At 41.1% G+C, this 575,693-nt stretch overlaps 4 protein-coding genes across 5 annotated transcripts; 3 read left to right on the forward strand and 1 right to left on the reverse strand.

The window, feature by feature from the left end:
* Nucleotides 1–5,529: 5,529 nt before the first annotated feature.
* On the forward strand, nt 5,530–32,034 carry ppp1r2 (protein phosphatase 1, regulatory (inhibitor) subunit 2). Its single transcript, XM_072255280.1, has 6 exons — nt 5,530–5,745; nt 19,111–19,218; nt 22,481–22,567; nt 25,277–25,368; nt 27,893–28,042; nt 30,741–32,034. The coding sequence occupies exons 1-6, from the start codon at nt 5,639–5,641 to the stop codon at nt 30,782–30,784; spliced, it is 588 nt and encodes a 195-aa protein (XP_072111381.1). The 5' UTR covers nt 5,530–5,638; the 3' UTR covers nt 30,785–32,034.
* A 12,042-nt stretch (nt 32,035–44,076) lies between these two features.
* On the forward strand, nt 44,077–178,992 carry LOC140196307 (arf-GAP with coiled-coil, ANK repeat and PH domain-containing protein 2-like). Of its 2 annotated transcripts, XM_072255281.1 has the most exons (24): nt 44,077–44,289; nt 79,748–79,805; nt 84,790–84,909; nt 86,118–86,171; nt 90,713–90,771; nt 91,346–91,529; nt 98,566–98,610; nt 111,657–111,752; nt 117,160–117,234; nt 136,796–136,908; nt 141,699–141,719; nt 143,373–143,424; nt 143,792–143,892; nt 146,593–146,704; nt 149,690–149,898; nt 150,980–151,049; nt 151,965–152,059; nt 152,685–152,869; nt 155,460–155,555; nt 156,040–156,248; nt 158,358–158,467; nt 161,652–161,762; nt 165,242–165,300; nt 176,760–178,992. In XM_072255281.1, exons 1-24 carry the CDS (start codon nt 44,237–44,239, stop codon nt 176,858–176,860), a joined length of 2,388 nt encoding a protein of 795 aa, XP_072111382.1. In that variant the 5' UTR covers nt 44,077–44,236; the 3' UTR covers nt 176,861–178,992. The 2 variants fall into 2 exon arrangements, with proteins under 2 accessions (XP_072111382.1, XP_072111383.1); XM_072255282.1 differs by lacking the exon at nt 141,699–141,719 and having other exon boundaries at nt 176,760–178,991.
* An 11,962-nt stretch (nt 178,993–190,954) lies between these two features.
* On the forward strand, nt 190,955–365,641 carry xxylt1 (xyloside xylosyltransferase 1). The gene is made up of 4 exons (XM_072255283.1): nt 190,955–191,549; nt 207,730–207,877; nt 268,468–268,600; nt 362,474–365,641. The coding sequence occupies exons 1-4, from the start codon at nt 191,058–191,060 to the stop codon at nt 362,868–362,870; spliced, it is 1,170 nt and encodes a 389-aa protein (XP_072111384.1). The 5' UTR covers nt 190,955–191,057; the 3' UTR covers nt 362,871–365,641.
* Nucleotides 365,642–557,691: 192,050 nt separating this feature from the next.
* Nucleotides 557,692–563,068, reverse strand: fam43a (family with sequence similarity 43 member A). Its single transcript, XM_072255286.1, has one exon. It carries the CDS (start codon nt 562,897–562,899, stop codon nt 561,832–561,834), a length of 1,068 nt encoding a protein of 355 aa, XP_072111387.1. The 5' UTR covers nt 562,900–563,068; the 3' UTR covers nt 557,692–561,831.
* Nucleotides 563,069–575,693: the final 12,625 nt, after the last annotated feature.

The following is a 575,693-nucleotide window of genomic DNA, read 5'->3' on the forward strand; positions in this document are numbered from 1 at the left end:
CAGAACCCTGCAGAGTGGATGGGCATCTGGGGCCTGCCGAGTTAGAGGAAGCACAAGAACTTAGACCAGCAAATAGGCAGGAACACAGCAAACATCACCTGGTGAGCCAAATGCTATGCCATCAAGATTTCCAAATGATGAAGCAACAGATTATGGAGTTTAACTGTACAGCATAGCTTCCTAACTCTGTTATGTACAAACTTGTATTCCTTACACAATGCCCCTCCTCTAGATCATTAATATAAAAATAGTTAACCAAGAACTGATCCCTAGGACTCTCCAGTTAATTAGCATCCTTCCAGCAGAGAAAAATGTTTATTTTGATCCTCTGTCTGATAACAGAGGATCAGAATAAAGTGGATTAGCACCCTTAACCCATTTGGAAAATCATGTCTGACCAATCTCATAAAATTTTTTGAGGATGTAACTAGTAGAGTGGATAGGGGAGAACCAGTGGATGTGGTATATTTGAATTTTCAAAAGGCTTTTGACAAGGTCCCACACAGGAGATTAGTGTGCAAACTTAAAGCACACAGTATTGGGGGTATGGTATTGATGTGGATAGAGAATTGGTTGGCAGACAGGAAGCAAAGAGTGGGAATAAACGGTACCTTTTCAGAATGGCAGGCAGTGACTAGTGGGGTACCACAAGGCTCGGTGCTGGGACCCCAGTTGTTTACAATATATATTAATGACTTAGATGAGGGAATTAAATGTAGCATCTCCAAGTTTGCGGATGACATGAAGCTGGGTGGCAGTGTTAGCTGTGAGGAGGATGATAAGAGGTTGCAGGGTGACTTGGATAGGTTAGGTGAGTGGGCAAATTCATGGCAGATGCAACTTAGTGTGGATAAATGTGAGGTTATCCACTTTGGTGGCAAGAACAGGAAAACAGATTATTATCTTAATGGTGGCCAATTAGGAAAAGGGGAGGTGCAATGAGACCTGGGTGTCATTGTACACCAGTCATTGAAATTGGGCATGCAGGTACAGCAGGCGGTGAAAAAGGCGAATAGTATGCTGGCATTCGTAGCAAGAGGATTTGAGTACAGGAGCAGGAAGGTACTACTGCAGTTGTACAAGGCCTTGGTGAGACCACACCTGGAGTATTGTGTGCAGTTTTGGTCCCCTAATCTGAGGAAGGATATTCTTGCCATAGCAGGAGTACAAAGAAGAGTCCTGCCATCCCAGATTGATTCCTGAGATGGCAGGACTTTCACATGATGAAAGACTGGATCGACTAGGCTTATACTCGCTGGAATTTAGAAGATTGAGAGGGGATCTTATTGAAACGTATAAAATTCTAAAGGGATTGGACAGGCTAGATGCAGGAAGATTGTTCCCAATGTTGGGGAAGTCCAGAATGAGGGGTCACAGTTTAAGGATAAAGGGGAAGCCTTTTAGGACCAAGATGAGGAAAACTTCTTCACACAGAGAGTGGTGAATCTGTGGAATTCTCTGCCACAGGAAACAGTTGAGGCCAGTTCATTGGCTATATTTAAGAGGGAGTTAGATATGGCCCTTGTGGCTAAAGGGATCAGGGGGTATGGACAGAAGGTCGATATAGGGTTTTGAGTTGGATGATCAGCCATGTTTATACTGAATGGCGGTGCAGGTTCGAAGGGCCAAATGGCCTACTCCTGCACCTACTTTCTATGTTTCTATTCTAAAACTGTTTTCTGCGTCATCTAAAGGGCAACAGGTCGTTAGTATTTTATTAAAGTATCAGGATGGATTTGTTTGAAGATACATTCAGGGGAATGAGATATTTCAGTCTTCCATCTGAGCATCCTAACTTCCTTCTTATCAAAAGAGAGCTATACGGAACAGGTTCTTGATGGCTATAAGATTAACAAACTCCACTGTTGAATGTGAGTTTTAGTCAATGGGAGCACATTGATAAGGTACCTCCACCATTAGTAGCTAATAATGTATATTATTAACAGAGAAAACTATCCCAAAGAAACACTACAAGCTAAATCTTGTATTGAACTACATACCAGGGAAGTTGATTTGCTGAAAAAAGCAGCTATTTAAGAAGTGGTTTAAAAGCAGAATTAATTGGTTCAAAAGAGGAATTCTAGAACTTGGGCAATCAATGAACAAAGGAGTGATAATGAATAGGATGATGCGAGCTACCTTTGAGCAGCTGAATTTTAAATGAACTCAGATTTATTAAAGACTAGACAACCGGGTGACCCGTTGGGGCACCTTTTGAGAGAAAGGTAGTGCAGTGTGATGTGATGTGCTTTGGAAATTAAAAAAGAACTCAGTCTATTAAAGAAGAAAGATGCGTAGCAAAACAAATATTGCTCCTCCTCGTTTAGCGAAGGACACTTTTTATGACCACATTTCTTGTTGATCTGCCACCCTGCAAGAATACTCTAACGTTTTCATTTCTTTGTCCCCGGCTTAAAGCCACATACAGCTGACCATGCGGGAATACCGGTTTCTCCAGATAAATCAACACATTCTCCATGGTTTGGCCTTGCGCCTTATGTATAATCATAGCAAAGCGTGACTGTATCGGGAACTGGCTCCGCTGAAGAGGGACATCTTCACCTTCTGATAAACTGAGAGTAATTCTTGGGATCATGACAATGCCATTTTTGAATGCACCAATGTTTATCTTTGCTGCGATGAGATTGTCGTGCAGTTCTTCCGCCATCATTCGCGTTCCATTGCAAAGCCTTGGTGGATCCAGGTTTCTCGTTGAAATGTTGGGAGATCCCCTCTTCAATTCCAGTTTATGTGGTGGCAATCCAGAGAGTTCGACAGAATCAAGGAATTCTGTAGGAAAATGAGTGGCGTAAGCTCCTTCACTTACAGCATTGAAGGAGCAGTATTCTTTCATGATTCCAGAGAAGTGTCTAATGCATGTGGTTTATTTTTTGCATCATTTCATTAAGAGGAACCAAGATAGAATTCCTTGAGAAGTGTTCTGCAGGATTGTCGAATGTCAGGTAGATGAAAACAAAGCATTCTTCCACAGTTTTTGCTGGCAGAATTTGATTTCATTGTTTTCATTTTTCTCAATCTTGTCTTCTCCAACATCCAATAAGAACTGAGAATATCGTCCTTCTCCCTCACTCAATTGTATGTTTCTCTTCAATTGTATGTTTCTCTTCAATTGAAACTTGATGAGGCTTCTCCAGAAGTATGATTTTTTAATGCATGAATTCTCCACATCACCATCATTTCCGCGTTTCACAATAGATGCAGGAGTAGGCCATTCAGCCCTTTGAGCCAGTACCATTCACTGTGATCATGGCTGATCATCCACAATCAGTACACTTTTCCTGCCTTCTCCCTATATCCCTTCACTCTGCTATCTTTAAGAGCTCTATCTAACTCTTTTTTTGAAAGAATCCAGAGAATTGGCCTCCACTGCCTTCTGAGGCAGAGCATTCTACAGAACCACAACCCTCTGTGTGAAAAAGTTTTTGCTCTCCTCTGTCTCATCTTTTTTGTCCTAACTCTTTGATCCTGGAGTCGTGTGGCCCTGGCCTCATCCGTTTGTTGTTCTCGCCCTCTCCCTGCTGCTTTCTGACGATATCTGGTGTCATCTCTTGACCACAATGTCCCCCTTCTCTTTCCACTCGACAAATTTAAGCTATCCATATATTTTTACCCTAATGCTTGATAGAAGATAGGAAGCAGTAACACCAAAGCCTCCAAGATGCTGTTGTTTCTTGATGATGTGGTTGGCGTTCTCCTAAATGGACGTGATATAGTCACCGCTGTCCTTTGACTGCAGCAAAGGGTTTTATGGGTGTTTCAAAGTACGTCATTACAATAAGATTTAACTATCTGTTATTGATGGGTGGCAGTTAAACCTGTCCCAATCCTACACATGCTGGTAGTGATTAGCAGAATGTGACCCCTCGAAATCCCTCCCCCCCCCAGTTTCACTCTGCCCCCTCCCCCAACTACCTATCACCTCCCTCATGGTTCCGACTCCTTCTACTACCCATTGTGCTTTCCCCTATTCCTTCTTCACCTTTCATGCCTATCCCCTCCCTGCTTCCCTTCCCCCACCCCTTTATCTTTCCTTTTACTGGTTTTTCACCTGGCACCTACCAGCCTTCTCCTTCCCACCTTCCCCCCACCTTATTTATAGGGACCCTGCCCCCTCCATCTTCAGTCCTGACGAAGGGTTCCAGCCCGAAACGTTGACTGTTCTTTTCCACGGATGCTGCCCGACCTGCTGAGTTTCTCCAGCGTGTTCCTTTGACCCCAGCATCTGCAGAGTATTTTGTGCCCTCGAAATAGAGCTCCAGTAGGTGTCGCTGCTGAGGCTGGCCGTGCGCGTGCGTCTGGCTGTCGTGTCCCGATTTCCATCATGCCCGATTGGGTCTCGGGTGAAAGCCAGCCTGTTGATTTTTGGTGAATGAGCAATTTTATACAAATATATAACCCTGAACTTTGCCTGCATTCTGTAAGTTAGCTCATTGGAATTCAATTTAGCTAAAAATGTGCCGCTATAATGCACCGTTTGTGCTAATTGGAGGTCACAATCAGACAGACAGAGCATGAGAGTTTTAGTAGTATATAGATGTAGTTTTGGGTACCGCACCATTATCTCAGAGAAAGATGCCAGCGCAGGGAGTCTGTGGTAAATAGAGTGAAACAAATTTCACTTTTCAGGACGATCTTGGTGATATAGGCAGATGTTAACGAAGGGAAGAATGTGACTTTCCAACCTTAATTTGCATTTGTTGACATGCAGACACTTCACTTTCTAGGATTGTGGCAATGACACTTATGAAAGGTAGATAACATGTTATAGCTCCAGGCTGTGAGAAGCATGAAAGGTAAAGATTGGAACTTTTGAAGACGCTGGCGATATAGTCAAGGCCATCATGGGGATAGATGTTGCCCTGAATAACACGTCAATGGACAGGACGTACGTCAACGCTGATGTCTTTAAACCTAAGCAAGTTGGAGAGCTTTTCCAACAACAAATGTTAACCTTAAGTTACATCAGAGAACACTAAGAGATTGAAAGCATAAATACGAGGAAGTCTGCAGATGTTGGGAATCCAAAACAACACATATACAAAAAAAAACACACTTGAGGAACTCAATAGGTCAGGCAGCATCTATGGACATGAACAAACAGACGACGTTGCGAGCCGAGACCCTTCATCAGGATCAGAAGACAACTGAAGGTGGAATTCAATATTAAAACCGAAACGATCCAGTTGGAAGATGAGACAAAATTGAGTTGAACCTCACTGTGCAAGAGGCCGATAGGTCACAGTGGGAGTGGAATGGAGAACTGCTGTAGCAGTCAACAGGAAGCTCAGGGTTGCCCCTGCGGACTGAATGCAGGTGTCTGACGAAACAATCTGCATTTGGCTCTTCAAGTACAGAAGTGATCACTCCGCCGAATTCAGTCCATTGGACTGGACGGAAGAGCGGACAGCATCCCAACCACCTACAGTCCGCATTAAGCCTCACTTCCGGTGCCTCACAATGCCCCGGATCGCAGGATCCCGCGAGAACCGGCCCATCCACCCGGACGCGCCCGCTCTCGCGAGACTGGTCGCGGCTGCCATCAGCGGGCAGGTGGGGCGCGAACGCCGGAGAGGACAGTGGCTGCAGCCCGGGTCTGCAACACCATCGCCGCTCGGCCATGTCCGCTCACGCCCCTCTCAAAGGGATTTTGAAGAACAGGAAGGCAGCGCCGTACCAACAGAACTCGGCTCTAGATCTGTCTGTCGAGGAAGAGGAGGAGTACAAGTAAGTTGGAGTGTTGAGTGGGTGCGAAGCCGGACCGGGGAGTCCCTCCCCCGGGCATTACTGTTCCCGTCTCCCGGGCTCCGTGAGGACGCCAGCGTTGGTGGGCGCTGCCAGTCAGTGAAATCTCTTCCCTCCGGCGGTCGAGTGAAGTGAGAAAGGCTGGTTTCTCTCTGCGTTGCCAGGTTACTGACAAGCCGCCTCGGAGGCTCGTATTTGGGTGGGCGATAGGTTCTCGTAATGTCAGGGCAGGTCCTTCCAGCACAGCCCGGACTTACTACCATCTTCCATTAAACCTGCTGCCTGGCGCACGTTCCTTAACTTAGCGCCCTGTTACAACACTGGCTGCTGCATCTTGACATTCCCTGTGGCCGCTTCCGTCCCTGCATGCGTCCATGTAAGGCACTGTGGTTAAAACTAGTTAGCCTCGTCATCTGAGGTGGACCCACCGGAACGAAGTTGGTTTATGGGGTCAGAGGTGGCTGATGAAATGGGCCAGGAGATTGCTGACGGAGTAGGTGCGGAGTTTGTGAAGTCGTACGCTCCTTTTTTCTAAAAATGTCTAATGTTTACAACCGGCTCTACGTTTATTCTACATCCGTGCATTCTTTTCAACAACAGCACTCATGTTTCCTCCTCAAAGCATTTATGAAGTGTGTAGGAAGGAGTCCATTATTTCAGGCGCAGCCCCTCAGTGTCAGCAGGACTCCTGGAAGTGGTTCTTCCCCACAGACTGCGCTTCAGTCCGCACCTGCTTGGTGGTGTGTTCCTATTGCTTTTAACTCGGGGTTACAGTATATTTAATACCATTCCATGCGTTTATTTTATTATTTAGAGAAATAACATGGTTACAGATCCTTCTGGCCCAACAATCCTGCGCTGCCCAATTAAACGCGTGATCAGTTAAACTACTAACCTGTACATCTTTGGAATGTCGGAGAATACTGCAGCACTCGGAGGAACCTGAGCTGCTGACCCTGGAATAGCATCCTTCGTGTCTTTTTTTAAGCAGTCATGAGCCAGGGATTCTAAAAGTGTCAGTGAAAATGTCATGGTTTTCTTGGAAGGCTTTGAGCTCATCTTGAATCTTTTCAGCCAAGTGGTAATCTGTTCCCGTGATAGAGCTCAGAATAGAATATCTGTTTTGTGAGTTTGGTGTGTGATTTCAATCGTTAGAGAAGCAGACGGGAAATTCTGTGGACATGAAAGAGACACACCCGGATGATACTTTGCCTTCTAGGTGCTAGGATCAGGAGTCCACAGCATTCTGGAGGGAGGAGGAGGTGAAGTCATGATATGTATTGGTGCCAAGGACATAAGTAGGAAATGGGAGGAGGTCCTTAAGAGAGAATATAGGGAATTAGGTAGAAAGCTGAAAAGTGGGACCTCTAGGGCAGTAATCTCTGGTTTTGTGCTTCTGCCAAGTGCTAGTGATGGTTGAAGGGTAGTAACTGTTCCTGAACCTGGTGGTCTTAGTCCTGAAGTTCCTGTACCTTTTTCCTGATGGCAGCAGTGAGAAGAGAGCATGTCCTGTGTGGTGGGGGTCCCTGATGATGGATGTTGCTTTCCTGTGACAGTGTTTCATGCAGAAGGGTTCAGTAGTGGGGAGGGCTTTACCCATGATGGACTGGGCCGTGTCCAGTACTTTTTTTTTTGTAGCATTTTCTGTTCAAGGGCACTGGTGTTTCCATACCAGGCTATGATGCAGCCAGTCAATATACTGTCCACCACACATATGTAGATGATGATCAAAGTTTTTGATGCCATGCCAACTCATCACAAATTCCTAAGGAAGTAGAGGCATTGCCTTGCTTTCTTTGTAATTGCTCTTACATGCTGTGCCCAGGGCAGATCCTCCAAGATAATAACCCCGTGGAATTAAAGTTGCTGATGCTCTCCACATCTGATCTTCGGATGAGGACTGGCTCATAGACCTCTAGATTTCTCCTCCTGAAGTCAATAATTAGCTCCTTGGTCTTGCTGACATTGAGTAAGGGCTTGTTGTTATGGCACCACTCAGATTTCAATCTCCTCCTATATGCTGATTTTATCACCATCATTGATTCGGCCTACGACAGTGGTATCGTCAGCAAACTTGAATATGGCTTTGGAGCTGTGCCTTTTAAATATAAAGTGAGTAGAGCAGGGGGATAAGCATACAACTTGGTGCATCTGTACTGATGGAGATCATGGAAGAGATTTTGTCACCAATCCAGACTAACTAGGGTCTGCAGGTGAGGAAATCGAGGATCCAATTGCACGAGGAGGTATTGAGGCCATGGTCCAGGAGCTTATTGATTATTTTTGAGGGGGTGATGTTATTGAATGTTGAGCTGAGTCATAGAGAAGTACACTTCAGAAACAGACTCTTGGGCCCATCTAGTTCATGCTGAAACCTGCACTGGGTTCATAGCCAGCCATACTCCTACCCATCCAAACTTCTCTTAATACGCTGAAATCAAGCTCGCATGCACGCCTTGGGCTGGCAGCTCTCAACCCTCTGAGTGAAAAGGTTTCCCCTGATGTTCCCCCAAACTTTTCATCTTTTGCCTTTAACACATGACCTCTGGTTGTTGTTCCACCTAACCTCAGTGGAAAAAGTCTACTTGCATTTGTCCTATCTATATCCCTCATAATTTTGTATACCTCTATCAAATCTCTCAATCTTCTACATTCTAAGGAATACATCCTAACCTATTCAGTCTTTCCTTATAACTCAGGTCCTCCAGACCTGGCAACATCATTGTAAATTTTCTCTGTACTCTTTCAACCTTGTTGACACTTTTCCTGTAGGTAGGTGACCAAAACTGCCACATTACTCCAAATTAAGCCCCGCCAACATCCTATACAATTTCAACATAACATCCCATCTCCATTTCTCAGTATGAAGACCAATATGCCAAAAGCTTTCTTTATGACTCTATCTGCCTGTGACACCATTTTCAACAAATTATGGATCTGTAGTCCCAGATCCTTTTCTTCTACCACACTCCTCAGTACGTTACCGTTCACCTGTGTAAGACTTACGCTGGTTGGTCCTACCAAAGTGCAAAACGTCGCACTTGTCTGCATTAAATCCCATCTGCCATTTTCAGCCCATTTTTCCAGCTGATGCAGATACCTCTGCAAGCTGTGATAGCCTTCCTCGCTGTCCACTACATCCCCAATCTTGGTGTCATCTGCAAATTTGCTAATCCAGTTTTTCACATTATCAACCAGATCATTGATATAGATTATAAACAACAACAGACCCAGCACCGATCCCAATGGCACATTACTAGTCACAGACCTCCAGTCAGAAAGGCAACCATCGACTACCACTCTCTGGCTTCTCCCACAAAGCCAATGTCTAATCCAATTTGCTACCTCATCTTGAACGCAGAGTGACGAACCTTCTTGACTAACTTCCCTTGTCAAATGCCTTGTCATGTAGACAACATCCACTGCATGCCTTCATCCATTTTCCTGGTAACTTCTTTGAAAATTCTATAAGACTGGTTACATTTGACCTACCACACACACAGGCATGCTGACTATCCTTAATCATCAGTCCATGTCTATCCAAATACTTATCTATCTGTTCCCTTAGAATATCTTCAAATAACTTTCCCACAAGTGATGTCAGACTCACCAGCCTACAATGACCTGGTTTATCCTTGGAGCCTTTTTTAAACAGTGGAAGAACATTAGCTATCCTCCAGTCCTCTGGAACCTCTCCTGTCACAAAGCATAATAGGGCCCTGGCAGTTTCTGCACTTGCCTCCTGTAGGGTCTGAGGGAACTCCACCCTGAGTTGCAGCTTTGCCTCACTTCTTTTGACCCTGTGTTTGTCTCCTGAGTAAATACAGAGGCAAAAAAAATTATTTAAGATATGCCGCATCTGTTTTGGCTCCACATATGGATTACCATTCTGGTCTTCCAGAGAACCAATTTTGTCCCTTGCAATCCTTTTGGTCTTAACATATCTATAGAATTTCTTGGGATTCTCCTTCACTTTGTCTGCTCGACTAACTTCATACCTTCTTTTAGCTTTCTTGATTTTCCTAAGTGCTGTTTTGCATTTCTTGTACTCCATAAGCACCTAATTTGTTCCTACCTACCTATACCTGCTATGCACCTCCTTTTTCTCTCTTAACCAGGGCCTCAATACCCCTTGAAAACCAAGGTTCCCTACTCTTGTTATCTTTTATTCTGACAGGCGCAGCAAAGCTTTGTACTTTCAAAATTTTGCTGTTGAAGGCCTCCCATTTAGCATGTACAGCTTTGCCAGAAAACAACCTGTCCTAATTCACACTTGCTGGATCATTTCTGATACCATAAAAATGGCCTTCCTCCAATTTAGAATCTCAATTCCCAGACCTATCTCTTTGCATATTTACTTTGAAACTAATGGCAATGGTCACTAGATGCAAAGCATTCCCCTTCACAATCTTACGTCACCTGCCCTGTCTCATTCCTTAATAGCAGATCCAGTATCGCACGCTCTCTCATTGAGACTTCTACATATTGTTGAAAAACTTTCCTGAACGCATTTGACAAACTCTCCTATCTAGTCCTTTTACAGTATAGGATTCCCAGTCAATATGTGGAAAGTTAAAATAACCTACTATAGCAACCTTATGTTTCTTGCAACTGTCTGTGATCTTTCTACAAATTTGTTCCTCTAAATCCCTTGGACTGTAGGGTGGTCTGTAATATAGCCACATTAATGTATTCATACCTTTCTTATTTCTCAGTTCCACTCATAATGCCTCACTAGATGAGTTCTCTAGTCTGTCATTGCAGAGCACTGCTGTGACATTTTCCCTGATTAGTAATGTCACCCCTCCTTCTTTAATCTCTCCCACTCTGTCATGGTTAACATGACGGAATATTGAGCTGTGAGTTCTGTCCCTCCAACTAAGTGTCACTAGTGGCTACAATATCATAATTTAAGGTGTTGATCCATGCCTTGAGCTTATTTGCCTTTCCTGAGATGCTTCTTGCAATGAAGTATACACAGCTCAGGACAGTAGTCACATTATGCTCAACCTTTTGATTCCTGACTTCGAGGTCTTGTCAAAATCTGTCTCCACAACCTCTCCATTAACTTTTGTGGTACTCTGGTTCCCATCCTCCTGCAACTCTGGTTTAAACCCCATCATGCAGCATTAGCAAACCTTCCTGCTTGGATATTAGCAGTTCCTCCTCCAGTTCAGGTGCAAACATTCTCTGCTGTACAGGTCCCACCTTCACTGGAAGAGAGCCCAATGATCCAAAAATCTTATACCGTCCCTCCAATATCAAATCCTTAACCATGTATTCGACTGTATAATCTTCCTGGTTCTGGCCTCACTGGCACATGACATGGGCAGCAATCCTGAGTTCACAGCCCTGGGGTCCTGCCGTTTAACTTAGCACCTAACTTCCTGAGCTCCCTTTGCAGAACCTCGTCACTCATCCTACCCATGTCATTGAAGACCCATATTCAATAAAGAACATCCTGATGTATGTACCTTTGATGTCCAGAGGTTTCAGGGTTGAGTGAGGAGCCAGTGAGATGGCATCTGCTGTGGCCTGTTGCTCTGGTAGGCAAATTGGAGTGACTCTAAGTTGCTTCACAAGCAGGAGTTGGTATGCTTCATCACCAACCTGTCAAAACATTTCATCACTGTGGATGTATGTGCTACTGGATGATAGTCATTGAGGCAGGTCACAACTTTCTTCTTGAGCACAGAAGAAAGAAGTTCCTCAGACTGCCGAAGTGAGCGGTTAAAGGTCACAATGAACTCCCTAGCCAGTTGATCAGCACAGGTTTTCAGTACCTGGCGAGGTACCCTGTTTGGGCTGGATGCTTTTTGTGGGTTCACCCTTCTGAGGGCTGCTTGGCTGTCAGCCTCAGAGACTGAAATCATTGAGGCTGTGGGAGTTTCTAATTGTTCTTCCATGTTTTGACAGTCAAAGTGAGCAGAGAAAGCATTGAGCTCATCTGGAAATGAAGTATATTGTCACTTGATATTGCTTTACAAGAGGTGATAGTATTCAAGTCCTGCCACATATGTCAAGCATTGCTTCAGATTTAGTCTTGAACTGCCACTTTGCCAGTGGCTTTCTGGAGATTGTACCTGTACCTTTTGTAACTTTCTTGGTAACCGGACCTGAATGCCTCTGATCTGGCCCTCAGCAGATTGCAGATCTCCTGGTTCATCCAGGGCTTCTGATTGGGGAAGACTGAATAATTTTGTGGGGACAGTCTTGTTCTAATAAAGTCCATTACAGCCATGGTGTATTCATTCAGGTTTACAGATGAGTCCTTGAACACGGCCCAGTCAACTGACTCTAAGTCATTGCGAAGTTACCTCTCCGCTTCCTATCTCCTTGTTGTCCTAATCTCTCGAGCGTTGCTGTTTAGCCTCTGCCTGTGTGAAGGTAGGAGAAGTACAGGCCAGTGATCTGATTTACTGAATACAGTCTGGGCATGGACCGGTAGACATTCCTATCTTAGTGGTCCAGTGTGTTGGGACCTCTGGTGCTACAGGTTATTGCAAATGCCAGGGTATTCTTCAAACAAGGCTGGTTGAAGTCCCTGACTGTGTAATCAGTCAGGATGGACTGTTTCATGTCTGGAGATGGCATCATGCCATATCTCAAGCACTCAATAATAGTTGATGCAACACACACAAAAAAAGCTGGTGAACGCAGCAGGCCAGGCAACATCTATAGGAAGAGGTACAGTTGACATTTCGGGCCGAGACCCTTCGTCCTGACGAAGTCATGAGCAATTTTGGGACCCTCATCTAAGAAAACCTGCTGGTATCTCTTTGTCCAGAGCAGGTTCACAAGAATGATTCCAGGACTGAAAAGTTCAATGTATACAGAGTGTTTGATGGCTCTGGGCCTGCACTCGTTGGAGGTGGGATCTCAATGAAACCTATCGAATGTTGAAAAGCTTATATAGAGTGGATGTGAAAAGGACGTTTTCTATAGTGTGTGACTCTGACATTGGAGGGCACAGCCACAGAATAGAGGGACATCTATTTAAAAGGGAGATGAGGAAAAGACCTTTCACCAGAGGTTAGTGAATCTGTGGAATTCATTTCCACAAGTGGCTGTGGAGGCCAAGTCATTGAGTATATTTAAAGTGGAGGTTGATAAGTTTTTGATTAGTAGGGGTGTGCAAGGTTATGGAGAGAAGGCAGGAGAATGGGTTTGAGAGGGACAATAAATCAACCATGATGGAATGACAGAGCAGGCTTATTGGGCCAAACGGCCTATTTCTGCCCTGACGTCCTATGATTTTATTTATGAATGACCTGGACTGCCAAATGGATCTGGCAGTATGTATTTCGTCCCTAGTTACGTGTGCTTTACTGGAAGAATTTACTGGCATTGCTTTATTTATCCTTTTGGGAGACCTTGAGTTTAGTGCCATGTCTGAGACTTTGATCTTTGAGTTCCATTTTCCTAAATTAACCAATGACCATTCAGGTGTATTGGAGGTGATGTCAAACTTGAATGTTTAGATTTAACCTTGTATGGAGACTCCATTTTGCAGTGAATGGAGTGAGACGCATTTTCACCATGGCTCTACTTTTTATACCTTACATTCCACTGGTGGATCTGTTTTAAGTTTGAAGATTCACTATTTTTGTTGAAGGATTTATGACTTAAGTACGATGGCAGGAAGTCGATCCAGTATTGAATTGAGAGGAGGCAAGACCCTTCCCGAAACGAGACAAATGGAACAAACAAAGAAACCGGCGGAACTTTCTACTTTAGAAAGAATACTCTCTTCAATACAAGATATGAAACTTGAATTTGGTTCACTAAACACTAAGGTTGATAAACTGATGGATGCTAATGGAAATCTTGAAAAATTCATCTCTTCTGTTCAAGAATCTTTGAAGAATTCGGATTTTCAATTTCATGTGCTCAAACAGACTACTCATCGAATTGAAAGGGAACGGGAGTTATTCAGGCAAACTATTAATGAGCAAAAATTGAAGATGTCATCTATGGAAAAGAAAATTAATGAAGTTACTTTGGAATTATCAAGAACAAAGAAAAAAAATGATTGATTTAGACAACAGAATGCGCAGGAGGAATTTATGTATATTGGGCTTGCCTGAAAATACTGAAACCGGTGATCTGTTAAAGTTCTTTTCAGATATGCTATATTCACTTCTTAGTGAGATTCTTGAAGCGAACCCTGTACTCGATACAACTCATCAAATCCCATGATCTAAGCCCTCACCCGAATTACGTGCACGACCACTGATACTATGCCTGCACTATTTTACAACCAAAGAAGCTATACTCCGAGAGGCAAGAAAAAGGGGTAAGCTAATCTACAATGCAACAGAAATTCATGTAGTGGAGGACTTTGCTCTAGAGATTTTTGCCAAAAGAAGGAAATACCGGGAACTGATGGTTGAATTATATAAAAGAAAATGTCACCCGTCACTCCGTTATCCAGCAAGTTTGATAATTTTTCCGCCTGACTCTCAGCCACAAAAGATTAACTCTCCAAATGAAGGTTGGGAATTTATTAACCCTAATGCTGAATGCAACTTGAATAGGTATTCCGAGCTGGGAGTTGTTTATAGATGCCTTGAAGAAAGTCTGTTCCACATTTTATGGATGTCCGCACAAGATCTGGTTGATTTAATTTTTTGTCTTGCTTGCCTTAATATTAATATAGCTTTGGGTTTGATATATATTTACTTTTTTTATGGTATGTAAATTTTTAAAATTTTAGTTTTAATATATTATTTGCTTTGATTTATCCTTTTCTGAATGCATGATTAATATACTTTAGATGAATATAAGATGGCCGTGGCCAACTACGTTTTAACTATTGTTAGACTTAACATTACAATATTTGAAATTTGTTCATCTCTTATATTATGTCTAAAATCAGAAGTGTAAACATATAACTTTGTTAATATAGCTGCAAAATGGAGATTGGGGTTAGGGTCATAGGTCAGCGTGCTACCCTTCTATTGGATGGCTTTTCGGGCTTTGGGGGAGAGAGGTGGGGCTATTAGAATAGTTATTTTTCCTTGACTGGGCAGTTCTGAGCAGTTATATCTTGTATCAATCATGTCGTCACTTCTGGTCAAGTCTGCTGCTTTTTTCCTTTGGATCTAGTTTGCGCTTGCACAATAGCCTTCTTTATAAAATTTAAAATTAAATCTTAAACATGGATGCTAATAAAATTAATATAATTTCTTGGAATTTGAACGGTATGAAGCATCCTATTAAGTGCAAAAATATTCTTAAGAAATTAAAAGCACCGTGCAGATATTATTTTCGCACAAGAAACTCGTGTACGGGGACAGGATGAAAATTGCCTTTTTAAATTCTGGAAGGGACCTTTATATCATTCTCTATCATAAATAAAATTAGAGGGGTATCTATTTTTGTTAACTCTAAAATCCCTTTTGTACATTTTAATACTGTTACTGATTTGATTGGAAGATTTTTAATTGTCACTGGTTTGCTATGTGGTCAAAAGGTAGCTTTGGTGTGTGTTTATGCACCTAATCTGAACAGTCCTGAATATTTTAAGAAGCTATTTTCTGTGCTCCGGAATCTAAATGAATATAAGTTGATTATGGATGGTGACTTTAACTGTTGTCTTAACCCGTTGATTGACAGGTCATCAAGCAATCCCTTGCTTCCTAATAAAGCAGCAACTTGTATTAATTCTTTTCTATTAGAATATGGTTTGGTTGATATTTGGAGATATAAGCAACCTAATGATAAAGATTTCTCTTTTTTTTCCCCCACACATCATAAATATTCAGGAATTGATTATTTTTTTCTTGATACACAATTGTTGTATTCTGTTGCCGATTGTGCGTATGACGTCATTGCATTGTCAGATCATGCACCCATGAAATTAACTTCGAGGATTTCTGATAATATTTTGAAAACGTCACAGTGGAGACTGAATCCCATATTGTTAGAAGATCCAACTTTTGTTAGTTTTGTCAAGCAGCAAATTTCTTTATTTTTTGAACTTAATACAACTGAAGGTATGCCAAATTTGGTTATATAGGATACAATGAAATCCTTTCTTAGGAGACAGATAATTTCTTATTCAGCAGGTTTAAGAAGGAAAACCAAAGCGGAACTTTTAGTGATTACTAATAAAATTAAAGAGATAGATAAAGCGTATTCAGTAAGACCTAGTGAAGGTCTATATAAGGAAAGGGTTGAACTCCAAACACAGCATGATCTGCTTTTGACCTTCCCCATTGAGCAGCAACTTTTAAAATCCAAAAGTCAATTTTATATACATGGTGATAAATCAGGTAAATTGCTGGCTGGTCAATTGTAGGTAAATATAGTCAGAAGACGAATTTTAAAAATACGTAGAGATAGAACTGAAACATTAGATCCTCATGAAATTAATAAGATATTTATGGATTTCTATTCTAATTTTTATAAATCTGAATTTTCTGATAATACTATCTTTATGAATAGATTTTTGCAAAAATTAAATATACCTAAAGTTTCTATTCAAGATATTAACACATTAGATGCGTCTATTAAACAAGGAAATAGCTAGGGCTATATCCTCTATGCAGCTAAGGAAGGCTCCGTGACCAGATGAATATACAGTGGAATTTTTATAAGACTTTTACTGAAATGCTTACATCACACCTATGTCAAACTTTCACTGATTCTATATCCTCTGGGAATCTCTGGAAAACTTTTTATGAGGCATCAATTTCATTGATTCCTAAAAAAGGAAAAGATGTATCTGAATGTGTCTACTATAGGACCAATTTCCTTATTGAATGTGGACTTTAAAATTCTCTCTAAGGTTCTGGCTAATAGGCTTGAGAATATTTTGCCTACTGTTATTTCAAATGATCAAACTGGATTTATTAAAAATAGGTATTCACATTTTAATATTTGAAGATTGTTAAATATTATTTATTCTCCCAAGTTAAAGAATCTGAATGTATTGTCTCTCTTGATGCAGAGAAAGCCTCTGATAGGGTGGAATGGCCTTATTTATTTCAGGTTTTGGAGAGATTTAATTTTGGTCCGGGATTTATTTCCTGGATCAAGCTGATCTATCAAACCCCGATAGCTGCGGTTATAACTAACAATCAAAAATCTCCTTATTTTAGACTATATAGAGGAACCTGTCAGGGTTGTCCTCTTAGTCCTTTATTATTTAATTTGGCTTTAGAACCACTTGCTATCGCTCTTAGGGATTCCAACTCTGTTCAGGGTATTAAGAGAGGGATTAAAGTACATAAGGTTTCGTTGTACGCAGATGATTTATTAGTTTACATTTCAGACCCTAGGAAATCTATTCCTTTTATGTTATCCATATTTACTGAATTTAGTACTTTCTCTGGATATAAGTTAAATTTACATAAAAGAATTATTTCCTATTAATTATTTGGATCAATATAATCAAATACCTTTTAATATTGCTAAAAATTAGTTTACCTGTCTTGGTATTAAAATTACTAAAAATGTTAAAGATTTATATAAATATGATTTTCTTCCTTTAATTGAATATACACAACAAACGCTTTCCAAATGGTCGCCTATGACGATGTTGTTAATTGGTCGAATAAATGCTATAAAAATGACAATTTTACCGAAAATTTTATACACGTTTCAAGCTGTTCCATCCTTTGTCCCGAAAACATTTTTTTGATAGAATAGATTCTAAGATCTTGTCATATATCTGGAATAATAAAAGTTCTAGAGTGAGTAAAACTTTACTGCAAAAATTAAAAAAAGATGGTAGCTTGGCTTTACCAAACTTTAGATTCTATTACTGGGCAATTAATATTCGTTATATTACTTTTTGGATTCACTGTATAGATATACAGCACTGTCCTTCATGGTTGGACTTGGGGGAGAACTCGGTAAAGGGGTTCTCTTTGGCTTCTTTACTGGGAGCTCCTCTTCCTGTTTTATTTTCTAAGATTGGTAGACAAGATCTTAGTCCCATTGTTAGACATGCATTAAAAATTTGGTTTCAGTTTCGCAGATGTTTTGACTTAAATAACTTTGTTATTGCTAGTAATATCCATTTTAACTTTTTCAAACCATCAATTTTAGATAAGGCCTTTTTAACGTGGAAAACTAAGGGAATAAAAACCTTTCTAGATTTGTTTTTAAGAGGATCGTTTAATATCTTTTTTTGCAGCTAGTGGGCAAATATGATTTATCTAATGCACAATTTTTTAGATATTTACAAGTCAGGAATTTTTACGTGGTTTGTTACCGAATTACCCATTTGCTCATTTACCAAATATGATAGATGTTTTTCTTTCAGCTTAAACCATTCCAAAAAGGATTGATGGCCATTATATATAAACGGCTATTGAATTTACGAATGATGTCTAATGATAAGGTTAAACGTGCTTGGGAATTGGAACTTCGAGTCACTCTCAGATAATCAATGGAATAAAATTTGGCACTTAGTTAATAATTCTTCTATTTGTGCCTGTCACTCCTTGATTCAGTTCAAGGTAGTGCACAGGGTGCAAAAGTCGAAAGATAAACTAGTGCATATTTTTTCTAATATAAATCCTACCTGTGATAGGTGCAACACTGAGGTGGCCACTTTAACTTGTATGTTTTGGTCTTGCATAAAGTTAAATAACTTTTGGAGAGATGTTTTTAGAACATTATCAAAAGTCATAGGTCTGGACCTACAAGCTAATTCATTTACGACCATCTTTGGGATTATTCCAACAGAAGCAGGAAACATTCCTGCTTCCGCTCAATGCATAATAGCTTTCTCAACTTTATTGGCTAGGAGAGCTATTCTATTGTACTGGAAGGATCCCAATCCACCTACTGTTTTTTTTTTGGCTCTCCTCCATTATGTCTTGTTTAAGTTTGGAGAAAATAAGGAGTCGGACATTTGATACATCTTTTAAATTTGAGCAAACTTGGTGACCTTTTATTCAATATTTTCATATGATCTAATTCTTTTTACTTTTTTGGTTAATTTTTTTTCTTCTCCGCGAAGTTTTAGATTTGACCAGAAGAACTTTTCCTTTTTTTTTAACTGTATCCTCAAAATGGACTGCCCAGTCCCCTTTTTTTTGTTTTAGGTTAGTTTAGTGTTTTTTTTTCCCCTCAATAACAGTAATCTTGAGTTTTTTTTTCTATGAACTGTTAAGAGGAGAAGTGGTTCTTTTCTGTCTTTATATTAGCTTAAGACTATATATGATTTTGACAGTGTATATTCCTTTCTTTGTACTATTATTGAAATATGTATTTGAGACAACCTCTCCTCTGGTTTGTATTTATCCTTATCCTTTTAAATCAATAAAAAATAGATTGAAAGTGAGATTTAGCCTCGTATGTAATTTTACTTTAATTTTCTTTTTTTTCCAGTAAAAAGACACAAAAATGGGATGAAATGAACATTCTTGCCACTTATCATCCAGAAGGAAAGGATTATGGGTTAATGAAAATCGATGAACCCAGTACACCATACAACAGGTAAATGAAATTATTTTCCAGATTTTCTCAAAGATATAGCATATCTCAATGTTTACCTGTGATTAAAAGGTTTGGAAAACTGTAGATTAAGTTTTCTACTTTTATACCCATAATTCACTGTGCAATTTGAAGAGTACATCTCACGATGCTCTGTACACATCATCGGTGATGTTACCTGGGGTTATTGGGTGTTTCTGGTCTTTCAACATTGGACACCCTCACCCAGGCAACCCAGCCGTGGTCGATAAAGCCTCAACTTGTATTCAGGTAGCATGTGCTACAGACCCCCACGGACTTGCTCTCTTCAACCAGAGCCATCTTGAGGCTTTATCTACTGCCTCTGTGATGTTTCCGATAGCTCTCTGCCTCCTTGTCCTAAGGATACCCAGTGCACTGAAGACTCTGTGAAGAGACTGCCCAGTGAAGTCCTGGCAGTCCACTTCAAGGAGCATGCACTTCCATCCCTGCCTCCAATAGTCACTGACCAGTTCTTCGTACCTGGAAAGCTTTCTATGATGGGCTTCTTCCAGACACTCCTTCCAAGGCACTGTCAGCTTGAGGAAGATGATGTTTTTGCTGCCTCTGAGATCAGAGGGATGTCTGGTCTCAGGTGGTCTTGACTATGTGCTGTGGGAACTTTAGCTGTTCCTCCAAGTCAGACGTGAGTGGGTGCCAGTACCCCTGTGGATGGCTTTACTCTTGCTTCTGGTTGCTGTCCTGCTCTCACAAAGGTGATGACTTGATTGCAGGGTTGAGATCATTTGCTGTTAGATTCTTAAGATTGCTTTTGCTAGGATCTTCAATACTAGTCATGTCTCTAGTAGTATCGGCCCTCTCCAAGAGCTTTCGGGCAGCAACTCAGGATGTGCTCCGAGGTCCCTCTCCTGGAACATAACAGACAGTCTGATGCATTAACCTTCCTCCAGCTGTGCAGGTTGAATGGACTGGGCAAGATGTCATACACTGCCTGGATTAGGAGCTTGATTTGGTGTGGCTCTGCTTAGCAGAGATCAGTCCATGTCACTTTCCTTTCCATGGCCTGCTTCCACCTTCTCCAAGCTCCCTGCTGCTTCATGCCTACTGCTTTGGTGGATCTCTTCATCCATGGCTGCTCTCTCTCTCTCTCTCTCTCTCTCTCTCTCTCTCTCTCTCTCTCTCTCTCTCTCTCTCATGGATGAGCTTGCATTTCTCCCTCCCCTTAGCTGTGTCGTACCTGGAGACCAGGAAGCTTCCCAGGCTAGCTGTTCCTTGTATCACTGGTCCCACCAGGATATTGAGGCACAGCTGAGGTTCAGCCTGCTGCACGGCCTCTTCTTTTCTCCACTTCCTCCCGGAATTCACAATGACCCCTGCCTGGGCTACCTTTGGGTCGCTAGACTCCCTATACTGCATCCCCTCACCAAGGATTTCAAGGGCAGCCGTAGCTTGGTGTTCTTTCCAAAGTGGGTGATGCTGCTGAGAGTATCCCAACTACCTCCAGAGATTCTCAACAGTGGAAATTGGAACTTTATGTACCAGCAGCGGCTGAAGAACCCTCAGTCGGATGCCATGCTGTTGTATCCACACTTGTGTCGAAGCAAAGATCTTTTTCAGCATGGTCACAAGACAGCTGGGAGCTTTCCTCTCCAACGAAGGCTACATCAATACATCTGTGCAGAAGGGAGATGTGGTTGGAGCACACAGCAATGGTGACCCAGCTTATTCGAGAGGCATGGGACAACAGAGACCACCAGGCAGTGCTCTCTCAGGTTCATTTGATTACTGACAGTTGCAATTTTATAGTATGGCAGATTGGGTAGATGCATTAAAGCTATAAAGTGCAATTAAAATTCATAGATGTGTAAGTCGAGCAGAATATGAATTCTATTACCTTCATTTTATTTTTGAAATTGGGCAACTTTGCAGATTGCTTCAAGTTTGAGTTAAGAGCTTCAGTGTAGTACAATTAAGAAAACCTCTTGAAGGTAAAATGAGAAAAAGCTTGATGAAATGTTGTGCATCTGTTTTGTGCCAAGTAAAGGTCATAACCACTCGTTATAGGATAGGGATAAACTAATTTAAGTGATAAGATGCATATCACCAGGTACCGAGTTTGTTATTGACAGCCCAAACTGTTCCTCAGTTGACTTCTTTGGAAGTGTGTACAGTACATCCAGTGTTCACTGTACATTTAGTAGCATGTCCTGTTTACTTTTCCTTGTGCTTTATGAGGTAGGTCTACTCCTTTCTTACCTTGTGCTGGTTGAGATCAGTTCCTTGGCGTTAGAATAAATTTGCTCATCTAATAAACTAAAAAGAGCCATTGGAAGAGCTTAATTCTCATTCTTTGTAATTACTCTCACTTCCTTTGGTCTGCCATGTCCTTTTATACTTAGAATGATTACTTCTTTTGTATGCAGCATGTAGGTACCATCTTTGCCTTCAAAAGAAACAGAATAGGTAGCTTTTGATAATCACATAATGGGAATTATTGGGACTTGGAAAGGAATAATGCTTTTAATCACAGGTGCTTTTTCCCTGTACTTTAATACAAACTAAATATATGGTATGGTAATTTAAGAGGTAATTTCTTGAATGTTTTGTTGGGGTCAATTGCCAAATGGAAGCTTCATGAGAAACCAGATCTTCATATCTCTTGACAACAATTGAGTAATATGGAGTGTAATATAGTTTTTAAGGTTTCATTTAAAAAGAAAAATTGATAATTAGGTTTTATCGTCTTGTAGTCTTTCTTTGTGTGTGTGTGTATGTATGTATTTATTTATTTAAATGTGGGCACATGGCCAAGTGGCTAAGGCATTGGACTAGCGACCTGAAGGTCGTGAGTTCACGCCCCAACTGAGGCAACGTGTTGTGTCCTTGAGCAAGGCACTTAATCACACATTGCTCTGCGACAACACTGGTGCCAAGCTGTATGGGTCCTAATGCCCTTCCCTTGGACAACATCAGTGTCGTGGAGAGGGGAGACTTGCAGCATGGGCAACTGCTGGTCTTCCATACAACCTTGCCCAGGCCTGCGCCCTGGAGAGTGAAGACTTTCCAGGCGCAGATCCATGGTCTCGCAAGACTAACGGATGCCTTTAAATATTTAAAATGTTCATTGGTTAATGCATCTATAATGAACAATTTGTATTTATGATAAATTACAATTTTGCAAAATACACATCTTGCTTCTTACTACTTTATCTTGCATTAAAATTATTAATCTAGTGTTTAGGTATGGTTACAAATATAACTTTTTAATGTTTCCTTTATTGTTCAGGATAATAGGAGGTGATGATGATGATGAAGCTGCAATGAGTGACTCTGAGTCAAATATAAATATTACTGCAGAAATACTAGCTAAAAAGTGAGTATATTTCCACTAAAATTTCTACCTTTAGTTGTACGTGCTGTGTGGTTTCAGTAACATTTGTTTTCTTCCAGTAGTTTTATATATTTCAGTTTTGAGATTGGAACTGTCCAAAAGATGAGGACAGATTGGGGTAGAGCACAGGTGAAAAAGATAGGAGTAAGGTTCTGCTGTGGAATTCTTCATGAAGTATTCCTTTGTGGCTTTGTGTACTTTGTGTATTTTATGTACTTGAGGCTCTAAGTAGAACAAGATCAAATCCAACTGGTTGAAGCAAATAAACCTACAGTTGCTCAAGATCTAAAAGGGAAAAAAAACAAATGTAGTAAGTGCTCAAAAAGTATCTAGAAACACAAACCAAGGCTAACAAGATTAAAAGTATTGTATGTCAGAAATGGAAAAGATGAACATATTAAATGGAAGAGATGGTCAAGAAAGAACAGAGAAAATGCCTGTGATGGTGATATGTTGGGGCAAACTGTAGCTGTTGTTATGCTTCTGGTGTCAACTTAGCATGTCCATAACCTGCACATCTTTGGAATGTGGTAGGAAAGCAGAGCATCCAGAGAAATCCCTCACAGTAACAGGGGTAGCATACCAATGCCTTACAGACAGCAGCAGGAATTGAATCTCGATTGCTGGCACTGTAAAGTATTGTGCTAACCAGTACCCTACAGTTTTGCTCCATTTAACTTCCATTTAGGCTTGTAATCATGGCAGAATGTCAAACCACTTCTTCTGGGTTAGTGGTGCAGCGCTGAACTGAATAAAACTGAATTCTGCTGGACTCCTGGGTTGACGTGTGATATTCTATGTGGTTCACTTGCATTTTGCTATTTGTGCAATGTGTTCTTTCCTTGCGCTTTAGGTGTTTGATGTTTTCTTGAACGGGTGTCATGGTGTTTCTTTGTTTTGTGGCTGCCTGCAGGAGGGTGAATCTCAGAGCTGTATTCTGTATACATGCTTTGATAATAAATGTACTTTGAATCTTTAATAGTCAACATCTTTCTCATCACCCACTTCACTAATGTAAGCATTTTGGGGTGGGGTAGGAGGTTACTATTGTTCATAAGCTAAATTGCACCAGGCAAACAATTTATTGTGGCTACAAAATCAAGTCAGAGGGTATGTTTCTTGTAGGCTACATCTTTCTGAATTCTCAATGCCTTTTTATCATTCAGAGGTAATTTTGTAGATGATTGCTGCTTTAATAATATCAAAACTTGAGAAACCAGCCTGGTAGATTACTATATTTTTTTCGCCTAAAACATTCACTCCGTTCCTCTATTTTCATTGCATTGTGAATGCAAAATTTCTAATAAAGACACTAGCAATTTACCAAGTAAGTTATTTGATAACACATCCCAAGCCAGTGATGCTATAGCTCAGGATAAGGGCATTTGGTACCTGCAAGTCCTTTTTCAATGTGCACACTATTCTAATCTGGAGATGAATTATTGCTGGGACTGTTCATGAAGATGTTTGCCACTTTTCAATGACAGTTAAGTGACTTGCTAGTAATGTCCAAGATTAAAATCAGTTCTTAAATTTTCAATATAGACTTATGTTTTTTTTTTCAGTTTTAATCTTGTCATTTGACAGGTCTGTTACAAAAGAAAATGTGCTCAAATTCTTTGGAGTTTCATCTTAATGTTGGTATAATAAAGGCACTAGCTGTGGTTTAATCTTACTATATAGCACATGCTGGTGCTTTTTTTTTTTATTAATCAGAGACGTTCAATTCAATTTTCCTAGAAGTTATCCCCTCTTTTCTGAACGTCATTTGCAGGTACAGATTAGGTTCTTGCACTTTAATTTCATGGAAGTCCAGAGTTCAATGATGTATCCAGCTTGATGTTGGTTGCCAACCAACCTTATTAACTAAGAATTTTGTTAATTGATTGTACATATTTTTAATGGTAATGCAATAAACAATTGTCCATTGGTAGCTAATGCAATATAGCAATTCATGCATTCTAGGCATTATTTAAATGCGTTTATTAGAAGATGTGCAGTGTCTCTTTTCATGCCTTTCTTATTGGAATTTGTTGATTGATGAAGGCCTGTGTCAGGTTTTGCTTGATATTCCATTGTACTACATCCCTGAAGATACCCAATAGCTAACAATCCATAACCCACTGAGTTTGAAAATTTTGATGATTTAAAGCTCCACGTGAAATTTATCCTCATCTCACTCCCAAAAGGTTGAACTGCTTACTGAGACATTCTGGTCACTTCAGGGTCCTCTGAGCTTCTGCATTGCCATCTGGAATTTTATATGACAGATTATTTTTTTTTGAACTCCAGGACTGATTATACTGTTTGCCTTCAAAGGCTGTTGTTCCAGAAGATGATTTGTTTATGTGCGAAAGACTTCATTATTTCAAGAACATTTCGTCTTTTGAATTAAAGATGTACTAAGTAAGGGCAGAGCAATTCTTTGGTGTACAGGAGAGGTTGTCTACAGAATTAAATCTACTCTTCATAGTAATTGGACTGTTACAGAGATGTGAAATAGTTTTGTCTCTCATGTAACTTTGCAATCACTTTTATAAATGGTGCCTCAAACCAGCGTAGATATCTAACCTAACACTGGAAGGAAAGTAAAGGACACCAGAGTCCCATCATTAAAATCAATGCTATTTTAACAAAAAGCAAGTTGAGCAGTGGAGAAAATTACAAAATGCTTGGAAATTTTTCATTCAGGTTGACAGCAGCTGAGGGAATTAATCCTAAAATCTTAGAACCAAAGGAAGAAAGTAGTGAAGAAGAGGAAGAATTAACACCAGAAGAACAAGGCAAGCCAATTATATTTACATTATTTGTAATATTTATTTAACTTGTGAAAATAGTTCAAAAAATTTAGAATGCTTGTTCATGATGTAGTTTTAAGACCATTTTTACTCGGTTTTATGATTAGGATTTATGTAGTTGCTTTACGCTTAGATAATCTTTTTGTGAGGCTGAAACTTTATGCATTTTTTTCATAATGCAACAAAAAGAGATCTACTTATTTAATGTCACAGTTTAACTATCTTAATCTTCTGGGAGTATTACAATAATTCATTGAAGTATTCAGATTTAAGAGAAGGTCACTAATTTAAATATGCTCAGCTTGCACCTGTGTGATCAGGGTGTTTTTGGAGCATCTGTCAAAACAGGGAAGCCAGTTAGGTAAGTCAATGTAACTTCAACATATTTCATGGTTCAAACAACACTTTGGCCACTACCAGGTGCATCCAGTAAGCTGTCTAGAACCTAATATGGATGTTATACCTATCATCAGTTCCCATGTTCAGGCATCGGGATATTCCTGGTCATTTGAATTCCTTCTCTATTCCCCAGTAGAAGTAGAATAGTGTCCTTGAGGTTATGCACCTTAAAAAATAAAAGGCGGTATATAGCCAAACTGTGGAAAAATCTGCCTAATGTATTTAGAGACTAAAAATAAAGGAGGTGGGTGTAATAATCAAGCATGATACCAGGGTAGAAATTTAGCTCAGAAGGTCGGAAAATGGCATCTTTTTGGCTGGCAAGAAAAAATGACAATAGGCAAAAGGCATGGTAGGAATAGTTTAAGATCCTTAATATTTGTTCTAACAGTGAACAGAGATAGGATTTGTGGTAAGTTAATACATAACTCTTAGAGCCTAGTTTATGGAATTAGTTTGTCAGTTTTGAGAACAAATGAAATGGATTCAACAAGAAAAACAGTTACTTTGGATTTATTCTTTTGTAATTAATGAAGTATATTCTGGGAAACAGTGATCATAATATGAGATTTTGCATTTGTTGTAAAAGTAACCAACTCAAATCTCGATCACCTGTTACACAGGAATGAATTGTGACTAACTTTAAATAATATTTCACCCCTTATTTAAAAAAAACTGTCTATTTTTGCCTTTAAGATGTCAGACGGTTTCCATCACCCTGTAAGGAAGAGAGATGAAAGGCAAATTCCCTTGTGAGAGAAAATAGCACCTAATTTCTGTCTTTAATGTGTAGCAATTTATTTGTAAACAGTGATCCCTTATTCTAATTTCTCCAGTAAGAAAGCCTTCTTGTCATAGCCACTCTATCAAAGACCCTTAGGATCTTGCGGATACAAACCCAAGCTGCTCTGATCTTTCTTCATAAGACAAAAAAAAATGTTTTGGAAACACTCAGGCAACATCTGTTGAAATGAATTAAAGTTTCAAGTCTCCTGTTGTTATTTCAGATTTCCAGCTTCTGCAGGATTTTCTTTCCATTTTCAAAATTTAACTATCTTTATTGTAACTATGCATAATGGCTTATTACTTTTGCACCTATGCTTTCTTAGTTTGCAGAGAAAAGTTGCAGTGCTGTTGGGGTTTTAAGCATTGAAGCTTTCATGGCAAATGTAGTGTTCCTTAGCAAAGCTAATGGTACATTTACTTTGAGAAAATGTTTTTTCAAAAATAAAGAATCTTCAAGAAGTGTTCTACTATTGAATCAGTTTTCCAGAACCTACTATGATTTGAGTTAGCAATAGGCTGCTGGAAAAAAATACATTGATTCCACTTTTTACAAAATTTAATTTAAAAGGAATGATTCTGAACATTTCTTAACAAAAAGCAGATATGTAGTATTGACTAAAGTTTTAAGTTGTGATTTATTTATCGTTATGAATGCTGCTTACCTGTTGTATATTTACAGTAGTGTTTTTTTATTTGAATTTCTAAACCAATGTTCCAAATTCAGCACTAGGGTTAGCAGAGCATCATTTTATATTGTAATGGCAGTGTGTTGTATTCTGCATCCTTAATTCACTTCACTGCCACAATAGAAAGAATTTCACGAGCAAAGTACTGTACAATATTTTGGCCCTGTAGCAATACTGAATGGGAATTAATTTTTATTACTTATATGTTGTGATGAATTAAGTTGTGTAATTGTATTGAAAGCAGTTGCAAATGTAGAATAATGGTAACAGTTAAACTAATTGCGTGTAGACTTTATCCATGGAGGGAAGCGATGCTGGCAGATGTGGGAACCTTTGGGAATTTATGATACGTTTGGTTTGACAATTGGTTATTAATTTTTTTTATTTGTGAAGTCTTGTATCTCTGTAGGCATAGGCTTTGTTTGGGGGGGGTGGGAATCAATGCTTTGACAACTAATTTTGATTGGTTGGTGTACTGCTCAAAAGCTAAGAGGATGTGAAGTGTCCTTCTAGTCACCCAGTGCGGTTTTTGTGTTAATTTTGCAGAGCAATATTAAACTTGCTTATTTGGGGAAAGTTCGCAATCTTGGTGAGGAAAAATAGATTATGTAATTTCAAAATGTTTTGTTTCTTTAAAGAAAACAAGAAACAGTTTGAAATGAAGAGGAAAATGCACTATAATGAAGGCATGAATATCAAATTAGCAAGACAGTTAATAGCCAAGGAACTTGAAGATGAAGATGAGGATGACTTGAAAGAATCCCCAGGCTTAAAGGACTTTGAAGATGGTAATCAGTAAAATGTTTGTTTCCATAAGACATAGGAGCAGAATTAGGCCATTTGGCCCATCGAATCTGCTCCACCATTCAATCATGGCTGATCCATTTTTCCCCTCCTCAGCCCCACTCCCCGACCTTCTCCCTGTAACCTTTGATGCCATGTCCAATCAAAAACCTGTTGAGCTCTGCCTTAAATACACACAATGACCTGACCTTCACAGCTGCCTGTAGTAACAAATTCCACAAATTTGCCACACTCTGGCTAAAGAAATTATTCTGTATCTCTGTTTTAAATGGATGCCCCTATATCCTGAGGCTGTCCCCTCTTGTCCTAGACTCCCCTACCATGGGAAACATCCTTTCCACATCTACTCTGTCCAGGCCTTTCAACATTTGAAAGGTTTCAATGAGATCTCCTCTCATCCTTCTAAATTCCAGCAAGTACTGACCCAGAGCTATCATATGATAACCCTTTCATTCCCAGAATCATCCTTGTGAACCTGCCCTGAACCCCCTCCAATGGCTGCACATCTTTTCTTGGATGAGGAGCCTAAAAATTATCAAAATACTTGAGGTGAGGCCTCATGAGTGCCTAATAAAGCCTCAGCATCACATCTCTGCTCTTGTATTCTACACCTGTTGAAATGAATGCTAACATTGCACTTGCCTTCCTCAACACCGACTCGACCTGTAAGTTAACCTTCGGGGTGTTCTGCACAAGGACTCCCAAGTCTCTTCACATCTCAGATTTTTGGATTTTCTCCCCATTTAGAAAATAGTTTGCACATTTATTTATTCTACCGAAGTGCATGACCATGCACTTTCCAACATTGTATTTCATTTGCCACTTTCTTGCCCATTCTCCTAATCTGTCTACCTGTTGCCTCAATACTAATTGCCCTTCCACCAATCTTTGTATCACCTGCAAACTCGCAACAAAGCCATCTGTTCCATCATCTACGTTTGTAAATCATTGATATACAGCGTAAAAAGAGGTGGTCCCAACACCGACTCTTGTGGAACACCACTAGTCACTGGCAGCCGACCAGACAAGGATGCTTTTATTCCCACTTGCTGCCTCCTACCAATCAGCCAATGCTCTAACCATGCCAGTAACCTTCCTGCAATACCATGGGCTGTTAACTTGGTAAGCAACCTCATGTGTGGCACCTTTGTTAAAGGCCTTCTGAAGTCCAAATGTACAATATTCACTGTATCCCCTTTATCTATCATACTTATAATCTCCTCAAAGGATCCCAATAGGTTTGTCATGCAAGATCAAGGAAACCATACTTCCTGTGTCACGAAGTACTCTATAACCTCATGCTTAACAATTGGCTCCAACATCTTCCCAACCACTGAGGTCAGGTTAACTGGTCTATAATTTCCTTCCTGTTGTCTTCCTTCCTCCTTTCTTAAAGAGTGGAATGACACTTGGATTTTTCTAGTCCTCTGACACCATGCCAGAGTCCAATGATTTTTGAAAGATCATTACTAATGCTGCCTCAATCTCCTTCACTACCGCTTTCAGAGCCCTGGGGTGTGGTTCGTCTGGTTTAGGTGACTTGTGTACCCCTGAGGTCTCTCAGCTTTATGAGCACCTTTTCCCTTGTAATAATAAACTGCACTCATTTCTCTTCCCTCACACCCTTCAAAATTCAGCACACTTCTAGTGTCTTCCACAGTGAAGACTGATGCAAAATACATATTTAGTTCATCTGCCAACCATTATTATTTCTCCAGCCTCATTTTCTCGTGGTCCTATATCTACTCTCGTGTTTTATTTTTTACATGCTTGAAAAAGATTTTACTATCCACTTTGATATCGTTTGATAGTTTGCTTTCGTATTTCATCCTTTCCCTTCTAATGATTCTTTTAGTGCTCTTTGTAGGTTCTTAAAAGCTTCCCAATCCTCTATCTTCCCACTAATTTTTGCTATGCTGTATGCTGTCTTTTTGCCATTACATTAGCTTTGATTTCTCTTGTCAGCCACGGTTGTACTATTTTGCCATTTGAGTACTTCATATGTACTTTATATGCCTGGCAACGGAAGTGCTTTGGGACACTCGTAGAATTCTTAACAATTTTATACAGCAAAAAAGTAAAACTTGTTATGATAAGTTCTAATGTTGAAGCCTATTGGGGGAATAATGTAATGTTGAAGTGCTGTATTGATCTAAAGCCTTTAGCTGGTAGTTTTACAAAGAAACATGCTAACTTTCTGAAGCATTAGCCGTGTTTTAAATAGCAATTGACAATTAAACTTTACCATTAACATCTTCAAAAGCGTACTGTAATGGATTTTGTCATCTGCAAGTTGAATTACAGTATTAGAAGTGATCTACAAATCTGAGTCTTTGTTCTATTAGTATGCAATAATTATGTCATTGTCAATTTCTCCCCAAAGAAGTTCACATTTTGGAGAGAATCATAAGAGACTGAAGTGAGACCCTTCAGTATTTTATAATTGTCCACCAGTGTGCTAACCTGTTTTGTCTTCATACTTCTGCTCTTTATGACCAAAAAAATGGTCAAAGTGTTTAAAGAATACATCAGACAAACCAGTTTTTTAAAATTAAATTCCTAGTTTTCAGTTTCTGTGTAGCTTTATTAGGATGAAATTGAATTTGCCAATTATAGAGGAACAGTCAGTATTGTTAGTCACAGCTAATTTTTTTAACTAATTTATTTCTTCTTTCCCAACAGATACAGATGAAGAACTTTCTGAAAGTGAAGATCCAGAATCATAGAACAAAGCCATTCTTGAACTCTGACACAAAATATTCTAGTTGACAGCATTAGCCATCATAAGTTTTTAACTTATTGATATGCTGTTGTGTTTTGTGGACAGTTGAACTTAAATTCAGAGAAGAGAAGTTTCATCTGTGCAGTCAGAATTTGGCAGTTCATGTATTTCTACAGTAATGTAAATAAAATATTTTTGAGAGGTGGGCAGTAGGTTGCCAGTCTGCCTGTATTTTTGCGTTTGCGCTAGAATTGAATCACTGATGAAACACTTTTCTGGAAATTGCAATAGTAGTATATTTATTGCTTGGTGCATAATACAGAACATATTTCAGCTCCATACTTTGATTGCTTGACATATTTCCATATGTGTGATATTTGTCGATAGGTTAAGTTCCTATTGATACCTGTGTGGTATAGTTTTGTTTGCTGTTTATTTTGATAATTGATTACCAGTTCTAGTTCGTAACTTCTTTTTGATTTGGCAATGGAGCTTGCCTTTTGAAAAGAGTTCAAAGAGGAAGTCTTGACTGGGGATTATCTTTCTTTGTTAAGATAATTTCAATGCTGCTGATGGTGTAAGTTAAAACAATTGATAGTTGATGGTAGCAAAGGTACTGTGGCCCTGTTTTTTTAAAGGAATCTTATCAATTGACAGGTGTAAAATATTTTAAAAGCGCCAGCACCAACAATAAATGCACCTATAATTTGCTGTGGGTCAGTCTGTAAAACAAATGTCCTAACAAAGTTGTTTGATCATCTATTGTAATAAACTGTTTGCATCAGGGAATGAAAGGGGTGAAAAGCTACATGTTTATGATCTAAATGATGGCATAGTTCTTGGTAAAATTGTGCTGTATATATCTCCACAAATTTTGATTTAAGAAATGCATTGGATTTGGTTTTGAGTGGCACATGGTTATAAAGCTTTGAAAGGAAACCATTTCTATCATTGAAATAAGACTAAATGTTTTAATTTCATAGTTGAGTCTGGTTTCTGTGAGATGGAATGTGTAATTGAGGTGAATTTTCTTTAAGTGTGTATCACAATCTGAATGTTAGTAAATGTAACATTTAAGAAGTAATTGGTTTTGCATGTCTCAACTAATTATCATGTCTTTTATTTCAGCATGACAAAATAGGTTTCCATGACCTTTACACAGAATTGTGCTACTTTCAGTGTATGAAAGCTATTCCTGTTATTTGAATGGAGACATAAAATAAAAAGTGTAATCACTTTGTGTAGATAGATGAAGATTATATTGCCTGGTTTATTTGAGGGGCTGTTATTCCTTTTCCACATAGCACTCCTTGTATTCAAGGTTACATAATAATGATGATATTTTTGGTAAAGTTCAATAATCCCCAGTGTCCTATAATTGCAGAAGACAAATTTCAAGAGTTTCATTGCAAACTTATGGTGCTAGATCAGTGGAAATAAACAGTCACTAAATAATGTGATTACTGAAGAGAGAACTGTATCAAACTTCAGTTACACAGAAATATGCAGTCTGATCTAAAATGTAATCAGTTTTGTCAACAAAGTCAAGGAGAACCAAGGAAGATTGCAAACGGGACCAAAATAACTGTAATATATTTTAATATAGTGCTTGTAATAATTGCTTCCAATAAATACTTCAAAATATTTATCCAGTTCATTTCAGCTTTTAATTTTATCTTTTGTATGGGGGAAAACTCACCAGGTTAGGGGGCATATGTAGAAATGGAAACTGTCATTGTTTCAGAGTCCAAAGCCATTCAAATATAACCTTAATGATCGACTGTACAACCTACTCAATGACATTACTGCTGAATGAGTATTACCCTTTTCCCCCACTAGTTAGTTAGGCTATGATGCAGAAATTTTTGACAGCAATACGTTAGATCCCTGTGGGTAGCTCTTATCATGGTCAACTATAGACAAAGCTCTTACTTTGCCTTTACCACCAGTCAAAGCAATCTCATGACTCAGGGGAGATAATTAAGTTTATTCTTGGATGATGTGATGCTTTATTCATGAAATGCACTGTTTCATTCAGAAGAAATGAAGCAGCTACTAAAACTGAAGAAAAAAATTGAGATTATTATATTTACCTCAACCTATCTGAACTAGGTATATGAAGTATGTTTCAGTTTACTACATTAAAACAGTAGCAAATATCTGGTTATATTTTAAATACTTCATAGCATAAATTCTTTATCTTCATTTTTTTTCAGGCAGACTGTTGTTTTTAACTATCCATTGTATTTCTTTTGTATATTTAAGTTTATCATTTACATCAACTCAGTATAATTTGGTAAAACCTAAAATAACTTGATCAAAAACCTATTTACCTCCTGCAAACAGTTTTGTTTAAAAAAAAAGCTGGAGATAGTTTAACTGCCAAGTCAGGAACGCAGGCTTTGTACTGGTGTCTTCATCCATGATCCAGAATTAATTTGGAAATATCAAAACCAAATAGTTGTTGTGTCTTGGGTCTCAGGATTGATTGTAAGTAGTTACTGGTGGATATTGCATGGGGAGGCTACTTGTACTGAATGTTTAACATTGCATGATGAAGCATAATGGCACTTGCAACAAAGACAGTACTGCAGCACAATTCTCTTAAGTACAACTTCTGCAAGTAATTTTGAATTTCTGTGTTGAAATAATCTTGTTGTCAATTTGGAAATTAATTTTTATTTTTGCAAGTTATCAATTAGTTAATCATTAATGCAGAAAAAAATCCCAATTTGATTCAGGAGTATTGTGTGAATGAAGCTGCATAATAACATGATGGCGTAGATGGTCAGTTTGATCAAAAATGTAACTTTTGAAGGAACCAGAAGGAGAGGCTTGGGGAGAGAGTTCCAAAGCTTAGAGCTGGAGAAGTGAAGGAAGGTTGACACTGTCAATTGCATTTGATAAGAGGGGACTGATTTAGGGGGTGGAGATACGCAAAAGGATTATAGGGCTAGGTAAGGAATGAATAGGACATGATCAGGGAGAGATTTTCAAGCAAGGGAATGAATTTCAATGTAGATTTTTTCTTGAAAAGGAATAGTGTAGGTCAACACTCAGAAGGATGATTATTGAATAAAATGATGGAAAGTTAGAATGTTGGCAGGCAGAGTTTTGGATAACCTCAAGCTTTAGGTGAGTAGAAACCTGTCTATTGAAGAAATAGTTTTGAGGTCAAAGATGTGGATGAGAGTTTCACCAAAAGATGGGCTGAAGGTGTGATGCAGTACAGGTGGACGGTGGGGTATGATAGTTGAACGGTCAGTTCAGTTTATGAAATGTAAAGGAGAGTGTGGATTGCAGTGTGAGCCAAGCCTGTGGCAGGGACTGAGGGTAATTCCCAGTTTTCAGTTGGAAATTTCCACATCTAGAAATGTTATTAGATGAACAAAAAGATATAACCATATAACAATTACAGCACGGAAACAGGCCATCTCGGCCCTTCTAGACCATGCCGAACTCTTACCCTATCCTATTCCCACTAACCTGCACTCAGCCCATAACCCTCCATTCCTTTCCTGTCCATATATCTATCCAATTTAACTTTAAACGACAACATAGAACCTGCCTTAACCACTTCTGCTGGAAGCTCATTCCACACAGCTACCACTCTCCGAGTAAAGAAGTTCCCCCTCATGTTACCCCTAAACTTTTGTCCTCTAATTCTCAACCCATGCACTCTTGTTTGAATCTTCCCCACTCTCAATGGAAAAAGTCCACTCTACCACGTCAACTCTATCAATCCCCCTCATAATTTTAAACACCTCTATCAAGTCTCCCCTCAACCTTCTATGCTCCAAAGAATAAAGACCTAACTTGTTCAACCTTTCTCTTTAATTTAGGAGATGAAATCCAGGCAACATTTTAGTAAACCTCAATAAAACCTCAATTTTATTGACATGCTTCCTATAATTCGGTGACCAGAACTGTACACAATACTCCAGATTTGGCTTTACCAATGCCTTATACAAATTCAACATTACATCCCAACTCCTATACTCAATGCTCTGATTAATAAAGGCCAGCAAACCAAAAGCTTTCTTCACCACCCTATCCACATGAGATTCCATCTTTAGGGAACTATGCACCATTATTCCTAGATCCCTCTGTTCTAAAGCATTCTTTAATGCCCTACCATTTACCATGTATGTCCTATTTTGATTAGTTCTACCAAAATGTAGCACCTCACATTTTTCAGCATTATACTCCATCTGCCATCTTTCAGCCCACTCTTCTAACGGTCCTAAATCTCTCTTCAAGTTTTGAAAACCTACCTCATCATCCACAACACCACCTATCTTAGTATCATCTGCAGACTTACTAATCCAATTTACCACCCCATCATCTAGATCATTAATATATATGACAAACAACATTGGAGCCAGTACAGATCCTTGAGGCACACTGCTACACACCGTCCTCCAATCTGACACACAGTTATCCACCACTACTCTCTGGCGTCTCCCATCCAGCCACGGCTGAATCCATTTTACTACTTCCATATTAATGCCTAACGATTGAACCTTCCTAACTAACCTTCCGTGTGGAACCTTGTCAAAGACCTTACTGAAGTCCATATAGACAACATCCACCGTTTTACCCCCGTCAACTTTCTTAGTAACCTCATCAAAAAATTCAATAAGATTTGTCAAACATGACCTTTCACACACAAATTCATGTTGACTGTTCCTAATCAGACCCTGTCTATCCAGAAAATTATATATACCATCTCTAGGAATACTTTCCATCAATTTACCCACCACTGACGTCAAACTCACAGGGCGATAATCGCCAGGTTTACTCTTAGAACCCTTTTTAAACAATGGAACCACATGAGCAATACGCCAATCCTCTGGCACCATCCCAGTTTCTAATGACATTTGAAATATTTCTGTCAGAGCCCCTGCTATTTCCACACTAACTTCCCTCAAGGTCCTAGGGAATATCTTGGCCAGACCCGGAGACTTATCCACTTTTATATTCCTTAACAGTGTCATTACTTCCTCTTCTTTAATTGTCATACTTTCCATAACTACCCTACTTGTTTCCTTTACCTTACACAATTCAATATCCTTCTCCTTAGTGAATACCGGAGAAAAGAAATTGTTCAAAATCTCCCCCATCTCTTTTGGCTCCACACATAGCCGTCCACTCTGATTCTCCAAGGGACCAATTTTATCCCTCACTATCCTTTTGCCACTAACATAACTGTAGAAACCCTTTGGATTATTTTCACCTTACTTGCCAAAGCAGCCTCATATCTTCTTTTAGCTTCTCTAAGTTCTTTCTTAAGATGCTTTTTACATTCTTTATATTCCTCGAGTACCTTATTAACTCCAAACTGCCTATATTTATTGAAGATCTCTCTCTTTTTCTGAACCAAGTTTCTAATATCTCTTGAAAACCATGGCTCTCTCAAACTTTTAAACTTTCCTTTCAACCTAACAGGAACATAAAGATTCTGAACCCTCAAAATTTCACCTTTAAGTGACCTCCATTTCTCTGTTACATCCTTCCCATAAAACAAATTTTCTTAATCCACTCCTTCTAAATCCTTTTGCATCTCCTCAAAGTTGGCCTTTCTCTAATCAAAAATCTCAATCCTAGGTCCAGTCCTATCCTATCCTTCTCCAAGATGGCATGATAGTCGAGGGACTATTAGAGTTAATAGTGAAGTGGAACCTATTGTCATTAAGTTGCTATGTATTTTGACTATTCTGATGTTTAACAGTTACAAAACTAGTGTCAAATCTTGTAGCAAGCCAAACAATAGAAGCTCAGCAGATACATATCAATACTTTGTTCATTTCCTTCTGCTCATAACTCCTGGTTTTTTGTGAAAGCCCCTCTGTTATTATATAAATGTACTAATTTGCAGAATTAGTTATGACTGTACATTTTTCATGTTACTGATTTAAATCTTTCACTTGTTCTTCCTATAAAAGGTAGAGGACTCGGGTATTAGGTTCACTCAATGTGCAGATGCACTTTGTGTAAATCTGCATAAGTCACAAAACTAATCACAATGTCTCAGGAATCTAATCCTTCCTCAAGCTATTATTTACTTCTCTTATTTTATCACTAAGGTTAAGGGAGATTGAAAATTTGGCTGAGTGATGTAATAACAATAACCTCTCAGTCAATGTCAGTAAGACCAAGGAACTGATTGTAGACTTCAGGAGAGGTCCATGAGCCAGTACTCACTGGAGGAGCAGGTGTGTAGAGGGTCAGTATCTTTACATTCCTGGATGTTCACTGTCTCAGAGGACCTATCCTGGACCCATCATATAAATATAATTGCAATGAAAGTACGACAGCACCTCTATGCCCTCAGGTGACTGCGGAGATCTGGCATGACATCAAAAAAACCTTGGCAAACTTGTATAGATGTGTGGCGGAAAATGTGCTGACTGGCTGTGTTACAGCCTCGTATGGGAACACCAATGCCTTTGAGCAGAAAATCCTATAAAAGGTAGAGGACTCTGCCCACTACATCACAGGTAAAGCCCTCCCAACCATTGAACACGTCTACATGAAATGTTGCCATAGAAAAGCAGCAACCATCATCAAAGATCCTCACCACCCAAGCCATAGTCTTTTCTTGCTGCTCTCATTAGGTAGAAGGACTTGCATCACCAGTTTCAGAAACAGTCACTACCCCTCAACCTTTTGAACAAAAGGGGATAACTATAGTCATTCTTTTTCTGGTGTTCCCACAACCAAGGGGACTCTATCTTTTTATTTATTGCTATTTATGTTTACATTTGTACAGTTTGTTGTTCATTGATCCTGTTTAGTTGTATAGATTTGCGAACTATATCGCATAAAAAAGAATCTCAGGGTTGTGTGTGTGACATTATGTACTCTGATAATAAATTTTACCTTGAGCTTTAAGTACCAGTGCTTATTAGCCCTAAGTAACATGTTACAGTCAAAGGTCCTGTTTTTGATCTGTCTCCTGAAAATCAGAACTACTATCATTTTATTCTTTACCAAGAGCTACAAATTATTTGTCTCTATTCTCTCCATTGTCCTAACATTAGCATAACCTACTGCAATTCTTTGAGGAAATTACAAGCAGGGTAGACAAAGGAGATGCAGTAGACCTGGTGTACTTGGATTTTCAGAAGGCCTTTGACAAGGTGCCGCACATGAGGCTGCTTAGCAAGATAAGAGCCCATGGAATTACAGGGAAATTACCAGCGTGAGTGGAGCATTGGCTGGTCGGCAGAAAACAGAGAGTGGGAATAAAGGGATGCTATTCTGGCTAGCTGCTGGTTACCAGTAGAGTTCCACAGGGGTCGGTGTTGGGACCACTGCTTTTTACGATGTATGTCAATGATTTGGACTATGGGATTAATGGATTTGTGGCTAAATTTGCTGATGATACAAAGATAGATGGAGGAGTGGGTAGTGTTGAGGAAACAGAGCCTGCAGAGAGACTTAGATAGTTTAGGGGAATGGGCAAAGAAGTGGCAAATCAAATGAAAAACAATGTTGGAAAATGTATGGTCATGCAATTTATGGAAATAAATGGGCAGACTATGACTTAGATGGGGAGAGAACTCAAGATGCAGAGATGCAAAGGGACTTGGGAGTCCTTGTGCAAGATATCCCAAAGGTTATCCTCCAGGTTGAGGTGGTGGTGAAGAAGGTAAATGCAATGTTGGCATTCATTTCTAGAGGTATAGAATATAAGAGCAGGGATGTGATGTTGAGGCTCTATAAGGCACTTGTGAGACCACACTTGGAGTATTGTGTGCTGTTTTGGGCTCCTTATTTTTAGAAAGGATATACTGACATTGGAGAGGATTCAGAAAAGACTCACGAGAATGATTTTAGGAATGAAAGGGTTACCATATGAGGAATGTCTGACAGCTCTTGGGCTGTATTCCCTGGAGTTCAGGAGAATGAGGAAGAATTCAGAAACATTTTGTATGCTAAAAGGCTTGAACGGATTAGATATGGCAAAGTTATTTCCCATGGTAGGGGATTCTAGGATAAGAAGGCACAACTTCAGGATTGAAAAACGTCCTTTCAGAACTGAGATGCGGAGAAATTGCTTTAGTCAGAGGGTGGTAAATCTGGAATTTGTTGCCATGACAGGCTGTGGAGGCCAGGTCACTGGGTGTATTTAAGGCAGAGATAGATAGGTTCTTGATTAGCCAGGGCATCAAAGGGTATGGGGTGAAAGCAGGGGAGCGGGGATGACTGGAAGAATTGGATCAGCCCATGATTGAATAGCAGAGCAGACTCGATGGGCCAAATGGCCTACTTCTCCTATATCTTATGGTCATTTCCAAAGTAATTACACCTTTTGGACTCATCCTGTGGAATCTTTTACTATTCATGGCACTTTGGTTTTAATCATAATTTTCCTTTCTTGGATTGATCATATATAAAGATAATAGATTCATCTGTGAATTCCATACTCTTTGGATTTCTATTTCACATTGCAATTTTTTTAACTATCTACTTTTGTGCTTGTTTGGTTTGGCACTGGCTAATTTGCTCTGTTTGCATTCTAGATTTTAAAGCGTATGTTTTTTTTCCTATGAAAATCAATTTTCACTGTGTTTTGTATCTGGAGAATATAAGTGTTGTCCTTTCTTGGGTGAGGAGACCAAAACTGCAGCCACTAGTTCAGGGATGTCCTGCCCATGGCTCTGTATAGCTGTCGCAAGACATTCTTAGGCATTTATTCCCGTCTCTTCACTATGAAACCCAATTTACCATTTGCCATCTGAACTATTTGCTGCACTGATTGCTTTCAGTGACTAATGTGTAAGGCAGCAAAGTTTTTTGATGCATTGCCATTGGCTGATCTAACACCATTTACTTTTGTGTTTGCTATAATGGATAACATTTATCCATGTTCTTCTGTATCTGCTTGCTAAAATTTTATAAGTTGCCTTGAAGCTTCTTTGCATTCTCCTCACAATTCATGTGTGTCATTGTAAGCTAAATATTCATGTAATTCCCTTATCATGGAAGACACATGTAGTATTTATATTCTAACAAGCATGTGGACCCTACTAGTTACTTACTGCCATTCCAGTAAAGACAAATTTATTCCTATTGTTTCTGACGTGTGAACCAATTCTCAATCCATCAACAAACACATCATGCAATACCTTGTGCTTCAATTTCACATACTAACCACTTATGTGGATCTTGTAACTTATGTGGAATTTCTGCATCGCATCACATCACATGCACACTCTTTCTCCCTTGCCTATTCTACCAATTGCATTATTAAATCTTTACCAGATTTATCAAACACTATTTCCCTTTCAGGAATCCATGTTGACCTTGTTTAGTCTTCGCAAACACGAGGAATTAAGCAGATGCTGGAAATTCAAGCAACACACATCAAAGTTGCTGGTGAACGCAGCAGGCCAGGCAGCATCTCTAGGAAGAGGTACAGTCGATGTTTCGGGCCGAGACCCTTCGTCAGGACTTGTTGATATCTTTGAATGTCCTTTTACTTCATCCTTTATAACACCCAGGTTACACATGCCACCCTCTATAGGTTAAGTAGAAAATGACAATCAATGCAACCACTATTTCTCTGTTTCCTATTTGTACCCTGGGATTCAAATGATCAGATCCAAAGTGCCACTAAATTTCCCAGCATTATTTTCTTACTAATACTATTTTCCTTAATCAGTATAACTTTTCAAAGATGGTGATTGAGATTGGGAGTTTACATTTGGGAAGGCATATGCGATTAATTTTTGTAGAGGTTGAGGGCAGAGTGATTAACTCGGTACTAGTTGATAATCACAATTTAATCAACTGCTCACCCTCTTCAAATTCCACCATTAATTTTCTTTTCTCTAATCACTCCTCCCATAACTCTAAGATATCTGTTCCTCTGGTCTGGCTTTTTGTGCTTCCATATTTGCACAAAATGCTTCTCGTTTTGTGTCCTCCTGTCCTCCAACAGTCCAGGATTTAAATGTCATTCCACTTCGCAACCCGTGTGTCTCCCACTGTGCTTCTAGAATAATTCTTTAAACGTGACTCTTGAACTTTCTTGGTCACTTGCTCTGATGGCTCCCGATATGACTCTCAAAATTTTGAGTGATTATGTCACTGGGAATTGCATTGAGATGATTCTCCATGTTGAAGGCCCTATGTAAATACAAGTTATTTATATAAGTTTAATATGCCATTTTATAATTTTACTAAGGGAATGAAATCTCCTTGAACAACTACCAATATTACAATTTTAAATTTCGATATTGATTTAAGAAAATTATTTTTCCAAGAAAATTATAGATGGAAGAAGAACTGGAGAAATAAAACCCTAGAACTTTTTAAGGAACAGTTCAGTGGTGAATTTGCTTTGGAAGTAGGCAAGATTTAGGCATTCTATTGGATATGCAGTGAGACTACAGCTGCATAGAATTTTGCAAGATGCACATCTGGGGGGAAAATGCAAGCATCGCAAGACCAATATTTAACCACAACTTGACAGTATGAATGTGTATTGTCTTCATGAATGCAGTGAGGCGCAGCAATTCAAAGTTAACATTTATTTGCAGAACATTATGCTTGAAATAATTAACTGCTAAGCTTCAAGACTGGCACTTCTGCATTGTTGAGAAGGAGGACGGCACATAACTGTTATCCCTCGTATCACAGTACAAGCAATAGGTTGAGAAAAGTGACCTATGTTTGAAGTCTGCCTGTCTGTCTGGGTACCATATCCCATGCGGACTTTGGTGACCGTGGTTTTCCATATAGATCCATACTTCATTTTTTGGATGACTTCCATTTCCTTGATGTGTAGCCACCTGGCTATGCTTTTGATGTACATAAGCCAAGGTCTTCCTCTAGGTTTACTCCTCTCAATCTTTCCAGAGAGTATGAGTTTTTCTAGTTCATCTTTCCGTATGATGTGTCCTAGGAATCTGAGTTGTCTTTCTCTTATTGTTGGTATGAGTGATCGAACTGCTTGGGCTCTTCTGAGAACTTCTTCATTTGATGTGTGTGGTCCATGATATTTTTTATATTCTTCTGTAGAACCTTAATTCAGCTGCTTCTAGTCTCTTTTCCATTGCTGGAGAAATGGTCCAGCATTCACTTCCATAAGTCAGGATAGAATAAATGTAGCACTGCAGTATTCTGTTTTTAGTGTACGTGCTCATCTTTCTGTCTGTTAATATGGTCTTCATTTTTTGGAAAGCTTCTTTTGCCATTGCTATTCTGTATTTGATGTCTGTGTCGCACCTGCCATTACTTGTTATTAGGCTGCAAAGATATTTGAATTTGTTGACTTGTTTGATGTTTGTATTTCCGATCTTGATCACACGTTGTGGGATGTCTGTCTTTCTGGAGATGACAATGCTTTCTGTCTTCTTGGTGTTGATTGAGAGGCCTCTGCGATTACTTTCTGCTGCCACTATAGTGAGTAGTTCTTGAAGTTTTGTTTCTGAGTCAGCTATTAATGTTTAAAGTACAAGCCAAAAAGGCTTTTAACCGATACTTACAATTCTCTGCTGCTTTAAAGTATTTAAAATGTAGTCATATGTTACTAGTAAAGAATAAGATTACATTGGATTATTTTAAGAATTAATTTTTTATTAATTTTTCACGAATTTGCGCATCTGGGAAAAGCCAAAATAGCCAGCAAAAAGTATATTGTGCTTTTTATTGCAAAAATACACTTTCTTCCTAATATGCAGTAAATGCTGTCTTTCTCAACATTCATTTTATCATCAATACCATTCACGTTTCCTTCTGAAGCAATGCATCCATGAAATGTTTGAGGTGTTACACAGGACCCATCCCTTCGAAGTCTCCGTCGCCCTCCTGCAGTCTACTCTACAAAGCTTGTGCAAGGTAGAACTGAATTTCAACATAGATTCCCACGCTGAGGAATAGCATTCACTGTGGATATCTCCTTACGCTGGAAGAGCAACAGGTTCTGGGCAGACCAAAGTGTTTTTTCATCGACTTGATGATCTTCCAGCAGCAGTTTAAAGATTGTTTCAGTATGTACCCCCATGAGCAGCTGGGGTCCTCTAATACATAGCTGCTTGAAGTGAAGCTTGGCAATGACAACTGCTTCATTTCTATGTGATGTACAGGACATATGGCTCTAACCTTAAATCAATCAATCAATCTCTCTCGTTCTCTCTCTCTCTCACTCGAGCTTTGTTCAGCTTTCAGTACTGCACTTTAAAAGTGCCACAGGTATTCTTGGATGGAAAATTCAACATTGTTCAGGTTTGTATAGAGAAACTGTAGGTGCACTTTTGCTAATAACAATAGGCTTGTGACCAAGATTGCTCCCCCTCCCAAAAAGTCCTTATTTTCCAGTTCCATTATTGTCTTGCTTCTTCCCCCTTTCCAACTTCCAAACTATAATATTTCAGATCTTGAATGTGACATTTTCTGACTGGTATTTTCCTTTGCTTCTCCGGTGATACAATTGATCTTAAACACTAACAACAGGAATTCTGCAGATGCTGGAAATTCAAGCAACACACATAAAAGTTGCTGGTGAACGCAGCAGGGCAGGCAGCATCTCTAGGAAGACGTGCAGTCGACGTTTCAGGCCGAGACCCTTCGTCAGGTTCACCAGCAACTTTTATGTGTGATCTTAAACACTATTAGGCTTGTGGAGCTGTAGCTTTTATCATTTGTGAATGATTGGGTCGTTTTTACTAGTAATTTAAGATAAAATTCACTTTATTGAGTTGCTTAATGGTACAACCTAATTGTTCTAAAGCAAAAATTGACACGCTCAAATATCATATTCAGTGTTCTATTTGAAAGATCATTGCCGCCTGATCTGCAGAACATTTTCAGCTTTTACTGTTTACATTTCTGGTAGATTTATTTTGCTTTTGGATCCAACTTTCCCACCTTTTGCTACAACAATTGACAGCAGATGGCGATATCATTACCTTTAACTCAATTGATCGCCGTCACTTCGATTATAATTTATATTATCGTATGCTTCCTTCCAATAACAATGTTTTGGTATCAATATTCTTGTAAATATAGACATGCTACGTGCACCTTACGAATAAATTGGCGGTGTACCATTGTTTTTCCGAAGTATAGCTCTTCGTAAAAAGATGAACACAATTTAAAAAAATATATAATTTTAATTGGGACTTCTACCGTCCTTTCCCATCTCTTTTTTTAACCAGCCCCAGAATGTTCGTGCAATCAAACTTGATCTAACCGCTGAGCCCACCCCGTCACTTCGCTGGCTGTTATTGGCTCACGGGGAGGAGCCGCAGCCCGCATTGGTTAGGTAGTTGTCTATCACAGCGGGGAGGGGAGGGTAGGGTGTGTGTTCACTGTTGCTGGGCTGGATGTGGCAAAATAGTAGGGCCTCCGAGTGATGAGCGAGCGATTAGAAGCCGCGCCTTAAACACACTGAACATCGACCGAAGGGCGACAGTAAGCCAGTGCTTAACGAGGGACAGGCGCCATGAAGCTGATGGTGGATTTCGAGGAGTGTCTGAAGGACTCGCCGCGCTTTAGGTAGGCCTTTGACTTGGGAATAGATTTTGGGAAGGGGCTGGGCAGTTGCCTTCTACTAGGGGCTTCCAGCAGTTCTTGTTCCGTACCTTCTTGTCACTTCACAACTGTGTGTGTTTGGGGGGTGGGGTACATTCGCTCTGTTCTCTTCTGTCTTCATGTTAATTATTATTTGTTCAAATTATCCGTTCCAGTTTGAATTCTAATGAAAGTCCTTACGGTGTAGTAAAAGGCACCATTAACCCGAAACAGGCGGTCGAACTCGCTCTGCAACCTCAGATAGTTTAAAGGAACAGTCCAGTTAGGGGGTTGCCCACTTTAGTTCTCGTTTGTAGTGTAATGTTAGCAGCGTTATCCCATTGTCTTTGTAGAGACCAATTATGGTCCTCATGATAAAATCGTTTGGTCATTGATTTGATTTTTTACGGCAGGCACCTAGACTAGCTTCTTTATAATTCATTATTTGTGATTAGTCAGTTGGCAGAAATTGTATAATAAAAAGGTTTTATTTTGCGGAATTTTGAAAGCTGCTAGCATCACTTTTGGTATCGACCTAAGGTTATTATTTAACGCGAATTATGTTAGTTTTTTAATCTTGTAAATTGACGTCTGTTAATAAAATTCAATATGAAGGTCATAATAGTCATGTGATATTTCTGTTCAAATCTGCCTTTGGCGATCTTTGTATCGAGATGCTGGTTTCTAATTTAAGTCAATGGTGGTTGTGATTAATGAAAGTGAGAGGAGGTAGACTTACGTTTACTGGAGTTCAGAATCTTTCACATTTAATGAATTACTGAGAGATAAAAGTTTGAGTTTGTTATTCGACTGGTGTTTACACTACTCAAGCAAATAATTTTATTGATACCAATGCTGTCCCTTTATTTAGTCTACTGCTCATTTATCCATGTTATCTACTTTTATTATTGCATGATGGGCAAGTAAATTTGGCAACCATTTTGTATAGCAAGATCACGTAAATCAGTGTGTTGGGTGTGTAATTAAGTCTTTTGTAGAGATATAGAATCAGAATTATATAGCATAGTATCAAAATCAGGTTTCTTATACGACATGACCTACAGTGACTATACTGACCATTGTCTATTTATACTTATTACACTTGCTTGCATTAATTCCATATCCTCCCATGTCTTGTTCAAGCGCTTGTCCATTTTTACTGTCTGTTACACCTACTGATGTCTATAGCAGCAGTGAAGGTCCTTGGTCTCTGTCTGTCCTTGGCTACCAGTTTTGGTCTTGGCAATGTTCAGGGCTTCCTTCATTGGGGCAGTAGTGTCCTCCCGGTTTTCACCACAGTCAGCCATGTAAGTCCTAGGTGGAAACTCTGAAATACTGTCATACACAGATGTAGAAGGATTCTTCATTGCTTTTTCCCTAAGTTTTGTTTGACCAGTCAGGGCTGTTAGCCCTGAGCTGAACCCCTACCTACCGAAGCTGGAGGACAGATGGACCACTCTTAATTTGACCTGTTTGGCATGGGTGACCCTGCTAAGAGCCAAAGCAGAAGCCCCTGACTCCAACCAGCATGGCTCTCTGGGTCACTGAGGCACACAAGCCTCCAAGCCATGACTAAGTTGTGGTCCTTTTGGATCCCTGTTCAGACCCATCTTAAATGTTGCTGTTCTTACCTCTTCCACCTCAGTCTCTGGCAGCACATTTTGGATATCTACTCCTTGAGTGAAACATTTACTTATCACTTCCCTTTTAATCTACTCTTCCTCACCTTAAACCAGTAGCCTCTAGTTGTAGACACCCCTGTCATGGGAAACAAATTTGGACTATCTACCCCTTCTATGTTTCCCATAATTTTAGACTCCATACCTCTATTGTGCCAGCTTTCTTTCAGTCTCCTTCACTCCAACGGAAACAGGCCTAGGCTATCCAGTCTCTTTTAACTCACAGCCTCCAATCCAGCCAACAACCATGTAACCCTTTTCTGCACTTTCTCCAGTTTAGTTGCATGTTTCCTGTAGTGTGGTTGCACCAATGTTTCCTACAACTGTGATGTGACATTCTAACATTTGAACTCACTGCCTCAGCTGATGAAGGGATACATGCCGTATGCTTTCTATGTTGCTTCCTTCAGGGAACTATGCATGTATACCCCAAGAGATTTTCTATTCAACAGCACTCCACAGGGTCATGTCTTTTTGATATGTCCTGGCTTGGTTTCACTTCCTAAATGCATCGTTTCATATTTGTCTGATTTTTTAAAAAATTCCATCTTCCATTCTCTTACCCAATTTCTGAGTATACCACTAATTTCAGTCTCATCTGCAGAATTTCTGATCATGCCACCTACATTGTCACCCTTATCTATTTTTGGATGAACAAAAGATGTAGGTAGCACTAATCTCTGGCGCACCATTAGGTACCAGTCCACTGATCTGCAGAACAACCCTTCGCCTTCTATCATCAGGCCAATTACTGGGAACTTGCTGCCCTTGAGTTCTTCATATTTTGATGTTGAAAGCCTGCCACTTGTGAACTGTCCCTTCAAGTAGCTTTAGCCAATCAGCTTCTAAAAGTTCCTGTCTGTTGCTATTCACTTTGCTCGGCCTGGTCTCTCTTCCTGCCTATGTTGTTAGTACCTGTATGGGCTCCTCAGCCACCACATTTAGGATGTTCTGACCAGAGAGATTTTTTGTCCAGAACATAGGGATAACAGATTGAGTTATTAGTTGTATTATTCATGAGGTAGGAGTTAAAACAAAAATGTTCTGACTTCCAACTTTGAACTTTAAAATTAAATAGTAATTTGGAACCAAACTTCGGTAAATTTTCTGCTTCACTGCCAAGACTGTGCACAGATATTAGCAATTTTGGTCAGACTTGATCTTCGGTTCTGAAGGTAAAAAAAAAAGCATGGTTAACTTTTAAGTCCTGGGTGTGAACCCACTATGTCTTTAATGAAAAAGTCTTCAACTTTGAAATAAAAGCTCATAAACGAGCAGGTTGAATTATCATTACAGGGGAGTTAGCAATCAAATATCTCTAGTGATGTTATTGTCTTCCATCTCCAGTGCACATTCCAATGCATACTCATAGACCTGTTAACAATCTTGTTATTTTAAATGCATGCAGTGTGGTTTTCAAGTTGTCTGTTTAAAACAATGAAATTAAATCGTTTATTTTTAGATTAGTTTAATTATAAATGGATTTAATATGTGAGTGAATGGAGGAGTGTTCCACATTTTTAGGCAAATGGGGAAAATTTTTATGTATAGATCTGGCATGGTTATGGAGGACTGGAAATTGCAAATGCTACTCTGTTTAAGAAGGGAGGGAGGCAGATGATAGGAAATTGTAGGCTAGGTAGGCCGACATCAGTGGTTGGGAAGATGTTGGAGTTGGTTGTTAAGGATGAGGTTTTGGGGTACTTTGAGGCATCATGGGGAATATCTTGCTTGACAGATCTGTTGGAATTTGAGGAAATAACTAACAGGATAGACAAAGGAGACTTGGTGGATGCTGTATCCTTGGATTTTCAGAAGGCCTTGACGTGAGGCTGCTTAGTAAGATAAGAGTCCATAGAATTGCAGGAAAAATACTAGTATGCATAGAGCATTGGCAAAAATTGGCAGGAGACAAAGAGCGGGACTAAAGGGTGCATTTTCTGATTGGCTCTTAGTGACTAGTGGTGCTCCTCAGGAGTTGGTGTTGGTACCACATCATTTTCTGTTGTATGTCACTGATTTGGATGATAAATTGAGGACTTCGTGCTCAAGATTGCAGATGATACAAAGATAGTTAGAGGGCAGGTAGTGTTGAGGAAACGGAGTCTGCAAAAGGACTTGGATAGATTGGGAATATGGGCAAAGAAGTGGTAGATGGAATATATTGTTGAGAAGTGTATGGTCATACACTTCAGTAGAAGGAATAGAAGTGTAGACTATTTTCCAAACTGGGAGAAAATTCAAAAACTGGAGATGCAAAGGGACTTGGGAGTCCTCATGCAAGATTCACTGAAGGTTAACTTGGAGATTAAGTTGGTGGTGAGGAAGGCAAATGCAATATTAGCATTCATTTCGAGAGGATTAGAATATAAAAGCAAGGATGTAATGTTGAGACTTTATAAGGCACTGGTGCTGCCTCACTTGGAGTATTCTGATCAGCTTTGGGCCCCTTGTTCATGAAAGAATGTGCTGACAATGATTTTGGGAATGAAAGAGTTATCATTTGAGGAGTATTTGATGGCTCTGGACCTGTACTTGCTGCAATTTAGAAAAATGGGGGAAGGGGGAATTCTCATTGAAACCTATTGAATGTTAAAAGGCCTAGATAGAGTGGCTGTGGAGAGGATGGGTCCTATAGTGAGGGAGTCTAGGACCAGAGAGGACAGCCTCAGCATTGAGGCACATGCATTAAGAACAGGGATTAGAAATTTCTTAAGCCAGAGAGAGGGTGGCGAATATATGGAATTTGTTGCTTCAGGCAGCTGTGGAGGCCAGGTCATTGGGTGTACTTAAGGTAGTGTTTGATAGGTTCTTGATTAGTCAGGTGTGAAATGTTACAGGGAGAATTGGGAGAACGGAGAAATGGAGCAACCATGATGAAATGGCGGAACAGACTTGATAGGCTGAATGGCCTAATTCTGTTCCTATGTCTTATGGTCCTATGGTCTAAGTAGAGTTGGTTCAAAATTGATGTGAAATTAAGATAAGGATTTTTCTTTTAATTACATGGAAGGTTAACATTAATTTCACCTCCAGTTGCTTTTATGAAGGTGTTGATTTGCTGCCTTCTACTGCTTCAGCCTTCTGGGAATTATATTCCTATAGAGCTGATGAAGCTCTAGGATTTTGATTCAACAGCAATAATGTCTGACCTTGAGTGAGATTCAGGGTGGCACAGTTCACTTGTGCCTATTTTTTTCATGTTCTTCTAGGTAGGAGAGTTATGGGCCTTGCAAATGGTGCAAAGCTGGAAGGGAGTGGATATTTAAAATGGTTGTTGGACTCCTGATCAGTTGGGCTGTTTACTCAGGATTTTGTCAAGGTTCTTGAGCCTTGTTGGATCAAGACGTGGAGTGAATTCTATCGCACTTCCTGAGTTTATGGATTGTGGAAGCTTCCAAAAGTTGGGAGATGAATTACTTTCTCCAGAATGTTATTAATAGTCAAATAGAAGTAAAATTATTTGCCAGCACAAGGGAGTCTAACTGTTGTAATCAAAACATAGTCTTGAGTTCTGTGGAATGGGAAAACATGTAATAATCCTATTGTTACTTGCTAACTACAAATCACTTGAGGCAATACATCTTGTCATTATTTCCAAAATGAAAGTCATCATGTAACCAAGGAGATTTTTGTTTGTACAGTGAATGACTATATATGTCCTAGTGAAATCTAGCAGAAAGGAGGTATAACTATTTTTTCATGAATAAAAGTTGGTTTTGTAGTACATCCATCATTTCCTTGTGACATAGTCTCACTATTTAATATAGACAAATGGAGGAATTTGATTATGAAAATTTTAAAGTCCACTGAGATAAATGCCTTAAAATTGTTTGAAACAGTAGTGTTGTAAGATATGATGTCTCATCTGTAAAGTAATTGCAATGATTTGTGAGGATTTTCCTGTAACTACTTAGCAAAACACATTGATTGTAAAAGCTGCAGTTTCATCAGAATGTATTTCTTTGCCTCCTTGCCTATCACCAGCTTGATGAAGTTGTTATGCAAAAATGCATCCACATCTTGGAAAATTACCATGGGCATGACATGTACAATTTATCTCCATATTGTTGCAACATTTGCAATATACTTATTTGGAGTTCACTTGCCAAAGATTTTTATATAATACAAACAGCAGGTCCTTTTGTAAAGTTCTCAGATTTACTTATTTTGTAAACTCGTTAGTGATTTCGTAAAGGCTTGGAAGAATTTATAATTGCACATTTTGTAATTCTGTAGGTGCAGTGTGTAATTGGCCAGTTAACAAGCAATTCTGATGTGGTAAATTGATTGTATTATTCAAGTTCAAAACAGTTGTAAGAAAAATAAAATCCTTATTTGCTATTGGAATCATTTGTATGATTGTTAGTAAAGTCACTTCACTCTCCTGCATGCAGTTCTTCAAAAACAGTGTAGAGATTTCAGTAATATTTATTAGGTAGTGCACCTGGAGGGCAGTTAAAATAGAAATTTGAAGCTCAGGAATTTGAATGCTTGCACACAACACCATGAAAGTATGAACAAAACATGTTCATTGAGCAGCAATTATTTTAGTTTTAACATTCCAGCATTGTCAAAGTTTAATTTCTTCAAATATATTTTTCTTATAGCTGAAAAGCACTCAAATTTCACAGTGGTCATTTTTGCAAATTTGAGTTTCTCAGACATGTAATTTTTGCTTAATTAAGTCAAAAAGCATAAGCATATACTGGGGTTAAATCTTCTTTGTAAGAACAAGAACGCTTGAGTATTCTGAGTGTTCCTGTATCAACATAATTGATAAGCTAAAGTATGAAAATCACAGGATGTAACTTTTGTGTTCAACTATAAGATGTTTTAATTTCATTATGTTTCAAATACCCTTCTGTTTACCATGTCTGGTTCTTGGGACTGCAGCCATTCTGTAACCATGCAGCTTCAAATCCAATTTTGGAAATCTCTTTATAGATTTCAACTTTTCTGTTCCAAGCTTTATTGTTCTTTAGATATTCCTGAGTTGAAAGGAGAGCAAAACTTGTATTCTCTTAGTTCTTAGTGATCATTGTGTTGTGGGAAGGGGGCAAGAGATGTTCAGGAAGAATGAGATTTTTTTTACCTGCATAATATCACTTAATAGGAGGTAAAATGTATAAAAATCCTTTTTTGTTTTAGAAGCAATATTGTAATTTGCAGCAGCAGATCAAAGTATTTGTTTAGAGAAACAAAACCAAATGGTAACTTCAGTGTTGCTGATTGCCACCCCCTTCCCTCCAAAATTTTTCTATTTCTATTGTTATAGAAGGAAAACGCAGTTACTATGATTTGTAATGGATGATGCATATTTGCTCTCTTTGGGATTATTTTGTTTATCATGTTTGCAAACATTTTTGAGGCTTAGCGTATGCAGAGAACAAAAAATAAGTTACCATTGGGTCTTGTATTTCTGGTCATCTTCCCCTTTCCTTTGCAGTCCTGATGTTGCTTGAACTGCTGAGTTCCCTCAGCATTTTGTATGGGTTGGTGTGTATTTCTAGCCAGGCTCTTCTGAGCTATTGAGACAAATAGTAATTTTATTTCAGCAAAAAGTTCTTTTTTTTTTTTAGCTCTGAGAGAAGTAAAATAGAGGTGCTATAATTGTCATATTAAAGGGACATTTCTCATGAGCTTCTGTTTTTCTCCAGCAAATAGGGTAGTAGTTATTTATAGATCTGGTGAATAATGAACTTGCAGTTTCCAATGAGCAATTTGAATGGTAATTTATCTTTAATAGTCTTTGCATTCCATTAACAAAATCAGTGGTTAAATTCTTATGATGGTTTTATTCATTTAAGTAGTGTAAAGCTTGATTTTTTTTTTGTAACTGATTTAGGCAGAATTTGACATAGCTTTAGTTTTTAATTCAAAATATACATTAGTTACATTATCTGAAAATTTATGGTTTGGAAAAGAAGTCTGAACATTTGTGAGTAATTTCATACCTTTTGGTGTTGGCTATAGTCACAAGGTATTTACAGCGAAACTGCTCAGTTCTATTGTTTTATGAGCTTAAACACACCGGATTTTCAGCATTTTTTTGGACAAAAAAAATCACCTGGTGAGCTTTTAATTATCCACATATTATAACTGTGAGGCAAAGTACAGTTCCAAAGCCATATTTACATTTGCTGAAGACATCACTGTTGTTGGCTGAATCAAAGGTGGTGATGAATTGGCCTATGGGAGGGAGATTAAATATCTAGTTGAATGGTGCCACAACAGCAGCCTCTTACTCAATGTTATCAAAGTTAAATAGCTAATTAATGACTATAGGAGGAAGAATTTGAGAGTACATGAGGTAGTCCTTGTTAGGGAATCGGAGGTGGAGAGGGTTAGGAACACTAAATTTTGTGGCAAAGGGGACCTGTCCGAGTGCTAACTCTTGAATGCCATTTTAAAGCAGCACCTGTACTTTTTTAGAAGTTTGTGAAGATTCAACATGTCATCTAAAACTTTGGCAAACTTCTATACAATGCCTTGTAAATGTACTCAGCCCCCAACCCTTTAATGTAACTAAGTATTGTAACCAGGGATTTTGATCAATTTAACTGAGAATTTTTATTTGTGAATCACATGCTCCTTTTTGCACAGTAGAGCCCAAAAAACAGGGAAAAATGTAAAGCATAAAAAACTAAAAAATTCAAAAACTGAAATGTCAACACTTCAAAAGTATTAATCCCCCTTTGCTTAGTACTTCGTTGAACCATCTCTTGCAGCTGTTCCAATCAGTGGTTTTGGATAAGTCTCAATTAACTTTGTACAATGTGTTGGGGAGTGGCAGTGGACAGCAATCTTAAGGCCTTGCCGGAGAAGTTTGATCCGGTTAAGGTCAAGACCACTCAAGGACATCACCTTTCTTCATTTGCAGTTACTCCCATGGTTGCCCTGGCAGTGTGCTTTGGGTAGTTGCCTGTTGAAAGATGCAATTCCTCCCCAATTTATTCTTTCTGGTGGAGGCTAGCAGGTTTTATCCAGATCCCTCTGTATTTAGCAGCATTCATCTTCTCATCAATCCTAAATAGGTTTCCAGTGCCTGCTGCTGAAAAGTATTCCCATATCATGATGCTACCTCCACCATACTTTACAGTAGGCATGGTGCTACCTGGCTGAAGTGCAGTATTAGATTTACGCAGCACATACTGTGTCGTATTGAGGAAATAAAGTTCCACTATACTCTCATCCGACCACAAGACCTTCTGTCTTTATAGTATCTTCTAAGTGACACTTTGCGAAGTCTTTACGGGCAAGGATATATTTTCTTTTAGCCAGGGCTTCTTCCTTGCCAGTCTTCCATAAAAACCCTTTTTGTGCAAGGCCTTGGTGATTGTGGAGCCATGAATTTCATTTCCAGTTACAGCCATACACTTCTGCAGCTCACTCAGAGTGACTGATGTCAGAGTTGCCTCTTTTACAAGTGCCATTCTTCTCCAGTGACTGAAGGAATGGTCTGACCTAGGCAGCATGGTTATGGTTTCATGGTTTTTCCACTTTTTTCATGATGAACTGCACTGAGCTCTGAGGTATGTTCGGTGCTTTTGTGATGGTCTTGTACTCTTCCCAGATTTGTGCTTCTCCGTTATTTCCCTGACTTGTCTTGGGTGCTCTATTGAATTTATTTTGGTTTGGTCTGGTGGACATACTGTTGTATTTTATGGAGTGGGAGGTATTTATTCTTATGAATTCATTGAAAACAAGTGATCCTCCAATTTTCTTCATCATCAAAATGGGTGAGTTGGTAAAGTAATATCACAGACACAAAATCTGCAGATGCTGGAAATACAGAGCAACATATCACAAATGCTGGAGGAACTCAGCAGGCTAGGCAGCATCTATGGAAAAGAATAAGCAGTCAATGTTTTGGGCTGAGGCCCTTCATCATGTTGCGGTCAGGATGTGTACAACGCTGCCACAGTTGACATCTTATAGATAGACCACAAAACTATTTATTTCACTTTTATGTCCTCAGGAGTGTGTGCTTAGCCCACTACCCTGCTCTCTGTATACCCATGACTATGTGGCTAGGCATAGCTCAAATACCATCTGTCAATTTACTGACGATACAACCATTGTTGGTAGAATCTCAGGTGGTGACGAGAGGGTGTGCAGAAGTGAGATATGCCACAGCAACAACCTGGCACTCAACGTCAGTAAGACGAAAGAGCTGATTGTGGACTTCAGGAAGGGTAAGATAAAGGAACACATACGAATCCTCATAGAGGGAACAGAAGTGGAGAGAGTGAGCAGCTTCAAGTTCCTGTGTGTCAAGATGTCTGAGGATCAAACCTGGTCCCAACATATCGATGTTGTTATAAAGAAGGCAAGACAGCGGCTATACTTCATTAGGAGTTTGAAGAGATTTGGCATGTCAATAAATACACTTAAGAACTTCTATCGATGTACCATGGAGAGCATTCTGACAGGCTGCATCACTGTCTTGTATGGCGGGGAGGGGAGGGGGGCATTGCTACTACACAGGACCGAAAGATGCTGCAGAGGGTTGTAAATTTAGTCAGCTCCATCATGGGTACTAGCATACAAAGTACCCAGGACAACTTCAGGGAGCAGTGTCTCAGAAAGGCAGCGTCCATTATTAAGGACCCCCAGCACCCAGGGCATGCCCTTTTCTCACTGTTACCATCAGGTAGGAGGTACAGAAGCCTGAAGGCACACACTCAGCGATTCAGGAACAGCTTCTTCCCCTCTGCCATCTAATTCCTAATTGGACAGTACTTCACTTTTTTAAAATATGTAGTATTTCTGTTTTTTGCATGATTTTTAATCTATTCAATATACGTATGCTGTAATTGATTTATTTTTTTCTTCTATATTATGTATCACATTTAACTACTGCTAAGTTAACAAATTTCACGTCACATGCCGGTGATAATAAACCTGATTCTGATACTTTTACATCTGTTCTTTGTCTTGAACGTGTTTCTGGGACCGTTGGAGCCTGTGATTTGCAGTTTTGAGACCTCGTTTGGGTGATCTCGTGCTTTGCTGTCTCTGAGAGGATTCCAGGAGGTAGTGAGTCCGAGCCTCGGCAAGAAGGCTGCGGGGGCAGGAGCTGATGTTCCGTTCCATTCCATTTTAGAGATTAAAGCTTTCATTGTTCACCGATTAAAGCAACGAGGGAGATTGAAACATTGCGGTGAATTTGGAAGGTGAGCACTGGCTGCCTGCCTTTTGATTGCTAGTGGGATTGCTCTGCTGCCGGAGAGGAAAGACTGCCTGGCCTGCTGCTGTGCTCGGAGAATGCTACTGGGGTTTTCTGTGGTTTGGATTTGGACAATGGACACTTTTTCTGTCATGTAGATTTTTGTATTCTGTGTTTATTGCAGGATTTTTTTGTGCGAGGGATGGGGATTTGTTCAGATTTTGTTTTATGCTGGGGAGGGGGGAACTTGGGGTTGATGATTGTATTGCCATTCTTTTTTTCTTCGTTTTGTGGCTATCTGGAAGAAGAATCTCAGAAGTATACTTAGGTAATAAATGAACCTTTGAATCTTTTGTATACAGTATTGCACCTGAGGAAAATAGTGTAATTCCAAGGGAGATGAATACTTTTTCAGCCTCACAATTTTGGCTTTTAATTTTTAGTAAATTGTTGACAGGTTTTGGAATTTTTCTTTTGATTTGACATGCACCGTGTTTTGTAGATTAACTCAAATATCCCTACTTCAATATATTTTAAATTGAGAAAATGGGATAGTAAGATGTGAAAATAGTTGTAGGGACTGAATACTTTTTCAAGGCACTGCAGATGCACAGTATAGAATATCCTGACTGGTTGCATTACCATCTGCTAACGAAACAGCAGTGCCCAAGAATGGAAAAGCCTACAATAAGTGGTGGATTGCAGATCACAGGAGAAGTCCTCCCCACCACTGAGTACATCTACAAAGAACAAAGAAAAAAGCAGCATCCATTAGGGACCACGACCATCCATGCTGTCTTCTGCCTGCTGCATTCAGGAAGGATGTACAGGAGTCTTGAGTCCCATACCACCAGGTTCAGGAATAGTTATATATTTCATCCATTAGGCTAACCAGTGTGGGCATTTTCACTTACTGCAACACTGCACTGATTATTGAGTACAACCTATGGACTCACTTCAAGGACTCTACAACTTATGTTCTCAGCTTTATTTATTTATTGTCTATTTCTTTTTTGTATTTGCACAGTTTGTCTTTTGAACACTGGTTGCTTGTTTGTATTTGTAGTTTTTAATTGGTTCTATTGTATTTATTCTATTGTAAATGTCTTCAAGAAAATGAATGCCAGGGTAGTATTTGGTGACATACAACAAATTTATTTTTAATTCTGAGCTAAAAATTAAAGCAAGAACTTTTACAGGTACCCAAAAAGGAAAAGACTAGCAGGAGCAAGTCTGTGCTTTTTGAGACAGTGCAATTTATACCAGGGAGGAAGGAAACCACAGCAGAATTACTTTGTAAATGTCTTTGCAGAAGAAGACAATGAAAATGTGCCAAATCATTTAGTGGCAATGAACTGAAGAGAGATAAGTACTAGCCAAAAAATAATTGTTGGGAAGTTTGAGATCCTCAATACATGGTAATCTGCATCCCAGAGTTTCAACGGAAGTGGTTTTGGTAATAGTGGATGTAATGGTTGTCATACAATGTTCTGTATATTCTGAAGTTCTTCCTGGTGATTGGAGGGCAGCAAATATAACTGCACTGTTTAAGAAAGTGGGGAGCGAAATCAAAGAACTATCAACCTGTCAGCTTAATGTCAGTGGAATAAGAAGATGTTGGAATTGATACTGAATACTGTCAAAGAAAAACGGCTGAGTGGAGTGGGTTCATAAAGGGGTAAGTTTGACGAATCAGCTGAAGTTCTTTGAAGATGTGATGCAGATGTTCAAATTTGGAGCAACAAACAGTTCTGATGCAGCTTTTGATCCAAACCATTTGACAAATCCATTCCTTTTGATGATGCTGTTCAATTTGCAGAATCCCTCCAGCACATTTTTTTTTTTTTGCTGTCATCGTTCCAAATTTCAGTAACCTCTATTATGGTGAAAGAGCTCTTTCCTCAGATACCTCTTGCCCTTTGCTTTTAAATCTACATCCTCTTGCTATAGCACTTCTACTAAGGGGAAAGGTTTCTCACTCCCTACTTAATCCCTACTATTTATAATTTTGTAATCTCAAATAGTTTGCTTCTCAGCCTTCTCCATCTGGGGAGTGGCAACAAATCCATTTGCTTTGTGTGCTGAAAAACTGCATTTCAGGCAATGTCCTGGTGAATCTCCTCTGTAACCTTTCCAGTGCAATGACATCCTTTCTTTAGTGTCGAGACTGGAGGTGCACAGAGTAAGGAAAGAGTCTGAGGTAAACCATGTTTACACTTCGTACTGTTGCTGCAAAACAACATACGTTAGTGATAATAAATCTGATTCTGAAAATAACAGGATCAAAATGGCAGCAAAGGTGATGAAACTCCTTGAATTTGATAAGACTAACAGGAAGCTACACCAATAGGTTCACAAATAGGACAGAAAAAGAGATGAGCAAGAGGGCCGAAGCAAAAGGAAAATAAGGATTGTTTTTGTTCCCAGAGGAATAGAATATTTTGTTACATTCAGCAATAAGTATGGAACATGTTTTATGAACTTGCATGGAATGACTTCTGACCAAACCATCTGGAAAATGTTAAGATCACATGACCTTTTGTGATCTGTTTTTCCATTAACGTTTTTGTTTCTGTTGGCATAAGTTCACTGTGACATGTTATGTGCACAGTTTTAAGGAATCAGCAAACATACAGCATTTCTGATCATCCATACACCTTCCTATAATTGTGTTTGCAATGCAGCTTTACACTGTTCAATCACAAATGCTGACAAAAACCAGTGCAGATAACTTGCATTTTGTGTTTTAAAATAATTTACATTCTCCTATCAACCGTGTACAAGTCGATGTATGGTGTTTCATTAACTAAAAATACCTTCTCTGTGTGAATGTTTTTGCTGGTTAAAGTTGAATGTCATTGACTTTGGCATGAAAATACACAAAAAAGTTACTACAACAATTAGGGAATGTTGTTTGAAAATTAAGTAAAAACCTTTGGCAGTTAGTCATAAACATGAGATTCTGCACATCCTGGAAATTTAGAGCAACACACAAAATACTGAAGGAATTCAGCTGTCAGGTAGCGTCTCTGAAGCGGAATAAACTGTATGTTTCTGGCCAAGACCCTTCATCGGGACAGTTAGAGCATTATTTCGCGGGCTGAACATAATTAAGTTCTTCTTGTATTGGGTCAGTTTCAAATCCAAACTCCTAAAAATGACAATTTTGTGGAAGGCCTTCAGATACTTGAATTGACTTTATTTCTTACATCCTTCACATACGTGAGTAAAAATCCTTACGTTATGTATCCGTCTAAATGTGCAATTTATAGTAATTTGTATTAGATAGTATGTACAACAGGACAGTCAGTAAAGCATAGAATTCAATTGTATGAGCATGAATTAATCAGTCTGATGGCCTGGCGGAAGAAGCTGTCCTGGAACCTGTTGATCCTGGCTTTAATGCTGCAGTGCTGTTTCCCAGATGGTAGCAGGTGTAACAGTTTGTGGTTGGGGTGACTTGAGTTCCTATGATCCTTTGGGCCCTTTTTATGCACCTGTCACTGTAAATGCCCTGAATAGTGGGAAGTTCATATTCACAGATGCGCTGGGCTGTCCGCACCACTCTCTACAGAGCCCTGCAATTGATTGAAGTACAGTTTCCATACCAGGCAGTGATGCAGCAGTCAGGGTGCTCTCAATTGTGCCCCTGTAGAAAGTCCTGAATAATGGGAAGTTCACATCTACAGATGCGCTGGACTGTCCACTTATTGGATAATAGAATTTTAGCTGAGTTTCCCTTGTACTGGAAGACAAAAAAATGTAAATCTCGCAATTCTTGCCAGGTACCATTGTAACTTTCCTAGCATTGATAATGTAGTTTGTATGAGGCATAATTTTAAGAGGGCAATTGTGTATTTCAACTTTCATTTAAACAAGTTTATTTTGTTTGAAGAGCTATCCTATTGGTAAATTCATTTCCTAACATGTTTTTAAATCCTACTGTTTCCATAGGGTTGATACTTGTGTTGAATTGATGACATCACAGTTGAATGTATTAGTGTAAGCAAACATGAAGTCCTAAAAGTGCATATTGCTTTGTGTATGTCTGACAATTTTCAAGGGAAATCCGCAATAAATTCCTACTTATTTAAGCACTATTTAAGTGTAAGGGTTCTTCTTTCATGTTACTTGCTAAGGCTAATAAAATGGCTTCTCTGTAATGTTAACTGCTGATGTAAGGCGTTCTCCGTAGCAGCATGTGTGGGTTATAACTAGTGATAACGGGACTTGTATTCATTTGTTAACCAATTGGGACAGATGTTATTCTCTGCATATCTGAAAGCTGTTGTTTACGTGGGATTTGGTCAGAACGCGCCATGGGGATGAAGAGAAAAGATGCACACGAAGAAATGCTGTGAGCTGGCTAGTGGAGCAGACCCCGAGCGGGGGCTTGGGACCCGTGGAGTTTGGAGGAAATTGAATTTTGGACCGAGGATATTGCCTGAGCTCCAACGAGTTATTTGTGCACAAACTGTCTGATTATTATTCTTGGCACCTTTTTATGTTTTGGTTCTCTACTAATCCCGTAGTTCAAGTAAGAGTTATAAAGTGTAATCACTTAATCGCATATGGTGTACTGTCTGTTATTGGGCGTTGTGGGGTACATCACACAGCATCTACACAAACTTGATCACACAGTTTGGTGGGGCCAAAGGCTGCTCCCCCTACACCAATATGAGCTGAGTGAGTCTGAGGCTTACATATGTATTAATTTTCTATGCAAGCATTGTTTTTTACACAAACAGAATATCTTTTCACTTGGTTAGTTTTTGCGACATGGAAGAAAGGACTTTTGTTTTATTATTGATTGAAATAAGAGTGCTGCCCAGCAACCCCCGATTTATCCCGAGCCTAATCATGGAACAATTTACAATGATCAACTAACCTACCAATTGGAACATCTTTGGACTGTGGGAGGAAATCAGAACACTCAGAAGAAATGCAAGCGGTCACAGGGAGAACATACAAACTCCTCACACAGAGGTGGGAATTGAACCTGGGTCGCTGGTACTGTACAGTGTTGTGTTAGCCACCACATTACCATGCTGCCCATCCACCTGACACATTCATCTTTTACTCTGTACATGTTGCACTTTCAGATTGTTTCAAATTTGCAAATCTTAGTTTAGCTTTTCACCACCTAATAGGTTGAGTTTGAATAATTCAGTCAGCAAGGTTTACTTTCATTTTATAATGTGCCACCATTTCTGAAGATGAGGTTTATCTGCATTATTAACAAAGTTAATAGATTTGGAATTAAAATCAAGATCATCTCCAGGCAGAGCACAACGAAGGTGCAGATGCAATGCTATTAGGCTGTTTCTCATTGCACCAATACAAGGAAGTTGTGGAGTAAATCATAAATTGGGGCCCTCGACCACATTCTGAGTGAAGCATAATGTAATATCTGCTTTTATGTTTCTTGAGCTCTTTTCTGGCAATGTTAATGTCATTCAAAGAAAAATGTTGGGAGATAAAATTCCAAGTGTAAATATAGACTTCAGGAAAGTAAATTGAATTTTTGTTACTTTTGGAATTGTGGGCATTAATGGAAAAACTGGAATTTATCCAGTCATAATTGCCTTAAATTATGCTGAGCTACCTTTATAATCTTCTATAATTTGGGTGACAAAGGTGCCTTTGGGTAGGGAGTTTCGATGTTTCAGTTTTGCAATGATGAAAGAGCAGTGGTGCAAGTTCAAATCAATATGTATGATGTCCTTGTGTTCTTTTTGGAGGCTGTTTGATCTGGAAAAGAGTTTCTATTGTTGGAGCTGATGGTGGTTAAGGCAAAGACTTTGCACGTGATAGACAGGGATGTTTTCATTGGCCCAAGTGTGGCCAGCATCAGAGCTCTGAATAGCCCATGATGACATTGTTCCCTAGCTATTCTATCATTCTCATTGGGTTAGACTCTGCTGTATGCAAATCTTGACTTTTAAGAAAAATGGCTCAGCAGCATCATGGTAGGAAATTCCATGGCAATGATTAGCAATGTCAGGAATTGCAAGAGTTGCGTGGATCAACACTTGGAGCTATGATATGGCCATTACAGAGACTTGGATAGTGCAGGGGCAGGAATGGTTAATGCCAGGCTTTAGATGTTTCAGAAGGGATAGGGAGGGAAAAGAGTAGAGGGCGTGGCACTGTTGATCAGAGATAGTGTCATGGCTGCAGAAAAGGAGGAAGTCATGGAGGGGTTGTCTACAGAGTCTCTGTGGGTGGAAGTTATGAATAGGAAGGGGTCAGTAACTCTACTGGGTGTTTTTTTTTTATAGACCACCCAATAGTAACGGACATCAAGGAGCAGGTAGGGAGACAGATTCTGAAAAGGAGTAATAATGACAGGGTTGTTGTGGGAGATTTTAATTACCCAAATATTGATTGGCATCTCCCTAGAGTGAGGGGGTTAGATGGGGTAGGGTTTGTTAGGTGTGATCAGGAAGGTTTCTTGACACAATATGTAGCTAAGCCTACAAGAGGAGATGCTGTACTTGATCTGGTATTGGGAAATGAACCTGGTCAGGTGTCAGGTCTCTCAGTGGGAGAGCATTTTGGAGATGGTGATCACAATTCTATCTCCTTTACCATGGCATTGGAGAGGGATAGGAACAGACAAGTTAGGAAAGCATTTAATTGAAGTAAGGGGAAATATGAGGCTATCAGTCAGGAACTTGGAAGCATAAATTGGAAACAAGTTCTCAAGAAAACATATGGAAGAAATGTGGCAAATGTTCAGGGGATATTTGCGTGGGGTTCTGACTAGGTACATTCCAATGAGACATGGAAAGATTGGTAGGGTACAAGATCCGTGGTGTACAAAGGCTGTTGTAAATCTAGTCAAGAAGAAAAGAGCTTACGAGAGGTTCAAAAAAACTAGGTAATGATAGGAATCTAGAAGATTATAAAGCTAGCAGGAAAGAGCTTAAGAATGAAAATAGGAGAGCCAGAAGGGGCCATGAGAAGTCATTTGTGGACAGGATTAAGGAAAACCCCAGGGTATTCTACAGGTATGTGAAGAGTAAGAAGATAAGATGTGAGAGAATAAGACCAATCAAATGTGACAGTGGAAAACTGTGTATGGATCTGGAGGAAATAGCAGAGGTACTTAATGAATATTTTGCTTCAGTATTCACTACGGAAAAGGATCTTGGCGATCGTAGGGATGACGTGCGGTGGACTGAAAAGCTTGAGAATGTAGATATTAAGGAAGAGGATGTGCTGGAGATTTTTGAAAGCATCAAGTTGGATAAGTCACCAGGACCAGACAGGATGTACCCCAGGCTACTGTGGGAAGCAAGGGAGGAGATTGCTGAGCCTCTGGCAATGATCTTTGCATCATCACTGAGGACGGGAAAGGTTCTGGACGATTGGAGGATTGCAGATGTTGTTCCCTTATTCAAGAAAGGGAGTGAGGATAGCCCGGGAAATTATAGACCAGTGAGTCTTTCTTCAGTGGTTGGTAAGTTGATGGAGAAGATCTGAGAGGCAGGATATGATTAGGAATAGTCAGCAGGGCTTTGTGAAAGGCAGGCCGTGCCTTACAAGCCTGATTGAATTTTTTGAGGATGTGACTAAACACATTGATGAAGGTAGAGCCGTAGATGTCGTGTATATGGATTTTAGCAAGGCATTTGATAAGGTACCCCATGCAAGGCTTATTGAGAAAGTAAGGAGACGTGGGATCCAAGGGGACATTGCTTTGTGGATCTAGAATTGGCTTGCCCACAGAAGGCAAAGAGTGGTTGTAGTGGGTCATATTCTGCATGGAGGCCGGTCACCAGTGGTGTGCCTCAGGGATCTGTTCTGGGATCCCTACTCTTTGTGATTTTTATAAATGACCTGGATGAAGAAGTGGAGGAATGGGTTAGTAAATTTGCTGATGACACGAAGGTTGGGGGTATTGTGGATAGTGTGGAGGGCTGTCAGAGGTTACAGCGGGACATTGATAGGACGCAAAAGTGGGCTGAGAAGTGGCAGATGGAGTTCAACCCAGATAAGTGTGAAGTGGTTCATTTTGGTAGGTCACTGTGTACATACATCTATTGATGCTTCTGGACACATCTTCAGTGATGTTCCTGGAATCATCGGGTGTTTTGGGTCTTTCAACGTCATACAACCTCCTCCAGGTGACCCAGACGGGGCTGATCAGACCCCAGCTTGTGTCCAGATGGCTAGCTACTTATGACTCCATGGCTGCTCTCTTTTGAGCCACAGCCATCTTGAGGCCCTCTCTGCCGCATCGGTGGTACTGCGGATGGCTCTCCTCTTCCTCTCTCCCTCGATGCCCAAAATGCTGAAGGCTCTAGCTAAAGAACGACAAATATGATGGCAGAATACAGCATTAATGGTAAGACTCTTGGCAGTGTGGAGGATCAGAGGGATCTTGGGGTCCAAGTTCAAAGGGCACTCAAAGCTGCTGTGCAGGTTGACTCTGTGGTTAAGAAGCCATACGGTGCATTGACCTTCATCAATCATGGGATTGAGTTTAAGAGCCGAGAGGTAATGTTGCAGCTCAATAGGACCCTGCCCAGACCGCACTTGGAGTATTGTGCTCAATTCTGGTCGCCTCACTACAGGAAGGATGTGGAAACCATAGAAAGTGTGCAGAGGAGATTTACAAGGATATTGCCTGGATTGAGGAGCGTGCCTTATGAGAATAGGTTGAGTGAACTCGGCCTTTTCTCCTTGGAGCGACGGAGGATGAGAAGTGACCTGATAGAGGTGTACAAGTTAATGAGAGGCATTGATCGTGTGGATAGTCAGAGGCTTTTCCCCAGGGCTGAAATGGCTAGCATGAGAGGGCAAAGTTTTAAGGTGCTTGGAAGTAGGTAGAGGGGAGATATCAGGGGTAAGTTTTTTACGTAGAGAGTGGTGAGTGCATGGAATGGACTGCCGGCAGCAGCGGTGGAGGTGGAAATGATAGGGTCTTTTAAGAGACTCCTGAATATCTACATGGAGCTTAGAAAAATAAAGGGCTATGGGTGAAGCTTAGGTAGTTCTAAGGTAGGCAAAGCTTTGTGGGCTGAAGGGCCTGTATTGTGCTGTATGTTTTCTATGTTTCTAGTTCAGATCGCAGTATGCAAACCACAAGAGGTGTCAGAGGCTACTATTATGTTTCATCATCCAAAATAAGTTTTTTCTTTATTTAATGTACAGTTGAATTTCAGTTAATAGTGTCATTAGGGCAGCCTTACCTGTAATTCTCTCTCTCTCCCCCCCCCCCCCCCCATGTCAGCCTAAAAAGATGACCAAAAGTGCTGTTATGTAAAAGCCATATGTGATAATCTAGTGATAATTTTTGTAATGCAAAGTTTCATTGTGTATTTTGCTAGTCTTATGGTGTGGTCATTTGATGAAAAAGTTTCATTTATTCATTTATGGGATGTGGGTATTGCCAGCTAAGCGAGCATTTATTGCCCATCCCTAGCTGCCCTTGAGAAGGTGGTGATGAGCTGCCTTCTTGAACCAGCGCAGTCTCAGAGGTGTAGGTACTGTTGGGGAATTCCATGATTTTGACCCAGCAACAATGAAGGAATGGTGATATGTTTCCAAGTCAGGATGGTGAATGACTTGAAGGGGAATTCCAAGTGGTGGTGTTCCCATGTATCTGCTGTTCTTGTCCTTCTAGATGGTAGTGGTCGTAGGTCTGGAAGGTGCTGCCTTAGGAACTTTGTGTTGTTGCAGTGCATCTTGTAGATAGTACACACTGCTGTAACTGTTCGTTGATGGTGGAGGGATTGGATACTTGTGGAAGGGGTACCAATCAAATGTGCTGCTTTGTACTGGATGGTGTCAAGCTTCTTGAGTGTTGATGCAGCTGCACTTATCCAGGAGAGTGGTGAGTATTCCATTACACTCCTGACCTGATCCTTGTAGATGATGGACAGGCTTTGTGGAGTCAGGAGGTGAATTACACGCCGCAGGATTCCTAGCTTTTGACCTGCTCTGGTAGCCACGGTGTTTATATGGCTAGACCAGATAAGTTTCCTGTTGATGATATAGGGGATTCAGAGACAGTGATGTCAATGAACGTCAAGGGACGATGGTTAGAGCTTCTCTTGTTGGAGACGATCATTGGCTGGCACTTGTGTGGCTCGAGTGTTACTTGCCACTTGTCAGCCCAAGCCTGGATATTGTCTAGGTCCTGCACCATTTGAGGAGTGACAAATGATGCAGAACATTATGCAGTCATCTGCGAATATCCCCACTTCTGAGCTTATGGTGGAAGGAAGGTCAGTGATGAAGCAGCTGAAGGTGGTTGGTCCTAGGACACTTCCCTGAGGAACTCCTGCAGTGATGTCCTGAGGATGAGATGATTGACCTCCAACCATCTTCCTTTGTATTGGGTATGATTCCAAGCATTGGAGGGGTTCCCCCCCCCCTAATTCCCATTGACTGCATTTTAGCTAGGGTACCTGGATGCCGTAATTGGTCAGGGCTATCACTCTCTCCTCACCTCTGGTATTTAGTTCCTTGGTTCATGTTTGGACCAAAGAGGTGATGAGGTCAGGAGCTGAGTGGCCTTGATGGAACCCAAACTGGGCATCCATAAACAGGTTATTGCTGAGTAGGTGCTGCATGATAGCACTGTTGATCACCCCTTCAGTTTCTCGGCCGATAGGGCGGTAACTGCCTGGGTTGGACTTGTCCTGTTTCTTGAGTACAGGACATATCTGGGCAATTTTCCACATTGCTGGGTAGATGCTAGTGTTGTAGCTGTGCTGGAACAGCTTGGCTAGTGGCGCTACAAGTTCTGGAGCACAAGTCTTTAGGACTATTGTTGGGATTTTGTCTGGCTCATAGCCTTTGCAGTATCCAGTGCTTTTAGACGTTTCATTGTGTATTTTGCTGGTTTTATAGCGTGCTCATTTGATGAAAAGGTGAGAAGCAAACAAAATGTAAATGTTCTCAGTCTAAATTAATGGAATACATACAGGGGATCAGCATTATGTTTGGTATTTGTTGAGTCTTATTGACACTAATCTGCATTTTCAACCTCCAGTTCTAGTAGGAGTCTAAAGTTGTATATGTGTCTCACTCTCACTCCTGTGAAGCCACTTACTGACCAGAATAGTATTCATGAAACTAGGTTGTGATGCAACCACAATCAAAGGTCCAGAATGCAAAATCTTTCTTGCAGTGTAGAAAACTGCCTTTCTTTGCTTTGTTCACAAAAGTTAAGACCCATCATTCCCACAAGTGAACAGCTCCTCGCTCTCCCAATTCAAGTTTGTTCTCAACTCTTAGCAGCATAATGCAGTTATAATGGGAAGGCAGGACAAAGTTTTGAATTATTAAGCAATTCATATTTTTCTGTATCTGAATGTTGTTGCTAAGTTTGGACTTTTGTGATAGTCCAACAGGCAAAGCAGTGTTGGATATAACTCTGACTTTTCATCTTTTTTTCTCCTGTTCTGATGAAGGGTCTTGGCCCAAATGTCGACTAGACTCTTTCCTGTAGATGCTGCCTGGCCTGCTGAGTTCCTCCAGCATTTTGTGCGTTTTGATTGGATATAGCTGTTGTCTTTGACCAGTGCTACATTGTGGACCTCAGAAACCACAGGAGCATATTAATTTACATTTTTCAAGTGGATGTTCATATTTTTCTCACATTTTTGGCTCAGTTTATATGAGGTGTTTTTTTCTGTACTCTAGTTTTACTAAGGTAGGGTGTAGTCACTGCTTTTGTTGGCATTGTGTGTCTGAATGCTAGTATTTTCATTTATGTTGTGTCATACAACAGAACAATACAGCACAAGAGCAGGCCACTTGGCTTGTACTGTTGTGCCAAACTAATGAAATAAATGAGTAATCAAATGCCCAACTAAAGAAATCTCTTCTTCCTACACAATGTCCATATCTTGCCATTTCAGATTCATATGCCTATCTTGAATGCCCCAATCATATTTGCCTTTATCACCATCCCTGGCGGTGTATTCCAGGTACTGTTCACTCCATGTCATATCACATAGAGCTCTTTATATAATTATTTACTTTTGCGGTACAGTGCCTGCAAAACGTCATGATCATTCTGCACCATCATTGATCCATAAATACAAGGATATCTGTTTTGGTTCAGGAACAGTATCATAGATATCATAAATAGCAAAGAATAACAAACCTAATCTTTGAATGTTCCACTGGAATCATTGATTTTCAACCTTGACTAAAGTTGGTCCCCTTGCAACTGAAGAAAATGTGCTAAGCGCAGACTTTTGGAGAAACTGATGGAGAGTTTTGACTCCATAGCTTGATCGTCCTTTTGCTTCCACAGGTACAGTTCCTCCAGAATACAGCATCTGCATGCAATCTCTTGCATCCCTATTTGAAGATAGTGACCCAGATAACTTTAAAATTCTTTGTTATTGTGTTTTCATATTCACAAATAGTTATGTCACTATATCATTAGTATTGAAATATACCAAAGGCGTGGGCACATGGCCAAGTGGTTAAGGCGTTCAACTAGGGGTCTGAAGATCGTGAGTTTGAGCCCCAGCCGAGGCAACGTGTTGTGTCCTTGAGCAAGGAACTTAATCACACATTGCTCTGCAATGACACTGGTGCCAAGCTGTATGGGTCCTAATGCCCTTCCCTTGGACAACATCAGTGTCGTGGAGAGGGGAGACTTGCAGCATGGGCAACTGCTGGTCTTCCATACAACCTTGCCCAGGCCTGCGCCCTGGAGAGTGAAGACTTTCCAGGCGCAGATCCATGGTCTCGCAAGACTAACGGATGCCTTTAATTTAATACCAAAGGCAAAATTCATGGAAATTGCATGAAAAGTTGATGGTCACTCTTGATAAACACTGACATTGGCTCTGAATGCTTTTTTTGGTTTTAAGAAAAATGCCAGACGGATTTTATAGTGTTGTTACTAATTAATGGTTAAACAGTCTGATTTCACATGCCCTAATTGTAATTTATTTTATGATATTTATGCCAGAAATCTTGTTTTGCAGTTTCAAAATTTGTTTATTATCCCATTTTACTCTGGGTAATTTATATTTCAGTCATTTGGAAGAAAATAAGATTAAATTTATGATTGGCTCTGAGTTTGTACAGTTGTCTGCATCAGGATTGTGTTAAGTGCATTGAACATAATCTTGCATGATGAGTTAGGGCCAGAAGGCTACCCCAGTCCAACATGCAAGCATAATTAATTGAATTCATAGCTAAAGGCTTTAATGTTTGTTGGAAATTTTTTGGCATGTGTAACCAAATGAAAAAAAATTGTGGTAAATAACCAAACAAAAATGAAAATTTAAGATTGGCCCACTTTTCATCAGGAAAGGTCAAGTAGACAAAGTTAAAAGATCTTGAGAGCTCCTTTTATATGTGACATCATCACGTTTTTAAAAATAGAAATGTATTTAATCTGTTCTATCCAATTCATGACATTCTATTGCATATGACCCATTTTTATAAGATCATCAATACTGCTATTTTATTCCAGCTCTGACAAATGTGTTCTTTGTTTTTGAGGATACTGTTAAGTTGTTAGCCTCGGCCTGATGTCACCATCAATTTGTACTTGTCTCAGTCATTCTATTGTGCAGAAGTTCTTGGTGGTTTGGTATTAACTGATTATTATTCCTGTTACAATTGATGAAAAGATAGGAAATACTAGTCTGTTCAGTTTTGCATGGGCCAAAATAGTGCACATTTACTGAGTTTCTCTTCAGCAACATGGATATTGTAACCAATAAAGACTTAGTAGCTTGATAATTCTCAGCTTTGTGTTGATTTCACAAATGTATATTGCAGAACAAGATTTATTTACATGTAAATAAATTAATTCTCGTCTCTGAATGCTTGGGTAACCAAGCCTGCTTTAAAGTTTACTACAAACAAAACAGTGAAATGTATATTTAAAAAAAGTTGATATGATGTGACTGGTTGCCCATCATATTGGATGATGACATTTAGAATTGTGTAGTTCTGTTGTGTTTTTGTAGGTGGGCTGCTGAGGCTGAGTTGATATACCAAAGCAAAAAATATATCTTGTATGTCAAGCATTTGAATGCTGGGTAAATAGTGGAAATAGCTGCCTCAGAACTAAGCAAACTACTGGACCATGCAAGTCTTTGTGTGCTGCAGGAAAGGTGCAGTGCAGTCAAGCAAGTTTTGCAGTTGTTGGCTCAGTGATCCTCATTCTGCGATAGTGAACTGAACGAAGTGAGTAAAGCAGATTTGCTTTAAAATTGGCCTCTGCTCGAAATGTTGGGTAGACAATTATTTTTTTCTCGTCACTCAAATGTTGACTGTTTATTCCTCTCTCTAGATGCTGACTGTTCTGCCTAGTACCTCGAGTTCAGCTAACTTGACTCACTCCACGTGATATCAAGATTCATTTGAGAAGCAAGTGAATAGTAGCTAAGAAGTCTAACCAAATAGTTCTGATATTGGAAGCAATAATAAAAAATTGACATAGTTTTCTCACAAAATCTAGAATGATTCCAGTCTAGCTAGTTGCTGTCATATCCTCTTGTTCCTTATTATTAACAAAGTAACAGAAGTAGCTGCCGTAAAATATTTTCAAGTGTAATGTAACTCCCAATGAAACATGAGTTCCTTCATTACCATAATTGATCACTGATTCTTAATTCAGGTTTTAACAGGACCATTGCACTCTAGACATTAAAACCCTAGACTGACACTGAAATGCTATATTACCAAGATCATGTAACAATCTTGTAGTCAGGATGGCCAAAATCCCCAAGGTAAATGACCCCCCCTCCCACCCCCAACAATGGCTGGAATTATTTTGAGAGCACGGCAGTGTGATGGTGGTCAATTATCTCTGTCTCGTGATGTAATTACATGAGGTATATACTTCTCCACCTTTATTTGTATGATGTTTTATCCTTTAATGAGATGAGAAATGGAACTGTTTACTGATATGTTTGCGTGATGTTCAGTTCAGCTGCAATTCCTTAGTAATATAATGTAGACAACTTCACTATCTAAGGGGAATAAATAAGTAGCATGAGAAGAGATTAAAGATTTTAAAAGATTAGCTTTATTTATCACACATATATCGAAATATACAATGAAATGCATGATTTGTCAAGGACCACCACAGTCCAAATATGTGCAGGGGGCAGCCCGCACTTGTTGCCGTGTTTCCAGTGCCAGAAGAGTATGGTTCCAATTTACTAACCTTAATCTGTATGTTTTTGGAATGTGTGAGGAAACCAGAGCACTCAGAGGAAACCCATGCATTCACAGGGAGACATACAAGCTCCTTACGGATAACCTTGGTCTCACAGCATCAGCTGCCTGATAAACTACTGCACCATACTGGAGGAAAAGATAGCAAAATGTTAAGTCTTGGAGAGTGTTCAGGCTTCAGATTATAAACAGCAGTTAACATTTACCATGCACTTCTGTAACTTGATAATCAGTTCCAAAGAGAGTGAACCTTCTCCCCATGACAACAGTCAATAGAACTGCCATCACAAAATCCATCCTTGTTGACCAGAAATTGAACTGGACCTGGTACATACTTGCTTTCGAGCTGAAGTGTGTTACGTGTGTGGATTTTGTGTGGCTGATGGTTCCCCTTTTCTTAACCCAATAATGTCTCTCCAACATTTATCAGTCTAGAATGGGATAGAATATCCTTAATTCCAGAACATTGATTCCATACTGTGTTGCTTCATCAGCATTTCAGAATCCACATGATCCATCTTGAGTGTGACTGAATCCGTTATAGCAACTTGCCATGCTTCTTGAGCAGTGGTTCCCAAGACAGCAGTCATCACTACATCTGATGAGGGCAGGTGGTGCACATAATCTCCTCGCCTTTCTCCTCACCAGCATCTTTTAAAGATTCTTGGCCCACAGGAGGATTTCAGAACACCATGACATCAGAGAATGAGATGGAATAAAACAGCAGATAACTACAGGTTTAGTTAGAGATGGGTTTGAAAGACAAAAATAGGCAGACAATAATTTTTGGGAGGGAATTCTGGAGCTTTCACAGCTTTGATTGCTAAAGCCACTGCTGCCAACATGCTTCACTTCATTACTGTGGGGATGATAAGTATAATAAGTTCCTATTTAAAATAAAGATTGAGAAGAATTTCTCCCCTGCGTGTTGTGAATCATTGGAATACCTTTCAGAGAGCAGTTGGGATAGAGTTCTTGGGGATATTCAAGGCTGGGATTCTCTTTATAGTGTGACAATCAAAGGTTAAGGGGGAAATACTGGAAGGTGGACTTGATAAATGTTGGATCAGTAGTAGTCCCATGAATGGCTGAATAGGCTGCTCCTGTTCTCACTCAGGGAGATTGGAATTAAAAATGAGTACAAAAATCTCTTAAGTTGCAGGGCTGGTCGATGTTACAGTTGAATTTGGAGGTGAGGTTGTGGAGGTTTTAAAATTAGGCTTGCATTACTGAAAGACAATGTAAAAGTGCTAGAATGTTATTTCCTGTTTTCTATGTGGTAAGCTTTTTATTTGGAATTTATGTCCATTTGTCTCTCAATTGCTGCACTGATATACGTGGATAAGTACGTTCTTAAAAAAAAATACATCTGTGTCCACTTTTTTCCTCAAAAAGCTTAGTTTTGTGCATGGAAATTGTAACAATTTTAGCATTTCATTAGTACTGTAAAGTTTCATTCTGTTCTTAAAGCATAATATGAATAATCAAGGTGATCCAAATTTTGTTACGTTTAATTAGTTTTCTCTCAATTAGTTTCAATTATGAATTGTGGAATTATGAAAAAGAAGACTTTTTCCCATCAAGTCATTGCAGGCTTTTAAATAATCTGGCACTTCCAGCCTAAATTCTTTTTCCCAGTCTTGCAGATTGGTTTTACTCAGTGCCTTTCAAATTGGTTCTTGACCAATGAGTTTTCGTGTTTTATGCACTGTTAGATTTCAGTACAGTGAATTACAGCCTTGAAGCATCTAATTAGTGACACTATTTGGATGCTGATGAAATTAGTAGTGGTTTTCAGATTGTCTTATCTATTCCTCATGTTTTTGTTATAAATTGGCAATAACTTTATTGTCTATGGAATAATAAATACCGAATGCTTGGTTTTGCTTGAATAAGCTGATTTTTTTCCCTACAATTTACGTGTCTTTCATATTGTTAAAATATTGTGAAATTTATGTGCAGAATGTATGCGGTATTACTCTTTAAAGACATAGTGCAACTTAATATTGAATGGAAATTTTCATTTCAAATACTCATTAGTAAGCCTCAAAGGAGATTATAGAAATTATTTGTGGCTAATATTTGGATAATTTTCTTTTTAGTTCAAGGAAATGTCTAGTTTATCTCAGCACAATTAGCCAATAGCTTTATATACTGAAAGCTGCTTATTTGGTATTTGAGAGTAACAAATACAAAATACTGGAGGAAGTCAGCAGTTTGGGCAGCATCAATGGAATGAATAAACAGTCACCATTTCAGGCCAAGACGCTTCATCAGGATTGTGAAGGAACAGGGGAAGATGTTAGATTAAGAAGGAGGGAAGCTAGAAGATGATAGGTGAAGCCGGTGGGTGGGGGAGGGGGTATGAAGTAAGAAGCTGGAAGGTGATGTGTGGAAACTGTAAAGGCTGGAGAAGAATGAATCTAGCAGGAGAGGAAAGTAGACCATGGAGAAAGGGAAGGAGGAGGGGCACTAGGGGAGGTGATGGGCAGGTGATGAGAAGGAGGAGGTTGGAGGAGGAAAAATCACTAGAGCTTGGAGAAATTGATGTTCATGCTCAGGTGGAACATGAGATATTGCTCCTCAAACCTGGTCGTGGCACTGGAGGAGGGTGTGGATCGACGTGTTTGGGTGGCCACTGGGAAATCCCGTTCTTTGTGAATGGAGCAGAGGTGTTCAACAAAGCAGTCCCCCAATCTACGTCTGGTCTCACCAACGTACAGGAGGGTGTATTGAGAGCACTAGATACAGTAGACAACCCCAACAGATTCACAGGTGAAATGTTGCCTTGGAAGGATTGTTTGGGGTGCTTAATGGAGGTGAGGTAGGTGGTGAATGGGCAGGTGTAGCATATCTTCTACTGCAGAGATGTGTCAGGAGATTGTTGGCAATGAATGGACAAGAGAATGACAGAGGAAGCAATCCCTATGGAGATCGGAGGGAGGTAAAGATGTGTTTGGTGGCAGGAGCCCATTGAATATGGCAGAAGTTGTGGAGAATGATGTGTTGGATGAGGAGGCTCATGGGGTAGTAGCTGAGGACAAGAGGACCTCTATCCCTGTTAAGGCAGGGGGAAGACTGAGTAAGGGCACATGTCTGGGAAATGGAAGAAATACAGGAGAGGGCAGCACCAATAGTGGAGGAAGCGAAACCCCATCCTTTGAAGGAGGAGGACAACTCTGATGTTCTGGGAAGGAAGGTATCATCCTGGGAACTAATGTGGAGACAAAGGAACTGAGAAAAGGGAATTGCATTTTTATTGGAGAGAGTGTGGGGGAAAAACTGCAGTGAAGATACAATGGCATGCAAAAGTTTAGGCACCCCTGGTCAAAATTTCTGTTACTGTGAATAGTTGGGAGTAGAAGATGAACTGATCTCCAAAAGTCATAAAGTTAAAGGTGAAACATTCTTTTCAACATTTTAAACAAGGTTAATGTATTATTTTTGTTTTGTACAATTTTAGAGTGGGGGGGGAAGAAAGGAGCACTGTGCAAAAGTTTGGGACCCCAAGAGACTGGAGCTCTTAAATAACTTTTACCAAGGTCTCAGACCTTAATTAGCTTGTTATGGCTATGACTTGTTCACAGTCATTGTTAGGAAAGGCCAGGTGATGCAAATTTCAAAGCTTTATAAATACCCTGACTCCTCAAACCTTGCCCAACAATCAACATCCATGGGCTCTTCTAAGCAGCTGCCTAGCACTCTGAAATTTAAAATAAATGATGCCTACAAGGCAGGAGAGGGCTATGAGAAGATAGAAAAGCGTTTTCAGGTAGCTGTTCCCTCAGTTCGTAATGTAATGTAAAAAGAGGACCCTGTCCAAGTTGCATGCCATCTTGGACAATGTCTCCCATCCACTACATAATGTTCTGGTTGGGCGGGCACAGGAGTACATTCAGCCAGAGACTCATTCCACCGAGATGCAACACTGAGCGTCATAGGAAGTCATTCCTGCCTGTGGCCATCAAACTTTACAACTCCTCCCTTGGAAGGTCAGACGCTCTGAGCCAATAGGCTGGTGCTGGACTTATTTCCATCTGGCATAATTTACATATTATTTAATTATTTATGGTTTTATGTTGCTATATTTATACTCTATTCTTGGTTGGTGCAACTGTAACGAAACCCAGTTTCTTTCGGGATCAATAAAGTATGTCTATCTATCTATCTAATTAAGAAATGGCAGTTAACAGGAATGGTGGAGATCAAGTTGAGGTCTGGAAGACCAAGAAAACTTTTTGAGAGAACTGCTCGTAGGATTGCTAGAAAGGCAAATCAAAACCCCTGTTTAACTGCAAAAGACCTTCGGGAAGATTTAGCAGACTCTGGAGTGGTGATGCCCTGTTCTACTGTGCAGTGACACCTGCACAAACATGACCTTCCTGGAAGAGTCATCAGACGAAAACCTTTCCTGCATCCTCACCACAAAATTCAGCATCAGAAGTTTGCAAAGTAACACCTAAACAAGCCTGATGCATTTTGGAAACAAGTCCTGTGGACTGATGAAGTTAAAATAGAACTTTTTGGCCGCAATGAGCAAAGGTATGTTTGGAGAAAAAAGGGTGCAGAATTTCATGAAAAGAACCCCTCTCTAATTGTTAAGCACGGGAGTGGATCGATCATGCTTTGGGCTTGTGTTGCAGCCAGTGGCACGGGAAACATTTCACTGGTAGAAGGAAGAATGAATTCAATTAAATACCAGCAAATTCTGGAAGCAAACATCACACCGTCTGTTTATATAAAAAAAAAGCAAGCAAGCATGCTGAAGATGAAAAGAGGATGGCTTCTACAACAGGATAATGATCCCAAACACACCTCAAAATCCACAATGGACTACCTCAATAGGTGCAAGCTGAAGGTATTGCCATGGCCTTCTCAGTCCCCCAACCTAAGCTTCATTGAAAATCTATGCATGGACCTCAAAAGAGTAGTGCATGCAAGACAGCCCAAGAATCACACAGAATAAGAAGCCTTTTGCAAGGAAGAATGGGGGAAAATCCCCCAAACAAGAATTGAAAGACTCTTAGCTGGCTAAAGAAAGCATTTACAAGCTGTGATACTTGCCAAAGGGGGTGTTACTAAGTACTGACCTTGCAAGGTGCCCAACCTTTTGCTTCGGGCCCTTTTTTGTTATTTTGAAACTGTAAAAGATGGAAATAAAAGAAGTAATCTTGCTTAAAATATTAAAGAAATGTTTTTGGAATTAAGGTCATCTTTTACTCACTTAGTTATTCACAGTAACAGAAGTTTTGACCAGGGGTGCCCAAATATTTGCATGCCCCTGTAACTCTGGGAGATAGAATGATTATAAAAGATATCGGTCATCAGTTTGTTCCCAGAGAGGGCACAGAGAGATCAAGAAAGAGGGAAGAGATGTCAGTCATGAACCAAGTATATTTAAGGGCAAGGTGGAATTTGGAGATAAAGTTGATGAGCTCAGCATGGGTGCATGAAGCCGTCAATGTCATACAGAAAGAGTTGGGGAGTATTACCAGTGAAGGCTGGGAACATAGACTGTTCCTACATAACCAGTGTAAAGGTGGAGCCTGTGCAATAGCCCAAGGCTACACCTTGGAGAAAAGTGGGAGGAGCTGAAAGAAGAATTGTTAAGTGTGAGAACCAGTTCTGCCAGATGGAGGAGGATGGTGGTGGAGAGGACTGGACTGGACAAGGACTGGACACCCATGGTGCAAATGAGGCAATCAGGGCCAGGTTATTGAAAGTTGTTGAGAAGATCGAGAGTTGTGGAGTGTCCTGGATGTAAGTGTTAAGGGGCTGAACCTTTGGTATTGAAAGCTGGGCTCCTTCCAGTGGTGAGTTTCTCTGCTAATTTAGAAAGTTTTTGAGATGAACTCACTTTCAAACACTTAGTAACTTTATAAAGTTCAATCTAATATTGCAAAGTAAATTGCTCCTTTTTAATAAACTTGTAATCAGCAGAATATAAATGAAATTGGACAGAAGCCAGCTTGGGGGGGGGAGAGATTAAAAATTCAAAATGAATACAATTTTGTAAAGGATTCGTACCAAATAACTGAATGAAGCCAGTGCATAACTCTTATCTCATACAGCAGTATGATGACTGGATTATTGAATATATTATAGTGCTGAACTAAGTACAGGTGTCCCCCGCTTTTCGAACGTTCGCTTTACGAAACCTCACTGTTATGAAAGACTTACATTAGTACCCTATTTTCGCTTTCAGAAGGTATTTTCACTGTTACGAAAAAAAATCACTGCGCGATAAATCAATGCACGATAAAAGGCAGCGTGTGCCCCGAGCATCCCCTCTCCCCCGGATTCGGAACTGCATTTTCGTCGGCATTGTTTAAACACGTGCCTGTGAGCAGGCGTTTGCAAGATGAGTTCTATGGTATCGGAAAAGCCTGAAAGAGCTCATAAGGGTGTTACACAGCGTAAAACTAGACATAATTAAGCGTTTTGATCATGGTGAACGAAGTAAGGACTAAGTGAGTTTGGCTTGTGGAAGCTGACGAACATGATGTTGAAGAGATTTTGGCATCCCATGACCAAGAACTGACAGATGAAGAGCTGATGCAATTGGAAGAAAAAAGGATAACAATCGAAACCAAATGAGTAATGATAAAGTACGACTTTAATTTTGAAAGGGTACGTCGGTTTAGGGGATATTTGCAGGATGGTTTTGAGTCCTTACAAAGAACTGTGTGATAGAAAAATGCACGAGGCTTAGCAGTCAAGCAAGCCTTCCACATCAGCCACAGCAGACGATGAACCCCGACCTTCGACATCGAGCCGGGAGAGATAGAAGAAGATGAGCTGCCTGCTCTAATGGAAACAGACGATGACGAGATGACACCCCAGTGTCCCACCACCCCAACACCCAGGCCACGGACAGATACCGATTCGCGGAGAATGCAACTGTAGCCGGGAGGCACACAGCACATCTTTAAGAAAAAAAACGAAATAAACATGCTAATTAATTAGGTGCCGCCGACACGTAATTGTCGGCCCAGATCAGAGACAACGCAATCGGAAATCGGCACTCATCTGGGCCGACAATTATGTGCCGGGCGGCACCTAATTAGTTAGCATGTTTGTTTTGGCTTTTTTCTTAAAGATGTGCTGTGTGCCTCCCAGCTACCGCTGCATTCCTGCATGCTTTGTGGCAATGTATTACTCGGTGGCGTGGAGGGTGGAGGCCAGTGCACCAGCCAACCTGCGATGACTCAGTCTAACACACCATCATCAGTGTGCTCGGCGCTGTCCCGATTCCAGTAAGTGATACTAAACTGTACATACATTATTTCTACTTTATATAGGATGTGTATTTTTACGTGTTATTTGGTATGATTTGGCAGCTTCACAGCTTAAAGGTTACTGGAGAGCACTTGCGCTGTGATTTTGCCAACAGCGCTTGTGTGAGATTTTCTGCTGACGGCGCTTGCGTGAGATTTTTGCTACAGAGAACAGTTCAGTAATAATTGTGGAAAAGTATTTCTACTTTATATAGGCTGTGTATTTATCATATCATTCCTGCTTTTACTATATGTTCTCACCCTGTCTCTTGCAAAAACGCCATTCCCTTCTCACAATTCCTCAGTCTCCGCCGCATCTGCTCTCAGGATGAGGCTTTTCATTCTAGGACGAGGGAGATGTCTTCCTTTTTTAAAGAAAGGGGCTTCCCTTCCTCCACTATCAACTCTGCTCTTAAACGCATCTCCCCCATTTCACGTACATCTGCTCTCACTCCATCCTCCCGCCACCCCACTAGGAATAGGGTTCCCCTGGTCCTCACCTACCACCCCACCAGCCTCTGGGCCCAACATATTATTCTCCGTAACTTCTGCCACCTCCAACGGGATCCCACCACTAAGCACATCTTTCCCTCCCCCCCCCCCCCCCTGCATTCCGCAGGGATTGCTCCCTACACAATTCCCTTGTCCATTCGTCTCCCCCATCCCTCCCCACTGATCTCCCTCCTGGCACTTATCCGTGTAAGCGGAACAAGTGCTACACATGCCCTTACACTTCCTCCCTTACCACCATTCAGGGCCCCAAACAGTCCTTCCAGGTGAGGCAACACTTCACCTGTGAGTTGACTGGGGTGATATACTGCATCCGGTGCTCCCGATGTGGCCTTTTATATATTGGCGAGACCCGACGCAGACTGGGAGACCGCTTTGCTGAACATCTACGCTCTGTCCGCCAGAGAAAGCAGGATCTTCCAGTGGCCACACATTTTAATTCCACATCCCATTCCCATTCTGACATGTCTATCCACGGCCTCCTCTACTGTAAAGATGAAGCCACACTCAGGTTGGAGGAACAACACCTTATATTCCGTCTGGGTAGCCTCCAACCTGATGGCATGAACATCGACTTCTCTAACTTCCGCTAGGCCTCACCTCCCCCTCGTACCCGATCTGTTACTCATTTTTATGCACACATTCTTTCTCTCACTCTCCTTTTTCTCCCTCTGTCCCTCTGAATATACCTCTTGCCCATCCTCTGGGTCCCCCCCCCCCCCCCGTCTTTCTTCCTGGACCTCCTGTCCCATGATCCTCTGGTATCCCCCTTTGCCAATCACCTGTCCAGCTCTTGGCTCTATCCCTCCCCCTCCTGTCTTCTATCATTTTGGATCTCCTCCTCCCCCTCCAACTTTCAAATCCCTTACTCACTGTTCAGTTAGTCCTGACGAAGGGTCTCGGCCTGAAACGTCGACTGCACCTCTTCCTAGAGATGCTGCCTGGCCTGCTGCGTTCACCAGCAACTTTTATGTGTGTTACTATATGTTACTGTTATTTTAGGTTTTATGTGTTAGTTGGCATGATTTGGTAGGTTATTTTTGGGTGTGCGAATTCTCACAAAATTTTCCCATATAAATAAATGGTAATTGCTTCTTCGCTTTACGACATTTCAGCTTACGAACCGTTTCATAGGAACACTCTACCTTCGGATGGCTGGGGAAACCTGTATATAAATTGACTCAGAATTGTTAATACACATTGAGTTAACTTTTTTCTTTTGCTTTTGTTAAGAAGCAAGACTCCTATGGTAGAGGGTTTTACCGAAAGTTTATTTTCTAGATTAATAACAATGATCAGCTTAATTTTGTTCCCCTTGTCCAATTACATCATCTTTATTTTTATGTTCCTTTTACATTTATTGCTGTTTAACCAACTGATGTTGAGTCTGAGCATGTTTTATTTTGCATCCTTTATAACTAGCATAATGATCTGAATAGCTATATGACCTTGCAGTTATGTTATCTGTGGGATGAGACTTGTATTTACAGAAGTTTGTAGTTTGATATTAGCACACTGTTTAGCACAGCTTTTCGGCCATCAATTGAAAGGATGATTAGTAATTAAAATTGTTGAGAAGGGAATTGGAAGGACTACAGCAGGTTAATTATTTTTTTTATCCTCAATAGAGCTGCAATAGAAGAAGCTGAAGGAGATTTTACTGAATTGGAGTCAAAACTTGAAAAAGTGAGTATCATTATACTTGATTTATTTCTGATAGGTCATTTGTCACCTTGATGGCTGATGAGTAATTTCAATGTTTGAATTACTGGATAGGATTGGGCAAAATTGCATGCAGATGCCTTACAGGGAAAAAATACAAAAGTACTAAAAGTGTCGTTGTCTCAAAGTTCCAAAGGGGTCTTTCAGTTATTTTAAAAAAGTAAACTAGTGTTAACAAGCATACAAGTTCAGAAACTTCTCAGGTGCTGTTCAAATATACTAGCCGGAGATTTTTTTTGGAATTTGTAATGCAATTAAACAAGTACTGGCCCTTAATTTGCTCTGTAATGTTCTTCACACTAAGTACCAATTATGCCAAAAATAGCTGGAATTTAACTCCTTGATCAATGGAGGAGTAGAAAGACATTTTGATAGCTCTATAAAGGTTGTCTCAAAGAACACTTCAAATTTTCAGAAGTTGCGCTCTGCATTAGAAGTTTTGTTAGCCCATATAGGAAGGTCATGAATTTGAATAACCACTTGTGCAGAATCTGCTCATGTCACCTTGTGGTAAATGGAATGATTTGCCATTGGTAGCTGTTGAAATAGAGATTTTATTTATTTCTCCCTTCTGCAACAAAATAAGGTGCAAGTGTACAGTTGGCAAGCGTGATTGATTCTTACAACACACACAAAAAATGCTGGTGAACGCACCAGGCCAGGCAGCATCTGTAGGAAGGGGTACAGTCGACGTTTCAGGCCGAGACGCTTCATCAGGACTAACTGAAAGAAGAAATAGAGATTTGAAAGGGGGAGGGGGAGATCTGAAATGATAGGAGAAGACAGGAGGGGGAGGGATGGAGCTAAGAGCTGGAAAGTTGATTGGCAAAGGGGATACGAGGCTGGAGAAGGGAGAGGATCATGGGATGGGAGGCCTAGGGAGAAAGAAAGGGGGAGGGGGGTAAAATCCCGGAGGATGGGCAAGGAGTTATAGTGAGAGGGACAGAGGGAGAAAGAAGAGAGAAAAAAAGGGGGAAAGAAAATAAATCAATAAGGGATGGGGTACGGAGGGGAGGTGGGGCATTAACGGAAGTTAGAAGAGTCAATGTTCATCAGGTTGGAGGTTACTCAGACAGAATATAAGGTGTTGTTCCTCCAACCCGAGTGTGGCTTCATCTTGACAGTAGAGGAGGCTGTGGATAGACATATCAGAATGGGAATGGGACGTGGAATTAAAATGTGTGGCGACTGGGAGATCCTGCTTTCTCTGGCGGACAGCGTAGGTGTTCAGCGAAACGATCTCTCAGTCTGCGTCGGGTCTCGCCAATATATAGAAGGCCGCATCGGGAGCACCGGATGCAGTATATCACCCCAGCCAACTCACAGGTGAAGTGTTGCCCCACCTGGAAGGACTGTCTGGGGCCCTGAAAGGTGGTGAGGGAGGAAGTGTAAGGGCATGTGTAGCACTTGTTCCGCTTACAAGCGTAAGTACCTGGAGAGAGATTGGTGGGGAGGGATGGTGGGGACAAATGGACAAGGGAGTCGCGTAGGGAGCAATCCCTGCGGAAAGCAGGGGTCGGGGGAGGGAAAGATGTTCTAAGTGGTGGGATCCCGTTGGAGGTGGTGGAAGTTACGGAGAATTATATGTTGGACCCAGAGGCTGGTGGGGTGGTAGGAGAGGACAAGGGGAACCCTATTCCTAGTGGGGTGGGGTGAGAGCAGATGCGCGTGAAATGGAAGAGATACGTTTGAGAGCAGAGTTGATGGTGGAGGAAGGGAAGCCCCTTTCTTTAAAAAGGAGGACATCTCCTTCATCCTGGAATGAAAAGCCTTATCCTGAGAGGAGATGCGGTGGAGATGGAGGAGATGACATTTTTGCAGGAGACGACATTTTTGCAGGAGACAGGGTGGGAAGAGGAATAGTCCAGGTAGCTGAGAGAGTTCGTAGGCTTATAGTAGACATTAGTAGATAAGCTGTCTCCAGAGATAGAGACAGAAAGATCTAGAAAGGGGAGGGAGGTGTCGGAAATGGACCAGGTAAACTTGAGGGCAGGGTGAAAGTTGGAGGCAAAGTTAATGAAGTCAACGAGCTCAGCATGCATGCAGGAAGCAGCGCCAGTGCAGTCGTCGATGTAGCGAAGGAAAAGTGGGGAACAGATACCAGTATAGGCTTGGAACATAGATTGTTCCACAAAGCCAACGAAAAGGCAGGCATAACTGGGACCCATACGGCCACCTGGACTATTTCCATCCTCTGGGTCTCTTCTTCCCCCCCCCCCCCCCCCATTTCTTTCTCCCTAGGCCTCCCGTCCCATGATCCTCTCCCTTCTCCAGCCTCGTATCCCTTTTGCCAATCAACTGTCCACCTCTTAGCTTTATCCCTCCCCCTCCTGTCTTCTCCTATCATTTCAGATTCCTCCCCCCCCCCCCCACCTTCAAATCTCTTACTGTCTCTTCTTTCAGTTAGTCCTGAGGAAGGGTCTTGGCCCAAAACGTTGACTGTACCTCTTCCAATAGATGCTGCCTGGTCTGCTGCGTTCACCAGCATTTTTTGTGTGTGTTGCTTGAATTTCCAACATCTGCAGATTTCCTCGTGTTTGCGTGTTTGATTCTTAGATTGTTTCAGCAAATATTCAGCAAAGACATTATAAGGTGCTATTTGTTTTAAGATTCTGTGATTTTGAACAGCTCTTTAAATTTTCTAGTGAAAAGGAAAAATAGATTAAGTCATGTTTATTTCTTCCTGTACATTGGGTGTTTGACAGTTTTTTTCAATGGGTTCTATATGGTTTCTTCGCTTTGTGGCTACATGTAAGGAAACGATTTTCAAGGTTGTGATTAGTATGCATACATAGATAATAAGTGTACTTTGAACATTGATTTCCAAAAATTCAAAAAATTTGTTAGTTCCAGAAGATCATGTGCTCCATTGTTTTGATCTTCTATTTTCTGCTTCAGAGCAGTGAGGAAGTGGCACTTGTGGGAGAGCAGAAGTTTATTGCAATGAGTCTGGTTAAAGAGAAACTGTTTTGTGCCCTATTACATGGCTTTTCTGAAGCCACAAGTGGATTACAATTGTGTAACTTAGTCCTAAGAAACAGTATGCTTGTGGGGAATGTAGTGTTTATTCACTTGGATAGTGACTTATGAGGTGAAATTGAGTAGGAGTGCTCAATGTTCATTTGAGTTTAGATGAATGAAAGAGGAGCTTGTTGGAAAGGAATTTGCATGATGGATGAGAAGAAACTACTTCCTTTGGGCAGAGAGTGTAAGATTGGAAAGCAGAGGATCTTGTGGACTGAGATTTTAAAAAAAAAAAGTTCTTTACAGATGGAGGAAAATCTTTTGGAAATCTAATCAACAGAGGGTGTAGGATTTCAAACACTGAGCATATTCAAAGCTAACAGAAATTTTTGGATACCAAGAGAGCAGAGAGAGATCTTCAGATTTCTACATATAGTCACTTTCCTATGCTTGGATCTTTAATTTAATTGAGCTATCACCATCTTCTTGCTTTGCTTTAGTTCCATCTTCTGATGCTTTCAGTGCTTGTCTCACTGAAATTTATTTTTCAATAATTCCTTGCCATCTAATTTTGCAAACAACTGATGATTAGAGAATCTGTTTCAAAAGCAATACAAGATCCTACTTGTTGATGTTTTAGGTCCTCAAAAGAGGTTTGATTTGGAAGAAATGGCATTGAAGAAGACTTTTTAAGCAGAGGATTGATCAGTTTGATCATGGCTCATAGTTGATTGTCTTTGTTTTGGAAACCATTTAATCTCCATTGCTAACAACATTTATCAATCTCAATTCTAAAATGTTCACATTCAATAACTCCCCTCTGCCCTCATCCTCTACCCTGCTCACGCATTCCACCCATTCCTGTTCTCCTCTCTCAACCTTTTTCCATTTCCCACCCCCATTCGACAGATCACAGAAAGGTGGGCAGTGTGCATGCTCCTGACTGCATCGACTATGTTGACATTCGGTGGGTTGAGGGCACGTTCTTGGGTGTGAACATCATCAATAATCTGTCCTAGTACAAACTTTGATGTCATTGCCAGGAAAGCTCACAACTGCCTCCACTTCCTTTGAAGACTAAAGAAATTTGGCATGTCCCCACTGACCCGTACCATTTTTTTTAAATTGATGCACCATAGGAAGCATTCTATCCAGATATATATAACATACCATACATGGTTTGCCAACTGCTCTGCCTGTTATCACAAGAAACTGCAGAGAGTTGCAAACACAGCTTAGTACGTTATGGGAACCAATCAGCCTCCCCTCGATGGACTCTGTCTATACTTCTCATTTCCTCCCTAAAGCAGTCAGTATAACCAAAGTCTGCACTCATCGACATTCTCTCTTCTCTCCCCTTCCACTGGGACAAAGATACAAAATCTTGAAAACACATACCACCTGGCTCAATCCCACTGTCATGAGACCTTGAACAGACCTCTTGTATGATAAGATAGACTCTTGATTTCTCAATTTATCTTATGTTCTTGCACTTTGCCTGCAGTGCACTTTTTCGGTAAGTTTTGTGCTTTATTCTGCATTGTTATTGTTTGTTCTACCTTTATTCTACCCATTATACAATCTCAATGCATGTTTGATCTCTATGAACAGTATGCAAGACAAATTTTTCTCTGTCTTGGCACATGCAACAATAACATGCCATTACCAAGTTGCAGAGTGTTGAAAGCAGGCGCTCTCTCCCAACTATTCCCATGTCCCACAGCGTTCACAGTTTCACTCCATTATCTTTTTGGTGGATCAAAGATAATCGCCTGATTTTTTTTTTTGAATTGATATAATGTAGTCGAATATTCTGAATCTTGTGATTGCAATACTATTAATATTGGCACAGAAAACTTGAAAATGTTAAACATATTGCAAAAAAACTATTGACTTTAATGTCTTTTCCGCAATAATTCTTGTTTTGTCTCATTATAAAAGGCAGTGAGTATGTGAATATTTAGTGTATCCTTTCCCCTTCTAGGTTGTGAAACTATGCATTGGAATGATTGATGCTGGAAAGAACTTCTGCAATGCTAACAAACAGTTTGTAAATGGAATTCGTGAGCTTGCCCAGCATTCCACCAAGGATGAAGTAATTGAAGTAAGAACACTGCTTTAAGCAAGTCAGAAAGATTTCAGAACAGTAACTGAATACTTTTTAAAATATATTATAGATTAAAATATAAATTGTTTCTTGCCGAGTTTTCAGTATGTTATTGTGCTTGATAAGCTCTGGTCTGAGAGTTAATGGAAGAATAAAACCAGCAAAAGGAAATGTGACCAGAGCGCATCAGTGTAAGCAGATGTGGTTTGGGTATATGGGTGTTTATTGATAAGAAGTGTCTTCATTTAGCTTTGCACTTTAATGTTAGAAACTTGCTTGGATTATTATCAAAGCTTAATTCACCAGAAAGGAAATTTTCTGTGATGCCAGTATAAAAACATTGGTTATTATTGAAACTGAAAGTCCAGCTTTATTTTGTGGAGAATTGGGATGTTGCACTTGAGATGAATGAGATGAATACTGAATTTAATCAGTGAAAAACTTTGTAAAGATGAGATTATGATCTTTGAGACAGTAAATCTTCTGCAGTGTTTTTTTTCCCATATCAGTTATCTTTAACCTTTTCATATATACAAGTTGAGCCAGAGAGGTTCATTATCTTTCTCAGCTGTCATCTGTAGTGTGCTCCTAGTTTGTTGGCGCACTTCTGATTCTCAACTATTTGTTGTCCTCTGAAATTATTTGGAAAAGATGTTATGTCTTCATTTCCCCTCTAATCCCTTCCTTATCTTATTACTGTCAAGTTGCTTATCTGAAATCTAGAACTGGCTAGTTTAATGGTCTTTTGCCTGAACTTTCTTCACTTTGCAAAAATTAGTTTACCCAAAATTTTGCCAGAGTGGAGGTTTCAAGTCTGAACTGGAGAAAGTTGAAGTCACACTCATTGATTGCTGCTGAGTCTAATGACCTGGTTGTACCCAATCTTAATTCAGCATTCTTGCTTTCTGTTTAAATTGCTCATTTTCCTTTCAACTGATCCCTATTGCTTTCTTTTTCCATCCCTTTTAAACTTCCCATCTTGCACCACCTTGTACCTGGATTTCCAATCTATTCGTTTTTAACTTCTCCTTCAATTTTACCATTTATACAGTTTATTTCTTTGATTTTTGTATCCATTGTTTTCCTTATTGTTTTGTTGTCACTCTGTTTTACAAGTTTAAAAATATACATTTTTGATTTAGAAATGTTGAATAGCTTGTATTTTCAAAGCTGACATATTTAGGTTTTTTATTTGCTTCCATTAGAACAGTCTAATGAGGTTTTCGGAGAGCCTTCTGGACATGGTTAATTTTCACATGGTAAGTCACAATTTATATTTGTGATCTAAATTCAAGGTAATTGGAAACATTTTTTATAAAGTACTTGTCAGAAAATTATTGCTTTGACACTAAGTTTTGATTTTAGTATGCTATATTCATGGATAGTAGGTTGAGGATACAATAGTAGGCTTATGGGTCATTATGAATTGCTAAAGGAGTTATCATTTAACCAAAGACCCTGTAGTCATCTCATCATTTTGGCTACACTGATAACCATAATACCCATAAAGATAAAATTTATATGAAATGGAATACTATATTTTGGTTGGAGTTTCCAAATAGGAATCCAATCTTATTTTCTGCAGCAGTTAACAGTAAATGTTCTAAAAAGAGGCTGTATCTCCTAATAGCTGACCACAGTTGATTCAATAACAATGCTTGGTACAGCATTGTGTTGTATGGAAACATGAGACTGCAGATGCACGATTATGGATCAAAATACAAACTGCTGAAGGAACTCGGCAGTCGGGCAGCATTTGTGGAAGCAGGCAAATAGTTGACATTTTACATTGGGACCCTGTATTTGGAATGAGTGTTATATGTTATAATTATAGTGAGTCATGTGTCAAAAGATGACAGATTATTTCCTGACACAAGGGAGGTTGGGAACAAAGGGTTTATGTTAATTAGGATGAAAACAAATGATTTAATATGGAAGTTTAAATCAGATTAGACATCAGTATCAAAAATTACAAGACTGTGGACATGCCTTACAAATCAGATTATATTAATAGAGCCGAAATGACGAAAGGCAGAAATGCCTAGATCTAAATCAAAAAAAGTATGAGTTAACTAAATTGGAAAATGTAGATGGGGAAAAGTAGGACTGCGATGGGGAATTAATGCGGCAGGCAAATTGGAAACCCAGGGTCACTGTTGTGAACAGAATGCATGTGCCTTGCAAAGTGACTGACCAGTCTGCATTTGATCTGTTAAGCGATAGAGGTAAGCAGTGTCCTGATGGAGCCTCTCAGACCAAAACATCAACCATCCCTTCGCCTCCTTGAGTCTGTTTGAACCACCAAGTTCATTCAGCAGTATATGTATTGTTAGAGGGCAATGCCAAATACATAACCATGGATGGAATTGTACGTGAATCACTGCATCCTCCAGAAAGACTGTTTGTGTCCCAACATAATGGAAGTGGAAGGAATAAAAAATTAGGTTTTGCATGCGAAAGTATTTGCTACTGGTTCTTTACCAATGTACGTGGAATGTTAGTTTACAAGTCCACCATAGATATTAAACAAAGTAATTTCACATAGTTTGAGTCTTGTTTTATATATTTTATATAGAAACCATAAATATTTTCACAAAATACTCTTTATACTTTTTCCAGAAACAAATTATCCATCTCTGTAAGCTTTCAGATATTTAGATTAGTGAATGGCCTTCCCAACTTCATTTGTCACATGCATGTTGGAACATACAGTGAAAGGCATTGTTTGCATCAATGACCAACACTCTCCTCAAATGTGCTGGAGGCAACTTGAAAGAGTTGCCATGCCATGCCCAGAACTTTTACACCTGTTGCAATGTGGGAAGAAACTGGAAGACAAGAGAAAACCCCCATGGTCAAGGGGAAAACAAACAAACTCCTTACAGATAGCTGTGGGAATTGAATCCACATTGGTAGCGCGCTGTAAAGTATTATACTTGCTGCAACACTACAGTGCTACCCCACTGTGCAGTTTGTTTGTTTTTTTGGAAATATAAATGCTACTTCACATTTCTCTGCTTGCCAGAAATTATTGATGCAAGTTTTGTATTTGGTCTTTGTGTGTCTACCTTGCACTTCTCTTGCACTGGTGTTGAATCATTCTTTGTCTTTTCTCTGGAGACTACAATTTAAAAGCATTTAAATTGAAAAAGATGCAATAGAATAAAGATTTTTTTTATTATGTATTAAAATTTGAAGCAATGTGATTCCATACAGCAATTAAAACTATAAGGATTCTGCTTATAATGGTTGAATCAGTAAGCCCAAAATAGTTTAGTTCAGTTGGTATCTATCATTTATGTGTGGAAACTTCACACCTCACTGTCTAATGAAGATGGATCGTGTTCTGAACTTAGAGGCAACTTAGGTGACCCAGGTTATTTTCTACTTCAGCTTTCAGTGCAATTGTTGAGTTGTTTTGAATGTGATCTTTCATTATTATGTAGGACTTGAAGCTTGAGCATTTGGGAAATATGCAGAATTTTAGTTTCGGGATATATTGATGAGGGAAAAATTTTTATTTTGCTCAAATTTTCTGTTTTATTTCTCATTTGAAGGAACTTTGAATTTAATTTGAATAAAATTGTAAATCCCTACACATTTGAATAATTCATACTACTACCATAGCTGTGCAAGGACAGTATTATTCTCAACTGATTGATTTTTATGAAAATTTGCAAATTAATCAGTCTACAATCGACCAGTCAATAGCACATGTACATTTTAAACTTTTTTTTCAATGACTGTCATTCAACCTGAAAACTATTTCGCATTCAGTAAATATAATTTAAGAATATGTAAAAATGATTTCTTTGCTAACCAGGTTCACAGATGGTCAGTTATTGTCAGTATATTAGACTCATCTCTCACTTGCATCAGGTTTATGGGATGCACTTTCTGGGCAGGAATCTCTTTGATGATTTCTCAAACTTCAGTAAGTTCTGGGCCAATAAATAGCTAGCTTACACATGTGCATTGTAATAGATAGCAGTCCATTACAGATCATTAAATTTAGTAATTCACATCAATAACGGTGGTGGAAAAATAATTTGGGCAATTAGCCATATTGCATTTCTGCTCATGTGTTTAAATCCATTACATATGGAGAATCCAGATGTTATCAGGAATTTTTGAGGCATGCCTTTCTTTAATGCATTTCCTGCTTGTAATATCTGTGTTACTTATTATGACACAGAAGGAGGTCTGTGGCCAAAGTTGGTCCCCAATTCCCTGTAGCACTGGAAGTTATTCAGACCTTCCTGCCTATCAACACTTCTTTGACAATTTTCAATTTCTCTAAGGGATAATTTGTTATAGCCACTTAACCTATCCAGCTGTATTTGGAATGTGGGAGGAAACCAGAAACTCTCATAGAAGTCCATGCGGTCATGGGAAGAATCTGTATGCTTTTCATTATATCAGTAGAGACACCAAAGTCAGGACCAAACCAGTGTCTCCGAGCTACAGTGCAACTTTGCTGACTTCTGTATCACACAACTATCTTTTTAAAAAGGGAACTGAGAGGAGGATAGAACAGAGGCTGATAGATGATGCTGCTTGACCAATGGAGTTCTTCCAGTGTTTTTTTTGTTCCAGATTGGGTGGGAGCAACACAGCAGTGTAGCAGTTAGTGTAAAGCTCTTACAGCGCCAACAACTTGGCTTCAATTCCCGCTGCTGCCTGTAAGGAGTTTATGCATTATCCCCAGGGCCGCATAGGTTTCCTCGGGTAATTGAGTTTTCTCCCAAGTTCCAAGACATTTGGGTTAGTAGCTCAGTTGGTCACATGGGTGTAATTTGGGTTCTTTGAGCTTGATGGACCTGTTACTGTGCTGCAAGTCTCTTATTTAAAAAAAAGTACAGCATCTCTTTTACCCCTATTCACCAGCACATTTGGCTAAGTCATCTTCACATTGAACATATTTTCAATTCCACTCGCGTGCTCCAGGCCATTGGTTTAGACATGAGAACTTGCACGGGCCCAGACTATGCCAGTTGTTTTCTGGGCTACCCAGGGCATCCTTCCTTCAACACTCTTCCTGATAAATCAGTGACTCCAGGAGTGCTGTTTCTACACTCCTTCAATTAAATTTCAGTACTTTTGATTTTCATTTTCACTCTGTTCACTCCTCACTTGTCTGTTCTGAATCTTTCCTTCACTTTCTGGGCATCTCTCTATCTCAGAAAAAAGATGAGCAACAACACATCCTTTAGAAGCCTGTAATATGTGAAAGCATGTTGCATAAATGCAGAATTAATTTTTTTTTTGCAAACTAACTAGAACCCATGGTCTTTATCTCGTTGTGCCCAAATAAACTTTATAGACAAAATTCAATTATCATTGTTCATAAGTTATTGTGGTGGAGTGGTAACTTGTTTTTAATAATTTAATACCAAATATTGTTAAAATGCACTGAGACAATTGTCATATTTATGGACAGAAATGTATTATGTAATGTGAGAAATATATGAACTTATATGCAATGGTTTGTTTTCGAGCTGCAGTCAATAGGAATTAATAATGAATATTTCATTTTATGAAAATAGCTAGAAATTGGAAATGAAACTATTAAACACAAGTGTGGGGGGGGGGAATTTCAACATGGATTAAACATTCTTGCGTACGAGCGCCCGCATTGATGTAATTCTTTACACCAAAATTATATTTTTAATAGCCCGAGAAAAAAGTACTGTTGGAGGAGGAAGTGAAGATCATGGCAAAAAAAAGTAATGAGAATGCTTCCATTGATAAAATAGTTAAAGTGGAGTAACCATTATTGTAAATTTATTTTCTATTTCAGATTCTGTTTGACCAGGTCCAAAGATCCATCAAGTTGCAGCTTCAGACATTCGTAAAGGAGTAGGCACCTTTTTATTATTACATTCCAATAATCGTTGAGCAAAGCTAAATACACATCAAGATAAAAACATAACATCCAAACGTCTAGTAAATGATGAGAATGCTGTATATTATTTCTAAAGTAGAGAAAGTTGGATACTGAAGGATTATACCTTCCATAATAATAACAAATGAGAAATGGGAGCATATATGCCAGTTAATCATACAAGTGTCCAATGAATTCAATTTAATTTTAAAGTTAATAAATCATCATTTCACAAAACTGGATTTTGTTACACAAATATTAACTATATTGTTCATTGATTATGGGGGGTAAAATTATATCTGAAAGAATATGATTCCAGGTTTTAGATATTTGCATAGTTTGAATATTTATCTGCATTGCAAAAGATATTATGATCATTGTTTCAGATTAGTTGGCTTATTTTATTGCAATTTGTGAGACTGTTGCTTCATTCCCCACAGTACAGTGGTGGTAACAGGTCTAAATACTTAATTGCTTTTAAAGTTCCCTGATGTTTTGAAGCTATTGTAAGAGGCTATATAAATACATGCTCTTTCCAATTACATTCAGGGATCTTAGAAAATTTAAAGAAGCCAAGAAACAGTTTGACAAGGTCAGTGAAGAGAAGGAAAATGCTTTAGTGAAAAATGCTCAGGTTCAAAGAAATAAGCAGCATGAAGTAGAAGAGGCTACCAACATTTTAACAGCAACACGTAAATGCTTTCGACATATAGCATTGGACTATGTTTTGCAGGTAAAACTTCAGTTATTTCAGTAAGTACTATGCTGTATATTATGACTGATTTTTATTTTTCAGATCTTACTTTTTCATTGTTTTAATGGAGTTGCAACAAAGAGTCATTACTAATATGACATTTAATACTAATTTGTCCACGATAATAGGACAATATTTGGTCTTGTGATATCCACTCACCTGATACTAAATGTGTTCAGATTCCCTTTGGTTGTTTAGGGTGAACTAGCCAAAAAAGTGCTAAAGATTTCAATTTTCCTGTGAAATTTCATGGAAATAAATGAAGAGTTCAATCCTTTTATTAAGTTGTATTCTTAAAGAAAGTAAAATACAGCAATGTTTACTTTCATTTATTCCATTCTCTATTTTTATTACATATTTAAAATCTTGTTCCCACCAGATTTAATTAAATTTATTACAAATTCTGGCCAACTGCTCAATGACTCCAGGTCCAAACCATTTAGTGATGTCATATCTGTGCCATTGCCTCCTGTTAATGGCAAAGGATAGCATTTTCCTTATTCTTACAATTTTGTCTTCATTCACAGCTGTATATGCTATAAAGATTTTTTTTAATAAATCTGTAACCAGTAAACTCCTTTGGAACTTAGCTTTTACAACATTAATACATGAAGCAATAGATATTTTAGTTTAGAAATGTTATTTATTTGAACTCTGACATGGAAAATTGACTTACCCAAGTTAATACAAATACCACCTGCTGGAGAATACAGAAGGCTCTGAATTTATGTCAGAGTATCATTTCCTAATTTGCTATTCCTTTTAGAATCTTCTGCTTAATTCTTAAACATACTATAAAATCATGCACATTAAGTCCTTTCAAAAGCCACTGAGAGTTATTCCATTTGTACACAGATTCATAATGTTTTACTTTTATTTTGTAGCATAAGCACTTCTAATCATAAAAAGTAATGAAATAATTGGTGCATTTAACCCATGAATAATTCATATCTGAGGATGCTGTTTTCCATATTGCTGATTCTCCAGTCTTGCCCTGTGACATGAAGTCGGCTCTACTGACTTGTTTCATTATATTGTGCTAATAGACTGTTTCATTGTAATAAAATCAGTAATCTTGCCTTGGATTAGTAGAGTATAATCATTTCCATGTCCGTGGCACAGCTTTGTATGAGTGGAGAGATCTGGAGAGTCCATGATTTTGTATGTCCTTAAAAATGCAGAAGTCATCAGTGAACAGCAAAGCTGGAGTGAAGGCTGCATGTGCACTGAGGCTCTAAAGCTGGATATTGAGTCCAAGCCCTCGTTTATTTTGTAAAATAGATTTTTTTTTGAAAAATAATGAAAATAATAATGTTTCTCGGTTCATATTCATTGAAAATGTGACCTATCTGCAAAGTTTTTGCAACCTGTAAGCACTTTGGGGCCAGAATTTTTATATCTATTAAAACTTGTCCTGTGCTCTTGTCCTGTGGTGCATGTTTTCTTTTTAACTCCATTCTGTGGTTCATAAGGCCATAACAAAAGTAACATTCCTGAAGTGGTGGTCTGTTTTGTTAGATGATTATTCCACCTCTCCTGCTTCACCCACTCCTTTCAAACAGTTGGACCCCATGACAAAAGAAAAAACGAATTTATATTCAAATAATGTTAAATGGCAACCTGGGGAAATGATTTAATGTGTTAGAAATAGATGAGTTCAGTTTAAAAACAAGAGAGGAACTACTTGACCACAGGAATGAGGTGGAAACGGGAAATAATACAGCTGTTCAGTACTTTTTGCTCAGACACTTCAAGTCATGGGAAGCAAGTTAGAGTATTAGAGGGGAACACATACAAAATGCTGGAGGAACTCAGCATCTGCAGATTTTTTGTTGTTTGAATTGGAGGGCAATGTGGAATGGTTGTCAAAACATGAATGTTGCCAATAACAGTTGCAGTGAAGTCTTGGTAATAATGATGGAGTCAAATATTTAGGGTAGTTCTGTTATGAACAGAGGAACAATTAATTACTGTCAATTGGAACAACTTAAATCAGTTTCATTTTATGGTTACACAATTCACATGGGAAAAAATGGGCACTTTCGATGAGAAAATAAAATACAAATATTACATTTACTTGGTAAAATAAAAAGAACAGCTATACTCATGTGAGTTGCTCTCAGAAGATCCAAAGAGAGTACAAAGCAAGCATTCCTGATCAGTCAACCTACTGATAAAAGGTCAATAATGAATTATGAAACTCTTCAAAGCTACTTTTAATTATTCACTTTTGTAATTCCCTGGTGGAGATTTTTCCACTTTTGTTAGTCACTGATGTACCAGAAGACTAGAGGATAGCTAATGTTATCCCCTTGGCCAGAAACAAGAAGTTGGGATAAGCCTGAAATCTATTGGCCTCTGGGTTAGTGGTATGGAAGTTATTGGGGAACATTTAGGAACAGGATTTGTGTTTACTTCAAAGACGATGCACTTTGGACTGTTCTGAGCATACAGTAGAAAACAGTGTGGCACAGAAACAGGCCCTTCAGCCCACAATGTTGTGCCAAACTAATTAAATTAGTCATCAAATGCTCATCTAAACTAATTCCTTTGATCTGCAAAGTTTCCACATCCTTCCATTCTCTGCACATCCTAACCTCTTGAAGGCCCTTATTGTATTTGTCACCACCACCACCCCATGTGTCAAATTCCTGGTACCTACCACTCCATGTAAAAAGGAAAAAAATAATACCTACACATCATCTTTAAACCTACCTCTTCTCACCTTAAATGCATGCTCTCTGGTATCAGAGATATTTCAATCTTTGGGGAAGAAGATTCTCTATTGATGCCTCTTATAATCTTAGTAAGATGCGACATCCTGCATATAGGCATGTTGACTATCCCTAGTTGTAAATAAATTCTATTCCTAAGAACAGTAATTTACCTATCACTGACTTGAGACTTACTGGTTTATAGTTTTCAGATGAGGATGTTGTCATGGTTTTGTAAAGGAGAGATCACACCTCAGATCTACTTTGAGTTTTTTTTCTCCTAGAGGTCGTATTAGTGCTGGGACCTTTGATATTTGTAATACGGTGGATTCTGGCATATCAGGAGCTGTACATTTTGGGCCAAATAAGCAGCTGCCCCAGTTAGCCAAAGTTTTATAAATAATAGTTAAAACAGATTTTAAAAACAGTAACCTACCATTTAACTGAATAATAAATTATGTTTTTAAAAAAAATGCAGAAAAAATTAGAATACTCACAATACTACTAAAGTACTATAAAACTGTAGTTCCCAATAGTTATTGACAGAGAAATTCATCCAGTGTGCACTACTATGTCCTTTTGATTCACTGTAAATGAGCAAAGTCAACATTGACATCTAGTGCAGATAATGGACTGCCTTCATACAGTGCCATCGATGATTGCTTGAACCTGCAGTGAGCAAATTGTCATGCTGTTTATTCCTCACCAACTATCAGTGATAAAATCACTGCTTTTTGAATGCAAATAAATGCAACTGATGCTATTTTAAAAACTGTTTGCTGTCACCATGATGTAGTGTTTAATGGCCACACAAGTGCAGACAACTGATGCTAGTTAGAAGCCATGTAACCATATAACAATTACAGCACAGAAACAGGCCATCTCGGCCCTTCTAGTCCGTGCTGAACTCTTGCTCTCACTTAGTCTCACCGACCTGCACTCAGCCCATAACCCTCCATTCCTTTCCTGTCCATATAGCTATTCAATTTAACTTTAAACGACAACATCGAACCTGCCTCAACCACTTCTGTTGGAAGCTCGTTCCATACAGCTACCACTCTCTGAGTAAAGAAGTTCCCCCTCATGTTACCCCTAAACTTTTGCCCTTTAACTCTCAACTCATGTCCTCTTGTTTGAATCTCCCCCACTCTCAATGGAAAAAGCCTATCCACGTCAACTCTATCTATCTCCCTCATAATTTTAAATACCTCTATCAAGTTCCCCCTCAACCTTCTACGCTCCGAAAAATAAAGACCCAACTTGTTCAACCTTTCTCTGTAACTTAGGAGATAAAACCTAGGTAACATTCTAGTAAATCTTCTCTGTTCTCTCTCAATGTTGTTGACATCTTTCCTATAATTCGGAGATCAGACTGTACACAATACTCCAAATTTGGCCTCACCAATGCCTTGTACAATTTCAACATTACATCCCAACTCCTATTCTCAATGCTCTGATTTATAAAGGCCAGCATACCAAAAGCTTTCTTCACCACCCTATCCACATGAGATTCCACCTTCAGGGAATTATGCACCATTATTCCTAGATCCCTGTATTCTACTGCATTCTTCAGTGCTTCAGCAACAGTCTCCTGTCCCAATTAAGCAGCATAGTGTTCCAAATAAAGGAAGGGAATCCTGGCTATTTTCTTGATTAGTTTTTGTTCTTTAAGAGTTGTTCCAAATTAGTGGCTGTCCCAATTAAACGTTGGCCCCATTAACTGGAATATATAGTTACTTGGATGAAAATGAAGGAAGTGTGATTGAGTTTGTAGACAACACAAACCATCAGGATGCTGTTCGTTGACTATAGCTCAGCATTTAATGCCATCATTCCCACAAACCTAATTGGGAAGTTGCAGAACCTGGGCCTCTGTACCTTCCTCTGTAATTAGATCCTTGACTTCCTAACCGGAAGACCACAGTCTGTGGATTGATGATAACATATTCCCTTCGCTGATGATCAACACTGGCGCACCTCAGGGGTGTGTGCTTCGCCCACTGCTCTGCTTTCTGTATACACATGACTGTGTGGCTAGGCATAGCTCAAACACCATCTACAAATTTGCTGACAATACAACCACTGGTAGAATCTCAGGTGGTGACAAGAGGGCGTACAGGAGTGAGATATGCCAACTAGTGGAGTGGTGTTGCAGCAACAACCTGGTACTCAACGTCAGTAAGATGAAAGAGCTGATTGTGGACTTCAGGAAGGGTAAGACGAAGGAACACGTACCAATCCTCATAGAGGGATCAGAAGTAGAGAGAGTGAGCACCTTCAATTTCCTGGGTGTCAAGATCTCTGAGGATCTAACCTGGTCCCAACATATTGATGTAGTCATAAGGAAGGCAAGACAGCGGCTATACTTTATTTGGAGTTTGAAGCGATTTGGCATGTCAACAAGTACACTCAAAAACTTCTATAGTTGTATCGTGGAGAGCATTCTGACAGGCTACATCACTGTTGGGTATGGAGGGGTTACTGCACTGGACTGAAAGAAGCTGCCGGTCCATCTAGTCAGGTCCATCTTGGGCACTAGCCTACAAAGTATCCAGGACATATTTAAGAAGCGGTGACACAGAAAGGCAACGTCCATTATTAAAGACCTCCAGCACCCAGGGCATGCCCTTTTCTCACTGTTACCATCAGGTAGGAGATACAGAAGCCTGAAGGCACACACTCAGCAATTCAGGAACAGCTTCTTCCCCTCTGCCATCTGATTCCTAAATGGACTTTGAAGCTTTGGACACTGCCTCACTTTTTTTATTATACAGTATTTCTGTTTTTGCACATTTTTTAAATAATCTATTCAATATACATAATTGATTTGTTTATTATGTTTTTTATATGTTTTTTTTCTCTCTCTCTCTCTCTGCTAGATTATGTATTGCATTGAACTGTTGCTGCTAAGTTAACAAATTTCACGTCACATGCCAGTGGTAATAAATCTGATTCTGAACTTAGTGGAGTTTAAGCTGATGAAGGTTGCCTTAATGAAGGATAGGGCTGGACATAGCTCAACTGAGAAGTTGGACAGAATGACGGCAGATGGAATTTAATCCAGACAAATGTGAGGCAATACTTTTAGGGAAGTCATATTCTGGTTGGATATATAAAGTAAACGGCGGGGTTCTTAGTCACATTATAGGATTGATGGGATGCAAAACTGGGCTGGGAAGTGGCAGATGGAGTTCAATCTAGATAAATGTGAGGTGGTTCATTTTGGTAGGTCAAATATGATGACGGAATATAATATTAATAGTAGGACTCTTGGCAGTGCGGAAGATCAGAGGGATCTTCGGGTCTGAGTCCATAGGACACTCAAAGCTGCCACGCAGGTTGACTCTGTGGTTAAGAAGGCATACGGTGCCTTGGAATTCATCAATCGTGGGATTGAGTTTAAGAGCCGAAAGGTAATGTCTCAGCTATATAGGACCGTGGTCAGACCCCACTTGGTGTACTGGGCTCAATTCTGGTCACCTCACTATAGGAAGGACGTGGAAACCATAGAAGGGGTGCAGAGGAGTTTTACAAGGATGTTGCCTGGATTGGGAAGCATGCCTTACGAGAATAGGTTGAGTGAACTCTACCTTTTCTCCTTGGAGTGACGGAAGATGAGAGGTGACTTGATAAAGGTGTACAAGATAATGAGAGGCATTGATCGTGGATAGTCAGAGGCTTTTCCCCGGGCTGAAATGGCTGGCACAAGAGGGCACAGGTTTAAGGTGCTTTGAAGTACGTACAGAGGAGATGTCAGAGGTAAGTTTTTTTACACAGAGAGTGGTGAGTGCGTGGAAAGGGCTGCTAGCTGCAGTGTTGTGGCGGAAACGACAGGGTCTTTTCAGAGACTCCTGAATGGCTACATGGAGCTTAGAAAACTAGAGGGCTTTGGGTAAAGCCTAGGTAGTTCTAAGGTAGGGACATGTTTGGCACAGCTTTGTGGGCCAAAGGGCCTGTATTGTGCAGTAGGTTTTCTATGTTTCTATTATGTACAGAATGACCTTGGGATGCATCTTTACGTTCCCTGAAAGTAATGAAAAAGGCTTTGGTTATACTTATTTTGACAGGCTGAGGTACTGAGTACAAAAGTTAGGATGTCATGATGCAACTATCCCAAATATTGGTTTTATTATGGTTAGAACATTGTGTACGTTACTCGAAGGATATTGAGGAACAGAGAGTGTAGGAGAGATTTTCCAGGTTGTTGCCTTGAATCGAGGATTGTTTTTATAAGGAGTGAGGGTAATGTGTAAAGTTTAAATATGCTATTCATTTTAAAGGTTTTTTTAATTCTTTGTTAGATCAACGTTCTTCAGTCGAAGAGAAGATCTGAGATCATAAAATCGGTAAGTGTTTTTCCTCTTAAATGATTAATATGCAAAGCATTGTTGGCATGATAAATTCATGCTCAAAGCAGCTCGACCTATCTTGATATTTAAGACCATAAGACATAGGAGCAGAATTAGGCCATTTGACCCATCAAGTCTGCTCCACCATTCAATTATGGCTGATCCTTTTCTCCGTTCCTCAACCCCAATCCCTGGACCTTCTCGCTGCAACTTTTGATGCTGTGTCCGATCAAGAACCGATCAAGCTCTTCCTTTAATACACCCAATGATCTGGTCTCCATAGCTGTCTGTGGTAATAAATTCCACAAATTCACCACCCTAACGAAATTTCTCCAGATCCGTTTTAAATGGACACCACTCAATCCTGAGGCTGTACCCTCTTGTCCTAGACTCCCCCAACATGGGAAACATCTTTTCCACATCTGCTCTAGGCCTTTCAACATTTGAAAGGTTTCGATAGGATCCCTTCTCCTCCTCCTAAATTCCAGCGAGTACAGACCGGGAGCTATCAAATGGTCCTCTTATGATAACCCGTTCATTCCCGGAATCATTCTTGTGAACTGCCTCTGGACCCTCTCCAACACCAGCACATCTTTTCTTTGATGAGGAGCCCAAAACTGTTCACGATACTCAAGGTGAGGCTTCACCAGTGCCTTATAAAGCCTCAGCACCACATCCTTCTCTTTTATTCAGGAGCTCTTGAAATGAATGCTGACATTCATCACCACCAACTCAACCTGCAAGTTAACCTTTAGGGTGTTCTACACAAGGACTCCCAGGTCCCTTTGCATCTCAGCTTTTTGGATTTTCTTCCCATTCTCACATTTATTTCTTCATCCAAAGTGCATGACCATGCATTTTCCAACATTGTATTTCATTTTTCCACTTTATTGCCCATTCTCCTAATCTGTCTAAGTCCTTCTGCAGCCTTCCTGTTTCCTCAACACTACCTACCCCTCCACCAATCTTCATATCATCTGCAAACTTGGCAACAAAGCCATCTGTTCCATCGTCTAAATCATTGATGTACAGCATAAAAAGAAGCGGTCCCAACACTGACCCCGGCGGAACACCACTAGTCACTGGCAGCCAACCAGAAAAGGATCCTTTTATTCCCACTTGCAGCCTCCTACAAATCAGCCAATGCTCTGACCATGTCAGTAACTTTGCTGTAATACCATGGGCTCTTAACCTGGTAAGCAGCCTCATGTGTGGCACCTTTTCAAAGGCCTTCTGGAAGTCCAAATAGGCAACATCCACTGCATCCCCTTTATCTATCCTACTTGTAATTTTCTCAAAGAATTCCAGCTTTGTCCTATCTTGTACTGTGTTACCAAGTACTCCATAACCTCACACTTAACAATTGACTCCAACATCTTCCCAACCACTGAGGTCAGGCTAACTGGTCTATAGTTTCTATTCTGCTGCCTTCCTCCTTTCTTAAAGAGTGAAGTGACATTTGCAAGTTTCCAGTCCTCTGGCACCATGCCAGAGTCCAATGATTTTTGAAAAGTCATTGCTAATGCCTCCACAATCTCTAACACTCCCTCTTTCAGAACCCTAAGGTGCAGTTCCCTTGGTCCAGGTGACTTATGTACCCTTAGATCCTTCAGCTTTTTGAGCACCTTCTCCCTTGTGATAGTAACGGCACTTACATCTCTTCCTTCACACACTACATCTGGCACACTGCCAGTGTCTTCCACAGATGCAAAATACTCATTTCGTTCATCTACCATCTCCTTATCCCTTGTTAATTTTTCTCTGACCTCATTTTCTAGTGGTGCTCTATCCACTCTCATCTCTTATTTTTAACATACTTGAAAAAGCTTTGATATTGTTTGCTCGCGTGTTTTCATATTTCATTTTTTCCCTTCTAATGATTCTTTTAGTTGATCTCTGTAGGTTTTTAAAAGTTTCCCAATCCTCTATCTTCTTACTAATTTTTGCTTTGCATGCCCTCTCTTTTGTTTTTACATTAGCTTTGACTTCCCTTGTTAGCCATGGTTATACTATTTTGCCATCTAAGTATGTCTTTGTTTTTGGAATACATCTGTCCTGCACCTTCCTCATTTTTCCCAGAAACTCACAACATTGCTACTCTGCTGTCATGCCTGCCAGCAGCTTCTTCCAGTTTACTTTGGCCTACTCCTCTCTCATAGCACTATAATTTCCTTTACTCCACTGAAATACTGCTATATCAGAGTTCACTTACTCCCCATCAAATTTCAAGTTGAATTCAATCATATTGTGATTATTGGCTCCTAAGGGCTCTCTTACCTTAAGCTTCCTACATACACCCGATCCAGTATAGCTGATCCCCTAGTAGGCTCAATGACAAACTGCTCTAAAAAGCCATCTCATAGGCATTCAACAAACTCACTGTCTTGAGACCCAATGCCAACCTGATTTCCCAATCGACCTGCATGTTAAAATCTCCTCCTTTTTTACTTTGCTTTTTTACCATCTGTCCAATCCTGAGTCTCTTCACTGCAGCTCCTACCCCTCCTTGCCAAATTAGTTTAAGCCCTCCACAACAGCTCTAACAAACCTGATTGCAAGAATATTGGTCCCCCTCGGGTTCAAGTGGAACTCGCCCCTTTTGAACAGATCATACCTCCCCCAGAAGAGATCCCAATGATTCAAGAACCTGAAGCCCTGCCCCCTGCACCAGCTTTTGGGCTGTGCATTTATCTGCCAAATCATCCTGTTTCTACCCTCACTTGCAAGTGGCACAGGTAGCAATCCTGAGATTACTATCCTGTCAGTCCTGCTTCTCAGCTTTCTGCCCAGCTCTCTAAATTTTCTCTTCAGGACTCATTGCTTTTCCTTCCTATGTTATCCGAGATGTCCCTGACCCTGGCACTTGGGAGGCAACATGCCATCTGGGTGTCCCGTTCACATCCACAGAATCTCCTGTCTGTTCCCCTGACTATTGAGTCCCCTATCACTATCACTACCACTCCCCTCTTCTCCCTCTTTCCCTTCTGTACTGTGGATTTGTGCTCAGTGCCAGTAGCCTGGTCTCCATGGCATTCCCCTAGGAGGTCTTCTCCCATAAAAGTATCCAAAACTGTATACTTATATATCAAGAGAATTGCCACAGGGGTACTCTGCGCTAACTGCCTATTCACATTTCCATTTCTCCTGACAGTCACCCAGCTGCTCGCCTCCTGCAACTTCATGGTGATTACTCCCCTGTAACTCTGATGATCTCCTCACTGTCCTGTATAAGCCGAAGGTCATCCAGCTGCTGCTCCAGATTCCTAACACAATCTTCAAGGAGTTGTAGTTGGATGCACTTCATGCAGATGTAGTTCCCTGGGGGACTCTGGTCTTTGAGGGTGCCAGCATCTGGCATGAAGAACACACAATGGTCACTTACTACACCAAGTATAGCAAAAGAGAGAGAGAAAAAGGGAACCTTAACAGAAACTCTTTCAAGCCAAAGCCTGACACTCCTGCTCTCAACAGTGGCCGCCATGCTTGTTTCTTCTGTACTTTTATTTAATTTGCTGTGCTCCGCTCCCATTGCTGATTGGGCCCCTGGAATGTCCAAATGCCCGCATGCTCACAAAGCTCTCCTTTTAAACAGGCGTTGCCGACCTGCTGAACCATGATCTTTTTAAATTGGATTTCTTTTGAAACTTCAACCAGACCTTTTAAAAGAATAAGCTCAGGATTATAATTGTTACTATGCCATTTTTGAGACAATTGATGGAAATTTTGATTTGTTGGGAAGTGTATGATTAACCTGTAAAATTAAATACTTAATTTTTATTACATAGTCAAGTATAGTTTGAATAAAATAGTCTTAATATTTAAAAATGACCAAAATAGTAGTACTTCTGCTTCCTAAGAGCATAATACCTGTTCCGCCCACTTTGCCATAATATCAACAACTTGGTTAAGACCCACTTTGAGTTGTCTCTCCGGGATAAGGTCATTGGTTTTTACCCTTCCTTCATGTCCTGACATCAGCTTCTGTCATTTTCCAACTCCATCTCCAGTCACCTTTTCTTCTCCATTTACTTCCCTCCTGTCCACCCAGAACCTCTTTTTTGAAATGAACTTTAATTATTTGGCTGCCTGATCAATCATCTCTTATGGCATTCCATCCAATTATCTCAATCAAAAGGGAAGACAATTTTTGGTCATTAGATAACGTCCATCACCAATTTCCTGTCCTATTAAAAAAATCGATTTTTAGTTGATCATCAGGAAATGGCTTTCTCTAAGTCACTTAAAACTAGATTTTCATAGTTGTTGAGTTTGAAAATTTTCCCTATGTTATATGGACTTGTCTGTTAAATTATTCGCTGCACTTAAGATGTTAATGAATACCCTATTCTCTCTCACTCTGTTTACATAGCTCCGATTGTTTCGTCAAGTCAAAGGAAGTAGACTTAAATGAATATTCTTTAGCTGTAAGTGCTGCATCAGATGATGTATTTCAGGGCATTTTACCTTCTGACGAGGCTTCTTACCAATCCAGCATTAACCTTCACTACCGGTTATTTCAGAAATACACAAATTTCCTTAACTTTATTGGGATTAGGACCAAAGGTTCAATTGCTTGAGTGCCAACACACGTGTTCCTCCTCTGCCCTAAATCTAAACCTTTCTCCCCTTTGCCTTTGATATTATTTTCTGTTAGTTTTTTTTTCTCAGCTAGAAAGAAAAAGGACTTGCAGATATGTTACACATGATGTTGATATGTTTCTATAGGAAATGAAGTCATTCTGAAATGTCATTTTGTTACATAGGAAACAGCCCATCTGATTTGTTGTACATAGTAATGTATTATAAAGAGTACCGTGATAAGGATACATTTTTTTTCAATGGTAACTGAGAGATAATATCGGGCAAGCCACCAGTGAGAACTCCACTGCTCTTCGAAACAGTGCTGTCACTTTAGACAGCAAATAGAGTCAACTTTAATGAATTATTCAAAACCTGATACCTGCAACACTATAGGACTGTGGGGTGCCTGACTAAGTATTAAATGTCTGTGTTGATCAACTGGCTGGAATGTTCCCTGAGATCTTTAACCTCTTGTTTTGGCCATTTGAGGTACCCGTCTGCTTCAAGAAGATTTCACTTCTACTGGTACCTAAGGAGAACGTGGTAACCTGCCTTAATGGCTATTACCCAGGAGCACTGACATCCTCCGTTATGAAGTGTTTTGAGAGGTTGATGATGAAACATTTCAACTGGATTCACTCAAATTTGCCTATAGTAGCAACAGGTCCACAGCAGATGCCATTTCAATGGCTCTTCACTCAACCTTGGAACATATGGACAGTAAGGGTGCATACATCAGGATGTTCTTTATTGACTATAGCTCAGCATTTAATGCCATCATCCATTCAAAAACTAATCATTAAGCTTCAAGACCTTGGCCTCAATATATCTTTGTGCAATTGGAGCCTTGACTTCCTCACTTGCCAATCAGTTTGGATTGGCAACAACATCTCCGCTATCTCCACTGCACAGGTGCACCATGAGGCTGTGTGCTTAGCCTCCTGCTCTACTCGCTTTACACTGATGGCTGTGTGGCTAAGCACAGCTCCAATGCCATATTCAAGTTTGCTGACGACATCACTGTCATAGGCTGAATCAAAGGTGGTGAAGAATCGGCATATAGCAGGGAGATTGAAGATTTGGCTGAATAATGTCACAACAACAACCTCTCATTCAATATCAGCAAGACCAAAGATCTCAAAATTGACTTCAGGAGAAGGAAACTAGAGGCCCATGAGCCAGTCCTCATCAAAGGATCAGAGATAGAGAGTGTCAGCAACTTGAAATTTTTTGGTGTTTCAGAGAAACTGCCCTGGGAACACCTAAGTGCAATTACAAAGAAAGCACAGTGGTGCCTCGACTTCCTTCAGAGTTTGTGGGGTTTTGGCATGACATCTAAAACGTTGAGAAATTTCTATAGATGTGTAGTGGAGAGTATATTGATTGGTTACATCACGGCCTAGTATGGAAACACCAATACCCTTGACCAGACCATGATCGTTAAAGCCCACCCCACCAAGGAAGCATTGTTGCAGGAAAGCAGCATCCATCGTGAGGGACTCCCTCCCTCACCCTCCACCCCAGGTCATGCTCTCTTCTCGCTACTGCATCGGGAAGAAAATTCAGGGGTCTCAGGACTCTCACTGCCAGGTTCAGGAACAGTTATTACCCCTCAAACATCGGACCCTTGAACCAAAGGGGATAACTTCACTCAACTTGCCCCATCATTGAAATATTCTCACAACCTGTGGACTCACTTTCAAGGACTCTTATCTCATGTTCTTGATATTTATTGTTTATTTATTTACTATTATTATTTCTTTTTGTATTTGCAGAGTGTACACAGGTTGAATGTTCAAGATGGTGTGGTCTTTCACCTAGTACCCCACCAGCCACCGTGTCCAGCACATCATTCTCCAAAACTTCCACCACCTCGAATAGGATCCCACCACCAAGCACAACTTCTCCCACACCCCCCCTCAACTTTCTGCTTTCCATAAGGATTGCTCCTTACGTGATTCCCTTGCCCATTTGTTCCTCCCCATTGATCTCCCTCCTGGCACTTATCCTTGCAAGTGGGACAAGTGCTACACCTGCCCCTACACCTCTTTCTCACTACCATTCAGGGCCCTAAACAGCCCTTCCAGCTGAGGAGACACTTCATCTGTGAGTCTGTTGGGAGTTGTATACTGTGTTCAGTGCTGCCGGTGTTGTTTTGATTGACTTTCATTATGGTTATTATTCTATTATGGATTTATTGAGTATGTCTGTGGAAAAAAATGAATCTCATGGTTGTATGTGGTAACGTATTTACTGTGATAAATTTACTTTCAACTTCATCGAACAGCCCATGATGTCTGCATGGAACAGACCACCAAATTAAATTATATCTCTTCTGCATACTCATAATCCACAGTGCCTTGAAAAAACATGCAGCCAACAGAACTATTTCCACATTTTAAACATAAGAAACTCTACAGGTGCTGGAAATCCAAAGTGACACACACAAAATGCTAGAAGAACATAGCAAGTCAGGCAGCATCAGTGGAAATGAACAGTCGATGTTTCAGGCTGAGACCCTTTAGGACTGAGATTTCACATTTTACTGTCTCATTTTCTAAATTTAAAACTTATTGTTGCAGTAGTTTTTGGAGTTAATCTGCCAAACATTATGCATCATGTCAAATTAAAATGAAAATCCTAAAACCTGTCAACAATTTACTAAAAATTAAAAACCAAAATTGTGAGCCTTTGTAATTACAGGTTTCTCCTGCTACCTGAAGGTAGAGCATTCCTATGAAACGGTTCGTAAGCAGGAATGTCGTAAAGTGAATAAGCAATTACCATTTATTAATATGGGAAAAATTTTTGAGCGTTCCCAGACCCAAAAAATAACCTACAAAATCATGCCAAATAACACATGAAACCTAAAATAACAGTGACATATAGTAAAAGCAGGAATGATATGATAAATACACAGCCTATATAAAGTAGAAATACTTTTCTGGAGCACTGTATAGCGCAGCGAAAATCTCGCGGAAGTGCTCTCGGCAGAAACACTCTCTCCAGTAACCTTTAAGCTATGAAGCTACTAAATCATACCAAATAACACATAAAAATACACAGCCTATATAAAGTAGAAATAGTGTATGCATAGTGTAGTTTCACTTACTGGAATCGGGAAGACCCCAGTAAATTGCAGTTTCGTCACAGTTAAACACTTATACAAATAACCACCTGACACAATTGGCAATTGCCTCTGATCTGGGCCGACATTTACATGCTGGGCGGCACCTAATTAATTAGCTTGTTTATTTTGGCATTTTTCTTAAAGATGTGCTGGGTGCATTGGGACTACCGGTGCATTCTTCGCAGCAGTGTATCGGTCCACGGCCCGGAGGTTGGGGACCACTGCTTAAACTATGAGGCTGCCCTCGCCTCAGAAAACGATCAAACCACCCATGGCTACCTTTAAATTCCACTTTCGCAACACTTTCATCACCATCGTCCAGTGCTTTCTGTTTCAGCTTATTAAAAAAACTGACTGATTTCTCCTTAAGTATAAGAAAACTTAACGGAACACCACGTTTTGTACACCCGTTAATCCACTCAAACAATAGACTTTCCATTTTATCCATTATTGGATGCCGACTAAGAGAGACCACTTTGCTATGAGCAGCACCAACAGTAACATGGGCAGCTTTCAAAATTCTTTCTCTCTATGTATAAATAGCGCGAGTTGTGGACGCGGGCAAATTCAACATGCGGACAATGTCCTTACTTTGTTCACCACGATCGAAATGCTTAATTATGCCTAGTTTTACGCTAAGTGTAAGACCCGTATGAGCTCTTTTAGGCTTTTCCGATACCTTAGAACTCATCTTGCTAACGGATGCACAAAATAAATCGATATAAAGCACGTGTTTAAGCAATGGCAGCTAGAATGCAGTCCGGGGGGAGGATCTTGGCTGTTTGGGTGCGCGCTGCCTTTTTTTGTAACAGTGAAAACACCTTCTGTTAGTGAAAATAGGTAACTAATGTAGGTCTTTCGTAACAGCGAGGTGTCATAAAGCGAACTTTTGGAAAACGGGGGCCACCTGTAATACGCTAACTTTCTGGATGTGCAATACTGTATATTATCTTACCAATTCACCCAATTTGTTGATGTATAAAATTGGAGGATCACTAGAATAAATACCCCATCTCTCTCAAACAAGAGAAAATCTGCAGATGCTGGAAATGCATGCAACACACACATACGAAATGCTGGAGGAACTCAGCAGGCCAGGCAGCATCTATGGAGGTAAAAAAGTACAGTCAACATTTTGGACGGAAACCCTTCAGCAGAACTGGAGAACAAAAGCTGAGGAGTAGATTTAAAAGGTGGAGGGAGGGGAGAAAGAAACACAAGGTGATAGGTGAAACTTGAAGGGGGAGGAATAAAGTAAAGAGCTGGGAAGTTGATTGGTACCCCACCTATCTGTAAGGTCCAAAAGTATGGTAGATTTTAACAGACCAAACCAAATGTGAAGACAAAAGAGCATTTGAGGCAAGTCGGAGATAATAATAAGAGAAGCACAAATCTGGGGAAGGATCCAAGACTATCTCAAAGGCACTGTGCATACCACTGAGCTCAGTTGGCAGTCCATCATGAAAAAGTGGGGGGAAAATGTGAAATCGTACTCGGCGCCCCTCTAAAATATCGCCCCGCACATATTTAAACTCTTTCCCCCCCCCCCAGCTTAAATGAATAGTATGAACTTCATTGTTAAATTATACCATCAACCGTTTTTGATTGCTGTGGGAATGGTTCACTAAAAACATGGAAGGTAATGTTCTTTTAACTTTTTTTTCTTTTAATATGACTTTGCACAAAGTAAGTCTGTGTATGGCAAAAATATCATCATTCCATAGTTTGGCAAATGTGTAAAGGAGCCTTGTTAAATAACTGCCAGTGCATTGGCTGTCTCTCATTTTATCACCTCTTAGTAAATGATAAATTTGTTAGCAATTCTGAATAATCATTCAGTGGGTCTCTCGTCTGTGTGAAATCAGAATTGAATGTGCAAAGATCAGATGACACAGCTTTGAAAATGTCTGCATCTGTTGTGACAAAATGTGCTTAAAGGAAGCATTTATAATCGGATGCTGCCTTTTAAGGAAAACTAATTTGCAACTGAATACTATGTTAGAGATTTGGTGAAAGGTGGTCTGTAGTTTTTATAAGGTACTTTTTTTTATTTTCACAAATATACTTGGGAAAATTTTGACCATCTGCTTCAAATGTGAAAGTAATTTTCTTAAATTACATGGTTATGAAGATTATATTGACATTTAGTTAATGGTCCAGGTTTTCCTGACTTGTCAGAACAGGTCCAAGGAAGGTGGACTGGAAATCCATCTTGCAGTATCACTGACTGTTTTTCTATTTAAATCAAAGATTAAATGAGGTTAAATTCTCACCAGTTCTGCCTATTTCGTATTCGTAGTACAGTTGATTGGAAATCCAGGTCTGCCGTCAGTGAATTTCTTTGTGTGGGTACTCATCTTTAGACTGTTACGTTAACATTGCATTTTTGGGTAATGTCAAAATATTAACTTGTTTTTATCAATACAATATAATTGAATGAGATCATGACCTCACTATCTATCATTAACCTGTACACTCATATCTTGTGATTTCTTTATTATTCAATAAAGCTATTGATTATTGTCCTGACTGAGATAAAGCCCCCCAGTCCCTTTGGTTAGAGTATCCCAAAGAGTTTCTATTTTCTGGATGAAGAAATCTCTTCTTGGTCCTCAGTTTTGATTATGATTCCCTTCATTCATCCTGTCAAATGTATGAGAATGTTGTGTTTCAATGAAATTGGCTCATTGAACGTAAGACGACACCCAAGAATGCTTAGCTTTTCCCCTTCGGGCAGTCACCCATCTAAGGAATCAATCTGGTGAAACTTCTTTGACTCCTATGTACTTCAAATACATCTTTGTTGGAGAAGCAGGAAATGTAAATATTGCTCTAGGTATGTTCACACAGGAGCTTTATCATAGTTGTCTGTTCTTTAAGCTGTAATTCTATTGCAGGAAAGCCCAATCTGCACCTTTGCTCTAAACATCCAGCAATTGGTCGACTACGGGAGCTGAACAAGAAAATGTTTTAATCTGTCAATTTTGGGGAAAAAATACTTTAATGAATGATTTTGAATTTTCATTTATACTCATTTTCATTCCTTTTCCTTCAATTTAGCTTGTCTAAATGTTTAAGACCTCCCTGTATTCATCTCACATCCTACGCTCCTGTCCAGCTTTTATACAATATCATATTTTGTCCCATATATAATTTATTGATAAGAGTGTGAACAGGCAGGGTACTGGTACTAATCACCACTACATCGTATTTGGAATAATCTCCCAACACAAAAGTGGCCACTACAATATATTGCCCCAAATCCTACGTAATTTTGTTTAATGATCTTTTAGTAGCACATTATTTAAGGCTTTCTAAAGTTCAAAATACACCACATTCACATGTTTCTCCTTGCATATTTTACTTCCTACAATTACAAAGGCATGATTGATAAACATGATTCTGTTTCGTAAGTTCATGTTGATTTTACTCAATCCTACATCTGTTTTAAAATACCTTGCTACGACTTAAATTTCCTGCTATTTTATTAATTTAACAAGCTTTATTTCCCTGTTTTCACTCTCTCTTTCCTGAAGTTGTGTGGTTACACTTTCTACCTTCTAAGCTATAGGAACAGTTCTAGATTGTGTAGAATTTTGGAAGATGACAACCAGTGTGTCCATTTTCTCCATAGCCACTTCTTCCAAAAGCATTGGAATGACCTGGAGATTTAATAGCTTTCGGTCCTGTTGATTTTCTTAAGATAGCAAACACCAAATGTTGAATTTCTTGAGTTTCTATCTTTCTGAACCTGCTCTTTGCTGATTTTAGGCTTTTTTTGGGGGGGGGGGTCTTCCTTGAGGAAGGGTGCAAATAATTGATTTTTTTTCTGCTATTTTCTTATTCCCTGATGTAATTTCTTTGATTTCATTGTATGCACATTAACTTTGGTTAGTCCTTTCTTTCTTATGTGGCAAAGAAGCTTTAACAGTCTTTTTTTTTCGCCTGTTGCTTGATCATTCTCACATTTCACTTTCCTTTTTTTTAAGATCAAGTAATTTATGGAGATGCAGTTTTTCTGTTGCTCTGGTTTACTTCTGAACGAATATACATGAATATGGGTTTTTCCTTTTATGTAATACTATTTTCCCTTGTCAATCAGAGCTGGATCAATTTTCTGGGTGGGTTTCTCTGTCCTAGGATTAAATATTGTTTACTTAAAATGCCGATAATTGCTTGTCAACTATTTATTGTATCTCTTGCTGTACTCTGTCAATCTCCTGTAGTTATGTTAGCCTCCAGCCTTTGTATTTGCTTTCAGAATTAAGAGGCTAATTTTGGATTAAACAAAATTCACTTTTAACATAAAATTCACTATATTATGATTACTCTGCCTCAAAGAACCCCTCAACTTCCAGACTATTAATTAACCTTTCTCACTATTGCAGCCTACTAATACTCAGTACTTCTCACTATTACTGTCTTTTCTTTTGGTTCCTCAGTATACTGATCAAGAAAAATGTTTTGTATACACAATAAAGAAATGTAAAAAGTCATTTACCTGCATCATACTTGTGTAAATTCTTTACAAATTGTTCTTCATAGTCATAGTCATACTTTATTGATCCCGGGGGAAATTGGTTTTCATTACAGTTGCACCATAAATAATTAAATAGTAATAAAACCATAAATAATTAATAGTAATATGTAAATTATGCCAGGAAATAAGTCCAGGACCAGCATATTGGCTCAGGGTGTCTCACCCTCCAAGGGAGGAGTTGTAAAGCTTGATGGCCACAGGCAGGAATGACTTCCTATGACGCTCTGTGTTGCATCTCGGTAGAATGAGTCTCTGGCTGAATGTACTCCTGTGCCCAACCAGTACATTATGTAGTGGATGGGAGACATTGTCCAAGATGGCACGCAACTTGGACAGCATCCTCTTTTCAGACACCACCGTCAGAGAGTCCATCTCCATCCCCACAACATCAGTGGCCTTACGAATGAGTTTGTTGATTCTGTTGGTGTCTGCTACCCTCAGCTTGCTGTCCCAGCACACAACAGCAAACATGATCGCACTGGCCACCACAGACTCGTAGAACATCCTCAGCATCGTCCGACAGATGTTAAAGGACCTCAGTCTCCTCAGGAAATAGAGATGGATCTGACCCTTCTTGTAGACAGCCTCAGTGTTCTTTGACCAGTCCAGTTTATTGTCAATTCATATCCCCAGGTATTTGTAATCCTCCACCATGTCCACACCGACCCCCTGGCTGGAAACAGGGGTCACCGGTGCCTTACCTCTCCTCAGATCTACCACCAGCTCCTTGGTCTTGTTTGATGAAGTAAAAATATGTTGATTACTAAGAGTTTGTCTCCATTTCACTTCCAGATGTTGTCTTTCATGTATGCCCATCTTACATTCTTTCATCAAGGATATGACCTCTTTATGGAACTGGAGCCTTATATGAAGGACCTAGGATCACAGGTGATATTTTAAAATCAATTTCATATATTCTGAGAAAGATTGTATTTTAACTAAGTTCTCAGATCTTAGTGAGCGGGTTGATGGATATGTGAACTAGCTTTGAGTATCTGGCTATAGCTGAGGTAATAAAACATAATAAATCTCTTCAATAAAACTGTTGTGCTTCCACTGCCTTCCTGCAAGTCTATTTCATATATATGCAGGATCGGACCACGAGCTGAGTTCCAGAGATGAGGTGAGAATAACTCTACGTGACTTGCAGCATTTAACTGAGCGTGGCATTAAGGAAGTCTGGTGAATTTGAATTCAGTAGATACTAAGGGGAAAATAGTCCAATTGTTGGAGTGATAACTCACATAAAGGCAGCTGCTTGCAGCAGCTCAAACATCCTGGCCCCAGGATATTACTGTAGTACAGTACACTAGGTCTTAGCATGAGATGTGAGGATTTCTGCTGATCAGTTCCATTTGCAGCTCCTCATGAAGTTGTCTTTTCTAGCATATTAAAAATTATGGTCAATTTATACTTGGTGTATTACTGAAACTTGATTGCACACAATCTATATTGATTCTTTATTTGATACATCACTTTCTCACATAACTTATTTAGTTTTTTTTCTCTGCATAAGTATAAGAAGTTAAGACAAGGAGGAGAATTAGGCTATTTGGCCACCAAGTCTGTTTCACCATTCAATCATGGCTGGTTTATTTTCCCTCTCAATTTCATTCTTTTGCCTTCTCCCCATAACTTTTTGACACTGATAATCAAGAGCTTATCAGACACAACTTTAGGTATTTGCAATAATTTGGCTTCCACAGCGATCTGTGCAATGAATTCCACAGATTCATTACCTCATCGTATCCATTCTAAAGGGATACCCTTCTATTCTGAGGCTGTGGCCTCTAGTCCCAGACTCTTCCACTATTTGAAACATCCTCTCCATGTTCACTCTGTCCAGGCGTTTCAATATTCTGTCGGTTTCAGTGAGATGCCCCTCCCCTTATTGTCCAGAACTCCAGCAAGTATAGGTCGAGAGCTACCAAAGACTTCTCATATGTTTATGTATTCATTCCCAGCATCATTCTTGTAAATGCATTCTGGACTAACTCCAATGTAAACGCATTCTGGACTAAGGTATGGAGCCCAAAACTGCCCATAATACTCCTAACATGGTCTGATCAATTTCTTATGAAGCCTCAGCATTACATCATTGCTTTTATATTCTTGTCATCTTGAAACAAATGCTAGCACTACATTGGCCTTCCTTATTACTGACTCAAGCTGCAAATGAACCTTTAGGGAAACCTGCACTGGGTTTCCCAGGTGCCTTTGCACTTCTGATTTCTGAATTTGCTCACGATTTAGAAAATAATCTACACCTTTGTTCCTTCTACCAAAGAGCATATCACATCCCTACATCGTATTCCATCTTCCTCTTCTTTGCCCATCATCCTAATCTGTCCAAATCCTTCTGCAGCATCTCTGCTCTCTCAACACTATCTTGCTCATCCACCCACCTTTGTGGGTGCAAAGTTGGTGACAAAGCCATCAATTCTGTCAGGCAGATCATTAAAATACAACGGGAAGATTAGCGGACTCAACACTGACTCCTGCGGAACACCAAAAGTCACTGGCAGCTAACCGGAAAAGGCCTTCTGAAGAACCAAGTAAATGACATCCATTGATTGCCCTTTGTCTTCCTTAAATAATTCCAACAGATTTGTTAGCCAAGACTTTGCCTTAAGGAAAACATGCTGACTTTGGCTTATTTTATCATGTACCTTCAGTGCCTGAACCTCATCCTTGAAAATGGACTCTAACATATTGCCAACCATTGAAGTCAGGCTAATTTCCTGTCTTTTTCCTCCCTCCAAATGTGGAGTGGCATTTGCAAATTTCCAGTCCTGTGGAGAGATTCCAGAAACTGTTGATTGTTGAAAGATTACTACTAATGCCTCCACAATCTCTCAAGCTGCCTCTTCTAAAACCCTGGGGTGTAGTCACTTCTGTCCCCTAACATACTAAAATTTCTGGCATGCTGCTGGTGCTTTCCACAGTTAAGACTGACACAAAATACCTTTTGAGTTGTCCGCCATTTCTTTGTTCTCCATTTCTACCTCTTCATCTTTTCTGGTGATCCGATGTCCACTCTTGCCTCTTTTACTGTTTATATATCTGAAAGAGCTTTTGGCATCCTTTTTGATATTATTGGCTGGCTTATTTAATCTTTTCTCTCTCCTTACTGTTGGATTTCAAAAGTTTCTGACAAAATTTTGCTATATTGTATGCCTTCCTGCTTTTATGCTGTCTTGTTAGCCATGATTGCCTCATCCTCCCTTTAGAATGTTGCTTCTCTGGGTTGAATCGAACCTGCATCTTCTGAGTTACTCCCAAAATCTCCAGCTCCTCTCTCATGCCTCTGTAGTTCCGTTTACTCTACTGTAATACGGATACATTTCAATTTTCCCATTTCACTGGTGGACTCCACCACAAGCTGCTCTAAAAAGCCATCTTGTGTGCATGCTACGAAGGCCGTCCCTTGGGATTCATGCCAACCCGATTTTTCCCAATCTGCCTGCGTGTTGAGATCCATCATGACCACTGTAGCATTGCACATTTTACATGCCTTTTCTATCTCCCCATCCAATTTATACCCCCCACCCATCCTGGCTACTGTTTAGAGCTTGTACATAAATCTCCTTAGGGTCTTTTTACTGATGGTTTTTTCTTAACTCTACCCAGAAAGATTCTGCATCTTCTAATCTTTCTTCCCCAATACTGATCCCCATGTCCCATGAATTCAAACCCATTTCTTCACACCAATCTTTGAACCACACATTTAACTCTGATCTTATTAACTCTGTACAAATTTGCATATGGCTCAGATAACAATCTTTATGGTTTTGCATTTTAATTTGGTCTCTACCTGCTCTAATTCCCACAGCAGAACTGCTGCTTGTTCTTCATATGTCGTTGGTAGCCCCCAGGGACCCTGACAGCTGGATCTTACCACTCCCACTTCGAATTCCTGTGCCGGTCAGATGTCAGATGAAATGTCTTGAACCCAGGCATTGGACAGAAACACAGCCTTTGGGTTTCATGATACTTTTGACAGAGCATTGTGTGTTCTCCTTTGACTCTGTCATTGCAGATTACAACTATATTTCTGTTCTTCCCCACCCTCCCCCTACTCCTATCCCTGAACAGTTTGATTGCTCACCCATCCTACAGTCTCCACTCTCATCCTCACAACGAGCAATAATCTCAGAACTATTGGGCAAGCTCAAGGCTGCTCCAGCACTACTTGTTTGGTGTTGTACCTCTCCATGCCTTGTGGTGCATCGGGTGGCAACCTTTTCCGTTTCTTTAGCATTTGTCTGTTTTTTATTAGGCTGAATTATTTGCTCAAAGCTCAACCCAGAACAGATGGAAATTGTGCAAGGAGCCTATGGGATTTGAACCTGGAACTGCTCACCTTGAAATCCAGTGCAGATGCCACTACACCACTGAATGGCTTAGCACTACGACTTGGATCGTCCGATCTGCCTCACTTCAGTCACACCCTCTTGTCCCTGGTCACAGACTGAATTTGAAATAGTTAATCTAATTGGTGTGACTGCCTCCTGAAATGGTGTCTATTATGGCAACTTAAGTAAAAATTGCTTTCCAGTTTTTTCTACTTTTCTGTTTGTCCTTATAAGATAAACAAACTGCTTCAAAAACAGCAAGTACAGAAGTCTAACACACATTTCTATTAGTAGTGCTTTGTAATTGATACACGTATATTAGATTTTCTTGTGCATTCTCCCTTCAGGTTTACTTTCCCTGCTTTCCATGTGACCTCAAAATGCACTGAGATTAAAGCAAAAACAAGGTCATGGGGATTGTAGTGAGAAGTGTGATTTAAATTTTGCTCGACAGAAATTCAATTATATCATCATGATACAGGAATTTAGAATAATGTTTAAACTGAAAGACATATTTTTACTTGACCTTTTTTTTAAATTAATGTGCCTTACTGAAATATATTTGCATTTGGTTGAATAATCAGGTATATGGTCAAAACATTTTTCTTTCATTATTGTATTGAAGTGTGGTTGATAAACCTTGTATTTAATCACACTTACCTTTCTGTTTCTGCGTATTTGATGCAGTACCATTCAGCATCAGCAATCTCTGCCACTCGTTTACCCTGCCAGGCATTCATAGTTGCTCATGCAGGCAGCAATGATTGTGCATTGCAACATCCACCAATGTGTAGATTGTATGTGCATTAATTGCTACTGCCAGTGTCAGAAATTAATTCAGAACCACGTAATCATTCTTATTTTTAGATAGCTCTATGATCACTACCAAATGCTTGTTGTTTCACCTATCAACTGGACCTCAGCACAAGCTATCAGAATGAATCACTGAAAATTTCCAGCAAAGGTGTGATGTTTCTTCAACATGATAAAGAACAGATTGTAATGATGCTGAAGCTATTTTCAGAGTGGAACAGATTGACTCTCTGGAATCCTGTCAGTTTGTTAATCGTGAAAATAATCTGAGACCATGGTCTATTATAATTAGATTGTATTTCTCCAGAAATATGCCAGTTGTTTTACATAGCTTTATTAATTTGTAAGTTTTTATATATATAATTGTATATCAACCTTAAGTTTCACCATTTAGGGATTTAATTAAAATAGTTAACTTTTTCATCATCTGTATTCTTTGGAATTTGTGGGGAGATGTTACTGAAATGTATAGAACCCTTCAGGGGTACAGCATAGTAAATGTCAGGATATTTCACCTAATGCGACAATATCGTTACAAGATTAGGGGTGGTCATATGGCATGTGGCCAAGTGATTGGGGCGTTGGACTCATGATCTGAAGGTCGTGGGTTCGAGTCTTGGCCAGGGCAGCGTGTTGTGTCTTTGAGCAAGGCACTTAACCACACACTGCTCCAGTCCACCCAGCTGAAAAATGAGTACTGGCAAATGCTGGGTGTTAACTTCGCGATAGACTGGCATCCTATATCCTATCTGGGGCGGGGGGGGGGGGTGTCTCGTACTCTGTCACTTCACGCCACAGAAACCGGCATAAGCACCGGCCTGATGGGCCACAAGGCTTGGGACAGACTTTGGTAACTATTTCTTAACATATAAAAAGGATGAATAAGAATATCTTACAGAGTGGTGAATCTCTGAAATACTCTACCCTAGCGGGTTGTGCAGGCAAGATCATTTGTGTTATTTCAAGAGGAATAGATATATTTTTGAAAAGTGAAGGATTGAGGGCAATGGGGAGCCATCTCATAAGAGGAGATGAGGCCGGGTCAGATCAGCAATGATATTGAATGGTAGAGATGTATTCAAAGCCCAAGAGGTCTCATTCTATTTTCTTATGTTCTGTTTCAACAGCTGGATAAATTAGTTGTGGATGCAGCTAAAGAGAAGAGAGACATGGAACATAAGCACTCTACTATCCAACAAAAGGTACATAAACAGCTGAGATATCTTGCAGAGTATAAACAAACTGATGTAGGGAAACGTCTGCAGTTGAAGTGGTTCAGACAGTTGCTCTTATTAGTTATTAATTATAATCACTTTATTGATATTTATTCGATATTTGATTATACATGCAGCCTATTCAATGAACCTCCTCATCACTATGAACACTGCTATTTTCCTATCTGTGCATTAACTGTATTGGCATCTTCTGGCCTAGAAAGAGCCTCAATATTATATTTTCTAGGTTGTCACTAGTGAATTGCTTTTTAAGTAATCTAATATCAGTGAATGTAATTACTTTGAAATGGGATGTGTTAAGAAAATTTAATTGCAGTAAATTGCACAATTTTTCAAATTTGACTGATTGACAAGATCTCTCACTGAAAATAACAGGAAAGGTACGGAATTCTATGACACTCAAAGTGCATGTTAAAAAGCTAATACAAAACTTAAATTCTAAAGCACGATTTATTTTCTTATTAACTAAAATCACCTTAATAAGACTACTCAATAGAAACTTTGAATGTTGTACAGTTTGTTTAATCCGACTAAACTGTTGTGACTCTGTCAAAGGTTTGGGCTCTTTTCATAATTACGTTGACAGCAAATTCCATTCATTTGGTTAGAAACATTTCCAGCAGCCTAGAGCTCATCCATGTCAACTTGCTTTTGTTGCTGTGCCTTCCTCGCACTTGTGCTACAGTTGTCTTTTATGTAGTGAAACCAGACTTTCTGTAGCCCTGAAGTATCTGATGGTATCATTAGTATGACCAGACAATTCCTGTGATCAGTTTTGAAAAGCTTAATGCCCTCTCAGAACTCCAGGCTGATCAGACTTGAAACATAAAGGAATATTACTTTGGCTGGTCGGACCTAACTTTGATGTGTACAGAGTGATTGTTCTGCAAAAAAATATATTTTAGCTGAACCAAATGCTCGGTGTGTAGTTTTATTATCTGTACCATCGGTACGTATTAATGGAAAATGGATAAATTGTAAGTCAGTATTTTCTGCCTAAACTCCATTTTCATTGAATCATTTAATTGTACAATGCTGGACACGTACTGTATTTATACACTTTTCAGGACTGCATGTGTATATACAACTTCTGTATAATGACGCTGATGTTTTCAGGTAGGATTTGTGGCAAACTACAAATAGCTCTATTTTGTACGTTATATTCTTGCATTCCAAAGAGGAAGTGAAATGGTATTGTTTTCACAGGTCAAGTGCATCTACTCTTCTGAGTTAACACCCATGTTTACTCCAGCATTTGTTGCCCAGGCAACTTTGATTGTGTGATAAATTTATTTTGAGAGGAATAAAAATCTACGGGTGATGTCATTGATTATCAGATAATTTTGATTACTTCCATGTTTTCTTTGTTTTCACTTCACCAGTAACAAGCCCAAACCAGCAGATGCACTTAATTTTGTTTGAAGTCAAAAACACGGCATTTATTGGAAATCTGAAACAAACAGAAACTGTGGGAAATACTGATCAGGCTTCATCTGAAGGAGGTGAAGCAGTCAGTGTTTTGAGTTGGAGATCCTTTGACCAAACTACGAAGGAAACAAAAGAAGCTTTCAAAGCTAGAGGGAGAGGGTAAATGTCTCTGACAGAATAAAACTTGGGGTGAATGGAGACACAGTGCCTTGAAAAAGTATTCAGCCCCCAAACTTTTATTCACATAAATGAGTAGTATAACCAGGGATTTTGATCAATTTAACGGAGAATTTTTATTTGTGAACACAGGCTTGGCTCAGTACTTAGTTGAACTGCCTCTCACAGCAATTACGAGGAATTCTGCAGATGCTGGAAATTCAAGCAACACACATCAAAGTTGCTGGTGAACGCAGCAGGCCAGGCAGCATCTCTAGGAAGAGGTACAGCCGACATTTCGGGCCGAGACCCTTCGTCAGGACTAACTGAAAGAAGAGCTAGTAAGAGATTTGAAAGTGGAAGGGGGAGGGGGAGATCTGAAATGATAGGAGAAGACAGGAGGGGGAGGCACGGAGCCAAGAGCTGGACAGTTGATTGGCAAAAGGGATATGAGAGGATCATGGGACAGGAGGCCCAGGGAGAAAGAAAAGTGGGATGGGTGGAAAAAACCCAGAGGATGGGAAAGGGGTATAGTTAGAAGGACAGAGGGAGAAAAAGGAGAGAGAGGGAGAGAGAAAGAATGTGTGTATATAAATAAATAACAGATGGGGTACGAGGGGGAGGTGGGGCATTAGCGGAAGTTTGAGAAGTCAATGTTCATGCCATCAGGTTGGAGGCTACCCACAAGGAATATAAGGTGTTGTTCCTCCAACCTGAGTGTGGCTTCATCTTTACAGTAGAGGAGGCCGTGGATAGACATATCAGAATGGGATGTGGAATTAAAATGTGTGGCCACTGGGAGATCCTGCTTTCTCTGGTGGACAGAGCGTAGGTGTTCAGCAAAATGATCTCCCAGTCTGCGTCAGGTCTCGCCAATATATAGAAGGCCACATCGGGAGCACCGGACACAGTATATCACTCCAGCCGACTTACAGGTGAAGTGTCGCCTCACCTGGAAGGACTTGTCTGGGGCCCTGAATGGCGGTAAGGCAGGAAGTGTAAGGGCATGTGTAGCACTGGTTCCGCTTACAAGGACTTGTTCCCCTCTACCACCACTCTACTCTAATTCTGTGGAATTAGGCCTTACTCTTAATAATTTCTCCTTTAGCTCCTCCCACTTCCCCCAAACTAAAGGTGTAGCTATGGGCACCCGTATGGGTCCTAGCTCTGCCTGCCTTTTTGTTGGCTTTGTGGAACAACCTATGTTCCAAACCTATTCTGGTATCTGTCCCCCACTTTTCCTTCGCTACATCGACGACTGCATTGGCGCTGCTTCCTGCACGCATGCTGAGCTTGTTGATTTCATTAACTTTGCCTCCAACTTTCACCCTGCCCTCAAGTTTACCTGGTCCATTTCCGACACCTCCCTCCCCTTTCTATATCTTTCTGTCTCTATCTCTGGAGACAGCTTATCTACTGATGTCTACTATAAGCCTACTGACTCTCACAGCTATCTGGACTATTCCTCTTCTCACCCTGTCTCTTGCATAAATGCCATCCCCTTCTCGCAATTCCTCCATCTCCGCCGCATCTGCTCTCAGGATGAGGCTTTTCATTCCAGGACGAGGGAGATATCCTCTTTTTTTAAAGAAAGGGGCTTCCCTTCCTCCACCATCAACTCTGCTCTCAAACGCATCTCCCCCATTTCATGCACATCTGCTCTCACTCCATCCTCCCGCCACCCCACTAGGAATAGGGTTCCCCTGGTCCTCACCTACCACCCCACCAGCCTCCAGGTCCAACATATTATTCTACGTAACTTCCGCCACCTCTAAGGGGATCCCACCACTAAGCACAAAGCACATCTTTCCCTCCCCCCCCCCCCCCCGCTTTCTGCAGGGATCGCTCCCTATGCGACTCCCTTGTCCATTCGTCCCTCCCATCCCTCCCCACTGATCTCCCTCCTGGCACTTATCCTTGTAAACGGAACAAGTGCTACACATGCCCTTACACTTCCTCCCTTACCACCATTCAGGACCCCAGACAGTCCTTCCAGGTGAGGCGACACTTCACCTGTGAGTCGGCTGGGGTGATATACTGCGTTGGGTGCTCCTGATGTGGCCTTCTATATATTGGCGAGACCTGACGCAGACTGGGAGATCGTTTTGCTGAACACCTACGCTCTGTCCGCCGGAGAAAGCAGGATCTTCCAGTGGTCACACATTTTAATTCCACCTCCCATTCCCATTCTGATATGTCTATTCACGGCCTCCTCTACTGTAAAGGTGAAGCCACACTCAGGTTGGAGGAACAACACCTTATATTCCTTGTGGGTAGCCTCCAACCTGATGGCATGAACATTGACTTCTCTAACTAATGGTAATGCCCCACCTCCTCCTCGTATCCCATCCGTTATTTATTTATATACACGCTCTCTCTTTCTTTCTCTCTCTCTCCTGTTTCTCCCTCTGTCCCTCTGACTATACCCCTTGCCCATCCTCTGGGTTTTCCCCCCCTCCCCCTTTTCCTTCTCCCTGGGCCTCCTGTCCCATGATCCTCTCATATCCCTTTGGCCAATCACCTGTCCAGCTCTTGGCTCCATCCCTCCCCCTCCTGTCTTCTCCTGTCATTTTGGATTTCCCCCTGCCCCTCCCACTTTCAAATCTCTTACTATCTCTTCCTTCAGTTTGTCCTGACGAAGGGTCTCGGCCCGAAACGTTGACTGTACCTCTTCCTAGAGATGCTGCCTGGCCTGCTGCGTTTACAGGGGCAGCCCCACTTTGGCAGTGTGGCTTCAGTTTCATATTTTTTTTTTTACCACCTTGTGTTGGACTGCATTAAGTTCAGGTATGTCCAGTACCTTTGGGATGGTCTTGTACCCTTGCCCAGATCTGTGCTTCTCTATTATCATTTCCCTGACTTGTCTTCATTATGGTTTGGTTTGTTGAAAATCTACCATACTGTTGGACCTTACAGAGAGGGGGGTTATTTATTCTTATGAATTCATCAAAAACAGGTGATTCTCCAATTTTCTTAGTTGGTAAGGTAATATACAGTATTGCACCTGAGGAAAGTTAGCACAGTAATTACAAAGGGGATGAACACTACTTTCTGGCTCAATTTTGATTTTAATTTTTAGTAAATTGTTTTTTTTAATATAATTTTTATTGAGTTTTCAAAAATACATGAAAAGATAGTATCTACCCTCCCCCCCATGTAAAGTCCTACCTAAAAAGAAAAAAAAAAGAGAGCCGCCTGGGTATTGGAAGGTTTCCACATGCTCCATGGAATTCAAAATAAAATTGGTATACTTATTTGTTACTTTCCCCAAGGGACCAAGATCTTTATCGGAGCACTTAAATATGCCATCCTATCTTTTGTAAATAAGGGTGTCAAATATTCAAAAATGTTACATATTTATCTCTTAAATTATAAGTAATTTATTTTTTGTGGTGTAATATATAATTGGTGTAAAAAGTTATACTAATCTAAGTCAAACATTTATTGTGTTTGTCATACTGTCAAAGCACAGTCTTGAACAATTTGTTTCATCAATATTAATATTCAGATCTGTTTCCCATTCTTGTTTTGACTTAAAAATTGCTACTCCCCACTACAACAACACTACCCACCCAATCTCTCTTTAATTTCTGATATTCTGTTTCTGTTAAATGCGTTTCCTGTAAAAAGGCTGAATCTATCTTCATTTTCTTAATATGTGTTGAGATTCTTTTTCTTTTCACTAGTCCATTAAGCCCATTAACATTAACACTCAAAAAATTCAATAAATTAGTCATTATTTTTAACAAAGTTACTCCAATCTAAAACATTACTTAACTTCTCAACTCTCATAGTTCCTTGGGGAATCTCTTTGAACTTCACCATGTTGCTATGCGTTCCCCCCCCCAATCATCCAGGCAAAAAGAAAAAAAAAAGAGATAGATGAGATATATATATAAAAAAAAGAAAAAACAAAATACCCCCCCACTAATGTTGTGAATGAAAGGATACACAACACTACCCCCCTCCATTTTGCGGGTCATGGCTAAAGCCATGCTTGCACACATGATTAGCGTAGCAATTGATCAGTGCTTCTTCCAGCTCCCCCGCAACAAAAAAAATTATATATATATATATAAAAAAATTAATGTTACTATTCCCAACCAGTATTCCTCAAATTTTAACCTTACTTCCCCTTGCTCATATAATTAGTAATATATTTATATATTCATCCGCCTTCAAAAATCCAACAAGTCCATTCTTTGACCCAGTCTTCTTCTTCAATCCATCTCGCTCCCCTGGTTTTGTTCTTGTACCTGGTGAATATTCAGAGAGTCTTGCACAAACTGCTCCGCTTTCCGGTAATCATCAAAAAATCTTTTTTCTCCACCAGTCAAAAAAATCTTCAAGGCTGCAGGGTAACGCAATATAAAATGATAACCGTGATCCCATAGGATTTTTTTCACTGGATTAAATTTCTTCCTTCTCTTCAAAAGTTCATAACTTATGTCAGGATAGAAAAAAATGTTGTTCCCTTGAATCATCAATGGCCCTTTTCTGTTCTTGGCAGCTTGGGCAGCTGCCTGTAGAATCCTTTCCTTGTCTTGAAATCTTAAGAATTTTATTAAAATTGCTCGTGGATATTGGTCATCTTGTGGTTTTGGTCTTAGAGCTCTATGTGCCCGCTCAATTTCAATTAATCGGCCCTCCTCTTTCATTTGCAAAACTTCCGGGATCCATCATTGAAAAAATTTTATTGGATTTCCTCCCTCCATACCTTCTTTAAGACCAACAATTTTAATATTATTACGTCTACTAAAATTTTCCAACATGTCCACTTTCTCCAAGGTCGATTTCTTTCCGTGTTCCAGACAAGCAGATCATTTTCTGTTTTTTCCACTCTATCATTAATATGCTCCATTTTTCTTTCCATCTCCTGAAGCTTCTTATCCATTTTATCCTGTCTTTTTATAGCTTTATTATAGCACATCTTCGTCTCTAAGCTCTGCTGTTACTTTTCTTACTTCAGCCGTTAATTGCAATAAAGCCTCTCTTATGTCTCCATCATCTCCTTTAGTTCCAATCCCTTCCAGTTCTTCTTCATCTGTATTCTCTGCGGTATCCGATTCTGACTCTGAGACACTTTCAGTTGCAGTGGCCGTCGGTTCTTGTAGTTTGAGTTGTATCGATTTGCGCATGCGTTCTTCTTTGCGCATGCGCATTTCCTGCACCTTCTTCCGAGAGACCGCTACCGCCGCCATTGCTCCCTGTTCTCCGGCGGAGATAGAGCGCATCTCCTCCAAAAGAGATCTAACCTGAGTCTGAGGCTCCATCTCTGCAGTAGGCCGTTTTTTCTTCCCATCTCGCGGCGGCTTCGCAACAACAGACTTCTTCTGTTGCGGTTTAGGAGGTATATCGTAAAGTAGTCTTGATAGTTTTCGGGAAGTATTTATTAACTTTGTTTTGTTTAAACGGTACTTTGCTTATTTTTTACGGGAGAGCTGGATTTACACGTCTCAATCCCACGCTATCACGTGACGCCCCCAATTTTTAGTAAGTTGTTGATTTGATTTGGCATAGTGCGCAGTGATTTGTAAATTGGCTCAAAATCTTACTTCAATATATTTTGAATTTATAAAATGAGGTAGTAAACTGTGGAAATAGCTGTGTGGGCTGAATACTTTTTGAAGGCACTGTAAGTTATAAACAATGTTATCTTGTCAGAAGTGGTTCTGCAAATGCTATAAACCTTGAGCAACACATTCAAAATGTTGGAAGAATTCAGCAAAAGTTCCTGATGGAACAGTTATTACTCAATTAAGGTTCCTGAATGAGAGTGGATAACTTCACTTTCCCCAGCACTGAACTGATTTCACAACCTATTAACCTATTGTCTCACTTTCAAGACTCTACAACTCGTATTCTCAATATTAGTTATTTATTATTCTTTCTTCATTTTTCTTTTTGTATTTACACAATTCCTTATCTTTTGTACATTAGTTGGTTGTCTGTCTTTGTGTGTAGATTTTTTCATTCATTCTATAATGTTTCTTTGTATCTACTGTGAATGCCCTCAAGAAACTGAATCTCAGGTGACATAATTAATAATAAATTTACTTTGAAGATAGGCAGTATCTATGGAGGAGAATAAACAGTTGATGTTTCGGGCTGAGAACCATTAGAACTGGAAAAGAAAGGGGCAGATGCTGGAATAATCAAGTGAAAGGAGGGGAAGGAGCACAGGCTGGCGGGTGATAAATAAGATCAGGTGGGGGAGGGGTAATCGAGTAAGAAGTTGCAAAGGGACAGGTAGAAGAGGTACAAGGCTAAAGAAGGAATTGAATAGGAGAGGACAGTGGATCTCCAGTGTTGTACAATGTTACCTGCTCAGTGAGCTATGGGTGAAGTCAGAGAGTGCGAACATAGACAGAAGAGCATGGACTAAAGAAAATGAAGTTGCAACATGTAGACCAGGAGATCAAGCCCAGTTAGATAGGCTGGGCATGTTGTCCAAAAAAAAGTTGTGGGGGGGGAGCTGGAGAATGGGGTAAAAGGGAACAAGCTGAACTAATATTACAAGTGGATGATTAATACAGGCCGAGAAAACAAGTCACCTGAACTTGTAAAATAAAATCCTCAGTGTGGAAGGCTGTGACAAGCCCAGATCTGCAATCCTTGTTTGTATTGTAATTGTGTATTATCAAATTGAGGCCCACAAAACCACTTCAATTTTTCATCTAGGCATATTGCAGCCTTTTGGAATTCAGGTTGAATTCTACAACTTCAGGTGGCTTGATATTTTTGGTCTGAATCAGTCACATTTCAATGATATTGGCTCAGCTCATTTTGCTTTCTCTTCCTGGGAGGCAAGGACATGCCCAGCCAACTTGCTGGGTCTCTTCTGATCTGCACTTCAACTGTCATGTTCTTTCATTTGTTATTTCTTTTGTCGAAATTCTCAGTCTCTGACTGCTGTCATTCACTCGTTGACCAGATAACCCTGACATTGACTCTGTTTCCCTTCCTGCAGATGTGGTCTGGCAACATTTCCAGCACTTTCTGATTTTTGATTTATTTAACTTTGTTCCTTTTTAAGCATCCTTTCCTTTGCTCTCATTTCTTCAAGCATTCTGACTTGTGATGCAGGGAATATTTGGTATTTACTGTACGTTGTTCTTTCTGGTTTGACTTGGATAGTAACTGTCAGCAAACAATGTAGTTGCTTTCCAGTGATTCCTGATCTTGATGTCACTAGCAAGGGTCTTTAGCAAGAATCAAAGAATGCACTTGACGTAAGGTCTGGGAAGTCGGTTTGTATGGTGCTTGGATTGTACATTTATCGATATGGGCATCACACAGTATTCCCTGTTTGGTCTAAAAGCATGGTTTGAGTAATGAAGTATTTTGCATAACACTTCTTCTTTAGGTTCTGAGTCTCAATGTTGTGAAATGATTTTGCTTTTGCAAAGTTTATTATAAATCACTCTTTCCTCATTTATCCCTTTGCTTTTCATTTTTAACCTGTCTTCTACATCTCTGCCTCCAAATTCATTCTAATGGAAACAATTTATATATGTAATCTTAGGTATGGCAAATGCACTTCTAAGCCGATTTTTGTTTCTGCTGTTCATCCAGCATGCTCATCCTCCATAAGCGATAATGTAATTTATATGTAGCTAGCTCAACAGTGCTGCTGCATTAAAGCTCCAAAGACCCACGTTCAAATCTGAGCTTTGCTGTCTGATTGAATTTGCATGTTCTCCCAGTAACCAAATGAGTTTCCCCAGGCAATCTGGTTTCCACTCAGATGCCAAAGACTTGTTGCTATTTTAACTGGCTATCATAAATTACTTCTGGTATTTATGTATGGCAAGAGAGATGTAATGGGGGATGCAGCAAAAAATGGGAATGAGTGCCTCTGTCTATCTTGCATTGCAATAATAGATTTTCTTTCTTTTCTCTAAATGCCTATCATAGGCCACCCTTCAGGTAAGTTACCACATCTGTCTGTACACCAAGGGTCAACGATACGAATCATGCTTTGGGTCATAGACATTTTAACATGCTAATTGTTGTACTTCATCCAGCAACATCTGAAATACTCCAGCAAAGATGTGTCAGAATCTGTTCTTCTGCTTGCTTTCCTGAGTATGATCTATTCAAATATTGAGATAAGAACTTCTTCTTTTCTGACATCCTGCTCTGGTCGTGTATCCTGGTTTCATAAAATGTACATATGTTATTTGCTCCAACAGCATCAGTTTATGGTTATAGACAGCAGCCTACAGATATTGGATCCTTTTAAATTCTCTAAATTTTGGTGAAAATTTCTAGTGCAACAGGACTTTAGGGCTGGTTATTAAATCTGTTTAAGCATATGAATATGTGTTTTTGAAACCTTAGCTTTTTAATAGTTCTTTTAGTATATGGATGCTGAATCAGTGGTTCTTTCTAGCAGCTGTTGGTTTACTGCTGAATCTTTGGAAGGAGTGCACAACTGTAACTACAGTAAATATTGAAATAGCACGTCTGGTCCAATGGATGTGTTGCGTGATGTACTCAGTTGGCACAGTATGATGCTGATTTAGGAGAACAAATATTCATTACCCTGATTTCCCCCTCTCCCCCCCTCTCCCCCCCTCTCCCCCCCTCTCCCCCCCTCTCCCCCCCTCTCCCCCCCTCTCCCCCCCTCCCCCCCCTCCCCCCCTCCCCCCCTCCCCCCCCTCCCCCCCTCCTCTCCCCCCCTCCCCCCCTCCCCCCCTCCCCCCCTCCCCCCCTCCCCCCCTCCCCCCCTCCCCCTCTCCCCCCCCTCTCCCCCCCCTCTCCCCCCCCTCTCCCCCCCCTCTCCCCCCCCTCTCCCCCCCCTCTCCCCCCCTCTCCCCCCCTCTCCCCCCCTCTCCCCCCCTCTCCCCCCCTCTCCCCCCCTCTCCCCCCCTCCTCCCCCCCTCCTCCCCCCCTCCTCCCCCCCTCCTCCCCCCCTCCTCCCCCCCTCCCTCTCTCCCTCCCTCCCTCCCTCCCTCCCTCCCTCTCCCCCTCCCCCCCCTCTCCCCCCCTCTCTCCCCCCATCTCATGAAGCACATTACATAGATCACTTAAAATATTTTTACTAGAAGAAGGTTGTTTTTCCCCTTGGCAATTTGAGGTTAGAAGATTAGAGTTATGTAGCTGCTTTTAATAGCATTGGGAAAAAAATGTTTTAATTACTGAAATATTTTTTTGAAATGTTTAAACCAAATCATCATGAACAGAACATTGAAAAATATTCAGTTTGAGATCATGCAGCATGATCCCAAATTAAAGATGTTTGATGTCACATTGTGCACTATTAGATCTCAAAGCCTTATTTGCAGTCATCCCTAGAAAGTGACTTAGATTACTATATAATGTGGAAGAATTCTTGAATACGTAAATAACATAAAAATCAATAACGCTATTTTTTGCTAAGTTTATCTAAATGCTTTACTTTTATTTCAAATGAATGAAATAACAGTTGGCCTAAACACTTTAAGTTGTACTTTGGAAGCATATTTAATAAAACATTTAGATGGAAATAGTACATACTCATTCAGGGTTTGTATTCATAAACTGCAAGCTGACATTAGCTGATTAACTTGTGAAGGAGGAGCTACAGGTTACAGAATACAGTCTAGATCCTTGTAAATGTAATGGGATATGCGTTATTGTTAGATGAGTCCAGGGTTATAAATAATTAGTTTTAGTACAGTGAATTAAGAGGAAAATATTGTCGAGTTTTAACGGAAGAGTCTAATTTAAGTAGATGTTGCTTAGCAGTTATGTATCTTGAGCTCAAGACCTACAATTTGTGCTTGTAATGGAAATCTTTAATCACGACAGAAGAAAAATTGCAAAGTTTCACAGGAATATAGCTATTATTTCTAAGACCTGTTTACAATGAGACGCTTCAGGTTTCATTACGTATTAAATATGGTGAGTTTTTGGGAAAAGTTTTTTTATATATGGCACTTCAAGTTAATGTTTTCAGCAACGTGTTTAGTGGACAATGTTCCTTCTGAGTGGTAGTAATTTTGTAGCTTTTAAATTTGACTTCTCTTTCTTAAACAATTAATGCTATCTATAGAATGTTCTTTGTTTTTTAAGTAGTTTTTCAAGACCATAAATAAATATTCTAACTAGTTGTTGTGCATGAGTACCAAATGTTACTAGATACTAGTTTTCTCAACAGAATGGAACAGATGACCTGACTGTGCTAAAGATGCATGTAATTTAATTGGCTTCTATTTGCATTAATAGACGATGAATTCTTCTGCATTTATAGAAGAAACACTCAACAGTAGTTAAGAAGCATAGGAGCAGAAAGACCCTTCACTTTCATATCAGAACAGTGTTTTAAAACTTGTGGTTTTCAAGCGGATTGGAGCAAGCTGTTTTCTGGCAAAGGTATACTTGGAAAGTGGAAGCCCTTCAAAAATACAATGTTGAGAGTACGAAGCTTGTATGGCCCTTTCAAAATAAAAGATAAATAAAACGAGTGTAGTGAACCTTAGTTTTCAAGAGATATTGAGGACCTGGTTAAGAGAAAAAGGTGCATAGCAAGTATTGGCAGATAGGAATAAATGAAGTGCTTCTGGAGTACAAGAAATGCAAGAGAACACTTAAGAAAGAAATCAGGAAGGCTTAAAAAAAAGGCATGGTTGCTGTAGCAGACAAGGTGAAGTAGAGTCCTAAAGTTAAGAGCAAAAGGATTGCAAGGAACAAAATTTGTCCTCTGGAAGACCAGAATGGTAATCCCTGTGTGGAGCCAAAACAGTTAGGGGAATTCTTAATGAATTCTTTGCATCTGTATTTACTCAGGAGACGTACACTGTCTATAGAAGTGAGGCAAAGAGTCATGAACTTCATGGACCCTGTACAGAACACAGAGGAGGAAGTGTTTGCTACCTTGAGGCAAATCAGAGTAGATAAATCCCTAGGGTCTGACAGGGTGTTCCCTCGGACCCTACGGGAGGCAAGTGCAGAAATTGCTGGGACCCTAGCAGAGATATTTAAAACATACTTAGTGACCAGAGAGGTAACAGAGGATTGGAGGATCGCCAATATTGTTCCGCTGTTTAAAAAAGGCTCCAAACATAAACCAGGAAATTATAGGCTGGTGAGTCTGATATCAGTTGTTGGAAAGATATTGGTTATTATAAGGGACCAAATATACAAATATTTGGATAGATGTGGACTGATTAAGGATATTGGGCGTAGTTTTGTGCGTAGTAGGGTTTTTTGAGGAAGTTGCTAGAAAAATGGATGAAGGCAAGGCAATGGATGTTGTCTACATGGACAACAAGGACAACATGGGATGCTGATCAAGGAGGTTCAGTTGCTCAGCATTCAGAATGAGTTAGTAAATTAGATTAGACAGTGGCTTTGTGGGAGAAGCCAGAGAGTGGTAGTAGAGGGTTTCCTCTCTAAATGGAGGCCTGTGATTATATAACCATATAACAATTACAGCACGGAAACAGGCTGTCTCGACCCTTCTAGTCCGTGCTGAACTCTTACTCTTACCTAGTCCCACCAACCTGCACTCAGCCCATAACCCTCCATTCCTTTCCTGTCCATATATCTATCCAATTTAACTTCAAATGACAACATTGAACCTGCCTCAACCACTTCTGCTGGAAGCTCATTCCACACAGCTACCACCCTTTGAGTAAATAGTCATAGTCCTACTTTATTGATCCCGGGGGAAATTTGTTTTAGTTTAAGTTGCACCATAAATAATAGATAGTAATAGAACCGTAAATAGTTCAATAGTAATATGTAAATTATGCCAGTAAATTATGAAATAAGTCCAGGACCAGCCTATTGGCTCAGGGTGTCTGACCCTCCAAGGGAGGAGTTGTAAAGTTTGATGGCCACAGGCAGGAATGACTTCCTATGATGCTCTGTGCTACATCTCGGTGGAATGAGTCTCTGGCTGAATGTACTCCTGTGCCCACCCAGTACATTATGTAGTGGATGGGAGACATTGACCAAGATGGCATGCAACTTAGACAGCATCCTCTTTTCAGACACCACCGTCAGAGAGTCCAGTTCCATCCCCACAACATCAGTGGCCTTACGAATGAGTTTGTTGATTCTGTTGGTGTCTGCTACCCTCAGCCTGCTGCCCCAGCACACAACAGCAAACATGATGGCACTGGCCACCACAGACTCGTAGAACATCCTCAGCATTGTCCGGCAGATGTTAAAGAATCTCAGTCTTCTCAGGAAATAGAGACGACTCTGACCCTTCTTGTAGACAGCCTCAGTGTTCTTTGACCAGTCCAGTTTATTGTCAATTTGTATCCCCAGGTATTTGTAATCCTCCACCATGTCCACACTGACCCCCTGGATGGAAACAGGGGTCACCGGTACCTTAGCTCTCCTCAGGTCTACCACCAACTCCTTAGTCTTTTTCACATTAAGCTGCAGATAATTCTGCTCACTCCATGTGACAAAGTTTTCTAATGTAGCCCTGTACTCAGCCTCATCTCCCTTGCTGATGCATCCAACAAGTAAAGAAGTTCCCCCTCATGTTACCTCTAAACTTTTGCCCTTTAACTCTCAACTCATGTCCTTTTGTTTGAATCTCCCCCACTCTCAGTGGAAAAAGCCTATCCACGTCAACTCCATCTATCCCCCTCATAATTTTATATACCTCTATGAAGTCCCCCCTCAACTTTCTACGCTCCAAAGAATAAAGACCCAACGTGTTCAACCTTTCTCTGTAACTTCGGAGATGAAACCCAGGCAACATTTTAGTAAATCTCCTCTGTACTCTCTCAATTTTATTGACATCTTTCCAATAATTCGGTGACCAGAACTGTACACAATACTCCAAATTTGGCCTCACCAATGCCTTATACAATTTCAACATTACATCCCAACTCCTATACTCAATGCTCTGATTAATAAAGGCCAGCATACCAAAAGCTTTCTTCACAACCCTATCCACATGGGATTCCACCTTCAGGGAACTATGCACCATTATTCCTAGATCCCTCTGTTCTACTGCATTCTTCAATGCCCTACCATTTACCATGCATGTCCTATTTTGATTAGTCCTACCAAAATGTAGCACCTCACATTTTTCAGCATTAAACTCCATCTGCCATCTTTCAGCCCATTCTTCTAACTGGCCTAAATCTCTCTGCAAGCTTTGAAAATCTACTTCATTATCCAAAACTCCACCTATCTTAGTATCATCTGCATACTTACTCATCCAATTTACCACCCCATCTTCCAGATCATTAATGTATATGACAAACAACATTGAACCCAGTACAGATCCCTGAGGCACACCGCTAGACACCGTCGTCCAATCTGACACACAGTTATCCACCACTACTCTCTGGCGTCCCCCATCCAGCCACTGCTGAATCCATTTTACTACTTCGATATTAATGCCTAACGACTGAACCTTCCTAACTAACCTTCCGTGTGGAACCTTGTTAAAGGCCTTCTGAAGTCCATATAGACAACATCCACCACTTTACCCTCGTCAACTTTCCTAATAACCTCTTCAAAAAATTCAATAAGATTTGTCAAACATGACCTTCCACGCACAAATCCATGTTGACTGTTCCTAATCAGACCCTGTCTATCCAGATAATTATATATACCATCTCTAAGAATACTTTCCATCAATTTACCCACCACTGACGTCAAACTCACAGGCCGATAATTGCTAGGTTTACTCTAGTGGTGTGCTGCAGGATTGGTACTGTGTTCTTTGTCATCTTGATTAATGATCAAGATAATAATGTGGTTAACTGGATCAGTAAATTTGCAGATGACACCGAGATTGGGGGTGTAGTGGACAGTGAGGAAGGCTATCATGGCTTGCAGAGGGATCTGCATCAGCTGAAAAAGTGGGCTGAAAATGGCAAATGGAATTTAGTGCGGACAGGTGTGAAGTTTTGCACTTTGGTAGGACTAACCAGGGTAGGTTTTACACAGTGTATAGTAGGGCACTGTGGAATGTGGTAGAACAGAGGGATCTGGCAATACAGATCCTTAATTTGTTGAAAGTGACGTCATAGATGAAAGGTTTTGGCACATTGGCCTTCATAAATCCATGCACCAATGGGATGTTATGTTGAAGAAGTATAAGACGTTGGTGAGGCCCAGTTTGGAGTATTGTGTGCAGTTTTGGTTACTTACCTGCAGGAAAGATGTAAATAAGGTTGAAAGTGTACAGCGAAAATTTACAAGGACGTTGCGTGTCTGGATCACCTGAGTTAATAAGGGAAGATTAAATAGGTTAGGACTGTATTGTTTAGGACATTGAAAATTGAGAGGAGATTTGATTAAGATATACAAAATTATGAGGGGTATAGATAAGGTAAATGCAAGCTGGATTTTTCCACTGAGGAGTAAGACTACAACCAGAGGTCAGTGGGTTAGGGGTGAAAGGTGAGAAGTTTAAGGGGAACGTGAGGGGAAGCTGTATTCCTGTCTCTAGCCTCACTAGCACATTGCATATGTGGCATTCCTGAATCACCACCCTGAGATCCTGTCTTTTAACTTCGCACCTCACTCCCTGAACTTGTTTACAGTACCTCCTCACCGTCTTGCCTGTGATAATGATACTGATGTTATCCTTGATGCTGCAGATGGAAAATCCTGGTAACACTCAATAGCCTTAGCAGCATTCATAGGAAGAGAAAGCAAATGTTTAAACTAGATTCTTTTGATCTTTCCTAATCTTAACCTTTTGTTTGAGACTACAGGAAAAATGAAATTGATATATCAAATACTGTTTGATCTTATTAAGCCTTACCCAGAAATCCATATGAAATGGTAGTAATGTCCATTTTTAATTGATTCTTTATATCAAAACAGAGCTTGCAATTACAAATCACAAAAATAATTGTAAATTTAATTTTAATTTTAAGATTTTTTCAGGATATTTTCTATAGTGAAAAGTCATAATTTGGTTCAAGGGATGTAAAATCATTATCCCAATCTTGCCCAAAATGTATTCTAATTTTCAGGATGAAGAACAGTACTTAGGAAGGATGATCATGCCAGTACTATAACTACCAGCTTTAAGTTTTGTGGTGTATTTTATTTCAAAAGTACTGAAGAATTTTGTTGATCAGAAATGAAATGAGGTCTGAGTAATTTTGATTCTGCCATGCATATACAATTATCATTTACAAGCAGCTGATTTAATTTTGACTCTCTCCCAATTCTGTGAATAATTTCTTCGTATCAGATCAGTTTAATAATACCATAATAAGTAAATACTACAATATTCATGACAAATTATTTCCTCTGCATTATTAAATACCAGTTCAGCATTTCTAAAGGCCATTTTTGTACGTGACTGGTTTGCTCACTGTACTACCTGTAACCTTGTTCTGCTTGCATGTCATTTCCTAACCAAACAGAATTAGTGCATTGACTGTCTCCTTTCTAAGGTCTTTGTTGCTTTTCTTCAACCACTTACCAAAAACATCTCTGCCTATCTTTTTGTATTCTTAATTATCAGATTTTGTTTCTGCTTTGCAATTGATCTACTTTTGCAGCACGTGTGACTTTGGTAATCACTCCATAGATATTTCAACTGTTGTAAAGTTACAAAGGACATCCTGTACAGCACTGCAATATGTCGTTTTTAACCTCTTATCTATTGTGCAATTTTTTTTAAAAGATGGATTGTGTTGTTTTTCCTCCAGTATTTCCTTGTAGTTCCTGCATAAAACTCCTCTCTTGATTTATGGGATTCTGGGAAGGTTGTCCCTTACTGTCCATTCTTAATTTCCCTCTAGCAGTGAGCAGAGAGCTCTCATTTTCTATGTGATGAGAGCTTAGCTTTCCTTTTCCCTCTGACCGTTGCCACTGAATCATTTCTACCCTTATTGTGGCAATTAATAACTGCCTGATGTCATATCCTAACATACATAGAACCCTACAGCACCGAACAGGCCCCTCGGCCTACAATGTTTTGCGGATGTTTTAACCTACTCTACGATCAATCTAACCCTACTCTCCTACATTCATGATCACATTCGTGAATTCACGTCCACAGTCAGCAATTTGTTCAAAATATTCCAGTGTGCACCTTCAACATTAGACCCAGCTATATATGATCATTTCCAGCCTTGCTAAATTCCCCTTTTATTCAGTAGCATGGTAAATTGTCTTCAAGATTCCCAGTCTGAAATCTGTCCAGGCTAGGGAACTTCGCAGTCTCTTTCAGTTCAACGTACTCTTTCAAAAAGTATATATTAAATTCTTATACCTGCAAGACCTGAAAATATGAATTCTGGTACTACTTATTGCCACGTTTTGCCCGCATTTGTTGCTTTTGTAATTGTAGTATATAATGTCTGGACACCCTCATCACACTTTAATCATCCATCGCCACTGCATACTATTTTTCAGTCCTTCAGCATGAACTGTATCCTTGACTTTAAATGTGTTGTGTTTCAGTGATACGAATGGAATTCCAATTTAAGTGATTTTTTTTTTAAACAGCGAATTTGAAAGGTGAATCTAATTTGTTTGGCTTCTGGTGCAATGGAGCCAAATTCAATTTTGCTGCTTTTGACAGAAAGTGTATAATAGGAAACCTGAATACTTAGTTTATTTCCTCTCAGAGGAGCTGCTACTTCAGAAACGCTTTCCACTTCCAACTTACTCTATTGCATTTGGTACATAAAGGTTTCGCTAAATTGGGGAAACTTAATGCAGATTGGGTAATTGCTTTAAGGAGCATTTGCATTCAGTCCATATGGTTGATCCTTTCACTTGAATTCTTGTCCCCACCTTCACTCTTGACTCATTTCTCTGTGACCATGGTCTGAGCTTGAGAGACAGTATCACATGTTTCAACTGAGAATGTCGCAGCTTTATGAACTCATTATCTGGCCTTTTTTTGGATTTGATTTTTAACTATTTTCTGTTTGTCAGAACTGGCCAGTTCAGCTGCAAGTTTAATGTCAATTCCATTGACCCTTCTCGTTCTATTAAGACACTTCCTTCATTCTGCCTTTAGCTCTAGGTTTCAGCAACAGCTCTCACCTGTGTTTTACAACTTAACTCTGTTTCCTCTCTTTCCTCATTACTCTGTTAACCTGATGATAACTCTGTAAACAATAGGATTATCTGGGCACACCAGCCTTGTCCTATCAGAGGTTTTTCTTTTTTCCTATCCATCCCTCTTTGAACCTCTTGCAACTTTAAAAAAAAACTTGTGTTGTCATATTTACAATTCTGATGGTCTTGCACATGAAATATTAACCTCGTTTTTCTTTCTGCAGATTTTACTTAACCTGGGTATTTTAGATTTCTCAGTTATTTTTTTAAAAAATGCCATATCCTTTTGTTCTGCTTGTTATTTCTTAGTTTGCCATCATACTATTATCTGTATTGCTCCAGTTGCATTCAGTTTGACGATATGGAGTGGCAGAGTAGAAGTGTGATGTAATATAGTATAGGCTAAAAATATGGTTGCAATTAGAGGATTGTTAATTTTAGTTGTTCATTGAGGAAAAAGCCTGGATAGGAAATTTATTAAAAGGTGTGAAGATGACTAAATGAAACATTCATGAGAATAGATGGCAAAACTTACAAAGATGAATCAGAAAAAGTGCAATGGTTGAACATGTTGATGAGCAATTATGGTTTAATTGGAGAGCCTGATATGTCAGATTGAAAGCAACATATTTTTTAAGTGCCAGTTTAACTAAATAAGGAAAGTATCTAACATGCTGGCATTGCTCTTTTATTTTACAGAAAAAAAAACTGTGGTTATAATTAAGCCAGTGCTGCTACTAATTCCTTCAATTTAGGAACTTGTAAAGGCAAAATCTGTGCAGCAGAGATGCTTGTTTTTAGTTATTTTTCACTATGTCCATATGCTATGTACATGTATGTTCATAAGATGTCCATGATATAATATTACTTTCTTTATCTTTCTTTGTTTCTGTTTTGCCTATAAGTAATTGATATTTTTGTACTTTGTTAACATTAAATACTTCAGGATTTCTCCAGCGATGATCCCAAGATTGAATTTAATGCTGATGCTGCCAATGGCATTGTCATGGAAGGATACCTATACAAACGAGCCAGTAATGCCTTCAAAACATGGAACAGGTAAGAATATACCTGGTTCTGGAGTTATTAATCACAGCATGGAAAAGAGAATGGGCTTACTGTGGAATCATTGACACTGTTTATATATTTCAAGTTTCAGTGATTAGCATTTATCTATTCAATACATTTAGTGATGAGAACATGATGTATTTCGGAATTGTTAACAAATTTGTTCATCTTGTATGAAATGATGAGAATGCCAAAATATTAAGTATCAGACTTTGGCTGTCCAATAAGATACTCTAATTGTCCTTAAACATTTCCATTTAAAGTTAAATCATGAGGGACAATGTTAATGAGTAAAAAGGACCATTCGTGGTTAATTAAAAGCTATATCACTTATGATCAAAGTGGTATATTCAGACAACCAAGGTAAAACTGCTTATCATATGCCTTGAAAGCAGAGCTTTTTGCGTGAAAATAGAGTAACCTCTTCCTGAGCATTCATACTTGCATTTTAGCAAGAGCTTTTGGAGATCTTTTATTGTCAGGCATGCATTTTCATGGGCCTGCTTGTATTCTCTAACTATTGTTGCCTCTCCTTAGGGAGAGTAACAAAAGTAATACAAACACCACTTCGAGTAGTGGTGCCAAATTGCTTGCTAATAATTTATTACCCTTGCTTGATTGCAATATTCAGTTGCACAAAAAAAAAAACAAGATGCTTATTTGCAAACTATGAGTATCTGTTCCCCAGCTAGTCCCAAATAATGTTTAGATTAAATCTAGCCCTAGTCCATGTCTTGACATTGGTTTTCATATCTTGAAGTGAAACTATAATCCAGAACTGCTCCAGTTTGGGAAAGCATTATGCTGCAGTGCAAAAATACATATTTTCTGAAGATTTGCATGAACTCTCAACTTCTGCAGTGGTCTTTATCATGCTTGAATGCTTATTATATGTTCAAATTTCCTAATTGGCGTATTAGCACTGATATAAATATTCAAAAGTAATGGTATAGCCTCATGGGAAGCAGGTGCTTGGTTGCTGAGGACTGTTAGATACCTGTACTTGCTGAGGCTGTAATTGATGAACATGATTTTCATTAGGCCTTGTACGAAATGTTGTTTTCAAACTATTATCACCAGTAGCACCAAATTGCTACCTATGCTGTGTACAAGTTTATAAAAATCTGATGACCTTCGCTGTATTGTGTCCAAGTTAATAACTGGATTATTTAATAACCTGGACAAGTCAGAGCCCACATTCCTCAATGGTCATTTTAAACCTTGTTGGATAATAGAAATCTGAGGTGACATCATTGGGAGTTTTAATGATCAATAATTATTCTGGCCAGATGATTTATCTTGCATCTGCTGATTTTCCTGGTTTGCTATTACTGCTCTAAAAGGATTATTAGAAATATTGCAATCAAATGAATATTGTGAAAATATCTCGCAAATGTGATTGTTATCATGTTTGAATATGCTCTCCAAGTCTGGCATATGAATAAGGGTAAATTGAAGGTTAAGGGAATACAAAAGTGATAAATCTGCAATTTATTTTCTTATATAAGGTGATGTTTTGTGTCCAAGAAACACCATGAAGGACTTTTAGTTTTGGATAGTGTTTTTTTTTAAGTTTGGTAATTCATGTTACTGGAGATTTTGTGACAGGACGTCTTTTTCCATGCTTCATTAAAAATAAATAAATTACTTGCCATTGTTGAAACTCATAAACTTCATTTAATCCACCATCCACATGATGCTGGAAACTCATGAATAGTGAGTCAGTTGAGAGATGATTTGGGAAATGTCACCAGGATTCAGCCATGTGTACTTTAGGGATTTCGTGGTTACTAGATTTGATTGGAATAATTTTGTTCTAAGGGGGAAAAACAAGTAACATTTGCTTACACTCTTCATTTAGTTGTGAAAGATAATTAAATCTTTCAGATATCTTTTCCTTCCTTCTGTCCCTGAAGATGTTGGGTACATTCATGGCTGTGTTATGTAGAATATATTGAATTTGCCCCTGAAATACCTGCTGAACTGCATATCTTTGTGAATAAGTTATTTAATGCATGTATTAAAGTTTAGTGTGGTAATTGATATCAAGTGAATAGTTGCCATGGCACCAACAAATCATCCAAAATCTAAAACAATGAAGCTGCAGGTAAGCTGAATCATTTCTGCTTTGTCAGCACTACTCTTCCCAGAAAGACACCTTGCAACATACTGAATTAGGCCACTTGGTAGAGCTGGATTAGAGGGGCCTTCTAACATGATCGTGGCTGATCTGATTTTTAACTGCAACTCTGCATTTCATTCTATCTTTTGTAACCTTTCACCCCTACCCCACAGCAACTTATTTATCAAGCATCTGTCAATCTCTACTTTAAAAATATTTGAAGGCTTTGCTTACATTACTTTTTGAGGTAGAGATTCTGAACACTTCATCAGCTGAAAGAAGACAAAAATCTGCCCATCTGTCTTAAATGTGTGATCTCTTATTTTCAAGTAGTGACCTCCTAGTTCTAGATTCTCCCACTAGAAGGAACCTCCTCTCCAATCCACCCCTCAGAATTGTGTTTGTAATGAAGTCTCTCTGACGTGTCTGATTTCAGTGGACGCCCTTGTTGAATAAACAAACCCATTCTATTTATTGGTTCAGTAAACATTTTCTAGACTCCTTCAAACACGCTAACTTACTCTAATAGGGAGACCTGTGCTGTTTATGGTAATCCAGGTATGGTGTTACCAATGCCCCATGTGTGCATCATAATCTTCCTAATTTTATATTCAATTTTGACAATGATAAATGATGACATTCTTTTCACCTTTCTAATTACTTTGTCTATGCTTTGGACATTTACAAATAATGCACAAAGACAGCCAGATCCCTCAGTTTACTAGATCTCTGCATTCCCTCACCACTGTTCGACTCACTGAATTCCTCCAGCACACTTTGATTCTCCAGATTCCAGCTTCTGCAATCTCTTGTGTCTCCTCTTCACAAGTAGATTTTGCACTGAACATTAGTCATCAATGAATATAGCAAATAGTTCTTTGGTAGCCAAGTATTTTTAAGTGTTACAAAGTTGAGACTCCAGCGCAGATCCCTGTGGCACGCCATTCCATACATTTTGCCAACTCATTTATATCTATTGTTTCCTGTAGGCAGCCTTCTATCAGCATTGCTATGTTACCACCTCTGTTATTTTCCACAATAGCCTTTAGTGCAAATTTTTTCACAAATCCGATTAGATTCTGTCTAGTTACCTTGGGTTTTTTTTTTGCAAGTCCCTTGCAATAATAACTGGTGACTTTTTCTGAATTACAGGCTGACTGACTTCTGTTTATTGTCCTTTTTTTGTTAGTCAGTTCCATTTACTTTTTTCTAGTCCCAAATCTGTGGAATTTTGGAAAACTAAAGATAGCACATCAACTAGCCACTTTTTAAAATCCTAGGATGAAGCCACGCTGATGTGGAGACATTTTACTTGATCAGCAAATCAACGAAGCCTGTTTCCTTTGATAAACTTAACCTTCTGTCTGGATAAACAGACTGCTAATAATAAATACAACATTTTAGTCTATTAGATTTATATTCTACATTGCCACCTCTGTGGGTGGGAAACCTGGATCATAGCTGGAGTGGAATTGGACAATTTCCACTGTTAAAACTCTGTGTGAGCAGACAACTAGCAATGAGATTCTTGAGAGAACTGGCCTATAATCTGTACAGGCTGTGCTGGTGCTTGTAAACTTCACTGACTGGCACATTTGGAGGATATGCTTCAATAACTCTAAAACAGCACTTGAAATAAGAATGCAAGCCCTTTCCAGGAATTCAGCTTTCTTGATGACAGCTGGGCAAATGGCCTCAGCTGCTCAGACCAGAATAGTTGATTCAAAACTACAGTGGTCACTGTGAGGAACTCAAGCTGAATCCAGCATGTAAGACAGGAAGTTGTGTAAGTTTCAACTTCTGTATAGCAAATAACTGTTGTGCATTGATTTAGCGCATTGATTTAGCACATTGAGCTCTTTCACATGACTGTTGCATACCAACTTTATTATATAATTCTCTTCTCTGTCATGATGTTGGAAATAGATATATCATTGGGCAGGAGGTACAGAAACCTGAACCCCACACCACCAGCTCTAGAAAAGCTACTTCCCTTCTACCATTTGATTCTTGAACCAACCCTCCTTCCCCTTCTTGAGGTCAACAATCAGCTCTTAGGCTTGCTGATTTATTTTGCTCAAAAGAGACAATAAGGGGAATCAAGGATTATGGAGTTCAAAAGGCAAAAAACACTTTCTCATTCGGTACCAAATCTGACATGAATTGATTATTGGTTTGAATTTCTTGATTTCTGCTTTTACAAACACCAACATCATTGAAGTATTTTAAGGAAAACTTATTTGGTTCAGATTTTCCATAGGCAGTAATGTGATTGATCTACTGGCCTTGTAGAGGAAAAATATCTATTCTGGAAACAAAATAATTTTAAGTTTTGGTATGTGCTTTTTTCAGTGGTGGCTCTCTATCTCTTGCAATATATATATTTTTTTTCCCACCAGCAATTAGTGATTAGTGTTCAATCCTGAAGCCAAATGCATATTTCTCTCAACGTTTTTTAAATGGAGTGTTAAATAGTAAATGAGTACTTTTTTGTTTCGTTTGGGCTTTGTGCAAAATGCTGTACTAGCTTATACTGCTTTACCTTTAGTATGCATTTAATCATCCTGTGTTTTTAGATCACAGTATTTCATTTTACTATTTCATTTTTTTTCTGTTTTCTTTCTATGTCTTGATCCCACCCCATTTTGTCACGTGACAGGAAAAAGACCCCCCACATCAGGTACCAACCTGTCAGCTGGACATCTTACCTGCTCCCCAATCCTGTCTCTGAATATTAGCTCTCACCTGTCTACAAGTGTCCAAAGAACTTCGGGTAAACCTGGTTTAATCCATGGCTTATAAACTGGTCACTTTGCTGTCCTTTTTACAGCATGGACACAGTGTTAGCTGCAAACCAGAGGCAGTATTCTTTGCTTGTTTTGCTTTCATAATATTAACAAAATTAACCTTCCTTTTAACCTTCCTTTTAACTAACCTGCTGCACTTCAAATTATGTGTGGTAAATCAATTTTAATACTAAAGAAAATGTTTGTTTAAAATTCCATGCACCAAAAATTTGTTCAACTAATGAGTTTGATTTATTTAGGAAAACAATACTCATATTTGTCATAATTAAGTCCTAAATGTTTTATTGTGAAAACCAAGTAGTATTTTCTGATCTATTTTTCAAGCGTAGAACTTTGGTGTTTTGTTGAGGGTTAAAAAAAAATGCTGTTTTAAAGTGAAAATGTTCCGTTATAGAGTGAAATTAGGGTTTTTATAGTAGCTAACCAATATGTGATATAGTTAGTTGAGTGGAACCATGAATGAATGCTGTAGTTTAATAGTACAATGAATCCAAAACTTAACTAAAAACTGTATTCTTGTGAGCTTGAAAAATTGTGTGGTCCTACCTGGTCCAGTACAGTCCACGTTATAATATTAGCAATCCTATGTCAGGCTGATCCTAGGTAACAAATGGATTGTGTCTTTACAGACATCCACCAATCCCTTGATGCAGTAACCATTCCTCTCCACGGTATTGTAATGAATAATATCAAAAGCACATGCAACTGACATGACTAAGAGTGATGGTAGTGGGGCTGTGGGTGGAGAGGGGTGGGGCAGAGATCTAGTTCTGCCATTCATAGGGAATATATGTATATATGTCAGACATTTGCATTTAATATGGGAGCTCTTTATTAAGTACAGTGAAAAATCAGGGATAAGCAATTAATATAGCATTGTCAATATCAACCACATCCCAATATATTTTTTTCAATAAAAATTGACTCTAGATTTAACCAACCAAGGTTGGTCACTGGGGTTTAAAAAAAAGTGCAGGACTAATCATTCCAAGAAAGTGTTGAATATTGTCATTGATCTTTCTGTTAGACTGGAAAATTGTATGTGCTCAAAAAATATTAGGATGGAGTCTGATAAGGTCAATAAAGAGAGGGGAGAAAGAGGATTTGGGAAGGGATAATACCTGGACAAAAATTACATTATTTTACTGAGCTGTTTAAGTCCTATGTCTGATGTTGGCACCACAGACATTTGGGGCACAGGTGGGGGAATCAGTAAAAAAATCAATCAAGTTTCTGAGCATTGCCAGCCATCTGCAAGCCCACCTGAGTGGAAAAGAAAATCTGTGATGTCCCCTACTAGAAGATAAAATTTTAGCAGCAATACATAGGCTCACACATCACTTGAAAGCTGATAGGGTGAAATCAAGACCTTCAGTAGCTCAACCCATAAAAGGTAAAGGGAATGGAACTAAGAAAAGCCATAGAATGCTTGCAAATATATCAAAAGTTTGTTGTTAGCTTCTCAGCATAAATTTTGTTTCTGCTGATTTCCTTCCTATCTGCAAATTATATTTGTCTTATTACAGGCGCTGGTTTTCAATTCAAAACAACCAGCTTGTTTACCAAAAGAAGTTCAAGGTAAGCAAAAGTGTATTGTGCATTAAGTATAAATTGGTCTTGGTTACTAATAAGTCAACTATTTAATACAAAATCATATACAAATAATACCAATGTTCAGAAGCGTGATGCACTGATAACACGTCATATACCCACTCAAATATATTGGTAAAGCTAATTCATAAAGACATCTCTGCCAGTATTTGTGGTGTCTTGCTATAATATAATACAATGGATCTAAAAAATTTCTTGTGTTACGCATTTTTTTTCAGCATCTGAATGCCATATTTAATCCGTAATCACTAGTGACTCTATATTTAAATGGTCAACAGTTTTGAATTATTGGGTATTTTAGAATATCTAACATTCTATCATGTGTTCCCCGAAGGATAATCTCACTGTTGTGGTTGATGATTTACGACTTTGTACAGTCAAACCTTGTGAGGATATTGAAAGACGTTTCTGTTTTGAAGTAGTCTCACCTACAAAGTAAGTGCCCAACCTTTTGTCCTTGTAATGAACAATGCTATGCTTCAGAAAATAATTTTGTATAGGTCTTTGCATGCCATAAAATTTGCAAGATAAAATTTGTTTTTAGTGCCAGCAAAGACTTGTAGGTCCAAGCAAGGGGACCGATAGTATTTTGGGGCAGTAGGTGGCTTTGCTGCATTGTCATAAGTTTATTGATAGTCATTATACAGATAAACCCTGTGATATCTGTCTGAGGCTGACATCAGAATATCTTTAAGAGGGTGAATCTTTGCACGGAATCAGGCCTGGTGGTGTACTTGGCTGAGCACTGACAAACTGTATCACTCGTGGCTGAAGTGTTCAATTATATCTTCAATTTCTCACGGCTGCTGTCAAAAGTTTTCCACCTGCTTCAAAAGGGTATCAATCATACTGGTGCCCAAGAAAAACAGGGCAAGCTGTCACAATGACTGTTGCCCAGTAGCATTCACATCTACAGAGATGAAGTGCTTTGAGAGGTTAGCCATGGCTAGAATTAACTCTTGACTGAGCCAAGGACCTTTCCCTGTAGCAATTTGCCTTCTGCCACAATAGATCTACAGCAGATGCAATCTCACTAGCTCTCTGCTCAGCATTGGACCACCTGGACAACAGCAATAACTACTTCGGGTTGCTGTTTACTGATTATAGTTCAGCGTTCAACACCATCATCATCCTCTAAGTACTAATCAACAAGCTTCATAACCTGGCTTCAGTACCTCCCTCTGGAACCGGATCCTTGACTTCTTCGTCAAGAGACCACCGTCAATGCGGATCAGAAATAACATCTCCTCTTTGCTGACAGTCAATACAGACGCAACTCAAGTATGTGTGTTTAGTCCACTGCTTTACTCTCTCTGCACTCATGACTGTGTAACTGGACACAGCTCAAATGCTATCAATACATTCACCAATGGCATAACTATTGTTGGCAGAATGTCAGATAGCGATGAGGAGCCATACAGGAGTGAGATCGATGATCTGGTCGCGGGATGTTGCAACAACAACCTTGCACCCAGTGTCAGTAGGATCAATGAGTTGATTGTGGACTTCAGGAAGGGGAAATTGGGGGAGAGCACACAGTTCTTATCGAGGGGTCAGTAGTGGAAAAGGTGAGTATCTTCACGTTCATGAGTATCAACATTTCTGAAGATCTATCTTGGCACCAGTGTATTGATGTAATTACAAAGAAAGCGTGCCAGCAGCTATATTTCATTTGGAGATTGAGGCGACTTAGTATGTCATCGAAGACTTTAACAGATTTCTACAGATGTAACATGAAGAGTATTCTAACTGGTTGCATCACCATCTGGTATGGAGGTGCCAGTGCACAGGATCGTAGAAAGCTACAGAGGGTTGTAAACTCAGCTAACACCATCATGGGTACTAGCCTTCCCCCTATCGAGGACATCTTCAAAAGAGTATGCCTCAGGAAGGTGAAATCAATTATGAAGGACCTTCACCATCCAGGACATGCCCTCTTCTCATTACTACCATCAGAGAGGAGGTAAAGTAGCTGAAGATGTTGTTCCCAACATTCAACATATTGGGAACAGCTTCTTCTCCTTCGTCATCATATTTTGGAATGGCCCATGAACACTACCTCACTATTTTGACCATAAGACATAGGAGCAGAATTGAGCCATTTGGCCTATTGAGTGTGTTCTGCCATTACATCATGACTGACATGATCTCTCTCAAGCCAATTTCCTGCTTTCTTCACATAACCTTTAACACCCTGACTAATCAAGAATTTATCAATTTCCATTTTAAATACCCCAGTGACTTGGCCTCCACAGCCATCCGTGGCAGTGAATTCCACAGCTTCACTACCCTCTGGCTAAGGAAATTCCTCCTCCTCTCTGTTCTAAATGGACATCCATCTGTTCTGAAGCTGTGTGCTCTGGTCTTAGATTCACACACAGTATGTTTAGGAAACATGTTCTCCACATCCACTCTGTCTAGCCCTTTCAATGAGATCCCAACTCATTCTTCTAAATTCCAGCGAGTACAGACCCAGAGCCATCAAACGCTCCTCATACACTAACCCTTTCATTCCTGGAATTAATCTCGTGAACTTCCTCTGGGACCCTCTCCAATGCTAGCACATCTTTTCTTAGAAAAGGGTCCAAAGCTGCTCACAGTACTTTTGCTCTCTTTTTGTACTACATTTGTTTAATATATTCGTGACCTTAATTTATAGTCACTTTTATGTATTGCACTACAACTGTTGCTGTAAAACAACAAATTTCATGACATATATTAGTAATAATAGACCTGATTCTAATTTGGTATTAATTTTCCATTATTACTGAATTCATTTTTAATTTTGTCACCTGTTTGACATTCATGATGGCAATACTTGAATGTGTTGAATGTGTCAAGATGCAGACTGTGTTGACTTGGCAGAATGGTATATAAAGCAGTTGATATCTTTATGTGCGTATTTAGAATGTTTGGCCTCTAAAACTGATTAAACATTCATTTTAATGATTCATAAAGCCACCAGTTGCTTCTAAATTCAGTATAAGCCATGATTGACATTATTTTGAGTGTGTATGTTTTCCATTATGAGAGCACTCGGACTGTATTTTCAATCTTGTTGGTCCATGTTTAATAGCTAAGTCTTCTTTCCATTGGCTTCATAGATGTTAAGTCTGTGGGTGCTTACATTTGTAGGAGCTGTATGTTGCAAGCAGATTCTGAAAAAATCCGACAAGTCTGGATCAAAGCTGTTCAAGCAAGTATAGCTACAGCGTACAAGGAAAAAGGAGAAGAAGGCTATGCAGATGTATGTATGCAATGTATTTTAATTATTTAAATTTTGTAGACTGCAAAAATTCCAGGATAAAGCATTTTAATGTTCATGTCTTCTATGAATGGACAAATTAAAACAGCCAGTATTGTTCATGTCTTGAGGTCAATTAAAGAAGAATTATATTAAATCTATTAATACCTTTTACCTGATGAGAGTTTTATTTGAAATGAACCAAGTAATTATATAGCTAATAATACGATCTCAATGTAGCCAGAGGAGTTAGTTCTGGTAAGGCATCAGTTTTATCTATTATAATTTTAAACTGTTTGAGTAATCAGTAAGCCTGTCAGTTTCAAAGGAAATACTTTTGCAATCTTCCTGATTAGATTAGATTAGATTCAACTTTATTGTCATTGTACCGAGTACAGATACAAAGCCAATGAAATGCAGTTAGCATCTAACCAGAAATGCAAAGAATAGTATTATTTACAAAATAACTGCGAATAAAAAGTAAGTGCTACAGCACACAAATATAAAAGTACTGAGACATTGCACCCATATTGTACTACTACTTAGCGCTGTGGTGTGAGGTTCAGCAGAGTCACAGCCTCAGGGAAGAAGCTCTTCCTGTGCCTGCTGGTGCAGGAGCGGAGGCTCCTGTAGCACCTACCAGATGGGAGGAGAGTAAAAAATCCATGGTTAGGGTGAGATACATCCTCGATAATGCTTTTCGCCCTGCCCAGGCAGCATTTATGGTAGATGCTCTCAATGGTGGGCAATTGGGTGCTGATAATCCGCTGGGCAGCATTCACCACCCGCTGGAGTGCTTTGCGGTCCGATACAGGACAATTGCCATACCGCACTGAGATGTAGTTGATGAGTATGCACTCAATGGTACAGCGATGGAAGTCAAGTCAGTATCTTGGGACAGCTTTCTTGATGCTCCACAGGAAATAAAGGCACTGTTGTACCTTTTTGATCAGGATGGAGGAGTTCACGGACCAGGTGAGATCCTTGGAAATGTGGACACCAAGGAATTTGAAGCTTGATATGTGCTCCACTACGGCTCTGTTGATGTAGATGGGGACGTGAGTGTGGTTCCTAGCATGCCTGAAGTCCACAATGATCTCCTTGGTCTTCTGGGTGTTAAGGGCCAGGTTGTTGTCAGCACATCACGCGGCCATGTGCTGGACTTTGTCCCTGTAGGCCGTCTCGTCATCTCCTCTGATCAGGCCAATCACCGTGGTGTCATCTGCGAACTTAATTGTGGAGTTAGAACCATGTACAGGAACACAATCATAGGTGAAAAGGGAGGACAGAAGAGGGCTCAGCACACAGCCTTGAGGCACGCCGGTGTTCAGGGTGAGAGTGGAAGAGGAGAGGTGGTCTAACTTAACTGATTGAGGTCTGTTGGTCAGAAAGTCCAGGGTCCAATTGCAGAGGGATGAGCTGATAGCAAGCTGGTGAAGTTTGGCGGTCAGCTTGGTGGGGATCACAGTATTGAATGCCGAACTAAAGTCAATGAACAGCATTCTGACGTAACAGTTGGGGCTGTCCAGGTGGGTCAGGGCAGAGTGAAGTGCCGTGGAGATGGCGTCCTCTGTTGACCTGTTGGTGTGATAGGCAAATTGATGGGGGTCCAGGGTAGTAGGCAGACAGGATTTTAGATGTGATAGAAACAGTTTCTCAAAGCACTTTGCAATGGTGGGGGTGAGTGCAACTGGGCAGAAGTCATTCAGACTCGTGGCAGTGGAATGCTTCGGCACTGGCACCATGGCGGCATTCTTGAAGCTCGTGGGGACAACTGCCTAGGCCAGGGACAGATTAAAAATGTCCGTGAAGACCCCGGCCAACTGCCCTGCACAGACTCTGAGCACATGGCCAGGTATTCCATCTGGACCAGCTGCCTTCCGTACATTCACCCTGCTTAGGGTGGCGCAAACGTAGGTGGAAAGTGAGAGAGGCAGTTCACCAGGTGGGAGATCCGTTTGGAGGGTGACCTCCTTGTTCTCTTGGTCAAAGCGAGCGTAGAAGTAATTGAGCTCATCAGGGAGGGAAGCAGAGCTGGAAGGGGGCACAGTACTAGGTGGTTTGAAGTCTGTAATGACCTGCATGCCATGCATTGGGGGTCCAAGGAGTTGAAATGCTCCTCGATTCTCTGATTGTATATGTGTTTAGCCTGAGAGATTCCCCTCGTCAGGTTGGCCCTGGCTGAGCTGTAAGCCTCCTGGTCTCCAGACCTGAAGGCTGAATCTCTGGCTTTGAGCAGGAAGCAAACTTCTCTGTTCATCCGTGGTTTCTGATTGGGGAAAACTTTTATTTGTTTTTGTGGTGTCACTCTATCTACACACTTGTTGATGTGCTCAATGACAGAGTTGGTATAGAAGTCAATGTTAATCTGAGAGTCTGTGGTGGCATGGGCAGCAAACGAGCTGCAGTCTGTGTGCTGGAATTGGTGCTGAAGAGCAGAGTCAGCACTCTCCAGCCAGATCTTAATTGTGGGTTTCACACGCTTAATCACCGGGCTATACTTGGGAAGCAAAAACAATGAAAGATCTTGTACTTTATTCCTTTTCAAATACATTAAATCCCCTCTCATCATGCTATATATTTTGAATGAAAAGATATTAAATCCCATATTAACCTGTGTAGCAAAGCAGTTAAATGAATGTCTTCCTCCATTTTTCATGCAGCAAAATTACATTTGATATCAATGTACCAAATATAAAGAACTGGAATAGCAGCAAATGAAGGTACAATTGCCATTTGTGCAACTGCCTTTTAAGCAACATCATTATTCAATGATGCTGAACAAGTGCTGTGCAACAGCAAAGGCAGATATTCTGGGAAAGAGGCTGAGATGTTTGTGTGGCTCAAATCTGAATATTTCTGTGGAATTTTAGTTCTACCCCGTTCACCTTGAATAAGGAACAATTTGTAATTTAAGGTCTTAAATAGGATTATGTGGATTTTATTTTAAACAAAAAAGAAAAGCAGTAAACCTATTTGCTTCTTCAGAAATTAGATAGAAAATCCTCCCCCTCTACCAGCAGTCTGGACTCTGGAAGTGAATTGAAAGAGCGCCCGGTGAAAGGAGAGAGTGCACTCCAGCGCGTGGAGTGCATTGCTGGCAACACCAATTGCTGTGACTGTGGCCAGGCAGACCCACGTTGGGCAAGCATTAATCTAGGAATCACACTCTGCATTGAATGTTCAGGAATTCACAGGTACTTTCATGATGGGGATATAAAGTGCTAATAGATTATTTTAAAAAGTTCTGTATGTGTTTACCTATCTAATAACTGGGTTTATTGTTCCATACTGTTGCTGCTTTTTACACAAATGTGTTAGTAGCTCATAGACATTGATTTATAAAGGAGGAGTTTGGGTTCATTCAATTATCATTGAATGCTTTAATACAATCACTTTGTGGTGAATTTATGGAATTCATTGCCACAGAAGACTGGAAGCTAAGTCATTGAGTATATTTAAAGCAGAAGCTGATAGTTTCTTGATTAGTCAGGCTATCAAAGGTTATGGGGAGAAGGCAGGAGAATGGGGTGGAGAGGGATAATAAATCAGCCATGATGGAATAGAGGAGCAGACTTGATGGGCCAAATAGCCTAATTCTGCCCCTGTGTCTTACGGTCTTATAAGGCGACAATTTTAGATTCCTCTACATGTCACATGATTAATTTTAGCAACATATCAGTATTAAAGATATATTGGGGGTTTTTTGCCACTTACCTAGGAGGCAAGCCCGGGGGACACTCACTTCTGGTCAGAGGCAACAGGGCATGATTCATTCTGGGGACAGTGGTAGCTTGACTGGGCAGCATACCTGTCACACTATAATGCAAGTATCCTGAGGCGAGTTCAGGGAAGGACATAAACCTCCCGCAGAGCAGAAGGGCAAGAACTCACAAGATCTTAACTTTTATTATGAATACTAAACACAAAAGTAAGGCCTCTATGATCTTTCTGACCTTTTGGGTTTTCATGAGGTGGTGTCAGTAAAGTCACTACAGGGATAGCTGGTTTGTAGCAACCAAGTATTCACAGTGACACCGCTTTTTGACATTGACTGTTATCATTCTGACACTCTAAATTTGAAGTCTGAAACATGATTTTGCTCTTCTATGGAGATGTGCAAGGACAAATTTATTACATTGAAAAATATCCACAAGAAAAAAAGAATTGACGATGAGTGTAATATGTGCTTTAAGTTTTAGCATTTACAACAGTCTGTCTGGTATGAAAGTTTGCATTATTTTTTATGGTCTCAGTTTATTCTCTCTGTATATTTAGAAGTCTGGGAGTCCACTTTTCTAAAGTGCGTTCCCTTACTCTGGATTCGTGGGAACCTGAGCTCTTAAAAGTGAGTAATTTGCTTTTTGATAAAGGGAGGGAACACTTTTATTATAACTTAAATACACTTCAGCTTTAGCAAAATATATACAGGTGTATTATGAAACTGATTAAAATATATTTGCTGGAATTCATGCAAATCTTAGAGAACACCCAGCAAAATCTCTGGGTTAGATTTTCTGCCTATTCCCCCACTCCTGAACCATGCTGGGTATTTAACTTGGAACTTTAAGACAACTAGAGCTGAAGTGATGAAATTAGATGATAACAGCATAGTGATAGTTTTAATTGTGGATGTTGCAGTATAGAAATGTCTTTTAGTATCTTTGGCATGGAAGATTTGAGCCAGCATATTTTCAATTCAACAATTTTACTTTGTCACCAATTTTTGTGTATTCTCTAAGAGTGAAGGACCCCACACACCCCTCATACAAACTCTTCTCCCTCCTGCCATCTGGCAAAAGGTACCGTAGCATTTGGGCTGTCACGACCAGACTGTGTAACAGTTTCTTCCCCCAAGCCATTAGACTCCTCAATTCCCAGAGTCTAGTCTGACACCCACCCACACACACACCACTCCCTTTCCAATTTTTGCTCATTTCTTTCTCAATTCCTGCTAAAACATTGTGTACATTTACATCACTTATTATATTGTAATTCGTCCTTTACTGTGCCTATTGTTTACTAATTATTGTACTGTCTTGCACTGTATTGTGCATTTTATGTAGTCCCGTGTAGGCCTGAAGTCTAATGTAGTTTTGTGTTGTTTCACGTAGTCTAGTGTAGTTTTGTATTGCTTCATGTAGCACCATGGTCCTGGAGGAACATTGTTTCATTTTTACTGTGTACTGTACCAGCAGTTATGGTTGAAATGACAACAAAAGTGACTTGACTTGAGTTGAAATATTCTAACTGTGTTTGCCAGCTTATGTGTGCATTAGGAAATGATGTTATAAATGGAATATATGAGGCACAAGTGGATGGAACACACTTTAAGAAACCAAACCCAGGAGACCCAAGGTAATTAAAACATTTGAAAATTGTTTCTTTATAGACTAGACTGTTTGGAAGCATTCAATAATCACTTTGGCTCAGGAGATTTTGAACCTACTTGCTCTGGTGGATGCTTAAGATCTGATGATACTGTGCAAAGATTAACACATTGTCCCAGTATCCTGGTCATTTTAATTCCTCAGATATTGCACTCTAAATTAGTTTAACTGGTCAATCATTTTATTTCAAGGAGATTTAAGTTTTGTTTATTGTACAAAATGAATTTCTTCCAAAACAAAACATGTGAAATCTTGAAGGATGTGATTAAATGTTATAAATAAATGCATGATTTCCAACATTTATATGAATTATTGTTAAAAGTATTAATTTTACTTGATGCTCTGGTTAAGAATTATTTGATGGATTGCAGGAAGATTTACGTGTAGAATAAATTGTATGGTTTTTGTAATGTAAAATGCATGCTAATTCTCAGATGCAAAATGTCAGCTATCAAATAGAAGTATGTAGATTAGCAACAAATGATGGTTGTGCACAATGCTTTTCACCAGGCACATAACCTTGAGTTTCTTTAAAAATGAGAGAATTCATGCACATTGTAATTTACAACTATTCATGCATAACTATTTACCAGGGTTGAGAAGGAAAATTGGATCAAAGCAAAGTATGTTGAAAAGAGGTTTATACAGAAAGCTCATGGTTTTTCTTCATTAAAACTTCATCAAAAGAATGTATTACCACCAACCAGTCAACTTGAGGACATGCTTGAAAGGTCATCCAAACTTCTTTCTGTACCGGGGACGTCTTCCAAAACTTCAGGTATCTTATCTGTTACATCATATGTGGAAATATAGTAAGAATTATTGATGACTCATTGGGGCATGGGGGAAGTTATAAAACAAAGATGCAATACACTGGTCTGGATTTTGTGGTCAGTGGCAAAATCTTAAAGCAATTCTCTGCAAGTCCAGTGATGAGTGCATCATGAGTTCTCTTTTTTCTGACCTTGATTGCTCTCAGGAGGATCCCTGATATGCAGCAAAATGAAGTCATCAAGCTCATTGATACCAACACAATTAGTGAAATTGACATATAGCAAAACAGGGCGTGAAAAGAACTATTTTAAATATTTTAAACAGATTAGGAATAGATTGAAGAAAGGGTGAAATTTTTAAAAAATAAGTATTTAAATAAAGTAACATTTCATTATATTAGATATTGGAAGGAATTTGAATTAATATTTCTTGAGCCAAGGCTTGATTTGAGTTGGTTAAGCAATAATACTGGCTTAATACATTGTTTTTAATGCTATCAAGTATAACTTTTTCTTTACATTCTATACTAAAAAAAGTTTGTAAGTGGCTGAAAGTTTTGCCATTTCACTGATTTTTGGAGATTGTTTGAGAAGTCTGGGTAAGAAACCAGACTAGCAGGGAATCACAGAGGGGATCTTTTGAATTTATTCAAGTAACCTGAAATTGATGTCAAGCTCATGATATAATATCTTGAATCATCCAAATGGATATCTGCTCATGACTTCTCAGTAATTTGCTTGCAATCCAAAGATGAGAGTGCTGAACTCCTAGGTTTGAAAGGATGATTTTATAGCATTCCCCACAGTACTTAGGTTCACAGAGACAGGGTTAGGATTGCATTCCTCAAACCCTTCCCACAACCCTTTCCCTCTCCCCCACCCCATCCAGTAATGTAATGTTCTTTGTTTCATGGGTGATTGATGTAGAAACATTTGGTAATGTTTCTCAGCTGTGTCCATTTTTGGAATTGGCTGTAACTATGTTTACCCACTCCAGTATGGGCACAGTTGAGAATCATCTGGAGAGAGTTTGGGAAAATTTGGGGGAAAAAAAATTTATAGAGAAGTTTTAATTAAAAAAGGAAATGAGGCTAGTTTCTCTCTTCATTTAATGACCTCCCCGAATTGCCACAGCTTGTTGGCTAATATTTTGGGCAAATAAGAGCAGCATACTACCCTTTCCCCAAAGTAGAGGAATCCTGAAATAAGGGTTCTGAGGTAAATCAGGGTCTTGCTCAACGATAGGTCAATCACTGTTCCATTCTCGATCTGCCTGCTGGTAGAATAGGCAGGTGATTCCATCTATTATCCATGCAGCCATTTCAGAGACTGATGTCATCAATGATAAGGCAGTCAGAAGGTGACTTGGTAGTCAACAGTATGCCAAACCGTCTTCCAACTCGAAACATTAGGCATGTATCAGCAGCAACACGCAAAATGCTGCAACTTTGCATCATCTATGGATAAGTGCTGGTCCACCAATGCGGTAACCTAGCCCAACATCATAAGATTGAAGGTTTTACTGCCATTAGAGGCACAACATCCAGCCCATTGTTCTGTTGTCTGTTAATTATTTTATACCAGTGGAATCTTTTCAATTGCAGTTTGCATAAATATATTAAGTCTACCAAACTCAGTAATTCACTTCAAACTATTACTAACTAACAATCTCTTTCAATATTCTTGTATTTTTCTTTGAATTTCTCAAAAGCAATTTCCTCTGTTTTCCTCTGTTTCAATGGCTGCTTTGCTTTGCTAACATGCATGTAACCAGCTGCTGTTAGTAACACTGAGCCACGTCGGGAGTCTCTCTTCTGTCCAGATGAGCTAGACTCGCTATTCTCCTACTTTGACACCTCTTCAAAATCTAATAGTAGTAAGTACTGCACATGTGTAGCTTTGTGGTGCTCCATGCTACAACATTATTCCACTGCTTATTTCCACTTCATGGTTGCTTGATTTCTTTTGTGTGTGTGTGTGTGTTTTCTCACTTCCCAAAGCATTTTAAAACATGCTTCATTCAAATAACATTTTCCATTACTTTTTCTTTTCCTCTTGCATTAATAGTTGGTGTTTAATCACACTGGATATTGTAGAATTAATTGCAGTGTGAATTGATTTATTTAGTTGCAATTGTGAAGTATTATAATATTTGGTTTATTTGGATGGTGCTGTTTATGTGTGTGTGTATATATATTTTACTGTATTAAAATATTCTGGCAAAAAGTAAAATCATAGATTCCTATGACACATTTGCACAATAAATCAGATTTTTATATTAATTTTATTTATTTTGAAACATTCAGAATGCAGCTTTGCCTCAGTCTTTTCCGATCAATAATATTGTTAAATTTTGACCTTTAGGCAAATGAGTCACAATTTGAGCTGAATATGGTTTAAATGCATTTTGTGTGCTTAATATATACATGTAACAACAAATGCGTTATTAGCGTAAATATGACGTGCTGACAGGGGCAAAATATTTCAATGTCACTGTGCTCAGTTTAATTATTTAGTTTTGTTTACAGAAGCTTTGATATGTGAGTTAAAATTTGACAAATTATCAATCATGCTTAACTTCTCCATTTCTTTAAGGGGTAAAAAGTTCAGACGGTGGTGTGCCAAATAGCTCAGATGAGAACAAAGATGATGTAATGTCTTTGACTTCCAATAGCAACTTATCTGAGACAGGTTAGTAAGACAGGTCAAATGTAAAAAGCTGCACATGTTTAATAACTTGAGATATGAATGCAGATCTATTCTGTTTTCTCTTTTTTCCTGCATGTTGTTCATTTAATGTGGTTTGAACTCATCAATCTAACCTGAGCTTTGATCATCAATATAGAATCCTTAATATTGTTATCAAAGATGTGTAATTGTATGAAGACACAAAACAGCAGATGCTAGAATCTTGAGCAACAAACAATCTGCTGGAGGAACACAGTCAGTTGAGCAGCATCTGTGGAGGGAAATGGATGGATTGGCCGAAATATCAACTATTCATATCCCTTAACAAGTGCTACTTGACCCACAGCATTGCTCCAGGATCCAACATCTGCATTTTCTTGTATTTCCGCGTGCAAATATATATTTATTATGAAATTACTGGTGTCAAGATTGTATAATTGTGACTATAATTGGCAGTGGAAAGTATATTATGTTTTCGTTTCTTTAGAAGTTTTGGAACCATCTACATTAGAAGAATATAGGAATTTGTCTGGCTTGCAGGAAGTAAAGATGATTCCTCCAGGATTACAGTTGTACAATGCTGCTGATGTTCGAAGTCTTCCTGATATGGCAGAAGCATTAGCTCGTGGCGCTGATGTGAACTGGGTTAATCCTGAAGATAATGAGGCTACTCCTCTTATTCAGGCTGTGCTTGGGGTAGGTTTGCTGCCAACTAATCTGCCTCTATTATGGAAATAGACAGTAATATGGTTTGGCTGAAATCCAATGAGACCAGAAAATCAAAGTGCAAAAGATAAATGAATTAGTCCAACTTGCGGATCGTAGGTTAAGCACAAGTATCCACCCAGATTGGTCTTATTTTTAACATAGCAGTTCATTTCTAAATTTTCATTTCAGGAAGGTTATTGTCAACATTTGTTTTATTTTCCTGTATGATGGGAATTGGTATGAGCAAGAACAGTAGGAAGAATAATTTAAAAATAAATACCTAGAATTGTTACATAGGGTTTATGTACTTGTACCTTTACATAGCGTAAAAACAAGGTGTTGAACTTAACCAAGTGTCTATCAGCCTACTTTGACCCCTGAATGCAAATATCTGGACTGAAATTTAATTTAAGATAATGGGGTACATGCATGATAATTTTGCATAATTCACAGTGATTGATCTACAAGCTTATTGTCATCCAACTGTACACACGTCTCACTGTGGCTTGCAATGAACTTGGCTCATAAGCTAACAGCCATGTGGCTCAGCATTGCATGGGTAACAGTGAGAAGGCCATATTCAATAAGGGTTGGTATGATTGCAGCTCGACCAAATAGAAAAGCTGGAACGTTCTGTTGAGGGAACCGAAATTATGGTGAATGCTGTATAAATGCTGCTCCATGCAAAGTTATTATTTGTCAGGAAATAACAGATCTTACACCTGCAGAAACTTAAAGCAGAAATATATTTACAGATATTTCAACTTTAGCAAACAGTTGATAGCAAAGAAGAGGGCCCATTACAGTTAAACCAGTATAAATGTCCAATAGACATTGGAGCTCATTTCTGAATAGTTGGGTGCTTCGCTTTAATTACTCATGGCACTGACCTCCCGTCACGAGCCACAGTTCGAACTTCCTTTGAAGGCTGTTACAAAGAAATGGCCAACTCAGAAGTATTGGTGCTTCCTCTTTGGAAACATTTGTCTGCACAAAGCACTTTTTACAATGGGGTCTCTCCTTCGGGTGGGATTCTGCGAGCATCTTCCCTTGTGCTCTTCTCTGCCCGCTCCTCCTCCTTCCCAGCCCTGCCAATCAAAGACCCAAAACCAACTCTCTGTCTCCTAGAAATCAGATGCTGCCATTCTGTACTGAATGTTAAGTGACATTCCACTGGACAGAATGTTAATAAGACAAACCCAATTGGCTAACGCAACATTCCTAAGCAGAGCAAATGACTCCTTATCTTAGCAGAAACCAAAATACTGAATTGTGAAGCTTAGTTAGCAGAACGCACTATGTTTTACAGAAAAGCTGCAGAAAATAACATACCCAACAGCATAATAGTAGGATTACAATAAAACATGTTCTTAACCAGGGCATTACAAATTTATACAGCTAAATGAAACAATGTTCCTTTGGGACCAAAGTACAAAACACAGTACATACATCACATAAAATATTAACACAATATTAACAAATAATAAAATATTCTATAAATGTACAAGTTGACAAAGTGCATATGACATAGTTAACTGTACAACAGTATTACTGCTACTGGCGCTGTCATAAATAATGTGTACTGGGTGGCAGCAGGGTCTTCAGAAGTCTCACAGCCTAGCAGAAGAAATTGGTACCCAGCCTAACAATTCTTGTTCTTACACTGTGGTACATCCTGCTTGTGGGTAGGAGTTCAAAGCGATTGTGGGATGAATGAGAGAGGTCCTCGACAATACTGAGAGCTCTGTGAACCAGTGCTTCTGGTATAGTCCTGGATGGGGATGAAAGTCCTGGATGCTTCCTCACAAACTTTTGCGGTCTTTTGTGGTCAGATGCCTTGCAATTCCCATGCTATTCTACATAGCATTTATTTACCTCAACATAAAATCAGCCATGAGGCTGTAATTAAGCTTATTTTCATTTTCCTTGTGCGCTTTTTCCTCGCCTTTCACTTTTTTTTCCTCTCCTGTTTTTTCGTGTAGATATGTTCTCTGTTGTCTTTCCTGGACTGTTGTTAGTTGATGTTTTACTTTGCCTTGTCTATACCAATTTTGGATTTTAAGAAACACAAATATTTAAGGTTATGTTTTATTATAGGGTTCTTTGGTTGCCTGTGAATTCCTGCTACAGAATGGAGCAGATGTAAATCGCAGGGACTGCCGAGGGAGAGGGCCGTTGCATCATGCCACCATCTTGGGGCATACTGGGTAACAGGTTTATTTTATTTCAGTGATGTGTCTTGTTTTATTGTTGTTTTGTGTACAATATATTGTCAATACTCAGAGCAGACCCCAAGTATTTTTCTTCTCAAACCTGCCTTAGTATTTTAAATCTTTGGAAGAGTCTTCAAAAAAAAAAACAACTGGAGTAATATGGCATAACACATTTGACAAATGCTTGAGGACTAGAATTATTTCTGCTATTTGATCTGAATAGTAGGTAATTCTTCCTTTCAGTTTTCAAAAATTTTGCCATGAAACTGATGTGAAAATGAAGCAGGTGTGAACATGAAACAAATCACTGGAAGTAATGTGAGAAAGATAAGGGAAATGATTTGATGCCAGAGTGGGCAACAGTGGTCTTTTGCTCACCAGATTGAGACACGATGTGGAAAATAATGCTTGTCCAGTGTTCACATTTTGTTTTGCTGGGAAATGAATGTGAAAGTCATGGTAATATCAAAGTAAATAAGACCAGTTAGATGCACAGGTTTGAGAATTGCTTTGCAGGCAGAAAGGAGAACATGCACAAAGAAACATGATGAAATTCAATATTAAATGTATATCAGGGCACTTATAATTTAAAAAGAAACTCATTTACTGCAACTGGTATCATCAAAGCTGTAAATTATAGAATGGATGCAATCAAATATCCTGAATTAAAAGAAATCAGTTTACATTTTGTTTACATTTCAAAAGTATGTAGAGTATAATGTTGGGAGGAGTTCCGATCTTAACTGCTTATAGATCAGATATTTTCTTTGTCAATCCTTTTGAAAAGAGCAGGAAGGTTTCTAAATTTTACAAAATTTATATCACTCTAACATTGTTTAATCTTATCAAATTAGGCACAGAGAAGTGGCACAGAAGAAATCCTTTCATTAATACAATGTGGTTATACCGGCAACCTATTTTCATTTGTAGTAAGCTGATTCTCAGCAAATTAGGATCTTGGTGTTTGACTATCTGTCGTGGATTGCGGTCTGAATGAGGTTTGATTAAGGTTAAATTAGTAAAGTCTTGTAGGATAAGTTAAAGGTAGACAATGATAAAATAGACTATTCTGGTCAGAATAATGTTTGGCTACTAGCCTACTGTAGTTATCCGCCTAGGTTACAGTATGTTGAGAATTCTGTCACACTCCTGACAAGTTGTTTTGAAATTGGAGAATATTTATTATCAGAAAGTGAACCAGCTCATTAAAAAAATTATCCACCTTCACGCTGACTTTTGGGTTAGTTACAAAGCTGGCCTCTGGTAAATTATCACCTCCTCAACCTTTTCTGCCCTCTGTGCCATTGTTAGATGTTTTTAGAGGGTGACTTGGTATTGCTGAAGACCAGAAAAAGTTTGTTAGACCTCTCTGTGTTGCCAAAAAATGTCCATTTTATGCCTACTCCAACATTTATCCTTGAAAATCAGCTCAGTAGTTTAAAAAATTTATTAATAATCTTGAAAGTGCATACTAGCCCATGTCCAAGTACATAATTATATGAATCGCTTACTGTTGCTAACAGTTTTTAGTTATCTGACCAAACACTTTTTAACAGGAATGTAAAATTTGTAAGTCTTTGAATGTATTCTGAAAGCAATTTTTTAAAAATGGTGGAAAAGCAATTGTTTTTCAGATCATGGTAGTAGTTCAGTTTCTGGGATCCTGGAAATATTTTTATGAATGATGAGCAGAAGGGAATCAATGAATGAAATAGAGTGGATTCCAGTTAATTAATCCATCAGTTAATTACAGTACATGCTGATTTGGGACAACTTTTAAAGAACAAAACCTAATTATGAAAATAGCCAGGATTCCCTTCATTTATTTGGGACATTAAGCCACTTAATAGGGATGGGAGACTGTTTCCGAACAGTTTCTAATTAGCTTCAATTGTACTTGTGTGGCTGTTAGACACTACACCATGTTTAGAGTGATCAGTCTTTAAATACCATAGCATCAGTTAGTTGCATTGTTATCCATTTAGGATGACAGACACTGGTTCAAAAAGTAGAGATTTTTTGATAAACTTGTTTTTGTTTTGACTTAAAAAAAAATTCCAGACCTTGGCCAAGATGCCACAAAAAGGTTTGACACTAGTCGAAAAAATTACCCTAGGTGTCTGCACTGATTTTTATCTATAGTTGATCAAAGGAACATGGCAGTACATTGGATAAATTCTTCCATTGATAACTATAATGAATTAATAGCATTGTCTTAATATTTGGCTATTGCATATGCAATCTCCTAGTCTGTGGAACAGCCTGTAGTTTTAACTTCAATTTACTGTTTGCAATTTACAAAAAGCTGGCAAGCTTCCTGCACTTATTTACATAAGATCTGAAGCCTAGTTCTTGTTTGAATTAATATCTGCTATAAAAAGGATCTAGTGCTTTCCTAGTGTATATGACAAAAAAACTCTTCTCGGGCTTTCAGCTGGGAAACCCGCATCAAGGAGCACATGAGATGTATCCCTTTGGGTTACCTGGAGAAACTGACGGTAGGAGAACATGGTATTCACAGTGGCCACAGGATTGACTTTGCCTGCACAAAACTACTGTGCCGTGCCAATAGCTTTTGGGGCCACCTGTTGAAGGAAGCTATTGAAATAAAACCAGAAGAAAATAATTTTAACAAAGACAAAGGTCTCACTCTAAATAAGAACTGGAATTCGATTGTTAAACAAGTTGGGACAATAGAAACCTGATGGGATGAAGACTAACTAATCAGCAGGGACAGATGATGGGGGTCTAAATACCACCAGACTATAGGTGCCTAGGCATCATCCCTAATGAAGATGGCAGAGTTAGTCATCAGGTGGCCAGTTAAAATCAATACCTCTACCCAGTTGAAAGCCTAAGAAGAGTTTAGTCATAATATTTGCTATATTCACATAACTCTAGAATACTCTTTAACAGTAAAATTGATCATTTAGAGGCTCTAGAGTAGTTCCAACCATGGAAAGATTAGCTGTCCTCAAAGTACTGCTGCTGAAGGAAGGAAATTATATTTGCACTTCACAATTGTGTAATTTTTACTATATCATTGTTTAGCTTTTAAGTTATAGTTTTTTGAATAATTGAAAATGTGTAAGATTCCGGTGTGAAGCTATTTAATTTTTTGTTGAAAGTAAGTGCCATTAATTTGCAACAAAACTCATACTTTCCTGCTTTATCTCAGGCAAGTGTGTTTATTTCTGAAACGAGGAGCTGATCAGGATGCATTGGATGAAGACCAGAAAGACCCACTCACCATTGCTGTAGAAGCAGCAAATGCAGATATAGTTACATTGTATGTATTGATATATATGGTGTATTTTAAAGCACTTTTTTTGTCAGGTGTAAAGTATTAAAAGTCATTAAGCTCTTTCATTCTATCTGCTAGTCATTGAGAATTTGGTTACCAAATATCAATCAAGAAAATCAAAGGGCTTGATGAAGGGAAGGATTAGATTGATCTTGGAGTGAGTTAAAAGGTTGGCATAACATTATGGGCTGAAGGGTCTGATGTATTATTCGATGTTCTAATCTGAGATACAAAAGTACTGAGTCAGAATGTTCTGCTCTGGAAGAATGTTCCATACTTCTGTTACCTTTATCTTTGGTACAGCTGATAATGATTTTATATCCCTTTAATCTTGACTCCTTCACCAGGTAAATGTGCCTGATTATTTCCTGTTAAAATGCCTTTAACGTCCATGGGACTTAGTCCTTGTCTTTGTAATCTTTTCTGAACCTTGTAGCTCCAGAAGACCCTGATGAATTTCTTCCTTAATTATATCAGCAAAGTCCGGTGTGTGTATTTGTTTAATGTTGAAGGCAATAAGTTCAACAGAAACACGAGGAAATGTGCAGGTGCTGGAATTTCAGAAACACACATAAAAGTTGCTGGTGAACGCAGCAGGCCAGGCAACATCTCTAGGAAGAGGTACAGTCGACGTTTTGGGCTGAGGCCCTTCGTCAGGACTAACTGAAGGAAGAGCTAGTAAGAGATTTGAGAGGGGGAGGGGGAGATCCGAAGTGATAGGAGAAGACAGGAGGGGGAGGGATGGAGCCAAGAGCTGGACAGTTGTTTGGCAAAAGGGATACGAGAGGATCATGGGACAGGAGGCCTAGGGAGAAAGAAAAGGGGGAGAGGGGAAGCCCCGAGGATGGGCAAGGGGTATAATGAGAGGGACAGAGGGAGAAAAAGGGGGGGGGGGCAGAGAGAGAGAGAGATGGATGGGGTACGGGGGGAGTTGGGGCATTAGCGAAAGTTAGAGAAGTCAATGTTCATGCCATCAGGTTGGAGGCTACCCAGACGGAATATAACGTTTCGTTCCTCCAACCTGAGTGTGGCTTCATCTTGACAGTAGAGGAGGCCATGGATAGACATATCAGAATGGGAATGGGACGTGGAATTAAAATGTGTGGCCACTGGGAGATCCTACTTTCTCTGGTGGACAGAGTGTCCCAGACGCTCCCATTTAATTCCACGTCCCATTCTCATTCTGATATGTCTATCCATGGCCTCCTCTACTGTAAAGATGAAGCCACACTCAGGTTGGAGGAACAACACCTTATATTCCATCTGGTTAGCTTCCAACCTGATGGCATGAACATTGACTTCTCAAACTTCTGCTAATGCCCCACCTCCCCCTCGTACCCCATCCGTTATCTATTTATTTATATACACACATTCTTTTTCTCTCTCTCCTTTTTCTCCTGCTGTCCCTCTCACTATACCCCTCGCCCATCCTCTGGGCTTCCCCTCTCCCCCTTTTCTTTCTCTCTAGGCCTCCTGTCCCATGATCCTCTCATATTCCCTTTTGCCAATCACCTGTCCAGCTCTTGGCTCCATCCCTCCCCGTCCTGTCTTCTCCTATCATTTTGGATCTCCCCCTCCCCCTCCCACTTCCAAATCTCTTACTAGCTCTTCTTTCAGTTAGTCCTGACGAAGGGTCTCGGCCCGAAACGTCGACTGTACCTCTTCCTAGAGATGCTGCCTGGCCTGCTGCGTTCACCGGCAAGTTTGATGTGTGTTGCTTGAATTTCCAGCATCTGCAGAATTCCTCGTGTTTGCGAAATTAGCTGGGGTTCCCTTTGTTTATTTGGGACACTCTGCCACTCAATTGGAGTAGGAGACTGTTGCTGAACAGTTCCTCACTACCGTCAGTCACATGCATTTGCATGTCCATTAGACACTATACCGTGCTTAGAGCCATCAGTTTTAAATAGAGTCAGTTGTGTGTGTTTGTGTTCAAAAAGCAGTGGTTTCTGTCACTGGTCGTTGGTGAGAAATAAGTAAAGACAATTCAGAACTGTTTTGCTCACCACAGTTTCAAACATTCAGGTTGGAGATGTCAGAAACGAGTGGGAGTTAAAATGAAATGATTTCACTACTTCAGCAAATTAGGAATTACATGGAATTAAGGTATCGACAGTCATCTTGAATGTTACAATAAAAGTAAAGATTTGGATTATGCAGTCATCGACAGCATTGTCCATTATCTACACTAGGTGTCCGTGCTGATTTTGTTCATTTAGAGTCAAACAAAAGAACACGGCAGGATACCCTGGATGAATTCCCTCAGTGATAACTATTAGAAACTAATACTTCTTTTGTACTACTGTGGAAATATTGGTAATGTTCTAATTTCTTCATTTCATTTAAATACTCAATTTCTCACACAGTTTGTCTTTTCTGTACTTTTTGCTATTTCCATGAAACTTCAGCTGATTGGGGCAGCTGCTTAAGTGGGCCAAAATATACTGGTCCCAATATGACCCAATTAACTAGAATCAATTTTATTCTGATAACTTTGTTTCCAGCCAGTATTTTATATTCTTCTATACAACTCTTAAAACAAGTAAATAGTTGTGTGCTCTTTTTAAGTATAAGTAATGTTAAGTGTATTAATTATTATTGAATGCATTGACTGTTGACATTTAAGACTACTTGAAAATATCCAATAAACTGCTAATGTTCCCATGTTATACATGTGTTCCTGTTCTCGCAAAATCACAGAAATAAATGGGTAGCTCAGAACTTTCCACTACCTTCAAGCTACTTTTTGTAATCTATAGTTGGATTTTAAGTGTTTTTTTTATTTTGTAAACCAGTTTTCTTCATCACTTAAGCTTGTGTAACCTTTTGGATTAGAAGAGCATGTTTAATGTAGAAAATGGTCTTCCATATCACAGCGGGTGAGAAATGACATGGCTCAAATGGCCGATCATGCTGTGTATATACATCTATTGATGCTTCTGGACACATCTTCAGTGATGTTCCTAGAATCATCGGGTGCTTCGGGTCTTTCAACATCATACAACCTCCTCCAGGTGACCCAGCCGGGGCCGATCAGACCCCAACTTGTGTCCAGATGGCTAGCTACTTATGACTCCATGGCTCCCCTCTTTTGAGCCACAGCCATCTTGAGGCCCTCTTTGCTGCATCGGTGGTACTGCGGATGGCTCTCCTCTTCCTCTCTCCCTCGATGCCCAAAATGCTGAAGGCTCTAAGTAAAGAACGGGCTACGAATCCCCTACAACCAACCTCCACTGGGAGACACCTCGCTCTCCATCCAGCCTGATCATAAAATCCAGAAGACACTTGAGCAGTGGTTCTTGTTTAATCGCATAATTCATGCAAACAGTGACCAGTTGCCATCAAAATGGAAGACATGCTAGCCAAAAATACAAGTTGTTACAAAATATATTGAAGGTTTTATTAGTATTTGGACCTAACACTATTACATTCCTAAGGAAGCTTATATATTCTTGTTTTTACAGATTGCGCCTGGCAAAGATGAATGATGAGATGCGAGAATCTGAAGGTCTTGGACAGTCAGGTCAATATTCTAGTAACAGTCATACAGAGATGCAATATAAAAAGTGCATACAGGAATTTATTAGTTTGCAGCTAGAGGATTCTTGAATCACCCTGAAATTAAAATGGTCATCTAAAGATTAGTTGTTGGGACAGGAAAAGTTGGAGACAGGTGGTTACTTCAACCAATCAAAGGACCAATGTTTTGACCTGCTAAATCTCAAAAAGAGAATCTTTTAATCAGGAAAAAAAAATGCACGCCAAAGTTTTTTGGCAAATGTAAATCATGCTGAGTACTGCACCTCAAAAGTTTAAACCAGTATCTGCAAAGTAATATTTTCCTGAAAAATTTCTGTATGTTTTGGTTTTCATTGTTTAACTTGAAATTAATGTTAGATATTTAAAATAGATTTTAAAATATGAATGTAAATTTTATTGCTGAGTTGAGTCATTTTTATTTTAAAGTGGTGAAAATAAGAAGTCAGGGAAGAATTATTGTGTACCTCAGTTTCAGAGTTTGTATTCCTAATTTTCTCACCGAATCTCGCTACCCCATCAAAGGCACTGACTTTTGTTTTTGCAGTGAAATAAGCTTTGTTACTTTGCCCAAGTAATAATTCTTTTTATGTAAAACAATACAAAGGTAATTGACTGTAGAGTGCCTTGCAGTCAATTCTAAACCACGTTTTTATTCCTTCGCTTGCACTTTGCAGAAGGAATCATTGGGTAACAAAGCAGGAGCAGGGATTATGGGTTATTTTCTTTTCAGGTACAAGGAAAATATTATTTCAATTTCCCGTATTAACCTTCACTTTTTGATACATTAATAACCCATTTAACCATTCTGAACTACATCAATTTCTAGTGTTTGCTTTTTGCACTTTAGCACAATTTATTCCTAATTGGGAAAGTTTAACATAAAAGATGGCACTAAGCCTGTTGCTAGGAAATGCACGATACCATGAGCTTGCTAACTCTACAATTTTCAGCAGCAAATCATTAAGTTATACACCACAGAAACAGGCCCTTTGGCCCAACTTGTCCAAGATTCCCATCAATGCAAGTTCCATTTGCCTGCATTTGGCTCATATCCCTCAACCTTTCCTCTCCATGTACTGTGCAGATACCTTTTTTAAATGTAGTTGATTTCTCAACATCTTCCTCTATCAGCTCTTTCCATATTGGTTGAAAACGTTGCCTTTCAGAATCATATTAAATCTCTCACTGGTCACGTTTAAACTATGCCCTTCTATTCTTCATTCTCCAACCCCGGAGTAAAAAGACTGTGCATGTTCAATCTATCTATGCCTCTCATAATTTTGTACACCCCTGTAAGCCCTTCCCTCATTCTCCTGTGCTCCAGTGAAAAAAGTCCCAGTCTGCTCAATCTCTCTCCATTACTCAGTCCCTCTAGTCCTGGCAACACACTCACGACCGGAAGTTTGGTTGATTGCCAAGCTTGGTAAAATGTGTGCAGACGTTTCAGCTCCAATCAAGAAGCCATCATCAGTGCATAGTTGAGGGTGTTGTCTCCTCAGAATGCCAGCTTATATACTGCTCCAGGATCCTAATGGATATTGATTAGAGGCCGTGATCTGGTTGGCTGGTTCAAAACACTAAACAGTTCAACAGTACAAGATTCTGATTGGCTAGCTTCAAGGGAGGTCCTTTGGAAGTGTTTGCTTTGCTGTCCAGATCCCGGGATTACTGGCGATTTGTTGATTGTTGACTTCGTTGTTTATCTTTTCTCCATAAGGGTTCATATAATGGATCTATGTCGATGTGTTCGTTGATGGATCTGTCTATAGAGAACCACACTTTGAGAAATTCTCATTCTTTTCCTGTTCTTGTACAAGTCAAGATTCTGGCTGTCATCTAGTTGAAATGGTGTCCTGCTTCATCTTCATGAGCTGATACTAGCAAGAGTGATTCGTGCCTCTGCTCACTAGCTGATGCTTGTGTAGCCTGTTCGATAGTTTTCTTCCTGTTTGACCAATGTAGTACTTGTCACAGTCACTACACTGGATTTTGTAGATAGCATTTGTTCAATCAGTCTCATTTTGTTGTGCTTTGAGTTTTGATAGGTTCCTTCTCAAAGTTAGTCTGTTTGTAAGCAACTGTGATGTTGTGTTGCTGAAGCAATTTTGCTGTCATTTCCAAGATGTTATTTATGTACAGCAATAAAATTTGTTTATTTGTCATTCGAGTAATTTATGTATTTGGGTTTCTGACCTTGAGGCATGTTCGGATGAAGCTTCTTGGATATCTGTTCTGTTGAAAGGTCTTGAAGAGTCTTGACATAAGCGAGAAAAGAATGAGAATTTCTCAAAGTGTGGTTCTCTACAGAAGAATCCATCAAGCAACACATCAACATAGATCTGGTATATGAACCCTTATGGAGAAAAGATAAACAACGAAGTCAACAATCAACAAATCGCCAGTAATCTCAGGATCTGGACAGCAAAGCAAACACTTCCAAAGGACCTCCCTTAAAGCTAGCCAATCAGAATCTTCTACTGTTGAACTGTTCAGTGTTTTGAACCAGCCAACCAGATCTCAACCTCTGATCAATATCCATCGGACCCTGGAGGACTATATAAGCCAGCATTCTGAGGAGACAACACCCTAAACTGCACACTGATGACGGCTTCTTGATTGGAACCGAAAGGTCTGCAAACATTTTGCCAAGCTCAGCAATCAACCAAACTTCCAAATAGCCAACCTGAGCTACCAATATTCCACAATATTTCAAACCCTCGTAACTCTTCCTTGCACTCTTTCCAGCTTAATGGTATTTTTCTTAGAGTGTGACCAAAGCTGAACACAATATTTCAAATGTGGCCTCACAAATACCTTGTACAACTGTAACATAATATCCCACCACCATTTCTCAGTGACCTGACTGATGAAAGCCCTCTTGTCAGAAATTGCCAATTTGAGAGAACTATATATTCTCCAGGGCTCTACCCGTCACCATGAAGATCCTACCCTCAATGTTCTTCCCAAGTTGCAATACCTTGCACTTACCTGAATTAAACTCTATTTGCCATTCCTCAGTCAACTCACACAGTTGATACAGATCTCTCTATATATCCTGATGACCATCTTTACTGTCAAAGACACCAACCATTTTAGTTCATCTGCAAATTTACTAGATATAACTATTTACTTTCTCATCAAATCTTTTGTAGATAACAAAAAGACTAGCACTAAGCCCTTGTTTTTAAAAAAAAACTCATCATGGGCTTCTGGTGCAAAAAAAAAGTCTTTCACCACCACGCTCTGTTGTCTACTATCAAGCCAATTCTATATCCCTGGATCCCAAGCAATCCAACTTTCCTTGGCAGCAACCATGTGGAACTTTATCAAAGGCCTTACGAGTGCCATGTAGACCGTGGCTCTCCCGCACACAAAGCTATACTGACTATCCTTGAATCAACCCCTGTCTTTCCAAATGCTTGTCTATCATGCCCCTCACAATCCTGTGTAGTAATGTACCTACCACAAATGTCTGCTTGCTAGTCTGTAGTTCGTTGGTTTTTCTTTGCAGTTCTTCTTAAATTGGTTAGTCACCCTCCCATCTTCTCTCACTTGACCCAATACTGATGATACATGTATCTCAGCCAGGGCTTCCACAACTTCTGTAGCTTCCCACAGTATTCTTGGATATACCTGATCAGGCCCGAGAGATTCTTTAACCTTCATATATTTTAAGACGTCCAGTCCTGCTCTGCTGTAATAAAGACCACCTCCCAGACCTCCCTATTACTATCTCAGTCTCCTAAGTCTTCATGTTTTTCTCCACAGTTTAAAAAAAGAGGAAAAGATACTCAATCTTTTCCTGTAGTTCCACACAATAATGTCCACTTTAGTGTTTGAAGGGCCCTATTTTCTCCTGAGTTACTCTTTTTCCCTTAATATACTTATGAACTCTCTTCAAATTTTCCTTCGTCTTCTCTGCCAAAACTATCTCATGCTCTCTTTTTGTCTTTCTGATTTCTTTCTTGCGTATAGTTCTGCAACCCCTATAGTCCACCCAGGATTTACTTGATCCTAACTGCCCAAGTTGCACTCAGGAAATTTTCCAGGACAGATTTCACAAATTCCATGCCTATCCAGGCTGATAGTATTTTCTGAGTAGCCCAGACAATATTGAGGACATTAAAATCTCCCACTAATACAGCCCTATTATTCTTTTAACTATTAGCAATTTCTCTGCGCACCTATTCCTCAAATTCCTGCTTGATATTGGCTGCTCTAAAATACAGCCCCATAAGAATGACCATCCCCTTGTTTCTAAGCTCTACCTATATTGCCTCACCGATTGATCCTTCAAGCATGTTGCCTCTGAATACTGCTATTGCGTTCTCACTTATCAAAAAGGTAACACCCCCCCCCCCCCGCTTACCTGTACCTTTGTCACGCCTGTAGCTGGATGTCCTGCTACATTATTTTTAATGTTTTTAGTTAATTGAATCTAAAAATATCTTCTCCAAATTTCATTCATTTATGAGCCTATTTCACTGTATGCATATAGAATTATTTGTTTTTAATTAATTTTCACTTCAATTTATATATTTAATCGTAAGGGAAGAATGCTCAACAGTGACGTTTTGAAATTTGACATCAAAACTAGGGAATGAGATAATGGGATAGGATTACGGTTGATGTGGGCTAAGGGATCTATTCCCTTGCTATATCTCCATGCCTATATAATTATTGCACAACTAAGGAAATGAGTAATATCAGCAAACATTACTGATACTGAGAATTTCCTATATTCCATTTACTGCTGATGGTTATAAATTTGCCATAATTACTTAATGGTTTCTGAAGGCTACATCTAAAATAAACTGCAGGATATATAATGTACTGTTAAAAGCTAAAGCCATATGTACTATATCTTGTGCAATGTTTATAGTTAGGTTATAATTGTACATCACTAAAACCAAACTGGTGCTAGCAAATACATCTGTTTCCTATTGTTACCTTTATTTTTGTCTATTTTTGCAAGTATACTTTTGAATGTATATTGTGTGCCTTTTTCTGTTCTTAATCTGGAATTATAATGCAGTATTTTTGTATACATCTTGTATGTACTTTCCTGCACTTTAAATGTAGCATTACTATAAAGGAAATACAGTCACTAATGTAAATGTTGACCTAAGTGAACATTCCAAAGTGTATGCTATTGTAGAAATCAACAGAACAATCCAGCTCTTGAGGTAGTAACTTGATATAAACTCCTGTGGTTGTAATGATGTTTGTAAAACTGAATTGCAATTTTAAAACTCTGGCTATAACTTTTGATAGTTTTACCCTAGACTTGAGTTTGAGGCTAGTGCTGATATCAAGGATGTTTGGCTGCAATGATCTAGTGGTTTCTGTACTCAGCTGGTATTTCATTTGGGGATAAGCTATGGGAAATCCACCAGTTATATTGAAGAATACAGAATAATTACTGCCACTTATTTCTTTTATGAGCTCACAATCCATTTGAACTGCTTTTAACAGTTGTACCATGCAGTTCTGGTTTGCAGCTGATTCTCCAAAAAAAAACTATGGCTTCCTAAATATTCTGAATTATTTTTCTAAAAAAAAGCAGATGAACTTTGGGAACTTGCTCATCTGCTTCATAACCTGAGTAGTAGACAATTTCAGTATTTACCTATAAATGTCTTCGTATGCAGCTATGATCTTAAAGGTTTAATATAAAATTGTCAGGTGATGGCTGCACAATTTATTTTTCTCAAACTTTGCAGATTTTAACATATGACTGAATTGAATTTTTGAATGCAATCGTAAGCCATAAGAAATGGTTCAAATGAAGAAAAAATGCATGTGCTTGTATTCAGACTTGTGGGGAATATTTGATTGTGTGTGCGTGTGTGTATAAATGTACATATATAGGGAGAGAGAGTTTAGATTTATAGCTTGCAAATAATTGACTGCTTTTTCTCAAGTTGAGTATTGACTTGAATGTATATAAATCACGTATAAAAATATATTTTCTGTCAAAAGCTGAACTCCAAAATTGTTCTCCACTTAGTTGGTGCTGATAGCATTATTCTGGTTAAAAAGGGCACCTGATTTCACTAAAGCTTTGTTCTTCCCTGTTTTGAAGTACATTACTTTTAATGTAAATTAATTAAGGTATTAATAAGGAAAGTTACCTATTGGAGATAGTAAATTTAAGTGAATAATGCCAGTATTTCACTTTTTACTGCTAGATGGGAGAATTAACAAATGCCAAAACAATTGGCCAAGCCAAAGCATTTGTATTACTGCGGAATGCATTACTGCCAAATGTGGAATCAGTTATATTCTTTATGAACATAACTGATCTTTCCAAACTTCATTGGCAGTTTTCAGACTTCTTTTTCCCAAAATCTTTGATATGCAACAATACTTTGTGTGTTAGGAACATGAGATTAGTTGAATATGTGCCATTAGTGTGAAAATGGGTAAACTAATCTTGTTGACTTCATTAAATAAGCTGTTTCTAATACAACATGCATGAGGGTTGTGAGTGTTAGTTTTAGAATTGCCAGAAATATTCATTTATGGTATCTCAATTCTTAATTAGGCACTTTGGCCCGTTAGTTTAATTCTTTCTATCTTTGATTATTTTTCAACACAAAGCACAATTTTTGATTGAGGAGGCAAGCAGAGAGCTACTGTCAGATCCTCAGTATCTTTGAAAATATGAGTTCTGGAGAGTGTGTGTATTATACCCATAGGATTTGGTTGTATTTTCTCTCTTTTTGAACTGGTGTCTCTTTGTTTCTTACCAAAGCTGTGCAGAAAAGATTTTCAAAAAATCAAGATGACTGTCAAACTGCTTCACCTATATGGTAGTGTTTATTGAGCATTTCACAGGCTGAGAAGATCAGGTACCAGTGGATATTATGTAGTAAGAAGCTAAAAAAAAATTGATGCCACACAGTTTTTGCACAGGGTTGGAGGGAAGTATTGGCATTGATAACAGATGTAAGTCATTTTAAATGTGACAGCATGTTGTAGGTGAAATGCTGTAAGAATCATTGGGCCTTCGGCTATTTGCAATCTGTATTTTATTACAAAATGGAATATATATTTTAAGTGGTAAAAATCTAGTAAATATTGGTGCAGAAAAGGACTTTGGAACATGAAAGGCAAATTTCAGAAATGAATTATTCAGGAGAGCAAGTAACTACGAGCATATGTTGTGTATTGGCCTTTATTGCTGAGTACTTTATTACTTGGGTACTTCGGCTTTGTTAACACCATTCCTGGATGACTGTGAAATTTTGGTCTCTACCTATAAAATAGGTACGTGTTTTGCAAATAGTGTAGTGTAGATATACTAGATTGATTCTGGAGGTGAAGCACTTGTCTTTTGAGGGGAGAGTGAGTCAACATAACTGAAATATATCAGGTTCTGTTAGGGTGGATGGGGAGACATTTCTCTCAGCATAGCAGTGTATGTAGTCTCAGGTTAAGGGTCATTAATTTAGAACAAATGAGAAATTTTGTATTAATGTTGAGAACCCTTGAAATCCTCAACTTCAATATTGTAGGTGCAATTGCTGAATGGATTTAATCCTATGATTCATTTATTTTTGGACATCAAAAGAATTCTGGGTCAGGCATAAAAATAGATGAAGTGGAAACTGCACAGTCTTGTTACGTTGAAACTGGATTCAAGAGGCAGTTAACTTACTGATTTTTATTTTTTTTTACAGTCCTGCATTCTAGGTTTAGAATTTGGGGATATAGGAAATTATGATTATATGCAAATACAAAGCATCATTAAATGATATTAAACTTTGGTTCTCTGCCACTTTACTGGAAACACCAGTGGGTAGTTCATTCTTGCAGTGGAAAACATAGGGACTGTACTAACTAGATTGCTGTCTTTTGAATGATTCAGAACAGTATTTTGGAGGTAAAATTAGAAGGGAAAATAATCTCTCTCAAATGAAAAGGGAACGTATTGAATGATTGGGAAATTTTGCAGTTAAAGCTTTCTTATTCTTTCTTATGTGTCTCTTGATTCTTGCACTCCTGATTCCAACATTGCTGCTTTGAGGTTCATGCAGGTACAGTAGTCCTTTCTTAAGGTGCAGTGTATATATTGTTCTCCCAATATTGTGAGTCATTCATTTGCCATTGCCAGACTCTCTTGTTTGTCTTTGTATGTCAAGCTGTTTTTTTTTTCACCTTTATCTGAACCTAAATTTGTGGCCAATTACAGTTTAAATTCTGTATATGTGAGTGGTGACAATTATGTTGAATTGTTTTTATTAATCTAAGCAAATTACATCAATCCCATTGTCCTTTTAAGACACTTCATGGCGCAAGATGTATGCTACCCATTTCCCTTGTTTGTGTTTTCTTTAAAGGATGTTGAAAGTTTGGCTATTACATGTCTTTTTAAGAGCTGTTTCATGACTGCTTCCAAAATTCTTAACTTTGCAATGCAAGCAGCTGTTTATTTTCTGATTTCATGTACTACATCAGATGAGATGAGATTTGGAAGCTAATACTTGAATTTAACCTTTGTGATTGAGTGTCATGTGAAAATCTTAGTGAAAATCTAAAATTCTGCGTATGCTGGATATCTGAAACAGGATCTGTTGGAAACACTCAGTAGGCCAGGCCACATCTGAGAGAAGAGTCACTGAGTGTGGCACAGTCTCTTTGGCTCAGCTGGTCAACGCTGACCAAAATTCCCATCCAATCTCAAACTGTTTGGCACATATCCCTTTATACTGTTACTATTCATGTACCTTCCTCAACCACTCATTCGAATTGTACCTCCTTCAGAGTGGAAATGTTGCCCCCTCAGGTTCCTATTAAATTTCTCCCCTCTAAATACATGTCATTTAGTTCTTGATTTCCCAGCACTGAGGAAAATGACAGTGCACATTCACCCTATTTATGACCCTCATGATTTTGTAAGTCTATAATATCATCTCTCAGTTACCTACTCTATAATGAATAAAGACCCAGCTGCTTTACTTCTCTCCGTAATTCATTCCCTTGAGTCCTGGCAAAATCCTTGTAAATCTCCTCTGCACATTTTACAGCTTATTAGCATCTTTTCTACTGCATGAAAATCAAAATTGAACACACTATTCCAAAATACAGCCTCACCAGCATCTTGTACAACTGCTACTTAACATCCCAATGTCTGTACTCGGTGCATTGGCTGATGAAAGCCACCTTTACCACCCTGTCTACCTGTGAGTCAGTGTTTCAAGCCAGAGACTTTTCAGTTCTGACACAGAGGTTGTAAGGTTGCAGGGACAGAAAATTGGTTGACTGGTAGGAGGCAAAGAATGGGAATAAAGGAGGTCTTTCCTGGTTGGCTACCAGTAACTAGTGGTGTTCTGCAGGGTTGATGTTGGAAATATTACTTTTCACATTATACAGTATGTCAGTGATTTGGATGAAGGAATTGATGGTTTTGTGACCAAGTTTGCAAATGATACAGAGATAGGTTGAGGGGCAGGTGTTGTTGAGCTAACAGGGAGTCTGTAGAAGGACTTAGTCAGATTAGGAGAATGGGCAAGGAAGTGGCAGACGGAAGATAGTGTAGGGAAGTGTATGATCATGCACTTTGGTAGAAGGAGAAAGGTGTAGATTATTTTCTCAAGGGGAGAAAATTCAAAATTCTGAAGTGCAAAGGGACTTGGGAGTCCTCGTGTAGATTCCCTAAAGGTTACCTTGCAGGTTAAGTCAGTGGTAAGGAAGGCAGATGCAATGTTAACATCCATTTCAAGAGGTCTAGATGATAAAAGCAAGAGTGTAATGCTGAGTGGTTGAGGCACTGGGCAGACTATATTGCCTGTAATATGCTGTAGGTTTTTTATGTTTCTACTATACTTGAAGTACTGTGAGCAAAGAAAGGATGTGCTGGCATTGGAGAGAGTCTAGAGGAGGTTCATGAGAATAAGCCCGGGAATGAAATGGTTAATGTATGAGAAGCATTTGACTCTGGGCCTGTACTCTCAGGAGTCTAGAAGAATGATGGGTGTTTTCATTGAAACCGACCGAATATTGAAACACTTAGATAGTGGATGTGGAAAGGATGTTTCCTATAGTGTTTTCTATCTGGTCTAGAGCCAGCAGGCACAGCCTCGGGAAAGAAGCATGTCCCTTTGGAACAGAGTTGGGAGGGAATTTCTTTAGCCAGAGGGTGATGAATATGTGGAACTCTTTACTGCAGAAAGCTGAGGAAGCAGAGTATTGGGTACATTTAAATCAGATGTTGATAGGTTCTTGATTAATAAGGGCGTCAAAGGCGGCAAAAGAAAGGGGTTGAGAGAAATAATAAATCATCCATGACATAATGGAGTAGCTCAATGGATCAAATGGCCTAAATCTGCGCCAATGTCTTATAGTCTTATGGAAGGTGGATGTTTTTATAGGGTAAAGCTCAGGTAACCATGGGGATACGCTGTACAAATTTCTTGTTTTCAGTTCTGATGAATGGTCTTTGACCTGAAACGTTGACTCTGTCTCTCTTCACACAGATGCAGTTTGGCCTACTGAATATTTGAGGATTTTATGTGAACACCCTTACTTAAATTGTATGCTGCAGTTCTTCTAGTTGTCCATTGATATCAAGTATCTTGATTGTATTCCTTCCACCTCACTTTATTGCAACTGTTTGATTATCTTACTGAAGCTTTCCAAAACACTTTTTAAAAAAATGTAGCAATTTAAATTAAACAATGTTTCAGAGTAGAAATGGCCACTGAACAGTTATTGTGTCGAGAGTTCAAAGAAAAAATACTTAGAAAGAAAGAAACAGGAAAGTGGTGTTTAGAGGCTTGAGCCAGGATAACCACAAATTATCCTGGCTCAGGCCTGAATGCCTCTGAAGTCCCTATTAATGGTGGTCCTTTGGAGCCCAGCTCTTTAGCCTCTGCCTGTATGCAGGTAGGAGAAAGACACCCAAGTGTTCAGACTTTCTGAAATGACGTCTTGGCATTGTAGGCACTCTTTATTATAGTATAGCTGTGGTGTAGTGTTTGGAATGTCTGGTGCTACAGTTTACATGCTGATGGTATCTGGGCAGAGATTTGTTCAAACATGCCTGATTGAAGTCCCAACTATGATTTGAAATGCATATTTCTTCTTCTTGCTATCGTTGAAAATACAGAGTTCTGCCAAGTAGGAAAAAAATCCAAACGAAGTCAATCCCACCATAGTGGACTATTCAGTGGAGTTGTTGTAAAACCAGTACTTGAAAGGATTAGTGCAGTGTTTGAAAAGAGAATTGATGCCTAAGTGAAAAAAACAGAAGTGTCCAGGCTGGAGTAAAAGAGCAGAGCACTACCACCAATTAGACAGCTCTAGCACAGATCTCCTGAGCTGAATAGCCTTTTCAGTTACTAAACATCAGTTGATGGGTTTATTTGTAACCATTAACTAGTTGATGTAGCATTTTGCCTCAATTTCTGAAATAACTCCTCACTGTTTTTATTGCAGGTGATGCAACCTACCAGGATATTTTCAGAGATTTTTCCCATATGGCTTCTCATAACCCTGAAATATTAAACCGTTTCCACCGAAGATCACAGAATGAGTAAATTTTTGCAGCATTTCTTAAGAAACTACATTTGTTCTTTTGGTGCAATCATCTTGAAGGATATTTATCATCTAATTTTGTTATGTATACCAAAAATGAATTTTAACATCTTAAGGAAAGCAATTGTAAATGAAGGATCCCTGTCTTGTATATTTACACACAGTTTATTTTCTTTGGAGTACAGTGTCTGTGCAAATACCCAACCTTTATTCTGTTGATTTTGTCTTTTGAGGTGGTACACCACTGGGAAATGTGCAAATGGAATGGAAATTCAATCTGAACTGAAACTTTATGTGAAGAAGTTATAGGAAAATATTACCAAAAGTGTGCTCACGAGTACATTTCCATCCATGAAGTGGAATGGTTATAAAATCATGAGCACAGAAGTAGCATTTTCATCCCATCGTCTTTTAAGATCACTTTAAAACTACCATGGATGTGTGATGGTTTACTGCAATGCAGTTTTATATGCTTCTGAAAGGGTGCACTGATAATGATTGAGTGCTGTTGGGAACATATTAGAACTGTGCCCTTTTTAAATTTGTTCCCTCTTACAAAATAGAAAATGCTATTTATCTACAATTTCAGCAAATATTTTATCATATTTTTAATACATTGTATATTCTTTGTCATCCAAGAAACTTAGTTTTTTTAAAATATCTTTTAAAAATATATTACCTCGGGCCCACATTTGGGTACAATATATAATTATAGTTATACCCTGTACATATGGGCACTTTAATTTTACACCTGAACATAATACCCAGTGAATGAACAGAAATTCAAGTAGGAAATTAGATTTCTGGAGGATTAGTTACATTTTGAATTTAATTAATGTGTGATTTAAATATATCATCAAAACCACCACACTAGCTTATTTCAAGATTAATATCATATGACTGGATATCATATGTCGGTTGTCTGGGTTGTAATACTGGTAAACATAAGTAAAAGTTGCCTACTTTGTTGCCAGTGATCAAAATGTCTTCAGTACAAGGGAATCCAAATAAGTTCATATTACTAGCTGATTTGTTTTTTAAAAACCAACTCTTGAATTATGTAGTGGCAACATTTAAAATACATTATTATCAACATTACTTCAAAGATCAGCCCAGGTATATTCCATGTCTTTGGGTAGTTAAAAAAAAATTAATGCAAGGTGCATTTTTTTCAAAATTTAAAAATCATTCTTGCGGCATCAGATTTTAAATTTTGTATGTTAAGTACCTTTTGCTGTTGTACCTATGTAAATATATACCATGGATATTGGTGCCCAGGGATAGATAATAGTTTCTTTTTGTTTAGTTGTTTTGAGTTAATGCACTTGTACAGAAGACTTAAGTAAATCATTAAAACCTTAATGAACATATATTGGAAACACATGAAGTACATTATAAGCTTCAAAGCAGTTTAACAGTTATATACTTATATTTCAGATTAAAATGTAATTTGCTCTTTTTAGAGGCCAATAAGCATTTCAAATTTTGATCAATAAGCAGTACTCTATGTATTTGGCACATAATCAGATCCATTTGATCCAAAGGAAAGGAATACTTCCCCCATAGCTTTGAAGCTGAAATAAATGTATTAATTGTCATGTTATGTAATTTCATATTGTATATATAAACATTTATGTATGGAATATTTTGTTGAATATGTATAATTGACAGATAAAAGTTCCCTGGAAACTTGTACGAGTTTACATTCCATGAACAAATGACTAAATATGTACTTAGTATTCAAAACTGTAGTATGTCTTTTGTTACTGAGGCTGTATTTCCTTCAGGATTTAAAGTCATTTCAGTTTGTTCTTCTGCATCACATTTTTTTTGCATCTGGGGAATGTTATTATTTAGAAAGGAAGGTGGGAGAAGTGAAGGTGAATAGAAAGATATTGTACAAGACCATAAGATACAGGAGCAGAATTAGGCAATTTGGCCCATCAAGTCCACTTTGCTATTTTATTATGACTGATCCATTTTCCCCCTCAGCCCAATCTCCTGCCTTTTCCCTCCATCTCTTCCTGCTCTGAATAACCAAGAACTTATCAATATTAGAATCAGAATCTGGTTTAATATCAATGGCATATAGTACCTATAAAAGGTATTCATCCCTCTTGGAAAATTTCATGTTTTAGTTGTATGACATTGAATCAGTGGATTTAATTTGGCTTTTTTTGACATTGATCAATAGAAAAGACTTGCATGTCAAAGTGAAAACAAATTTCTACAAATTGGTCTAAATTTATTGCAATATTAAACACCAAATAATTGATTGCATAACTACTCACCCCTTCAAGTCAGTATTTAGCAGATGCACCTTTTGCAGCAATTACTGCCTGGAGTCTGTGTGGATAGGTCTGTCAGCTTTCCACATCTGAACACTTCAAGTTTTCCCCATTCTTCTTTACAAAACTGCTCAAGCTCTGTCATATTGCAAGGGGATCATGAGTGAACAGCTCTTTTCAAGTCAGGCCACAAATTCTCAATTGGATTGAGGTCTGGACTCTGACTTGGCTACTCCAGGACATTACTTTGTTGTTTTTAAGGCATTCCTGTGTAGCTTTGGCTTTCTGCTTGGGGCCCTTGTCTTGCAGGAAAGCAAATCTTCTCCCAAGTCGCAGTTCTCTTGCAGATTGCATCAGGTTTCCATCCAGGATTTCCTTGTATTTTGCTGCATTTATTTTACCCTTTACCTTCACAAGCCTTCCAGGGCCTGCTGCAGTGAAGCAACCCACAGCATAATTCAGCCAAAAGTAGCATTTAGTCCGATGAATAAGCTCAATTTTGTTTTCATCATGCTATAGAACCTTCTTCCAGCTGACTCCAAAGTCTCCCACATGCCTTCAGACAAACTCCAGCCAAGATTTTTTTAATCAGTTCCCCTCTACTACCACTCTGCTCCGCGGAGCGGAATTAGTCCTTACTCTTAATAATTTCTCCTTTGGCTCCTCCCACTTCCTCCAAACTAAAGGTGTAGCTTTGGGCACCCGTATGGGTCCTAGCTATGCCTGCCTTTTTGTTGGCTTTGTGGAATAATCTATGTTCCAAACCTATTCTGATATCTGTCCCCCACTTTTCCCTCGCTACATCGACGACTGCATTGGCGCTGCTTCCTACACACATGCTGAGCTCGTTGACTTCATTAACTTTGCCTCCAACTTTCACCCTGCCCTCAAGTTTACCTGGTCCATTTCCGACATCTCCCTCTCCTTTCTAGATCTTTCTGTCTCTATCTCTGGAGACAGCTTATCTACTGATGTCTACTATAAGCCTACTGGCTCTCACAGCTATCTGGACTATTCCTCTTCTCACCCTGTCTCTTGCAAAAATGCCATCCCCTTCTCACAATTCCTCCGTCTCTGCCGCATCTGCTCTTGGGATGAGGCTTTTCATTCCAGGACGAGGGAGATGTCCTCCTTTTTTAAAGAAAGGGGCTTCCCTTCCTCCACCATCAACTCTGCTCTCAAACGCATCTCCCCCATTTCATGCACATCTGCTCTCACTCCATCCTCCCGTCACCCCACTAGGAATAGGGTTCCCCTGGTCCTCACCTACCACCCCACCAGCCTCCTGGTCCAACATATTATTCTCCGTAACTTCTGCCACCTCCAACGGGATCCCACCACTAAGCACATCTTTCTCTCCCTCCCCCCAGCTTTCCACAGGGATCGCTCCCTACACGACTCCCTTATCCATTCGTCCCCCCCCATCCCTCCCCACTGATCTCCCTCCTGGCACTTATCCTTGTAAGCAGAACAAGTGCTACATATACCCTTACACTTCCCCTCTCACCACCATTCAGGGCCCCAAACAGTCCTTCCAGGTGAGGCAACACTTCACCTGTGAGTTGGCTGGGGTGATATACTGCGTCCGGTGCTCCTGATGTGGCCTTCTATATATTGGCGAGACCCGACGCAGACTGGGAGATCGTTTTGCTGAACACCTACGCTCTGTCCGCCAGAGAAAGCAGGATCTCTCAGTGGTCACACATTTTAATTCCACATCCCATTCCCATTCTGATATGTCTACCCACGGCCTCCTCTACTGTAAGGATGAAGGTTGGAGGAACAACACCTTATATTCTGTCTGGGTCGTCTCCAACCTGATGGCATGAACATTGACCTCTAACTTCTGCTAATGCCCCGCCTCCCCCTCGTACCCCATCAGTTATTTATTTATATACACACACATTCTTTCTTTCTCTCTCTCTCTCTGCTTTTTCTCCCTCTGACTATACCCTTTGCTCATCCTCTGGGTTCTCTTCCCCCCCCCCCCCGGTCTTTCTCCCTGGGCCTCCTGTCCCATGATCCTCTCATATCCCCTTTGTCAATCACCTGTCCAGCTCTTGACTCCATCCTTCCCCCTCCTGTCTTCTCCTGTCATTTTGGATCTCCCCCTCCCCCTCCCACTTTCAAATCTCTTACTAACTCTTCCTTCAGTTAGTCCTGACGAAGGATCTCAGCCCGAAACGTCGACTCTACCTCTTCCTAGAGATGCTGCCTGGCCTGCTGCGTTCACCAGCAACTTTGATGTGTGTTCCAAGATTTTTTGAGTTTTTTTTGCCAACAGTGGTTTTCTCTTTTCCACTCTTCCATAAAGCTGCAACTGGTGAAGCACCCAGGCAACAGTTGTTGTATGCGTAGTCTCTGCCAACTCGGCCTCTAAAGCTTGTAACTCCAGAGTTGTCATAGGTCTCTTGGTGGCCTCCTCAGTAGTCCCCTTCTTGCATGGTTACTCAGTTTTTGAGGACAGCCAGCTCTTCGCAGATTTATAGCTGTGCTATATTATTTCCATTTCAAGATGATTGACAACTGTACTCCAAGGGATACTTGGTAACCTGGAAATTTTCTTGTATCCATTTCCTGACGTGCTTTCCAATAACCTTTTCATAGAGTTGCTTGGAGTGTTCTTTTGTCTTCATGGTGTAGTTTCTGCCAGGATACTGACTCACCAACAGTTGGACCTTCGAGATACAGGTGTATATTTACTACAAACAATTGAAACACCTGGACTGCACACAGGTGATCTCCATTTAACTAATTGTGACTTCCAAAACCAATTGGCTGCACCTGTGATGATTCGGTGTGTCATTTTGAAGGGGTGAATGCTTATACAATCAATTATTTTGTGTTTTATATTTGTAATTAATTTAGATCACTTTGTAGAGATCTGTTTTCACTTTGACACAAAAGTCTTTTTATGTTGATCAGTGTCAAAAACAAGCCAAATTAAATCCACTGTGATTCAATGTTGTATAAACAGAAATAAAAAAAGTAGTTCATGGTTTCAATGTCCATTCAGAAATCAGATGGCAGAGGAGAAGAAGCTGTTCCTGAGTTGTTAAGTGTGTGCTTTCAGGCTTCTGTATCTCCTTGATGGTAACAATGAGAAGAGGGTATGTCCTGGGTGGTGGTGATCCTTAGTGATGGACGCTGCCTTTTTAAAGATACCTTGAGTACTACGGATGTTAGTGTCCATGCAATAGTTAACTAATTTTACAACCCTGCTGCTTGCTTTGATCTGTGCAGTAGCCCCTCTCCCACCGCCATAACAGACAGTGACGCAGCCAGTTTGAATGCTCTCTAAATCTGTAGAAATTTAAGTGATATATCAAATTTCAAATGCTGAATGAAATATAGTACTGTCTTGCCTTCTTTATAGCTGCACCAATATGTTGGAACCAGGTTACATCCTCAGAGGTATTAACATAGAGTAACTTCAAATTACTCACTCTCTCCACTTCTGATCCCTCTTTTGAGGCTGGTGTGAGTTCCTTCATCTTACCCTTTCTAATATCCACAATCAGCTCTTTGGTCTTGCTGATGTTGAGTGGAAGGTTGCTGCTGTGACACCGCTCAACTTGCTGGTATATCTCACTCCTGTACGCCTTCTCGTCACCCTCTGAGATCCTGCCAACAATGGTTGTATCAACAACAAATTTATAGATGGCATTTGAGCTGTAACTAGCCACACAGTTATGGGTGTAGAGAGAGTAGAGCAATGGGCTAAGCTTTCGTACCTGAGGTGTGCCACTGTTGTTTGTCAGTGAGGTGGAGATGTTACTTCCAAATTTCACAGATTGTGGTCTTCCAGTTAAGAAGTCGAGGATCCAGTTGCAGAGGGGAGGTACAGAAGCCCATGTTCTGTAGCTTTTTGATCAGAACTTTGGGAATCATGGTGTTAAAAATATACCCAATGACTTGGCCTCCACAGCTGCCTGTGGCAACGAATTCCACAGATTCACTGCTCTCTGATTAAAGAAATTCCTCCATCTCCTTTCTAAAAGGACATCCCTCTGTCCTGAGACTGTCCCCTCTGGTCTTAGATTTCCCCACCATATGAAACATCCTCTCCACATCCACTCTATTGAGGCCTTTCAACATTCAATGCTACAATGAGGTCACCCTTCATTGTTCTGAATTCCTGTGAGTAGAGATCCAGAGCCATCAAACACTCTCAATCCCAGAGTCATTTTCATGAACCTCCTTTAAACCCTCTCCAATGTCAGTACATCTCATAGATAAGGGCCCCAAAACTGCTGACAATACTCCAAGTGAAGCCTCACCAGTGCTTTATAAAGCCTCAGGATTATATTCTTGCTTTTATATTCCAGTCCCAAAGAAATGAATGCCAACATTACATTGACCTTCCTCACCACCAATTCAACTTGCAAATTAACCTTTATAAAGGGAATCTTGCATGAGGCTTCTCAAGTTCCTTTGTACCTCAGAATTTTGAATTTTCCATTTAGAAAATAGTCTATGCTTTTACCTTTTCTACCAAAGTGCATGACCATATACTTTCTGACACTATTCCATCTGCCACTTCTTTGCCCATTTTTCTAATTAAGTCCTGCTGTAGCCTCTCTACTTCCTCAACACAACCTGCCCCTCTACCTATCTTCATATCATCTACAAACTTGGTCATAAAGCCAGCAATTCATCATCCAAGTCACTAACATAAAAACAAGTGGAACACTACTAGATACCGGCAGTCAACCAGAGAAGTTTGCATTTATTCCCACTTCTCGCCTCCTGTAAATCAGCCGATGGTCTAGTCAAACTAGTATCTTTCCTGTAACACTGTGGGCTCTTAGCTTATTAAGCAGCCTCATGTGTGGCACCTTGTCAAAGGCCTTCTGAAAACCCAATTACACAACATCCTACTGATCCTACTTTGTCCGGTTTGTTAATTCTTCAAAGCATTGTAACAGATTTATCAGGCAAGGTTTTCCCTGAAGGAAACCATGCTGACTTTAGCCTATTTTATTGTATGCCTCCAAGTATCCCAAAACCACATCCCTAACAATTGACTTCAACCTCTTCACAATTAGTGAGGTCAGACTAATTGGTCTATAGTTTCCGTTCTTCTGCCTCTCTCCCTTCTTGAAAAGTGGAGTGGCATTTGCAAATTTCCAGTCCTCTGAAACCATGCCAGAATTGATTCTTGAAAGATTATCACTAATGCCTCCACAAGATAATCATTTCAGCCACCTCTTTCAGAACGCTGGAGCGTATACCAGCTGGTCCAGGTGACTTAACTAACTTCAGACCTTCCAGTTGTCCAAGAGCCTTCTCCTAGTAATGGCAACCTCACACACTTAAGCCCTCTGAAACTTTCACATATTGCTTGTGTCTGCCAAAGTGCAAAATACTGATCCAGTTGATCCACCATTTCCTTGTCTCCCATTATGACCCTTCCAGCATAATTTTCCAATTGTCCCATATCTACTCTCACCTCTCTTTTACACTCTATATATCTGAAATGTGCTTTGAGGTATACAGATCTTAACTTATTTTTATGACAGTTTTGTACGGCTGCTATGAAAGGGAGATAGTGGCACAACAACAACTACAAGGTTGTCAGTGCGTTTTTCTGACCCACAAGGTATATGACAGTTGATCCAACAATTACATCTACAGATATGGGTGGCTTTAGTTTAAATATTTTACTGGAGGATTTAGCTAACTATTAGTTAAGCAGGAGTGGCTTTAAGTTTGAGAACCAAGAATTGAAAAGAATTTTTTCAAAATTTGTATTTTTCTGCCATGCACAACAGTTGTCCATGAGGATGGCAATGAATTATAGTACAAGTCTGGTTTGTTAGACTGTTTGGTGGAGGTTCATGTTTAAATCTTGAAGGTACAATTTCGCTATAGATTTACATGGGGACAGTTTTGACAATTTTGATGGAAGTAGTAAAAACATGATGCGAGAGGTGTAATTAATTTACCGGCATCTCAATGTACATTGACCAGTGTATAGCTCTGCCTGTTTACATGGATCTGTACTTTGTCTTTTCAAGAATTAACGATGTAACATTTTCCATTATATTCATGACAAAAATACATCCACATGAGCAGAGTAAGTGAAAGAGAAAAACTACTCTAATTCAATGATACTTGTTGCTGACCGTGAAGAAGGTCTTTAAGTTACTGTGGTGTAGGTTTTACCTTTCGTTACAGTCACTGTCAGATATCAGAACAGCTCCTTTGAACCACCTGGGAGAACTAAAAATTTCTCAACTGAGAAGTAAATGTGCACTTTTCTTTAGCTAATTAATCATAATGCAGAATACAAAGTGGAGTTTAGGTTATGCACAGGTGTTTGAGGTAGAAGCTGATGTAAACTAAATTATTTTGAATGCAATTTAAAATACTTGTCTGACAATTCAACAGGAATTTTCCAAGGCCAGAGAGATTAAGCAGTAACTATGACTTAGCATGCCATGAAAAATCTATCGCACTTCATATTAACAATGACATTTTTAGCATTTGTAAATTTATTATGCTCCTGATTGAGATTCCTCCTTTACCCTCACATGATCTGTTTCTTTTTTGTAATGTGTGAGTTATTTCACACTAGTTCATTCCTGTAGGAGGAACAGAAATACCCAAATAATTGTTGCTGGGAATAAGACTAATCAATTCCTGTAAGCAAAGCGGTTCTCTACCCACTGTCTACAATCTGTTTCCCAACCACTACAGTTATTCGACTGACAGTTTCTGAATTTCCTCATTTATTTGTCTATTAGTGTGTCCAGTACATCATTATCACCAATAGCTTGACCTTTACTGTGAACTCTGGACTACTGAAGTTCACAACTGTGTAATAACATTATACTTTTGAGGAAATTTAGTCAGTGATACTTGTGTTCCATGCATATTCCATATAATTATTTAAAAATAATGAAATGTGTGTTTTAGGACAATGAAGTGATCTTTCTGAGTGGACAAAACATGTCAAATCATGAAATTTTCAAGTAAAATGTACTTAGTGTTTTCAGGACTTCTCATCTGATAAAGTTAAATATTGTTCAACCAATTTGTAAGTCCTTTAAAACTGCCTTGACGTAAACAGGTACTCAGTTCTATTGATATTGGTTGAAGAATAAATGTTGGGCACAGACCGGGCTTTTTTGTGTGTGTGTCATCATTTTTTTTATGCCAATCTGATGGTCTTGGTTGAACATTTGGTCTGAAAGACAATACCAACTCTGCAATGGTCCTTCAGTGAAATGTTAGCCTAAATTTCATGCTTATCTCTTATTTTACTGATTAGAAGTACATTTGAGAGGGAAAATACCAACCAGTCAGCAAAAAAAAAGCATCATGAGATAGCTATTTACAAAATCTGCTTACGTGTTGACAATACTGTAAAGTTAATTTACTGACTAAGCAAACTTTAAAGCACAATAGAAATAAACTACAACATCCATTAAAGCAAAATAATTTCTCCAAAATAAGACCATAAGACCACAAGACAAAGGAGCAGAAGTAGGCCATTCAGCCCATCGAGTCTGCTCCGCCATTTTATCATGAGCTGATCCATTTTATCCTATTCAGTCCCACTGCCCCGCCTTCTCACCATAACCTTTGATGCCCTGGCTACTCAGATACCTATCAATCTCTGCCTTAAATACACCCAATGACTTGGCCTCCACTGCTTCCCGTGGCAACAAATTCCATAGATTCACCACCCTCTGACTAAAAAAATGTTTTCGCACTTCTGTTCTGAAAGGGCGCCCTTCAATCCTGAAGTCATGCCCTCTCATACTAGACTCCCCCATCATGGGAAACAACTTTGCCACATCCACTCTGTCCATGCCTTTTAACATTCGAAATGTTTCTATGAGGTCTCCCTTCATTCTTCTAAACTCCAAGGAATACAGTCCAAGAGCGGACAAACGTTCCTCATATGTTAACCCTCTCATTCCCGGAATCATTCTAATGAATCTTCTCTGTACCCTCTCCAACGTCAGCACATCCTTTCTTAAATAAGGAGACCAAAACTGCCCACAGTACTCCAAGTGAGGTCTCACCAGCGCCTTATAGAGCCTCAACATCACATCCCTGCTCCTATACTCTATTCCTCTAGAAATGAATGCCAACATTGCATTCACCTTCTTCACTACCGACTCAACCTGGAGGTTAACTTTAAGGGAATCCTGTACGAGGACTCCCAAGTCCCGTTGCATCTCAGAACTTTGAATTCTTTCCCCATTTAAATAATAGTCTGCCCGTTTATTTTTTCTGCCAAAGTGCATAACCATACACTTTCCAACATTGTACTTCATTTGCCACTTCTCTGCCCATTCTTCCAATCTATCCAAGTCTCTCTGCAGACTCTCCGTTTCCTCAGCACTACCGGCCCCTCCACCTATCTTCGTATCGTCAGCAAACTTAGCCACAAAGCCATCTATTCCATAATCCAAATCGTTGATGTACAATGTAAAAAGAAGCGGCCCCAACACTGATCCCTGTGGAACACCACTGGTAACCAGCAGCCAACCAGAATAGGATCCCTTTATTCCCACTCTCTGTTTCCTGCCAATCAGCCAACGCTCTATCCACGTATGTAACTTTCCTGTAATTCCATGGGCTCTTATCTTGTTAAGCAGCTTCATGTGTGGCACCTTGTCAAAGGCCTTCTGAAAATCCAAATATACAACATCCACTGCATCTCCCTTGTCTAGCCTACTGGTAATTTCCTCAAGAAATTGTAATAGGTTTGTCAGGCAGGATTTTCCTTTAAGGAATCCATGCTGAGTTCTGCCTAAATGCAGGATAGTTATTTAAATTATTAGCTAAAAATTAATTTCAGTATCTTAAGTCAGTATGACTTAACAAAGTTGACAGAATTATTTGAAAATCTCCACATCAGCTGATCATAGCATGTTCATTTTAAATTAGGTGGTCTAGATGTGGGAAACAAGTACAGGAGAGGGGTGTGGAGGCTGGCATTTATTGCATCTCCCTAATTGCCTCTGAACAGAATGGCTTGCTGATACATTTTTGGTCAATTACATTGTTGGGTAGTTGAGTTCAGACTGGTAGATTTCCACCCTGAAAGACAAGAGTGAATGAGATAGAGCTTTTGTGTAACTTTGTATTTTTTTTTAGAACACCATTTTTTAAAAGCATCTGTAATTCTTTGTAAACTGCTGCTGTAAGAATAGATGAAGTGAGTCAGTTTACGAAAATCAAGAGAGGCGTTAGACAAAGGTGTGTTTTCTCCCCTGATTTGTTTAATGTGTACAGTGAAACAATATTACAAAAAATAAGAGATCCTGGGAATCAAAGTTGGCGGTGAAATCATGAATAATTTCAGATATGCAGATGACACTGTGTTAATTGCAAGTATGGAGAAAGAACTACAAAACTTGATATCGTTGTTGAAGAAAGTGCAAAAATGGGTCTTATCTATCAATCGCAAAAAGACAATGTATGGTGATAACCAAAAGAAGGAGAATCCTATCTGCAGGCTGAGAATAAATGGGGAAGACATAAAACAAGTACAGAACTTTTTCTACTTAGGAAGCTGGGTGACATCAGATAGCAGGTGTGACATGGACATTAAAAGAAGAATAGGGATGGCAAAAGACACCTTTACAAGAATGGAGAGTATACTGACCAATACTAAACTAGGCATGACAACCTGCCTCAGAGTACTGAAATGTTACGTTTATCCAGTTATGTTATATGGCTCAGAATGTTGGACAATATCTAGTGACATGAGGAAATGAATTGAAGCAGCAGAGATGTGGTTTTTGAGGAGGATGCAAAGAATATCATGGACAAAACGAATATCTAATGAAGATGTCATGAAACACAAAAAGTGAAATAATGTATGAGATCATGAAAAGGCAACGTAACTTCATTGGACATGATTAGGAAAGAGGAGTTAGAATGCATGGTAATTATGGGAAAGATTGAAGGGAAGAAAGCAAGAGGAAGACAAAGACAAATGATGGAGACAGCAGCCAGAGAACTGGAAATGAATACCAATGAATTGATCCACTTGACCGGAAACAGGAATGTGTGGGCCATGGCAGTCAAAGCTCAAACTTGGCACGGCACCTGATGATGATGATGATGATGAATTCTTTGTAAATTTCTTGTCATTAGGAGAAGTTAATATTCAACAAGTTAGATTCCAAACATGCCAGGTGTGGACTGTAACAAAATAAGGCCCAGGATTACATGGAATCCACATAAAGCCATTGGGTTTCACCAGATTTTCTCCCCCAATATGAGTTGGACTGATTACTGTGTTTAAGGCTTGAAGAAGGTGCAAGACTTTTGTGTTGGTCTTGGACATATTCAATGAAGGTGGGGTGAGGAAAAGTTTTGGAAACAAAACGTTTAGAAATTTTCTTTTTGTAATTGTGTAACAGACAAATATTTGTATTTATTATTTCCTTACATTTTAAAATGTTACAAACCAGTGTATCTAGATTTGGAATCTTGCTTGCCCCTCTGTGGAAAGTCACATATTGCTCTTCCCTTTATGTTGATAGGTAGAAACTTGAACTTTCCAGTTAATCAAGCTTAATATTTAGTCATGTTACGCATCTTTGGTTCTACCAAACCTAAGCTGAGTATGCAATGCTGACACAACACACAGATGTTACAATCTGAAACAAAAAGCAGACTGCTGGAGACACAGTAGCTGTAAAGGGAAATGGACAGTAGATGTTTGGGGGTAAGACCCTTCATCCGGACACAATAGTTCTGTGTCAAATACTCTCCCAACCATCCATAAAGAGAACAATCTATGGGATTTAATCACTAAAGCATCTGTAAATCTATCCTCCAATGTTATTCAAACTTGTATTTCTCAGGACATAGGAATCATTTAACCCAGAGGATCTATACCAGCTCCCAAAGCAAGCCCATCAATCCCATTCCCCTCCATATAATTTCCCTTCAATCTGTTCCCCTGTATTTACTGATTTCCGCTGCAATGCACCTAAATTTGGGATAAGCAACATTAGTCAATTATCATCCAGTCCAATATAGTTGAGGTATGGGAGGAAAGCAGGGGTCTTGCTAAGCATCCACAATTACAGGAGACCATGTGAACTCCAGAGAGACAGCAGTGGGGGTCAGGATGGAACCGAGGGTGCTGAGGCTAAGAAGCAGTGCTACTACCTGCAAAGGGCGCCCTGGGTGCTGTGGTTATGTCTGTTTTCAAGAAAGGAGACAAATGGTAATAGCTTAAGAAGGGCTTGTTTCCCTACAGTCTGAAACAGTCACCCCTAAGATCCTCACCGCCTCCTATCTATCAGTAGCCAAAGACTTGCTCCCCGAATTGCAGTGCGGGTTCCTTCCACAGAGAGGCATGGTGGAAGATTTACATCTTGAGAACCCGAGGTACAGCTCTAATAAACTCTTGAATTTTCTCTTTCAAATCCAGCCATGTCTTCCCCGCCCCCCAAGCTGCTCCTCAAAACCTGCCTCTGTGCATCTAATGGTCGCTTTCGGATTTGCGTCAAATCTTCGTTAATATCCCTGAGAGACGGCTGCTGCCTTACAAAGTGGAAGCGATTGTTATTGCAGTTTCAAGTTCCAGTCCTGAGCTGTAGCTCCGCAGTTCCCAGGCTGAAACCGCCACTGTTATACACCAGCTACCCCGGACTCTCCGTCGCTGCCCTCTCGCACAAGTCCCATCACCTTCGGCCAGTTTCCGGAACCAGGCGCTCCCTCTGCATTGGTTGGAACAATTCACAATGAATTTACATCACAGCTCCCGCGACTTTGATTGGCTGGAATGGGAGGAAACCCTGACGCCATTTAGCAGGTTCCTCCGCCCTTCTCTATCCGCATGGCACTGTCCATGGAGAGAGGGTGGAAGTAGACGAGTTGGCCCCCTCCCCCCCATCCCTCCTGCTTCCCCACCAGGGTGTCTCCAGCGATGGGGATGTGGCGGAAGGTAGTGCAAAGTAAAGCGAAGTTCACCTCAGTACGCTCTTACCAGTTTGTCCTGTTACTTATAGCTGCCTTGGCCGTGTTTGCTTTTTACTACTTTGGGTCCAATCATGAAAATTTCTCCAGCGCCACCAGGAGAATGAAAGAGAGCCAGGCAGGGAAGAGTGCCCAGAGCGATGCTCAACTGGTGGCGAATCTGAGTGGGAAGAAGGCGGCAGAATCCCTGCAAAGTGTCACTGCAGTTAACGGGCTGTCCGACGGGACGGTACACTTGCACGCCCTGATGATGTTCACCAAAGTGGATAAAAACTACGCTCTCCAAGAAAAATTTACGGTTGCAATTAAGTCCATGATAAAACACGCGGTACTCAAGGATAAAGAAGTGCTCCATTTGCATTTTGTTAGTGATGCACCCAGCCGCAACATAGGCGAACCGCTTCTCCTAAAGTTGCTTCAAGCCTCTGCCTTCAAGTACCAGGTACCCGTCTAAGTTGTTAGCATCCTGCACTCTCTAACGATGGGGAACTGAAATTTAAGAAACTAAATATCTTTCGAAATTAGTAGCAATGAGTTGGTTTATTATTGTCACATATAGTAATGATATCATCCATAGAGATATTCTCAAAACCTAAGTACAAAGTTTGTATATCAGGTTGTTGTAAGGGGGAAAAAAAAATAACAAAACACAAAACTAAGTGTTAGTTACAGAGAAAGTGCAGTGCAGGGAGTTAAATGTGCAAAGCCCATGGCAGGAAGATTGTGAGGTCAGTTCACAATGGACAGATCTGTATCAGCAAGATAGACGCTGTCTTTGAGCCTAGTAATGAATACTTTTAAGCATTGTATCTTCTGCCATATTGAAGGGGTGGAGTGTGGATGATTATGTTGGCTGCTTTCCTACGGGAGTTGGAAATGTCGACAGTGTATGGAGGGAAGGGATTGAGTCTAGTTTTGGTGATGGGCAGGGCTGAGTCCAAAATTCTCTACAATTTCTTGCTGTTTTGAGCAGAGTGGTTGCGATACCAAGCTGTGATGCATCTGGATAGGATGCCTTCCATGGAACATCAATAAAATTGCTGAGGGCCAAAAGGAACATGTCAAATATCCTTACTCTTCTGACTAAATATACACTAGTTTACTTTCTAGGTTATTGTGTCTGTGTGGTTCGACCGGAACGGACTGTTGGTGATGCTTTCTTTAAGACTTGAAGCTCTCAACCATCTCCACCTCAGCACTATTCATACGTACAGGGACATGCGCCCTGATGTGCTTCCTGTAGTCACTGACGAGCTCTTCTGTTGACATTGAGGGAAGGTTGTTATCTTCATACCATACCACTAGGCTCTCCATCTCCTTCCTGTACCCACCTGGTTGTTACCCGCCTGTCATCTGCAACGTGTAACTGAAGTCAGAGTAGAGTCTGGCCACACAGTTGTGAGGATACAGAGAATAGAGCAGTGGGCTTGTGGGCACCAGTGTTGTAGATCATAACGGTAGAGGTGTTGCTACCTTTCCTTACTGATTATGTCTGATGGTGAGGAAGTCAGATCCAGTTGCAAAGGGAAGTGCTGAGCTTGGAGGTGAATCTGTTTGAATTATGGTCTTGAAGACGGAGCTGTGTTCAATAAATCTGGAATTCACAAGGTTATGGGTGATTTCTTTGAAGTTTGCATAATAGTGGGGAAAACATGATCCTCCTCTGTCAGAATCAGAATCAGGTTTATTATCACCGGCATAATAATAATGAAGAAGAAAAATAATAATAAGTATATCAGTTACAGCACACCTATATTGAATAGATTAAAAATTATGTAAAAGCAGAAATAATATATATTTTAAAAAGTGAGGTAGTGTTCACAGGTTCAATGTCAATTTAGAAATCGGATGGCAGAGGGGAAGAAGCTGTTCCTGAATTGCTGAGTGTGTGCCTTCGGGCTTCTGTACCTCCTACCTGATGGTACCAGTGAGAAAAGGGCATGCCCTGGGTGCTGGAGGTCCCTAATAATGGGCACTGCCTTTCTGAGACACCGCTCCTTGAAGATGTCCTGGGTACTTTGTAGACTAGTACCCAAGATGGAGCCGACTAAATTTACAATCCCTTGCAGTTTCTGCTGGTTAAGGAATAGGGGTCATGTGTCTGGCTCTAATGTTTTAAGGTTCATTCGGCAATTTCATTGGGGAAAACCCAATATGTTAAAAGGTGGGAAATTCCTCGAACAAATGGCAGTTAATTAACTTTAGATTTTTTGATAGTTTTGTTAACCAGAGGTAGTAAGACAAAATGGGCTTATGTGGCAGGTTAGCCGTGATCTTATTGAATTAATTTAAGAGACTCACTTGTTTGCTGCCATTCTTGCCATTCTGCATCTACTTCATTCATTCAGTTGGTCCATCAGCAACAATTGTACATTCTCTGAAACGGGAGACACAGGTTGACAGGGTGGTGAAGGAAGGCATGCATTGGGTATAGGAGTTGGCTCATCATATTACAAATGTACAAGTTGTTGGTGAGGCCACAGTTGGAGTATTGTGTGCAGTTCTGGTTGCTCAGCTATAGGAATGATGTCATTAGGTTGCAAAGGGGGCAGAAAAGATTCATGAGGATGTAATCAGGACCAGAGGGCATAAGGTACAGGTTTCCCCCGCCATCCAAAGGTAGAGCGTTCCTATGAAAAGGTTCGTAAGCCGAAATGTCGTAAAGCAAAGAAGCAATTACCATTTATTTATATGGGAAAATTTTGTGAGCGTTCGCAGACCCGAAAATAACCTACCAAATCATGCCAAATAACACATAAAACCTAAAATAACAGTAACATATAGTAAAAGCAGGAATGGTATGATAAATACACAGCCTATATAAAGTAGAAATACTTTTCCACAATCATTGCCGGCACTGTTCTCCGTAGCAAAAATCTCACGCAAGCGCTGTTGGCAAAAAACACTCTCTCCAGTAACCTTTAAACTATGAAGCTGCCAAATCATACCAAATAACACGTAAAAATACACAGCCTATATAAAGTAGAAATAATGTACGTACAGTGTAGTATCACTTACCGGAATTGGGAAGACAGCGCCGAGCACACTGATGATGGTTTGTTAGGCTGAGTCGTCGCAGGTTGGGGTGGTGCAGTGGCCCCCACCCTCTGGGCAGCGACCCAATGCCGATCCACGAAGCATGCAGGGGTACAGCAGTAGCCGGGAAGCACACAGCACATCTTTAAGAAAAAAGCCAAAATAAAGATGCTAATTAATTAGGTGCCACCCGATACATAATTGTCAGCCCAGATCAGAGGCAATTGCTGATTGCATCGCCTCTGATCTGGGCCGACAATTATGTGTTGGGTGGCACCTAATTAATTAGCATCTTTAGTTTGGCTTTTTTCTTTAAGATGTGCTGTGTGCCTCCCGGCTACTGCTGCATTCTTCGTGAATCGGTATCTGTCCACGGCCTGGGGGTCGGGGTGGTGGGACACTGAGGTGTCATCTGTTTCCATTAGGGCAGGCAGCTCATCTTCTCCTATGACTGCCCGCCTTGATGTCGAAGGTTGAGGTTCGTTGTCTGCTGTGGCTGATGTGGAAGGCTCGCTTGACTGCTGAGCCTCGCGCATTTTTCTGTTATACAGTTCTTTGTAAGCACTCAAACCATCCCGCAAATATCCCCTAAACCTAAGTACTCTTTCAAAATTAAAGCCGTACTTTACCATTGCAGCGAAAATCTCACGCGGTTGCTTCACATTCATTTCGCTAATGAATTCGGTTTCGATTGTTATCCTTTCCTCTTCCAATTGCATCAGCTCTTCATCTATCAATTCTTGGTCATGGGATACCAAAACCTCTTCAACATTGTATTCGTCAGCTTCCACAAGCCAAACTCACGTTGTCCTTACTTCATTCACCACGATCGAAACGCTTAATTATGTCTAGTTTTACGCTAAGTCTAACACCCTTACGAGCTCTTTCAGGCTTTTCTGACATCTTAGAACTCATCTTGTTAACGGCTGCTCACAGGCACGTGTTTAAGCAATGCCGGTGAAAATGCCGGTCCGAATCCGGGGGAGAGCGGCTGCTCGGGGCACGCACTGCCTTTTATCGCGCACTGATTTCTTCACGTGCTGATTTTTTTTCGTAACAGTGAAAACACCTTCTGTTAGTGAAAACGGGGAACTAATGTAGGTCTTTCGTAACAGTGAGGTTTCGTAAAGTGAACGTTCGAAAAGCGGGGGCACCTGTATAAGGAACTGCCAGAGGAAACAGTGGTGAGGGGTACAACTACAACAATTAAAAAGCATTTAGGGTGGAACATGGATTGTTGTCTGTGTAACTATGATATTCCCTTCGATTTTATGTACTTAATGGCTAGGTCTTGAACATTGTAAACTGGTGTATTCACTGACAAATGTAACAATGTTGCCTTTAAATTTTAAATCTTCATTTTCATTACCTCTTAATGTCTCTTTGTATCATTAAAGTCAGTGACTGAGAAATGCTGGTGGAAGAGAACAGCCCGCTAACAAACCCTGTACTCTATTTAGTCTATGTCTGCGTCAAACATCATGCCAATCTAAACGTACCCCATCTCTCTGCGTGTAGTACATGTCCCTAAATTCCCTGCTGTTAATGTACCTGTTGAAATGCCTCCTAAACATTGCTATTGTATCTGCTTCCACCACCTTCCTTAGCAGCATGTTCCAGTCACCGGTTAAAAAAGGACTACTTGCCCTGCAAATCTCTGAAACCTCCCCCATCTCATCTTAAACTGTGCCCTTTATTATTTGACATTTCCTTTCTGAGAAGACCGTAGGGCATAGGAACAGAACTAGGCCAAGTCCTCTCTGCCATTCCATCATGGTTCATTTATTAACTCTTTCAACTCCATTTTCTGCCTTCTCCCAGTAACTTTTGACACCTTTACTAATTAAGAACCTATCACCACCTGCTTTAAATATACTCTGTGATTTGTCCTCCACATCCTATTGTGAAAGTGAGTTCTACAGGTTTACCACCCTCTGTCTATAAAGAGGTTCCTAAGCACCTCTGTTCTAACTCAGACTCTGTAGCCCATCAAGGCCTTCCTTAATTTTATCGGGTCATCTTGGCCCGAAATGTCGACTATACTCTTTTTCATAGACGCTGCCTGGTTTGCTGAGTTCCTCCAGCATTTTGTGTGTGTTGGTCTTTTCTGAAGCTTCCACATTCTTCCTGTGATGAGGCAACCAAATCCGAACACAATACTCCACAAGTGTGGTCTAACCTGTGTTTTATAGAGCTACAACATTACCTCGCAACTCTTAAACTCAATCCCCTGACTAATGAAGGCCAGCAGACCATGTGCCTTCGGGAGAATGGGGTTAAGAGGGATTATAAATCACCCATGATGGAACAGTGCAGCAGACTCGATGGGCAAATTGGCCTAATTCTGCTCCTATGCCTTATGGTCTTAATCACCCTATCAACTTGCACAACAGCGTTGACTTGAGCCTTAAGATCCTTCTATTCCTCCATACTGCTAAGAATCCTGCCTTTCACTTTGTATCCTGCCATGTGGTTCGACCTTCCAAAGTATATCACTTCATACTTTTCTGTATTGAGCTCTACCTGCCATGAACTCTCTCCACTGGTCTCTGTATCTTGTCAATGTCCTGTTGCAATCTATGACAGCTTTCTACACTGCACACCTCCACCGTTCTTCGTGTCATCTATAACATTGCGTAGAATGTGAAAAAAGTATCAAATATATTTATTAAAAATATCTTTGATAGAGATCAGTAATGCCCTCCTTGCATCCTGAAAGTTTTAAAATCTCGCACAGAAACAAGCACGGTTTAAACTCCATAATTTGGAATACATGCTGAATTGAATATATAAGCACTTGTAATGAGTTAATCAGTGCCTGATAGATTGAAATATTTACGGAGCTGCTTTCCTGCACAATTTGTACATCTAAATGACTTACCATCGAAAACATGGATTCTTAATTGTGAAGATGGAAATGGGCATTGTTATACTTCCCTACTGGAATTTGCCTGTCAATATTTCCAGTGATAATAGAATATCACTAAAATGTAACAGCAACAATGGTTTGCAGAGAGTAGGAAAGGTGCCATTTGCTGTTTAGTTGTCAGCAAAAGGATGTAAATAAGAAGGTGTGTGCTTGTAGTATGGGTTGCCTGCTGTAGTGTTTTAATCATTGCTTTAACTTTGGATTTGTCAAAAGAAATATTGTAGAAGATCTATTATTTAGTGTTGTTTTGGATTTTTCTTGTGTGAAGCAGTAACGGCATGTCCCATGTGTCACCTTTCTTTCATTTTCTGCTTCCTTCTGATCTTTCAACAGAAATGAGCTTGGTCACAACCATCCAGCTTAACTTTTCATGTTCCGAGTAATTTTTTATACTCATAAATAATCAGCAAATGCAAATAACTTGGTCATATGAAAACTCAATGCTAAAATACCAGGATTGTTATGATGCTCTGATTATCTGTCTCTCAAGTAGCAATTCGATCATTCTGTTCTTGGCTATTGTGATTCAGTGTATGTATGATGAAGAAATCTTTGAATGCTTGTTAACATAAATTGTTACAGGTTTCTGGAAGTAGAGCTGCAATATACTTTCATTTCTGGCTTTCCTTTTTTTTTCCCCCCCTATAAAGTTTGCAGCAAGGTTTTGTGACACCAACCTCCTTCATAGAGTTATTGTGTCTGATCATCCTAGAAGCCTTGTATGAATGCCTGGAAGAGTCCTGTGAGATTAAAAGTTGATGACCATAATGATCTTTAGTACAGTTAGTCTTGGATCTGAGAAGAAACTCCTGCAACTCTTCATGCTTCATGTAATATGTGCTCCAGCACCTTGCAGACAAATCTGAACAACAATCCAGTTCTTTAAAATTATATTTGTGAGTAATTTGACATATTTGTAGAGCAGTATGTTTGAAGAATATTTTTTGGGATTCCAAGTTATTTTGATTCAGAGGAAAGTCCTATTAACATATGTTGGAATTATGTCATTCTCATTAACTGCATTTAAAAGAAAATATTTGCAGCTGACATTGGCAGAATAAAGTTAACTATTGATCAGCTTGATCTAATAATCGTGTTGGTTTATCCTGCTATTATCCCACATTGATAATACCCTAATGCTGTTAAGTTAGCAGTTTATGTATGGAGACAATACTAGTGAACGTCCATTATCAAAATGTCAGCACTTTCTGATTTTAGTTCAACTTCCAACTTTGCTTTCAATCTTTAGGTTTTTTTTATTATTAACTGATTTCCTTGTTGCTAGTGGATGCCAGCAACTAACCTTTTGAGTGATCAAACTGTTGACCATGCTGTTTCGCTGAACACCTAGGCTCTGTCCGCCAGAGAAAGCAGGATCTCCCAGTGGCCACACATTTTAATTCCACATCCCATTCCCATTCTGATATGTCTATCCATGGCCTCCTGTACTGTCAAGATGAAGCCACACTCAGGTTGGAGGAACAACACCTTACATTCCGTCTGGGTAGCCTCCAAACTGATGGCATGAACATTGACTTCTCTAACTTCCGCTAATGCCCCACCTCCCCCTCGTACCCCATCCATTATTTATTTATATACACACATTCTTTCTCTCTCTCCTTTTTCTCCCTCTGTCCCTCTGATTATACCCCTTGCCCGTCCTCTGGGTTTCCCCCCTCCCCCTTTTCTTTCTCCCTAGGCCTCCTGTCCCATGATCCTCTCATATCCCTTTTGCCAATCAACTGTCCAGCTCTTGGCTCCATCCCTTCCCCTCCTGTCTTCTCCTATCATTTTAGATCTCCTCCTCCCCCTCCCACTTTCAAATCTCTTACTAGCTCTTCTTTCAGTTAGTCCTGACGAAGGGTCTCGGCCGGAAACGTCGGCTGTACCTCTTCCTAGAGATGCTGCCTGGCCTGCTGCGTTAACCAGCAACTTTGATATGTGTTGCTTGAATTTCCAGCATCTGCAGAATTCCTCTTGTTTGCGTATTGACCATGCTGTAGAGTTAGTGGTTCGAGAGGCTGCCCCCTTAAATCTGAGGTCCTATTGCACATTTACTTTGTGTTTTGCTGATAACTATTAGACATATGATGTCTGGAGCAGTCCTGATCATGCAAAGTGAGCTAAATCTTTTAATAACACTTCCAAAGAATTTACTTTTAATGCTGATTAAGATGAATCCAGTATCTTTCATCATTTGATCGGATACCTGGTGCATAACTGTCTGCATCTGGGGAGAGGGTTTATTGTTCTCTGAGGGAAGAGGGGAAGAGAGTAATGTTGGGAATAGATAGATAGATACTTCATTTATCGAAGGAAATTACATTGTCACAGTAGCATTGCAAGTGCACAGATATACATGTAACACTGTGGGAAAGGTTTCACTGCTAATGTAACGGTCTTTCTGTAGAAGCAGTGTTTGGGTCATGGTCAGAGATAACGGGTGAGCTGTCCAGTGACGGGAGGGTGTTTTCATGCTGTGTACCTGACACCAGGGTGATCTGGGTCTTTTGGTTGGCGGGAGATGAAGAGAGAAGACGCTGCAACGGGGCCATGACCCGACGAAGGGCGGGAGGACTGGAGGAGGATCGGCGAAGGGGAAACCGGGAGCTTCAACTTGTGCACTTTAAAATGGACCCTTTTCTTTCTTTGCTTTTTCTTCACTAACCCTGTAGTCAAATTAAGAATTATAGAGCTAAATCATTTAATTGTATACGGTGTACTGTCTGTTGTTTTGTGGTACTGATTTGTAACAGGGTAACGAATCACGCAGCGTCCACACAAACAGGAGGTTTCGGGGTGGACTCGCTTCTGAATCTCACCCATCTGGCAGGGCCAGAGAATGTCTTCCCAGGACTTACTCAGCCAGCAGAACCTGAAGGTTACATACAAATATACCAATATTAGAAGAGAAGTAAGAAAGAATAAAAAGTGAGTTACCTCAAACAGACTAATGGGGATGAGGGGGTCATCACTTCCCGGCTATAGGCTGACTCCTAAAATCCATCTCTGTCTCGCTTGTCTTACTGATGTTGAGCTGCAGATGATTCAGCTTGCACCATTTGACAAGGTCCTCCACCAGGGCCCTGTATTCATTCTCCTATCCTCCCTTAAAGCACCCAACAATTGCTGCAGAGAATTTCTGTAGATGACATGACTGTGTTGTATCTAAATTCCGAGGTATACAGGGTAAACGGGAAAGGAGCCAATACAGTCCCCTGTGAGGCCCCAGTGCTACTTATAGCTATGTCTGACACACAGCTCTGAAGCTGCACAAACTGTGGTCTGCTAGTCAGGTTGTCCATTGTCCAGGATACGATGGGAGTGCCAACCTGCATTGAACGGAGCCTTTCCCCCAACAATGAAGATTGTGTGGTGTTGAAGGCACTTGAGAAATCAAAAAACATGATCCCTTGCTTATCCAAATGGGAGTACAAATAGGAATATTTATATTGATAAGGTGCCTGGTCTTTAATTAAAGTTTAACTGCTCATCATTCTTTAAGTTCATTTTGTCAGTTTTATTTATTCTAAATGATAACTGTTTGAATTCCAATTCATCTCACAGTTCCTGTTGCAATCTTGGTGATGAATGTCAAGCAAAGTTTGGGCTTGTTAATCTAGTAAGAAGGTGGCAAAAGGAGAAAACCTCAGAGGTGCTAAAGGATAGGGTAAGAGTCATGGGAAAAGTAAATCTGGGACATAGTTTCAAATTAAGCAGTTAATACAGTAAAGGAATCAAAATAAAGGAATTTTTAAAAAATCTCTACAGATGTACTGTTTCTGACTGACTGCATCACTGTCTGGTGTGGGAGTAGGGAGGTGGCTACTGCACAGGATCAAAGGAAGTCGCAGAAAGTTGTAAAATTATTCATCTCCACCATGGTATTAGCCTTAGTAGTATCCAAGATATCTTCATGGAGCAGTGCAACACACACACAAAATGCTGGAGGAACTAGGCAGGCCAGGCATCTATGGAAAGGAGTACAGTTGACATTTCAAGAGCACTGCCCCAGGAAGGTGGCATCCGTCATTAAGGACCCCCACCACCCAGGGCATGCCCTCTTCTCATTATTACCATCAGCAAGAAGGCACACACCGAGCGATTCGGGAACAGCTTCCTCCCCCTCAGCTATTCAATTTCTAAATAGACATTGGACACTTCCTCAGTACTTTTTAAAAATTTCTGTTTTTGCACTATTTATTTAACTTAACTATTTAAGATGCATGTAATTACTGTAATTCAGTTTTTTCTATATTTATATCGCATTGTGCTGCTGCCACAAATTTCATGACGTATGCTGGTGATATTAAACCTGACTGACTCTGATACTGAAATGTAAACGTAAGAAGCAGAATTAGATTTATTACCACTAGGACGTGTCATGAAATTTGTTGCTTTATGCTAGTAGTACATTTCAATACATAACTAAAAACAACTAAATTAGGGTAAGAAATGTGCACTTAAGATGCAGACACTTCACCACATCTGCAGTTGTTTAAAGGCCTGCTGGAAAACTTGCTAAAAAGTGAAAAGCTTAGCTTTAAGGTGAGAGGGGGAAAGTTTAAAGGAGATGCAAGAGGCAGGTTTTTTTTAAATAAACCCAGTGGCAGGTGCCTGGAACATGGTGGAACATTCTTTGTTTAGAATGCATTTAGACAGGCATGTGAACAGGGGATAGAGGAGTATGGTGAGATTAGTTTAATTTGCCATCATGGTTGACACAGATACTATGGACCTGTTACTGTGCTGTATGTTCCATTCCAATTTAATCAGCTCATTTACTCTGTCAATGTTTTTCAGTTAACTACTTCAATATTTCTTTATGCTTCTCTATCAAACTATTCAGTGGAATAATGCTTTATCTCATCAGCTTTTGTTTAGTTCTTTCCTTGTCTATTTTAATACAGTTAGATTTATTGCAAGGCTTGTTTTTCTGAGTTAAAGAACCTGACCTGATACTGTGTAAAAAGGATTGTTATGGTCATTTTGAGCTTGTGCCCTGTATACAATCAATGAAATATCAAACATACTATCACATGATTGTACAAGGCCTTTTGAATTGTTGAATACGGTTAAGAAGGAGCTCTTGTTTTGGATGGCAGTAGGGATTTGGGGAAACCTAATTCTGGGCTTTTGTATTGAAACTTAATTTTTGCTGTTAAGAAGCACAAGTCTGAAGTGGAATGGCAGGATGGACAAAATAAAAAATGCATTGAAAAATATGTAAATCACAAGATTGAAATAGGCCAGGAAGTAGCAATCTATTTGAGTGGCTTTATTGTGGTTTCCCTGACTCCATTAGGCTGCTGGTACAAACAGACTCAAGGTGGGCAATGACTTTAACCCATTTCCAGAACAGGAGAACGGGAACAGAATTGGTTTGTCTGTGTGAGAATTGCCTCTCAGCTTTTGGTAGGTGTGTTTTGGATTTATTTGGAGTGAGGGGTATAGCTTTTACTATTTGTTTCTAACATACTCCCTTTCTTTTGGCTGTTGTGAGCCTGGACACTTGGTGGTGCTGTTGGACAGAGGGGAAAAACATCAAATCAAACGACTGATTGGGCAGCCTGCTGGGCGATGAACCAGATGGAGTTCTGAAGCAGACGCTCCTTCCATGGGGAATGGTGCTTTCCCTCTGACTACACCATGCAATGTGGAAGTTGGGGACAAACTGGAGGCCAGACTGAGCTCTGGCACCGCAAATAGAAAGTGAAGGAATTTATTCAGTTTTAGAGTGTATTTTAACTAAACTAATTTATAAAAGTGTTATTTAAATCCTAAGAAACATTTAAAATCTCTGAATACTAAAAATGTAAACAGTAAGATGTGCTTTGAACAGCATGGACTGTTGAGGTGATGGAGTTTTGCCTGCTGCTGGTGAATTGCTTGCAATGTGCTCAGCCTCCCGGGGACTTTCTTTAGCTTAGCTGTCTTCAGAGCAATGGGCTGAGCTCAACTTGGTTCAGTTGTAACAAATGGAGGCGGGTAATGGCGATAACGATGATGTTGTATTGTAATGGGTGGTAACCTCTTTTTCACCATTTAGGCTACGTCCACACTATGCCGGATAATTTTGAAAATGCTGGTTTCGAGTAAAAATGACAGGCGTCCACACTAAGCATTTTTCCAAATATCTCTGTCCACACTAACATGGATGTTTGGGCGAATCTCCTCTACTGGGCACGCGCAGGACACACAGAAAACAAGCGAAGAGGAAACGGTATACTTGGTGCGCGTTTGATAGGGAGTTCACGGACAGTATGACCTGGCTGACGACGAGCATTGAAAAACTGACTAACTTTGTTGCATTAATAAAGCATTTTGTTATATGTATAAAACATGTCTGCATCAGAGTTATCTTGTATTTCCATACAATGTTACATTAGGCTGTTACACATCTTTTGTCAGAGAAGTACTTGCATAAATAGGTAAAGCACCTTCATACAAGCAAGGACAGAAAACAGGGCAAAGTGAGTATACTTATTTATTCAGTAAGCTATGGGTCAAAGTATTTGGTGAGTACATTTCTAACTCTTCTGGCTTCAGTCTCGTTGCTGTCTGTTCTGAAATTGTTAGGTTGTGTGGGGGGTTGTGTTCAAGAAAACAACGAAATGCTGCACTGCTGCCATCTGTTCCGGCACGTCATGACAGCGTTTTTAAATAGTCAAAAAAGCTCACTTTATAATTTAACTTTCACGCCATTCACACCGACTGTGCGTTACAACAGCCGTACGGCAGTGCTTGCGCAGTACCGAGCAGAAGCAGAAAAAGCATTGTTGTTATGGTGTTGTCATGACAGCGTTTTTAAATCTCTCCGTTTACCCTGTACACACTACAATGGATATTAGGCGTTTTCAGATTTATTTACTCTGGAGACCGTTTCTGAAAATCTCCGTTTTCGGGGAATGAAGACGCTGCTTTAGTGTGGACGGAGGGTCAAAACGAAGAGAAAAAGCTTCGTTTTCAAAATTAGCCAGCGTAGTGTGGACGTAGCCTCAGGCATGTGTGTACTCATGCATTTGACAATAAACTCAGTTTTGACTTTGAACACATTTTATGTGTGAATTTATTGCGAATTTGTGACCAGTTCAGAGAGAACTTCAGCACTGGTTGTTTGAAATGAGTTTAAACTGTGACCTTCCTCCTTGTCCTCGTCTCGTGTCCCAGTATTTCAAAGGGCACAGTTCTGCTTGAATTGACATGGAATTGATTGAAGTTCTACATTTATTTTGAATGTCCACATGTTGTTGCTGGAAATGTCAGTAAATACAACTCACATCACTTTCAAGAATAGAGGCATTGAATAGAGCAAGTTTTTGATTTATTGAATACAGTCAGACTTGTAGAATACTGTCTTATATTGGATCAATGTTGGAGACATGATTATTTTGAGTGATACTTTGATTTGAGAATGACAGGAATACTTGTTTAACCTTTGACATTATGACAAGTTTTTGCTTGAATGAATGTGGTGCGCGGAGTATTTTTTCAATAAAGGCTACTCATTTTGCAATTTGCTATGGCATTATCCCATCATTGAAATCCAGTAAGATCCATTTAGAAAGTGAGCATCTCCTTCTCCAGCAATATATGGAAATATCCTTCTCATCAATTAATTCCTGACCACCACAGAAAGCTCTTCCAATTGTAATTGAAGTTTTGAAATCTGAATGGAACTTGAAAAAGAGCCATTAAACAAATATTGAGAAAGATTCCTTACGGAAGCCACCAGCTGTGGTTTACTCATTTGGTTAAGGGCACTTCCATGTTGGACATAGATACTGGATGTACAAATGGAAAATTTAAATAGTGCCTGTTCGTGTTAGTCACCTGGAACAGATTATGGAATACTTTTCTCCATTGGAAATCAGAAATAAAATGTGATATGCTGTGCTTTCCTGCAGAATTAACAGGTTTACCCACCAAAATATAAAATTGGTGCAGTTGCCACGACATATTTTTAAAAAAAACATATTTGCAGTCCTGTCCTCCAGGAGCTAGTTTGTTTCAGGGAGGAGCTGATGTTTCAATCACTGACCAGTTAATCCTGCAAATGGAAATGCTGAAAGCCAGCTAAACATGCCAAGAGTTGTATGCAGGTATCTATTTTTGAACTGCGGAGAAATCGTTGACATTGTCGGTGGATAGATGCTTAATGTGCTCATATTATATTCATTGCCATGCTGTTTTAGCAGAAGTATTTACCCTTTTAAAAAAAAATCTGCATTTCAAGAGCAAAGAGCTGCCAACGAATCACTCCACGGGGCAGCACAATGGGGCAGCTAGCTGAGCTGCTGCACCACCGCTCCAGTGACCTGGCTTAATCCCACCTTCTATGCTGTCTGTCTATGTGCAGTTGTGCACATTCTCCCTGTGGTCGTGTCAGCTTACTCGAGCTTTAGTTTCTTCCAGCATCCCAGAGATATAAAGCTGATAGTAATGAATTGGTGACTGTGAATTGTTGCCGGTGTGTATGAATCGTAGAACCCGTGGGAGGTTAGTCAGGAATTTGGGGTGAATAAAATGCCATCAGTGTCAATGGATACTGATAGTTGACGTGGACCAGAGGGTCTGATTTCATGCTGTGTGACTCTATAACTAATTGGAGCTTGTCCTCTGAACGTGTTGAAACAGAATTATTCAGTATTACAGTTGGGTGACCTCACTTCTGGAGTTAAATACAAAGTTAGGTTGTGCATTGTGCCTTGTACATCTCCCATTAACTTTCGTTTGACACTCATGTAAAGTGATCTGGGATGTTGTACTTTGTTTGAGGGGCTGTAGCAATGAGGGTTTGTTTCTTGGAACCAGGTGCCCAGTATAGAATGGACAAATCCTAACCTGTGGGTAAGGATGCAAATAGTAAGCGAGGCATTTTTTTTGTCATTCTATAAGTTTTGGTGGATCTACTTGGGTGGCAGTGAAAGATAGCAGCTTTCAGTAAAGCTGGTTTGTAATTGGTGGATTTAACTTAACTTACATTGCTGGAAATTGCAGTTTGACTTGGATGTTGCACAGTTAGGCTCCCCGTAAGGCCTGGTCTAATAACTTACAGCTGATCTCCAAGAAGGGTAGCCATCTTGTGAAGGGCCTGTACTTGCTACTGATGACTGTAGCTCAGAATACACATTATCATATGATGTTTTAACTAACACTATATGCAAAAAAAGTTAACATGTTTGCTAATATTTGACTCAAGGAACTCTTTAAGTGTTTTAGGACCACTTGGAAGGTTCACTATCTCTTCATTTTTGACTTTCAGACTTACAGTTGAACATGAGCTCTGTAAGTCATTGTAATTTGTCCATTTTGCCTGTGGTGTTTTGGGTGAAGTTTTCAGACTTTATTGACAATCCATTTTATTAGTTCAAGTTATGATGCTTAAAGATTTGTCAAGTTGGCAGGGTTATTTGTATCTCATTTTCTTACAACAAGGTCACCCTGAATGCAGATGGATGGTGGGAGGTCACGCAGCTTATTAAGGTTATGCTGGCTCTCGGAGCAATGGCATTAATCCTGCTCCCCCGCATTTCCCTGTAACCTATTCTTTTTTGCATATGCACGTGCTCCTTGTCTCCACCCTGATCCTCCCACCATCCATCTGCATTCAGGGTGAATTGCAGGCTTAGTCCAGCTGATGGGGGCGATGGGAGGGAACCAGAGCACCCAGGGAAGACACAGGATCACAGGCACATGATGCAAACGCCACACAGAGCACTGGAGAACAGGACTGAACCTTGGTTACTCTGCCACCCTCTTGAGGAAGATTTAATCTCTGTGTAAACAAATGGATAGTCATAAAAACCCTCCTGCGCTGAAACAAGATTTCTGGAGTCCCTTTATTCAGACTGGAGGCAGACAGATCAAGTGTGCTGTGATCCCACAATAAGACCATAAATCATGGGAGCAGAATTAAGCCATTTGGCCCATCAAGTTCACTTCACCACTTGATCATGGCTGATTTATTATCCCTCTCAACCCCATTTTCCTGCTTACTCCCAATAACCTAATGCCATTACATATTAATCAAGTATTTTCCAACCTCCACTTTAAATATACCCAATTTCTTGGCCTCCACATCCACTTGTGGCAATGAATTCTATAGTTTCACCACTCTGGCTAAATAAATACCTTCTCATCTCTGTCCTAAAGGATGTCTTTGTATTCTGAGGTAGTGCCCTCTGGTCCTAGACTCCCCCACGTCCTCTCCCAGTACACTCTTATCTTTGGCTTTCAATATTCAATAGGTTTCAATGCGATACCCCTCCCAAACAAGAGAAAATCTGCAGATGCTGGAAATCTGAGCAGCGCACACAAAATGCTGGAGGAACTCAGCAGGCCAGGCAGCATCTATGGGAAAAAGTACAATTGATGTTTCTGGCCGAACCCCTTCAGCAGGACTCCCACTCCCCCCTCCCCCATTCTTCTCAGCTCTAGCGAGTACAGTCCCAATGTCATTTCCTTACCAATGTTGAACAGTTGGTGTCAAGATGGAGTGATTGGGCGACCACAAGAATTAAGTAGAATTTACAAATGACAGTTCCTTGGGGCCATGAATGTCTTTGGCTAATGACAGTTTCAATATTTCCAGCACTGCTGCTGCCTTCTGTGTAAGTTGTGAAGTTTATAATGAACTGTATATTTTCCCTGACAGGTTTCATTCCATGATGTTGATGCCATGACTCAGAAGTTATTCCCTGTTGTTGAAGCAATGCAGAATCTCTTCAGTGCTGGCTCTGGTGCCTATTACAGTGATTCCATTTTTTTCCTGTCAGTTGCTATGCACAGAATCATGCCAGCAGGTAAATATTTGACTTGTTATCTGAGCAGTGGGTCTGTTGAAATATCTTGGAATCAGTGAATGTTGAATGTTTGCTCTGTTAAATAATTCACATAAGTATCTTCTTCTTCCATAGTGAATTTGGCTCATACATGTATTAACTTATTTGCAATGTAACTTTGCATGTCATAAGGAAATATGCTGAAAGTTGATTTTATTCATTGCAGAGATGTGTATTGCTGGTGAGTTCAGTAATTATTGCCTCAGCCTAATTGTTCTAGGGAAGGTGGCACTAAGTCACGGCCTTGAACTGGAACCGACCTGGTGAGCGCACACCCGTTGGTTTAAACCAGAGATGATTAAGTAATGACGATATATTTCTGAAGTGGAATGGTGTGTGACTGGGCAATCTGCAGGTGGTGCTGTTGCAAGGTGCCTGCTGCCCTTGACCTTGCTGGTACAGCGCACAGGTTGGAGACAAGCTGATGAAGTAATCCTGGTGTTAAATGTTGACTGGCAGCCATCAAGCTGCTAGAATAAAGCTTTACACCGCTAGCGATTTGAGGTTCAATTCCTGCAGTTGTCTGTAAGGATTTGGTGCGTTCTCGCCGTAACCATGTGGGTGTCTGCCGGGTGAGTCAGTTTCCTACCGCATTTCAGAGGATTAAAGAGTAAGTTGTAGGCATGCTGTGTTGGCGCCAGAGGCGTGGTGACACTTGTGGCCTATTGCAGCACGTTCGGACTGTGTTTGTATCAAAAACAAACCACGCATTTCACTGGATGTACATGTGACAAATAAAGCTAATCTTTCAGACATCTTTAATCACGTTGGCTGTGGAGGAGCTGAGCACTGATCAGTAGTCATGAGACAGCGTACCCTGGTGCCCTCCTCCTGATCATCAGCCACGCTAGCTTGCAGAAGTCTTTGACATCGTGCCACCAACGTGTCACCTGTGGTACCAGAAGAGCTGAAACACTTGATCTCCACCAAAAAGGCTGGTTGTGATGTTACATTCCCGCACTTTGGCAAGTCTGATCAGCTGGCTGTACTACTTCTCCCGGCGTACAGGCAGGGACTAGGGGCCGCGGCACCGGTGGTGAGGACTGCCAAGGTATGGACAAGGAGTGTTTACAGGACTGCTTGGAATCGGTGGACTGGACCATAGAAAGTTTCATCTTTGGATCTGGACGAATATGCCACAACCATCACTGGTTTCATCCAGTGCTATGTGAAAGAGGGTGTGCCTTTGAACATACTGGAAGTCCTGGACGAACCTGGAAATTCAGTCTGTTGAGAACCACGTGTGTTATTTACGACTGGCGATTCAGAATCCTTTTAGAAGTTCAGTTATGACCCACGGAAGCCCATTGTGAAAGACAAAGGCAAATCCATCTGCATTTAGTGGCATAATCAGAAGCCTGACACCATTACTTCCTATAAGACAAAACCTAACAGCACAACTGGTAGTGATGCTTCACTCCCCAATGCCTTCTTTATATGCTTCAAAAGGGAGAATATCGCAACACCCGTGTGAATCCCCACAATATCCGCTGACCCAATGGTCTCTCTCGGTGACCTATGTCGGAGCGTCCTTCAAGAGGGGGAACACTTGCAAGGCATCAGGCCCTGATGTTGTAGCTGGCACTGAAAACCTGTGCTGACCACTGTGGCCAGGGGGTTCAAGGATATCTTCCAACATCTCACTGCTTCAAAAGAGCATCAATTGTGCCAGTGCCCAAGAAGAGCAGCTGCTTCAACCACTGTTACCTCGTTGCACACACATTGACCGGGATGAAGTGCTCTGTGTGGTTGGTCATGGCTAAGATTAACCCCTGCCTCAGCAAGGATCTGGACTTGATGCAATTTGCATCCTGGCACAAGAGGTCTACAGTGGATGCAATCTCACTGGTTTGGACCACCTAGACAACAGCTGTTGCTGTTTTATCGACTGTAGCTTGGCATTCAACACAGTCATCCCCTCAGTACTAATCAACAAACATTACAATCTGGCGCTCATTGCTCCCTCTGCAACTGGATTCTCAATATCCTTATCAGAGTCGGTGTGGGTCAGTCCTCATACCTCCTCCTCACTGACAAGGCGTACCACGAGGATGTGTGCTTAGTTCACTGCTCTAATCTCTCCTCACTCATGCTGCTGCCTATAAATTAGCTGATGACGCTGCTGTTGTTGGCAGAATCTCAGATGAGGATGAGGAAGTATGGAAATTAGCTGAATTACCCGACTGACTGGTGTCGCAATAACTAACTTCACAGCCAGCGTCACCAGGACAAACGAATTGAGTGAAGACTTCAGGGGCGATGTGGGTCGGCGGTGGAAATGTTCAGTAACTTCAAGACTCTGGGTCACAAGGGATTCTACAGATGCTGGAAATCTTGGGAAGCACACAACATGCAGGAGAAACTGAATGGATCAGGACTGATAAGTCTTGGCCCAAAATGTTGACAGTTTATTTTCTTCATAGTTGCTGCATGACCAGCTGAGTTTCCCTAGCATTTTGTGTGTTAAGTTCCTGGGATCAACAACTCGGGGGTCAATCCTGGGCTCAACACATTGACATGGTCACGAATAAGGCATGCCAGTAGCTATATGTAGATATGTATGTATGTCACCAAATCTCTGCAAGTATACCACAGGGAGCCTTCTGAATGATTACATGATCACCGAAGGCTTCAATAAACAGGATTGAAAAAGGCTGCAGACCCTGCCAGCATTATCATGGCACAACACACCTCACCTTCGAGGGCATCTTCAAGAGGTTCCTCGAGAAAGTGGCACCCTCCCCTCCTGAAACTTGCCCACTTCTTGTTACTACCATCAGGGTGGAGGTTCAGGAGCCTGAAGACCCACACAAAATTTTAGAAGATGGACGTTAATGGTTATTGCTGGCTAAATGTGGTTGTTCACGTTTCTTCTGGAATTCAATCCTTGTTCCATTCTGTGCCAAGGCTGTGAACTGGAACTGAGTGGTTTGATCGACTCTAATCTAGGCATGTTTGAGCAGATTAACATGGAACTCGATAGCACTGTCAATGGTATCTTCGACTACTTCGCTGATGGTGGAGTGGTAACCAGCAGATTAGATTTGTTACTGCTTTGCTAGTAGCAGGATGCACTTGGGCAATTGTCCTTATTGTTGTATCAATGCCAGTATCGTTGCTGTACTGGAACAGCCTGGCTAAAGGCAGGGCTTGTTCTGGAGCACAGCTGTTCAGTCCTCAAAGCTGTTTCTTAATGTTACATGAACTTGAACAGCCACGTTTAGCCAGCAATGCCAAGTGGTTATCTCGGACAAAATGTACTGGCTCAGTGCCTTTAGCACTGGCGACCTGTTACTATTGAGAATGAAGATGTTCTTTGAGACTAGACTTTTGGTATTGGCATTCCTGATTTAAATGTAGCAGGGCCACAGTTTTAACGGTCTATTGTTTGTGAGATTGATTAGGACATGAGCAGGCAGATTAACAAGGTCAGGTAGTTTATCCTTTTCATCCACCAGCTACTGTAGACCTAATCAAACAGGTACATTAATTAGCTGTGTGATAGTTTGGTCTGTGGTTGTGCTACCCAAGCCATTCCTAGTGTTGAACTTTGACGTCTGTCATTGAGGGCACGTTCTTCCAAATGTTGTAAAGCATGGAGAGACATTGATTCACCACTCTGAGGTAGGAGTGCAGGTAGCTATTAGGGGGAGGTTTCTTTACCCACATTTCGCTCGATGTAGTAGGTCATCATAGTGTCTGAGTTCCATGTTGCAGATTCCCAGGGCTGTGCTTTTCTCAGCAGTGGTTGAGAACACTGCTGTGACCCCTACTTCTCTTCTTTCACTGCAGTCCCAGCAACCAGCACATTTTCCCTATTTATTACCTCCGTTCCATCTCTGTGAAGCCTGAAGGTGCACATTCAGCGATTCAGGAACAGCTTCTTCCCCTCTGCCACCCGATTCCTGAATGGACATTGAAGCTTTGGACACTACCTCACTTTTTTTTTAATATTGCTGTTTTTGAATGGTTTTTTAAAAACTATTCAATATACGTAATTGATTTGCTTGTTTATTATTATGTTTTATTTTATTTATTATTATTATTTTCTCTCTCTGCTAGATTATGTCTTGTATTGAACTGCTGCTGCTAAGTTAACAAATTTCATGTCACATGCCGGTGATAATAAACCTGATTCTGATTCTGTGCCTCTCCCTCCCACTAATGCTGAGAATATGATTGACCAGTTTTGCTAGTTGATTCTCATCATTGTTTTGCATCACTGATGGAGCTGTATAGCCCTCTGATCATTGATTTCAGTACACTAAGACTAGAACTTTGTTTTCTTTCCTGTAAGTGGTGATGTAAGTTGGGGTCCAGGCTTGATGCTTGGGATTAGAAATTCTGTGGGAACACTGCTGGGTAAGGAGGAAATTTTCCACTTGCTTCAGAGTCACTAGAGTTTGCTCTTCAGTGTTGCCATCTGTCCTGTATTGAATTGATTATGTTCAATGGAATATCGACTGTACTTTTTCAAAATTGGTGCTGTTGACAACAGCAACTTCTGGGAATCACTAGAGTTGCTCCTGGTGTTGTAAACCAATTCTGGTACACACCAGGCTCCACAATTGTTACTTTAAATTTTGGATAGTATTTAATAAATTTTCATCTTTGATTTCAGTATTTTTTCGCATTTATTTTCATTTGGAGTACTCAATCATCTCCCATCAATAATGTAACACATCGTCAAATTTCATTTCCTCCATATATTTTTATTGCTACTTGTCCTTTCCTTTATTCTTTCCTTAAATTGTACTCATTTCTAACATTGTCCAGCCCATTGAAGCATCTTAGACCTGCAGTCTGAATGGGCTGCTTTCTATTTCTTAAAGTTGCCAATGTTATTGATAACTTGTGCATTTTGCAAAGACCTGGGATCAGGTGGCTTCATCTGTGTCTTGTCCAGACAATGAGGCAGATAAAACGCGATGCAGACCACTCTGTTTAAGCCTGTGCATGGCTTCAGATTTCCTTGGATTATCCAGTAGTGGAAAAGTCTTATCTATGTGCACAGAGATATAACTAGGGTGCCTGAAACTCTTGAACAGTACTGTAGTAATTGCACTCTACTGCTGCTGCACAAAAAAAACAAATTTCATGACGTGTGAGTGATGAGAACTTGATTCTGATATGAGTCTGTATTGTGGACTGAGATTGGGAAGGGGCCAAGGAGTGGGGACTCCTGATTGGGAAAAGGGGAAGGGAGAAGGGAGGGAGCAGGAAGCACCAGAGTTGCACTCTGTAATCAAGTCAAGTCGCTTTTATTGTCATTTCAACCATGGTGCTATCTGGAACAACACAAAACTACACTAGGCTACGTGAAACAACACAGAACTACATTAGACTTCAGGCCTACACAGGACTACATAAAGTGCACAAAACAGTGCAAGACAGTACAATAATTAATAAACAAGACAATAGGCACAGTAAAGAAATTACAATATAATAAATGATGTAAATGTAAACAATGTTTTAGAAGGAATTGAGCAAAAATTGCAAAGGGATTGGAGTGGTGTTCAGTGTGTGTGTGTGTGTGTGTGTGTGTGTGTGTGTGTGTAGGTTGGTGTCAGACTAGACTCTGGGTATTGAGGAGTCTGATGGCTTGGGGGAAGAAACTGTTACACAGTCTGGTTGTGAGAGCCTGAATGCTTCGGTGCCTTTTGCCAGATGGCGGGAGGGAGAAGAGTTTATATGAGGGGTGTGTGGGGTCCTTCACAATGCTGTTTGCTTTACGGATGCAGCGTGTGGTGTAAATGTCTGTAATGGTGGGAAGAGAGACCCCGATGATCCCTTCAGCTGACCTCACTATCTGCTGCAGGATCTTGCGGTCTGAGATGGTGCAATTTCCAAACCAGGCAGTAATGGAGCTGCTCAGGATACTCTCGGTACATCCTCTGTAGAATGTGGTGAGGATGGGGGGTGGAAGATGGGCTTTTCTCAGCCTTCACACAAAGTAGAGACGCTGCTGGGCTTTCTTGGCTATGGAGCTGGTGTTGAAGGACCAGGTGAGATTCTCCGCCAGGTGAACACCAAGAAATTTGGTGCTCTTAATGATTTCTACGGAGGAGTCGTCAATGTTCAGCGGAGAGTGGTCGCTCCGTGTCCTCCAGAAGTCAACAACCATCTCTTTTGTTTTGTTCACATTCAGAGACAGGTTGTTGGCTCTGCACCAGTCTGTTAGCCGCTGCACCTCCTCTCTGTATGCTGACTCATCGTTCTTGCTGATGAGACCCACCACGGTCGTGTCATCGGCGAACTTGATGTGGTTCGAGCTGTGTGTTGCAGCACAGTCGTGGGTCAGCAGAGTGAACAGCAGTGGACTGAGCACACAGCCCTGGGGGGCCCCCGTGCTCAGTGTGATGGTGTTGGAGATGCTGCTTCCAATCCGGACTGACTGAGGTCTCCCAGTCAAGAAGTCTAGGATCCAGTTGCAGAGGGAGGTGTTCAGGCCCAGTAGGCTCAGCTTACCAATCGGTGTCTGAGGAATGATTGTGTGGAATGCTGAACTGAAGTCTATGAACGGCATTCAAACGTATGTGTCTTTTTTGATCAATAAACCAATTGTTTGGAATAAGTTGACCTTGCCTGGTGTCTCAGGGCTGGATGTATCTGCACCCATGGCACCTGTTGCTCTGGCACTCCTTTTCTATCGCCTGTCCCCCTGGCACTCCTTTTCTACCATCTGTCCCCCGGCACTCCTTTTCTATTGCCTGTCCCCCGGCACTCCTTTTCTACCGCCTGTCCCCCGGCACTCCTTTTCTACCGCCTGTCCCCCGGCACTCCTTTTCTGCCGCCTGTCCCCCCCGGCACTCCTTTTCTACCGCCTGTCCCCCGGCACTCCTTTTCTACCGCCTGTCCCCCGGCACTCCTTTTCTACCGCCTGTCCCCCCCGCACTCCTTTTCTACCGCCTGTCCCCCCCGCACTCCTTTTCTACCGCCTGTCCCCCCCGGCGTTCCTTTTCTACCGCCTGTCCCCCCGCCGTTCCTTTTCTACCGCCTGTCCCCCCGCCGTTCCTTTTCTACCGCCTGTCCCCCCGCCGTTCCTTTTCTACCGCCTGTCCCCCCGCCGTTCCTTTTCTACCGCCTGTCCCCCCGCCGTTCCTTTTCTACCGCCTGTCCCCCCGCCGTTCCTTTTCTACCGCCTGTCCCCCCGCCGTTCCTTTTCTACCGCCTGTCCCCCCGCCGTTCCTTTTCTACCGCCTGTCCCCCTGGCGTTCCTTTTCTACCGCCTGTCCCCCGGCACTCCTTTTCTACCGCCTGTCCCCCGGCACTCCTTTTCTACCGCCTGTCCCTCTGGCACTCCTTTTCTACCGCCTGTCCCCCGCCATTCCTTTTCTACCGCCTGTCCCCCTGGCACTCCTTTTCTACCGCCTGTCCCTCTGGCACTCCTTTTCTACCGCCTGTCCCCCGGCACTCCTTTTCTGCCGCCTGTCCCCCGGCACTCCTTTTCTGCCGCCTGTCCCCCGGCACTCCTTTTCTGCCGCCTGTCCCTCTGGCACTCCTTTTCTACCGCCTGTCCCCCCGGCACTCCTTTTCTGCCGCCTGTCCCCCGGCACTCCTTTTCTGCCGCCTGTCCCCCGGCACTCCTTTTCTGCCGCCTGTCCCCCGGCACTCCTTTTCTACCGCCTGTCCCCTGGCACTCCTTTTCTACCGCCTGTCCCACATTCCTTCCACAAGACTCTGCCCTTGCCATTCCCAACATCCTTTCCTCCCATCCGCTCCACATTGACAAATACAGTACCGTGCAAAGTCTTGGGCGCCCGGGGGTGGGGGGTGGGGTGTGTGTGTGTGTGTGTGTGTGTGTGTCTGTCTGTCTGTCTGTCTGTCTGTCTGTGTCTAAGACTTTTGCACTACGGTACATATAAAGGGAAGAGATGAAATGTGGATGAAGACAAGTTTTTAGCAGAGCAACCTATACAAAATTCTGAATGAACTCAGCAGGTCAGGCAGCACCTATGGAAGTGAATAAACAGTTGAAGTTTCAGGCTGAGAGCCTCCATCAGGACTGGAAAGGAAGGGGGAAGATGTCCGGTATGGGGGAGAGGAAGGAAGACAAGCGGGAGAGTGATTGGAGAAGCCAGGTGGGTGGGGTGGGGGTGTTGGAGTAATAAGCTGGGAGGTGATAGGTGGAAAGGGTGATCAGCTGGTGAAGAAAGAATCTGATAGGAGAGGTGGTTGTGTCATGGGAGAAAGGGAAGAAGTACCAGGTTTACCAGGCAGAGGTGATGGGCAGGGGAGGAGAAGAGGGAAGAAGGGTTGGGCCAGAATGGGAATTGATGAAGAGGGAGGGGGGAGTGGAAAATTACTGGAAGTTGGAGAAATAATTTAACATGCCATCAGGTTGGAGGCTACCTAGATGGAACATGAGGTGCTGCTACTCCAACCTGAGAGTAGCCTCATTGTGGTAAAAGAGGAAACCATGAACCAACATGTTGCAATGGGAATGGGGGACTGGAATTAAAATGGTTGACTCAGAGAAATTCTGCTTTTTGCGGATGGAGCGAAGACACTTGAGGAAGTGGTTCTCCAATCAATGTCGGGTCTCACCAATGTGGAGGAGGCCATATTGAGAGCATTCAATACTGTAGATGACCCCAGCAGATTCACAGATGAAGTGTTGCTTCAGTTGGAAGGACAGTTTTGGGCCCTGAATGAAGGTGAGAGAGGAGGTGAATAGGCAGGTGTAGTACACCTGCATGAAGGGGTAAGTGCCAGGAGGGAGTTTGGTGGGGAGGGACAAATGGGCAAGAAAATTATAGATCCCTGTGGAGAGTGGAAGGAGGTAAAGATGTGTTTATTGGTAGAATCCCATTGAAGATGGCAGAAGCTAAGTAGAATGATATTTGGATGCAGAGGCTTATGGGTTGGTAAGTGAGGACAAGAGGAATTCGATCTGTGTTAAGGCGGCAAGAAGATGAAGTAAGGGCAGATGTCTAGCAAATGGAGATGTGGGGGAGATCAGCATCAATGGTGGAGGAAAGGAAACCTTGTTCTTTGTAGAAGGAGGGCATCTCTGGTGTTCTGGAAAGGAAAGCCTCATCCTGGGATCAGATGTGGCAAAGACGAAGGAACTGAGAAAAGGAATGGCATTTTTATAGGAGACAGGATGGAAAGAGGTATCGTCAAGAGGCTGCACAGTGCAAGAATAATCGAACTGTTTTTGTAATACCTTTTCACAAAAATATTAAAAAGGTTCTGCATTTTTTTTGGAGGCTAACACAAATCTTTAAACTAAAGGCATGATTTAAATGCAAAACCTCACTGGATCATTCTACAGAAAAATTATCAAGAACTAGAAAAATCAGGCAAAATTTTAGAATGTTTAAAATTAAGCTTAAAACTTAGCTTATGTGAATATGGCATTATGATATATTGCACTGATTATGATGTGCATCGGAATTGTCTGGGAACTGTCACAACTGTTGCTGGGAGTTATTGGTTGCTCAAGATGCTGAGCTTTCTTTGCAGTGTTTATCAGGTGTTGGGCAATGATTTTTTTTTCCCTGCAGTGTTTCTGCAGCCATAGCTTTGGGCCAAAACTGATGGAAGTAAGAGTTTAGCAATGCTATGTCTACTGTTCATCTGTACCCATCATGCTTTGAGTAATGTGGGCATCATTGCAGACTCTCACTTGTGCCCTGATCCGAGGGTGTCAGTGAGGTTTTGCACTTGTTTCTCTGACAAATTAGGTTGCTGGTTATGATAGGGTTGTGTTCCAAACATTTCCCTAATGGGAGGGCTTCACTGGAGTTGGCTTTCCTTATTCCTGTTTCAGTCACTTTTTTGGGGAGAGATTCTGACCCTGCCTTTGGATTCAGCATTTTACTGATTTTTTTTTTAAAAGAGATTGCATGGCTTTCACCTAGTTCTTTGAGCTGTCTCTTTCCTGCCTCACAGTGTCATATTGGAGCTTCTGAGTTCCTATGCCACAATTGCTAGTATGAAATTAAAGTCTGTCAATGTTGGAGCTGGCAGTGTTACAACTTCATAAAACAGGTAGTGTGGAAAATCTCAGCAGGTCAAGCCGCATCTGTAGTAAGAGCAACAATTATCTGTTTCTCCTCTGACAACCAAGGAAGGAAAAGAGTTACTATAGGCAGTAGAGACAATGTAGGAGGGCTGTGGATGGTACAAAGGGAAGAGACTGGCTCGGAAAGGAGCACAGAGTGAGGGTAGTGCACAGAGATGATCAGTCCTGATTTGGATAGTTAGACTGAGTTATCTAATGCTGGAGAAATCGGTGTAGAGTCCTGAACCTTACCCAGTCAGCAGGCCGCGCAATATTGGAATCTGATTTATTGTTGTAACTTGTACTGAAGTACAGTGAAAAGCTTCTCGATGCTGTTCATATAGAGCGTTTCATTACAAGAGTGAATTGAGGTGGTACAATGTATGAAAGTGCTAGAGTGCTGGTGAAAGTGTAAATGTTACAAAGAAAGTATGATACAGGTAGGCAAGAAGATGCAAAGTCAAAACGAGATAGATTGTGAAGTCAAAGCATAACAATGGGTAAATGTCCTTGAGCTGGCTGGTATGTGCTTTCAGGTCTTTTGCATCTTCTGTCCAATGGGAGGGACTAGAAAAAAGTGGCCAGGGTGGGTAGGTTCTTTGATTATGCTGGCTGCTTTACATAAGTTTTAAGAAGTGTAGACAGAGTCCATGGAGGGAAGGCTGGTTTCTGTGACACGCTGTGCTATTTCCACAATTCTCTGCAGTTCCCAGTGGCCATGGGCACAGCAGTTGCCATTCTAAGCTGTGATGCTGCCAGATACGATGCTTTCTATGATGCCTCAATTAAAAATTGATGAGCTTTCTTAACCAGGGCACCAACTGGTAGCATCAAGACAAGCTATTGGTAGTGTTCACTCCTGGGAACTTGAAGCTTTCTAAATCTCAGCCTCAGCACTATTGATGTAAAGAGGAGCATGTGTACCAGCCTCCCTTCCTAAAGTCAATGACCAACTCTTTTGTTTTGCTGACACTGAAAGAAACATTGTTGTCATGACTTGAAATGACTTGTTTACTTGAAATTATTGGATTGAAGGCAGAGCTGTAGTCAATAAATAATAGTCTAACATAGGTGCCTTTAGTATACAGATGCTTCCACTATGAGTGTACGCTAAGGAGATGGCATCTGCTATAGACCTGTTTAAGTGGTAGGCAAATTTAAGTGAGTCGAGGTTGTCTGGGAGGCTGGAGTAAATGCGTGCCACAGCAAACCTCTTGATGTTTATGTCAGTGCCACTAGGCAGTAGACCTTAAGGCTGTTACCTTAGTTTTGTTGGGTACTGGGATGATAGTGCTCTTCTTAAAGCAGGTGGGGAACTCAGAATGAAGCAAAGAGAGGTTGATGTTTGCAGATACTGATGTTTGCACCCACTGATCTCTGTGGGTGATCAGCTGGCAGAGGGGGTATTATTGCACAGCATTACAGCTGTAACAACACATTAAACAGATTAACGGCTACATTCTTTCACCTTATCAGAGATCTACCCTGTGTTCCACCCTTTGCTTTTCCCTGCTGGGGTAGCTCTAGTACTTCAACCACGTCAAGTTTACAGCCTCTGGGTCTAGTAGCAAAGGGGTCCAAGAACGCGGTAACCAGACTCTGCCAAATGGGCATTCTCTTAATGCAACTGATAATGGGTTTCTTTTCAGAACATTGATCAGTATGAAATTCACAATTTGTGAGCCACCTGCTTTTCCCCTTGTTTTTTCCCATATCCATAATAATATTTATTTTTTTTACATCTCCCCATTTCAGAGACGTAAAACACTTTTGAGTTACAATTCTGAGCCTTCAGTGTTCCAGCTGAAGTCGACCTGCTGCTCTTGCCACATTCTGTCATTGCTTTGGCACGTTAGTAAGAGTAGTCTGCCACCATCAAATCCTTTGCATGCAGGATTAACAAATGTCACTATATGCAGATTCCCTCAGTGTCAAACAAAATCCTGCCTTGGAAATTATTGGCCACAGATTCTATTCCAAAAACTGAATCCCAAAACTCCTTCACAGTTGCACAGTGGGATTACCTGCATACCCGCTCTGCTTGGATTAAAGGAGGAATTACCTCCAATAGTTTTTAAAATGTATGTTTCCTTGTTGTTTGCCGAAAATAACTGGCTTAGTTTTAAGAACCTCTAAGTACAATAATTGCAATTTGTGGAAATGTCAAAATGATTATTTGAACCTTGTAAGAAGGAGTGAATGTACTGAGTTGTTTTGGAAACTAACAGGATCACGGAAAATTAATTCTCACTGCATTTGATTTTTTGCTGGAAATTCCTCATCTTTGGCACTGGTGTGACTTGTTGGAGTGAATTGCATTGGAATCAAACAGAAACATGAACATGTTTTCTCTGCTCTGTAATATATGAATAGTTCAAGAAATGATTTCAAAGTAGTTATCCTGCAACACTGAAGAAAAATTTACCATTTATGTAAAAGCTCTTTTCAGCTTGAATTGGTGATTGGATAATACTGTATGATTAGATTCTATGTAGGTATCAAGAAAGTTTTTGAAGAGTCGCACACTATTTAAAGTTGCAAACACGAGGAAATCTGCAGATGCTGGAATTTCAAGCTACACTCATAAAAGTTGCTGGTGAACGCAGCAGGCCAGGCAGCATCTCTAGGAAGAGGTACAGTTGACGTTTTGGGCTGAGACCCTTCGTCAGGACTAACTGAAAGAAGAGCTAGTAAGAGATTTGAGAGTGGGAGGGGGAGATCCAAAATGATAGGAGAAGACAGGAGGGGGAGGGATGGAGCCAAGAGCTGGACAGTTGATTGGCAAAAATGATATGAGAGGATCATGGGACGGGAAGCCTAGGGAGAAAGAAAAGGGGGGGAGGAGCCTAGAGGATGGGCAAGGGGTATAGTGAGAGGGACAGAGGGAGAAAAAAGAGAGAGAGGAAAAGAATATAATAAATAACGGATGGGGTACAAAGGGGAGGTGGGCCATTAAAGGAAGTTAGAGAAGTCAATGTTCATGCCATCAGGTTGGAGGCTACCCAGATGGAATATAAGGTGTTGTTTCCTCCAACCTGAGTGTGGCTTCATCTTGACAGTAGAGGAGGCGATGGATAGACATGTCAGAATGGGAATGGGACGTAGAATTAAAATGTGTGGCTAGTGGGATTTCCTGCTTTCTCTGGCGGACAGCGTAGGTGTTCAGCGAACCAGTCTCCCAGTCTGCACCGGGTCTCACCAATATATAGAAGGCTACATCGGGAGCACCGGACGCAGTATATCACCCCAGCCGACTCACAGGTGAAGTGTCGCCTCACCTGGAAGGACTGTCTGGGGCCCTGAATGGTAGTGAGCGAGGAAGTGTAAGGGCATGTGTAGCACTTGTTAAGTGCCGGGAGGGAGATCGGTGGGGAGGGATGGGGGGAATGAATGGACAAGGGAGTTGCGTAGGGAGCGATCCCTGCGGAAAGCAGGGGTGGGGGGAGGGAAAGATGTACTTAGTAGTGGGATCCTGTCGGAGGTGGTGGAAGTTACAGAGAATTATATGTTGGACCTGGAGGCTGGTGGGGTGGTAGGTGAGGACCAGGGGAGCCCTATTCCTAGTGGGGTGGCAGGAGGACGGGGTGAGAGCAGATGTGCGTGAAATAGGAGAGATGCATTTGAGAGCAGAGTTGATGGTGGAGGAAGGGAAGCCCCTTTCTTCAAAAAAGGAGGACATCTCCCTCGTCCTGGAATGAAAAGCCTCATCCAGAGAGCAGATGCGGTGGAGACGGAGGAATTGCGAGAAGGGGATGGCATTTTTGTAAGAGACAGGGTGAGAAGAGGAATAGTGCAGATAGCTGTGACAGTCCGTAGGCTTATAGTAGACATCAGTAGATAAGCTGTCTCCAGAGATAGAGATAGAAAGATCTAGAAAGGGGAGGGAGCTGTTGGAAATGGACCAGGTAAACTAGAGGGCAGGGTGAAAGTTGAAGGTAAAGTTAATAAAGTCAATGAGCTCAGCATGCGTGCAGGAAGCAGCGCCAATGCAGTCGTTGATGTAGCGAAGGAAAAGTGGGGGACAGATACCACTATAGGTTTGGAACATGGATCGTTCCACAAAGCCAACAAAAAGGCAGGCATAACTGGGACCCATGCTGACCTTGTTGACTTTTTTTAAAGAAAGGGGCTTCCCTTCCTCCACCATCAACTCTGCTCTTAAATGCATCTCTCCCATTTCACACACATCTTCTCTCACCCCATCCTCCTGCTACCCCACTAGGAATAGGGTTCCCCTGGTCCTCACCTACCACCCCACCAGCCTCCGGGTCCAACATATTCTCTGTAACTTCTGCCACCTCCAACGGGATCCCACCACTAAGCACATCGTTCCCTCCCCCCTCTCCCTGCTTTCTGCAGGGATCGCTCCCTACGCGACTCCCTTGTCCATTCGTTCCCCCCATCCCTCCCCACCAATCTCCCTCCTGGCACTTATCCTTGTAAGTGGAACAAGTGCTACACTTGCCCTTACGCTTCCTCCCTTACCACCATTCAGGGCCCCAGACAGTCCTTCCAGGTGAGGCGACACTTCACGTGTGAGTCAGCTGGGGTGATATACTGTGTCCGGTGCTCCCGATGTAGTCTTCTATATATTGGCGAGACCCGGTGCAGACTGGGAGACCGCTTTGCTGAACACCTACGCTCTGTCTGCCAGAGAAAGCAGGATCTCCCAGTGGCCACACATTTTAATTCCATGTCCCAATCCCATTCTGATATGTCTATCCACGGCCTCCTCTACTGTAAAGATGAAGCCACACTCAGGTTGGAGGAACAACACCTCATATTCCATCTGGGTATCCTCCAACCTGATGGCATGAACATTGACTTCTCTAACTTCCGTTAATGCCCCTCCTCCCCCTCATACCTCATCGGTTATTTTTTATATATTCTTTTTCTCTCTCTCCTTTTTCTCCCTCTGTCCCTCTCACTGTCCTCCTTGCCCATCCTCTGGGCTTCCCCCTCCCCCTTTCCTTCTCCCTAGGCCTCCTATCCCATGATCCTCTCATATCTCTTTTGCCAATCACCTGTCCAGCTCTTGGCTCCATCCCTCCCCCTCCTGTCTTCTCCTATCATTTTGGATCTCCCCCTCCCCCTCCCACTTTCAAATCTCTTACTCACTCTTCCTTCAGTTAGTCCTGACGAAGGGTCTCGGCCTGAAATGTCGACTGTACCTCTTCCTAGAGATGCTGCCTGGCCTGCTGCGTTCACCAGCAACTTTGATGTGTGTTGCTATTTAAAGTTGAGTGGCTTCTGTCAAGTTCAGATGTAGGTGTCCTGTAATAATATCACTACTTCTTTTTCAATGGATGTCATAAATCTGTGTGGAGTGAGTCGATTCTAATGTTCAAAGAATTATTGCATTCACTTTTTTTTCTGAAAACTTGTGGCCTCTTTTACTGTAGTTTTATGCTGTTTATGTATTATCTGCTCATTCGGGTCTGTGTTAATCCAGTGGCTGAAGCTATCAACCACTCCACCAGTTACTAGGCAATGATCACTGCTGGACAACAGTGGACATCATCTGTTACCCCAACAAAAAATCTGTTTCCCACTGAACACCACACAGAATGCTAGAGGAACTCAGCAGGCCAGACAGCATCTGTGGAAAAGAGTAAACGTTTGACATTTTGGGCCAAAACCCTCCATCAGGACCAAAACGCTGACTGTTTACTTGTTTCCATAGATGCTGCTGGCCTGCTGAATTCCTCCAGCATTTTGAGTGTGTTGCTTTTGATTTCCAAAATCTACAGATTTTCTTGTATTTGTGCTACTTCCTGTTTGTGAACCGATTTTCAATCATATCAGTGTATTCTCCCCAAACCCATGTCTTAAATTTTGCTTGCAAATTTCCTCTGCAGGACATTATCAAAGGCCTTCTGGAAATCCAAATATACCACACCTACTGGTTCTTCTTTGTCTACTTTACCGGTTGCACCCTCTATAGACTCCATCTGATTTGTGAAACACTGTCTTCCTCTCTTAAAGCCACGTTGACGTTGTGCAATCCTGTTGATGTTTCACGGTGTCCTGTATTCACTTCCCTCCTTTGTCTTTATTAATCTTTGTTGTTTTTACCTGTTTGTAGGTTTTACAGTTTTCTTTCTTGTTCCTTGTAAGTTACTCTCATACGTGTGAGTTATTGTTTTAAATTCTGTATTCGGACATTGTCAAACTCATTACTGGGTAGAGTGGTTGGGCCATATGGTATGGGTGAATTTTTAGAAGATGTGTAAAAACATGAAGGAGAGAAGTTATGTTCTTGTGCTTGGATGAAGTAGAGTTAGAGGCCACTTGGGTAGAATGTTAACAGATGTGTGGACTATATGTAATTCAGCATTGTACACATTTTAATCTCAAAGTAAGTCTCTTTAAGATGTGTCAATAACTTGAATATTACCATTTTTATGATGTATTCTTTCATGGTGTTGGACAATATTTTCTATTAATTGAACTAGAAGATTCATTTTTAATGATTGATCCTTCAGTTTTATTTGTGTATCATTGAATTGCTTTTCTAACACAACCCGTTGATTGGAGAATATGCAGCTTTTTCATTGATATGTAACATTATTGTTTTCAGAAAGATTAGTGGAAGAATGAGATTTTATTGAAAGTTAAGGGCCAGTTGAAGAGAATTTCAGAATCTTGATAATTGCTACTTATAAAAGATAGAAAGTGCATATATATCCACTGTCATATTCCCTTGAGTAGGAGGAACAGGACGGAACAGGAGCAGGCTGTTTTGCACACTGTTTGGCTACTTGTCTGCACGTGATCTCTACCCCTCTGTAGTGGCCACTTGAGCAAACCAACACGCTTAGAGACTAAGTATGGGATGGGAATTAATCCAATATGAATGCTTTCTTTCAATCCAAAAACAAATTCCTAAACTCAAGAATGTATTTGGTCCTTTGTTAAGAAAATAGCAAAACAAACAATCTTGAAACGGTAAAATGAATGAAACTAGCAATATAACAAAATGAAGTGTATTAAATGTACTTAAGCTTTCTTCAATGTAATTCAGCTACTTTAAATGTAATTGAGCAGTTTTTAAGTAGTCAATAAAAAAAGATATTACCCAGCTTACTCTCCTGCTCCAACTCTAAAATCTAACTGCACTTCCAAAGACAAAAGCAGGAATATGCAACTAAAACTCTTTGCTTCTACCACACCCCCACCCACGCAACCAGAAGAAGAAGAAGAAAGCCCTTAACTCCCAGTGGAGTCATCGGGACGCCGTCATGATGGTGTTTTTTATGAGGCTGAGTTGCTAGCTTGATGCTCAACCCAGCACGGATGGAAAGCATGCAAGGGAGCCAGCTGGATTCGAACTCGGGAGCCTTCGCTCCGAAGTCCGGCGCTGATGCTGCTATGCCACCAACCGGCTCACCCATGCAACTAGTTACCATAATAAACAGAAGAAATGCACAGCACAAAATACAATGCAGGTATAAAATAGATACCTGGCTTCTGCACCCCCCATCTCTTCCCCCGCACCCCCCTCCCCCGTATGTTCCCATACCTTCTAAATACAGCTGAAGTGTAACTATCAGGTCTTCTCCAACATCACCTCTGTCAGCACATTTTAGGCATCTACCATTACCTGGGTAACAAAGAACTTGACCTGCACATCTCCTTTAAAATTTTCCCATCTTAAACTTCTCCAGTAGTTGGCATTTCTACCCTGGGAGGAAATCACTGACCATCTACCGTAGCTGTGCCTCATGAACCTCTGCCAGGTCTCTCTTCAGCCTCGAACGTGCCAGAGAAAACAATCGCGGTTTGCCAGCCTCACTTTAGAGCTAATCACCAGTAATCCAGGCAACAGCTTGGTGAACTAATTCTGCACCTTCTATAAAACCTCCGCATCTTTCCTGTAACGGGGTGACCAAAACTGTACACAGCTGCAACATGACTTCCTGCCTCTAAAACAGGGGTCCCCAACCTTTTTCGCACTGTGGACTGCCCAACCGGGGCGGGGGGGGGGGGCGGTGTTGCCAACGGACAAGAATGGCAGTCAAATACGCTGGGTTTACCCCACGAAAGACTACAATGACCATGAAGCCTTGCGCGGGCACCAGTGCGCATGTGTGTACGATTTTTTTCCACAAATCGTTTTTGGTGATTCTTTTCGGTGGGCGGGGGGAGTGGGTGTTAATCACGACTGGAATACAGATGATAATTAGCTAATACACTCAATTTTGTTTCTAAAAGGGTTTATCTATCAAATTTAATATTAAACACACAGCCCATATTTTCCTCGCATGAATATAGTGATAAGTCAATTATCAGGGGAGGACAGGGGAGCTTGAAGTAAATGTTGAACGAACTTCCAGTAGAAGTGGTCGAGGCAGGTTCGATATTATCATTTAAAGAAAAATTGGATAGGTATATAGACAGGAAAGGAATGGAGGATTATGGGCTGAGTGCAGGTTGGTGGGACGAGGTGAGAGTAGCGTTCAGCATGGACTACAAGGGCAGAGATGGCCTGTTTCCGTGCTGTAATTGTTATATAGTTATATAAGTCAATAGCATCATAACATCTTAAGTATTGTTTGGATATTAAACACGCAGCACATATTTTCCCTGTATGACCATATAAAATCATTGCAACACACCAATATCGCTGAAACAGTGGGAGCCCTGGGATAGTTTTCCTGCAACAAGACAGTCCCATCGAGGGGTGACGAGAGACAGCGATACTCGAATGGGTTCCTTATGTCCAGTCTATTCCGCAATTTAGTTTTCGTTGCATTCATTGCAGAGATATGTTGGAAATGGAAGCAACGTTTTCAGTGCTTTCGTGGCTATCTCAGGATATTTAGCTTTGACTTTGATCCAGAATGCCGGCAGAGATGTTATGTCAAACATACTTTTCAGTCCGCCGTCATTTGCAAGTTCGAGGAGTTGATCTTCCCGCGCTGAAATGGATGACGCGCGGGTAATGACCTCGCATGCGTAATGGCTCAACAGTGGGTGTGACAGGGAATGAGGAAAGGTGCAGCTGACTCCTATCGCCAAATCATATGGTTTCCTCGCAGCCCGGTAGCGCATGCTCTGTGGCCCGGTACCGGTCCGTGGCCCGGTGGTTGGGGTTGCTCTAAAATTCACTGTCCTGACTGATGAAAGCAAGCAAGCCATGCTTATTTTATCTTATCTGCTCATGTTGCCACTTTCAGGGAGCTGTGGACTTGGATCACAGGATTCCCCTGTAAATTAATGTTTCCAAGAGTATTGCTATTTACTCTCTACTTTCTCCTTGCATTTGATCTCCCAAGTGCAACATCTCCATCTGCCACTTCTCCATCCATATCCGCAACTGATTCGTATCATAGTGTATCATTTGGCAACTTGTATCATCTTGTTGACAATATCAGATAACAAGTTGTGTTGTGTCATCTGTAGGTTTTTAAGTATCAATCCAAATATTTAAATATGTTGCCTTTTGCTTCTCTGGAGAAGACAGAACTGAACATGCAGCTTCTAATGTTTCATTCAATCCTGACTGATCAGGTCATGCTAGATGCATGTAGTAGCTGTCCTTTTCCTGGAAGCTGTAATGAAACATTTGAAGGCATGAAAAGATCGTAGCAAAAATAGTAATCTAATTTTTAAAGTAACTTGCAGTTTCTTCCTGTATAGTGGGGTTTGCCATATGATATAAATGGCCTCTTTAGACTTCTGAAATATTATGCCGTAATGTTTGAGATAAGGAACTGCTGTTGCTTGATGAGATAGCTGCATTGTTAAGTGAAGTTACAAGAAGCTAAAGAAAATAAAATAGGCACCTAGATCAATAGGTGTCTGATCAATAGTAAAGGTAAATTAGCTTTGAAAATGATTATTTAAAAGACTTCCTTTTCTTATTCTCTCAACTTGTAAATTTTTTAGATAGTTTATGACATAACTGAGCCTCGTGAGCGATCTCAGCTATTTCTTTGAGTTAATCATTTGCTTAAAGATGGCAATGCATTGTAGAATGATCCTTCAATGATACATGATAACTACTCTCCTTTATCATGGATAATGAAATCCTATTTAAATGTTCACATGCTCGCTATAATCGTTATTCCATAGTATAGATACTCTTGTAAGTAAAACTATTCTGACTGGTTAATTGAAACCATAAATCGTTCTCTCATTTTTTTGGAATTATTCTGGAGCAATTAATAAATGTGACAAACTAAGAATTGGGATGTGGAGGAACTTTAGTGAAGGAGCAGCGATCACGAAAAAGATCTTAGAAACAATTCTCAGTAAAACTTCTTCTAGATATTTGATTAAAAATGTTTTTCTCCTGTAACGCTTAGCTATATTGGCTCGTATTTATCCAGGGGAAACCCCGTCTGTCGCCTACCTGGTCTCCCGGTTATGTCGGTTGCTGTAGAACTGCCACCTGATTCAGCTTCAAACATCAATCATCAGCCAGCACACACTGTACGTTTTACCAATTACACTTTATAGATATGACTAAGTCTATGAGATTAATAGTTCAATACAAAAAAGGAATGGAAAAGGCGCCAAACTTATCAAAGTTCAATTTCTTTGTGCACGCGTTGGAGGTCGGGGACCTCTTCCGGACCACTCTGACCCCGTCGACTCGCAGCTCGGGACCACCAGGAGTGATCAACCTGAGCTTTCCCCGCACGCCCGTTGTCCTCACGGTCTCTCCTCAAACTCCCCGCCAAAAGCCCCTGGTTCCCAGCCATATGAGACAGCATATCACCCCAAGAAAGAATAACATGGACACCCATTGGTTCAAAGAACTCTGCTATCTATTATAACCCAAGCAAAGTGCTAGCTAAAGACTTTCTCAGCATTTAACATAACAAAGAAGCTATTTTAATTTTAACATAACAAAGAAGCCATTTTAATTACCATACACAGTAACATAAAAGAAGAAACCCCTTACACTCCCCTTCCAGTTACTACCCTCTTTTACCTCTTTTAATACCAATGACTCGTGTTTAGTTACTGTACCATTGTGATTGTAGTCAACTGGTACTGAGCAAAGTACATTTCTTTAAAAATTTCTGAACATAGTTCGGAGCAAGAAGGCTGTGAGTGAACGGCTGATTTTCAGAGTAAAGGCAGTTTTTACCACTCAGGGTAAAAGAGAGGCAAGACTGCGCAGACGCGTAATGTATGCCAGTAGAGCGCAAAAGATTTAAAAAGAAGACCACCATATCCAGCGGGCAGTGAAGTGAGAGGCAGCAGAGTAACAGGGCTTTGGCTCAATGGGCTTAGGCGGTAACGGGATGAGGCAAGGTAGGTTTACCGGTGTTATTTGCGGAAAGGAGGAAGTGTGTGTGTGAGGCCAGTTTTCTGTGCTCGGTGTCAGATGTGGGAGGTCTTGGAGTCTCCCAGCCTCTCGGATGGCCATATCTGCACCAGGTGTGTCGAGTTGCAGCTCCTAAGGGACTGAGTTAGGGAACTGGAGATGCAGCTCGATGACCTTCGCCTGGTCAGGGAGAGTGAGGAGGTGATAGAAAGGAGTCATAGGCAAGGTGGTCACACCGACAGACAAGTGGGTCACAGTCAGGAGGGGGAAGAGGAAGAGTTGGATATTAGAGAGTACCCCTGTCGCCGTACCCCTTGACAATAAGTACTCCTGTTTGGGGAGGACAACCTACCTGGGGGAAGCAACAGTGGCTGTGCTGCTGGCACAGAGTCTGGCCCTGTAGCTCAGAAGGGTAGGGAAAGGAAGATGAAGGCAGTAGTGATAGGAGACTCTATAGGTAGGGGTCTGACAGGCAATTCTATTGTCGCGGGAAAGAAACTCGGATGGTAGTTTGCCTCCCAGGTGCCGGGGTCCGGGATGTTTCAGATTGCGTCCAAGATATCCTGCAGTGGGAGGGAGAACAGCCAGAGGTTGTGGTACATATTGGTACCAATACATAGGTAGGAAAAGGAAAGAGGTCCTGAAAACAGACCACAGGAAGGAAGTTGAGAAGCAGAACTGCAAAGGTAGTAATCTTGGGATTACTGCCTGTGCCACGCAACAGTAAGAATAGGAATAGAATAAGGTGGAGGATAAATGCGCGGCTGAGGGATTGGAGCAGGGGGCAGGGATTCAGATTTCTGGATCACTGGGACCTCTTTTGGGGCTGGTGTGACCTGTACAAAAAGGACGGGTTGCACTTGAATCCCAGGGGGACCAATATCCTGGTGGGGAAGTTTGCTAAGGCTACTGGGGAGAGTTTAAACTAGAATTGTTGGAGGGTGGGAACTGAACTGAAGAGACTGGGGAAGAGGAGGTTGGCTCACAAATGGAGAAAGCTTGGAGACAGTGCGAGAGGGAGGATAGGCTGGTGATAGAGAAGGGACGCACTCAGACCGATGGTTTGAGATGTGACTATTTTAATGCAAGGAGTGTTGTGAACAAAGCAGATGAGCTTAGAGCGTGGATCAGTACTCAGAGCTAGGATGTGGTGACCATTACAGAGACTTGGATGGCTCAGGGACAGGAATGGTTACTTCAAGTGCCGGGTTTTAGATGTTTCAGAAAGGACAGGGAGGGAGGCAAAAGAGGTGGGGGTGTGGCACTGTTGATCAGAGATAGTGTCACAGCTGCAGAAAAGGTGGACACCATGGAGGAATTGTCTACCGAGTCTCTGTGGGTGGAGGTTAGGAACAGGAAGGGGTCAATAACTTTACTGGGTGTTTTTTATAAGTCGCCCGATAATAACATGGATATCGAGGAGCAGATAAGGAAACAGATCCTGGAAAGGTGTAATAATAACAGAGTTGTCGTGATGGGAGATTTTAATTTCCCAAGTATCGATTGGCATCTCCCTAGAGCAAGGGGTTTAGATGGGGTGGTGTTTGTTAGGTGTGTTTAGGAAGGTTTCTTGACACAATATATAGATAAGCCTACAAGAGGAGAGGCTGTACTTGATTTGGTATTGGGAAATGAATCTGGTCAGGTGTCAGATCTCTCAATGGGAGAGCATTTTGGAAATAGTGATCATAATTCGATCTCCTTTACAACAGCATTGGAGAGAGATAGGAATAGACAAGTTAGAAAAGCGTTTAATTGGAATAAGGGGAATTATGAGTCTATCAGGCAGGAAATTGGAAGCAGATGTTCTCCGGGAAAAGTACGGAAGAAATGTGGCAAATGTTCAGGAGATATTTGTGTGGAGTTCTGCATAGGTACGTTCTAATGAGATAGGGAAGTTATGGTAGGGTACAGGAACTGTGGTGTACAAAGGCTGTAATAAATCTAGTCAAGAAGAAAAGAAAAGCTAACAAAAGGTTCAGAGAGCTAGGTAATGTTAGAGATCTAGAAGACTATAAAGCTAATAGGAAGGAGCTTAAGAAGGAAATTAGGAGAGCCAGAAGGGGCCATGAGAAGTCCTTGGCGGGCAGGATTAAGGAAAACTCCAAGGCATTCTACAAGTATGTGAAGAGCAAGAGGATAGGACGTGAAAGAATAGGACCTATCAAGTGTGACAGTGGGAAAGTATGTCTGGAACCAGAGGAAATAGCAGAGGTACTTAATGAATACATCAGTATTCACTATGGAAAAGAATCTTGGTGATTGTAGTGATGACTTGCAGCAGACTGAAAAGCTTGAGCATGTAGATATTAAGAAAGAGGATGTTCTGGAGCTTTTGGAAAGCATCACGTTGGATAAGTAACTGGGACAGGCTGAGATGTATCCCAGGCTACTATGGGAGGCGAGGGAGGAGATTGCTGAGCCTTTGGCAATGATCTTTGCATCATCAATGGGGACGGGAGAGGTTCCGGAGGATTGGAGGGTTGCGGATGTTGTTCCTTTATTCAAGAAAGGAAGTCGAGATAGCCCAGGAAATTATAGATCAGTGAGTCTTACCTCAGTGGTTGGTAAGTTGATGGAGAAGATCCTGAGAGGCAGGATTTATGGACATTTGGAGAGGTATAATTTGATTGGGAATAGTCAACATGGCTTTGTCAAGGGCAGGTCGTGCCTTACGAGCCTGATTGAATCTTTTGAGGATGCAACTAAACACATTGATGAAGGAAGAGCAGTAGATGTAGTGTATATGGATTTCAACAAGGCATTTGATAAGGTACCCCATGTAAGGCTTATTGATAAATTAAGGAGGCATGGAATCCAAGGGGACATTGCTTTGTCCAGAACTGACTTGCCCACAGAAGGCAAAGAGTGGTTGTAGATGGGTCATATTCTGCATGGAGGTCGGTGACCAGTGGAGTGCCTCAGGGATCTATTCTGGGACCCTTACTCTTAATAATTTTTATAAATGACCTGGATGAGGAAGTGGAGGGATTGGTTAGTAAGTTTGCTGATGACACAAAGGTTGGGGGTGTTGTGGATAGTGTGGAGGGCTGTCAGAGGTTACAGCGGGACATTGATAGGATGCAAAACTGGGCTGAGAAGTGGCAGATGGAGTTCAACCCAGATAAGTGTGAAGTGGTTCATTTTGATAGGTCAAATATGATGGCAGAATATAATATTAATGGTAAGACTCTTGGCAGTGTGAAAGATCAGAGGGATCTTGGGGTCCGAGTCCATAGGACACTCAAAGCAGCTGCGCAGGTTGACGCTGTGGTTAAGAAGGCAGACGGTGTATTGGCTTTCATCAATCATGGAATTGAATTTAGGAACTGAGAGGTAATGTTGCAGCTATATAGGACCCTGGTCAGACCCCACTTACTGTGCTCAGTTCTGGTCACCTCACTACAGGAAGGATGTGGAAGCCATAGAAAGGTTGCAGAGGAAATTTACAAGGATGTTGCCTGAATTGGGGAGCATGCCTTAGGAGAATAGGTTGAGTGAACGCGGCCTTTTCTCCTTGCAGCGACGGAGGATGAGAGGTGACCTGATAGAGGTGTATAAGATGATGAGAGGCATTGATCATGTGGATAGTCAGAGGCTTTTTCCCAGGGCTGAAATGGTTGCCACAAGAGGACACAGGTTTAAGGTGCTGGGGAGTTGGTACAGAGGAGATATCAGGGGTAAGTGTTTTATTCAGAGAGTGGTGACTATGTGGAATGGGCTGCCGGCAACGGTGGTGGAGGCGGATACGATAGGGTCTTTTAAGAGACTTTTGGATAGGTACATGGAGCTTAGAAAAATAGAGGGCCTTGGGTGAGCCTAGTAATTTCTAAGGTAAGGACATGTTTGGCACAACTTTGTTGGCAAAGGGCCTGTATTGTGCTGTTGGTTTTCTATGTTTCTATAGTTACGTAGCTTGAAAATTAATCCTGGCAAAAGTGTATGCCTTTATCAACAAAATAAAATTGACCAAGTTGTGAGCATAAAGCAATTCTCCTGGAGCTGCTGAGTGGACTAAACTGTGCTGTCACCTGCTTTGAATAAATGTCACCCTGAGTAATTCTAAATAATTGCTGAATTTGTTTGTTATTTAACATTCTAAAGAATGCTGTCAGGTAATTTAGAGTAAGTGTCATTGACAGTTTTAAGTATCATTCCTTTTGTTAAATTGTCATATTGGACCAGAATCGGGAAATTTTAAGGAGCTTCTTATTCCTGAAAACAGTGAGTTCTAACCATGTCGGATTTAAAGGAATTTGAATTTTTTCCCCTCTATTTCTCTTGCTCTCCTTCAGTGTAGTAATCCCCTATAGCTCTCTGCTGCAATTTATTCTATTTTCCTTCCCAGTGTTCTTCCTGTACTCAATCCTTAAATTAGTTAAAGCTTCAGGTTTTAATGTTCTTGCTAATGGGAAATCCTAAATGCCCTGTTGCCCAACATTGCATTTGTCAGCTTGCATTGCCTGCAGGTTTTGAAACTAAACATCTTTTGAGCTACAGAAGTATCAAATTAACAAATCATCCTGTGAGACACCCCAAACTAGTACATTATTTTTGCTCTTGTACAACAGTACCACTTGGCATATCAAACGTGTTCTCCAGGATAAAAATAGGGTCAGTTAGAGGCATGATGGGAAGAGAATTGGTAGTGAAGCCATTTCTGTGCCACAAATTCTATACAACATTTGAACAAAACAGTGTCCGTTCTCCCCTTGAATGCTTGGGTTTTTTCCAAGTGCTTCGGTTTCTGCCCACTTTGCAAAGACATGGGTTAATGGGTCATATCAGTGTAGTTCGCTTGTGTGGTCTTGTTAGTCTGGAAGAACTATTTATTCTGCTGTGTCGTTAAATATCATAAACAAATACATAAACTAAATGATATTTTGATGTCATGCTGCATTATTTTTCTGTTTATGAATTCAATGACACACATTATGGTAATCACATAATGGAACAATGCATCAGAAACTCATCTCACAGCTTTTATAATAATTTTCCCGTTTGCATTCAGGGAGTTTGTAGTTTTAAATATCTGTGTGAAATTTTAATCTAGATGAATCAGAGTTAACTCCTCCATTTGGAAGAGCAGATGTGTGGAGCACATGATGTTAAACTCATGATTTGAACAGAACTAAAGACTGAAGGTATTCTTGTCCAGTGTTCTGGGAATTTCCTTTGAATAAGTTCAAGTGTAGTCCTGCACATTTACTTAGAGAATCTGCTCAGTGCTGGATCATGACTGAGCTGAATTTGAAATGAGGTAGTGATGTTCTGTAGGTAGCTTTGTAAGCCATCTCAGGAAGTGTTACAAACTGATGATAGAGCAGGCAACCTCAATCTATCACTTGCTGCCAATTTTTGTTCTTGCTTTCACATGGTCCATCTCAGACTCCTCATTCTGTTCTGGATCTCACTATCCTCACCTCGGGATAGATGGACCACTAACAACCAATACAGGCCCACAGACTTGGATATCTATCTCGATTATGCTACCTCCCACTGTGCCTCCTATTAGGACTTCTGTTTCTTTCCCTAAGTTCCTCTGTCTCTGTTACATTTACGTCAATGATGAGACACTCCATTCACGTGCATCTTAGAATGTTGCCTTCTTCCTGAATCCATGGCGTCTCCACAACCATAGTGGGCAGACTAGTTTTCTATTTGCTGTGCCTCTGGTCTTGCCTTGCACTCCACCAGCCTTTGCACTCAGTCTTTCCAATCCTCATCGGCTCTGACAAGATTCCACAGCTGGTTGCATTTTCTTTTCCCTCCTCTTTCAGGATTTCTGAGGAAATGTTCCTGTTATTGACTCCCTGGTCATTTCTTAAATCTCCAATAGCCCATAGAAACAAATAAGACGCAGTGCCTGTTCTTTAGCCTTTTCCCTTCCCACTACAATATCCACAGGTTTGAAGACCACTTCTCAATGAACCAGTGAAATTGCTTGTGATCCAGATCTAGTGCAGTGCATTCATTGTTTGTGTTGGAGAAACCAGGCACAGGTAAGGTGATCTCCTTGAAGAGCATCTTCATTCAGTTTGCAGAAGTGACTGAGCTTCCGATTACCTGTCACTGTAATTCTGCATTGCACTTCCACTCTGCACTGTTACCATGAGGCTTGTTTGAGGACCAGCAGTCCTCCTTCCACCTGGACATCCCACAGTCTTCTGGACTCAGTAGCCAATTCTCCAGCTTGCTCTTTCCAGCTTGAGCTGAAGTGCCTGGAGCTGAGAGGCAGAGGCACTAACCACTGCACCACATTGCTGCCCAATTTTCCTGTATCACCTGTTTTTGCTTTGATCAACCTGTACCAAAGAAAAACTTGTAAATGAAGGTATTACAACATGTATTTTCATTTTAGACAATTTCTTTGCTCCTTCTTCATGCTAATTTTGATGAAAGCCAACTGTTTTGCCATTTGTAATGACGTAAGGAAGCATGATATTGACTGAGACTCACGATGTTTTGGTTCTGTTAACACATAACTGCAAGTAATCAAGCACCAGACAAGCATATTTAAATTACATCAGTTCCCTGCTGTGCTGATTCAGCAGCCTGTTAGCTTTTCTTTCCCTGCCTGAGACCTCTGTCAAGCCTTACACTGAACAATTAAGATAACAGCTGATTCATTTGCTACAAATGGATTAAATCAGTAATGTTAGTGACTCAGCTAAATTTAAATAACCTTCACCCTTGAAAATCTGCTCACTCGAAGGAATTGAGCTAGAATAAATCTCAAAATTGGGGCTTGCTTTTGAAGCCCTTTAAACTGTGACAGCAGCCAGGTGAAATAGTGTTTATCATCCTTTTTTTTAAAAAAAAACTTACTTTGGTCATAATCCTGAGTCTTGATTTCAGTGAAGTTGGCACGTATCCCACAACACCCTGCAGCTAACTTCATATCCCATTACTTCCAGTTGTTGAGCTGATCACTTCTGTGGACACGAAGATGTTGTTTGACCTAAATTTGTCAGCATGATAAGGATAAATTTTATTTTTCTGTGCCATCACACAGGGAGTCAGCCAGTCTGAATCTGTGGCATCTGGTTGCTGAACACTTCGAACTGTAATCTAAAATGTAAAAGTATTTACCATTTCAGTTAGAGACAGCTGATAAATCTGTCTCTTAGTCGACCATAACCATTAATTTAGTAGATGTCATATTTTTAGAAAGCAGTCTTTCAACAGATTAAATTTTAGTGAAATTTGTGCATTTTTAAGTAAGTAACCAGAAGTGATTTCTTGGCAAACATGAGGAAATCTGCAGATGCTGCAATTTCAAACAACACACATAAAAGTTGCCGGTGAATACAGCAGGCCAGGCAGCATCTCCAGGAAGAGGTACAGTCGACGTTTCGGGCCGAGACCCTTCGTCAGGACTAACTGATAGAAGAGCTAGTAAGAGATTTGAAAGTGGGGGGGGAGGGGGAGATCCGAAATGATAGGAGAAGACAGAAGGGGGAGGGATGGAGCCAAGAGCTGGACAGTTGTTTGGCAAAAGGGAAGTGAGAGGATCATGGGACAGGAAGCCTAGGGAGAGAAAAAAGGCGGGGGGGAACCAGAGGATGGGCAAGGGGTATAGTGAGGGGGACAGAGAGAGAAAAAGGAGAGAGAGAAAAAGAATGTGTGTATATAAATAAATAAATATTTGATGGGGTATGGGGGGAGGTGGGGCATTAGCAGAAGTTTGAGAAGCCATTGTTCATGCCATCAGGTTGGAGGCTACCCAGACGGAATATACGGTGTTGTTCCTCCAACCTGAGTGTGGCTTCATCTTGACAGTAGAAGAGACCTTGGATAGACATATCAGAATGAGAATGGGACGTGGAGTTAAAATGTGTGGCCACTGGAATATCCTGCTTTCTCTGGTGGACAGAGCTTGGTTGGAAATACAAGATGAGGTAATTCAGGAAGACTGGCCAATTGAAAGCAACAGGTTGTATTTAATGAATTGTAATGTCTTTTCTCTCTATATCGGGTGCTAGATCTGTAAGAAATAATTCTCATCTTACTTGCTGCCTTAAACCAAAAAGTAGTGCTTGCAAAATACTTTCTGTGGCCCTTCCTTTCCTTGACACCCACCCTCCTTCCCATACTTAAGGAGGATGAATTGAAACTGACTACATCAGTGAGGCAAAGTATGAGAGACCGGAAACGATTTGGTCAAAATCCCAGAGTGATGGATCCTTTGAAAGGAATGGAGCAAGAGAAAGAGAGAATTCAATGACAATCTTGCACTCAATATCAGTAAGACCAAGGGACTGATTGTGGACTTCAGAAAGAGAAAGTTGAGGGTTCAGCAGTGAGCAGTTTCAAATTCCTAGATGTCAGCATCTCTGAACATCCACACTGGGCTAAACACAAACTATGAAAAAGGCCAGTGGCTATATTTCAATTGGAGTTTAAGGAGACTTGGTATGTCACCAAAGACTATTGAATTTCTGCAGGTTTAAAGTTCAAAGTAAATTTATTATCCAAGTACGTATATATCACCATAACCTATCTTGAAATTCATTTTCTTGCAAGCATTCACAGTAGAACAAAAAATACAATAGAATTAATGAAAAGTTATACACAAATGCTGACAAACAATCAATGTGCAAAAGAAGTCAAACTGCAGGTACATACCAAAATAAAAGTGCTGAGAACTTAAGTCATAGTGTCCTTGAAAGTGAGTCCATAGTTTGTAAAATCAGTTGTGGAGCGAAGTCATCCACATTGGTTTGGGAGATCCTCTCATATTCCAAGGAATTTAGTTGCACTTTTCATCTCCTATCCCCTAATGTGGACTTGCTCATGGATGTGTAGTTTCCTGCTCCCCTAGTCAGTAAGCAGCTCTTTGGTTTTGCTGGCATTGAGTTGTGGTGCAATTTAACCAGGTTTTCAATCTCCCTTCTATAAGCCGATTGATTGGCACCTATGATCTGACCAGTGGCAGTGGTGTCATCAGCAAACTTGAACGTGATTGGAGGTGTACTTGGCCTCACAGTCATAGGTTTAAAATGAGTAGAGTAGAGGCAGCTAAGCACACAGACTTGTGGTTTACCTGTGCTGAGGGAGATTGCGGAGGAGATGTTGTTGCCAATCTGTACAGACTGGGGTCTGCAGTAGAGGAAATTGAGGAATCAGATGCACAAGGAGTTATCGAGGCCAAGGAATGGAGTTTATTGATAGGTTTGAGGGGATAATCGTGTTGAATGAAGAGCAGCCTGATGTATACATCTTCAGTGTCCGGAAGTTCCAGAGCTCAGTGAAGCACCAGTTACAAAGTGTAAGGTGTAACATAGAGAGCATTCTTACTGTTGGGTCGCAGTCTGGTATGGAGAACTCACTGCACAGGATCGGAAAATCCTGCAGAAAGTTTTAAAGTCAGCCAGCTCCATCACGGGTTCTAGTCTTCCCACCATTGAGGACATCTTTAAAAAAGTGGTGTCCATCTTTGAGAACCCTCATCATCCAGGCTGTGGCCTCTTCTCAATACTGCTGTCAAGGAGGAGGTAGAGGAGCTCAGACTCACACTCACACTCAGCATTTTAGCAACAGCTGCTTCTCCTCTGCCGTCACATTTCAAAACGGGTGATGAACACGTGAACACTGCCTCACTTTTTTTTAATAGTAATTTGTAGTATATTTTTATGCATTGCACTGTACTGATGTCACAAAGCAACAAATTGTATGACATCGGTCGCTGATAATAAACTTGATTCTGATACTAGATTGAAACAAAGGAGAGAAACCTTTAAGTAAATAACCATTGGTTGTAAAAAAATTATTTTCAGGGACTGATGAGACATGCAGTCGTGAGTGCTAGCTTTCACTCTGCTGTTTCTTCCCCGAGTAAAGCAATACTTTGATATGGCACACCTTGTACCTTTCCTAAAGGGCTTCACTGACATGGATGCAGAAATAAGCAGCCTGAAAGTTATCTTTAGTTGGAAAATCCAGTTTAAAAGCACAGGAGTTAAAGTCCTGAAATGAAGTACAAAATCTTGAATTATTGATTTAGAAGTGAGAGTTCAAATCCTACCACAGCAGCTGGTATTATTTCTAAGCTAATGTAAAAGAGACTCCAGCACTCAAAGCACTCCAGTGTGTGGTGAAAACTGCCCAGCAGATTATCGGCACCCAATTGCTCACCATTGAGAACACCTACCATAAACGCTGCTTGGGCAGGGTGAAAAGCATTATCAGGGATGCATCTCACCCTAACCATGGACTTTTTTACTCTCCTCCCATCCAGTAGGCGCTACAGGAGCCTCCGCTCCTGCACCAGCAGGCACAGGAAGAGCTTCTTCCCTGAGGCTGTGACACTGCCGAACCTCTCATCACAGCGCTAAGCAGTATTGCATCCATATTGTACTGTCTCAGTACTTTTATATTTGTGTGCTGTAGCACATTTTTATTCGCAGTTATTTTGTAACTAACACTATTCTTTGCACTTCTGGTCAGATGCTAAATGCATTTTATTGGTTTTTTATCTGTACTCGGCACAATGACAATAAAGTTGAATCTCATCTAATCTAATCTGAGTAATGAATGAGAGCATCCCATCTTCAGACTAAGAGACCAGAGTCTAGAATTTATGGCATTGACTAGGGACAATTAGTGGTTTCAGATTTGCAAATATAAAACTAGAGGAGATACTGAAAGTTGGCAAGCAGCAAGAAAAATCAGAGGTAGCAATGAGCTAGAGCTGGGTGACATCAATGTACAGGTGGACCAGCCACTGTGATTTTAGCTGTGGGTGGGTGAAGTTGAGTTGTTTGTAGTTCAGAAAGAAGAGGGCTCAGCATACATTATTCTGGGAGTCATTTGGGTCTGGGATCTGAAGCCTCTGCAGATAATTCTAGCAACAGCTAGAGGGAGAAGAAAGGAAGAGGTGATTGCAAGTTCTCCTGGGGAAGGAGATTTCAAGAATTCAGTGGTCAAATGCAGTGAAAAAGGGGGCAGCCTACCTTGCTGCTAATTACATAGGATGTTTTATTGCCTTTGGCTGCTGTTTTGGTGATGTGTCAGGAATCAAGTGTGCGGTCTGTCCTGCATTAAATCTGTCTAAATCATCAGTTCTCCAAATATGTTATGTTTCGGACAAACATACTTAATAAAAAGTATATTTTAAGAACAAGATCTTGGAATAATCCACTCCTCACACATCTTCTATGACTTTAAACTGACAACTTTTCTTTCTTTCCCAATTCCAAAGAAGAGTTTTCATCTGAAAATTAGCTCTGATGTTCTGAGCGTTCCCAGTATTTCTGTTCATATCTCAACTGTATCTGTTTCCTTGAAAAGACTGGTGTTAAAGATGCAATCAACAGGCAGCAACCCCATATCTCTCAGTAACCTGATCAAGGACTGATCCAACCTCTTAGAATCCTTTTCCTTTTGACCTATATATGGATTCCTTTATATGCTTCCTGCCAATATTTATTTCATGCTCTTTGCCTTTGTTATTTTTTAAACTTCCATTCTGAGTGTTCTGTATTGAGCCCTGTTCTCACTTGAGATGTAAGAAGTGATTTTTTCCCCTACAGTTTTGTGCTTTATCATTTTGTTCATCCATGTAGCCCCACTACTAAATTCCCTACCCTTCAAACACAAGGGAATGCAACTGGAGTGCAACTCAAACTCCTTAGTTGAGTTTTGGGTCATTTGTTCAGTGAATATAGCCATACCCTCATAATTTGGAAAGACTGATTATTGTGTTCTATAAACAACCTGGTTTTTTTTTCATTTGGATGTCATGTACAATTTCTGGGAAAAACCTATTGTATGCTATTAAATTTAACTCGCTGCACAATTTGTACTGGACAAGTGAAATTGAAGCAAACTGTATATTTTTATCAGTTTTGTTTAATGTCTGAGATACACATCAAAGATTCTTTTATAATAAAGGCAGACAAACACTCAGCAATTTAAGCAGTAACTGTGGAAAGAGGAGCAGAGCTGACTGCTTGGATTGAAGGCCTTTGCTCACATTAGGGGAAATAAGTTATTTTTAAGATATGAGTATGTGTTGGGGAGGAGGAGAAGGTGAATAGTAGGAATAGGGGGAGGCCAGGATTTCTGTGGAGATGATTTGCAGAGATCATCTGGTTGATGGGTTAATGAGGATGGTTCAAAAGAGGAAGTAAAAATGCTTTGAAATGAGTGCATTTAGAGAGACCAAAGGTATGGGGAAAATTTTGCAAAATGTAGGGAATGCCCTGTAGGTCAAGTGTTTAGGGAGTGAGAGGGGAACTGAGACGGCACTCGATCATTTGCAGCAGAAGTGGCCAATCTTGATAGGGCCAGAGAGGGCAAGTTGCTTTTGATTGTAGAATTCAAGGCTGAATCCAGTTAGACCACTCTGTTTCCAAGTGGAGGATGAGGTACTGTTTCAGAAGCTTAGCCTTGGTCAGTACAGGAGGCCATGGACTGGTAGCTCAGGGAAGCCTGGCAGATAACATTGATGGATAAAATGTAGTTTCTCTGCAAAGCCAATCTGCTTGGTTTCTTCAAAGTAGAGGGGACCACATAATAAGAATCAAATGCAGTACATTCGTCTGGAAGAAGAGATGGTGAGTCACTGCTTTATGTGAAAGTATTATTTGTGTCATGCATGATGTGAAGGGAAAGGGTGAAAGGGCAGAGTATTATTTCCTGCAATCATGTGGGAAAGTATTGTAAGATGAGAAGTGGTAAATGGGGATGGAAAAGTGGACTTGCAATTCAGGGAAGCAGTGCTGCCTTTAAAATGCTGAGAGAAGGTGATGTGTTTGGCAATGAAGCTGGTGGAAATTGTGAATGATAATCTGTTGAATGGAAAAGCTGAAAGGGTGTCATGTAGGTACGGGCCACAGGAACACCAACTGTGCTCTGCCCAGGAGGAGGGGTGCTGAGAACAGAGGCACAGAGAATAAATGAGATACAGTCAAGCGCTCTGTCAAATATTCTAGTCAGAAGGAAGACTTCTCACAGCAATGTCTTGTCATCAAAATAAATATGATGAAGATGGAGGAACTGGAGAATAGAACGGAGAAATTGGAGGGAGGATTGGGGGGGGGGAGTATTATTGATGTAGCTGTGGGAATCAGTACACATATTTAGGTACTTGTTGCCAGTACTCCTTTGAAATGGATCCAGGAATGGGTTACGGGAGAGTCATCAGTGTGCCATGTAAATGTGAGAACAGATCTGAAATTGGTGCCAGAAGTATTGAAATTTTCTTTTCTGTTAAATATGGGCAGTGGCACTAATATAGTCATTGACATGTCAGGAAAAGAGTTGAGGGAGGGGCCCCAGGGACCGAAAAGGACTCTTCTTTGTGTTCTACCAAAGGACAAGCTCTACCTTTCTTTTGGATTTGCTGGATAGAGTGAAAGGAGAAGTTAATCCTTGAGGATAAATTCAGCCAGGCAAGTGAGTGTGCTGGTTGGGCCTCTTTTCAAGGAAGAAATGATGGAGGGCGTCAGAGGTGTCCTGATGTAAGTGAGAAATAACTGGATCGGGGGAGAAGGAATACAGCCATAGATGGAAGAAGTAAGAGCAAGTTTAAGGTTTAAACAGTGGGCCTGCCCAGATCATCCTGCATGTAGATGCTGGGCAGGGAGGTATTTTTGTTGCATGTAGTGCCAATGCCCCACAGTAAATTCCTAACGCAGTAAATGTTGGTGGTGCAGACGAACCTTGATTAAAATTGGGTTGTGCAGACTAGGAGTTATGGAGAGAAGAGACTGAGCTGGAAAATCAATAATGCTTGTGATGAATCACAGAACAGACTCAAATAGCCAGATGATCGCTTACCGCTCTTAATTTTTATCATAGGCTCTTGATCCCCTAGTTTCTGATTACCTAACTTGATAAAAATGCTGGTGAACAGAATGAATGAATGAAATGTTGCACAGAGCTATTGCCCTTGAGTGCTGAAGGAAAAATTCAATTCACTGTTACCTTTTTTTTTGGCCTCTCGTGGCTCCGATTCATGAGCAAGAACAGTGGTTGGATTTTGTCACCAGATGTTCCAGTGAGGTGCAGTACTGTGTTGGTCACTGTCGGCCTGGAGGTCACTGTAGATGTTTTTTTTTTGTGCCTCTCTGATATTCCAGACTGCAACAGAGGCCATGAGCAATTTTTGGTCCTCATGATGTGGATGATGGATGTGGCCTTTGTAAGCCAACTTGACTTACCCCCACCCTCGGAGCCGGAAGATCAGGAACAGAACTAAAGGTTTTGGCAGGACAGGAGGTGTTCTCCTGTTTAGTATGTGGTACTTAGAAGGCAGTTGTACTTGTGCCAACCCCCCACACGCTCTTGGCCGACTGGAGTTTCTGGGCATCAGCTAAGACAACATGGCACAAACTGATTGGCTGAAAAGCTAGTGAGAAAGCAAGCGGGCTATCACCTTGGGAAAGGGAGGCACAAAACGTGCCCGTTGGTCACCTTGCTTGGGGTGTATGGGTATCCAAGGAGGGGTGAAAGAGCTTGTTGTGTCCATTCTGGGGCAGCTCACTGACCTTTTAGCCTCACCAGACACTCCACTGGCACATGTGGCTCCGAGTAGCTGTTTGCATGTGACAGCGACCACACCCCAGTGTACTGCCTCAATGGGTCTAACCAGGTGAGGGTAGTCGGTGGGCCTCATACTCTGAGATAGAGACATGCCATCTTAGCATGTGAAGCCAGTTCCGGTGGACTGGGTTGATGAGATCTACAGTGAGATCCAACGGCCAAGAAGGTGGTTCTGCAGCACTTCATGGAAAGTGAAGGACATATTAAGGCACAGATGAAGTCATGGTCATCCACTGCAACCAAGGAAGACCTCAGTCTGTGGCAACTTTTCGTGCCACTAGACCTGGGCTTCCAAGATTGAGAGAGTGGAACCGTACCTATGCAATGGCTTTTCCACTCTTAAAAACTCTGCTGCACAGGTCTGCTGTCGTCTTTGGATACAACAGACAAACAACAAGGGGTTGTACCTACACCCCCGCTGACTCGTGTTGGAACGTGTGAGGTAACATTTGGGAAAGTGACAAAACACATGTTATTTTGTTCTTTTCAACCTGGAGGACACAGGGACACAATGACAGGTTTCACCAGTATCTCCGCAATTGAAGTCTTTGCTATAATAAATGTGGAGATGAAAACAGCACCTGTAATGACTGTAGTGTCTGCAGGGCTTGAATGATGATCCCATAAATAGTAGATTCCATACTGTTTAGCTTGGTAGGCTTGCAGGCAGTAGGCTATTAAACTGAAAAGTTAATGGTACACTGCCATCTGTTTCCAGTAGTCTTGGCATGAACGTCTGTGTCTTGTGCTGGAGATAAATATTTTGACATAGACGGCAGTGACCTAATTCCTGTGGCTCTTGCATCTGGGCACTTGTATTTGATAACTCTCCCTGTGAAAACCACCCTGAATAACCCTGACTCCGAGTTTCAAACATCAAAGCTGATGTCTGCAATAGACAAATCAACTGACACAGAAGGAATGTTCTCTTGCGAGTAGTGGATGTGGTCCAATGCTTGTACCTGAACCACACTGGGAAGAGAGGAGCAAGTTAATGGCAAAGGCTGAGTTACAACTCAAAAAATGCATTATTTATGTAAAGGAATGAGTGAGAAACTCATACATTTGAAGAGTCAATCCTCCCGCCTTCAGAATCAAGTTTGTTATCACCTACGTATATCGTGAAATTCATTGTTTCGTGTACATTAAAAAATTACTTTAAGTCACAATAAGAAATATAAAAATAAGTAAATAGTGCAAAATAGCAAAGCAGTGTTCAAAGGTTTATGGACTGTTCAGAAATATAATGGCGGTTGGGAAGAAGCTATTCCAACTTTGTTGAGTGTGGATCTTCACGCTTCTCCCTGAGGTAGCAATGAGAAGAGGGTATGTCCTGGATGGTGAGGGTGCTTAGTTTGACCTTGTTGGCTGCAGTACACCAGGTGAGCTGTCCACTCACTCCTGCAAGACATCTGGGTGTATTAATGTGTAGTGTTTTTTTCAAAAAAAATTAACAAGTATATGTCAAGTTTGAAATATGTGAATAGTCTATAGAAGATGTCAGTTTTGTAAAGATGGTGGAAGGAAAGATAGGAGCAGGTGAACTAATCCTGTGGGTCTTGCAGAGGTCTCAAGAAGTAGCTTAGTGAAGTGTCAATGGTTTTGTTGAATGCTAAATTTTGCACAGAAGGTTTTTTTAATTACTTGATGGAATGGGTGTAGAATTTAAGAAAAACTGTAAAACCAAAATCATTCTTCCCACTTGCTTAGACTTGCTTTTGGAGAAGTGTGGTCTGTGTTGGTGATGTGCTGTCCCCAGGTAATGAGTACATTCTGTCTTTGCAGACGGCTGTAATTCAGTTTTGTCCGCAAGTCAGAAAATACCCAAAAGTCACCCAATATGGTTGCCATACCGCCACTCTAATGAATTTTATAAAAACATGCAAGAGTGAAAAGAAAGAAAAATGCTAAACTTGGAAGGAAGGGGGAAACTAGTTCTGTCATTGATAGTAATTAACATATGTTAACAGGTTGCACTAATGAACTTAATATTTTGGGAGCTTGCTCTATGTAGGGATGTTCCCGGTGTTTGTAACCCAGGGCCCAGGGATGGCCTGTACTGAGATGCCAGTGCTCTGAGGAACCTGCTGTAGGAAATCCAGCTCTCAGCATTTATGAGATTATCGAAGCATGGTAGACCATGAGTTTTGTAACGGGTCTTGAGTTTCATTTACCCTTTACTAGTCAGCTAGATGTGTCTACTGTATGTACTGAATTTCATCATCTATAATTTGCCTTTGAGTGAAAACTCCTGGAAAGTGGAAAGTTCATGATATCCAGGATTGTGTTCTGAACCTTGTTGTAACGAGGTATTAGGCACTGGGCAGGTTTTGGTGGATCTGATCAGAAAAATGCTGAGTGTAAGGCCCTTCATTTTATATGCTTCAAGAATTTATCAATAATGGCTTTGATCTCGATTGCAAATGTTCCATTATTATGTTACTTCCAACTAAGCTATACTTAGTTGGTGGCCACTCCAGGTAAATAAGTGAATAGTGTTGTTAGTGAAATTAAATTTGAGTAAGAGATTAAATGAAATGACTTTATCTTTCTAGCATTAACATTGTGGCCAATATAGTATAAATCCAGGCTCGTGCTGAAGTATTTTTACAGTTCGGCACAGAAGGACGTTGGAGAAGAAAATATTCATAACCTCATAAAGCAGCGAGGGAGAAGACACCTGGCAAAACATAACTCTTGTTAAGATGAATGCATATGGCACAGATTAATTGATTTTTGTTTTTTCCCCCAGTGTGACCTTGGTTGAATTTGTGTAGTACGACGGCACGCTTCATTAGCATTGTTTGTTTATTTAGTGATACAGTGCAGTGTAGACCCTAACAGTCCTTTGACCCACACCGCTTCAGCAACCCCACAACCCTCATTTAACCCTAACCTGATCATGGGACAATTTACAATGACCAGTTAACCATCTGGTATGTCTTTGGAGTATGGGGGGGAAACCAGAGCACCTGGGGAAACTCTGGGTCATTTACTATTTTGTTCAGTGTTGACAAAACCAATAAAACTGAGACCCCAGAGATAGAAAACAATGTAGTCATGTACTCTGCACACTAATTCATTATTCGTTTTGCAGCTGTTTTAAAAAAAAATCAATTATGAAAGGTATCTTTGGGATAATGGGATTTTTTGATTTCTATTGCATGCTAATATTTTATGCAAAATATATTGCATGACTTTAATCCATAGAATTTATCAAAATAAAACAAATTGGATTCAGCTATTTACAGAAGGTTTTAAAGATGTAATATATTAGATTACAATCAGAAGAACTTTGAAGTAAATCAACAGGAAAACGTGGGTGTCTGTGAATACTGATGTGGTACTGAAGGATTTATATGTACCTTCCACTTAATGTGGCATTTTGTAAGATCAATCTGAAGCTTGAGTTCTGTAAAATATCCATATCTAGTCAAACCACCTCTTAATCTTAAACATAGCTATCAGTTCTCCTATTATTCTTCGGCACAACTATCTTCTTTAAAATGTCAATGAGTCGCATCTGTGGAGGTAAACATATCCTATGAAACTGGCTTCACTGGTATTGAGTTGATACTTGAAGTTAAAATTATTTTTGTGTTTCAGGATAACTAAGTTATCTCTTCCAATCGTCCCTTGTTGGCAAATACTAGCACAGTGCAAAAATAAAAATGCAAGTGCTCAAAGTCTGAAATAAAAACAAAACAAATGCTGGAAATGAAGGTCAGGAAGATGTGAGAGATAAAGTAAATGTTTTAGATTAATACTTTAATCGGAATTGAAAAAATTGCAAACAAGCATGTTTAAAATAGGTGCCTTACATTCGTCAATGAGTATGTAGCAGTACCAAGCATAATCTTCCCACCCAGTAAATTCCCTCCCTTGTCTGTGCATCACATCAAAGAGAGGGAAAAGACAAAGGACCAGAACCAGGAATGAAATGGTCTTTGCTCTATCAAGGCAATGTTCCACCCCAGCACCCCACTTCCTGGCGATGTTCTGTCGTCTCAGAACTAGGGAAATGAAGTGTGACTTGAGATGCTGGCTGCAGATTCATGGCCTGTGTTCATTGCACCATGAGATCTGTGTGCTTCTGGCCCAGCTTTGCTGGTGTCTCTTTTCAGTAAGCAAGAGCTCCTAAACTGCCTGTTACAGCTTGCTGTCTACAGGGGGCCCAACTTTATTCCTGTTGTTTTTGTGGATGCGGTTATCTCTGGCAAACGTGACGTTAATCAATCTTGAGAAGGTGGCAGTATTGTACCCACACAGTGCAGTCAAGGAAGATGTTCCACGAAATGTAGACCTTTGGATAAACCTTTCAGCTAACCCATTTGTTGATGGGTGATGAGGAGCTGACTTGAAATGTCTGATGCCATTTTTCTTCATGAACAGTGGGGATTCTTCTGATGTGTATTGTGGTACGTTGTTTTGTTCTGGTAAGCTGTTTCCAGCGAAGATGGTCATCAAGGCAGAGACCGTCTCTGCTGAGGTGGTTGACTTCATTGGTATAACCTCCAGCATCCACAGCAATCAGAAACATTGAGTGCACGAATGGCCCAACAAAGTCGATGTGTACTCTTTGCCATGGTGACGGCAGCCCTCCTACGGGTGTAACAGTACCTGTGGGGGTACATTCTGAACTTTTTGGCATCCTGAATAGCTTTTGGCCAAGACTTCAATCTGTTTAATTATTCCTGCCCACTGCACGTAGCTCTGGGTGAGACTCCTCTTCTTGACTGTACTCTGGTGTCCTTCATGCAGATTCTCGAACACTCTGGTGTGCAGTTTAGAAGGAACCCAACATTGTAAACAGGTAGTGGTCATCACTGGGATTGATGATGGACACAAGGGGCTGGTGATCTGTCACTAGTTTAAACTTTTGTCTGCAGAGGTAGTGGTGAAACTTCTTTATTCTCAATACTAGATTAAGGCCCTCTCGGTCGATCTGTGCGTAGTTGGCATTCTGCACTTGTCAGTGATCTTGAAGCAAATACAATTGGGTGTTCTGCTCCATCTTCCATAATGTGTGACAAACAGCATCAATGCCGTAAGGGGGTGCATCACACGCCAGTCCGATGGGCAGGGATGGGTCAAAATGGGTGAGCATTTCATCAGATGTTATTCGTCTCTTTGTTTCCTTGAATGCTTTTTCACATCTTTCTGACCATTCTCACTTTGCTCCTGTCTCTAACAGTGCATTCAGTGGATGCAGAACCTGAGAAATGTTCAGGAGAAACCAGTGGTAGTAGCTTACAAGGCCCAAGTATGACTTGAGTTGTTACACACATTTTCCGGTTTGGGGGCTTATAGCACTGCTTGTCTTGTCAGTCATGATGATATCATCAAGGTAAGTATTTTCTAAATGGGATGGTACGAAGATTGGTGGAGGGGCAGGTTGTATTGAGGAAACAGGTAGGATGCAGAAGGACTTGGATTAGGAGAATGAGCAAGAAATTGGCAAATGAAATATAATGTTGGAAAATGCGTGGTCATGCACTTTGATGGTAGAAATAAATGAGTAGGCTAATTTCTAAACAGGAGAAAATCCAAAAATCTGAGATGCAAAGGGACTTGGAAGTCCTTTTGCAGAACACCCCAAAGGTTAACTTGCAGGTTGAGTTGGTGGTGAGGAAGGCAAATACAATGTTAGCATTCGTTTGAAGAGGACTAGAATACAAGAGAAGGTATGTGATGCCAAGGCTTTATAAGGCATTGGTGAAGCATCACCTTGAGTATTGTGTACAGTTTTGGGCTCCTCATCTTAGAAGCTGGCATTGGAGAGGGTCCAGAGGAGGTTCACAAGGATGATTCCAGGAATGAAAGGGTTATCATATGAGGAGCATTTGATGGTTCTGGGCCTGTACTCACTGAAATTCAGAAGGATGAGGGGACGATCTTATTGAAACCTTTCGAATGTTGAAGGGCCTAGACAGTAGATGTGGAAAGGACGTTTTCCCATGGTGGGAAAGACGAGGACAAGAGGGCACAGCCTCAGGATAGAGGATGCCCTTTCAAAACAGAGATGCAGAGAAATTTCTTTAGCCAAAGGGTGGTGAATTTGTGGAATTTGTTGCCACATGCATCTGGGAAGGCCAGGTCGTTGGGTGTGTTTAGGGCAGAGCTTGATAGGTTCTTGATTGGACATGGCATCAAACGTTACGGGGAGAAGGCCGGGAACTGGGGTTGAGGAGCAGAGAGAAAAAAAGGATCAGCCATGATTGAATGGTGGAGCAGACTCAATGGACCAGATGTCCTAATTCTGTTCCTATGTCTTATGGTCTATGGTAACGTGACCCTGGGATACCTTGGAGCACTTAGTCCATTGCTCTTTGCCAAACTGCTGGAGCTGATGCGACACCGAAGATGAGACAATTATATTGGAAAAGTCCCTTGTGAGTGTTGATGTGAGGAACTTCTCAATCTCCATTTGCAGATAGGCTTGAGACAAGTTAATCTTTGAAAACCTCTTGCCAAAGGTTCTATTCGTGGCAGGGAATACTGAACAGTACACAGAACCAGGCTGATGCTGTCTCTTTCCCTTCTGCACCACAGACCCATGCTCAGTGCCTGTAACCCAGTCGCTGTGGCATTCTCCCGGGAGGTCATCCCCTGCAAAAATATCCAAAGTGATATACTTGTTTTTGAGGGGAATGGCCACAGGGGTGCTCTGCTCCAACTGCCTATTTCAATTTCTCCTGACAGTCACCCAGCTACTCGCCTCCTGCAACTTTAGGGTGACTACTTCCCCATAACTTTGATCAATTAACCCCTCACTGTCCTGTACAAGCTGAAGGTCATCCAGCTGCTGCTCCAGATCCCTAACACGGTCTTCAAGGAGCTGTAGCTGGATGCACTTCACGCAGATGTAGTTCCCCCAGAGACTTTGGATCTCCCAGTTCTCCAACATCCGACACAAAGAACACACCACATCCTTTTAAATGGTACAATAGGAGAGGAAAAAAAGATAAAAAAGGAAGCCTTAACAGATGCTTCACACAGAGCTGAAGCCTCTTTTGATCCATCGCATGAGGGAGATGGCCTTAACTGATGTATTCACATTGCAGCGACAGAGAGAACAATGTAGACGACAGCGCATGCGTGGACCACAGGTCGATACGTAGTGCTCAGGGGGAGGGGGTCATTGCTCTAAAAAAAATCGATTTGTCACTGATTGTTGAAAATTTGGATAAAGCAGGTTTTAATTTTGGAAAGAAAAAATTTTATATGTTAAGAAATCTAAACTTATATGTTTATAGAACAAGCTCTCAGCAATCAAGCAATATTTCGGTGCAGCCTCCTGATTTAGTAATTTTTTCATAAAATATTTGTGTTTCCTGTCATTAGTTTTTGTCAACACAGTCAGACACAATAAAAAAACTAATTATTCCTATTTATTTAGTCTTATATACATTTAGAGCTTTTAAATCATTTTGGCTACACCATAGGTACACATATATGCTGTTAAATGTTGAATATTCACTTTTGTTCATTTTTTTATACTATTTCACCTGTACTCCTTTAAAAACTCTTACATCATGCAACTGTCATTCATTAGTATTAAATATACAAAATAACAATTTTGGACATAAAACACATTTTTAATTTTAAAGAGACAATTACTTTAATAAATCAACTGTTTTGAAGGAACAGATTGTAAGCATGTTAATTTAAAACAAGAAAAGTTCCATCTGACGGTGGTGACTGAGACCTGATGGTGGTGGCAGTGGCCTAATTACAACAAACAATTCCAATCTTTTCACCACTCGAGTCAATTCTTCCTTGCTTAACAACTTTACTTAACAATTTGGTACAACAAATAATGAGTTGTCATGTACATTTTATCCTTCTGTAAATATTAACAATGGTAAGCAGCAAAATAAAAACTACAGGACAACTGCAATGTTTAAGCATAAACATCAGAAAACACACCAGGAACTTTAAAAAAAAACCTATCCATTTCTGGGCTTGAAAATCTTCAAAAACTTTCAGTCAGCTTTATCAGGAAGTAGACGATTAATATGCTCCTCCTCTAAGAAGTCCATGACTTCAGCAGACAGGTGGTAGATCTCTCTCGTCCTGCTTGCACGACCCGGTGATGATGGCTCCATCAGTTTGGCCAGAATATCTTCACCTGGTGCGAAGCACATGTCCTTTCCACCTGGTTTTGGATGGAAGTGTATGTTGGGCCCATGAGGGTGGAAAAACTCCACTTGAACATCTTGATGATGAGCATCCACAGTGACAGCCTTTGCTGACCACCAATTTTGGTCATAAATGACTGCTAGCTAATCTCCACAATTAGTGACACCAGCAGATATATCTGTCATAGTCCCGTCAGGACTACTCTGGGATTCCTGCTCCATTTCGTCCATCAGCATTGCCAAAGGCCCTCTGTTCTTTTCCATTGTGGTAGGGCCATCATTCTCCTCAGCCTGTACCCTGGCATGTGTATTTTCAGTCAACTGAAATGTTGTTGGGCTGAAACATTGGCACATCTGTGGCTCACTGCAGTAACATGACAATGATCTGCAATGGATGCTGTTTCCGTAGGGTATGACCTGATGGATTTTCCTTGTTGCTGGTACAGCTTTTAGTAGTTGAGAAAGGAGTGCATCATATATCTGCATGTCACCTTCAACAATATGATAGAGCTAAGTACGGCAAAGGCTTCTCCCAACCATCTCATGGAAGATCTTGCCATCCACAATGTCATTCCCCCGTAGTACAAGGCTGTCTGCAGTCCTTTTCACAGTTCCCTCAATGCCATCTGAAGCTCCCTTCCCATGTGAAGTGGCGAAGGCTTGCTGGGGCCATCTGATCAAAATTGAATGGTATCAACTTTTGGAAATTTTAAACGAATATCTCTGAGGACTAGTTCCATGTGAGTCCAAATGGCAGAAGCATCCTGTCTCTTGGATTGTACAAAATCCTGCTTTTTCTTCTTTTGTGTAGAACATGCCAGTGTGCAGATTGAGCTGTGGGAGGTTCTGACCAAAATGGCATGACTGTACCTCAGAACTATATTTGCATTTCCATGCCTCAGAAAAGTCCACACGCACAAATACAGTGCTTTCATTGCAGTTCTGTATCATGCTCCTGTATTCCCTGGACTGGTTCTGAAACAAGCACACATGTGTTGTTGTTTCACTCTTTAGTTTGTCTTCATACAGTTTGATGAGCTCCGCCAGTGTGCCATTGTGCTTCACAAGTCTTGTATTGTAGTGAATTCCATCTGCTTTTCGGTTCTGAATTCATTCCCATTGCTGCCACTGAACATCGGTCAACTCTTGCTGTGGGGTGGGAAGTGTGTGCTTGTGGAGACATCGGGTGCAGGAGTGCAGAAGACAGGCCTCGCTTGTCTGAGAACAACACACACGTTCAAAACTATCCTCCAATTTGCTAGACTTGACAATGCCATACGCTCTTAGGACCTCAAACATCAGCTTAGCATTTCGATCTGATGGCTTTGGTGCTGTGACATAGAATGGATGTAAAGCACAGAAGGATGGATAACTGAGTTTTACAGTTGGTTCCTTTTTGATGAACTCCCTGTGGAGGTTGAATATTGTGTCAGTCAGAATCATTCTCTGATGCTTTATTTTCTTCCATGTTATCGTGTCCTGTTTGTCAGTCGTCATTTGTGCAGCATTATGGTAGAAATCCTGAACCACCTGGGTTATTGTTTGAACGTAAGTGGATTTTTTTGTCAGTAGTCCTTCTCTTTCGCAGTGTGTTCTGTGTCAGCCCAAACTGCTTTGTCTGGTGTATTAGGCAATATTTCTTTAGAACCCTGCCTGACAGAGTCAAGTTCTTTGATGTTTGAGCAGACCTGCGGGACGACTGTAAATTATTTTTGTTTTGATTAAATTCTTGAATGAGACAGTTGTGGAAGAGCAGGGTTTTCTTGATGGAGGGGTTTTTGAGTTTGCTTCCCTGTAGCATTTGCTCTGTTGTTTTTCTTAGTAATTCTTGTGTTTTTTTATTTATAGTTTGCTCTCGTCGCCAATGCTTTTTCAGTTTGTTCCTATCTCTTATTATCTCTTGAAGTTTATTTTCGAAAGCTTTCATCTCTCTCAAGTATCTTGCTCTTGTTTTCTTTCTTTCTCCTTCCCCTGCTATAGACTGCCTACTGCGAGCTGGCTCCTGGATAGTCTGATCCAATGGACTATCTGGGGGAGTTTCTGGGCGTTCTGGGCCCTTTCTCTTACGGTCTCTTGACTCTTGCTGTCTTCGTTTCCACGCCTTTCTCTTATTCCTCTTTTCCCTTTCATTCAAATCACCGATAGTTCTTTTCTTCCCATCCTCTACTCTCTTCTTCCGTCTTTGCTTTTCCTTTCTCAGGTATTCCTTCTTTAATTCTGGCTCACTATATATTTTCTCTCTCTGCGTTTTTTGGTATTCCCTGTTTCTTCTCCTTCGTTCCTCCACTGATAGCTGCTGCCTAGCCATAACTTCCTAAAATATATGAAAGGAAGGTCAGAATTTAATGGAATTACTATGAAATTGTGCAAAATTACTATGAATTTAATTATGTTTAATTTGGTGAAATTTTATAAAATGATTATGAAATGGCGCAACTAAATTCATTTATGGTTTTAGTCATTGGGGATACATATAGTAAGGAAATATTGTAGGCCTGTGTGTAGAAGAAATAAAGAGGAAGTTATGTATATTATAAAGAGGTTAATGAAACATTACAAGCCATATTACTATTTATTGTGATCATAAATTATATTCAAGCCTCCACTGAGGATGATTTGGATGTTTTTGTCAGTGCTGTCAAGTTCAGACGGTGGTGACAAAACACACTTTTTTACATGACGTGCATGAGTTGTATACAGGAGCCAACTAGTTTTCCCTCTGTTGCTAGCTGCCCCTGGCCTCTACTTAAAATGCATAAATTTATGTCATAATTTAAAATAATTTCTCTATATAAAAGAGACAGTGTTGACACGTCATGGTTGTGACAGTAGCAAGATCAATAAATATATAAAAATTATTGAAAAAGTTGCCATCTTACAGGAGCTCTTTTGACCTTGTTGCATTTAGCAGATGTGGAGGGTGGAAAGGGGTCCTCGGGAATATAGTTGACCATGTTTTTACCTGATTTTATTGCTTTTTTTAACTAAGTATCTGACGGCGTTGACAAAAACTTTGGGACACATTTTGAGCAACCACAAAATAAGAGTAAATATTGTTGAAACTTCACTGCTTTCAGTTTTAAAGAGGTTTTTCACTCTACTCTTTCATCTGGCATATATTATACATTTAAAATGATATTTTCCACACTTTTTATCAAATTGAAAAGATAATCTCTTGTCTGAGGACAACTGATTTTGTGGGTACTGGGCTATCATATAATCATATAATATATAAAATTAAAAACAAACGTATGAAAAAATGTTGCATTTGTGCAAAAGACCCTCAGATGATCAACCTTGATTATTTTAAATAAGAAAATGTTATTCATTTTCAACGGAATTAGCACTTTTCTTAGTGGGACATGTTTTCGTCGAAGTCTCAAGAATCAATGCCATACATTACACTAATGATTATAATGGAGCTGCCAAAAAGTCTTTGTTTTAGTCAGATCTTACGTTGACTATGAAAAATGAACTGTTTAAAGCTCTATTATTGAAACATTTCACTGATTTTTTACTGAACTTTGTACCTAGAAAACACCTAAACAAGAGAACAACTATAGCTCATCTTTCTAAATTGCACCTTAATTGAGGAAAATGTTTCAAGGTGCATCACAGAAGGATTATCAAATATGGTCAAAGTACAGCAAGTTGAGGTGAAATTAGAATAGCTAACTAAGAATCTGGTGAAAAATTTAAGGACTATCTTACAGAGAAAAAGTGAAGTAAAGACATGGAAAGGACTGGTTAGGGAAAAGGGAAGACATTGGGGCTTCCAGTGAAAACCAAAGGAGCAGAGTGGCTCCTGGATCTTTTATGTTGTAATTGTGGTTCATCAGTCTTTTAGAGGTACAGGTTTCCCCCGCCATCTGAAGGTAGAGCGTTCCTATGAAATGGTTCGTAAGCTGGAATGTTGTAAAGTGAAGAAGCAATTACCATTAATTTATATGGGAAAATTTTGTGAGCGTTCACAGACCCAAAAAATAACCTACCAAATCATGCCAAATAACACTTAAAACCTAAAATAACAGTAACGTATAGTAAAAGCAGGAATAATATGATAAATACACAGCTTATATAAAGTAGAAATATTTCTCTACAATCATTGCTGCACTGTTCTCCATCGTGAAAATCTCACGCAAGCGCTCTCGGCAGAAACACGGCACAAGCACTGTCGGAAGAAACACTCTCTCCAGTAACCTTTAAGCTATGAAGCTGGCAAATCATACCAAATAACACGTAAAAATGCACAGCCGATATAAAGTAGAAATAATGTATGTACAGTGTAGTATCACTTACAGAATCGAGAAGACAGCACTGAGCACACTGATGATGGTGTGTTAGGCTGAATTGTCAGAGGTTGGCTGATGCAGTGGCCCCCACCCTCCGGGTCGCCGACCGATACCGATCCACAAAGCGTGCAGGGGTACAGCGGTGGCCGGGACGCACCCAGCACATCTTTAAAAAAGCTGAAATAAACACGCTAATTAATGAGGTGCTGCCCGGCACATAAATGTCGGCCCAGATCAGAGGCGACACCATCGGCAATTGCCTCTGATCTGGGCCGACATTTACGTGCCAGGCAGCACCTAATTAATTAACTTGCTTATTTCGGCTTTTTTTCTGAAAGGTGTGCTGGGTGCATCCCGGCTACTGCTGCATTCTTCGCGGATTGGTATCTGTCCGCGGCCTGGGGTTTGGGGTGGTGGGACACTGGGGTGTCATCTCATCGTCTGTTTCCATCAGGGCAGGCAGGTCATCTTCTTCTATGTCTGCCTGCCTCGATGTCGAGGTCGAGGTTTGTCATCTGCTGTGGCTGATGTAGAAGGCTTGAAAAGCGACAGTATGCTTGACTGCTTAGCCTCGCGCATTTTTAGATCATACAGTTCTTTGTAAGGACTCAAACCATCTTGCAAATATGCCCTAAACCGACGAACTCTTTCAAAATTAAAGTCATACTTTTCTGCAATAATTGCAACGAAAACCTCACGCAGTTGCTTCACGTTCAGTTCCTGAACGAGTTCACTTTCGGTCCATTCGCTACTGTATTCGGTTTCGATTGTTATCCTTTCCTCTTCCAATTGCATCAGCTCTTCATCTATCAGTTCTTGGTCATGGGATGCCAAAACCTCTTGGACATCATCTTCGTCAACTTCCACAAGCCAAACTCACTTTGTCCCTGCTTCGTTCACCACGATTGAAATGCTTAATTATGTCTAGTTTTACGCTAAGTGTAACACCCTTACGAGCTCTTTTAGGCTTTTCCGATAACTTAGAACTCCTTACTAATGGATGCTCACAGGCATGTGTTTAAGCAATGCCGGTGAGAATGCAGTCCGGAATCCGGGGGAGAAGCGGCTGCTCGGGGCGCGCGCTGCTTTTTTCCGTGTGCTGCCTTTTTTCGTAACAGTGAAAACACCTTCTGTTAGCAAAAACAGGTAACTAATGTAGGTCTTTCGTAACAGTGAGGTTTCGTAAAGCTAACGTTCAAAAAGTGGGGGACACCTGTAATTCATTTTGCCATTAGGTGGATAAGGATTATTGTAGGGGAAATGCATTAAAGTCTTATAATGGAGTTGACAAGAGGAGATGCGTTAATCAGGATTTGCATGCCCTGTGGGAAATGAACAGTTTGAAACATTCCTTACTCTAAGGGTACATCCACACTACGCCGGATAATTTTGAAAACAAAGCTTTTTCTCTTCGTTTTGCCCTCCCGTCCACACTGAGCCGACGTTTTCAGCCCCCGAAAACGGAGATTTTCGAAAACACTCTCCAGAGTGAATAAATCTGAAAACGCTTAATAACCGGCGTAGTGTGTAAGGGGTAACCGGAGAGATTTTAAAACGCTGTCATGACAACACCACAACAACAATGCTTTTTTCTGCTTCTGCTTGGTACTGCACAAGCTGTTATAACGCGCAGTCGGTGTGAACAGCGTAAGAGTTTAATTGTAAAGTGAGTTTTTTTGACTATTTAAAATTGCTGTCATGACGTGCTGGAACAGATGTTCGTTGTTTTCTTGAACGCCACCACCTAACAATTTCAGAACAGACGGATGAGACTGAAGCCAGTTGACCCATAGCTTACTGAATAAATAAGTATACTCACTTTGCCCTGTTTTCTGTCCTTGCTTGTATGAAGGTGGTTTACCTATTTATGCAAGTACTTCTCTGACAATAGATGTGTAACAGCCTAATGTAACATTGTATGGAAATACAAGATAACGCTGATGCAGACGTTTTATACATTTAACAAGGTGCTTTATTAATGCAACAGAGTTAGTCAGTTTTTCAATGTTCGTCGTCAGCCGGGTCATACTGTCCGTGAATTCCCTGTCAGTTGCCTCCGTACGCTCCAGTATTTGTTTTTTTTTAGTTTTAAGTCCTCCTACGCGAGAGCCAAGAGCAATTCCTTTAAAGTTTTTCTACTCTGTAACTGGACAAAGGCACACTAAGTATATTGTTTCCTCTTCGCTTGTTTTCTGTGTGCGTCCTGCGCATGCCCAGTAGGAGGAGATTCGCCCAAATATCCGCCTAATGTGGACAGAGATATTTTGAAAAACGCTTAGTGTGGACGCCTGTCGTTTTTACTCGAAACCGGCGTTTTCAAAATTATCCGGCGTAGTGTGGACGTAGCCTGAGATTAAGCATTCAAACTGAGTTGGCAGGGGAAAGGGGCTCTGCGTAGTTGTTCAGAAGTACGATAACCCAGAGGGCAAAGAAGAAAGAACATGGGTTGTAGAACATTACAGCACAGGAACAGACCCTTCCGTCCATGATGTGTCAAACTAATTAAACTAGTAATACCTAATTACACTAATTCTCGAGCCTGAAGGTGGTCTACATCCTCCATTCTCTGGATATTATTGTGCCTATCTCAGAGCCTCTTTAAAAAAACCTCAGTCATATCTGCCTTCAGCACCATCCCTGGCAATGCATTCCAGGCATCCACCATTCTGTTTGCACATCTTCTCTGAACTTTCCCCCTCTAAGGTGCATGCCCTCTGGTATTAGAAATTTCAATCCCAGGAAAGAAGATACCATCTACCTTATTTGTTTATATGTGTTGGTTTTGATTTCCAGCATCTGCAGACATTCTTGTGTTTACCATCTATCTATACCTCTTAAAATTTTATAAACTGGTAAAGAACAAATGCGTACGTGTAGATATGGTGTGTGCTCAGTGCATATTACAGACAAATTCTATTCCTGGGTCTTTCTGAAGAGAAATGTTATTATCGTGCCACTCACACAGGGTCCAGATGGTGCTATATTGTTTTGGCCAACTCATCACCACAAGATGTCTTTCACAAACCAATAGAAAAAACCGTGGGTGGTTGTCAGATAATAAGCAAAAGCCCACTATTCATCACTGAATGAAAAATCCAGGATATTGTATTAACAACAGTAGCCAGGATGTACGATATAAATTTCAATGTTAAAGAGAAAAGGCATGTAAAAAGAGCAATGTTACGACAGTCACGGGGGATTTCAATAGGCAAGTATTTGGGGAATATCAGGTTGATGTTGGATCCAAAGACAGGGAATTTGTAGAATGCCTACAAGATGGGTTTTCAGAGTATTTTGTTGTTGAGTCTTTAGAGTGTATGAGGAGACAGAACCTTGGAAACTGAATGTGCCAAAGAATGTGACTTTACGTTATTTGCTCAGGATGTCGTTTAGGGTAAATGCTGACTAGATCTATTTTGGAGCAGGATTTGCCTTGGAAACCACAAACCACTGTGCATGAGGAGGTAGCTACATCTGATGGATGCTCAGCTGTCTCCCCACCATGCGGTGTGTTGGAACCAGCAGTAACTCAGGGAGTTGGCCCTGAATGAAGTGCTGTGTATGATAGCCTTACAGTTTTTTGCTTGGTGCTCCGCTGAAGAACGGCAATTGAAACAAATTGAGTACTCCTTTACAAAGCGTCGCCAGTCTACCAGCGGTTTTTCTCTGAACCCCCTGCACTTCCTTAAGAGTGAGGTTTCTTATGTAGAAGGGCACTGTCTATCGGGGTTCACAGCTACATGGTCTACTTCAGTTTTGTTGATTGTGTTAGGGGTTTTGGTTTTCCAAACCTCTTCTGGACACTTCTCTTTGAGTGAAAGTTGAGAGCGTAAACTAGGTCATTTCGCATTTCTGCGTGTCATCAGATGAATTTCAGAAAGGACGAAAGTGGTAGGTGGGAGCCATCATGTTTTGTTTTATACTCGTAACCTTCAATTATCCACTTTACTGGCATGGTGTTCAGCTGTTTCTCCACTGTAACGTTCATTCCTCTTGTGGTGTCCAAGGAACTCAGTTCTGGTAGGTAGCCCTTGTTTTTTACTGTTCAGATCAGATCTGCAAGCTTCAGTAGCTTTCACGGTCCTTTGTGTGAGAACTTTGGAAAGTTGTTGGGTCTGGCTGAAAGGAGATTCTTCGATTGCTTCAGGAGAGCCCTAATATTTGCCCAGCCTCCTCAGCATTTTCCAATCCATAGCTGCATTAGCAATGTGCACTGCCCTACCCTTGATGCATGTTGCAGTGGCTCCACACAGAGAAGGTCTAGCTGTTCACTAGATTTGAGACTTAGTCCTTTGACGGCATTGCTAAAGCTTAACTTGCCGGACAGGTAACTGGTAGGCTGGTTGTCAAACACTTTTAGTCCTGCTGTGACCAGGTGCCGACGAGCCAAATCTAATGCACCTGTGGCTCCTGAATGAGGGCATTGTGGAGGCTAGTTTGCCAGATAGGTATCCTAGGGTGGACAAAAGTTCAGACTGTGCATCAGTAGCAATTCTTGACTTTGCTGTGGTGGAACTGCAGGAGAGGAATACTGTGGGTCTTTGCTGTTGTAGATCTTGGGTGTCAATGCCTGTACTATGTGGAATACTTGTTGGCAGTGTGGTGTGGACAGCTTCCACCTGTAGAGCTGGAGCATGGTCATTTTCATAGCCAGAGTGTGTCTGGGCATATTCTTTATTAAGCTGCATTGTCTGTTATGGGAAAGCATGACTGATTCTGGTTGTAGACTCACCGCTGTGTAAGTCAGCTGCTGCTTCATACACCTTTGCCTCTAATAAGGCAGACTCCGTTCCACACTCTTCCCTGAGCACACTTAATGTAGCCTGTCTGTGTCTATGCGTGCTGTCTCCATTTACATCTCATTGTCATGTTTAGCACAACCTCATTCTTGCTACTTCAGCTCCAGTGCGTGCTGTGGCTATGACAATTGTGGATAATTTCATGCATCACAAAGATGTGTTCGACGTGCCGCATTCTGACCTCACTTTTAGGTTTTGGTGATCGACGTTGATCAGGTCAGAAGCTGACGGTCCGCGGTCATTGCCTTTGAAGAGGAGTTATCTTTTCACTCTACTGCCCTCACAGTAAGTTGTGTACAAAGCTAGGCAGGGAGCTAAACCATTGGCTCAAGAATCACCCGAGCCGGAAGCTTTCTTCAGGGCTTTTAATGAGAAAACTTTGTGAAACTGCAGAAAGTTGAGTAAAATATGTATTAGATTCAATGCAGAATTGTCACGGGCTTGAATACACTAATATTATTGATTATTATCATGATCAGCATTAAACAAGGTAATACGCACATACGACATTCCATAGGTATGCTGTGGACTAAAGTGAACTCGTGGCCCAGTGATAGCTTAATTACAATGAACGATAAACATAACACTTCCTTCAAAGTACCTCTGCTCAGTGTTTACCAATATTGAGAAAGCTTAAGACTCACTGATATTGCAGTTTCAAGGGCAAATACAGTGGGTGAAGATGAATATTTTTCTACCCTGTTTCCTCCAAGTTGAAATCCAAATTAACCCGTGCTACAAATGATGTTTTTTAAAAAAAACAGCTTACAAACAGGAAGTGATGTTTGTAGACAAACTGCATACAAAGCGAACAGCGCTGCTAGAGGCAGAACAGAGAGCATGTGTTATAAGGAGAGACAGAACAGAGAGCATGTGTTATAAGGAGAGGCAGAACAGAGAGCATGTGTTATAAGGAGAGGCAGAACAGAGGGCATGTGTTATAAGGAGAGGCAGAACAGAGGGCATGTATTATAAGAAGAGGTTGGAGAAACTTGGGTGTTTTCTCTGGAATGACAGCTGAGGGGAGATATGATGGAGATTTATAAGATTAAGCACGGATAGAGAAGACAGAGGGTATCTTTTTCCCGGGGTTGAAATATCTAATACCAGAGGGCATGCATTTAAGGTGAAAGAGGGTAAGTTCAAAGGAGATGTGCTGGGCAAGTTCTTTTTACAGAGGGAGTAGTGCGTGCCTGAGTGTGTGCTGCCGGGGGTGGTGGTGGGGCCAAATATGCTAGTGTTCAAGAAGCACTCAGCTGGACATGAATGTGCCAGGAAGTGGAAGGATATGGACAGCGTGTAGACAGGAGTGATTAGTTTTGTTTAGTTGGGCTTTTGCACACTAATTTAATTAGTTTGGCTTAACATTTTGGGATGAAGGGCTTGTTCCTGTGCTGTACTGTTCCTTGTTCGAAGTCCTGCACTGATTGAACTTTCCAAATACATCACCTCTCACTTATCTCTATTGAAATCCATTTACCACTTCTAAGCTCGGTGAATCCCAATGGGGGGTGGTACCAGCCCCCGAGGAGGTGGGTACGTGTCCTAAGGGAGCATTAGAGGTAATAGAAGTCATTGGGGGGAGTGTGGAAAGTGGCACCCTAACTTGAGGTACAAGACCTGACTGTTAGCAGAGCAGGCACTTCCAAAAAAAAGGATGAGGCACTGGAACACAGGAGGAACCCTTCGGATTCCTCCTCGGTATTCATATCTGCAGTCAACAACCATCTTTAGGGATTATGAGACCTTGTGTGACCGGTCAATTGTGCTAAGTGGAATAGTAGCTTGCCAAACACCAGTTCTATCCCGAGTAATATTCAGATTTCAATCTGAATCCTTGTCTCAAAATAAATTTTCGCTGTTGTGATCGTCTTCATCTTCGCGTCAGCATTCCACTGTGTGCGGCTACCATCTATATCAACTGGCTGCCATTGTCAACATCCAATAGGCATTCCCAGATTGTGTTCATTTTTTATTTTAATTTAGCACTATTAATGGTGGATGAGTACATTTGGCGTGATCTCTGAGTCTCAAATCGCTGGAGCCTTGAATTCTAATTCCTGCTGAGAAACAGAAGCTGCAGAAAGTGCAATGTTACATACCTGGATCATGGTTATGTTCCATTCCCATCAGATCTGCAACACCCCATTTGTCTCATTCGTAATACTGTACTGTCTAATGAAGCCATGAAACCATCAAGATTGCAGCATCAATTCCATAAAAGACACCCTGAAAAGGCTACTTAAGGTATTACTCAGTTCGCAAAGTTGAAAGAAGCATTTGTAAAGCATTGCACACTCAAGTCATTTGCCAAGAAAGATCAAAATGATCTTGATAATGGTCTCATTGTTTCTTGTAACAATTCCAAAATGATAGCAAAGTGTAGAAAATCTCATACGATTGGTGGAAGATTAATAATGCCTGCTGTATCAGAAGTGCTCACCACTGTTCTCAAAATGGATATCGGTATTTTAAAATCAATTCCTCTGAGTAATAACCCTGTTAGCTCATTGTATTGACAAAATGAGTGAAGACATTGAGTATAAACTACGAATGGAGCTACAAAAAGTAGAATTTGGGATACAACTGGATGAGTCAACTGTGCAAGAATTGAATTGATATTATTTCTTGCATCCTTCACATACATGAGAAGTAAAAATCTTTGCTATGTCTCCATCTAAATATGCAATGTGTAATCATAGTAATTTATAATAATTTATGATAAATAGAGCAGTCAATGTAATATAGAGTACACTCGAGTCAGCATGAATTCATCAGTCTGATGGCCTGGTGGAAGAAACTGTCCCAGAGCCTGTTGGTCCTGGCTTTTATGCTGCGATACCTTGTCCCGGATGGTATAGCTGGAAGAGATTGTGGTTGGAATAACCCAATAGTTAAACATACTTTATGTATATGGTTTCAATTTCGAAAAATTTTTTGGGTTGAACCAATTTATTTTAGCAAGTCCTATTATATCTAATTTCTTTTTTCAACCTTCCACTATGGATCAAGCTTATTTAGATTGGAAAATCAAAGGTACAGTACAATTTTGTGATTTATTTTTGGATAATTGTTTTACGTCCTTTGAACAACTATCTAATATATATAATTTGCCTAGATCTCCCTTTTTTAGATATCTACATGTTAGAAACTTTTTAATTACTGTTTCTCCTAATTTTCCAAATTTATATCCAACGGATATTTTGGAAAAAATTTTAGATTTAAATCTTTTTCGGAAAGGGTTGTAGCAATTATTTATAATATAATTATGAATTTATGTCCTGATGTATCTAATAAAATTAAAACTGATTGGGAGAGAGAACTTAAGATCAGTGTACTGATTGAAAAATAGGAAAAACTTCTTCAATTAGTTAATTCATCCTCTATATGTGCTAAACATGCATTGATACATTTTAAAGTAGTGCACAGGGCTCATATGTCCAAAGATAAATTATCTCGTTATAACTCTTATATAAATCCTATATGTGATAGATGTCATTCCGAGGTAGCTTCTTTAAATCACATGTTTTGGTTATGTCCTTTGTTGAAAAAATACTGGAAAGATATTTTTGATATTATCTCAACAGTTTTGAATAAAAACTTACAACCTCACCCAATTACTGCTATTTTTGGGTTACCAATGATAGAATCAAGTCAGTTAACCTCTTCAGCTCGTCGGATGATTGCATTTCTTACACTAATGGCTAGAAGATCCATTTTGCTGAATTGGAAGGCGATTAATCCTCCCACCACATTTCATTGGTTTTCTCAAACTATGCTGTGTTTAAATTTGGAAAAAATTGGAAGTGTTGTTTATGATCCCTCTATTAAATTCGAAAAGACTTGGAGGCCATTTATTCAACATTTTCATATGATGTAATTTGACGTTTTCCAAACTTATTCTATTTCTTTGTAATATTGGTTGAGAGGAACGGAGTCGTCGACACTAAGGTTTTCTCTTTTCTCTTTTTTTTAATGATGTTACAAAACAGCCCATGTCTTTTTTTTAGTTTAGTTGATTAATTCTGTTTAGATTAGTTTTTTTTGGGGGGGGGGGTTATAATTTTTTTTTCCTTTTTCATGATTTTTTTAGATATTTTTCTTTGTTTTATATTGTTTATCTGTATCCTATATGATTGGGAGTTTTATTATTTAAGTGTCAACTGGCTTTATAATTACTTATGCTAATTATAACAATGTATTCCCAATAACTTTGTACCATTACCATGTTATGTTTATTATTATGAGACTAATAAAAAGATTGAAAAAGAAAGATTGTGGTTGGGATCGCTTAGGTCACCAATGATCTTACAGGCCCTTTTTACACATGTCCTTGCAATCCATTGTGTAATTCATCGTCAACATCTCACAGCCAAAAACCTCAGCCAGCGACTTTTTACGAGCATGACTCTTGTAATATTTGTATATATCAACAAACTTAAAGCTCATCCATTAAATAACAGAATATTTTGCTACTTATGCCAAGATAACGATGAAGAGTTTGAACTCTTGCTGCTTCAACCTGAAGTATGTTGGCTTTCAAAAGGCTGCTGCTCAAAATGTTTCTTTGATCTTTTTGATGCTGGTTGAATTTTTGTTCAAAGTCAACAAGAGCTTGGGAAACAAAATTGAACTTCTACGTGGAGATGTGGCATACCTAGCCGATCTGTACAACAAAATGAACATTCTAAATTATGAAACTGCATGGTGAGAATTTCAATGTAATCCAAACAAAATGTGCCATGCCCAATTTTATCAGGAAATTGGAAATGTATAAGCAGAACACTGGGAGAAGAATGTTCTCACAGTTTCCCTCCATGGAAAATATGGCACTCTCTTTCACTGCCTGTTGCTTCCACCTGCAGTCACTGAAGAAGGATTTTCAGAATTTGAACGATCTGGAAATTCCGGACTGAGTAATTTTAACCCATTTCTTTGCAAGGTGGAAGAACAGGAAGAGAGATTGCAAGAAGAAATTATCATTATTCAGAATGATGAAGAAGCAAAAATGCTTTTCAAAATGTTGGCTTTGGTGGTATGTGGCGACCCTATCATGTGAAGTTTCCTGGTCTTTGGAGAAGAGCCAAATTGCTCTTCATTGTATTTCCCTCCTCATACCTTGTTGAAAGAGGGTTCAGTGCAGTGAACCACATACTCACAATAAACAGAAACCACATGGACATTGTTACACTGGGGACTTAAGGATTTTGCTGTCAAAACTTGAACCAAATATTTCAACTCTTGCTAAAAAAAAACCCATCAAGCTCAACGATCACATTGATGTCAAAGGTACTGTGTAAACTAGGTTTAAAGACAAATTAAAATTTGAAGCAGAATTATTTTTCTCATGTTGGCATATGGTAGAAATGTTTTTCTACTTTGGGGGTGCTGGAATATATATTGTGCTTAATATTGGCAAGTGTGAAGGTGCTTCAGAGGGTGCTGAGCTAAAAAAGGTTGGGAAATATTGCTTCAACTGAACAAGATCCCCTGTACTTTACAAGTAACCTTCTTCTCTATCAACAACATCTCCTAATTTTGTGGCATCCACAATCTTATTGTTTAAGTCTTGTGCATTTGCATCCAAATCTTTTATACAAGTGTAACCCTCTCACCACGGCATGTAACAAACTTGGCTCATTAGCTAACTCTGCTAACAGCCACGTGACTCAGTGGGGACAAAGCCACCTTCCATAATCAACACACCTCTAGGGTTGGTATGATTCGAGTTCAACCAAACAAGAGCATCGGAATGTTCCAATGAGAGAATGAAAATTGTGGTGAATGCTGCGTGAATAGGGCCCCATGCCCATTCGCCACGAAATAACATGGTACACCAGCATACAATTACAGTGGAAGTATATTTACCGTATTTCAACTTGAACAAACTGTTTACAGAAAAAGAAAGGAGAAAAAGAGGCCCATTACAGTTAAAGCAGTCTAATTGTGCACATAAACATTGGAGCTCGTTTCCGTAGCAGTTGGGTGTATCACTTTACTCATGGCACTTAACTCCCATCGCCAGCCACAGATCGAATTTCCCTTGAAAAATGTCACGAACAAACTGGCTAACTCAGTATTGGCACTTCTTCCTTGAAACCATTTGTCTGCACAAAACATTACTAACAACCCACATCAAAGTTGCTGGTGAACGCAGCAGGCCAGGCAGCATCTCTAGGAAGAGGTACAGTCGACGTTTCGGGCCGAGACCCTTCGTCAGGACTCATCACTAGCATTACTAGCAATACTAGCAATAGGGTCTCTCCTTCGGGTGGGGCCCTCCAAGCATCTTTCCGTGTGCTCTTCTCCACACCTCCTCATAAAAGACCCCAAACCAGACTAGTGTCCTTCAGAAATCTGATCCTGCCCAGCTCTCTCGAAACTTCCATAGCATCCCACTGGGCAAAATGTTACAAAACGTTACCAAAACAAACCCAATTGGCTGACACAACATTCCTATGTTGGGCAAACAGCTCCTCATCTTTGTGGAAGCCAAAACACTAGTCTATGAAGCTCAACTAACAGGACACACTACATTTGCAGAAAAACTACGAAAATAAAAATACCTCACAGCATAGCAGTAGAAATACAATAAAATATGTTCTTACCCAGGGCAATACACAAGTCATGGATAGCAAAGGTCCCCCAACACCAACTCTAGCAGCACACCACTAGTCTCTATTTCAAGACACAACCTTCAAACACTACCCTCCACTCCCTATCTCTGAGCCAATGTTCCATCCAGATTCAACAGGCATTGGCTGGATTGGAGCATTTCAGTTATATGGAGGGACTGGATAAGTAAGGTTTTTTTTCACTGTAGGGAAGAGACTCTGGATAATCTGAAAGAGGGTATATAAAATTATGGTGGGGATATATAGTAAAAATAAAACTGTTGTCCCTTGTGGAGGTGATTGGGCTAGAGGATGAAGAATTTAGGAAAGAATTTAAGATCTAAGGCAGCTGGAGTCTGGAATGTTCTACCTGAAAAGGTGATGGAGGGCAGATACTCTCCTAACATTTAAGAAGCATGTTAACTACTACTTCAATACTAAGGCATAGAAGGCTACAAACCTAATATTTGTAATTTGGTTCAGTGTAAATAGGACATGCTGGGCTAAAGATGGGTTTGTTTCTGTGCCATTTGACCTTGACTCTGACTCTATATATTTATTAGTTCATTGCTATATGACCGCACTAAGAAGAAAATAAACAGCACCATCTAAAAGATTTATTAGCTTTAATACTGTCGCCCTACCATGGCCACCCCATGGTAAGACTGAATAAAGCTTTCTTTAATTTTTGCTAAATTCTCCATGTTTCTTCCATCGGTATCTTTGGACATGTACGTAGATTGACATTTAATATTGTCCGAGACGTTTTGGTGCCTTTTGAATGAATAAAGGATGTCATGCATCCTGTCTATTCCCAGTGACCTACACGTGCCCTGAATTTTTTTTTCCTCCTTTTGTTTTGTAGAGATGACGCGTATTGTGCAGCTGGACCTGGACTTGAAGTACATGTCTAACATCGGGGACCTGTTTGAAGAGTTTGACAAGTTCCAGTCGGGTGCTGTAATAGGTATTGCCAGAGAAATGCAGCCTGTTTACAGGTACTCAAATAATTACTGGGTCCTCCAAACTTCGCCACAAGCTAAAGTGAAGGCTGAGGGCTGAAGAATTGATATCTTTAGCACGGTCCTGATTGCCATTTTTGGGCGACTTAAAGATGAATTAAATATTTCTTGAATCTATTTTATTTTGAAAAGTTTGTTTTTGCCAGAGGGCAACGTGGCTTTCGTTTTAGACTCTACACCCCCTCAAACCACCCCCTAACTATTTTTCATTTTGCTTTAGTTAATGAAAACCCAAGATCTGTCCTACAGCTCTACTTTATATGTCTATCTAAAAATGACCCCATTTTGTATGATTATTATGGGAAAATGTTGAAAAAATTATAAATTGAAATATTTGAGTGATCTCTCATATTTAAAAAAATCCTTCTCTAATTTTGACCTTAAGATCCTTTAAAATTCTTCTACAGTTTAAGAAACCACCACTACTTGTTGACTCTCTTTTAAGGACATAAATCTATGGAAACAAATTGGATGAATAATTTTAAACAAAATTAACAAATCATTTCTATGAAAGGAATTTGTAAATTCTCCCAAGGGCAAGGTGAGGGAGGTATTGTGATTTTGGCAAAAGCTTAGATCACATCTATTACCATAGCAACCCAGTGATGGAATACAATGCAATGCGTTGGCAGTAATGTGAATCTGATGCAGTTGTTTTGAAGAGCTTTAGTTAAAATGAAATGAGCAGAGGGAAATGTGGAGACTGTACTTCATTTATAGGTTATGGAATAATGGGGGTAGAATGAAAAATTTCGTTACTGTCTTGCAAGCCAAAGTGTTGACATGATAGGTTGCAATAAATGTGCTGTAATGTAATACAGAATGTATTCTGAAAAGTAGCTAATTTTCTGTGCTATTTATATTCAGAACCTCATAATGAAGCTGAGTGTATTTTCATGTTTCAGATTATCAGTAACCAGGTGAAGGCCAGGCCCATGAGAGTTGTAGAAAAGCAGAGAACTTAATGCATAATGCTGGTCCACATATTTCTTCCTTGTTGTCAGACTTGTTTGGTTTTATTGGACTAACTCCCAGACACAGAGGATGTTTTCTATGGTACTTCATTTGGAAAGATTCAGCATGTTTTTCAAGTGGGCTGGCTTTCTTTTGGAGATGGCTATCTCAGTCATTTCACTGAGCTGATCTGCCTGTGCAGATCACATGTGCTGTGTGACTAAATCATAGGCTTCCAAGTTATTCAAGATTACTCCCAATTGTATAGCATGTTCTAATAGAATATGACTTGCACAATCAGGCTCCATTAAAGCAGCAAAATAATTCAGAAATGTAACTAAGTATGGTTAGATTTGAAAATCAAGTTATTTGTTGTCAATGTTAAAGGGGGCCTGTGTTGCAATTCAGTTTTGACATGAAGAGAGCAATTTCTGTTGGGTAGGATGATCCAGTGCTACTGATGAGAGAATAACAAACAATTTGTTTTCAATCAGTAATTGTGTCCAACATCTTCTGTTTCTTCTGTATTTGTCAGCAAAGTTCAGTCTATATCGCAGGGTTATGCTGACTTTAGTGGACATTGTTAGACTTCACTTTTGTACAGTAAATTCATGCATTTTACCATTGCAAGATATCTAGAGTAATTACTTCATAGCCAGAAATTGCACTGAATATTTTCCTCTTTTACTTCTGAAAATATCATAGAAAACTGGAATTTTAACATCGGCTATATTTAAAAGCTACTCTGGTTTACTTTCTTCCTAAACTGATATTTTAAAAGTTAAATGCTCCTGATATGTATTGATAATTTAGAGTCACAGGTTCTTAAACTTCATTCAAAGCTGCTTCTGACGTCCAAAGGATAATGCTGGATTTTAAACACTGAAGTTCTCCAACAGTGCTAGTGAGGCTAAACAATATTTGATGGCTATCAGATGATTTGAAAATGGTATGTATCAACCTCCATTAGTAAAATCAATAAATAAAGTCTAGTAATCCTACACTTTGAGATTTTGTTGGTGTCAGACTGGAGATTTTCTGGACCATTGAGCTAATCTTCATTCTATTGTATGCTGGACAGTAGCATGACAACATTTCCACTGAATTAGACTGGTTTGTAAAAGCATGGGAAATGGTAGTTTGAAGAGTCGGGGATAAAAAGGACCCTTTTGAGTTTAAAGAGCGTATGGGGAGCAGGATCCTTGTAAGTTTAAAAGGAGTGCAGGAAGAGGTGTTCCAGTGAGTTGAAAGGAGTGTGGGAAACAGAACCTGATGAGCCAGGACTTCTGAACAATTGGATACTGGGTTATTGGAGGTGTCTGTATAGATAATAATTTAGTAAGTTTCCACAGGATTCTAATTTTTATATAATGAGACAGGATCATAGAGCTTGCTATGAGCTTCCTCACCATATGCAGGAGTAGGTTGGTGTGGAGTTGCTAAAAGTGAAATTAACTTGATCATTCTGTATACTTGCAGCCATTTTACAACAGAAGAAATTTGCGTATAAGCATATCAGTAAAATGGCACTGATTGGGAAAAAGATATTTTGCTCGAGGGAGAAGTTGAGGTCAAGATCCCCTTTGGAATTAAAAAGGCAGAATGGATCTATCACAGTTCTGGTGATATTTTGTAATCCACCAGGTGGTGAGAGGGGACAAAGGATAACTGTGCTCAGAACTTCCTTTTTTCTTTCTTTATTAATCTTTTTATTGATTTAAAAAGAACATTAATACAAACAAGAGAATTATCTCAAATATATATATATCAATAACAATACAGACTGAGATTGAGATAGACATTATCAAAATCATACATATTATTAAGCTAGTATAAAATATATAATAAAAAAAGAAAACAGCAATTCTCCTATTATCAGTTCATGAAGAGGAAAGAAAAAAAAATTGTGTTTTAAACGAAGAGGGGAAAAAACCTACACTGTAAAAAAAAGAAACAAAAAAAAACTATGTTCAGAACTTCCTTCGTCAGAATGTTTTCCATCCAATAAGGAAGAAGACCTGTCTGCATCTGAAGTAAAGGAGGGATTATTTTAGTAGGATGAGAGAAATTTGGTCACGGTGAAGTGGAATCAAAAATTGGCAGGTTAAATTTTTATGTAACAATGTTAGACCTTCAAGGAAAAGATATTTTAAGCGCTGTCTAGGTAGATGCCCACATATGCAAAAGGTACGGAGATGAAGGCTGGAGTTTCCCATACAACAAAGGAGAAAGGAATTTGATGAAACATAAGAGGCGTTTATGATGCGTGTCAGTTGAATAATTCAAGTGAGAACCAGGCTAAATGTAAAATGAGAAGAGAGATTAAAAGGAAACAAACAGAGAATTTGGTAATAAAATGTTAATTCTCATGAAAAGGTACTGAAAACTCTTTCATTGGCATGTAAATCAAAAGTGGTTTGTAAAGGGAATAAAGCCAGTTAGCGAACGAAATATAATCTGTACAAAGGGAGTGGCCATGACTTCAATATTTATAGGTTGCTCCACATCAACCTTTATCAAAGAAGGAGGTGCTGGCAAAATCTTATTAAGGGCAGAGTTGGTGAGGGTAATGCAGGAAATTCAGATTAATAAAGAGAATGTTTATTGCTTAAACATGTCACCTGCTTCAGATGGAGCACTACAGCACAAAAACAGGCCCTTCAGCCCATCTAGTCCATTCCAACCTGATCTTCTGCCTAGCTCCACCCACCTGCACCCAGACAATACTTCCTCATTCAAATACTATATAGACTTCTCTTTAGTGTCACAATTGAATTGCATCTACCTCTTCTAGCAGTTTGTTCGACGCCTGTACCCAACTCTCCTCAGATTCCTCTTAAATGTTTTATCTTTTATCCTAAACCTATGACCTTTTGTTCTAGTCTCACCCAACCTGAAGGAAAAAACGTGCTTGCATTCAGACATCCATAATTTTGTATACCTCTATAAGATCTCCCCTCATTCCCCTATGCTTCAGGGAGTAAAGTACTAACCTAGAGTCATAGAACACTACAGCACGGAAACATGCCCTTCAGCCCATCTCGTCTGTTCTGGACCATTAATCTGCCTAGTCTCATTGACCTGCACCTGTACCATAGCCCTCTATGCCCCTCTCACTCATGTACCTATCCAAATTTCTCTTAAGTGCTGAAATCCACCCCACATCCACCACTTGTGCTGGCAACTCATTCCACAACCTCTCACCACCCCCTGAGTGAAGAAATTCTCCCTCATCAAAGTTGCTGGTGAACGCAGCAGGCCAGGCAGCATCTCTAGGAAGAGGTACAGTTGACGTTTTTGGCCGAGACCCTTCGTCAGGACTAGATCTTCCTAGAGATGCTGCCTGGTCTGCTGCGTTCACCAGCAACTTTGATGTGTGTTGCTTGAATTTCCAGCATCTGCAGAATTCCTGTTGTTTGCGAAATTCTCCCTCATGTTCCCCTTAAACATTTCACCTTTCACCCTTGATGGATCACCTCTAGTTGTAGTCTCACTCAACCTCAGTGTAATGGGTCTACTTGCATTTACCCCATCTGTATTCCTCATAATTTTGTAGACCTCCATAAAATCTCCTCTCAATCTTCTATGTACTAGGGATTAAAGTCCTAACCTATTCAATGTTTCCCTATAACTCGGATCCTCGAGTCCCAACAGCATCCTTGTAAATTTTCTCTGCACTCTTTCAATCTTATCGACATCTTTCTTGTGGGTAGGTCATCAAAAGCTGGACACAATATTCCAAATTCGGCCTCAGTAACGTCTTGTACAACTTCAACATAACATCCCATCTCTTGTACTCAGTGCATTGATTTATGAAGGCCAATGGACAGAAAGCTTTACACAACTCTTATCTACCGGTGAAGCCACTTACAACGAATTATGAACCTCTATTCCCAGATCTCTCTGTCCTACTGCATTCCTCAATGCTCTCCTGCTCACCGTGTAAAACCTATCCTGGTTGGTCCTCCCAAAGTGGTCCTCCCACTTGTCTGCATTAAATTCCATCTGCCGTTTTTCCAGCTGGTCCAGATCTCAGTGCAAGTTTAGATAGTCTTCCTTGCTGTCCACTGCACCCCAATCTTGGTGTCATCCACAAATCTACTGATCCAGTTTACCACATTACCATCCAGATAGTTAGTAAAGATGACAAACAACAATGGACCCAGCACCAATCCCTGCTGCAGCACTCCATTAGCAACAGGCCTCCAGTCAGAGAGGCAGCCCTTTATTAACGCTCTCTGACTTCCTCTGTGAGGCCAGTGTCTGCCTCATCCTGAATGTTAAGTGACTGAACCTTTTAGACCAACCTTCCATGTGGGATCTTGTCAAAGGCCTTGCTAAAGCCCATGTAGACAACATCCAATGCCTTGCCTTCATTAACATTTCTGGTAACTTCTTGAAAAATTCTATAAGATTGGTTAGGTATGACTTACCAAATACAAAGCCACATTGACCATCCTTAACCAGGCCCTGTCTATCCAAATACTTACATATCCAGTCCCTTAAAATACCTTTCGATAACTTTTCCATTACTGATGTCAGGCTCACTGGCCTATAATTTATTCTTAGAGCCTTTTAAAACAGTGGAACAGTGTTAGCCAGCCTCCAGTCCTCTGGCACCCCACCATGGCTAAGGATGTTTAAATGTCTCTGCTAGGGCCCCTGCAATTTTTGCACTTGCCTTCCACGAGGTCCAAGAGAACACCTTGTCAGGCCCCAGTGATTTATCTACCCTAATTTGCCTCATGATAGCAAACACTCCTTTGTAAACTGTATTGGGCCCAAGACCTTGCTGCTGTATTGCCTCACTTCTCTAGACTCTGTGTCCATCTCCCAAGTAAATACAAATGCAAAACACCCATGTATGATCTCCCCCATCTCTTTTCAGCTCCACGATGAGATTACCGCTCTGATCTTCCAGAGGGCCAATTATGTAGCTTGCTATCCTTTCACTCTTAGTGTATCCATAGCAGCCCTTAAGATTCTCCTTCATAAGAATCCCAGATTAAAAACCTGCTAGCCTTTGCCAGAATGTTTAAACTGCGCAAGAAGTTGATCTTTCAGCAATGACCCAAAGCACACTGCCAGAGCAGCCATGGGGTAGTGTCAGATGAAGAGAATTGATGTCCTTGAGTGGCCCAGTCAGAGTCCTGACAACCTGGTCGAACATCTCTGGCAAGGCCTCAAGATTGCAGCCCACTGCTGCTTCCCAACCTAACACAGCTTGAGCAATTTTGCAAGGAGGAATGGGCAAATCTTGCTCCATCATGTTGTGCAAAGCTAACAGAGACTTATGCTGTGTACATACATCTATTGATGCTTCTGGACACATCTTCAGTGATGTTCCTGGAATCATCGGGTGTTTCAGGTCTTTCAACATCATGCAACCTCCTCCAGGTGACCCAGCCAGGGCTGATCGGACCCCAGCTAGCTACTTATGACTCCATGGCTCCCCTCTTTTGAGCCACAGCCATCTTGAGGCCCTCTCTGCCGCATCGGTGGTACTGCGGATGGCTCCCCTTTTCCTCTCTCCCTCGATGCCCAAATTGCTGAAGGCTCTAACTAAGGAACAGGCTACGAATCCCCTACAACCAACCTCCACTGGGAGACACCTCGCTCTCCATCCAGCCTGCTGACAGTTGCCGACCAGTCCTGTGTACTTGGAGAGCTTCCTTTCAAAGGCCTCTTCCATAAAATGACTACTGGCTATAATAGGTGTGAGAGATGATTCAACTAAGTAAAGGGGGATGAACACTTTTGAAGTGTTGACAATTTCAGTTTTTGAATTTTTAGATTTTCATGCTTTACAATTTTCCCTGGTTTTGGGCTCTACTGTGAAAAAAAGAAGCCTGAGATTCACAGATAAAAGTTCTCAGTTAAATTGATCAGAATCCCTGGTGGTAACACTCATTTATATGAACAAAGGGTTGGGGGCTAAATACTTTTACAAGGCAAAGTATAATGTAATCCGATTAATGTGGTCATGGCTTTCTTATTCCACAGTTCTACCCATAAAGCCTCACTAGACAAGCCCTCCAGTCTGTCTAGACAGAGCAGTGCTGTGACATTTTCCCTGGTTAGTAATGCCACCCCTCCCCCTTTTCATCCCTCTCACTCTATCACGTCTAACTCAACGGAACTCCAGAACATTGAGCTGCCAGTCCTGCCCCTCCTGCAACCAACTCTCAATGAGTCGTAATTCATGTGCATATCCATATCCTTAGCTCACCCACCTTTCCTGCAATATTCCTTGCATTGAAATATCCGTAGCTCAGAATATTAGCCTCACCATATTCGACCATTTGATTCCTGACCCTGTATGTAGGCTGAACAATATCTTTCTTCACAACCTTTCAATAATCTGCCCTGGCACTCTAGTTCCCATCCCCCTGCAACTCTGGTTTCAATTAACCTATTCAACCTTTCCCTGTAACTCGGGTCCCAGCAGCACCCTCGATGTATACTTCCAGTCCTCCTGGAGCATTATGAAGCTGCCAGAAGATGGAGAACAGCAAATGGGTGACCCTTGTTCAAAACGGATTGCACGGCATCTGCAACCCAGTCAGTTAATCCTCAGTTATGGGAAGCTTTCTGAAATGATTGGGAAAAGAAAGTATCAGCAACTGGTAAAGTTTGAGTTAATAAGAGAGCCAGCTGCAGCAACTGTTATGGCAAGCCACGTTTGTCTGACTTGAGTCTTTGATAAAGTGTTGGCGAAGATTAATGAAGGAAATGCGGTAGAAGTCAATTAGAGATTTTCAGAAGGATTTGACAAAATCCCACCTTCATGACTAGAGACTAAAAGGGTCAGTGGAGGCTTATATTAAAAAAAATACTGGCTTAAGGGGAGGAAGCAATGATCTTTTTTTTCCAGATTCGGGGATGTGGCACTACCCAGCGGATTCTCTGGGGTTAGCGATGTTTATGTGTTTGGATATAATGTGAGGTAAAATTCCAAAATTTGCTGATGACCGAAGAGTGGTTGACAGGAAAATACTAATGGACTGCAAGTGAATATTAACTGCTGGATCCGGGGAGGCCAGATATGATAGCCGGTCAAGAGATGCCAGTATACCCTAGGCAGGCCTCTTGGCCTGTGCCACCAGGCAAGCCTCCTCCTGGAAAGCCCTTTAGTTTTCCCCATTTCCAGTCTCCAGAAGCTTGAACATCTGCTCATTCTCCCCACGCATGGTGACGAGAGCTTCCTTGTTTGTGCTGAAATCCATGGGCCCCACCTGAATTCTGACGGCCTACCACTCACAATGCAGCTTGCCATTCTGGTGGGAGTAAATTGACAATCTTTCCACCCTGCCTGAACACAGCGACTAGGCCTATTTAGAGTCTGTAGTCATTTGCCACTGGACTGCCCTGTTCAAATGGCTAGATGTTGTGTGGGAGACAGAGCTCCTATAGGGCAATAATAGTATCTGGTTGAACCCATTGGTCATTTTCAGACCCCACCCCTTCAAACTCCCTGTTCAAATTTGATCCGTGGGTTTTCATGGTATCGAAGGAACCTTCCTCCTAGTCCCGGTCACTTGCTCCTTCTCCATACCACTGTGACGTGTCCCATCAGACAGTTGTTATTGAATGTGTTTCCTCAACCTTTTCAGGTAGAGCATTGCAAATCCCAGCCACTTGGTGCAAAAAAAGCAGTTTTGTCACTTCACTTTGTACTGTGGATTGTATGCTGGCAGGAGGTAGATAAGGAGGTCAATCACATAAGGGGTGACACATTCAGAGGTATTGGCTATATTGTTTGTTGAAAAGGATTCTGAGAAGAAAACGCTCTGATGTTTACACTTCCTGTATATTCTAAACAAATTAAAAGTTCTCAGTAGTGTGTGTAATGACTTGCAGAACCAAGCTGTCATAACTCCATAGCACAAAATAATTGACCCTTCTGTTTTAAATTCCCAATGAAATATCACAGCTATTCTGGAAAATAGGTGCTATATAATGCTGAGCCTATAATAAATAACAGGCACAAAATCCACAGTGTATAGGAAGGAAATTTTAAAAGTTAGCTGAAGAAATTGTATGTGGTTCTGATGGTGAATCAAATGGGGATGTGGGAAGAAGCTGATTATAGTAGAATGGATGTTAATGGCCAATCACTCGTGACATGGGAAGAGGTGGAGTTGGGTGGAGAGGAAGGCTAGTTAATGGAATGACTCATGAAATGAGGAGATGGGACCTGCTTAGTCAATATAAACCATGATTAATATAAAATATCTTGTCACTTCTACCTTGACAACTTGATTACCTCCAAGGAAAGTTTTATTGGACCATTCTTACACAATTTGCTCCTTTAGACAACCTTGTGAAACGACTGTGAAGCTCTTAAGTACGAGTTCACAAAAAAACACCAGAAACATTGACATGTTTGTCTGCCCTGTAATTAACAGTGATCAAGGTTCAAAAGTACCTCGCTAGCTGTAAAACCTTTTGGTTCATTTGCAAGTGGAGTGTATCAAGCTAATGATTGTTGCCTTGTAAAATTTATGACTTAATAGATTTTTAAAAATTCTGCCCTCCTTTTGTTTTGCATGGCTTTTCTCCTGACTTAGGTGGATGAAACTTATAAAACATGTGACTTATTTTCATCACTGTGTGATAGTGTTGTCCTATTAATTGCTTGTAGAACACTGAAATCTTTCTATGTTCAAATTGGATGCATTCTGCTGTTATTTATACTTTGCTTTGAAAATTTTCCCCCCTCACTACACTTAGAAAGCTCATGACGGTTCATTGAGCAAATACCTGCTTTTGTTAAAGTATATTCCATAAATGTTAATTTTTTGGTAGATTATCAAATTATACAGCCCTGAGATGCAGTTACAAATGGGCTTGATCATGTCAAGAAGGTTGTGAGCAAGTCCTGCTGCAAACAATAAAAGGTTTTGAGTAGTGGTTGTTGAAAGATGAAGCTTTGATTCAGAGATAATTACCGAAGATACGTGCTCACCACCCCGGAATCTGAATCAGGTTTATTATCTTGTTTATCATGATGTGAGATTTGTTGCTCTGCAAAGACAAGATGACTATAAATTACAAAATAAATAGTGCAAGAAAAAAAGGAAGAATTAGGTAGTTTGTGGGTTTTTGGACAGTTCGGAAATCTGACGGCAGAGAGGAAGAAGCTGTTTCTGCCTCTTGAGTTTGGGTCTTATCCCTGATGTTAGCGATGAGAAGAGAGTGTGTCCAGATAGTTAACGCTCTCAGTGTGGAGAAGATTGTGCGTGTGTCTCAGACTATAACTCTCTGAGCAATCCGCATTGCTTGTATATGCTTTGGAGCTACACTTTTAAGTACAAGTACTGGAGCAGTTTCTACATTAACCCAGCATGAGTAACCCTCATAAAGCAGTGTCAGTTGGTACGTCGCTCTGGCAACAGTCTGAAATCCAACATCCACAATGATGGGTTTCAGTTTTTTCCAGGAGAACAGATAGTTTTAATAGCAGACAAAACTCCAGGAGGCTTAATAATGTCCTTCTATACTTAAAAAGAAACTTGAGGTATCCAGTGGATTCCAGATTATTGGACCATGGATTAATCAGGGCAGCTGCTTATTTGGGATAACTCTTAAAGAACAAACGCAAATCGAGAAATTAACCATGATTCCCTTCATTTATTTAGGACACTGTGACGTTTAATTGGAACAGGAGACTGTTGCTGAACAGTTTGTAACTAATGTCAGTTGTGTACACCAGCAGTCCCCAACCACCGGGCCGCAAAGCATGTGCTACTGGGCCGCGAGGAAACGATATGAGTCAGCTGCACCTTTCCTCATTCCCTGTCCTGCACTGTTGAACTTGAACATAGGGTTGCCAACTCTCCTGCATTTGCCGGGACATCCCGTATATTGGGCTAAATTGGTTTCTCCCATACGGGACTGCCCTTGTCCCGTATTTCCCCCGCTAAGGTAGAGCGTTCCTATGAAACCTTTCGTGCTGAAATGGCGTAAAGCGAAGAAGCAATTACCATTAATTTATATGGGAAAAATTTTTGAGCAATCCCAGACCCAAAAAATAACCTACCAAACGTACCAAATAACACATAAAACCTAAAATAACACTAACATATAGTAAAAGCAGAAATGTTATGATAAATACACAGCCAATATAAAGTAGAAATAATGTATGTACAGTGTAGTCGGGAAGATTAAGCCAAAACTGATTTGTGGAAAGAAAAATTGGCACGTACACACATGCGCACGTCATGCTTGTGCGTGCAAGGCTTCATGGTCACAGTAGTCTTTCTCGGGGTAAACACAAGTGTCCCGTATTTGACTGCTACTTTCGTCCCTTATTTGGGAGTGAGAAAGTTGGCAACCCTCACTGTAAAAGACATGTTGAGGTGAGTTTAACCCTACTTGAGCACCCCCCCCCACCGGTCAGCCGGTCCGCAAGAATATTTTTAATATTAAACCAGTCTGCGGTGCAAAAAAGGTTGGGGACCCCTGGCATATACTTGGGTGACTGTTAAACACCATACTGTGTTTAGAACGAGCAGTTTTTTGAGAGGCGTCATTTGTGTGTATTCATGTTCAAAAAGCAGTGATTTTTGTCACTGATAGTTGGCAAGAAATAAACAGTATGACAATTCAGAACTGCTTTGCTCACTGCGGTTTCGAGCATTCAGGCTTGCAGGTGCCGCAAATGGCTGGGAATGAAAATGAAACTATCTTACTGCTTCCGGTTAGGAACTACGAAGAATTTGAAGGATTCAGCACTCATCCTGAATGTTACAATGAAAATGAAGATTTGGAGAATGCAATTGTCGTTGGCATTGTATGAAGGCTGTCCGTTATCGGCACTGAGTGTCTATGCTGAGATTTTGCTCATTTATCACCAATCAAAAGAACATGGCAGCGTACACTGGATGAATTCCTTCATCGAAAACTTAGGCATAAATACAGAGTTTTATAATACTGTAGTAGTATTGGTAGTGCTCTAATTTATTCTGTATTTCATTCAATTGCGTAATTTGTTTCTCAAATAAACGGTAGTTTGTCTTTTTTTTATACCTTTTTAACTATTTCCATGAAACTTCAGCTAATTGGGGCAAAATATAGTGGTCCTGATGTGTCCCAATTAACTGGAATCCATATATTTTACTTGATAAGGGCTATTTTTAATGTTATGAATTGTTTCTTATGAATGAAGTTAGCATTCAACCAGCAGTTGTCCCTGTAGACCCAGCATGAGTAAAGAGTTGCTGCTTTGTACTCAGTAACACTGAGAAACTCCCATTCAGCTCTCTTACATCCTTGAGGTCTGAGAGCTGTCATCCTTGCAGGGCAATAGAGTTGTGGATACAGGCCTATCGGCCAATGAGACCATGCTGACCATGTGCCCACCCAGCTAGTCCTGATTTCCTCCATTGGACCCCAATCCCGCCCTTCCATGTGCCTGTACAAGTGCTGTTGCCTCTGCCTCAGACACTTCTTCGCCAGGTCGCTCCATATACTCACCACCCTTTGCAAAGGAAAAAGTTGCCCCTCAGATAATTTACCAATCTTTCCCCTCCCACCCTCCATCACTGCCAGTCATCTGAGTTATCTCATTGTCACGTTTGCTGGTGGTAGTGGGGATCTTCACCATCAAAGATGAGATAGCCTACAGAGAGGAGGTGGAAGAGCTTGAGGCCCTCATTGTCAACAGGGCAAAGGAAATGGTTATCGACTTCAGGGGAACTCTCATCACTCATACCTGCCTAGTACTGGAAACCACGAGCAGTTTCAAACTCCTGGGAGCACAACCTCTCATGGTCCCAGAACACATTCTACACAATCAGGAAAGCACACCAACACCTCTATTTCCTGAGGAGGCTGAAGAGAGCTGGACTATACACATCCATACTCACAACCTTGTACAGATGCACAGTAGAGAGGAGCCTAACAAGCTGCATCTTGCATTGTACGGAAACTGCTCTGTGGCAGGCAGGAAGGCTCTACAAGTAGCCATAACTACCCAACGCATCACTGGCACCAGCCCACCTGCCATCAAGGACATGCTGTATATACAGAAGGGTACTGGAAAAAGGCCAACAGTATCATGAAGGATCCCACCCACCCTGCTCATGGACTGTTTGTCCCACTTCCATCAGGGAAGAGGCTACGCAGCAGCCATGCCAGGACCTCCAGACTCAAAAAGTTACCGTATGTATTTATATTTATTTTTTTAAATTATTGTGTCCTTCATCTTATTGTATCTTCTTGTGCTGAATCTGATCTGGATTAACAATTATTTTGTTCTCCTTTACACTTGTGTACTGGAAATGACGTTAAACAGTCTTGAATCTAGTTTTGGACTCCCTTATCCTGTAACCATTCAACTGAACTATACCCCTCATAATTTTAAATCACAATTTAATTTCTATGAGTTTGTCCCTCATTCTACTATGCTGAAAGGAATAATGACCTAGCCTGCTCAGCCTCTTCCTGTGACTCAGGACTTTTAGTCCTGCTAACATCCTTATAGTTACTTTAAAAGATTCAAGGTTCAAAGTACATTTATTATCAAAGTATGTACGCAGTATACAACCTGAAATTTGTCTTCCTCACAGACAATTATGAAACAAAGAACCAGAGAACCAACACATTCAAAGACAAACATCAAACATCAGCACCCCTCCCCCCACGTGCAAACGCCATAAAAAAAAGAGCGAAAACACAAAATCAAAAAGCATATTTCAGTTCAGCTCAGTGTTCATTATCGGCAGGCTGCCCTGATTTAAAAAAAAAAATCGCCCAAAAGCAGTAACAAAAAAGAGTGACTATTATACATTCTTCCCAGTGTGACACTGCTGGACCAAGGTAGCTCACTTTTAACATCCTTTCAAGTTACTCAGTTTGGCAGATATTAAGGAAGAAAGTAGATGCTGGCCTTTTCAGTGCTATCCAGTATGAGTATAGATTACATAATCACTGTGCTTCCTTGCATAGTCATTTGGCCATCTCCAGGCTCTATTAGTTTAGTCTTGTACACTTGTGTGTAGCACTATTCGAAGCCTAATGGGCAGAATTAGTAACTCCCCTGGTGATAGGAAATAAGCCTTAAAAAGATGATTGATTACTCGAACAGCCTTAAATATACTTTATAATAAAAGAGAGGGAAAGTACATCCGTTGCTTCACCAACCTGGAACATAGTTCACCCTTTTCTCCTGACTCCAGCAGTCAGGTTCATGACGAGTTCCATCCTTTAGTTAGTAACTCAGATGTTTGGTTTCATTGAGGATAGGTGACTTCTGTGAGTTGGTTTTCCAAATAATCCTTGCTGAGGGGTGAGGCGGGGGGAGGGGGCAGTCTTCATTGAAAAATCCTTTGGTTGGGCCAGCTGGTGGCGCAGAGGTTCCCAGGTTCGAAGCTAGTCGGGTCCGCTCCCGAGTACACTTTCCATCCATGCCGGGGCTGAATGGCAACTCGACGTTGAAAAATAAAAGGAAAAATATTGCGAAAATGTCTGTGTGAGGAGTGGCACGCCACACAGTCTCTTTCTCTCACTCCACACCTTGTAAAAAGCCATGAAAAAGACATCATCACGGACGCACGCAGGCGCATATGCACAGACTCGCATGCAGGCACATGCCAAACAAAGAAAAGTCCTGTGGTCAATAGTTAGAAGTCAGCTGCCTTCATCCTGCATGTTTGTCCCTATCAGAGGGATACTAGAGGCCCTGGTAGTCATATGTCACCTCTCCCAGTGCTGCTATTCTCCTTACTGCTGTACATGTGACCTCGTGTTGTTGCATGTTCAATGCAGCCTGAATCTGCAAGCTTCCTGTTGTGATCCTTAATCAGAACTGGGTCATTTTGACAACTGTTTGATGTGATTGTTGTACACAAACCATCCAATAGAGGGAGCAGTTGCATCAGAATTTAAATTTCCACTGTTTTCTACTGTGCTCAGCTCACTGTTGGTAGGTATACGATCTAAATTTTCTTCCAGTGTGCTGGAATTGTGGAGATAACAGAACTGCTTAATTTTCAAGATGTCAACATGTATCTCAATTATATTCTCAAGTTTTTTGGGGTATTATTACTGTCACTGTGTTTAAAAGAACTTCTTTTTATTGCAAGAATTGCTGTCTAGAGCAATGATTGTTCATTTTGTTCAGACTCCAGCAAAGCAGGCTTCTGTTTTTATGGATTCTTTGGCCTCATCGACAATCCACTCTGCAGACCAAGCCTCCAATGTGCCTGTTTGCTGTGCACCACAGCTGTTTCCTTGAATGCTGGAACCTACATGTGGAGAAGACAATGGAAACATGCAAGGCCATTGTACACAATTTAAACGTGACAGGCTGACCGTCACAATTTCAGCAACATGTCGCTTCAAAGCAGAATGATATTTTTACATTTTTTGAAGATGCAAAAATTCGACAATCCTGGCAATTATCCAATCCTTGGTCCACTCGTGTAGTTTTTTTTACTGCTAGAAGGACTAAGCAATCACCTTTCAAGAGGTTGACAGGCATTAAATGCCATGAGCCACATAATGGGAATAATTGTATGAATACTTAGAGATGCATAAGATTCATTAATCACCCTATCAGGGTCCTACAGTGACCCTCTATCTTTCACTTGATGAAGAAGCCAATGTTTTCATAGGGTAAAACTGCAACCACCCAAATAAAGGAATAGAGAGTTGCTTCACACTTGCCAGTAAGACCAACACTTGTATCAAGCTTGCTGCCTCATGTATTGGGGGTGGGGGAACATGACCATCTTATTAAAAATCATGAACAAAGGTTGAACAGTTTTTATGTCTGCAGTTTACACCACATACTTGATATCAAAAGGCAAGACAGAAACACCTTCACAAAAGCTTGGCAAAGTGCAAATTAGTGTGTGTGTCCATTCTCCTCAATCAGGCACAGTGACACTAAGAATGTATTATACAGTTAATAAACAGAGGGAATAGGAGCAGATGCCCCAAGTTTAGATGACAAAAATTGCATGCGTGAGAAGGCATTTGGAATTGGTCATGGCCAATGGGAAGCCGTGGGTAAATGGTAGGAACAAATGATGTTGTTATTTCTAGAGAATCAAATAACTCCGTCAATTTGCGAGGAGAATGTATCAGAAGCAAGCAGTTTCTCATCTACTTAATTATGAAGCACACATTTGTGATCACTGTGGTAGAGCACACAAATCCCAGAGTGGACGACTTGGTCAATTAGGCATTGCAAGCCATCTGTTTCTTTGGTTTTAGTTCCCCATCGTTTCTGGTAGATGAAACAATGTCAACAAAGTTTATAGGTTCAGGGAGGAAAGTCTAGGGGCAGTAGACAGTAGAGGAATTACAACCACAAAACAAAGTAAAAGACTTTTTCACTCAGAGTGGTGTGGGTGTGGAATAAGCTGCCCATTGAAGTCATGGACAGTACTCTTTTCCATAGATGCTGCCTGGCCTGCTGAGTTCCTCCAGCATTTTGTTCGTATTGATGTGGATTCGATTTCAATAGGCATGGAGGGCTATTGTACAGGTGTGGGTTGATGGGACTAGGCAGAAAAACATTTTGGGACAGTCTAGATGGGCCATGAGGCCTGTTTCTGTGCTTTAGTGCTCTATGACTCCAGGAGGATAACTCTCCCAATTTGTGCCAGTTTCCTAATTAAGGAAGACACTAAAAGACTTTCACACAGGTATCTCACTTAGGAATATATTCTTCGGAGCAATTGGTACCAAAGGACTTTGTTCCTCACTGGCAATGCCAGGACTTCCCCAACCACTGTCAGCAATGAAAGGGGTACAGCGATGTTATTGAATTATGGAGTGAGTTTTATTTGCAGGTTTGTTATTAATATTACGGCTATCAAGAAGGTGCAGAGCAAGCAGAGTACAAGGTCAGTGATTAGGTCAGACTGAGAGATCAAGAATTTACCTTTATCTTATAAGAGGTCTGTTCAAGAATCTTCTCACAGTGGGATAGAAGGTGTGCTTGAATCTTCCAGCAGTGGAATAGAAGGTGTGCTTGAATCTTCCAGCAGTGGGATAGAAGCTGTGCTTGAATCTTCCAGCAGTGAGATAGATAGTGGGGTGCCTTCTCAAGTTTTTGTATCATCTGCATGGTGGGGGGAAAAGAGAGAGTGATGGGGGGGGAGGGGAGGGCTCCTTGATTATGTTAGCTGCTTTCCCAAGGCATGGGAAGGATCAGAATCAATGTAAGATTTTTGTTTGTGTGTTAGGCTGGGCTGGGATCACAACTTTTTGCAACCGTGGGGGACAATGTGCTGAGATTGCCTTTGAGGCTGATGGTTAGGCTGGAGCCACATCGTGTTCTGGTGCAGAGCTCAGGGCTGCACCATTGCTGAGGAAGGCAAGGCTGCTGCTTGTGTTGTCAATACCCTCCAGTCTCTCCTCATATCTGAAGCTACTGACTTCTCTCTTTGCTTGGCTGAACTGCTCTCCAGTATGAGAACCACCAAGGAGGCTGTTAATATTGCGACATCCCTGGGCTGGGGGAGGTGTGTAGCCAGGCAGAGAGGGGAATGCATTCTCCTTTTGTTGTATGTGATATGTTTTTCTGATCTTTAACGATGAGTTGTAATTTAAAAGTCTTTTGCCTTAGTAGTGAGCTTTAGGGACCTCCCAAGTTTGTTCATTAGCCTTCAATCTTCATTACTTTTGAAGGTTCAGTGTCACTTTGAATCAGTTTAAGTTCTTTGAAAAACATTTGGATAGCTAAGTCCTGGGGCCGAACAGGATATACTCCAGGTTACTACAGGAAGTGAAGGAAGAGATTTCTGTGCCTTTGGCAACAATCTTTGCAATCTCCTGACCACAGGGGTAGTATCAGAAGTTTCTTTGTTCAAGAAACTTAATAGGGATAATCCTGAAAATTATAGACCTATGAGCCTTATGTCAGTGGGGGCAAACTATGGGAGAGGGTTCATAGAGACAGGATTTACACGCATTTGGAGAAGCATAGTCTGATTAGGGCTAGCCTGTGTCGCTTTGTGAGAGGAGGTCGTGCATCATGAACTTGATTTGAAAGGTGATAAAACAAATTGATGAAGGTAGAGCAGTGGATGTGGGATTTATTAAGGTGTTTGACAACATTCCCCATGATAGGCTCATTGAGAAATTTCAGATACATGGGATCGAGGGAAACCTGGCTGTGTGGATTCAGAATTGATATGCACATGGAAGGTAGGTGGTGATAGTAGATGGAGCATATGCTGTCTGGAGATCAGTGACCAGCTGTGATCCACAGGGATCTGTTCTGAGAACCCCTGCTCCCTGTGATTTTTGTAAATGATGTAGATGATGGGTTAGTCAGTTTGCAGATGGCACCAAGGTTGGTGATATTGTGGGTAGTGTTGCATTGAGTTGTTGAAGATAACAATGGGACATTGAAAGGACAGACAAGAGAAATCCACAGATGCTGGAAATCTAAGCAATAAACCCCAAATGCTGGAGGAACTCAGCAGACCAGGCTGCATCTACAGAAAAGAGTAAACAGTCAACGTTTTGGGCCGAAACCCTTCATCAGGACTGGAGAAGTCAGAGTTACTCTGACTTCTGACCTTTTTTTCTCCAGTGCTGATGAAGGGTCTCAGCCTGAAATGTCGACTGTTTACTCTTTTCCATAGAAGCTGCCGGGACAGTGATAGGATGCAGAGCTGGGCTGAGAAGTGGCAAGAAGCTGCTTGTTGGGAAAGGCCTTAGCTGAGAAGCATTGGGAAGCTGCTTGTTGGTGTAGAGATATGATTATTGCTTTAGGATGAGCTTGGGCAGATGTGTGAGAGTTCCCAGGTTCAAATCCCAGCTGTTTTAAGTCAAAATCACAGAATTGCGTCACACATTTTTCAGACCTCACTTGAAGTATTGTGTTCAGTTCTGGTCTCCTCATTACAGGAAAGATGAGAAACAGTGCAGAGGAGATTTACCAGGATACTGCCTGGACTAGAGAGCATGTCTTATGAGGACAGGTTGAGTGAGGTAGGGCTATTCACTTGGGAGTGAAGGAGGATGAGTAGTGACTTGATAGAGGTGTCCAAGATAAGATGCATAGATAAGGAGGACAGCCAGACACTTTTTCCCAGGCCAAGCATAGCTTAATATGAGGGACATAATTTTATAATTGTAGGAAAGTATAGGAGTGAATGTTAGAGGTACTGGGATAGAGACAGTGCTGGGAGCGTGGAATTCACTGCTAGGGGTGCTGGTAGAGGTAGATACTTTAGGACAATTTGAGACCCTTTGATGGGCTCATGGAAGCAAGAATAAGAGGGGGCTACAGGGAAGAAAAGGTTAGATTGATGTCAGAGCAAGAAAAAGATCAGCAACAATTGTAGCTGAATTGTACTGCTCTATGTTCCAAGTTCCCCCGTGGACTTGCACATTTCTGCAAAATCTCTTTGTAATATGCATTTCTGAATTGGTTGGTGAGAAGCTATGCAAAGTTTGCAACTGAGCCAAGCTGGAATACTTGAGATGGTGCCAAAGTTAGAAAGTGTGTTGAATTGGATGAATGAGTTTTAAGAGTCACACAGAGTTGAAAAAAAGATTGTTAAATTTAATGTGGATGCCTAAAATGTGCTGTGGAAATTTGAGAATGAATGACAAATCCACTGAACAATGTCAAAATGGTTCAGATGATTTTGAAAACAGCAAAAGACCATAAGATATAGGAGCAGAATTAGGCTTTTGGCCTATTGAGTCTGCTCTGCCATTTAATTGCAATTGTTCCCTTTACCTTCTCAGCTCCAATCTCCTGCCTTCTCCCCACTCCCCTATATCCCTTCGTGCCCTGACCAGTCAAGAATCTGTCAACCACTGTCTCAAATATACATAAAGACTTGGCCTCCACAGCTGCCTGTGGCAACGAATTCCACAGATACACCACTCTCTGGCTAAAGAAATTCCTCCTCAACTCAGTTTTAAAAAGATGCCCCTCTATGTTGAGGCTCTGCCCTCTGGGCTTAGACACTCTCTCCATAGGACACATCCTCTCATAGTTTTCAATTAGGTCACCCTTCATCCTTCTGAATTCTAGTGAATACAGGCCCAGAGCCATCAAACACTCTTCATATGAGAAGCCACTAAATCCTGGAATCACTTCCCTGAACCTCCTTTGAACCCTTTCTAGTTTCAGCGCATCCTTTCTAAGACAAGGGGCCCACAACTGCACACATTACTCCATGTGAGGCCTCAACAGTGGCCTGTAAGGTCGACATATCTACTGGACGTCTTGACGGTTTTTTAAAAAATGATCTTTAATAAAAGTAAAATATGATCTTTAAAAAGTTTTACATATCCACTGTTTAAGATGTCCTGTGCAGACTGACAGCAGCAAAGGCAGTGGATTGCACTGCCATAACCAAGCTAAGTAATATTCTAGTCAGTTGTGTGCATCCAAGAGTTTGGTGCTGCCTTCAACCTAGGAACTACAGACGATGCAGAATCTTCACCTGAAAATTGCAACAGCTGCTTCCCTGTTATTTAAGTTGTGAACAGCTCGTAACTAAAGTCAAAGAGTTGAAATATTTCAACTTGTGTGTTGTATATTAAAATAGTAGCAGCTGCTTTTCAATTGATTTCAGTGAAATCTGAAGCTAATGTAAACCGCACTGTGGTTGACCTGTAATTTGTTTGTGTTCTTGCACTTGACCTCTAAGAAAACTGGCCACAAACAGATCTTTGTGGCACTACACACAAAATACACAAAACTCAGCAAGCCGGACAGCATCTATGAAGGGGAATAAACAGTCGATGTTTCAGACTGAGTCCCTTCATGAGATGGCTGCCGTGCAGATTTTCCCTATCTGATGTTGATTCAAGCGGATGTTGTCAGAAAGGCCGAGTGGAACCAAAGAAGGAAACACAGGAAGAGAAATGTTTAATCTTTCAGGAACATTTTAAAATATTTTGCAGATTGCTAGATAACTATTAGAACATAATCATATGCCTAAAATAGAAATTGAACTGTAAATAACTTACAAAAATATTCTGTAATATTTGTTGTACTTTGGAATATTTATGAGAAAGAACTGCAATCTATTTGTTGCGTGAACTGTATGGCGTGGTGTAGGGAAGTACTGGATCATTGGCAGCAACTTTGGGAAATCCCTGTTCCCAGCTTTGTAGTGCACTGCTGGTGAATGTATATGGTTTCACCCTGTTTACCACTGCAGAGTCCACCTGCTGATCTGTCTTAGTTCAGATGACATAGATATAGCTAAATATGGAACCAGCTGCAGATCAAATAGTTTTAACCACCATCTAATTAGCTCAGTTTACACATATCCTTTTTTTTTATAAATGACGGTTAGCGAGTTTGACACTTCCAAATTGTTGTAAATTTCTTTGAAACATAAATATAAATGTGTACATATAATGATGTATTTCTCATCTTAAGGACGGATGTTATTTTGATTATTTTCACGCATTTATTGCTTGTTGTTCTTGTTTTTCCATTATCCATGATTTTCTTTATTTAAAGATTTGTCTTTCAGGAAAATGGCTATACAACATTTTGAAAGAATAGTTTTTGATTTTTTTCCCCACACGTATGAGGGAGCCATCAGCAGTCTTGCAACAGTGGGGTAGAAGCTGATCTGGAGCCTGGTGGCATGTGCTTTCAGATGTAGCCCCCCCGGCCACCCTCAGGGCGGCTCGGCTCACTGTCGTCTAGGGAAACAGCCTCGGCCCCGGCAAACTGGGTAATAGTTTGTTTGGATGCTGTGTGAGGTACCCCACCCCGCCCAAATAACAGACAATACACCAGATGCAATTAAATGATTTACAGTTTATAGATATTACTGGAACTATATAATTAAAAGAGAATAAAATATAAAAGGAAAATAAAAGGCGCCACACTTATCAAAGTTCAATCTCTTCGTGCACAAAAACCGTTGGAGCTCAAGGACCTTCTTCTTCACCCTGCGACCCCCTCGGACCACCTCGACCGGCCGCCTGGGACCAACAACGGTGGTCGACCAGACGCTCCACACGAGTCCGTCTCCGTCTCCTCGCCGAACGTCCCGCTCGGGGTCCAACCCCGTTAGCAGACTCACAGCACCTCGTCCATCCTCTGTCTCGCTCTCCCACCTTCTGTCCCAAAACCCCGCGCATACAGTATCTTCAGATACACCAAAACCATAACAACTATCCCAATTGGTTAATAGCACTCTCTTATCACACTCTAAAACAAAAAACAAGCTGCTAGCGCAAACTTTCTCAACGCTTAACACAACAAAGCCGCATTCCCCAGATTAACATAACAAAGACGCCATTTTAATTAGCCTCCGCGGTAACATAAAAGTCGAAACCCCCTTACACAGGCTTTCCTGATGGGAGAGAGGAGAACAGAGAATGTCTGGGGTGGGTGGGTGGGGGTTGTTTTACTGCGGCAGCGCGACATAGACGAAAGGCTCGTTTCTACAATCAGCTGAGCTACATGCACAAGCCTCTGCAGTTGTTTGCTGTCATAGACAGAGCAATTGCCATTTGAGAGGAGATCTTATAGAAACACATAAAATTATGAAAGGGATAGATAAGATAGAGGCAGGGAAGTTGTTTCACTATAGGTGAGAACTAGGGGACATAACCTCAAGATCTGGGGGAGTGGATTTAGGATGGAGTTGATGAGGAACTACTTTTCCCAGAGAGTGATGAATCTGTGGAATTTTCTGCCCAATGAAGCAGTGGAGGCTACCTCAGTAAATACATTAAAGACAAGATTGGATAGTTTTTTACATAGTAGAGGAATTAAGGGTTATGGGGAAAAGGGCAGGTAAGTGGAGTTGAGTCCATGGCCAGATCAGCCATGATCTTATTGAGTGGCAAACAGGCTCAATGGGCCAGATGGCCTACTGCTCCTATTTAGTTTCTTGTGCCAAACTGTTATGTATCCAGAGAGGATGCTTTCTGTGGTGCATTAATAAAAAGTGGAGGGGGTTGTCATGTTGGTGTGCTTTGCGGATAGACCAGGGCAGCCTCTTCATGTTGTTCACTCCTAGGAACTTGACACTCAACCTAAACACCATTGATTTAGCTCTTTCATATTGCTGACATTGAGAGAAAGATTGTTGTCATGACATCCGGTGATACTCGGCTCTCCCTCTTCTTCCTGTGCTCCAATTCATTGTTATTTGAGATGCGGCCAACGACAGTGGTATTATCTGGAAACTTGTCGGCGGAGTTAGAGCAGAACTTGGCCATGCAATGATGAGTGTACAGGGAGTAGAGTAGGGGCCTGAGGATGCAACCTTGTGGAGGGGCCATTGTTTAGAATAATCGTGGCGGAGGGATTGCTGCTGCCTTGCTGAGTGTGGTCTGTTGGTCAGGAAGTCACGGATCCAGTTGCATAGGGAGGTGTTGATTCCCAGGTCTTGGAGTTTACTGATGAGTTTACTTGGAAATGTAGTATTGAAAGCACAGCTGTAGTCAATAAATAACAGTCTAACGTGGGTATATTTACTGTTCAGATGCTCCAAGGATGAGCGTAGGGCCAGGGAGAAGGCATTCACTGTACATCTGTTTTGGTTTAAGTGAATTGGAGTGGGTCGAGGTTGCCTGGAAGCCTGGAGTTTAATGTGTGGTCTTCCCATCCTGTGCTTGCATGGGAAGATATTGTAGAAAGGAGAAGGTTTTTGGTCATGCACCATGACCATGCAGCCTCAAGCATAGTGTTCTTCAGCCCTCTTCTTCCATCCTCCCTATTAGCGCACCACATTGCTGGCTTCTGGGATATCCTATAACACAACTGTGATTTTTACAGAACCCATATAGTGAAAGCAGCCAATATTCTTGGGGCAAGGTTTAGATTTGAAATACAAAAGCAAAATATCATGCTTGCTTGACACCCAAAAGAAAAAGGGAATCGTACTGGGAGTACTCACATGTTAGACAGAACCTGGAAGTGGGTAATGTTTCATCAGAACTGGGTTTTTAATTAAATCGGCTACATTGACAGAGCTGTTGGGGGGAGGGTGAATGGTTGGAGAGGAAGGAACAAAAGGAAGATCTGTGGGAGGGTGGAAGGCAAAGGAGATTAAATAACAAAAGAGGTAATGGTGCAAAACCAAGAGCCTTCTCCTTCCCACAATATCTTCCCATGGCAGCACAGGAAATGAAACACCTGGCCCTTTTCTGTATTTACATCTCAAATGACTGGTTCTGCAAAAATGTTCTCTGATAATTGAATTACAGTGAAACCGTTGTGCAGGGTCATAATGCATTTCAGGAAAACAATGGTAAATTAATTCAATATCATTAAGTTTTCTGTCTAAATCCATAATGTTGTTAGTTTCGTCTTTCAGATTGATATTAGTGTTGTTTTAAATATGGCAGTTTACAGCTTTCTTTGTTAAAGCAGGGCACCTTTCCTTAAGAGCATTTAAAAGATTTGTGGGTCCAGTGAGCAGCTCTTCAAGAACATCTGCTCTTGATAATCTGACAAACCTTTATCTAAAAAAATCAAATATTATAAACTACAGAATTTAAGTCTTAGTGCTGGGAATGGGGAAAATATGTTAATTTCTTTGTGTGTGTGTGTGTGTTTATATGTATTTTATATCTACACCTACAATTAGATTTTGTTACTGGTCCCTTAATTTCAGTCCACTTGGAAAGGAACTGTTGGTCACCATAACCTATCAATTTTTAAAATAATGTCCTTCAACATGTATGCTGTCTTTTCCTCCTACTACTCAGGACGCCTCTTTCAATTGGCAATCCTTTCAATCCTATCTTTTAGAATATTTCCTTTTCACAGTTTTTGACCTTTCAGATCTATGCACTTCTTAGCCTCAACTCTAACTTTAAAATCGCTCAAAACTGATTCTTGCCTCCACAAAGAACTGAAATGAGTCAAATCATTGTTACTCTAACAACTTGTTTGCAGTAACGTCAGGAAACATATTTTTGTCATTTCCAGTATATCACATTGTCCAGTTGGGTGAAATTGTCGCTTGTTTAGAAACATCAGACATGAAGCATAATTCTACTGACGTTTCTTAAGATCATTGTTGTAAATTCTCTCTAACTAAATCCTCAAAGATTACAAAATGTGACAAGGAACCTTGGCAAGTTTCTTTGTTTCCTGCAGGAATGTAGCAATTGACCTCAGACCAGCGATATTATAAATTGAAGAAAGAATTTTAAAAAGCAACACACACAAAATGCTGGAGGAATTCAGCAGGCCAGGCAGCATCTATGGAAAAAAAGTACAGTCGATGTTTCGGCCCGAAACATTGACTGTATTCTTTCCATAAATGCTGCCTGGCCTGCTGAGTTCCTCATGCATTTTGTGTGTGTTGCTCTGATTTCCAGCATCTCCAGATTTTCCCTTGTTTAAGAATTTTAAAAACAGTTTTTGTTGTCATTTCGTATTTGTCAAAATGTCATAAAACTAGCTACACTAATCTTTCAAAACCCATGTACCAGAGACTCAGGAAAATATTGATCAAAAATTCAGACGAGCACTTCCAGAGTTATTATCACATTTTTCCCATTAACCACCCCACATTCACCTTAGCACCTTGGAGTGAAAATGGCAGACGCTCAGTTTTTTTTGAACTTCCCAATAAGATTTGGACTAGAAAGAAAACATACCTTCAGAAGACAACGTAAAAGCTTTTAATGGATAAGAGCAGATGTGACAATATTAGTCAATGGTGCCATGCAGGATTGAGGAAAACTTAGATACTTTTTTGATCCCAATGGAAATTAGAGTGTCACAGTTGCATTACAAGTACAAATATTGGAAGAGAAGTAAGAAGAATAAAAAAAAGTTACCTTAAAAATAAGATGTACAAGATTTACTAGTCAAAGATTATAAGATTTTCAAGGTTTACAAGTTCACAGTTAACACTGATAAGATGGTAGTGTGACAATTACAGTAATATTATACAGGGAAGCCTGCAGGTGCCTAGGTAAGTTGTAGGTATGCTTACTTGAGGATGTCATTATTGGTGATCCAAGAGACCCCCAAGTGATTCCAAGCATTTTGCTGAGACAACCAAGGTGATAGCCATTCAATTTGCACTCCTGAGTCCAAAGGGACAATTCTGAGAACGCAAGAGACATGAATACATGATACACACTGATAAAATTTCCCTTTTTAGCAGTTCCCGTTCCCGTTTCTTTTCCTTCCTTTTCTCACAGTTTGTGCTTACAGTTAGCACAATTGTTTTTCCAAACGTGTGAAGTAAATTTCTGATAGATGGAAAGGGACTGTTTCCAATTTCACAGTTTCAGTGAGCTAGTCAGAGTTGAGCCAAGACAGCAGAATTAAGTCATGCTATAAAAGGTTTTAATGTTGACACGGGTTTTGTGTCTGATGTTGGTGTCTTATGAGGGCAGAGATACAGCTGGAGTGGATAGTTTTAAAGCTGTGCATTTGTATTTTCTGCACAAACAATTACAAGAAACAAACTTATAAAAAATAAAGATTTGACTAATCCATTTCCCTGTTTCTTTTCCTTCCTTTTAAGCGTGCCTGTCTTCCATGTGTGGCCTATGCCCAGAATGTTGCCTAGGCTGTCATAGCTACCATAAGAGATATAAGTAAATACCCTCTTTAAGGTTTTACTTTCACAATCTGTGCTCTTCAGAGCAGTATATGAGTGAGCCTGGAATTGAAACTTTTCACTCTTTGGTGGAGTATACCAGAGAAACTCAGGGTGGCAACCAATAAACTTGTAAATTGAATCCATTTAAAGGTATAAGTCATGCCGAGGTGAAAGTAGAGTAACTGGCAGCTTCATTATGGGGCTGATAGTGAAAGTAATTCCTTAAATCTTTTATACGTATTGCATAAGATAAAAGACAGATAAGAGGTTCTGTGGAAGAGATTGAGAATCCCGGATGGTCTGTAGCCAAGGTCTGCGATATCTCAGATTGAGTTCTTGGTATTCTCAAGAGGGAGGGTGTGCAGCCGGATGTTATGGTCCATGTAGGGACCAATGACGTGGGTAGGAAGAGTGAGGAGGTCCTGAAAGGTGAGTTTAGGGAGTTAGGCGCCGTTAAAGGACAGGACCTCCAGGATAGCAATCTCAGGATTGCTACCAGTGCCACGTGCAGGCAGGTTTAGAAATAGTAAGATAGCGCAGCTCAACATGTGGCTGAAGACATGGTGCAGGAGGGAGGGCTTCAGATTTATAGACAATTGGGCAGTTTTCCAGGGAAGGTGGGACCTCTTCCGGAGGGATGGTTTACATCTAAACTGGAGGGGGACAAATATTCTTGCAGGTAAATTTGCGGGAGAGGCTCTGGTGGATTTAAACTAGATACAAGGGGGGAGGGGTAGGAACTGATGTAGGGGAGAAGGAAGAAAAAGAAAATAGTAAAGTTGTTTGCACCGTTAGTGATAAACAGAGAGTAAGAGGTGGAAAATTTCTTAAATGCATTTATTTTAATGCTAGGAGCATTATAAGAAAGGTGGATGAGCTTAAAGCATGGATTGATACCTGGAAGTATGATGTGGTAGCTGTTAGTGAAACATGGTTACAGGAGGGGTGTGATTGGCAACTAAATATTCCTGGATTTAAATGTTTCATGTGTGATAAAATCAGAGGAACAAGAGGGGGAGGTGTCGCATTACTTGACAGGGAAAATATTACAACGGTGCTCTGGCAGGATAGATTAGAGGGCTCGTCTTGAGAGGCTATTTGGGTGGAATTAAGGAATGGGAAAGGTGTAGTAACACTTGTGGCGGTGTATTATAGACCACCAAATGGGGAACGAGAATTGGAGGAGCAAATTTGTAAGGCAATAGCAGATATTTGTAGTAAACACAAGGTTGTGATTGTGGGAGATTTTAATTTTCCACACGTAGACTGGGAAGCCCATACTGTAAAAGGGCTGGATGGTTTGCAGTTTGTAAAATGTGTGCAGGATAGTTTTTTGCAGCAATACATAGAGGTACCAACTAGAGAAGGGGCAGTGTTGGATCTCCAGTTAGGGAATAAGATAAGTCAGGTGACGGAGGTTTGTGTTGGGGAGCACTTCGGGTCCAGTGATCACAATGCTATTAGTTTCAATATAATTATAGAGAAGGATAGGTCTAGACCCAGGGTTGAGATTTTTGATTGGAGAAAGGCTAACTTTGAGGAGATGCGAAAGGATTTAGAAGGAGCGGATTGGGATAATTTGTTTTATGGGAAGAATGTAATAGACAAATGGAGGTCATTTAAAGATGAAATTTTGAGGGTACAGAATCTTTATGTTCCTGTTAGGTTGAAAAGAAAGGTTAAAAGTTTGAGAGAGCCATGGTTTTCAAGGGATATTGGAAACTTGGTTGGGATAAAGAGAGATATCTACAATAAATATAGGGAGCATGGAGTAAATAAAGTGCTCGAGGAATATAAAGAATGTAAAAAGAATATTAAGAACGAAATTAGAAAAGCTGAAAGAAGATACGAGGTTGTTTTGGCAAGTAAAGTAAAAATAAATCCCAAGGGTTTCTACAGTTATATTAATAGCAAAAGGATAGTGAGGGATGAAATTGGTCCCTTAGAGAATCAGAGTGGACAGCTATGTGTGGAGCCAAAAGAGATGGGGGAGATTCTGAACAATTTCTTTTCTTCGGTATTCACTAAGGAGAAGGATATTGAATTGTGTAAGATAAGGGAAACAGGTAGAGAAGTTATGGAAACTATGATTAAGGAAGAGGAAGTACTGGAACTTTTAAGGAATATAAAAGTGGATAAGTTTTGCGGGTCCTGACAGGATATTCCCTAGGACCTTAAGGGAAGTTAGTCTAGAAATAGCAGGGGCTCTGACAGAAATGTTTCAAATGTCATTAGAAATGGGGATGGTGCCGGAGAATTGGTGTATTGCTCATGTTGTTCCATTGCTTAAAAAGGGATCGAAGTGTAAATCTAGCAATTATCGGCCTGTGAGTTTGACATCAGTGGTGGGTAAATTGATGGAAAGTATTCTTAGAGATGGTATATATAATTATCTGGATAGACAGGGTCTGATTAGGAACAGTCAACATGGATTTGTGCGTGGAAGGTCATGTTCTACAAATCTTATTGAATTTTTTGAAGAGGTTACTTGGAAAGTTGACGAGGGTAAAGCGGTGGATGTTGTTTATATGGACTTCAGTAAGGCCTTTGACAAGGTTCCACACGGAAGGTTAGTTAGGAAGGTTCAATCGTTAGGTATTAATATTGAAGTAGTAAAATGGATTCTGCAGTGGCTGGATGGGAGACGCCAGAGATTAGTGGTGGATAACTATTCGTCAGATTGGAGGCCGGTGACTAGTGGTGTGCCTCAGGGATCTGTACTGAGTCCAATGTTGTTTGTCATACACATTAATGATCTGGATGATGGGGTGGTAAATTGAATTAGTAAGTATGCAGATGATACTCAGATAGGTGGAGTTGTGGATAATGAAGTAGTTTTTTAAAGCTTGCAGAGAGATTTAGGCCAGTTAGAAGAGTGGGCTGAAAGATGGCAGATGGAGTTTAATGCTGATAAATGTGAGGTGCTACATTTTGGTAGGACTAATCAAAATAGGACATACATGGTAAATGGTAGGGCACTGAAGAATACAGTAGAACAGAGGGATCTAGGAATAATGGTGCATAGTTCCCTGAAGGTGGAATCTCATGTGGATAGGGTGGTGAAGAAAGCTTTTGGTATGCTGGCCTTTATAAATCAGAGCATTGAGTATAGGAGTTGGGATGTGATGTTGAAATTGTACAAGGCATTAGTGAGGCCAAATTTGGAGTATTGTGAACAGTTTTGGTCACCGAATTGTAGGAAAGATGTCAACAAAATAGAGAGAGTACAGAGAAGATTTATTAGAATGTTACCTGGGTTTCATCACCTAAGTTAGAGAGAAAGGTTAAACAAGTTGGGTCTTTATTCTTTGGAACATAGAAGGTTGAGGGGGGACTTGATAGAGGTATTTAAAATTATGAGGGGGATAGATAGAGTTGACGTGGATAGGCTATTTTCCATTGAGAGTGGGGGAGATTCAAACAAGAGGACATGAGTTGAGAGTTAAAGGGCAAAAGTTTAGGGGTAACATGAGGGGGAACTTCTTTACTCAAGAGAATGGTGGCTGTGTGGAATGAGCTTCCAGCAGAGGTGATTGAGGCAGGTTCGATGTTGTAGTTTAAAGTTAAGTTGGACAGCTATATGGACAGGAAAGGAATGGAGGATTATGGGCTGAGTGCAGGTCGGTGAGACTAGGTGAGCGTAAGAGTTCGGCACAGAGTAGAAGGGCCGAGATGGCCTGTTTCCATGCTGTAATTGTTATATGGTTATAATTTTCATGTCTTTTGCTTAATTTAAAGTGGTTTTATTGGATATCTTATTGATTTCCAAGTATATTCATGATACACTACATACATTTTCCAAAGGACACTTTAAGAGAGTAAGTGACATCTGGCCATGCCTGTTCTCAATATGCTCAAGTCCATTATTTCTGGTTGCTTATCATAAGATGATAAAAGAAAAGCCACCCAAATTTAAACAAAGAATCTTACTTAGCTGTTGCTGTCAACTTTAAATACTGACTTGAACAGTTGATTAATACATTACTGTCCACTTATTTACCCACCAGTATGAACTGCTTGTAAAAGTTGTAACCATTGCAATTATTTGGAATTTTTCAGACTTTATTTTCCTGTCTTCTCTATAAGCTGTTTGATCCAATCTTTAAGAGGTACCTCTCACCACCACCTCTCTGACCCCCAAGGATCTGCTTATCATGCTGTGATTATCAGCAGGTCGATCAGACTTTCTGCCGCTGAACCCGCAGGCTTTCTTTACTAATGCTTTCCAATGCAGTTGATCTGAAGGACGGTATTGCAAGATCGTGTTCAGGAGCATCATTCGGAGGTGTTACAGAAGAGCAGATGGTTGACATTATTGCCCTGGCCAAGACTAGGCCGAGAGCCAAAGTTGGGACCTCTTGCCTGCCTTCATCTTGCATTGTGAGCTGTTTTTAATCGATGTTAGATGAGGTGTTTCCAAGCCAGATGCAGCATAGCTCATTACGGACTAATACTTGCTCTGTCCTAGCATTGTAGGTGGAAAAAGCTCTAAAGATCACAGTTAACAGTGAAGTTAATTTCCCCTTCCAGCATCCCATGGACATATATCTGGAGGTTTGATTATATTAACACGTGTCTCTTGCCCCCTGCTTTGCATGCAGTGCCAATATCACTTCACACTAAGACATGCAATACATTCCCATTCAGTCGCAGTGCTCAATTGCATTGACCTTTAGGACAGGAGTTATTTCCCATCCACGATGAATGGACTGGTAAATTGTCCATTCAGCTAATCATATCCAGGTGCCTGAATATATCTGATACCTGGTGAGTCTCTAATTATCATAAATCAACAACACATTCTGTATTTAAAAACATAACTGCAGCCAAAGTGCTTAAATCTTTTCCAGAAGGTAATCAGTGAAGTGCATATGTGTACACTTTTTACATTCAGACCTAGTGGTCTTCATATTTAAATGAGCTGTTAATTTGTACTGACTTTCCTGCAAATTATAGCAAACTTAGCTGCATCCCTAGCTCTAAAATAACTGGTCTCCTCTACAATAGAAAGGGATATATCCCTCTGTTTAGAAACTGGACTAGAACCTGTCTATTTTTCTTCAATGCAGATTTTACCCATTTTCTAAGTTCTTACATTACAGTGAGACCTTATACTTTTAAAGTTCTGTCACATGCAACCTGTGTGTGTGTGTGTGTGTGTGTGTGCGTGCGTGCCCTTAACTCCTGGTGGAGTCGTCAGGGCACCGTCATAACAAGCTTTTTGCTCATCGTACGGCATGTCTTGGGCATCTGAAACCTGGCAGAGCCCATCCCCCTCCTGTTTTTTTTACAAGGTCGCATTGTTAGCTCGACACTCAACCCAGGCACGGATGGAGCTTGTGCAAGGGAGCCGGCCGGATTCGAACTTGGGACCTCTCGCTCCGAAGTCCGGCGCTGATGCCACTATGCCACCAGCCGTGCAACCTGTTATACACTAAATGATTCCTACCCACCACTACCATCCTTGCTGAGCCTTGCAATCCTCTCCATAACCTTTGTTTTATAATTTCCTCAGACTTTGCATGACGGGCTGTTGTTTGGGCTCTTTGACTCGTTTACTTAGGTTCCGTCCCACTTTTCTAACGCAATATTTGTGGCTGAAACCTCCGATACCTCAGTGGGACACCATGGAAATGTCTGCTAAACATTTACTATTTCTCTCCCTACCTTGGTCCTAACTCTATAACAGGTGCTGAATAGCTGTGTATTGACTGTAAATTATCTTCAGAAGGTTTCTTTGTTGAAGTTACAGTGTCGTCCTCTTGCATAAGGATGAATGAATTAGTAGATCACTGAGCTTGTTGATCCTGCTGTGCCATTTAATAAGATCAGATTTTTGATTTGACTCCACATTCCTGTCTAGTAAAAATAGCCTTTCACCCCTTTGCTTGAAATTATTCAGACTGCTTCTTCCACCCTTGGTTTTGGATTCTGCCACGTGGAAACATCCTCTGCACGTCCACCCTGTTAAAACTCCTCAGAATGTTATATGTTTAAATTAAGTTGCCTCACATATCTAACAATCAGCAGGTACAAGCCTAGCTTTCCTCATAAGGCAGCCCTGTGTTTCCAGAGTTTATTTTGTTCCTCTCCGCGCCTTGTGGTGCGCTGTGCAGCAACCCTGCCATTTCTTTAGCGTTGATCCATTTTGTAAGAGGCCGAGTTGCTAGCTCGATGCTTAACCCAGCACGGATGGAAAGCGTGCAAGAAGCTGACTCATTACATCTTACTAACCAGAAAATGATCAATTTATGCTTGCTGTCAGTCAGCCAATCTTCTCTTTGTGGCAGTTTGTAACTTCCTAAACAAAGAGCCTTTATTTTGACACAGCACCATATTAAAAGCCTTCTGGAAATCTCTGCATATGCAGTCGTTGCCTTTATCCATAGCACATTATTTCTTTTTAAAAAATCTCAAAAGAATGGTTCCACTTCATTTCTTTGATTATGAGGTGGCTACTGACACCATGGTAAGATCTGCAGGTTCTGCTACATCTGGGTCCTTTGGTACTTGTTCGAGTGGGTTGGTGATTACTTTTCCCCCGGGTGACTGGGTGCATTTGAAGCATGGACTTGAGGTGCCCAGTCTCATCTGAAATGCTGCTCTGCTTTGAGTATTCTTGGCCAGGAACTGGTGGATTTGTTGAACTTTTTCAAGGAGGCTTTCAGAACACTCTTACATCTTTTGCTCTGCCCACCTTTTGCACTGACAAAGCTTGGAACAGAATTGTCTTTTTTTTCTGAATTCTGGTATACAAGTGATGGTGCCTGTTCATCAGGACAGACTGAATATAACTGAGCCTCAACGCTGGGGTTGTTAGCCTGAGAGAAGCTGCAGATGTTCAGATGGAGGAGCAGCACCTCGTTTTCCTTCTGGGTAGCCTCCAACCTGACAGAATGAACACTGATTTCTCTAACTTATGGTAATTTCTCCCCCTTACTCTTCTTTCATTTTCCATTCCCCATTCCGGCTTCCCTCTTACCTCCGCTCTTTTCTTCATGTGTCTATTACCTCCCTCTAGTGCCCCTCCTCCTTCCCTTTCTCCCATGGCCCACTCTCCTCTTCTGTCAGAATTCTTCTTCCTCAACCCTTTACCTTTTCCACTTATCACCTCCCAGCTTCTCAATTCAACCGACCCCCCCCACCCACATTCCTTCCCCCTCACTTGGCTTCAGCTACCTCTGCCATCTTGTACTCCTTCCCCCCTTCCCCGGCCCCACTTTCCCTTTCCGTTCTAGTCCTGATGAAGTGTCTCAACCCAGCTGTTATCCTTTTCCATGGGTGCTGCTAGACCTGCTAAGTTCTTCCAGCATTTTGCATTTCTTGCTCTGGATTTTCAACATCTGCAGTATCTCTTCCTTATTCTGCCAGTGGTTTTGCTAGATTTTGCAGAGACAACGTTATTGTACCTCTCCACTTCCTTGAGCTGCCTGCTGCAGGTTGGCCAAGTCTCTGAGGCCTACAGGAGGCCAGGAATCACGGCTTCTTGAAACACCATAAGCATTCTACCAGGTGTGAGACCCTGATCTTAAAGTACACTTTGTGCCAGGTGACCAAAGGCTGTAGTGGCTCACTAAAAGAGATGGTGAGTTTCATTATGATGTCTACCTTCTTTGCGAGGTGGCTTTTGAAATACTGTGCTGGATGACCCAAGCTTTCCATGGGTGTTGTCAGAGTGTGGAAACAGCAGCTCAGGTTAATCAAAGATATTTGTTTAGTGGATGTTGAGGCTCTCTCTCATACCCTCCAGTGAATGGGTGTGACGACTTGAAGTTTGACGTTCACTCATGTGAATGCACGGGCATTATCTGCTCAACAAAAGTGCCGAAGGGTCTCAACCCAAAACTTCGACTGTACTGTTTTCCATAATGCTGCCTGGCCTGCTGAGTTCCTCCAGCATTTTGTATGTATTGCTGTGTAACCTCTGTTCTGGAGTGAAAGTAACATATGTAGGTTCAACAATTTCCCACTAAGCTGACAGATTTACTCCACACCAGTCTCATGTTTGACAGAGATGGGGTGCAGAATTGTGGCAGGAAAGGATTGGGTCAGTAATATAGTTTAGCTTGACATCAGTCTATGCATGATGTAGATATATATACTCACAGCACACTGGAGGAACTCAGCAGGTCGGGCAGCATCCGTGGAAACGATCAGTCGACGTTTCAGGCCAGAACTCTTCGTCAGGACTGTAGAGGGAAGGGGCAGAGGCCCTATAAAGAAGGTGGGGGAGGGTGGGAAGGAGGAGGCTGGTAGGTTCCAGGTGAAAAACCAGTAAGGGGAAAGATAAAGGGGTGGGGGAGGGGAAACAGGGAGGTGGTAGGCAGGAAAGGTGAAGAAAGATTAGGGGAAAACACAATGGGTAGTAGAAGGAGGCAGAACCATGAGGGAGGTGATAGGCAGCTGGGGGAGGGGGCAGAGTGACATAGGGATAGAGGAAGGGAGGGGGAGGGAATTACCGGAAGTTGGAGAATTCTATGTTCATACCAAGGGGCTGGAGACTACCTAGACGGTGTATGAGTTGTTGCTCCTCCAACCTGAGTTTAGCCTCATCATGGCAATAGAGGAGGCCATGTATGGACATATCTGAATGGGATATATATACTGTTGGTATTGCATTACTTGCAGAGTATTGTATTGGAGAGAAGTTTTATTACATAACAACATATTTCAGGGGATTTTCATTTGAGAAGCATAGTTCAACTCAGCTGCTGTTATAATTGCCTGTCAGTGTATTTTGTTTTCCAGCAGTGCTTTTGTGGCAGTTGTTCGGAGGTGTCCTCTGCAGAATTTTTGTAGTTTGTTCTATCAGCCATCGACTATCAGCACTGAGCGTTTTCATAAAGGACTGATGCAGCTGTACTGGGCAGTTAAAGTGGAGAAATTACTGCTTTGTCCAACTCCCTTTTTTTACAGTCCAGCTTTAGCCAACTATTTTTGTCAGTCATTTACCAGTTTATTTTAATTGGCACAGCAATTTTCTCTACCTGGGAGGCAATGCCACAAGTAAATGACATCAACAGATATTCAGTGTAACCCCCACTGGACCCTGCCGTTAATGATAAGATAAAGCTTCCTGTCTGCAACTTGCCTTCAGCAATTGACAACAATGGAAAATGTTCACAAACATTTGAGGTCCCACTGATGATTTCGGCAAACGTGTTTAAGTACTGCTGTGAATGACGTCAATGATGAATACATTGTTGCTGTAAAAGAGACGGTTCTGGATGCATAAACACGCATCTGAGGCACGTGGAGGTGGTCCTTGAGGAATTCTTTTAAAAAACTTTATTTATTTTTATCCGCTTTGAATGCATGGAAGTGAAGGCAGCCAGATGTTTCCTAATTTTCTGGACTTGTTTATCAGTAATGCCACATTTTATTCACCTGCACTCAAACTTACAACAAATTAACATTGGAGAAAATTCAATCAATCTCGAGTTGCAATATATGAACTAGCTGTAACTCATTCTGAATATCAATCGTTTGGGTGCATATTGTGGGTGAATAGCTAGTCTACAATCTACATTTTCAGATAGAGATTATTTAAATAGCTATTTGTGCATGTTGTCTCCAAATGAAAGTATACAAGCCAAATACAGTTATTGCACTTCTGTGAAAAAAATTGCATTCTTTATGAACATTGGAGGAAACATTGTTCAGACTCTGAAGGTTCTATCATAATTTTCCTAATTCATTCACAAAAGGGTTAGCACAGCAGGTTGATGTATTTTGCCTCAAAGCTCTAGGGACCTGGGTTTGATCCTGACCTTGGATGCAGCTGGCTGACTGGAATTTCCTTGTTCTTCCCTTAACTGTTTCCTACCAAGCGCTGTTGTTTCCTCTCGCATCCCAAAGACACATTAATGGGTTAATTGCTACTCTTAACTTGCTACTTGATGTAGGGTATAATAATCAAAGTGGAGTTAATGAGCATATGAGAGAGAATAAATTTGAGGGCAATTAGGGTTAATATAAACTGTGACTCTCTGGCTCCTGTCCCTCAGCCAGAGTGAAAATGATCTCCTGCAGCAAGTCAGGAGTATTGTGACCCCCTTATCTAAGAAAGGATATGCTGGCATTGGAGATGGTCCTGAAAAGGCTCACAAGAATGATCCCAGGAACGAAAGAGTTAATGTATGAGGAGCGTTTTATATCTCTGGGCCTGTATTTGCTGGAATTTTGAAGAATGAGTGGTGTTTGGGGGGGGGGGGTTCTCATTGGAACTTATCAAACATTGAAAAACCTAGACTGATGGACGTGTGGAAGATGTTTCTTATAGTGGGGGAATCTTGGACCTGAGGGACGCAGCTTCAGAATGGAAGAATATCCCTTCAGAGTACAGATGAAGAGAAGTTTCTTTAGCCAAAGGGTGGTGAATCTGTGGAATTTATTGTCACAGATGGCTGTGAAGGCCAAGTCACTGAGGTTATGTAAAGTGGAGGTTGATAGGTTCTTGACTAGTAATGGCGTTAGAGGTGAAGGCAGGAGAACGGGGTTGAGAGGGATAATAAATCAGCTGTGACAGAATGGCGGAGTAGACTGCATAGGCCAAATGGCGTTATTCTGCTCTAGTGTCTTTCCTGTCAAACTCTGTAAGAATCCCATGTAATTCCATGTGATTGCTGCTCATTTTTATAAGATCAGAAGACCATATAGGAGCAGAAGTAGGCCATTAGGCCCATCGAGTCTGCTCCCCCATTTCATCATTGCTGACCGGATTTTCCTCTCAGGCCCGATCTTCTGCCTTCTCCCTGTATCCCTTCATGCCCTGACCAATCATGAATCTGTTAACTTCTGCCTTAAATATGCATAAAGACTTGACCTCCATAGCTGCCTGTGGCAAAGAATTCCACACATTCACCACTCGCTAACTAAAGAAATTCTTCCTCATCTCCATTCTAGAAGGGTGTCCTTCTATTCTGAAGCTATGTCCTCTGGTCTTAGATTCTCCCACCATAGGAAACATCCTCTCCACATCCACTCTATCAAGGCCTTTCACCATTCAACAGGTTTCAATGATGTTGCTTCTGAATTCCAGTGAATACAAGCCCAGAGCCATCAAACGCTCTTCATATGACAAACCAGTTATAGAGAAATCTATTTTATCTTTTCTCATACGACAAACCTGCCATCCCATGAATCAATCTGATAAATATTTTGATGCATTCCATTTTCCATAAGTATACCCCTCTTTAATTAATGAGACCAAATCTGTATACAAGATTCCATGTGATGTCTCATTGAGACCCTACATTGATTGGAGGAAGATATCTTTACTCTTCTACTCAGTTTTTCCTTCACTTGAGGCCAGCCTGCCTAATTGTACTCAATACCTTTATGTAACTTTTATTGATTTGTGTATGACAGAGTGGCATGCTCTGATCTCTTACCACTAAAAAATCAATTCTGTGGTCGAGTAAGGCAGAGAAAATGCATTTCCATAAACTTTTAATGATGCAGTCAGCTTTGTTAATATTTTGCACTTTATTTACTTGATCTCTCCCAAAACGAGTATTTTCCATTTGTCTTCATTGTAGAGGTGATAAGTTACATCTTAATGATATAAGATATGTCAGGTGTTTAGAGATACAAGATATCTCTAAGGCAACAACTCTCAGACACCTCCACATACCTAGCCGTTGAAGAGGACCTCACTTCAGACCATCAGAGAACTGTCTCTGACATCGTCACGGATTTCATCAACTCTGGAGAACACCCATCCACTGCCACAAAACTCATAGTTCCCTTTCCCTGCATTGCTTGCTTCTACCTCCTACCTACGATCCATAAACCTGACTGTCTGGATAGACTCATGTCTGTCTGCTCCTGCCCCACTGAACTTGTGTCTACATACCTCAGCTCCATTCTATCTCTCTTGGATCAGTCCTTTCTCACCTATATCTACAGCACTTCTTGTGCTCTCGATCCCTTTGCTAACTTTCAATACGTTGGCCCTGAATGCCTCATTTGGACCATGGATGTCCAGTCCATATACACCTTTATCCCCCATCAAGAAGGCCCTAAAGCTCTCTGCTTCTTTTTCAATAAAAGAACCAACCAGTTCTGTTCCACCATCTGGCAGAATTGGTCCTCACTTTCAACAATTTTTCCTTCTGCTCCTCCCACTTTCTCTAGGTTTGATGGGTAGCAGTGGACACAAGTGTGGGCCCCAACTATGCCCCTGCCTTTTCATTGGCTACCTAGAACAGTCCATGTTCCAAGGCTTCCCTGGTAGTACTCCTAAGCTCTTCTTCTGCTACATTGATGACTGCCTTAGTGCTTCATTCACGCACGCTGAGCTCGTCAATTTCATCAATTTTGCCTCCAGAATCCACTCTACCATCAAATTGATTTGGTCCATTTCTTTCAACTGCCTCCCCTCTCTGGATTTCTCTGTCTCCATCTGTGGACACAAGCTGTCAACCAATATCTTTACTAAACCTACCAATTCCCACAGTTATCTTGACTATACCTCTTCTGAGCAACACACATAAAGTTGCTGGTGAACGCAGCAGGCCAGGCAGCAACTCTAGGAAGAGGTACAGTCGACGTTTCGGGCCGAGACCCTTCGTCAGGACTAACTGAAAGTAGAGCTAGTAAGAGATTTGAGAGGGAGAGGGGGAGATCCGAAATGATAGGAGAAGACAGGAGGGGGAGGGATGGAGCCAAGAGCTGGACAGGTGATTGGCAAAAGGGATATGAGAGGATCATGGGACAGGAGGCCTAGGGAGAAAGAGAAGGGAGAGGGGGGAAGCCCAAAGGATGAGCAAGGGGTATAGTCAGAGGGACAGAGGGAGAAAAAGGAGAGAGAGAAAAAGAATGTGTGTATATAAATAAATAAATAACAGATGGGGTACGAGGGGGGAGGTAGGGCATTAGCGGAAGTTTGAGAAGTCAATGTTCATGCCATCAGGTTGGAGGCTACCCAGACGGAATGTAAGGTGTTGCTCCTCCAATCTGAGTGTGGCTTCACCTTTGCAGTAGAGGAGGCCGTGGATAGACATATCAGAATGGGAATGGGATGTGGAATTAAAATGTGTGGTCACTGGAAGATCCTGCTTTCTCTGGCCGACAGAGCGTAGGTGTTCAGTGAAACAATCTCCCAGTCTGCGTCAGGTCTCGCCAATATATAGAAGGCCGCATCAGGAGCACCGGATGCAGTATATCACCCCGGCATAGGAACAGCAATACCTTTGAGAAGAAAATCTTACAAAAGGTTTTCGGCCCAGTACATCAGGGGTAAAACCCTCCAAACCATTGAGCACATCTACATGAAACATTGTCGTAAAAAGCAGCATCCATTATCAAAGATCCTCACCATCCAGGCCATGGACCTTTCTCGCTACTGCCATCAGGTAGAAGGTGCAAGTGCCTCAGGACTCGCACCACAGGTTCAAGAACAGTTACTACCCTTCAAACATCAGGCCTTTAAGCAAAAGGGGATAACTACATTAATTCTTTTTCTGGTGTTCCCACAGCTGATGGACTCACTTAAAGGACACTTTTATCTTGTTACTTCATGCTCATTATTTATTGCTATTTACTTTTATCTACATTTGCACAGCTTGATGTCCATTAATCCTGCTTATAGTGACTGTCTATAGATTTGCTAAGAATGCCTGCAGAAAAAAAATCTCAAGAGTTTAATGTGGTGACATATATTTACTCTGATAATGTACTTTGAATTTTGAACTTCGAACTTGTCTCTTCTCTCCTGCCTATCACTCCCTCTCCCCCCTTCCCTTTCTCCTGTGATGCATTCTTTTCTCCGATCAGATTCCTTTCATTCCAATCCTGAAGAAGGGTTAGCCCAAATGTCGATTGTTCATTCATTTCCATAGATGCTGTCCGGCCTACTGAGTTCCTCCACCATTTTGTGTTTGTTGCTTTGGATTTCCAGCTTCTACAGAAATTCTATTGTATATATTTCAGAGATAGCTGTAAGTGTATTAATTGAAGGGAAAGGTGAACTCCAAGAAAATTACAATCATCAGAGCAAATAGTGAGCAAATTGTTGGAGCTGCAGAGTCAAATTCCTGGGCCCCGAAAAACTTCCCCTTATGGTCTTAAAAGAAGTGGCTAATAAGCAAACTAATGAATGAGTTTTAATGTGCTTAAATTCAGAGATTAAAAAAGCAGCAAATATAACTGCTTCATTTTGAAAGAGAAAGGGACAAAGTAGGAAATAACAGGGAAGTAAGATGAGGATCTACCACAAAAGCTTTTAGAAGATATTTACAAGGCAACAAAGAAGATTGCAGATATTCAGGTGGAGTCAGAATGATTTTGTGAACAGGAAATGGTGTTTGATCAAATTATTGAAGTTCTTTCAAGCAGTAACATGTGTTATACATGGGATGAGAGGGGGAGAAATTTGTTTGTAGATTTCCAGAAGGCACTTGTGAAGGTATGACATCAAAGGTTTTGCACAGAACATAAGCTAATGGTGTAGCAAGTGATATGTTGGTATGAGTAGCAGGAGTACACGGAGAGATGAATATAGACATAAATGAGCATTTTTCTTTTTGGTATGATGTGCTGGATGGGATGCCACTAGGATCAATGCTGTATCCTTAGATTTTCACAAAATATAGAATTGAGTTTGATGATAGGACTGAAGGGATGATTGTTAAATTTGCTAATGATATTAAGATAAGTAAGGAAATAAGTTGTAAACAGGAGGCAAGGAGACTGCAAATTGATGTAATTAGGTTACAAGTGGGCAAGGATCTGGTAAATGTAGTAAAATATGTTGGACAATGTGAAATTATCTTTTTTGACAGGAAATATTTTATCCAAGTGAGATTGTTGCTGGATCCCAAAGAGAGGGAATTTGTGGAATGCCTGCAAGGTGGCTTTTTAGAGCAGCTTGTGGCTGAGCCCACTATTCAAAGACAATTCTATATTGGGTATTGTATACTGAACCAGATTTGACTAGAGAGCTTAAGGTAAAGGAACCTTTAGGAGATTGTGATCATAATATGATAGAATTCACTTTGCAGATGTATCAATATTAGAGTGAGTAAAGGGAGTTACAGAGGCATGGGGAGAGGAGCTGACCAAAGTTGACTAGAAGGGGACACCAGCAAGGATGATGGCAGAACAGCAATAGCTGATGTTTCTGGTAGCTTTTCAGAAGGTGAGGATAGATACATCCCAAAGATGAAAAAGTACTCTAAAGTGAGGATGAAAAAACATGGCTGACAAAGGAAGTCAAAGTTAGCATAAAAGAAAAAGAGAGAACACATAATATAGCAAAAATTAGTAGGAAGTTAGAGTATTGTGAAACTTCTAAAAATCAACAGGAGGCAACTAAAATGTCATAAAAAGAGAAAAAGTGAAATATGAAGGTAAGCTAGCCAACAATATAAAGTTTCTATATACCAACGACACCATAAGCTTTTTCAGATGTATAAAGAGTAAAAGATAGCTGAGAGTAGGTAACAGACGGCTGGATAATGATCCTTGTGCAAGATTTCCTAAGGGTTAACTGGCAGGTGAAGAAGGTAAATGCAATGTTATCATCCATTTCAAGAGGACTAGAATATAAAAGCAAGGATGTATTGCTAAAGCTTTATAAGGCATCGGTCAGACTGCACTTGGAGTATTGTGAGCATTTTTTGGGTCCCTTATCTAAGAAAAGATGCTCTGGCATTGGAGAGGGTCCAGAGGAGGTTCGTAAGAATGATTCTGTGAAAGGAAGTGTTAATGTTTGAGGAACATTTGATAACTCTGGGCCTCTACTCAAAGGAGTTTAGAAGAATGAGGGGAATCTCATGGAATCCTATTAAAGATGAGAAAATCTGCAGATGCTGGAAATCCAAGCGATGTACACAATATGCTGGAGGAACTCAGCAGGCCAGGCAGCATCTATGGAAATGAATAAAGAGTCGACATTTCAGGTGGAGGCTCTTCATCAGGATTGGAAAACAGATGAGAAGTTAGAGCAAGAAGGTAGGGGGAGGGAAGGAAGAAATACAAGGTGGTAGGTGATAAATGAAGCTGGGAGGGTGAAATAAAGAGCTGAGAAGTTGATTGGTGAAAGTGATAAAGGGCTGGAGAAGGGGAAATCTGATCGGAGAGGGTAGAAGACCATGGAAGGAAGGGAAGAGGGAGGAGCACCAGAGGGAAGTGATGGGCAGGTAAGGAGACGAGGTGAGAGAGGGAAACAGGGATAGTGAAGAGAGGAGGGGGCAATTACTGGAAGTTTGAGAAAACAACGTTCATGTCATCAGATTGCAGATCACCCAAGCAGAATATAATGTACTTCTCCTCCAATTCGAGCGTAGCTTCATCACAGCAGTGGAGGAGGCCATGGATTGACATGTTGATATGGGAATGGGAAGTAGAATTGAAATGGCTGGCCACCGGGTGATCCTACTTTATCTGGCAGATGGAGCATCAGTGCTCAGCAAAGCAGTCTTCCAATGTACGTTGGTCCTCACCAGGAGCACCAGATACAATAGATGACCCCAACTGCCTCACGGGTGAAATGTCACCTCACCTGGAAGGACTGTTTGTGGCCCTGAATGGTAGTGAGGGAGGAGGTGTAGGGGCTTGCAAAGATAAATGCCAGGAGGGAGATCACTGGGGAGGGACAACTGGACAAGGGAGTCGTCCCTGTGGCAAGCAGGAAGTTGGGACAGAGGGAAAGATGTGCTTGGTGGTGGGATCCCACTGGAGATGGAGAAAGTTACAGAGAATTAATTGCTGATCATGGAGGCTAGTGGGGTGGTAGTTGAGGACAAGAGGAAAACTATCCCTGGTATGGTGATGGGAGAATGGGGTGAGGGCAGATGTGCATAAAATGGAAGAGATGTGGGTGAGGGCAGCTTTGATAGTAGAAAAAGGAAAGCCCCTTTTTTGAAGGAGGACATCTCATTAGTTCTGCAATGAAAAGCCTCATCCTGAGAGCAGATGCGGCAGAGATGGAGGAACTGAGAGAAAGGGATATTGAAAGGCCTTGATGGAGTGGATCTGGAGAAAATGTTTCCTATAGAGAGTGAGTCTGGGACCAGAGGACACAGCCTCAGAATAGAGGGACATGCATTTAGAACAGAGATGGAAAGGAAGTACTTTAGCCAGCGGTTAGTGAATCTGTGGAATTCATTGCAATAAGATGGTTGTGGGGACCAAGTCATTGGGTATATTTAAAGTGGAAGTTGATACATTTTTGATTAGTCAGGGCATCAAAGGTTACGGGGAGAAGGAAGGAAAATGGAGTTGAGAGGGATAAAGAATCAGCCATGATGGAATGTCGGAGCAGTCTCATTAGGCCAAATGGCATTATTCTACTCCTATGTTTTATGGTCTTAACATAAGAGTGCAGCACAGGCCTCCAGCCCACTCTCTTAGTGCCAACCATGATGCTAATCTAAACTAATGCCATCTGCATGCATGTGGACTGTAACCCACTATTCCCTGGCTTTTCACGCCCAAATATCCGTAAAGTGCTGCTGTTGTGACTGGTTTCATTGCCTCTCCTGGCAACATGTTCCATGAGGCTACAATGTTTTGTGTGTTTAAGGAAAACTTGCCTCATAAATATCCTTTAAACTTTTCCCCTCTCACCTTAAAACTATACGTCTAGTATTTGAGATTTCATCCCTGGGGGATGTCTTATGTATTACTATAAGGACCCACCCCCTTAACCTTCTACATTCTAATAAAAATAATCCAAGTTTGTCCAATCTGTCCTTTTAGCAATCTGAGCAACACAGAACAGAGCTGTACAGTATCAGGCCCTTGACTCACCTTGCCTATTTCCACCAATTTAACTAGTCCTATCTACCTGCACATGGTCCGTGTCCCTCTGTTCTCTACTGTTTCATCTTGGCAAACTTCTTCTACAACTTCTTCAAAGTTTACATATCCTTTTCATAGTGTGAGCTTCTTGCTGAAGGATGGACATTAATGCAGTTCAGAGAAGGCTTGGAATAGGATGGTTGTGTTATGAGGAAAGCCTCAACAAATTGGGCGTGTATATGGCAGAGTTCCGAAGGATGAGAGGTAACTTCATTGAAGGACCAAGTCCTGAGGTGCTTTGAAAAGGTGAATGTGTACAGATACTTCCTCTTCTGGGAGAAGGAGCTGTTCATAAAGAAATGGTTGCCCAGTTTAGATTGTGATAAACCTCCTTTTTCTCTTAAGGTTGTGAGTTTTTGAAACTTTCCTCAGTGGCAGAAATTAGAGAATTTTAATGTTTTAAAGGCAAATCAGATTGATTTGCGATCAGCAAAGAGACGAAAAATTATGGGTTGAAGAGAAGTGTGAACGGTGGTTGTGGTCATATCATCTGTGTTCTTACTGAATGCTCCAGTCCTGAAGAAGGGTCTCGGCCCAAAATGTCAACCGTGTACTCTTTTCCATAGATGCTGCCTGGCCTGCTGAGCTCTTCCAGCACTTACTGTATGTTTGGTTATACTGTATGTTGTGTGTTCTTCAGATGTGGAAAATTATTCTTGCACATAAAGGTACATGATTTCACATTGACCAGCATAATGCCACAAACTTTTCCTGAGGTTCAAGCACACTGTGGTGATTAGCCACTAATTTACTGCTAGTTTGGAGCCAAGGTCCAAATCCTTGTGTGGGAACCTAGGTATCTGATTGCAAGTTGTTCGGGTCATTTACAGTTAACTATTGTTTGTTGAATGTGTACTTATATTTAGTCACCTTATCCTTTTAAGATTGATTTGCTTTCAGAATAAAGCATGATGTTGTGCATATTATTTCTAATGTCTATAATCTGCTGTGTGATTAGATAATGATTGTGTGTATTAGTGGATTATCTGTGGCATTGCTTGTACAGACTGTGCCTTATCAAGGGTCAGTAAGGCCACACAAATGCTGTGGGAAGGGTGCGGAGAAAGGTAGATATTAGAGAAAGCTTTGACTGCAATTCAGTTGAGAAGCACGTTCTGTATTTATAAATAAACTCCACCAAATGTTAACAAATCTGTGGATATTAAAATGAAAACCTGCACTTGAACTGGAGGGGAACTAATATCCTGGTGGGAATGTTTGTTAATGCTGCATGGTGGGGTTTAAACGAGAGTTGTAGGGAGATGGGAACCAGAGTGCCAGAACAGTTAGTGGAGAGGTTGTGGATGCAGTTGTAATAAGACCCCAGACAAAGTGAGGAAACAAAAAGTTGAGCATGATGCAACTAGTGTCCTGAGCTGCATATATTTAAATATAAGAAGTATCATAGGAGAAGCAGATAATAGTGCTGAAAATGAGGTAGCTGGTTTACAAACAGCGGCAATGTAGTGAGGAGAGGCTGGTGATAGGGCAAAATTGTATTCAACAGGATGAGTTGCAACATAGAAGGTGGGAAAAAATCGAAAAGGCTGAATACAGGACTGAAGGTTTGTATCTGAATGTGCGGAGCATGCGGTATAAGGTAGATGAACTTGCAGCACAGTTGCAGGTTGGCAGGTATGATGTTGTAGGCATCAGGGAATCATGGCTGAAAGGTTATAGTTGGAAGCTTAATGCCTAAGGAAGACAGAGGGGGTGGCATTACTCTGTTGGTAAAAACTGAAATCTAATTATTAGAAAGAGGTGACATAGATATTGAATCGTTGTGGATAGAGCTAAGGAACTACAAGGGTAAAAAGATCCTGATGGGAGTTCTATACAGTAGTAAGGATGTGACAGACAAATTACAATGAGAGGTAGAAAATGCAAGCCAAAAGGGCAATGTTGCAATACTCAAGGGGGACTTCAATATGCAGTTAGATTGGGAAAATCAGGTTGGTACTAAATTACACTAGTGGGAATTTCTAGTGTGCCTGTGAGGTGGGTTTTTAGAGCAGCTCATGTTTGAGCCCACAAGGGGACATCTGTCCTGGATTGGGGGTTGTGCAGTGAACTGGAATTGATTAGAGAGCTTAAGGTAAAAGAACCCTTAGGGGAAAGTGATCATAATATGATCAAATTCACCCTGAAATTTGAGAGGGAGAAGCTAAAAGTCAGATGTATCAGTATTACAGAGGAGTAAAGGGAATTACTCCATGAGCAAGAAGTTGACCAGAATTGACTGGAAAAGAACACAGGCAGAAATGATGGCAGAACAGCATTGGCTGGAGTTTCTGGAAGTGAATTGGAAGACATGGGATATATGCATCCTAAAGAGGAAGAAGTATTCTAAAGGAAAGATGACACAACTGTGGCTAACAAGAGAAGTCAAAGCCAACGTAAAAGCCAAAGAGAGGGCACGTAATAGTGTAAACATTAGTGGAAAGTTAAGAAGCTTTAAACTACCAACAGAAGGCAACTAAAAAGTTATGAAGGAAAAGCTGGAATATAAAAGTAAGCTAGCCAATAATATTAAAGAGGATACCAGAGTTTCTATAGATATGTAATGTAAAAGAGAGACGAGAGTGGATATCGGACTGCTGGAAAACAATGCTGCAAAGTAAGTAATGGGGAACAAGGAAATGGCGAATGAACTGAGTAAAGTATAACTGTAAGACACTAGCAGTATGGTGGAAGTTTTAAGTGTCAGGGGCATGAAGTGTGTGAAGTTACCATAACTAGAGAGAGGTTCCTGGGAAATGGTCTGAAGGTAGATAAGTCACCTGGACCAGAAGGTATACACCACAGAGTTCTGAAAGATGTGGCTGAAGAGATCATGGAAGCATTAGTAATATCATTCAAGAATCACTAGATTCTGGAATGGTTTCGGAAGACTAGAAAATGGAAATGTCACTCCAATCTTCAAGAAGGGAGAAGGGCAGAAAAAAGGAAACTATAGGCCAGTAAGTTTCACCTCAGTGGTTGGGAAGATGTTGGAGTCGATTATTAAGGATAAGGTCTCAGGGTAGTTAGAGTCAGCATGGTTTTCTCAAGGGAAAATCTTGCCTGACAAATCTGTTGGATTTCTTTGAAGAAATGAACAGGAATAGACAAAGGAGAATCAATTGACGTGTACTTGGATTTTCAGATGGCCTTTGACAAGGTGCCTCACATGAGGCTGCTTAACAAGCTACAAGCCTATGGTATTACAGGAAGATTCTAGCATGGATAAAGTAGTGGCTGATTGGCAGGAGGCAAAGAGTAGGAATAAAGGGAGCCTTTTCTAGCTGGCTGGCAGTGAATAGTAGTGTTCCACAGGGGTCTCCATTGGGACTGATTCTTTTTGTTATATGTCAATGATTTGGATGAAGGAATTAATGGTTTTGTTGAAAGATTTGCAGATGATATGAAGACAGGTGAAGGTGCAGGTAGTTTTGAGAAAATAGAGAAGCTACTGAAAGACTTAAGACAGATTAGGAGAATGGGCAAATAAATAGGTGGAATACAGTGTTGGGAAGTGTATGGTCATGCATTTGGTAGAAGGAATGAAAGGATTGACTCTTTTCTAAACCGAGAGAAAATACAAAAAACTGAGATGCAAAGGGACTTGGAACTCTTTGTGCAGGATTCCCTAAAGGTTAATTTGTAGTTTGAGTCAGTGGTGAAGAAGGCAAATGTTAACATTCATTTCAAGAGGACTAGAATATAAAAACAAGGATGTAATGTTGAAACTTTATAAAGCACAGATGAGGCCTCACTTGGAGTATTGTGAGCAGGTTTGGGCCCCTTATCTTAGAAAGGATGTGCTGAAACTGGGGAGGGTTCAAACGAGATTCACAAAAATGATTCCAGGATTGAACGGCTTGTCATCTGAAGAGCATTTGATGGCTCTGGGCCTGTATTCACTCGAATTCAGAAGAATGAGGGGTAACCTCATTGAAATCTATCGAATGGTGAAGGGTCTTGATAGAGTGCATGTGGACAGGTTGTTTCCTATTGTGGGACAGTCTAAGACCAGAGGACGCAGCCTCCGAATAGAGGGATGTCTTTTTAGAACGGAGATGAGGAGGAATTTCTTTAGCCAGAGAATAGTGAATCTGTGGAATTCTTTGCCACAGACAGCTGTGGAGGTCAAGTCTTTATGTATATTTAAGACAGAGGTTGATAGATTGTTGGTTGGTCAGGGCATGAATGGATATGGGGAGAAGGCAGAAGATTGGAGCTGAGACGAAAATTGGATCAGCCATGTTGAAGTGGCGGAGCAGAGTCAATGGGCCAAATGGCCTGATTCTGCTCCTATATCTTATGGTCTTAAAACAAGTCATGCTTGTTGATTTATTTCTTTCACTGGGAATGTAAATATAATGAACAAGTTACTTTGTTCAGCTGGTTCATATTGATTTTTCTGCTCCCACAAACCTACTCACACCCCTTTTAACCTTTTCAAAACATCTTTCTATAGGTTTGTTATATTTTTATCAAGCTTCCATTTAAATTCTGTGTTGTTTACCTCAATCACTCCTGGTAGAAACAAGATTTGTACTTTAATCATTTTTTAGTTCAATGTTGGTACTCCTACAATGGAAAGAGTTTCTCTAGGCTCACCCTTTCAAATCTAATCAAAATGATAAAGATGTTTAATAGGTCACAATCCATAAGAAGAAAAGATGATGGGAGAAAGAAAGCTAAGAGAAAACCTGCCTGTTTTGTTATTTATCACAATAGTAACTGTTCTATCTCTGATCCATAATCTGGCACCTCTTAATGTTCATAAATCTGAAGAACGGTGAGTGAATTTCATGTCTTAACCTCTGCTCAGTGGTAGAGAATTCCAAAGGCAGAACACCCTCTGAATGAAGAAATTTGTGTGCATCTCAGTCTTCATCAATTTACCCCATATTTTAAGACTCCAATCCTTAGATCTGGACTTCTCAGTCAGGGGAGTCCAATTCCTTATGTCTACATCGTTGAGAAAATCCACTTACTCAGGAACCAGACTGGTTTACCTTCATGGCAATCTCTCTTTATCAAGTATATCCTTTTGTAGGTAGGGAGGTCAAATCCCTTCCAAGTACTCCATAGGACCATAAGAGATAGGAGCAGTATTAGGCCATTCAGCCTATTGAGTCTGTTCCACCTTTCCATTATGGATGACTTATTTTCCCTCTCAACCCAGTTCTCCTACCTTCACCATGTAACCTTTCACACCATGACTAATCAAAAACCGATCAACCTCCACTTTAAATATACCCAATGACTTGGCCTCCACAGCAGTCTGTGTCAATGAATTCCACAGATTCACTACCCTCTGGCTAAAGAAATTCCTTCTCATCTCAGTTCTAAATGAATGTCCCTCTATCCTGAGGCTGTGTGCACTCTGGTCCTAGACTCCCTCACCATAGAGTACGTTCTCTCTGCATCTACTCTATCCAGGCCTTTCAATATGCAGTAGGTTTCAACGAGATCCCCCTTCATTCTTCTAAACTCTGGCGAGTACAAGCCCATGGTTATCAAAATCTTTTCATATTTTAAGCCTTTCACTCCCACAATAATTTTCGTGAACCTCCTCTGGACCCTCTTGAAAGCCAGCACATATTTTCTTAGATAAGGGGGCCAAAACTGTTCACAGTACTCCAATGCATGTCTGACCAATGCGTAATAAAGCTTCAGCAATATGTCCTTGCTTTTATATTTTCTTGCTCTTGAAATGAATGCTAACATTGCATTTGCCTTCCTTACCACCAACTACACCTGCATGAGGGCTCCCAAATCCCTTTGCACCACTAACTTTTTTAAAAACTTCTCTCCATTTAGAAAATTATCTACACCTTTATTCCTTCTAAAATGCATGACCAATCATTTCCCTCCATTGTGTTCCATCTACCAATTCTTTACCAGTTCTTCTAATCTGTACAAGTCCTTCTGCAGATTCCCTGCTTCCTCAACACTACCTATCTTTGTATTGTCCGCAAAAATGGCCCCAAAGGTATCAATTCCGTCATCCAAATCATTGACATAAATTGTGAGAAGAAGTGATTCCACCTCCGACCCCTGCGGAACACCGCTAGTCACCAGCAACCAACCAGAAAAGGGACCCTTTATTCCCACTCTTTGCCTCCTGCCAGTCAGCCAATCTTCTATCTTTCCTGTAATACCCTGAGTTTGGATCTTGTTAAGCAGCCTCATGGTGGCGTATTGTTAGAGGCCTAATGTCAACTCAGGTATACAATATCCACTCACTATGCATTGTCTATACTGCTTTTTACTGTTCGGCATGGACTAGAAGGGCCAAGATGGCCTGTTTCCGTGCTGTAATTGTTTTATATGGTTATATCCCACCCTGCAAAAACTCATTTCAAGGAGGTCTCAACCAGAAGTGTCAACCTCATAGCAGTCTGTGTCAATGAATTTGTTAATTTTGCAAGACGTCAGATTCACAAGTGTTTTGTGAGACAGCTGACTTCTGAATTCTGTCTTAATGTGACGCACCATGCTGAATGCCCTTTCTACATCACAATTAGAATTTGGCAGCACCGAAAGCAGCTTCATCAACTGGCAGAGCTGTTTGAATCTCAACTGCCCTGTGCTCTCAGATTTTACTCTGGACAGCTTCCCCCAGAACTCATCAACTGGCAAACTTTTGTAGTTTGGCACCAGTCCTTCAAGGTTAGCTGAGACATAATCCAGGACTCACCTTAACATTCATTGACTTGTGTGCAACGGTAGCTTTGTTCCTTTGAACTTCAACATTTTTTAATCTGTCATAATACAATCTTTTATATTGCTACCTGCTTATATGAGTAATTAGTGCTTAAGCCAAGATACTGACAAATTTACAGAAAATGGGGCCAGACAGCCTCCTAGATGAGTACTATTATGTGCTGTACTGAACTGCATTGTGCAGAGAAAATCTCATTTGTTTATACTAGAAAAATATCCCTTCAATGTTGAATGCGGAGCTTTTTTTGTGAGACTTTTATACTTTTATTGGTGTTCTTGACATATCGTGCAATTGGAAGGGGGGTATCGTTTTGCACACACACTACCTGCTCCTCCCTGTGCTTTTCTCCCCCTCTGTGGAGTGATTCCAGAAAGTCCATTAACACTTGTGGTGGCTAGGGATTGCAGTAAATGGCACCATTGCTAGTAATACCCACATCCTGAGAATTAGTAATTCAATAAATATAGGCGATGCACCTGTAATTCATTCTATGATCACGAAGGCTACAGAAAATGTACATTTGTTTTACAAAAAATAAAAAATAACTCTGCTGATGATGTATTCTCTAGATGCATATTCCTGGGACATTTTTTCCCCAGGGTCTGGAACTTCTGCCCCAGTACACCTGCAGGGTTAACACCACCAGGATTGGCTTTCTGCCATTGATAACTACCATGACCTGTCAAACATCATGTTTATGAATTTTAACTAAGATTGCATGATTACCAGGAAAAGGTGTTTATGTCTAATTAAGACATTTAATGTCAACTTGCTTAGTCTTTGTTTAGAAACCAAATACTTCTAAACTTCAAGCTGCACTTTAATGTGCAAAATGTGTTTTCTCTGGGAAAACCATGTAGTTGCTCTGTTTGATTGATTGCAACTGATCTTCAGTGGGGGTATATTTAGTCCTGGGACGTAATCTAAGGTACGTATTACGGTGGAACTCTGTGCTATATTTCACATACTTCCCTGCTATAAGGTTTTTTGTTCACTTCTAGCAGATAGATTTTAATGAGTGATGTATTCATAGTTATTTTGAGAATGGAACCCTTTTTGTAGTACTTGATTACTGTGCTGAATTTACATGTGAGCAGCTGTTAAACTAAACAGGCATTCTTCAGCACCCATCAATCACCTATAATGGGACTGCAGCAAGCACAAAATGTAGCAAACAGCATTATTAGCAAACAGTAACCCTTAAAGCCTGAAATTTCATGATCGTGCTTTTTCCTTGGAAACAACTATCAAAAATTGAATTTGTAGCTCAAAGACTGCATTAACATTAATTTTTAATTTTGTTATATTCCTGTGTTTGTCCTTTCTGTGCTGGTTCCCATCATGGTGCACAGTTAGTATAGATCCTTCTATTGCTGTTCAACAAGGGTTTTATAAAAACTATCAGCAGAGATTATGTTGATTTTGAAAGGCAGTTTAAAGCTGCTATCTGACTACCTCCAGAAGCAAGCGGATTCTGTTCCTATGCCATTTCTTTGAGGTCTGAAGTGGCTGCTAAGGCCCACCTGTGAAGTGCAGACTCTGCCACAGGAGAGCTAGGAGGTGCTCAAAACTGGTGTCGTCCTTCTGATTTTTAATTAGTTTCCAGATGTTGCTTCTCCATTTTGTGCCAGGAATTCCCAGTTTTCAGGGACGGTGACACGTGATTGAGCAACACAGACAAAATGCTGGAGGAACTCAGCACATCAGGCAGCATCTATGGAGGGAAATGGATGGTTGATGTCTTGGACTGAGATCTTTGAAGTTAACAATTCTCAAGGATCTTTCTGAAACTGAAAATGTGTAAGACGTCTTTTCACCATACATCCGCCCTGGGCCTTAAGGAAGGTCATGTGTCAGAGCTGAATCCAGCCACTCTCATCTCTTACCACCCCCCTCCCCCGCCCCATAGCTGTGCAGTGTGTTTTCAAGAGCTAAAACACACATATTGAGGGATTTCCAACTTCTTATCAATCTGCTAGGTCATTTTTACTGTGAGTTCCTGTCTGCTATTTTGGCCAATAAGCTGGATGTTCTAGATCTGTGATGGCGTGGAACTTGCTACTGTTCTTTGCCAGTACTGGAAGCTTAAGCAAGGAACAGTAAAAAGAACAGTTTAAATTTCCTACATTCAAATGCTTAATTATTGTACTTGAACCATTTATGACTCAGTGTTGTCAGCACTTGCAATCCTATGCGAGTCTTCTAACAGTTAATTTATATTATTCACTTTCACACTTAACATGAGATGTTCAGACGTACAAAACCTATAAATAACAAACTTCATCTGAATAGCTTGTCGGATATTCTCCGGGCCCTGGGCCTCTTTAAAATGACTAAATTGAAGATTTATTGGTATTTGACTCTTCGATATCAATTTTGTCCTCAATATGGTTTCTTCATTTGTAAAGGCATTGAAAAAACTTAGGGTACATTATGTTCTTGTTTGTTATAAGTGTCTTCCTACAGCTTGAATAGAGCAGAATTAGACTATTTGGCCCATGAAGTCTGCTGCACCATTCAGTCATGGCTGATTTATTTTCCCCCTCAATCCTATTCTGCTGCCTTCTCCAAGTAGGAGAATGCCTGTGGTACTCAGGAACCTATCAACCTCTGCTTTAAATATTCCCAGTGATTGGCCTACACAGCCATCTATGGCAATGAATTCCCACAGATGCACCACCCTCTGGCGAAACAAATTCATCCTCATCTCTGTTCTAAAGGGATGTCCTTCTACACTGAGGATGTTCCCTCTACTCCTAGACTGCCCCACTCTCCACATTCACTCTGTCTAGGCCTTTTCAATAGGTTTGAATGCGATCTCCCCCCTCATTCTAAACTCCAGAGCCATCAAACGCTCCTCATGCATTAACCCTTTCATTCCTGCAGTCATTCTCATGACCCACCTCTGGACCCTCTCCAATGTCAACACATCTTTTCTTAGATAAGGGACATAACACTGCTCACGATACTGTAAGTGCAGTCTGACCAATGTCTTATAAAGCCTCAGTATCTGACCCTTGTTTTTATATTCCAGCCCTCTCAAAATGAATGCTAACATTTGGCTCCCTCAGCACCAACTCAACCTGCAAGTTTAACCTTTACGGAGTCCTGCACGAGGACTTTGAATGTCTAAATTTTGAATTTTCTCTCTGTTTAGAAAATAGTCTGTTTTTTATTCCTTCTGCTAAAGTGCATGACCATACACTTCCCAACACTGCATTCCACTTGCCACTTCTTTGCCCATCCTTTCAATCAGTCCAAGTTCTTCTGCTTCCTGCTTCCTCAGCATTACCTGCCACTCCACCTATCTTTGTATCATCTGCAAACTTGACCACAAAGGCTTCAATTTTGTCATACAGCTCATTGACATATAACATGATAAAAAGCGGTCCCAATACCAACCCTCGTGGAACACCACTAGTCACTGGCAGCCAACTAGAAAAAGCTCCTTTCTCACTCTTTGCCTCCTGCCAGTCAGTCAATAAGTAACAATGCAGTAAGATTTTATGCAAAGTAATGCACAACATAGACTTTATCTAAAGCAACACATAAAAATGCTGGAGGAACTCAGCAGGACAGGCTGCATCCATAGAAATGAACAAACAGTCAACGTTTCAGGCTGAGACCCTTCTTCAGGACTGCAAAGGGGGGCGGGGGGGAGAGCGTTAGAATGAAAAGGTGGGGGGAGGGGAAGGAAGACAGCTAGAAGGTGAGATGGGTAGGAAAGATAAAGGGCTGGAGAGGAAGGAATCTGACAGGGGAGGAGAGTGGACCATAGGAGAAGGGGAAGGAGAAGGGGCACTGGGGGAGGTGATAGGCAAGTGAGAAGGGTAAGAGGCTAGAATGGGGAACAGAAGAAGAGACGAGGGGGCGAAACATTCTTTTACAAAAAGGAAGAAATCAATATTCATGCCATCAGGTTGGAGGCTACCCCGATGGAATATGAGAGTGGCCTTATCATGGCACAAGAGGAGGCCGTGGACTGACATGTCAGAATGAGAATGGGTATCGATATTAAACTGTTTGGCCACTGGGAAGTTCTGCTTTTGGTGAATGGAGCGGAGGTGCTCAACAAAGTGGTCCCCCAATCTATTGAAAATCAGCTGTATTTTTAAAGAATATCATGTAACTAGAATAACAGCATAAATTTGTGTAAGAGTGTGAAACAACCCAGGACGTTTCAGGAGATGGAAAGAAATTGAGTCATGGTAATTGAGAAGAAAAGAATAAAAGACCTTGAGGAAGTTTCTGTAATAACAATAAGAAGAAATGATTGAATTATGTGGAAGGATTGTGTATTTTAATGTAGCACTATGTTGTGCTCTAAAAACATGCCAAAGCACTTGTGAATTTCTTTTGAAGTGTAATTGCTGTTGCTATGTGGGTAGGATGTGTTTTTGAAGTGATTCAGGGTTCAAGCCAATTATCTAGTTTTAAATTGATCATTAAGAAATATACCAGATGCGAATACATCAGGAATGAAAATTACTTTTCAGTATATATTTGTTTCTATTTTCTTGTATTAAAAAAGTACTGTATTTTTGTTGAGTTTGGTGGATAAACATTTTTCCTTGGAGGGTTCTCCATCCCATGGTGGGTATGGTAACTTCTTGCATCAGCACGTGTCCTAGCAGAAGAAGGGAAAGGTCTTACGATATAGTATCGTTTATCAGAAATACTGGCAACCTGAACTTCCCTGACTCCTGTCGAAAAATCACCTGGAAAATCAAAGAGAGCTATTGTTCTGTAGAGTTGGTCAATGTAAGTTCCCAAAGTCTTAGAGTTTTTGATCATTTCATCTTGCATTGTGGTGGGCATGTGAGGAAGCGATTGGTTGAGAGCAGAACGACTGTTGATTCTCCAATACATAGGTATAGAATTTGTGTGTACTTGGAGAAGAATGACCTGATACTGAGAGGCAGGTGAAAAGCTTATAGCCAAGGATCTAATGTTTCCTTCCTTTGACCCATTGCAATAGTCTGAACAATTTCAGAAGCTTAGTGAAAGAGATCAGTTCATTGAGATGAGGATGCTGAATACTGCAAACATCAGTGCAGGTGCTAAGTGGGTACTGTGCTACCAAGTGCCAGTTTAAACGGTTGGGCTCCACTTACAATTTTTTGATCTATTTGATGCCTTCATTCTTTGGCCAAGATCAAACCTTGAGTGCATTCAGTGATGTGATGTGCCAGTCCCCAGTCTCTCTTGTCTGGTCGATTTCTTTATTAACTGCCATTGTCTTTATCAAGTTGGATGAACTGGATCTAACTGCTGATTATCTTGAATGAATTTATAAGGGGGCTCGAAAACTAGTAATCAAAGATTTATCAGGCAAGCCCAGGTTTTGTATGGTTTTCTTGGAGCTTGTGCAGTCTCCAGTCATCCACTTCCACAAAGCATTAGGGGTGCTGGGAGTGGGAGTATGCTTCCAAGAGAGGGCATTGGTGTCCCAGCAGAAGTCTTGCAAAGGAGAGGGCTGTCCAACAGGAGAGGAAGAGCCATCGGATGCAGCACACAGTGGGGTGACCGTGCAGCATATTGCAACCTTGAGGCTCCTTAGTCCTTAGATTGGACAGCAGCACAGTTGCTCTTCAATAATTGCAACACCCAACACGAGCATAACAACCTTAACATGTTTTATCGGCCGTCACATGAAATACCGACGTCTAGACCAACTCCACTGTAGTTCATCGACACTGTGTACATTACAAACGTACCGGTTACTCCGGTTGTTCCCAATCTATTGCAGAAAGGAATAGTGCACAACTTGACTGAGGACAGATAATAGCGCTGCTTCTGAGGAAGTGGTGCTGACCATGATTGGAAGGAGAGTGAGAGAAGCTGTTGTTAAAATGAGATTGAGGGACAATTCACCTTAGGTGTGTGTGGCCACCCCACTTTTATTATGGAGAGTATCCTTACATCAGCCGTTCGGTTCGGTACAACAAGGTACGAAAACTGCAGTGAATTGTCAGTACAGCAGAAAAAAAGTCATTCATTGGCTACACTCATCAAAGTTGCTGGTGAACGCAGCAGGCCAGGCAGCATCTGTAGGAAGAGGTGCAGTCGACGTTTCAGGCGGAGACCCTTCGTCAGGACTAACTGAAGGAAGAGTGAGTAAGGGATTTGAAAGGGGGAGGGGGAGATCCAAAATGATAGGAGAAGACAGGAGGGGGAGGGATGGAGCCAAGAGCTGGGCAGGTGATTGGCAAAAGGGGATACGAGAGGATCATGGGACAGGAGGTCCGGGAAGAAAGACAGTGGGGGGGGGAACCCAGAGGATGGGCAAGAGGTATATTCAGAGGGACAGAGGGAGAAAAAGGAGAGTGAGAGAAAGAATGTGTGCATAAAAATAAGTAACAGATGGGGTACGACGGGGAGGTGGGGCCCTAGCGGAAGTTAGAGAAGTCGATGTTCATGCCATCAGGTTGGAGGCTACCCAGACGGAATATAAGGTGTTGTTCCTCCAACCTGAGTGTGGCTTCATCTTTACAGTAGAGGAGGCCGTGGATAGACATGTCAGAATGGGAATGGGATGTGGAATTAAAATGTGTGGCCACTGGGAGATCCTGCTTTCTCTGGTGGACAGAGCGTAGATGTTCAGCAAAGCGGTCTCCCAGTCTGCGTCGGGTCTCGCCAATATATAAAAGGCCACATCGGGAGCACCAGACGCAGTATATCACCCCAGTCGACTCACAGGTGAAGAGTTGCCTCACCTGGAAGGACTGTTTGGGGCCCTGAATGGTGGTAAGGGAGGAAGTGTAAGGGCATGTGTAGCACTTGTTCCGCTTACACGGATAAGTGCCAGGAGGGAGATCAGTGGGGAGAGATGGGGGGGACGAATGGACAAGGGAGTTGCGTAGGGAGCGATCCCTGCGGAATGCGGGGGGGGGGAGGGAAAGATGTGCTTAGTGGTGGGATCCTGTTGGAGGTGGCGGAAGTTACGGAGAATAATATGTTGGACCCAGAGGCTAGTGGGGTGGTAGGTGAGGACCAGGGGAGCCCTATCCCTAGTGGGGTGGCAGGAGGATGGAGTGAGAGCAAATGTACATGAAATGGGGGAGATACGTTTAAGAGCAGAGGTGATAGTGGAGGAAGGGAAGCCCCTTTCTTTAAAAAAGGAAGACATCTCCCTCGTCCTAGAATGAAAAGCCTCATCCTGAGAGCAGATGCGGCGGAGACGGAGGAATTGCGACCATTCAGGGCCCCAAGCAGTCCTTCCAGGTGAGGCAACTGGGGTGATATACTGTGTCCGGTGCTCCCGATGTGGCCTTTTATATATTGGCGAGACCCGACGCAGACTGGGAGACTGCTTTGCTGAACATCTACGCTCTGTCCGCCAGAGAAAGCAGGATCTCCCAGTGGCCACACATTTTAATTCCACATCCCATTCCCGTTCTGACATGTCTATCCACGGCCTCCTCTACTGTAAAGATGAAGCCACACTCAGGTTGGAGGAACAACACCTTATATTCCATCTGGGTAGCCTCCAACCTGATGGCATGAACATCGACTTCTCTAACTTCCGCTAATGCCCCACCTCCCCCTCGTACCCCATCTGTTACTTATTTTTATACACACATTCTTTCTCTCACTCTCCTTTTTCTCCCCCTGTCCCTCTGAATATACCTCTTGCCCATCCTCTGGGTCCCCCCCCCCCTTGTCTTTCTTCCTGGACCTCCTGTCCCATGATCCTCTCGTATCCCCTTTTGCCTATCACCTGCCCAGCTCTTGGCTCTATCACTCCTCCTCCTGTCTTCTATCATTTTGGATCTCCCCCTCCCCCTCCAACTTTCAAATCCCTTACTCACTCTTCCTTCAGTTAGTCCTGACGAAGGGTCTCGGCCTGAAACGTCGACTGCGCCTCTTCCTACAGATACTGCCTGGCCTGCTGCGTTCACCAGCAACTTTGATGTGTGTTGCTTGAATTTCCAGCATCTGCAGAATTCCTGTTGTTTGCGTTTCATTCATTGGCTGCTGTCTACCATCACGACAGGACTTGTATGTTATCAGAATAAAGAGGTGGGCAGGAAAAGTCATTGCAGACATTACCCACCCAGTAAACTACCTTGTTCAAAGGGTCCCTTCTGCAAAGTGTAATAGGGCTGATAAAAACTTCACACCACCTTAAAAGTATCTTCCCCCAGGCAGTTAATGAGATCAACCATTCTAGTTAGATCTCCCCACCCCCCCCTCTATCTATTATCTCAGTGACTGCACTGCACTTTAAACCACTTTTAGTGATGTTTGCATTGTGCATACATGCTAATATTTATGTATTTATGCACATTTTATTCTATATCCATACTTGTAACTTTATTTTTATATAATTCTTTAGAATTGTTGAATATTATTGTTTTGTTGCATGTAGTGCCAACACACCACGGCCAGTTCCTCATACATGTAAATGTAAATGGTGAATAAGGTTGATCCTTGATTCCTGACTCCTAATCACTCACTCGCAAGCTCATTGTGACCTCTTTAAACTATCCTCCTGTAGAGCAACTAATGCTGCGCCCAATCCCTTCCTGTTGAATCACTGGAGATTCCCGAGAACAGGATTTTCCCCTCAACCACGGAACACGCTCAAGACCTCCTTCCCTGGAGGAAGGGGACAAGGGTTCAGAGGGGTGCACGAGACACCAGCAGCCAAGCTAGATCAAAGAGACACCTTTCTGGGAGCTGATTCACATTCTGTTTCTGCCTTAAAGGAATCAAACTGGGCCTCTGCGGAATTTATCCATGGTAGAATATTGGTGAGTAGGGCAGGGTACGTCATGCGACTGCAATTTTGAATGAAAACCCAACCTTGGGGAGTTGGGGGATGGCAGTGTTCTGCATCCATCATGATCCTGGCTGCAACCAGCTTGGATCTATGGTGCCTGATATTATGCAGCATCTGGTGGCCAAGGTTCCGCTGTAAATTATAGTGGGCTGTGTGAACTGCTGCAGCAGGACCTCTGACAGCTGCAATGCAGTATTGGGCTGTCCACGTGAAAAGTGTTTGTAGAGCATCTCCAGTCCCTAGACGACTGCTCCTTGGGCAAGTGGGACAGGGTTGTGAGGCAGCTTTCACAAGCTGTCAAGCGTTCAGTCACTTTCCAGTGTCTGATACGCATGCAGCTCTGAAGCCCAAGCTGAGAGAGTGGAGTGAGCAACAGGGCCATTGCTGGCTGCAGAGGACCTCTCGAGCACCTTCTGCAGGTTCTCAGCAATCATCCCCCTTGCCTGATGTCACCATTGGGGTTTCACAGCATGTAGACATCAGCCATTTCAGAAAGCTAATAAAGAGAAGAAGTTTAATATTTATGTGCTGGTGGTGTCTTGTTTCTTATGGTTTTGATGTTGGTAAAATGTGGAGCATGGGTAGAGGTGGAATTGGTAAGCTGTTTTGTGTTTCCTCTGGGCGGATCTTCAATAGATTGCTTGATGTAATGCAAGTCAAAGAACATAAATTCACAAACACTGAGTTCCTCCAGCATTTTGTGTGTGTCGTCAAAGGACACAAGTTGTGTGGGACAGGTACTGTAGAGTCCAGTGGTAGAATGTAACCTTCAAAACCACTCCTCATTTAAATGGCAGCAATTGCCGCACTCCAACGTGACTCCCTTGGTCCAGTTGTCTTGAATATCTCACTTGCCCTACCTCTTCCTTCCACTTTTCAGCCTGACCTTCCAACACAATTGCTGCCAGCAATGACTAATCTCTCATGATCTCTTAGACTGTGAAACCTGGAGCAAGTCCCAACGAACCCGAAGCTCTCTTTTATCAAGTACTACAGGGCAGCACATGACCAGTAGAGTGTCTGCTTCAGACTATCAGTATTCTTCAGAATAATCTTTCTGGTGACTGAGTGAAATGTGTTGATTGTAAGAGTGCTGAACTGATGTCTGAGATTTTGTCAGGAGACTCGTGGCAACATCGGGTAAATCTAAGAGCTAGCCGTGCACATTGAATTGGGATTTAAGCATCAGCAGGTTGGAGGACTTGTATCATTATGAGATATCATGCAAGTCCCAGGGTGACAGGTGAACAGCGTGATGTACTTCTGTTTACTGCAGATGGTGTGCGTGGAAGGCCTGAGTTCCTTTCTTGTTCCCTGTCATAGTAGTAAACAAAAAGGGGAAAAGGTGATAGAAACCAACCAGAGTGAATTCTATTTCTTTAAAATATTATACAGCATTAGTTTCTAATTTAAAAATTGCTACCCTCATCCCTTCAAAGCAAAATTGTTCCAGTAAACTTTAGTATTACCTCCACTCTATAGTTAACTGTACTTGGTGTTGACACGGGTGGGGGGGTGGAGGAGAGGTGGTGATGTCATTAAAGGACTTGTATAATCAGTGATGACCTGGATCATGGACAGTCTTTGGGTTCTGCTGAATCTTATGCACTTAGTTGCTAGGCAATGATCTATAGTCAGTTCTCAGCATTGGGTGGCTTCCCTTGTACAGAATTAGGATATGACTAGTTTCTTGTGCTTAAAACTTAATATTACGATGACCTTGATTCCCACAGCCAATATGATCCTAGTTGCTCTTCAATGCCTGTCTCGTCATTCTGTGAGGCCATAAGTTCCCTGTTATAGACAGCTTGGTAAAGTGCACCCTCTTCCTGACGAGGAAATGAAATACTTTATTGTTAATTTAAAAATTAAGCTTAATTCCTAATAAAATGTATGAAGGAAGAAACAGCGCAAAGTACCTTTATATTCATGATCGTTGCATTACCAATTGTAAACTTATTTTTATAGATAAAAACAGCATCATTGTCATTTGTGTGGCCCCTTAGCAGATGATACATCCCTTTTTTTGTTCAGGGGGCTTCCTTGCTCGTCTCCACCCTTCCATGTGTGGTAGCACAAGTCTTCACTGTTGTCCTTCTCAACACAGCCTTAGATTTGGATGCAGTGAGCTTCAGTGCATCCCCCAGCATGTGATGTTGAGGTTGCTGAATGAAACACTGGTGAGGCCTAATTTGGAGTACTGTATGTCATTTTGGTCACCTACCTCCAGGAAAGATGTAAATAAGGTTGAACGAGTACAGAGAAAACTTACAAGGATGATGCCGGGTCTGGAGAGTCTGAGTTATAAGGAAAGACTGAGTAGGTTAGGACTTTACTCCTTGGAACGTAGCAGACTGAGAGATCTGTTCGAGGTATACAAAACTATGAGGGGTATAGGTGGGGTAAGTGCAAGAAGGCTTTCCCACTGAGGTTGGGCGGTACTACAGCCAGAGGTCATGGGTTAAGGGTGAACAGTGGAAAGTTTAAGGAGAACGCGAGGGGAAACTTCTCAGAGGTTCGCAAGAGTATGGAACGAGTGGTGCATGTGGTGCAATGGTGCATGTGAGCTTGATTTCAATGTTTAAGAGAAGTTTGGATGGGTTGGGGTATGTAGGTTATGGTCCTGGTGCAGGTCAATGTGAGTAGGCAGATTAAATGGTGGGGCATGGACAAGATAGACTGAACGGCACGTTTCTTTGCTGTACTTTTCTAAGATTCTGTGTACTCTATTTTGCCAGTCTGCTGCATTCCTTTAAAGGTATCTCAATGCAGGAAGCCAACATATTCTGAGCAGACCAAAGAGCATCCTTCCCTGACTTGATGACCTTCCATTAGCACTTGATATCAGTCTGTGTGTTCCTTGGGAAAAGCCCTTAGACGGGAGTCCTCTGTCATGCTGGGGATAAACTGGGACATGGACTCTTGCATTCTTCTCCACATCCTTGTAGCAAATCCCCAGTCTGCAACGAAGTGGATGACCATCTCTTCCTCACCACAACCATCCTGAGGGAAGTGTACTTTGAGGGTGATGTGTCATCCCACCACCAGCCAAGCGAGTTCTTCGTGTTTGGTTGGATCTGGCAATGAGACATTGTGCTAAATAGGGCCTCCTCGTATGTTGCCTGGCCTTGGTCCCTGCTGCAGTGCCTCGTTTAGAGCACTGGTGTGGCTAACAATCTGTCTGTGACCAGGAACTCACTTCCTTCATGTGACTAGGAGTACTCAATTTTTTATATGTTATAGCAAAGGTCTCACAGTGTGTTTCAGAAAGTCTCCTGTTGTGTTTTATAAGCCCTCTTTAATGTAATGCATTCAGTGATGGCAATCAGCAAATGAACGTTGAAAGCTGAGCATATATTTAAGTGGTACTTGAAATTCTCAGCATCAACTCCTATTCAGCTTGTGGCATGTTAGAAGAGGTGGTTAAATGAAGTGTGCAGTCTCTTTAATGAGTGCTACCAGGCAATTTAGTTGTCAATCAGCCCCATTTCCGCTTGCTCTTCGATTCCTTAACCAAGAGGACAACCACATAGCTACACTGTCGCCTGCTAACGCTGTAACCTGACCAGTCAGGCTGCTTTGCATATAAAGTTCTTGGACAAAAAGTAGCACCTCCTCTGTCTGAGGGCTCCCCCACCACCACCACCAGCTGTGTCAGCGCTGAGCAGCAGCATAGAAAGGACTATATTATTTTGAATGGACAACAATGACAATTTTCAATTATTCTTTCATTGCCCCTGGTAGGAAGTAAGATCATTTGAAAATTCATGAAAGGATTCGGCCACCCTACCCTAGAAATTATGTTCTTCTGATTTGAAAGCCCTGATCTTGGTTTAATTGAAATGGATATTTAACAGTAAATCAGAAATTTAAACATTAATCGAACCCTAAGAAAAAAAATTGCAAAATTGAACATTTTGAGGTATATTAGACCTACCACCTGACCAAACCACTTTAGGTTGAAATACATCAGTGATCCACAAGGCTCGTTCATCCTTGTCCACAGGAAATATTTGTCAAATACTTTTTCACAGAGCTGGTGGCTGTGAGAGAAATCTTCACTTACCATTTGTTTAAGGAAATGATGCTTACTGAAATGTTCTTCTAGTTCCATATGTTGTATTATTACTTCTCGTTGTATCATTACAAGCTACTGGAATATTTTATTGTCAGTATTTCTATTATTCTTTCATTGCCTCTGGTAAGTGAGGTAATTTGAAAATTCCATAAAGGATTCAGCCACCCTAGAGATTATGTTCTGGCATGAAAATCTGAGCTCAGTTTAATTAAAATGGTTATTTAGCAGAAAATCAATTTTCAGTTTGGGAATCATAATTGATTGGACTGAAAATGTTCCTGTAAATAAAAATGGGCCATGGTCAGGCTGAAAATTCAGCAGATAGACAGTGGAAATATTAAAATAGATGCTGGCATATTTTTTAAACTATGCCGATGATTGTCCTGGCATTGATTCAGCTCTATATTCAGTTCAATATGTTCAGTTCAAGGGCTTTCTTGAAATCTTTCAGCGAGTGAGAATGCTTTCAGATTTGAAATAAATACAGCGTCATATGAATAACCAGGGTCTTTAGAGTCGGATTTATAATCTTTGTTTCTTCTGATTGGCAACATTTTCTTTTAATGTAATGTTTCATGTACATGTTATTGCAGTTTTCTTCCTTGCTGTTTGGTTCTGCCTCTTCACAGTGCATGACTTTTCATTTCAAATGGTTGTTTTCAATGAGGCACAGAAAAGATAATGGCGTTAATCATCAATGGTCCTTTCACCAGGTTTAAAGTAGGCAATAGAATTTCATTAGGAGGGGGCCTCTCATGGTAATCTTAAAAGTTCACTGCTAAATCACTATTGATTCCTGTTGCAATAACAATTTCCCATTATTGTTAAATTTCTTTCTGATAATTGCATTATTTTATATAGAGTTGAATTCTGATGAATGAATCCATGGTAGCTGTGTATGTATCTTTTGCATCACCTTATCTTTTGAGTGTTTCACAATTACCCTCCCCAGTTCTTTATTTTATGCTAGTTTGCCATTTAATGTGAGCGATTTATTTGAATTAGGGTAATCTGAAGGTTTCCATCTTGCCTACAATGGCCAATTATTAAACTGTAGTTACTTATGAATATGGAAAGCATGTTACTCAATAATTTTACTCATGAATGGATGAAAAAAATAATTTAGGATATTCAGTGATCCAGTTATCCCTGAGAAATTCTGTCATTTCCAAACCTGGTTTCCCTAAGGAAATTTGGATCTGCTGGGTAATGTCATGCTGATACAAAAATCCTGGATGCCTTGAGAGGTCGTTGTTGCTCTGATCTGAAGATGGATCCTACCTGGAGTTCAGTGGCAGTGAACCAGCTTTGTGCATTTTCCCAGCAGCCAGACTGCAAAGCACCAAATGAACGTACACCAGTTTGACAATGGCCCAAGTTCAGTGACTCCATTGGCCTCAATGGATAGGAATGCCTGAACAGTTTACATTTTTTTAAAATGGAGTTAACTTGGGGGGGGGGGGAGAAAGGGCTTTTCAAAGTAACATAAAATATTGACATATATTTTTGAAAAGAAATGCTTAACAGTATGATAAATCTTAGCGGTTTGAAAGTTTTTCAAACTTTGACAGTTTTACAGCTGGTAAACTGGAAGGCATGGCTCATCCTCTCTCAATGTTCCAATGGCAGAACTTACTGTCTATAGCCAGAAAGCTCCGCGCCGTGCAGAGTCTTTCCAGTCAGGTTGGAGCCAGTATCAGCAATCAAGAAGACCCACTCTTGGTGAGTGTGGGCTCAGCTAGGCAGAGGAACAGCAAACTGAATTAACCTACTGCTCATGGGAAAGTGAGTTTCTTTCATGTCTGAGTGAAAAGAACGATAAAGACGTGCTTTATTCGTCATATGAACATCAAAATATAGAGTGAAATGCATCATTTGCGTCAATGACCAACACAGTCTGAGGATGTATTGGAGGCAGCCTGCATATATCGCCATGCTTCCAGCACCAACATAGCAAGCCCAGAACTTACTAACCCTTCCTAATCTGTACATCTTTGGAATGTGGGAGAAAACCAGAGAAACCCACGCTGTCATCGGGAGACTAATAACAGGGGGCATAATTTTAATGTAACTGGAGATTTGCATAGGGCGGATGTTGGTGGCATGTTCTTTACACAGTTTGTGGTGTGTGTGTGTGTGTGTGTGTGTGTATATATATATAACACCCTGCCAGGGGCGTGGTGGTAGAGGCAGATATAATAGGTAGGCCTGTGGATGATAGAAAAATGGAGGATTATGTTGGAGGAAAGGGTTGGAGTAGGTTAAAAGGTCAGCATATCGTGGGCCAAAGGACCTGTACTGCCCTCTTACGTTCTATGTACAAGCTCCTTAATGTGCAGACTCCTAACAGACAGTGGCAGGAATTGAACCCCATTCGCTAGCGCTGTAAAGTATTACGCTAGTTGCTACGCAACTGTGCCACTCTTGTTTTTGGATCCTTTATTAATTTCACTCCATTTCTATTGGCTCCATTCCTATTACAGCCCAGAATGAATTCTTATGATAAGGTCTTTTGCATCTAGCTATGCTAGTCTTCACCTCTTGATCTTCCTCTAATTATCAAGAGGGCAAATAGGGGAAATATTACCTGTATCAGTCACAAGTTGAATGCCATTTTGTTTTACATTTGACTTTTTTCTGATTCCAACTTTACAAAGTTGCTTGGGATATTTATCAACACTTGATATGTGTGGCCATCTTGTTTCCATTCTGTTGCTTTCTCTCTCAACAGGATGAGAGTTTACCCATTTGGTCACTCTCACACGTGGCATTACAATGCCTCCTTATCTCCATGCTCTTTCCTTTCTGAACAATATATACTTTTGAGTAGAATATTCAATTCAGTCCACTGGATTTTTCCCAAAAAATTCTTTAATATTATCGTTGCGTACAATTCCCATTTCTGACAGCTTGACAAAAATTTTCCCAGTCTTGCTACCTTGGTTCTTGATACCTAGCTTCATATGGAGACTACTCTACTGCTATGACAACTGACCAGTAATGTGTCTCATTTAGCAACTTTCCTCAGGGAAATGCTGGAATGAACTCTTCTGAGTTACCACTCCGGACACATACAAAACCCTTCACTTGGCTGTCTATACTTGATGTATGGTAATGGTCTTCTGTGTAAAGGTTGTTATGTCTAGCTAAAGAAAGGAAGCATCATTCAACAACACAACATTTCCAGTGCTCCTGAGAGTGTAGGGCATAAAGTATTGTATACCAAAGTGTGTTATTTGATCAACATTATTTACTTCAATAGGCCAAGTCTATCTAGCTCTTTATAGCCATTTCTGTGTGATATAGCCTCATTTGAATCAGTCAGCTAGTTTTTCCCAGCACGGATTAATCTGACTCTTTAAATTGTGGCTGGTATGCAAAAGCTTTAGTTTGCCTACTACAAAGTTTGCAAAGGATTTAGATTTACAATTCTATTACTATATAATTGCAATTCTGGAAATTTACATGTATTTCTTTTTGTACATTCTCAAATCTGTCACTGTGAATCTCTGTTATATTGCTATTTCAGTGCACAAAATGTTAACATGAGAAGTCCTGTTGTGGCAGGAAATTGCATTTTGCCTGTTGGACCATTTTGTTCTGAGGATTTGGGATTTTAAATTCACATGTCTGTATTGTATGAATGGATTTGGTCCCATTACCTTTTGGTTTCCATTAGCACCTGTGACTAAATTAGACTTCAGCTAGAAATGTGAAATGACCTGTAACAGTGTCATACACTATAAAAGTAATGCATGTTATGATATAATTTTCTCCTACGGAAGTTTGAATTAGGGAATGGTACCTGGAACTTTGAATGACATGTGCACGATGGAGAGTCAAACCCCTACATATTTACATGAGATTCATCCCAAAAACTTTGTTGTTAACATCTGTGCATATATAAATCTGAAAACATGAGGAGATGTACTCATGCACTTACAAGAATAGTCAAATTTAAATTCCTTTGGACCCCCTGTGAACTCCAGTTACAAGACCTTGACCAAAGGATTTGAAGCAAGCAATATTTGCCCTATTTAGCATTGCTTTTTCTACTGTGTTATTGGAAGAAGCGAGAGAGGTAACAAAGCTAAAGGAGAGGCAATACTACAAAATGTATACAACCCATGGAATAAGGACAGATATAAAAAAAAGATTTAAAAAGTAAGTTATAAAATAATATTTTAAAAACTCACCTGGGGTACCAAAATTGATAGGCATTTTTTACAATTATATAAGAAACAGGGATAAGAACCTGGAACATGGAACAGTAGAACACAGGAACAGGGGCCGGCTGGTGGCATAATGACATCGGCGCTGGACCCAGGAGCAGAGGTTCTCGGGTTCAAAACCAGTCGGGTCTGCTCCGGAGTACGTTTTCCATCTGTGCCTGGTTGAGTGTCGCGATTGCAACTCGACCTCGTAAAATAAAGGGGAAAATACTACGAAAATGTCTGTGTGAGGAGTGGCGCGCCACACAGTCTCTCTCTCGCTCCGCGCCTTGTAAAAGCCATGAAAAAGACATCATCACGGACGCACGCACGTAGATGCACAGACACGCATGCACGCACACGCAGACGCGCATGCACGCACACGCAGACGCGCATGCACAGACTCGCACGCACGCAGGCATATGCCAAAAAAAAACACAGGAACAGGTCTTTCGCCCCACAGTGTTATGCCGAAATAATTAAATTAGTATTCAAATAGCCAAATACTAATCTCTCCTGTCTACACAATGTCCATATCCTTCCATTTTCCTCTCATCCATGTGCCTATCTAAAAGTCTCTAATGTATCTGCCTCTACCACCCCCCCCCCACCACCCCGCCAGCAGGCAGCACATTTCAGGCACCCAGCACTCTCTGTGTACAAAACTTACCCCTCACATCTCTTTTGAAGTTGCGCCCTCTCACCTTAAATGCATGACATCTGGTATTCAACTTTTCAACCCTTGTGAAAGGATACTGCCTGTCTTTGCCATCTATGCCTCTTAAAATCTTACAAATCTCTACCAGATCTCCCTTCAACCTCTGCTGCTCCAGAGAAAATAACCCAAGTTTGATGAACCCCTCAATATAACTCATGCCCTCTAATGTGGCCAACACCCTGGTAAACCTCTTCTGCAGCCTCTCTAAAGCCTCAACATTCTTCCTATAATTGGATGACCAGTTCTGTATGCAATACTTCAGATGTGGCCTAAATAGAGTTTTATAAAGCAGCAGCATAATTTCCTTTTGAACTCAATGCCTCGACTAATAAAGTCAAGCATGACATATTCCTTCTTAGCCATCCTATCAACCTGTGTAGGCACTTAAGGGAGCTATGAACTTGGACCCCCAAGATCCCTCTGCTCATCAACAACGTTGAGGATCTTGGCCTAAACAGTGTACCTTCTCTTTGTATTTGACGTACCAAAGTGTCGCACTTCACATTTGGCCAGGTCAAGCTCCATCTACCACTTCTTTGCCCATATCTGTAACTGATCTATATCACGTTGTATTCTTTGCCAGCCTTCTATGCTATCCACAACAAAATCAATTTTCTTATTATCTGCAAACTTACAAAGCCACCCATCCACATTTTCATCCAGGTCATGTATATACACAATAAACAGCAGAGGTTCCAGTCCAGATCCCTGCAGAACACCACTAATCACAGACCTCCAGCTGGAATAAGTCCCTTCAACCACTACCCTCTGTTTTCAATGAGCAAGGCGGTTCTGAATGCAAGCGACCAATTTACCATGGATCTTCTGCGTCTTCATCTTCTGGATAAGCCCCCCATGAGGGACCTTGTCAAAAGCTTTACTAAAATCCATGCAAAAAAACGTCCATATCCCTACCTTCATCAATCACCCTTGTCACCTCATCAGGAAACTCATTCAAGTTAGTAAGACGTGTCTTGCCCTGCACAAAGCTACGCTGGCTCTCCCTAATCAGACCATGGTTTTCCAGATGCTCATAAATGCTATCCCGACAAATTCTCTCCAGTAACTTCCCTTCCACTGATGTGAAACTCAATGGTTTATAATTTTCAGGATCATCCCTGTTCCCTACCTTAATAATGAAACAACATTAGCTACTCACCAGTCCACTGAGACCTCACCTGTGGCTAGAGAGAACATGGAGATATTGGTTAAGGTACCAGAAATCTCTCTTCTTGCCTCTCTCAATAACCTTGGATATATCCCATCAGACACTGAGGCATATCCACCTCCTCCTTTACCTCAAAATGCCCAGGCACATTAATACCCCTAGCACAGATCTCTCTAACCTCCACTTCCCTGTTCTTAGTAAATATTGCTGTAAGGTTCTCGTTAAAGACCTCACCCACATCCTCCACATCAAAGCAAATGTTTTACCCTTTGTTCCTAAGCTGTTTCACCTTCTCCCTAGTTACCCTCTCGCTCTTGGTGTATGTACAGAATGCCTTGAGATTCACTTTAATCCTACTTGCCAAAGGCCTTTCATTGCCCTTCCTGTCTTTAATTCTCTTATTAAGTTCTTTTCGGGCTTCTTATAATCCACAAGGACCCTCTTTAATTCTAGTTTTCTCTTACATACTTTTCCTTTACCTTCTTGACTAAATTCATCACCTCTCATGACATCCGTGGTTCTCTTACCTGTCCTTCCTTCTGACTGGAACAAACCTGGCCTGTGTTTTGTGCAGGTGGCCTGTAAACACCATCCACATGTTGGATGTGGACTTGCCCAAAAGCAACTGTTCCCAATTAACTCTCCTTAGTTCCTGACTAATGCTGTCATAATTTGCTCTACTTCAATTTAATACTCTTCCTCAAGGTCCATGCTTATCCTTATCTTGGGCTATTTTAAAACTTAAGGAATTGTAGTCACTATTCCCTAACTGCTCAGCCACTGAAAGGTTGGTCACCTGGTCACGCTCATTATCCATCACAGCTCCTCCGTTTGTAGGGCTGTCTACATATTGATTTAAGAAACCCTCCTGGATGCTCCTAACAAATTCTGCCCCATCTAAACCACTTGTAGTCAGAAGTTTCCAGTTTATATTAGAGAAGTTGAAGTTCTCCATGGCAACAATCCTATTATTTTTGTATACACCTTTCCTTAATCTGCCTGCATAGCTGTTCCTCAATGTCCCAGTGGGTATTGGAAGGTTTGTACAATCCCATAAGAGTGTTTGCACCCTTCTATATTTGAGCTCTACCCACATAGACTCATTGGACGAGCCCTCCATTATGCCTCCTCTGGGGTGCAGCTGTGATATTGTCCGTGATTAGTAGTGCAAGTCTCCCACCTCCTTTACCTCCCTCTTTCTCATCTCTAAAACATCAAATCCCTGGGTCATTCAACACCCATTCCTATCCACCTCTCAACTAAGTCTCTGTAACAGCCTCAACATCATATTTCCATGTACTGATCCATGCTCTAAGTTCATCACTTTTACCCATAATACTTCTAGCATTAAAATACACACACTTCAAACTATCCATTCCATAGTATCTATGACTTTGCTTCTACCTGTTTTTACTGGCCCTGATATCTGTCTTCCTCCTCTCCCTCCATTTTCTGACCTAGTGTTCTGTTTCCCACCCCTTTCCAAACTAGATTAAACACTCCTGTGTAGCACAAGTAAACCTCCCAGCCAGGATATTGGTTCTCCTCCAGTTTACTGTAGGTGCAAACCCATCCCTCTTGTACAGGTCATTGCTGCCCCAGAAGTAGTTCCAACTATCCAGGAATCTGAAACCTTACCCCCTGCACCAGTTCCTCAGCCACTCGTTCAACTGTAGTGTTGTCCAATTCTTGCCCTGTCTGGTACGTTGTGCCAGGAATCATCCAGAGATGACTACCTTGGAGGTCTTGCTCTTCAGCCTCTTTCCTATCTCCCTATTCTCACTGTGCAGGACCTCTACCTCTCCATACCCATGTCATTGGTGCCAATGTGCACCACAACCTCTGGCTGCTCACCCTCCCCGTTGAGAATACTCTGCAGCCACGCCGAGACATCCTGGACCCTAGAATTTGGGATACCACGCACTACCCTGGTGTCTCTTCTGCAGCCACAGAACCTTCTGCCCATCTCCCTAGTTGTTGAATCTCCTACCATATACCATATAGCCATATACCAATTACAGCACGGAAACAGACCATCTCGGCCCTTCTAGTGCATGCTGAATGCTTACTCTCACCTAGTCCCACTGACCTGCACTCAGCCCATAACCCTCCATTCCTTTCCTGTCCATACAGCTATCCAATTTTACTTTAAATGACAATATCGAACCTGCCTCTACCACTTCTGCTGGAAGCTCGTTCCACACAGCTACCAATCTCTGAGTAAAGAAGTTCCCCCTCATGTTACCCCTAAACTTTTGACCCCTAACTCTCAACTCATGTCCTCTTGTTTGAATCTCCCCTACTGTCAATGGAAAAAAGCCTATCCACGTCAACTCTATCTATCCCCCTCATAATTTTAAATACCTCTATCAAGTCCCCCCTCAACCTTCTACGCTCCAAAGAATAAAGACCCAACTTGTTCAACCTTTCTCTGTAGCTTAGGTGCTGAAACCCACGTAACATTCTAGTAAATCTTCTCTGTACTCTCTCTATTTTGTTAACATCTTTCCTATAATTCGGTGACCAGAACTGTACACAATACTCAAATTTGGCTTTACCAATGCCTTGTACAATTACATCCCAACTCCTATACTCAATGCTCTGATTTATAAAGGCCAGCATACCAAAAGCTTTCTTCACCACCCTATCCACATGAGATTCCACCTTCAGGGAACTATGCACCATTATTCCTAGATCCCTCTGTTCTACTGCATTCTTCAATGCCCTACCATTTTCCATGTATGTCCTATTTTGATTAGCCCTACCAAAATGTGGCACCTCACATTTATCAGCATTAAACTCTATCTGCCATCTTTCAGCCCACTCTGCTAACTGGCCTAAATCTCTCTGCAAGCTTTGAAAACCTACTTCATTATCCACAATGCCACCTATCTTATAAGTAAGTATATGCATACTTACTAATCCAATTTACCACCCCATCATCCAGATCATTAATGTATATGACAAACAACATTGGACCCAGTACAGATCCCTGAGGCACACCACTAGTCACCGGCCTCCAATCTGACACACAGTTATCCACCACGACTCTCTGGCGTCTCCCATCCAGCCACTGCTGAATCCATTTTACTACTTCAATATTAATACCCTAACGATTGAACCTTCCTAACTAACTTTCCGTGTGGAACCTTGTCAAAGGCCTTACTGAAGTCCATATAGACAACATCCACCGCTTTACCCTCGTCAATTTTCCTAGTAACCTCTTCAAAAAATTTCAGTACGATTTGTCAAACATGATCTTCCACACACAAATCCATGTTGACTGTTCCTAATCAGACCCTGTCTATCCAGATAATTATATATACCATCTCTAAGAACACTTTCCATCAGTTTACCCACCTCTGATGTCAAACTCACATGCCGATAATTGCTAGATTTACTCTTAGAACCCTTTTTAAACAATGGAACCACATGAGGAATACACCAATCCTCTGGCACCATCCCCGTTTCTAATGACATTTGAAATATTTCTGTCAGAGCCCCTGCTATTTCTAGACTAACTTCCCTCAAGGTCCTAGGGAATATCCTGTCAGGACCCGGAGACTTTTATCCACTTTAATATTCCTTAAAAGCGCCAGTACTTCCTCTTCTTTAATTATCATAGTTTCCATAACTTTCCTACCTGTTTCCCTTACCTTACACAATTCAATATCCTTCTCCTTAGTGAATACAGAAGAAAAGAAATTGTTCAAAATCTCCCCCATCTCTTTTGGTTCCACACATGGCTGTCCACTCTGATTCTCTAAGGGACCAATTTTATCCCTCACTATCTTTTTGCTATTAATATAACTGTAGAAACCCTTTGGATTTACTTTCACCTTACTTGCCAAAGCAACCTATCGCCATCGCTTTGCCTGACTTTACCCTTCCCTGCTGGGCCTCAGAGCCGGCCACAGTGCCACTGGCCTGGCTGCTACTGCTCATTCAAAATAATATGGCATATTTACATACCACATGTAAATTATTCTCCCATAAGGAAATTACAGGCTTTTATAATTGTTTCTTAGCAGTCTTCATAAGAGAGGAGGAGGATAACATAGAAACATAGAAAATAGGTGCAGGAGTAGGCCATTCGGCCCTTCGAACCTGCACCGCTATTCAGTACGACCATGGCTGATCATCCAACTCACAACCCTGTAACTGCCTTCTCCCCATATCCCCCGATCCCTTTAGCCACAAGGGCCTTATCTAACTCCCTCTTAAATATAGCCAATGAACTGGCCTCAACTGTTTCCTGTGGCAGAGGATTCCACAGATTCACCACTCTCTGTGTGAAGAAGTTTTTCCTCATCTCGGTCCTAAAAGGCTTCCCCCTTATCCTCAAACTGTGACCCCTCGTTCTGGACTTCCCCAACATCGGGAACAATCTTCCTACATGTAGCCTGTCCAATCCCTTTAGAATTTTATACATTTCATAACATACCCAATACCCTTGGGAAACCAACAACGAAACAAGGACTAAACGTTACCAAAGCTAAAATGAGCAAGGGAACAGCAATTAAAAAATATCATGATGCAATAGCCTGACAAATCTCCAGGAAATGATAGTTTTCACCTTGGGTTTCTAGAGGAAATGGATGAAGAAGCAGCAAATGTTTCAGCCATAATCTTCCAAAGCTAACAGAGCAGAAGGAGAATTATCCCTTTAGACTGAAGAATTGTAACCTCATTATTTCAGCAAGGTGCAGGATTAAATAAGGAACTAATATTTCTGTTGGACTTCTTTTGTAGCTAGATAGATACTTTATTGATTCCAAAGGAAATTACAGTCACAATAGTATTACAAGTGCACAGATATACAAATATTAAAAGCAAAGTAAGAAAGAATAAAAAATAAGTTACCTCAAGCAGTCTTAACAAGGGAGGGTCATCACTTCCCTGGCTATAGGTTGACTCATTATAGGGCCTAGTGGCTGAGGGTAGGAATTACCTCACATAGCACTCTTTGGAGCAGCACAGTTGTCTTAGTCTATTACTGAGGGTGTGAAACGTTGTCCAGAATTGCCAGGATTTTCCATAGGGTTCTTTGTTCTACCACAGCCATCAGTGTGTCCAGTTTAACTCCTATAACTGAGCCAGCCTTTCTAATCAGCTTGAGCCTGTTGGCATCACCCATGTCAATGCCATTTCCCCAACACACCACTACATAGAAGATTATCCTGGCAACAACAGACTGGTAGAACAAGCAAAGGAGAGGCCTGCATATTCCAAAGGACCTCAGTCTCCTCAGGAAGTAGAGGCGACTCTGGCCCTTCTTGTACACAACCTCTGTGTTGGTGCTACGCTCAAGTCTTTCATCCAGGTGCACCCCAGGTACTTGTAGTTCCTCACCATCAATAGTAACAGGGAGCAGTGCAGGGCTAGTCTTCCTGAAGCCCATCACCTTTGTCTTACTGATGTTGAGCTGCAGCTGATTCAGCTTACACCATTTGACAAAGTCCTCCACCAGGCCCCTGTATTCATCCTCCCGTCCTCCCTTTATACACCCAACTATTGCTGAGTCGTCAGAGAATTTCTACAGATGACATGACTCAGCTGTATCTGAAGTCTGAGGTATACAGAGTAGAAAGAAAGGGAGCCAGTACAGTCCCTTGCTAGGGCCCCATTGCTGCTTGTACCATGTCTGGCACACAACTCTGAAGCTGCACAAACTGTGGCCGGTGGAAATTGTTGAAATTTGAGGAGTGAATTCTGAGGCAATCAAAATGATCTTACTGGAGAGAGCCAAGTGGATTGGTGAAGGGCAGATTGTAGTTAACTAATCTAATTGAAGGAATTACAGTTATGTACACTGCAGAGATGAAGTTTATATGAAATTCTTGAGAATATTTGGTTAGGTTCCATATTAGATATTGTATATTAGGTTGTTATATTTTAAGTTTCAATAGATCAGAAGTAGGAAACTTGTTTGCGATGTTAGGAAATCCAGAAAGGATTACAACCTAACTATTGCAGTTAAATGGCATTTAGGATGGAGATGATTTTCTATACCCAAAGAGATGTGAGGCTGTGGAATTCTCTACTGCAGTATGCTCAATCTTTAATAGGCATCCGTTAGTTTCGTGAGACCATGGATTTGTGCCTTGGAAGGTTTCCGGGGGGCAGGCCTGGGCAAGGTTGTGTGGAAGACCGGCAGTTGCCCATGCTGAAAGTCTCCCCTCTCCATGCCACTGATATTGTCCAAGGGAAGGGCATTAGGACCCATACAGCTTGGCACTGGTGTTGTCGCAGAGCAATGTGTGGTTAAGTGCCTTGCTCAAGGACACAACACGCTGCCTCAGCCAAGGCTCGAACTAGTGACCTTCAGATCACTAGACGAATGCCTTAACCACTTGGTCACGCGTCAACACTGCAGGATGCAGTTGAGGTCAAATTCTCAAATGTATACAAAGAGGAATTTGATAAGCAGGAATTTGGTGATGAGCCATAATCAAAAACACCAAAGATTCTGCAGATGTTGGAGATCTAAAGCAACACAGACACAAAAAAAAAGTGCTGGAGGAACTCAGCCAGTCAGACATCATCTTTGGACAGGAATAAACAGCCGATGTGTTCAGGCCAAAACCCTTCATCAGGTCTGGAAAGAAAGGGAGACAGAGCCAGAGTAAGAAGGTGAGGAGAGGCGAAGAAGTACAAGCTGGCAGATGATAGGTGAGACCAGGTGACTTGGTAGGTTGGTAGGAGGAGGGAGAATGAAGTGAGGAGCCTGGAGGTGATAGGTGGAAGAGGCAAAGGGCTGAAGAAGGGATCTGATAGGAGAGGTCATAGAAAATGCATACTACAAGGGCATGGTTACAATGGTCATGGGGGATGTCGATATGCAGGTAGATTGAGAAAATCAGGTTGGTGCTGGATGCCAGGAGGAGGAATTTTGAGAGTGCCTATGAGAAGGTTTTTTAGAACAGCTTGTGGTTGAGCCCACTAGGGGATCAGCTATTCTGGATTGGGTGTAGTGCAGTGAATCTGCATTGATTAGAGAGCTTAAGGTAAAAGAACTCTTAGGGGAAAGTGACCATAATATGATTGAATTCACTCTGAAATTTGAGAAGAAGGAGCTAAAGTCAAATGTCTCAGCATTACAGAGGCATGGGAGAGGAGTTGGCCAGAATTGATTGAAAAAGAACACTGGCAGGGATGATGGCACAGCAGCAATGGCTGGAATTTCTGGAAGCAATTCGGAAGGTACAGGATAGATACCTCCCAAAGAGGAAGAAGTATTCTAAAGGAAAGATGATACAGCCATGGCTAACAAGAGAAGTCAAAGCCAAAGTGAGGGCATATAATAGAACAAAAATTAGCAGGAAGTTAGAACATAAGAAATAGGAGCAGGAGTAGGCCATCTGGCCCATCGAGTCTGCTCCACCATTCAATAAGATCATGGCTGATCTGGCCATGGACTCACCTCCACCTACCTGTCTTTTCCCCATAACCCTTAATTCCCCTAAATGCAAAAATCTATCCAACCTTGTCTTAAATTTATTTACTGAGGTAGCCTCCACTGCTTCATTGGGCAGAGAATTCTACAGATTCACCACTCTTTGAGAAAAGCAGTTCCTCCTCATCTCAGTCCTAAATCTACTCCCCCGAACCTTGAGGTTATGTCCCCTAGTCGTAGTCTCATCTTCCAGTGGAAACAATCCTCCTGCCTCTATCTTATCTATCCCTTTCATAATTTCATATGTTTCTCTCAAATCTCCTCTCATTCTTCTGAATTCCTGTGTGTACAGTCCCAGACTACTCAATCTCTCCTAATAGTCTAACCCCACACCCCCACCCAAATCTCTGGAATCAATCTGATGAACCTCCTCTGCACCGTCTCCAAAGCTAGTATATTCTTCCTCAAGTAAGGAGACCAGAACTGCACGCAGTACTCCAGGTGTGACCTCCCTGCTCTTAAATTCAATCCCACTAGCAATGAAGGTCAACATTCCATTTGCTCTCTTGATAGCCTGCTGCACCTGCAAACTAACCATTTGCAATTCATGCACAAGCACTCCCAAGTCCTTCTGCACAGCAGCATCTTGCAATCTTTTACCATTTGAATAATAATCTGATCTTCCATTTTTCCTTGCAAAATGGATGACCTCACATTTACCAACATTGTAGTCCATCTGCCAGACCCTTGCCAGACACTTAACCTACCTATATCTCTCTGCAGACTCTCCATATCCTCCTTAAAAGTTAGAAGATTGTGAAGCTTTTAAAAACCAACAGATGGCAACTTAAAGAAGTCATTAAGAATGTAAAGATGGAATACAAAAGTAAGCTAGCCAGTAATATTAAAAATGATACCAAAAGTTTCTTCAGATACATAAACTGTAAAAGCAAGGTGAGAGTAGATATTGGACTGCTGGAAAATGATGCTGGAGAGGTAGTAATGGGATGAGGAAATAGCAGATGAACTTGTGACGAGAATACACATAGATTAAGATGTTAGCTGGCCTGGGCTGGCACCAGTGGGATCAGCAGTTGGTCTGCCACCTGTCTTCAGGAGAAAGAGAGATAAGGAAAACAATGGAGCAGCATTTGGAGATGTTAATGAAGGGACGGGAGAGAGTAACGGAAGGAGAGCTGTCAAGATCGGCTCCCCCTTTGAACCCTGAACTGTTTGAAGTGATGGACAGGCGATACCCCAGCAGGGGGATAAAAAGGGACAGGTTCACTAAGGCGACGCACACGACACCCCGAGGTAACGAGACCTTGGAAGCGGTGCGTCTCCCACAAGTCGGTGGGAAGTTTTGGACGGCTGGTCGCGGGATCAAGCCATAGACGCACAGGGTGGAAAGGCACGATCGGCGGGAACCTGGTGTGTGTCCACCCTTGCCTGGGTGCCAGGTTCACGGCAGAGAAATGATCGTATCTGGAAACAGAGGGGTCACGGTCGGTGACCTCAGATGACATCACAAAGGGCTAGCATGAAAGCTGACTGCGAAGGTCTGTGTGTGGAAGCCGTTTGAATATTCATTTGTTTTGCTCTCTCTCTCCTTCCCCCCACTGTCCATCTCCCACGGCAGCGATTACTGCGAACTGAACTGAACTAAATTGAACTGAACTTTGCGTCACTTTGAAACTGGTCATTTACCCCTAGACAACGATAGAGCTTGATTGATCTTGTTATCTTAATTCTGTGTACATGTATGTTTATCATTGCTGAACTGTTGCATTTATTATCCTTTTGATTAGAGTACTGTGTTGCTTGTTTCTTTAATAAAACTTTCTTAGTTCTAGTAATCCAGACTCCAACTGAGTGATCCATTTCTGCTGGTTTGGCAACCCAGTTACGGAGTACGTAACAAACTGAATAAGTAATTTCCGTCAGTCTTCACTGTGGAGAACACTAGCGGTATGGTAGAAATTCCAGGTGTCAGGGGTCATGAAGTGTGTGAAGTTACCATAGTAAGAGAAAAGGTTCTTGGGAAATGATCTGAAGTAGAGAAGTCACCTGGACCAGATTGTGTACATCCCAGAGTTCTAACAGTAGTAGCTGAAGAAATTGTGAATCGCTAGATTCCGGAATGGTTCTGGAAGAATGGAAACTTGCAAATGCAAAGGTGAGAGGCAGAGGAAAGGAAACTATAGGCTAGTTAGTCTGACCTCTGTGGTTGGGAAGATGCTGCAGTTGATTATTAGTGATGTGGTCTCAGGGTACTTAGAGCCACATGATAACTGGGCTGTAGACAGCATGGTTTCCTCAAGGGAAAATCTTGCCCGACAAATTTATTGGAATTCTTTGAAGAAATAATAAGCAGGCTAGACAAAGGAGAATCTGTTGATGTTGTGCACTTGGAATCTCAGAAGGCCTTTGACAAGATGCCACACATAAAGCTGCTTAGCAAGCTTTGACACACACGCATGAGGAAATCTGCAGATGCTGGAATTTCAAGCAACACACATAAAAGTTGCTGGTGAACGCAGCAGGCCAGGCAGCATCTATAGGAAGAGGTACAGTCGATGTTTCGGGCTGAGACCCTTCGTTAGGACTAACTGAAAGAAGAGCTAGTAAGAGATTTGAAAATGGGAGTGGGAGGGGGAGATCTAAAATGATAGGAGAAGACAGGAGGGGGAGGGATGGAGCCAAGAGCTGGACAGTTGATTGGCAAAAGATATGAGAGGATCATGGGACGGGAGGCCAAGGGAGAAAGAAAGGGGGAGGGGAGAAGCCCAGAGGATGGGCAATAACGGATGGGGTATGAGGAGGAGGTGGGGCATTAACAGAAGGTAGAGAAATCAATGTTCGTGCCATCAGGTTGGAGGCTACCCAGAAGGAATATAAGGTGTTGATCCTCCAACCTGAATGTGGCTTCATCTTTACAGTAGAGGAGGCCGTGGATAGACGTATCAGAATGGGAATGGGATGTGGAATTAAAATGTATGGCCACTGGGAGATCCTGCTTTCTCTGGCGGACAGAGCATAGGTGTTCAGCGAAACGGTTTCCCAGCCTGCGTCGGGTCTCGCCAATCTATAGAAGGCCGCATCGGGAGCACCGGACTCAGTATATCACCCCAGCCGACTCACAGGTGAAGTGTTGCCTCACCTGGAAGAACTGTCTGGGGCCCTGAATGGTGGTAAGGGTGGAAGTGTAAGGGCATGTGTAGCACTTGTTCTGCTTACAAGGATAAGTGCCGGGAGGGAGATCAGTAGAGAGGGATGGGGGGGGACGAATGGACAAGGGAGTTGCGTAGGGAGCGATCCCTGCAGAAAGCCGGGGGGCGGGGGGGGAAGATGTGCTTAGTGGTGGGATCCCGTTGGAGATGGTGGAAGTTACGGAGAATTATCTGTTGGACCCGGAGGCTGGTGGGGTGGTAGGTGATGACAAGGGGAACCCTATTCCTAGTGGGGTGGCAGAAGGCTGGGGTGAGAGCAGATGTGCGTGAAATTGGAGAGATGCGTTTGAGAGCAGAGTTGATGGTGGAGGAAGGGAAGCCCCTTTCTTTAAAAAAGGAGGACATCTCCCTCATCCTGGAATGAAAAGCCTCATCCTGAGAGCAGATGCGGCAGAGACAGAGGAATTGTGAGAAGGGGATGGCATTTTTGCAAGAGACAGGGTGAGAAGAGGAGTAGTCCAGATTCGTGTGAGAGTCCGTAGGCTTACAGTAGACGTCAGTAGATAAACTGTCTCCAGAGATAGAGACAGAAAGATCTAGAAAGGGGAGGGAGGTGTCGGAAATGGACCAGGTAAACTTGAGGGCAGGGTGAAAGTTGGAGGCAAAGTTAATGAAGTCAACGAGCTCAGCAAGCGTACAGGAAGCAGCGCCAATGCAGTTGTCGATGTAGCGAAGGAAAAGTGGGGGACAGCTATCAGTATAGGTTTGGAACATGGATTGTTCCACAAAGCCAACAAAAAGGCAGGCATAGCTGGGACCCATCCAGGTGCCCATGGCTACACGTTTAGTTTGGAGGAAGCGGGAGGAGCCAAAGGAGAAATTATTCAGGGTAAGGACTAATTCCGCTAGATGGAGCAGAGTGGTGGTAGAGGGGAACAAGCTATGAGCCTATGGTATTAGGAAAGATTCTAGCATGGATAAAGCAGTGGCTGATTGGCAGGAGGCAAAGAGTAGGAATTAAGTGAGCTTTTTTGTGGTTGGCTGCTGGTGACTAGTGATGTTCCCTAGGGGTCTGTGTTGGGACTGATTCTTTTTAATTTGTACATCAATGACTTGGATGACAGAATTGTTGGCTTTGATGCAAAGTTTGCAGGTGATAAGAAGATAGGGGAGGTTTTGAGGAAGTAGAGAGTCTACAGAAGGGCACAGCCAGATTAGTAGAATGGGCAATTAAATGGCAAGTGGAATATATAGTCAGGACGTGTATGGTCATGCACTTTGGTAGAAGAAATGAAGGGGTTAATTATTTTCTCAGTGGAGGGAAAATACAAAAAACTGAAGCGCAAAGAGACATAGGAGCTCTTGCGCTGGATTCCGTAAAGGTTAATATGCAGTTTGAGCCAATGTGATGCAGGCAAATGCAATGTTAGCATTCATTTCAAGAAGATTAGAATATAAAAGTAAGGACGTAATGCTGGGGCTTTATAAAGTACTGGTGAGGCCTCACTTGGAGAATTGTGATCAGTTTTAAGCCCCTTATCTTAGAAAGGATGTGCTGAAACTGGAGAGGGTTCAAAGGAGGTTCACAAAAATGATTCCAGGATTGAATGAATGGCTTGTCATATGAAGAGTGTTTGGCTCTGGGCCTGTATTCATTAGAATTCAGAAGAATCAGGGGTGACCTCATTGAAACCTATTGAATGGTGAAAGGCCTTGATAGAGTCTCCCATCATAGGAAACATCCTCTCCGCATTCACTCATAAGACCAGAGGACACAGCCTCAGTATAGAGGGGCATCTTTTTAGAATGGAGATGGACTATGGGAGAAAAGGAAGAAGGAAGGGCTCCAGAGGTAGGTGGTAGACAGATGAGGAGAAGAGAAGGGATATGAAGGGAACCAGTAAAGGGAATGTAAAAAGAGGGAAGGAGGAGGGGGAGAAATTGGTGATCACATGATCAAGCCAAGATTGACAAAACACCAAATAGCCTGCTCCAGTTGCTCATATTTTGTTTCTGTTTTTCTATGATTAAGTTGACCCCTACGTAACTATGGAGTTTTGTTTTCATGCAGTTACTGTGAGGCCTTCAGTTTTGATCCAACTATCTGAGGTAGGTACAGAGGAGATGTCGGGTAAGTTTTTTGCGCAGGGAATGGTGAGTGCGTGGAATGGGCTGCTGGCAATGGTGGCGGAGGTAGAAACGATAGGGTCTTTTAAGAGACTTTTGGATAGGTGCAGGGAGCTTAGAAAAATAGAGGGCTATGGGTAACCCGAGGTAATTTTAATTTCTAAAGTACGTACATGTTCGGCACAGCATTGTGAGCTGAAGGGCCTGTATTGTGCTGTAGGTTTTCTATGTTTCTATTTTTAAATTATGAAAGTTTCTGAACAATGGAGATCTAAATAAATGAGATTAGTCACCGATGACTAGTGTTAGCTGCAAACCCCACCTCTTTTAAGGATTTTTAATTTTGCTCTGGGTATATTTTTCAAGCATTTCAAAGTCATCTCTCTGTAGTTATTCTGACGGATAGTCTGTCAGCACGAATGTGTGCTGCCAGTAAATTTTAAAACATTGAGTAGAATTTAATCATACACAGGACTACACATTAAATAAAAAACAGATTATATTCTCAATCCTTTGTTACAGTGTTGTATTTGTCTTAAGGAAATGATTAAAGATGATTGCTAATTTCCAGTGCAACACAGGAATGTAAAAGAAACTTTGGTAGAAAGGTTTTGTCAAAAGCTGATAGTTTCATTTAAAAAGTAAAATGCAAAGTTAGGGTACATTTCCATGGCAATACCAATTGAAAGGAATGTTCAGTTTGTTTACATTCCAACAACAAACCTTGCGTCATTTGCATTTATTCTAATAAAAAAAATCAAAAGAATTTCAATGTGCCTTCTGAGAATGTTCTATTGTAGGATATCTGCAGTCAACAATATAACATATGGCCCTGTAAATTAAAACATCAAGGTTTATACTGCTTAATTATATTCAGTTATTTCAAGCAGTTTGGTTTGTTCACAGCTTATTATTTACCTCCTACTGCCTCCTGACTGCAATTAGAAAGCATTATCTGAGGTTTATTTAGGATTTCACTACAAAACCTGCTGTTGATGAAAGGCAGGAAGCATAAGACTATAATCATTTACTGGGTCTTAATTTGGCTACAGACTAAAGCATTTTGTTCCTTCAGATCAGCAACATATTACAGATACTGTTGCTTAATTCCATTGTTTCTCATGCCTCTGAGATTTTTAAAGTCACAATTGTATCATATACTGCACCTCTTCTAAGGTGCATTGCCCTTTTCATTCTGTGGGCTCTCCTCCTCTCTCACTCAATATGAAAAGCTACCAGTTAGCGTATATTGAACATCAGTAATTGAAATAAGATCTTCACACAGCGCACATGCTCAACTTTTGCTTGAGCTTTGAGACCCTGTCTCTTGTCACATGTCCAAATGCAGGGGCTGGCATGTTGCACATTCATACCTCACAAGGAAAGTAAGTAGTTACAGTTGTGTTTTTCTTTGAGCCTTCAACGCTAGTGTGCACCCTTCATCCAGAAGCACGTTTGCCTTGCCTGGTCCCAAAGCTTGTGCACCTTGATTGCGATCTCATTCTCACTCCAAGTGCAACACCTTGTAAGATCTAGCCATGCTATTTGTAGTTTATTAAAGGTTTATTCTATCAGTGTAATGTAGTGAGCACATGTAGTTTTCCATTCTGGTTTCTGCACCCTTTCTCTCCAGTCTTGAAGAAAGGTCTTAGCCAAAAACATCGACCATTCATTTCCCTCCAAAGATGCTGCCTGATCTGCTGAGTTCCCTCAGCATTTCATGTGTGTGTTGCTCAAGATTTCCAGCACATGCAGTATCTCTTGTGTCTCTGTGATAATATCCCAATTGACCAATTTGATAAAATGGGCCTGTTGAGTTGAGAAATGATAAGCGCCCCTTCATAGGTTTTTGAGACTTGATTCACCCACAGAGTTGAAAGAAAGCTTGCCTTGAGGTGGAACGCAGGAGATTTAGGTATGACCTGATGGAAATATATGACATCACGACAGGCATAGATAGGGCAAAAGCCCTGCGAGGAAGTATGAAAAGCATGAAGGCCCGGTTTTTCAGATCAGGGGTGAGAGATTTAAAACAGACATCTGGGACAGCTTCTTCACACAAATGGTAGTGTGCGTTTGGAATGAAGTGCCTGAAATAGTGGCTGAGGCAGGTACATTAACAACATGTCATGGATTAATACTGCATAGAAATAGTCTCTTCTACCCAGCTGGTCCATATCTACCACAGCATCCTCCCTTCTAGTCCCAGTTGCCTGCATTCGGCCCATAAACTTCTAAGCCCTTCCTTCCATTCCTAATTGTACCTGCCTCGCCACTTCATCTAGCACCTTATTCCAGATGCACTGTACCTTCTATGTAAAGAAGTTATCTCTCAGGTCGCTTTTGAATTTTACTCCTTTTATTTTGTGCCTGTGCCCTCTAGTTTTGGACTCCTCAACCCTGGGAAAAGACTGTGACCGTCCACCTTATCCATACCCTTCATGATTTTATAAACCTCTGTGAGGTCATCCCTCACTTTCCTGCAATCCAGGGAAAAAAATACAGTCAGCCCTCCTTATCCGCGGGTTCCGCATGCGTGGATTCAACCAATGTGAATCGGGAAAACCCAGTTCTCTCTCCAGCACTTGTTGTTTGAGCATGAACGGACTTTTTTTTCTTGTCATTATTCCCTAAACAATACAGTATAACAACTATTTACATAGCATTTACATTGCATTAGGTATTATAAGTAATCTAGAGATGATTTAAAGTATACGGGAGGGTGTGCGTAGGTTACCACAGATCGGGATCGAAAAAAACCCAGAAGTTCTCTTACTAAGTAAGTCGGAACAGGTACATCCAGTATTATTTAGCGTCAGTTAGTCAAACGTTTGTCTTAGTATATAATATATATTTTACCTTTCTATGCATATAAGACACTTAAGAAACGCATGTATTTCAATAATTAAACCTCTGCGTTGCTTAGTAATAATTGTAGGTTTCACCGGGGCAGGGCCTTTCGCACTTTATCCTTTAAAATTGTTCCGATCGTTGACTGACCGTAGCCTAATGCTTTTCCAATGACCGATGGCGTTTCACCTCTTTCCAGTCGCTTTATTATTTCCACTTTATTTTCAATCGTGATTATTTTCGTGAACAGAAACACTGCAGATTCAGAGCTCCACTGGGTCCTAAACTCCACTGCACTGAGACAGGTTAAATAAGGAACTTGAGCATCCGTGTTTTTTGGTATCTGCGGCGGCGGGGGTTGGGGGGGGAGGTGGGGGTCCAGGAACCAATCCCCTGTGGATAAGGAGGGCCAACTGTAATATGGTGTGGTCAATCTCTCCCTCCGGTCTTGGAGAGTCTTATACTCTCTCCAGCTTGAAAATGTCTTTCGTATAACAGGGTGACCAAAACTGTGCACAGCACCCCAAGTGTGATCTCAACAATGGCTTATATAACTGAACCGTAATGTCAGTGGTTCCAAACTCAATGCCCTGACTGCTGAAGGGCAGCATGCTACTCACCCCCTTCACCTTGTCTGCTGGCTTGGTTGCTTTGAGTGAACTGTGTACTTGTTCTCCAAGGTCCCTCTGTTCTGTCACACTTGTCAGTGCTCTGACTGTCACTGTACAAATACTACCCTGGTTTGAACGTCCAAAATAGTCTCCTCATGCTCATCTAAGTTGAAACCCATCTGCCATTCCTCAGTCCATTCCCTAACTGATCAAGACTTGGGCTGCAATTTATTGTAACCTGCTTCACTGTCAACAGGACCCCCTAATTTAGTAGCTTCAGCAAACTTGCTGCTCGTGACTTGTACATTCTTATTCAGGTCATTTACATAGATAATATCTAACAGTGATCCCAACACTAATCTCTGTGGCACCCCACTAGCCGCAGGCCTCCAGTCAGAGAATTGGCTTTCCACCATCTGCCTCTGCTTCTTATTATTGTTCCAACTGTGAATCCACCTCTGAATCAAAGTCAGGTTTATTGTCACTGAGGTATGTCATGAAAGTTGTTATTTGTAGCAGCAGGTACAATACTGGCATGACAATTTACTATGCATTGCATCAAAAATGAATTGTACATAAGAGAAATAGCAAGGTAGTGTTCATGAATTCATGGACCATTCAGAAATCTGACGGCAGAGAGGACAAAGCTCTTCCTAAAATGTTGAGTGTGGGTCTTCAGGCTCCTGTACCTTCCTCTGCATCCTTAATGTTCGATTTCACATTCTTGATGCTCCACCTTTGGAAGATGGCATTAATGCTGGGGAGGGTTGAGCCTGTCATGGAGTGACTAAATCAACAATCATCTGAAGCCTCTTACGATCCTGTGCATTGATGCCTCCATTCCAGACGGTGATACAACCAGTCAGAATGCTCTGCACCATACATCTGTTGACATCTGCTGGAGTCTTTGGTGACGTACTAAATCTCCTCAAACTCCTAATGAAGTATGGTCAGCTGTATGCCTTGGCCATAACTGCATCAGTGTGGTGGTCTTGAAGTTGCTCAGCCTTTCCACTTTTGATCCCCTCATTGAGGACTGCTGTGTATTCTCCCAACTTCCCCTTTCTGAAGACCAGAATCATCTCCTTGGTCTTGCTGACATTCCATGCAAAGTTGTTGTTGTGATGGCACTCAGTCAACCGATCTATCTCGCTTCTCTTCGTCTCCTCGTCACCATCTGAGATTCTGCCAACAACAGTGGTGTCATCATTAAATTTACAGATGGCATTTGAGCTGTGCCTAGCCACACAGTCATGAGTGTAGAGAGAGTAGAGCAGTGTGCTAAGCACACATCCTAGAGGTGCACCTGTATTGATTGTTAGCAAAGAGGAGATGTTATCACCAATCTGTACTGACTGTGGTGTCCCAGTGGGGAAGTTAAGAATCCAGTTTCAGAGAGAGGTATGGAGGCCAGATTTTCAAAATTGTTGATTAGTACTGATTAGCACCTCACTAGCCACCCTGAATTCCATTCAATCAATCCTTCAGATAATCCTAACATGTGGGATCTTTTCTGAGACCTTACTAAAGTCCATATGAATATGTACTCTTATTTTCATTAATCCCTTGAGTTCCCTCTTTCAAGAACTGCAGGAGGTTTGTAAGATACGGCAAAATCATGCTGACTATTGGTGATGTAAAAGCCATCCAGACAAATGCATGGAGAAGAGAGATTTAGAGGGTTTTGGACTGAACAGAAGAACATAAGAAATAGGAGCAGGAGTAGGCTATCTGGCCCATCGAGCCTGCCTCGCCATTCAATAAGATCCTGGCTGATCTGTCCGTAAACTCAGCTCCATCTACCTGCCTTTTCTCCATAACTCTTAATTCCCCTACTATGTAAAAATTTATCTAACTGTATCTTAAATATATTTAGTGAAGAAGCCTCAACTACTTCCCTGGAATTCCACAGATTCCCCACTCTCTGGGAAAAATAGTTTCTCCTCATCTCTGTCCTAAATCTTCTCCCCTGAATCTTGAGGCAATATCCCCTAGTTCTAGTCTCACCTACCAATGGAAACAATTTTCCTACTTCTATCTTACCTATCCCTTTCAAAATTTTGTGTGTTTCTATACGATCCCCCCTCATTCTTGCGAACTCCAAAGAGTATAGTCCTAGGCGACTGAATCTCTCCTCTTAGGTTAACCCCTTCATCTCTGGAGTCAACTTGGTGAACCTCCTCTGCACTGCCTCCAAAGCCAGTATATCCTTCCTCAAGTATGGAGACCAGAACTGTACACAGTACTCCAGGTGAGGCCTCACCAGTACCCTGTATAGTTGCAGCATGACCTCCCTGTTCTTGAATTCAATCCCTCTAGCAATGAAGGCCAACATTCCATGTGCCTTCTTAATAACCTGTTGTACCTGCAAGCCAACTTTTGGCGATTCATGAACAAGCACTCCCAAGTCCCTCTGCACAACTGCATGCTGCAATCTCACCATTTAAATAATAATCTGCTCTTCTATTATTCCTTCCAAAGTGGATGATCTCGCATTTACCAACGTTGTATTCCATCTGCCAGACCTTGGCCCACTCACTCAGCCTATCTATATCCCTCTGCAGACTCTGCACATCCTCTGTGCAATTTGCTTTTCCACTCAGTTTAGTGTCATCAGCAAACTTTGCTACGCTACACTCAGTCTCCTCTTCCAAATCGTCAGTGTAAATGGTCCCAGCACCAACCCCAGCGGCACCCCACTCACCACTGACTGCCAACCAGGGAAACACCCATTTATACCAACTCTCTTCCTTCTGTCGATTAACCAACCCACTATCCATGCCAATACACTTCTTCCGACTCCATGCATCTGTATCTTATTTATAAGTATCTTGTGCGGCACCTTATCGAACGCCTTCTGGAAATCCAAGTATACGACATCCACCTCTTCCCTTCTATCCACTGCATTCATTATGTCCTCAAAGAACTCCAGTAAGTTTGTCAAACAGGACCTGCCCTTTCTGAATCCATGCTCTATCGGTCTAATGGAACCACTCCTTTCTCAATGTTTCACTATTTCTTCCTTAATGACAGCTCCAAGGATTTCCCCCGAGTACAGATGTTAAGCTAACTGGCCTATAGTTGCCCGTCTTTTGCCTGCATCCTTTTTTAAAAAGTGGCATGACATTTGCTGTCTTCCAATCTGCCGGAACCTGCCCAGAGCCTGGAGTTTTGGTAAATGATTACCAACGTGTCTACTATAACCTCCGCCGATTCCTTCAGCACCCTGGGATGCATCTCATCCGAACACAGGCAGATGCGACTGTCTCTGGATAATATGGATGAGTTGCGCTGAAGGGCCTATTTCTATGTCGTAAGACTCTGACTCTGTAAGCAAAACTGTACTGTATGTCAGTGGAAACACAAGGCACTGTAAGTGATGGAATGTGGAGCAAAATACAATCTGCAGGAGAAGATCACTGGATCAGACAACATCAGTGGGAGGAAAGAAATCAGCGTTGTTTTGAAACCCTACATCAGAACTGAGTGCAGAGGTGAGATGACCAGCAGAGAGAGGACAGGGGGATTAACAAGGATGGATACCAAGGAGATTCGTGGACTGATGGAGAAAGATTATGGTGGTGGCAGTAGTAGTGCGATCATTAAAGTCTTGTAAGACGTTCTCCTTGGGGGTTGTCTATTGGTGGGTCCTCGGGCAGCTGTAGAGGCCAGTCCAGGATCACATATTCTGGAGCAGTGTGGACCCAACTAAGTGGTGGCTGTGATTAGTGGGTGGGATTTTGGTTGTTCTTTCTTTCCTTTCGCGGCTCCTGCTTGTTCTCTGCAGCACAGCGGAGATCACGCTCGTGTAACGCAGGTCCTTCTTGATCAGATTTCTTCCAGGTGCATCTGCTGTCTGCAATGTCTTCCCAGTTTTTAGACGTAAAGTTCAATTTCTTCAGGTTAATTTTGATGTCATCTTTAAAGCATTCCTTTGCCCACCAGGCCTTGCTGACCTTCCCTCAGCTGGGAGTAAAAGATCCGTTTGGGGTGACATGAGTTGGGCATTGGAATGACATTAGAGTTGGTGTTGCTTTATCGTGGTGGAAATGCTGTTCATGTTGGCCTCTTCCAGTACATTGCTCTTAGTGTGTCTATCCTTCCAGATGATACTCAAAATCTTTCATAAGTTTTGTTGGTAGTACACCCTATCCTCGTTATATGCAGGGGATACATTCCTCGAAGCTGACGCATAATGTGAATAATTATTTAAATGGAGAAAATAGGGATGCATTCTGGATGGCTTCCTAAATATGTTTTATCTGTAATTTATTCACATTTTCATACCAATACGACACAAAAGCAGTACTACAAGACAACATTTGTATTATATTTCATCAATTTAAGGTGATATTCAATGTAATAAATCATAGAAAGTTAACATCCGGGGGTGTACAGTACTCACCAACAGTGGCAGGTGTGTTCGCTCTGGGAGATGAGTGGTTGTTGTGGTGTCGGGCAGCTTTACATGGATAAGGTGGATGGTTGTGGTCGTCAGGATCATATCAAGCACAGCAAGGGGTGAAGGGAGACTCACAGAACTCTTAGAACTGCCGGCAGCAGAAGGTGTTACCGATTTGAATAAGATGCTGATTCTAAACGTGGGTCCATGTCCATCGCCATTTGTGCCAAGTGTTCCGACTTCCACCATTCCATTGCCGTTGGTAAGCTCCCGGGATTTTCAAAATCGTCTGTTGCTTGCAGCATCTAAGAGATAGTTCGCGGTTAGAAAAAATATGCCTTGAATGTGGATCACACCTTGGTCGAGTGGTTGAATCAGCGACGTTGTGTTAAGCGGCAGGAAACACACTTTATGTTAGGATGAATGCTGTCCAAATGTTTAGGATGGGCTGGTGCATTATCAAGCAACAAAAGAACTTTAAAGGCAAGATTCTGTCCCAGCAGTAGCATCCCAGAGCTGTGTTACCTTCAGCTGATGCCACGCTGTTTATAATTTCCAACTTTTTTCCAAGTGTTAAAGCGGTTCTCTGCCGCTCGGCTGACGGCCCAGGACATGACGTTGGATGCTTAGGAGGCATAGTTAAATATTTCAAGTGCAAAATCACTGCACCGTAGGTAAAACCAACAGAAGTTTTAGATCGCGCATCCACACCTTGCCAAGACCAATGCGAGAGTGGTGGGAGAGAGATTGTGAGGCGCGTGCACCTGACTTGTATTGGCGGGAAGCGGTGCTTCTCGTCCCAACAGTGAGACTGTGAGGTGTGCACACGTGACTTGTATTGGCGGGAAAGCAGTGCTCCTCGCATAACTGTGAGTTTTGGACGCATATAACGAGACATTGGTAGAAATCGGTTCCTCGCATAACTGTAATCCGCATAGTCTGAAGACGCATATAACGAGGATAGGGTGTATTTTTCCAGGGCTTTCACATGTCTACTGTAGGTGGTCCATGATTCAGTTCCATACAGTACCATAGGAAGGACAACTACCCGATAGACTGCAAAAGTTTTGTTTGGACCTGAAGGTCACAGTCTTCAAAGACTCTTTTCCTTAATCTTGTATAGGCTCAGTTAACACTACTGAGGCAGTGGTTGATCTCTGAGTCAATGAATATCTGCTTTTGAAGAGAGAGTGCTGTTATGGTAGGGGAAGTGGTCTACATTTTCAAGGGTGATATTGTCAACTTTTACGGAGGGCTGGCTAAATGGATGGTTGGGGTGGTGGCTGATATAGGACCTATGTCTTTTTTATATCCAAAGCTAGACCCAGGGCTCTGTGTGCCTTGGCAAAGGCATTAAGGATACATTGGAGGCCTTTTTCAGAGTGTACTGTGATGGCATTGCCATCTGCATACTGAAGGTCCACAATAGTGGTGGTGCTGACCTGGTTCTTGGCCTTGAACCAGCTGAGGTTGAAAAGCCTGTTGTCCATTCTATACACAACTGGGATTCCCTGTGGCAGTTCTTGGCCAATGAGGTGAAGAATGGCAGTAATAAAGATGACAGATAGGGTGGGTGCAATGATACTGCTTGACTCCAGTCTTGACAGTGAAGGGTTCTGATTAAGCCCCGCAATTGCTGAGTACTGTAGCTGACATGCCATCAGTATTTGTAAGTACTTGTCCGGGCAGTTATGTCTTGATAGTATACACCAGAGAGCGTGGTGGTTGACTGTATCAGATGCCTTTGTCAAATCTATGAAAGCCAAGTGTAAGAATTGCTTATGTTCACAGCATTTTTCCAGTAATTGGCGTTCTGTGAAGATCATGTCTGTGGTACCTCTGGATGGATGGAACCGACACTGTGATCCAGAGAGTACCTCAGATTGTGGATGGAGCACAAGCATTTGCCTGTTGGCAGGAGGGAGATGCCTCTGTAATTGCCACAATCTGCCTTGTCACCTGTTTTGAATATGGTCACTATTACAGCATCCCTGAGTTATCAGGGCTGTTGCTCCTTTTCCCAGACCTGCAGGAGCAAGGCATTTATGTAGTACAGGTGTGCTAGTTCAGCTTCCTTAAGGATCTCTACTGGGATCCTGTCAGGACGAGTAGCTTTATTGCTTTTCAGGCTACTGATAGCATCGTGGACCTCTTTCATACTGGGAGGTTCCCCCATGGCAGGTAAAGGAAGGGAGTTTGAAGATGGGAGTCAGCTGTGGGAGGGAGATAAACAAGAGCGCACAACTCTAACAGAGCTAGATTCAGATAAGTGGAAGTGCTAAGTATGGTAACCATTACAGGAGAACGAAGAAGTAAATGACGGTTGAAACCAGATGGGGAAGTTGGGGAAAATGGGATTGGTGGTGTGACACAGGCTGTGAATGGAAGGAGCCAGGAAGACAAATGGGAAAAGATAGATGTATGGTAAGTGGAGTACTGAGGAAAAGGGAGACAAAAATGTGAGGACCTATAACTAGAAGACTCATTATTCATCCCAGTAGATTGTAGACTACCTGGATAGAATATAAATAGTGTTGTTTGTCCAATTTGCCTTGGGCTTCATCCCAGCAGTCGAGAAGACCAAGGACGACAAACTATTAAGGAAGTGGGAAACGGAAGGGGAGTTGACATGGTCTGCAACCAGTGCTCAGGATGGCTGTTGCAGGCAGACCACACGTGTTCTGTAAAGCCATGGCCAAGTCTGTGCTTTGGCTTGGTCTTGGACTTTTATATACCAGCCTTTCTTGTCCTCAGGACATTGGAAAGCAATTGCAGCTAATTGGGCATTTTTCAATTCCTGCCATTGTTACAATGGGGGTATGATTGTAGATCTGCCTTCTATTATATCGTTTATCTTTCTCCACTATAACCTGTAGCAATGACGATGCATTCTGGTGCTAATTAGCTATCCAGTCATGCAATTAGGGACATTAACCTATTGCTCAGTTATATTTTTAAAAGTGTTAATGCATTTCCTGATTATATCCCGATTATGACTTGTTGTAAGGCTGGGGTTCTTAAACTATGGCTAAGTAGAAGGCCAGAGAGTGGGGTTGAGAGGGACAATAAATCAGCCATGATGGGATGGTGGAACAGACTAAATGGGCTGAATGGCCTAATTCGGCTCCTATGTCTTGTGGTCTTAAGGAACGAATGCTAAGAGCAACGCTGAAATGGTACAATTTTTATGGATCTTCACTGTCGAGGGAGAATTTGGACCTATGTTTTTATCAAGGGTTATTCTTGATGTTGTTACTTAGAGACCACATTAACATGAGAGAAGCTATTGATTCAATTAATCTATTTTGCTCTTCTCTCAAGGCACACCTTCTGGCAGTTCCGCCAAGAAAACCCCAGAACTAACGTCGGTGATCCTCCGCCAGATGGTCTCCCTGGTTTCAATAGTGGAGTCATGCTCTTAAATCTAGAAGCCATGCGTCAGTCAGATCTTTACAATCAGCTTTTGGATGCAGTGAAGGTAAGAAAACTTGCAGAAAAGTATCATTTTAAGGGCCATCTAGGCGACCAGGACTTCTTCACATTGATTGGAATGGAGCACGCAGAACTCTTTCACATTCTGGACTGCACGAACAACAGACAGCTCTGTACCTGGTGGCGGGACCATGGATATGCTGATGTCTTTGATCTGTACTTCAAATGCGATGGACAAGTGAAAATATACCATGGAAACTGTAATACTCCAATCCCAGATAATTAAATAAACTATTTTTGAGTTTGTATACCAATGGTTCAAAAGGCACATTCCTTTTGCTGGAAAAATATGTTCATTTTATAAAACTGTTCTTTCATTTTGAAACTTCTGTTTTTAGTTCAGATTTGTTTTGTCTTCTGATCTCTGCCATGCAGTGAATGCCAACCATCAAAATAATTAATCTAAAGTGAGGAAAAACTACATGATTGAAATATAATACATCCTGGAATATCTACATTGTCATTAAACTTGTCGCTGTTTTCAGAATAGACATGCCTATAACTTTTATATACAAATCAATATTTTATTTGTAAAGTATTAATCTGAAATGGTGGAAATCTGAAGTAGAAACAGAATATTCTGGATATACTCAGCAGGTCAGGCAACATCTTAATAATCATTCTTTGCCTGTTCCCACAGAGGCTGTCTTTTCTACTGAGTATTTCCAAGCAATTTTCCTTTTTATGTTACACACATCAAAGTTGCTGGTGAACGCAGCAGGCCAGGCAGCATCTCTAGGAAGAGGTGCAGTTGACGTTTCAGGCCGAGACCCTTCGTCAGGACTAGAGCACCTCTGCCTAGAGATGCTGCCTGGCCTTCTGCATCCACCAGCAACTTTTATGTGTGTTGCTTGAATTTCCAGCATCTGCAGAATTCCTGTTGTTTTCATTTTTATGTTGATATTTTGTTTGTCTACTGTTGTTTTAACTTTAAAGGCTTGACCAAGGGGAATCCTTGGAAAGCCTCCACTACTTCCCAATGCTTGTTCCCTATGGTGTCATTCATGCAAATATATTTTAAAGCTTTGTCTCTCATTGACTTTTGTTAGATGTAATATTATTCCATATCCTGCAAGAAATGTCTTTTCTTGCTGGCAGCTACTTTTGAACTTTGCACCATGTCTGAAGCTTTAAACAAGGAAGGATCTGAATGTTCTTGACAGCATTTATGTAGAAAGACTCCTTTCTCTTGTAGGTCACAATTTTTTAAAAAATGAATGTTCCCTCATTTAATACAGAGGGGAGGCAAGTTTTCATCTTCCAAAAGGTCATGACTCTTTTGGAACTCGCTTCCTCAAGGCAGTGAAGCCAGAGAATTTGAATATTTGTAAGTTGGTACTTGGAAAGCAAGAGAATGAAAGGCAAATGGGAATTCAGAGATGATGTGACAATCTTATCAGCCATGGTCTTATCAAACAGTGGGTGAGGGTTAGGTTTCAGGGCCTAAGTGCCCTACTCGTGCTCCTTGTTCGTGTATTTTTGAGCAGCATTTTTGAAAAGAACATTTTGCCTGGAGTGTAACATAATAGATCTGAACAAGACTCAACATGAAAAGGATGGAAGGAGTCAGATTTCTCCAGTAGTTCTTACAAATACTCTTCCTCTTGCATTTTTTAAAATTAAAATTTTAACACGTTTAAAAGGAATCTGATCTGGTCTAGTCATATGATTCATGCTTCAGGACACACTTGGGCTAATGAGTGAGAGTTCCCAGGTTCGTATATGAGATGAGCCCTGTTTTAAGTCAGAATCACAGATTTCCATCACACGTTTTACAGTACACTTGGAGTATTGTGTTCACTCTTGGTCATCGCATTATATGGAAGGATGTGGAAACTTTGGAAATGGTGCAGAGGAGATTTACCAGGATGAGTAAAGAGCGTGTCTTATGCGGAAAGGTTGAGTGAGCTGAGGCTTTTCTTTTTGGAGGGAAGAAGGGTGAGAAGTGATTTGATAAATGTGTATAAGATAAGAGATATAACTAGAATGGATAGCCATGCTTTTTCTCCCAGGGTGGCAATGGCCAATGTGGGAGGACATAATTTCAAGCTAATTGCAGGAACGTATGGGGGATGTCAGAGGTAGTTTTTTTACACAAAGAGTGGTAAGTGCATATAATGCACTCCTGTGGGTAGTGGCAGAAGCAGATACATTAGAGGCATTTAAGAGATTCTTAGGTTGGCACATGGATGAAGGAAGAATGGAGGGCTATGTGGGAGGAAAGAATTAGATTGATCTTGGCATAGTTAAAAGGTCAGCACAACATGGACTGAAGGGTGTGTACTGTGCTGTACTGCTCTCTGTTTTATGTAACATTTTAATAGATTTGATATAATTCAGTTTTGAATGTTTGCATTTCAGGTGATATATTCATTGTGTAAGCCATCCACTCAATGTTATTTCATGTGTAGCAATTTAACTGAATTAGTATAATGAGTTGAACGCTACTAGTAATTTATGATGAAGTATTTGAATCCTACCACTGTGCATGACAATAGTTGTCTGGACCAAAGAATATTTCACTTTGAGCTATTTTTGCAACATTCATGTTTGCCAATTGAGAAATTAAAACTCAGAATGAAACAAAGGGTAATGGAAATTTTGTGCATCAAGTTGTTACAATTATATGAACTCATTGTTTCAGCTCTGTATGAATGAAAGTAGTGCTCTGGCGCAATACACTATAGCGTGCAAACTGAGTTGCTTATTTAAAGCATGTTTCTGAAAGCAATACATGCTATTTTCCAACCAAAATAAATAGAAGGATGTATTGACTTTCAGAATTACTTTCTAATGGTTCCTCAATTTCCAAAAGTTATTAAATTTACAAGTTTGTTATGTGCATACAACAGTGCTAATGAATGTGCCTATTTAAAGACAGGTGTATTCATATGAATAAATGTCTGATTTTGAAATTGGACAAAAGTAAGCCATAGGATGGCACATGGGTTATAGATAACGTTTCCCTTTCCGTAGTGTCTGTCCACAGTGAATAGATAAGGAATAAAGAAATTTTAACAAGAAGCATGATCTCTGTTTCTTTTCACAGATGCAGCCTGATTTGCTGAAAGTTTCCAGCATTTTTCAATTTTATTCCTCAAAGTACTCTTATTGAGGTAGTAAAGTGCACTTGAAGGCAGTCATTGCAGTAATTAAGTTGGGTGCTCAGCAGCTTTAAAAAAAAAGTCTCAAGCTGGTCAGGGATGCATCAACTTGAATCTCGTTTTGCTCTTGTTCACCTTTTGCTCCATACTTTACCAAATGCTCCCTTTTGCACTGTGTAACGGCAAAATTAATCCAAAATCAAAAGAGTCCTGTCTTATGGGGACTGTTGGTGAGACAGAGAACAGATACGTGGCTCCTACACACTGCTGAGTGGCTCCGTCTGTGATGGTCTTTACCACCAGTGGGTGTAAGTGATTCTTTGCATTCAGATGAAGAATGTTTAAAACATTCAAAGTTATTTCATAGGAATGTTCTGCAACAAAACATTGTACTGCATGAGGTTATCATAGAGTCATACACAGCACAAAACCAAGCCATTTGGCCCACTACATCTGTTACAGCTACGCTATTTTATGTACTTGCTGATTACGCCTCTGGTGTTTAGGACAGCAGTGGAGGTCCTCCATCTCTCTGTGTTTAGGGCTTCCTTCATCATGTCAGTAACTTTCAGCTTTCACTATTGTCGGTCATGCGAGTCTCGGGTGGAGACTTATGAATACCGGAGCACTCAGATATAGAAGGATTCTTCAATGCTATTTCCGTAACGATTTTGTTTAACAAGTCAGCCCTGAGCTGAACCCCCGATCCGAACCCCCGATCCTGGAAGACCAGTGGACCATTCTTAGTCGGACCACTCTTAGTCTGACCTCTACCCTTTGACCTGTTTGGCATCGGCGACCCTACCAACAGCCAAAGCAGAAAGCCCTGACTCCAGCCAGCAGAGCTCTCTGTGTTACTGAGGCAGGCAAGCCTCCAAACCCAACAACAAGTTTGTTGGAGGACCGTATTTTACACCAGTCCCAATTTGTTCTCCTCACATTCCTGTCAGCTTCAAATTTCTAGAACTCCAGGGGCAGTTTGTGGCGACCAGTTAAAATTACCAACACCTACATCTATGGTGCACCCTGAGGAATCTCGCCTGACCCTAGGGAGAATGTGTGAAGCCCTTACAGTCGGCACTGGTGAAGAGAATGGAAAGCAGGTCACTGGAGTTGTGAAGTAGCAACTCTGCTAGCTGTACGACTGGGCTGCTTCAGATATCTGAACAAGTAAAATGATAGCTTTAAAAAAATATATCAAGGGCAGCAAGACTGGGAAAGGTTGAATGTGGAAATTCCAGAAGTTAGGATCTAGGCTGAAAGGCACAACACTGATGAAGGAACAATTAAAATCACAGATGCACGATAGAAGTGAAAGAGTGCGGGGATCTGGGTTGTTACAGGGCTGCAGTGAAATAAATTAGAGCAGGACAAAGATAAAAATTATAAGGGATGATGCCAATGAGGACTTAATAAGTGGATGGTCATGTTACATCACCTGCAGATCCACCTGAAACTTGAATGTTCTAAATACCCTCACTCGATGTTATACCCTTTTAAAGCCACCTTGTTCTTCAATGACAAATGAGGAATAAGGAAGTAGTTGAAAATTGAATTACTTATTTATTTGGCTATTTAACTGCTGGTGTGGGGTTTTAAGAGTTTAGGGAATGGAGTAGTTTTGCACTTTAAAGGCAATCTAAAGAATGTTAATAAAGAAAGTAATTCTTCTCACCCGGACACTGTATGGTGACTTCCTGTCTTCCTTCTGCATTGATTGTACCAACATCCACTTAGGTACGGCACTTGGCTGAAAATTGTACATCACAGCAAACTAAGTGAACAGTACCAAGGTCTTGTGTTTTAAAAAAAAATACCGCAAATAATAATGGCCCACTAAGGGGCCAAGACTGTGCATTCCTAAAATATCTTTTTACAGGGCAAACGATTGGCTGGTAGTAATTATTATTTATCAGGCAAGGTTAATTGCTCCTTTTGTGGTCAGCCGCTTTAGAACAACTGCTGTGCTTATCATTCTGTTTATATGGAAAAATCATGAGTGTTCTGTGCCTAATTTCATAATTTCCCCACACTGAGAAGGAAAATAATCCATTTGAGTGTTGTTTTTTGTTTTGCTTATATGACTAATCAACAGTCTGTACCATTTCCGTCAATATTTCTCGTAATATGTTTTGTTTTATCGCAAGAGCAAATTACTATACCATTTCTTGTGTGGCAACCAGATTCTCTGGCAGTGTATATTTCCTCCCCCCCCCCCTCTATTTTTAGTCTCCTACCTGCAATACATTTGAAAGGTGTCTAATGACTGAATATTTTTAACTCTCTTGTTTTTGCTATTATATGGCACAAGAATGAAATTGGTTACTTGTTTGGAAAGGCCCGTTTGATCACAGATCAATCGAGTTTTGCAATCCTTCATTATGGACATTGTGTTTGATGACCAACAGCACTTTGTTGCCAGCTGCCCAGCATCATTTATCCAAAAGGTGACTTGTCATAGCCATCACACGCATGGAGAAGTAAGAAAGGATGAAGCAGGCTTCCCATGAATTGTGTGCTGTGAAGATTATTGGGCTGCTGTTCGGGAACAGCAGAGTGCGCCATTCCATGTGGCCCGTCACACTTGATTGCACCAATATTCAAACTCCCAAGTTTTGGGCGCAGAGGTAGGTCCTGCATCAAGGGTAAGACAAAAACTTGAATTCAGGAGTACAGCTTCCAGGGTGCCTAGGGGTGACTTGAGTAGCAGCACAACCCTCAATGGATACGGTTAAATATTCTCGTTTCAGCCTGATACAGCTAAAAAGCACAAGTGCTTCCAAGGTCAGTACAGTCAACAAAGATATCTTAATGCATTTAAACGAACTATCGCTACTTAAAATTGACAGAAACAATACTGATTGTGGGTGGATGCATCCTTGTAGGATTCCACGGAGGAAGCATGGCTGCAGGTCAGGAATACAAGTGCGTTTAAGGAAATGGGGTTTTAAGTTCCCAATGCCAGCTATCTTGCTGGCAAATGTACAGTCTCTGGTGAATAAAATCGATGATCTCAGAGCTAGGGTGCTGAATCAGAGGGACATTAGGACTGCATGTGTCCTTTGTTTCACAGGATCCTGGTTAACCCCTTCTGTACTAGATGCAGCGATTCAGATCGACAGGTTTACTATATACTGTCAAGATAGATTTATAGAGTCTCTCAAAAGCAGAGGTGGAGGAGTATGTCTCATGATCAACTCTTGTTGGTGCACAAATATATCAGTGCTATCCCAATTCTGGTTCACCAGATCTGGAATATCTAGCAGTTAAGTGCCATCCTTTTTACCTACCACAGGAGTTCTCCAAGGTCATTTTGGTAGCAGTATACATTCCACCTCAGGTCAATGCCAATCAGGCTTTAGATGATCTGAGCAATGGGGTCAACATGCACGAAACAGCGTATCCTAACACCTTCACCATTGTTTTGGGAGATTTTAACCAGGCCAATCTGAAAAAAAATCACTAAGCAATTACCATCAACAGATCACTTGCAATGCTAGAGGGAACAACACACTGGACCATTGTTACACCACCATCAAGGATGCCTACCATGCTATTCCATGCCCTCACTCCGGTAAGTCTGACCACCTGGCTGTATTTCTACTCCCTGAGTATAGGCAGAGACTGAAGACTGCAGCACCAGTACTGAGGACCAAGAGAGCATGGACAAGGGAAGCACAGGAGCACCTACAGGACTGCTTTGAATCAGTGGACTGGACTGTATTCAGGAATTCATCTTCGAACCTGGACGAGTATGCTGCAGTTGTTACCGATTTCACTAAAACCTGTGTGGATGAGTGTGTGCCTACGAAGACTTACTGTACATTACCAACTAAAAGCCGTGGATGAACCAGGAGGTACGTCATCTGCTGACGGCTAGATCTGTGGCATTCAAGTCTGGTGATCCAGGCCTGTACCAGGAAACCAGGTATGATTTGCAGAGGGCTGATTCAAGGACAAAGAGACAATTTTGAATGAGGTTGGGGGCTACATTGGATGTACGACAGCTTTGGCAGGGTTTGCTATTTATTACTTCCTACAATTCAAAACCCAATAGCATGAATGGCAGCGATGCTTCACTACCAGATGAATTCAACGCCTTCTATGCCCGCTTTGAAAGGGAGAACACAACTATGGCTGTGAAGATCCCTGCTGCACATGATGACCCTGTGATCTCCGTCTCAGAGGCTGATGTTACACTGTCTTTAAAGAGAGTGAACCCTGGCAAGGTGGAAAGTCCTGATGGAGTACCTGGTAAGGCTCTGAAAACCTGTGCCAACCAGCTGGTGGGAGTATTCAAGGACATTTTCAACTTCTCACTGCTAAAGGCAGAAGTTCCCACTTGTTTCAAAAAGGCAACAATTATACCAGTGCATAAGAAGAATAATGTGAGCTGCCTTAATGACTATTACCCGGTACCACTCACATTGACAGTGATGAAATACTTTGAGAGGTTGCTGATGACAAGACTGAACTCCTGCCTCAGCAAGGACCTGGACCCATTGCAATTTGCCTATCGCCACAATAGGTCAACGGCAGCTGCAATCTCAATGGCTCTCCACACGGCTTTAGACCACCTGGACAGCACAAACATCTATGTCAGGATGCTGTTCATCGATTATAGCTCAGCATTTAATACCATCATTCCCACAATCCCAACTGAGAAGTTGCAGAACCTGGGTCTCTGTCCCTCCCTCTGCAATTTTATCCTTGACTTCCTAACCGGAAGACCACAATCTGTGTGGATTGGTGAAACCATTTCCTCCTCGCTGACGATCAAACTTGGTGCACCCCAGGGGTGTGTGCTTAGCCCAATGCTCTACTCTCTATATACACATGACTGTGTAGTTTGGAATCGCTCAAATGCCATCTATAAATTTGCTGATGATAAAACCATTGTTGGTAGAATCTCAGGTGGTGATGAGAGGGTGTACAGGAGTGAGATATGCCAACTAGTGGAATGGTGCTGCAGCAACAACCTGGCACTCAATGTCAGTAAGACAAAAGAGCTGATTGTGAACTTCCAGAAGTGTACGATGAAGGAACACATCCCAATCCTTAGAGAGGAATCAGAAGTGGAGAGAGTGAGCAATTTCAAGTTCCTGTGTGTCAAGATCTTTGAGGATCAAACCTGGTCCCAACATATCGATGTAGGTATAAAGAAGGCAAGGCAGCGGCTATACTTCATTAGGAGTTTGAAGCGATTTGGCATGTCAACAAACACACTCAAGAACTTCTATAGATGTATCATGGAGAACATTCTAACAGGCTCGATCACTGTCTGGTATGGGGATGCTACTGCACAGGACCGAAAGAAGATGCAGAGGGTTGTAAATTTAGTCGGCTCCATCTTGGGTACTAGCCTACAAAGTACCCAGGACATTTTTAGGGAGCGGTGTCTCAGAAAGGCAGCGTCCATTATTAAGGACCTCCAGCACCCAGGGCATGCCCTTTTCTCACTGTTACCATCAGGTAGGAGATACAGAAGCTTGAAGGCACACAGTCTGCGATTCAGGAACAGCTTCTTCCCCTCTGCTATCTGATTCCGAAAAGGACATTGAACCCTTGGAGACTACCTCACTTTTTTAATATATATTTCTGCTTTTTGCACGATTTTTAATCTATTCAATATAAGTATACTGTATTTGCTTTACTTATTTATTTTTGATTTTTTTTCTTCTATATTATGTATTGCATTGAACTGGTGCTCCCGATGTGGCCTTTTATATATTGGCGAGACCCAACGCAGACTGGGAGACCGCTTTGCTGAACATCTATGCTCTGTCCGCCAGAGAAAGCAGGATCTCCCAGTGGCCACACATTTTAATTCCACATCCCATTCCCATTCTGACAAGTCTATCCATGGCCTCCTCTACCGTAAAGATGAAGCCACACTCAGGTTGGAGGAACAACGCCTTATATTCCGTCTGGGTAGCCTCCAACCTGATGGCATGAACATCGACTTCTCTAACTTCCGCTAAGGCCCCACCTCCCCCTCGTACCCCATCTGTAACTTATTTTTATGCACACATTCTTTCTCTCACTCTCCTATTTCTCCCTCTGTCCCTCTGAATATACCTCTTGCCCATCCTCTGGGTCCCCCCCCCCACTTGTCTTTCTTCCCGGACCTCCTGTCCCATGATCCTCTCGTATCCCCTTTTGCCAATCACCTGTCCAGCTCTTGGCTCCATCCCTCCCCCTCCTGTCTTCTCCTATCATTTTGGATCTCCCCCTCCCCCTCCAACTTTCAAATCCCTTACTCACTCTTCCTTCAGTTAGTCCTGACGAAGGACCTCAGCCTGAAACATCGACTGCACCTCTTCCCAGAGATGCTGCCTGGCCTGCTGTGTTCACCAGCAACTTTGATGTGTGTTGCTTGAATTTCCAGCATCTGCAGAATTCCTGTTGTTCAATGATAATAAACCTGGTTCTGATTATGATACTATTTTGTTTCAGGCAGGTATGTTCTATCCAGCCTCAGAGACCCTGAGGAACTCCTGTAGTGATATCCAGCAGCCACTGTTATCGGGCATGATTCTAATCAAAGGAACATTTTGCTCTTGATACCCATGTCCTTTTAGCTAATGTACCTTTTCCTCAATGTAACACACACAAAATGCTGAAGGAACTCAGCAGTTTGGGCATATTCTACGGAAAAGAACATAGAACATAGAATAGTACAGCACATTACAGGCCCTTCAGCCCACAGTGTTGTGCCGACCCTCAAACCCTACCTCCCATATAACCCCCCACCTTAAATTCCTCCATATACCTGTCTAGTAGTCTCTTAAACTTCACTGGTGTATCTGCCTCCACCACTGACTCAGGCAGTGCATTCCACGCATCAACCACTCTCTGAGTAAAAAACCTTCCTCTAATATCCCCCTTGAACTTCCCTCCCCTTACCTTAAAGCCATGTCCTCTTGTATTGAGCAGTAGTGCCCTGGGGAAGAGGCGCTGGCTATCCATTCTATCTATTCCTCTTGTTCACCTCTAACATGTCTCCTCTCATCCTCCTCCTCTCCAAAGAGTAAAGCCCTAGCTCCCTTAATCTCTGATCATAATGCATACTTTCTAAACCAGACAGCATCCTGGTAAATCTCCTCTGTACCCTTTCCAATGCTTCCACATCCTTCCTATAGTGAGGCAACCAGAACTGGACACGGTACTCCAAGTGTGGCCTAACCAGAATTTTATAGAGCTGCATCACTACATCGTGACTCTTAAAGTCTATCCCTTGACTTATGAAAGCTAACACCCCATAAGCTTTCTTAACTACCCTATCTACCTGTGAGGCAACTTTCAGGGATCTGTGGACATGTACCCGCAGATCTCTCAAAGAGGAAACAGTTGATGTTTCGGGCTGAAACCCTTCAGGACTGAGAGGGAAGGGGGAAGATGTCAGAATAAATAAGTTGGGGGGAGGGGAAAGAGGCCAGCTGGAAGGTGGTAGGTGAAGCCAGGTGAGTGGGAAAGGTCAAGGGCTGGAGAAGGAAGAATCTTATAGGAGAGGAGAATGAGCAATAGGAGAAAGGGAAAGAGAAGGGGATCTAGGGGAAAGTATTAGGCAAGTGAGGAGAAGTCAAACGTGCTGCCTAGTGAAATACTTGAAATTTTGCAAGTCTGGTGCAGCTCATTATCGCAATGAAGGACACATTTCAGAAATGAAAAATTCAACTTGTTTGGATGCAACAATGATTAGAGCCATAGAGCTGTACAACACAGAAATGGGCCTTTTGGCCTATGCAAACCATTTTGCTCTTCAACACCAATTCCTTTTTCCCCATATTAGGTTCATATATTACTATCCCTTACCTTAATTAGTGTCTGCCTAAATGACTCTTCAGGGCACTGATTAACAGATTCCACCACGTCTTCTGCCAGTGAGCTGTGGATATCAACCTTCACAAAGGCCACTGCATCCCCCTTCCAGCCCTGGGAAAAGCATGATACCTGAACTTCTCCTCCTCAGCAGAGCCACCCTGAGGAAGTATGTCCTGGGACTGAGACTCAGTGTTCCATCTGTGAAGCAGCTGTTTGTTCTGAACTATTTTTCAGCCCTTAATTTAATATTGGCTCTGGTTTCCTTCTGCGTTCCAAAATTAATCTAATGTGCCTGAAGATACTACTTTAAATAGAGTTGCATTCAGCAGTTTACAGGCAGATCACATTTTCATCTTAAATTGTTAAGAATCATCAATCATAATGAGGGCTTGGTTGCTATTGTCAAGTATTCAACTTTAGAAATGTTACATCCTTTAAGGATATTCAATTCATAAGTAATGGAGTCAAAAGTAAGATTGCTTGGAATCAGGTTAAGTGTAATATACAGGTGGAGCAACGTTCTTGACATTCTTTATCATTTGTACACTCTTAGGAGAATAGTCAGGTGCTGTACATATGCAGTTCAGTCTGGTACTTTAAAGAACCAGTCTATTGTGTTCAGCTATTGGCCTCTTTCCAGTTTCTGATTCGGAGTCCGTACATTAAAAATGAAAAGACTGGTACATTTTCCCCACTCTCATGCCTGCGACTTGTTATTTACATTGCTGAGTACTTGTCTACATTTCATACATGCGAGTCATTTAAATTTTGTTTGTTATTTTGTTCTTTTGACTCCATTGGCCAAAAAAGGCATTTCAGGAAGGTTTATGGCCTTATTTTGTGCACTCTCTACAAACTGCTGGTGAGGCAGCTCAAGATCTGCAAAGTAATTGTCAGCACTTGAAAAGAGAAACCCTGGCCACCCTGTCTGATTTCGATCAAGTAGGACTGCAGTGAGGAGGAGTTTGTGACCCACCTCTTGGCACACTGTTAGTTCGCAGAGAGAGTGTGGAGGAGGATGGATAGGCTAGTGTCACGTTTCATCCCCAGCAGCTGCGTAACAGAGGACTCTCTGGTCTACGGGCTGTTCCCGGGGACACACACGGAGACCAACATCCGGTGCTGCTGGTAGATCATCAACTCGTGAAAGACACTCTTTGGTCGGCCCGAAGGAGGTACAAGAGGCCTGTGGATACTGGAAACTGGAGCAAAAACATAAGCTGCTAGAGAGCTCAGCGGGTCAAGAAACATCCATGGAGGCAAAAGAAGGGTTGACGTTGCAGATCAAGACCTGTATCAGATCTTTTGCTAGATTAGTTGTCATTGTATACTGAAAAGTTAGTTGTGAGTGTTAAAATTAAACCACTGCAGTTCTTAAAATGCCCAATAGTTCTTTATGATTGGTCTGCAAATTGACTCCTGGGTCATTACTGCTTTACAATTGTTATTTAAAATTGGCAAAGTAGCGGCAGTTTTCAACTGAGTAAATGGATTACTTACTATTACATAGCTCTTATATAGATCAGTGAAAATTCAGCTGCTGTGCTGTAATCCTTTCAGAGTGAGGTTTATAATTTACAGATCCTCTAGAAATCCCATGTATGAACAGTTGTTGAAGTCATTAAGCTTTCTTTAAATGCCAGAACCAGCAGAGAATGCTAACAAGATTTAAATCTAGTTAATGCATGCCAGCCTTCATGAGATAGATTTTGGAAATGTGAATATGGATGAAGTTGGCTGAAATCTTAATGAACAAATTCCATTCCAATAAGTAAACTTCATCTCATTGAGCAAACTCCATCCCAAAGCAATAAAAGCATCACAGTAAACAAGTTCTTTCTCAACAAGCAAAATTCCAATAAACCAGATGTTCCAGCTCAGTTCACTTGATTCTCTGCAAAATGCATGCAGCTGAAGCCATGGACCAATGATATCTGATTTTTCTGGATTAGAGATGTAGCTGTAAGTGGTCACAGACCCGAGCTCTACCTGTGTATTTGTGGAGTACCTGGAATAGTCTTTGTTCCAGTCCTACCTCTGCCCACTCTCTCAGCGTGTTTCTTTGAACTTTGCTGACTGCATCATTGCTACTTCCTATACTCAAAGGTTTGTTTTATTGTCAAACTGTGCATGTACAATACAACTCTGGTATTCATCTTCTCCAGATAGCCATGATATGCAGAAAAACCATGACAGTTGTTGAAAGAAAAGACAACAACTCCCCTCCCCCAGCATTTAAAAAAAGGAAAAAGACTCGCAAACCCCAAAACACCCCTCGTGCCCTCCTGCACAGAAGAAAAATCAGTGACTAAATCCTCAACCCCCTCCCCACAGAAAAAACGATTATAGCGTTAAATCGCTAACTCTTCCCACAGAAAAATATCAGTGACTATAATAACAAATCCCCAACCCCCTCTCAATGAGGACGGGAGAGGTTCCGGAGGATTGAAGGGTTGCGGATGTTGTTCCTTTATTCAGGAAAGGGAATAGGAATAGTCCAGGAAATTATAGACCAGTGAGTCTTACTTTAGTGGTTGGTAAGTTGATGGAGAAGATCCTGAGACGCAAGATTTATGAACATTTGGAGAGGTATAATATGATCAGGAATAGTCAGCATGGTTTTGTCAAGTTCCTAACGAGCCTGATTGAATTTTTTGAGGATGTGACTAAACACATTGATGAAGGTAGAGTAGTAGATGTAGTGTATATAGATTTTAGCAAGGCATTTGATAAGGTATGCCATGCAAGGCTTATTGAGAAAGAAAGAAGGCTTGGGATCCAAGGGGACATTGCTTAGTGGATCCAGAACTGGCTTGCTCACAGAAGACAAATAGTGGTTGTAGACAGGTCATATTCTGCATAAAGGTCGGTGACCAGTGGTGTGCCTCAGGGATCTGTTCTGGGACCCCTACTCTTTTTGATTTTTATAAATGACCTGGATGAGGAAGTAGAGGGATGGGTTAGTAAATTTGCTGATGACACAAAGTTTGGAGGTGTTGTGGATAGTGTGGAGGGCTGTCAGAGGTTACAACGGGACATTGATAGGATGCAAATCTGGGCTGAGAAGTGGCAGATGGAGTTCAACCCAGTTAAGTGTGAGGTGGTTCATTTTGGTAGGTCAAATATGATGGCGGAATATAGTATTAATGGTAAGACTCTTGGCAGTGTGGAGGATCAGAGGGATCTTGGGGTCCAAGTCCATAGGACACACAAAGCTGCTACGCAGGTTGACTCTGTGGTTAAGAAGGCATATGGTGCATTGGCTTTTATCAATTGTGGGATTGAGTTTAAGAGCCGAGAGGTAATGTTGCGGCTATATTGGACCCAGGTCAGACCCCACTTGGAGTACAGTGCTCAGTTCTGGTTGCCTCACTACAGGAAGCATGTGGAAACCATAGAAAGGGTGCAGAGAGATTTTCAAGGATATTGCCTGGATTAGGGAGCATGCCTTAGGAGAATAGGTTGAGTGGACACGGCCTTTTCTCCTTGGAGCGACGGAGGATGAGAGGTGACCTGATAGAGGTGTACAAGATAATGAGAAGCATTGATTGTGTGGATAGTCAGAGGCTTTTCCCCAGGGCTGAAATGGCTAGCACAAAAGGGCATAGTTTTAAGGTGCTTGGAAGTAGGTACAGAGGAGATGTCAGGGGTAAGTTTTTTACGCAGAGAGTGGTGAATGCTTGGAATGGGTTGCCAGCGGCTGTGGTGGAGGCGGAAATGATAGGGTCTTTTAAGATACTCCTGAATAGCCGCATGGAGCATAGAAAAATAGAGGGCTATGGGTGAAGCCATAGTCATAGTCATACTTTATTGATCCTGGGGGAAATTGGTTTTCGTTACAGTTGCACCATAAATAATTAAATAGTAATATGTAAATTATGCCACGAAATAAGTCCAGGACCAGCCTATTGGCTCAGGGTGTCTGACCCTCCAAGGGAGAAGTTGTAAAGTTTGATGGCCACAGGCAGGAATGACTTCCTATGATGCTCTGTGTTGCATCTCGGTGGAATGAGTCTCTGGCTGAATGTACTCCAGTGCCCAACCAATATATTATGTAGTGGATGGGAGACATTGTCCAAGATGGCATGCAACTTGGACAGCATCCTCTTTTCAGACACCACCTTCAGAGAGTCCAGTTCCATCCCCACAACATCAGTGGCCTTACGAATGAGTTTGTTGATTCTGTTGGTGTCTGCTACCCTCAGCCTGCTGCCCCAGCACACAACAGCAAACATGATCGCATTGGCCACCACAGATTCATAGAACATCCTCAGCATCGTCCGACAGATGTTAAAGGACCTCAGTCTCCTCAGGAAATAGAGATGGCTCTGACCATTCTTGTAGACAGCCTCAGTGTTCTTTGACCAGTCCAGTTTATTGTCAATTCATATCTCCAGGTATTTGTAATCCTCCACCATGTCCACACTGACCCCCTGGATGGAAACAGGAGTCACCAGTGCCTTAGCTCTCCTCAGGTCTACCACCAGCTCCTTAGTCTTTTTCACATTAAGCTGCAGATAATTCTGCTCACACCATGTGACAAAGTTTCCTACCATAGCCCTATACTCAGCCTCATCTCCCTTGCTGATGCATCCAACTATGGCAGAGTCATCAGAAAACTTCTGCATGTGACAAGACTCTGTGCAGTAGTTGAAGTCCGAGGTGTAAATGCTGAAGAGAAAGGGAGACAAGACAGTCCCCTGTGGAGCCCCAGTGCTGCTGATCACTCTGTCGGACACACAGTTTTGCAAGCACACGTACTGTGGTCTGCCAGTCAGGTAATCAAGAATCCATGACACCAGGGAAGCATCCACCTGCATCGCTGTCAGCTTGTCCCCCAGCAGAGCAGGGTGGATGGTGTTGAACACACTGGAGAAGTCAAAAAACATGACTCTCACAGTGCTCGCTGGCTTGTCCAGGTGGGCGTAGACACGGTTCAGCAGGTAGACGATGGCATCCTCAACTCCTAGTCGGGGCTGGTAGGTGAACTGGAGGGGATCTAAGTGTGGCCTGACCATAGGCTGGAGCAGCTCCAGAACAAATCCCTCCAGGGTCTTCATGATGTGGGAGGTCAATGCCACCGGTCTGTAGTCATTGAGGCCGCTGGGGCGCAGCATCTTCAGCACAGGGACGAGGCAGGACGTCTTCCACAGCACAGGAACCCTCCGGAGCCTCAGTCTCACGTTGAAGACATGGCGAAGGACTCCACATAGCTGAGGGGCACAGGCTTTGAGCACCCTGGTACTGACACCATCCGGTCCTGCAGCCTTGCTTGGGTTGAGACGTTTCAGCTATCTTCTCACCTGTAGAGCTGTGAAGCCCACCGTGGTGGTTTCATGTGGAGAAGTGGTGTAGTCATGAGAGCAAGGTGGGGGACTGTGAGGAGGGGTAGGAGGCCTAGGTAGTTCTATGGTAGGGACATGTTCAGCACCACTTTGTGGGCCGAAGGGCCTGTATTGTGCTGTATGTTTTCTATGTTTGATTTCAGAGTACATGAAAGTCTCCCTGATGACTACATCTGTATGAAGTGCAAGGTCGAGGAACTGGAGCTGGATGCACTCAGGGTCATTCGGGAAGCTGAAAACCTCACAGATGAAACTTTGACTGAGGCGTTCACATCCAGGGTGCAGGCTTCAGTTAGTAGATGGGTGACCACCAGTAGAAGTAACAAGTACTGTATACCCCTTTTCATACTGCTGGGGAGAGGGGAGATGAACCATCAGGGCACAGCAGCAGCAGTCAGGCCTGTGACACCAGGGCTGGCTCTAACGCTCAGCAGGTAGAGCGACAGTGATGGAAGACGTAATAGGGGGTGGACCGGATGTTCTGTGGCTGTGAAAGAGACTACCAGGATGATGTGTTGCCTCCCAGGTGCTAGGGTCCAGGATGTCTCAGAATGGCCACAGTATTTTCCTCAAGGGGAAGGGTGAGCAGCAAAAGGTCATGGTGCACGTTGTCATTGGTCATAGAAAGGGTTAAGAGGTCTTATGTAGAGAGTTAGGAAAGAGGCTGAAGAGCAGGATCTCCAACATAGTCATTTCTGGATTATTCCTGGTGCCACATACCAGTCCAGGCAGGAATAGGATGACAGTACAGATGAATGAATGACTGAGGAACTGGTGCAGGTTCTGCGATAATTGGAGCCTCCTCTGGGGCAGGAGTGACCTGTACAAGAGGGATGTGTTTGCACTTACAGTGAACTGGAGGGGAACCAATATCCTGGCCGGAAGGCTCATTGGTGTTACTCGGGAGGGGTTAATCTAGTTTGGCAGGGGGTGGGAAACAGAGCACCAGGTTAGAAAGTGGAAGAATGTAAATGGCTGGGCTGGTGAAAACAGACCGGTGCAAAGTAAGAGATAGGATGGAGAATTAGAAGTGTGTGTATTTTAATGCTGGGAGAATTACGAGTAAAGGTAATTAACTTAAAAGCATAAATCAGTACATGGAACTATGATGTTACAGAGACTTGGTTGAGAGAGGGTCAGGAATGGGTGCTTCATATTCCAGGGTTTCGATGTTTAGAAAAGATAGGGAGATAAGAGTGGTGGGGGTTGGGTGTTGCACTACTAAGCATGGACACTATCATATCTGCACTCGAAAGGGGACATAATGGAGGGCTCGTCCACTGACTCTAAATGAGTAGAACTCAAAAATAGGAAGAGTGCAATCTCTCTGTTGGAAATATACTTCAGATCCCCAATAGCCACCAGGACACTGAGGAACAGATATGCAGGAAGTGTCATGAAAGGTATGGGGAAAAAACAATATGGGTTTTGCTAAGGGGGTCTACAACTTCTCTAATATAAACTGGGACATTGGTGCAAGAAGTTTAGGTGGGGCAGAATTTGTTAGGTACACTAATCAATATGTAGATAGCCCAACAAGAGGAGGGCCTCTACTGGACCTGGTGTTGGGTAATAAGCCTGGCTAGTGACCTACCTTTTGGTGTGTGAGCAGTTAGGGAGCAGTTACCACAGCTCCTTAACTTTTAAGGTAACTATAAATAAGGATAAGCATGGACCTTGTGGGAGAGTATTAAATTTACGCAAGGTGAATTACAAGACCATTCGGCAAGAACTCGGGAGAATTTATTGGAAACAGCTGTTTTGGGGCAAGTCCATATCTGACATGTGAAGGCGGTTGAAAACCAGTTGCACAGAGTACAAAACACAAACACGACGAAATCTGCAGATGCTGGAAATTCAAGCAACACACATCAAAGTTGCTGGTGAACGCAGCAGGCCAGGCAGCATCTCTAGGAAGCAGTACAGTCGACGTTTCGGGCCGAGACCCTTCGTCAGGACTAACTGAAGGAAGAGTTAGTAAGAGATTTGAAACTGGGAGGGAGAGGGGGAGATCCAAAATGATAGGAGAAGACAGGAGGGGGAGGGATGGAGCCAAGAGCTGGACAGGTGATTGGCAAAAGGGATATGAGAGGATCATTGGACAGGAGGCCTAGGGAGAAAGAAAAGGGGGAGGGGGGAGAACCCAGAGGATGGGCAAGGGGTATAGTGAGAGGGACAGAGAGAGAAAAAGAATGTGTGTATATAAATAAATAATGGATGGGGTTCGAAGGGGAGGTGGGGCATTAGCGGAAGTTTGAGATGTCAATGTTCATGCCATCAGGTTGGAGGCTTCCCAGACAGAATATAAGGTGTTTTTCCTCCAACCTGAGTGTGGCTTCATCTTTACAGTAGAGGAGGCCGTGGATAGACATATCAGAAAGGGAATGGGACATGGAATTAAAATGTGTGGCCACTGGAAGGTCCTGTTTTCCCTGGCGGACAGAGGCTAGGTGTTCAGCGAAACTATCCCCCAGTCTGTGTTGGGTTTCGCCAATATACAGAAGGCCACATTGGGAGCACCGGACGCAGTATATCACCCCAGCCGACAAACTCGCAGTTTGTTAATGAGCCTACTAGGGGATCAGCTATACTGGATTGGGTGTTTTTTAATGAACCGGAGGTGATTAGGGAGCTTAAGGTAAAAGAACCCTTAGGAGGCAGTGATCACAATATGATTGAGTTCAACTTGAAATTTGATAGGGAGAAAGTGAAGTCTGACATAGCAGTACTTCAGTGGAATAAAGGAAGTTACAGTGGTATGAGAGAGGGGTTGGCCAAAATAAATTGGAAGGAGATGGAAAGTTATATTATGATAAGAGATGGTGTCATAAAGGTCAGGCTATCTATTTGGAATCTAAGAAGAATACGAAGATAGGCTGTGTAATTAGCTCAGTTGGAACAAAGGAGATATGGGTAAGGAAGACAGATGCGTATATATCTAGGACAGCTGCACAGAGGAGTCTTCATTATATAGAGGCGATCTGCTGCCTAGAATTCTTAGCAAGTTGGAGGCGCACATCTTCTTAACTCACTATGGTCAGAGGTCAACTTTTCATGACTTTTATATGGAAATCAGTATTAAAACAAATAAGTTTATTGACAGACTGAAGAACACACTATTTGAAGACACTTTCCAATGCTATCTCAGTTTTGATGATTGTACATATTCTTAAGAATAACATTCACCTTTTCACGGATTTCACTTGGCTTTCATCATCTTTGCAAGATGGAGGTGACTACTCTTTATGACTGGAACCTGCCAATTGTGGATTGTTTAATTTATTCCAGACAATAGAGTGAAGACCTATTTGCTTCAGTGCCGGACAATCTAGAGAAGACACCCCCCCCCCCCCCAAGCTTGAGTTATAGATGGGTCTTAGACCAAAAGTAAAAAAAAAGGCTTGTTATAATTTGATATTATTAAGTTACTAAGTTTAGAATTTTCTGGCCTTAAGGTCAGAAACTTCTAAACTGCAATATGGGTTTATTGAGGATAGAGGAACTAGGAATGCAATTTTCATACTATGGTTGCTTTCAGAAAGGGCAATTGAGTATCAAAATGATGTCTCTTTATGTTTTATTGATTTCACTAAAGCATTCGACAAAGTGCAACATGAAAAATTATTTTAAATTCTCCCTAAACTAAACATTGATGGAAGGGACCAACAACTACTTCAAAATTTATATTGGAGCCAAATGACAGCGGTAAAAACTGATGATAATATAAGCAGTTGAACTAAAATTCAAAGAGGAGTTAGGCAGGGATGCGTTGCCTCACCGGAATTGTTTAATATCTATAGTGAAATGATTCTCAGAGAAATAGAAGACCTAGATGGGATAAAAATTGGAGGTGTTAACATCAACAATATAAGATATGCAGACGGTACCACCCTAATAGCAAGTGCTGCAGGAGACCTACAAATCCTCCTAGACAAAGTAGTACAAACAAGTGCAGATTGTGGTCTAACCATCAACTGTAAAAAAAAAACAAATCTATGGTAATATCAAAACAGCAGGATACTCCCAACTGCTAATGGTACATCAGTAACCAAGAGATAGAACAAAAGACCAGCTTTAATTACCTTGGTAGCTAGATGCTAGAAGTAAAGTAGAAATAAAAAGAAGAATTGCCACTGCCAAAACCAACTTTCAAACAATGTAACCCATTTTTACCAACAGACACATTTCTATGACAACAAGGCTGAGGCTACTAAAATGTTACATCTGGTCAATCTTGCTGTACGCTTCCAAAACATGGACTATCACACCAGAATTCCAAAGAAACTTAGAAGCAACAGAAATGTGGTTTCTTAGAAGAATGTTGAAAATATCATATAGAGATAGGGTAACTAATGACACAGTACTTCAACGTGCCCATACAAATAATGAGAACATTAAATGAGAGGAAACTTAAATTCCTGGGCTACGTCATCAGAAAGGGAGAAATAGAATGCCTTACATTACAAGGACGTATGCTTGGGAAACGTGGAAGAGGAAGGCAAAGAAGAAAATATATGGACACTGTGAAAGAACTAACAGATCTAAGTGTGCGAGTTATCATTATCATGCTGTGTGGGATCGTTCGATGTGGAAAACCATGATCACCCAAGTGTATAATGCACAAGGCGGATGAAGAAGAAGAGAAGTTACTAACTAAACAAATGATAGACATTTGTATGTTAAGGGTAAACATATTTGTTTAGCATAGTGCCCCAGTAAATAAAACAGTTCAACACTATTAAAATAAAAGGGGAGGAGTGTGCCATATAGCATGCAGTATTAATAAGGGACCACTTTATGTTTTAGTAACATGTCGTTGCATGCGCTATTAGGCGTGTATTGATCTGTAGGTGTGTGCCATGTTCGGATTCTGCCAGTAAAGAACCATGGAACTTAGCTCCCATCTCCAGCGTTTTTATTAATTGCATTATTGTGTAACCAGGCCACATACACAACATATGTAAAAAATAAGAGAGATGAGAGTGTATATAGAACTGCTAGAAAATGAGGCTGGAGAAATAATAAGGGGGAACAAGGAGTTGGCATATGTACTAAATTAATGTTTTCAATAGGTGCATTTATTGGCAGAGAAATGTATACAATATACATCCTGAAATTCTTTTTTTGCAGACATCCACAAAAACAGAGAAGTACCCCAAAGAAAGAATGACAGTCAAAACGTTAGAACCCCGAAGATTCCCCTCCCACACACAAGCAGCAGCAAACCAACGACCCCCCCCCCACACCCCCACTAGGCTTTGGAAAGGGTGCAGAAGAGGTTTACTAGGATGCTGCCTCGACGAGAGAGCATAAAGAATAATGAGAGTTTAGACAGAGTTGTGTTGTTTTCTCTAGAGTGGTGGAGGCTGAGTGGAGACCTGATACACGTTTATAAGGTTCTGGGAGGTCTAGATAGGTAGACAGACATTATATTTTACCCAAGATTGAAACGTTTAAAATCGGAGGCATGCGTTTAAGGTGAGAGGGGGGTAGTTCAAAGGGGATATGAGGGGCAAGTTTTTTTACACAGAGAGTGGTGGGTGGCTGGAATGCTCTGCCTGGGATGGAGGTAGATGCAGAGATATTAGAGACTTCTAAGAGACATTCAGATAGGCATGTGCCTCAAAAGGCAGTGTGCATTATTAAGGACCCCCAGCACCCAGGGCATGCCCTTTTCTCACTGTTACCATCAGGTACAGAATCCTGAAGGCACACACTCAGCAATTCAGAAACAGCTTCTTCCCCTCTGCCATCCGATTCCTAAATGGACATTGAACCTGTGAACACTACCTCACCTGTTTAATACATTTTATTTCTGTTTTTTTGCACTATTTTTAATCGACTCAATATATGTATGCTGTAATTGATTTACTATTTGTTTATTATTATTTTTTCTTTTCTTCTATATTATGAACTGCTGCTAAGTTAACAAATTTCATGACACATGCCGCTGATGATAAACCTGATTCTGATTCTGAAGTGAGGAAAATGGAAGGATATGGACATTGTGTAGGCAGAGGGGATTAGTTTAGCTGTCAATTTGATTACTAATTTAATTGGTTCAGCACAACATTGTGAGCCGAAGGTCCTGTTCCTGTGTTGTGCTGTTCTATATTATATGTTCCATCTTTATTCAAGCACAGCCCCTTTTGGTAAACAAAATGTTGTTTGTTAATGGGTTAAGTCGGATTCTGCCACCTACTGGCTTTCAGAACTAAAGAGCGAACAGTTACTGCAAATAATTTTCGATTTACTGTCGTGCCATTCTTGACCTGACATTCCATTTTACATAAAGGACATGAGTATTTTCACTTGTTAATATATTAACGGGATGTTAACTTGTTTTCAGTGAAAAATGTATTGCTGACCTGGAATGTTAAATCTTAATGTATGTTTTCTTTAACTCTTGAAGATTTTTTAAAAACTTAATTATTTTAGTTTTAACGTTCCAGGTCAGTAAAGCATTTTTCACTCGAAATAAGTTAATTTGCAGAGTCTCTCCATGAATGTATCAATAGAAACTGTACTACATTGTTACATTTGTGTTGTTAGCATGGCTACCAAGTCAACCATTGTTGTCTGCCTTTCCTCTGAGGTATACAACTGATTGGAAATACCACATTACACTGTGCATTGTTTGAGATGGCAGTGTGAAGACAATAATAACGGTTTTGCATTTACTTTGCACTTTAATAGCGAACCTTCCCAGGGGATAAAACCCCAAAATAATCTGGGAATGGGAAAACGCACAAAATTGAATGGAGATGGTTCCCCAACCTTGTCAAAAAGAGGGTTTTAGTGAGGATCTTCAGCACTGCCTCGTGTCTTGGAACAGCTTTATGGGAATATCTTCCCTGGTGAATGCCAACCGTTCAAGAAGATCAGCAGAACGATGATGGACTAACCAGCAGCATTACTATCTCATGAATGAAAAAGTCTTAAAGAAAAATAGAGAAAAGGAAAGTAAATGGTCATATATATCATATTTCTAGAGTATCCTAACAAATTTACAAATTAAGACACTAGGACCCAAAGATAATATATAAATCATATGTACTTACTCAACCAGAAGTCCATTTTGATATCATTCAGTTAGGATAACTTTTGACCATCTCATGAGCTACTCAGCCTTGTTCTAACTTTTATGATAAAAGATAATATGTACTTGTGCACTAATATCTTGATTTGTACGTTTGATTTATTGTGCAATTTCATTGATCCAAACAGACTAACCCAATTCAGTGTAACTCTTCACGTGCTATCTAAGCAGTCTCAATCAACAGCTGACATGTTACACAAATGCCCAAGTTGTCTAATTTTAACAGTGGAAGAAATGAATAGTTTTTTCTTCCATTGTTATTTGCCCTTCTTGGCATTTGGAGCCCTGCATCTAAATTTCATGGGTTCCAAGGCACTTCATACATTCAAGAAATGGAATTGCTCTCAGCCAGATTCGCATGAGATGCTTGTAAAGTTATGTGAATCCAATCAGTGGCATCTGCCTGAAGAGAAACTCCTTCTGTTGTGAGGAATGCTGTGCACAGATACTTGTACAAAACGTGCTCAAGTATCTGTGCACGTGATGCTTCCCTCTGTTTTGAAGAAAGAAATGAAAGAAGTTACTATTCTTAGAATACTTCTGAGAATGTCAACATGTATAAAGTATTCCGCAGGCTTGGGACTGTTACTTGTGTCAGTGTACTTTTCTCCCTCTAGCCATTTTAGTGTGCTGATGTTCCAGATTTCTCCAATGCACTCATTTTTCAAGACAATGGGCCAACAACTTAGAATTATGACAGTGGTTGGAGATTTCAGTTAATGGTCACCAATAGTGATGATGGTGTCTCCTCTTCCAGCTAGGAGCAGAATTAGGCCATTCAGTCCATTGAGTCTGCTCTGCCATTCAAGCATAGCTGGTTTATTATTACCTCTCAATTTCATTCTCCTGCCTTCTCCCTGTAACATCTGATGCCCTTACTAATCAAGAAGCTCCACTTTAAATGTACCCAATAACTTGTCCCTAGCAGCTGTCTATGGCAATGAATTCCACAGATTCACCATTCTCTGGCTAAAGAAATTTATCTTGATCTCTGTTCTAGAGGGACAGCTTTCATTCTATGGCTGTGCCCTCTGTGTTAAGTTCTCCCACTACAAGAGACATCCTTTCCACATCCACTCAACTCAATACAGGCCTTTCAATATTCAGTAGGCTTCAATGTGATCCTCTCTTAGCCTTCTAAGCTAGTGAGTACAGGCCCAGGTCCATCAAATGCTCCTCATTCCGAGAATGTAAAATGGGTGGCCACAGGGAGATCTTGCTTTTTCTGGTAGGTGGAGCATAGATGTTCAGTGAAGCAGTCCCCCACTCTACACCGAGCATCTACGTTCCATCTGCCAGCAAAAGTGGGATCTCCCCGTGGCCACCCATTTTAATTCCACTTCACATTCCCATTCTGACATGTTGGTCCATGGCCTCCTGTACTGTTGTGGTGAGGTCGTACTCAGGTTGGAGGAGCAATACCTTGTATTCTGTCTGGGTAGCCTCCAACCTGGTGACATGAACAATATTTTCCGAACTTCCAGTAATGCCCGCCCTTCACCATTCCCTATTCCCATTTCCCTCTCTCACCTTATCTCCTTGCCTGCCCATCACCTCCCTCTGGTGCTCCTCCCCCTTTTCTTTCTTCCAGGGCATTCTATCCCCTCCTGTCAGATCCACCCCACTTCTCCAGCCCTGTATCTCTTTCATCAATCAACTTCCCAGCTCTTTACTTCACCCCTCCCCCCTTCTGGGTTTCACTTATTGCCTTGTGTTTCTAGCTCCCCTCCCCCACCTTCTTACTCTGACTCCTCATTTTTTTTCTCTCCCGTCCTGATGAAAGGTCTCGGCCTGAAACATCAACTGTATTTCTTCCGTAGATGCTGCCTGGCCTGTTGAGTTTCTCCAGCATTTTGTGTGTGTCCCATGCTGACAAGCCTACTTTATCACAAGTTCCAAATACTCCAAAATCTCATCCTTAATAATGGACTCTAAGATCTTACCAACCACTGAGGTCAGTCTACCTGGCCAATAATTTCCTGTCGTTTACCTTTCAAAGTGGAGTAATGCAGTTTTCTGGTCCTATGAAACTATTCCTGACTCTAGTGATTCTTGAAAGGTCACTACTGATGCCTCCAGAAGTTCCTCAGCTACCTCTTTCAGAACTCTGGGGTGTAGTCCATCTGGTCCAGGTGACCAATCCATCATCAGACCTTTCAGCTTCCCAAGCATCTTCTCCTTAGTAATAGTGACTGCACTCATTGCTGCTGCCCCTTCCCCCCCAACTCATTTGCCCTCTCTCTTATAATGCAGGAAGGTATTTAACTTGGCCTACCAATGTCAGCTCAGAACTGACTGATACAATTACAGAACCATAAAATGTATGGAATAAAGGAATGCTGTGCTGCACATCCTGCTTACACTAGCCAAAAAGGGTCTGTAGATCATATATCATTATTCTCAGACAAATACTTTTTAAAGATCATGAGGAACCATCAACTTCAATATGTCTTTTTACTAGCAAGATGCAGGCTCTCTCTGCTCAAAAACAGTTTTTCTTCAATTGATTCTTTTTCAAATTCCCCTATAATATACCCTCTTGTGCTTGACCCCTTCTGTAAGGTAATTGAGTTATTGCTAAATGCATCATTAAAGCCTCTCATAATTTTATACTCTTAATCTCATAATTACATTTCTCCTTCATCAGTATGATCCTTATAAATCTTGTTGGCACCATCATTATTTCTATTACTTCCTTTGGTATAATGTGGTGATCAGACATTCAGTATTCTGTGAATGTGCATTACAAGTTCCCACTGCTCCTTTGCACGTCCTAACGTACTGCTGTTTTCATAAATTTCAACTGCATTTAAGGCACCAGGAGAAAAGTATTTAACTAGCTATCAGATTGCTCCTATGTGGATGAAACTTTCATGTCTGCAGCAAAACATCCAAAACACATGCATCTGGAGTAACAAAATGAAGCACCTATAAAGGAATTTGTGATCCTTGTGGATACCACGGATGTATTTGTTTATTTAATACGTGACTAGGTGTGCCCCATTTAAGAGAGGTCAACAGGTGTAGCACACAGTTCCAAAATGATAGTAATGCTGCTTGACATGATTATCCATCTGTCTGGCCGTGCTGCCAGCTGCCCTCTTCCACACATAAAACCCTTTACAATGATGGCATCTGGTCACCTTTGGAGATTTGTTCCAGGAACATCATCATAACTTAAGAGGCCCTGCAGCATTTTGGCCTAGATCATTCAAAGGAAAGTTCTGTGGTGCCCAGCTTTCTCCTCTCTCTTGGTTTGCAGTTGTCTTTGGTGTTTTGTGAAGAAATCCACCTTTAAAGGAAAGCCCTCGGCTGGACTGCTTAAAGCATTTATATGCTTCTTTTAATTGTTCTCATGTTAATTTGATTTCCATACATGGGTTTCTTTGATAAAATGAAATTCATTTCAGACTATTAAGTGAAATGGTGTGCCTTAATATTTAAAGGACTGATATTATGGTGATGCATCTTATTTTATATCTGTGCTGCTCAGAGTCAAGTTTTTGTAAAGTGGAGAGGGAGCATTTTGGAGGAAAGCAAAATTGAAATAAGTTTTGATTTTTCTGCTCTCAAACCCAGCTTCCATTTTCTCTTGTAACTTTTGCATCAAATGAATTTTTCCTCTTATTTGGAGTTTTGTTTTACTGCATCTACTGTATATTAGAATTTTCAAGGCTCCCAAAAGCATAGCAATAATTTCATCCCAGCTTGAAAAGAAATAACGTTTGGGGAGTAATACAGTTGCAGCAGATGAGATGGGGAAAGAACAAGATCAGCAATCAAGATACTTAAGGAGAAATGGAGGAAGAAAGAAAATCTCTCAGCCCTCAACGTGTCTCACCATTTAATCAGAACATGGCCATTTTATACCTTAGCTCAGTCAGATAGCTTTGCTTCCGTATCCCTTAATGTTTCTGTGCACCGATTGAAGCTATGAATGGTGAACAAAACTACCCTGCATAGCTAGTAAGATGTTTAGGAGTTGCTAGTTTTCTTACTGTTTTCCAAACAGATTCAATGGAGTCTTGAATTGTTCAATGTTGGAAGAATGTACAGGATTTGAAATGTGACTGGAGCAGTCATCATTGGAAATGTGTCTCCTCAAGAGTTATATAGATCCCACAAATTACTAATTGCACTAGTCTATTCTTTCAATCAAATAACTTCAATTATATATTTAGAATATTCAGTCCTACTTATTATGTGGACGCACTTGGGCAACATTCTGAAATATTTAGAATCATAGAACCATAGGATGGTTTATAATGCAGTCCATAATTATGGAAGATGAATGTTAAATTCAATGAATTATAATAAGATGAATTGGGAAACCAGCAGACACGAGGAAAAATGAAAACCACATTTTCCAATGCTATATGCAAACATGTTAGAATAATCCTTTGTAACAGGGCTTGGAAGGATTCATCTCTTTGCACATTATTTAAAATTGTATTTATAATAAGTAATATAATTAGATGTAGTTGACAAGCAAGGTCTCACTGAAAGAGGTGTGTTCTGCATGGGTGCTTTTCAGTCTGGTGTTATGGAACAGAAGATTTTTTTAAGTCATTCCAACCTGAATTGCAAACTAACATTTTTTGGCTGGAACCAGTTAGTTTGTAATGTGAGTATTACCCGAACAATGCAAAGAATGACAATGTTTCTGCATTTCAAAATGAATGGAGGAAGTTGCAGCTTGGCCCAGAGCAGTGTGCAGTTCTTGATCTCTGTCCTTCATAGCAGCAAGGTACATCATCATCGTACTTTATGTGACAAAAGCAGCAGCAACAACAATAACAAAATCCAGGTTTGTTCCATTTTAATTTTCCCTTTTCAAACAGACAAATTTTAACTGAATTTGGTCATGCTTAAAAGTGTAAAATCTGTTCTCCTGGTTGTAGAGTCCCTGAGCGTGAAAAACAGTCATTTGATGCACTGCATTCACATTAACAATAGGGAACCCATCCATATTAATCCCAAATTCATCGTCTTGGTCCATAGTCAGACAGTCTTTGTCTAGACACTGAAGTGCTGCCAAGTGGCTCTGCTTCCGTACTCTCTTTCCAGCATTATGACAAATTATGACATTAGTCAGATGATTTCAAATTGCACTTTCATGTAAGATTAGCTCCATTTGATCAAGGCCAAAATTTATTCTGAACCTTAAATCATAATCCTATTTTCTCAGTCAACTGCTTTATTTTTTAGATGTTCCCAGAAATTTAGAGATATAACAACAGAAAATACTGTCAGGCAACATCTGTAGGGAGAGAAACATATAACAAAATATACTAATTATGACATTGGGCAGTTGATTGTACTTTCTTGTAAAATTAGTTCCATTTGATCAAGGCCAAAAGTGTATTCTAAACTTTAAATCATAATCCTTACAGCCATTATTGGTAATCAGAGATCATGAGGCTACTATGTTTGTTCATCTTGGCTTCCTGCTTCAAAGGTTTATTGACTTTCTTATGAAATCATTCCATTCACCTTAAGTCTCCATTGGTTGTGAATGGATCAAGAAACCTTTTGCTTCATTTACTCTGTTTTCAGATATGCCCATTTATATGTGCCTTCTGAAGAAATATAATGAGTTACGTAGCAGACATTGCCGGCATTGTGCAGGAATTACCTTCTGCACTGTAGCCAGATTAAGATGAGTAAGGCACCAGAAAAGGGCAGGAAGCTTCTGTGTGATGTAAGATGCTGGGAAGCAGATGTTGGAATCTAGAGTAGCAGACAAACTGCTGGAAGAACTCAATGGGTCAAACAACAGCTGTGAAAGAAAAGGAATTGTCAATGTTTTAATTGCTGATGCAGGTTTTCAACCCAAAAGTTTAATAATTTCTTACACAGATGCTGCTCGACCATCTGAGTTCCTCCGACAGATTGTTTCTTGCTTTGGGTGTGATTGTAGGTGTTCATACCAACAAGTAACAGTTCACATTTATGGAAACCTTTAACATGGGAGAAATGTCCCAAGGCAGAGCTATAACATGGAAACAAAAGAAAAGTGCAACCATCTGAACTTGTTTTCTGAGCCATTTCTCTCATTCATATATTTAAATCGTGTGGTCTGTTACCCAAGATGTAGAGTCATGGAATCATGCTGCACAGCAATGGGCTGTTCACCCTTTCAGTTTCTATAGTTATTCACCTTTCTCAGTCACCCATACTCTTGCAGAAATTGCTGCCTAAGTGGCAAATAATATGGATCTTCTGAAAGTTATGTGCAATTAAATTCACTCAACTATTACTTGTCTGTATGGAGATTTATACCTGGGGAATATTTTGGGAACAAGTACAACAGTTGTGTTATATTGTATTATTTTTATCCAGGCACACTCTATACTGACGTGACCTTGGAGACAATTTATTCATTATAGTAGCAGTTCTTAAAGATGCTGCTATTTAAAGAGAGAACAATTGATTCTGGCAAAACCTAGGATCAAAATCCACTAGAATAGAATGCCACCTTCGTCTATCCCCTATCATCAGGCAATGAATTTAAAGGCTGCAGCAAAGAAAACATGTAATCTGTTGAGTGTATAAAATTATAAGAGGCATAATTAGAGTCTTTTTCCTCATGTGGCAATGTCAAAAACTAAAGGTGAGAGGGAGAATGTTTGAATTAGATTTCCAAGACAAGCTTGTTTTTACAGAGAGTTGTAAGTGTCAGAAACATGTTGCCAGGGGAGATGATGGAAGCAGATAGACAGGTGAACAAGCAGGGAATGAAGGAAAATACCATGAACAAGCAAATGGGATTAGTTTCAATTGGCATCATTGGTCAGCACAGACATAGTGGGCCAAAGACCCTGTTATTGTGCTATGCTGTTCTATGTTCAGATGGGTACCTTCCTGGAGGGCCCACAACGAGTGAGGTAACAGATAAGTTATCTGCATATCATGTATAGCCTGACCCTGCCAGGTAAAGCTGATTACTGAATAAGTTTGGCATGTTAAAATTGGCATGTGATGAACAGCATGACTTGCATGGCTGTGGTATACCCAGAGCAAAGACTATTACCTCAGCAATTTGCTCTTGAAGCTGAGTATATGCCTAATAATTGCACATTAGTCCTTACTGGTTCAAGACTTAAGTTAAAAATATTCCATTAGAAAATGGAATCTCTAAAACGGCTGCCTGGATTTTTAAACAAGAGAAAATCTGCAGATGCTGGAAATCCGAGCAACTCTCACAAAATGCTGGAGGAACTCAGTAGGCCAGGCAGCATCAATCAGTCCTGTTGAAGGGTTTTGTACCAAAACGGCAATTGTACTTTTCTTCATAGATGCTGCCTGGCCTGCTGAGTTCCTCCAGCATTTTTGCGTGTGTTGTCAGGATTTGTACATATACTTTTTTGAAAATGGCTGCATCTCCAGGTATTTTTGAAGCAAACAATGGGACACAGTTGGACAAAAGGTTGTTTTAGAGGTGTGCATGTGCACCTGAACTTATAATTTACGTGTGTGGAAGTGGATTTGTATTTGTTTGGCTGCATGTCGTAACTTCAGCAGTGAATTTCACACACCTCCCTGTATTTTTGGGAACCTTTAGTCTGAAGACCCCAGGTGCAATGAGAAAGAAAACATTTAGAGAACACCTTTAATAGTTCTTCACAATATATGAAGAACTGGCAGGTATATGATTAATATCTACTTTTATTTCATTCATGTGGCTGAAAGTGTTGCGTTTATTGTCCATGCACAATTGCTCTTAAATACTCAACCATGCTGACGAGTCTGGAATCACTTAAAGGCCACACTGGGTCAATATGGCAGAATTCCATCTCTAAAGGCCGTTAGTGAGGCTGATGGATTTTCGAACAATCTGGACGTTATTGGGAATAGCTTTGATTCTGGATTTATTAACTTGAATTTAGAGATGGGATTTAGTTGTGTCTCAGCCACAATGGTTCAGAATGCTGGCTATTGATCCACTAACAACCTCTGTGTTGGCACCCCACCCCCTCCACCTCCCAGGCTAATGTTGTACAAGGTCAACCTAACAGAATAGGCATTCACTTGAGTTGCTTCTTTTAAAACACCAAGTGTGTTTCTGAGAAAGTTTCTCATTCGGCAGTTCCTCCTGATAATGCTTACTATATGCTATAATATTTACAGCAAAGAAATAATGGTTACCATTACTTTTTAATCTGCTCAACGATTAACTGCTCATTTTACTCTGTTTTGTACATTTAGTTCTTTGAATTCAGCACATCTTATTAAGCATTAAAATATGAGTGAGCTTTCATTAAGTATAATGATTAAACTAGAATTGTATTTAATATTTATCTTTTAAATAAATATTTAAAACTGAGGTGCAAGGAAAGCATATTGATTATTAAGCAAAATATGTTAAAAGTACTCTCATCCTGCTGCTGAATTGTTGGTGTGCTTTACGAGTCAAGGCAGTGTTGGAAACTGCTATCTTTTTTTTAAAATAATACTTTTTATAAGATTTGTACCTTTTAACAAACTCATGTATTTTTCACACTCACTGGCAGAAAGCGGTATAGCAACTAAACTAATGATTTATCAAGTTTCTGCTGTTTCATTGGCTATGTACTAGCACATTACCCACATGATGTAAATTGTTTAATTATGTAGCCTATTAATTAATTCATCACTGTCTAAGGAATTTTCTTTATCTTATGTATAAAAGTGATAGATTTTTCAGAAGTGCCATCTTTATTCCTTTGTCTTAATTCCCCTCTTACATAATTTCTCAGCTCCTTATTTAGTTTGCTTAGTATTTGTCTGTTTATTTGTACTCTAAAGTAAATGGAAATCTTGGAATTAAGACTGCTTGTTATTGCTGACTCCTGGAAGAACCCTAAGGATGAGAAATTAAACAGAGATCCAACGACTGCTTCACTGTTTAACAGTAGGTGGAATTTGAATATCAAGTGTAGTAGCTACTGGAGTAACTACGCAGGTCACTTGGACGCTATGAACTGTGACCTGAAGTGTTGGAGGGTCAGATCATTAGAAAAGTTTACTAATATGTAGCTGTAATTCAGCGTGGTTTGGCAGTGTCAGTATTAGTCAACATTACCAAGTGCACTTCACATTAGCACTTTCAATTCATGTGACAATTTTACAGGCACATTATCACCGTGGAATGAGAGGCCATCACTTCACTCTATTGGAATGTAACTGTAGGCCGATCTATGCATCTGAAAATTTGCTTTATTTGATCTTGTGATGATATCTGCAGTATTCCTTGTGTGCTCTTGCAGTATTAATTGGGTATGAAGCCAAGGTAAAGAGATAACCCATGATCCCAAAACAGAAGCCCCTGTGATCAGCTGTCCTTCTGAAATATGTTGTCCCATTGTTTTCTACTGCTGCAGAGGGTGACTTGCGAGAGCTTCATATCCTTTTTTTAAGATGTTTGAAACCTCTAGCAACTGTTTTAAAGAATCATATTCTTTGGTGAAGGCTTTTATGTCACAAATCTTTACTCTGCAGCCTTGGTGAGATTGACTGTGTTAATATAGGTTTTGGCCCGAAATGGCGACTATCTATTCATTCCCCATAGATGCTGCCTGACCTGCTGAGTTCCTCCAGCAATTTGTTAGTGTTATTGGTTAGAGTCCTCTTTCTCCTGCTCTTGCCTTTCCTGTCAACCTCACCTATTCTTAAGCCTTTGTCTTCCTGCGATAAAAACAGAAATTTCTGCAAATATTCAGCGGCACCTTTGGAATATGTAGAGAGTTACCATTTCAGGTTGTAAAGCAAAACCTGCAGACGCTGGAAATCCGAAATAAAAACTAAGTGCTGTAAATCCTTATTAGGTCAGGCAGTTTCTGCAGAGAAAGAATCAGAATTAATATTTCAGGTCAGTGATCCTTTGTGAAAGCATGTTTTGAGGTACAAAAAAAAGAGGTAGAATGAGAACAAAGGTGAAAATGGAAGAGGCTGTGAGAGATTAAATGATTTGAATTATGATCATGGGGCAAGTAAAGCGAGCAAAGATTGGTCTGAAAGAAGTATAATTATGAGAAGTGGAACCACTGTCTGAAATTTCCAAAGCAAAATATTGTCTTATTGGACATGTCAATACATCGACAACTGCATTGGTGCTGTTTCCTGTACCTGTGCTGAATGTGCTGATTTCATTCACTTTGCCTCCAACTTCCACCCAGCCTTCAGGTTCACCTGGTCCATTTATGACACTTCCTTTCCCTTTCTTGATCTCACTGTCTCTGTCTCTGGACATAGCTTATCCACCGATGTCTATTATGAATCAATGGACCCTCACAGCTACCTGGACTATACCTCGTCCCACCCTGCTACTTGTAAAAATGCCATCCCGCTCTCTCAATTCCTCCGTCTCTACTGCATCTGCTCTCAGGATGAGGCTTTTCATTCTAGAATGAAGGAGGTGTCCTCCTTTTTCAAAGAAAGGGGCTTCCCTTCCTCCACCATCAACGCTACCCTCAACCGCATCTCTTCCATTTCATGCATGTCTGCTCTTACCCCATCCTCCCGCCATGCTCATAGACTGGTTACCAAATCCATTTTTCATGACAAAGATTATTATTTGAGCCTATTTTACATCCAGACAACTGAATTGTATGGTCTCAGAGTAATGTTGCTGAGTCAGCTGATCTCTGACTTGACTTTGTAGAGGATTGAGAAGAGAGAGGTGTGAGTGTTAGAGGATGTAGATTGGGTGAATGAGTTACTGGTGATTTTTGCTTGCCGCAAAAAGCTAGATTTCCCATGCATGATTATTACACGGCATAAATTGGATCATTGCAAACTAATTAACAGGGTTAGCATCAAGCCATCATCATCGAGTATCTACCCTCCATGTACCTATGTGCATCTATCACACTGCCAAACTTGTTGAATAGTATGAGGTATGCTAAAAATGTGCATAACATTTTATGATTTAAATAAGAAGCAAATCAGAACATTTAATGGCAAAAAAAGGAAATACAGTCTCCTGGTTTAGCTATTGATCAGGTTTATTACTGTTTAGTAGCCTGTTGTTCCACGGGGATAGAATGTGTCTAACAATGACTGCAGGTTTTCATGAAACAGTACAGATGTATTGGTTTAGATTTTACCAATCCGACCGATGGAAAGCAGTCTCCAATTCCATTATAGAGATGAAACTGGCAACCAGCTTTTGAAAGTTTTGCACTAGTTTAGATCTCTTCTACTGTTTTGCTTTGCTTTTGGCTGAGAAAAGTATTTTGTGGTAGAAGCTACCATCAAAATAAGCTTATTTTACAATATTACCCAATTAAAGGAAATAACAAATAATACACTGGATCAGGCAGGAAGCATGGGTTCACCGACCGTTAGTGTCAATGATGTAAATTGCTGCTCCCGGCAAGAAATGGGTTCAGTAATATCCTCATTTATTAATGAATTTGCATTGATGTTCATTTAGTCTTCTATAATTGCTCTGTATGATTCCTCTTTGTTTCCCATAATATGCTGTTTCTGGGCATTGCACATTGTTTCTGGGTTTTGTTAGTGAAATAAGAAGAAAAGCATTATATAAGTCCAAGATTAGTTGTTGGAGCTGAAGTTACAAATTGGCATTTTGATGGTCTCCTTTTTATTTCCCCAGTATTGAGGATGAGTTTACAGTGTAGAAGGAACAGTAGAGAAACTTGGAAAGGCACAGCAAAATGAGGTTGACTAGGCAGATCAATCAAGACTCTCAAAGAGCAGATGGCAGCCTCATGCTCTTATTCACATTCTTGTGTGTTACTTGCCTGTTGAGACTCTTAGAGGTTTAAAAAAAAATTGAAGGTGGTGTCGAGGACGGGCAAGAGGAAGGTTAGTTCACAGTAGAAGAATGCATGCAAATTATTTATTAAGACATTTGGGAATTGCAAGCTCTTAACATGTAGAAGTGGTTTTAAGATTTTGCATCTGAAAAATCATGAGAATGTAAATCTTACACCTAAGAACCTCCATCTCTTAGTCACTGATAGGTGAAGATTCAGTTGAAGGGACAGAAAGGTCTTTTATGGCAAATCTATATATTCTTTCCTGTTGATGAGCTAGACAGAACAGTACAGCAGTTTACAAGATTTTAGGCAGCATTTGAAATACTGTGTTCATTTTGGTCTTTGCTAATCAGAAAGCTACCTTTTAGGTGGAAAGACATTTTTGAGAATGTTGCTGTAACTGAGGGACAGAGTTATAGGGAGAGGTTGCACAGGTTGGCACATTATTCATTGGAGATTATAAGAGTGGTGATCATTTAGAGGTTTTTTCAATCATAAGGAGCATAGATGATCTGTTCCCAAGGATGAGGACTGAAAACTAGAGGAAAACAATTTAAGGTGAGGGGGAGAGATTTAATGGGAACTTGAAGGGCAACTTTTCCTTTTGCCAGAGAGGTAGTCAGTATATGGTATGAGCTACCAAAGGAAATGTTTGTGGGCGGTGCATTAACAACATTTAAAAGGAACATGGACAGGTAGATGGATAGGAAAAGTTTTGGAGATATTGAATTGACTTGATTAATTACATCCTTCTCATAAATGAGGAGTAAAAATCTTTACATTACATCTTGTCTCAATGAGCAATGTGCAATTTATAGTAATTTGTAATAAATGGTATGTACAACAGGACAGTCAATATAACATAGAAATACAATTGTATCAGTCTGAATTGATCAATCTGATAGCCTGGTGGAAGAAGCTGTCTCGGAGCCTGTTGGTCCTGGCTTTTATGCTGTGGTACCTTATCCCGGATGGTAACAACTGGAACAGTTTGTGGTTGAGGTGATTCGGGTCCCCAATGATCCTTTGGACCCTTTTCACACACCTGTCCTTGTAAATGTCCTGAATAGTGGGAAGCTCACATCTACAGATGCACTGGGCTGTCCGCACCACTCTCTGCAGAGTCCTGCGACTGAGGGAAGTACAGTTCCCATACCAGGCAGTGATGCAGCCAGTCAGGATGCTCTCAATTGTGCCCCTGTAGGAAGTTCTTAGGATTTTGGGGCTCATACCAAACTTCTTCAACTATCTGAGGCACTACGAGGGGTGATTGATAAGCTTATGGCCTAAAGTAGAAGGAGTCAATTTTAGAAAACCTAGCACATATATTTTTCCTACATTTACACACTTAGTCCAGCGGTCGTGGAGCATACGGATCCCTTCTTTGTAGAAGTCGGCGTCTTGGACCTCCAGAAAGTGGTCCACAGCATTGGTGATTGATAAGTTTGTGGCCTAAGGTAGAAGGAGATGAGTTAGTAACTTAGAACTTCCTGCATTTTCACTCACAGTTGAACTGCACGTGCATGTAACGAGAGCTGTATAACTTATCTCCTTCTACCTAAGGCCACAAACTTATCAATCACCCCTGCTGTGGACCACTTGGAGGTCCAAGGCGCTCTCGTTACATGCACTTGCAGTTCAACTCTTTGAGTGATAATGCAGAAAGTTTGAAGTTAATAACTCATCTCCTTTTACCTTAGGCCATGAACTTATCAATCACCCCTGCTATGGACACTTTCTGGAGGTCCAAGATCCATGTGCTCCACGACCGCTGGACTAAGTGTGTTTCTAAGTGGTTTTCTAAAATTGACTCTTTCTATCTTAGGCCACGAACTTATCAATCACCCCTTGTATTGTGCTTTTATCATCACACAGCCGGTATGTACCCAGACCACATGAGATCCTTGGTGATGTTTATGCCGAGGAACTTAAAGTTGTTCAGCCTCTCAACCCCAGATCCAGTGATGTCAATAGGGGTTAGCCTGTCTCCATTCCTCCTGTAGTCCACAACTAGCTTCTTTGGTTTTGGGACGTTGAGGGAGAGGTTGTTTTCTTGGCACCATCGTGTCAGGGTGATGACTTATTCTCTGTAAGCTGCCTCGTTATTATTTGAGATTAGGCCAATCAATGTAGTATCGTCAGCAAATTTAATTAGCAGATTGGAGCTGTGGGTGGCAACACAGTCATGGGTATGCAGAGAGTAAAGGAGGGGGCTCAGGACACAGCCCTGAGGGGCACCTGTGTTGAGGGTCAGAGAGGCAGAGGTGAGGGAGTCCACTCTTATCACCTACCGGAGATCTGACAGGAAATTTAGGATCCAGCTGCACAAGGCAGGGTGAAGGCCGAGGTCTCTGAGCTTCTTGTCGAGCCTGGAGGGAATATGTGGGTAACTGTGACCAGGTAAGAAGGAAATCAAGGTCAGTTGGGCCAAAAGGCCTGTGTCTGTTCTCTGTCACGCTTAACTTAGCTAAGGAGATCAACTAATTTACTAATCAAGTTTTCGATGTTTTGTCTGTTTTCCTGCATTACACCTTGGAACTGGGCACAGTGTTGTATATTTCTCCAAAACTAACTGGATGAACTTTTATATTATATACTTTAAACAGCAAAACTCCACAACTGAACAATGTGAAACTGCAGCAATTGTAAAAGGAGATTCAGCTATTTAGATCAAAATGTATTTTCTGAAATAACTTTCCATTTGTCATAATGTCTTTGCTAAAGCCCATAATAATCATCATGCATTGAAACTACCATATAGGAAATCATTCTTTCAAATGCATCAATGAAATTAATAGCTTTTGGAAAGGAAAGCAATGAACATAGAATATAGAAAACCTACAGCACAAAACAAGCCCTTCGGCCCACGATGCTGTGCGGAACATATCATTACCTTAGAAATTACCAAGGGTTACCCATAGCCCTCTATTTTTCTGAGCTCCATGTACCTGCCCAGAAGTCTCTTAAATGACCCTATTGTATCCGCCTCCACCACCATCACCGGCAGCCCATTCCACGCACTCACCACTCTCTGCGTAAAAAACTTACCCCTGACATCTCCTCTGTACCTACTTCTTAAAACTGTGCCCTCTCATGCTAGCTTTCAGCCCTGGGAAAAAGCCTCTGACTATCCACACGATCAATGCTTCTCATCATCTTATTCACCTCTATCAGGTCACCTCTCATTCTTCATCGCTCCAAGGAAAAAAGGCCGAGTTCACTCAACCTGTTCTCATAAGGCATGGTCCCCAATCCAGGCAACATCCTTGTAAATCTCCTCTGCACCACATGCTTCCACATCCTTCCTATAGTGAGACGACCAGAACTGAGCACAGTACTCCAAGTGGGGTCTGACCAGGGTCCTATAGAGCTGCAACATTACCTCTCAGCTCCTAAACTCAATCCCACAATTGATGAAGGCCAATGCACCGTATGCTTTCTTAACCACAGAGTCAACCTGTGCAGCAGCTTTGAATGTCCTATGGCCTCAGACCCCAAGATCCCTCTGATCCTCCACACTGCCAAGAGTCTTACCATTAATACTATATTCTGTCATCATATTTGACCTACCAAAATGAACCACACTTCTCTGGGTAGAACTCCATCTGCCATTTCTCAGCCCAGTTTTGCATCCTATCAATGTCCCATTTTAACCTCTGACAGCCCTCCACACTATCCACAACACCTCCAACCTTTGTGTCATCAGCAAATTTACTAACCCATCCCTCCACTTCCTCATCCAGGTCATTTATAAAAATAACTAAGAGTAGGGGTCCCAGAACAGATCCCTGAGGCACACCACTGGTGACTGATCTCCATGCAGAATATGATCCGTCTACAACCACTCTTTGCCTTCTGTGGACAAGCCAGTTCTGGATCCACAAAGCAATGTCCCCTTGGATCCCATGCCTCCTTACTTTCTCAATAAGCCTTGCATAGGGTACCTTGTCAAATTCTTTGCTGAAATCCATATACACTACATCTACTGCTCTACCATCATCAATGTGTTTAGTCACATTCTCATGAGATTAGTATTGATTCATTCCAATTAGAGTTATCACCTCATGATAATCTTACTTGTACAGTGTGATTTGCTTTGACTTTAGGTATCCAGCACAGCAGTGTTTCCCATGTGGTGTTTGCTGACATTGAGAAACATTGAGTGTGTAGTGCCTTTGGTGAGAGAAGGGCAAAGCTTATAGTGGAAGGGTTTCCCCATTTTACGTCTTCTGTTGCGTCGTCTCTGTGACCTTCCTGTAGTTACAAAATACATGCAGAAGATGAACTTGTTCGGGCTTGGCTGAAGAAGGGCTATTGCTTGCTGTTAAAGATGGATTGTTCTGCCTATAAAATGAATTTCATTGTGGTTTGAAGATGCACTCAATGAAGAAAAAGGAAGATTCTTTTGCACATGAGGCCTTTCAGCTCCTGTGGCTACAGGAACCATCTTGAAGAAGTATGCTTGAGCTCCTCTCCTTCTGGTAAAATGGAAGCATTCTTAGTCGCAGCGGCCTGTCCAGGTCTAACAAATGGTGCATATGTGAGTCTTAAACATTTTTCTTGCAATTGCAAGACCCTGGTAATGCAAAATACTGCAAGTCCAGTTCATTGGTTTTATTGGTAAGACCAGCGGTGGGGGAGCTGCTTGGCCTCAGTTGTTGCATGGACCACACCCTTCATGCCATTGTGTTGCCCATTACACCACCCGAGGGAGGAGGTGCCAGAGCCAGAGTGGGAGAGAACAGAGGCATGATGGTGCTGGGTTGAGGGCTGGCCCCTGTGGCCTGGCTGTCCTGTTGATGCTGCTCTCCAGTGTTTGCTCCCTGGAAGATGAACTGGATTGCCTTCATCTGCGGCTGACCCAGAGCGAAATGAGTAACTGCTGCATGCTCGTTCTTGAGAAACATGGCTCCAGGACAACATTCCATGCGCCATTAGTCTTCAGGCCATGCTATTCAGGGACTTGTGCTGATAGTATTTTATGACCATATGTACTATTGTAACTATATGCGTTGTTTGTGATGGTATGCACTGTATTTTGCACACTAGTGTCAGAGGAACAGTTCTGTTTAGCTGTATATATGTGTACAATTGAATGGCAAATAAACTTGAACTTCAGCTCCTTGCCTATGGTGTTGAAAGCTTGCTGAATATGTTCTATAAGTGGCTGTTTCAGGGTGCCGACTTTGTTAAACCTGTATTCAAATTGGCAGTTCACCCTTAACAACTAGTGTTATGTAGGTCTTTACAAAGAGGAAATGAAGCTAAATGTGGGCATGTCTGCATTTCCAATACTCCAGCATGGGGCAAAAGTAATATAGAAGTAGAAGGGAAAATGTCAATTAACTCTCTAATCTTTGTTTTATTACACTATGGTCATAGAAAGTTTGGAACAAATGAAATCACAAAGGAATCAACCATTCAAACCATTTAAATTTTTGTACAAGCATTTACATTTCTTCCTCTGTAAAACATATTCATTTGTTTCTCAGTCTCTGCCATCTCTGGCAAGGCTAGCAATGCCCATCCCTCACTGTCCTTGGGAAATAATGGTGAGGTCCATTCCTGAACCATTGTTGTGCTTCTTATGAAGCTAGTCCCACAGTGCTATTGGATTGGGAGAATGAGAGCCAGTAATAGTTCAGGTGATGTGCTGTCTAATGGCAGGTGTTCCCACACATCTGCTGTTCATTGCCTTGTTGATGCTTGAGTTCATTAGTTGAACATGCAATTTAAATTCAATGCATTTTGGAGGGTACGCACTGCTGCCACTGTGTCCCAGTAATGGAGAGTAGAAATATGCAGGCTGATGGACAGAGTACTAATCAAGTGAGCTGCTTTGTTGGAAGTGATGTTAAGCTAACTGAGAGTTATTGGAGCCACACTCTTTTAGTCTCACAGAAAATATTCCATCTTGCTTCTGACCTATGCCTTGCAGATATTGTACAGACTTTGTATATTGATGGGTGTATCCTTTGCCTGGATAAATCTCTTAAGAGTCATAGAGCACTACAGTACTGAAGAAGGTCTTTTGGCCCATCTAATCCATGCTGACCTGTTTCCCTGCCTCGTCTCATCTACCCACACCTGAACCGTAGCCCTCCATAGCTCCCTCACCCATGTGCCTATGCAAACTCCTCTTAAATGCTGCAATTGAACCCACGTGCACCTTCTATTTGTAGCTCAATCCACACTTGCACCATCTTCTGAGTGAAGAATCTCCCCCTCAGGTTCCCCTTAAGTATTTCACCTTTCACTCTAAATCTATGGCCTTTAGTCTTAGCTTCATCCAACCCCAGAAGAAAAAAATCCTGTATTTACCCCATCTAGACGGGTAAGATGGCACCACGTGGCTGCATCTTCGAGATCATCTGTGGAAACAGCTTAAATTCCTCTCTTTAGTGTCTCTATTTTTGTCCTTTTCAAGGTGGCTGGGGCTCTATCGAAGTTCTGATCTGCAACGGCACTCAAACTGCAAATTTTATTTTACAGCGGATGAGTTCCCACTCCCGGAGCTCGCCAGCCAGCTGTTTTTCTGACATTTTCCAGGCACGGCTTGGAAGATGACACCTGCAGGGTGTGGCCCTGTGGATGACCAATTCCAGGCTGGTGTTGTCAACTGAGGCATCATGAGAGAAGGAACATCAGGATTTTGCTGCGGCTGATGTATAGGTGGAGGTCTTTGTAGTTGAGCGATTTATCCCCCTCCCTCTCCCCCTCTCCCCCTCTCCCCCTCTCCCCTTCTCCCCCTCTCCCCTCCCACTCCCCCTCTCCTCCTTCCCTCTTTCTGCCTCCCACACCCCCCCTCCAGATTTTGGAGTCGGAGAATCTAGGAATAAAAAGTGACATGACAGACTGTAATACTGCAACAGTGACTGTTAGTCTCCCCCCTGACTGTGAAATGAGTGAGAACTCTTTCTGTCCCTTGTTAGTGAAAGAGAGAGAGAGAGAGAGAGAGCCTATGGCATGTCAAACTGTCGGGTAAACAATAGATTTTGTTGACTGCAGATCATGGTCTCTCCTTGGGTTCTTTGCTGTTGCTTGGTGGGTGGAGGGCACTGACACTTTTTTGCATATACGGAGGAGGAGGTTGATGCATTGATAGCTCTACTTGCGCAGGGAAGGGGGGGGGATTTGGGGTTCTAACGTTTTCCTGTCGTTCATTCTTTCATGGTTCTATTTTCATGGATGGCTGAGAAGACTAAACATTTCAGATAATGTATACATTCTTTGATAATGAACAGAATCATTTGGGCGATTTGGACTTTTTTCCTCATAATATTGTATACAATTTTACGATCTCCACTTATTCTCCTTTATTCCAGGTGTCCTAACCTATTCAACCATTCCCTATTACTCAGGCCTCAGGTACTGGTAACATCCTTGTAAATTTTCTTTGCACTCTTTCAAGATTATTAATGTTTTTCCTGAAGGTGGGAGACCGGAAATAGACAATAGACAATAGATGCAGGAGTAGGCCATTCTGCCCTTCGAGCCAGCACCACCATTCACTGTGATTGTGGCTGATCATCCACAATCAGTACCCTGTTCCTGCCTTCTCCCCATATCCCTTGACTCCGCTATCTTTAAGAGCTCTATCTAACTCTTGAAAGAATCCAGAGAATTGGCCTCCACTGCCTTCTGAGGCAGAGCATTCCACAGATCCACAGCCCTCTTTGTGAAAAAGTCTTTCCTCAACTCCATTCTAAGTGGTCTACCCCTTATTCTTAAACTGTGGCCTCTGGTTCTGGACTCCCCCAACATCAGGAACATGTTTCTTGCCTCTAGTGTGTCCAATCCCTTAATAATCTTATATGTTTCGATCAGATCCCCTCTCATCCCTTCTAAATTCCGGTGTATACAAGCCCAGTCGCTCCAATCTTTCAATATATGACATTCCCGCCATCCCTGGAATTAACCCAGTGAACCTACGCTGCACTCCCTCTATAGCAAGAATATCCTTCCTCAAATTTGGAGACCAAAACTGCACACTATACTCCAGGTGGGGTCTCACCAGGGCCTTGTACAACTGCAGAAGGACCTCTTTGCTCCTATACTCAACTCTCCTTGTTATGAAGGCCGACATGCCATTAACTTTCTTCACTGCCTGTTGTACCCGTATGCCTACTTTCAGTGACTGATGAACAAGGACACCTAGATCTCGTTGTACTTCCCCTTTTCCTAACTTGACACCATTCAGATAGTAATCTGTCTTCCCGTTCTTGCAACCAAAGTGGATAACCTCACATCTGCCATGCATCTGGCCACTCACCCAACCTGTCCAAGTCACCCTGCATTCTCATAATATCCTCCTCACATTTCACACTGTCACCTATCTTTGTGTCATCTGCAAATTTGCTAATATTACTTTTAATCCCTTCATCTAAATCATTAATGTATATTGTAAATAGCTGCAGTCCCAGCACCGAGCATTGCGGTACCCCTCTAGTCACTCCCTGCCATTCTGAAAAGGACCCTTTAATCCCTACTGTTTGTTTCCTGTCTGCCGACCAATTTTCTATCCATGTCAGTACCCTACCCCCAATACCATGTGCTCTAATTTTGCCCACTAACCTCCTATGTGGGACCTTATCAAAAGCTTTCTGAAAGTCCAGGTACACTACATCCACTGGCTTTTCCATGTCCATTTTCATAGTTACATCCTCAAAAAATTCCAGAAGATTAGTCAAGCATGATTTCCCCTTCGTAAATCCATGCTGACTCGTACACAATACTCCAAATTTGGCCTCAACAATGTCCTATGCAACATCAATATAACATCTCAACTTCTGCACTGAATTCACTGATTTACAAAGCTCTCTTTACAACCATTATCTACCTGTGATGCCACTTACAAGGAATTATGGATCTGTATTCCCAGATCCCTTTGTTCTACTGCCCACCTCAGTGCCCTACCATTCACTGTGTAAGTCCTACCTTGGTTTTCCTGCTGGAGTGCAACACCTCACATTTGTCTGTGTTAAGTTCCATCTGCCATTCTTCAGCCCATTTTTTTCCAGCTGTTTCAGATCATGCTGCAAACTTGGATAGTACACTACATCCCTAAATTTGTGTCATTTGAAAATTTGCTGATTTGGTTTACCTCATTATCATTTAAATTATTAATATAAATGGTAAACAACAATGAACCCATCACCTGCAGCACACTACTGGTCATAGGCCTCCAATCAGTGAGGCAACCATCTACTCCCACTTTCTGTCTTCTCCCACTAACTCAGTGCTGAATCCAATTTACTATTTCAATCCTGAATGGCAAACAGCTTCACCATCTGGACCAGCCTCTCATGTGTCTTTGTCAAAGCTTTTGCTAAGGTCCATGTAGATAATGTCCACTACCTTTCCTTTCATCAGATTCAGATTCACATTTTTTTATCACACGTATATTGTAAGGTAGAGTGAAATGTGTCCTTCCACTAACAACCAACGTGCCCAAGGAATGTGATGGGGACAGCCTGCAACTGTCACCACACATTCTGGTGCCAACATAATGTTACAAGTATTAACTCTCAACAGTGATCAGTTAGGCACAGAGAAAATATGTATTTACTGACAAGTACCTTTATTGTCTCAAGTAACAAGCATGTGAAATTACCCATGTTGTGTCGGTGCAACAGCATATCGATTAGATGAAAACATGCATGTGAGAGGTGGCTTTAACAGGAGTATTCACATTGCAACAAGAGAGAGAACAATTCACATGCTTAGACAATAGCACATGGGCAGGTAACGTATTAATACACAGTGCTAAGGGGGGAGGGACATTGCTCTAAAAGAAACAGATCCATACATTACACCTCATCCCCTTTACGTTAATGCAACATAAAACTGTATATGTATAAAACACTCACTTTCCCTTTCATAACCCATATCCAAATAAACATGCTTTCTCAATAACAGTCCATATCTAACTTCACAGTTCTAAAAGTTCAATCTTTTGGGTGACACTCTGTTTCTTTCAGAATAGCACCTCTGGACCTGTGGGGTGGTATCAGGTTTGGCAGCTGTCTTGTCAATGATAACATTTTCATCGCACCTCTGGACCTGTGGAGTGGCATCGGGTTTGGTAGGTGTCTTGTCTAAGACGATGTTCTCAGTTTCCAGTGTCACATTGCTGTCAGTGACATGATTATCACTGAGAGGTAAATCCAATGACTGTAATGTGTCTGTCATTTTGGATACAATTGACTCAGGTGTGTTCATTGGTTGAGCATCCAGTATCTGGTCCACATGACATCTCCATGTCTGATCTCCAACATTGACTGTGTACATCAGTGGTCCAGTTCTCGTAGCTATCCTAACAGGTGTCCACTTGTCTTCTCTGTAATCACACGCTAGGACTTCTTGTCCAATCTCAAAGCTCCTTGCTGCTTCACTTGGCAACTGGCTGAACTGTTTATTCTGCACTTCCCTCCGTAGATCTGGTTTCAGGAGGTCTATGCGAGATCTCAGATTCCAGCTCATGAACAGCATTACAGGTGTTTAATTTGTCATCGCACGAACAGAGTTCCGATACATAAAAAGGAAGTTGTCCACCTTGTGCTGTAGAGAAATGTCCTCCTTGTCCATCACTTTAATGGACTCCTTGAAGGTTTGGATAAACCTTTCAGCTAACCCATTCGTTGCTGGGTGGTGAGGAGCTGACTTGAAATGTCTGATGCCACTTTTCTTCATGAATAGCTAGAATTCTTCTGACCCATGTATTGTGGTCCATTGCCACACACAATTTGTTCTGGTAAGCCGTTTCTGATGAAGATATTCCTCAGGGTGGAGGCAGTCTTTGCTGAGGTGTTTGACTTCATTGGTATAACACCTGGCCACTTCGAATGAGCATCCAGAGCTTTCAGAAATGTGGAGTCCATGAATGGACCAGCAAAGTCAATATGTACTCTTTTCCATGGTGACGACGGCCACTCCCATGGGTGTAAAATGCCTGTGGGGTACACTTTAAACATCTTGGCATCCCAAAGAGCTTTTGGCCAAGTCTTCAATCTGTTTACCTTTTCCCTTCTCAAACACCTTCTCATTAGCATTAAGCAGCTGTGACAGTCTGGTTAGTGCTACCATTTGGGCAGCAGTTGCCTGTTGATGCCACCCTGTGAGCTTTGATTGAGTGCCAGTCGAGTTGAATTTTTCTCAACCATTCACGTCCGAGAAGTGCTGGCCCTTCACTTTTCAATACATAAAGCTCTATCTGTTATGTTTGGCCTCCATAGGTTACATTTACCTTCAGTTTGCCTTTGCGAAACATTTTTTTGCCTCTGTAGTTCTTTAGCATCACTGAGGTCTTCTCTAATGGTATCTTAGAAAACAGTCTGTTGTAGTCAGTTTCTGAAATGATAGAGAAGGCTGACCATGTATCCATATCCATTTTCAGTTTTACACCGGACACATCTATTGTGACCTATACAATTTTATGATCTGCTTCAGTAATTCTATGTAGTTCTAGGAATGACATTTCACCTTTGTCAGACTCTGTGTTGTCTAGATTCTGTTTTATATTCGGTTTTGAGTTTGAGACTTTTCTCTTGGTTGTGTTTTTTGTCTGCCTTGCACACTTTCTCTATGTAACCTTGTCTGTGACACTTTCAGCAGACTTGTTCTTTGAACCAACAGCCAGTTGCATCATCAATAACATCTTTGGCTTTTTACACCTTTCTGACATATTTTGTACGTTTCACATTCTAACTTCCTTTTCTGTAGTTCTGCTACATCCTTTGCTATAGTCTCTAATGATATTGCAATGACCAATGCCTGTTCTAAGATTAGGTCTCTTTCAGACAGTAGACTTTTTTGAGTGCTTTGACTATGCATGCCACATACAATTATTTCCCTTAATGCATCAGAAAGCCCATCTCTAAAGTCACAGTTCTGGGAAAGTTTGCGCAGTTCTGCAATGTATTAAAAAATGCTTTCAGCCTTTGACTGGTTCCTTTTGTAACATCTGAATTGTTCAGCTATTACTAGTAGTTAAGGGTTTAAGTGATTTTTTGTAAAATTCTAACAATTTTATTGAACATCTTGCGGGCTTTTCAGGGGTTACTCAGTTGCACAAGAGACTGTACATTCTTGGACCCATTTAGCCAAGAAGTGTAAGGGCTTTCTTTTCCTCCTCCACATTGTTTGCATTACAATACAGTTCAACCCTCCACAATACAGAGCACCTCCACTGAAGAACCAAAGTCACCCCAATGTCAGGTGGTGCTTGCAACTGGCACAAGTTGGAGAGCAAACTGCAAGTCAACATCGACTTGGTCACTGAAGCGTTCTTGAGGATTAACCTTATGCTCAGTATTTGCAAAAGTAAATTCCTATACCAACTTATACTTACTATTCAACGCTACCATTATGGAAAATATGATTACTTCCCAAATCTCAGGTTCCACCTCTTGGTGAAGGCATACATCAGTGTACCAGCACAAGCTTCAGGCCAATTGGGAAAGAATTGTTTAAAGATCAAGGCTTAAAGCTTTACATGGAGCTCATGAACATCTGGGTAGCTTGGACAGGTACAGCTTCAACAACATTCAACAAACTCTACACTAACAAGGACAAAATTGAGCAATTGAGTACACTAATAGGTCCCTTCCACTGCTTCTCTACCTCCAGCACAATATAGCTTTCCACACACCATCTACCTGGTGAGCAGTAGCAAATCGTTGGGTTTTCTTCAACAAGGCTTCCCAGAGCACTAACCTCTACCTCCAAGAACTTTAATCATAGCAGCACGTAAAAGTGCTACCATCTGTGGGTTATCCTTCAAGACACACACCATCCTAATTTGGAAATACATGTTTGTTACAGATTAGAAGGAATTTCTTTAGCCAAATGGTGGTGAATCTGTAGAATTCATTGCCACAGATGACTGTGGAAGTCATGTCATTGGTTTTGAATTAGTAGAGGCATCAAAAGCTTATGGGGAAAAGGCAGGAGAATGTGGTTAAGAGGTATAAAAAGTCAGTCCTGACAGAATAGCAGAAGGGATTCGATGGGCTGAATGGCTGAATTCTGCTATTATGTCTTATTACCAGGTCAAAAATCTTGGAACTGTCTCACTGTGGTATGCCATCACGGTATGGTTCAAAAAGACAGCTCACCACTGTCTTTGCAAGTGATATAGGGATTTTGACTTTGCCTACAATGGCACATTCCTGTCAATGAATTTTTAAGAAAGGATCATGAGTAGCTTTGGAATTTTTATTTCCTCAGTCGAATAAACAGAAAATGCAAACCCTAATTCCACTAATCTGTGCAATGTGAGTGAGCTGAACCAACAAGCTTTTCTCACGATTAGCCGAGTCCATGAGTAACAATGCACTTTTTATTTGCCTCAGTAATTTTACATGGCCTGTTTGTGATGTTAATGCTTGGATCTTGTGCTTTATATTGAAGGTGAAACTGTCTCCATTTGTCACCAATTTAACTTGACACAGCAACTTCGCCTGCAGTGATTTCTTGCACTTGGACACTGTTATGTGTTGCAACATTCTCCAGCACAATCTTTATAAATCAGTGAGTAGGTGAGGCCGCCAGGTATTTTGAATTAACCTTAAAGTAAAGCATTCTGAAAGTGTGCTTTGCAGTATGAGGTGTAAATGAGTTTTGAACAGCACTCTAAGATGTAATAAATATTTAACAACAACTCTGAAATAACTGAAAATGTGAATTCTCATTTGTTTAAATAAATAGATCAACATTTAATTTTTTTTCTTTTTGCTGATTCCTTAGTATTTTAGTTTAGGAACTGAAGACAAATTAAGGAATATACAATATGACATACTAATTATGAGCAAAAGTTGAGTTACTTACCCCTGCTAATTCATCTGTTTGATGTGATCTAACTGCATTCCCATCTGATTCATCTCTTGTTTAACAACTTCTACCTACCCCTGCCTTTTAAAAAAAAAATCAGACGCACTGCATTCACTGCCCTGTGAGAAAGAGGATTCCAAAGACTCATGACTGAGTCCATTCGGCCCCTCATGCCTGCTGACCTTTCACTTTGATGCCATTTTTCAGCATTACACAGTGACTAATTCCATACCCTTTACTGAGTTGTAGAATTGTAAAGCACAGAATTTGGCCCTTCACCCAACGCGCACGCGCGCACACACACACACACACACACACACACAACCCCCCCCCCCCCCCCCCCACCGGAGGAACTCAACAGGCCAGGCAGCATCTATGGAAAAGAGTAAACAGTCGATGTTTCATGCCGAAACCCTTCATCAGGACTGGGAAAAAGATGAGGGGTCAGAGTAAGAAAATGGGGGCTACTCTGACTCCTCATCGTTTTTTTCTCTTCAGTCCCAGTGAAGGGTCTCGGCCTGAAAGGTCGACTGTTTACTCTTTTCCATAGATGCTATCCGGCCTGCTGAGGTCCTCCAGCATTTTGTGTGTGTTTGCTTGGATTTCCAGCATCTGTAAGATTTTCTCTTGTTTGTGATCGGCCCTTCACCCCTCCTTTTTGTCCATTTACAGAAATTCCATTTGTCCGCATTAGAACCATCTATTTATTTAGTGATACAGTGCGGAGCCAGCCATAATGGCCCTTTGAGTCACCCCCGACAAACCCAATTAACCCTCAGCTCATCGAGGGACAATTTATAATGACCAATTAACCTTGCCAGTATGTCTTTAGACTTTTGTAAGAGACTGGAGGGTCCAGAAAAAACCCATGCATTCCACGGAGAGGATGTACAAAGGCTCTTTACAGAACAGCGCTGGAATTGAACTCTGAACTCTGGAACGCCCTGAGCTGTAATAATGTCACACTAACCACAGCGCCACCATGGCGACCGTCCACCCTTCCTGATTTTCCGTCCCCACTTTCCGCAGGAATTGCATTCTCCGTATCGCCCCTTATCCACTTGTCCCTCCCCACCATCTCCTTCCAGCCACTTATTCCTGCAACCATTACACCTGTTCTACACCTCCCCCTTCACCACCATTCAGGATCCTCTAGGTGAGGCAGTCCTTCATCTGTGAATCCAATGCTGTTATTTATTGCATCTGGTGCACCTGGTGCAGCCTCCTCTAGTTCAGTAATACTTGACATAGACTGGGGGATCATTTTGTCTGGTACCTTTGCTTCATCCACTGTAGCAGCTGGGATATCCCAGTGGCCAGCCACTTTATTTGTGGTTTCCATTCTCACCCCAGTATGTGTGCCCATGGCTTCCTCTGCTGTCCAGCTGAGGCGAGATGTAGATGGTGGAACAGCACTTCATAATTTCCCTTGGTAGGTCTCCATCCTGACGTCATGAACATCGATTTCTCTGACTTCAGGTAACCACTGCCCCCTGCCCCTTTTTTTCCCTTATCCCACCAGCTCCCATCATGCTGTTTCTTTCCCTATCCCAACTTCACAAGCTGCCCATAACCCACCACGTTCCTCCCTCCAGCTCCCCTCCTCATCTCCTCTTTATTCCATGGTCCACAATCCTCTCCAATCAGATTCCATCTCCTTCAGCCCTTTGTCACTTCCACCTATCACCTCCCAGCTTCTTGCATCACTCTTCCATTGCCCCTCCCTTATCTGCCACCTGGATCCACCTGTCACTCGTCTTGAGTTCCACTCCCTCCCATCCCCCATCTCTCCCCTGTTTTTTAATTCAGTCCTGACAAAGAGTCTCATCCCAGAATATACCCTTCCATAGATGTTGCGTGACCTTCTGAGTTCATCAATGCTTTTTGTGTGTTGCTCCTTCTGTAGCTAGCCTGTACAAGTATCAGTCTAAATTACTCTTAACTTTAATAATTGTATCTGATTCCACCGTTTCCTCCTCAGCCAACAAGTTCCAGACATCTACCACACTCTATATAATAAAAAAAACTTACCATTAAGTTTCTAACTAAATTTCCTACCTCTCACCTTAAAGGTATACCCTCTTGCTTTTGATGCACGTACCATTAGGGGAAAAAGATATTGACTCTCCTCCCAATTTGCTTCTGATGATCTTGTATACTTCTTTCAAGTCACTTCTCAGCCTCCAAGGAAAGCAAGTCCACCCTGTCCAACCTTTCTCCCTAATTATAGTTCTCCAATCCCGGTAATATCTTGGTGAATATCCTCTACATTCTCTTGAGCACAATCATATCCAGAACGACATCCAATTGAGCCTTTTGATTCCCTTAATATCTAAATTTATCTAAATTCCCTTAATATCTTAATTTCTGGTTTCGTCTCAGCATTTATATCCTTAAAATTTAAATTAAAAATTTAAATATGTGTTGTCCTTGAGAATTCTTGCTCATAAATTCCACAATTCTTCTTATCCTATGTTCATTAAAGCAGTACTAAGTTAGAGCATAAGACATAGGAGCAGAATTAGGCCATCTAGCCCATTGAGTCTGCTCCACCATTCAATCATGGCTGATCCTTTTTTTTTCTCCTCCTCAATCCCAGTTCCCGGCCTTCTCCCCGTAACCATTGATCCCATGTTCAATGAAGAATTTATCAATCTCTGCCTTAAATACACCCAACAATCTGGCCTCCACAGCTGCATGTGGCAACAAATTCCACAAATTCACCACCCTTAGCTTATGCCACTGCCTTAGGCTTTCTGTTCATAGTTCACTGGCTCATTATCCTTAAATTCTTTGCTGGTTCATTATCCAGGTACTCATTACCAGCATTCTTACAACTCATTCAATGTGTTCTCCTTTTCCTTTGTCTACTTTATTATATCTGTAATCTTTGTACTTTTCCTTTGTTCTCCCTTCAACAATCTGATGTTGCAAAACTCATGTATCTGTGACTTTTTTTTCTTCATTGCAGTGGTTCTTGGTTCTTAAATTGTCCCTTTGTGAATTAATATGAGAATATTTGCATTGTTTAGCTATCACATGAGTCTCTGAACTCCCACCTAGTTTTCTGATTTGTCAGTGGTTAGTGTTCCTAAATGACCTTTTGAATATTGCCACTGCATCTAGGTCAAAACATATACATTCATTAGTTGACTTACTTATGCGGATACCTTGGCAAATTCCGGAATTTTATTGCTATATATTAGCTCCTGTGGTATGTGGTAGGTCATGTTTCATGTTATATAGTGGCTCCAGTCAACTAGTCAATGCTGAATGTGACACTAGTTGTTTTTGGAAACTAAATTATTAGAAAATCAGATACGTAATCTTACAGACGTTCCCATTTGTGCCGACTCATTTCCTCAAACACAGGTTTGGTGCTAATTTCTGTCATCATTGCAGCCATGTCCTCAGCGAGCTACAGCACAAATAGCTGCAGACACCCATCCAATCCAAGAAATAGAACATACATCGGTGCCAGTAATCTCAAAATTGAAATGCCAAGGCACGGAACAATTTAACCCTTGAAGATCATTATTTTAAAAGTCTTCACAGGTTATTTAATATCTGGTTTGGAAAAGGTACTCATACTTCAAAGGAGCATGAAAAATAAACAGCTGTCTACAGCTGTGGTGTCGGTGTTATTAGTGAGAACCAAAATAAATGGCATAGCCTTTAAGTGTAAGACTTTAATTGCAAATTTTGTCGAGAGGTTGTGCTGGCATAGTAATTAGACTGTATCATCAGTAGAAACCAGAAGAACCTGACACCAAACAATAAGAACATGATTGATTCTCTACTTTAAGTCCACTTTGCAATCCAATTTCCATTTCCTTTGAACTCCTCAGTGTCCATAACCCTATTGACACTGCTCACCTCTCCAACAGTATTATGCTTCCCTGGTCCAAATTGTCAGCTGTTTATTCCCCTCCATAGATGCTGCCTAGCTTACTGAGTTCCTCCTGTATTCTGTGTGTGTTGCTCAAGATTTCCAACATCTGCAGAATCTCTTGTATTAATAAAAGAAATCTTTAATTTTATATTTCTAAATGTGGTTCATAATGTTCACTATCAATATTAAACACTGTAAGCTTTGGGTGCATGTGGGAGTGTAGGAAAACCAGACTAAAAGTCTTACAGCTAGATTGGAATTGTAAAGGATCTGCATTCTGTTTTATTTAACATGGAAGGCTTTTACAATTACAATTAATCACAGGTTGAAACTTTAAATGTCTAAAAGGGTGAATATGTATGAACTGATTAAGGTCAGTGTATCAAATGGATTCTTTACAATATGTGTCAGTTACAATAAGCAGAGTAAGTGAACTGGAACATCAGTAAACCAGTAATTAGGTGTGAGTGCCTGAAAATTTCTGTTTCGTATTTTTCAGAACTCCACAAAAATTAAACATGTGCATGGGAGGAAACCAACTTTGAAAGCGGAATAAAGAGCAAACCTATTTGAAATGTGGGTCCTCTCAAATCAGCTTGTTGGTCTTGGACTGAAAATACACCTACTTCTTAGCAATGCAACATTGTAGCGTGCTGGACATTACTGGGAATTATACACAGGGCAGGAATTTACATGCCATATCATAAGCTTGAATGCAATATACTATCAGATTTCTGTACCAGTCCAGCTTCTAAAAAGTGCAGTTGAGTTTTGCACACAAATGCTATTGCACTTAATTATTTTCTCTTTATTAATGGCGACTCCACAGCTGTGGTCAGGTATGTTTTTCCATATTTCATGAAATGAGTTGATTGGATGGTGCAGTGGCACTGTGGTAAATACCCCCTAGTTCAGCTGAGTCACAGGGAAAGACGAGGTGTAAATGGTCATGTGTGGGAGATAGATTACAAGGAACTAAGTGGGGGAATGAAAGCTGCTATTGATCTCATGGACCGAAAGGCCAACAGCTCTGATACCACTTTCCATAGGCTGCTCACACCAGTAGCAGCCCAGTCGTAGAAACATAGAAAATAGGTGCAGGAGTAGGCCATTCGGCCCTTCGAGCCTGCACCGCCATTCGTGTGATCATGGCTGATCATCCAACTCAGAACCCTGTACCTGCCTTCTCTCCATACCCACTGATCCCTTTAGCCACAAGGGCCATATCTAACTTCCTCTTAAATATAGCCAATGAACTGGCCTCAACTGTTTCCTGTGGCAGAGAATTCCACAGATTCACCACTCTCTGTGTGAAGAAGAGATTCTAACAATGCCCAATGTTGCCATAAAACATAGCCATGCGGAGACGGGGGCGGAGTTAAGCTGGTGCTAAACGGCGTCTCCTTTGCTTGCATCTTTGGAAACAGCTCTATTTCCATCTTTAATATCTTTACTTTTCCCTTTCAGGGTTCTTTTGAAGACCCTGACCTGGAGTTACATGTTGACTTCGGTTCTTTGCGGGAATGGGACCCGTTCGTGGGGTTTTAGGGCCGGCTGATGTTTGGCATGCCAAGGGGTTGACCTGAGAGGTGGCCTAGTGTTTGGAAGCCTAAGGTCTCAGGGCTCTAGAGATGGGTGGATCAAGGGTCAGTGTCACGGCAGGAGACTCGTGTGTCATCAGGGAGGACGGAAGATCTTTCGCTGCGGGCCCGAAGACCCGAGATCTTTGCGATCTTTGGGCACAAAGCTCATAAAAAGCGATGAAACTGACTTTTTAACATCATAAACCAGTGGGTTGTTGTTATGTCTCCCGCTCGCTGTGAAAATGGGGGCACCTCCCTCTCCCTTGCCAGGGAGAGAGAGAACCTGTGGGTTGCCGAATGCTGGATGAATTGTGATAGTCTTTGGGGTAACTGCAAGGTCTGTGTCTTTGCTATTGCCTAGCTCACACTTGTGCTCAGTAGTGGGTGCGCTTTTTTTGCCGGTGGGGGGAGGGGAGATTGTTGCTCGCTGCCGCTTACGCTGGGGAAAGATTTCGGCGTTCTCACGTTTACCTGTTGTTCATTCTTTGGGGCACTTCTCTGTTTTCATGCATGTTTGTGAAGAAAAAGCATTTCAGGATGTATATTATCTACATTTCTCTGACATTAAATTGAATGTTTGAACCTTTGAAAGCATAAAACCCTAAGATAAGTAATAGGTGATACAGTATATCCTCCAGAGACTGGTCATGATTAATACTGTTTCAAATCCTATTTCCCTCTAAATTCTAGAAATCCAAAAATCTATTGATATCAATACAACTCTTACTATTTACTACTCTCTACGGTACACCGTAACCACAATACTTGCATTTTCTCTTGTGGTTGTAACACACATGTTGTACAATTGACAAACTGCAAAGATTGGTAGTACCTGGAACTGTACCTCAAGGAAGAGTTCATAGCCCACTGCTCTACTCTCTCTACATCCATGACTGTATGGCCAGGCTCAGCTCAAACACAATCTATGAATTTGCCAATGACACAACTGTTGTTGGCAAAATTTCAGATGGTGACATGGAGGTGTGCAGGTTCGAGATGGAACAGCTGGTTGAATGGTGTTGAAACAACAACCTTACACACAACATTGACTGTGGAATTCAGGAAGGGGAATTTGAGAGAACATACACCAGTACTTATTGAGAGATTGATAGTGGAAAGTGTGAGCCGTTCCAAGTTCCTGGGTGTCAACATCTCTGAAGATCTCTGCTAGGCCCAACACTAACACACTATGGTTGGTATCTAATCATTGACAGTTCTTGTCTTCACTAGTGCACAAGCCAAAACCACACAATGCCCCCAGGCCATAATGGTAACTCAGCTTTCAGACACCTGTGCTCAAGATAGCTTACAGGCTTTCAGAGCAAACCAGGAAACCATAGTCAAAAATGTGCCAAGTTGGATGAGCCTCATCCACTTTGTTTGCTCTCTCCTGGCATTCTGCCAAAGCCTTTCTTGTCGCCTGCCACCAGACTGCTGGCACAGGTGTCTGAAAGCTTCTGGGTAAAGAGCTGTTTGAGATCATCTTGTGAGGTGAGTTGTAGTCTCCTCCACCGAAACTCAGCAGTCTTCCTTCAGCCATGCAACAGGCACATGTAGGAACACGAGGCAGCATGAAAACAGTCTCCTGGTTACATGACCTTTCTATATAATAGCACAATGCAGCATATTTTTGTTCATAAAGCTGTAGCTTGTCTTGTTTTGTTTAAATTTGCATTGTAGTTAACACCAGAGGGAGTTAGCATAGACATAATGAGTATTGTGCTCAGATGAGTTGAATAAAATTTCCTTCTTCCTTTTCTTGGCCTGCAGTATTATGCCATATAACACATATAACATGGATGGGGCTGAGTCCATATGACAGCTTTCAACGATCTATCAGTGGTATTGATGTGGAGACTATTTTTGCAACACACTAATGTACTGCACTGTCATCACTTTCACATCCAGGTCATGAGCGGTGCTGACTGTAGATCTGGTTCCTGCTGTCCATTGGTGTATTTGGTAGATCAAATGCAGCTGGAATAACAGACTGCTGGAAAATAAAGACATCCTGACTGATTCCAAGAATTAATCCACATGACATACACCAGCTGTACCGGTGGTGGAATAAAATCCCATTAAGCTGCAATATATTTCAGTGTTTGGACACAGTTCCCATAAAGTTAATTGCATACAGTAGTTGGCATCTTGCACAGGATGAAATTGTGCAATCTTTCCAAAACTATATGCTTACTCAATCCGGTGCTCTATAGGGATCAAGAATGAATTAACTCCTTTTGAATAGATGGCACCATGTAGCAAAATGCAAAAATCTCCACCTCTGATCACAATGCAAATAAAGGCTCTGAAAAGAAGATCCTTTTCCCTGGGTCCCACGGACAACTCCAATTTCAAGTTAAACAGATGTCACCTATATAAAGATTAACTTTATTTGTCACAAGTACGTCGAAACATGTGAGATATCATTGTGCATCAATGACCGTCACAGTCTGAGGATTATGCTGTGTCGAATCAGCTGGCTAGTGTTGTTACACTTCTGGCACCATCACAATTTACTAACCCTTCCCCTAGCCATATGCCTTTGGAATGTGGGAGGAAACTGAAGAGCCTGGAGGAAGCCCACACGGGTCACAGAGAGAATGTACTGTACAAACTCCCTACAAACAGTAGTGGGAGATGAACCCCAAATGATGATTGCTGGCATTACAAAGCATTGTGCTAACTGCCGTGCTACCAATGCAGCTGTAATAATACCAGTGTTGAACATAAATTTGTAGGTGCTAACTGTGGCACTACAGCCTTATATAGGAGGCAAGTGGAAAATCAACAGACTGCATTCATGGAGTCATTTACTAAAAAGCTGTAATGCTGAAGGAAAAATATACAGTACCTTTGCCAAACTCCAAACTTTGTGAGAACACTCCCAAACCTGCTTACACACTTCCAGCTTTGCATTAAAAGTGTTTCAGCTTGTAAAGATTAGCTAAGAATAATCAGGAATTCTTTAATTCTTGCAAGTTAGATATTTAAAGGCTAACATTAATCCATAGAAAGTAAGCTAAACCACACTGAACACCTTTGGTTGGACAAGAACTCTAAACAGGATATTAAGAAGAGCAATAATGCGTATCATTCATTAGTTTGAAGGGCAAAATCTGGAACCAAAATGGCAAGCAAAACATGAGCAATGAAGGGTATGAACTAATACAAGATGACAAATAGTTTAATAAGGTAAACCTGCATCAGGACTTCAAAGGACACCAAGAACGCAGGATAAAAGAGATGGAGTGAAAAGTAAATTCACTTAAAAGGAAAATTATGTTAATTTAAAGATCAACATCTTCATTTATCTAGTACCTGTAATAGGTCTATGATATCCAAAAGCTTCAGTGCTGAAGAAGCACTTTTGAAGAATATTTACTTTAATATTTAAAATATTTTAGTCAGTTTGCACGCAGCTGTGTCTACTGAACAGCAGCAAGCTCAGTGGTTGGAAAATCTGTATTAATAGTATTAAGTTGAGAGATGATGGGCAAAAAACCCCCTTTGAGGTGTGTCATCGAATCTTTTGCATCGCTCTGAAAGGACAGTGTTACTTCATTGTTGTATTTTGTCTGCAATATGGTACCTGTGTTGCAAAGCACCACCTGAGTCCTATGATGTCAGGCATACATCCTCAATAGATCCTCAATTTGACTGGGATTGACTGGGATTTCCTATGGAAGTCCTGTGTTCCATAATTACCCTGGAAATATCTTTCATACATTTGCCTGTGCTGTAAATTCCTCTTGAAATCTCTGGTGCCTGAAGGGTTAAACAGGCACAAGCACAACATTCTCTTTAAAAGTGAGTAAGAGATACCAGCTGCTGGGAGAAGGTTACGAAAAGTTTCCTTATTATTTAAGTTAGTTTAAATATTTTTTGTTTGTTCTGTATTCTACCAAAAATTGTGAAAGCAATATTGTACTATTCTGTAAGCACAAATTGACAAAGTGAGAAGATTATTCTTTTAGTGCTGATATTATACCGGTGCTTTTAAATGATAAACTGCGATAGTCCAGTGGCTGCAATGTGTATAATGTGCAGAGAGAATGGAGATGTAAGAAGTCCTTCACTTTTGCTGTGTAAAATATTTTGCTGCTATTTGCAGGATTGATGGTGATTGATTAGATGGAACGTTGATTATACTGATCTGCAGGAATTTGATTATGAGACAGCATTGGAATCTGAGAAGTTTTGAGGAAGTGCTGTAATTGAAATAAGTTTAACCTGTGTGCCTTTAATATCTCCTGTTTGTAAATCAGAAGATATTGTGGAACGGGGAAGATTTGTCAGTTATGTAAATAAGTGTTTAAATTTATTTGGCAGGGAAATGGGACCCAAAATTAACATATAATTGGTGGAGAAGTGTCTTTAAATAGGTGTGAATTATTGGTGTGAAGCTGCCCTCAATCCAGGATTTATATGCATCTAGAGTCAGGAAGCGAGCAAGCAGCATCATTGTAGACCCATCACAACCTGGACATCACCTGTTCCAACTCCTTCCTTCTGGTAGGCGCTTTAGATCACTGTATGCCAGGATAAATAGGTACAAGAACAGTTTCTTTCCGTATGCCATCAGTCTTATGAACATTTGGATAGTCTATTATAAACCAAGTCCACCTGTACATACACAGGTATACCTCATTGTATATAGTTCATGATTATTTGCACTATTGTTTTGTTTGCTTTTTGATTCTTTACAGCGAGAGCTCAGGGAAACCAGCATCAAATTCCCTGTATGTGTCCACATACTTGGCGATAATAAAGGATTCTGATTGTGAAATAGAGGAGAAATGTCTGTCACTCTGGTAAACAGAGCTTTGATTTGTTGAGTTCGTCCAACATTTTGTGTTTGCTGTTCAAGATTTGCAGCGTTTGCAGAATCTCGTGTTGATGGCCATAATAAGGCACATGAGAGGAATGCAAGGCTGAATCAGTCACCTTAATGGATGGAACCTGATTACTAAGACACATGAACTTAGAGCATTGATCAGCATGTGGAAATAAGATATCACAAGAGAAAGGCAAAAATGGCAACCCAACATTCCATGTTGTAGCAAGTTCAGATTTGACAGGGCAAGGGATGCTGGGAGATGTAGGGGATAGGGTAGCAATGCAATATTGATTGAGGAATCCATTAATGCTAATAATATAGGAATTTTTAAAATATGACAACATGGGTACAATGGAGGAACAAAAAGGAGATGGTCACTTTATTGGTGATATATCACTGTCACTTTTTTGGAAATGGAGAACCAGGTATATAAAAATGATTTGAAAATTTTCTATTTTCCTGGTTAAAGAGATGTACACAACAATGATAATGTTGAAATATACAGCAGATTCAGTAGCATCCACAAAGAAACCAGGTACATCCTGTTTTGCCCAGCACTCTGTTAACATCAGTTAGATGAGCAACAATGATTAGACAAAAATGAGTTATCTGAGCAGAGTGAATTAGTTAATCAACATTCCAACCACACCCAATACAAAGAAAATTACACAGCTCTGTCAAACCGGTGGATCCTAAACTGAACCCGATCAGAATCAGAAATAAGAGAGATTCTGCAGATGCTGGAAATCCAAGCAACACACACAAAATGCTGGAGGAACACAGCAGGTCAGGCAGCATCTATGGAAAAGAGTACAGTCGATGTTTCAGGCCGAGACCGTTCAGCAGGACTGGAGAAAATAAAGATGAGGAGTCAGAGTTGGAAAGTGGGGGGTGGGGAAGGGAGAGGGAGAATCACAAGGTAATAGGTGAAACTGGGAGGGGGAGGGGAGGGGTGAAGTAAAGAGTTGGGGAGTTGATTGACGAAAGGGATATAGGGCTGGAGAAGGGGGTATCTAATAGGGGAGAACAGAAGGCCATGGAAGAAAGAAAAGTGGGTGGGGCACCAGAGGGAGGTGATGGACAGGCAAGGAGATGAGTTGAGAGAGGGAAAAGGGCATGCCATTAGGTTAGAGACTACCCAGATGGAATATAAGGTGCTATTCCTTTAACCTGAGTGTCCACCAGAAAAAGCAGGATCTCACAGTGGCCGCCCATTTCAATTCCACTTCCCATTCCTATTCTGAAATACCTATCCATGGCCCCTTCTGCTGTCGTGATGAGGCCACACTCAGCAATGAGAGATGGAAAATGCCTTTGAACACCACCACCAGTTGGCTGGCATGGGTTTTCAGAGCCTTACCAGATACTCCATCAGGGTCTGTCACCTTGCAAGGGTTCACCCTCTTAAAAGACAGCCTGACATTGGCTTCCGAAGCAGAGATCTCAGGGTCTTTGGGTGCTGCAGGGATCCACATAGCTGTGGTTTTTTTCTCCCTTTCAAAGCGAACATAAAAGGCACTGAGCTCATCTGGAAGTGAAGCATCGCTGGCGTTCATGATGTTGGGTTTTGCTTTGTGGGAAGTAATGGCCTGCAAACCCTGCCAGAGTTGACGTATGTTTGATTCCACCTCCAACCTCGTTCAGAATTGTACCTTTATTCTTGAAATAGCTCTCTGCAAATCATACCTGGTTTTCTTGTACAGACCTGGGATGCCCAACTTGAATGCCACATATCTAGCCCTTAGCAGACTACAAACCTCCTGGTTCATCCATGGCTTTTAATTTGGGTATATAGAGTATTTTCTCATAGGCACACATTCATCCAATGAAGTCAGTGATAAAATTTTGTGAACCAAAAAAACACAGCTGGTCCTAATGTTCCTCTGGTATAGCAATCTAGCTCTGACATCTTCAATTTTATTTACCAGAGACTGTGTGTTTGCCATCAAGATGGTTGGTATAGGGAGTTGCAAACCGTGCTTTCTTAGGCAAACTTTTAAACCAGAGTGGCGTCGTATCTTCCACTGTCTTAAACACTGCAGTTTGAGTTCTGTCGACTTTATATACTTTTTAATCACTTTAAAATGATGTTACTAACTGTACAGACCTTAGGTGGATGACCTTCGTGGCTCTCAGTGGCAGCAGACTGTAACGGGAGTATTTGACACCAGCACTGAAGTGTCGCATGGTATACACTACCTGGAACTTACCATTTTCTGTGAACAACTCGCACTTATGCACTAGGAAGGGCAGAGAGCAAAGGAATGACAAACTGCCAAAGAAACCATCTCTGCACCGTAAGCATGAGGAAATCTGCAGTTGCTCCGTCCTGGCAAAGGGTCTCGGCCCGAAACGTCAACTGTACCTCTTCCTACAGATGCTGCCTGGCCTGCTGCGTTCACCGGCATTTTTTCTGTGTGTTGCTATCTCTGCACCGTTATCTTGAAAGACATATGAGAGGTACATGGTTCCAATCCAAGGCTCTCTATCTCATCCCTAAAAATCAGACATAGTCTCAGGGCAGGTGGGGATGGATGGCCATTAACAAGTTCAAAGTCAAGTTCATTGTCATCTAACTGTAGCTTTTTTGTACAACCAAACAGAACTACGTTCCTCCAGATCACAGTGCACCCACCAAACATATAACATAATACCAAAATAGTACCATAAATAAGTTAACAAAATATAATTCAAAATGCATGTAGTGCACAGGTAAACAGTAAATAAACTTGGTGGACCATTGACAAGACCTCGGTGGTGGCAGGGTATTCATTAGTCTCACAGCCTGAAGGAAGAAGCTGTTAGCCAGTCTGACAGTCGTAGTCCTGAAGCTCCTGTTCCTCCTTCAGTGGGTGAAAGAGATAGTGGGGTGAGTGACAGGCATCCTCATCTGCTATGCTCCAACAAATGTCACAAATAGTGGGGAGGAAGGACCCAGTGATCCTCTCAGCAGTTTTTACTATCCTCTGTAGGGTCTTGCGTTCCGATGCCTTGCAACTTCCTTACCACACATTGATACAGGACACTTGCGGCGGTGCTCTTGAAGAAAGTTGTTAGAACGGGGACAGCAAGTCTTGACTGCCTCAACCTCCTCAGAAAATGCAGATGCTTTTGTGCCTTCTTGATTAGTGAGGAGGTGTTATGGGTCCAGTTTAGATCATATGTTATGTGCACACAAGGAACTTTGTGCTCTTCACTCTTTCCATGGCAGAGCCATTGATGTGCAATGGAGAGTGGTCGACCTACGTCTCCTGAAGTTCACAATCACCTCTTTTGTGTTGTCCACATTGAGACTCAGGTTGTTGTTCTGGCACCTCTTGACGAGCCTCTCTACCTCCTCTCTGTTTGCATTTTGTGCGTGTCAGTGACCTTGAAGCAAATGCAATTGGGTGTTCAGATCCATCTTTCATAATATGTGACAAAACAGCTCCAATGCCATCAGGGGATGCATCGCATACCTGTCTGATGGGCAGGGATGGGTTATAATGGATAAATAGTTCATCGAAGGATATTAGTCTTTGTTTCCTTGAATGCTTTTTCACATCTTTCTGACCATTCTCACTTTGCTCCTGTCTGTAGACATCTCACCTCTCCCGGAAGTTCTGGGAGTCTCCCGCATATTGATAGTGGCTCCCTGATGTCTGCAAATTATATACAATATCCCGGAAATTGATTCTTTTGAGAGCGAGCAAGAGAGAGGGAACGAGCACAAGAGAGCGAGAGAGAGAGAGAGAGAGCGCGTGCTATGGCAGAGTGTTCCAAAAAAAGAAAATATAAACGTACATCACCCCAGACTACACTAAAGTGTACCCCTGCCTAATAGGGGTCAAAAATAATGACAGTGTTGCTCACTGCACTGTTTCAACAGTGACTTTTCTATTGCCCATGGTGGGTTAAGACTGTAAAAGACACGTTGAGGTGAGTTTAACAGGTGTCATTCATTCATTAGCATAGCTAATGTTATTTAAACTAGCTGGCTAGCTGCTAAGGAACTACTCTATTGCAGATATCCCACCTCTCCCAGAAGTTCTGGGAGCTTCCCACAACTTGATGGTGCTACCTCCCTGAAATGAGTTTTCGTAGGGTGGAATGTCTGTGTCTGTAACAGTGGTGCATTCAATGGGTACAGCACTGTCGCAATATTTGCAAGAAAACTGATGGTAGTAGTTTACAAGGCCCAAGTATGACCTAGGTTATGATACATTATCTGGTTTGGGTGCCCGCAGCACTGTTTCAATCTTCTCTTGTGACTTATGTTAGCCATGCTTGTCAATGACATGTCCACAGTATGAGATTTAATTCTTGAAGAACTCAGATTTTTCTCTGTTTGTGTGCACACCATACTCAATCAGCCCGGTAGGCACTTTACCAAGGTGCTGGAGGTGATCTTCGTCATTCTTGCCCGTTATGATGATATCATCAAGGTAACATTGTGTTCCTGGTCTATATGGAGCACTTTGCCAAATTGCTGGAGCTGATGTGACGCTAAAGATGAGACGATTATACTGGAACAGTCCCTTGTGAGTGTTGATTGTGAGAAGCTTCCTGCTTGACTCATCAATCTCCACTTGCAGATCAGCTTGTGACAAGTCAATCTTTGAAAACCTCTCCCTGCCAGCTAAAGATGAAAAAATATCTTCCATTCATGGCAGTGGATACTGCAAAGTATGCGGCACCAGGTTGATGCTTACCTTGAGTGGCTCTGGCCTTCTCTTTCTTGATCACCGGGACAATGGGCATGACCCAATCCCTCCACTCAACCTTGGAGAGAATTCCAGGTGCTTCCAAACGCTGCAGTTCAGCATCCACTTTAGGATGTAGCGCATAAGGCATTGCACATGGTTTATGGAATCTTGGTGTTGCTGTGTCATCTAGTTCAATTCTGGCCTTCATGCCTTGAGTTTACCAATTCCCTCCTCAAACACCTTCTCATTAGCATTAAGCAGCTGTGCCAGTCTCTGGTTAGTGCTACCATTTGGGCTGCCATTACCTGTTGATGTCATATTGAGTGCCCGTTTAGTTGGATGTTTCTCAATCATTCATGTCCGAAAATTGCTGGCCTTCCACTTTTCAATACATCAAGCTCTAACTGTTGTGATTGCCCTCATTACTTCACATTTACTTTCAGATTTCCTTTAGGAGACATTTTTTTCACCTGTTTAAGTCCTCAGCATCACTGAAGTCTTCCCTAATGGTATTTTAGAAAACAGTCTGTTTTAGTTGGCCTCTGAAATTATGGACAAAGCTGACCTTTATCCAGCTCCATTTTCAGTTTTACACCAGACACATCTATTGGGATCCTAATGATTTTGTGATCTACTTTGGTTATAATATGCAGTTCTAAGCATGACAGTTCTCCTTTGTCAGACTCTATGTAGTCTGATTCTGTTTTATATTCAGTAACTTTATGCATTTGCTTAGTTTTGTGTTTGAGACTATTCACTCGGTTGTGCTTTTTATCTGCCTTGCACGCCCTCTCGATATGAACTTGTTTGTGGCACTTTCTGCAGACATTTTCTCTGATTCAGGAAAATTTTTAATTGGGGAAGGGCAAATTATGAGACTATAAGGCTAGAACTTGCGGGTGTGAATTGGGATGAAGCTTTTGTTGGGAAATGTACTATGGACATGTGGTCGATGTTTAGAGATCTCTTGCAGGATGTTAGGGATAAATTTGTCCCGGTGAGGAATATAAAGAATAGTAGGGTGAAGGAACCATGGGTGACAAGTGAGGTGGAGAATCTAGTCAGGTGGAAGAAGGCAGCATACATGAGGTTTAGGAAGCAAGGATCAGATGAGTCTATTGAGGAATATAGGGTAGCAAGAAAGGAACTTAAGAAGGGGCTAAGGAGAGCAAGAAGGGGGCATGAGAAGGCCTTGGTGAGTAGGGTAAAGGAAAACCCCAAGGCATTCTTCAATTATGTGACAAAAGGATGACAGGCGTGAAGATAGGACCAATTAGAGATAAAGGTGGGAGGATGTGCCTGGAGGCTGTGGAAGTGAGCGAGGTCCTCAATGAATACTTCTCTTCGGTATTCACCAATGAGAGGGAACTTGATGATGGTGAGGACAATATGAGTGAGGTTGATGTTCTGGAGCATGTTGATATTAAGGGAGAGGAGGTGTTGGAGTTGTTAAAATACATTAGGACAGATAAGTCCCCGGGGCCTGATGGAATATTCCCCAAGTTGCTCCACGAGGTGAGGGAAGAGATTGCTGAGCGTTTGGCTAGGATCTTTATGTCCTCGTTGTCCACGGGAATGGTACCGGAGGATTGGAGGGAGCCGAATGTTGTCCCCTTGTTCAAAAAAGGTAGTAGGGATAGTCCAGGTAATTATAGACCAGTGAGCCTTATGTCTGTGGTGGGAAAGCTGTTAGAAAAGATTCTTAGAGATAAGATCTATGGGCATTTAGAGAATCATGGTCTGATCAGGTACAGTCAGCATTGCTTTGTGAAGGGAGATCGTGTCCAACAAGCATGATAGAGTTCTTTGAGGAAGTGACCAGGCATATAGATGAGGGTAGTGCAGTGGATGTGATCTACATGGATTTTAGTAAGGCATTTGACAAGGTTCCACTCAGTAGGCTTATTCAGAAAGTCAGAAGGCATGGGATCCAGGGAAGTTTGGCCAGGTGGATTCAAAATTGGCTTGTCTGCAGAAAGCAGAGGGTCGTGGTGGAGGGAGTACATCCAGATTGGAGGATTGTGACTAGTGGTGTCCCACAAGGATCTGTTCTGGGACCTCTACTTTTCATGATTTTTATTAATGACCTGGATGTGGGGGTAGAAGGGTGGTTTGGCAAGATTGCAGATGACACAAAAGTTGGTGGTGTTGTGGATAGTGTAGAGGATTGTTGCAGATTGCAGAGAGACATTGATAGGATGCAGCAGTGGGCTGAGAAGTGGCAGATGGAGTTCAATCCGGAGAAGTGTGAGGTGGTATAGTTTGGAAGGACAAGCCCCAAGGCAGAGTACAAAGGAAATAGCAGGATACTTGGAAGTGTGGAGGAGCAGAGGGATCTGGTGGTACATGTGCACAGAACCTTGAAAGTTGCCTCACAGGTAGATAGGGTAGTTAAGAAAGCTTATAGAGTGTTAGCTTTCATAAGTCGAGGAATAGAGTTTAAGAGTCGCGGGGTAATGACGCAGCTCTGTAAAACTCTGGTTAGGCCACACTTGGAGTATTGTGTCCCGTTCTGGTCGCCTCACTATAGGAAGGATGTGGAAGCATTGGAAAGGGTACAGAGGAGATTTACCATGATGCTGCCTGGTTTAGAGAGTATGTATTATGATCAGAAATTAAGGGAGCTAGGGCTTTACTCTCTGGAGAGGAGACATGATAGAAGTATACAAGATATTAAGAGGAATAGATAGAGTGGACAGCCAGCGCCTCTTCCCCAGGGTACCACTGCTCAATACAAGAGGACATGTCTTTAAGGTAAGGGGTGGGAAGTTCAAGGGGGATATTCGAGGAAGGTTTTTTACTCAGAGGGTGATTGGTGCGTGGAATGCACTGCCTGAGTCAGTGGTGGAGGCAGGTACACTCATGAAATTTAAGAGACTACTAGACAGGTATATGGAGGAATTTAAGGTGTGGGGTTATATGGGAGGGAGGGTTTAAGGGTCAGCACAACCTTGTGGGCCAAAGGGCCTGTACTGTGCTGTATTGCGTTCTATGTTCTATGTTCTATGAATCAAGTTATTTTGCATCATGGGAGGATTTACCACAAAAATAACATCTTTGACTTTTTGCACCATTCAGGGACATTTTGTGCATTTCACATTCTAAATTCCTTTTCTGTAGTTCTGCTGCATCATAGAACATAGAACATAGAAATCTACTGCATATTACAGGCCCTTCGGCCCACAATGTTGTGCCGACCATGTAACCTACTCTAGTTTTTCCTATCTAGGACCTCCCAAGCGCATAGCCCTCTATTTTTCTAAGCTCCATGTTCCTATCTAAGAAGCTCATAAAAGACCCTATTGTATCCACTTCCACCACCGCCACCAGAAGTGCATTCCACGCACCCACCGTTCTCAGTGTGAAAAACTTACCCTGACATCTCCTCGGTACCTATTTCCAAGCACCATAAAACTATGCCCCCCCCCCCCCCCCGTGTTAGCCATTTCATCCCTGGGAAAAAGCTTCTGGCTATCCACATGATCAATGCCCCTCATCATCTTATGCACTTCTATCAGGTCACCTCTCATCCTCTGTTGCTCCAAGGAGAAAAGGCCAAGTTCACTCAACCAGCATCCTTTGCTGCAGTCTCTAAAGATTTGCAATGGTCAATGCCCATTCTAAGGTTTGGTCTCTTTCAGATAATAGCCTATTTTGAGTGCTTTGACTATGCATGCCACATTCAAGCATGTCCGTTAATGCATCAGAAGGTCCATCTCTAAAGTTACGGTTCTGGGAAATTTGTGCAGTTCTGTAATGTATTCAGAAAAGTTTTCATCCTTTGTCTAGTTCCTTTTGTAAAATCTAAATTTCTCAGCTATTACCAGTTGTTTAGGACTCAAGTGATTTTGTAAAATTATAACAATTTCATTGAACCTCTTACTTGTTGGCTTTTCAGGGGTTACTAAGTTGCGTAAAAGACTGTATGTTCTTGGACCCATTAAGCTAAGAAGTGTAGTGGCTTTCTTTTGCTCCTCTACGTTGTTCGCATTACAATATAGTTCAATACCCGATCAATGACTCCTATGACTTCTTTCTTCTGTCTTTATTAATCTTTTTATTGATTTAAAAGGAACATAAATACAAACAAGAGAATTATCTCAAATATATATATCAATAACCATACAAACAGAAATTAAAATAGATGCGATCAAAATCATACACAGTGTTAAACTAGTGTATAATATAGAATAAAAGAGAAAAGAGCAATTCTCCTCTTATCAGTTCATAAAGAGGAAAGAAAAAAAACTTTGAATTTTAAATGAGAAATAAAAACCCCACTACACTATACAAAAAAAAAGGGAACTGGGCAGTCCATTCTGAGGATACGACCAGAAAAGAAAAAGAAAGACTTTCTGATCAAATCTAAAACATTGGGAAAAAAAATTGGAAGTGTAATGAATCAAATCAAATGAAAATATTGAATAAAAGGTCTCCAGATTTGCTCAAGTTTAAAGGATGTATCAAATGTCCGACTTCTTATTTTCCCTAAACTTAAACAGGACATAATGGAGGAAAGCCAATAAAAGACAGTAGGTGCATTAGAATCCTTCCATTTCAGTAAAATGGCTCTCCTAGCCAATAAAGTTGAAAAGGCTATCATACGTTGAGCAGAAACAGGAATATTTCCTGGTTTCAATGGGGTAATCCCAAATATTGCCATAAGTAAATTAGGTTGTAGGTCCAGATCCAAGACTTTTGATAATGTTTTAAAAGCATCTTTCCAAAAATTGTCTAGCTTTATACAAGACCAAAACATATGAGTCAAAGTGGCCACCTCACTGTTACATCTGTCACAAATAGGATTGTTATTGGAAAAAATATGTGCTAGTTTATCCTTTGACATACGGGCCCGATGCACTACCTTGAACTGTATCAAGGAATAACAGGCACAAATAGATGAGTTATTAACCAAATGAAGAATCTGACTCCATTGTTTATATGAAAATGAGTCTTGAACTTCCAATTCCCAGGTGCGTTTAATTTTATCGTTAGATATCATTCGTAAATTCAATATCTGTTTATAAATTATAGCGATCAACCCTTTCTGAAGTGGTTTAAGCTGAAAAAGAACATCTGTTATATTAGGTGGATAAGTATAAGGGTAATTTGGCAGTAAACCATGTAAAAAATTCCTAATTTGTAAATATCTAAAGAAATGTACATTAGGTAAACCATATTTATCCACTAACTATCTGAAAAACTTGTTATCCCCTTGATTTTCCAAATTAAAATGGTCTTATCCAAAATTGATGGTTTAAAAAATAATTAAAATAAATATTACTAGAAAGAACAAAATTTTTTAACTCAAGAAATCTACGAAACTGAAACCAAATTCTTAAAGTATGTTTAATAATAGGATTAAAGTCTTGTCTACTAATCTTAGAAAACAAGAACGGAAGAGGAGCTCCCAGTAAAGAGGCCACAGAGAACCTCTTCACTGAGTTTTCCTCAAAATCCAACCATGAAGGACATTCATGTATGTCTGAGTAATGAATCCAAGAAGTAATATATCAAATATTAATTGCCCAATAATACATACAAAAATTTGGCAAAGCCATACCACGATCCTTTTTTAATTTCTGTAATAAATGTTTACTCAATCTAGGATTTTTATTATTCCAAATATAAGATAAGATTATAGAATCTATTTTATCAAAAAATGTTTTAGGAACAAAGGTAGGAACTGCCTGAAATGTATATAAGAATTTTGGTAGAACTATCATTTTAATAGCAGTAATTCGACGTATTAATGATAATGTCATAGGTGGCCATTTAGAAAGCATTTGTTTGGTGTAGTCAAAGACTCCTAGGCTTCATTAGCACTATCAAATTCATCAACTTTCCCAACTGAAGCCATCACTACGTTATTTTCACTTTAAATTCAGCACATTTTTCACTATTACTGATACTTACTTAGGCTTTCTTGTGCTGTTTAACTCTCGCTGTTTCATCCCATAACTGTCAATGAAGTTCCTGATGTCTCTGACTTTCAGATTCGTGCTCATCACCAACTTGTTGTGTTTGTGCACAACTACGTACCAACTAAATAAAAGCATGCATGTGGGTGATAGCTTTAACTGGTGTATCCACATTGCAGTGAAAGAGAGAACAATGCATATTACTTAGAAAGCAGCACATGCACAGACAGCAGATCAATATGTAGTGCATAGGTTGTGGAGGGTCATTGCTCTGAAAGAAATAGATCCATACATTACAACTGACTCCCCAAAATTACTCCAGTCCGTGCTTTTGAAGCAGTCCTGTATCACTGAGTTGGCACCTTCTGGCCAGGTCCTGATCTCCCTGTGAACTGGTTTGACTTGTTTAACCAGTGCTCTGTACACAGGGATTAGCAAAATGTATATGTGGTCTGAGTATCCGAGGTGAGTGTGAGAGGGCAGTCTCGTAGGCTCCACAAATGTTGGTATCAACAGTGTCTAATATATCCCCTCCTCTGGTTGCGAAGTTGTTACACTAGTAGAGCTTTGGCAAGATTGTTTTGAAGTTGCATTATTGAAGTTGCCAGCAACAATGAAGGCTCCATCAGGACGAGTGTGTTTGAGGTGCAGTTGGTGCTCCTGCAGCACTATCACACGGGGGAATGTAAACAGCAATAATAACAGTGACAGGGAACTCCCTCAGTAAGTCAAAGAGCCTGACTTCACCATCTGAATCTCTAACTGTAGTAAGCAGTGGGCCATTTCTACTGAGACCAGTTCTTATTGATATAGACACACAGACCTCTTCCACTGGTCCTGCCAGAGGTCACAGCATTTCTGTCCACCCAAGAGGAGATTAGGCATTCTAACTGGATGGTAGAATCTGGAGCGGTGACCTGGAGCCATGATTCTGTCAGGACAAGTCAAGTCAAATTTATTGTAATTTAACTATATACATGTATATAAAGCATTTAACCATATTCTGTACACCATTTACTAACAAAACAACATTTCTTTGAACCAGGGTGTAAAGTACAGTAATACACATAACATGATTACTTATGAAGGTAAGGATAAAATGTATAAATAAACCACACATGAATAACAAATTAAAGTGCATTAATATTAAATATTGTAAGGTACGGAACAGATTAACCACTGACACTTTGAATACGTTGCGGCTGGGAGTTCAGAAGCCTAATGGTCTGAGGGAAGAAACTGTTTCTCATTCTAACAATCCTTGTTTATGCATCGTGGTCCCCTGCCTGATGGTAGAAAGCCAAAGAGGATGTTGGATGGATGGGATCCTTAATAATACTAAAGGTCCTGTGTACATAGCGCTCCTGATAAATGTGCCCAATGGATGGTAGGGAGACCCCTATGATCTTCTCAACTGTTTTCACAATCCTTTGAAGGGATTCCTGGTCCAATGCTCAACTGTTCCCATATCAGATGGAGATGCAACTTGTCAGGGCACCCTCAACATCACTCCTAAAAAACACGGTTAAGATGGGGGAGGGTTTGCGAGCCTTGCTTGCCTCAATTTCTTAGGGTGTGGAGGCATTGCTGTGCCTTCTTGTTCAGGGAGGAAATATTAATGGACCGGGTGAGGTCATCCATGATGTGAACTCCCGGGAACTTGGTGCACTTAACTCTCTCTAGGGAGGAGCCATGTACACACAGAGGGTAATGGTTCATCTGCACCTGTCCTGAAATCCACAATGATTTCTATGCTCTTTCTCCACGTTCAAGCTTAGGTTACTCTTCTGTTACCTGTCTACCAGTCACTCCATTTCCTGTCCATATGCCATCTCATCATCATTCTTGATAAGACCAACCACTGTTGTGTCATCTGTGAACTTGATGACACGGTTTGAGCTGGATCCTGTGATGCAGTCATGCCTCAACGGTGTGAACAGCAGCGGGTTGAGCACACAGCCTTGGGGAGCGCCAGTGCTCTGCGTAATGGCACAAGAGACGTTGCTGCCTACCCGAACTGACCGTGGCCTTACTGTTAAGAAGTCCAGTATCCAATTGCAGAGGGAGGTGTTGAGACCCAACAAGGACAGTTTCCCTACCAGTTTCTGGGGTATGACAAATATGCAGAAGTCCCTCTTCCTGTGCTGGTTCAGATGCAGACACAGGTAATGCAGCTTATTCAATCCAGAGTGTGGTTGCACATAGTGGTGAAATATCACCACATTGTGCAACCATATCATCATATATTTTAGAAGAAAGAAAGTTGAATGCAAATTGGTTTGGAGGAAAGGTTTACATGTACTAGATGACACACGAGGTGGAGAATATTCCAAAAATACTAATGTCTTTTGCTTTAAGATGCTGTGTTGGTTTTAGCTTCATGCATTATCCTTCTGATTATTCATGAATTTGAAGGGCTGAAGGTCCTTTTGCCATGCCGTGTAACTCTATAACGATGACATCTGGAAATGTCGAAGATGAAGAGGCAAAAGTACTAGAATATTGAGTGGATCAAAGGCTCTGGTGTTTGTTTAAGAAATTGTATGAGTGAGAAGGTATGAGGAACCAAAAGACCTCGTCCTATTTCTGAGTCTGATGTTCTAATGCAATTTGGCTTGGGTGAGAGGGAATCTCTCTGATAAACATACATAAAATCATAAAGACCGGCATAGAGCAGATAGATCGAAACTGTTCTCTATAGTTGAAGTGTCATTATTCATGGGACAAAATATTGGCAATGCATGGTAGAAGTATCTAACTTGCATGAGAATATAACATGACATAACTTTCATGTAATATAGAAGCATGAGGGGCAACCTTATAGAGATGTTGACAATTATGAGAAGCTCAGAGAAAATGGATGGTAACAGTCTCTTCCCCAGCATAGGGGAGTCCAAAACTAGGGAGCATAGGTAACGGGTGAGGAGGAAAAGATTTAAAAGGGACCGGTGGGGAAACTTTTTCATACAGAGGATTGGATATTTGGAATAAGCTGACAGATGAAGTGGTTGAGGCAGGAACATTAGTATCATTGAAGAAACACTTGGGTAGATACATGGAGCGTGGGGCTTGGAGGTATATGGGCTGATTGCGAGAAACTGGGACTAGCAGAGTGGGCACCGTGGTCGGCGTGGACTGATGGGGTCAAGGAGCCTTTATCACGCTTTATGACTCTATTACTCCATCTGTTTTAGCCTTTGTTTCACTGGTCTTGTTACAAGTTATGTACCGTCTGTTCAAAGGATTCAAGTGGCACTTATTACCAGAGTATGTAAAAATTATACAACCTCGAGATTTGCCTGCTTACAGGCAGCTGCAAAGCAGGAAACCTGAAAGAACCCAGTTAAAAAAAGAAAGACCAACACCCAATGCACAGAGAAAGAGAGAAACACAAATCATGCAAACAATAGAAGCAAGCAACAGCATTCCGATCTGAATTGAGTCCATGAATCCGAATGCCCGGAGCAGCCGGAGTAGCCCCAAAGCCTCGGTCTCATTCATATTAGCGGAGCAAATCACTGTGAAACTCACAGGCACCTTGGTATTCTCCTGTATTTGTTCTTTGTGGACATCTCTTCAATTGTTCTTTGTTGAAATGTTCTTTGTATTGTCCTGTAATCCTCTGCAGATTGTGTACTCTCCTATATTTCACATAAGAAAATAATGATCGTGACAAAATGACAACCAGTACACAGCACACTTAAAGAATATTTGAAGAATTGGAATGGACTGGAGCAAGAACCGGATGAATAATATTTGTGATTTCAATTGGTTTTACTGTCAAAAAGTAGGGCACCGGCTTACCTGTTTGCTGATCTGCAGTAATTCAAGTCTTGCCGTGAACTAACTTTCACCAGGTGCTGTACCCATTTGGATTCTGACAGCTATGAGTGCATTATGCAAACTGATTAGTACTTGCTATCATCTATCTCTTGCCATCTTCTGATTCAGATATCTTCTTTTACCTCTCATTGTTCACAACCCAGTTTAATTTCCCTGGAGGAGCTCCTTTTAATACCTCTCTTGCATAGAGGCATTATAAGATTTCAATGGCTATGGAACCTTTGTGAGGTTATTGAACAGATAGGTGGTGCACTCCAGACGCATATTGAATGTGTGAGGGATATGATTCTCTTCTGTAATCTGATAAATTGTGAAAATTTCTAACAGGTGTTTACATACTGCAGTGAATGAAGAGCTTTTAGTAATGATTTCCTCTTGCTGAAATACTTCTGTCTTAATTATATTGGAAGGTATTATTAAAGGTTAATTATTCACTTATAAGGATTGCCTGTCCCAATAGATGTTAGAAAGTGGCAGACAAGTGAACCATCACTGACATTTTACTGTCAGATTGTTTTGCATTTCAGAATCAGAAAAAGGTTTAATATCACTGGCAGATGTTATGGAATATGTTGTTTTGCAGCAGCTGTACATTGCAATACATAATTTTTAAAAACTATAAATCAGAATTAGAAATATATAGCCACTGCTAATGATATATAGCCACTGTTGTGCCTTTTTTGTAATTGCATCAATATGTTGGGCCCAGGATCGATTTTCAGAGATGTTGACATGCAGGAACTTGCCACTGCTGATCCCTCGAAGAGGACTGGTGTGTGTTCCTTCAATTACCCCTTCCTGAAGTCCATAATCAATTCTTTGCTCTCACTAACATGGAGTGCAAAGTTGTTGTGCCCCCCCCCCCCAGCCAGCTGGTTTATCTCATTCCTGCGTGCCTCCTTGTCGCCATCCGAAATTCTATCAACCAATAGTTGTGCCATTAGCAAATTTATGGATGGCATCTGAGCTGTGCCTGGTCGCAGAATTGCGGGTGTAGAAAGAGTAGGGCAGTGGGCTAAGCACACATCCTTGAGAAGCACCAGTGTCGATTGTCAAGGAGGGGATGTTATTTCTGCTCTGTACAGATTGTGGTCTCCCAATGAGGAAGTCAAGGATCCAAATGCAGAGAGAAGTACAGAGTCCCAGGTTTTGGAACTTGCTGAACAGTACTGAGGGTATGATGGTGTTCAACACCGACCTGTAATCAATAAACTGCAGCTTGACTTGGTATTGATATTGTCCAGGTGATCAAAGCCAAGTGTAGAGAAAGAGATTGCATCCGCTGTAGACAGACTGTGGCAAATTGCAGCAGGTCCAGGCCCTTGCTTAGGCAGGAGTTGATTACCACCAGGACCGACATCTCAAAACACTTCATCACAGTAGTTGTGAGTGCAACTGGGCAATGGTTGTGGATCAGCTCACCCTGCTCTCCGTGGGCAGTGGTATAATTATCGCCCTTTTGAAGCAGATGGGAATTTCTGACTACAGCAGTGAGAGGTTAAATATGGCCTTGAACATTTGCATCTGTTGATTGGCACCAAGCACGCCATCGCTGCCTGATTCCTTATGAGGGTTCACCCTCGTGAAAGATGGTGTGACGTCAGCCTCCAAGACAGGAGGTTACAGGATCACAGAATGCTGCAGGGATTCACACAGGTGTGATTTTATTCTCCTTTACAAGGCATGCATAAAAGGCATTGGGCTCATCTGTGAATGGAGCATCACAGCCATTCATGATGTTAGGTTTCACTTCGTAAGAAGTAATGGCCTGCAAACCCTGCCAGAGCTGACGTGCATTGGATTCCATCTCTAACCCCATTTGGAATTGTTTTCTCATTCTTAAAATAGCTGTACCTGGACTTCCTGTATAGTTCTTGATCACTGGTCTTGAATGCCACAGATCTAATCCTCAGCAGACTATGAATCTCCTGGTTTATCCACAGCTTTTGGTTTAGGTATGTCCGGTATATTCTCAAAGGCACACCCCCATCCACAGAGATTCTGATGAAATTGGTGACAACTGTGGCATATTCATTCAGATTCAAAGATGAATCCTTGAATATTGTCCAGTCCAACTAGGGCGTTGGACTAGTGATCTGAAGGTCCTGGGTTCGAGACTCGGTCAGGGCAGCGTGTGAGTCCTTGAGCAAGGCACTTAACCACACAATGCTCCAGTGTACCCAGCTGAGAATGGGTACCAGCAAAAATGCTGGGGGTTAACCTCGTTAACCTGGCATCCTATCTGGGGGGGGTGGGGGGGTGGCGGAATCTTGTGCTCTCAGTCGCTTCATGCCACGGAAACCGGCATAGGCACCGGCCTGATGGGCCACAAGGCTCGTGACAGTCTTTAATCTTAACTACTCAAAGCAGTCCTGTAAGTGCTCCGGAGCCTCCCTTGACCATACCTTCTTGCTCCTCACCACTGGTGCTGCAGATTTTAGTCTCTGTCAAAACACCAGGAGTAGAAGTACAGCCAGGTGATCCGACTTTCCAAAGTGTGGCGGTGGGATGGTATGGTCAGTGTTCTTGTTGGTGGTGTAACAGAATTAGAATTAGAATCAGAATCAGGTTTATTATCACCAGCATGTGACACGAAATTTGTTAACTTAGCAGCAGTAGTTTAATCCAACACATAATCTAGCAGAGAAAAATAAATAAATAAATACTACTACTAATAATAATAAATAAACAAGTAAATCAATTACATATATTGAATAGATTAAAAATGTGCAAAAGCAGAAATGTTGTATATTAAAAAAAAAGTGAGGTAGTGACCAAAGCTTCAATGTCCATTTAGGAATAGGATGGCAGAGGGGAAGAAGCTGTTCCTGAATCACTGAGTGTGTGCCTTCAGGCTTCTGTACCTCCTACCCAATGGTAACAGTGAGAAAAGGGCATGCCCTGGGTGCTGGAGGTCTTTAATAATGGACGCTGCCTTTCTGAGATACTGCTCCCTGAAGATGTCCTGGATACTTCGTAGGCTAGTATCCAAGCTGGAGCAGACTAGATTTACAACCCTCTGCAGTTCCTATCGGTCCTGTGCAATAGCGCACCCCCCCCCCCCCCCAATGATGCAGCCTGTCAGAATGCTCTCCATGGTAAAACTATAGAAGTTTTTGAGTGTACTTATTGGCATACCAAAGCTCTTCAAAGTATAGCCACTGTCTTGCCTTCTTTATAACTACATCGATATGTTGGGACCAGGTTAGATCCTCAGAGATCTTGACACCCATGAACTTGAAGCTGCTCACTCTCTCCACTTCTGATCCATCTGTGAGGATTGGTATGTGTTCCTTCATCTTACCCTTCCTGAAGTCCACAATCAGCTCTTTTGTCTTACTGACATTGAGTGCCAGGTTGTTGCTGCGGCACCACTCCACTAGTTGGCATATCAGTGGTCAAGTGTGTTGGCTTCTCTGGTTCCACAGGTGATATGTTGGTTGTAGTTGTTCAGAGACTTCTTCAAGCTGTCCTGGTTGAAATCTCCCACAATGATAGGGAAGGCCTCAGGGCGCAGAGTTTTGTCACTGGTGAACACAGTGCCCAGCAGCTCCAGTACTTGCCTGATATTGCCAGATGAGGTGGAATGCTGGAAAACTCCCTTGGTGGATAAAGAGAATGACATTTAACCGCTAGGTGTTCCAGGTCAGGTGAGCCAGACTTAGGACATCATCCTCCCCCTCCCCTACCTTTGAAAGACTCAACTGCTCTGTCTTGAGAGTGACTGGTGAAGCCTTCAGACTACATCATTGCATCCAAAATGGTGGATGTTAGCCATGAAGCAAAGTCCACAGCAGTCCCTGACGTCCCCCTCATATTGCAATCTTGCTCTGAGCTCTTCAATTTTATTTTGCAGAGACTGTACATTCACCAGCAGGATAGTTGGGAGTGGGGTTCTAAGGCCTCTGTGTTTCAATCATACGTGTAGTTCAGTGCACCTTGTTCACTTCCGTTTTCTTAAAAGGGAGCTGCACTTGCAACCTGAGTCTGCTGTTTGGGCTCCGCTGATTTTGAAGATCAATTTTTTTTAAACGTCTTAAAATGATATTGCTCTCTGAAGTACTCATAGCTGTGACTGTGGATTTCAGCTGTAGCAGGGAATATTTGATGACTCCCATTGGAGCTGCATGCAAAGTGTGGCCACTTATCAGCACTATCTGGATTTCCTCATTTATTGGATTTACCTCTTCACAATTCTTCATAAAATCAAGTGTTACATCATGCAGATTACCAAGTGATTGAACGTTGACTTCCAATGCCCTCCCTCTACAATTCCCTGCAAAAGCCCGAGACGTAGATGTTAATTCTGTCCAAAGCTGCATCATTTTAAGCATGGACTTTGTAGATCACACGCCAGCAGTTACCTGCTTCAAAAACTACTTATTCCTATTTCTCACACGCTGAAATCAGCATTGTGGGGAATGTCAGTGGATTACTGGAGGTGAATCTTCAAATTTTTACTTAGTGCCTTTTAGGGATGTGTCTGATGTGCCAGACCTGGTAAAAGGAGTCACAAGCAATTCCTTGGAGAGTTGAGTTGATTGGATATGCTGAACAGACTTTGGTTGTAGGAGAAAAGATCTTTTAGTTTCTAGATATTTGTACTGTATAGAAATTTGTGTCTAAATGGAAGATTTCAGTGTAGGGTTAAAGGTAAGCGTTTTCAATAGCTGGTTATTGTGTGATTTCTATATAACATCCAAATGTTCATTATTATGCAGGTGCATTGACATTGAGGTGTAGATCAGCCACCTTGCCTGCTTGTTCCAAATGCGCACACATAACCTACCTGGTGTACTGTATATTTTACATTCCAGAGGTAGATCCCATTGAACATCTGGACTAATTTCATTTAATATTGCAGTCACTTTCAGCTGCAGGTCATTGCCAAGCTGGATCATGGGCTAGTTTGTCATGTAGAATTGTTTTGAAATCTGGATATTAAGATATTCCTTCTCTATAACGTATAAATAGTCATAGTCATACTTTATTGATCCCGGGGGAAATTGGTTTTCATTACAGTTGCACCATAAATAATAAATAGTAATAAAACCATAAATAGTTAAATAGTAATATGTAAATTATGCCAGTAAATTATGAAATAAGTCCAGGAACAGCCTATTGACTCAGGGTGTCTGACCCTCCAAGGGAGGAGTTGTAAAGTTTGATGGCCACAGGCAGGAATGACTTCCTATGATGCTCTGTGTTGCATCTCGGTGGAATGAGTCTCTGGCTGAATGTACTCCTGTGCCCACCCAGTACATTATGTAGTGAATGGGAGACATTGTCCAAGATGGCATGCAACTTAGACAGCATCATTCCCGAAGATCATTCCTTAACATTCATATGAGTGTAAGATTCTTTGTGTAGGAGGCCTTTACCTTCATCTAGATCCAAGCAATGTTTTCTTGCTGTATGGAAATTATGGAAAAGCTCTTATTTTTGTTGTCTTTGGCCTCAGTGGGTTAAATTTTCTATTTGTCAAACAAATATCCAAATGGCTTTGCTCTACCTTCATGTACAATCAATGTTCTTTTTAACATCTATGGTTGGGGGTTAACCTTAATTCAGGAACAGACTACACGCAGGCAGATGGGATTAAAGTTGGCACTGGCAAAATGTTCGGTAGGGTCTTTTCCTGTGCTACATTCTGTGTTCATGCTATTTATATCTGTTGGGCAGATCAGTGCAAGTGAAATGGTAAATTACAGTGTGGGTGAATGATGAATATTTTCTGTGTAACAGCTTCTGAGTCCTACTTCCTCTCTGCTTATTATTGTTTTCTTCATCAGGAAGAAATAAAGGAGAAAATTTTCAGCAAAATAACATTCTCTTGCGTATCTGCTGGTACAGAGATATTGAAATGAATCTTATGAAACTGTAACTCATTCTGACTATGGCCTTCCATAATATCCTTCCTTCAATAAATCTGTCAAGTGGGCCCACTATCTTCTTCCTTCCTTCGGGTTGAAGAATGGATGTGTGCTGTCCTTCCCTCTGTGGCTTGTCACTCACATGAATTACGTGTCAATTTCTCTGGATGAGTACAGCAAGCTTCAGAAACGGAGGGTTTAAATGACACCCACTGGAGAACTATAATTTCTCTCTTACAGATATTTATAGAAGATGAAATTTTAAAAGTTATGTTAGCAACTTAAGATTTCACAGCGATATAACTCATTCATTCCACGGGAAAGGAAAGGATCTTAACTGTGTGTTTAATTCCCACATAGCTTTATTTACCTTGCTCGATTTTTTAATGTTAACATTGGTCTATAGAATAAAAGGACTAAGTGGTAGATTAATGTGTGCTCTGTCATCGTATTTTTTCCGAACTTCTATGGTCATTAATCTTCCTGCATTTGAGCTGTGCTCTTGGGGCAGGGATCTGCCTGTGAAACAATTCCCATATGGCTCTTGCTGTTCTATTGTAATATCCCTTCACACCACAGCACACTTTTCCTTCCTATACCTTATCTGAATAAAAAATTTTTTCTCTAATATCACTTACCACAAAGTCAGCAACTATTCTTTCAGCAGCTTTGACTCTGCTGTTGGTTCAGTCCAGCTTTAAATCCTGCATATGAAAAACACATCTGGACTACCCAGTGCCCAAGCATCTCGACTCCCTCTCTCCCACTGTAGTCCATCCTCGTCACTACCTAGCAGAACATAAAAGCTATCAGAAATTACGATGCAACTGCCTTAAAAAAAATCCAATATTTCAAGTTATTTTGAGATTGTCAGACTAGGGATTTAATTGTTCTGGGACTTTGAACGTTTCATTCCAAATAAGAGAAATGAGGACTTTCTGATATATTGACAGGCCATTTGCTTTCTATGTCAATCATTTGTTTTTATACTTACTGAGTTGAGCCATCCAGTAAATTCTCATTTCTTATTTCTTTACTAGAGTGTGTGGAGCATTTAGTCATGGCAAGGAGAGAATGTGGGTACATAGATTTTGATCTGAGTTGTAGGTGCTTTAGAGATTTTGAATTTTTCAGAACTGAGATCTCTAACAGTTGAGAGCTGAATGCATTTCACGTAATGTATTTTGATCTAATTTTCAATTGCCGATGTGTATTTACAGGTGCTAAGATAATGCGTTCCTTTAAATCTAAGGCGCGTGATAAGATTTTTCGTTTGTATATAATTGGGTGATTGTGCGTGGGGAGAACAATGCTTGTTAAAATTATGTAAAGTCAAATCCTCAGAAGAATGTGGGTGTTGGTATTAAATGCAGATAATCTGATTTACAACTTTGATGCCTTTAAGAATGCATATGGTAAGTCTATTAGTGTTACGCCAACATTTGATGAACCCCTTACATAAAAAACATATTGTTTAGGTTAGTTCAGAGGTACAAACAGAAATATCTTACTTTGCCACTGCAATACACACTAACTGCAGTCTGAACAAGTTGTTAATATACTCCTTTGTGAATGACCCAGAGCTTTGAGGACACTATGTTGTAATTCAGTAATCAGGTTGCTCCATCCGTAACAGAACAGCTCAGATTAAAGATAATATCCAGATAATGTGGTCATGCCAAAGGTAATCCACATCCCCTCAATTTTCAAACCTCTGATTTAGAAGACCAGATGATCTTCCTCTGATGTCTCCTCTTTACCATTCATCAAAGTATTGAGTACAGGAGATGGGATGTTATGTTGAAGTTGTGTAAGATGTTGGTGGGGCCTAATTTGGAGTACTGTGTGCAGTTTTGGTCACCTACCTCCAGGAAAGATGTAAAAAAAAGGTTGAAAGAGTACAGAGAAAATTTACAAAGATGTTGCTGGGTTTGGAGGACGTGAGTTATACGGGGAGATTGAATAGGTTAAGACTTTATTCCTTGGAATGTAGAAGATTGAGAGGAGATTTGATAGAGGTATTCAAAATTATGAGTGGTACAGATAAGGTAAATGCAAGCAGGCTTTTTTCACTGTAACCAGAGGTCATAGGTTAAGGGTGAAAGGTGAAAAGTTTAATGGGAATATGAAGGGAAATTTCTTCACTCAGAGGGTCGTGAGAGTGTGGAATGAGCTGCCAACGCAAGGAGTGCATGACAGCTCGATTTCAAATTTAAGCAAAGGTTGGATAGGTACATGGAAGGTAGGGTTATGGGGGGCTGTGGTCCCGGTGTAGGTCGATGGGATTAGGCAGTTTAAATGGTTTTGGCTTGGACTAGATGGACTGAAGGGCTTGTTTCTATGCTGTACTTTTCTGTGATTCTATCACGGTGAGATGACATTCAGCTAGTTCCTTCTTTAGCTGGAGAATGACTTGTAAGGCCTGCCGTCCCTTCTCTGCATCATTCTCCTTGCCATTTCCAACCTTCAATAACAGTCATTCAAGAGTCCTACGTCAGTTTTGTATGGTTGTAATGACACCCAGATTTACAAACTTGCCTACTGCCTTGAACTTTCCCTGATGCCTAAATTGTGAGACTGTCAAGATGGGGTGGCAGGGTAGCATAGTGGTTAGCACAGTGCTTTGCAGTGCAGGCGACCTGGGTTCAATTCCCACCACTGCCTGTAAGGGATTTGTGCGTTCTGCATGGGTTTCCTCCAGTTTCCTCCCACAGTCCAAATTCGTACCAGTCGGTAAATTGCCCAGTGATTAGGCTCAGATCAAATCAGGGGATTGCAGGGCCGCATGGCTCAAAGGGCCAAAAGGGCCGATTCCACAGTATCTCAGTAAGAAATAGTAAGTAAAAAAAGCTGGATTAGCAGAAGTTTATTGCCGCTACAAAAGGGAGCAACACCTTGTATGTTGTCTGAGTAGCTTCCAACCTGATGGCATGAACATCGAGTTCTCAAACTTTTGCTAATGGCCCGCCTCCTCTTCCTCACCATTCCCCGTTCCCATTTCCCTCTCTCACTTTATCTTCTTACTTACCCATCACCTCCCCCTGGTGTTCCTCCCCCTTCCCTTTATTCCATGGCCTTCTGTCCTCTCCTATTAGAGTCCCCCTTCTCTAACCCTGTATCTCTTTCACCAATCGACTTCCCAGCTCTTTACTTCACCCTTCTCCCCCTCCCGGTTTCACCTATTGCCTACTATCTTGTATTTCTTCCTCCCCTCCCCCACCTTCTTACTCAGACCTCATCATTTTTTCTCCAGATCCGATGAAGGGTCTCGGCCCAAAATATCGACTGTTTCCTCTTTTCCACAGATGCTGCCTGGCCTGCTGAGTTCCCTCAGCGTTTTGTGTTAGGGTAACTCAATAACCCTAACCATTATGCCTTTGGAATGTGGGAGGAAATCCCTGGAAAAAAACCCATGTGGTCACAGAAAGAAGATACAAACTCCTTACAGACAGCAGTGGGAATTGACCCCCAATTGATGATCACTCGTGGTGTAAGGCAATCGTGCTAACCTCTATGCCGTCGTGCTGTCCCCACTTTGTCATACCTGAGCTGATTTTGTGTTTTAGATTATATGGGATATAATTCTGACGACCTACGAGGGGTGATTGATAAGTTTGTGGCCTAAGGTAGAGGGAGATGAGTTATACAGCTCTCGTTATATGCATGTGCAGTTCCACTCTTTGAGTGAAAATGCAGGAAGTTTGCAAGTGCATGTAACGAGAGCATCTTGGACCTCCAGGTGGTCCACAGCAGGGGTGATTGATAAGTTCGTGGCCTAAGGTAGAAGGAGATGAGTTATACAGCTCTCGTTACATGCACACGCAGTTCCACTCTTTGAGTGAAAATGTAGAAAGTTTAACATTAATATCTCATCTCCTTCTACCTTAGGCCACAAACTTAATCATCACCCCTGCTGTGGACAACCTCTGGAGGTCCAAGATGCCTACTTTTGCAAAGAAGGGACCCGTGTGCTCCACGACCACTGGACTCAGTGTGTAAATGCAGGAAAAATAAATGTGCTAGGTTTTCTAAACAACACACATCAAAGTTGCTGGTGAACACAGCAGGCCAGGCAGCATCTCTAGGAAGAGGTACAGTCGACGTTTCAGACCGAGACCCTTCGTCAGGATGGGTCTAAAATTGACTCCTTCCACCTTAGGCCATGAACTTATCAATCACCCCTTGTATTTTCACTTCCAGGATATTGTCTGAATCCACCTCAGCCTCAGTTCAGCTGCTGCAGGAATTCCCATTTTTCCACCACCAATCACATCTTCCCCTCCCCACCCCTTTCTGTGGGGATTATTCTCTAGCCCAGTTGTCCCTCCCTCTATGCACTTTCCCCTTTAAGAAGTGTAACACCTGTCCCTACACCTCCAGTCTCACCACCTTCATAAACAGCCCTTCTGGGTGAGACAAGCATTCACATGCAAATCCTCAGGTTTTGGTTGCTGCACCTCCTGCTCCCTATGTGGCATCCCGCACATCGCAGAGACCAGGTACCAACGTAGGACCACTCTGCCAAGCGCCTGGACTCCACTGCCATGGCCGTCTGCTCCTCCTGGATGCCAGCTATTTTATTTCTCCTCCCGAAACACCGGCTGTCTATTCCCCGCCACCGATGCGGCCCGGCCCGCCAAGTTCCTGAAGCATCTTTTATCTTTTTTTGCCCCAGATTCCAGTATCTGCAGTTTCTTGCGTCTTCATCCTTACATCTGTTTTCTCTAGCCTTGATTATTGCAAACCGTTCCTATTGTCACTTGCTGCTCATTCAAAACCGCTGGCTGGGTCCTATCTCCTCCATCTGTACTCCACTAATTCCTGGCTTATGTTAGAGTTCTCAGCCTTTGAGTCCCTCAATGACATTGGCCCCTCCTGTCTCAGTAAACTCTGTCTCCAGCCCTCTGAGCCTACAGAGCACTTGAGCTTCCCCATATCTGGTTTCATGCTCATGGATGAGATTAGTTGTTCCACCATTAGAAGCTGATCCTTTAGCTGATGGATCCCTGACAACATGAATTCCCTCTTTTTAAGCCTTTCCATTCCCTCTTCCTGCCACCTCTCCTTTCTGCTTCGTGATGCTCCTAGAGCACTGTGGGACAGCAGGCTGTCATGTTCTTTTACAGCTCCAGGGCTCCCATTGCTCTGTACGGAGATTGTATGTTCACTTCATTTCTGTATGGGTATCTCCTGGTCCTCCCCTTTCCTCTACTAACCTGAACAACGTGCTAGTTGGTAGGTTTATGGGCCAATGTATTTCCTCCTGCAGTGTTTGGGTGGTCGGAGAATCAGGGTGGAATTATAAAGATTATAAAAGGTTAGCGTTATTGGTCACTTAGTCACAGAAAGCTGCAGCACAGAAACAGGCCCTTTGGCCCATCTAGTTTGCGCCAAACTGTTTAAACTGCCTACTCCCATTGACCTGCAACCAGACCACAGACCTCCATATCCCTCCCATCCATGTACCTATCCAAACTTACCTTAAATATTGCAAACACTTGTGTTGGCAGCTCATTGCACACTCTCACCACCCTCTGAGTGAAGAAAGTTCCCCTCATGATCCCTTTAAGCAATTCAGCTTCACCTTTAACCCATGATCTTTAATTGTAATCTTGTCCAACCTCAGTGGAAAAAGCCTGCTTTCATTTACCCTATTTATACCCTTCATAATTTTGTATACCTCTATCAAATCTCCTCTCAATCTTCTATGTTCTAGAGAATAAAGTTCCAACCTATTCAATCTTTCCTTACAACTCAGGTCCCCCAATCCCAGCAACATCCTTGTAAATTTCCTCTGTACTCTTTCAATCTTATTTACATATTTCCTGCATGTAGGTGACCAAAACTGCACACGATACTCCAAAATAGGCCTCACAATATCTTATACAACTTCAATGTAACATCTCAACTCCTGTACTCAATACTTCTTCATTGAAATATTGAAACATACAGTGGAATGCACCACTGGTGTCAAAACAAAGCAGTGAGGATCGTGCTGGGCACCCTGCGAGTGGTGCTACGCTTCCGGTGACAACATAACTGCCTGCAACTCACTAACCTTAATCATATATTTTGGAATATGGGAGGAAACTGGAGCATCTGGAGGAAATCTATGCTGTTACGGGGAAAGCAGACAATCTCCTTACAGGAAATGTTGGGAATTGAACCCTGATACATGATCACTGTCAACTCTGGCAGGGGTTGCAGGTCATTACTTCCTAGAAAGCAAAACCCAATGTCATGAATGCTTCACTGCCAGACGAGTTCTACCCCTTTTATGTTCGCTTTGAAAGGGCGAATAAAACCACTGCTGCCGTAAAGTTAACTAATTTCATGGTGTACTGTATGCTGGTGATATTAAATCTGATTCTGAGTCTGATTCAGGGGCACATTGAAGGTTTCAGGATTCAATATCAAATCGATCAATTTCAGTAAACTCACTTCCTCTGTGTCAGGACTAGCTAGCTCTGTTGTGGGTTATCCATCCGTAATATAATTTACCCCTCTCCACTGACACTAATTTGACATGGATATTTCCTCCAGCCCTAACTTGCAATTCATAACTTTTACACATCCCTTTCTTAGTGTGTCTCCCTCTCCTCTCCCTCCCATTCCTCCTCTCTCTTGCGCGTGTACACACACACACACACACACACACACACACACACACACACACACACACACACCCACCCCACACCCTCCCTTCTTAACTTCTTAATCATTAATAGGTTATAGCTTATCATTACAGTAACCATGGCCTCACCCTATGGGCAAGATTCCATTTGACCGATCCATTTCTACCCCACCCTCTTGGCAACTTTAAATTAACTTATTTTCTCACTTTCACATTTCCGATAAACAGCCCTTGAGCTGAAGCTTTAACTTGGTTTCTCTTTCCGCAGATACTGGTGTGTGTTTCCAGCATTTTATTTTTATATTCTTTTGTTAGCAAATTTAGATATGTGATGCTTGATCTACCCCTGCAAATCATTGAACTGTATTCTGAACAACTGGGAACTCGCACTGATCCCTGCAATACTCTTTGTCACAGCCTCTACTGCAAAAATAACCTGTTCATAAACACAAGAGCTTCGGCAGATGCTGGAAACCTTGAGCAACACACACAACATTCTGGAGGAACTAAGCAGGTCTGGTAGCATCTACAGAAAGATGGCACCAGCGAACAACATGACCAATGTTTTGATGTTGTGCTCTTGGTTCGATGGAGCGAACTGGCACTCTGCTCTCTCCAAGGGAGTTCAATGTGTTTGGGCGAGGACAATGTGGCTTGATGGCCTGGAAGCCTGGGGACGGGGCGTGAGTTCTTGATTGACTCCGTTCCTTCTCTACGATTGAGGTGTCAAGCAAGGTTGAAGTCGACAAAGTTGAGAGCGAAGGACATGCTGGTGTTTGGTGCTGCCTGCCTGCATTTGACCTGTCTTCCTCTCCTTCTTGCTAGCTGCTCTCAGAGGAAAGTGCAGGAGTCCTGGGTTTCATGTTGCAAAGATTGATTGCCTTGGCTTGCAGCTCCAGCCTCATTTTTGGGGACTTTGAGGTTCATGTTGCATGTATTACCAGATTCTGGTTACTCTTTTTTTTTGCTGTTTTTGAGCGATTTGATGGGGGGCGATGGGTGAGTACTGGGGCGCTTCAGTGAAGACTGACTCTGTGGCTCGTAGTCAGCTAGCAACACTGAACTGAACTAAACTGTTCAGTTTAAACTAGACCTGGAATACTCCTGGTCTCCTGTTTGACACTGATATGCTATGTGCTGTTCATTTGCTTTTTGTCATTTGCACAATTTGTTCCTTTTTTCGCGTATTGGGAGTTTGAAGTTTTTCTGGGAGTGGTTCCATAGTGTTTCTTTGTTTCATGGCTACCTGCGAGAGGACATATCTCAGAGTTGTATTCTGTATACATACAATAGAAAATGAACTTGGAAGGAATAAAGTGTCAACAGTTCAGGCTGAGACCCTTCAACAGGACCCTTCATAATCCCTTCATTAACCGATTGTCACTTCAGGCCAGTGCCTTGCCCCTAATTTTGCTTAATAATCTCTTCTCTCTGGCATCATATTGAAGGGCTGATACACGGGCACGTGATTCAAAGTAAATTTATTTTCAAAGTACAAATATGTCACCATATACAACCCTGAGATTCATTTATTTGCGGGATACACAGTAAATCCAAGAAACACAATAGAACTAATGAAAGAAATGCACCCAATATGATGGACAAACAACCAAAGTGTAAGAGACAACAAACTATGCAAATACAAAAGAGAGAAAAATAATGACTATAATAATAAATAAATAAGCAATAGATGTTGAGAACATGAAATGAAGACTCCTTGAAAGTGAAGACTCCTTGAAAGTGAAGACTCCATAGGTTGTGGGAACAATTCACTGATGGGTTGAGTGAAGTTATCCCCTTTGCTCAAGAGCCTGATGGTTGAGGGATCAATAGGTTTTTTTAACTGCCTTAAAACAATGTTGCTTGTTGAAATATTCATGCCTGTGACGTGGATTTCAACTGCAGTAGACCTAAATGAGAATGTTTAATGATTCCCAACTGAGCTGCACGGAAAGAGTCACCATTATTGTTTGATCATTATACCTATAAGAGAAAAGATTGTACTGATCACATGCTTGTAGATTCATGTGAATTATTAGTTAGCTGCAATCAATCCATGGGTCAGGTGTTCCTAACTTTCACGCCTGTGCAACTCAAGTTGGAAATGTACTGGAGGTCTGATCCCAGTTCATCTGTCCTCAGTTTCTGCCCCTGGAATCAGCAATCAATCCATGGGTAGAGCTCAGCAGAGCTGGGGATGCTGGATCTACCTCTTATCAGGCACCTTAACTTTATCCCAGTGGAGCCATGACTGACTCCGTTGCCTTGGATGGGGTCACTGAGCTAATTTTAAGTTAATTTGTTTTGTTATTTATATAAATTTTTAAAATTAAAATTCTAAGTAGTTATATAAACCGGATTTTATACCTTTTTGATGAATGAGGTGTTTTAAATCAGTTAAAAAGCTCTTTGTTACCATTAAGTAGTCCAAATGCCAACAGGATGGCCTGAGATGGGAGTTTGGGATCCACTATATGAAGCCTGGTTTTCACTCACAAACCTTGATGCCAGCAAGACTACAAATTCAACTTCAAAGAATGAGAGTAATCACAGGTAAAATGCAAGAGGTAAGAGCAAGGAATGGCTTAAACCATGCAAGATCATGGTTTATTTTTAGCTTTCTGTCAGTGTGAATGAATCAGAATCAGAATCACTTTATTGCCAGAACTGATTGTGGTTTGGTGCTAAGCATAAAACATAGGACAATACCATAGCAGACAACACATTAGCAGCCAACAATTTACAAGTCAACAGTGCAAACGGCCATGAGCAATCAACAACTGGAAGAATGTTAACATATGCAAAGATCAGTAATCAAACTTCAATAACTGTGAACATATGAAGAGACCAAATAACTATTAACAGAACAATGAGAGCAGTTGGGGCATAACACTTGAATCAGAGTCAGAATCAGGTTTATTATCACTGGCATTTGACGTGAAATTTGTTAACTTAGCAGCAGCAGTTCAATGCAATACATAATGTAGCAGAGAGAAAAAAATAAATAGCATTTAAAAAATAATAATAATTAATAAACAAGTAAATCAATTACATATATTGAATTGATTTTAAAAAGTACATAACCAGAAATATTGCAAAAAGTGAGGTAGTGTCCAAAGATTCAATATCCATTTAGGAATCAGATGGCAGAGGGGAAGAAGCTATTCCTGTATCACTGAATTTGTGTGTTCAGGCTTCTGTATCTCCTACCTGATGGTAACAATGAGAAAAGGGCATGCCCTGGGTGCTGGAGGTCCTTTATAATGGATGCTGCCTTTCTGAGACACTGCTCCCTAGAGATGTACTGGGTACTTTGTAGACTAGTACCCAAGATGGAACTGACGAGATTTACAACCCTCTGCAGCTTCTTTCGGTCCTGTGCAGTAGCCCCTCCATACCAGACAGTGATGCAGCCTGTCAGGATGCTCTCCACGGTACAACTATAGAAGTTCTTGACTGTAACTGTTGACATGCCAAATCTCTTCAAACTCCTAATAAAGTATAGCTGCTGTCTTGCCTTCTTTATAACTACATCAATATGTTGGGAATCAAAAGTTTGAGGTATATTTATTATCAAACTATGTATGCAATATATAACCCCAAGATCAGTCTTTCCCACAGACAGTCACAGAAAAATGAACCATGGAATCAACCTGTTCAAAGTAAAACATTAAACATTAAACACCCCCCCCAACACCACGTTAAAAGTGTCAGGGGCAGAAGTGTGAGAAGTTGCCATTACTGGGGTGAAGGTTTTTTGGGAAACTGAAAAGTCTGATAAGTCATCTGGACTAGATGGAATACACCCCAGGGTTCTGAAAGAAATGGCTGAATAGATTGTGGAGTTATTAGTAATTATCTTTCAAGAATTAATTGATTCTGGTATGTTTCTGGAGGAATGGAAAATTGCCAATGTCACCCCACTCTTCAAGAAGCAAGAGAGAGGCAGAAGAAAGGAACCTATAGGCCAGTTAGTCTGACCTCATTGGAGTCGATTATTAAGGATGTAATTTCAGGGTACTTAGAGGTACATGATAAAATAGGCCATAGTCAGCATGGTTTCCTAAAGGGAAATCTTGCTTGACAAATCAGTTGGAATTCTTTGAAGGAATAACAAGCCGGATAGACAAAGGAGAATCAGTTGATATTGTGTATTTGGATCTTCAGAAAGCCTTTGACAAGGTGCCACACATGAGGCTGCTTAACAAGTTGAGAGCCCATGGTATTCCAGAAAAGATACGAGCATAGATAGAGCATCAGCTGATTGGCAGGAGGCAAAGAATGGGAATAAGGGAGCCTTTTCTGGTTGGCTGCTGGTGACTAGTGGTGTTCCGCAGGGGTCTGCATTGGGACTGCTCTTTATGTTATATGTCAGTGACTTGGATGATAGAATTGATGGCTTTGTTGCAAAGTTTGCAGATGATATGAAGGTAGCTGGAGGAGCAGGTAGTTTTTGAGGAAGTAGAGAGGTCCCAGAAGGATCAGATTAGAAGAATGGGCAAAGAAGTCATAGATGAAATACAATGTCGTGAAGTGTATGGTCATGCACTTTGGTAGAAGAAAAAAAGGCATGAACTATTTTCTAAATGGAGAGAAAATTCAAAAATCTGAGGTACAGAGGGAATGAGGAGTCCTTGTATAGGATTTCCTAAAGGTTTATTTGCAAGTTAAGTCAGTGGTGGGGAAGGCAAATGCGATTTTAGCATTCATTTTGAGAGGACTAGTATATAAAAGCAAAGATGTAATGTTAAGGCTTTATAAAGCCCCAGTGAGGCCTCACTTGGAGTATTCTAAGTAGTTTTGGATCCTTATCAACGAAAGGATATGCTGACATTGGAGAGGGTTTAAAAGGGATTATGAAAATGATTCCATTATTGAAAGGGTTGTCGTATGAGGAGTGTTTGATGGCTCTGGGCCTCTACTCATTGGAATTCAGAAGAATGAGGGGTGACGTATTGAATGGTGAAAGGCCTTGATGGAGTGGATGTGGAGAGGATGTTTCCTATGGTGGGAGAGTCTAAGACCAGAGGACTCAGCTTCAGAATAGAGGGGTGTTCATTTAGAACGGAGATGAGGATGGATTTCTTTCGCCAGAGAACGGTGAATCTCTGGAATCTGTTAACACAGGCATCTGTGGAGGCCAAGTCATTAGGTATATTGAAGGCAGAGGTTGATAGATTGTTGATTAGTCAGGGCATGAAAGGATACGGGGAGAAGGCAGGAGATTTGGGCTCAGAGGGAAACTGGATCAGCTGTATGATGAAATGGCGGAGCAGACTCGAAGGGCCAAATGACTTAATTCTGTTCCTATCTCTTATGGTCTTATGGCCTAAAACACAAAAGGCATATTTCAGCACAGTTCGGCTCAGTGTTTGTTATCTATAGGCCACATGATTCAAAAATTGCCCAATAGTAGTCACACAAAAAAAGAGCAACTAGAACTAGACATAGAACACATCATAAAAACTGAATTAGAGTCCAAATCTACAATCTGCATCAATTAAACTTTGCTCCGGCCCTGTTTGCCAACATCATCGAGGGAGAGAGAGATCATTCGAATGCAAGATCCTTCCCTCGGGCCCAGTGAATGAGAGAGAGCGAGGCTGACACAGACAGACCCCTTCTCTGGCAGCAGCGAGCGAGAGTCTGGTGAACACCCGCTCACCTTCTGCACCCGCCTCGGCACTTTAATTGGTGAGATCAGTGAGAAATGGAGTTGATCGTGGGCCCACGCACCATCTCCAGGCTTCCTAACCTCCATACCGCACGTTTTGGTTGCACCCTCATGGAACCCTCTTGGAGGCAGCAAAGCGCCAGATCATCTGATCGGCCCGAAGTCACACTGTCAGAAACATAGAAACATAGAAAATAGGTGCAGGAGTAGGCCATTCGGCCCTTCGAGCCTGCACCGCCATTCAGTATGATCATGGCTGATCATCCAACGGAACCCTGTACCTGCCTTCCCTCCATACCCCTGACCCCCGTAGCCACAAGAGCCATATCTAACTCCCTCTTAAATATAGCCAATGAACTGGCCTCAACTGTTTCCTGTGGCAGAGAATTCCACAGATTCACCAGTCTCTGTGTGAAGAAGTTTTTCCTAATCTCGGTCCTAAAAGGCTTCCCCTTTATCCTCAAACTGTGACCCCTCGTTCTGGACTTCCCCAACATTGGGAACAATCTTCCTGCATCTAGCCTGTCCAATCCCTTTAGGATTTTATATGTTTCAATCAGATCCCCCCTCAATCTTCTAAATTCCAACGAGTACAAGCCCAGTTCATCCAGTCTTTCTTCATATGAAAGTCCTGCCATCCCAGGAATCAATCTGGTGAACCTTCTTTGTACTCCCTCTATGGCAAGGATGTCTTTCCTCAGATTAGGGGACCAAAACTGCACACAATACTGTAGAATGTAGATTACTGGCTCTAACAGTAGTGGAACCATACCTGACGTGAAAAGAAGCCGTAAAAGAAATGAAAGGAATTGCTTTGTGACCTGTCCTGGGGTTGTTGCCTTTGGATAGCTACAGGAAAGAAGCTTTGGAGATGATGTGTAGCCCCGGTGGTGACTGACTGGTAGGATGGGTGGGATCAGCAGTGGTTTTTCCAGCTCTCTTTCTTCGCTCTGCCAATGAGCTGGTATTTTAATATTGAAAGATGATAGCCAAAGGTCTTCTTCTCTGAGTGGACCATTAGCTGCAACCACAACCTGGACATGGAGAGGGAAGAGGCAGCCGGAAACCAAATGGTGATAGAGTTAGTCACAACACTCTTAATGATGACCAAGTTAAAATTCATCAGAATACACCCTGAGATGTTAAGTTTCCTAAACTGGAGTAGGAAGAATGATCTCTTCTGGGCTTCCCTAGTAATGAGCATAATGTACTTGTCCCACTTCAATGTATTGGTAATGATAGTTCCCTGGAATTTGAATGACTCAACCACAGACGCAGCCTGAGCAATAATTTGCAAGTGAGGGTGGCAGATAAGAGGTTGTCATTTGAAGTCAATCCTCATTTCCACTGTCTTGATAGCATTAAGCTCCAAGTTGTTATGAGCACACCAGGCTGCAAGACAATGTACCTCTGTTTAATAACAAGCACTCATTACTAGAGTCATAGTCATAGTCATACTTTATTGATCCCAGGGGAAATTGGTTTTCGTTACAGTTGCACCATAAATAATAAATAGTCATAGAACCATAAATAGTTAAATAGTAATATGTAAATTATGCCAGTAAATTATGAAATAAGTCCAGGACCAGCCTATCGACACAGGGTGTCTGACCCTCTAAGGGAGGAGTTGTAAAGTTTGATGGCCACAGGCAGGAATGACTTCCTATGACGCTCTGTGCTGCATCTTGGAGGAATGAGTCTCTGGCTGAATGTACTCCTGTGCCCACCCAGTACATTACGTAGTGGATGGGAGACATTGACCAAGATGGCATGCAACATGGACAGCATCCTCTGTTCAGACACCATCGTGAGAGAGTCCAGTTCCATCCCCACAACATCACTGGCCTTACGAATGAGTTTGTTGATTCTGTTGATGTCTGCTACTCTCAGCCTGCTGCCCCAGCACACAACAGCAAACATGATAGCACTGGCCACCACAGACTCGTAGAACATCCTCAGTGTCGTCGGGCAGATGTTAAAGGACCTCAGTCTCCTCAGGAAGTAGAGACGGCTCTGACCCTTCTTGTAGACAGCCTCAGTGTTCTTTGACCAGTCCAGTTTATTGTCAATTCGTATCCCCAGGTATTTGTAATCCTCTACCATGTCCACACTGACCCCCTGGATGGAAACAGATGAGACCAACTACAGTCGTGTCATCCACAAACAGGATTTTAATGGATTTGCCTGTGGGGGTACAGTCATTTGTATAAAGTGAGAACAGGAGGGGTGATAGAACTCAGCCCAGGGGAGAGCCTGTGCTTATAGACATTGGATCGGACAGGTAGGAGATCAGCCTTACATACTGCTTTCTTCCTGTCAGGAAGTGTGTAATCCACTGACAGATATGGCAGGGTAGAACTAGCTGGATTAGCTTGCTGTGAAGCAACTCTAGAACAATAATATTGAAGGTGGAGCTAAAATCCACAAACAAAATCCTCACATAGGTGTTGGGGAGTCCAAATGTTGAAGAATGTATGAAGGCACAAGTTAACCGCATCCTCAACTGAGCAATGTGCTCTATAGGCAACCTGTAGTGGGTCAAAGAAGAGAACCAGTAATGGACTTGAGGTAGCCAACATCAGACATTCAGAGGTTTTTATCCTTCTGTCAAAGAGTCTGATAACAATGAAGGCATTCAGTGGGCAGAGTATGACTAAAGAACAATTATTTTCACTAAGCATGGTATAACTGAAAAGTAGTGCCTTTTCATATGTAAAATATGACACAAAAATAATGTTTTCACTATACTTAGTGAGCTACCAATCCTTTCAGGATACTTCTACACTCCCAGAGTGATTGTAAAAGGAAATCTGGAGAATTTGGTGAAAATCAAGTAAACAAGATGTGTTTAGAAGTTCCAACCATGGCCTTCCAAAGTCACAACACGAAACTATTATGACAGAATTTTGATGGTGTTTTTTTTAGGAAACTGCATGAATAAGGATGGATAGCATTCAGCAGGAGCATTAAAGGATGGATGTAATGAGTAGTTAGTATAATAACATCGGATGAACCAAGTCTTGTAAATAGTGTTCAAATATTTATTATTCAACAACAGATCAAACACTGACATGGGTATTCTACAGTACCTATTGTTTTGGACGAATTCTTGGGGGCAGTAGGTATCCGGATAGTAAATTTATATCTCTTAATATTATATTTATTATGTGAATGGCAGCTTTCTGAAACATGATCCTGTTTGTGATCTAGCCATCTATCTTGAGAGTATTTGCAAATTTGCTGTTCTAACATACTTGATTGAAAAGAATAATCTTTATAGACACAATATGATGGGCTTATTTTAGCACTGATAATAAAAGGGAAAATTCTTTCTGTTCAGTCTACTTCTATAAAATAATAAATATTGGGATAGATCATAAAGCCATTGTGCAGATTAGAAAAATACATATTTGGCAGTTTTCTCAAAAGACATTAAGAAAACCATGCATGGTTCTAAGTAAAATCATTCAGGCCATTGGAGTGTGCTGATGAATTTCCTGTCTGACGGGTAAATTGTTTTCACAAAAGAGGCACTTAGGAATGTCATAAATATGCAAGAAGTAAAACTAAGTCAAATAAACATCTATGAATTAAACTTCGAAGCGTGTAAAGCAAATTCAGAAATCAACATTAGAAGTATTGTTTAAAATAAAACAGAACTTGTTCACTTTACAGAGTGAAGCAATGCATTTGACTATGCTTTAATCCTTATAATGGAGTTAAGTAGAATGGCACTGAAGAAGGCCACTCGGCCCACACGATTTGTCCTGTTGTTTGGTCTGTATCCCCCCCACCATCTCATCCCACCAGCAAGATTCAAAAGATGATGTCATCTTTTTAAGTCTACACAATGCACAAATTTACATTTGAAATAAAAATATATCATATAAAAATAACTTACAGAAATAAAAGAAATGAAAATATTGCATTTCTTGATTAACCGTCAAAGTAATTAAGTGAAAACTCCAAGCTACCAACACAATAATATTCACTGGTTTGAGTTGCAGTACATAGGTGACATTGCCAGAAGGTTTCGTAATATCTTTGATCATCTGTAATTATACACATCCTTATAAAACAATAACATTATCGTCTCTTTGTGTAGATTTATATAAGTAAGTCATGTGATCAGAGGATATTGTGACATCTCATAAGCACCACCTGAAATAAGTTCCTTGCACTTAATCACCTTTGTTTAAACCTCCCCTCTTGTGCAATTATTATAATTTTAATTAATTCCTTTATAAGGTATGGATGTTTCATGCAATGTTAACAATTATTGTCCATCCTTGAAGTGAGGAAGTACTCAGACTGGTGGGTCTGGAGACATCCATATGGCAAGGATGACAGATTTCCTTCTCCGAAGGTACGGGTAAGCCGAAATCTTTTCTGCACCAAATGGTAATTTCATTGCTAATTTTACTGACTCAAACATGTGTTGCTGTAACAAAGCTAGCCAATAATATTAAAGAGGATACCAAATGTTTCTTCAGATATATAAAGTGTAAAAAGGTGAGAATGGATATCGGACTGCTGGAAAACGATGCTGGAGAGGTAGTAATGGGGGAACAAGGTAATGGCGGATGGACTGAACAAGTATTTTGCATCAGTCTTCACTGTGGAAGACACTAGCAGTGTGGTAGAAGTTTTCCAGAGTGTCAGGAGTTATGAAGTGTGTGAAGTTGCCATAACTAGAGAGAAGGTTCTTGGTAAAGCGTAAAGGAGTTGGGTGCTTACTGTTCTGGTTAACAACAGATGGTGCAATCTGGGTCATATTACGATTGAGGAACGTGTTTGTAGCCCGGATATTGAACTTTTTACTGTTGGACTTCGGCCATATTCCACCGAGATACAACACTGGGCGTCACGGGAGGTTGTTCCCGCCTGTGGCCATCAAACTTTGCAGCTCCTCCCGTGGAGGGTCAGACGCCCTGAGCCAATAGACTGGTCCTGGACTTATTTTCCATCTGGCATAGTTTGCATTTTGTTGTTTGATTGTTTGTGGTTTTTGTATTGCTATATTTATGCTCTATTCTTGGTTGGTGCGGCTCTAACAAAACCCAATTTCCCTTGGGATCAATAAAGTATATCTATCTATCTATCTATCTAAACTGAAAGGTCTGAAGTAAATAGGTCACCTGGACCAGATGGTGTACACTCCAATGTTCTGAAGGAGGTGGCTGAAGAGATCGTGGAGGCATTAGTAATGATCTTTCAAGAATCACTAGATTCTGGAATTGTTCTGAAAGACTGAAAAATTGCAAATGTTACTCCTCTCTTCAAGAAGGGAGGCAGAAGAAAGGAAGTTATAGGTCAGTTAATCTGACCTCAGTGGTTGCGAAGACATTGTAGTCGATTATTAAGGATGTGATTTCAGGGTACTTGAGGGCACGTGATAAAATAAGTCGCATTCAACATGGTTTCCTCAAGGGAAATCTTGCCTGAGAAACCTATTAGAATTCTTTGAAGTAGTAACAAGATGATAGACAAAGGATGGTCGGTGATGTTGTGTAACTGGATTTTCAGAAGGCCTTTGGCAAGGTGCCATATATAAGGCTGCTAAACATGAGCATAAACATTACTGGAAAGATACAGCATGGATAAAGTAGTGGCTGATTGGCAGGAGGCAAAGAGTGGGAATAAAGGGAGCCTTTTTTAGTTGGTTGCCAGCTGCTAGTTGGCTGCAGAGAGGCTACAGATGGACTGAGGCAGGTTGAGAGAATGAGCAATAAGTGGCAGATGGAATACAGTGTCAGAAAGTGTATGGTCATGTACTTTCAGGAGTAGAAATAAAAGCATAGACTATTTTCTAAATGGAGAGCAAATTCAAAAATCCGAGGTGCAAAGGGACTGGGAGTCCTCGTGCAGGATTCCGTAAAGGTTAATTTGCAGTTTGAGTCAGTGGTGAGGAAGGCAAATGCAATGTTAGCATTCATTTCAAGAGAACTAGAATATAAAAGCAAGGATGTAATGTTGAGGTTTTATAAAGCACTGGCGAAGCCTCAACTGGAGTATTGTGAGCATTTTGACCTTTCATCTCAGAAAGTATGTGCTGACCCTGCAGAGGGTTCAAAGGAGGTTCACAAAAATTATTCCAGGATTGAACGGCTCGTCATATGAGGAGTGGTTGATGGTTTAGGCCTGTATTCACTAAAATTCAGAAGAATGAGGGGTGATCTAATTGAAATCTATTGGATATTGAAAGGCCTTAATAGAGTTGATGTGGAGAGGATGTTTTCTATGGTGGGAGAGTGTAGGACTAGAGGACTCAGCCTCAGAATAGAGGGTGTCCTTTTCGAATGGAAGTGAGCAGGAATTTCTTTCGCCAGAGAGTGGTGAATCTGTGAAAGCTGTTGCTACACGCAGCTGTGGAGGCCAAGTCTTTATGTATATTTAAGGCAGAGGTTGATAGATTATTGATTGGTCAGGGCATGAAGAAACACTAGGAGAAGGCAAAAGATTGGAGCTGAGAGGAAAAATGGATCAGACATGATGAAATGGCAGAGCAGACTTGTTGGACTAAATGGCCTAATTCTGCTCCTATGTCTTAAAGTCTTATGGTTTGGAGCCTTAGATGATGTAGTAACTTCTAAATAATTTTAATATAAAACATTGAACTATACAGCACAGAAACATGCCCTTAGGCCCAAAATGTTGAGCCAAACCAAGTAAATTAGCAATCAAAAGGCTTATTAAACTAATCCTCTTTGTCTATACAATGTCCGTATCCTTCCAAATTCCTCACATTCATGTGTCTATCTGAACATCTCTTAAAAGTCCTTAATGTGTTTGCCTGTACCAGCACCCCAGGCAGTGCATTCCAGGCACCCACCACTCTCTGTGTACAAAAACTTGCCCCTCACATCTCCTTTGACCTTAACCCCTCTCACTTTAAATACATGCCCTCTGGTATTGACTTTCAACCCTGGGAAAAGATACTGTCTGTCATCTCTATCTGTGCCTCTTGTAATCTTGTCCCCTCAGCCTCCGCTGCTCGAGAGAAAACAACCCAAGTTTGTCCAACCTCTCATTATAGCATAGGCCCTCAAAACCAGGCAACACCCTCATAAACTACTTCTGCACTCTCTCCAAGCCTTGACATCCTTCCTATAATGGGGTGATCAGAACTGTACGCAATACTCCATTTGCCGCCAAACTGGAATTTTATAAAGCTGCAACATTACTTCCTGACTTTTGAGCTCAGTGCCTCGACTAATAAAGGCAAGCGTGCCATATACCTTCTTGATCAACTTGTGTAGCCACTTTCAGGGGAGCTATGAGCTTGGATCCCAAGATCCCTCTGCTCATCAACACTGTTAAGGATCTTGACCTTAACAGTGTATTGTCTCTTTACATTTGACCTACCATGATGCAATGCTTCACATTTCACCAGGTTAAGCTCCATTACCCATTTCTCCCCCAATATCTGTACAGATCTATATCCCATTGCATTCTTTCCCAGTCTTCTATGCTATCCACAAGACCACCAATCTCTGCATCATTTGCAAACTTGCTTACTCATCTATGCCATTTATATTGTGACGTTCTGGGCTGGGCATGGTCGACAGCCTGCCCCTGCATTTCTAATGACCAGTACTGTTTGCTGTTCTTGTGTTAAAATGCTTCTTTGGGATTATGGTGGGAAGTTCCATTTCATTTATTGTTACATTTTAGCTTGGGTTATACAGTTATTTGCTTGTGTATTTGTGGGTCACTCTCTGGGTCATGGTGTCTGGTCTGTTTGTGTCTATCACAATAAAACTGTTGTTGAGTTAAAGAGCTTCCTCATCTGTCATTATGGACCAAATGCTCACCACAATATATATTACAAACAGGCGAGATCCCAATACAAATCCTTGTGGAATATCACTGATCATGGACTGCCACCTAGAATAAGTCCCCTCGTTTTCTATGGGCAAGCCAGTTCTGAATCTAATGGCCAATTCATCACTGATCTTATGCATCTTAATCTTCTGCGTTAGACTTCCATGAGGGACTTGTCAAATGCCTTATTAAAGTTCATGTTAACAACATCTACAGCTCTACTTTCATCAATCAACCTCATCACCTCATCAAAAAAACTCAGTCCAAGTTAGTAAGACCCAAAGAAACACATACAAAATATTACCTCCAGCATTTTGTGTGTGTTGCTTTGGATTTCCAGCATCTGCAGATTTTCTCGTGTTAGTAAGGCACAAAGCCATATTGACTCTCTCTAATTAGGCCATGTTTTTTCAAATGCTCATAAATCCTACCTCTATGAATTTTATCTGAAATTTAAACATTGTTTTAATGCATGACAATCATCAATGAACAATAATTACTGTTTTCCTAATGACTCACATTTGCACACTTCTCCCAATTATTTATTTCATATTGTCTTCAAGTGTTATATGAACACGGCCACATTTTGCATTATGAATCCTATACAGATGGACCATCCATAATCATTGTCTAATCAGAAAATCATTTTTATCTTTGGTTTTGGACTATTTTGATTGTGGCATCATGGATGCTGAGGTTGTCAGTAAAGCATATGTGCAAAATGTGAAGGCAATTCTAGTCAAGGTACAAATAGGAATACCTGGTTACTTGATGAAATACTTAATCCTTGCCACCTGAGGGATACATCCCACTGTGTGGCAAAGCTTGTGTCACGTTCACATGGCCAAAGGTTCAAAAATGCAAACATTACATAAAGCACAACTCTTAAAAGATGAAACTCATCAACCAACATGTGGGAGCCGATACCTATACCAGGAATATTAAATGATGGTAAAGCAGAGTTTGAAGTATGTCATATCCAGCTAGCAAATCAATCACTAAGAAAATCAACAAAAGAGCAGCCTTAGGACAATCTGACATCTTTTATACTGTGTGGAATTAAATAATTTACATAAAAATAGAGCTTTACAGTAATGTGAGAAACCAGAACTACTTGTTCATTGCAAACAAAGCTTAAATTGTGAATAAACTAGCCACCTTTGTTTCCATGTAATACACAGCACAACTGAAATGGAGTGGTATATTTTTGGAGGGAACTTCTTTGCATTTGTAATTCTAAGAAATCTAATTAGCCTGGTCTGGAGGTCGAAGTCCCAAAGATGGTCTGAGCTGGGGTTGGATTCCGGTCTGTGTGTGTGTGTGTGTGTGTGTGTGTGTGTGTGTGTGTGTGTGTGTGTGTGTGTGTGTGTGTGTGTGTGTGTGTGTGTGTGTGTGTGTGTGTGTGTGTGTGTATAGAAGAAGGTTTGTTTAGTTATTTGTGCTTGTTGTAGGTTGGCTGTGTGTTGTTCTGCTGAACGTTGTGAGCATGCTATGTGTGTTTTGAAGTACATCTGATTAATAAATACATTTAATGAGCAAATATAAATCAAAACTGCATTGCTGCAGAATGTTAGTACGTGGCGATCATTCAGCAGACTAGAAAATAGTATGTGTCCTGATCGTTATCCCTTGCTGTGGTGTGTGCAATTCTTTCAAGCTGTTACTGTAAGGAAATTACTGGAGGCCTTCACTGGGGTAATCTGATGAGGTTTCAACATCTTGCTCACTTTCAGCCTTGGCATTGATCTGTGCACTGATGTACCTGCTACATCTTGCCACAAGCTGCCAAACTGCTTGCAACTGGTTTCCTGTTTGGATGTTGGCAGCACTGCTGAGGAAGATTGTCATTCTTTTTCTGTTGGAGGAGAGTGCTGTTTACATGATCAAGCAGCATCCTTTTCTTACATCTGTTGGTAGTGGCGGCGGGGGGGGGGTGGAGTGGTGCAGGAGGAACTGAAATATTTTAAACAATTGGTGCCACTCGTAGAGCTGCTACCTTACAGAGAAATAGACCTGGGTTCGTTGCTTTGGTTCCAGGGGTTCTCTGTGTGCAGCTTTCACTCTCCCTGTGTGACCGTGTGGGTTTCCTCCGCGGGCTCCAGTTTACTCCCACATCCACTGGCGGTCAGTTAGTTAATTTGTCACTGCAAGTTGCCCTTAAGAGTGTAGCCAAGTGGCAGTATCTTGGAAGTGTTGATGGGAGTGCAGGGAGAATAAAATAGGATTAGTGTAAAATAGGGAGGTTGCATTGGACTGAATGGGCCAAGGCCTGTTTTTATTGCTCTATGACTCCATGATGAATCTGGGAGGGTTGATAGAATGTAGGGACAATGAAATTCATGTAGGATTAGTATAAGTGGCTAGCACAAAAGGGTCAAAAGGCCTGTGCTGTATCTCTGTATGGCTCTATGACAACACATTTTGATGTGGACATATAGCCTTTCTTTAAGCTCCGGATATAGAAAACTTTGCCTCACAACCAGTAAGCTCTGAATGAGACTAAAAATTGTGCCCTTGAAATTTGTCTTGTGGTTTTTTTTACTCTGTCCACTGAAGGAGTTTACTTCTATTGTATATTCCAAGTCCAAGCCATTGTTGCAGCTGTTCTTTCTTCTATGATCTTCTCCCTTTGCAGAGTGCAAGCTGCCATGAGAATGAGCTGCCTAGACTTTCAGAAGGAGATGGGTGAACTTGGAAAGAATTAATGCTGGGTAGTAGTTGGAAAGAAGATTTATGAAGACTCAGGAGAAAAGAAATAATTAGAATGAAAATTGTCTGAAGGAGGTTGGAAAGAGGATCAGGAGCAGAATGGAATCAAAAGTATGGCAGAGCAGAGGAAGGATGACATTCGAACTGCTGATTGGGTTTAGTTTGATGACTGATCGGTAGGGGTGTGGTTTGTGAGGAGTAATTGAAGACAAGGCCAGAAAGACGGATGTGAGCAGCATTGTTAGAAAGATAAAGAAAATATCTACCTGGTAAAAGATGAATACCTCAAACTGAAGAATGCCCAAAGTCCTTAAACCAAAGCAGGCCCTAATTTTTACTGTTCTTGGAAACCTTGTATGCAGTTGAGTTTTGTGCATGCAATCAAACAAGCATCATGTACCATTTGAGTCACTGCACTCAGTGTGCTAATATGTCATGACTGCAATTCCCTGCAAAAGTTTTGATCTGTGGTTTGCTGCTCCTACTTGAAAGACAATCCTAATGTAGTTTCCAGTTTTGTACACTCTAAGCAGTGAAATTTTATCAAAAGCTTGATTACAAAATGCATTTGGATTCTTAATGTATTGGTACTGCAATTCTACTTCTTTTGTGAGCCTTCCGAGTGTATGTAGGGAGGCCATCAGGCCTGTGCACAAACAGAGCAGCAGACCAACATTGACAGATTGGTGAAACAGGCAGATTCATGGCAGATATCACTTCACACAAAGAACGAAGTAATGATTCATTTAGCTGGAAAGAATGAAAAGGGGTTGTCAATAGTTGGCCACAGATTTAAAGTATTTGGCAATAAAAGCAGAGGGAATATGCTGAGTTATTTCATACAGTTAGATTATATGATCTGGAATACACTGCATCCGAAGGGCGATAGAACCATGTTCAATAGTACCTTCTAAGTGGAATGAGATTAATATTCAAAGAAAGCAATTTTCTTCCTTTAAACCTTTCTCCTTGGAGTGCCGAAGAATGAGACATGACCTGAAATGGCTAACACGAGGAGGCAGAGTTTTAAGGTGCTTGGAAGTAGCTACAAAGGGGATGTCAGGGATTAGATTTCCACTAAGAAAGTAGTGGGTACATGGAATGCACTGTCAGCGATTGTGGTAGAAGCAGATACAATAGGGTGTTTTAAGAGACTCTTAGATAGGGACATAGAGCTTAGAAAAATAGAGGGCCATGCAGTAGGGAAACTCTAGGCAGTTTCTAGAGTAGGTTACATGGTCAGCACAACATTGTTTGCCAAAGGGCCTGTGTTGTAGATTTCTATGTTCTCTGTTCAAGTAAGGGAGTGGGACTAATTAGTAGCTCCTTCAAAAGAATTAGCCCAACCATCAGGCATTGAATAAACTCTTCCTATGCTGGATCATTCTCAGGTACTGTATTCATTCTTATAATTCCTTGTTATTTTAACATTGCTCGTTTCGTCTGTCCTTCCTAAGTACTGATATTGCTGATTAATACAGAAAATATGTCACAGTAAATGAGTGCCCTCAAATATAATTAGAAGTATGGCATGATTAAGATGCTATTGCAATTCATAGAAAATTTAAGGAAAACAAAAATTGGCCTCCTAAATCCCTGAGCTGGTTCTCTAAAATTGCTCTCAGTCACTATGTGCATTGTCTGCATATATTGAACACATTTGATCTGAAATAGCTTTATTTAAATTTTAAAATGTTGTTCTGAAAAAATATTAATCTCATTTTTGGAAATATTGAAGGATCTTTGAAATAAAAATTAGAGTCTGACCTCACATGATTACTTCTACATTCTTTAGTCCCATTTGATATAAATACAGACGCTCTTTACACAGTAAGATAGCACAATTTCAAAGTTATAATGAAGTCCAAGTAAAAGCAATTTTCATTTGTAAATGTTCCTGCTGATCATTTTAAATAATAAATGTAGTTCTTCTCCAAACCAATATGTAGTAAATTATCTGGATTTTTTTCAAAGATGTAACTAATTTTTCTGATTTTGAATAATGCTTCTAAATGCATTGTAAATATTGATGGTGTACAAAATGATTAATGAGTGAAAATAAAGTTTATTGGAAACTGAGCAAGAAGCTGTGCATTGTATTTCTTGCTTTAGCATGTAAAAATAGAGCCTTCAAATGTACAGTTCTCAAATGGACACCAAAAGATGTAGCCAAAGGTTTGCCTGTAACTGAGGTGTACCTACACACCAATTACAGTATAACATTTTGGTAAATTTTGTTAATTGTATTCAATTCCAAACATCAAGTTCCTTGGGATGCAGATCTCGGACAATCTCACCTGGTCCAGGAACACCACTGGGATTGTGAAGCGGGCCCAGCAGAGATTGCACTTTCTGAGGAAGCTTAAACAAGCAACATTCCCCACTAACATCTTAACTACATTCTACAGAGGCGTGGTTGAGAGTGTGCTGACCTTTAGCATCACAACCTGGTACTCCAGCTGCAGTGCAGTCGACTAAAAAGCCTTGCTGTGGGTGATTAGGGGAGCAGAGAAGGTTATTGGGGTCTCCCTACCTTCTGTCCAAGACCTCTTTCAGATTCGATGCCTCCAGAAGAACGGTACATCATTAAAGACCCCTCACACCCTCTCCATGAACTGTTTGTTATTCTGCCATCAGGCAAACGTTACAGGAGCATTAAAACTAAAACCACAGGGCTACTAAACAGCTTCCTCCCACAGGCAGTCAGACTGCTAAATAGCTGCTCTACCTGACTCTGCTATGGACACTTTTAACTTGCACTGGACACTTATAACTTGATTTTAACTGACATGTGGCTGTTGTGTTTTACTATTTATTGTTATGTTTATTATTTAGTGTTGCGTTTGTTATGTTATGATTGCACTGCTCCTGAGAAACGCTGTCTCATTCTGCCCTGCAGAGCTGGTGTACGGTTAGAATGACAATAAAGTTAGAATGACAATGAAGTTTTTTGAATCTTGAATCTTGAATCTTGAATTCATTTCTCAGCCTTATGCATATTGCATTAAAATGAGCATGAATTCCAGACTGCTGAGAGTTTCACCAAATGTTTTAATTTATTAGAGGTCCCAATTAACATACCCACTTGTGACTTTTGACTGAGCTGCAAAATCAAAAATGCCACTGAAGAAACACGATAATAGTTATTTTCCTCTATCGAAGCCCATGGAAATGAAATAGTGTGCAATATGATAGAAAATGCTACTGCTTGATAGATATGTCAAAACATTTCGAATTTATTACCCTTTCTTTGTCAAATAGTGGATGTTTTTTAAAATTACACTTGTTGAGGAAGTAGAAGTAAAATAATGTTTTAACTCACTCTCCATTTGTTATTCTTTTTACACCCTCTTGTATCCAACTAGACCAGAAGAAGAAAGTCTTTGTAATTTATTAGACTGTCCTTAACTCTGAGATCGGAACTTGAATAATGGAATATAAGTCTTTGCTTTCTGAATCAGGGGCTGGACTTTAAATGAAGCTGGGCAGACTCAGTTTAGCGGGGTACAAAACAATAACAATAGCAATTTCCATTTCTCCTAGTCCTTTAGTATAGTATTACATTGTAATGGAGTTATCAAACCGAAGCTAATGCCGGGTTTCATGATAATATGATCAAAATCTTCATCAGAGGCAGAAGTATCTGAAGGTAAAAGAGAGAATTGAGAGTGCTGAGAGAATTAGGTAGGGTATTCCATATTTAAATGGTGATATAAAATAAAATAGTATTAAAGCCACACACATCAAAGTTGCTGGTGAACGCAGCAGGCCAGGCAGCATCTCTAGGAAGAGGTACAGTCCACGTTTTGGGCCGAGACCCTTCGTCTCCTCCTAGAGATGCTGCCTGGCCTGCTGCATTCACCAGCAACTTTGATGTGTGTTGCTTGAATTTCCAGCATCTGCAGAATTCCTGTTGTTTGTAGTATTAAAGCCATTGTGTTGCTTAACTGGAAACCAATATAGAGTAGAATCACAACCATGAAGATTGTATGAAACAGCCAGGTGTGAATCTGCAGAACTTTGAAATCATGTTTGTAGAAAACAGTAAACGAGGTTAATGGTAGACTGCAGCTCTAGTGATTAAAAGAGTCATGGATAAGGTTTCAATTACCTGAACTGTTGCAGCACTGGGTTTGGGCTACCCTTGTATTATGCGTTTAGCATTGGGTAATGTTAGTGGTGCTGTGCATAAATGGTCTGAAGATCAATCTGAGGCACAAATATTGCTACCGTATGTCTGGTTTAGTCCTATAACGTCCAGTGGGAAGGTTGGAGTTAGTGGCTGTTTAAAAAAGTGTTTATGATGAGGAGCAAGTCATCTAATGATTTGGAAACTTCAGAAGGAGCAAGCAAGATGAGGTAAAGCTCTATGCCATCAGAAGGTACATGGAAATTGGCTCTGTAATTTCACAAAGGGCACCAGTGGCCACACAGCAGTTGGTGCTGCTATCTCACAACTCCCAGGAGCCAAGTTCGATCCTGACTGAGTGTTGACACTGTGAGGTTTTTGCGTTCTCCTTGAGACCACTGGGGTGTTCTTCTTTCATCCCGTGGCCCAATGTTGTGCTGGTCCATTACTTGACTCCTGTAAATTAAACCATAGTTGCCGGATTACAGGGAATTAAGGAGGTGAGACATGCGGCTGATAGTTTGCTGTATTAGGAATGCATGGATTTGATAGACTAGACTGCCTAGTAAGGTTAGTGTTGCCATGCATTGGCATCTGGATAAAAAAAATGGCTTAAAGCCAACAATAGATCCTTGAAGAAAGCTGGAAATAACAGCATGAGTCTATGAAGTCAGTAGTTTTTCAGCAATGATTGGATAGCTGAAATTGGAATCAGGCAAGTACACTCACTTAATTAGACTATATTGCAGTTGCACTGGAAGCCAATGGTGCCCTCAATCAAACAGGTCAAGAAGACTGAGATAGGGTTCATTACTTTTGACACATGACTTTGATCTTTCCTTTGGTGGAGTGGAAGCTAGATTGTGGGAAGATTTTGATATGGACACCATGGAGGGATTATCTACGGAGTCTCTGTGGGTGGAGGTTAGGAACAGGGAGGGGTCAATAACTTGACTGGGTGTTTTTTATAGGCTGCCCAATAGTAACAGGGATATCGAGGAGCAGATAGGGAAACAGATCCTGGAAAGGTGTAATAATAACAGAGTTGTCATGATGGGAGATTTTAATTTCCCAAATATGGATTGGCATCTCCCTAGAGCAAGGGGTTTAGATGGGGTGGAGTTTGCTAGGTGTGTTCAGGAAGGTGTAACATAATATGTAGCTAAGCCTACAAAAGGAGAGGCTGTACTTGATCTGGTATTGGGAAATGAACCTGGTCAGGTGTCAGATCTCTCAGTGGGAGAGCATTTTGGAGATAGTGATCATAATTCTATCTCCTTTACAATAGCATTGGTGAGAGATAGGAACAGACAAGTTAGAAAAGAGTTTAATTGGAGTAATTATGAGGCTATCAGACAGGAAATTGGAAGCTTAAATTGGGAGCAGATGTTCTCAGGGAAAAGTACGGAAGAAATGTGGCAAATGTTCAGGGGATATTTGTGTGGAGTTTTGCATAGGTACGTTCCAATGAAACAGGGAAGTTATGGTAGGGTACAGGAACCGTGGTGTACAAAAGCTGTAGTAAATCTAGTCAAGAAGAAAAGAAAAGCTTACGAAAGGTACAGAGAGCTAGGTAATGTTAGAGATCTAGAAGATTATAAAGTTAATAGGAAGGAGCTTAAGAAGGAAATTAGGAGAGCCAGAAGGGGCCATGAGAAGGCCTTGGCGGCAGGATTAAGGAAAAACCCAAGGCATTCTACAAGTATGTGAAGAGCAAGAGGATAAGACGTGAAAGAATAGGGCCTATCAAGTGTGACAGTGGGAAAGTATGTATGGAACTGAAGGAAATAGCTGAGGTACTTAATGAATACTTTGCTTCAGTATTCACTATGGAAAAGGATCTTGGTGATTGTAGGGATGACTTGCAGCAGACTGAAAAGTTTGAGCATGTAGATATTAAGAAAGAGGATGTGCTGGATCTTTGGGAAAGCAAAAAGTTGGATAAGTCACTGGGACCGGATGAGATATACCCCAGGCTACTGTGGGAGGTGAGGGAGGAGACTGCTGAGCCTCTGGTGATGATCTTTGCATCATCAATGGGGATGGGAGTGGTTCTGGAGGATTGGAGGGTTGCGGATGTTGTTTCTTTATTCAAGAAAGGGAGTAGAGATAGCCCAGGAAATTATAGACCAGTGAGTATTACCTCAGTGGTTGGTAACTTGTTGGAGAAGATCCTGGGTGGCAGGATTTATGAACATTTGGAGAGATATAATCTGATTAGGAATAGTCAGCATGGCTTTGTCAAGGGCAGGTCATGCCTTACGAGCCTGATTGAATTTTTTGAGGATATGACTAAACACATTGATGAAAGAAGAGCGGTAAATATAGTGTATATGGATTTCAGCAAGGCATTTGATAAGGTACTCCATGCAAGGCTTATTGAGAAAGTAAGGAGGCATGGGATCTAAGGGGACATTGCTTTATGGATTCAGAACTGGCTTGCCCACAGAAGGCAAAGTGTGGTTGTAGATGGGTCATATTCTGCATGGAGGTCGGTGATCAACCAGTGGTGTGCCTCAGGGATCTGTTCTGCGACCCTCACTCTCTGTGTTTTTTATAAACCACCCGGATGAGGAAGTGGAGGGATAGGTTAGTAAGTTTGCTGATGACACAAAGGTTGGAGGTGTTATGGATAGTGTGGAGGGCTGTCAGAGGTTACAGCGGGACATTGATAGGATGCAAAACTGGGCTGAGAAGTGGCAGATGGAGTTCAACCCAGATAAGTGTGAGGTGGTTCATTTTGGTAGGTCAAATATGATGGCAGAATATAGTATTAATGGTAAGACTCTTGGCAGTGTGGAAGATCAGAGGGATCTTTGGGACCGGGTCCATAGGACACTTAAAGCTGTTGCACAAGTTGACTCTGTGGTTAAGAAGGCGTATGGTGTATTGGCCTTCGTCAATCGTGGAATTGAATTTAGGAGCCGAGAGGTAATGTTGCAGCTATATAGGACCCTGGTCAGACCCCACTTGGAGTACTGTGCTTAGTTCTGGTTGCCTCACTACAGGAAGGATGTGGAAGCCATAGAAAGGGCGCAGAGGAGATTTACAAGGATGTTGCCTGGATTGGGGAGCATACCTTATGAGAATAGGTTGAGTGAACTCGGCTTTTTCTCCTTGGAGCAACGGAGGATCAGAGGTGACCTGATAGAAGTGTATAAGATGATGAGGGGCATTGATGTGTAGATAGTCGGAGGCTTTTTCCAGTGCTGAAATGGTTGCCACAAGAGGACACAGGTTTAAGGTGCTAGGAAGTAGGTACCGAGGAGATGGCGGGCTAAGTTTTTTTACTCAGAGTGTTATGATTGTGTGGAATGGGCTGCCAGCAATGGTGGTGGAGGCAGATACGATAGGGTCTTTTAAGAGACTTTTGTATCGGTACATGGAGTTTAGAAAAATAGAGACTATAGGTAAGCCTAGTAATGTCCCTAGTAAGCTAGGGACATGTTCGGCACAATTTTGTGCTGTAGGTTTTCTGTGTTTCTACATCCACAAACAGAGGTTGGAAGTGAACAGTAGCTTGCAAGGTATGCACGTTCAAGGCTATTTTTGTTGTACTGAGAAAAGTGATAATTGAAGATATGGGGAAGATATTTCAGTAGAGAGTACGGGATGAGCTGTAAAGTCAGGTGGTGAGTCGTTCTGTGGAAGGAAGACGTGACTTCTTTGGAGAGAAATGGTTGCTTCATTTAATAAAGAGAATGTAGGAAACAGAAATATTGACAATATGAAACTTGCTCTTTGTTGATCTAATATAGGCAGCTTAGTATTGAGGACTGTCATGGCACGAGCATTTTGGACCAGATAGCCTTCCTGCCATAAAACTTTGGATCTCAGTGTTGTTTAGAAATGGCTGTAATCTGAACCCTTTTAGAGCTACAACTGACCTGGTATCTTGCCAACTTTATCATTGCTTCATTAAGGAAGAACTAAATATCTTACCATAAAATCGCAGTCTCAGTTGAATTATGACTAGAGTATGATTTTATTTTCATTGTTTAATGCTGTCAAAAAGTGAAATTATGCTCCTAACTCTGCTGTGCTGGTAAAAATATAATCTATTGGATATTGTCAAAATGTTCTTTGGCAGATATTGCAATTATGTTGTGTTGTTTTTTTTTCACACTACCAATTTTCAGGGCAATTATGCATGCTTCAGAATTCATGCAAAGAGCACTGAATTCCCATCAGAAAATGATTCATCCATAATAAAATGAACAGCCTCTCATCAGAGATATTGCCATATGTACTGGCTTTGGCTTTTCAGACCAGCCAGTTTCATGCCCCACTTGAAGCTTTGGAGTATTTTAACATTATGTAATGGTCTCATTTGGAATCATTTTGAATTCATATACAGGATGTGAGCATCATGAGCTAGGGTGGCATCTATTCACCATTTTCAATTAGGGTAGTAGTTGGTCAATTATATTGCCATAAGCATGGGGCCACATGGAGCAGGTCATGTAAAGAAAGTAGACCTCCTTCTCAGACGTTTAGTAAACCAGATGGGTCTTTCAGTCAATTCAGTGGCATCATGCTCATCATTAATGATACCAACTTTTATAAGACCATAAGACATGGGAGCAGAATTAGAGTAGTCAGCCCATTGAGTCTGCTCCACCATTCAATCATGGCTAATTTATTTTCCCTCTCAGCCCTATTCTCCCTCCTTCTCCCAATTATTCCAGATTTACTTAACTTCCTCTCACTTGATACCATGGTAGGATTTGAATTTGTGACTCCAGATCAAGAGAAAAGGCTTCTGTAAACTAAACAACTATGCTAGAAAGAATATCTAGAGCTCACAATGCGTAATTTGATAAATTAGAGGCATATTCTTTAACTATTGCCATCCCACCAATTTTCCTTTCTCTATTGAAAGTGTTGATTTTATATTACCACTGTGGTCATTGACCTATCCTAACTAGAGGTTTGCACTCATCTCTCCCTGATGATTTTTACTAGTTGAATGAGGTGACAGAGAGAAAGGGTAGATAATCCAGCAGATTAGATCTCCACAGTCTTTCATTCAATGAGGAGCCCCGTGAAGCCTTATCAAAATGTTGAACATTTCTTTTCAACTCAAGCAAGAGCATCCCAAACTGTTCACCCTCTCCTCATTTGAAATTCCCACCTCCCCAGGGAGCAACCAATCAATGCTTGTATTCAGATCTCCTTATTTGAGGTTTACATATCATTTGCCTTCCTAATTGCTTCTTGTACCTGCATATGATTCAAGTACAAGGACACCCAGGTGACTATGAGCACCATCGAATCTCACAGTTTTAAATTATTCTGCATTTTGGTTTTTTTTCTGTATCAAAATGGATTACCTCATATTTCTGCCATATTCTCATCCTCATTCCACTGAGAAACTTCTTTGTCCAACTTGATTTGGAGAGTTTCTTCTGTCTTCTTCCTGCTTGCTGCTTTTTTCAAAATTGTGGCAATGTGTGCCCTTCATTGGGATTCTTTCTTAACTTTATCCCGCTCTCCACTCCTCCATTCTCCTTCACCAACTTCTTTCAGCTCTCACAAAATTCCTACTTCTTCTTCACCCCTTCCCCACACCTCCCTGTACAGCTCCAATTATTTCACAACTTTCAACTCTTCTGAAGATCCCACTTAGTTGTGTCTTCAAGAAAAAGCCCAATAGTAATAAAAATATATATTTTTTCTTTTTCATGCAATTTTGGATTTACTGTCATACTTTTTACATAAAGTCAAGATCAACATCAACCTACAATATGCAATGTTGTAATAGATTAGCTAGCTAATGACAGTCTCAGGTAGTTTCTATGGTTACTGTTCTCTGGACAGGTTCTAATAGCTATTTTGTTTAAAAATATCTCCTTTTTTTGTACCTTACTCTGAAAAATAATCATACTCTCCTATTTTGAAAAGAATATATTACAAACATGAGAAAATCTGAAGATGCTGGAAATCGAAAGCAACATGCACAAGATGCTGGGGGAGCTCAGCAGGCCAGGTAGCATCTATGGAAAAAAGGAAACAATCGACTGATGAAGGATCTCAGCCTGAAATGTGGACTGTTTCCTCTTTTCCATAGATGCTTCCTAGCCTGCTGAGTTCTTCCAGTGTTTTGTGTGTGTTACTTCGAAAAAAATATAGTGTGCTTCACTCCTTTGATTGTAAAATTAGCCTACTTCTAATACTTCAGTTTCTAAAATGTTCTGCATTCTCAAAACATCCTTTGTATAACCCAAAGAAGCTCATTTTGTCTCCTTCACAGTTTTGATGAAGTGTCCTCAACCTGAAATATTAAATTTTTGGTCCTTGCACAGGGGTTGCCAGAGGGAGAGAAAGAAAGGAGTCCATGACACATACTGGGCCAGGGGCGTGTGTGGTGCCCATGGCAGGCAGACGACCTCTCAGCCTGAGGGCTAGGCCAATGGCTGAACCCAGCACCAATCTACCCTGGCAGCGGGGAAGCCACATGCACAAAAGGAGCAGTTTACTTTGGCTGGCCTGCTGGTTATTTCCAGCATTTTCTGTTCGTATTTTAGATTTCCGGCATATACATTAAAAAAATTTTAATATACTCCCACTCTGTTCTCTTGGTCTTTTAATCTGTTCTTTGTCATAAAATGTTAGCCCAGCCTTGTGAGCTGTGATTTTGTGTAATGCTCTTTTCTGTTTAACCAAATCAAATGCTTTTTGAAAATCAAATTGTCCAAATCTCTTAGTTTTACCCTGGAAATTCAACATTAAAGTGCTCTACACAATGAGTCAGACATGTTATTCTTCCTTATCAAGTCATACTGACTGGAGCTGGATATATTAGGAAGTACTCTGTTGTGCTAGAGTCATCGCTGTCCATCCCTGGGACATGCCATTCACTGCAGTGATGCCTCTGGCAGTTTTCTGCTGGGAGTTGAGTTCAGCTCTTGGCACATCAGTATGGTTCTGCACAGCAGAGGGGTTATTTTAGCACAGGCAACAAGCACATGTCTGCTTTGAAAGTTGGCTAGATAACACCCGGGGCCTGATTTAAAATAAAGTGCATTGCAAAACAACTTTAAAGTATTTTTGAAATAATTGTTTGAAACAATAAAACCACATTAACATTAAAAATAAAACAAAAGATTAGAACTAGCTTTAATAAATAGCTATTTACCTGCTTTGTCAGAAACATATCACCCATACAAATCTGAATCAAAACCAGAAACAGATTTATTAACACTGATAGGTGTCATGAAATTTGTTGTTTTGTGGCAGCAATACAGTGCAAGACATGAAAATGACTATGTTACAGAAATATATAAACAGTGCAGACGATAGATAACAAAGTGGTGTTCATGGATTCATTAACCATTCAGAAATTTGATCGTGGAGTGGAAGAAGCTGTTCTTAAAACATTGTATGAGTCTCCATGCTCCTGTTACTCCTCCCTGATGGGACTATCATGAAGAAGGCATGTCCTGGTTGGTGATGGACTTTAATAATGCATGCCACCTTCTTGAGCCACTGTTTCTAACAGATGCCCTTCATGGTGGGAGGAACTGGTGGAGTCTACAACCCTCTACGGCCTCTCGTGATCCTGAATGTTTATGCTTCCACACCAGGTGATGGTGCAGCCAGTCATAATACTCTCCACCGTACATCTGTAGAAATTTGCAAGTCTTTGGTGACATACTGAAACTCCTCAGGCATGCCTTCTTCATGATTGCATCAATATGTTGGGTCCAGAATTGGCCCTCTGAGTAGCTGACACCCAGGAACTTGAAGCTGCTGATTCTTTCCACTGCTGGCCCCTCAATGAGGGCTGATGCCCCTTCCTGAAGCACACAATCAATTCTTTGGTCTTTATCATGTTGATTGCAATGCAACACAGTCACTCACTAAAACAGGGATTGTTGTGTTTATGCAACACACACAAAATGCTGGTGAACGCAGCAGGTCAGGCAGCATCTATAGGAAGAAGCACTGTCGACGTTTCGGGCGGAGACCTTTCGTCAGGACTAACTGAAAGAAGAGATAGTAAGAGATTTGAAAGTGGGAGGGGGAGAGGGAGATCCGAAATAATAGGAGAAGACAGGAGGGGGAGGGAAGATGCTAAGAGCTGGAAAGTTGATTGGCAAAGGGGATACAGAGCTGGAGAAGGGGGAGGATCATGGGACAGGAGGCCTAGGGAGAAAGAAAGTGGGGGGGGAGCATCAGCGGAAGATGGAGAGCAGGCAAGGAGTGATTGTGAGAGGGACAGAGAGAGAAGGAAAAAAAGGGGGGGGAAATAAAAATAATAATAAATAAGGGATGAAGTAAGAAGGGGAGGAGGGGGCATTAACGGAAGTTAGAGAAATCAATGTTCATGCCATCAGGTTGGAGGCTACCCAGACGGAAGATAAGGTGTTGATCCTCCAACCTGAGTGTGGCTTCATCTTGACAGTAGAGGAGGCCATAGATTGACAAGAGGTCGTACAGGAGTGGGATATGCCAACTAGTGGAATGGTGCCGCAGCAACAACCATCAGTAAGATGAAAGAGCTGATTGTGGACATCTGGAAGGGTAAGACAAAGGAACACATACCAATCCTCATAGAGGGATCAGAAGTGGAGAGAATGAGCAGTTTCAAGTTCCTGAGTGCAGAGATCTCTGAGGACCTAACTTGGTCCCAACATATCGATGCAGCTCTAAAGAAGGCAAGCCAGCGAATATACTTCATTAAGAGTTTGAAGAGATTTGGTATATCAACAAGTACACTCAAAAACCTCTATAGTTGTACTGTGGAGAGCATTCTGACAGGCTGCATCACTGTCTGGTATAGAGGGGCTACTGCACAGGACCGAAAGAAGCTGCAGAGGGTTGTAAATTTAGTCAGCTCCATCTTGGGTACTCGTCTACAAAGTACCCAAGACATCTTCAAAGGCAGTGTCCGTTATTAAGGACCTCCAGCACCCAGGGCATGCCCTTTTCTCACTGTTACCATCAGGTAGGAGGTACAGAAACCTGAAGGCACACACTCAGCGATTCAGGAACAGCTTCTTCCCCTCTGCCATCCGATTTCTGAATGGACATTGAAGCCTTGAGGACTAGCTCACTTTTTGCATGATTTTTTAATCTATTTTATGTATATATATTGTAATTGATTTATGTATTTATTTTTTTCTATATTATGTATTGCATTGAACTGCTGCTGATAAGTTAAATTTCATGTCACACGCTGGTGATAATAAACTTGATTCTGATTCTGATTCTGATGTATATAGAAATTAGACATTTCTTCAAGCCAGGGTGTAAAGCACATAACACACATAACTCATGATAAATTGTGAAGGTAAGGATAAAAACTACAAATGAACCACACATAAATAACAAGCTAAAGTGCATTAATATTAAATACTGTAAGATATAGGCATCCGTTATTCTCATGAGACCATGGATTTGCACCTTGGAAGGTTTCCAGGGCACAGGCCTGGGCAAGGTTGTATGGAAGACCGGCAGTTGCCCATGCTGCAAGTCTCCCCTCTCCACACCACCGATGTCGTCCAAGGGAAGGGCATTAGGATCCATACAGCTTGGTACCGGTGTCGTCGCAGAGCAATGTGTGGTTAAATGCCTTGCTCAAGGACACACACGCTGCCTCAGCCAAGGCTCGAACTAGTGACCTTCAAATCACTAGATGAAGGCCTTAACCACTTGGCCACGCGCCAACACACTGTAAGATATGGAACAGATTAATCAGTGACACTTCGAATACAATGCGGCTGGGAGTTAAGAGCCTAATGGGGGAAGAAATTGTTTCCCATCCTGACCATTTTTGTTATTATGCATCGGAGTCTCCTGTCTAATGTTCGAAATTCAAGGAAGGTGCTGGATGGATGGGTGGGATCCTTAATAATACTAAGGGCCCTGCATACGCAGCACTCCTGATAAATGTCCTGATGGATGGTAGGGAGACCCCGTGATTCTCTCAGCTGCTCTCACAGTCCTTTGTAGGGACTTCCGGTCCAGTGCCCAACTGCTCCTTACTAGATGGAAATGCAACTTGTCAAGATGCTCTCAATGGTGCTCTTATGACACAGTTAAGATGGCGGGGTAGGAGCCTTGCTTGCCTCAATCTTTTGAGGAAGTGGGGGCTCTCTGGAGGAACCATGTATTCACAGAGGGGGGTGGTTTGTCTGTACCTTCCTGAGGGCTACAATGATTTCTTTTGTCTTCTCCACATTCAGGCTTAGGTTGTTCTTCTCACACCAGTCCACCACCTGCTCCATTTTCTCTCTATACGCCGTCTCGTCTCGTTCTTGATAAGGGCAACCGTCGTAGTGTCATCCACGAACTTGATGACGTGGTTTGAGCTGGATCCTGCGACACAGTCATGCCTCAGCAGTGGGAACAGCAGCAGGCTGAGTACACAGCCTTGGGGAGCACCAGTGATCAACGTAATAGTGCTGGCTATGACTCTAAACTGCAACTGGTGATGAGGCTCTGATTGGGACTTTCAGAGCTTTGGAGAAAGTGGAGTTACCCCTTAGTCATTCATTGCTCCCAGGGCCGCTCTGACCCAGAACGGTAGCACCTGCAAGGGTTCCTGCTCAGGATACGAGCGAAGGCCAATGGCAGATCCGGCAGGTTCAGTAACTGAACTTATGATGGAGAAGGCGGATGAGCTACAAACTCAAATGACAACGGTTATAGTACAGGAGGATGAACATTTGGGAAGAGAAATGGCGATTTCTTCAGTTCGCCCAACGGTAGGCAATAGCAAGCCACCGTTGTTAGATACTAGGTTCCCTAGAATCTATTTGCTGAGAAAACCATGATCAAACTCACAAAATGTATTGCGCAACAACAACGTCAAGAGGATCTTCAAGACAATTCTGAAGATGCTTTGCTCGGTAGGGTTGATTCTGGTCAGCAGGGGATCCCTGACCGTCATCAAGCTACTGCTCATAAAATTCAAGTAACACAAAAGAAAATTACTGGTACTTGGAATGTAAGAACCCTATATCAAGCAGGAAGATTGGACAATGTGATAAATGAAATGGAAAGACTAAATATTAACATCATGGGAATCAGTGAAGTTCGTTGGACAGGTGCTGGAACATGTCAGAATAGAAATAAAACACTAATTTATTCTTGTGGAACATCGCATACTAATGGAGTAGGAATTCTTATGGATGAAATCATGGCAAAAAGTGTTTTAGGATATTGGGCAATATCAGAAAGAGTGCTCCTTGTTAGATTCAGAGGACAACCATTTGATTTAGCAATTATACAGGTATATGGACTAACAACAGATGGAACAAATGAGGATATAGATAAATTCTATGAAGTGCTTGAACAAGTAAAGAATGGATGCAAATCTCAAGATATTGTTATTGGCATGGGAGATCTAAATGCTAAAGTAGGACAAGCTGCTGATAGAAATACCACAGGAAAATTTGGACTAGGGGAAAGAAATGAAAGAGGTGAGAAATGGGTGGAATGGTGCAAGATGAATAATCAGGTCATTATGAATACCTACTTTAAAAACCATCCAAGATGCTTGTGGACTTGGAAAGGTCCAGGTGATAACACTAGAAATCAAACTGACTTTATTACTATAAACCAAAGATTTAGAAACTCAGTGACTCAATGCAAAACATATGCCGGTGCAGACTGTAATAGTAACCATAACTCAGTACTATGTCATGTAAAAGTAAAACTTAAAAAACTAAAGAAGCAAAAACCTGAACAATCCCTTGGCTACTCGCAATTAATTGAGGAAGAAAACTTAAGACAAGAATTTACAATTGAAGTAAGGAATAGATTTCAAAGTCTAGAAATAGAATCTGTTGAAGATGATAGCAATCATGTAGAAATGAAATTTAACTTTCTAAAGAATGCCTTGGTAGAATCAGCAAAGTCAGTGATTCCAAAAAAAGAGTAAAGCATAACGAATAAATGGGTGACAGATGAAATCAAAAATCTAATGGAAGAAAGGAGACTGAAGAAAGCAAATCCAAAGGAATATAAGTCCTTAGATAAAAAAGTTAAAAGCTTATGTCAAAAAGCCAAAGAAGAATGGTTAAACCAGGAATGTGATCAATTAGAAAGAATCCCTATTACTGATCCAAAAAGGTTACATCAACAAATCAAGAATATCACTGATAAAAAGCTCCTCTGTTCTTCAGGTGGATGTTTGAAAGCAAAGGAAATCATGGAAAGAGATGAGATTATGAACAGATGAACTGAGTATATTCAGGAATTGATTAAAGACGATCGAGGTTCTCGAAAAACCAGAAATTAAGAAGAACATTGAAGGTCCAAGTATTTTAAAATCTGAAGTTTGTAATGCAATAAATAAGATGAAGAAAGAAAAGGCAGCAGGCCTGGATGAATTAGTAATAGAACAAATTACCGCCCTTGAAGATTATGGAATTGAAAAACTTACTGATTTAATCAATGACATTTATGAGACTGGAATAATACCAGAAGAGATGAAAAGATCAGTATTTATCACTTTTCCTAAGAAATCTGGAGCAATAGAATGTGAATTACATGGGACCATAAGTCCTATCAGCAAGATGACAAGAGCTAAAAGTAACATACAAGCTGAACTAGGTAAAGAACAATGTGGTTTTGTGAAAGGCAAAGGTACAAGAAACGCAATATTGATGTTAAGGATACTATCAGAACGAGCTATTCAAGTGCAAAAAGACTTGTTTGTTTGTTTTATCAACTACACAAAAGCATTTGATAAAGTGAAGCACAATAAGTTATTTGAAATATTACAGAAAACTCTAGATCTAGATTCGAAAGACCTCCACCTAATCAGAAATCTGCCGCTGTAAGAATAGATGGAGAAGTGAGTCAGTTTATGAAAATCAAGAGAGGCGTTAGACAAGGGGGTATTTTCTCTCCTGATTTGTTTAATGTGTACAGTGAAACAATATTACAAAAAATAAAAGACATCTTGGGAATCAAAGTTGGCAGTGAAAACATCAATAATTTCAGATATGCGGATGACACCGTGCTAATTGCAAGTATTGAGGAAACTGTAAAACTTAATGATATAGTTGTTGAAGAAATTGCAAAAATGGGTCTATCTATCAATTGCAAAAAGATAGAATGTATGGTGATATCCAAAAAGAAGGAGAATCCTATCTGCAGGCTGAGAATAAACGGGGAAGACATAAAACAAGTACAGAACTTGTGCTACTTAGGAAGCTGGGTGACATCAGATGTCAGGTGCGACATGGACATCAAAAGAAGAGTAGGGATGGAAAAAGACACCTTTACGAGAGTGAAGAGTATACTGACCAATACTAAACTAGGCATGACAACCCACCTCAGAGTACAGAAATGTTACATTTATCTAGTTATGTTATATGGATCAGAATGTTGGACAGTATCTAGTAACATGAGGAAATGAACTGAAGCAGCAGAGATGTGGTTTTTGAGGAGGATGCAAAGAATATCATGGACGAAACAAATATCTAATGAGGATGTCATGAACAGAGCAAATACAAAAAGAGAAATAATGTATGAGATCATGAAAGGCAACGTAACTTCATTGGACGTGTGATTAGGAAAGAGGAGTTAGAATGCATGGTAATTATGGGAAAGATTGAAGGGAAGAAAGCAAAAGGAAGGCAAAGACAAATGATAATGGAGACAGCAGCCAGAGAACTGGAAATGAATACCAATGAATTGATCCATTTGACCCAAAACAGGAGTGTGTGGGCCATGGTAGTCAAAGCTCAAACTGGGCATGGCACCTGATGATGATGATAAATGGGATGAGAGATGTTGCTACCCACATGGGACTGACCGTGGCCTTACTGTTAAGAAATCCAGTATCCTACTGCAAAGGAAGGTGTTGAGACCCAGCGTGGACAGTTTCCCCAACAGTTTCTGGGGTATTATGGTGTTGAATGTCAAAATGAAGTCTATAAACAGCAGTCTGGCATGTGAGACCCCATCTTCCAGGTGGGACAGGACAGAATGGAGGGCAGGGGCTATTGCATCGTCAGTGGATCGATTTGAGCAATAAGCAAACTGGAAAGCGTCCAATGTAGCCGGGAGAAAGGTATGACCAGCCTATTTCATAATGTTTGGTGTTAATACCACTGGACGATAGTCATTTAGACAGGTCACTGTCACCTCCTTTGACACTGGAATGATGGTTGCCGCCTTGAAAACTAATGGATTGTTCCAGAGAGATATTAAATATATCCGTCAGCACCTCCGTCAGCTGGGCTGCGCACTCCTTCAGAACTTGACCTGGTATGTTATCGGATCCCACAGCTTTTCTTGGGTTGACTATAGCCAGGGTCTTCCTCACCTCAGCTTCAGCCAAATGGGGTGTCTGCTCACCTGGGGAGAGGGTGCCTTCCTCACCAGCACTTTGTTCTGCACATCAAACCGGGTGTAGGAGACATTCAGCCTCTCAGGGGATGAAGTATCCTGGTCACTGATGCGCAGGGTAGACTTGTGGCCTGTAATCCTCTGAGTTCACTGCGACAGGCGCCTCTGGCTTTGGTATCACAGCAGTGACTGTGAATTCTCTGAGAATGCGCCCATTTTGCCTTCCTGATGGAGCGGGAAAGCACAGTTCTTGCTTCCCTGAGAGCTGTCACATCCCCCGATCTAAAGGCCTTATCATGATCCCTCAGCCTGGCACAGCCTCTGCAGTAAGCCATGGCTTCTGATTTGCCATAACACAGATGTATTTCGTGATGGTAACATCCTCAGTCCACCTCTCTGTGTTGCTGGTCACAGAATCCACATATTCCTCAAGGTTAGCATGGTTCCCATAGGTAGGAGTCTTTCTGAACATTCCCCAGTTTGTGTTATCAAAGCAGTCCTGCAGTGTAGAGATTATAGCCTCAGGCCAGGATTTCACCACCTTTAGAACCAGTAGGCCTTGCTGCTAGTCCTCCAGCACCTTACTCAAAGGCAGGTTCAGTGGCAATTCTCGTTTCAAAGCAGGCACTGAATTATGGAGCCCTGACCTACAAGGAGGAGAGCACATGACTGAATCATTTATTTCTGAAAAGTTGAAATATTTGAGAATACTGAAATATTTTGTTAAATGTATGCCGTTACTTACCTACTGGAAATCTTTTTAGCCAGTTTTCTAACCTTCCTTAGCTAACACACCCCGACGCCTACAGAATTGTCTTCATTGGCAGACTCTAGTTTCAGCTATTCACAGATAGCAGACAATATTTTCAAATCAGGAAAGAATGTTGCAAATAAAATTGAGTTACCATTCAATTTGAATTTTCACACCATGGAGTAAATAACTAAATGATTCTTGCTTTGTTTAGTGACATCTTTCCATTTCATAAAAGGTGTCTCATTGTTTTGTGATAGCCATGTTTTATTTCTAGATTTCCTTTCTATTTGGAACTTAGCAAAGTCAGCTCAATTAGGGATCTTGTTTGCAAGAAAGAGGAGTGACGGGGAGGATGCTTATCTTAAATATGCGGGTTAAATTGAATCCCTGAGATGGAAGAAAAATGGGGTTGAATAGTGCACTTGTTTTTAAGATCCCAGCTGTAGTACCTCTATGTTTGATTTATTTTATCTATTAACTGGATGAAGAAACAGAAGCTGATTGATCAGTACTCTTCCTACAGTGACTTGTTGCAGCAGTAGCAAAAATTTTTTTTTACTTTTAGAATTCTGTTTGAATGATTACCCAGCACTCAATTTTCTAATCTTCACCTTTTATTGGTTTGATGCCAAAATAAACAGAAGCTGTATTTGTGTTTTCGATGAATAAAACACAAAGGATGAAAGTATGTTTTAAACAAAATAAATCACAGACTTCCCAATACTGCTGGAGGTATCTGTGCTAATCTCTTTGAAGTTACTTGTAGTCAGTATGACCTTTCAGGTCATTGTTTCAATAATATATTCTGTTGAATGTTGAAATAGAATGTTCTGATTCAAAGCTTTGAAGTGAAAGGCCATAGTGGTGGTTCTAAGACTCAGCTGTCTGCAGAGAAAAGATGTTTTACTTTGTGACCCTAGCATAGTATTGAACTAAAGTGGCATTCATAGGACTGCTTCTGGGAGGTATGCTAAGTCTACTCAGAAATGTCTTTCCTGATTATTAGGAGGGTTTTGTGCTCCTCCCAACTTCTGCTGAACAATATAGCATAGCAAAGCTTGTGAAAATATTAGAACTATGATCTTTTCATGAGTGTTTTATTTCTCAGGGGCTTATTTTTGAAATGAATATTTGTTGAAATTTATTTTGATTTTTCTGTTATTAATGGTTACTGATCTGTGAAATAAAATATAGTAGGGCACAAAGGTATGTCTAACCTTTGTTTGAACAATAATACATCTTAGCAAAAAATATAACACCTCAAATGAAGTGTAGGAAAGTGACAGATGTACACTGACAGTGAAGAATGAAGGATGAAATGTTTTGAGTACAAATATATTCCTATCAAACAATTGCAATAGTTTTATTTTATGCCTCATGTGAAGTACATTAAAAATATACAAAAAAACATGCAGTTGTAGGATGCCTAATGCACTATCTTTTTTTCAGTGAGTGGGAGGGGTGTGTTGTTTCGATGGCACAGTTTATAAAATCATGGGATGTCACAGTGCAGGAGGAGTCTGTCTGGCCCATTATGCCTTCGTCAGCTCTTCAGGAGAGCTATCCAATTAATACCACTCACTACACCCCTGTAATTCTTCTTTCCTTCAAGTACTTCTCTGGTTCTATTTTGAGTGTTAATATAAAATCTGCTTCCCCAACCCACTTTGGTCAGTGCATTTCAGATCATAGCAAATCACCTTGTAAAAAATATAATTTTTATTACCTTAAATGCACATTCCCTTTTTACTGGTCTTCTGCCATTGGAAATGGTTTCTCCTGATTTACTTATCAACATCATTCATGATTTTTGAAGATCTCTAGCAGATTTCTTTTCTGTAGATTAACTTCCCTGCTTTTACACTCTGACTATTTTAACCTTCAAAGATGGTGTATCTATGTTCTGGAATCTCTTTAAAACTGTACTATGGCAATGACATTGTTTTGCCCCTTCTCACCAAAATGAATCACTTCACACTTCACTGCATTAATTTTATTGACTATTTTATGCTCAATTTGCCGGTCTGCCCTTGTTCCCTTGACGTCTATTAGTGTTCTCCGCACTGTTGAAAGCATTTAACTATGTGCCATCCTACACTTAGAAATGATGTCCTTTCTTTCTAAGGCTAAGTAATTGTGTTGGTTGTCTGTCGTATTCAATAACGACGGAAGACTTGTGTGGGAGAGTTTTTAGAGTGGAAAAGCTGCTGCACTGGGGCAGTTCCACTTCTCAACATCGGAGGTCCAGGTCCAGTGGTACGAGCACACATAGGAGAGGTGAATCAAGTTGGTCAAGGCAGTCTTGAGGAGGACTTCGTAGAATGTTTCCATGATGGCTTTCCTGAATAGCATGTTACTGAGCCGACAAGGGAATGTGCTATCATAGATCTGGTCCTATGCGATGAGACAAGTAAAAATAGTGATCTTGCAGTTAGGGATAGTCATGGAAAGAGCGATCACAGTAAGATTAAGTTTCTCATACAAATGGAGGGTGCAATAGTTCGATCGAAAACCGGTGTATTATGCCGAAACAATGGCAACTACAATAGGATGAGGGAGGTTTTACTGTAGACCGGGAACACAGGCCGTATTGTGGGATGGTTAAGGAACAGTGGAAGACTTTCAAAGAGATTTTTCATGGTGCTCAGCAAAAGTATATTTCAGTTAAAAGCAAGGACAGTAAAGGTGAAGAGACCCAGCCTTGGGTAACTAAGGAAATAAAAGAAGGCATCAAACTAAAAGCTCGTGCACACAAAGCCATCAAGAATAGTGGCAAACTAGAAAATTGGGAAAACTTTAAAAAGCAACAAAGAACCACTAATAAAGCAATAAAGAAAGGAAAGATAGATTATGAAAATAAACTAGTACAAAATATAAAAATGGTTAGTAAAAGTTTTTATAATTATATAAGCGAAAAAGGACGGCTAAAGTGAATGCAGGTTCTTTGGAAGACGAGAAGGGGGAATTGATATTGGGTAATGAGGAAATGGCTGAGGCTTTGAATGACTACTTTGTGTCAGTCCTTACAGTGGAGGACACGTCTAACATGCCAAAAAGAGATGTTATGGATGTGATGGGAGTTGAGGACCTCGATACAATAGCTATCACTAAAGAGGTAGTGCTGAGCAAACTGGTGCTTGTGGGCCTGAAGGCAGATAAGTCTCCTGGTCCTGATGGAATGCATCCCAGCGTACTGAAAGAAATAGCAGAAGTTATAATAGACACTTTGATGATAATATACCAAAATTCTCCAGCAGCCGGATGTTGTGGTTCATGTAGGGACCAATGACATGGGTAGGAAGAGTGTGGAGGTCCTAAAAAGTGAGATTAGGGAGTTAGAAGTCAAGTTAAAGGACAGGACCTCCAGGACAGCAACCTCAGGATTGCTACCAGTGCCAAGTGCAGGCCGGTTTAGAAATAGTAAGATAGCGCAGATCAACACATGGCTGAAGGCATGGTGCAGGAGGGAGGGCTTCAGATTTACAGATAATTGAGCAGTTTTCCAGGGAAGGTGGGACCTGTTCCGGCGGGATGGTCTACATCTGAACTGGAGGGGGACAAATATTCTTGCAGGTAGGTTTGCTAGAGAGGCTCCAGTGGATTTAAACTAGATATGAGGGGGGAGGGGAACCAGAGTGTAGGATCAGATTTAGGGAAGAAGGAAGAAAAAGAAAATAGTAAAATTGTTTGCACAGTTAGGGATAAACAGAGAGTAAGAGGTGAAAAATTTCTTAAATGAGTTTATTTTAATGCTAGGAGCATTGTAAGAAAGGTGGATGAGCTTAAAGCATGGATTGATACCTGGAAGTATGATGTAGTAGCTATTAGAGAAACATGGTTACAGGAGGCGCGTGATTGGCAACTAAATATTACTGGATTTAATTGCTTCAGGTGTGATAGAATTGGAGGGACAAGACGGGGAGGTGTTGCATTGCTTGTCAGAGAAAATATTACAGCGGTGCTCCGGCAGGATAGATTAGAGGGCTCGTCTAGGGAGGCTATTTGGGTGGAATTGAGGAATGGGAAAGGTGCAGTAACTCTTATGGGGGTGTATTATAGACCACCAAATGGGGAGCGAGAATTGGAGGAGCAAATTTGTGAGGAGATAGCAGATATTAGTAGTAGGCACAAGGTTGTGATTGTGGGAGATTTTAATTTTATACGCATAGACTGAGAAGCCCATACTGTAAAAGGGCTGGATGGAAAGAGTTGGTAGACCACCGGACGGGGTGGACTTGGAGGTGAAGTCCACTGTTGGTAAATGCGAGGTCATGCACTTTGGAAGGAAAAATGGAAGATCAGATTATTATTTAAATAGTAAAAAATTGTGGCATGCTGCTGTGCAGAGGGACTTAGGAGTGCTTGTGCATGAATCACAAAATGTTGGTTTGCAGGTGCACAGGCTGTCAAGAAGGCAAATAGATTGAATTTAAGAGCAGGGAGGTTATGCTGCAACTGGATAGGCCACACCAGGAGTACTGTGTGCAGTTCTGGTCTCCTTACTTGAGGAAGGATATGCTGGGTTTGGAGGCAGTGCGGAGGAGTTCCACCAGGTTGATTCCAAAGATGAGGGGATTAGACTATGAACAGAGATTGAGTTGCCTGGTAAAGTACTCGCTGGAATTCAGAAGAATGAGAGGAGATTTTATAGAAACATATAAAATTATGAAAAGAATAGATAAGATAGAGGCAGGGAAGTTGTTTCCACTGGTAGGTGAGACTAGAACTAGGGGACATAGCTTCAAGACTCGGGGGAGTGGATTTTGGATGGAGATGAGGAGGAACTGCTTTTCCGAGAGAGTGGTGAATCTGTGGAATTCTCTGCTCAAATGAAGCAGTGGAGGCTACCTCAGTAAATGTATTTAAGACAAAGTTGGATAGATTTTTGCACAGTAGGGGAATTAAGGGTTATGGGGAAAAGGCAGGTAGGTGGAGATGAGTCCATTGCCAGATCAGCCATGATCTTATTGAATGGCGGAGCAGGCTCAACGGGCCAGATGTCCTACTCCTGTACCTATTTGTTATGTTCTTATCACAAACTGGGGCTTCCTTGGATGCAGTAGATGACTATGGCTTCTTCTGTGCCATGTCATGCCCTTCAGTCTCTGTGAAACTTACAGAACTGCCTTCCTGGTTGTTAGATGTCACTGTTGATCTCATTGCCCAGTCCACCAGAGCTGACTTCACATGCTGGGGCAGGCATGTTCCTATCTCACTGGGGTGTGAGGCCCACTGGCTACTCTCACCTGATTTAGCCTATCTTTCAAAGTGGTGTACCACTTTCATGTGCATGTACCGCTGCCATGTGCAAACAGATACTTAGAGCCACCGGTGAGAGTTGAGTGTCCAGTGAGGACCAGAGTTGAATGAGCTGCCCAGAATAGACATGACAACCCCTTCTTCAGAGTTGATACCCTTCCCTTGAAAACCCATACACCTCAAGAGATTAAACATAGAACATAGAACATAGAATAGTACAGCACAGTACTGACCCTTCGGCCCACAATGTTGTGCCGACCCTCAAACCCTGCCTCCCATATAAGCCCCCACCTTAGATTCCTCCATATACCTGTCTAGTAGTCTCTTAGATTTCACTAGTGTATCTGCCTCCACCACTGACTCAGGCAGTGCATTCCATGCACCAACCACTCTCTGAGTAAAAAACCTTCCTCTAATATCCCCCTTGAACTTTCCACCCCTTACCTTAAAGTCATGTCCTCTTGTATTGAGCAGTGGTGCCTTGGGGAAGAGGCACTGGCTATCCACTCTATCTATTCCTCTTATTATCTTGTACACCTCTATCATGTCTCCTCTCATCCTTCTTCTTTCCAAAGAGTAAAGCCCTAGCTCCCTTAATCTCTGATCATAATGCATATTCTCTAAACCAGGCAGCATCCTGGTAAATCTCCTCTGTACCCTTTCCAATGTTTCCACATCCTTCCTATAGTGAGGTGACCAGAACTGGACACAGTACTCCAAGTGTGGCCTAACCAGAGTTTTATAGAGCTGCATCATTACATCGCGACTCTTAAACTATATCCCTCGACTTCTGAAAGCTAACACCCCATAAGCTTTCTTAACTACCCTATCTACCTGTGAGGCCACTTTCAGGGATCTGTGGACATGTACCCCGAGATCCCTCTGCTCTTCCACACTACCAAGTATCCTACCATTTACTTTGTACTCTGCCTTGGAGTTTGTCCTTCCAAACTATACCACCTCACACTTCTCTGGGTTGAACTCCATCTGTCACTTCTCAGCCCACTTCTGCATCCTATTAATGTCTCTCTGCAATCTTTGACAATCCTCTACACTATCTACAACACCACCAACCTTTGTGTCATCTGCAAACTTGCCAACCCACCCTTCTACCCCCACATCCAGCTCGTTAATAAAAATAATGAAAAGTAGAGGTCCCAGAACAGATGCTTGTGGGACACCACTAGTCACAATCCTCCAATCTGAATGTACTCCCTCCACCACCACCCTCTGCCTTCTGCAGGCAAGCCAATTCTGAATCCACCTGGCCAAACTTCCCTGGATCCCATGCCTTCTAACTTTCTGAATAAGCCTACCGTGTGGAACTTTGTCAAATGCCTTACTAAAATCCATATAGATCACATCCACTGCACTACCCTATATGCCTGGTCACCTCCTCAAAGAACTCTATCAGGCTTGTTAGACACGATCTGCCCTTCACAAAGCCATGCTGACTGTCTCTGATCAGACCATGATTCTCTAAATGCCTATAGATCCTATCTCTAAGAATCTTTTCCAACAGCTTTCCCACCACAGACATAAGACTCACTGGTCTATAATTACCTGGACTATCCCTACTACCTTTTTTGAACAAGGGGACAACATTCGCCTCCCTCCAGTCCTCCGGTACCATTCCCGTGGACAACGAGGACATAAAGATCCTAGCCAGAGGCTCAGCAATCTCTTCTCTCGCCTTGTGGAGCAGCCTGGGGAATATTCCGTCAGGCCCCGGGGACTTATCTGTCCTAATGTATTTTAACAACTCCAACACCTCCTCTCCCTTAATATCAACATGCTCCAGAACATCAACCTCACTCATATTGTCCTCACCATCATCAAGTTCCCTCTCATTGGTGAATACCGAAGAGAAGTATTCATTGAGGACCTCGCTCATGGCTTGAATATGGATTAGTATGGATTAAAACAGCAGTATTCTGAGTACTGATTCTTGGAAATACCATTGTAGATTTCCTTCAATTAACAAAACTTCACAGTTACAGACTATTAGAACATTCAAATCTTTATGCTATATCTTGGACAAAGAAGACATTTTTAGGATCAAAAAGTAAATAGCATTTATTATTATCTGAAATGTATCTTGACTAATGACTCCACTGTCAGGGTTTTGATGTCCAGAGCAGCTAACATATTTTTCTTGCTATGTTTTTTTTTCATGTATTTCTGAATCATTTAAAAGAAATGTGGTAATTAAGCAACAATAGGAAAGTAAATTTTTAATGTTCCCTGTGTAATGTTACATTTGTAATATAGCTGAAGAGAGCATGTTCAAGATTATTTGTTTTTCATTTGTCGATCTTGTCAGGCAAAATGTAGTGATTAGTTAGTCAATTTTAGATTGCATATTCTGGGTTCTATATTTTAATGAGTTATTGAATTTATGGGCACAATTGGATGCACGATGTCTGTGGAAGGGTTTGTGTGCCATGTCTTCCTATAAGACAAAATCTTACAGTGTAAATGGAAGTGATGCTTCACTACCCCCCCCCCCCCATGAGCTGAACATCTTTTATGTACACTTTGAAAAGGAGAATAGAACTGCACCTGCTGGAATCTCCACATGATCTGGTGACTCTGTGATCTCAGTCTCAAAGGCTGATATCAGAACATACTTCAAGGGGGTGACCTCTTGCAAAGCGTCACCCAGCGGGGTACTGAAAACCTGTGCTGATGAACTGGCGCGTGTGTTCAAGGACGTCTTAAAGCTCTCACTGCGGCAGATAGAGGTTCCTCCTGCTTCAAAATGGTATCAATCATACTGGTGCCCACGAAGAGCAGGGTGAGCTAACTCAGCAGGCCAGGCGTATAGGAAGAGGTACAGTCAACATTTCGGGCTGAGACCCATGGCCCGAAACGTCAACTGTATCTCTTCCTATACGCCTGGCCTGCTGCTTTCACCAGCAATTGTTATGTGTGTTGCTTGAATTTCCAGCATCTGCAGATTTCCTCGGGTGAGCTAACCCGATGACTATCACCCAGTACGCTCACTTCTGCTGTGTTTTGAGAGGTTAGTTATTGCAAGAATTAACTCCTGCCTGACCAATGACCTGGACCCACTGCAATTTGCCCACTGCTGGAAGAGATATACAGCAGATGCATTCTCACTAATTCTCCACTTGGTTTTGGACAACAGAAACATATAAGTCAGTCTGCTTTTTATCATTTACACCTCAGCATTCAATCATCCCCTCAGTACTAATCAAGTAGTTTCAATACCTTGGCCTTTGTATTTTCCTCTGCATCTGGATCCCTCACATCCCCCCCTTGAGACCATAGTAAGTGCGGATCAATCCTCCTTGCTTTCAATCAACACCTCAAGGATGTCTGGCTATGTACCTTGAGTAATGACTCTATTGTCAGGATTTTGAAGTCCGCAGCAGCTAACACATTTTTGTTACTATGTGGCTTTGCACAGCTCTAACATTGGCATCAGTGTTGCTGGCAGAATCTCAGATGGCAATGAGGAGGTAGACCGAAGTGAGATAACATGGTTGGTTGAGTCGTGTTGCAGCACAAGCCTCACAGTCAACATCAGCAAGACCAAGGAATCGATTCTGGACTTTAGGAAGGAGAAGTCAGGAAAATGCATTCCATCCTCATCGAAGGGTCAAAGGGTCAAGGAACAAAGGGTCAAAGGTATCGCCACCAGGTATGGAGGCTGCAGAGCTGTAGACTCAGACAGCTCCATCACGGGCACAGCACTCCCCTCCATCTAGGACATCTTTAGAAAACAGTGCCCCTCGGCCATCAGATTTCTCAACGGTCCATGAACTTGTGAACTCTACTTCGCAATTCATCTTTCCCACTACTTATCTATGTGTCTGTCTGTCTATCTATCCATCTATTGCAACAGAGTAACTTTTTTCTGTCTTGCACTGCACTGCTGCCGGAAAACATCACATTTCATGACATATGTCAGTGATAATACTGTAAGCCTGATTCTTGTCCTGACGCTTGATACAACCTTCTACATTTGAAGTGGGTTCACCAGGATTGGTTCATAAGCTGACGCAGCAGAATTTCATGAACGAGTAGGATTTAATACATTCAATACACACAATGGTAATTTTATCTAATTATAACAAATTGTGTTAAAATTGAATGAATGAATATTTAATTGATTACCACTGATGTTAACTGATTTTATCTAGAATTAAATGCTTTGGCTGATGCTTACAACACTATCTATAAAGTTGACATTTTCTGCTTTTCTAAAATAAATCCAGAAGGTTTTGAAGAGAAACAGGTTTATTTTAAACTTTTCTTCAGGGTCAGAAAATTGAGAGTACAGGCATGTTTTAAATGCCAGAGAACTGGGTGGGGAGAACAAAGGGAATGCCTGTGATAGGGTGGAAAGTTAGATTGTCCAGGTGACAGAGAAGTTGTTGAAGAGAGGGCAGTAATTGAGAGCGGAGGAAGAGAGAGAAGAAAAAAAAAGACATCTGGAGTTAGGAGATTCAAAACCCAATGATTGCTGCAAATCCAAAATAAACAAGGACAATGCAAACTCAGCAGATCAGATAGCAAATGCAGAGAGGAACAGCATCGGAATCTGACTTGCTATCGTTTACACAACACATGACATGAAATTTATTATTTTGTAGTAACAAGATAGAGCAAGGACATAGACATGTATAAATTAGAGAAATAAATAAATAATGCAAAAACAAGTGTTCATGGGTCATGGACCACCCAGAAATCTGACGGCAGAGGGGAAGACGCTGTTTCTGGATCGTTGAGTGTGGGTCTTCAGGCATGTCCTGGATGGTGAGGGTCTTCAGTGATGTATGCCATCTTCTTGAGGTACCGCCTCTTGAACATGTGCTCAATGGTGGGGAGGGTTGCACCCGTGATAGTGCTGACTGAGTCCATAACATTCTGCAGCCTCTTGCAATCCTGTGCACGGGAGGATCCATACTCTGCCGTGATGCAACTAGTCAGAATGCTCTCCACCATCCCGACAGAAATTTGTGAGCCACCAATCAAATCTCCTAAACGCTTAAAGATGTAGAGCTGCTCGCCTGCCCTTTTTGTGTTTCTATTGAAGTGTTGGGCCCAAGGTAGACCCTCTGAGATGCTGACCTCTCCACAGGGACTTGCTCACCCTTTCCATTTATCCTTATGTATTTACTTGTTTGTTTGTTCGTTTATTTATTTAAATCTTATATCCATCCCACAACATGAGGGAGTAAAAACGTTCGTGTTATGTCTCCGCCACAATGTACAGACATGTGAATTTAAATGTCTAATGGCTTGTAGAAAGAAGTTTCCCATAGCCTGTTGGTCCTGGCTTTAATGCTGCGGCAGCATTTGCCAGACAGAAGCAGCTGAAACAGTTTATGATCAGGGTGACTGGTGTCCCCAATGATTTTCCAGGCTTTTTTCTGCACCTGCCGCTGTAAATGTCCTCAATGGAGGGAAGTTCACATCCACAGATGTGCTGGGCTGTCTGTACCACTCACTGCAGTGCCCAGTGATCAAAATTGGTGCAGTTCCCATACCAGGCAGTGATACAGTCAATCAGGATGCTCTCAGTGGTGCCCCTGTAGAAGGCCTTGAGGATTTGGGGGTCCATGCCAAACTTCTTCAGTCGCCTGAGGTGGAAGAAATGCTGATGTGCTTTTTTTGCTACAAAACCGATGCCCTTCGATGACGACTGATGTGTGTTCTCCTGAAGTCCTCTTCCTGAAGCCCACAATCAATTCCTTGCACTTGCTGACGTTGAGGGTAAGATTGTTGCAACACCACTCAGCCAGTTGATTTATCTAGTTCTTGGGAGTTTCCTTGTTGCCATCTGAGTTCTACCAGCAATAGTGATATCATCAGTGAATTTATGTTAAAAAAAAACTGAGTTAATGTTACATCAGCACTGGCATAAACAGAAGAGGTTGGTTATTTGAAACAGTTGAATTCAGTGCGAAGTCCTGTGGGTTGTACCAGGCCAGGGCTGAAGATGAGGAGCTGTTTCTCAAGCCTATATTAGGCTTCATTGGAGCATGGCTGTTTCTACTTATCTTCAGAATCAGAATCAGGTTTATTATCATTAAAGTGTCATGAAATTTGTTGTTTTGCAGCAGTAGTACAGTGCAATATATGAAATATAGCATGAATTATAAGAGAGCAAGAACAATGAGATAATCAGGTAGTGTTCATGGGTTCATTGTCTGTTCAGAAATCTGATGCAGAGAGGAAGAAGCTGTTCCTAAAACATTAAATGTGTGCCTTCAGCTTCCTGTATCTCTTTCTGCAGCTTATTTTGATCCTGTGCAGTTTCCCCCATCCTCATATCAGATGGTCTTGCAGCCAGTTAGAATGCTCTCCACATGCTGTACATCTGTAGAAATATACAAGTGTCTTTGGTGACATACCAAATCTCCTCAAACTCCTAATGAAATATAGCGACTGTTCTGCCTTCTTTGTAACTGCATTGATATGTTGCATATATACCACATCTTCTGTATGTTCTTATCTCTACAAACTGATCAGATTTTTCCCCACCTCCATTCCTCCTTCTTTCTCTCCATGCAGAACCAACTCGTCATGGCAACCAAAGATCCATCTCATTGCTGCTGATGAAGTAGTTCTTTGAACTGCAGTTTTAATCATAACCAGTAAACAAAAACTATGCTTAAAATGTTTTCCCATCAAGCAAAATGTAACCTTAATTTGTTTTCCAATAACAAAATAAACTCCAGTACATTGCTGATTTGTTTTCCACGTAAACAAAGTAAATCATATCAAAGACATATTATCCTGGGTATAAACATCTCTGAAGATCTATTCTTGGCCCAGCATATTGATGCAATTATGAAGAGGACATGCCAACAGCTATATTTCATTAGGAGCTTGAAGAGATTTGGTATATCACTGAAGACTAAAGCATGTTTCTACAGAGGTATTGTGGAGAGGATTCTAACTGGTTGCATCACCATCTGGTATGGAGGGGCCACTGCACAGGACTGAAAAAAGCTGCAGAGGATTATAAACTCAGTCAGCTCCATCACTGGCACTAGCCTCTCCAGCATCCAAGATATCTTCAGGGCACAATGCCTCAAAAAGGCAGCATCCATCATTAAAGGACCCCATCGCCCAGGACATGCCCTCTTCTTATTGCTACCATCAAGGAGGAGGTATAGGAACCTAACGGCACACACTCAATAATTCAGAATAGTTTCTTCCCCTCTGCCATCAGATTTCTGAATGGACATTGAACTCATGAACACCACCTCACAACTTTTTTGCACTACATATTTAAATTAAATAAATAGGGTAACTCACATTTTTTATCACTATGTATTGCACTGTACCATAAACTTCTTGACGTATAACCATAAATTTCTTGACATATACCGATGATACTAAACCTGATTCTGATTCTGCCTGTGAGTGGACCTTTAGAATCTGTGAGATGAACAAGGAAGATTGAACAATAATAAGCTTATGCTAAGTGTCTTGCTGCTCTCAAAGTCCTTTTGTGATAATCCTCCATTGCTCCGTAAAGTTTGTAACAATTGATTGCGTAAGTTGCATAGAACGTTCCGATGGAGGTTTTCCATTCTGAATTTATACTTGTAAAGGTTAATTTCAGTACTATACCTACAAACTGATGGGTCTTGGTTAAATGTAGAAACAATATTTAATGAAAAAATATTAAAATGAAGATAAAATAATCTTGAGAGCCCTGGATCACATACAAATGGATCTTTGATTGAGCAGGTTAGTGGAGCAGCATTAAATATGGGACATGTGAACAATAATTTGCTCAGGTTTCCTGACTGTTTTTTGAATGTATAAAATTTTGTGATGCTTTTGTGTCTTGTGGTGGAACCAGGTGACAAACAAAGGTAAATGATTGCACCTTTGAGCCTTAACCTATTTCATAATCTTGTTTTTGGTTTTGAATGCCAGCAACTAAGAACTGAAGAAAGTGATTCTACATGTAAATAGGAATTTAAAGTGAGAGAAATGTTTGCTGCTAATTATGAATTAATATACAATTTTAAAATTGCTAATTAATTTTTAAAATATTAATTAATTTTTTAAATATTAATTAATTTTTAATTAATATTAATATTGGAAAAGTAGACTGAAGCATGGAAGGGCCAAATTTAGTTTGTATTTACCAGGCAAATGCAAACCTTCATATTTGAATAATTAGTCTGCAAAGTCCTTCTTTGGTGACCCAAAGGAAAATTTCGTTTTGATCACCCAGCTCTCCCCCATCCTTGACAAAGCACTCACCTGTAGGCATTGAGAAATATATAAGTTACACATTGAGCTAAGTGTTACCAACATTTCAGACTAGTCACTATTGAGTGCTTGACATTGAAGGGCCATCCACTGGGGTGCATTTCCATCTGCTATGTCATATTTTGTTCTGTGACCAGATAAACGATGAAGATATGACAAAGTGCAACAAAAGATCACCTTGCTTCCCAAACAGTGTTTTAAACAATGATGCTGGTTAATCAGCCATGGTATTTTTGAAAGGCTCTGCTGAGCTTAACCATTCATTTTACTTTCAAAAATAACTTTAGAAATCAGTAGCAGTAATTGGATAACAGCACTATGGCCATGAATGTGAATATGCATTGAAGATGACAGACAGAACTTTGCATATCACCTTTGTTAGTAAGGCTAACGTGGCATGTCCTCCTTGCTATTATGTAGCAACAAAAGTTTATAGATGGTACCGCTGAAGATTCTAACTTTTTTTCCGAACACCTCCATTTCTTGGACACTTTGGAGGTCTTTGTTTACCTCCTCAGAACTGCAGATTACCAGAAGAATAACAGAAACTACCTTCCTACCTAACTACCCACCCTTCGAGTCACGCCACCCAGCAGTCCCCCAGTTTAATCCTAGCCTAATCACAGGACAATTTACAGTGACCAATTAACCTACCAGCCGGTACGTCTTCTGAATGCAGGAGGAAACCGGAGCACTTGGTGGTGACAGGGAGAACGTACAAACTCTGTACAAGCAGCAGCAGGAATTGGATCTGGGTCGCTGGTACTGTAAGGCATTGCACTAGCCACTACACTACCCTACCTGACCCTCTCACCCACCATCTGCCTCCATTCGCCCGTTTCCCAATAAAGATTCTGCTTTCCAGACCATTCATGCCATTGCCATAGATCATGTTGCCAGGATCACAGAGCCTCTACATGATTTTAAAGGAGACACAAGAGGCCACAGATGGATCACACAGAGTGCTGGAGGAGTTAAATGGATCGTCAAGTCTTTGGTTCAAGATCCTTCCTATCTAGGTGAGACCATCCAGCGCTTTGTGGGTTGCTGCCCGATTTTAATGTTTTGCAGCTTTGAATGGTCAGCGCTGATTTTTTTTTACAAACGTATATATCAGAGTATGATTCTGTAGCCAAATCAGATTCTTACCCTCAGTGAAACGTATGTACATGCACACCAAGCCTCTTTACAAAAATCTTTGCTTTCCTAGCTAAGGGGTTGATTTTAACATTCTTAACTATTGCTTTGACTGAGGTTAACACATATTATTCAATCTCCACTGTGCATACAAATGGCCTCTCATTCTCTTACTTGTCCCATTCAACCCCTCTTTCAGACATGGAGAGAGGAACAATTCACAGTTCAGGTTGATAACATTTCACTGGAACTGGAAGAAGTTAGAGACGAAAGAAGATTTAGGATGTAAAGACAGAGGGGAGAGGAGACGTCTACAAGAGAAGCTCCACGATGGCATGGAAGAGAGGAAAACTTCATGATGAAGGAGATGACAGTGTAAAATGCACAAGATGATAATACACCAAGTGAGGAAGTATATGGCTAGTCTGGAGGCTAGTGTAAATACTGAAGTTTGAATAATATTCATGATGCCAGTTGATCCCTGTTAGAGAAGCAATTCATAACATTACAACAATTCCCTGGGCTAAAGAGGGGGAGCCGTTTATTGAGGGACTTAGGGTGCATGAGTTTATATTTCACGAGGTCAGAATTTGGTTTTTTACTGTAAAATATTACCATGTTGAATAGTTTTCACTACTCAATGCTAATCCAATTTGCGAAACTGATTTGAATTACAGAAGTTCATGCTACATCAGAACATAAGAATTATTAATAGTGAACAAATGTCAGTTGTAAAACATGAACCTTTAATTAAATTTTGTGAATAGAAAAAATTCATAGCGGTTAATCTTAGGTTAACTGAGAAAAGTCTGTCTTCGACATCACCAACCTGAACCAACCAAATCTGCGTGGATTTGACTTTCAAGTATTTGCAAATTTGGTGTATAGATTTAATTTGAAATTATCTTTGTTTTTAAACTATTGTCCTACCTAATATGCCTCAGCATTGAACTTCTGGGGCAACTGATCACTCCCTTTGGGATCATCATCATAAATATTCAAGGATATTAATATGAGGATCGCAGAACTTCACAAATTACTTGCACAAACTATTAAAGCTTTGGAAGAATTAATAAAATATAGATGAGTACATTATGTTGTCCTTAACTAACAAATTGGTAATCAACAATCAGAAGAAAGACCTTTTAAATGGCAGTTGACTGAAAGATGAACACTGCCTCAAGGAAGAATATTGAATTATGATTAGAATTTCTCTCAGTTTGCTAAGTGGTGCATTCCTGAAGAATGAGTGTCAGAGGAGATAATAGGTGGGAATATCTCTGTCTTAAGTAAGTAAAATACACCGTGAAGAACATGTGGCAGATACTTTGATTAAGATTTCTGATTTTCAGGCACAAATTTGCATTGTGTCATATTTCACCAGATCTCTGTCCGTATTTGGAGGAGACTGGTCAAGCACTACAATTTTCCAGATGCACAAAATATTAAATTATGAGGGGTATAGATGCAGTAAATGCAAAATGGATTTTTCCACTGAGGTTGGACTACAACCGGAGATCATGGGTTAAGGGTGAATGGTGAGAAGTTTCAGGGAACTTGAGGGGAAACTTCTTCACTCAGAGGGACGTGAGAGTGTGGAATGAGCTGCCAGCATAAGTGGTGCATGCGAGCTCGATTTCAACATTTTGGAGACGTTTGGATAGATGCATGGATAGTAAGGTATGGAGGGTTATGGCCCTGGTGCAGGTCTTTGAGAGCAGGCAGTTTAAATGGTTTTGGCATGGACTAGATAGGCTGAAGGCCTGTTTCTGTGCTGTATTTTTCTATGGCTCTATAACTCTATCACAAAGAGTAACTAATTGCTTGTGGGAAACCACAGGCAAATGAATGACAATGACACATAATCTTATGTTATTCCTTCATTTTATTTGGATAAGCTGAATTATTTTGTGCTGAATTTAAAACAAAATTAAATAGGTCAGTAAGGAGATTGGCAAATTGTGGGTCTGTCGGCTCAGACTAGAATATGTAGACTAAAGCTTATGTAAATTATTTGTCAGAGAGGTGGTTCCAATGGAAGCTGCAATTTAAAAGCAAGACTTTAATTCAATCTTCTGAACTCCAGCTGGATTTTGTGGTCAATGTAATTCACATTAAGTAGGTGTCAAGACCTGAAAAGTCCTGAATGCTCATTCTAGGAGCATTTCAGTTTTCCAGCTTTGAAGACAATCAAAAATTCACCTGCCTTTTATATCAGTTAGATTATAAAATGTATATATTTTCACTGTCAACAATTTTATGAATAAAAAATCAAAAAATTGTGGTAAATATAGATGCATTGTGCTCTATCAAATCAGAACAAGGTCAAAATCCTAAGGATTGATCATATCAATTGATAGATGAGATGGCCATGAGGTGATATTTCTGTTTCAGAGAGTAATCTTTAAAATACAATATGTAATTTTGAAATATTTTATAGCATCCTGAAACTTTGGATCTTTTCGCGGGGAAGATGCTTTGTGAAAGCATTTTCAAAATATGCAACTGACCACAGTGATATACTGACAGCATGATTCTCCCTGTGGATACCTAATTGATTAATTCTAAACATCTTAATTAAGTAGTTATAAAGATCAGGATACATTTTATTGGATCATTCAATCTATTATGAAGCCCACACAATAAAAAAAGTGAATGTGCTTTGTGCTGTCGCATTGAGAGTAGGTTAATATTTTTACTTACAGAGTGTACGTTTACTAAGATCTCAGGTACCACTTTTATTTATTTATTTTATTTGGAGATACAGAACAGAACAGGCCCTTCTGGCCCACCCAGCAACACAGTGATTTAACCCTTGCCTAATCACAGGACAATTTACAATGACTAATTAACCTACTAACCAGTATGTCTTTGGATTGTGGGAGGAAACTGGAGCACCCGAAACAAACCCACATGCACACAGGGAGGAATGTACAAACTTTCTTACAAAGGAGAACAGAAATGAACTCCAAACCCTGACGCCCTGAGTTGTAATAGCATCGTGCTCACCATTACACTATCGTGGTGCCACTTACACTAACCTATTGCACACCTTGCGTCAACATGTTTTGGAAACCTTACGAACATACTAGGTTACACCTGTGATAGGAGTCTCCAGAAAGTTTTCTTAATAGTGGAAGCATTTCTAAAATACAGAGGAGTATTGCAGAGAAAAGAAATAAAAACAGGTGTGTGAGAAAAGTGCAGAAACATGAGATTAATTAGGCTACACAGACAGGAAGAGTCAAGTGGCTCCATTGTACTGTGATTCTGCACAATAGAGCCATTGACAGAGAAAATGCCAGAACTCACTGAGAACACAATAATCATACACAGGTTGCTCTTCATTAAAAGTTTCAATTTTCTTTTCGGAGGTTGGTGCCAATGGAAAAGGAAACCACATTGCTGTAATATGTTGAAAGAAATATCGACTGAATCATTGTTTGTGGTGCAGTGCTATGCTTTCAGCATTTGAAATAGATATTAAAAGCCGCATTATCTTATTGAAATTGCCAGTAAAGTAAAGGCTGTACTCAGTGACAGTGATGTCAAAAATGCAGTTCAGCAACATTAAGCAAATTCCATTTAACAGCTCCCATTTTGCCCAGGATTTGCAGCACCCTTTTATCATAACTACATACCAAACAAACTTAATTTCTGTAATACTATGAATAGTTGAAAAATGATGATGAATCGGGTTTGTGAATTGGAAAGCAAGCAATAGCAGGCAATATTTTCCTTATTTAGCACCACTAACTTGTAACTGTTGTCTAATGTATAATACGTCCATTGCTCACCACAATAGTAGGGGAAATTTTAATCAGACAAATGGCCTACAAACAGTTAGATTATTATTTTTGGGCTGATGCTTTGTTACATTAAATTCATGGTCATGATATGGGCATTCTTATTAAACCAGGCATTTATTGCCCATCCACTGTTCCTCTTGAGCAGTTGAACGTGGGCAGCTCTCTTCTCTAAAATGTTCTGCCCTTTGCTCAGGGTACTCCCACAATGCTGTAGGGGAGATTGCACCAATAAATTAACCCAGTGAGAATGAATGATAAATTTCAAAGTCAAAAGTTTTATTCTTTAGAGGGGAGGTGGTGGTGTTCATCTGGAATTGCATCCCTGTCCATCTAGGTGATACAGGTTTTGGTTTTCGAGGGTGCTGTGCTGCACTCCATCTGGAAGATGGTATTTATTGCAACCACAACATGATGGAGTGAGAGGACATGTGGAGTTATTGATGGCGTGCAGCTCAAATTAACTGGTTTGGCCTGGATAATATCGAGCTGTGTGTGTGTTGCTGGTGCCTCATACAACCTGCCAATTGATTGCTTTACTATTAGAAGAAGGAATAACCCATCAGCTCTTTGAACTTGTTCCATGTATCCTGCTCAGGAAAAGGAGACTTTTAGAAGCCAGGGCTGACCTATTCACCATACAACATCAAGCCTCTGATTATATATTAGATAACAGTTAAGCCTCTGAACTGTTTTAATGGCAACAACATCCAGTCTGCTCGTGAAACCAGAAGACACAGCAGCAGATTTAGGCCATTTGACCGATAGAGTCGGCACTGCAATTCCCTCATGGGTGATTTATTTTCCTTCTCAGGCCCATTCTCCTGCCTTCTCCACGTAACTGTTGATACCCTGACCAATCAAGAACCTATTAACATCCTCCGTAGCTATCTGTTGCAATGAAGTTCATAATTCACTACCCTCTACTAAAGAAATTCCTCCTCACCTCTGTTCTTAAATAGACGTCCCATTATTCTGAAGCTGCGCTCTTTGGTCCTAGACTCACCTGCAAAAGAAAACATCCTTTGCTCATCGACTCTATCCAGGTCTTTCAATATTCAATAGGTTTCAGTGAGATCCCCCCGACATTCTTCTAAGCTCCAGTGTGTACAGGCTCAGAGACATCAAACGCGCCTCATACATTAACCCTTTCATTCCTGGAATAATTCTCGCAAACCTTGTTCGGACCTTTTCAATGCCAACACATCTTGCTTTGGAACATAGAAATCTACAGCACATTACAGGCCCCTAGGCCCACGATGTTGTGTCGACCATGTAACCTATTCTAGAAACTGCCTAGAATTTCCCAAGCGCATAGCCCTCTATTTTTCTATGCTCCATGTACCTATCTAAGAGGCTCTTAAAAGACCCTATTGTATCCGCAATGACGAGTGGCCCAAAACTGTTCACAATACTCTATGGTTTGACCAATGCCTTATAATGCCTCAGCATTACTTCCTTGTTCTATATTCCAGTCCTCACTAAATGAATGTGAACATTGCATTCACCTTCCTTACCACCTGCAAGTAAACCTCCCAAGTCCCTTTGTACCTAGTATTTTGTTAATTATTTCGTGTGGATAGTCAGAGGCTTTTTCCCAGGGCTGAAATGGTTGCCACAAGAGGACACAGGTTTAAGGTGCTGGGGAGTAGGTACAGAGGAGATGTCAGGGGTAAGTTTTTTAATCAGAGAGTGGTGAGTGTGTGGAATGGGCTGCTGGCAACGGTGGTGGAGGCGGATACGATAGGGTCTTTTAAGAGATTTTTAGATAGGTACATGGAGCTTAGAAAAATAGAGGGCTATAGGTAAGCCTAGTAATTTCTAAGGTAAGGACATGTTTGGCACAACTTTGTGGGCTGAAGGGCCTGTATTGTGCTGTAGGTTTTCTATGTTTCTATGTTTCTACGTAATTTTCTCCCCATTTAGAAAGTAGTCTCTGTCTTTATTTCTTCTACCAAAGTGCATGACCATACACTTCCCCACACTAGTGATTCTTGAACAATCATTACTAATGCCTCCACAATTTCTTCAGCTGCACTTTCAGAACCAGTCCATTTGGTCCAGGTAACTTATCTACCTTCAGACCTTTCAGTTTCCAAAGCACCTTCTCCTTAGTAATAGCAACTCCAATCACTTCAGACCCTAACATCCTTGAATTTCTGCATACTGCTTGTGTCTTCCACAGTAAAGTGGATGCAAAATACTTTTTAAGTTAAGTCCACCATTTCTTTGTCTCCCAATACTACCTCTCCAACATAATTTTCCAGCATTGTGATAAAGACTCTGGCCTCACTTTTACTCTTTATATGTCTGAAAACAAATTTTGGTGTCCATTTTGATATTATTGGCTAGATTATGTTCATAATTCATCTTTTCTCTCCTTGTGCTATTTTAATTGCCCTTGTTTGGTTTTAAAAGCTTCCTAATCTTCTAACTTCCCACCAATTTGTCTATATTATATGGTTTCTCTTTTCCTTTTATGCTGTCTTTGGCTTTACTTGTCAGCCACAGTTGCATCATTCTCACTTTAGAATTCTTCACCATCGTTGGGATGTATGTATCCTGCACCTTCCGAATTGCCCCCAGAATCTTCAGCAAATGCTGTTCCACCATCATCCCTTTTAACCCATGTCATCCTATCCCAAAAGCTATGATATAACTTGTATAACAAAGAAACCACTTATACTGTGTATGTATTTCTCAAGAAGGTCCCATTTGTTTCTCAATAGGTAGGTAATTGGAACAACACCCAGTGAATATAAGCAGTTAGCATTGAATTGTGTCTTTAACCAGGCCTGGTTACCAAGTCTTTTAGTATTTTCATCTGAGAAGACATACCTTTAATAATTTTGACTGTCATTGGTGTTCAATCAAGGGCTACTTGTGTTATCTGTGAGAGGACTTACATTGATTAAAACATGCCAACATACAATGTTACAAATGGAGGCTAGTGACCTACTAAGTTAGCACAGGTACTTTTATGGATCCATCATACTTCTCCTACACAAAACCATTAAATTTCAGAGTATGGTCGCAAAAAGTGTGTTCCTTTGAAATGCCAGATGTAAAAGATTTCTAGCATATGGCTTGAACTAGTGCATAGATCATTTAGTTCGGCAGCTCGGTGACTGAAATTTGCACCATCCGTTTCTTCCTATCAGACATGAATGTTACAATCTGAGTAGCTCTGGAAATTTGCAGTTGCAAATCTAGTCCTAGTTTGTAGGCGCATCGTGTGCTTTCACATCTTACCACTGTTGTGTGCTGGGGCAGCAGGCTGAGGGTCGCAGACACCAACAGAATAAACAAACTCATTCGTAAGGCCAGTGATGTTGTGGGGATGGAACTGGACTCTCTCACAGTGGTGTCTGAAAAGAGGATGCTGTCCAAGTTGCATGCCATCTTGGTCAATGTCTCCCATCCACTACATAATGTACTGGGTGGGCACAGGAGTACATTCAACCAGAGACTCATTCCACCGAGATGCAACACAGAGTGTCATAGGAAGTCAATCCTGCCTGTGGCCATCAAACTTCACAACTCCTCGGAGAGTCAGACACCCTGAGCCAATAGGCTGTTCCTGGACTTATTTCATAATTTACTGGCATAATTTACATATTACTATTTAACTATTTATGGTTTTATTACTATTTAATTATTTATAGTGCAACTGTAACGAAAACCAATTTCCCCCAGGATCAATAAAGTATGACTATGACTATGACTATAAAGAGGACTAAAATGTTGCTAAAATGAAGAAACAAGAGACTGAAAGAAGATGCTGGAATCTGTAGCAAAAAATAAAGTGTGGAGGAATTCAATGGGCCAAGCAGCATCTGTGGGGATGGGGGGTGCGGTGGGGTGGAGGGGAAGAAATTGTCAACTTTTCAAGTTAAGACCCTGTATCCAGACTGATAGCAGAAAGGGGAGATGAGATGGAAGGGGGTGAAACTGGGGCTAGTAAATGAAGAGGGAGGAAAGCTTCTTAAAAGTCAGTATGCTTTGAAGAGACCTCACAGTTTGAGTAGTAAAATGGTGAGAGAGACTGAAGATGCTGACCTCATAATAGTCAAGGTGCTCTTATGTTCTAATATTACTACCAGCAGCATTTGTGCTCCTCCATTTTCACAGTCCTAATCCATTAATATCATGTTACTGATGCATGCACAACTTAAAAGTTTACAGTTTATACACTACTAATTATAGATTGCAATTGCTGAAAATTCTTTTCACACCATTGATTAAAATGTATTTTTCATTTAATTAAGAAAAATTATTAATTGTGCACCACAGCAAACATTTGAGTCGGATCGTATCTGTGAGAAAGAGAAACAGAGGTAATGTTTTAGGTCATAAATATTCTTCAACCTGAGACACTAACTTTGTTTTTCACTCTCCATAGATACTGACTGACCTGCTGTGTGTTCCAGCAATTTCTATTTTTTATTCCATATTTCCAGTATTGTCTTTCATTTATTATTAGAAAATCACGTACTGCAAAGATTAAGAGATAGATAAAAGAAATCAGAAAATTAGATAAATCTTGTACAACACAGTTTTTGCAGGATTCGCAAAATAAACCAAATATATTATACCAAGAGAAAACTTCATAAGCGTAAGGAAAGATGATCTTGGCTCTTACAGCAATCCCCTCCCCACACCAATACAATAAAAACTTAGCTGGTGGGACTTAATTGCCTTCAAGAGCCACTTTGTGTTGCCTAACACAGGGTGGGAAAGGAGCTGCATCTGCTTCATTCAGGCCAGGGTTAATATTGCTGTTGGAAGGTAAGAAATAAAAACACAAGTAGGTCCTTTGGATCTGCTCCAGTGTTCAGTGAGTTCAAGGCTGACCTGACACTGGCCTCAGCTTTCAGATTATACCAATAACTCAAATGCTCAATAATCAATTTCAACTTTGAAATGTATTCAACATTTCTGCCTCCACAATCCGGGATTGCGGTCTTCTGAGAAAGGAAATTCCATCTCATACTTTCTTAACTTAATAATCCCTTATCTTGAAACTATATCCCCTACTTCTGAATTTCCCAGCAAAGGGAAAGTATTTTTTGTGTTTGTCCTTCATCAAGCTCATTTAGAATCTTGCCTGTTTTAAATAAGATCAGATGTCCTCTTTTTAAACTCAACTGTGCATGGGCTCCAACTTTTCAACTTTTCCCTGTAAGTCAATTCCTTCACCTCAGGAATTGTCTTAATGAACCTTCTTTCAACGTCTAATACAAATATATTTCTTTTTAAATGAGGAGGTGGCAGGCTAATTGCTCAGCATATGTTGCCCTGAGGTGTAGGTGAGTGGTCGAATCTGTGGAATATTGGTGGAAATATGGGGAGAATAAATAATGGGAGTTATGTAGGATTAGTGTAATTAGGTGCTTGTTGGTCTATATCAGGTGTTTTCAACCTTTTTTATGCTATGGACCAATACCATTAAGCAAGAGGTCTATGGAGCCTAGGATGGAAACCCCTGGATGAATGGTCTCAGTGTGTCCAAGGGCTTGTTTCTGTATTCTATCTCTTTACAGCTCTGAGTTCAAAACTCAAAAACACCAGAAGACCAAGTTTAAATATAAACCCTGGTATTCTCTGTGACCATGTGCTTTCCATGATGTGTTTCAGTTTCCTTCCATATCTTAAAGACATGCTAACTAGGTAGGGTAATTGGCTACTGCTTATGGACTCTTTCAACGCCATAAGAAAATATGAGAAATAGTTCAAATGGTGGTTTTCTGCAAAGGGATCATCTAATCTGTGCTTGGTTTCTCCAGTGTAGAGGAGACCGTGTTGTGAGAAATTACTGCCTCACATTGGAAGAAGTGCCTTAATATCCTTACTGTGTACCAAACCATAAGAAGGTGCTAGGAGCAATACACATACAGTGCTGGAGGAACTCAGCAGGTCTGGCAGCATCTATGGAGTGGAATAAACATTTCAGACAGAGACCCTTCATCAGGACTGATGTTCCACAAATGTTGCCTGACCTGATGTGTTCCTCCAGTACTTTGCATGTTGCTCAAGATTTCCACCATCTGCAGAATCTCTTGTGAATATGAGAAGGTATTCGGAGGAGAGATCAATATTGTTCAAAGCACATTTATTATTTATTATCAAAGCATGTATAAATGATACACCTTGAAATTTGTCAGTTACAGGCAGCCACAAATCAAGAAACACGAAAAAAAGAAGACAAAAACAGAAAAACAGAGAGGCACAACACACATCATGCAAACAACAGAAGCAAGCCAACAGCATTCCAAACCAGACTGTCCCAGACCCGCTTCCAGAGAAGCTGGAGTAGGCCCAAGCCTCAGAACCCAGTTGACCACACCAGCGGGGCAAAAATACACAGCAGTTGGATCAGTTCACAGCATCAGTGCCACGGAGAAAGGAATGAACTTTCGCGGGAGAGTGAGCGAGATCAGCCCAACTCTCGTCTCTGTTCCTGACCCTTGCGCTTCTTGTCTGTCTGGGCTGACCTTTAAACTGGCCAAGCACCAGACAGTGCCACGTTCTAGGACCTGGATCCCGGCGCCCTGATATGCTTGGGCCACCCAGCCCGAAGCTGTTCTCGATCTCACCAAATCGGCTCCCTGCTTGGAGCGATCCAACCTTGCACAGGCATTGAACCTCATCTGCATCGATACTTCACCAAAACACTCACTCTATCTCCCTCAAAGAAATTAAAAATCTGTGGAGCAGCTAGCTGAGGCAGGGAGAAGAAGGATAAGTCATTTGGCCAATGGGAGATCTGCTATTTTGGTGTAAGTGAGGAAAGTACTTTGGGTGAGTATTGGTCCAAAAGGAACTGTAAAATTTGGGAATTACATGGATATTTACAGTTGATACAGTAAAGTCACAAGTAGCTGAATTCATAATTATTTCTGTGGCCAAAGTTAGTTCACAAATCTAAGGGTCAACAATATCTCATCCAGGAAGCTGACTTTGGGAGCATTTTAAAGGAGGAGAGGGAGGCGAGTAGGTTTAAGTAAAGAATTCCATGAGGCCAAAATAGCATTGAGTTTATACTGACAGTTGAGTAAGAATTAAGGTCAGAGGAGCAGGCTGATCAAAGCAGGGCTTACAGAGTTGGTGAGATGAGATGGAAAAGGGAGATTCATGAAGAGATTCGTGTATATGGATGAGTCTTATTTTAGTTTTAGTTTTTATTTTATTTAGAGATATAGCACAATCGTTCCGGCTGAATGGCTGAATGAGTCAATGCTGCCCAATTAAACCAGATAATGTACTAAGCCATCTGACTTTGGAGGAGACTGGAGCATCAGGAAGTAATCCAATTGGTCACAGGGAGAATGTGCAAACTCCTTACAGATAGTGGTGGAACTGGACCCAGGTGACCGACACCATAATAGTATTACGTTAACTGAACCCGGGTGACCGATGCTGTAATAGTATTACGCTAACTGAAACCGGGTGACTGACGCTGTAATAGTATTATGCTAACTGAACCTGGGCGACCGACATTGTAATAGTATTACGCTAACTGGACCCGGGTGACCGACACTGAAATAGTATTACGCTAATTGGACCCGGGTGACAAACACTGTAATAGTATTATGCTAACTGGACCTGGGCGACCGACACTGTAATAGTATTACGCTAACTGGACACGGGGACCGACGCTGTAATAGTATTACGCTAACTGGACCCGGGCGACTGACACTGTAATAGTATTACGCTAACTGAACCCGGGTGACCGACGCTGTAATAGTATTACGCTAACTGGACCCGGGCGACCGACACTGTAATAGTATTACGCTAACTGGACCCGGGTGACCGACGCTGTAATAGTATTACGCTAACTGGACCCGAGCGACCGACACTGTAATAGTATTACGCTAACTGGACCCGGGTGACCGACGCTGTAATAGTATTATGCTAACTGGACCCGGGTGACCGACGCTGTAATAATATTACGCTAACTGGACCCGGGTGTCTGACACTGTAATAGTATTACGCTAACTGAACACGGGTGACCGACACTGTAATAGTATCACGCTAACTGGACCCGGGTGTCTGACACTGTAATAGTATTACGCTAACTGAACCCGGGCGACCGACACTGTAATAGTATCACGCGAACTGGACCCGGGTGACTGGCACCGTAATAGTATTACGCTAACTGGACCCGGGTGACCGACACCGTAATAGTATTACGCTAGCTGAACCCGGGTGACTGAGACTGTAATAATATTACACTAACTGGACCTGGGTGACTGACACTGTAATAGTGTTACGCTAACTGAACCCGGGTGATTGACGCTGTAATAATATTACGCTAACTGCTATAACACCGTGCCGCTCCCCCACAACCCCCCAACCCACCAACCCCACCAACCCACCACGTCCACATTTTTAATATGAGATATTGACCAGCAATGTATGGAGAAGAAGCAAAGTTGCCGGGAAATTCTCCTGAGAGAATGGTCTTTTCTTTGAGCAATAACATAGGCTACTTTACCCTACCTACAGTGTTACAGAAGAAGGTTAAAGAGCCCGCTTTTCTGTGCTTGCTTGTCACGGTAGCTGGACCTCATGCAGTTGTGGTTAACTGAATGCTGGAATTGGATGCATGGTGGCACTTTCCCGGTAATCCTGCAGACACTAGAGATGGAGGCCAAGCACATTTTTGCATTCTGTGAAATTTCAGCTTTGTTCTTTTAATTCGAATAAATCTGTCATTAATTTGCTATGAAAAAATAGCAAACAACATTGCCCCATTGCTGTAAAAAAAAGAAACGAACCACAGTTTGTCTTTAGACATCTGATTTTGTGAATAAGAAGATATGAGATCATGGCTAGATTGTATTCGTGAGAGTAGAGGTTGAGAAACCTGGATTTTGTGTCATGGGAACACTTAATAACGCTACAGTGTGGAAGGCAGGGGAGGCTTTGACCTTTGAATGCTCGAGAGGAGGAGCAGAGTGTGGGATGTGTAACTTTGTGGGAGCTCGGTCAACTTTCACTGAAGTACTAATTATTAGTTTCAGAATGCAACCTTGGACATTAGGAGCATAAAATCATGAATTAATACAGCACAGAAGATTTTCCAACCTCCTGTAATTGTGCTAGTCTTTACAGAGTGTCACATTGTTAGTTCTATGTGGCTGTTCTTTATACACAGTCTTGCAATCCTTGTCTTAAAATGTTTATACATTTCTTTTCGGATTGTAGCAATTAATTGTAGTTATCTTCCATGACATTTCTTCATTTAAATTTGTGTTCACAGACTCTTGCAAGAATTTTATTCAATGACATCATTTTAGCTCTATGTGGAATACTGTGTGAGCTTCACTCCCCTTCACATAGCAATGCAAAGTATATGTTAGATTTGTGTTGTATTATGTACACACTATTATTTAGACATCTTGCTCTCCTACCAATGGAAAATGTCTCCCTTAATTTTGTAGTCAAACCCCTCATATTCTAATCATTATGCTCTTTTCCTGCCATGTTCCAAAAAATACCCAACATTTTTTGTTTAAAATTGCATCAACAACAAAATCAATCACTATCTCCCTCATGATCATGAAAGTATTGTTTTTTAATACATAATAGTGTAAATTAAGGTTTCAAAGCCATTTTTTGAATTGCATTTCCTTCAAGGAAGTGTTTGACAAATTCTAGTTTGTCACATTAATGTTTAGGTCTGACATTCTGAAATGCTTCATTCCAGCTGATGATGTTGGAACCATAATTGCATTGCCTTACAGACTGCTACTCCAAAAGGAAATCTTTGGGAAGGGCCTGTGACATTACTTGAGCATGGAAATTGCTGTTGCTCATTCCTTGCAAAACAAAAAGATCAAGTTCATTGAGTCCACCAAAGACATTAATCAAAAAATACCCCAGCAAAATGTGAAGCCATTAGTTGATGCAGTGAGTCACAGACATTCAAAGCTGCACAATATTTTATTTTATTTTATGTAGTGATACAGCATGGAGCAGGCCTTTCTGGCCCTTTGAGCAACTTCTGATTAACCCGAACCTAATCACGGGACAATTACGATGACCCATTAATCTACCCACTACACCTTTGGACTGTGGGAGGAAACCAGAGCACCTGGGGAAAACCCATGCATTCCATGGGGAGGATGTACAGAGACTCCTTACAGAACGGTGCTGGAGTTGAACCCTGAACTCCGGAGTGCCCCAAGCTGAGACAGTTACACTCATCATGGCGTCTTCCTTCTGTCTGCAGACTCTTGTCAGAATTTACTTTCAGGATACAGACATTTGACAGCCACCTCAGCTCTTACTTAAATAAAAGTTTCTTACATGGTTTCACGACCCTTCACATACCATTGTAAGAAGCCTTGAGTTTAATGGTTGAGATTTATTACTTTAACTACTTTTAATGTAACAAAACATTTTGACATTGATTTTGAGTTTGCAGCAAGTGCCACTCTGTGAAAACAACTCTGGAAACTTACACTCCCTGGAGCAAAGTTTCTGCTTTCAATCAACTTTATGTCCATTCATTGATTTTTACCCCAACAGTAGCTATCAGTATATGATTGATTCAGTCCTGATGAAGTGTCTCAGTCCAAAACATTGACTCTTTCTCCCTTTCCATAGATGCTGCCTGACCTGCTGAGTCACTCCAGCATTTTGTGTGGGTTACTCTGGATTTCCAGCATCTGCAGAATCTCTTGTGTTTGTGCATATGATTGCTTTGCTTTGCTGTATTGGTTACGTCAATATCTTGTTGATCTGAAGCACAAAAGTAAGACTCGTTCTTACTGATTTGACTAGCTAAGCCCTGTTGTTTTCTGCAAGTATGGGGCTAAGTGCATTGTCCAAAAGCAGAAAGAGGCTAAGACCATCCAATGCTTTCTTGATTACTGGATAAAGCACAAGGTTCTCGCTAGTTGAGTGAGGTTTTCTACACTTTGCCGATCTGGAGGATGCAGTGTAAGATGCCTCAGCTGCTCTAGCAGAAGTACAGCTGGTTTCAGTTTGTTTTCAATTGGACTTTAAGTTGAACTTAATATTGTTCAAGAAAATCCTGTGGGTTGAATTTCAGAGCAGAGTACAAATAAACATGCTCCCTTCATTGAGACTGTTTAATTGCAGGGACTGGCATATTTCGTCTGTGCTGAGAGGAGCATTGAAAAGCTGGTGCATCACACCATCATTCTGGGCAACTTCTGCCATCTCCGACAGGATCCACCACCAAGCATATCTTTACCTCCACCCCTCTCTCCACCTGTTGTAGGGGTCTCTGTGATTCCCTTGTCCACTCATCTCTCCTCACTAATCTCCCTCTGGCATTTATCCCTGCAAGGGGCCAAAGTGCTGCATCTGCCCATTCATCTTCTCCCTCGCCTCCACTCAGGGCTGCAAACACTGCTTCCAGATGAGACAACAATTCACTTGTGAATTTCTGGGGTCGTCTTTTGTGTCCACTGCTCCTGATGTGGCCTCCTCTATGTTGGTCATAAATTGGGGGACTCCCCTCCCACCTTTTTATTCTGGCATTTTCTCCCTTCCTTTTGAGTCCTGAAGAAGGGTCTTGGTCCAAAACGTTGACTGTTTATTCACTTCCAGAGTTGCTGCCTGACCTGCTGAGTTCCTTGTGTTGATCTAGAGGAGGAATGTCTTTCGGATATTCCCCAGGAGCCATGAAGAAACTCCAAGGCTGAGAGTTGGAGTTCACTGGCAAGAAAGAACAAGGGCGATCTTGATGAGAATATGTGTAGACTATGAGTAGACTATGAGTGAAACAAGCAACAAATAGCTAATAACCTGTGGCCAGCTGGTGTGCATCTGTGGACTGATGGTCTGGAGTTGAACAAAGTATCATTGACTGCCCTGGCGCAGCTGAAATCATTCAAACAATATGATAAGAAGGCAAGAGTGATACTAGCCTAGACTATAACTATAACAGCAGTGCAGGCTCATATCCACCTTTGATGATCTCTGAGGCTGCTGATGTGAGTGAGGAATACTTTGTGAAGGCGCAGCCTGCATAGATGTTTCTCTGAGAAATGTAGCTAAGAGCCTGTCTCTTTGGAAAGCCAGACTGGTTGGATGATGAGTCTTTGTCTATTAAAAGCAACATGGAACTTGTAGATGATTGAGGCATCTGCAAGGCTAACCTTGCATGTCCATGTTACGCACAAAAATGCATATTAATCTGGAGAAATTCCTGCAGTAAGTCAGGTGTGGTTTCAGCAAAATGCTTGAAGTTGTGACTGCTGTGCAGCGTCAGCAGGGAGCCATAGTCTGAGTATGAAGGCAGGTTTAGCGTGATCAGCCCTTGGAAATGCATTTTTCAGAGTCTTCACTTTAGTAAAACCTGATTCTTTTGTGAATAAACAGCAATTGGCATTTTCCAGACCAACACATGCAAAATGCTGGAGGAACTCAGCAGTTCAGCAACATCTATGAAGGAAGATGAACAGTTTTAGGCTGAGATTGGAAAGGAGGGAGGCAAAAGCCAGGATAAGAAGGTGGGAGGTGCATGATCTGACATGTGGTATGGGAGTCCAGATGAGGGAAAGGTACGTGGGTGAGAGAAGGGTGATGAAAGGGAATGATGTGAGAAGCTAGTGGAAGACATAAAGGGCTGAGAAAGGAGGAGGGTGATGGGCATGTCATGAAAGCAGGGGAGGAGAAGACAAGGGGTAAGAGAGCAATCAAAATGAGGGAAAACTAAAGAAAGGGGAAGAAAACAGAAGGGAGTGCTTACTGGACATTAGAGGAATCAGGTTGGAGGCTACCCAGACAGTATATGAAGTGTTGCTCCTCCAACCTTGAATTATCCCCAGTCAGTGAATGGGTGCACGATGAGAAGAGGTGACTTCACAGAGGTCTGAATTGCGCCCAGTCAGTGTATGGGAGTGTGGGGCCTCGCACAGGTTTGAGATTGAACATTAAAAAACACTTAGCAGAAGTTTTCTGAGTTTAAACTGCCCAATCTATAAATGAGATTCATTAGGAATGGTGAATAAAAATAATGCAGGAGCAAGTGGAGCAGTCATTGTGTGAGTGGGCCAATGTTAGAGTGGGAAGGCTTTGGCTCATCAGGCTTAGGTGAGTTCAGACTTAGACGAGGTAAGTATCTGGTATGGTTCTTCTTCTTTCTTCTTTATTCCTCATCCATTAAGGCACAGTTAGTGCAGTGAGAATGGCTCCAGGGGCTGTGTTGTGTTCTTTAAGTGTAATGTGGGAATTCTGAGAGACCTTTATCTCCCAGATAACCACTTCTGCACCAGGTGCACTGAGCTGCAGCTCCTCAGAGAATGTAATTGGGATCTCTTCTGGGGAATGTATGACCTGTTCAGAAGGGATGGGTTATATCCTTGTGGGCAGGTTTGCTATGTAGAGGAGGCCACACTGGCAGCACAAAATGCAATAAATTACAGTGACAGATTAGTAGGTGAGGTGATGCCTCGCCTGGAAGAGCTGCTCCAGAGCCCTGAATTATGAGGGGAGTGGTGTAAGTTCAGATGTAGCGCTTAGCATGGTTGCAGACGTATGATGGGTGGGAAGGGAAGAATGGACAAAGGAGTCTTGGAGAGAGCAACGCCTGCTGAAAGCAGAGATGGGAGGGGGGTATGGGGAAGATGAGTCTGGAAGATGGTGGAAGTGCAGATGTTGGATACCTGGGCTCGAGGGGTAGATGATGAAGACAAAAGGGACGCTATCCATACAGCTCTCCCTACCTTTCTATTCTGACTTCCGCCCTTCTTTCATTCCAGCCCTGATGAAGGGTCTCAACCTGAAATGTCAATGTGATGAGTATCATAATGAGGCCAGATGCAGTTTGGAGGAACAATACCTTGTATTCTGATCAGGTATTCTCCAACCTGATGGTGTCTGACTGCCAGTAACCATACCCCTCTGCTTCCAATCTCACCCCACCACCTTTGTTTTCCCTCATTCTGGTGCCTCCCTCCTTTCTTCTCTTTCCCTCCCCCACTCTCATGGCTGTCCATCACCTTCTTCTGATTAACTCATCCTTCTCTTTAATCCGTTGGTCTATTGTCCTCTCCTATCAGAGATATCCTTCTTCAGCCCTTTGCCTCTTCAAGCTTCTCACATCATTCATTTTCACCCACACTCCTCCAGCCATCTACCTTTCCCCTCATCCTGACTCACTAATCACCTGCCAGCTTGTGTTCCTCCCCCCCGCCATATATTAATTTTGCTTCAGCCTTTTTACCTTTCCATGTCCGATGAAGGGTCTCAGCCCAAAATATTGACTGTTTATTTCCCTCCTGAGCTGCTGAATTCCTCCAGCATTTTGTGTCTGTTGCTCAAGATTTCCAGCATTTGCAGAATCTCTTTCTTCTCCATTTTCAGTATCAAATTGGTTGACAATTAACTTCATGATTAATATTGAACTTTGTACTAATAGTGACATTTTTGTGAAACAGTGTTAGTAAATAATTTTTTTCTCCTCTGTCGAAAATATAAAATGCTAACACTGACCAGTAGGCTTTCAAAAATGTCTGCAAAATTGTTTCAGTCCATGTTAATGTGATTTCTTTCACACCTTTTCCTCACAGTTTTATTCCTTACATCAAAAATCTATTGGAGGAATTTTTGGTTTCTTATAAGTATTTCTATATAAATCTACCAAGGCAATAGATCTCTTTCCATTTTATCTGGAGCTGTTCGGGAGGATTTAAATTAATTTGGTGGAAGGGAACTGGAGTGATACTGCTGAGGATGATGTTGGACACTTTGTAGTGAGACTGCTAACAAGGAGAGGCTGATGATAGGGCAAAATTACTGTCAACGGGATGAATTGCAATGTAAAAGGCATACAAAATCAAAAAGGGCAATGAATACAGTACTCAAAGGTGTTATATTTGAATGCACGCAGTGTACGGAATAAGGTAGATGAACTTGTAGCACAGTTAGAGATTGGCAAGTACGACATTGTGGGCATCACTGAATTGTGATTGAAGGAAGATTATAGCTGGGAGCTTAACATCCAAGGATACACATTGTATTGAAAAAGTCAGGCAGGTAGGCAGAGGGGGTGAGGTGGTTCTGCTGTTAAAAAATTAAATCAAATCATTAGAAAGAGGAGATGTAGGATCAGAGGTGTAGAAAAGTTGTGGGAAGAGCAAAGAAACTGCAAGGGTAGAAAGACCCAGGTGGGAGCTATGTACAGACCTCCAAACAGTAGCAAAGATGTATACTACAAATTACAGTGGAAGATAGAAATTAAATAAATAGGCATCTGTTAGTCTTGTGAGACCATGGATTTGTGCCTTGGAAGGTTTCCAGGGCGCAGGCCTGGGGATGGTTGTATGGAAGACCAGCAGTTGCCCACGCTGCAAGTCTCCCCTCTCCACGCCACCAACGTTGTCCAAGGGAAGGGCACCAGGGCCGATACAGCTTGGCACCAGTGTCATCGCAGAGCAATGTGTGGTTAAGTGCCTTGCTCAAGGACACGACACGCTGCCTCAGCTGAGGCTCGAACTAGCGACCTTCAGATCACTAGACTGACGCCTTAACCACTTGGCCACGCCAAGAAAATGCATGTTAAAATGGAAATGTTATGACAGTCATGGGGGATTTCAATATGCTAGATTGGGAAAATCAGGTTTGTGGTGGATCCCAAGAGAGAGAGGGGGAGTTTGTAGAATGCCTGCAAGATTGCTTTTTGGAGAAGCTCGTGGTAGAGCCCATGAGGGGATCAGCTTTTCTGCATTGTGTGTTGTGCATTAACTGGATTTGATTAGAAAGCTTAAGGTAAAGGAACTCTTAGGGGTCAGAAGATGGACAGCAGGCAAGGAGTATTTGTGAGAGGGACAGAGAGAGAAAGAAAAAAGGAAAAAATAAAAAATAGCAAACAAACAAACAAACAAACAAATAAATAAATAAGGGATGAGGTAAGAATGGGAGGAGGGGCATTAACGGAAATTAGAGAAGTCAACATTCATGCCATCAGGTTGGACATTTTGTATTATATTATAAAATTATATTCCCAGACGGAATATAAGGTATTGTTCCTCCAATCTGAGTGTGGCTTCATCTTGACAGTAGAGGAGGTCATGGATAGACATATCAGAATGGGAATGGGACGTGAAATTAAAATGTGTGGCTACTGGGAGATTCTGCTTTCTCTGGTGGAAAGAGCATAGGTGTTCAGTGGAACGGTCTCCCAGTCTGTGACGGGTCTCGCCAATATATAGATGGCCGCACCTGGAGCACCGGACGCAGTATATCACCCCAGCCGGCTCACAGGTGAAGTGTCGCCTCAACTGGAAGGACTGTCTGGGGCCCTGAATGGTGGAGGGGGAGGAAGTGTAAGGGCATGTGTAGCACTTGTTCCACTTACAAGGATAAGTGCCGGGAGGGAGATCAGTGGGGGGGAAAGAATGGACAAGGGAGTCGCGTAGGGAGCGGAAAGCAGAAAAGGGGGGGTAGAGGGAAAGATGTGCTTGGTGGTGGGATTCCGTGGGAGGTGGCGGAAGTTATGGAGAATTATATGTTGGACCCGGGGGTTGGTGGGGTGGTAGGTGAGGACAAGGGGAACCCTATTCCTAGTGGGGTGGCCGGAGGTTGGAGTGAGAGCAGATGTGCATGAAATGGGAGAGATGCGTTTGAGAGCAGAGTTGATGGTGGAGGAAGGGAAGCTCCTTCCTTTAAAAAAGGAAGACATTCCCTTCGTCCTGGAATGAAAGGTCTCATCCTGAGAGCAGATGCGGCGGAGACAGAGGAATTGCAAGAAGGGGATGGCATTTTTGCAAGAGACAGGGCAGGAAGAGAAATAGTCCAGGTAGCTGTGAGAGTCAGTAGGCTTATAGTAGACATCAGTAGATAAGCTTTCTCCAGAGATAGAGACAGAAAGATCAAGAAAGGGGAGGGAGGTGTCAGAAATGGACCAGGTAAATTTGAGGGCAGGGTGAAAGTTGGAGGCAAAGTTAATGAAGTCAACAAGCTCGGCATGCATGCAGGAAGCAGCGCCAATGCAGTCGTCGATGTAGTGAAGGATAAGTGGGGGACGGATACCAGTATAGGCTTGGAACATGGACTGTTCCACAAAGCCAATGAAAAGGCAGGCATAGCTGGGACCCATACAGGTCCTCTTGGCTACACCTTTAGTTTGGAGGAAGTGGGAGGAGCCAAAGGAGAAATTATTAAGAGTAAGGACTAATTCCGCTAGACGGAGCAGAGTGGTGGCAGAGGGGAATTGGTTAGGTCTGGAATCCAAAAAGAAGTGGAGAGCTTTGAGACCTTCTTGGTGGGGGATGGAGGTATATAGGGACTGGACATCCATGGTGAAAATAAGGCGGTGGGGGCCAGGGAACTTAAAATCATTGAAAAAGTCCAGAGCATGAGAAGTGTCACGAACATAGATGGGAAGGGATTGAACAAGGGGGGATAGAACAGTGTCGAGGTATGCAGAAATGAGTTGGGTGGGGCAGGAGCAAGCTGAGACAGTGGGTCTACCTAGACAGGCTGATTTGTGGATCTTGGGTAGGAGGTAGAAACGGGAAGTGCGGGGCGTGGGAACTATGAGGTCAGTGGCAATGGATGGGGGATCCCCAGAGCTGGTAAGGTTGGTGATGATGTGGGAGACAATGGCCTGGTGCTCCTTAGTGGGGTCATGATCGAAGGGTGAATAAGAGGAGGTATCAGCGAGTTGTCGCTGTGCCTCGGCAAGGTAGAGGTCAGTACGCCAGACAACAACAGCGCTCACTTAGCAGTGAGTTTTATAGTAAGGTTAGGATTGACTTCTCTGACTTCCGTTAATGCCCCTCCTCCCATTCTTACCCATCCCTTATTTATTTATTGATTGATTGTTTTTTATTTTTTCCTTTTTTCTCTCTCTCTATCCCTCTCACAATAACTCCTTGTTTGCTCTCCATCTTCCTCTGGCGCTCCCCTCCCCCTTTCTTTCTCCCTTGGCCTCCCGTCCCATGATCCTCTCCCTTCTCCAGCCTTGTATCCCTTTTGCCAATCAATTTTCCAGCTCTTATCTCCATCCCTCCCCCTCCTGTCTTTTCCTATCATTTCGGATCTCCCCTTCCCCCTCCCACTTTCAAATCTCTTACTATCTCTTCTTTCAGTTAGTCTTGATGAAGGGTCTCGGCCTGAAATGTCAACTGTGCTTCTTCCTATGGATGCTGCCTTCCCTGCTGCGTTCCACCAGCATTTTGTGTGTGTTGCTTGAATTTCCAACATCTGCAGCTTTCCTCGTGTTTGCATAAACAAGAAATAGATGGAATACAAAAGTAAGCTAGCCAATTATATTAAACAGGACACGAAAAGTTTCTTCAGATATATAAAGAGTAAAACAGAGGTGAGAGTAGATATTGGATCGCTGGAAAAAGCACTGGAAAGGTACGTAATGGGAGACAAAGAAAGGCCAGATGAACAGAGTAAGTATTTTGCATCACTATCCACTGTGGAAGGCGCTATCAGTATGTCAGAAGTTCAAGAGTGCCGGGGGCATAGGTGAGTAAAGTTATGTGCTTGGGAAACTGAAAGGTCTGAAGGTAGTTAACTCATGTGGAGCAGATGGTATACACTCCAGGATTCTGAAAGAGGTAGCTGAAGAGATTGTGGGGGAAATCAGTAATGATCTTTCTCGAATCAATGGATTCTAGCATGGTTCTGGAGGACTGGAAAATTGTAAATGTTACTCCAAGAAGGGAGTGAAGCAGAAGAAAGGAAATTATAGGTAAGTTAGCCTGGCCTCAATGGTTGGGAAGATGTTGGAGTTGATTGTTAGGGATGTGGTTTTGGGGTACTTGGAGGTACATGATAGAACAGGTCGAAGTCAGTGTGGTTTTTTAAGGCCAAGTCTTGCCTGACAAATCTGTTGGAATTTTTTGAGAAATAACAAGCCGAATAGACAAAGGAGAATTGGTGGATGTTGTGTACTTGGATTTTCAGAAGGCCTTTGACAAGGTGCCACACATGAAGCTGCTTAATAAGTTAAAAGCCCATGGTATTCCAAAAAAGATACTAGCATGGATAGAGCATTGACTGATTGGCAGGAGGCAAAGAGTGGGAATAAAGGGAGCCTTTTGTGGTTGGCTGCCGGTGACTAGTGGTGTTCCTCAGGGGTCTCTGTTAGGACCGCTTCATTTTACATTATATATCAATGACTTGGATGACGGAATTGATGGCTTTGAGGCCAAGTTTGAGGATAATATGATGATAGGTTGGGGAGCAGGTAGTGTTGAGAAAGCAGGGAAGTTGCAGAAAGACCTAGATAGATTAGGAGAATGAGCAAAGAAGTGGCAGGTGGAAGACAGTGTTGGTAAGTGTATGGTCATGCACTTTGGTAGAAGAAATAAAACTGTAGACTTAGTTTCTAAATGGTGAAAAAATTCAAAAATCTGAGGTGCAAATGACTTGTCCTCATACAGGATTCCCTAAAGATTAATTTACAGGTTGAGTGGCGGTGAGGAAGGCAAATGCAATGTTAGCATTCACCTCGAGTGGATTCAAATATAAAAACAAAGTTGTAATGTTGAGGCTTTAAAAGGCACTGGTGAGGCCTCACGGAGTATTGTCAGCAGTCTTGGGCCCCTCACCTCACAGAGGATGTGCTGACATTGGAGAGGGCTCAAAGGAGGTTCACAAAAATTATTCTGGGCTTGAGAGGCTTATCATATGAAAAGTTTTTGATGCCCCTGGGCCTGTACTTAGTGGAATTCAGAAGAATGAGAGGGGGATCTCATTGAAACCTATTGGATGTTGAATGGCCTCTGTTGAGTGGACGTGGAGAAGATGTTTCCTATGTTGCGGAAGTCTAAGACCTGGGGACACAGCCTCAGAACAGAGGGATATTCATTTAGAATGGAGATGAGGAGGTATTTATTGAGCCAGAGAGTGATGAACCTGTGGAATTCATTGCCACATGTGGCTGTGAGGGCAAGTCATTGGGTATATTTAAGGCAGAGGTTGATACATACTTGGTTGGTCAGGGCATAAAGGGATATGGAAGAAGGCAGGAGAATGGGGCTAAGAGGAAAATTGGATCAGCCATGATGAAATGGCGGAGCAGAACTGTTGGGCCAAATGGCCTAATTCTGCTCCTATATCCCATGTTCTTATGGTCTTATCTTCTCTGTGAAATTCTGAATCTCTCCGTGCTACATACATCAAGTTGCAAGCTTCCCTGTTCTGTACAAATGTTTCAATGAACTTGACTTTGCAACTTTCTAAGACGCCTGATTAAAACGCTGCTATTTGTTCAGCTGTTACCACTATTTACTAGGCATGGTCTCCACTGTGTTCAGAGATTCATTTGCTTTTCAAGCTTCTTTGACATGAGGTCTGGTTCCTCTTACCTTTTCTCATTAGACTCACAGATCAGTTACCACATATGGGGTTGCGGGCTCTTTTAGTAAAAGTTAAGACATTGGAATGAGTTGTAAGAACATAAACACGTGCAGGTTGCAGCTGATTGCTATTGGATTCCTGCTGCCTGGATGAGACAACTCTCTTTAAACTGTGGATTGTGAAGTGGATTAATCTAACATAATCCTACAGGGTTAATACACCATACTGTTAATTGAACAGTCTCAAACTGTGAAGAACCAACTGCCAGAACAGTTTAGATAAAGTCAGCACTTCGCAGAGTAGAGGTCAGTGACAACAACACTTTTATCAGTAAATTCAGGCACATGATACTTTTATGAATATATGGCTTACAGGCTTTTTCAGAATATTTAATGCTGGCATGCCCTAGCTCTGAGGATAAATCTGAGGCATTTGTTGGAGGTTTTGAAGCTTGAATCGGCACTGGCTTACTGAAAACTGGGGTCATTCAGACTCCAGTACTGATATTCCTAACATTGACAACTAGAGAAATGCTCTGTGAAATCACTGTGCTTGTCAGGTCATCAAAAGGTTTTTATGATTTCTGATATGTTTGTGATAATGAATCAGCTTTAAATGATGTTTGTTAGTGAACTATAACTTTGCTACTTCTAATGAAACTTAAATTCAAAATTGTGAATTTCTGCTTTGAATATTTTTATAAAGCAAAAAGTAGCAATGAAGTAGTTTAACCCAAAAATGAATAAAAATACTGAAGACTCAGCATTGCCACTAGAACTGGTGAGAAATCTTCAGATGTTTTTTCTTTGTTGGTATCTGCTCTGCAGTTGGTATTTCTTGAAAATGTTCATTAAAAATTGAACATAATTAGTGGCTTTGTTTCAATGTTTTTTCACTTGCTCATTCACGCTAAGATGAAAGTGTATATTAAAATAAAAGCAATGGACCCTGGCCCTTAGCTTTTAAGCTGGTGCGTTTGACCAATGATATGAATGTACAATGATTATTAATCATTTTCAGAATATTTATTGTCTGCATATCTTAGACCTAAGTTTCAAAGTTCAATTAAATGTTATTATCAAAGTAAATGTATGTCACCGTGAACAGCCCTGTATGATTTTGATTGCATTGCATTGGAGAAGCTACAGTTGAGTTACAGCAATAGTTTCTCGGGTGGAGCTTTGTAGTTAGGAAGGGACAGTGCCTAGGCTAGAGTTCTTTTCCTTGAAGCAGGGGGGTTGAGGGTGGGCCCTAAAATGAATAAATTATGAAGGGCATGGACAGAATAAATGAAAGAATCTACTCCCAGTATCTGAGGTATCTAAGACTCAAGGTCATGGCTTAGACTAAGGGGTAAGAAATTTAGAGAGCATCTGCAAAGAAACATTTTCACCCAAAGGGTAGATGGAATCTGGGAGGCCTATAAACATCAAGAGCATGTTGGATGGATGCTTGTTGGTCAGCATAGACTTGGTGATCTGTAGAACTGCTTATGTCCAATTTGACTCTATGACACAAATGGGAGACATGTTCCTTTAATCAAAGTGACCATTTTTAGTGGTTAGGGGAGAAAGAAATTAAGCATATGGGAGGGGAGGAAGTTGAGAGGGAAAATATGCCTCAGTGGTATACGGCAACATGATTAATTTAATAATACCTTGAAAATATGCTGGTTAAACAGAACTTTCACAGTTTCTTAGATGTATTTTAAAGCTTTTTGGTACAGGTCGACCTTCACTAATCCGGCACCATTGGGACCTGAGGAATGCTGGATTAGTGAAAATGCTGAATTACAGAAGGATCACATTAAGCATAATCAGTGCCAGATTATCGAAGGAACCGGATTACAGGTAGTTGGATTAGTGAAGGTCGACCTGTATTTGAATGAATGTTGTAGTCATCTAAAGTTAGCTATCTTTGCTTTGACATATATATCCCACACTTCCCTTATCTTCTGGTGCATAAATGCTGTGTGGCCTGTTATTATTTCTTTGATTCTTTACCTTTATTTTCCTTCTGTTCTACCTTGTATATCCTTAAAACACTAATACTGATCAGTGCAACACACACAACATGCTGAAGGAACTCAGCCGGCCAGGCAGCATCTAGGAAAAGGGTACAGTCGACGTTTCTGGCCAAAACCCTTCAGCAGGTCCTGCCGAAGGGTCTCAGCCCAAAACGTCAGCTGTATTCTTTTTCTAGATGCTGCCTGGCCTGCCGAGTTCCTCCAGCATGTTGTGTGTGTTACTTAGATTGCCAGCATCTGCAGATTTTCTCTTGTTTGTATCGCTGATCAGTGCATTCCAAGGAACTGTAGGTGCCCTCCATAAAATTCTGTGCCTGTATCAACCCAAAAAGAATGGGAGTATCATGGTGTTTCTGTGCATCAGTCCCAGTGAGGAAACTGATGAACTGATTACGATGCTGTCAACTTCATAATCAAACTGAATTACGATGATGTAACAGAAGAAATTCAAAAAACACCATGGGTAACCAAATGATAAACTTCGGGTAATAGCTGAAAATTCTCTGAACATCTTTTTTAAATTGCAATCACCTTAATCCCAAATGACAAGTCCCTGGGTGGCAGTGCAGTAGTGTGTTGCATAATGTAAGATGTTTTGCAAGAGGCAGGGGGTGAATCGAGGGACTGAAGAAGTCCCTGTCATAGAAATAATTGAAAAGAACCTTGACAGCTAACTAAGCTATTCTCCAAGTCTCATCCAATTATCAGACTTGCCAAGACTATTTGGCTGAGCAGCAGATGACAGTGTTGAGATAATAAGCAAGCCCTCAAATTTGTTGTGAGTGACTTCTGAGCAATTACGATCTGCATTAGGGTCGTAAAAATTTGTCTGTTAATAAGATACATTAGGTAATGAAGTAGACTGATATGTATAGAAATTTGTCATTGACATAAGGATAGGCATGTTTCAATACAGTAAAGACATTTTGAATTTCAAAAGAATTTAGATAAATATTAAATAATGCATCAAATAGGTAAAACTGTGATAAAGGAATTTCAATGTAGACCAAAGTTAGATCATCCTCTTGATTCAAAACAGAATATTTATTAAATGAAGGTAAGTTGCAAATAATGGAGATTCTGAAAAACATGGAACGTGGATTCCATCTACATAGAGCGTTAAAATACCATGAATGGCAATAAAATATAATTAGATGTTAGTTGCTCTACATATTTACAGGTCAGGAAGACAGACATTTAGAAGTATGTGTATGTTCGTCCATCGTTGACGTCGATGAGGACCTTGACACCATTATGATGGTGTCGAGACTAGCGCGTGATTTGGATTTCAGTGTGGGAGAGTTGCGCAGCGTCAGCCTCACTCTCTCTTCCCAATTCCCATCTGGATCCAGTGACAAGACAGAGTTGAGACGGCTGGAGATGGGACTAGGCACAGTGGATGACCAGGATGTCTTCTGTGTCCTGTCGTGCTCTACACGTTCCACGACGCTTGCAGAGACCACCTTCTTGACCGTTGGACCTTCCATTGGCCTCGTCCACTCAATCTACCGGAGTCTGTCTTCAAATGCTGGGATAGACAACTCCCTATCTCACCAAGGGCTTGAAACCCGTTGGCTACCCTCACCTGGTTTAGCCGGCTTGTCGAAGCCGTTGCCCGGGGTGTGACTGCTGTCACATGCAAACAGCTACGGGGAGCCACAGGTGAGAGCTGAATGCCAGGTGGAGACTAAAGGTGGACTAACCGCCTTGAAAAGGACGCGGCATGTTCCCCCACCAGAGGTGCTACCCCTCCCTGACACCCCATACACCCCAAAGTAGTATGTAACAGCTATTTGAGCACATGGGATACCATAAAGAATACTGAACACAGCACCTTCAGGTGGACATATTAACCCTAGGGGATGTGGTGTAGATTTAACAGTTCCAGAGGTTGAATTACAAATTAAGATCACATTGTCACAATTTATAAGACTCAGGGTTTGTCATGGTCTTGATCGGTTATTCCCTGGTTCCCTTTAAATTTCCTTTGTTTCACGATCAGGATTGTTGACTCCTTATTTTCCTTTAATTCATTGTTTCCCCATGTTTCTTGACCTCTGTAATTAAAGGCACTTGATTCTCAGCTGAACCAGCATTATATAGTGTCGGGCTTACAGCTGCTCGGTGCTAGACCGTCACCGAAGCAAGTGCGAGCAAGTCACCTTGCTGGAGTAAGCCAAGTCACATTGCCAGAACAAGTCTAGTTTCCTCTCCAAAGCCAGTGCCAGTAAGTCGCCTCTCCTCGCTGGCTCGCTGGAGCCAGCCTGTCAAGTTACCACGCCTGAGCGAGCCTGCTATGCTATCTTGCCGGAGTGGGTCTGTCAAGTTAACCCGCCAGAGTGAGTTTAGAGCTGTTGTCTGTAGTTCCGGGGCCGAGTCGCAAGCTTACCGCTACTTGGAGCCACTTGGTGACAAGATAAAAGAACTGTCTATCGTTGTGTGGTTTTGTCTCTTCTTGTCCACGTCTTCACTGGGTAGGTCCAGCCATCTGCTGCTCCCCTGAGTTGGGAACTGTCTCTTCATGTCCTTGTCTCCACTGGGTAGGTCCAGCCATTTGCCGCTACCCTGAGTGGGGAACTGTCTCTTTGTGTTCTGTGTTCTGTGTCCTACGCCCAAGAAGAGTCCTGGCTCTGCGTCCTGCGTCCAAGAAGAGTCCTGGTTCTGTGTTCTCTGTCCAAGAAGAGTCCCAACTCTGTGTCCTGTATCCAAGGAAGAGTCCTGGCTCTGTGTCCTGTGTCCAAGGAAGAGTCCCAACTCTGTATTCCGATGTTCCAAGTTCCAAGTCCAGGCTCCGATGTCCTGTGTTCCAAGTCCAAGTCCGTGTCCCGACTCCCAAGTCCCTATCCAAGTCCGGGTCCTGAGTCCCAGGCCAAGCCCAGAGCCTGAGTCCCAGTCCAGGTCTGAAGCCAACTCCAGCCATGCATATTCCTGCTTCCACTTCATTCACTCCTTGATGTCCCTCTGTATAACCCTCGCTTCCCTGCTTTCCTCGTAACTATTAGTAAACTCTATTTTTGTTAACACTACAAAATGTGTTTGTGTCCACCCGTGCTCCGTACTTGTGACAGGGTTAAGTGTTACAAAATATTAGCAGGGATAGGGTAGGCAAATACGATTTCCATTGCTCATGATGTTCAGACTAGGAAAATAGAGTGTAAAAGTTAGAAGCAGGTCTTTCAATAATTAAATTAGAAGACTACCTGCATGCAGATAGTGATAGAATGGAAATTATTGCTGGGTCAATGTGGCAATTCTAAAAATAAAATAGGTTTTTGTTCAACAGGGATTTATGGGGTGATAAATATACAAGAAGTTGAGCCACAATTCAGCCATTATGCACATGAATGAGTAAACATGCCTGTGGGGGGTCAATGGCTTCCACTTGTTTTTATACTTTATTCCCTTCCGTCAATTTTACCCACAAAGCTCTTTTACCCTTTAAACTTTCATTAAAGCACATATTAAAGCAGACATACTTCTGCAGGCTCAGCTATCCACCCACAGATGTTTCTATTAAAAAAACACCTACACAAAAAGCAATGGATAATATTATTAAAACTTGTATTACACAATAGTGCCTAAAGAAATATGCTGCTCCCATTCCAGTGAAAAATGATTTTCAATGCATAAAAAAGATGTATTGCTTTCCTGACTGTAGATTGCCATTCTTTAAAATTTGAAGGAAATTGACAGATGAATAATATACCAGGACAAAATTCTTCCCGTTTAATCAATTTACATATATGTATCCTGTCAAACTAGCTGACCTTGCTGTTCATCAATTCTGCATGAAACATATCATAAGGATTCAGGAGGCTGCAAGTAGCATCTTGTCAGATCTTCCTGGTAAATAAATCACAGAAAATCAACAATATTTATTTTAACATGTTATTAAATCTAATTGAAGTGTTTGAATGGTATTTGATTCCAGAAAAGATAATTGTTCTACATTTCTTCATTAGCAAATGGAGTAATTGCATTATCTCTTTACAAAAATGTCAACTTCATGGATGCACAAGAGATTCAAATTAATTTGTATAGTACAAATCTTATGCAGTACAAAGGCAAATGCTCTCTTTTGGTCTTTCTTAACTATGGATTTTTGAATTAGGGTGCAGAATTGTTTTGGTTGTATTTTTCTTGTGATTTCACTTTCCTATGCTTGCTTTTATTTTTATCCAGTATATAATAACCTACAGTATGTCTATGTAATCGGAAAAGACACTGAAAAGTAATTGTGGTACAGTTGCTTCTGTATTTTTCTTAATTTCTTAGTTTTTCACTAGCAGGTGGCACACCACTTGAAACTGGCTGTTTTATAGGGTAATTTTTATTACTGGAATGTTGTTACTTTTTTAGATGGAGCTAATTTTTATAGACGATGACCACAGTTTCTTCATTCTCTTGGCTCTTCATTGTCCTTGCAACACGTAATAAAACAGCCATAAGCAACAAGTTTATTGTCTCATTCTGGACACTTGAAGAACATCTGGATCGCAAAACACCAGGATGAATTATAGTGAGTGAAAAGTTTAGTTAACTCAGCGCATATTCCATAGGGATCCAACTTTGGACTTTCCCAGACAATGAAGCCCAATTTCTAAATGCACCGTGTCCAAATTAGATTGTTCACCAAAGTGCATGTTTGTCATCCCCTCTTATACAATTTTATACTGCTTGATCATTATCGTGATTACTGTGTGTATCCAACATTAATCATTAGCAATCAATAATTGTCCTGAATTACTTAAAGCTAGTTTGCACTGCATATCCAAATCTGGTAGTGACTGCAAGCCTTTTCAAGTTAAATCAGCGCAAAAGTGAAATAAGAATTGGCGAAAATTGGAAACTAGGTTTTCTGACCTAGCATTAAAGATCCTTAATGGGAGAAATGGTGTGCCAGATAGAACTTTAGATTTCTTCTGCACACCGCAATTATTGCTGGGTGTGCTGCAGTGGTCAGAATCAGAATCAGGTTTAATATCACTGGCATATGTTGTGAAATGTGTTACTGTTCGGCAGCAGTACAGAAAAGAAAGTAGTGAGATAGTGTTAATGGGTTCAATGTCCAATCAGAAATCTGATGGCAAGGGGGAAAAAGCTCTTTCTGAATCATTGAGTGTGTGCCTTTAGGCTGATGGTAGCAACGTGAAGAGGGCATGCCCTGGGTGATGGGGGTTCTTAATGGATGCTGTCTTTTTGAGGCATTGCTCTTTGAAGATGTCCTGGATTCTGGGGAGGCTAGTACCCATGATGGATTTGACTGAATTTACAACTCTCTGCAGTTTATTTCAATCCTGTACAGTGCTTCTCCTCCCCCCAGACCAGACAGTGACACAGTCAGTTAGAATGCTCTCCACAGTACACCTGTAGAAATTTTGTGAGTGTTTTTGGTGACATACCAAATCTCCTCAAATTCCTAATGAAATATAGCTACCGTCATGCTTTCTTTGTAACTACATCAATATGTTGGGCACAGGATAGATTCTCAGACGTGTTGACACCCAGGAACTTGAAATTGCTCACTCTTTCAACTTCAGATCCCTCGATGAGGACTGATACGTGTTCCCTTGTTTTACCCTTTCTGAAGTCCACAGTCAATTCTTTGGCCTTACTGATGTTGAGTGCAAGGTTGTTACTGTGACACCACTCAACTAGCTGGTATCTGTCATTCCTGTACACCGTCTCAACACCATCTGCAATTCTGCCAACAATAGTTGTGTTGTCAGCAAATTTATAGATGGCATTTGAGCTGTGTCTAGCCACACAGCTATGGTTGTAGAGAGAGTAGAACAATGGGATAAGCACACACCTTTGAGGTGCGCTAGTGTTGATTGTCAGCAAGGTGGAGATGTTATTTCTGATCCACAGAGACCGTAGTCTTCTGGTGAGGAAGTCAAAGATTCAGTTGCAGATGGAGGTATAGAGGTCCAGGTTTTGGAGCTTTTTGATCAAAACTGTAAGAATGATTGTGTTAAACACTGAGCTGTAGTCTATATACAGCAGGCTAACATACGTATTAGAATTGTACAGGTGATTTAAGGCCACTTGAAGAGCCAATGAGATCATATCTGCTGAAGACCTATTGTGGAAATAGACAAATTGCAGTGGGTCCAGGTCCTTGCTGAGGCAGGAGTTGATTCTAGCCATAACCAACCTCTCAAAGCACTTCATGACTGTCAATGTGAATACAACTGGATGATAGTTGTTAATGCAGTTTGCCTTGGGCTTCTTGGGTACTGGTATGATTTGTTGCCCTTTTGAAGCAGCTGAGAACTTCCAACTGTAGCAATGGAAGAATGAAAATATCTTTGAACACACCTGCCAGTTGGTTGGCACAGGCTGTCAGATTCCTTCCAGGTACCCCATTGGAGCCTGTTGCCTTGAGAGGGTTCACCCGCTTGAAAGACAATCTGACATCGGCATCCAAGACAGTGATCACAGGGTCGCTGGGTGCTGCAGGGATCCTCATATCTGTAGTTCATTCTCACTTTCAAAGTGTGCGTAAAAGGCAGTGATCTTATCCGGGAGTGAAGGATCACTGCCGTTCATGATGTTAGATTTTGCTTTGTGGGACGTAATGGCGTGCAACACATTTCAAAGAATGCCGATAAAGTGTTAGTCATTTTTGTTATGCATGATATTGCCGTTACTAATTGCCCTTGAGATATTGGCGGTGAATCACATTTATAAACCACTGCAGTTCTGCTGGTGATGGTACTGCCACTGTGCTAGTCATAAATTCCACGGTTTTGCCTCAATGAACACAAAGTATTGTTGATAAGATTCCAGGCTGAGGAATCGTGTGATGTGGAGCGAGCGAAACCTTCAGGTTGTAATGTTTCCAATGAGCCGCTGCATTTTTCTAGACATTAAATGTGCTGGATTTGAACAATGCTTTCAACAAATCCGTTGTGGGTTGCTAAGTGAAAACTCCAGATGCTGCTGTCTGATACTGCAACTCTCTAATGGAAATGAAGTGAAAGTACATTGGAGTTCCAATGAAATGACCAGCTTGCTAAGGGATGATGTCGAGCTACACACATGGATGCTGTTGGAGCAGCACTTATGTTGGCAAGTGGAAAGGATTCTGATGATGATTCTCGGCTAGAGCCTAGAATGAGGCAGCAAGGTTAGGGAAGTCAGTAGGTAGGTTTCTGCCGGCCTGTGACCTGCTTTTCTAATTATAACATTTGTGTGGCTGATGAACTTGAGCTTTTTTTGACAGTGACATGATGAATGGTAATTGTATTTCTGATGGCCATTGCTTGGCACTTCCATGGAGCAGGTATTAGCACAAGAACCCAAGGCTGAATACTGCATAGATTTTATTGTATGTTGACATGGGCTCCTTTATTAACTGTGGAGCTGTGAATGGAACTGAATATCATGAACAAGGAAGGTAACTGACTATGTATACATCGAGGATAGCTCAGCCAGGGTATCTTTTCTAAGGAATCACTTCCAATATAACCTGGTGCTGAGTTGATCCAGCACCCACAAACACATACTGTACCTATGATTATGAATCTAACAAGGAGAGGGTTTTTCTCCTGGTTGCCATTGACTCATTTTAACTTGGGCTGTTTTAATACTACATTTGTCTTGATGCCAAAGGCAGCGATGCTCACCCTGTACTTCAGCTCTTTTGTCTATGTTTTCAGGAAAGGTTGAATAGGTTAGGACTTTACGACGAGTGATTGATAAGTTCATGGCCTCAGGTAGAAGGAGTCAATTTTAGTAAACCTAGCACATTTATTTTTCAACCTAGTCCCCTCCTGCATTTACACACCTAGTCCAGCGGTCATGGAGCATACGGATAGTGGACTTCCAGAAAGTGTCCACAGCAGGGGTGATTGATAAGTTCGTGGCCTGAGGTAGAAGGAGATGAGTTATTAACTTCAAACTTTCTGTATAATCACTGAAACAGTTGGCCTGCGTGTGCATGTAACGAGAGCTGTATAACTCATCTCCTTCTACCTTAGGCTACAAACTTATCAATCACCCATCTGTGGACACTTTCTGGAGGTCCAAGATCTATATGCTCCATGACCGTTGGACTAAGTGCATACATGTAGGAGGGGACTATGTTGAATAACAAATGTGTTAGGTTTTCTAAAATTGCCTCCTTCTACCTTAGGCCACGAACTTATCAATCACCCCTCATATTCTCTGGAGTGGTTGGAGATTGAGGGGAGATTTGATAGAGGTGTATAGAATTGTGAGGAGTATACATAGGATTAATGCAAGCAGGCTTTTTCCACTGAGGTTGGATGAGACTAGAACTAGTGGTGATAGGTTACGGATGAAAGGTGAAATATTTAAGGGGACCTAAGGGGGAACTCCTTCGCTGAGAGGGTGCTGTGAGTTGATGTGATGGGCACAGGTTTGAGTTAAGGGAACCTGCAGCTTTTAAGGGGATATAGACGGCCATGGTCCAGGTGCATGTTGACGGAGCTAGGCAGGATAAGAGTTTGGCATGGACTGGATAGCCTGAAGGGCCTGTATCTGTGCTGTAATCCTCTATGACTCAATCTATGTTCAGTCTAAAGATGTAATGAAGTGTAGAGTGGAGTAATTTTGACAGAAGCTGAACAGAGTTGATGATAAATTAAATAGACTACTTGTGAGTAGTGGGGTGGAGTTTCATGATGTTGAGCAAGTTAGCTGTTCAAGCTTATGGAAAGGCGTTGCTGAAATTTGAAATTCCAGAATGGCATTGTTGTCACCTCAATAGTGGTGTTTGAAAATTGGTGACATACTCTTCCTGCTTTGCATTCTTCCAGCATATTCAATAACATGCAGCTGTCACTTATTTAGTTTACTGGTGACCAGGTGTAGCATCTTTAATAAAAGCTTTCAACACTTTGCTGATGATTAGGAGGAAGCTGATGGGGCAGTAATTAGTCAGCCTAGGTTCACCACATTTATTTATGAACAAGCATACCTTGGCAATCTTCCACATTGTCAAGTTAATGTTAGTGTTATGACTGTATTAAAATAGTTGAGTTCGGAGAGCAGTTCAAGCACTTCATTAACATTCAATAATCAAATTCTTTCCCTTGCAGTCAGCAGTCCATAGCTCAGAATGAACACCAGTCCATTAATTTAAACCTTTCAAGCAAGAACATCTATCATCAGGCTAACTCATTCAACATAGTGTCTCTGACTTTTAATTGAGGAACAAGGGTCCTGGATACTCAGGAATGGAACATTCAAGTCCCTGAACTGATGGTGCACTGATTACTAATAGAGATATCTAGAAATTTTAATGATTGTGGTTTGTCTGAATGAATTCCTTAGACCTAGGGCAAACAGAACAGGTAGATGATTCTATAGCTATAGACGGTTAGCCTTTACTAACCTTTTCTTGCCAACTCATCTGTTCTCCTTGCGGCTGTCCATTGGCTGGGGTCGACCTTGGATGTTGTGTCCCAGGTGTCTGCATGTTACGTAAGCCAGTGCTCTCTATTCTCCTCAGTCAACAGTAATTCTTCCTGATTGATCCAATGCCTCCCATTTCTGTGCATTCAATTATCTTGCAAGGTTTCTTTTCTTCTATTTTTTTTCCCTCTGTGCTGCTGGTTTCACACACATTTCTGTGTTCAGCATGAATAAATTTTGGAGAACTGAACATCATAGGTACGTAAACTTCTCAGGCTTCCAGCTGGGTACAAGTATCAATTACAACCAAGGTTTCGATGATAAACTCTGCCATCTTCATCAGGGGTGATGCCGGGTCATATCTAGTCCAGAGGTATTTATATCCCCGTAGTCCATCCCTCCTGATTGGTTAGTCTTCATCCTATCAGGTTTCTGCCCTCCCACCTTGTTTGCAATCAAATTCCAGTACTTACTTAGAGCGAGACCCTCGAATTTGTTAAAATTCTTTTCCTCTAGTTTTATTTCAATGGCTTCTTTTACCTGGAGGTCCTGAGAGCTATTGGCGTGGCACCGTAGTTTTGTGCCATCAAAGTCAGTCCTATGGCCATTGCAAATGCAGTGTTTTGCTACCACCAATTGCTGTGCCGTGCCAGTGGCTTTTGGGATTGCCTGGAAAAGGAAGCCATTGAAATAAAACTAGAGGAAAAGAATTTTAACAACAATGAAGGTCTCATTCTAAGCAAGAACTGGAATTCGATTGTAAACAAGGTGGGACAGTAGAAAACTGATTGGATGAGGACTAACCAGTCAGGAGGGACAGACTACGGGGGTTATAAATACCATCGGATTAGATATGCCCAGGCATCATCCTTGAAGAAGATGGCAGAGTTCGTCATTGAAATGTTGGTTATAATCAATACCTGTGTCCAGCTGGAAGCCCAAGAAGAGTTTATTCATCATACACACTAGGAAAGCACTAGATCCTTTTTCATCATAGGCAGACGCTATAAATTAGGCAAAGCATGTCATGATGATAAGTGATGGTGCTTTTTCCCTTTAAATCAGAGGATCCCAATGTTTTTCATGCAATGGACCCCTACTGTTAATGAGAGGTCCATGGACTCCAGGTTGAGAACTCCTGCTTTAAATGAAAGCATCTATGAGAGTATCATCATCATCATCATCTTCAGGTGCCATGCCAGTTTGGGCTTTGACTGCCATGGCCCACACACTCCTGTTTTGGGTCAAGTGGATCAATTCATTGGTATCCAGTTCCAGTTCTCTGGCTGCTGTCTCCATCATCATTTGTCTTTGTCTTCCTCTTGCTTTCTTCCCTTCAATCTTTCCCATAATTACCATGCTTTCTAACTCCTCTTTCCTAATCACATGTCCAATGAAGTTACGTTGCCTTTTCATGATCTCATACATTATTTCTCTTTTTGCGTTTGCTCTGTTCATGACATCCTCGTTAGATATCTGAGTAACACATACAAAATGCTGGTGGAGCTCAGCGTCTATGGAAAGGAATAAACATTCGATGTTTTGGGAGAAGATCCTTCATCAGGACTGGAAAGGAAAGGGAAAGAAGCCAGAATAAGAAGTTGGGGGGGGGGGGCGGTGTGGAAGGAGACCAAGCTGGAAGGTGATAAGTGAAGTCAAGTAGGTGTGAGAGGGGGTATGAGGTGTGATGCTGAGAGGTAATATATAGAAATGGTAAATGGCTGAAGAAGAAGGAATTTGATAGCAGAGGAGAGTGGACCATGGGAGAAAGGGAGGGAACCAGGGAACAGGTTTTAAACAGGTGAGGTGAAGAGGTAAGGCGGGGCAGAATGGGGAATGGAAGAAGAAGGAAGGGGGAGGTGGAAAAATTACCTTAAGTTAGAGAAGTTGATGTTCATGCCATCCTGTTGAAGGCTACCTAGTGTGAATATGAGGTGTTGCTCTGCCTCCCTGAGAGTGGCCTCATCGCGGCAACAGAGGAGGCCATGAACTGACATGTCGGCATGGAAAGGGGGACTGGAATTAAAATGTTTGGCCGCCAGGAATGCTTGCTTGTCACGGATGGAGTGTAGGTGCTTGACAAAGCATTCGCCCATCTTCTCCGGGTCTCACCTATATATGTAGAGGAGGCTGCATCGTGAGCACTGGATACAGTAGACAACAGCAATGTATTTGCAGGTGAAGTGTTCTGTCACCTGCATGGACTGTTTGGGGCCCTGAATGGAAGTGAGGGAGGAGTTGAATGGGCAGATGTAGCACTTATTCTGCTTGCAGGGATAACTGAGTCTAGTTCTGAGTAAAAATGATGATTTGGTCATTTTTGGGATTGCTCTTGGCATATATAAATTTCCCTGACAATGTTACTGAAAGAAAGATAGGGAAATGAATGAAAATATATGCATAACATAGGAAGTGAATACCCTTTTAGTAGTTTTGACAGTGGAAGTCTCCTACACCCTGTGGCAATTTTCTGTAATGGATGTTGCACTGTCTAAATCTGTCACCTCAATCCAGAAAAAAATGGTCACTGAGCCTTGCTGTAGTACACTAAAGCAAAGCACACAATTCCTTTTAATTCCTTTCCCTCTCACAAAATCTGCTCAGCCTGGTGAGTTTCTCCAGCAGATCATTTGTTGCTCCAGATTCCAGCATCTGTGATATCTTGTGTTTAGGTTTGAGAAGGTGCTTAATTCTGGAGTTCTGACATTTCTGTCAATCATTCTTGTTTTTTTTTCTCTCTGTTTCGTGGATGTCGGCGAAGAGTAAGAATTTCTGGTTGCATACTGTATACATTCTCTGATATTAAATTGAGTCCTTGAATATCGCAATGCAACAAAATGAAATTCTCTCAAACAACAGGAATTCTGCAGATGCTGGAAATTCAAGCAACACACATCAAAGTTGCTGGTGAACGCAGCAGGCCAGGCAGCATCTGTAGGAAGAGGTACAGTCAACGTTTCAGGGCGAGACCCTTCGATCCTGACGAAGGGTCTCGGCCTGAAACGTGGACTGCACCTCTTCCTACAGATGCTGCCTGGCCTGCTGCGTTCACCAGCAACTTTGATGTGGGTTGCTTGAAATTCTCTCAATCTGATTTGTGGTGTTGCTGTGAACAGGTACTGAATAACATAGCCATGCCTATCAATTAGACTTGTATGAATTGTTTTGTTGGCCTCCTTCCATTTCGTCCTGAGGTCAATGATTTGGCTTAAAGAAACCTTAAGTCCAAATCAGAAAACAAGTAGTCTATGCAGTAGCACACCCAAGCACACTTTTCATCTAATTCACTGCTGCAGAAAAAAAATTCTGGCACTTTAATCGTAGCAACCACTGTGGTAGAAGTGCTGGATTTTCCTTTTCCTGTTCTCAAAGCTACCAACAAATAAAACCTGGAAACTCCAGTCTTCATTGAACTTAAGCTAACCTGAGAAAATCTGATAGCATCAGAGTTGATTGTACTGTTGGGACTACAGTTCCAATGCATTTCTGTCAGAAAACCCACCAGAAGAAAACCCCATCAACTTCCTTTTCCTTCAGCAAAGACCTTCAATTATTAACTTCTTTCTTTATCTCTATTATGCCACAGATATTTTTAAGTTGTTTTCTCATTAGTTCTTGGAAAAATCAGTGACTGAAATGGCAAATGGGAGTTCTGGTAATTTACTACAATCCAATCATTTAGGAGATTAATGACACTGACTATAAATACTTCTGTTTAAGGCAGCTAATTTAAGCAGTATGATAAAATGTAATTATCTCATACTTTGAGATGCAAGTCCACACTTACAAATCAACTAAAGGTTATTCATATGGTTTCTTCATATGGTTTCTGCATATGGAATATATAGAGACAGAAATGAAGTAGTCTTCGGCAGTAATATTAAAATTACTCTGTTTTTTAAATGTGTAGAGACAAGTATTCTATCATTTTGTCCGAACAAGTGTAGAAATTTCAGTGCTGATTAATTTAAAAAAAAACTGAATTTAAGCATGTCCTTAAATTATTTATTGGTTATGTTGCAATGACAGAACAGTTTCGTAATAAAATATCAGTTGATAGCAAATTGGTTGTGATTGTGGCAATGCTGTAAACTTGCCTCCTGGGAATTTTCTGCAGATATTTAACGTGCAGAATTAATTTGCTACACTGAGCAAAACAATTGAATTGACAAACATCTAAACACACTTGCATGTTCAGAAGTAAAATGAATCTACAGAATTTGTCATGCTAATAAATTCCAAGATGTTTGATATAATTGTTGATCATACAACAAGAAGCAACCAACAAGGATGAATGTAATGTTATGGCATGTAGGAATTTTTTACAACAGAAGTCATAACATTTCAAACGATGCCATCTCCATGCTGTATTTAGTTTGAACGGAACTCTCTGCAACTTACTGCATTGAATTCAACGATACTGTATACAGTTTTGCAAGCAATGTTTGCTTGCTCGCCAAGACTACTCTTGTTCCACAGATGGACTACTTTAACGAGTGGACATTATTTTCACATTACACTTTCAAGATAAACTTGAAACATAGGCAGTGTTGCAGTACTGAAAATGGGTTGCACAGGAATAAGTATTGATTTATATTCCAAGTGCTTTTTCTTGTATGACCAAATGATAACAGGACGATATCCAGAAAGGACATTCTACCCTTGAGCTGTGTTATTTCAAGATTGTAGAGAATTTAATGTTCTTTCCAGTACACGTGTAAAGGAGAACAAAATAGCTACTCCGGATCCGATGAAGCACAAAAATAAAATGCAATAAGATAAAGTGCACAATAATAAGTGCACAATAAATATGCAGTAAATACATAAGATAGGTTATATCCATAGATTGATTGTATGTAAATAAAGTGATGCTTGGCACAGAAGTGTGTGTACATAAGGTGACTGATAGGAACTGATAAACTGGTGGTCGGAGGCATGAAGGAGTGGGTGAGTGGGTGGAGCTGGTAATCAGGGAAAGTAGCTGTTTTGAGTCTATGAGCAAGTTGGGTGTGATCCTTCAAGATGTTTCTGGCCCTTTACTGGCACCTTTCTGTGTATATATCCTTGATGGTGGATAGACTGGTGCCGGTGGTGCATTGGGTAGTTTTGACTACCCGTTGTAGATCTTTCTGTCTGCCGCAGTGCAGTTTCTGTACCAAGTAATGACGTGGTGTGTTAGGATGCCCTCAACTGCGCATCTGTAGAGTGACGTGAGCATGGATGTGCATCGTCCAGTTCTCTTCAGCCTCCTCACGAGGTAAAGGCAATTGTGACTGTGTACAATGTGTTCTGGGGTTGTGTGTTATGTTTACTCGCCAGAGTTTGAAGCTGTTCACAGTTTCCACTCCTGTGCTGCCGGTGTAAATGAAGGTGTGAGTGGTGCAAGTTCTCCTGAAGTTGATAACTATCTGTATTGTCTTCTTGATATTGAGGAAGAGGTTATTTGCCTGGCACCAGACCCTGAGCTCTCCCACCTCCTCTCTGGGGCTGTCTCATCATTGTTGGTGATGAACTCCACCACTGTTGTGTCATAGGGGAACTTGACAATGTAATTACTTGGATGTTTGGCCGTGCAGCGTGTATGAGCAGAGTGTATAGCAATGGACTCAGTACACAGTCCATTGTTGAGGATGATGGGGAGGGAGGAGCAGGTGGGTGTCAACCCCATACACCTGCCTTCTCGCCATATCCTCTGATGCCCTGACCAATTATCAACTTCTGCCTTAAATATACACGTGGACTTGTCCTCCACCGCAGTCTATGGCAGAGCATTCCACAGATTTACTACTCTCTCTCTGTCTAAAAAAATGCCTCCTTACCTCTGTTCTAAAGGGTTGCCCCTCAATTTTGAGGCTGTTCTCTGTAGTTCTGGACACCCCCACCATAGGAAACATCCTCTCCACGTCCACTCTAACTACTCCTTTCAACACACGGTAGGTTTCAATGAGATTCCCCCCCCCCCATACCCGCATTCTAAATTCCAGTGAGTACAGGCCCAAAGCTGCCAAACGCTCCTCATATGTTAACCCCTTCATTCCTGGAATCATCCTCGTGAACCTCCTCTAGACTCTCTCCGATGACAATACACCTTTTCTGAGATAGAGGGCCCAAAACTGTTGACGAGACTCTGAGTGTGGCCTGACTAGTGTCTTATAAATACTAAGCATTATCTCCTTGCTTTTATATTCTATTCCCCTTGAAATAAATACCAGCATAACATTTGCCTTCTTTACCACAGACTCAGCCTGTAAATTAACCTTCTGGGAATCTTGCAGTGTGACTCCTAAGTCCCTCTGCACCTCTGATGTTTGAATCTTCTCCCCATTTAGATAATAGTCTGCACTATTGTTCCTTTGACCAACATGCATTTTCATACATTTCCCAACACAGTATTCCATCTGCCACTTTTTTGCCCATTCTTCCAATTTGTCTAAGTCCTGCTGCAATCACATTGCTTCCTCAGCACTACCTACCCCTCCATCTATCTTTGTATCATCCGCAGACTTTGCCACAAAGCCATTTGAGGTCCGTTGGTCAGGAAGTCCGACACTCAATTGCACAGTGATGTACTTAGACCGAGGAGTAGGAGTTTGTTCACCAAGGTCTGAATGCTGAACTGAAATCCAGAAACAGCATTTTGATATAGGTAAGTGTCCTTGTTTTCTGAATGTGTTAGGGCCATTTGCATGACAGGTGCTCTGGCATCTGTCGTAGGCTGGTTCTGTTGGTACATTTATTGACGGAGAGTCCAGTGTGGAAGGAATGGGGTTTTGGTAGCCTTGTCAACAGCATCCATATTCTTGGTGGCTATTCAGCATAATCCTACCCACCATTTGTCATGGCCTGCTAGGTTATGGCTCCTCAATACACTTCTATTTTTTTTTAATCTGATGAGAGAGATGATACATTTTTCACACAGAGAAAGTACGTTTTTAAGTGGGCTCATGGACTTCCTAGTTCTACAGCCTGAAGGAACCGGTTTTCCACGTAAATGTTGAGTGTGAGAGGTAGTTGCCCCTTTCTCAGTAATTGAAAGGGCTGCTCCTCAGGTTCTGATTGTTTTGGGTATTGAAAACCCAGTAGGTTTAAGGTGAGTGGAAGGAATTTTAAAGGGGATTTCAAGGGAAAGGTTCTTTCACAGAGAGTGGTTGATGTTTGGAACTTGCTGCCAGAGGAGATAGTGGTGGCAGATACAATCATTGTTTCACAAACACTTGGATAAGGCCACGAAGGACCCTAAGATGGGGAGAAAAAATGGGATTAGTGTAGATGGGTAAAAGGCCAGCAGGAATATGATGGGCAGTCTCTATGCTGCATAACTCTTTGACTCTATTTCTCCCACCCCCAGCTGAGGGTTTCAGAGCACCATGACAACCAAACATCTTTGCTCATTCTTCCTCAATGTCTTCAAACAACAAGTCTGAGTTCATGGTCCTATTCTACTAAGGAGAATTAAGTCCTTCCTGTTCACTCTTTCTTACATATTCATAATTTTTTCTATTCAATCAAATCATCTTTCAACCTCCTATCTTCCAATGAAGATCCCGTCCTACGTAGTCACTCTTCATAACCTAATTTCTCTAACCCCTGGCATCATTTTCATCTTCTCCACTATTATTAAATCCCTCCTGTAACATGGTGGCTATACTCAAGGCATTATACATTCCTACAGAGTCTTCCTGCTCTTGTATTCTATGGCTCAGTAAACATAATGAAAGTTCGCCATTCAAAGTAAATTTAATATACATTAAATATACCACCCTGAGATTCATTTTCCTGTGGGCATACTCAAAAGCCTATGGAATAATAACTATATCAGTATCAATGAAAGACCCCCCCCCCCCAAACTAGGGCATTCAACTCAAGTGGAGAAGACAAAAAAACTGTGCCAATGCAAAAAGAAAAATCAATAATATATATATATATATATATATAAATAAGTGATAAATATCGAGCACATGAGATGAAGAGTCCTTGAAAGTGAGTCCATTGGTGGCAGGAACATTCAATGATGCGGCAAGTGAAGTTGAGTGAAGTTATCCCATTTGGTTCAAGAGCCTAATGGTTAAGGGCAATAACTGTTCCTGAACCTGGTGGTGCAAGTCCTGAGCCTCTTGTATCTTCTTCCTGATGGCAGCAGTGAGAAGAGAAGAAAGATCCTATGTCCTGTCTTAACCACTTATCTTTCTCTCCATCTTCATTGTATCCATTGTATAAGCAGTGCATTTTCTTACTATTCCTGGATCCTTTTCAGTATGTGACAATTTATGTTGCATTCATTTGCCTTGACACACTTATCCAGAATTAATTCACTCACCGTTTCATCAATATCTCCTTGCAACCCACAAATTTTTCTTCACTGTCACTCACACTGCAATATTAATACTTTCCTTAATCATGCCTCTTATATTTAAATTCAAATCATTTATAGGCATTATGAAAGACAAAGGATCTTGAGGGATTTTACTCCATATAGTCCACTCAGTAATGTCATTGGTATCTATGACTTGCAACTTGCCACTTTCCCTTGGATCTCATGGGGTTTTCCTCTTCTAATCAATCTTAGACTTGGGATTTTGGACCTAGTAAAATGCCTTGTTAACATCAATGTGGACTGTGTCAAGTACACTCTGCTTATCTTCAAGGTGCATCCTTGGATTTTGTTGAATTCTAAAGAGGAAACAGTGGAGGTCCTTGCGAAGATAATCTGCTTCATCTTTAGCCACTGTTGAATTTCCTGAAGAATGAAAAGTGACTACTGTTCTTCTGTTGTTTAAAGGGAAGCAAGGACAAACAGGGAGCTACAGGCTAGTTAGCCTGACGTCAGCAGTGGGGAAGTTACTGGAGGATATTTTGAGGAACAAGATTACTGGCATTTCGATAGAGAGATTCTGATTAGGAGGAGTCAGTATGGCTTTGTGCATGAGAAATTGTACTTGACAAATCATCTAGATTAGGGCTGTGGATATTGTCTATTTGGACCTTAACAGGGCCTTTGACAAGGTCCTGCATGGCAAGCTGGTCTGGAAGGTTAGGTTCCATAGTATCTAGTGGAAGCTAGTTAGGTGGATTCAAAATTGGCTGAGTTGGGAAGCAGGGGGTGATGGTTGAAATTTGTTTCTTGGTATGGAAGCTGGTAACTAGGGGTCAGTGTCAGGGCCTTTGTTATTCATGATGAAGGGTCCTGACCCGAGACATCGACTGTTTACTCCTTTCCATAGATACTGCCGGACCTGCTGAATTCCTCCAGCATTTTGTGTGTGTTGCTTGGATTTTCAGCATCTGTAGATCTTCTCTTATTTATTCATTATTTATATAAATGATTTGGTTGCTAATGCACAAGGCTTGATCAGTAAGCATGCGGATGATGCAAAATTAGGCGTTGTTGATTGTGAAGGTCATCACAGGTGATCATTTAAGGAGTAGACCGAGTAGTGGCAAATTGATTTCAATATAGATAAATCTGGGTTGATGCATTTTATTAAGCATAGGAATGTTAAGGTACTAGGGAGTTAATGGAACAGAGCGATTTAGGAGTACAAGTGTATAGTTCATTGAGCACTGCATCACAGGTAGACATGGTAGAGAAAAGAGATGTAACATGAATTAGAAAATAGGAAGACAGTAGGGAGAAATCAGGAAAGTAAGAAAAATATTGTCAGGGATCCACAATTGAGCAGCTTGACAACAGGGATTAGGAGGTGATAAACATTGTCAAATATTGGAAGGAATAGATGGAATGCTGTCGGTAGGGATTGAAATGATGGAGTACTAATGGATGGGAGGTAGGTGTGCAGTCTGTGCTAAGAATATTTATACTTTCTTATGAGCCCCTTAAGAACACGATATTATCAGCACACAATGAACTGAAAATAAATATTTTACATATCATCTTGTCCACTTCTAGTCCAGCACCTAGTTGGTTCCAGGCAAGGTTGCTGGTAGGGAAACAGACATTACTCCTCCTCTATCCTTCCCATGCCTCAGGCTGAAATTACAGATGAGGTCCTGATGATATCATCAAACCGTATTCTCCAATTTACAAAAGGATTCCACTTCCTTTCAAAAGTGTGGTTTAATCAGGACAGAGCAGGAAAGTGGTAGATTCAAAGCAGTTAACAAGTTTATCTTTTTTGAACAGTTCACCTGACTAAAATGGTGTCTAGCTAGGTAATTCATATTATGGCCACTGTAAATTTTTGCTGAGGTGCTTCAGTTGAACTGTAGATGAGCGTTTCAGTATGAGGGCAGTTTGCATTATTCCTTTACGATAGCCGAGCTCCAATTTATCACATTCACTTTGGAAAGCTGCAGCCAAGAATAGAAGCTCATGCATATTAAACACCTGGAGGGTGAGGTTACCACTGCCAGTAAAATTTAGACCATGAGAATGACAGCAAAGCAATTGTAAGCTGAACGTGACTGCTGTGATAGTGTGAAGAAGACACAATAGGAAAGTTTATCAGAATATTTATTGAAACTTGACAATTTATTCCAAAATTTCAAAACACAGGATTTCCCGCTTTTCTCCATCAATTATGCATCCAGTCTGCTGTGTGTTTCTCTCTAGTAAGCCTCAGTGAGATTTACTACCCCCATCTGCCTTTTTCAAGTTCCTAAATTCCAGCCTCTTACTGGTGAAAAACTGCAGAAATTTATTTTTGTAAGTCTAAAGCTGCTACCTCAAAAATACTTTGGCAGCCAGTTCAGCCACACACTACCACCCCAAGCACTCTGCATACCTCCCCACTACTGCTAACCATTCCTCCTGGCCAGATTTACTGGCTGTCAAAACTGTTAAAAGTGCTAGAAGGTTTACAAATGTCAAGGAAGAATATTCAAAGGCAATAAAATTAGTTCTACCTTTAAAAATAATTATTAAGCTTTAAAAGATGAAAAGATTGAAATACTTAGAAATATAAAGCACTTGTAAAACAGATAATGTCTTAGTTAATCAAACTAATTCAAAATATGTAAATGATCAAAAATTTAGAAATGCTAAGTTTAGCTTAGCTGCCTTCTGGGGTTAAAGAAACTAAACTTTATGTAAAGACAGAATGAATTATAACAGTCTCTTTGCATTGTTTCATCAAAGCTTCAAATGAGTTGAAATTTTCTGACCCTGAAGGATGTTGATAACTCTGAAGATGGGCCAATTTATTGAATATTGCTGCAGCCTTGAACATTAACAGTTCTGCAATATTTCTGCAGCTCTTTCTCTTCTTTTTTCCACTTCATGCAATCTAAATTGAGCTTTCTATGCCTGAGTGTAGGCATAAAATGACAGATTTTCCCAAATGAAATTGGTATGGTCTATTAATAGACCCGGAAGGAAAAAATTAAAATATATGTATCCTAATCAATGTATGATTTTTCTGAATGAAAGCAAGCTACTGCAATTAATGCCATTTATGTTTTTGAAGATTTCTCACGTGGATTGATAAGGTGGTTGTGTAAAAGGACAATGGCTGGATTAATCGGAATGGAGCCAAAATTCAAAGTAGACTTACAGCGTTATCAAAGTATATATACCATACAAAAACCTTGAGGTTCGTCTTCTTGCAGGCAGCCACAAAGCAAAGAAACACAACAGAATTCATGAAAAAGCAAGCACCACAAAGACAGTCATACATACAATGTGCAAACAATAAAAAAAGGAAAACAAAAACAAACAATCCATAGAACATGAACCATACAGTCTCTGAAAGTAAGTCCACAGCCATGAAGCCCGGTCACCACTGAAGCCAGTCCAGGAGCCTAATGGCTGCAAGCCAGAGTCATGGAGACAGGTTCAGAGCTGAGGCGAGTGCCAATGAATGCAACTGTAAAATCAGTTCAGCATGCAAAGCCTCCAGAATAGTGAGCTGAACACTGGCTTGTCTTCTGCCTTCGAACACCTTAATATTTTTAATCTGGCTCAGTGCTTAAATCAACCAAACATGGATTCATTATTCACTCTTGGGCCTGGCCCAAAGATTAGTTAAGGGGGATTCCTAGCTAGCTGTGTGTTATTCCTTATAACAGACATGAGGAAGCATGGAGATTGGTTTGCAATTTCTTAGAAGTCAAAATCAACTGTAATTTGTAGTGTCAGGCTGGGATTAGAAGGGTAGGATTTCAAAGGATGATCGGTGTTGATTTCACAGAGACAATATAAATTTTCAATAGTTTTAAGGGAGGAGGGAAAAAACAGGTATACAAATCCAAAGAAGAAAATAGATGTAATAAAGGAGGCGAAAGAGGTTTAATCAGCCTAACTTCCAGGATGAGGGAAAACATGACAATTCTTAATATTGCCTCTTCACTCTTTCCCGACTTTGCCTTCCATCTTTTTCATTCCTTTTAACCTGCCTGCACCTCTTACTCCATGAATAACTTGTTAAAGGAATGTACGCATGGTGCTAATAGATTTGCTTACAGAAGAAATTCCCTTCAGATGAATTAATTTTTTTTCCCCATGGTGTGGGCTTCTCTGAAGCTTTTCATTAGTTTTTTAATTTAATGATTGACGAAAGCTGAGAGGAATTCTCCACTGAGGAGTTCTTAGCTATGAAGAGGGACTCTAAAAACACAGGAAAAAGCAAAACTGAGATCTGATTCAATATAATAATTACATATTTGTTCATTGAATTAAAGGCACTGTTACATAATTAAATAAAACACCAAGGACACTAAAAATTAGAAGGATGAATTTTCCATGGTGTTGTAGAACTGACTAAATCTGGCAATTTCATGTAGAATGGCATTTCTCATTCATTCTTCCTTTGATCCTTAGGTTAAACATTTCCAATGGTGGATAAAAATAGATGAACAAGCAACATGCAAAATATAACAGATGATGCAAAAAGACCAAAATAATAATAATGGATAGATAAGAAATAAATAACATTGAGAACGGGAGTTGTAGAGTCCTTGAAATTGAGTCCATAAGGTATGGAATCGGCTCCGTGATGGGGTAAGTGAAGTTATCCACTCTGGTTCAGGAGCCTGATGTTTCCAGGGATAATAATTGTTGCTCCACCTGGATATGTTGGGATCTAAGGCTCCCAAACCTCCTTCCTGATCTGTAGCAGTGAATAGAGGACATGGCTGGACGGTGATGATGCATGCTGCTTTCCTGCGACAGCATCCATATCGATGCGCTGAATGGGGCTGGGGGGTGGGGGGGCTTTACCTGTGATGGACTGGGCTATATCCACTATGTTTTGAAGGCTTTGCCATTCAAGAGCATTGGCATTTCCATTCCAGGCTGTGATGCAACCAGTCAAGGTACTCTCCACTGTGCATCTATAGATGTTTGTCAAAGTTTTAGATGACCCGCCGAACCTTTACAAACTTCCAAGAGAGCAAAGGCCCTGCCACGTCTTCTTTTAATAGCACATGCTGGTCCCAGCACAGATAACACTGAAGAATTTAAAGTTACTGGCCCTCTCCATCTCTGATCCCTGATGAAGATTGGCTCATAGACCATCATTTTCCTCATCCTAACGTCAATAATCAGCTCTGTGGTTTTGCTGATGTTGACTGAGAGGTCGTTGTGGCACCACTCAGCCAGATTTTCAATCTCCCTGCTATATGCTGATTCATCACCACCTCTAATTCGACTAACAACAGTGGTGTGGTCAGCAGACATATATAAGATATTCAAGCTGTACTTCAAGCTAAAGTTCAAGCTTACTGTCATTCAACTATATACATGTATACTGCCAAATGAAACAACATTCCTAAGGACCAAGGTGCACAACACAGTACATATAAGTCACAGACAACACCTAAAGTAAGATTAATAATTTAACAAATAATAAGAGGCATTTACAACACGTTAAAAAGTTAACAGAACCCTCCCCCCCAGAAGAATGTACCATGGCATTAGGAGAAGGATGGTTAGTTGGCAAACAGCTTCTTCACCCAGGCCGTAAGACTACTGAACTCCCTGCCACTACCTAGGTCTCAACATGTATGAAGCACCAGTAGTGATATACTGTTTACTTTTTAACTTGTGTTGTATTCCCATTTAGACTTCTTCCCTGCCAATCTTGGCACTGTCAGTGACGAGCATAGTGAAAGGTTTCACCAGGACATTGCAGTCATGGAGAAACAGTATCGGGGCAACTGGAATCCATCAAGGATGGCTGATTATTGTTGGAGAATTAAGCGATTAAGCCTCAGACACTGAGTACAATGAAAATCATCAACTAAACATTTTTAGCTTAGTTGAACTATTGCAAAGCATCAGCACCATTATGCAATTAAATGCATTATATTTAACAAAAGTTAATTTCTTATTTCTCCAAATTCCTACATGATACAACTAATCTTCAGCTTCAAGTGGTCTATCATAAACAAAAAAATAATTCTGAGGAAGGAGCTCTTTCAAAAATATTTGTTATCCAATGTATTTAAAGTTTCGCTTTCCTCTCCAGAATGTTTTATCCACTTAACTATAGCAGAATATAAAGACTATAGAACATGCAAGGTAGCAGAAATAGAAAATGTAAAGTATGAACATGTTATCAACCTTTCTCTAAAAGGACAACACACAAGTGCTTGAAGAACACAGCAGGTCAGGCAGCATCTATGGAAAAGAATAAACAGTCAATATTCAGGCTGAGAACCTTCATCAGGACTGGAAAGGAAGGGGGGGTGGAGTGGAAAGAGTACAAGCTAGAAGGTGACAGATGGGGAGGGGGTATGAAGTGAAAGGTACACCATAAGAGCATCAGAGAGAGTTTTGATCTTCAATGAATTCAAACTCATGCTAAAGATGAATAGAGATCACTCTGTAGGGCAGTGCATCAGTCAGTAATTTTTAGTGTTTGGAAAACAAGAAAATGACGTTTAGAAAAATGTTTTCTTTGTTTACATATTTAGCTCTGATCACTTACATTAGCTACATAATTGGAAGTGTTAAAAGTAGCATTGTATCAAGGATACAAGTAGCATTGTATCAATATTTCAGAAGCATAACTTCCTTATTTTTGTATTCAATTACTGTAACAATAACATTTTGTTAGCTTTTCTAATTACTTGAACTACCTGCAAATTAGGCTTTACTGAATTGTGCACTAGGAGCTCTTAAATATTTCACCAGTTAGAGAATGTTTCTTATTTTAACCTTTCTTGCCAAATGGATTATAAAATTTGTATGTTGCCCTGATTCTTAGCAATAACCAACAATGGACATCTATATTTGCAGGGATACTTGGACACCAGTGATTAGAACATTATTACACTTAATTTGAGCAACTGGGTAGTTTTGCTGAAAATGTATCATTGGTGCCAGACCAGAAGAAAATCCCAAAGGATTTGGGTTGGTTTGACTGGAAAATCCTGCAAATCAGATGTAATGTAAAATTTTACATTCCAAAAATTGTCTGATGCGTAAAGAATTCATGGATATCTACCCACACAGTAAAGTTAAAAATTATTCCACATTGAGCCAAAACCAAAGTTATTGAAAGATTGTTGAAGTGGACATATTTTGGAATGCAAATAACGCTCAAGTTAACGGATTCAAACAAGCAGAATGAGGTCTGTTATCATATTAACTAAACAGACACAAACAGGAGAATCATGAAAAATATACGGCAGTAGATGTTAAATATTTTTATTTTAAATCCTTTGAAATAATCAAAGACATGACAGGCAAGTAAATGATTCTTCAGGGCAGAATTGGGTGTTCCCTACTATTGATAATTCATGAAAGGTCAAGTAATTGATTCGGCACCTAGAGAGAATTGTAACCAAATTCAATCGTAATCTAATTTTTTTTTGTGTAGGGACAGCCAAATTTTTAAATAATTGTCTGGATTCTCAAAATCTATTTGATGCAGACAAAACTATTACTGCACCAGTATAATTATTACTCTGTGGCTAAAATTACTGTGTTTACAACTCCAAATAATGGTAAATGTGAGGCTGGTCACACTGGGATCCCACAGGAATTAATGTTGGATCTGTTCTCTTGGCCATTTCTTATGAGAGGGAACATTAAAAGAACATAGGAGAAGCTTTGCATCTAGTAAAACACCCTTCCGTGTCTCATGGGTGCTCTTAATGGTTGCTGAGTAAATAGTGGATAAAATTGGCAACCAGCCTGCACAGAATAATTTCTCACAAATATCTGTTGGATAGCTGACCAGACACTGGTTTAGGAATGCTGGTTGAGGGGATAAATATTCACTGGGGCACCATATTTTTCCAAATAAATTTACGAGATCTTTCTCAGATGTTATGCATGTGTCTCACAGGGTATCTGTGGAAATGCACTGTAGGACAATAACATCATCAGAAAGGTTGAACGAGTAGAAGATCATTGATGAAAATGAGGCACAAGGAAAATACCAATGTTTATCCTTCAGTAGACTTGCCGTTCATAGACTTCAGTTCAGCACTCAACACAATTATCCCTGAGACACTGATTGGAAAGCTGAGCGTACTGGACCTGAGCACCTCCCTCTGCAACTGGATCCTAGACTTCCTGACTGGGAGATCTCAGTCAGTCCGGATCGGGAGCAGCATCTCCAACACCATCACACTGAGCACGGGGCCCCCCAGGGCTGTGTGCTCAGTCCACTGCTGTTCACTCTGCTGACCCACGACTGTGCTGCAACACACAGCTCGAACCACATCATCAAGTTCGCTGATGACACGACCGTGGTGGGTCTCATCAGCAAGAACGATGAGTCAGCATACAGAGAGGAGGTGCAGCGGCTAACGGACTGGTGCAGAGCAACAACCTATCTCTGAATGTCAACAAAACAAAAGAGATGGTTGTTGACTTCAGGAGGACACGGAGTGACTACTCTCCGCTGAACATCGATGAATCCTCCATAGAGATCGTTAAGAGCACCAAATTTCTTGGTGTTCACCCGGCGGAGAATCTCACCTGGTCCCTTCATACCAGCTCCATAGCAAAGAAAGCCCAGCAGTGTTTCTACTTTCTGCGAAGGCTGAGAAAAGTCCATCTCCCACCTCACATCCTCACCACATTCTACAGAGGTTGTATTGAGAGCATCCTGAGCAGCTGTATCACTGCCTGGTTCGGAAATTGCACCATCTCGGAACGCAAGACCCTGCAGCGGATAGTGAGGTCAGCTGAGAAGGTCATCGGGGTCTCTCTTCCCGCCATCACAGACATTTACACCACACGCTGCATCCGTAAAGCAAACAGCATTATGAAGTACCCCACGCACCCCTTATGCAAACTCTTCTCCCTCCTGCCATCTGGCAAAAGGCACCAAAGCATTCCGGCTCTCACGACCAGACTATGTAACACTTTCTTCCCCAAGCTCCTCAATACCCAGAGCCTGGACTGACACCAACCTATTGCTCTCTACTGTGCCTATTGTCTTGTTTATTATTTATTATAATGCCTGCACTGTTTTGTGCATTTTATGTCGTCCTGGGTAGGTCCGTAGTCTAGTGTAGTTTTTGTGTTGTTTTACGTAGCTCAGTGTAGTGTTTGTATTGTTTCATAGCACCATGGTCCTGGAAAACGTTGTCTCGTTTTTACTTTGTACTGTACCAGCAGCTATGGTCAAAATGACAATAAAAAGTGACTTGACTTGACTTGATTTGACTTCATATCTGATTTTTAGATTTTTGACTTGGCTTTCACGGTAGATTGTACCAGATATCGAATTAGCACCAAAAGTCTTTAAAAGCTTTACTAGTGTGGTGTTTATGACATTTGTTGTAACATGTTAAAATGCACATCAGGTATCAGGTGTCTCCTTCAAAAACATTGTGTCTCATTGATGATAGCAGATTGCAAGAAGATTTCCGACAAACTGATGCCAAGATAAGCCCTTCCACTAAACTGTAGAAATTAATCATTGCAGTATATCACTGGCTCAACCTGTTTCATTTGATAAGATGTCATTTCCAAATTTCAGCTCTAAATTATTGACAACAATATTTTTATAGCTCGTGTCAAGACTGGATCTACACTGAGCTGGTTTGCACAGTTGATCTGCAGATATCTGCCAATCAAAGATTCTGTCAGACAAAGAAAATAACAATTGTATAAAAACATATATCCATCGAAAATGCACAGAGCTCATTTGATATGTGTTTGAGTTATTGCATAACTATTTGTTACTGATCCTTTAAGAAGACTGGACCATGAAAGAAGATTTTTATTAACTATTTGGTGAAGTGGTCATGAGAAAAATCTGCTGAGATAAATTGAAAGAATCACATCAATCAAAATCAGCACTTTTCCACTGTGTGTCATAGCTTTCTCCCCACTACTCAATTAGAATATCCATGGTGACACATCAGTTTGCTGATCTAAGCAAAATAATTTGCAGTTTTTCAATTTGTAGTTTAATACAGACATCAGCTAAGGAAATATGATTATCCAACAGACTTAACAGCTCCAAATTAAATTTGTAATTTAACACTGACATCAGCTGATAAAAATATAATTATCCAACAGACTTAACAGCTCCAAATTGTTAATAAATAGCATGATAATACATGCCTTTTTAACTTCCCTTCAGAATGATAAAGGATACATTAATCTGATTAGTGAACTATTGGCCCTACAAAATGTACAAGTCACAAATTGCATCCTACTTAAAGTTCAAAGTAAACTTATTATCAAACTCCATATATGTCACCATATTCAGCCCCGAGAATCATTTTCTTGCAGGCATTCACAGTAAATACAAAGAAAAATAATAATAAATAAATAAACAATAAATATCGAGAACATGAGATGAAGAGTCCTTGAAAGTGAGCCCATAGGTTGTGAAAACATTTCAATGATGGGAGAAGGGAAGTTGAGTGAAATTTTCCTTTTAGTTCAATACCCTAATGGTTGAGGGTTAATAACTGTTCGTGAACCTGGTAGTGTAAGTCCTGAGGATCCAGTACCTTCTTCCTGATGGCAGCAGTGAGGAGACAGCGTGACCTGGGTGGTGGGGGTCCCTGATGATGGACGGTGCTTTCCTGTGACAATGCTTCATGTAGATGGGCTCAATGGTGGGGAAGACTTTATCCGTGAGCAACTGGACTGCATCCAGTACTTTCTGTAGGATTTCCCCTTCAAGGAAATGGTGTTTCTATACCAGGGTGTGATGCAGGCAGTCAGTACACTGTCTATAGAAATTCGTCAAAGGTTCGGATGTCTGGCTGAGTCTTTGCCAACTCTGAAGGAAGTAGAGGTGTTGCTATGCTTCTTTGTAATTGCACTTACATGCTGGGCCCAAAACAGGTCCTCCGAAATGATAACACCAAGGAATTTAAAATTGACGCTTTCAACCTCTGATCCTTTGATAAGGGCTGGCTCATAGACCTCTGGTTTCCTCCTCCTGAAGCCCACTTTCAGCTCCTTGGTCTTGCCAAATTGGGTAAGAGGTTGCTGAACCAGATTTTCAATCTCCCTCCTACATGCTGATTTGTCACCACCTCTGATTTGGCCTATGATAGTGGAGTCATTAGCAAACAATTTTGGCATTGGAGCTGTGCTTCGTCACACAGCATAACTGTAAAGCGAGTATAGCAGGGGCTAAGCCCACAATCTTGTGATGTGCCTGTGCTGATGGAGATTGTGGAGGAGATGTTGCCAATCCAAACTAACTGGGGTCTGCAAGTGAGGAAATCGAGGATCCAATTGCATAATGAGTTATTGAGACCAAGGTCTTGAAGCTGAATGGTTAGTTTTGAGGGGATGATGGTATTGAATGCCGAGCTGTAGTCAATGAAGAGCATCCTCATGTATGCATCTTCACTGTCCAGATATTCTAGGGTTGAGTGAAGAGCCAATATGATGGCACCTACTGTGGACCTGTTGCTCCGGTAAGCAAAATGGAGCGGATCCAAGTTGCTTCTCAGGCAGGAGATGATATTTCAACACCAGCCTCTCAAAATGCTTCACTGTAGATGTGACTGCTACTGGATGATAGACATAGAGGCAGGTTACCATGTTCTTCTTAGGTACCAGCGCAAGTGAAGTCTGCTTGAAGCAGGTGGATACCTCAGACTGTAGAAGTGAGAGGTCACAGATCTCAGTGAACACTCCAGCCAGGTTTTTAGTACTTGGCCAGGTACCCCATCTGGGCCAGATACTTTTTGTGGGTTCAGCCCCCTGAAGGCCACTCACTTTTGGCCTGAGAGAGTGAAATCACAGGATTATTGGAGGCTGCAGTGGTTCGTAATGGTTCCTCCATGTTTTGGCAGTCAAAGTAAGCATAGAAGACTTATATGTGGGATGTAAATGTTCAATATTGTTTGTGTCAGAATGGATGTATTTGTTTACACTGGGGTTTACTCTTGAATTTATAATGACAAAAAATACACTCACCCTTTTCTGACACTGGGTTAATTATAAAATATTTACTTGGGACATAGGGAAATAGGCAGCTTGATAATGCACATATAAGGAAGACATCTCAGTAAGATGGGTCCATGGAGAGCAACAATCAATCAATAAAATTGATTCTGTATAAAATTAGTTTTCTGCTATTAAAATTGCCTTAAACTAATTCCGATAACTATTATCATAATGAGTATCGTATAGTGGGACATCAGTTTTGTTTGATCGGATTAATCAAATGGAGAATACATTTTATAGACATACAAGCACAGTACTTGGAATGTTGTTTGCTAGTATTCTAAAAGGGGAAAACAAAAAACAAAAGATACATTCTGTCATATCTCACTTCCAGACTATGGCACAGACCTGAGAAAGAATCAGTGATGATGCCACTCTTCCAAAAACTTTTGCTCTACTTTTTGCTGCTGTCATTGTAACTTTGTAGAATACATAATTAATCACTACTCAAATCTAAAAGTTGCAAATACAGATGATTTGTATACTGAATTCTCTTTTGTTGTGATTTCTTCCGATTTTACAATAACATCTACAATCTAACGACACCTCTAGCAGGAAGAAATAATCAATCTAAACGGTGCATGGGAGCCAAAGAAGAATATTTAGAATGATCAGATCCATGGAGGTTACTATTATAAGTTACTTTAGCTCTCTAAATATGTTGGGCTGAATGAGTTCCTCCATTCAGCCCATGTGGCAATGTCATTATAATTAGAAAACATTCTCTTATAGCTCAGTATTTTTTAGTTTACTGCTAACTTTCAAAGCTGAAATACTGTTTAAAAATAACCATGTACACTGTGTTTTGGAATAATTAGAAAGCTAGCAGGGGCACTTTTTGATTTTAAAGTTCTACAGCTTTTTAGAGGAATTGAGATCATTGATTAATGATGTGGAGAGGAAAACAGAAGAATACAATGTTGCTTCGGGTTAGTGATGCAATATTTAAAACAAATAGCTGCACTTAACTGGAATTTCTGTGGACTGTACGGGAAACATCTGTAAGAGAATCAGATTTTTTTCAAGGTCGAATTACTTCATGGTCATTGACTATAAAACAAATCAAAGCTTCAGGGGAAGGTTAAACAAGACGAATCTGCATTGCTTTAGTTTACTTAAAGTAAAGGAATCTAATGTCTACCAAATGATTAGTGTTGAAAGAATTTTAAAATTTAAGGTAAAATTATTTTCAAATTGATTGGAAACATTGAACCATTTTAGGAAGTGAATTGTGAAAGGACTATAGTTTCCTATTTTTCATTTGTTCATTATTAAAGGATGAACATACATTTTTAGAATGTGCAGAACCCTGCCACAATTATGGCCAAATTTAATTCTCTCATGCAGTTGCCTGTGTTTAAGAGGCATGGGGCTTTCAGGAAGCTAATGCAGGGGATTTCAGTTCAAGGCAAATTTTTCCGGCCAATGAATTCATCTTCCTCCCAGCAGAGACAACGAGGAGTTCGCAGTGATTTTATCTATTCAACAAACCTAAGGTGTCAAGAAAAGTCATAATTTTAATGCCAACAATTAGCTGAAAATTTCCTGTTTAAAAAATATATTTTGCAATTCAGGGCCATGACACTGTAGAATAGATAGAGTTTTATTTGGATAGGAATTAATCAGATTGAGCTCAACATTTCATTTCCCCTTGTTCTTAGGGAGGGTGATGTTTTGTCAATGAAAGGTCAAAAAAGACAGAAAACAGCAGGACCAGCACCCTAATTAAAACAACCCTTTTCATTGCTTTGGATTCAGACACAAATTTCTTCAAACCTGAATACAAATATACATTTCCAACTCAGTGTTACTTACATAATGAAAATATACTATAGGTGTGTTATGAAAAGATAATGTAGAATCAATTTTTTATGCTCAACAGTACCTGCATGAAGGTTTGTTTATGAGTAAAAGCTAATTAGTAGCTGAATGAAGAGCTCCAAACCTCTCTCCTACGCTTCTATTTCTGTGTCAATATCTTTAATCCTCTCTATTTTGACAGTTAAGGCACAGGATTCTGAGGATCACAAGAATGACAATATACTACCACCAAACTATGTGGAATCAAAAAGATTTACTGTATGCAAATAGGATAAAGCCAAAACCAGGCAAAATCCCTGAAAAAATTCGAATGACACATTTTCTTATACCTAAATTGCTGTGTTCCCAATAGCCCCCCCACCTCATGTTAGGAGGATGTTTAATCCTATCTGTTCACCAGTATTATTTGGATCACATTTAAGTTATCTTATGCCCATCTAGAAGCTATTTGGCTGATGATCTAGTTTTAGTATATTCTGACTGTTGTACTATATGCTGAAGCTAATGAATGATATTTTACCATGTTTATCTGAGCAGTATAATTTGCCTGCATTTTAGAAAGTGTGTGATTATGAATTTAAATTTATTTTTCATTTTCTTCAACTATATTATGCAAAATTATTCAAATCTTGTTGAAAGCCAATTAATAAACACGAGTGCCATTTAGAGTGTTATGAAACAAATCCAGTCTGCATGCTGTTGATTCATTCAACGCTGTTGTTCACTTCGATAAGTACAAATGATGTTTCCCGAATTATGTAATTTTCTTGTGCACATCATATCCTAGATATATGTTTTTCAGAGTTATTTTATTTTCACAGTGGGATTTGCTATTGATAGTGTCAAAACCTGTCATCACAAAAAAAGCAAATCACTTTCATGTGCATTTATCTATTATTCTCAGCAGGTTTAAATGTACATCAACTGTCGTGATCAAAGATGCCTTTAAGCCTTTAACATGGATTGGAGTAAATTAAATACATGATAAAGGCATGCTCACAAGCTAATCAACCTTAATCTGAAAGCCTTTTTCCAATTTGCAATTTGCTGTTATTATTTAGATTTAGTCATGCACAGCAAGACATTAGGTTAAAACTACAGCACAAGGCATTTTGCATTGACTTTATTGTTTCATTTTGTGCCAACAAAAAACGATAGACACTTCTTCATCAAATATTTTAAAAATAACATCCATCTTGCTTGTACAGATTTACACATTTTATGTACAGAAGTGAGGACATTCAATGCTTGGTGCACTTTTCTTTTGCACGGCAAAGAAATATATTATATCCAGTCACAAAACTATTTACAGACAATAAAATACTGGTTAAGAATTCACAACAGTGCAATTTACAAACCACAGAGTGTAACAGGCAAGAGTAAATTCTGTGAATCAATAAAGAGATTGTAAACAAATACTTAATTTAAGACAAATAACCATGGCATGTCACTGAATGAAAGAAACAGCATCCATTCCATAAGTTGAGAACACAAATGAAAGGAATCCATTCATCGCTGAATATCAATTCAGTTAAATCAGGCAATAATTTCCATGTACAAGAAGTAGTTTTCCTTTATCTCATCACACTCTGATAAAGGAATAGAAATAGTTGTGAAATTGCTTAACAGCAAAAGAGAAAGAAAGCAAAATAGCAAACCATTTTACGTCTCTCCCCATTTTTCTTCATTTGATGTTACTGGAAATTAACTTTGAGAAATATGCACACTGGACAGATAATTGAATAACAGCTGTCATCAAAAGCAAACACTATTATGTCAAAGGACATGCTATCTCTTTCCAGTAGCTTCCAAACTCATAAGCTTCATCTGTCCACAAATATAGCAAGGTTTATTAACCACTGTAGCAAGCTTATGGGTTTTAGTCAGAATATCTTCAACCATGGAAATAATTTCATGGTACTATTAATTTGAAAGGCAAAACACAATCTAAAAGTGCAGTGTCTTTCTGTTGTAGTATTTAATATTTAGATTTAAATATTATATATAGTATATCTCATGGGTTTAAATTTATGATGGTTCATATATATTGTATGTTCCAGAAGGAACACTCTTTCAAAAGGCATTAACTTGGCTTACCCATCCATTATTTCTCCATTTCTCAAATCAAAGTACAGTATATGGGATCAGGAAAACATCTTTTATGTGTACAGCCTTAAAACATGCTTGAGAATTTTAATTTAAAATCAAAACTGTATCCTTTCTGTGATCTAATTACATATTGGAATAAAATGCCGCAGTTCTTACTGCTGCAGTTGGTGGATCCCGTCTGCTTCAAAATGGCAAGACAGGTGCCCAAGAAGAGCAGGGTGAGCTGTCCCAATGAGTACTGACAGAGACACTCACTTCTACTGTGATGAAGTGCTTTGAGAGGCTGGTCATGGCTAGAATCAACTGCTTCCTAAGCAGGGACCTGAACCTGCTGCAATTTGCCCATCACCACAATAGGTCAACAGTGGATGCAACCTCATTGGCTCTCCACTTGGCCTTGCATCACCTGAATAATTGTAATGTCTACATCAGGCTGCTGCTTATTGATTACATCTCAGAATTCAACACAATTACACCCTCAGTTCTAATCAACAAACCCCAAAAACTGAGCCTCTATACCTCTCTCTGAAACTGGATCCTTGACTTCCTCACTGGGAGAACACAGTCGGTACAGATCAGAAATAATATCTCCTCCTCGCTGTCAATCAACACTGGCACACCTCAAAGGTGCACACTTAGCCCAATACTCTACTCTCTCTCTACACCCACGACCGTGTTGCTAAGCATAGCTCAAATGCCATCTATAAATTTGCTGAAGGTACAACTATTGTTGGCAGAGTTTCAGATGGTGATGAGGAGGCATACAGGAGTGAGATAGATCAGCTGGTTGAGTGGTGTAGCACCAACAAGCATACACTCAGTCGGTAGGACCAAGAAAGTATTTGTGAGCTTCAGGAAAGGGAAGTCAAGGGAACACACACCAGTCCTCATCGAGAAATCAGAAATGGAAAGGGTGAGCAGTTTCAAGTTCCTGGGTGTCAACATCTCTTGAGGATCTATCCTGTGTCCAACATAATGATGCGATTACAAAGAAGGCACAATAGTGACTATATTTCATTGGGAATTTGAGGAGAATTGCTATGTCACCAATGACACTTGCAAATTTCTACAGGTGAATAATGGAGAGCATTCTGACCAGTTGCATCACCATCTGGCATGGACGGGCCACTGCACAGGATCGGAACAAGCTGCAGAAAGTTGTGAACTCAGCCAGCCTCTCCATGGGCCCTAGACTCCTCAGCATTTAGGACAACTTCGAAATGAGGCATCCATCACCTCGGCCATGCTCTCTTCTCGTTGCTACCATCAAGGAGGAGGTACAGGAGCCTGAAGACACACACTCAGTGTTTCAGGAATGGCCTCTTCCCCTCCGCCATCAGATTTCTGAATGGACAACGAACCCATGAACACTGAGTCAGTATTTTTTTCTCTCTCTCTCTTTATGCACAACTTAATTTACACCAAAATAACAAATTTCACCCCATATGTGAGTGATATTGAACCTGGTTCGGACTCAGTATAATAGATGACCCCAAGGGCCATCTCCTGCACTGTAGTGCTCTGTGACTCTCTGTGTAATCTGACAAAAGCTGGAGATTTTGAAGCCACAAGGCAAAGTGTGACTGCCTTTCTCTCACTGGTGCACAAAGAGAAATGTGGTAAGAAATGAGAACACAAGATAGTAGGGAGAAAATAATCACCTGTATTTTAAAAAGAGGAAACTGACATGAAGCATATAAAAATTAAACCTGTGGAAAAATGAATTTGGAGAGAATGCAACACTAAAACTGATGAATATAATTTTATCTTTCATTAAGCTTTTATTCAACAAATGAGGATATTTCAAATTAAAAATACAAGATGGGAAGTGATTGAATAACACTGTCCTAATGCACCAAATATATTCTTTGCTATATGTGTGTCTGCATCTGCCTGTGTTTGGTATGTGTGTGTAAGTCTGTGTGTGTGGGAGGGGGCATGGATGATTAGCAGCTGACTATAGGTGTGGAATCTGTAAAGTGACTGTGAGCTAAGCCCCAAGGGATCAGCTCCAGATTTGCCTTTAATTGGCCGTCAGGCCAAATTACCACAAATCCAGTGATAGACTTGATACAATTGAACATTCCCATGGTCACTCTGAAGACAGAAGATCTTCTCCAGCAGATGTAAGAGTGGAATGGAGGTGGAGGTTAAAGAAATATGTTGCAGGCTCCCTCCCTCTCTCCCTTATGGAGCCCGTCAGACTCCCGCTCCTCTAAGGCAAGGCAAGCAGCAAATAATTCTGTCTCATTTTATAGACCAGGCCTCTCAGTGCCCCATGTAAAGGTGTGAAATGGATTAAAGCATTGTACCTGGGGAACACCTGAACATAGCCTGAGTCAATATTGTCTTCATGTTCTCAAGCACTCAAGAGCACCACCCTACAAAACCGGTCAACTGAGGTTGCGTTTGGAGACCAACAGAGTGTATTCAGATGTACGCCACTAACCTTCAACGTCGCCTTAAATTTTCCAGTGCGGCTACTGCATCTGACCGAGTGTTTATTTAATTGCCATAGCCTGATGGTTTTGTCTTGTAAACCACATCCCGGCCTGACTTCACAAAGACGTTCACCCAGCTGTAACTGTACCTGCCAGTCTAACCACTGAGATACCAACATTAGTCCAGGTCAAAGCTGCGCTTCCCTGCCCTTGGTTACAGGATAGCGGCAGACGATGGTGAGCAACCGGTCACCGCGGCCACCTTGCCGCCTCCGCAGTGAATAGGGGGAGGGGACTTTCAGAAGGGCAGCATGTTGCCGGTCATATTACCGACACAAATCGTGTCCCAGCGTCAGCCATCATTGTCGCTACTTCCATAGGAAGTTCATTGTAAGAGAGACCAGACCGGCTCACACATCGCAACTTCCATTTCTAAGTGTTAAATCTTCTACTTACTCATTTAGGGTACGAATAAAGTTGGCGCAAAATTGTAAGCCAGACAATGTCCTTTTGAAAAGCATTTTGTGCATGCATTTTCCCGAATTGCACGAAGTTCTTCCTCTTTTTTCCATCTTAAAGTTACAGTAAAGATGAGGTACAGGGAAGGTGAGAGGCAACACGCGGGATGTGATCGCTGCCGGTTCCGAGGACGGATACAATTATCCCATCTCTTGTAGATCGCCTTCCTCACTGTCGTCTGCTGCTGCCACCGCGTCCTGGTCGCTGGTGCCGCTGCCCAGCGACGACTCGCTGCTAGTGCTTTCGCCGGACAGCAGTCTAGTAACTCGTAGATCAGCCCTCAGTAACTGGACATCGTTGCCTATCGTCAATTCGCCCAGGTCACTGATAAGCTCGGTAAAGCTCTGGTGCTCGTCGCTGGCCGAGGGCTCTGTTCTGCCCAGGATGTCCTCGTACTCCAGGCTGATCTCCAGCAGGGCTCTCTGTTCCTCCTCCTCCCCCACCAGGTCCTCGGTGATAGAGCCCAGCTTCGGGGCGCTTCTGCTCCTCTCCACCGGAGGCTTGTAGCTGCACTGGCCGTTCATCAGCTTCCTCAGCGGGACCAAGGGAATGCTCTGCTCCCCGACCAGCTTCTGTTGCTGGTGCCTGGCGTCGTCCCTCCTCTTCAGCCTCTTGAACTCGGCCAGGGCGTTGCTGGAGGTCTGGTAGAGGAGGAGGGCCATTGCCTTTGCTTTCTCGGGCTTGGAGACCAGCACGGCGTGACACCTGAGCATCACAGCCTTGTGCTTCAGTTCGTGCCTGTAGATCCAGGCGAAGATTTTCGGAGATTGGGGATCTGCCACGCAGTAGGTGATCCTGTGCAGGAGGTACAGGTGACCCGGTCTCCTTGCCTTGCCGTCTACGTGAACCATGCGGATTCCCTGGGAGCTAATGGTCAGCTTCATCCTGGTGCCGTTCTTGCCTTGCTCGCTCTTGCTCCAGATCTTGGTCACCGCCACATCGGCGCAGCCTTCGCCTTTGGATTGAATGGTGGCGGCGTTGCCGAGGTACAGCACCGTGTAGGTGGGATCCTCGCCCGTGATCTTGATCTTCCTCCTTTTGGATTTGAACATGCTGCAGACCCGGTTGAGGGCACTGTCCGCCACCACGTCCGGGCAGGCGCGGGCGAGCGAGGTGATAGTGTTACAGTTCAAACTCACAGAGTAGCCGAGCTGCTTTCCCTGCTGCTTCTCGATTAAATCAAATTTATTTTTCTTCCAAGGTAGCATCGCTGATGCATAAATATATTGATCAATATTATCAATTTGCTTACAGTGCTATAGCTGCGGGGAGGTGAGCGCCGCGGCCGTTTCCATGCCCGTACTGGACAGGCTCTCGGCTGATCATGTTCCTTACACTGACTCGTGTAAGTTCCAATGGTCCGAGGTAGAGAGCTGTAAATATCAACTGGGACGAACCATCCAGTCATCGGAGTGGGGAGGAGCAACCGAGGACCAGATTGAGGAAGTTCCCGAGGAGATAGAGCAGTTAACCGTTCGAATGCCTGGGAACCGCTGCTGGCTCTTCGCCAACATTGAGGTGACACTCGATCACGAATGCCCAGCGCTCGCTGCACGCCAATTGAGACCAATTACGAATCAACTAATGTTTTTGCTTGTGAATGTTTTGTCACCAAAACAGAGAGAGAGAGAAAAGAAAATAATTTATTCATGAACGCATTACGCAAGATTCCTGAGCTCATGCTGATGAGAGAGGTAAAGCGGCCGAGGGTATGTTCAGGTATTAATACCAAGAAGCTGGTGGGTAAGAGAATATTCCTTGGAACAATGAAACTCTTCAACCGGCCGAAGTGTCCACTTTTAAGGCCACCTTGATACACTTTCCACTGGGAATTGCCGGTGCCGTACAGCTTGGAGAAGCTGCACCGCCGCCTGCCGTCAGAAAGACCCCGGCAGCCTGGGGCTCAGTGACGGCTGTTCCTGGGGCTGCTAAAACTCAAAAAATTAATTCCCTCCCGATTTTCTTCTACCTCTGCTGCTGTGCTGCTTATGGACTGACTGTCCCACTCCCATCGGGGAGGAGGCTACTTATGCCAGGACCACCAGAGTCAAAAACAGTTACCTTCCCCAAGCAGTAAGGCCACCACCCCACTAACTCCACCACTACTTTATTATTTCCTGTATGTACAGCTTAGCATCACCTTATGGACATACCACCAATCTATGTACTGCATATAAGCTAGCTTATGTATTTATATTTATTATGTTTTTAAAAAGTAATTGTGTTCTTTATCTTTTGTGTTTTTGTGGTGCATTGGATCTGGAGTAACAATTACTTTGTTCTCCTTTAAACTTGTGTACTGGAAACGACATTAAATATTAAACAACAAATACTGCTTTTACAGCTTCTTCTCCCAGCCACTAGGTTTCATAACAGTCCATGAAATCATGGACTTATTAGCTCATTATTCAGCAGGCCAGGCAGCATCTATGGAGAAGAGCACAGTTGATATTTCGGGCCAAGACCCTTCAGCACGAAGGGTCTCAGCCCAAAATATCGACTGTATTTTTTTTCCTGGATGATACCTGGCCTGTCGATGTCCTCCAGCACTTTATGTGCGTTGCTTGGATTTACAGCATCTGCAGATTTTCTCTTGTTTGTGATTGGATTATCTCGTTATTCCTTTTTTTTGCACTACGGTTTTGTAATTTCTAGATTTGTATGTCTTTGCGATTACACTGCTGTGTAAAACAACACATTTCACTCATAGAAGACAGTGATATTAAATCTGATTCTGGTACTTAAACCTAGTTTTTCGTTAGCCTGATATCCAATTGTGAGGCAGAGCTGGATCTTTCTCAATTACTCACTGTCAGGTTCAACCACTTCCATCAGTAGCTGAACATGCTGTTAAGCACCTCAGAAGGCTTTTATTTGTAGAGGAGCAATATCATTGGAAGTTGTTACTTTCTGTTCTGGAGTCAGTAATTCAAAGTTCCATGGAATCTCATTTTAAGTTATTAACTTCATCAAAGGAGAGCAGTAACTCAATTGAGGACTCAAACCTGACAAAACTTTGCTGTACTGTAATCTAACCAGTAAATCTTGAATTTGTTGGATTGAATAGTTGGAAAAAATAATGCAAGGAGTGTGATGTTCTGTTTCCAAGACACTACGCAATAGGTTGTATAATTGAAAGTGTGGTGTATTTCTCATTTCTTTCACAAGTAAGATTTGTTTTGCTCATTTTATTGTTGTTGAAAATAATAGAAGAACTGCTGTGTGACAATACTCAAAAATTCTAAGCACCAAATCAATTTTTTATTGAATAAAAATTGTGGTAGAATTATTTATGTTGCAATTCTGCTGCAGTGAGATTACAAATGAATCAATAGGTTCAGAGAGTTAATGCATACAAATAAAGAGAACATTGTAACAGAAGCTGGCTCCACTGTTAAGTCTGTAACCTATTTTCATGTAACCTTCAATGTACATTTGACCTCTAGAAAAGGAGAAGGACAAGAATGATACAATACTGGCTGACTGGTGCCATAATTAGGCAGTATGGGTGTTGCTTTGCATCCATTTTGATGTCCTTTGCTTGCTGGTCTTGCACTGCCTCAATTTTGGGAAGGACACGAGTGCATGTCATGCTATCATTTGGCGGTAGATAAGTGATGACATCAATCAACATGCAGTGCTGATTTAATGTCAATTTCTTCAAATGTGTCATGTGTTTAATATGCATGTCTGAGCAAATGTTCTGCAATAGGACAGACCACTGACCTGTGCCATTTGAAGGTGTAACCAGTACTGGTGACTCATTGAATGTTAACTCAAGTGATGTGCTTCCAAAATTCTTCAGGATTTGAAAGTAGAAGAAGGAGCCTTTTAGTGCTCATGGAGTTTGCATTCAAGACTTCTACAATGACTGCCAAAGGTATGGAAGCCACCCTACAATGTGTACTCTGAGAGTATGTTCAGAACGTATGTAGAGCAGAGCAACCTGCACAGAGAGGGAGGAGCAAGAAGGAGAGAAATACTCTCGACATCAAGAGAAGCCAAGTTCCAGCAGTAGTAATCCAAAACTCACCTCTGAGGACGTGAGGTACATTGATTCTTTACCATCTCTTGCCTCTTGGAAGAAAGCAACAAGTCAGAGTGAGCAGGCAGCTTGGCCAAGTTTGCAGCCTTGCTAAATGAAGCAGGGTGACTTTGCATTGTGGACATCACAAATGAATTCAAAGGTTGACTTACACTTTCTAGGTGTCGAATTGGTCCATGACCTACACATGCCTCAGGCTGGTCAATGGCCAGTATCCATGCAGTGCCTGCTTGTTGTGCACTTTTGTCTGAACTCTGAAGTGTTTCTCAAGTGGACACACCTTGAATGTTGGAATGACGTTGGCCAGTATTGAAGGAATTTCAGATGGCCACAGGATGCAACCTTGAATATCACTTGACCTAGAAGGCATGACCTCAGTCTGTACTTCCTCATCTCAGCAACAGTGACCTGAGCTGATAGGTTGGATGATAGACAGCTGCAAGAGCACCAGTAGAATGATCATAGTGGTAGTGAGAGTAGATAATAGATTTGTTCTTCACAAAATCATAGCAACAACCAAAGTGGTGCTATGACAATCATTAACAACCCTGGAGCTGGACAGCAGGGATCACATAAGTCCTTTTCAATACTGGCATTCACATCCATGGAAGAATTATTCTGAGCTTGCCTAGCAAGTGCAAATTCAGCTTCAGTGTATAAATTCTGGGCTTCCACTGCAGCAGCCTAACATGTATAGCCTCTGCTTATGGTGCAGCAGCAGCTGAAACAAGTCTCATTAGATAGTCCGTCGTGGCTAGGTCTGGCTGCGTTCCAAGATCTGTACAAACCTGAAGCATTGGTCTCTTCCGTATTCCTGCCTCACTCCTGCTTGTGTGGAAGACTCCTGGGAAGATAGCTGAATGCACTAAGCATTCCATGTCAGCCTTCGTAGGCTGAGCTTCCTAAGTCTTCATCTGAGTTGTCTACAGCAAAGCTCGCTATCTGCGGTTTGGTATTTCTGGTACCCTTTTGCCCTGCCCTGGCTGCAGCACATTCATGCCCAATTACTCCCCAGATACCAATTACATCTCCTGTAGAAACATACCTGAGCTGGTGAACATGGAAATGGAGTAGGATCAGGGCCTTCTCTTCACTGTCTTTCCACCCTTTTATCACCATCACCTGAATGAATGGGTTGGTTGATGGTGCAGAAAGCACACAAAAAGCTGTATGTTCATACTATAAGCCAATTGTCAATCAGATATTAACAATTGGACAATTGATCTCGGGCTGAACATGAACTGGGATGAGGATTAAGAATGGAAACTCATCCTCTCCAACAAGTTTTGACTTGCTGCTGGCCATGAACTTTGTCTGCAGTGAAGTGTTGCACCCATACCTATTGCTTGCCAGCTTGTTGGCACTGGTGCTGGTGCTGGGAGTACAGCTGTTGCTTGCATGCATCTTGCTGCAGGTATTGGTGTCTGTGCTGGCTGATGCTGTTGATGGTGCTGGTACTCGTGCTGGCTTTGGTGATGGTGCGGGCGTTGGTACTTGTTGCTGGCACTGGTGCGGGACCTGTGGTGTTACTGGTATTGGCTCTGCCTCAGATGCTTGCTCTGGTCTTGTGCTGATGCTGATAATACTCTTGGCAGCAGTGGTTGCATTGTTGCTGTCACTCACACAGGAGATGAGGCTGGTTTTGGTGTAGGCTCTGGTCTTAGCACCGATGTTGGTGCTAGTGTAGACACTGGCACTGGTGAGCCCAGGTTCTAGCACTAGTTGCACCCACCTAATCCTGATAGAGAGAGGTGTGTTTGGGTGATATGATTGCCATAGTGGAATAGTTGGGAAGTTGTGGAATACAAACGCAAATCTTGGAGCACTGGTTAATGTGTGTGTTTATGAAGCTTAACCCCAAAAGTTGAATGATAGAGATGTTTTGTTGGTTACTGATGGAAGGCAAATCAATGTAATATTACAGACACTTTTTGTGAGACGTGGCATTTGAAGATACTAAGCATGTGAGATCTTTGCAGTTTTTGCTATGGGCCCTTTACCTGTCTTGAGTCCAAATGAGTACAGGTCATCTCTCTTCACAATCTCATTCACTGTACCACCCAGTGTGGCATCCTAGAATCACATGTGGCATCCTATACTTCCTGAAGCTATACCATGTCTACCTACTATCAAGAGATCTAAGACAATTTTCATTGCCTTTAGCTCTTTTAGGGGATGCAATGTGATTATAAGCTGCTTAAACCAATGTTTAAGGTTGGAGACACTGGCAAAATTAGAATGCACAATGAGGGCTGGCAAAAGTCTGATATCATGATAATAAAGAGAGCAACAATTTGGCGTACAGCAGATTTAATGGTTGTAGAAATTTCGTGAGTTCTGATCCCCTTGCTGATTTATAGAATTATCCACATGAAGAGCATAAGACATATTAGCAGAATTAGGCCATTTGGCCCAAGTCTGCTCTGTCGTTTGATCATGGCTGATTCATTTTCCCTTACAACCCCATTCTCCTGCCTCCTAGCTGCCATCTTTTTGTAAAATTTCACACAAAGTAATTTGGGAGCTGAATGCAATATTCTCCAGAAGGGTGCCAAGATTTCGATATGAGATGAACTCATTTCCATTACTTTGGATGTAGGCAGTTTGTGCTATCAGCAATTTACTTTTGTGCAGTAGTCAATATTAACAAGTATTAATTAATCAGTGTTAATTTAACCTCTAAATTGGATATGCTGACATCAATGAATTTCAGAATTTGCCCTAAACAGGGCTTACCAATGCCCTCAAAAATATTGTGGCCCACATGCTTTACCTCACTAATGACCATCTGCACATGAGATACCATTCATGAACTGAGAAAGTGTCCATGAGGCATGGCACTGCTGTTCTGAAAACATGCGATTTCCATCTCTGGCATACCTGATATTTTCACTGTTATTGGATACTGCATCTTATCCTAATTAAAAACAGTGCAGTGTACATCAATTCAGAGCTACCAGATTTATGATCAATAAGAAAAAATCTATTTTGTAGCTGAATGATTGATCCTTCAGTTTACAATTAACAAGAGAGGAATCTAAAGTTCATAGGCATTTGATGTTATTTCCTGGGCTCTTGGGATGTAATGAAATAGTGCCACCTGTTGGCAATAACAACAAATATTCAATTACTGATTTTTCCCTGAGGACAGAAGCCCAAGACCCTAAACAATGACTGTTTACTTGTTTACTCAATATGATGGTTTAAGCCAAAGCCTGATGAGGTAAAATAGTCTGCAGTAACCTTTTAAAACTAGCATGAGTAAATTTAATTAGAAATTGTTGTAGCCTTTCATTTTATGCTAACCTTATATTTGATTTCTTAATGAATCTAGACATAGTTATAATAAATTTGACACAATTATAATGGAATATGGCATCTTAATGTAGCCTTCATGGAACAAACTAATAAAATAATATGTACATATTTCAAATTCTTCTCACGTCACTTTGAACTGCAGTAAACAGCTTTGAGATACTGTCGTGGGATTTCTGAAACAATGATTGATGAACTTGCCCTTTTTTTAGAAGTGCACTCTTGCAATATCTAATTTTTAACTTTTATATTTACATTAATTATATGGTTATTATTAGCTTCTAAAATTGAAGAAATAATTTGCATTTATACAGAGCCTTTCATGACTGAGATGTCACTTAGTACTTCAAAATAAATTAAGAATTACTTTTGAGGAATGTTCACTGCCATGAAGGAGGGATTCGGAGCAGTTAATTTGTTTATAGCAAGCTGTAATAACATTGAAGAAACAGGAATATTTTAAAATGCTAATAAGTAATTGTTTGGAATTCAATGCTCAGAATTACTTGGATGTCAAGAGTGAAGACTTGAGTTTAATTAGAAAAGATCATTTAGATTGTTTGATTAGTTTCCTGCTCCCTCATTCTACCTTAATACGCTTTTTCAAGGCCCTTAGCTACACTGCATTCAAATGGAAGTTGTGATTTATAGGAATGACATCACCGCCTTTGCCTTCATTTTTCCTTTTTTTTTCTCTATGCACTTTGGAGCACTCAATGGAGAGAAATCTGTTTTCTTTGTGTTTTCCACAGGGCAGAGAAAAACACGAGTGGCATAGTAAGATCAAAATTGTTTGGGGAGACAGATTTCCCACAACAATTTCACTCAGTAAGCTGCACAAGTAATATGGCATTGTGATCATAATTCAATGTAGAGTAAGGCAAATGTGAAAAAGAATACTGGAAACTGACTTTGGCCCTGTTACAAATTAATCTCATGTCCGCAAATTAAGCAGAATCAAGTTCTCTACTGGTGATAAAATCTTACCCCAAAACCACAACTAATGAAATCCAAGTTAGAATCTGCATTCATTCAGTCCCTGCTATTATCTGTCAACAGAAAAGCACTAATTAAGCTACTTGTACACACGGCTGTTATTTTTGGACAATTTCTTTGAATTTTAAAATTAAACATAATATATTCTCAGCTGAAATATACTGAAATGCAAGGGTAAAATAGTATTATTCTATCAGCTAACATCTTCCAGAATATAAAGTGGTGCATTCAGCTATTGCCCCATTTTTCTGTTTATTCCACATTCCAATGCATTTTATTCTACTTTTATGCTTGAATCTTTGCATAGGGAAGATCTGATGATTTTTGATGATATGCCAATAGAGAAATGTATTCCTAAACAATTAATGAAACATGTTTCTGCCATTATCTCAATAACTACGGTATCTCTTCACTGTTAAGGAAAGACCTCTGGCTTGAAATTGCTGTTTTTGTACATTAGATGCAATTTGCATACTAGGCTATTTTGCAATGACCATCAGTTTCCACTAGTGATTGCAGGGGAAGGAGGTGTGCCTGGACACATAGGGAAGCACGGTGACGCCCATTTCCCACCATAGCTCCCTCCTTTCTTTACTTTCATGGAGGCCTTTTCTGCTGCTCTCCCATGGCTGCCAATGAGAATGTTCTCTGCCAGCTGCCAGCATTTGGAAATGTGTGGAAAAAATTTGGTACAGGATCATTTTTAACTTTTCACTAATTTCCTTCCTTTTTGTTTGTTCTGCAAACTGTGCCAATGTAGCCCAAACAGAAAGGGTGAACTCAATTTCTAAATGTTTATCTCAGTGCTATGCGCACAACAAATGGATGGTAAACAAAGGGGTGCCAAGTATTGATGCTGAATTGTGATGTACCTTCAGGTTTTGGACTGCTATAGCGTAGTCTGAATCACACTGAGAATGGACTCCATGTATTCTCTTATGGAGGTTAATCAGAGGATTTATTGCCCTTGGAAAAAACAACCTAGCTTTTGGCATGTGACTTGTGACAAACGAAGCATGTAACACACTTGATTTAAAGCACTTTGGAGCCTCAATGGAGGGAAATGTGTTTTTTTTTGTACATTCCACAGGGCAGAGAAAAAACATGAGTGGCTGGATAAAATCCGAATTGTTTGAGGGAGCTGTGATTTGGTAGGTGTGATTTCCCACAACAGTTTCACCCAAATAATGTGACTATAATTCAATGTAGAGTGCAGCAAATGTGAAAGAGAATCCTGGAAGCATGATTTTGGCCCTGTTACAAATTACTCTCATGTTCAGAAACTAAGCAGGTTCAATTCGTTCCATAACTTTTGTTGCAAATTTGATTTCTTTGCAGGTTAATTGATGTACTTCTACATCATTTAGGAAGGACAGTTTGCTAGGATGCTTTCATGAATTATAAATTATCCATTCTAAACCCAAAAGAAATGAAACACACATAGCAAATGTTTCCCCTCTGTTAGGTATTAGCCAATTCATAAAGAATGGATTGAAAATCATTGTTCTACAATAGTTGGTGATCAGAAAGTGTGTGGCCAACTACTAGCTCCGAATTTTGCCAGGAAATCTAATAAGCATATATAATATGTAATTTTCTTTTAACCTCAGATCTGCCAAAGGTTATGGAGTACAACACCTTATTATTTCATAAAGAAATACCTGTTAACATATATGGTTATCAATTAAAAATTCCATAAAATAGACATACAGCCTCTTTACAGATGCAACTAGGTAGCTAAATGAATGAGCCTTTCAGCCCTTTGAGTCTATTACGTTCCTATTATGTGTATTATAGACCACCAAATGGGGACTGAGAACTGGAGGAGCAAATTTGTAAGGAGATAGATATTTGTAGTAAGCACAAGGTTGTGATTGTGGGAGATTTTAATTTTCCACACATAGACTGGGAAGCCCATTCTGTAAAAGGGCTAGATGGTTTGGAGTTTGTAAAATGTGTGCAAGATAGTTTTTTGGAGCAATACATAGAGGTACCAACTAGAGAAGGGGCAGTGTTGGATCTTCTGTTAGGGAATGAGATAGGGCAGGTGACGGAGGTTTGTGTTGGGGAGCACTTCGAGTCCAGTGATCACAGTACCATTAGTTTCAATATAATTATGGAGAAGGATAGGACTGGACCCAGGATTGAGATTTTTGATTGGAGAAAGGCTAACTTTGAGGAGATGTGAAAGGATTTAGAAGGAGTGAATTGGGACAATTTGTTTTATGGGAAGGATGTAAAAGAGAAATGGAGGTCATTTAAAGGTGGAATTTTGAGGGTACAGGATCTTTATGTTCCTGTTAGGTTGAAAGGAAAGGTTAAAAGTTTGAGAGAGCCATGGTTTTCAAGGGATATTGGAAACTTGGTTCGGAAAAAGAGAGGGATCTACAATAAATATAGGCAGCTTGGAGTTAATGAGGTGCTCGAGGAATATAAAGAATGTAAAAAGAATCTTAAGAAAGAAATTAGAAAAGCTAAAAGAAGATACGAGCGCAAACACGAGGAATTCTGCAGATGCTGGAAATTCAAGCAACACACATCAAAATTGCTGGTGAACGCAGCAGGCCAGGCAGCATCTCTAGGAAGAGGTACAGTCAACGTTTCGGGCCGAAACCCTTCGTCAGGACTAACTGAAGGAAGAGCTAGTAAGAGATTTGAGAGTGGGAGGGGGAGGGGGAGATCCGAAATGATAGGAGATGACAGGAGGGGGAGGGATGGAGCCAAGAGCTGGACAGGTGATCGGCAAAAGGAATACGAGATCATGGGACAGGAGGCCCAGGGAGAAGGAAAAGGGGGAGGGGGGCAAAACCCAGAGGATGGGTAAGGGGTATAGTGAGAGGGGCAGAGGGAGAAAAAGGAAAATGAGAGAAAGAATGTGTGTATAAAAATAAGTAATGAATGGGATGACTTCTCAAACTTCCGCTAATGCCCCACCTCCCCCTCGTACCCCATCCGTTATTTATTTATATACACACACATTCTTTCTCTCTCTCTCCTTTTTCTCCCTCTGTCCCTCTGACTATACCCCCTACCCATCCTCTGGGTTTTTCCCTCCTCCCCCTTTTCCTTCTCCCTGGGCCTCCTGTCCCATGATCCTCTCATATCCCTTTTGCCAATCACCTGTCCAGCTCTTGGCTCCATCCCTCCCCATCCTGTCTTCTCCTGTCAGTTTGGATATCCCTCTCCCCCTCCCACTTTCAAATCTCTTACTAGCTCTTCCTTCAGTTAGCCCTGACGAAGGGTCTCGGCCTGAAAGGTTGACTGTACCTCTTCCTAAAGATGCTGCCTGGGCTGCTGTGTTCACCAGCAACTTTGATGTGTGTTGCAAGAAGATACGAGGCTGCTTTGGCAAGAAAGGTGAAAATGAATCCAAAAGGTTTCTACAGTTATATTAATAGCAAAAGGATATTGAGGGTTAAAATTGGTCCCTTGGAGAATCAGAGTGGATGGCTATGTGCGGAGCCAAAAAAGATGGGGGAGATTTTGAACAATTTCTTTTCTTCGGTATTCACTAAGGAGAAGAATATTGAATTGTGTAAGGTAAAGGAAACAAGTAGGGTAGTTATGGAAAGTATGATGATTAAAGAAGAGGAAGTACTGGGGCTTTTAAGGAATATAGAAGTGGATAAGTCTCCGGGTCCGGACAAGATATTCCCTAGGACTTTCAGGGAAGTTAATGTGGAAATAGCAGGGGCTCTGACAGAAATATTTCAAATGTCATTAGAAACGGGGATGGTGCCAGAGGATTGGTGTATTGCTCATGTGGTTCCATTGTTTAAAAAGGGTTCTAGGAGTAAACCTAGCAATTATCGGCCTGTGAATTTAACGTCAGTGGTGGGTAAATTGATGGAAAGTATTCTTAGAGATGGTACATATAATTATCCGGATAGACAGGGTCTGATTAGGAACAGTCAACATGGAATCGTGCGTGGATGGTCATGTTTGACAAATCTTATTGAATTTTTTGAAGAGGTTACTAGGAAAGTTGACGAGGGTAAAGCGGTGGATGTTGTCTATATGGACTTCAGAAGGCCTTTGACAAGGTTCCACACGGAAGGTTAGTTAGGAAGATTCAATTGTTAGGCATTAATATTGAAGTAGTAAAATGGATTCAGCAGTGGCTAGATGGGAGACACCAAAGAAGAGTGGTGGATAACTGCGTGTCAGATTGGAGGACGGTGTGTAGCGTTGTGCCTCAGGGACCTGTACTGGGTCCAATGTTGTTTGCCATATATATTAATGATCTGGATGATGGGGTGGTAAATTGGACAAGCAAGAATGCAGATGATACTAAGATAGGTGGAGTTGTGGATAATGAAGTAGGTTTTCAAAGCTTGCAGGGAGATTTAGGCCAGTTAGAAGAGTGGGCTGAAAGATGGCAGATGGAGTTTAATGCTGATAAATGTGAGGTGCTACATTTTGATAGGACTAATCAAAATAGGGCATACATGGTAAATGGTAGGGCATTGAAGAATGCAGTAGAACAGAGGGTTCTAGGAATAATGGTGCATAGTTCCCTGAAGGTGGAATCTCATGTGGATAGGGTGGTGAAGAAAGCTTTTGGTATGCTGGCCTTTATAAATCAGAGCATTGAGTATAGGAGTTGGGATGTAATGTTAAAATTGTACAAGGCATTGGTAAGGCCAAATTTGGAGTATTGTGTACAGTTCTGGTCACCGAATTATAGGAAAGATGTCAATAAAATTGAGAGAGTACAGAGGAGATTTACTAAAATGTTGCCTGGGTTTCATCTCCTAAGGTACAGAGAAAAGTTGAACAAGTTAGGTATTTATTCTTTGAAGCGTAGAAAGTTGAGGGGGGAACTTGATAGAAGTATTTAAAATTATGAGGGGGATTGATAGAGTTGACCTGGATAGGCTTTTTCCATTGAGAATGGGGGAGATTCAAACAAGAGGACATGAGTTGAGAGTTAAAGGGCAAAAGTTTAGGGGTAACATGAGGGGGAACTTCTTGACTCAGAGAGTGGTAGCTGTGTGGACTGAGCTTCCAGCAGAAGTGGTTGAGGCAGGTTCGATGTTGTCGTTTGAAGTTAAATTGGATAGATATATGGACAGGAAAGGAATGGAGGGTTATGGGCTGAGTGCAGGTCGGTGGGACTAGGTGAGAGTAAGATTTCGGCACCGACTAGAAGGGCCGAGATGGCCTGTTTCCGTGCTGTAATTGTTATATGGTTATATAATAGCACAATCCCTTTAGCTCAGGCTGTCCTCTCCTTGTTCCCTGTATCCCTCCATTTTTTTCTTTCTTACATGGCCATCAACTCTTTTTTGGATCTTTTACCACTTATCTACACTAAGTTGTAATTTATATTGTCCAATTAACTTGTGAGAAGATGAGAGAAACCAGTGGAAACTCATACCATCACAAGGAGAATTTAAAAATTCCACATTGTCAGCACATTGTGAGGTTTGAACCCATGTTCCTGCACTTGTGGGGCAGCAGCAGCAGCAACTGCTGCATCACCATCTCGTTCTTTGATCTCCAGTTCTGTGCTGACAGATCTGCTCTGGATTTGTCTCACGTACTGTCCCTCAGACGTGAAACTAGGACTTAACTCCATAAGGCCTGTGCAATTCCTTCATGGATCGATGGATCTCCAGTAGATAGAATAGTGAAGACAAGTTT

Source organism: Mobula birostris, chromosome 4 (genome assembly GCF_030028105.1).
Source record: "Mobula birostris isolate sMobBir1 chromosome 4, sMobBir1.hap1, whole genome shotgun sequence".
Classification (NCBI taxonomy): domain Eukaryota; kingdom Metazoa; phylum Chordata; class Chondrichthyes; order Myliobatiformes; family Myliobatidae; genus Mobula; species Mobula birostris.

Excerpts from the sequence above, each read along its gene's own strand:
- ppp1r2 (XM_072255280.1), top strand. The coding sequence starts at position 5,639 with ATGTCCGCTCACGCCCCTCTCAAAGGGATTTTGAAGAACAGGAAGGCA. Across the intron at positions 5,746-19,110 it reads GAGGAAGAGGAGGAGTACAA|TAAAAAGACACAAAAATGGG; the intron begins GTAAGTTGGAGT and ends TTTTTTTTCCAG. Across the intron at positions 22,568-25,276 it reads GCAGAAATACTAGCTAAAAA|GTTGACAGCAGCTGAGGGAA; the intron begins GTGAGTATATTT and ends TTTTTCATTCAG.
- LOC140196307 (XM_072255281.1), top strand. The coding sequence starts at position 44,237 with ATGAAGCTGATGGTGGATTTCGAGGAGTGTCTGAAGGACTCGCCGCGC. Across the intron at positions 141,720-143,372 it reads AAAAAGACCCCCCACATCAG|GCGCTGGTTTTCAATTCAAA; the intron begins GTACCAACCTGT and ends GTCTTATTACAG. Across the intron at positions 152,060-152,684 it reads CCAAACCCAGGAGACCCAAG|GGTTGAGAAGGAAAATTGGA; the intron begins GTAATTAAAACA and ends ACTATTTACCAG.
- xxylt1 (XM_072255283.1), top strand. The coding sequence starts at position 191,058 with ATGGGGATGTGGCGGAAGGTAGTGCAAAGTAAAGCGAAGTTCACCTCA. Across the intron at positions 191,550-207,729 it reads CCTCTGCCTTCAAGTACCAG|GTTTCATTCCATGATGTTGA; the intron begins GTACCCGTCTAA and ends TTTCCCTGACAG. Across the intron at positions 207,878-268,467 it reads GCACAGAATCATGCCAGCAG|AGATGACGCGTATTGTGCAG; the intron begins GTAAATATTTGA and ends TTTGTTTTGTAG.
- fam43a (XM_072255286.1), bottom strand. The coding sequence starts at position 562,899 with ATGCTACCTTGGAAGAAAAATAAATTTGATTTAATCGAGAAGCAGCAG.